General features: G+C 49.9%; 8 protein-coding genes and 1 long non-coding RNA gene across 20 annotated transcripts; 2 read left to right on the top strand and 7 right to left on the bottom strand.

Annotated features, from left to right (window-relative positions):
• Window positions 1-296,156: 296,156 nt before the first annotated feature.
• On the bottom strand, window positions 296,157-344,863 carry LOC119707399. The gene is made up of 4 exons (XR_005258761.1): window positions 343,452-344,863; window positions 342,356-342,622; window positions 340,713-340,782; window positions 296,157-298,594 (listed from the first exon to the last, which is right to left on the bottom strand). It is a non-coding gene; the product is annotated as an uncharacterized LOC119707399 (long non-coding RNA).
• Window positions 344,864-345,086: 223 nt separating this feature from the next.
• Window positions 345,087-379,834, bottom strand: MN1 (MN1 proto-oncogene, transcriptional regulator). The gene is made up of 2 exons (XM_038152334.1): window positions 376,269-379,834; window positions 345,087-350,074 (listed from the first exon to the last, which is right to left on the bottom strand). The coding sequence occupies exons 1-2, from the start codon at window positions 379,699-379,701 to the stop codon at window positions 349,887-349,889; spliced, it is 3,621 nt and encodes a 1,206-aa protein (XP_038008262.1). The 5' UTR covers window positions 379,702-379,834; the 3' UTR covers window positions 345,087-349,886.
• Window positions 379,835-389,185: 9,351 nt separating this feature from the next.
• On the bottom strand, window positions 389,186-404,329 carry PITPNB (phosphatidylinositol transfer protein beta). Of its 2 annotated transcripts, XM_038152616.1 has the most exons (12): window positions 404,224-404,329; window positions 403,289-403,319; window positions 402,288-402,433; window positions 401,631-401,722; window positions 401,496-401,503; window positions 400,297-400,371; window positions 399,058-399,141; window positions 395,002-395,079; window positions 394,396-394,506; window positions 393,744-393,866; window positions 390,672-390,756; window positions 389,186-389,852 (listed from the first exon to the last, which is right to left on the bottom strand). In XM_038152616.1, exons 1-11 carry the CDS (start codon window positions 404,241-404,243, stop codon window positions 390,709-390,711), a joined length of 816 nt encoding a protein of 271 aa, XP_038008544.1. In that variant the 5' UTR covers window positions 404,244-404,329; the 3' UTR covers window positions 389,186-389,852; window positions 390,672-390,708. The 2 variants fall into 2 exon arrangements, with proteins under 2 accessions (XP_038008544.1, XP_038008543.1); XM_038152615.1 differs by lacking the exon at window positions 390,672-390,756 and having other exon boundaries at window positions 389,187-389,852.
• A 3,073-nt stretch (window positions 404,330-407,402) lies between these two features.
• On the bottom strand, window positions 407,403-517,026 carry TTC28 (tetratricopeptide repeat domain 28). Of its 4 annotated transcripts, none has more exons than XM_038152833.1 (23): window positions 516,841-517,026; window positions 510,879-511,157; window positions 455,142-455,289; window positions 453,250-453,522; window positions 452,089-452,219; window positions 439,900-440,407; window positions 435,910-437,251; window positions 435,042-435,565; window positions 433,376-433,485; window positions 433,064-433,193; window positions 432,443-432,661; window positions 430,361-430,526; window positions 427,540-427,680; window positions 423,399-423,543; window positions 422,330-422,509; window positions 420,608-421,328; window positions 418,801-418,925; window positions 417,508-417,739; window positions 417,015-417,091; window positions 414,937-414,960; window positions 414,002-414,131; window positions 413,363-413,470; window positions 407,403-412,888 (listed from the first exon to the last, which is right to left on the bottom strand). In XM_038152833.1, exons 1-23 carry the CDS (start codon window positions 516,922-516,924, stop codon window positions 411,264-411,266), a joined length of 7,422 nt encoding a protein of 2,473 aa, XP_038008761.1. In that variant the 5' UTR covers window positions 516,925-517,026; the 3' UTR covers window positions 407,403-411,263. The 4 variants fall into 4 exon arrangements, with proteins under 4 accessions (XP_038008761.1, XP_038008763.1, XP_038008762.1 ...); XM_038152835.1 differs by lacking the exon at window positions 516,841-517,026 and adding an exon at window positions 516,329-516,672; XM_038152834.1 differs by lacking the exon at window positions 414,937-414,960.
• A 1,247-nt stretch (window positions 517,027-518,273) lies between these two features.
• Window positions 518,274-532,232, bottom strand: CHEK2 (checkpoint kinase 2). 4 transcript variants are annotated; one of them, XM_038152839.1, is made up of 17 exons: window positions 532,139-532,232; window positions 531,504-531,687; window positions 530,382-530,633; window positions 529,758-529,882; window positions 529,351-529,498; window positions 528,620-528,710; window positions 527,569-527,677; window positions 526,490-526,543; window positions 525,866-525,927; window positions 525,281-525,380; window positions 524,736-524,822; window positions 523,853-524,016; window positions 523,525-523,640; window positions 522,103-522,188; window positions 519,892-519,972; window positions 519,246-519,337; window positions 518,274-518,936 (listed from the first exon to the last, which is right to left on the bottom strand). In XM_038152839.1, exons 3-17 carry the CDS (start codon window positions 530,626-530,628, stop codon window positions 518,900-518,902), a joined length of 1,599 nt encoding a protein of 532 aa, XP_038008767.1. In that variant the 5' UTR covers window positions 530,629-530,633; window positions 531,504-531,687; window positions 532,139-532,232; the 3' UTR covers window positions 518,274-518,899. The 4 variants fall into 4 exon arrangements, 3 of the variants coding, with proteins under 3 accessions (XP_038008767.1, XP_038008765.1, XP_038008766.1); XM_038152837.1 differs by having other exon boundaries at window positions 531,598-531,687; XM_038152838.1 differs by lacking the exon at window positions 532,139-532,232 and having other exon boundaries at window positions 531,504-532,068.
• An 11-nt stretch (window positions 532,233-532,243) lies between these two features.
• Window positions 532,244-535,983, top strand: HSCB (HscB mitochondrial iron-sulfur cluster cochaperone). 2 transcript variants are annotated; one of them, XM_038152848.1, is made up of 6 exons: window positions 532,244-532,456; window positions 532,523-532,619; window positions 533,010-533,099; window positions 533,577-533,721; window positions 534,603-534,650; window positions 535,821-535,983. In XM_038152848.1, exons 1-6 carry the CDS (start codon window positions 532,260-532,262, stop codon window positions 535,910-535,912), a joined length of 669 nt encoding a protein of 222 aa, XP_038008776.1. In that variant the 5' UTR covers window positions 532,244-532,259; the 3' UTR covers window positions 535,913-535,983. The 2 variants fall into 2 exon arrangements, with proteins under 2 accessions (XP_038008776.1, XP_038008777.1); XM_038152849.1 differs by lacking the exon at window positions 533,010-533,099.
• A 520-nt stretch (window positions 535,984-536,503) lies between these two features.
• On the bottom strand, window positions 536,504-547,517 carry LOC119707602 (solute carrier family 2, facilitated glucose transporter member 11-like). 3 transcript variants are annotated; one of them, XM_038152841.1, is made up of 13 exons: window positions 547,272-547,517; window positions 546,867-546,956; window positions 544,853-544,951; window positions 543,135-543,295; window positions 542,277-542,401; window positions 541,916-542,045; window positions 541,266-541,414; window positions 540,228-540,415; window positions 539,610-539,720; window positions 539,398-539,499; window positions 538,789-538,864; window positions 538,224-538,351; window positions 536,504-537,293 (listed from the first exon to the last, which is right to left on the bottom strand). In XM_038152841.1, exons 1-13 carry the CDS (start codon window positions 547,287-547,289, stop codon window positions 537,075-537,077), a joined length of 1,596 nt encoding a protein of 531 aa, XP_038008769.1. In that variant the 5' UTR covers window positions 547,290-547,517; the 3' UTR covers window positions 536,504-537,074. The 3 variants fall into 3 exon arrangements, with proteins under 3 accessions (XP_038008769.1, XP_038008770.1, XP_038008771.1); XM_038152842.1 differs by having other exon boundaries at window positions 546,867-546,937; window positions 547,272-547,516; XM_038152843.1 differs by lacking the exon at window positions 546,867-546,956 and having other exon boundaries at window positions 547,272-547,516.
• Window positions 547,518-547,639: 122 nt separating this feature from the next.
• CCDC117 (coiled-coil domain containing 117) lies at window positions 547,640-554,370 on the top strand. 2 transcript variants are annotated; one of them, XM_038152844.1, is made up of 5 exons: window positions 547,643-548,124; window positions 548,736-548,786; window positions 549,138-549,371; window positions 550,746-550,883; window positions 551,410-554,370. In XM_038152844.1, exons 1-5 carry the CDS (start codon window positions 547,832-547,834, stop codon window positions 551,660-551,662), a joined length of 969 nt encoding a protein of 322 aa, XP_038008772.1. In that variant the 5' UTR covers window positions 547,643-547,831; the 3' UTR covers window positions 551,663-554,370. The 2 variants fall into 2 exon arrangements, with proteins under 2 accessions (XP_038008774.1, XP_038008772.1); XM_038152846.1 differs by lacking the exon at window positions 550,746-550,883 and having other exon boundaries at window positions 547,640-548,124.
• Window positions 554,371-556,116: 1,746 nt separating this feature from the next.
• XBP1 (X-box binding protein 1) lies at window positions 556,117-559,226 on the bottom strand. The gene is made up of 5 exons (XM_038152847.1): window positions 558,937-559,226; window positions 558,757-558,853; window positions 558,549-558,680; window positions 557,874-558,037; window positions 556,117-557,124 (listed from the first exon to the last, which is right to left on the bottom strand). The coding sequence occupies exons 1-5, from the start codon at window positions 559,143-559,145 to the stop codon at window positions 556,935-556,937; spliced, it is 792 nt and encodes a 263-aa protein (XP_038008775.1). The 5' UTR covers window positions 559,146-559,226; the 3' UTR covers window positions 556,117-556,934.
• Window positions 559,227-565,954: the final 6,728 nt, after the last annotated feature.

Here is a 565,954-nt window from a genome sequence, read left to right as displayed (position 1 = left end):
CCCTCGTCCTCGCTGGAGGCTTGCTGTGAAGCTGGAGGAGAAGGAATTGCACTCATTTTTCAGCTGCAGCAATTTTACGTGTAATTAAGTTTATTAATTGTGTATATTAGTGATGAAATGGAGACGCATGACTGTGGGAGCCCACCCCAGCAGGCATCCATCTCCCAGGCATCTCCCAGACCTTCTCCCAGAGGATCTGGAGCTCTGTCACACCATCTGCTGAGGGATCCAGTGGGTCCTGGGGTCACCCCACTGCCCTCCCCTGCCCTGGAGCTTGTGGAAATGGGCCCCAGAAATGCTGCTGGGAGAGTCCTGGGGCTGTGTCGGGTGGGGCTGGGGGCTGCTGGGAGCAAAAGAAGCAGCAGAAGAACCCAACCCATCCCACCCTGGCCTCGGACACTTCCAGGGATGGGGCAGCTCCTGTGGGCAGCCTGTGCCAGCCACTCTGAAGAAGAGAGATGGTGCAAATGTGGATGGGTGGGGAGAGGGACAGACTGAGGCAGCCAAAGGAAAACCAACTCTGATCATTATTCACTACAAATAGAGAAAATCTGTAAATTGCAGTATTAGCCTGGCAGCCCCTCTGCCTGGTTTAGGTCTCGGCTCATCCCCACCATCCCCCCCTGCTCTGTGCTGCTGTCCCTTGGGGCTGGCAGGGGTCAGGGGACCCGGTGGCCACCAGCAAGGACATGGCAGGGGCTGGCTCAGCACAGCAGACCCCTCTGGCAGGTTTCTCCCTTGGGCTGCTCGTGGGGGTTCAGGCCCATTAAGGATTTGCTGATTCTCATGGCCCTGGGTGCAGCCAGAGGCTGAAAACTCCTCATTTCCCTGCTGCACGAGCCTGTGCAGTGATGAGCCTCTTGTTTAGATGCTGCCTCGGCCTTTTGTCCTGATTGGATTTAGGTTTTGCCACTAGCAAGAAATCCAAGGCACAGAGCGTTGGATGCTCTGGGTTCGCTCCCAATTTGCACTAACAGGTTCTGGAGCTGCTGCCCTGCTCCCAGAGCACCACAGGCTCCCTTGGGATGTGGCTCAGGAGTGGAGGGACACACACACTCCTCTGCAGGGGTCTGCTGATGTGGTGGCATCGGTCATTTGTAGGGAAAACCATCGTGTCCTGCCCTGAATCTCAGGTGTTTGCAATCCCCCCGTCCATCCCAGGCCAGGGGCACTGGGAATTGGTGCCTTCCCAAGCTCACCTGCCTTTGTTTGCAGCCCGAGCTGCCCCACAGCACAGCCCCACAGCTTTTGGGGCTTGGGGTTAGTCCCAACCAGGGACCCCAGTCGCTCTTGCCATGACGTGCTTTTTTTGGGAACATCTGGTTAACATTTTCCAAATGAAAAGAGCTCTTCTTTGCTGAAAAATGGCTTCTTTCCTCTTCTCAAAATTGCTGAGATACATAAAAAAATTGTCCTTCTTTTAGCTTCCCTGAGGTGTTCTGTCCTTCACCTGCTTTCCCGAAGGAACCTGTCTGCAGGGTCAGAGCCTGCCATTGGGGTCCCTCCCAAGAAACACCTTCCCTGCACAGTGCCTGCTGGATCAACCTCTGCCTGCAGGCACCCAGAAAAGCGGGGCAGGACTTTGTTTGGGGGGTCACCCTCCTTGTCCCTGTCAGGGGACACGATTGTGGTTTGACTCCCAAGCCCGGCAGCTGAGGGTGTCCCCGCTCCAGCAGGAGCCTGGACCTGCTCCCCACTGCAAGGCCAGTGCTTGGGAAGCCTTCAGTCCCTGTGGCTTGCAGGGATGGGGTGAGACCTTCACCCCACATCCTCCTCCCCACGGGAGCCCTGTGGCTGCCCAGGCTAACGGGACCCTAAAGGTTTCTATGGGGGGCAGAGTTTGCATTATTTTCCCCCCGCCCTTCGAATCTCCATCCCTCGGATTTGATCGGGCCCTCTGGGGAGCAGGATGCCGTTTGATCTCATTTTGTGTTCCATTTCTGATGTTACACCTTGTCATGGTGTATTAAGTGCCATCAAGCTCCGTAACGCGGTGACACGAGAACCTGATGCTACATGATCGACAAAAACACGCCTGTCCCCCGAGACCTGCTGACACTGTCAGCTCCACACCCCGTGCCAGGCACAGGCCCCCTTCCCTGGCAGCTCCAGAGCCTCCCCCGGCGTGGGGGGAGCTGAATTCCATCGAACCTGATCTCCTGGAGCCTGACACCTGCGGAAATGAGGCCCCGGTCAGCAGCAGGACCCGTACCCAGAGCTGGTTTGGGCACCTTGGGGCTGTGCAGGACCTGCCTCTTTGCAGGAAAAACCTGGAGAGGCTGCAAATTCCAGAATAAAACCTTAAAAGCAGGCTGACATCCAGCTAGAGGATCCCCTGCCCTGCAGAGGGATGGGGACACCAGGGGATATTTGGGCACAGCAGCCAGGGGGAGGACGAGGGGAGGAACAGCAGTAGGCGATGCCCTCCAGCCCAGCACACCCTGATGTCCTGGAGCCTGACACCTGCGGAAATGAGGCCCCGGTCAGCAGCAGGACCCGTACCCAGAGGTGGTTTGAGCACCTTGGGGCTGTGCAGGAGAGCAGGACCTGCCTGTTTGCAGCGGGGCAGCAGCAGGAATAGCCTGGAGAGGCCGCAAATTCCAGAAAAAAACCCCTTAAAAGCAGGCTGACATCCAGCTAGAGGACCCCCTGCCCTGCAGAGGGATGGGGACACCAGGGGATATTTGGGCACAGCAGCCAGGGGGAGGACGAGGGGAGGAACAGCAGCAGGCGATGCTCAGGGTGTGCTGGGCTGGAGGGCATCGCCCCCCGCCCCCTCCCGCTGCTGCCTGGGGGATCCTTGCTGGTTTAATCCGCAGTTATTTCCCTCCTTTCCCTCTCCCGGCTTCCCTGACAATCGTTAATGTGCGAGTTGACTGATTTTCATGGTAATATGCTAAACAAGTGCCTCTTTCTCTTCGCAGCGATCGGCGGCTCCGCCAGAGCCCGGTGATAGACTCGGTGCACAATACCCTGATGCAGGGAATGTGGCGTGCCAAAGTAATTCCCAGTGAAATCCCGGGGGATTTATGTCAAGGACAAAATAGTGTATCCCATGGGTAAATATAGTTAGCACAGCTGCAAAACAGAATTTATTTCTTGTTTGCGATATCATTTGTAAAGTATGGCATAGGGGAAGCTTTAAAAATGAAATTATAGCAGGCAATAAAAAAAGCTCATAGCACTGTATTCAAATTATGCAACAGTAATATGCCGAGTTCATAAATAAACATCTCTTATTAACCCTTCTCATAACAAAATGGTGTTTTTTCCCCTGGAAAAAAAAACAGCCAGAGTGAAAAAACCTCTGCACACACGGGTGAGGCAGGGCTGCAGATGGTGGGACCTGTGGGATCCATGCCATGATCCCGCATCCCAGCTGAGCCCAGCTCCTGAGGAAGCAGGAATTTGGGGGGTGGTCATGGCAGCGACACCCCCAGGCCTCAGCCCTGCTCCCCCAGCCCCTCCTGGGTTTTTAAGCCAAGCTGAGAGCAGTTAATCAATTTTGTTTGCATATGCAGGGAGGGCGCTGCCATTTCATTAGCTCAAGTAAGGACTCAGCACACTTTCTGCAGCTTCAATAATTCTCTTTAAAGTTATTGAGAAATGGATGCTTAATTATATTTGCATATGAAAAATAGGGTCTAATTAGTTTGATTGATTATTATTTTAACCTTAATGACATTTTGAGTATCTGTCCCAACTAATAGCAAACGTATCGCTAATAAATCACGAATTTTTATAGCGTGTTCTATCGAGCTTCCTTTTGAAATACATTTTATTAATCCACCAGAATGTATTGAAAGTGAAACAAGTCAAACAACTGCTCATTTATTAAACTGTTTAAATGTCAGATTTATACAAGTGTAATAGTACAGGAAATACGTCCCCGTGAAAGACATCTGTGGGCCAGGGACACTCCAAATCTTCGTTATTTTAGGGAAATATATTAAGGAGATAAAAATTCAATTATGTCATTTATTGCACTAAATAAATTTATATCGACTGGCATAAATGTTTTGCATTAGCAGATGTTCTCCCCTGCAAACTCTCGGGTTTGCTGTGGCCGAGCCCGTGCCGACGCTTCCCGACGGAACAGCGATCCCAGAGTGGTGGAACCTTCCGGCAGAATCCTGAGCTTTGGGGGGTTTTAGGGTCAACTCAGCCATGGGAACGCTGGGAAAAATCCCAGCTGGAGCAGAGGTGTCCAACGTGGGGCTGTGGGCCAGAGGAGGTGCCCCCAGCCCACCCTGGGGTAACAACCTGGATTCTTTCTGCACTATCCATGATTGGAATTCTTGGGGGGGTGGTGGTGGTGGTGGTGTCCCTGCCATCAATGCCTTAATTAGAAATTAGGATAGTCACTTTGGCATAAATTGAATCAGACTAAAGATGATTAACAAAGTAATGCAAGAAATCATTAAATTAAACCACTGCGCCAAGTCCACTGCTGATCTATCACAAATTTGGGCTGCTAATGAGGTCTTAATTAGTGAGTTCGGCTGGAATAATTCATGTCATTCAATTTGGAGAAGATACTTTATTTTTTTTCCCCAAGACTCGATGCAAATTTATCAACAAATGGGCCCACGAACGAACAAACAAACAAACAAACAAACACACACACACATCCCCGTGCCAGCTCAGCCCGGCCCTGGCAGCGTTGGCAGGGAATTGCAGCAGAGGAGTTGGTTCCCCCTTTTCCAGGTGCCCCTCACCCTGTACCCACCACCCTGCCCATCCTTTTGGGGACACACCCAGGATGTTGTGCCCCAGCTCCGGGCAGCGGGGAGAGGGGTGCAGCCCTGCCCGGGGTCCCTGGTGCCCAGAGTGTGGCACCGCGGGTCACCCCGCTGGAGCAGCGCGGCTGTGCCACCGCGGGGCTGCGAGTGGCAGTGTCTGCAGAGTAATGAGCCCGGAGCAGCGCAGCCCCAGCAGCGCCAGGTGGGAATTACTCGGTGCTGGGTGCCAGAGGGGCAGGAGAAGCCCTTGGGCTCAGCCCACCTGGGAAGGTGGGGACCCTCCGGGCTCTGCAGGGTTCCTCCATTGGCAGAAGTTCGTGGAGTTGTGGAATCTGGGCTGGATTTGGTTAGAAGGGAGCTTAAAGCTCATCTCATTCCACCCCCAGTCATGGGCAGGGACACCTTCCACTATCCCAGGTTGCTCCAAGCCCTGTCCCCAGCCTGGCCTTGGACACTTCAGGAATCCAGGGGCAGCCACAGCTTCCCTGGGCACCCTGTGCCAGGGCCTCAGCACCTCACAGAGTAATCCCAGGGCTGCTCAGTGTGGCGCTGTGCCAAGAGCAGGGAGGGCAGTCCGGGGTACCAGGGTCCCCAAAAGCCAGAGCAGCTCCTCAGCTGCCCCACACGGGGATGTGCTGGAGGCTGGGAGCTGGCACTGCGCTGTCTGCTGGAAAATAACCACGGATTCCTTCAATAAACCTTCCACATTGGCCGTGGCAGCTTTGGGAAGTGCCTCGGTGCTGGAAATAAGGATGGGGCAGCCAGACAGGGAACCCACAGCACCTCCCCTCCCGTCCAGGGACTCGTGCCCTGGATCTCCAGAGCCAGAGCTCCGGAAATGGGGGGATTTTCCACCCGGAGTCTCTCCAGAACTGGGTGCTGCTGGGTCCCCTGCCCCAGCACAGCACAGGAGAAGGACAGAAACGAGCACTGATCCTGTCAGCCCTGCCATACAGAGCAGTGGGAGCAAGGAATGATCAGAAAGAGCCAGGGAGGGTGACCTGGAAACCTCGTCTGCATGCACAGAGGGCTGCTGCCGTGACTACTGCGTGGGATGTGTTTGGGGAATTAAGCAAAGCACATCACTTTTTTTGCATAATTGAATTCTCTGCATATTTTTTTCTTTCTGTGCATAATCTTCCTTTCATGTTGTTCATGTACTTCCTAGATAATTCAGAGGTTACTTTCCTTGAAAAGAAAATACTGAAAGAACCTATGGCACTATATCCTTAAGTATTCCACTTGTTGTAAACTCCCCGAGGAATCTTACAGACACTAAACATCAGTGGAAAAATATTCAATACATTTTCAGAACAGCTCTTTGTACTTGAAATACTCTGGTTGATATTAAAATATTCTCATCTCCCTATAATTTATAAGAATTCATAGAAGTAAGAGGACTCTATTTCTTCCAAATTCTGTTTTGTGGTGGCACTGGGGCAGGGGTCAGTGTGTGCCCGGCCCTGGCACCACCACCAGCCTGGGGCACCTCCCGCACCTCCCGCCCCGCCAGGGCCAGCCAGGGATCACGCTCCGCTTCCCAGCACACGGATAAAAGGAGCTGTGGAGGAGGAGAGGAGCGGAAAATTGCCCAGTGACATTTCGGCGGCAGCTCTGGCACCGGGGCCCGGCCGGCGCGGGGTGGGGACACGGAGCGCCGGGGCAGCGGGGCCGGGCAGGGCAGCGGCGGGGCCGGGGCGTGCAGCCGGGACTCCGGTGGGGTGTGTGCCACAGCCACGGTGACACTGCGTGTCCCACAGCCACGGTGACACTGCGTGTGCCACAGCCACGGTGACACTGCGTGTGCCACAGCCACGGTGACAATGGGTGTGCCACAGCCACGGGGACATTGCCTGTGTCACAGCCACGGTGACAGTGAGTGTGCCACAGCCACAGTAACAGTGAGTGTGCCACAGCCACGGGGACACAGTGTGTGTCACAGCCGCGGTGACAATGGGTGTGTGCCACAGCCACGGTGACACTGCATGTGCCACAGCTACGGAGACACTGTGTGTGTCACAGCCATGGTGACAATGGATGTGTGTGTGTCACAGCCACAATGACACTGTGTGTGTCACAGCCATGGTGACAATGGGTGTGTGTGTGTCACAGCCACAGTGACACTGTGTGTGTCACAGCCGTGGTGACAATGGGTGTGTGTGTGTCACAGCCACAGTGACACTGTGTGTGTCACAGCTGTGGTGACAATGGGTGTGTGTGTGTCACAGCCACAGTGACAGTGTGTGTGTCACAACCATGGTGACAATGGGTGTGTGTGTGTCACAGCCACAGTGACACTGTGTGTGTCACAGCTGTGGTGACAATGGGTGTGTGTGTGTCACAGCCACAGTGACAGTGTGTGTGTCACAACAGTGGTGACAATGTGTGTCTCTGTGTGTGTGTGTGTGTGTGGGTGTCACAGCCATGGTGACACTGTGTGTGCCACAGCCACGGTGACACTGTGTGTGTGCCACAGCCACGGTGACAATGTGTGTGTGTGTGTTTCAGTCACTGCTATGGTGACACTGTGTGTGTCACAGCTGTGGTGACAGCATGTATGTCACTGTCACAGTGACCCTGTGTGTCTGTGTGTGTGTGTGTCACAGCCATGGTGACCCTGTGTGTGTGTGTGTGTGTCACAGCCATGGTGACAGCGTGTGTGTGTGTCACCGCCACAGTGACCCTGTGTGTGTGTGTGCGTGTGACAGCCAGGCACAGGCAGTGTGGCACACGTGGCACCTGCGAGGCGTGGCTACCTGGGGTGCGTGTCAGCCGGGCGGGTCCGTGTGCGGTTCCTCCTGGGAAGGGCTGCCGGGGCAGCTCGAGGTGCGCAGGAATCCCCAGAGCCAAATAAGGCTCCCAGCAGGGCCACGGGCGAGCTTCCATTTTGGTGCTAAAAGGGGAATTTTCCACTCCTTATATGGGCCACAGGAGAGGTTTGAGGAAGGCAGAAGGAGCCAAGCCAGGGTGATCACCTCATCTCGCCTGGACAGGATTCATGGCTCCAAACCCAGCACTTTGTCCCCAAAGGCAGCGCCGTGGCGGCCGCCCCTGCCTCTGTTCCCTTCGCAGGGACACCATCGCCCTGAAGGGCATCGGGAAGGAGCTTCCCAAATTCCTAGCACTTCAGCGGTTAAAATGTTATCACTTTTATTCGTGTAATAGAGATGAAGTTCCTGGGCCTTCCAGGAGCATCAATCTAGAGATTTATTAACCAATTTAAAATACTATTGTCTTTCACTTCAATGTGAGATTGAGGTGTGTTGTCGGAGGAATATAAAGCCACAATCAGCGAGCCGCAGTGCTGGGAGCCGCCACTACCTGGAACTCAATAGATATTCATGAACATTCTCGTATTTAGTGAAGGAAATAACTTAATACCGACAGTGTCGATGGAATAATAGCCATTTCCTGGCTGACTTGCAGCCCTCAGAAAATGAGATTGCGCCTGCCTTCATTTTTCTTGTCTTTCCCGGGTTTCTCGCGTGGCGCAGGGATGCTCTGCGCATTCCAAATCAGCCGCAGGGCCGGCCCCGCCACCGCCCCGCGGCCCTCCCGGCACCAGGAACACCCCTCCCCGCCAGCACCGCGGCCGCGGGGAGATTATAAATATTCCAATTATTATTCCAGGCGAAAGGAGGGCGAGCGGCTGCTCCGGCATCCCACGCCGAGCCCCACATTTCCCCCCCGCCCTCCGCGCCCCGCCGCACACGCGCAGCCTCGCACGCCGCATAAATATTCATGGCAAAATCAATTTGCACCTAAAGATCTCTCCTGAAATTGCATCCCCTCTGCCGTGGCGTGGCCCGGCAGCGCAGCTGGGATGTCGCTGGAAACGCCACCTTCAGCCCAAATATATAGAAGGGGGTAAATCTCCTGTAATTGTTACATGATTTCTCTTATTCCGCTGTCGTAAACAGCGCTAAATTGGGTTTTATCATTTTAAAGGCTGCTGGCAGATGCTGCTGGGCAGGCTCCAGAAAAATGAGGCCCCCTCCTCTCGCCAGGGTGTCAGCAGTGCACTTGCTCAGAATCAGAATTCCAGAATGCTGGGATCATTCAGGTTGGAAAGGCTCTCCAAGACCATCGAGTTCAACCTGTGCCCAATTCCGACTTTATCTCCCAGACCAGAGCACCAAGTGCCACCTTCAGTCATTCCTGGACACCTCCAGAGGTGGTGACTGCTCCATTGGAAGGGCAGCCCCTTCCAGTGCCTCACAACCCTTTCTATGAAGAAATTCCTCGAAATTCCTTTCCATGGAGAAATTCCTGAAAATTCCTTTCCAAGGGAAGTCAGCTGGGGACAGCAGTGACACACAGCCACAGCAACCAGCTCAATCCCCATGCAAAGGGACTCAGGTTTTTGAACTCAAGGGGCCAAGATGGCAAAAGCTAGAGATACTGAGCGAGTTTTTTTTAAAAAACCCACATTATAAAATGGCCAAATGTATTTCCTTAACTCCAGTCAAACCACAGTGGGCAGAGACCTCGAGCAAGGAAAGGTATCTCCCATTTTCATGCTCTTATTTGTTTTACTTGTCTCCCAACAGCTGAAAATAGAGCCCATGGTGTCCTTAGGCTGTGGTGTCTGGGGAATTTCCCTGCTACTCCCAGCACCACCCAAAAAGCAGCTCCCAGCCTCTTGTACCCCTCAGAGTGTCCAAAGCCTGTGGCTGCCTGGGGTCTTCCTCTTGCTTTCCTCAAAGCTCCAGCTCCTGGAATCACTGAAAACAAGGATCTGTCCCAGAAGTTCGGGAGCCTCCTGTCCCATCTTGGAGTGTGGAGATGACCTGCACAGGGGACGGATGCCTGTGGAGCCACTGGGATGTGCCTGGGGCTGGGGATATGTCTCTCCTGCTGGGGACACGTCTCGCGGCTGGGGACAGACTGCACAGTGAGAACACTGATCTTCAGTCTCAGGAAAAGCTACAGCTCCCACCAATCATTTTTATACCCGCTAAACAAAACCTGACAATCAGGATTTATTGCTTATAATATTAAGTGAAGTTTAATTTAGACCATCTATAAAAGTCCCATTCCAGAGTGTTTCCCAAAGATCCTCGACACTTTAAAATAAAGAGGACAAATACTGAAGTGCTCTCGGAATGTTATGGGACAATTTCCTTTTATGTTGCCATTCAGCAGTGTTTTCTCTCTGGCTGGAACCCAACGTTTCAATGAATTTTTCAGACTCTATCAGCCTCTTTCCCTCCCGAGCTGCCAAATGATGCTCAGTCGAACGAGCTGGTGTTGGCAGGACAATATCCAGCACTCAGCATTCCCTGGAAGCCCCTGCTCATTCCAGCTCATTCAGCTGAGCACGTGTGACATGCAACACGTGTAAGGGACCCTCCGAGCTGCTCCTGATCCTGATGGGGACAAAGGGGTGACCCCCATGCCCAGCTCCCTGCAGGGACTGCAGCAGGGTCAGTGCTGGATTCCATTCTTGTGTTCTGGATATTTCCCTGCAGGCTGAGGACATGTGCTGGCAGGGTTAGAGAGAACGAGGATGTATTCCTGGGTGAGGCAGTGCCCATCCCAGCTCTGCCTGGCTCTGGGAGCCGGGAGCTCTCTGGGCTGCTCCCAGTCAGCTCCTCGGATGAACAGAGAGCAGAGTATGATCCGCTGGAGGCAGAGCTGGAAATGGCACAGCGGTGACGGAGAGCATTGCTATGGAAACTCCATCAGTTACACTCCTCTGGCTCAATCTGCTCCTGGAGCCAGCCGGGCTGGGAGGAGAGGTAGGGAAAAAAATAGAGCTGGGAAGAGTGAGACATGAACTCACCTGGAGCCAGCGAGGGCACCGGGCTGAGCGGATCCATCGCTGCAGACGGGAGCTCTCGTTAGGAAGCGCTGCTTCAGAAATCAGCAGAATTTTAATTAGCTATTGACAAGCTTTATTCCTAGATGAAGAACCAGACAGCCGTGACAGGTGCTGTTAATTACGGCTTCTCCCAGCCCTGGTGCTCCCCACCCTGGGAGCGGCACCCGCAGTGCTGGCAGGGGCTGGGGGTCCCACAGACAACCCTGCTGGGGGCCTGCAGCGGGGTCTGGTGTCCTTCAGTGTCTCCATGAGGGTGAGCTGCTCCTGAGGGTGAACCTGCAGTTCTGGGGTCTGGTCTGCCACAGGTGGCTCAGCTCAGCAGTGACCCCAGGGTGAGAGCGGGAGCTGTCCCCCAGTTCAATCCTGTACCCCAGGGTGGGCAGAGCAGGGAGAGCTCCTGGTAGTAAGGAAAGTTTCTTTAGTTTCCTATTCAACCCCAAATACTGGGGCTGAGATCTTTGGGATGGGTGTTTGTAGAGCTCTTGGCATTATGGCTTTTCAACCTGAGCTCCTGACATGGCAGGGAATCCCTTGCAGGACCAATTTGCTGCTGGAGAGGCAAACCATGGTGAGCAACCCCCCAGGACCTGCTGGGCTCGCTGCCTGAGCAGCTTGGCAAGAGGAACCTCTGGGAGCCGCTGCTTTTGGTTTAGTAAAGGCACAAGAGCCCTTTCCTGAGACAGAGGCGAGCAGGCGGGGCAGGGGACTCGAGGCAGGTTTGCTTGTTCATCTCTCAGTGTAGTGAACTGGTGCTTCTAAAACACCCCGGAAATGATGGTAAATGTGTTTTAAAATTTTGTGACAGTGCATGCACAAATCACCAATTAAAGGCTCCCTAAGTGCCCATTAACATGATAAGTCGTAACAGCTCCAAAAGAGACATTATTGTTTATCACGTCAGCGACCCGTGGATTAAGGACTCCCCAAGTACACATTGACAGGGGGAGCAGAACATCTCTGGAGCTGCTCCTGCACTGCTGCACTCAGCTGTGGAGAATGGCAGCACTCGGGAGCCAGGGCAGCACCCAGCCCTGCTCACAGCCAGCCCTGCTCACAGCCAGCCCTGCTCACACCCTGCCCTGCTCACACCCAGCTCTGCTCACACCCAGCTCTGCTCACAGCCAGCTCTGCTCACACCCAGCCCTGCTCACAGCCAGCCCTGCTCACACCCAGCCCTGCTCACACCCTGCCCTGCTCACAGCCAGCCCTGCTCACAGCCAGCCCTGCTCACACCCAGCCCTGCTCACACCCTGCCCTGCTCACACCCAGCTCTGCTCACAGCCTGCCCTGCTCACACCCAGCCCTGCTCACAGCCAGCCCTGCTCACACCCAGCCCTGCTCACAGCCAGCCCTGCTCATCCAGGAGGTTCTGGCTCCCACAGCTCCCACCATCCCTCCAGCCCCGCTTCAAATCAGCCTTAAAAATTAAATTCTCATTAGTCTCCTCATCCCACACATCCCCATCCTTGCTCGTCAACCTGCAGCAATTTGAGCAGGAATATGATCTGTTTTGGAGCTGCTGACAATCACTGCACCCACTGTTTTCCAACAGAGGGGTCTTTTACTCTTTTATTTGCAAATAGCAGCAGTTTGTGCTTCAGATTCTTCACTTTGAATCAAAAAGCACTTTTTTTTTTTTTTTTTTTTTTTTTTTCTTAAAGCCAAAATTACAGCCAAAAATGGAAGCATTCTGCAGGGGCTGTGCTGCCAGGGAGACTTGTGGGAGCTGTAGTCCCTGTGCTGGGCTCCCAGCAGAGCGTGGCTCAGCCCCAGGACCCCGAGTGCCCACACTCCAGTGGGAGCCCCCACTCATCCCCTTCACCCAGGAAAAATGGTGTCCATTTCCATCTGTTTCTCCTGTTTGCTCCCACTCTGCTTCCAACTCCTTGGCCACGGCCACGAGGGAGGAGGAAGAGCCAGATCCTTCACCAGCACCATCTTTCAGGGACCCCTGAAAAACCCCTGGCATGTCCAGAGGTTACAGGGTAGTGGCACAGGGTAGTGGCACAGGGTAGTGGCACAGGGCTCTCCTGTGGGAACAGAGGCTCTCTGGGGAGCACTGGAATGCTCCCAGGAGGGTCCCCCTCCCCAGACAGGGACACAAGGGACATTGTGGAGCCCCCACAAGTGGTGCCTTCCCGTGAGGACCCCCCTGGCTCTGCCTTTGCCCAGTAACTGAGCCCGTGCTGTGCTGAGCAGGGCAATCCCTGCTCAGAGTGATCATGTCTCTTAATTTCCAGCCAGCCTCATTCCAAGGCAGGCCAGATAATTACACACAATACACAATTTGTGCAGGGAGTGCCAATTCCCAGGCCTATAAACATCCCATTTCCCATTCTAGCTGCACTGACAGAGTTGTATGGTTCAATTTCTACTGAAGCCCTCATGCGCTGTCTGGTCCCATGAAGAGCTCTCTGCTTTTGTCTGCTCATCCCAATTATTGTCTCAGGACCTCAAGTCAGGCAGGATTCAGGCTGAATTCCCCAAATCTCTCCATTAAACAGATCCCTTCTTGTTAGAAGCTATTTATTCAAGATGCAAATGACAGGCTCCCTCCCCAATTGGAATCATTTTCATTCAGAGCCAAATAACACACTGTAGTTTTCCTGGCATGAAGCGGTGAGCTATTAAAAATGGGAAGGAAATACAGTCAGGCAACTCCATCCCTCGCTTCAGGCCTTCTTCATCAATATTTCACTGAGGAAGCCACAGCTCCATTTTAATAGGAGCCCTGTACCAGCCAGAGGGCAGCCAGGAATGCTGTGGCACCTGTTGGAGCTGGGTCTGGATGCAAGGATGGGCACAGCAGATCCCCTCTGCCTCAGTGTCCCTGGCACCAGCCCCGCTGGGATTGGTGTCCAACAGCTCCTTGCCCCAAAATGTTGCTGCCCACTGGTGCTTCCCAGGAGAGGGGAATCAGGCGCTCACTGGAGGGTGCTCATGGTGAGGTGGGCTCTGCCAATCACCCAGGTATGGCTTGACCTTGGAGAAAGCACCAAAGACCAGTGTGAGCCCCCAGGGGTTGCACTCATCCCTAGTCCTGCCTGGATCCCTCCCAGGGGTGACAGCAGTGCCCACCAGGATGGGTCTGTAGCCACCTGTGGCTGCTTTCCTGAACGAGAGCAGAGCTGAGGAGTGGAGCAGCAGGGAGGAGGCAGGACAGGCAGGCCACTAAGCCCGGGGGTGGCATCTTCCTGCTCCTGGCTCTGGTTTGCTGCTCCCACCACTCCCACAGCCCCGGCGAGGCTCTGGGGAGAGGGAAGGCTCCAGGAGATAGCAGGCTCTGTTACAGCGGGAGAGGAGCCTGTTATTTGATCCAAGAGCTCCAGGAGCAGAGATGAATAACGAGTCTACAGCACATCCACTTGTTTTCCTCAACAGTCAGACTTGGCTTCTTTCCCTCGGCTCCCATACCAACAAACCTGTATTTGAGACTCCCCCGAGTGTTCCGTAACCATGCCAATGTGTTCGCCACTTCCCCCCGGCACCGTGCAATTACACCTGACACCGTGTATTTAGCGGGCTTCAGTCACATCAAACCCCGCGCCGGGCGGTGTCTGAGGCAGGGGCTGCCTCCAGCTTCCCAGCCGTGCCAAAAACTCACAAATGAGCTCACAGGAGCACGCACACACTGCCTGAGCAGGTGTCCTGAGCCCAGCCCGGTGAGGCTGTGCGGGGACATTGTTACTGTCGTATCTTCTGAAAAATCTCTTTGCCCAGGATTTCTTCTCCTGGGAAGCTTGGAAGCCTCAGAGAAAAATGAAAACAATAATTATCTGATTTGCTTCTCCTTGTTTCGCTGCTTTGGAATGTGGTTTGGACATAGTTCACCAACTGGTCATTGTTCGATTGGTTTCACGTGAATTGTTTTTACTTAATGACCAATCACCATCCAGCCGTGTCAGGGCTCTGGAGAGAGCCACGAGTTTTTCATTATTTATCTTTAGCCTTCTGTCTGTATCCTTTCTCTGTTCTTTAGTATAGTTTAATGTAATATTCTTTAATATAATATAAATCATTAAATCATAAATTAACCTTCCAAGAACGTGGAGTCAGGCTCATCATTCCTCCCAACGACAGGAGACCCCAAAAATCCCCAGGACGTGGCCACAGCCAGCTCAGGGAACGGGGGCAGTGCCACCCGGGCTGGCCATGGCAGGAGAGGTGGGATGGGCCATGGCACACGGCATGGCACAGGCTGGCAGCCAGTGTCCCCTCGAGGGGCCGAGGAGCCCCTGGCTCAGGATGGTGAGAGCTGAGCGGAGCCGGTGCGGAGCCGATGAAAAATCAAAACTCTCATTGCCAGCTCTGGTGCTGGGATGGGAACGGGAATAGGAAGCTCATAACGGAGCCTTTCATGTGGTAATAACAGTGGGAGGCTGTGCAGAACCACTCTGCCTGTCCTGACTGCAGCCTTGGGAGCCTTCCCAAGCTTTTCTCATCCCTCCGTGGTTGATTTGGCTTGTAGAGATGCTGGGCATCCCTCCCCTCTGGCCAAGCCACCAGAACCCCCAAGGCTGGGCCCCGAAAGCATCAGCATCATCCTCCTCACCCCTGGGAGACTGGAGCGGCTGAAGAGCTTCGGGGCCGGCCTGTGTGGAGAAGGGTTGGCTGTGCCGGGGTCAGGGTGTGATGGGGAGGATTTCCTGGGCTCGATCCCACCCACAGGCACTGCAGAGCAGTGCCACCGTGCCCCGAGAGCCGCCAGGAGCCGAGGTTTCCGCCGGCAGCAGCTGCTCGTGGCGGGCGGTCGCGGTCCCTCTTGTCCCCATGAGTGTCCCCGGCTCTCCAGCTGCCAGCCAAGAGCTCCTTGGGATTATTTATAGAAAGTTAACAAGGATCTGCAGGGCAGTTGTGAAGGAACAGCAGCTCTTACAGGTTTATTTTATTGAAACATTTTTACGTTACCTCAGCAATTTCTCTGTCAATATTTTGAGGCTGTTTCTGTCCTGTCGGTGGATTTTCTTGGGGATAGAGCAGGGCTGTGTGCAAAAAAAAGGACTATTAATTAGCAACTAATGCCATTATCAGCACCCTCGGGGTCTCCCACTGTCCCACAGGCACCACGTCTCCCCTCCAACAGCAGCCCCAGAGCCCCGAGCACCAGGCTGGGACCCTGGGGACAAGGAGGTGGCTGCAGAGGGGACCCCGACCCAGGGCCTGTGCCCAGCCCTGACAGGGAATCACCAAGTTCTGCAGCTCCATGGAGCTTGTCCTGCCTTCCCCCGGTGTGCTGGCTGCTCTCACCTGTGGCAGAGCTATTGGATTGCGTCCCTGAACGGATATGGAATGTTAGAGACAATAAATACATTTTAAAGCAGGGGATGCAGAGTGTCAGCTGAGCCATTTCCCCTCAGTGAAAGGAGCCGGGAATGGGAGCAGTGGAATCACCACCATCCTATTTCAGACTTCACACGGCATCTGCAATAACATCAGCACCATCCAAACAGCAACAATCCACAGTTTATGAGCACCTGAAGTGCCTGTTGTACCTGTATTTACTCCATTAGGTTGTGTCACATCGCATTTGAGCTGCAGGATTCGAGGCTCAGGCTGCTCTCACGCTGCAGGAGGAAGGAGGAATCCTCCCTCAGGTGAGAGAAGGATCCCACGCGGATTCCTCACCATGGCAATTGCAAAGGAAATTGGGATACTGGCAGCATGGGTGGGCAGCACCTGCAGATGGGAACAGGCAGGGAATGCAGCATCCCTGGGGAAGGTCCCAAATCCCTCTCTGAGCTTGATAGGAGCAGACAAAATGCAGTAGAATGAGGTGGAAAGGGGGTAAAAAATGGGTGTTCTGAAAAAAACCCCAAGTATATAGGTATAGAGAGAGCTGGGTAATTAAATGGAGAGAGATGGATAGATATGTAAATAGCTGGGTAGATAAAGAGGTGCACAGAGCGTGTGTGAACGCACATTCTAGAGGCACAGGAGAAGATTTCCACAGTCTGTTTTCCTCCCACCTCCTTGTGCCCCCTCAGAATTCCCATTTCCCTCACAATTCCTGATTTGCACTGGTTTTGGATGGTGGCCACAGTGCCCAGGGCTGGTGGCACTGCCACACCAATGTCCAGTGCGGGTCAGTGTCCCTGCATGGCACAGGTAAGAGGGGACAGAGTCATCAGCACCGCCAGGGTTAGGGGTGACAGTGACAAATGTTACAGACAATAATTTCTAAATTTTAACCATAGATGGAGGGGGGAAAAAAGCATTTCTAATTAGCACAGTCACAGCTCCATGGAAACTTTGGGGCAATTGTGTCTTTCTTCTGCTTTGGTGACTTCAGGAGAACATGAACCATCCAATTATCCAATCATTTCTACACCACCCGAGTAGCAGCTAAGAAAGGGGAAAGGTCAGCACATTCCAGAGAGCAGGACTAAAATGCCTTCATTTTCTCTAATATCTGCCTGTTTAATTACTGGAACAATTGTTTGAACATTTTAATATATTAATTTAGCAGGAGGATAATTGTATGATTACAAATTCACTTCTAATTGTGTGATTACAAATTCGCATGGGCTGTGATCAGCTGAAAAGCTGAGCCTGTGCTAAGGTGAAATCTGGAATTTGTAGGAGGAAAAAAAAGGAAGAGGGGCGTGTTTGCTTTCCTGCTCCTTCCTTTGGGAACGGTGTTCTGTGTGTGGCATGCCAGGAGGGTGCTGGTCCCACTGGGGTGGGGCAGGGGCTGCCCTGGCTGTGGGGTTTGGGGCCCTGGAAGGGGTGTGAAACACCAGGACGGCTCTGGAGGAGAAGCAGCCATGAAAGCAAAAGGATTCAGGAATTCCTGGCTGAGTTTCTCAGAGATTATTTGATCCCCTCTCTCCTGGGAAGGGGTTGGCTTCAAGTTTTTTTTTAATTTTTCCTGAAAAGGAGCCAGTGGAACATCAACCCACAGCACCTGGGGCTGGGCTTTTAACACAGCTTCTCAGATTTTGCTTGAAAAGGTCCATATTGATAATTGATTAATTTATAGTCACTGGAGCCAGGGGTCCCTGAGCTGCTGCAGCCCTCCAGCCCCCAGAGACCCCCGAGTCCCCCAAGGGTGGGGGGGCAGGCTCAGCCCCAGGGGTTCTCAGGGTGTCCCAGGGAACTCCCTGGCCCAGGGAGGGGGCAGGGTGTGTCTCTGTGCACAGCTCAGGTGGCATTTCTGCCACCACGAGCGAGGGAGAAAATTGGTCTTTGACAGCTCTTCATAGAAATGTCACCGAGTGTAAACACGGGGTGACCTTTGCTGCTCCCCCCGCTCCTCGGGGATTCAAATTCAATAACGCAGCCAGCGGGTCCTAAACGATGTCACCTCCCCTTTTAAGTAAATTACCATCCAATCCACCTGGCCTGCTGCCTTTGGTGCCCGTCACACGAGGCTCCTCTGCCCTCCAGGCTGTTTGCAGACACCTCCAGAGCCCCTCCTGTCCCCAGGGTGTCCCCACAGTGCCACCACGGCCCCCTGCCCGCACCCCGCGTGGGGAACGGGCTCAGGGCTCAGGCAGGGCAGGCTGCTAAAGGACACAGGGACCCAGGGGCAGTGAGATCCCTGCCCCCACATCCCCAGGGACAGGCTCATCCCTGGCAGCGTTCCTCCTGCTGATGCGATTTTCAATTACCAGAGAAGTTCCCAGATTTCTGCCTTTGTCCAGTATCTTCCAAAGTATCTCATTCCAGACAACAATTCTATAATCCAACCGTGACAGGACAATCAGTCACACTCTAAATTAAGCATCTCAAATAAGGATTTATTAGAATTAATCAGACAATTAATGTATGGCCATTAAATGGAGTTTATTAAAATACATCTAAGTGTATTAACTATTTAACGGGAGAGCTGTTGGTTAGGGAGTTGGCAAAAAGCTTTTTAAGTTGTCCCCTCTCTCCCAAATTCTGGTGGGCAGCACCATGGGGCAGGATTGAGGGAAGGAGAAGGAGGAGGAGAAGGAGAAGAAGGAGATGGAGGAATGGAGGAGGAGGAGGAGGAGGAGGAGGAGAAGGAGAAGGAGAAGGAGAAGGAGAAGGAGAAGGAGAAGGAGAAGGAGAAGGAGAAGGAGAAGGAGAAGGAGAAGGAGAAGGAGAAGGAGAAGGAGAAGGAGAAGGAGAAGGAGAAGGAGAAGGAGAAGGAGAAGGGCTGGTACCTGCACTCAAGCCCTTCCTGAGCCCCCTGGTGCTGCCCAGACCGGAGCAGTTTATCCCAGTCCCAGCTCCACGTCTGCTGCTGTCACTGCCTTTCTCTTCCCCCTCTCCTCTGAAGTGCCTCCATCACCTCGAGTGCCATCTCCAGCCACTCCAGCTCATCCCATTTATCCTTTGCGCTTGTGCAGAGCTTTACACTTGCAAAGCAGCCCTTAACTAATTAATCAGATGTTAATGATTCCTCCAAGGTGCAGCAGAGCAGACAGCTATCAATCCTCGCCTCTCCCTCTGCATCTCCCCCGCCTCCACAATTAGATTCCAGCCGATTTTCCTCCTCCCTTGCTCTGTTTTCCCTGTGGCCTCTGTTCCGGGGAAGGACGGTGCAGCAGCATCCATCAGCCCCGTGCTCGTTAGCGCTCGCTGAGCCGGGCTTGGCCGCCCTTCCTGCCGGGATTCCAGCCTGGGACTGCAGGAAGGCCAGGCTGGGAGCAGGGCAAGGCCAGGCAGGGGGAATGCACGGCCAGGCTGCAGATATTTGGGTTAGTCTGGAGAGGCTGAAGGTGTTCTTAGAGCAATGACCTGTCCTAGAGCCATCCCACACCTGCCACCCTCTCCTGGGTGGCCCAGCAGGGAGGTGGCATCTCCTGGGTGTTCCCAGGTGCACTCCCAGCACTGTCAGGTGGGAAGGGAGAAGGTGAAGGGCTGGGGGCTGCTCCCTCTCTCCTGGCAGTGGCTGTGCCCCCCCTGCAGTCCCCTCTACAGACAGAGCTGGCCTTCAGCAGAGCAAAACGCCCCGTTCCCCCAAGCTGGTTCCTGCTGCCCCAAGCCAGGGAGACAGATCCTGTGGGATGAGGAGGGGGAGAGCTGCAGAAGCGCCCAGCAACTGAGCTGGCAGCTTTTGGGGACCACATCCTCCTCCAGAAAGCCAGTGTGGGATCAGGGAAAACTCCTGGCTCTGTGCAGTGTGTGGGGGATCCGAGCCGTGGGGCTCCGCACTCCCCATTCCCAACGAAGCTGTGGGGAGGGGAGCAAGGGGAAAAGGGCACAGCAAAAATACGGGTTTTTATGATATGCAAAAATATTCCAAGACAATGCAAATGAAGCAATTTAGCCTTGCAGGCATTTCTCTGAGCACCATTATTAAAAGTTCCCAGCCTGGAATTGCCATTTCTAATCCAAGCGGGATCCAAGGCAGGCGCAGCCAGAGCTGGGGCCGGGCTGGGCTGGGCAGATGGGAGGAATGCAGGCCAGGGTCAGAGCCTGCTGTGCCCCTGCTCTGGGGGCACAAAGCCCCCAGGAACATCAGCTCCATGCTCAGGGGTCCATGGCAGGGGGCAGGGAGGTGGGATGGGGTCCATGGAGAAATGAGTTTGAGTTCACTGAGCTCCCAGTTTGAGTTTACTGAGCCCCCAGCCCCTCCTCGGGTCCTAGGATGGGACAGAGGGCTCCAAGTCACCCCCTCCCATCATGTCCACACCCCAGTGAGCCTCTCCCCCATGGACTGGGGAGCGTGGTCCGAGCAGAGAAGTGGGGCACACGAGGGGGTCTGAAGGAGCACATGAAATCCATAATTATAATTACAATAATGGCAACTCCTTCCAGCTGAACTCAGCCCAGCAGTGGTGATACAACTTGGCAGGGCTTATCAGAAGGAACGGCAGATCCAATTAGGAATTAACGGTGCTGCAACCACGCAGCAAACACCCCTCACTCAGCCACCAGCTTCTGCTGGGAAAGCCTCTCCTCATCCCAAATTCCCAAGTGAGGTGCCCTCCCAGTGACAATGTCTGTGCCCTGCTGCTGGGAATGCTGGCCCTTGTCCCGTGATGGCCCCTCGTGATCCTTGTATTTTGAGATCCCTTGTTTATTACAGTAATTTATTTAGGAACCTGGCTATTCCTGCTCTTTGTGTGAATTTTCTCTTTCTATAAGTCCCCTCTTTTCACTTGGCTTTTCTTCCTTTTTTCCTCCGAGGAATTATGAATTTCATTCTTTCACAGCCATCCCCAGACAAGCCTGCTGCCTTCACATTCCCAGCTCATTCCTCTGCTGATTAGCCCCAGATCCAGAAGAGTTTCCTCTCCATTTGTATTTATAGCTACACTTACAAATGGTTTGGTGCAGAGGAATTCGGCAGAGCCCTGTGAAATAACCTGGAATGGGAGGGGTGAAAGCAGAGGCAGAGGAAGCAGCTTTTGTTTGGCCAAAGAAAAGTCCGAGGGGAGAGGAGAGGACGGACTTGGAAATGCAAAAGGCAGCTGAAGAAGAAAGTCACGCACTGCTGGCTCCTGCGGGGAAGAAAGGGAATTTGGGCTTTGTGTGGAGGATAAAGAGGCTTTTCAGGCCAGGAAGGACGAGCAGCTGTGGGGAAAGGCTCAGTCCCTGTTTGCCGCTGAGCTCCAGCGGCGGCTGCGAGCCCCGGGGCTCCCGGGCTGGCCACGGCTGCTGAGTGCTCTGGGAGCCGCTTCCCAGAGCCCTGCTGGGACCAGGAGCTCTGAAATCCCGGGATCCTGCCCCTATTCATCCCCTGCCCATCCCCCTGTCCCTGGCAGCTCCTGCCCAACCACACCAAGGAGTCTCTCCCCATTCCATAAGGGACTAACGAGGTCAGACTAATTAATAAGCAATGGAAGTGTAAACAATGGTGTCAAAGGGAATTTAATTATTGGCAATATAATATGATTTTGATTAATACAATTAGATTCTTTAATTGCATTAGTAAAAGCAAAAACTAGCTCCAGGTCACTAATTTGATTGGAATTTCCAGCTAAATAAGCTCCAGTCCTTCTCTCCTCTCTGGGAGATGGGAAGGATCTGTGGCCCAAGGACGAGGACCTGCTGGCCCAACACAGGGCAGTGCCAGCACAGGTGACACCCACCCAGCTGCTCCCTGGCCCCGTGGCAGGGGCTGGCAGCCCTGGGACCATGCCAGGGCTGCAAGACCCTTCTCACCCTGGTGGCACTGGATCCCTGGCAGCACTGTCCGTGTCCTGCTGCTGGTCTGGGACACCAGTGTCCCCACTGGGCAGGTGGAGATGCTGCTGAGGGCCTTGTGAGCACTGGGAAGAAGAGAGGCTCCCCAGATTTTTGTGTTTTGCTTGGAAGAGTCTGAAAATGTTTGAATTGCTGGCAGCGCCAGTTGTTCCTGTGCAGCAGAGCAGGCCCTGGGCTCCAGCCCCGTGCGCGGCGTGCAGAGGCAGCTCAGCTGGCTGGGCAGCACTTCCAATTACGGGTGATCAAAATCTAATTATTGACTTTAATAGGAGCTGAATCTGGCCTGAAGAATCCAGGAACAATTACTCTGGGTTCCAGTTACATTAAACAGGAGCGACAGGGCAGCTCCCTTTTCTTGCTGTGCAGAGATCAGAGCTGGAGAAAAGCTGAATAAAAACTTGGGCTGATGTGCTTGGTTTTCTTCTCAGTCCAGGAATGGGAGCTGTGGCAGATGTCAGCCTAGGGACACCCCAGGGTTCATGGAATCCCAGAATGGTTTGGGTTAGAAGGGAATTCAAAGCTTATCCAGTTCTACCCCCTTCCACTATCCCAGGTTGCTCCAAGCCCCATCCAACCTGGCCTTGGACACTTCCAGGGATGGGACAGCCACAGCTTCTCTGGGCACCCTGTGCCACCACCCTCACACAGAGGTTCCTCCCCACTGGCCTGTCCTGATGTCATGTTATACTTGAGGCAATTAAAAAAATTCAGCTCAATAAAATAAAAGTTCAACTTTGCAGAAAATTGTCTTGTGGAACTGACTATTTGCTGGAATAAGGAGAAACTTTTCAGCACAGTTTCCCACATCCCCACAGCAGTTTTTCTGTTGTTATTTACATTAATATTGAAAATTATTAACACACCCCTGTCCATGCAGGAGTAAAAGCCGCTGTGCAGATCAGGAATTTGTAGGGTGGGATGTTTTCCTTGGTGCTGTTCTGGCACCATGGGAAGGTTTCAGCCCCGTTCTCCCCCTCCCTGTGGTGCAGCCTCACGGGAGCACCCTCTCCATCCTGTGGGATGCTGGGGACACCAGGCCTGGCCTCCTGCCCCGCTGCCAGCTTGGAGCAGGGGCTGCTGCCAGCACCTTCCTGAGATTTATCACTTGTGGAAGTGTGTGAGAATGGAGACAATTCTTCCAGCTGTGCATTATCCACCCGCTGGACTGTGACTGCTCTTTGTGAGCTGTGACGCCGCCTCCTATAAAAGCTGTATTTAGGATCCAGTTTAAAATTCATATTTTCTACCACATAGAACATAACGGCTCCTTGGGAGCCCATTCAGCCGTTGGCAGAGGGATGATGTGTCTGCGGAGTTATTTTTGAAGGAACACATTTATTTAGAGGCTGTTTTGAGGAGGTGCCCCGGCTGTCCCAGGGAACTGCCCTCAGGCTGCTCTCTCACCCCAGGAGATCCTGAGGGGACAAATATCCACATAGATGGAAGAAATCCTTCCCTGGCACAGGTTTCCCAGAGAAGCCACATCCCTGGAAGTGTCCAAGGCCAGGTTGGGCTGCCAAGTGCTGGTGCTACCCCATCCCCCTCCCAGACAGGAGCTCCCAGGTAGGGAGGTGGGCAGGCAGCCAGAAAAAGGAGAATATCTGTTCCAAAACAAAGGCAAAAAGCCACTTTTTTGGGACAAAATTTTCCTTTGTTTCTAGCGAAAAGCAGATTTATGGGTTAATAAACATCTACGACTGGCCTCTGAAAAAATACACTCAGGTAGACAGAAATTAGTCATTCAAATTAACTATAAATTAAGATCAGCCTAATTTACTTCCATTAAAATGGAAAAGCATATTATCTCCCATTCAAAGGAATTTGTATTTGATGCAAATAGGACAAATTCAGAAAGTTTGGAAATGTTCTCTGATTGTTCATTTGCATCGTTAACCGGCGGAGAATGGGCCTGTGATTTCAAAATGGGAGAACAGAAGGAACAATAATTAGTTATGTAAATAATGTGGCATTCTTGTTTATAATTAGTCCAAGAATAAAATAAAATTCACGCATGTCACAGGACTCATTTCCGTATGCAAATGAACAATCAAAATTATAAACGGTAATAATGCAGTTTGGGGGAATGTGGCATTTCTAATTTATTAGCCCAGAGAGAAGCCAGAGCTGATTCCAGTTGACGCTGGGAGATTTCAAAGGTACCTCCAGGATGGGAAAAACATCCAAAAAAAGAGAAAGATGAGAGGGAGCAGGAGGAAACAGTGTGGGATCACCTGTTGGAGTTCTCCTGAGGGGAGAGCAGTGCAGAATTCCCTGTGGCTCTGGGAAGGGAGGGATGTGGGAGTGCTTTAAAATTCCCAGAGATTACCACGGTCTGTAACCACTGAGACGGTCTGTTTTTTTCCAGGAAAGTGTGGTGGAGGAGGGAGCTGAGGCTGGAGAAGTTCTGGCTGGGGTCTGACATTCCACAGGCTGTCCCAGCACGGAGGGGGACGTGTCACAGAGAGAGTAATGGATCCATCATGGGGTGACTCATGCCCATGGGAATACCTCTTCCACACCCCTAAAAAAGCCACATTTCCATTCCTGTCCATGTCATTTCAGTCCCCACCATGAATTTTGGCTCCAGTGGTCCAACACCGGCAGCTTTCAGCAGTGACAGGAGCTTGGAAGGTCTCCTCCTTTTCTGTCCCGTGTGGCTGGGGCCTGGGACATGAGCATCACTCCCAATTTTTTGACCTAACTCCCATCCAGAGTCCTTGGAGCCCCTGCCAAGGGCACAGAGGAGCCTCTGCCCTCCCTGCCCATCCCTGGGAATGGCTCGAGCCAGGGGATCCTCAGGACAAGCCGAGCTCTAGGAATGTAAGGGATTAAATAACGGTATTAATTATTAATTATGGCTTATCTTGCTGCAGAGTGTGGAACAGGAGTCAGAATCTGCATCAGGGAGGACGGGACATCTCGGGAACAGGAATGCTCTGCCTGCTCTCTTAAAATATGCTCCCAGCTCAGCTCAACACCGGAGCCGAGCGCTCTCAGCGGAGCCGCGCAGCCGAGCCGAGCGTGTTGGATAATAAAAGCAAGGGAAGAACTTTAATTAAGGCTCCTCAGGCAGATGCTGCTGGGGGAATGGGGGGGTGCAGCTCAGACTTTCCTGGCCAGGGCTGCTGGAGAAGGAGCTGTGCGGGAGGCACTGGGGGGAAGAGCACCGTCCTGCACCCCCAGACAGGCAGAGGGACTCACCCTGGATGCAGCCTCCGAGGGTCCTGGTCACCCTGCAGGGCTGTGGGGCTGTGGAGGTCACTCCCATGGAACTGCCAGTGCTCCAGGAGAACCAGGACTTTGCCCAGTGCCAGCCCCTGGGTGATGGAGGGAGTTCTCAAAGGAAGCACACCCAAAAGTCAGGCAGGGATCCCAAGGATCCGCTCAGCAAGGGGCTGTGTGAGCCCAGGATATGGGCTGCGGGGTTTAGAAGCTGCTGGACTCCCTGGGAACATCCCAGGGCACCATCCCAGGGCTCCAGCCCTCTCCAAAAGGCACAGACACATCTCCCAGCAGACACTGTGCTCAGCAGCAGCAGCAGAAGCCCCAAATCCCAGCGCTGAGCCTTGCAAAGCAGGAACAAAGCCTGAGCGACTGTTTACTCACGTCACCGAGGCCCTCGGATGCCAAACCACTGAGTGAACCTTTCTGTCAATCCGACACTTTTAGGGTAATTTAACTTAATAACACCTTTGTCTGCACAAGCATTTGTGTCTGAAGGGTTATTACCATCACAGTTATTTTAGGTGGGTTAATGGGATGGAGTAGATTTGAAATTGTCAGTGCAGCCACGCAGGCGGCTGCTCGCAGTGTTTACCTTCCCAACCCTTCCCTTGCTTTACATAACTTCCCACCCTCACCTAAACGTGCCGTCATAAATTATGAGCAATTTCCCCCCAGGTCCTCATGCATCATTAATTCTTTGTTTAGAAGGAAAAAATAAACTGTCCAGGTCTTAATTGTTACTGCTTTGAGCAGAGCCTGGGCTGAGTGCGGGGCCTCTGGGATATGCCAGAATTTTTTGGACTTTTTTTAGTTAATATTTAACTCATTGCATCAGGGGGCTCACAGGAAAACGGGGAGGAGGAAAGAAGTCTTCTTGAAAGAAGAAAGAAAAATTATTGTGGGGAACAATCAAGAATTGGCCAAGGCAGGGCAGAGCCCAGGTTCCCTCCTGCTCCTTAATAGAGAGATTTTAGGAATTAGGACTCTTTTCCCTGCAGGTGTGCAGGGAGCAGGAATGTGCAGCACACTGCCTTTTGGGGAGGCTGCATCCTCTGGCTCCGGGGGCTCACACTGCAAAGGAGGGAATCCCTGGATTTGTAGGGAGTCTCCTTCATCCCTGTGAGCCTCTCCCCTGCTCGACAGCGCTGGCTCAGCACCAGAGCCACGGCTGGGGATGCAGTGGCTGCCACCCCTGCTCAGCAGCTGGCACCCCTGCATGGCATATGGCAGCCCTGCTCAGCAGCTGGCACATCTGCACGGTGCTGGCACCTGTGCATGGCATCTGCCCCCTCTGCCTGGCCCCTGGCAGGATCCTGCTGCAGCTGCAGTGTGAGGGAGGGAGAGGGAGGGAGGAGGGGGCTGTGCCCTTCTCCCCTTCCCCAGACCCCCCAGCTGGGCCCTGCCTTGCTCTGAGCCCAGCAAAAGCTCACACCTCCTGCCTTTCCCCTGCCTCGTGTCTTTTTTGGGTGAGAATCACATAAATAGCAGCAGGGCAGGCACCAGGGCTGTCCCATGCCAGGGCTGGCACCTTCCTTGTCACCTCAGCACATCCCAGCCGCCCCTCGGGCCAGGTGACCTTGAGGTGGCTTTGCTCTTTGGCTCAGCTGCAGTCAGAAGATTAAATTCTGCTCCTGTCCTGGGAATCTGATGATAAAAAGTCCTTTCTAGACAGAATCCGGATAATGAACAGCTCCCCGGCTTCGCGCTGGAAGAGGGAGTGTGGAGTTATTACTGCATTAAAAAATCTCCAAAGTCAACTAAATTCACCACAGACACAGAATTCCTCTTCATTCCAGCAGGGCGGAGCGTCCAGCGTGGTCAATAATGCAGTGCTAATTGCAGCTGGGCAGGAGCACAGGGGGCCTTGCTGGGGGTGCAGGAACCAGCCCCGGTGCTCCCTCTCCTCCCCCCGTGTCCATCACTCCTGTGCTGAGGCCGGGAGGGATTTGTTCTGTAGGAAAATGCTTCCAGTGCCCATCAAAAATCCACGCTCCAAAGCACCGGGGGCACGTGGCACTGCGCCACACTCGGATGCGGCGGCTCCTGGAAGAAAATCTGGGATGTGCTCCCTTGCCTCGTGTCCCCAGGATGTCACTGACCAGGGACAGGCCACTCAGGTATAAACCTGTGCTTTAAACACCCAGGACAAAGAAAGGCCAGGCCAGCAGAGAGAAGAGCTGCCGTAAACAAAGCTGTGGCGTGCGTCTGGCATTAGTCATACACCAACAGGGATGTGGGACATATATCTGGGCAGGATTCAGGATGTCTGCTAATTAAAGAAGCCTCTGACTGCCGGAGAGTGTTAATTCACAGACAGAGTGGTCCCTCCTGGGCAGAGCTCAGGGCAAGAAAGGATTTATTTACACCTCACAGAAGTTGTTCTTTTTGCAAAGGCTGCGCTTAATCGGAATTTTTCAGAAGAATTTGTTGAACAAAGAAGGAACTGAGTCTCTGATGGAAAGTCTCTGGCTTTCCTCATACTGTTTGCCTTTAGTTAAGGCTGGAGCATCTCTCCACAGGCACAGCCCGCAGGACCTTCCATTTCTTTCCCAGGTGTCACACATCCCGAGCCCTCAAAACATTCCCATGGGCTCTTCTGAGCTCCAAGTCAGACTGCTTGGGCCAGGTCAGTAAATTCCCATAGAATCCTAAATGTTTTGGGTTGGGAGGCACTTGAGGACCACCTCGTTCCTCTGTCCAGTCCCGGGGTGGCGTGAGCAGGATCTCCCAGCTCAGCCTGCTCTCCCTGACGGATTTTTCTCAGGGATACGGGAGTGCTGCCGGCTGCTCCCATCTCCTTCCCGTGCCTTGCCGTGCAGCTGCAAAGCCTCTTCAGGGCTGGCGGACACCTCCAGCACAGAGAAGCTTCCTCACCTTCAAAGAGATCATCGCGAAATTGCCAGAAAACAACGCGCGGGGCGAGCGGCGCGGAGGCTCAGCCGTCAGCAGGACGGCTCTGACAGCGCGGAATAAAAGCAGAAATAGCAATTTCTCACTGAAGAGCCGGGCTGACACCTCTCTGACCTGTGAGCAGCAGGGACTCTCGGCACACCGGCACAGCCCGGTTGTTTGCTGCTGCCGGGGCTGACACCGCTGATTAGAGCAGACAGGCGGGCAGGAGGATGAGCCCGAGCTGCGGCCGGCGCTGGGGCTGCCTCCCCCTGACCCCAAACCTGAGAGCTCCTGCCCCTGCATCTGCAGCTAAATAAACCAAGTAAATCATCCTGGCAGATAGATAATTAAATAATTATCAGCCACTTAATAACAAGGAGTGGGTGTTCGGAATTAGCATATTAGACAGTGTCTTTAAGGGCTAATTGTTGCATTACATCAGAGTTACTCATTCATTATTCTTGTCATTTCGGGTGATAATTTGCACTTTAGGAGACAGAGACAATTTTAGCAGGCAATTAGAGACATGTCAGGCTTGGCCTAGTGAGTTACTGTCACAATTATTGCATTTTTTCCGGTGTCCTCATTTGCAGGAGTGTGTTTAAGGGCAGTCTGGTAATTTCATGGTGGGGCAAAAACAGGCACCGGGCAAGCGGCAGGGACGGAGCAAACCCCGATTTCACAGAGCAGGTCCGGCACCGGGAGGGGGTTAATTCACACACAGGCTGGGGGCTTGCAAGGGGACAAAACCTTAGGAAAAGGGTGTTTCTACCGTGCTGATGGAAAGCTTTGGCGACGCCCTGATTTGGGGTCCCCGGCTCCCTTTGGAACCCAGTCCCACGTGTCCCCCACTGCCACAGCTCTGTGTTCAGGAGCTTTGCCCTTTTTCACTCCACACCAGTGATGGATACAGATCCCTACCCAGGACAGGGCACTCCTTGGTGGATACGTGGATTTTTTTCCCTGGGTTTTGGCAGCTTTGGTTAGCTGGAGTGCACCTGCAGCAAACTCCAAGGAGAAAGGAATTCCCAGGGAACACGGTGCACCTGCCCATCAAGAGATGCCATCACATCTCTGCTTTCTCAGAGAGGATAAACACAAAGATGAGCCCCGTGCTGCTGAGCCTGACTGAGCCTGAGAGCACTGACAAGGCTTAAATATTCCTTAAAACTACAGCTGAAGGGGAAAACTGGATCTGCAGCAGCTGCACCTTGGGATACATGCATTATAAGGGTATATACAGTCAAATAGAGTTAATTAAGCTAAAACCACAGTAAATCTGCCAGGCCCATATTAACACTATAGTCAAAATAGTGGAAAATATAGTATTTTCCCTAATAAATCCTGTTCTGGTACAGATTTATGTTGGCATCTGCATAGTTACCAGAGTTTTACAATAATCATTGATCAATCAAAGTTTTATGACAAAACTATAATTTTCCTGTGTTTCTTTCTTACTTAGTTTCCTAGTTTGCCTAATTCCCAGAATGCAATCCAGTAAATCTTTGGGGCTGAGATATTAAGTAGATAATAAGAATGCCATATAAGATTTGCTTATATTTTAAACTGTCCTTGCAAATGATTTATAATTAGGGCCAAATCTAAGACAAAACATTATTAAAGTCAAAACCCTCCATAAATTACTGGAGTTTGCTTATGCCTGTAATAATTTATTAGAGGTTTACTATAGTATTTCCTCTGGTGATATCCAAAGCTTTATGTGTCATAAATGGGAAATATGGGTTGGTAAAACATACAGAAAGCAGGACTGATCCCCAGTGACCCCCAGTGACAGACTCTGAGGCACCATCAGCAGCGTTTTGCAGGGGAAAAGACACAGCACCAATCACCCAACTGTGCCAAAGGCATCTTTGTTGTGGGAAATTCTGTTGTGGTTTGTAGGATTTTACAACTTTACAGGTGGAACACAGCCTGTAGCTGGGTTTGTGTTTTTGGCACGCAGTGAGGGCTGTGCTGTGGGGAGCCCAGCTGTGCCCTGGGGGGGAGCAGGGCTGGCAGTGCCCAGGGAGGGCAGGGGGGCTTTGCCGGGTGGGCTTTGCCTCGTGGGGTAGCTGTGAGAGGTTTGCTGAGCAGGGGTTTGCTCCGTGTCACCTGTCACCTTCCTACAAGCACAGAGCCCCTCCTGTGGACACGCTCGCCACCAGAACCATGGCTGGGCACTGCCAGGTCGCTGCCTCCTCCAGCTGTGCCCATTCCACCCTGCTCTTTCCACAAATCCCGCCTCACCCACGGAGCTGTGAGTCCTGCTCAGAGGTGCTGGATTTTCCTGAGCTGTCTCTGAGTTTGCTCCAATGTGTTGGGCTGGCACAAGAGGTTCCCAGCCACTCCTATGCAGCTACCCCTCCTTTTTTGGTTTTTTTCTTTTTTTTTTTTTTTTTTTTTTGTATCAGTGACTTTGCTGCAAGTGCAATTCTCTGTTTGCAACCAATAATTCTGTGAAAGTCCCCATAGAGTGCTTCCCAAAATCCCAGCTGTGCTCCTGCCTGTGCCAAGCTGGGCTGTGAGCACTGGAGCCCAGCCCCTGCTCATCCCAGTGCTGTGCCTGCACAAGCCTAAACCATCCCACTGGGGCACGCTGGGGCACGCTGGAGGGCAAGGGCAGGGCTGAAGCACAGCCCCACTGCCCTGGGAAGCAGCAGAGCTGGGTGGGTTGACCTGGAGTGCAGCTGGGTCTTCAGCTCAGGGTTTGGGAACTTGATTTTCTGCTGTGCCCTGAGGGGATGACCAGGATCTCTGGGATGGGCAGCAGCGTGCGGCAGCACTGGAGGGGTTGATGGCACGTGAGGATGGGAATGAGATGTGCAGGGAGATCCTGGCTGCTGGAGAGGGCAGCTGGAACCCTCTCGTGTCATTAAAAACTCCTTCCTCGCCTTTCACAGCAAACAGCGAAGAGCAGAAATGAGACCCGGGGTCAATCTGATGGAACGTTGAAACAGAGAGATGTAGAATAAAATAAATTCAAGTAAAATTTTAAAAAAAGAGAAATAAAATAAAATAAAATAAAATAATAAAATAAAATAAAATAAAATAAAATAAAATAAAATAAAATAAAATAAATAACAGCTAAGCAGACAAGGACAAGTGACTGCAGAAGCTGCACACTCTGAGCATCCCAGCAGCTTCACGGCCTCTGCCTCTCCACCTGTGATACCATCACAGGCACTGATTGCATTGCGGGTTTGTTATCAGCCTCTCCCATCCATCTCCCACGGATAATCCCTCTGCTCCCACATCAGGCAGGGCTGATCCCTGTCCTGCCCTGGTGCAGGGAGCCTGGATGCCCTGAGAGCCACCCAGAGTGTTTCAAGCAAATCCCTCCCAGACCACAGTGGAGGCAGTGACTCTGCAGAAAGGTTCCTTCCCATCAAGGACAGCACCAACATGGCCAAGGTTTGGCCTGAAGGGAATTCGTATTCCTGAAAATGCTCATTTGTAGCTCGACCAATGGGTTCTGGGGTGGGTGTATCCATTAGAGAATATTTGATGGCACCACCTGTCCTGCCACACCTGGCTGGCACCTGCTGCCAAAGTGGGGCTGCTCGCACAAGAATCCGAATTAAATGGCTGTGAAAATGGGACAGGACTTAATTAATCCACATTAAACTCCTCTGTGGACATTAAGTCAGGATTGAAATCCCGGTGCTTGGGTTTAGCTCACTTTAATGTTAAATAAAGTTTTCACTGCAGGAGGACGTTTAATGAGGTTTAGCTAATTCACACCTAAATTAATTCTAATTAAATTTCCTGAGTAACTATGGAAAAGCAGGATCCAGTGAAGCAGATCCTCCTGTCTATATATGTTATTTTACTTGCAGCACGCAAATACACCATAACCAAGGTCAACTCCTGCGTGGCTGAAAACTTCAATTTTTCCTGCTCCGTGGTGGCCGAGGTCAGTCCCATCCCACAGGACCCTGGAGGACCGCCTGCTGTGCTGCTCCCGTGTGGCAGCCCCGTGTCCTTGTCCCCTCACCGGGCTCTGTCCCGGCCCTTTCCCATTTGTAGGGAGGAGCGGGGACAGGAGCCTCCCCTGCCACAGAGACGGATGCAGATTACGCCATTAATTTTTTATGTGAATTCAAAAAAATTCCGTGTTGACTCCGTGACGCAAATGGGTATGAAAATCCTGGCGAGCGCACTCATTGTTACAGAAATCAAATGGCTCAACAGCCGCTAATGAGGCAGACAAGAAGCTTCACTCACCCTCTGAGGATTTGAAGGCAAGAAGAGAAGAAGGAGCGCGTTACATTATTCATGCGCCTTGTTTGAGTTTCAAATCCTAGCAAGTGGCAGCAAAGGGGGATTTGGGATGTGCTGGTGACCTGCTCTGCACGGAGAGGGGGCATGGAAAGTCCTGTTCCCTAACTGAGAACTCCTTGAAACGCGGCTCCCACCCGGGCAGGGCCCCCTGCACTGGGATGTGCTGGGGAATGCCCCGGGAATGCCTCGGGGATGCCCTGGGATGGGGAGGATTCACCAGCAGCACCATCAGGCCCCACTGCCCGTGATTGCTGGGCACTGCCCACCCACAGGAGCTGACCTCGCTGCAAACTGTTTAAAACACTCCATACGCTGCTGAAACAGGTGCTGAATTCTTTTAGAGGGAAAGGAAGAAAGGGAAAACCTGGGAGAACAATTGATCTGAGGAGGAGACGTGCAGGCAGGCATGAGGTGCACAGTGCAGCTGTTGACCAAGTATTAAGGGCTAATAAACAGATTCCCGGAGTTCTTCTGCATTTTGTAATTATGACTCGCCCATAAAACCCTCCTGGCCAACATTATCTCAGCCAGCTTTACGAGTGCTCACGAGGTTAATGCAGAGCTGTAAATCTGCAGCAGGTCATGGGAGTAGAGCAGAGGAAGTGTCTGTAAATCTGGAGGAATTGCTCCAGTTTGTTTGTTTAATAAAATCCTGGCTCGTGAGGAGCTGCAGGTTCCTTTTGGGGCCATGTGTCCACACAGTCCTGCCTGGCAGGGACAAGAGGGACTCTGTGTCTGTCTGTCCATCGGATGGATCTCGTTCTCTGCATCCAAAGCATCCTTTGAGTTTGGATTCAGTATTTAAAACTGTGTTCTCTCGCTGTCACCATCCAGGGCCACCACCCAGTGCCACCAAGGTGCCCATGCGTGCCACTGACCCCTGGCAGAGCTGCTGTGCCACAGACAGCGTTGGGAGCACTGGCACCGTGGCTGAGCACAGCCAAGGCAGAGTTAAACTCCCTCCTCACACCTCTCCAGGTCAGCGCACATTTGCTTGGATTTTACATTGGAATTTGAAATCCACAGCCACAAGGAAACATTTATTTTCTTGCCCTTCAATGATCAAACAAGTGGCACCGAGGCACAAGGAAGCGGAGTTTCCATTACGAGAACTGTTTTCTTTTTGCTGTAAAATATCAAATATTTTGACATTTCCATCAGACTTTCCTTTGTATCAAAGCTGCAATGGCAGAACAATCTCAAGGCATTTAGACTTCAGAGGTTTGTGCGTTTCTGAGCATTCCCTCCTTTACAAGGGGACACTTCTGAAAGGACGTGTGATTTCTCTCTCAGAGACCAAAGGAAAGGAAATAAAAACAGCAGCCCTGTGAGGCCTCCGGGGAAGCAGCTGCGGGAGGGTAGAGCTCTGAGCTGATCCCCTCCCAGGAGCCGCAGTGTCCCGGAGGGTGGGTGAGCTCCTGGACATCGGGGCATCATCATCATCATCATCATCACAGCCACGTCCTGTGGCCTCAGGATGGTGTCACTGAGAGACAGGATCCATCTCACGGCCCCAAAGTGGCTGGAGAGGAAAGCAGCTGCTTCTCTCTGAGGCAAAGCTCCTGTCTAGGTCCTGCCCCAGCTTGACGGGGGACAGGTCCATTTTTAGAGAGTCACAGAACCATTAAGGCTGAAAAACACCTCCAATAGTGCCATGCCAGTGTCGTGAAGGGCCAGCTTCACTCGTCGTTTGAGCATCTCCAGGGATGGTGACTCCATCACTTCCCTGGGGAGCCTGTTTGTGGGGTGTCAGAGCAAAGTCACCCCCAGTGCTGCTGGGGGCACCCTGGGAGCACCCTGTGTGTCCCTGCTGCCCCAGGTGTGTCCCCTCGCAGGGCTGTGTGACTAACACCATTCCTTCTCTCTGCTTGAGCCAAAAAGTGCCTGCAATCCCTGGCATTTCAGGAGTGACCTGCACCCTTCAGTGGGGAGGAGACTGCAGCCGCTTTGTCCCTGGCCGTGCTGCCCGCAGCTGCCCCGGGTCGCCCGGGCTAGCTCAGTCGGTAGAGCATGAAACTCTTAATCAAACCACTCAGGGGTGTGGGTTGGAGCCCCCCGTTGGGCGCCAGCTGTAAAGGCTGATCTCTCCGGTGCCCTCAGCTCTGATCCCACCAGCTCTGGAGCCTGGCTCCTCGCAGCCTTTACAAGGAAAAAAGTAAAAGACTAGAGGTGTTCTTCTCCTCGGGAGCAAAAATCCCACAGCTTTATTGTGGAATTACTCCAGGGGGTCCCAGATGGGAAAAGAGCAAAGGAGAAGAAGAAGGCGAAGGTCTTGTCCCAGGAGATTTTAAGCCCGGGGGAATGGGGGAGGAGGACAGGGACCACAGGCAATGGGATGCGAGTGAGGAGGGGGCGAGGGGAGGAATAAACCTGGAAGAGATCATCACCATGGGGCTTTGGGGGGAAAGGGGACAAGGGGACAAACCATGTGATCAGTGCAAATTACCAAACACCCGGTGCAAAAACAACAACTGGATAAACTCTTTAGTGCAACACAACACGGGCAGCCTGCCCTGCTGGCGGGTGCCCTGCTGTCCCCACGGCCACGTGGGACCTGGAGGGACCCGCAGCACACCTGCAGCACCTGCGAGCAGCCACAGCTGGCAGGGTGCATTCCAAAGGGAACTGGGACAGGGATGACCAGCAGGCACAGCTCCGAGAGGTCAGCAGGAGACAATTCCCACGGGGGATCACCCTGCCACCAGCCCAGCTCGGTCCCACACGGAGTAGGAGCAAAGCAGGAGTGAATCCTGGAGCTCCTGCAGGCAAAATTCCATGTGCTCCCCGCATGTAAATGACTTCCAGAGTAAAACTGCTTTGAAGCTGCTGTTTATCTCACTCTGATAACAATCTGCTTCATTTCTTGTGTCAAAGTAATTAGAGTGTAATTATTTTTATTTTCTAAGTAACAGGTACTAGAATTGCTGCAGGGTTCCAGAGGAGCTGGGGGGATCCTGCTCTTCCACTTCCAGCCCTTCTCTCTGCTTGCTGCCTTCCTCCTCCTCTCCCTCCCAGTCCCCAGCTTGTTCTCTGAGTGTTTGGACTGCTTTTCTCTCGCCTGTTTGTGCCTGTCTTCAGTTTCTCCTTTTCTGTTTGTTTTCTCTAGACATCAATTTTTCATGCTGGAGAGCCGAGGATAATTAATTAATGATTCATAGGAATGCTGCGGCTATAACATAATGAGGGGATGGTTCATAACCTGTTGCAGAGGCAGTTATCAGTAATTTCAGAATAATTAAGGGATGGTTTTAGCACATTTCAAAAGCCCTTCTAGAACCAAGGAGATAGGCGAATTTATTTTTCACAAAGCACTCAGGGACACCCCTTGGTGGCACAGGCAGCATTTCCAAGCTCCTGCTGTGGACCATGGGCTAGGGAGGATCCCATCCTGGGGACCCTCGGGCTTCAAGTCCCCTCTTTGAAACTCCTTCACTCCCACATCTTCCCCACCCAAGCTAAGCAGACTTTTTCCCTTTTTCCCCCCTTTTATTTTTATTTTTAGTACCACAGGGTGTTACAACCAGCCTTCCTATTAGAGGCTAGACATATTCAGAGCCTTAATGATAGATTAAATACCAAATACCTTAACATTTGAAAAACGACATTTATTATACAGAGTTGTAAATAGAGGGAAAAATGACAATAGAACACAGTGTAGATCTTACACAAACTGCACCGGCTCTGTGTAATGACTATGATAATGTCAGTGCTAACAAGCAGATAATTGGCATCACTGAGATAATTTTTGGCACCTTATGCAGAGGGGAAACTGCTCTGCATAATTATTTTACCTAGGAATATTCTTCATTTAACAGGTCCATTTGCATAACGGTTGGAACTTTTTAAGCTGTACAGGGTGTTTAACATGTTGATTTGTTTCAGCCACAAAACAACTGTTTATTCATGAGAACTGGTACCTGAGGACTTTTGTAATGAGGCCACAGTGACCCAGTTGGAAGCACCAGCCTTTTATTGGATTTACGGGTCCAGGTGGAAGCAGGATTAGCCAACCTCTCACAAACACCTCCCAGGCTTTTATAGACATTGTAATACTGAGTCATTCTCTGTAGTAAAACTTTATGTCTTTAGTGACAAAAGTTGATCACTCCAGCATTTCCCTGCTGCTGCAGGCTCTGCTCTGAGGCTGCAGCTCCCTGTGTCCCCAGGACAGCGACACAAAACCAGGAGAATCCTCCTCAAGCTCCCAAAGCCAGCAAACCGTGCACATCCCTGCCTGCAATCAGGCAGGGGGTGTGACAAAACACAGAGCGGGGGGTAAAGGATCCAAAACTGATGCAGGAATTGCGCTGGGATGGGGTGAGGGTTGGCAGAGCAGAGTTCAGTGATGCTCTCAGCCCCAGCTCTCAGCACAAGCCAGGCTGACAGGTCAGGCTGAGGAGCTCTGGGGGTCAGCCAATGTCCCTGCAAGGCTGTGCCAAGCGGTCTGGGAAAGGAAAAGCAGTCTGGAAATGAAAAGCTGCTGGACACCAGCCTTGGACTTCCATGGCAGGCAGATCCCTGGCCAAGGTCCAGGTGTGTTCAGGCTCCAAGGCTCAGAGCATCCCACATCCATCTGCCTGCGCTGCCCTGGCTGGAGGGAGCCTCCCGTCCTTGCCAGATCTGAGCTGACCAGAGCACTGTTTGTCCCATCCCAAGAACATTTCCAAAGCAAGGAATGCTCTCTGGCTGTCTCTGGGTGTTCTGTACTCAAACCTCAGTGAGCTCATCCCTCGGTTAGAATTGCAGCAGCTCTGCCATGGAAAGGTTCAAATTCCCCCCAGCTTTCTCTGATGCTCCCTTGGCTTCTCCAGCTCTGTTTCTGGACATGCTAGCATTCCATTCCCACAGTTAGGGAAGCTCCAGCCTCTCTCTGACAAGCTCTTTACATCCCTCAGAGCCCTCACGACCTCTTGAGAGAGCACCAAGTGCTGCTGAGCCTTGGGGTGGTGATTTCCACTGGAGAGATCAGCGTCAGCAAGGCCAGGTCTGCCAGGGCCAGGCCTGTCCCCACTCCAGGGTCAGCCCAGTGCTGACCTGGGCACTGGAGCAGCAGGAGGAGCTGGCAGGAAGGGTGGGGGATGTGGGATTTGTGCCAGAGGCAGGGCTGTGTTGTCATGGGGGCCTCGCTCCCGCACCTGTGCACATCTCCCCTGACCTTGGTCGAGTCATTTCATGCCTCTGCTTCTCAGAGCAGGCCCCTGGCTCTTCCTCCCACAGCCACGCTCTGACCTGGGCTGTGAGGAGCCTCCTAAAGCCCATTGGGAGCCTCTGCCTTTGGAGAGTCCAAACCTGGAATTCCCCACCCATGCAGCTTGCAGGAGACCAGCTGCTGCCCCTCAACCTCCTCTGCCACAGCCTTGCATCTGCTCCACCTCAAGGAAAACTTAAATTTGCTGTAAGTTTTCCTCTGAACCTGCAGATATCCATTTCCCTGTGAAAAAGCCAGTGGTGTGACTCATTTGACCATGTATTAGCCTTGTCCAGATGTGAGCAGGTACATGCCCAGATGTGAGCAGTTCTATGCCCAGATGTGTGCAGGTGTATGTCCAGATGTGAGCAGGTGTATGTCCAGATGTGAGCAGGTACATGCCCAGATGTGAGCAGGTACATGCCCAGATGTGTGCAGGTGTATGCCCAGATGTGAGCAGGTGTATGCCCAGATGTGAGCAGGTGTATTCCCAGATGTGTGCAGATACATGTCCAGATGTGAGCAGTTCTATGCCCAGATGTGTGCAGGTGTATTCCCAGATGTGAGCAGGTGTATGCCCAGATGTGAGCAGGTACATGCCCAGATGTGTGCAGGTGTATTCCCAGATGTGAGCAGGTGTATTCCCAGATGTGTGCAGATACATGTCCAGATGTGAGCAGTTCTATGCCCAGATGTGTGCAGGTGTATTCCCAGATGTGAGCAGGTGTATGCCCAGATGTGAGCAGGTACATGCCCAGATGTGTGCAGGTGTATTCCCAGATGTGAGCAGGTGTATTCCCAGATGTGAGCAGGTGTATGCCCAGATGTGTGCAGGTACGTGCCCACGGGCACAGCTGCCTCTGCCCCTCTGCAAACTCAGGGGCCAGCAATTTTCAGCTCAGCCAGCTGCTTTAAGGTTAAATCCCATTTTTTCCCCAAACAAGGCTGTTGCCTGCAGTGAAGGCAGGTCTGTAACATTTCCAGTGAGATGTTAAACTTGTGCCTGTGCTTTGATGAGGTACCTCTGAGCTTCACTCTGGCACATTTGCTGGGAGGAAGAGCCTGTACCAGGCCGAGGGACACGGATCCAATCCATCACACTCTGGGGCTTTCAAGGCCATCTCCCTGGCCTCTAATGCTCTGCAAAATGGTTCATTCTCTGCTGGTTTATAAACTTGATGTGCAGCCTGCCAGCTCCCAGCTCCCACCCAGAGCCCTGAGTAATCCTTGCCCTTGCTGGCAAGCCAGCCCCAGCTTGTGCCAGCTAAACCCGTGGGCATTTCTAATGGTTTCAGCTCATCTGCTGCATTAAAAAGTCCTACACACATTAAATCTCCATCCTCACCTGCCCAGAGAGGCGTCCAGCCTTGCAGGGATCAGCTGGAAGGCACTGTGCTGTCCCTCACTGAAGGACTGCAATTTCAGCCTCCTGGTCCACCCACGAGCTCAACACCCCTTTCTTTATGACTCTGCCAGCCCATCTGTCTCAGAGCCCGAGACCACACTCACTCCTGGTGGGATTTTCTCCTTTCCAATTCCCAAGCCAGCTCCCGTTCAGTGGGGAGATTTATTGCTCCTCCTCCGTGCTCCCTGGCTCCGTGCCACGTCGGGGGAACAGCAGCTCAGGCAATATTCCAAGGGCCAGGAACTGCAATCCTGGGCTGGCACATGGCGCTGTGTCAGGAGGTTTGCTGTTACAGGGCTTGATCAGCACCAAATCTCTGCTCCGTGTCCTGGTGAGTGTCTCAGGGGGTGTCAGAGCTGTGTCAAAGTGCAGGAGGAGGGCTTCAGATTCCCCTGCCTCGTCTGAGGATGGACTGGAAATGTTGGGTGGGACAGGGGTGAAAGCAAAACTCATCCCAGAGCAGTGGGGGGAGGCAGGGCCCTGGCCAGGGGCTGTGTGGTCTGTGACAATGCCCCGAGTGTGTCAGTGCCACGAGAGACACTGTACCCTGGCTTGGCATCCCCGGTGCTCTGTGGAACCCTCAGCTCCGGAGGGGCAGCTGGAAGCTGGTGGCGCCAGCAAGGGATGGAGTTATGGAGAGAAAACAGAAATCCTGGGGATCTTCAGCTGGGTGAGGAGAGGGGCAGAGGGGCAAACTTTGCAAAATCCTGTGAGTGCCATGGCACAGAATCCAGACTGGGCCGGGGAGCAGTCCTGGCCGTGGAGCCACAGGAAACACTCTGGCTGTTTTCCTTGTCCAGCTGATGGAGCCCATCTCGATTCAAGATGCTGAGGACATTATTGATCTAAACAAGTTGTCAGTGAAGGAAAAGTTGTAATTGCTGCTGTAGTTGCATTGTAACACACCAGCCCCGAAGGGAAATTAAAGTTTGGAGCTAATAGGGTTGTATGATCCTTCAACCTTTGATGTATTGAATCTGGAGCAGCCCCTGGAATACTGATTTGATGCACAAAGGATCATTTTTAACAGCAGCTGCACCTCCAGGTCCTCTGATCCAATTCTCCCTTCAATGCCACTGCAAGGCGAGAGAATGGCTCACAGTGCATCTTCCCCCTCTGCCCTTGGGCCTCTTCCTTCAGCTCCCACGGTTCTGTGCACCCCTGCCTCTTGCTGCAGGAATAAAACTTGCAGGAATGACGGCTGGGATAAGGCAGCACTGCCTGTGTGTGGGGGAAAGAGCTCATGGTGGGATTCCTGGGATTGCAGCTTGTGCCCGCTGCTGCACCTCCATCCAGGGAATGTGTTCTGCAGCAGGAGCAGCAGTCCTGGACTCAGTGCTGGCTGAGGGTCCCAGTGTCCTGCCCAGCCAGGATTTCCCTAAAGAGGGAATTGCAGATATTTCTGAGCAGAACTGCAGCTCCCCATTAATCACCTGCAATTAGAAAGCAGGGATCTGCCAAACAGCCACTCCCCAAAGGTTGCTAATCAGGAAAGTTAATAGTTGGGGTTCTGGCTCGGGAAGTGCCTGGGGCTGTGAGCCCAGGGCTGGGCTGTGCATTCTCAGCATGTCCCGGAGCAGAGAGCAGGGCTGTGCCCCCAAAACTGCCCGTGACGCCCCAGCCTCACACCGAGCCCCTGCTTTCCCTCCCACTCCCGCTGCCATCCAGTGCTGGATGTCACCACGCCTCCTCACAGACACTTTAACTCCAGGTGATGAACACGCCCTCTCTAATTGCTTCGGTTAATTAGCGCTTCGATGACACCACGGGTTCATCAAAGGAGCAACCCACGAGGACGTGCTGCTGTCCCTGGCCACCACTGCCATGGCACAGGGGACCCCAGTCCTCTGCCATGTCCCTGCTGTGTCCCTGCCGCGTCCCTGCCATGGCAGAAGGTCCCCACTGTGGCAGAGGGGATCCCTGCCACGGCAGAGGGGACCCCACTCCTCAGCTGTGTCCCCACTGTGGCAAAGGGGACCCCACTTCATCACTGCCCAGCAGGTCAGGGATGTGCCCTGGCTCCTAAATCCCTGCTGAGGCCAGCAGGCAATTTAGACCTGAGTGCAGCAACTAATTAAATCAATATGAGCTAATGAACAGCAATTAGAGGTCCAGCTAGGCACATCTTCTCTGGTAAATACTGCTTCTCTCCCAACGGGAAGCTCTTTTTTAATAATCTGTTTGTGTTTCATTTCCAGGAGCTGTAATTCCCCAAAGAAGCAATTTGGGAAAGTGATTTGTTTGTCTGTATAATTGCCAAAGCACTTCGTTAGGCTTGTTTGTTTTTCCTTGCTCCTGCTGCTCCCTGGAAGAGAGGAAGGAAGGAAAAGGAAGGAAGGAAAGGGAAGGAAGGAAGGCCTTTTTGTTTTCTACCTCTTCTGGAGCAGCTCTTTCATTTTTGGCTCTGCAACCCTTTCCCAGCTCAATGCCCCACCTCAGTGATGCCCTGCACTGCCTCAGCCCATCCAGGATCTCCTTAAGGAATTCTTCCAGCCCTTCATCCCTGCCATCCCCAGTCCTGGCTGTTCTCCATGGGGATCAGGACGGCAGGCACTGGGCCAGGGCCAGGCTCAGCTCCGGGGTGTTGGGATATTTCCAGCACTATTTTCTCCTGCATTCCCTGCAGACCCTCACCTGTTGATTTCTCCTCAGTTCCCACTCATTGCACAGTAGTTTTCTGTGAGCTGTTCACAGCAAAAGCCACGTTTTTTTTCTTGAATCCCTGGGTGTCTTTTTCAGCTCCCATATTCCTTCCAACCCAGCCAGGACTCACCACGCCTGCCCCAAGCTGCCACACACGTGAGCAGGGCTCCTGCAACTCCCCCTGTGAATGCTCCTCAGCACTCACTCATATGAAATTGCAATAACCTTTCAAATTAAACCCTGCACCTTGTTTATTACCAGTTAAATGCTTCTCTGAGCCTCTGAGCTACGGCAGGATGTGGGACAATGGGAACACGCTCCCATAATTGGATATCTATTGCTTGTTTAGTGGGCAGCAATTAGAGCACAAACGGGTTATGGGCTGGCACGGATTAAATATGACTTTCCACACTTCCTGCAGGGATTAGTCAGTGTTTGATTCAGCTGTGCTCGAGCTCCATCTCCACCAGGCTTTGGAGGCCATGGCAGCCCCGTGCTCCATCTGTTGGGAGCACTGGAGCCAGGGAAGGAGGACGTTGGGCACTGCCAAGTCCAGAGCTTTGCTTTCCCTCTCTGTCCCTCCTTGGCTGAGCTGCTCCTCTGTCTCTGCTCCCCATCCCAACCCCTGGAGCTCCTCGTGGTTTCCTCGTGGCTTTGAGCACAGACAGACGTGTTTTGACAAACGGAGATTATCTGAAATAATCCCTCTCGGAGCGAGCGGTCGCTGTATGGAACTTAGTTATAAATTAATTAACAGCAGCAAATTTACAACACGAAGTAGAGGGAGAAAGTGGTAGCAGAGATGATTTTTAGGTGAAGGCAGAACCTGGAACAGGCAAAGCCAAGTAAGAGTCACTCTCCCAGCAAAGCCCTCTCACACTGCAGTGCTGAACTCACCCCTGGGCTCAACCTCAGCTCCACAGCCCCACTTCCATCCCTCACCTTGGCCCACATAGCTCCCAAACGACCAAATTTCAGTTTCTGAAATATCAAATTACAGCTTCTTTTGGTCTGTCCAGTTTCAGTTCTTCTGGAGCAAGGAGCTGGGTGGCAGTGAGGGCTTAGGCAAAACCAAAGGAGCCATTCTAACCAAAGCTGAAACAATTCTAACCAAAGTTAGAATAATTTAATTTAATATAACAATATAATAATATATTACAGGTATAATATAAATTTATGATTATGATAATTGTTATTCAGCCCAGAGAGATGGGCATTTCTCTGGCCATGGCTCTGGCTCTGGTTGCTCCATGGCCACTGCACATCCCATCCCACAGGTGGGATGGCATCAGCAGCCCATTCCTGTGGTGAGAGGAGAGAGCTGAATGCCAGATGCTGCCTGTTATTCCAGCAGGGAATGCTGCCAGAGCCTGTCCTCAGCAAACAGGGAATGATCCCCGATCGATGCCCCCACCCAGGTGTTTGAAAATCAGTCGCTTTCTTGTCAAAACTTCCACAGCAGCTGTGTGCCAAAGACTCTTACTTTTGCTTACAAAACAGCACTGGGATTTCTCCAGGGAGACAATGGATTCGGAATTTGTAAAGCTGCTTTCACCAGCACTCAAGCCTGAAAGAGAAGTCGAGATAAACATTTGCATTTTTATTTTGCCGCTGCAGCTCCCAAGTGGAGCTTCACCGAGGCCCTGCTTGTACCTGGTGGCTTTGCTGGGGGAATCTCTCATCGTTTATAAATGCAGGATTTCCAGCCACCTCCAGAGAAGTTCTTGGCATCAGTGGGGCTGAGCTGATGGACTTTGGTGGGAATTTCTAATTGAAATTCCATTAGGATAAACAAATTAGGATTTACAGTTGGACTTAATGATATTAAAGGTCTTTTCCAACCTCAAATCTTCTGTAATTCTGTGTAATTCCATCAGCACCAGGGCTGGTGTTGGTGCCCCTTTGGCCAAAAGGAGCTCAGGGGGTTCTTGAGAGAAACCATTGAATCCCTCCAACACCAGATGTTTCCTGCAAAAGCACTTTTACATCCACATCAAAACACCCCTGGGACTGCCTCAGCTTGATGAGCTTTTCAATTAAACAATCCGAGATCAAAACTAATCCATTTTGACTTTCTTCACTCTCTTAAACATTTCAAAGATAGCAATGAATCGCAGGATATTTCTTTATTTCCTCTGGTTTATTATAATGCTTTAACAGCTGTCAGATTGTGTCATTCTAATAAGGTTGTTTCAGTGTTTATGAATTGGAACGTTTCTCCAGGATTTCCATTCTGGGAAATACAGATTTCCATCTCTGAGAGCTCACTCCAGGGGAAAGATAAAAGATTTCCAGTACTCAAGTCTCTCCCGTTTAAGTACCTCCTTTTCCAAACAGGTCGAAGTTGACATAAAGAGCTCCCAGTTTCACCCCAAAAGTCACCCCCAGAGTATTGAATGCTCATTTTGTGCCTCAGGTCTCACAGCTGAGGGTCTTGTTTGACCACAGAGGGCAAACCTGCCCTGAAGGTAAAAACCCTCCCCAAATTAAGTCCTCCATGACCATGTCTTTCAATTTGTGGTGTCTCCTCCTAAATGCAAAGGGAAAAGGAATCTCTTTTCCAGAAAGAATTTCCCATTCTGAACTCCTCACCTTTGCTGGAGACAACGCCTGAGTTTTGAGAACTTAAAAAAAATCCTGTTGGAATTTGGTTTTTACTTTGGGTTTTGTTCTTTTGTGCTTTTTTGATTTGTTGTTGTTGTTGTTCTGGAACATCACAAATTAGCTGTCACTCTTTTTTAAAGGCTACTGAATGTGTAAAATAATGTTTGCCTGATTTGGGAGTGCAGTAGTTTATGCAATTATGAAATAGCACATCAAGACCAGCCAGCCCTTCCCTCACGGCTGCATAATTCATCGCTCACGGGTAAGACCTCTCCTGGCTGCAGACAACACAAAGTTAGGTTTAAAGTCTATTCTTTAATTAAAAATGTAGATGTTTAAAGGGAGTTTGTAAACCGAACAACCATTAAAAATTTGGAGACAAGGTGTTAAAAAATGCAAGCCAAGGACAGGAATAAAACAAACCACTGATCGCTGATGAGGAGACAAACCCACAGAGCCAATGCAAAACCAACCCTCCTGATGTGCTTTCTGTGCAAACACACCTGTAAATCAGGCTGAAATATTGCAATCCTGGAGCTGAGGCGGCTGAACCGCTCCAGCGGGGAGAAATCATCCTCTCCCCCAGCTCCTCCACCCCGAGGGTCTCCCCTCAGCTCCTGGGATGGCTCCCAAAAGTGCCGAGGAGCAAAGGTGGCACTGAGGCAGCGAGCAAGGCCGTGGCAGAGGAGGCCGAGCGGGAAACGTGGGCCCCGCTGCCTAATGGGACTTATCAATTATTATCTCAGCCCATATTTCTTTGAGGGGTGATTGTTTCACAGAGCCTGACATCTCATACAGCTTTAAATTACTCACAACCGGGACGCCTTACAAGATAGCAGTAAAATCAGGAGAGGATTGGGCAATGTAATTATAGTATGGAAATGATGTTGATCGCTCAAGCAGGAACAGACCTTGAGTTGGTGCTGATGCCTCCCTGCTCCAGCAGAGCCTGGGGAGCACCCAGCCTCCACGGGGGGCTGCAAATGAGGCCACAAGGCTGGTGACACCAGGGACAGAGCGGAGGCTGAAGGAGAGCAGGGCTGTGGTGCTCCAGAGCTGGGCTCTCGCTGTGTGGGTGCAGGTCCCCTCAGGCTGAGGGTTAGGGAGGCACAGCCTTGGTGGGACCCTCAGAGATGCTGCTCAGAGCCTTTTCCAAGGGGCAGTTTTCCCCTGTAAACCAGTAAAGGAAGTTTATGTTGGGGTTTTTTTTCTTATTTTTAAAAAGAGGGTTTTGTAAGAAAAAAAAAAAATGCAACAAACAGTGGAAATTTTCCTGTTCCAAATCTGGGAAGAATTGAGAAAAGAGTGAAAAGGTGCTCACACACCTTTTTTTTTGCCCCTGCTCCCCCTGCAGAGCTGACCCACCTCCCTGCCACTGCTGGCAGCGTTGGAGGCACTGTGGAAGTGGGGCAGCATCAGCATGAACTGGGCACGGGGCAGCTCTTGGCAGCTGGGCTCCCACAGAAGGGAAGAGGCAGCTTTTAATCACTGCTCCCACAACTCCTTTCCGCTGCAAACAGTGTTTTGTGGCTGCCCCTTCACCTGAGATGGCACTGCCCAGCCCCGTTCACCTGCTCTGGGGGCAGAAGGAGCCCCACAAGAAGGGAGCTCTGTCTCCCTGTCAGGAATCACGTGAAAAAACCCCCTGGACATCCTGCACACACTGCTCCATGTCCCTGTGACCCCCGGGTGTGCTCCCGGTGCTGCCGGGAGCCCCCTGCCAGCCTGGGTACCTGCACCAGGATGCTGCTGGGAGCAGCGCGACCACGGGAGCCCGGCTGGATATTTGCCGGTGACAACCTGCGAGGCTGTAGGAGAGAAAATGAATGTCCCTGAGGACAGTCACACAGCGGTGCCTTCGCCTTCAAAGGCAGAGCCCGGTGGGAGGGCTGGGCAGGGAGCAGTAGCCCATGGGCACGGCTGACAGGACTATCAATTTGATGTTTTAAAATGCTGTTTCCAGAGGAGCTGAACAGGAAAGGCAGAAATCATGACTTGCCTTCCTTTTTTTTCCTTTTTTTTTTTTTTTTTTTTTTTTTTTTTTTTTAATTAAAAGCCCTGCTTTCTCCCACTCCTCAAAGGTGATGCTCTGTCAGGTTTAACAAGCCGCTGTCAATCCGTCCCCAGCTGGTGCCGGGCACTCCCCGCAGGCACCGCCAGCTCCTCCCGCCCCATCCCGGGAGAGAAGCGCCTGGCACAGCAGCGCCGAGGAGGAACCGATTCCTGGGGCTGCCTCTGCATCAGATCCCTCCTCCAGGAGCGCCCAGGGCTGGCGGGGTCAGTGGAGGGGCTGGGATGAGCCCCCATCTCTGGGCACCTCCAGTGCCCCCAGGCAGCGCCCACCTTGCAGAGACAAAGATTCCGCCCCTCCGGCTGAGCTGCCCCTGGGAGCCAGAGCCCTCCTCGGAGCGGTAAAACCCTGTCCGTGTGAGTGCTGAAATGATCCCGGATAATGAGGTTAATTAATGTGTTCCTGTAAGCCCAGAGGCGGCGGGGAAGCTCGGGATCAGCCTGTCCCCAGCGGCTGCGAGGTGCGCGCCGGGAGCGGGGATTGTCCAAAGCTGCGAGGTGCAGGTGTGCCCCGGGCCATGCCAGGAGAGTGTAAATCAGTGTTTGGAAAAAGCCTTTCAGGGATGCCTGAGTGTTGGGAAAATTAATCCACAAACACCAAAGGTTGAGGTCCAAAAAGGAGACAGAGGAATGCTTTGACTTTATTGGAATAAAGGGAGAGGCCATGGGGCATTCCCCTGGGATGTCTCAGATTTTTGGAGGACACAGCCTCCCTTTTTTTCCCAATTTCCCAGCCGCATTTCCCTTCTCTCTTTCCCCATGGCTGAGGTACTTGAGAGGTACAGACTTCCCAAAATGCCTGATACCGAAGATTTCCCTCTAATGTATGACCCTCCCTCTTAATTCCATGAGAATTTAGGGGTTTCTCTTCCCCATTGTTTCTTTCATCTTTCAATGTCTAATTTCATTTATCAGCAAACCTGAAGTTTATTTGCAAAAGCAAAAATATCCTTTTCCATTCATCAATCAGCGGAATCCTTCTCACTGTTTCTTTTATCTCCCAGTGCTGGTTTCATCTACCAGCAGACCCCCAGCTTGTTTGCAAAGGAATAAAAGGGGATGTGTGGCTCTCTCCCCGCTTCCCACTCCACCGATTCCAGCCCAGCAGTGCTGACAAATTTCTATCCTCAGCTTCGCGGTCCCAGAAGCACCTTAAAAAGCAGAGGAATTCTGGACACCGGGGCCGGGCTGGAGGGGAGCCAGCAGCCGAGGAGGCAGCAGAGAAGGATGGGCAGCGGAGCACAGGCAATGAGGCTGATGGGCCTCAGCCGCAGCCCTGGAGAAGCCCCGCTCCTGAAACGCATCCAAAACAAGCAGCGCGTTCGGGCTGCAGTGATGTCACTGCCGACCATCAGCGCCGTAATTACACTGAAAGCTTTTGGCGATTGTATTCTCCGAAGGGTCATTGATGCAACCCAACCGCACCAGGAAAGGTCTCATTAGTCTTATTTCAGACTTTTGTATTTTTTGGAGCTGCAGAATCCCAGCAGTCTTTTCCCTCCAATAACATTCTTTTCTTCTCCCTGCCCCAGCCACGCTCACAATGGGCCCTTCTCCTCCACTTCCCAGCATTCCGCTTGGGAAAGTGCATTTCCAGCGGAGGAAGGGCCCTGGGAGCCCACTTTGGGTGGGATCCCAGCCCCTTGTCACCCCAGCAGCTCGGGAGGCAGCTCCCACTCCTGGCTCTCAGCAAACCTCCTCAGGTCCTGGGAATCCAGGGGGCTGAAAAGCAGCTGGACTCACGTACATGAGTTCAATCACAGGAGCTCCTCTGACCCAATGTCAGCAGAGCCTTCTCCTTCCTGTCCCCTGTGCAGGGGCTGCAGGGAAGGTGGCTCAGGTGCTGCTCCACGTCCCACTGACCTCATTTTGGGAGAAAGGGAGAACCTGCTGCGTTTGCAGAATATTTATGGCTGTCCAGAGCATAAGACCACCGGGAGGAGAGCAGAAATCAGACCCCTGTTGACAAACGGCAGACCTGGCCCAAAAGAAAGCAGAACTAAACTCAGCAGAGACAGCTGCAGGGGGTGCAGCCCAGCAGGAGCACCCAGCAGGGTGGGCAGGCCAAGCCTTGTGCTCCCACGACAGCAGTGGTGACACCTGCAGGGCAGGTGAAGGGACTTGCCCACCCTCAGCACCAGCTGGACCTCTCTTGGATGCTGAACCACGTGGGTTTTGCACAAAAAAAATCCCTTTCCAGGGGATAAGGAGTGTTTTGGGTCAGGGTTAGACTCAGGTCCCAACAGGTGTGAATGCCTAGAGAGATTCTGGAGAGTGGACTGGGGACAGAGAGGGGAAAGAAGTTTCTCCCCATCAAACCAAAACCAAAGAGTGATGCCACTTGTGGTGCCACAGGCCCGGGATGCTCCAAACCCACTGCCAGCATCCCAGCAGGACAGCCAGGAGCCCAGGAAAGCATTCCCTGGCCAGCTGCCCTCTGCCTCTGGCACAAGGAGCACACTGGGGTGGGATCTCCACAAAGAAAAGCCAGAAAATCCATCCTACAAGCAGGAGCTGCTCCCCAGGACCTGCCTCAGCCCCACACCCCCTCCCAGCACATCATGTGTAGCTGTTCCTCATGCAGGCAACTGCTTTAATCAGAGAAGAAAAACCCTCAGAACACAGGACTCAAATCCACCAGGAAAGGTGACAGATTCTCTACTCTTCAAAGGGGCTCTTTAAATATTAAAAATAGCATTGTTGTTTTAGCAACGTTAATTTAAATGATGCACACATGACACCTCCGATCACCCCGGCGTGCTCAGACACGGCAGCAGCGAGGCACAGCCAGGCAGCAGCTCTTCTGTTCTGGTTTGTCCTGTGACAGAAAAAAGGAACACATCCTGTGCACGGGAGAGGAGGAGGAGGAGGTTTATTCCCACCCTGCACAGGCCCAAGGTGTGCTGAGTCTCCAGCTGAAGAGCCCCAGGGCTCTTTCCTTCCTAAAGCTGGGCTTCCAGCCCAGCCTGGCTAAACTCTCCTGTAAGACAGAGCTGAAGTAGGTGAAACACAAAGAGTCACCTAAACACACAGCCTGACCTTTCCTGGTCCTCCCTGCCACAGCTCAGCCCGTGCTGGGTTCATGCTGGCCGAGTCCTTCCCTCACTCCATGGTTCTCCCAGCTTTGGCACCTTCATGAGCCAGCTGGGGCCCTATTTTCAGGCCTTGCTAAAAGGAAACAGCATGTTCAGAGACATCTGTGAGTGAGAGAGGTCTTGAAATATCTCGGTCTCCAGTCTCCTGGACCAAGGGAACCTGTGTTACTCAGATCCTCCAAGCTGAGGCTGAACCTGGGGGTTGGATTGGTCACCAAAGCCATTGAGCAGGAGCTGCCTGTGGGAGAGCTGACCTGGAATCTTCATCCACCACGGCTTCTGTGAACTAAAAGAGCTTTTCCTTGCTCTCTGCTTCAAGGGGTCTTTGCAGAACCAAGGAGTTCAGGTTCCACCTGCAGAGCTGGCACATTCCTTTGGGATTTATTTTCATCAGCCTCTGAAGGGACGGAGAGCCACCTGCAACACCCTGTGCTCCACCACCACTCGTTCCAGTGAGAGCACCGAGCTCCAGGCAGCTGGAAACCTGGAAACACCCCCCTAGGAGCTTCACCTTCTGCTGGGGACCCAAGCAAGGGCGAGGGGGGGAAGCACACGATTGTAAAATAATGGAATTCATCTGCAACTTGACCTTCACTAATGATGGATGGCCTGTTTGCACGGATCATCAGTGGAGAGCCTTCGCTCTGATGCATCACCTGCAGCTGCAATGAATTGAGGGGCAAACCTGGCGTCCTTGCCCAGGTCCTGGGGGCTCTGCAGTGCCTGCAGGGACAGCCCAGGCTCTGGTGACCAGGACACCTCACCTGCAGGAAGTGAGCCCCAATGGCGCTGGAAATTTGGGCTGTCAAGGGCAGTGTTCCATCAGGAACACTGGGTTCAGGTTCTCGTGTTCACGTGGCCCAGAGTGAAGTCGTGCATCTCATTAGGATTTGCTTCAAACCAGACCTTGCCAGAGAGCGGAGCTGCAAATGATTTGAGTCTCAGTGCTGGCCGCGTGCCTGGCTCTGAGTCATACATCGCTGAAGGAATTGTTGTAATCTGCAAATTATTTTCCTGTATTAATTCATTCTGGTGAAATAAACCCATTGCAAATTGCTATCAGCCCAAAACTGCCCATGCTGGGGTCGAGTGTGTGGGCAGTGTTTTCTGCCCTCGGTGACAGTGAGTGACAGCTTCTGCTGCTCAGCTGTGAGAGATCTGCTCTCTGTGCTCAGGATCTCACCACGGCCAAAGGGATTCCTTTTCTCAGCATTTTTAATTTTGAAACTGTGATCATTTTATTGCTCAGAGGAAAGGAGGACCCGCAGTAACTATTTTTGTGTTCTGAGAGGCTCAGAGGCAGCAGAGCAGGCAAAGCACTCACCTGGGCTCACCTGTCCTGGCAGACAGGAGCAGAAATGCTCTCCTGTCACAGACTCCTGGTTGCTCCCTTCACCGCTCTCGTGTGGCTTTGGGGCAGCTCTGAGGTCTTCAAAAAAGCTGGAGCTGCCTTTCAGCAGGGATCACAAGCCATGGAACACCAGGGGAAGGTGTTCTTTGATGCTCCTGGCTGCAGAGCTGGCCCGTTCCCCGCAGGGAATGCAGCTCCTCCAGGCCTGTGTGGGTCTGAGGGACTCAGTGGGGCAGGCCAGGGCAGGAGGAAAACAAGAACACAGAGAAAACCCCTTTTCCCCTCCCCACAGCTTGAACTGGTCACTAAAGGATAGAAGGTGCACGCTGCTTTGTCCCAACTCCTGCCTTTCCTAGGCAGGGAGGTTTGGATTATGCATTCCGAGGCGTTACAAGGTCCACTGGTTTGGAACAAGAAGTCTGCCAAAACATTCAGCCTGGGAAGGGGGAGCTGAGGAGGAGAGGGCTGGAGCTGCTGCTGCTGCAGGCACAGAGAATATTAACTCTGCTCTGGGGGAAATGCCAGCATCTCCAGCTGAGGTGATGGAGGATGCAAGACCTGTTCCCCAAAAATTTCCTTGGATCTGATCTCCCTTTGTGGGGCTGATGGACACTCAAGGAAGAAAAACCTGAGCATGGCAATGTGGTGAATCCACAACCTCAGGGGTGGGGGCTGTTTCCACAAGTGCTGTGCCCTGGGGGCACAGGGTGAACATCTCCCTGGGTGTCTGGATGTCACCAAAGACCTCCAGGCACCGTGGTGTGGCAGAGGGGGTCCAAGCAGAGCCAGATCCTGCGCAAAATCCCCTCTGCAAAGCTCCAGTGTCCCCAGCCGTGGTAGGGACAGGCAGGGACAGGCAGTGCCATCCTGTGGGTGCAGGATCTGCAGCAGCTGCTCTTCTGTGTGTGCTTGGGATGGGTCAAATAACCATGGGTTGTTTTTCTTGCTTGTTTGTTTCTTAATCGCGGCATTTCTCCTGTGATTTCAGAAATATTGTTTCCTGCAGGGTGTTCAAACATCCAGGTAAAAGGACTGTGGCCTTTGTGTGTGTTAAGGCTGTGTGACCTCTTTGCTGCTCTGTGCTGGAGGGGTGCTGGTGCAGAGCTGAGTGAGCAGATGAAAAGATTTCTGTGTGTGCAATTATTCCGACGCAGCTTTCAGTGGGATTGTGTTTGCAACCTTTCACGGTTCTCTTTGCAAACATGTTTGAGTGCTGCAGCTTGGCTGATGGACAAGGCAGAGACTGTGCTCAGAGATGCCCAACAAGTCCCAGAGCCTCCCCTTGGCTGCTGGGTTCTGGAATCAGGGCTGTCTGGGGCTGGTTTCTCTGCGTGGGGCTGCGGGATGAGCGCCGTGCCACGAGCCGTGACAGCCACGTGCAGGAGCCTTTGGCGTGGGCAGGTCTCGCACACTCATTCAGAAATGGGAACATAAGCCCCTATTAATAGGGGATTTGTTGTTACACTTTGTTCCCTCAGCTCCTCGTGTCCCTGCATGGAGGAACAAGCCGGGAACAAATGCTGTGCTGACTCCAGTGACGCTTTCCTGCCTGTGCAGCCTCCTCGGAGCTGCTGGAAGGATTGTGGTGACACCATATGAGGCACATCAGGCTCTCTCCAGCACTGAGAGACAGTGATTTTTGCCTTCAGATCATCCTCTCAAGCTGCCAGAGCCTAAAATAACTCTTACTCATAGAGGAGCAATGGATGCAACTCGTATTCTTTATCAGCGTGTCAGTCACAGTCCGTGCCCACGTGGAAGTTTGTCCCTTCCCCTCACACCTCCCCTGCTTCCTCCTGGCTGGCAGAGCCTGGCACAGTGCCTGGTGACAGGGATTGCCCCCATCTGACCCCCAGTGCCACCAGCATGGGCTGAGCCACTGGGACCAGCCACGCTGAGCACGGGGAGATTGGAACTGGGGCGTTTTGAGAGGCTGTGCCTGAAACCGGGCTGAGGGCCAGGCAGATTTGGGTCTGCCCAGGATAAACCAGCTCAGGCACAAGCCCTAGGGGCTGGACCACCATGGCAAAGGTGTGGCAGGGGTAGGGTAGGTCAGTGGGGAGAGATGAGCAGTTCATAAATACCCCTGAGCTTACAGCCCCAGCGCTCTCTGCTCTGCAAGGTCTGCTCTTATTCAGATTATTTTACACCTCTGTCTTGAGAAACCTGAGGGGAACTGCAGCAGCTCAGCCTGATCTAGCCATAAACTCCTCCTGAAGCTGCAGGATCTGTTCCCACCTGGTGCCTGCTGGCACCTCCCTTTGCAGTGGCAGCAGCAGGAGCAGCAGCGATGTGGGAGCTCCTGGCTGACCCCCAGGGCACCCAGCCCCTCTCCCAACCCCAGTAGACTCAGGGTGTGAGGACAGGGTGCTCGAGACCCCTTTCCAGTGACCACTGCCTGAATGTGACCATCCTGCCCAGCTCCTTGGAGCACAGGCAGCGAGAGCCCAGCTGGGTGCTGCGCCCCAGGCAGAGCCCACCTCTCTCCCAGCTCCAACACCAGCTCCCCTTTGCTCACCCCTGCACAACACATCCCTTTTGCTCCCCAGGCCACATGTGCAGCTTTACAGAGGTGACAAAGCCCTGCAAAGAGTGACCCCCAGCACTCAGCCACCCCTGCACCCCCTCAGCACCCCTGGCCCTCTCCCCTGAATGCTCCTCACGGGCTCTCACATAAGCGATGGAGAAAAGTGTCAGGCTGGGGGAAAGACAGATCACGAGCATTCCTGGCCCTGACATTTTCCTCCAGATATCTGGATTTCCATATATTTGAAAACCTAATATAAACAACAGAGAGAAAATTTGCATTTCGGGCAGTGAGGAATGAAAAATGGAGGCGGGGGTAATGTATTGCTGCTCGAGGAAGAGGAATGACAGTTGGTAGAGTCGAGCACACACGACAGCGCCCAATCGGCTCGTGGCAAACTCATTTCCTGGCAGAATATAGGCGTTTCATCTGCTGGAACATTTAATAGGCATCAAAGAAAGATCACTTCCCTCCTCTCAGCACAGATTGAGAGCCTTCGCTCTTGCTTTATTTTTGCCATTTTATTAAACCCTTTATATAGTTTTAATACAATATGTATGATCCTCCAGCAAACAAATAAATTCTTCGGCGCTTCCCAGATTCTAAGGATTTCTAATGGTTACGATTGTTTTATTTATATTTTCAGAGAGGCATTAAATATGCGATGTGTAAAAATATGCAACAAAAAAAAAAAATCAACCCTAATTTATAGTTCCGTTTGGAGCAGCGTTACATATGGAGTTAATTTGGGAAGGCCGGGGAAGGGGCTGAGCCCCCACACATCTGGGTTTGCTGCCGTGGCTGAAACGTCCCAAAGTGCAACCTCGGGGACCTGCTGACCTCACTCAGCTGGGCACAGGGGTGTGACACAGGCTGGGACAGCAGGAGGGGGCTGGGAGCACTGGGGGAGCCACACACACACACACACACACACACACACACACACACACAGAGGGGACTGACAAACCCCTCCCCAAGTGACAAATGCCCTCCTCCTCCAGAGCAGCCTCCTGTGGTCAGTTCAAGCCAACAGCCCTGGTCCCAGAAGAAATGTCTGGAGCTCTTGTGCTGTGGCAGAAAAGGCTCATTCCCAGCTGGCTGAATGGGTTTGGGGACTGTGGATCCTGAGCTCCCACTGGATCAATCCCAGTACAACCCGTGATGGTCATTGCCACAATCCCCAGGGCAGCAGGAGGGTGAAAATTTTGGGGAAAAATCTTCTCAGTGCCGTCAGGTGCAAAGGAGGCTCACATGGAGGACAGCTGGGTGACTGAGTACCCTGGGCTGGCCCTAACCATTCTTCCCTGGATGTTTGGAATTCCATTTCCCATGGCTCCCCCAAGCCTGGGTGAGGGTTGGGCAAGGAGGAGGAGGAGGAGAGCCCAGGATGACTTTTGATGACAGCACTCAGTCAAGCTGGAAGCAGAGTGTCTGGAGAGCCTTAGTTATGGCTTGGAGCAGCACTTTGCTCTGAGGTTCCCTTATTTAGGAGCCAGGGAAATGCATCAGGAGACTTCCAGAGGCTCATCAATTCCGATCAGGTCCGGTCTGGACCCACGATCTCTCCAGCTCAGGCACATCCTTGGCAGGCAGCTCCTTCCCCCTAAATATTCCAGCACACACAAACACAAGCACACTGCTGCTGGCTGCGCCTGCGGGAAGGATTCCTGTGTCCCTGCAGAGGGGACTCTGCTGCAAAACTTCTCCCCTTGTGTGAGGACCTGCCTGGTGTGGCACAGGGCAGCGTGGGGTGCCCTGTGCCAGCAATGAGCCGGAGTGTGTCCCTGCTGCTGCTCCTCAGTCCTTCCCAAGCCAGAGCCCAGATGCTGCCCGGGAGGTGCCCTCTGTCCTGGGTGATGCCCAGCTGTGACAGCACACGGCTGGAGGTCACGCAGCCTCCAAACCAGAGGAGATTTGGAGCATCCCCAGCAGCTGAGACTTCGTCACAGAAATAAACCCCCAGTTAAGAGCTGCACAGACAAGAAAGACCAAGCACGGGGTTCACCAGGAGGCTCTTGATGCCACCTGAGGATGGCTGAGCTTGCACAAATATATTAAGAAACCCTTGAGAAAGCCTTAATTGCACATTACGTCAGGGACATGAGGGAGATGTTCACAGCCTTTCTATCCTGGGCACTTCCCAGCTATTCTTAATACCCTCAGAGTGATAAGAAATCTGTAAATCCCCCATCTTGCTCCCGTGGAGGGCAGACACTGATGCGTGGCTGGTGCTGAATACATTGTTTGTGGTCCTGTGAGCACAGCGATGTGAGGTGACCTCCTGGTTCAGGGGAGACCGCCTTAACAGAGCTGTAGTCATGTTGGTTCAGAATCTCTTTCATGTGTGTCCTCAGAAAAATGTATTTGCAGCCAACACAGCCTGGGGGGGAGCGTGGGGTGTGACAGGTGCTTGTCCCTCCTGAGAGTCATTAGTGCAGACACCGAGGGACACGGGGGGGACAGCGCCCTGTCACCCTGCCAGGCACCAGCTGGCACCTGGTGGGGTGGAGAAGACAAGGGTACCCTGAACAGGGTCACCCAGGCTCCCACCCAGTCTCTTTCCCTGCCCCAAATCCCACAGGGAACTCCAAAAGGCTCCCAAAGAAGGGGTCCTGTGTGCAGAGCCCAGAGGCAGGTGTTGGCTCTGGACTGGTCACAGAGCTCTCAGCCTGCTGGCCAAAGCAAAACCACTCACCGCTCTGCTTATCCCAGAGGGAAAGGGATGTGAACAGGAAAAGACAACAAAAATAGTTCTGTTGTCACTGACAGCTGGACTCCATGACCTTAGAGGTCTTTTCAAAACTAAATGATTCCACGATTCTCACCAGATCCTTCTTTTTGTCTACTCTTTGCAAATACATCTGCATTGTTAAAAGGAAAACAATTTTCAAAACCCCACAAAACTCAAAATGTCTTTTTAAGAACCATAAAATAAAACATCGGCATTTAAAAAACGTATTTCCCAATTAGCTTTGGGATTAAATAATTCACCAAGTTAATATCTTTTGCTGCTCCCAAGCTTGTTTGGTGAGGGAGCTATTCCCCCTCCACTTCAGCCAAGGCTGCTGAGAGGTTCTGGCCCTGCTTTGACCTGGCCAGCTGGGTCATTCCCAAAATCCAGCTTGGTGCTCCCAGCTGGTGCTTGCAGAGCCTCCCCATCCCATGGGGCATGCAGCACCTTCCCGACAGACCCCCAGCCCACATGAAAGAGAAAACAAAGACAAAAAACCCAGACATTTTTCCAAGATTTCCCTTAAATGGCCTAAATTCCAGAAGGAGAGGCAGGGCAGTTGCCCTCACTGGTGAGTCAGGGCTGGAAGCAATTTTCCATGACTGAGGTGAGGACACGAGTGGTGATTCCTGGCGTGGGCTGGGTGGCAGATGGGAGGTGGCCAAGACACCTGGGCAGGCTGGCTGCTGGCCACTGGCCAGGCAGGGAGGCAGGAGGGAGGGAGGGATGCAGAGAGGGAGGGAGGGATGCAGGGATGCAGGGATGCAGGGAGGGAGGGGTGGAGGAGGCTGCACTGCCCTGGCCCAGCTGTGCTCTCCTCCTGCTGTCAGCAGCTGGACACAAAGTGTTTTTCTCCACCAACCTCAGGGCACATAGGAAGTCCCACAGAACCTGCAATGGGAGCGTGAGGATGGGACACGGCACCACAAGAGCAGGGATAAGGGAATACACAACCTGAGCAAGCCAAGACCCCAGGAGAGATGTCACTGTCCTTCCCACCGCTGAAAGGCTTCTTCCCACAAGTGTGTCCCAGCCCCTCCAGCAGGGAATTGCCAGCCATCCCTCTGAGAGATTCAACCCTTCATGCTGCTCCTCTCCTGAGGTTCAGCAGCTGCCCACAAAAGTCTCCAGTTTGGGAGGGGTTTTCCTGCCTGCTGACCAGGGATTCTTAGCATCCACCAGCTCCATCCCTGCCTGCATCCCCACAGGGAGCAGAGCAGGGTCTGGCACCAGGATGGAGAGAGGTTTGACAGCATTGCCCATTCCTGCCTGGCACTGGGGTGGATCCGGGCTTGGCCCTACTGCTGATCCCACAGTTTGCATCCTACTGGTGCTGGGCCGGGCGTTTGCTGTGGCTCAGAGAGGCTGCAGAGCTCCCAAGTGGTGTTTAGCTTTCCAGGTTTGTCGCTGGAATGATGATTCTCATCACCACTTGAATTTAATTTAAATGGTTTGCTTCTGCTTTCATTTTATTGGCACCCATTAGATCCCCCTTGTACCTCTGGCATTTCCTTAATAGTCTTTTGACTCATCTGCTCTCAGGAGGAGAAACATTTTTTACAAGAACAATATGAAGTAACAGTTATAAAATCTGTAGCCCGGTGATAAATGTTAAGGACTCATATTCTTTTATTGGAAATTGCTGTCTTTCAAATGTTTAACAGATTTGTAAAAATAATTTCTCCAAAAGGTTACGGTTCTATTGAACTCCATTAGAGAGAGGCTGGGCTCTAAATCACAGCCACGTCCCGGAGCCCTCACGCGGGGGACACGCCAAAGTCATCACTTTCCCCCTGGTACACACAACTCCTGGCTCCTCTCCAGCAGCATTCCATCGCCAGGACACTTTCCTTGACCCCCGGGTCCCCCCGGTGGCAGCCGAGGGGCCGAGCGCCGGAATCCAGGCGTGAAATGATGAAGGGCCAGGGCTGCGGCAGCTCCGGCTGCGCCGCGACCTCAGATGGGAAATCGCCACCTTTTTTTCCTTCCCCCCCTTCTCCTCATCCCGGCCTGTCGCATGCCGGGTGGAAAAGATTGTATTTATCACCTGTCAGGGCTTGGCAGAGCTGAGTTACGTGGAGCAGGACAGCATAAAATTATCATACACAAGCATGAAATTACAAAATCGCTCGGAACTGAACAACAAAATTATTTCATTTCTGAGGGAGGCCATTCCATTTTTTAGTCGTGACACCTCAACTGCCAAACTTTGAATTGAAATTGAGTGTGAGGTGCATGGAATATAGACAGCAATAACAAGCAAAGGCATGTAAACTAGCCATGCAAATACACTACATTAATGGCCCCGGAAACCTCCCACAGGAGATATGTAACTAAATAAATGTCACATGTCCCAATAACTCAACTTTTCTTATACATTGTGAAATGAATTATGCTGCAATCGGAGCACAGGCTGCTCCTGGCGACGGGGCTCCCGTTCCCCTGGCGTTCCCCTGGACAGCCGGGGCTGTGCTTTCCCTCTCCTGGGCTTTGTGGCAGAGGTGGGTGTTCACAGCAAAGCCAGTCACTGGCTGGGTCTGCGGCAAGGCAGGACGTGGCTCCCCCAGGCACAGTTTGGTGACAGCGTTCCCATCCTTTGTGAGAGCTCCCCGCGGAGTTGGGATGCGCAGGCAGCAGGAATCACAAAATGATTAAGGCTGGAAAAGACCTTTAAGATCAAGTCCAACAATGATGTTATTGCATCTCGTCCCGGCTCCAGAATCCCCAGAATCCCCAGAATCCCAGAGCAGAGCTCGCATTTCCATCCCACCGTCGCAGCCGGGGCTCAGGGCTGCTCTGTATGCGCTGAAAGGTCTGGCAGAGCCACGCTGGGTTTCTTGGGCTGCCTGTGCCAGCCAGGAACGGGAGGGAACAGAGCTCCCTTTCCCTCAGCCTCCTCAAAAGGAGCCCAGCTCTGCCAGGAACAGGCCCAGCACTGCGTGAGGAGCATCAGAGCAGCTCCATTTTACTGCCACCGGTAGCGTCCCGACGACTGTCGGCAAGAGGGTCCCAGAGGAGCAATATTTTATAAACACCATTTGTGTCACAGCTTATTGTGTGTTTGTCTGGCTGTCCCCAGGGATGGCAGCCCAGGGTGGGAATAACACAGCCTTTTCCAGTGCTGGCACAGCTGTGGGTGCTGCCAGGGGCCAGTTCCTGGGGCCAGGGTCCGCCTGGGTGGGCAGGGGGCACCGGCAGGAGCTGCTGGGGTGGCTGGGCTGGGGAGGAGGCTGCACGATCCATCACGGGCGATGGATTTGTCAGCTCCCTCTGCAGCGCTGATGGGCTCTGCAGGGTCTGAGCAGAGCGAAGCAAATGAGGTGGGAAATAAAATTAAGAACAGAGGGCAATCACAGCCTGGGATCCGGGGAGACACCCAGCTGCCTCCTGCTGGGCTGGATCACCCACCCCAAGGCACCACAAACTCCTGCTGCTGCTTTTGCTGGTTGCTGCCTGCATTCCTGCCTGCATCCCTGCCTGGCTGGTGAGGAGAACACCCTGTGCAGCCCAGAGCAGGATGCCACCTCCAGTGAGCTTTCTCTGGATGCCCCCAACTCGCTCAGAGAAACTTTTGATGCCACAGACTCATGTCTATTAAATATTGTCCTTCTGCTCCCCTTGCTTTAAAAGAGGCAGGGGGATTTTGTAAGGCTCAGAGCTTCTGACTGGAGCCCAGCAGCGCTGGAAACACCTCGTACAATGAGGAGTTTGCAGAGAACAGAAATTCCTGGTGATTTATGGTGGAGCAAACCTGGCCCTTCTACCTCCCAGGCAAGCTTTTGATGCTGCCCCTTTAATCCTTGGCCAGCCGGTACTAATTATAACTGTAGATAGTCTTTATATTTAATTAAAAACAAGGAAAGGCTTCTCCATTTAACAAGAAGCCTCCCACAGCAGACCCTGTGCTCTCCCCAGCTCAGCTACCCATCCTTTCCCGCTCAGTTTGGAGCCAGCGGTGTGGAGCTGGGGAGGATCCCACGGGGAATTCCCTAAAGGCAGCGCTGATCCACAGCCCTGTGCTGATCAGCCACCCCACGAGGACAGGCAGGACCAAGGGGTGCCTGTCCCAGGGTCCCTGTCCCCAAGCCAGGCGCAGGGCAGAGAATCCCCCTGCTCTGTGCTAGGGGAGACCACGGGAAGGAGCTGGTGCTGAGGAGCGGGAAGGGAAGGAGATGGAAGGGTGGTGCAGGGAAGGTGGGGGTTGTAAACCTGCTTTTCCATACCTGAAAAAAGGCAAGCCCTGATGAGGCAGCTGGAACAGGGAATGCCAGGGCGTGGAAAAGTGGAGGAGGGAATCCCAGCGTGGCTCCTGGTGGTCCCTGGTGGGCACGGGAGGCACCGAGCGCTGCTCTGCTCTGCCTGCTCTGCAGAGGGGAAGGAGAGGCTGGGAAATTATCATCAGTTTAAGTCAGTTCAACTTCAGTTCCCAGAAAAATATTGGAACAAATGATCAAACAAACTATTTATAAGCACCAAGAAGATAACAGGGTGAGTAGCAGCCAACATGGGTTTGTCAAGAACAAATCGTGGCAAACCGATCTAATTTTCATCTGCGACAGGGTAATAGGCCTTCTGGATAGAAAAGAAGCAGTAAATGTCATATCTTGACTTTAATAAGATTTTTGACACCGTCTTATATGACATTCTCACAAGCAAGCTGAGGAATCAGAGTCGAGATGAAAATACTATTTGGTGAGGGTAAAACCAGCTGAAAAAGTGCAGTCAGAGACTAGTCAGGGATGGTTGGATGAAATGAGAGCTGCTGGATGGCTCTGTTCTGTATCCAGTGCCGTTCACTATCTGGTCTGTGTGATGGGAAAAAATGTAATTATTAAATTTGCAATCTTTGAATGCATTAGAGAGCAGAATCTGAATGGCAAAGGTCTTGGAAAATGCTGGAGTTAGTTGAGAGAAATGAGAATTTATCTGCTGGATCCAGGTGCAGAGTATGGCCCCTGGAGCTCAGCATAATTGGGGAATTACTGGTGTGACAGGAGGAAAGGATCTCAGACTTATTCCCGATCAGAAGTTGAAATTAGGCCAACAATATCATGATGCTAAAGGAAAAGCAAATGGTTTGCAGGGAAAAGGGAAAAGCATCATGTGTGATGGGCGGGATGCAATTTCTGTCACCAACGCAGCAATGCCAAGGAGCAGCTGAGGCTGTTCCAGGACTGGGAACAGGGGCCACCAGGACAGAGTCCAGAAGGGAGCGAGGAGAAGGATCAGAGACTCACAATGCTCTGCCTGAGCAAGGAGGGTGGATGAAGGTCTGGGGGGTTCTCATCTTCCCATCTGAATCCCTGTGATGCAAGGTGCAAAGCTCTGATCCAGGGCAGGGAGATGCTGGGAACGGCTCCGTGTGTGAGCAGCCCCATGCTGGGACTGCCCAGGGTGCACAGAGCTCTTCCATGACACCCCTTGCTCTGGGGCCCTCCCTGAGCTGACATTATAGGGACATCCACAGCAGATCCCTGGGAACGGGGTTCTTTTCCCAGCGCTGCCAACCACAGCTCTGTGCACCCCCCACCTCTGCCAGCAGCCCAGGAGCCATCTCAGGAGAGCCAAAACAAGGAAAGGACCCCTGGCAGTGACACGGAGCACTCAGGGCCTCGGGCTGGCACCCCCTGCAGACACCAGCAGCACCAACCTGGCATCCCTTTGGCTTTGGCCAGGTTGGAAATGCTGTCCGGAGCAAGGAGAAGGGGGGAACACACCAGGGGAGAGACTGGCAGGGCCTTTGGTGCTGTCCTGAACCGCTGATCCAGCGGGAAGACGGGGATGGACAGAGATGGGTGGGTGGAACAGCACTGGGAGAGCAAAGGGTGGGCTGGGGGCTTCCCCTGCACCCCCTGGCTGGGGCACAGCTGAGGGGAGGGGCAGAGGACAGAATTCCTGAGCGGAGAACCCCCTCCCCAGCCCAGCCCCGCAGCGCTGGGTGCAGATGTGCCGGCAGAGCCCGGCCACAAAGAGTTAAAGCCGCTTCGCCAGACTGTGAATTCTCAGCGAGTCTCCCACATGCAGCCAAACAACAGCTTGACATTTTCCATCCTTCACGAGAAAGACAAAGGCGTGAAGATATTCCCATGATTCCTTTCTGCATGCCTAACTACGAGCTCAGGTGCAGCAGCATTTGCCCTGGACCGGCCTCATCAACATGAAGGGCGAACTCATCGTTTCTGCATCTTTCCTCGCCACTGCTTGATTAATTGGCTCACGACGACGCTGGCTGAATACCTAATGCCTCCCCTGTCCCTGTTCTTTCTTCACAGCCTTTTGCTGCATTTACATATACTTTATATTCCATAATTTTCACACACACACACAAAAAAAAAAAAAAAAGAAAAAAAAAAAGGGAGCACATCTCGGTAATTTGATGTAATGACGGCATGTCACCAAAAAGAGGAATTAGAAAAATCTGTAGGTATTTAATTTATTCTTGTTTTTTTTTTCAAGTAGATCTCTCAGAGAAAGGCATTAATATTCATGTGCATGAAAAAAAAAAAAAAAAGGTGCCCTCGAAAGGAAATTTCCAGCATTTTCGTTTAAATTAAATACATTTTTAAAGAAACAATATTTAACTGGTAATGCTTGGAGGCAAAATTAACAAAAGTAGCGGCTTTTACCTACCAAAGCAAGGTTTTGTCTCAGGGGCTTCCAGGAAAACTGCCCTGACATGAAACAACACTCTGCTTTTCTGGGGAGGGATTCGAGCACTCCAAGAGGGAGGGCGCAGGGAGGGAGAGGCCGTTTGCGTGGGCCTGTCTGGGATTCTTGCTGGACAATATTCCAGAGCACATCCCCTGGAGAGATGCAGCTCAGGTCGGGGCTGTGCAGGCCCCAGGAGCTCCCTCAGACCCACAGCCAGGACTTGAGGCAAAGTCTGGGGTGCAGGGGGCTTGGGGGGCTCTTTTATTCCCAATTAAACCCAAAAAAAAAAGGCAAAAGAGAAACTGAAAGGCTGATTTTGAGGGAAGCAAACACAAAGTGTTCAGCAAATGCAGCAGAGTGGCCCATACAGGTGGCAACTCCCCCAATTAACTCCAACTCGGCTCATCAGAGAGAAAAATGGCAAAAGCATTTGCAACTTTTCCAGGAATTCTTCCAGGAATTGACAGCAAGAGGCAGCCCTGACCAGCAGAGTTTGTGGAGGGGTTTGGAGGTTTTGAGGTGGCTCGGGGGGAACTGGAGGGGGGTGAGCAGCAGGGTGGGGGACACTGGGCTGGGTTTTGTGGCAGGACCAGGGCAGGGGGTGGCACCAGCAGGATGGGCTGGAGGGGTGTGCTGGGAATGAGAGTGTGGGGCCAAAGGGGATGGAGTTCTCTGCCACCCCCACTGTGACTGGGAACAAGCACCAAATGCAGGAACCCTCGTGGGCACATTAATCCCAAAGCTGCACCCTTGGGCTGCTGCCACCCACTCCCACAGGGCACCCAGTCCTGCATCTAGCACCTTTCTGGGGCTGGGAACACCTTTGGGGTGCAAATATCCAACCCCACAGAGCAGCACCCAGCACCTTTCTGGGCTGGGAACACCTTTGGGGTGCAAATATCCAACCCCACAGAGCAGCATGCAGCACCATTCTGGGCTGGGAACACCTTTGGGATGCAGACATCCAGCCCCATGGAGCAGCACCAGCACCTTTTATGGGCTGGGAACTTTGGGATGCAGACATCCAGCACCATGGAGCAGCACCCAGCACCTTTTTGGGCAGGAAACACCTTTGGGATGCAGACATCCAGCCCCATGGAGCAGCACCAGCACCTTTTTGGGCAGGAAACACCTTTGGGATGCAGACATCCAGCACCATTCTGGGCTGGGAACTTTGGGATGCAGACACCCAGCCCCACAGAGCAGCACCCAGCACCTTTTTGGGCTGGGAACACCTTTGGGATGCAGACACCCAGCCCCATGGAGCAGCACCCAGCACCACTCTGGCTGTGGCTGATATGATCCACGGCAAGAGGAGGCTTCAAGGATGCACGTCCTTGACAAGGAAAAAATAAATCACGGGCTCTGGGATTGCCTGTAAATTCCTCCTCGTTAGCGGGGTTGGGAACAGGGAGGGCCTGGCTCGGCCCCCCTGGCTGAAGGAGCTGTTGGGTTTTGCACTCTGCCTCTCCTGCCAGCACAAAACTGCCTTAATCTGGTCTGCTGGAAATAAAAACTTCCCATCTTTGTCCTGGCACATTACAAAAAAGATTATCCCCCGGATTAAATAAAATTTTGGGGTGTGTTTCTCAGGTGTGAAAGGCTGAGCCTGCCTGAGGGGCTGGGAAAGCTCTGGGAAGGGTCCCTGCTCATGGGAGAAGCTGGTGGAGCACTCAGGAAGGGCTGCAAGGGAGGGCAGCAGCTCTGGTGAGGTTCTAAATTGGTCTCCTGATATTTTATGAAATAACTTTTTTTTTTTTTTCCTAAAGTACTTCTTGATATTTTTATGTTTATATATTTTAACTTCGGATCGGACTCATAAAAAATACATGAGGAGTAAGTGGTTTCTGCAAATGTTTTATACATGATTTGGGAACAGATAGTATTCCAGGAGAAGAGAATATTCCTTTTTACACCAGCCAGGGAGGAGCAGGGTTGGGTTGGAAGGAGTGAAGTGGTTCCCACAGGCACAGAGCTGCCGTGGGCACTCGGTAGGATCAGGTGGGTGGTGCCACCTTCCCTAAAACACCTGGTCCAAGGTGCCCATCTGACACCTACGAGCAGCAGGAGCAACGCCCCACTAAACACACAGCTCCGTGGTGCCGTGCTTCATCACCCCAGGGTTTTCCAGCCAAAACAGGAGGCAGGGAATGGATGGATGGGCAAGGGGATGGATGGTCCCGCGAGGGGAAAGTGGAAGCAAAGGGCTGCACGACAGAGGCAGGAGCACATCCCATCTGAGAATGGCCACAGGCCATCAGCAGGGAGGAGGAGGAGGAGGATGAGGGTGCTAAGCCAGGAAGGATTGCAGAGCAGGAAAGATGCTGAGCCAGGAAAAAGATGCTGAGCTGACACCACTTGCTGCAGCAAAGGCAACTGAAGAGTTAACCCAATATTTCATCGGCTTCCTCCCTCGTAGCATACATTATCTTTTTGACTGTGTAATATGATGCAAAGTTTTTTAAATGATACAATTGTATTCTATTATATTCCCCTCTTCAGGGAGATTTTAGGCTCATTTTTTGCATGAATGATACCGGCTTGTTGCATTTCAATGCTGACACAGAGAGCTCTGTAGGCACACACCGCAGAGAGGGTTATAGCAAGTGCACGGATAAATGCAAAAACATATGGCAACATGAGGAAACTCTACATTTTTTATTATATAAAAGCAGAACTCGTGTTCCCAGATACAGTGTGCAGGATCTGAAAGATGGAGTCACCGTCTCCTTCAGATGGATTTTTATAGGATTTGCTTAAAATAAAATCTAAGCGGGGATTCTGTGCAAATTTTCCCCTTTGGAGAATTGAACTGTGAATCAAATTTTGCCTGATCCACAGATGAAAATCAGTTCGGGGGGTTTCTTCTCTGGGTCTCCAGTGAGCATTTGTCCAGCTTAACTGAATTTAGCATAATCTCAGCTGCAATGAGTCCCCAGGTGCAGAGCTGGGCAAGGAGCAGGGACAGAGCCTTGCACTGCCCAGGATGGGGCAGCCAGGCTGCCCAGCCCAGAAATCACCAGAGAGATGCCAAAACCACCTCCTCCTCCTCACCATGGGGATGGATCCAGCCCTGACAGCCCCACGGGATGGACAGGGTGCCCACAGCAGTGTTTCCCAGCCCACAGCCCCCATCAGCAGCAAGGCTGAGGGGCTCCATGGGAATGGGGCTTCCATGGTGGCACATTCCCAAGCTGGGGCCAACGCCAGCACAGGGAAACTTTCCCAGGAGAAAAGGTGCTGCTGCTGGCACCCTGGAGGCAGAGAAGAAAAGCCATGTGTCCCCTCTCAGGCATTGCTGCTTCTCCCTCCTCTCCTGCCTGTTCCCAGTCCTGGCCCCACTCCAGACCACACACAGCCCCATGTCCCCCCTCACCTGGCTGGAGGAGGCCACGGGAAGGTCCTGGAGGGTTGCTCACCCAGGAGGGGGCTCTGGCCACAGCTCCTCACTTGCCCTGGGCCTCTCCCTGCCCTCAGCATCCCCCACACCCAGAGTGCTGTCCCAGCCCAGCTGCCCAGGCTGGGGGTCCCCTCCACGGGGGGCTCCGGGGGAAGGACGCTCTGAAGGCTGCCTGGCTGCTGGCGAAGGTCTTAAAAGAAATTATAGCCTGCATAAAAATATTCACTCCAGCCAAGGGCCTTAAACCATTCCCCTGAGCATTGAACAGTGACTGAAAGTGTATTACTGTGCACTTAAGGTTACTGCAGTAACCCAAGGTCAGGCAGCAGCACGGTATATCCAGGAGACTCACGATGGATTTGCTTCAGTGCCGGACTGGGAAGGCAAAGCCTTCACCAGGCTCTGGAATTTAACTCAATATTCAATTTAGCCTGGAATCAATTTTGATGGAGTACAATTCCCATTTATAATCCCGGGTTATTGCCAGCACTGGCGTTTGATTAGACACCAGCAGACCCAGGCCGAATGCATCCCTTGTCCCCCCATTCCCCGGGAGCTGCTGGAGCCCACCCACCCTGGGCTGCACCTGGGCACCTGCAGCCCTTGGAAGGACCAGGCCCCCAGCACAGGGGGCTCGAGGAGACCCTCCAGCCCTCCCAGGCCTTCCCTCCCTCCTGGAATCTCCTCTCCCACTGCACCACTCGATGTTTAGAGATGAGAGGGAAGGGCAGAAGAGCTGTAATATTTCCCTCTTAACTTTAAGCTCCCATGAATTTAGAATTCTTCTCTCTGAGGGGCTAATTATATAATTTCAATGTTTACTCAGTGCAGACGGATTTTGTGAGATTGTGCTCAAGGGACACAGGAGCTGGATTTAAACCCTGGGAAGGGAGCACTGGATGGCTTTATGGCACAGCTCACATCACAACCTGCTGCTCTTCCTTTGCTGGGCAGGGGAATCTGCCACTGCTTTTCCCTTGGCTGCCTTTGATTATTGGTCATTGATGCCTCATTTCTCCACTGCTGCTTCAAAGACAAACACGGGGCTGGATGCTGATGGTGCCACACAGCTCTGCCCTGGAGCCTCCACGCTGCCCAAACTGCCCCATTTCAGCACTTCCAAGCCCTCAGGTGGCACCAGCCCACGGCTGGAGACCTCCCAGCTGGGGCTGCAGCTGTCCCAGCGAGTATTGGGTGGTGCTGATGGGTGCTGGTGGCCAAAGAGCCCCCGGTCCTGCTGGGACCTCATGGTGTCCCAGAGCAGGGGACCCCTCATTACTGATGGGGAGCTCTGCACCCCCTTCCCTTGCTCTGCCCACAGCCAAGCCCCCCTGCCCCTGAGGCTCTGCTGTGCCCCAAGGACAGCCAGGGGGAGGAGGGACCAGCCTGGGCACCCCTGGCACAGAGGAGGGTGTTTCTGGTGAGCCCAGCTCCGAGCCCAGGAGTACCCCCTGGCAACCCCTGCGGAGTGCCCATGGCGAGGGGGCTCAGCCAGCCGTGGGACACGTCCCTCCTGCCCCGATGGCAGCACACAGGAGCCACCCTGCTGCCCTCAGACCTGCCCGGGGAGCACCCCAGTGCAGCAGAAAAGGAGCAGCTCAGCCTCCTGCTTCCCAAAGAGGAGAGGAGGTGTCCCCAGACTCCAGCCTTCTCCCCTTGGGAGCCTGTTCTTCATAATTACAGGACCAGAGAAGCCATTTTTGCCTCTCACCATTAACAGCAATTTATATTTAACGTATTTTGTCTTCCTGGGTCAGAAATGGAAATTATTCTGTGCCCAGCTCAACCTTAAAGTTACAATTGTGCTTAGGAGCCAGATGCTGAATACAAAAGGGAAAGATTTTGAACTGCAGCTAATTTAACACAACAAAAAAATTACAGTATGGGGAAAACTTCCCCTCTCCCGTGGAAGCAGGAAGCGGATTATCCATTTACAGAGTTCACCATTCCCCAGCCATGAGCTGTCCCTTTAACCACTGCTAAATTGTTTTCTGACAGCCCTCGCTGCAATTTTATCCCCTGACATTTGATTTACATATGATCTTTAAGCACCAGCACTGCTGTAATAGCTATTTGGTTAATATTCAAATCAGTCCGTGATGTCACATACCTTGATAGGTCATTTCACTGCGGCTCGGCAAAATGCATGTAAAAATAAATGTAGAACTAATGAAATAAACTGATTAAGGGGAGAAATCAATCGCTTTACTGCTGTAGTGAAGATCCAGCAGTTAATTTAGCATGGATCTGCAAGGGTGCACGTTAATAGAACAGGCTCTCATCTAATTGGTGCCACAGTAAATGAAATACAGTAATATTCCGTGATGCATTGGAAGAGTTCACTTCATTTTCTCTGCTCTTTCCCAAGAACTGTTTACAGCACAATGGATTTCATGGATTTCATTATTTATTTCCCTGGCTCAGGAGGCAGAACCTGGCTGATCCCCATTAACCCCCCCAATTAGCAAGTCCAACCAGCTCCTTACAGTAAGTTCTTTAATCACGACCCGCAGGGCAGGGGAGCAGCTGGGTTTGTTTGTTTAGAGCTTCGTGGAGTGTTTCCCCTCACTGCTGGAGCTGCTGCCCTGCAGAAGGAGGCACTGGGCTGTACTGGGAGCCCCCGGGGGCTCACTGCCCCTTTGCCCCCCTTTATGGCATCCGGGCTTCCCAGCCCAGCCCGGGACACTGGGGGGGACCCAAAGCTACCAAGGCCAACAGCTGGGGAAGGCTCTGGAAGTGACTCCTGTGAGGGGCACCTGGGGGGGCTCACCTGGGGAAAAGGAGGCTCAGGGGGGACCTTGTGGCTCTGCACAGCTCCCTGACAGGAGGGGACAGCCTGGGAGGGGTCAGGCTCTGCTCCCAGGGAACAGGGACAGGAGGAGAGGAAACTGCATCAAACTGTGCCAGGGGAGGGTCAGGGTGGACAGCAGGAAGAATTTCCTCGTGGAAAGTTTGGTCAGGGCTTGGCAGGGGCTGCCCAGGGATATTTGGAGTCCCCATCCCTGGAGGTGTCCAAGGAATTCCTGGACAGACATTCAGCGCTCTGGGCTGGTGACAAGGCAATGATCACTCACAGGTTGGGCTCAATTTGGAGGTTTCTTCCAATGCAAATGATTTTGGGATTCTGTGATCCAACAGTCCCAAAGCAGAGGCCAGGACCAGCTGGTGACATTCTCTAGGGAAGGGTGTCCCTGCTCCCACAGCTCTCCCAGCACCCCAACCACAAGGGTGCTGCACCCCGGGGCTGTCCGGTCCCCAGCTCACCTCCTGCCCACAAGGATGAGACAAAATAAACTTGGGGAGTCTTGGAGCAGTTTTAGTACCTCAGGAAACTCCAGAGGCTGTGGGAATTTCCCAGCCAGTTGATCCATACTCACTGCCCTGTTCATTACAGCTGTCAAAAATATGCAAAAAGTCCCATCTGGTCCCACCAGGTCTGAGCCTGAGCTCTGATCTGGAGAATTCACTTGACTGACTAATTACCACACCTCTTTCCTCCTAATTGAAGGTCAACACATTAAGGATGAGTTACCACCTCAAGTATAACAGAAAACGATAAATATTTGAGAAATGCCACCTTGGAGAAGCCTGAACTCCCTAGTCCATGCTGAGCAGGGGGGGAAAACAGCAGCAACTTGTTCCAAGACTTGGGGTCTCTGCCAGTGCCCACTCTGCCACCAGAGACCCCTGCCCTCCCTAAAATTATTTAGCTGTATTAAAAAAAAAAAAAAAGGGAAAAATGATCTATACAAAAACTTTGCATAAAAAAGTGATCAATGCAAATTCCTCCGAGAAAATTGCACCAACAGATGGAATCAACCCATTCCCAGCAAATGCCTCTGGCTGTGCAGATGGTAATTATAGGATGTATGTAAATATGGGAGCGCCAGGAAGCACAGCAACACGCACTGCTGAGCCTGGGCTCAGGGGGACGCCTGTCCCGGCCCTTCCCGGCCCTTGGGCAAGGGGAAAACAGGATTTGGAAAGGTTTTGGGCTGTGCTCCCTCTGCCCTGCAGCTCCAGCTGCTGAAACCAGCCCCGAAGCTGGCACTGAGCCTCAGCCCCGGGATGTGCCCGAGGGCCACAAGGGGGTGGATTCCGGCCGCTCCTGAGAAGTGAGTGGGCTCGGCCCCAGCTCATTGCCAGGCCCCAGCACAGTTTGGGAATGCTGGTGGGATGCAAGTGCCTCTGCCCATCCCAGAGCCCAGTGCAAGCACTGAGGGCATCCGGGCGCCTCCAGCTCCATCAGCTCCTCCCTGCCACATCCCCTCCCTCATCCCCCTGTGCCAGCCTTCCCCTCACCAGGCTCCTGGCTGGGAAAACTGCTTTCCCCCCTATTTTTCCAGTGTGATGTCAAGGACTATTTCCAAGGCTACTATATTTTTATTTTATGTTGCCGTTGACTCTCTTGGTTGTTTTTTTTTTTTCCCTCTTCTGAAAAAAGTGCTTGCAGAGAGTCTGTGGTAAAATGTTAATTGGAGCCAAGTAATTAGACAAAGATAGTTAGTGATCTCTCCCAAGCAATCAGCTTTTGATGCTTTGTTTTAGTGCTGTAATAATTACCATCATTCCACAAAGTGCTCTGGCATTTGAAGGAGGATCCACGTGCAGCCCAGCACCTCCCCTGGGATGGATGGAGTGGGGGACACAGCTCCAGGGGACCCTGCCTGGGCTCACAGACATCCTCCCCTTGTCCCCCCCAGCCCCTGCTGCTCAGGGCTCAGCTCCAGGCACCTTTTCCTCCGTCCTGCAGCCTCAGGGGCTGTGCCAGGCCCAGCAGCACGCTCCAGATCTGCTCCCTGGATCCAGATCCTGTTCACACTTGCAAAACTAGATCCAGATTTATTGCTGCCTTTAAAACAAACAAACGAGGAAAGCGCACCAGGAAGTTCCAAGCAGCCAAGGCCTCTTTCTGTTGCCTTCACCCCTGGAAATGAAGGGTTTCAGGGGTGAGACAGATCCACCAGGGCACCTCGTGGTGCCTGTGTGTGGTGGGCTGTGCCCACCCTGTGGCCCCACCAGAGCCCCCAGCCCAGCCCTGCTCTGAGGGGGGACTGAAGGCTGAGCAACAGCCTTCTGCCTGGATTCAGATCTTCCAGTGTTTAAAAACTTTCTAGAATTTAAACACCACCACAGCCTAATGATGTGTTGGTTGAGAATATCTCAGCCTGGGAGAAGGGAAAGGTTCTGCCCCTGTTCCTCTCCAGACTCAACAGGCACTGACTGGAGCAGGAACAAACAGACCCAGCAGGCAGCTCCTCCCAGAAGGAATTTTCCCGACAGAAAATCATCAGGAGGTGTCTTCCTGTACACAGAAACGTGCCTGGAACTGCCTTCACTCTTGCTGCACGGGGCCTCTGGGTGAGGGGAGTCCCTGCAGCTTCCTGGCGCAAACATACAGCCCATAGAGCCACAGGTACCAGATTCCAGCTGGACACGTGTCTGGAGAAGTCTCTGGGATGGGACACTCCCCTGGGATGGGACCCTGTCACTCTAGGACACGAAATGAATGACACGCACACTTCTGTTCTCAAGGTGAAGGAAAAAGGGGACGATTATTTTCTGATTCCAACATTTATAGTTTTCCAAAAGTGACAGTGGATTGGAGGGTGACAGTGCCACCTCTCCAATGACACTGGACAAACAAGTCCATCAAATTTCTCCTCCTCCATAAAGGAATTCAAAACAATGAGTTATTTGCAGAAGGTGTGTGAGAAAGATTATTACAAGAATGTAAACATCAGAAGGCTTAGAAAATCTTAAAAAATCAGGGTGACAGGACCCTCCCCTGGGATGGGACACTCCCCTGGAAGATGGGGTCCATCCCTCCACAGCACTTTGGGACCATTCCTGCTGCCAGAGCCGCTCCAATCCCAGAGGTGTGCTCTGACTGCAGCCAGCCCTGCCAGCCTGTCTGAGCTGCTCCAAACAGCGTCCAGGTTAATGGAGGTAACCCAGCAACACCGGGAAAATAAACGCTTTCCTTATGATGCAGGGCTGGGAGAAGCAGGAAACAGGAGAGAGCTCATGACAGAGTCCCCTGGGGAGCAGAGTGAGCCCTCTGCCAGCCCTGCCACCCACCCAGCCTCCCCAGGATCCTTCCCCAAGGAGATGAGCTGCTGCCCACCCTCAGGGCTGGGAGCAGGTGACCTCCACCAGGCACTCACCCCCTCCAAACCCCTTTCCCCCACTCTTATTTCACCCCAGCTCATCAAACCCCATCCTGCTGCCATCCCCAAAGGGACACAGGGGGATCTGTGCTGGGAATTTCACCCCACAGGAGTGTCGTACACGAGGAGCACAAAGGCAGCCGTGCTTGTACATCCCTCCCCTGTGTTTCACACATCAGCTTTCTATCTTTTCATCAGAAACTGCAGACAGATTTTCTCAGCGTGAGAACTGCCATGGAAATTGAAAGACTGTACAGCAAACATTTTTTTCCTTGATGCCCTGTCTAATTGAGCTGCCTTTGATTTTATTAATCTGTTTTTATTAATATCCCGAAGGCAACAGGGAAAAAAAAAAAGAAAGCCTTCACTTTCTGAGCTGGCTGGTGCTGCTGGTGTTCTGCCTTATGAAACAGGGAGGTTCTGTGGTATCTAGGACAGAGCATCCACCTTTCTGGAGGGAAAAAATGAGCCTGAGTGCCCTCTGAGGCTGGGACAACTGGGATTGCTCAGCCTGGAGAAGTCTTTGGAGTGACCTAATTGCAGCCTTCCAGTGCCTGAAGGAAGCCTGCAAGGAAGGTGGAGAGAAGCTATTTACAAGGGCCTGCAGTGACAGAAAAAGGGGGAATGGCTTCACCCTGACAGGGAGTAGGTTTAGACTGGATATTCAGATGAAATTGTCCCCTGTGAGGGTGCTGAGGCCCTGGCACAGGGGGCCCAGAGCAGCTGGGGCTGCCCCATCCCTGGAGGTGTCCAAGGCCAGGTTGGACAGGGCTTGGAACCACCTGGGATAGTGCGAGGTGTCCCTGCCCATGGCAGGGGAGGAATGGGATGAGCTTTAAGATCCTTTCCAACCCAAACTATTCCACAATTCCCTCCTTAGCTTTTGGCCTCACATCACTTATCTGCTGCCAGGCAGCAGCAGGAGGGGCTGGGAAAGGTGCTGTGGATTCCCCCAGGCTCTGGGCTCACCATGGCAGGAGGAACACGAGCAGGACTCACTGCTGCTGAGCTGGGTTTTGCTGGTGAGCCGCGCAGTAACAGCCTGTGTGGGGTTATTGATGTTCACTCCCTGTAAAACGCACTGACACGGGATATTGTGTGGTCAATAGGTCTTCAGGGTTTCTCCAGTGGTATTAAATATCATTTTAAATTATGTGCCCGTGTACCTTATTAGTTGCTGCCATGGCAGAGCACGAGGAGGTGCGTGGGAAGCTCTGGAGATGGGCACAGAGCGGCCACGGCGTTGGGGAAGGGCAGGAACAGAGGGAAAGACAGGCATGGCAGGGTGTGAAGTGCCCAGCGTGGGACACACAGGGGCAGTGCCAGCTGCTGGACCCAGCACCACTGGAGCCACCACCACACTGTGCTTGCAGGGACAGTCACCCAGGTTCCCTGCCCTGCAGCCCTCGAGTGATGCCTCACCACCCCAGGATGAGAAATTGCCGAGCTAAAAAGTTCCCACCCTCCTCCTACAGCTTTCCCTGCACTCTCCTCCTCCTCCCCCGTCCCTCCAGCAGAACAAACCCACCCTGGAGCCATTTCCCAGCCAGCAGGACGCCCCAAAGCCCAGCACTGAGCCCTCCTCAGCAGCACGGGCAGTGCCAGGGAAGGGGGGCACTGCTCCCTGTCATAGGAAGGCAGGAACTGAAAGGAGCCACATCCCCCTTGTCCCCCTAGCAGGACACTCCTCCAGCACTTCCTCAGGAAGTTTGGGAGGCCAGGAAGAGTGTTTGATTATCTGATTTGAAATACAGCCCTCCAAAGAGCCCTCCCTATCGAAGAAGCCATAAAAAGCAGATCTCTGCTAATGTCACTCTGCCCGCGCTGCTCCCCGGCACCGCTGAGCGCTGCCATTCATCACCCGCGCGACACTTCCATAATGCAGCCCCAGATAATGGCACACCTTCCCCCTGCCCACAATTGGCTGTCAGGGAAATCCAAGGAGACAAGTGGGAGATTCAGGAGCAGGACTCCCTGGTGGATACAGCCCCCCAGCCCAGCCTGGCAGGGAGGGGACACGGCTGTGGGGCGCAGAGGGGGCTCTCAGCTCAGCCCCGAGCTCTTGGTGATGTCCCAGCGCCTCCAGAAATCACAGAGCGCTGCTGTCACCAGCACTGCTGAGGCACTGGAGGAGTTTGCCTGGAGAAGCTGTGGCTGCCCCACCCCTGGAAGCGTCCAAGGCCAGGTTGGACGGGGCTTGGAGCACCCTGAGATAGTGGAAGATGTCCCTGCCTGTGACGGAGGTGGGATGGGATGAGTTTTTAATTCCCTTCCAACCCAAACCACTCTGGAATCCTACAATCCTAACACCCCTGCAAGGCAACACCCCCATGTTCACACCTGCCACTTCCCTCCCTTCCCAGCATTCCCAAGCCAATTCAACTCTCCCTGATCAATGCTCCAGGATTTTCTGCTTTTTTTTAGCCACTGCCTCTCCAGGTGTGCATATGCATTTCCTGACTTGTCAGCTCATCTTGCCTTGGGGGTTTCTAACAGTTTATTCTACCTTTTTTTTGGCCTTTTCAAGTAGAACTGAGTGCATGAGAGCTGAGGGACTGCAGACAAATTGGCCACAGAAATCTGCATCTCCACATCTGTATTTTAACAAGCTCCTCAAAAGCTCCCCCTCTGTTCTGTGCCCAGGCACAGGAGGGGAGGGCAGGGGGACCTGGCCAGCGCAGGGCCACTGGTCCCAGCCAGCTGGGTGAGTCCACCAGAGGCCAAAACCCCAGCAGAGCTCCCCACTGGTATGAGAAACCACAGCCCACAAAAAGTTTTACTTAAAAATTATAAATTACAAACACCCTGCTCCTCGCAGCCACGTGCTGACACCTCAGGTACACGCTGCTCCTGTGGCTCACACACCTCAGGTAGAAACCCTACAGAGCACATTTTTCTCTTTAAAGGCTGAAACTGCAACTTCAAGCTTCTTTTTTCTTTCCTGCCCTTTGCTCCAAAAACTCACAGGAACATTTATGGCAGAGCCAACACTGTTAAAAATGTGCCTTCAGTACTGCTCGGAGATACGGACTCCAAAAGCCAAGAGTTTCACACAAACACCTTTTGTCTTATCAAATTCTCAAAAGAAGCCTTAAAGCCGGTTAAATACTCCAAGTATTAGTTAGAAAAGGCCCCGAGGCTCAGCACTCACCTGCAAACACACGTTATCTTCTTCTCCTATTAAAAATCATGTCTTTGCTGGGAAAACCATGGAGCTCCCAGCAGCAGTCCTTGGGCATCACCTCCAAATGAGCCAGGGCCCCCTTCCAGAGCTGCTGCCCCCTCTGCTCCTGATGCCTGATGCCCTCCTGCTGCCCTTCCTCAGGCTGAAGGAACTGCCTTCAGCTGGTGCTTGAAGTCATAGGGGAGGGGGGGGATGATGATGGTGATGATGATGATGATGATGATGATGATGATGGGGATGGGGAGGAGAAGTGGCACAAGTGAGACGGTGCCACACTCAGGGGCTGTCACTGTGTCACTGGCTCCTGGGCCCTGCGTGGTGGCGGTGGTGCAAGGCTTGCACATTTTGGGCTGGTTTTCACCTCCCAGGGCTCAGCATGCTCAGAAGGGAAGAGAAAGTGAGCACTGCCAGCTGGGTGCCTTATCTTTGTCTTTAAATTAATATGATTTTGTCAGGTATATGAAAAATAATATAGCATGTTATTTTTCATAAGCCTGACTGATATCTCCATTTCCCATGGTTCAGCTCAGGCCATAAACATGACCCTGCTTGAGTGATTTCACCTTCTCCATTGAGCAGGGAGCCTCGGCAGCACTCAGACCAAGGTCCTGACTGATTATCGACAAATTAAAAATATAAGCTATTGACCAGACACTGAGATAGAGTCCCTGAGCCGGTGCCCGGAATCTCAATGAGGGTATTGAAGTGGTGCCGATCGATGCCGCAGTCACAGCCCCGCTGGCCGCATGCATAATGCGGGCTGGGAGGGGGTGGCAGCTTAAGTAAATAGTTGTTCAAATTAACGAGGGTGCTGGGAGACGCAGCCCGACGGCCTCCTGAGGGCAGGGACGCGAGAAAGGCAGAAAAGCAGCACCTTCACCTCCTGAGGGAGAGGCTGCAGGAGGGATGGGGATGGGGATGTGGGCCACCCCAAGCTAGAGGGGCTGCTTGTCCCCTCCACACGGCCCTGCCCGGCACCTGGGGGCATTTCTCGCCACCCATCGCCAGCCAGCAGCGGGCAGGGCTGTGCGGCACCAGCAGGCGGAGGCCGGTGGTCTCAAATTCCAGGAGAATTGGTCTCAAATTCCAGGAGCACTTGTTCGCTCAGCCGCGGCTGAGCTCGGCGCAGCTTCCCAGTGCCCCCCTGCACAGTCTGCTCGCGGCTCCCACCCAGTGCAGGCATCCTTTGTTTGCTGCTTAAGTGGTATCTTGGCTGTCCTGCTAATGCTTGGTGACATTCGTATTCCTTTAATCGATATTAATTATCTTTTGTCACAAGTCAACAAACCCCATTTTCTTTTTTACTCCCTTCCCATCGGTTTGGTGACAGAGAGTGCCTCACTCTGACGGTGGCACCCACGCTGCCCGATGGTGGCACCACCAGAAACCTCTCCAGCTCTGCCTCCTTCATCCCCAAAGTTCCTTTTTTTCTCTCGGCCCCTCTTCCCACCGGGATGCCGGGAGCGGGGAGCCAGCAGAGCCCGCCCGAGCCCGGCTGCGCTGCTCTGCAAGAGTTAACCTGCGCTCGGCAGCGGCAGCAGCAGCAGCAGCAGCAGCGATTCCTGGCAGCACCGGCGGCAGCTCCGCGCAGCGAGGCCCCGAGCGCGGCCTCTGGGGACGGCGCCGATCACATCGCTGCCTGCATGTTTGAAAACACCGATGTCAGCGAGGCGGCTGCCGGCAGCTCGCTGGCTTTCCTGGCGCTGCTGATGGACAGGGTCAGATCCCAGCAGCTGGTGGGGAGGAAGAGGCGCACTCAGCAGCTGTGCGGAGTGATAGAAACCGCCCGTGATGGTGCCAGCCGCGCTGCCGGGCGGCTCCATCCCGGTCCTGCTTTTGGGAGAGATGTTCTGCAGGCTCAGCATCCCCCGGCTCCGTTTTTGGAAGGGATGCTCTGCCGGTTCAGCTTCCCCCAGCCCCGTTTCTGGGAGAGATGCTCTGCAGGCTCAGAGTCCCCCAGCCCCGTTTTTGGGAGAGATGCTCTGCAGGCTCAGCTTCCCCCGGCCCCGTTTTTGGGAGAGATGCTCTCTCTGCAGGCTCAGCGTCCCCCGGCCCCGTTTTTGGGAGAGATGCTCTCTCTGCAGGCTCAGAGTCTCCCGGCCCCGTTTTTGGGAGAGATGCTCTCTCTGCAGGCTGAGTCCCCCGGCCCCAGCGCCGGCGCGGGGACGCAGTGCCTGCTGCGAGGCTGGGCATGGCACATGGGGTGGCACCGCTGTGGTGCGGCTCTGAGCAGACCCACCAAAGGGTTTTGTGGCCGATTTGGGCTGGATTTGGCACTGGGCAGTGCCTGTTCCAGTGCTGCCTCTCTTGATGCCTCCTGCTGTGTCCGGAGCCCCAGAGATGCAGGAAGCATCGAGTCCCCCCCGAGCCTGAGCTCAGCCTCCAGTCCCTCTCCGAGGGGTGATCTTTATCTTCCCAAAACTTCAGAATCTGGAATTCTGTGCATCTCAACCTGCCCTGCTTTTATGGGAGTGGGTTTCCAGCCCTTTTACTGCACAGAAAAGTGGGGAAATGTTCGAGGGGCAAAAAAATCCAAACAAACCTCTATAAAATTAAAAGCAAAACTGCTGATATTTTTTTACATGCTTTTCTTTGAGGCAGGGCTGTGATAGCTGAGCTGCCTCCCAGTGATTTTACACGCGGAGCTGGCGCTGGGCTAACACGGGAGGTGCAGATGCAAACCAGGAGCGTGCAGCCACCTGCCCGTCGTGTTTTGCACAGGGTTCCCGTTTGAGGCACGGATTCCTCTCCAGCCCAGCGCGGCTCGCTCCGCTGATGGCTCCCTCGGAGTGCACGCAGTAATGATGTGGAATTATGCAGCAGGCAGCTAATCACGGCAGCGCTGCTCGGGGGCGGGGGCACGGCTGGAGCGGCCCCCCCGTTTTATGGAGCGCCGGGCTGCAGTTCCAGCGCTGAGGGAAGCTTTAAGCAGGGAGCAGCTACTAACAGATTCATTTAACTTGCTCCAGAGCAACTATAAAAAATCAATTTAGTTCACCAGGCGGCTTGAACCGATGCCAGTGGCAGGGAGCACCTCCCAGCTGAGAGCTCTCCAGCTCTGAAGCACCGCCGGGATGTTGCCGGGGCTGATTCAGCCGCAGGTGATGGTACAGAGCCTGCCCCCACGTCTCTAGGAAGGCTGTCGGCTGCCACAGGGTCCAGACACAGAGTCCCAGAGTCATTTAGGTTGGAAAAGACCTCCAAGACCATCGAGTCCAACCTGTGACCTGTCCCCTCCTTGTCACCCAGCCCAGAGCTCTGAGCGCCACGTCCAGGCACTCCTTGGGCACCTCCAGGGATGAGGACTCCTGGGGACATGGGGAACCTGGGCTTTAGAACCAGAAACATTCCCAGGGAGAGGTTTGTGCTGGGTGGGCTGGTGGTCCTGGTCCCTGCCAGCCCCTCAGGCAGGAGCCAGCAGCGGCACGAGTGCTGGCAGTGACCTTTTAGTGCTGCTGGCCGCGGCTCTGTGGGAAGGTCAGCCCAACCTTTCCTGCTCTCCCTTCATGATGAAGATCTTCTCTTTAGCCATGTATTTCCAGAGCCCTTAGGAAATCTCGGGAGTTATTATCAGCCTGGAAACTGAACGGCTGGCAGAGCAATCCCCATCGTTCCTGTCCCCCCGTGTCCCCGCTGTGCCACGCTGTGCCGGGTGTGGCAGCTCGCTGGGAGCACCGCGGCCGCTCCTCGCCTTCGGAGCCCAGCCAGGCTCGGGTGCCCTGACATTTCCGTGTGCGGGATCGAACACCAGGAGTGCTGAGCCCTCCGCTCTGGTGCTGATGCGGAGCTCTGGCGCTGCACCATGAAATATTCATCGTGCCCCGTCCTGCTCTCCGGCTGCGGCTGGCTCTGGCTCTGGCCCCGGCGCCGCGGCAGCAGCCGGAGCTGAGCGCTTGGAGCCCCCCCGGCAAACGCAGAGAATCTCCTGCCGGTATTCCTTCCTCCGGCCGCGGGGTTCATTAGGAGAGCTTCCAGGGTGGATCTCGGTCCTGGCGGGCTGGCCTGGCCAGCACCTGCCTGGGGGAACCACTTAAAATCCTCATTAAATCCGCTTCAGAGAGCAGCCCGAGGAAAGAGCAGCGAAGCCACGACAGGGCACGGGGGGCATTTGCCTGGCACTTGTCAGCAGAGGAGAGGAAAGGGAGGTCAAATCGAGGGCTAGCAGAAGCTCACCCGGTCAGGGGAGGGGGTCATTCCAGCCCTGCATCCTCAAGGAAATTCTCCACAGCAGCAGCTGGTCCCTGCTCTGCCCTCAGGAGGCTCAGGGGGAGCTGCCAGCATTTCTCTGGGTCTTTCACTGCTGAGCAGAACCCTGTGGGTCCTGTTCCTCCTCACAGTCACCATGGCCCCTCGTAGGAAATCCAGGCTGGGATGTTCAGCACCAGGGATCCCACCTCTGCATCACTGATACCTGCCAGGGAAGGGCAACGTGGAGTTAAAACCTCCTGGGCTCCCACTAGCGCTGCTTGGTCACATGGAGGGGAAAACTGGATGTGGGGCAGGGAAGGGGCTGCAGGAGGGAAGGTGAATCCCTCCTGGCATTTCACCGTGGGCCGGCAGTGGGGTGGAGGAGCTTCCTCACTCTGCAAAGCCTGAGCGAGCCCCTGGGCCAGCACACCTGGGCACGGTGAGATGATCCCACCTACTCACGCTACAGCTCAGAGGCAAAAATAGCCCTGGCTGAGGAAAGGAGGTTTTTCAGGAATGCTTTTAGCTGAGCGGGTGAGAAAAAAAGTGGGCGAGGGGCTCCTGTGAAACTCGAGCGCTGCCTTTCGTGCACTTTCTAAATGTGGCTGCTCCTTCCAATCCAAGTGACGCTTCTGCCTCTTACGTGGGTGGCAGCAGTGGGGAGGCTCTGCAGAAGGGGAGGCAGAGCCAACCCCTGGCCCCATCCCCATCATCCCCATTGTAGCCACATTTCTCTTCACAGAGAAAAGCAAGGCACAGTTCTTCCCAAGAATTTTTCTGGGATTGACATTCTCTGAACCTCAGAGAAAGAAAACACAATCCTTACCGTTTGCCCGTGTTTGTGCCGAAGCAGAATGCAGTATGGAGACTGTTCACCCAAAGTGATGGTGATTTGTTTCCTTGGCCTGACAGCGCCAAGAGTGTGTGTGTGTGTGTGTGTGTGTTGGGACTGTCAGGTGACAGTCACGAGTTCTGAGCAGTTGTGTGCAGGGTTGAGTGCTTGGCAGGTTCAGTTTTAGATGTATAGAATAAAGTGTAATAAAGTAATTAATAAAGTGCAATAAAGTAATTAATTAGCCTCCTGATATCAATGGAGTGCTCTTCATCATTCCTCCTTCTTTGGGGCCTTCCCAGCGCATCAATAATCCCTGTCCCTTCCCAAGGGGAAGTGTTCCAAGAGGACAGGGTTGGCCCATCTCACACCCAAGAGGGTGTCACAGCAGCAAGTGGCACCGGGCAAGTCCCTGGTGCTCACCCCAGGTGGGAGCCACCATGGGAGCCACCACGTCCCACTGTGGAGATGCTGGCGGGACTGTGCAGCACAGCTGCAGCCTTGTGTCCAAACAGGCCCAGAGTGACTGTGACACCCAAAGTGTCACCTCCAGCCAGGGCATGAGTGTCTCTGCTGTGTCCTCCTCACATGTCCTGTGCAGCTGAGAGCACAGAGAAACCTCAGCGTGCAGCTCCTGAGCCTGCAAGGGGGGATGTGAGACCATGGGAGCCGAGGCACTCATCATGCCCACCTGGGGACACCCACAGGAGCTGTGGGACTCGTTGTCCCTGCCTGGGAACACCCACAGGAGCTGTGGGACCTGTTGTCCCTGCCCGGGAACACCCACCTGACAGCAGCTCCTCCAGGGCAGGGCGAGCAGAGCCTCCTGGCAGAGGACAGCCAGTGGAAGGGATCAGAAGGAAACTCGAGCAGCATTTTTATTCCCAGCAGCTCTGTTCTGTTCAACTTTACTTTTAAATGTGTTCCTTAAGTTTCTTTTCTCCTCCTGGAAGTTTTCCTACAGTGAAAACTAATGCAAAGAGCAGGCTGGAGTGAGCAAGTGCCTCGCATCTCAATGACACCGTTAATGTGCCTGTGAAAGGAAAGGCTCTTGCTCATTCTGCTCCCGGTTGCATTTGGCTGCTGTGCGTGGAGCAAGGCAATCATTAAACCCAACTGAGCCAGGCACAGGAGCCAGGCATGGACTTGGGTGACCAGGGGGGAGACCCAGCCCCCACAGTCCTGAGAGGTGGGTGGGGACAAGCCCAGCACAGGACACCCCCAAAGACCCCCCCTCAGCACCCCCTGTGTCTGTCCAGGTTGGGGTCAGCATCAGGGGTGCTCTGGGGACACTGCTGTGCCCGAACAGAGGGACAGAGACTGAGCCAAGGTGACAACCTGCACTATCTGGCAAGTTTCTACTTCTCCCACCCCAGCTTGGTGCCCCCTCTCCTGCCCCTTCCCTGCTCTCTGCCAAGGATGGAGGGACGGTCCAGAAGGTTTGACCACAGCCTTGTCCTGGCTTGGAGGGCTGGAAGCTTCAGGGAAGGGCTGGGGTCCTTCCAGGTACCCCTTTTGTAGGGATCTTCTGTTTTCTCTCCTTCTTCTGGGACCCTTGGCCAGGCGACCCAGGCCATTCTGGGATTCCATGATTCCATGAGTTCCTGGGCTCGCAGCACAGGTGGAGCTGCAGCAGCTCCTCCAGAGGAGCCCACAGTAAATCTGAGCCAACACCAGCTTGCAGCACCCTCGGAACAAAGATCCCAGCAGGACACCCAGGTGAGAAAAGCTGGTGTTTCCCACACCCACCACTGGGCTAATTGAGCCAGCACTGCTCTGAGCCTCAGCAGAGTTGTGTTATAAATAACTTGAGGACACAAGTGTCACTGCAGGTTACTCTCACGCAGCCCATGCGCTGGCCCAGGCTGCCACTGGCAGGGCCACTCTGCTGCTAATTAGTTTAGTTCTCAGCTGTTGTGCCTTTTTTTTCTGTTTACATAATTAATTCCGTGAATTTTGTATTCTCACTTAAACCTACTCTTTTTTTTATAGAGCAATCACTACTAAAAGATGAATTTTTTATAAGTTTGCCTTTGTTACTTTAAATTTTTTATAAACTTCTTACCCTTAAGGAATAATTCTTATAGCTGGCAATAAAGTATGTTAATTCCATTTGAAAAGGGAAATGTGAGTTTGTATTTTATTAAACACATGCCACACATACACTCGCACTGCCCAACTCTCTGCTTGTGTGGGGCTGTCCCGGGATCACTGAGGGGAGGGCAGGGGGCTGTGGTGACCCCGGAGTGTGGCTGTAGGGGAGCACTCTTAGTGCATCCCCTGTCCACCCCAGCTGGGCTGGGACTGGCTGCCCCTGCATCCCCTGGGATTCTGGTGGCACCTGAGGGGTGACCTGGAGCAGCCTGGGCAGCCAGGCAGGTCAGGGCACGCTGCCCCAGGTAAGTCACATCCTTGGCAAGGATTTTGCTCATGCAGAGAGGTTCGGAGAAGAACAAAGAGCTCTTTTCTTGTCCAGTCTAAGGGCCCTGGTTGTAACCAGAGGGATGCGGGTGAATAACCCCCCTACAGTGACCTGGAGAAGGCAGCGTGGTCCTGCTGCAGCAGGGCAGGGGCCTGGCCCTGGCTTGGGGTGAGAACAGAGCGTGGGTGGAGCAGGGGGGGCTTCTTCCCACAGCTCTGCAAACACAAATTGTTGCAATCCCTCTGAAAGCAAACGGTGGAAATGCAAGCAGGGAAAACAGGATGCCAAAAAAAATGGAAAACTGTTTCATGTGCAGAGAATGCAGTGCAAAGCAGTGAGGACAGGCTGGGAGCTGATCCCAGCCGGCCCCTCTGCACCCATGTCCATCCCATCCTGTCCCCGCTGCCCTGCCCACCCCAGAGCCGTGGCTCTCTGAGCTGCCAGCCCAGCTCTGCCCAGCCTCGGCAGCTCCTGTGGCACAGGGGAGGCTGAGCTGAGCTCACAGCCAGGGCAGCAAGCAGCTCCTGTGGCACAGGGGAGGCTGAGCTGAGCTCACAGCCAGGGCAGCAAGCGGCTCATGAGCCCCGCTGGAGCCTCAGCCGGCTGCGAGCTGTGCCGAAGGCCCCGTGAAAATCCTGTGTTTCCATGGCATGAACAGCAACTTGGATTTGTCTCAGCTCAGTGCTTCAGCTGCCTGGGGCCAGCCGTGGGTGTCCCACACTCCCTGACAGGGCGATGCAGGGTGGCAGCACAGGGGTGTCCCCAGCAGCTGTGACAGTGACGGCCTGGGCGCCCTGCCACCCGCTGCGGGTCACCTGTGACCAGACACAGGTGGGCAAAGGTGGAGCCGGCAGTGCCACCTCCCCCAGTGTGCCCTTCCTCTTTGCCACACAAATCCGCTGCTAGGAGATTAAACCCCTTTTTCACTCTGGAAACACTGCAGATCTTTATTCCTTGGGATGGTCACGTCAATGCAGCACATCTGCAGAATTACTGAGCTGCACAAACCGCGGATCTCGTGCCACCCCAGGGGCTGCGGCTCCGGCAGCGCGGGGTGTTGATGCCTCAGAAAGCACGAGCCACTGAAGGAGATAAAGAATGTTTTCCCCTTTGGACAAGTAACCAGCAGCGCCCTGACATGTCCTCAGGTGAAGGCTGCTTGTCTGAAACGATCAAATAAACGAGCAAGCGGAGGGCAATCAGCAGGGACAAAGAGGCGCGTGTTCCCCCTCGAAAGCACCAGGGCACAGGGACACCTCGGCTGGTCACTGCTCTGGCCATGGAGCATGGCCACGGTGGCCCCGGCCCCAGCGGGGGATGTGTGCTCTGCTCTCCACACCCAGGGACCCCAGTGATTTGGGGACAGGGTGAGGGTGAGCTCAGCACGGGCTGGGTGAGGCTCCTGCCCCAAGGGCTGTGCTGCCTCTTTCCCGTGATGCAGGGAGATGATAATGGTGTGTGAGCATCTCTCTGGGCTGGAGCCATGGACAGCAGGGCTTTCCTGACAGCCAAAGCGTGCCTGGCTTTGGGGCACCCCAGCTCCCAGAGCAAACACGGCTGCAGCGAGCTGGTGGGTGCAGAGGGGCCGTCTGGGATCAGCTCCCAGCCTGTCCTCACTCCTTTGCACTGCATTCTCTGCACATTAAACAGTTTTCAATTTTTTTTGGCATCCTGCTTTCCCTGCTTGCATTTCCACCGTTTGCTTTCAGAGGGATTGCAACAATTTGTGTTTGCAGAGCTGTGGGAAGAAGCCCCCCCTGCTCCACCCACGCTCTGTTCTCACCCCGAGCCGGGGCCAGGCCCCTGCCCTGCTGCAGCAGGACCACGCTGCCTTCTCCAGGTCACTGTAGGGGGGTTATTCACCCGCATCCCTCTGGTTACAACCAGGGCCCTTAGACTGGACAAGAAAAGAGCTCTTTGTTCTTCTCCAAACCTCTCTGCACGAGCAAAATCCTTGCCAAGGATGTGACTTACCTGGGGCAGCGTGCCCTGACCTGCCTGGCTGCCCAGGCTGCTCCAGGTCACCCCTCAGGTGCCGCCAGAATCCCAGGGGATGCAGGGGCAGCCAGTCCTCAGCTGCCACCTGGACCAGGCTTTCTGCCATCACCTGCTTCCCTTGAAAGCCTTCTCAAACCAAACTGTGCCACAGCTCACACGCTCCTAGTGAATGGTTTAGGACAGAAAATGCCCATGTCAGCCTCTGTTGAAGATGATCTACGACTGCTCAGCCTCGCTCAGGCTCCTCAGGAGCAGATCAATGGGCTACTGGGGCTCCAGACTAATAAATAATAACAATGATAAAAATAAAATATAACTGGTAGTAATGCAGTGTGTTTGTTCATAGGACATATTCCACACACTTGATAGAGGCTTTGCTATCCAGCTTAATTAAAAGTGACACAAAAAGCCTCTTCCTTCACATTTGACTCAAAGCTGGCTGCTTTCTCTTTTGGACAGAGGCCACGGTGTGGTGGTGGCATGGCTGGTGCTGGGCCATCAGTGACATGCACTGGGGACACTGCTGCCCTCAGATGCCACCATGAACCCACCCAGATAGGGGTGAATTGGGAGAATATCCAGAACCGTACACACAAAGCACCAGGCAGTGCAGCCCTGTAGCTGTAACTCACCCTGATTATTCCTCTGTGGGTGTGAGCATTAATGACCCAGGGATCAACACCAAGCACCATGGTTTGTTCCCATCTCTCCCAGACTGCTCATTAACCCCCTGAAAACTGCAATGTGCTCCTTCCTGGCTGTTCAGGATCCCTGTGTACCTAAAAGGGTACAAGCAAGAAGCCCCCAAGTGTGTCTGCAGCCTGAGACTCTCCTGGAAGGAGAGGGATAAAAAGCTAGGAACTGCTCAGTCGAACACCATGGAGTCAGGAATATCCCTGCTCGAGGGTGTCTGAGAGCCCCAGACCTACCAGCTCCTGTTGTTCCCTCTCCTGGAACCAGAAGGGTCCAGCAAGGGATCCTCAGCCAGAGCGTTGCCAAAGTCAATGCCTGTCCCAGGTAAAATGTGTCTGCGTCACAGAATCGTGGGATCCTTTTGACTGGAAAAGCCCTCTGAGATCATCGAGTCCGTCCCACAGCACTGGCAAGACCACTCCACCATGTCCCCAGGTGCCACATCCACACACGTGGCTTTAAATCACTCCAGGGACAGCGACTTTGCCACTGCCCTGAGCAACCTGTGCCGGGACTGGAAAATAATTCCAGTGGAAAAATTTTTTCCTGATATCCAGGCTAAACCCCTAAATCTCAATCCCACGGCTCTCTCCTGCTGCAAGTCACCTCCAGCAAACGCTGGGGGCTGTGTGACCTGTCCAAAATTGCAGCAGAGCCAGGGAAGGGCAGCTGTGCACACCTGACCTGTGTCTGGCCACTGCCACTGCTGGAATCCCTGGGAGCAGCACAATCCAAGCAGCAGCTTCAAACGCCACTGGAAATCAGGAACCAGCTCATTTTAATCTTTCCCACTTTGATGGCTTCAGATGTGTATTAGCACAGGATGTTTTTAATGTCTCATCTTCAGCATTTTGCTTTGCCTTTAGTCAAACAAGGTGGGATAAGCAGGAGGGGATCACACGGCTCCCTCCCCCTCTGCCTCTGCAGCTCGATACTCGCACACACCAAGGTTCAATTATTTGTTATACGCTGTCTAATATTTTCTATAGCAAACAGAGTTTTATTATCAGCTAATGTATTGATAAAAGAGCGGGAGTTAGTTGATTGAATATGTAATAAATACAGAAATATACTTGAACTATCGATTGCTGGAGTTGCTTACGTGCACTATCGATATCCCGGGTGCAGATTCGCCCTCAGACTGTTGAGTCATGAAACGCCCATCATCATCTTTAATAATAAAGGGTGACTATTTTTGAACACTTCACGAGGAAAAAAAAAATCCATTTGCTAAATGGGTTTGTGCGTATTGCTGGGGCTGCTCATGTGGAAAGCGTGAGAGAGGAGCAGAGGGAAAGGTGCCAGCTCTGCACGTGCCTGAGGAAATGCACGCTCCACTAGGAAACCCACATTATCCACCGGATCAGAGCCGCAGCAAAGCCTTAATGAAAGCCCTTTGCATGCCAAAGTGGCAAAATCCACGTCCCCAAAGTTTGGATGTGCGGATATGGGGGTTGTCTGAACAGACTGGTGCCCCTCATCGCTGGAGCACAGCGGCTCCCAGCAGCGCTGAAGCATGGGTTGACCACAAGTTGGAATTTCACAATTTTCAGTGTGATCCTGAAATTCAGGGAGGGGAAAATAAGCGAGGACCCACGCCTGGCTGCAGGAAGGACAGCCCAGTCTGGACAATGCCTGCAGGGGCTGCCCAGATCTCTGGCTGTTTCTCCACCCGCCGGCAATTGGCAGAGGATCACCACTTCCAATGGGAGCTTTGCTTCCAGGTTTTCCCAGGGTGTCCTTCTGTCTGCCAGACACACAGGAACAGGGATCACAGCTGGAGTTTGTGTCTGTGGGGAATTCAGCAGCTCTGGAAGTGGGTGGAGATGCACACATGGGTCCATCAAGCTCATTCCGCCCTGAGCCATCTCCAGCCAGGGCTGAGCTGGGGAGAAGCCACACTTTGGAAAAGCCTTGTGTGAGTCCTGTGTAAGTGAGGGGGTTGGAATGAGGCGATCCTTAAGGTCCCTTCCAACCCAAAGTGTTCTAGGATTCTGTGGTTCTCAGACCCTCTGCTCCCGCCAGCACACTGTGGTCACCCTCTTCTACTGTACAAAAGGAGGTTAAATTGCCTGAGGATCATTTCCAAGTGTCGGTATCTTCCTCTGTGAATTCCTGGACACCCCAACACTGGTGGAGATGGCAGCCCCAGCCCAGTGCCCCCGTTTGGCAGCGCTGGGTGTCAGCTGGCTGCAGCCCCTGTCTGTGTGCGCCGCCCTCGTTCGCGGCAGATGTAAATTCCTATTTAAATCACTCCTTTGACATTTCAGATCGGTAGCAGCACTTTGCAATTACCAGGGGATAAGAGTGCACACACGACAGGGAGCTTAGGTGACCTGCAGCAACCTGTTAAGTGCATTTACTTATTTGCAGAAAAGAGAGAGGCAGAGTAATGAACTGAAAAAGCTCTGACGAGGAAAACTCATTGTCTCGCCGTGACTTTCCAGATTAAGCCCAGCCCCAGCCGTGCTGGGCACGGCTCCCCGTGACCCTCCCCATCCCCGGAGCGCTCTGCTCATCACCCCCCTCCCCATCCATTAATCCCAGGGTCTGGGGCGGGTGGGAAGCAATGGATGCAATTCCCTTCCCAGTCGTGCAGATCCCGGGGCAGCGCTGCCAGAGACCCCTCACTGGGCAGTGCTGGCCTTGTCCCTGTCCCTGTCCCTGTCCCCAGGGCGGTGCTGCCGTAGCGGCGCTGATTCCTAAGGTTACATCCCATGAAAGGTAGCTCTCCATGGAAAGACGAGCCCGGCTCTTGAAATCCTATATCCACCCCCGTTCGGTGCACAGCTGCCCTTGTGTCTTTATTAACCAGCCTCTGTGTGCTCCCATTCTGAGGCTCCCTTTGCCTCCCCAGCCTCACCCCGCGCTCCCTCTCCCCCCTCGGAGCCCGTGTTCAATTAATGCCTAATCTCCATGACTCCGAGCCGGGAGGCGGATCAGTTACTGCCACCAAGAATGACTCCATTTACGGGGCTCTTTCAGCGGGCGCAATGCGATCCCGAGCCCACGACTTTCTCAGTCCATTCACAGAGTCCTTCAGACACCCCCCTCATTAAAGGGTCCCTCCTGTCTCCTTCGGCCCCACCTTGCCGAGCAGAGGAGATGCTTGCACTGGGTGGAATTTCTCCCACACAAAGGCTGTCAAGCAGCCCCAGGGAGCACATCTCTCCTCTGCCAGCTCTGTTCAGAAGATGGCAGCGCTCTGGAAGGTGATGGCAAACCCCAAAACTCAGGGAACTGCTGGCCCAGCTGGGGCTGGCCCACCGAACCCCAAATGTGCTGCAAGGAACAGCTCAGAAGTGGGGCATCAGCTGAAACGTGCTTGGCAAAAACGGGGGGAAATGAAAAATTCCCAGATGCAGTTGCAGCGGGGAAAGCTGCAGTGGGAACGTGGTGGCCCCACAGAGTAGTAAAGGAAATCGCAGGAGAGGGAAGGCGGGTGGGATTTCCCCATCCCTGCTGTCAGAGGAGGCCAGGTGGAGGTGAGGGCATCACAGGAGGTTAAGCTGGTCTGGAATAGGGAAGGAGGATGGCCCTGAACCCACCAGCTCCCTCCCAGCCTGAAAGGATCCAAGGGTAGTGGCAGGGAAGGTAGGATGGAGGGAAGAACACTGGGATCCCTGTGCCAGTTGAGCCTGGCATGGCCAAAGGAATCATGTCATGGGAAGCAGGGCCCCAAATTGATCTCCCCTGCATTTTAGACAAGTCTGTGGTGCAGTAGCCAAAACTCGTTGCAAAGGTGTTACTCGAATTATTGATTGATTGGTCATAAACTGTCGGGGGTTTATTGGTGATAAACCACCTGAGAGCAGGTGGGACTGAAGGATTTGTGCTGGCTGTGCTGTGCCAGCCTGGAGAGACGTGATGGGCACAACCCTTGCTCGTGCATCCTCACCACTCCTAGTTTTAATTTAGCTTAACTGTTAATTGTCCAAGTCACTGAATTTACGTGTTTCTGGCTGTCTGTATTTGGCAGCTTGTTTGCATGACTGGAAACTCTTCTGTCCCTTCACATCAAATGGATTTTTGATCCTGGGAAATCAGAGAATGAATTATGTTCATCCAAAATGTTTTCACCCCATAGAAGCAGCAAGGGCATCTCACCAGCCTTACTCCCAGCAGGAAGGCTCAGGGCTGGGAAAGGAGCAGAATTAATTCCAGGTCAATATTAGTGCTGGGTAAATGGCAAAAAGTGCAGAGAGTGCTTTTTCAGGTTCAAAATATACCTTTGATTTGGCTGGATTGTTTAGCAAACCTCACGTATTGATCTGCAGGTATAGAGGCTATTAAGAAAAATTCTCTGCCCAAGAACTTGAAACCAGTCAGAGTCTCTGGAGCAGCACGTTAAGAGCAGAGTCAAAGAATCTGAGAACCACAAAATCATGTAATGGTTTGGGTTAGAAGGGAGCCTAAAACTCATCTTGTTCCACTCCCAGCCATGGGCTGCCCACCTTCCTGAGTCAGTTATAAAGTTATCTTCAATTTTGGAGCAAAAAATAAATATTTAATCGTGGTAATGGCCATCATTTGCATTGAAATCTTTTTTCCCAAGCAAAAATTCCTCATTAAATGACACCAAAGTCCTTTGAGAATGATGAACCTACCTGACAGCATTGCTTTCTGTGCTGCTGAATGTCTTCACCAGAAAAATGGCTAAATTTAGCAAATATTAAAAAAAAAAATCAACACAAAACCTAACAGAAGAGAAAAAATACAGTGGGCAATAAAGAGGAGCGTGAGGGGCATTGTGGGTTGATATGTGGCAGAAAAGGCAGAAAGCAAATGAGACATTTTTACACATATAAATCCCCTAATCCTGGTGTGTTCCACCTAATCCTGGTGCTTATTCCTGGGCCATCCATGGGCAGAGATTCATTGCCACACACAGTTCCCTGTCCTGCTCAGAGGTTCAGAACGGAGCCACCATCCAGGGAATCTTCAGGTGTCCCCTTTTCCTGGGGAGCTTTCTGGTGTCGTTTATCCCACACATGGATACAATTCCTTCCTGAGATTGGGCTGTTCCCTTTTATCTTCCCCGTGCCAATGGAAGATGCTCCTCTAATCTCTTAAGATTTTATCTCCTTCCCAAAGCATTGCCTTATCCACCTGGGTGCTGGTCACAGCCATGGGAAGCCCCAACCTTTTCCCTTTGCCAGCTTTCTGAGCTGTTTTTTTTTTTATTTCTTACAATTTCCTTTCAGCCCTCAACACTGCTTTTATGCCTGCCCAGTCTGCTCCTCTGTGGAGATAACCCCATGACTTGATTTTCAAGTACCTTTAGTGTCTAGACAGGGCACTGGATCCTTTGTGCTTCCCTCCCCGTTCCCTTGTTGGTTCAATGTCCCCTCAGGCACAAGGCACTTTGTAAATTCCAAAATTCTAAATCCCGTGCCACATCCACCCCACTGGTGTCCCAGAGCCCCTGGGCCGTTCTTCTGCCAGAGTTCCTCCTCACTCTACTCATAAACAACCAGGAAAAAACCCCAAAAATCTGTGGTGGGATATGGCAATTGTAAAGGGGGAGGAAAAAAGGAACCCCAGGAGCAGCCACCCAGGTGGGAGCACCTGCCCAGCAGCCCCTCAACCTCTGCAGCATCTCCAGGAGGAGCAAAGCCCTGCCCCTGTCTCAGGCATTCCCAGAGCAGGGATCCAGCACACATCCCCGTGAGATCCAGCAGACATTCCCACTCTCCATCCATACATCAGGACAGCCCAATTAAGTCATTTACCGGGAGGACCTGGAGATGGCAGCAACATATAATCACAAACATAAGCAGTTTGTACGTGGTAATTATATATTCTATTTTTTTTTTATCAGTGCAATACAGACAGAAGATTATTTTATGCTTGATATCATTCTAATTTTTGATCCATTTCCCCCCCAACTTAAAAAGGATTAAGATTTGGCTTCTGGTAATAACTTTGGGAATGCCAACTCCATAAGTATTGTGCAGCATTGTATTAAACTGATTATTAGGTACTTTTGCTTATTGTTAACACCACTCCTCTTCTCTAGGCCAGCATCTGAGACATTGGAAAGCAGATGGTTTGAATGGTCAAGCTGAAAGGGCAGAACATTTTTTAAATCTTGTTTTAAAATAAAACATGCTCTTGCTTTAAACTCCATCTGATAAAACAGAGCGGAGTAGATGGGCAAGGAGAGAGGAAACGCCGTGCCTGGCTTTGATCATTTTCAAAAGGAGTTGTCACGTGTGGTTTTCCAGAAGATGAAGGCACCAGGTGAAACTATTTCATATCCTGAGACCTTTCCTCTGCTGAAACAACATCTGCTTCTCATTTTCTGCAGGTCTGGAGGGCGGCCTGACCCCCCCAGTGCCGTCAGTCCTGCCAGGGTGTCAGTGGCCAGCCGAGGGTGGAAAGGAGGGTGGAGGGGAGATGAAGAGGAGTTCACCTCCAGATGATGAGGGGTGGGCAGACAGGGGGGTCCCTGCCAGCTCCTGGTGGCACAGGGACCAGTTCCTGGTAGGTTTGCAGAAGGAGACCCTGATGGGAAAGGTCCCAGGAGAGCAAGGCAGGAGGGTGGGGGAAGTGTCACCCTTGGGAATGGGTGAAACCAAACAGCTTCCAGCTCCTGCTCCTCCCCAGGGAGCCCAGGGAAGGCACTGGGGGTTGCCCTGGAGTGCAGAGCGACCCTGGCACTGGAGGCAGAGCAGCTCAGGCAGGAGCTGCCAAGGGTGTTTCACTTTCCTGCTCCTCAAAAGCTTCTCCTCACTCCTGAATTTTTTTCCTTCCTCCCAGCCTCCATCCCTGCACACATCCAATGACTCACTGGCTTCCCATCACACAGCAGTGCCCATAGAAATGGGCAGAAGAGCTGGAAGTGGGAAACAACTCCTTAGGGGGAGGCGGCAGAGCCCCCCATGCCATCCCCCACAGGGCAGCCTATGGTGACATGCCCTCCCTGTCCCACGGGACACGTAGAGCCAGGGTGGCACATTCCCACCTCTCTGGCAGTGAGGGAGAGGGTGGGATGCTGCTCACAGATGCGGGGACCGTGGTCACCCAGCACATCCAGGGGTGGCAGGTCACTTCTTCCCGGTGTCCATGACCCAAGGGTTGGTCCCACTTGTCCCAGCCCTTCTGTGACACTGCCACAAGGACGTGCAAGATGCTCCCAAATCCCAGAATTGTGGCTGTGACACAGCCCCCACCCATTTCAGCACCCCAAGGTATCTGCCTAAAACCAGGCTATGGTCAAAGCCAACATTAATTATAACTAGTTCCTTAATAGCTGAAAATAACGAATGCAACGCTCTCCGTTTGGTGCCAGTAGGGAACAAGCCTGGAGTAAATGAGCTCATGGTTGGGAATCAAAGATTAACAGACTATCGAGGAGTAATTTCTTCTCCACATGAATTAGCAAACTGTGGGTAATTATTGTGGACAGAGCCAGGCAGGTTCATTTGACTAGGTCAGTTAAGAAAAGCCTGGGATAATTAAATTGTCTCTAGAGCCAGCAACAACGCTGGAGTTGGAAAAGGCCGTTTTTCCCCTGCTGTTCCTCTTCTGGATAAATCATACCTGCCCTTAGTGCCACCCTTGGGGGCACATCTGCACTGGTAGAGGCATTTTTTATGGTTATTGGTTTGTCTGGTGACAGACTAAACTGATTTGGGGGTGGCTGGACCCAGGACTGCAGGCAGCCTGGTCCCAAAGCGGGTCCTGGTCACCCACCCCTGCCACGGGAGCTGCTCTCAGGGCCATCCCCGCCTTTTGCAGGGGGCTGGGCAGGGAGGTGACAGCCATCCTCTGCAGTGTACAGGTGCTGAGGTCGGCAACGCACTCGCCTGGTTTTGGCAGCCTGGCCCGTGGCAGACACAGCACCCCTTGCCTGTGCCCCCTGCCCAGCGAGCTGCCACGCACAGGGCAGGACCTGGCCTGGGGGTGCTTTGCTTTGCCTTTCCCTGCAGACAGGGAGTGGGAGAAACTGTTTGCAAAAAGCCTGGATGAGAGGCTGGAGTCAGTGGTCACTCATTCGCCTGTGGCTGCCTGACAGGAATAACCTCAGCATCCCCTGGGAGCTGATCCTGGAACAGGGAGAGCTCGGGAGGCTCTCAGCTCTGCTGTTTTCTCTGGACATTACCTGGATGTGGGATGCGCCAAGCACCTCTCCTGGTGCTTGATGCCGGCTGGAAAAAAGGATGCAGTGTCATTAAAAATAGAAACATGAAAGATTATTTACATTTCAAGAATAGCTGAGGTCCTTAAAGAAACTTCCATCATCCTTTAAAGGCTCTTAGTCAAATGCTGTTCATTATTAATGCCTGTTGGCTTTATTTAGCCTATGACTACAATTATATATTTATGAGGTAATCAGCAATTGGAAATTTCCCTGTAATGGTAACTGGAGCTTGGCATCCAAATAAAATGAACACCATTAAGAAAGTATTGCGGTCATTGGGGTGGATCAAGTGTGCTAATAGCCCAACTAACAGCAATTAAGTCAATTAACCATTCAGACATATGCTGCTCAATTTCCCTGCTTAAACAGCCCGGTGCATCTGCGAAATTTGTGGAACTTATTTATGGTGTAAGCGGCTGCGAGTCATTATTAACCAGGGGAAACAGGGAAAATAAGGGAGGCTTGTAAAAAATTAACTACTGCAGCAAAAAAGGTCTGCTAATTGCCCGTTCCCCTTGCCACGGGGGAAGGTTTCCTTTCCCAGGGTATTTATTTATTACATTTTGAGTGGCTCCGGGCAGGCTGTGGCACAGTGAGTACAGGTGGATGAGCACAGGTTGATGGAGGCAGAGGATCTACAGAGACAGAGCCACAGGATGGACCCCGAGCAGGAGAGCAGGAGAGCAGCAGAGCAGGAGAACAGGAGAGCAGGAGCAGTGTCAGGCACTGTGTCCGTCTGTCCCCTGGGGCTGTGGCTCAGATATGGAGGACAGGTGCCACAGGGATGAGGAAGAAGACCCTGAGCATCCCCACAGCCCACGGGCTCACCCCTCCCCACGCACAGGGGACACCCTGGAGCTGAGCACCCAGCACCCAGTGAAGGCTCCATCCTCCTCCTCCTCCCAGCCCTGACCCTCCCCAAGCCCCTTGTTTCTCCACGTCCCAGACAGCCCCAGGTGGTGACACAGCCCTGAAGCCACCAGCATTTCCCACCCTTCATCCCCCGAGCCTGGGGACTTGGTGACACAAAGTGCTTTTCCTCCTCCTTCCCCGTTTCGGTTTCCTGCCGTCTGTCCAAACGAGGATGTTCCAAAGTTTTGTTAAGTGCCTGTTTTAATGAAGCCCATTAAAGTTAACCTGGCCATATAATATACAGGAGAAACCCACCATAAATATAGGTAAATAGAGATTGTAAAGATAAATAACCGTGCAGGTGTGTGAGGAGTGATAATGTGCTCTATTTACTGTGCTCCCATAACGGGCCAGTAAAAGATACTGCGCCTTTAATGACTCACTTTCTGCTGGCAGCCAGCACTCACCGTTAGCAAGCTAAGGATGCAGTGACACAAAAAGCTTACAGATAATTAAATATTGATTTTTGTTTTCTAATCCTATATAAAAATTGTCCTGGGTCTCCCAATGGTAGTTTCATCTCACCAGGACACAGGGAGGGCTATTAACCCTATTTGGTTTCAAGCTGTTGTAGAACAAATAAACAGGGAGGCTTGGGGAAGCCGGGCACTGCTCTGTGGGCAGAGAGAGCTGCCAGCCCTGCCTGCCCCCGTGGTCTTGCCAGCAGCCCCACACCTGGGGGGTGACCAGCACTGAGGCATTGCAGCTGCAGCTGTTTTGGGGAGGGTCACAGGGGTTTTGCCTGTGTCGGCTGGGGTGAGCTCCTGTGGCACGGGCACCTCGCAGTGCCCCCAGGAGAGCCCCCGGGTTTGGTGTGCAGGGGGCAGAGGGGGGATCGCCAGGGCATCCTCCCTGCTCCCCAGAAGGAAAATGGATGCTCAGCCCCATGAAGAAGGGGCAGCTGGTACAGACCCTACATCACAAGGTTCCCACTTCTTCCACTGCATCGCATCTCTACTGTTCTCTGATGCTCCTAAATCCACCCTGTGCCCAACAGGTTTAGATCACCCCAAGAGATTTCTCCTGGAAGATGCTGTTTTGAGTCTCATGCAGAATGCACACAAAACTGCAGTGCTCTATCAGAAATTTGGATTTCCACTTCTGCAGAGCGTGGCAAGAAGCTGCTTCCTGCAAGAAGGTGTCTGGAGGAGTTCACAAGCAAGGACGGAGGGACCAAGCAGGCCCTGGAGCAGAGGGTTCATCTCACAAGGCCAGGTCAGGAGCCAACAGGGACTTCAAAATGGCCTCATCAGAGGAGACAAGGGCTTGGCTCAGCCTGGCTCTGCAGCACAGTCACAGCGTGGGGATTGAGAGGGATTCTGCACCCGCTGTGACAGCCCAGCCTGACGGTGACTGGAGCGTGGGGAGCAGGGGGTGACCCGGCGTGCCTGCCCCAGCACGCAGCCACCTCGCTCTGCAGTGAGAAGAAAGGTATTAAAATAATATCCTCCAAGCCTGCCATGCATGATGTTTTCTCTCACTGTTGGGAAAGCAATTGCCTCCAGCAAAGATCTATTTCCTCGGCTGCTCATTCCCGAGCTCACGGCGAGCGCTGCGCACACACTGTGGAGCGGAATAAACCCCACAGCCGCCACTGAGCAGCTCATTCACAAAATGAACAGAGGGGCCTCCCCTCCCAGTTATCTCTTCAGAAGCTCCATGCGGCATAACCCACACTGTTTACAGACTTTGAGCTGGGAGTAAATCCTGTTGCTTTACATAATTCCCGTCCTTTGGTAAATTGTGCCATTTCTGGAGGGAGAGAACATCCCCTCCCCGCACTCCTTCCAATGCTGCGTATAAATGAGGCCGTCGTTGGAACATGCCGGATGAGTCTGATCATGGGGAAAAGAGCAAAACATCCTCCTGAAAAGCTGCATGCACCATTTGCTGAGAAATCTTAAATATTTTCCTTGCAGAAGCCTGTAGACTCAATGCTTCCCGTGCCAACGTGCTGTGCACGCTAAACCCCACTCAGCCATGAGGGGCAGTTCAAGAAATAATGAATTCAAGCGTGCCTGAACTTTGTGCTGATCCCAAACATCCTGGGACAGAGAGCCGGGGCTGTGATTCCCTCACTGCCACATCCACTGGAGGCTCAAGGCTTGGTGCTGTCCCCTCGAGCAGCCCCACTGGCTCCGCTCTGTCCCATCCCCACCTGGCCTTGGCTCACCTGGATCAGAGCCTGAGGAAGGAGGGCTGGATGAAGCAGCTGACCCAGGAAATGCTTCTGAACCTGAGCAAACAACCACAAGGTCTCTTGCGCTTGTGTGACTCCTTCTCTCTGCTCCTCTGGGAGCTCTCAGCCCCGTTCTCGTGCTTTCCCACCAGCTGCTGATCCCAGCTCGCTCCTTGTCTTGTCTCCTGCAGGAGACCTGGCAGATGAGCAGGGAAAAGAGTTGGCAGTGCCAAGCAGCTTCCCCAGGAGCACCAGGGAGCTGGGGGGGCAAAGCAATCCCAGCATTGCCACTGCCCCTGCCCTCAGGCACAGCCCTGCCCCAGGGGGCCTGCTGCCTCTGGTGGCATGATCAGAGCACGATCCCATCTCCTGTGGTGCTGGAAATCCTGTGGGACCATAACTCTGCATTCCCTTCCCTCTTCCCCTTTGCCCCCCCGCCATTCCCTTATGGAGCTGTGGGCCTCCTGCAGCTCAGGCTTCACTCAGACACTTCAGACTACGCGATCCTGCAGCCACCCAGCACCCCAACCCTCACTGGGCTCTCCTGGGGAGGCAGCTGCCTCCAGCCTGTGGGGAGTGGGGCCAGAGCTGTGCTGCCAGCCATGTCCTCTGGAACGCCACCAGCACAAACAGCGGTGACATGCCAGGACATCTGCCCACTCCATCTTCCCTGTGCAGCAAAACCAGCCCAGCTCCTGCCAGGGCACGGCCGAGGCAGCCCCCACCCCAGGAACGGTTTGTGGGTAACCTGGCAGCTGAAACGCTGGGGGGACCTTTCAGACACAGCCACCCGGCAGCCGCTGATTGAGACTCAAAAGAAATTCTTTGAGGGCAGCAAGATGTCAGGCCAACGCAGGAACAGCAGCAGGTTTGAGAGTACAGACGCGTTAGTCAGAGCTGATGAATGCTGGCTTGTCAAGCCTCCCCATTTCAGTCCTGGATTGCCTTTAAAGTTTGCCAAGTCACTTTTCAGCATTTGTGTGGGCAGAAGGAGACGTGCAATTAAGCTGCAATTGCTGCACCAAAGCCGAATACTTTCAAGTTTGTTATTTCCTCAAAAATGACAAAACGCTGGGATCGAGTCAAGGAACAGGACGGCAGCTCCTGGTGCAAAGCCGCCGTCGGCGCGGTGCTGCGCCTGTCCAAAGCTGGATCCCTCTTCTGCTGAAGGATGAAGACGTGCACATCAAAAGCTACATTAGCATTTGAGAAGCAGGGTGCGGAATGGAGAGCCGGCATCCAAACCTGCCGGGAGAGCAGGTGACTTGAGACCGTCCGTGTGTCTGTCGGCAGGAGCCAGCGCAGCCTGCGGGGACACGGAGCCGCTGCGGCGCCCAGGGGCAGCGACAGGGCGTGACACCGGGGCAGGACAGGGGCGGCTGGGAGGTGGTGGCCGCAGTGTTGTCCTGAGCCCAGATTTTGGGGGTGAATGAGCTCACACAGACCCTCTGGAGCCTGCCCGAGCTGCCAGGAGGGACAGGGCTGGCCCCACGGTGGGCACTGCTGCCAACCCCCGCGGGCTGAGGCATCCAGGAGGGGCCCACGGCTCTCGCAGAGCTGGTGAAAAGCCTCTGGCCAGGTGGGGATGGACGGCAGCGATGGCTCTGAGCAAGATGTCTCTGCCCTGGCTGTGGCTTCTGCACCTCTGCCATGGCACGTGCCAGGTGTACCCCTCTGTCCCCTCCCTCTCACCCCAAATCCCAGCACACGGTTCTGCCACCCACCCACACCACACCCACCCACGTCCTTCTCCTTCTCTGCCTTTCTGGGATCTCGGCATGGCTGGGATCGGGGTTTTCCTGCAAGGCTTTGGCAGCCTTTTGAGCAGCCGTATAACTATTCTTCCCAACCATGAAAGGGACAGTTTTGTGGATCCCTTTCCCCCCGAGGTTTCCTGTCAGTGCCTGCAGACGCAGAGCTGTGTGCTGCAGCCCATCCGTCCTGCCCATAAACCATCCCGGCTGCAGAATGAATCGATTTGCAGCCTGTTGGCTGCTAAACTGAATTAATTTCACCCTAAAGGGCCTCACTGAAATGCAGAAAAAAACCCCACCAAGAGACCCTGGGGCTGGGAAATGGTGAAGTGCCTGTGCTGAGGACTCATGGGGCATATCACGATAATCCCTGAGAGTCACCAAGCGGCAGGGACAGGAGTCACCCGCTTGGTGCGAAGCTTTTCAGTAACATATTGCTTTTTAATCAGCACTTAAACACGAAATGCTCTTTTCCATCTAATCCCTGCGATGATTTCACAGCAACTCCTCCTGCCACCCAGTTTAATGCAGAGACCGACTCTTTCAGCAGGCAACGTTTACCCAAAATATGTGATTTCATTGAACAGTCATTTTCCGCCGCCTTTTTGCTGACTGCACAAAGCTGCCTTTGGGTGCAAGCAGCTCCACTGCCAGCCCTGCTTCCATTCCTGCTGCAGGGAGGCAGCAACAACTACAAAATAATGAATTAACCTGCACAAAAATAACCCAGCAGCTGGATGGGGGGAAGGAAACACCAAGTTTTGGTGGCGTATCCTAAGGGTGTTGCTGTAATCCCAGTGCATGTGGAAGGGGTGAGCTGCAGAGCTCTGGGGTGATCCCTGCAAGTGCTGGGATTGGGGGGAGACCCCGAGCTGGGCAAGGCTTGGCCCTGGGACCCACATGCACTGAAGTGAAGGTAAATGCAGGAATAAATCAGTTTACTCATTGGGATGGGAGCATCTTCTGGGCACCGTGGGTAATTCCAGGCAGCTCTGCACACCAGTGCATGGGGCTGCATGAGTGGAGCTCAGGCTTTCCAGTCACAATGCCTAAATTTGGTGAAGTCTGGGGGGGAGTACAGTCCTGGTGCTCCCTACCTGCCCTCGCAGGTAAGCCAGCACTGGCTGCTGGGCTGGCACAGGCTGTGGGACACTGACATTGCTTTAAACAGAGCCCAATTTATCTCTGGTTAACTCAGCCATGGGTTTAAGCACGGCTTAAACTGCTCTAATCCAGAATGGAGGAGGTAAAATCCACAGACTTACACTGGCTTTAGTAAGTGATGTTGAGCAAAGCCAAAACTCACTGTCCCTGTGAGCGCTGAACGGAACTGCAACGCCCTCAGAGGCTGATGGGATTTGTGCTGCATCCTGGAGCCCAGATTCCTGACCCATCTTTCTGGAAAAGCTGTTTTTTTTCCCCAAAACAGTGTATTCTTCCACACAAGGGCTGCTGAGGATGCGACTGGCAGAGCAAGAGGCTGTCGGGGCTGAAGCCTGGGCACATCTGCTCAGGACCAGGACAACGCCTGGGTGTGCACACCTGGCTCCCACCCTCCCTTTTGGGGCCATCACTACTGATGGCCAAAAACTGTGAGTCCAGAAACCATCTCTTGGGGAGTTGCTGTGCTATGGGAGCAGACCTCCTGTGGCCACAAGCGATTTTGACAAAGTTTAATTGCAAAGAGAATTGAAACAAAGTATCTCAATAATGCAACAACGTTCTTTTTAACATTTTCCAAATGTCACATTCTGATATTTCGCTTCCAAATGTCTTTTCTTTAGAAATTTATACTAGTTAAGAAAATTAAGAGGGGATTAGATTTCTTCCCACGTTGCCCCAGTGTAATGTCTGTGGGAGTTCTGTGGTTGTGCAGGGCAGGGGGGACAGTGTGACCCCAGAGCTGCCACCCCTGGGGGATCCATCCCCTGTCACAGCTCCCGGCCTCCCTGCAAAACATTTAGGTCTGTAGAGGTGCACAGACTGAGATTTTGGGCAGATTGTTGGGTCTGAAAATCCATTTTTGACCTCAGAATAAATACACAGATGAACAGAGGGAAAAAAAAAAAAGGTTTGATGCAAATCAGACTGGAAGAGACTTGGGGAAAATTCAGAAATTATGTGTTTGCCACTAGCTCGGAGGAGACTCGTATCACAATTACCCAGAGAAAGGAAACACCGTCTTTTACTTGAAAGTAAAAACGTGAGAGAAGGGAGGAGAAAGGGAAAAGCCTGGTGGTGGGGCATGGGATGGCTGGGGAGCTGAATCCTAAAGCCAGCCAGAATCCAGGGCTGCAGGAGATGGGGTTGGGCTGGGAGCTTCTCTGGAGTGGACACTGTGCTGACCAGTCCCTGCTGCCTGCTGTGGGAATGACCAGGGCCAGGCCAAGGAACTGAGGAGGGAGGGAAGAACTTCTTGTGTCAGTCTCTGCTGAGTGTAGAAAGGGATTTCTGAGGGCCTTGGAGTACTGTACCTACAAACCAGTGTCAAGCATCAAAGGTGGCATGGATTATTGGGGATTTCCTTGGGGAGCAGGGAGGATCAGTGCCAGGGACCACAGCAACACTTCCCAGGCTCCTCTCAGTGACAACTTCCAGCAGAGCTGTAGAAGGCAACGACAGGAGGGAAAACTGCAAACCCCAAGCACGGGCAGAGATCCATTCCCCACGATGGTCTGAGGAACAAAGCGCTTCTCCCCAGGCGAGTTCAGCCCAGCCTGTGAGCAGGAGCCATATGGGCCGTGGGCGTGCGTGGGCGCCTGGCAGGGCGCGAGTGCCCACTCCTTCCTTCCCTCCCCACACCCCAGCACGGCCTGGGAGAGGCAGGACAGGGATCTGGGGGGGTCTGTGTGTCCATATGTGTGTGTGTGTGTGTGTGCATGCGTGTGCATCCGTGTGTAGGCGTGGTGGGGGAGGAGTGTTTCTGTGCTCAAAAGCCCCACTAATCCCCCAAAAACGCTTCTTGCATGTGATGTCGTTGGCTGTCACAGACGAGCACATCTCTTCCTCTGTGGTGACCTCGGTGCAGGAAGGGACACCTGCCCCAGATTGTGTTTGTCCTCTGGTGTCCCTCAGAGCCCAGCTCCACTCCTCAGGTGCGTTTCTGCAGGAAAATGACAGCACTGCCAATCGTGCCAGGGTTATTTCACCACGATGTCAATGCCCTAACGGTTTCCACAGAGCTGCAGGGTGGCACCAGGTGGCATAAAAAAATCCAGGCACCCACAGGTGACTGAGCAGAGGTGTCCTGGCACTCAGGGAGTGCTGGAGCTCTTGCTGCAGTTCACTCCTCCCGTGGCCTCCTCAGCTTTCCCACAACCTCTCCCGCAAAAGTCTTCGGCCGCGTCTCTACAAGATCTCCAAAGACGTTTTCCCGCAGGATTCGCCGAGGTCTTTTCAGCTGCAGCCTGCTGAGATCCCTGTTTCTCGGGAAGGGGATCGAGCAGCCCCTCCGGGTGGCGGTGCCGCGGCTGGCATCCCCCGGCGCTCCGTGTGCGGCTGCCGATAACAGCGGGGCCGGGGACCTGAGCGTGACGGGAATAGCGAGCGCTGCTCCCGAGGCTGTGAAAGGAGCCACGGCCCGCGGAGACGGAGCAGCCTCCGCACAGCAGCAGATAAGGGAAGATAAGGGCAGGCAGCAGGAAGCCTCGAGTCACGGGGTGGGGTTTGAACGCGCTTCAAGAGGAGGTTGTGCCCGGTTCCGATGGTAGGATAGCAGACCCTTGCTCCTTCTGATATTTTAAAAGGCTACGTGAAGGCTGAAAACGTAATTCTAAATTCAGATTCATGTCTCCTCTTCAGCTCCTTCAAAGCCCTAAAGGAACAGTTATAATTTCAGAGGAAATTTTTCCCTCCTCTGCAGCATCCTCGGCATCGCCTCTGCTCGGCAGCCTGTACCAAACACGGGGAGCGAGACAATAAAACATGACAGGTATGTTCTGCTGGTTGAAATCCACTTCCATGCAGGAAGAAAGAGATCCAAGGCTTTGGCTGGGGGGAAGCAGGGGGGTTTGTGTAGCTGGTGGTTTGGTTTTCCCTGCTCCAGGGCTGCACCCAGAGCTGGCTTGTTCCACTGGGGTTCCCAGTGCTGACCACAAGGCTGTGGGTGCCCAGTGGCTCTGGCCAGGCAAGGGGGTATTTGAGGGACCAGCCCTCCCCACCAAGCCAGAGATGAGCAATGCCAGTGCCCTCAAATCCCTTTTGCCTCCTTGCCCTTGGCTAAGGAGCAGCCAAGCTCCAGCCCTGGCACACACGCTCTACACAGGAATCATTCCTACTCCTGGGCATTTGGGTTTGTGGGACCTCAGCTGCTCTTTTAAGCTTCATTTTGCTACTGAGATCTGAAGTTTCCTCCCCAGCCTCCAGAAGAGTGGGGGACAATCTGTCCTGTGAGCCATCCTGTCCTGTCACCTCCACAGCCTTGGACAGGGCCACCAGGCAGGCTCTGCCTCGGTTATGCCAGTAAAAATCCACACTCCACGGGCTTGTTCCAGATTTATGCCGGCACAACTGAATGGAGCAGGTTAATAAATAGCTCCTCCATTAATAAATGGAGAGCTACTTAAGATCATGAACTTCACGATGATGACAAGGTCATGCCCACCACTTCTGCCCTCATAACTTCTCCAGCATTAGTGCCACTCGCAGTTCAGCTTCCCTGTGCAGCCACAGGCAAGGAGGAAAGATGTCTAAATGTGGGAGCAATTCCCAAAGAACCCAGGGAAGTGCCCTGCAGGAAGCAGAGCTGAAGTGCCAGCACACCCCATAGCTGGGGGGCCCCTGGGGTCTCACTCCCCCCCGTGGCTTTCTCTCCCCCTCTCTTCATGGCTCCAGCTCTTGAAATTATGTCACTCTCTTCTTTAACCATCTGGCTCCTGCAAACAAATATAAGTCCTCCTACACAGACCCGCTGGTGACAGGCCTGATCCTTCCCTGGCTGACACCAGCATCTCCCTGCTGCCTTGGGAGAGGCTGCTCCTCTTGGAGCACCATTCCCTGCGAGCAGAGGCTCTCCTGGAGAGGCCACAGCACTGGCAAAGCAGCTCCTGGCCCCAAAGTCCCCCTGTCCTCCTCCCTCAGGAGCTGCTGCTGGTGGGGAGGCTCTGCCCTGTCACTGTAGGACACGAAATAAAACCACGCGGACACTGGAACTGTAAGACAAGAAGAAAGGAAGTTGATTTCTTGACTTTAACATTTATAGACTTTCAAAAGTGACAGTGGATTGGAGGATGAAAGTGTTACCTCTCCAATTACACTGGACAAACCCACAGTCCATCAAATTTTTCCTCCTCTAGAGAGGAATGTAAAAACAATCGTTATTTACGTAAAAGTGCGTGAGAAACTTCATTACAAGAATGTGAACATCAGAAGGCTCAGAAGAACTTAGAAGAACAGGGTGACACTGCCCTGAGCACCCCGAGAGTGGCAGCAGGACCTGGCAGGGCTGGTGTCACCCTGCACCCACTGGCAGTGGCACAGCCGGGGCTGGAAGGTGCCGGGTGCCACCCACCCTCCTCCTGGGCAGAGCCTGGCAGGCACTGACCCTCTGCAGGTGCTGGTCCTGCCCTGGCACCCTGTCAGAGCTCCAGCTGGAGCAACAGCTCCCGGGGTGTTTGCCTGGACTGAGGTCCTGGCCCTCGGGCTCTCCCAGGCCCTGCCAGTGTCACTGTCACCGCCAGCACACCCCACAGGGCTCTGCCACAGCCTCCAGGAGGGCTCCTGGCAGGACCAGGGAACTCCAAAGGAAATCCCAGACTTTTCTTGTTCTCCAGGTCTGGACAATTCTTCTCACCACCTCCCCGGGGAAAAAAAAAAAAAAAAAGAAAGAGTGTGTTTGGGTCAATAAAAGCAGTCGGGTGAATAATGGCCATAAAATATTTCATTCTGACTTTGATTTTGAGAAACTATTAAGGAACAAGATGAATTTGAAAATGAAACCCCAGCAGCCCCTTCCAATGAGGCCCCAGATAATGCTTTAACCTTATTAAAAGGTGGGGGAGGTGTTATTTCAAAGCAAAGACTTATTAACATAGAAATGTTCCTGCAAAAATAGTTTCAGATTGATACATTTCTGACAGGTAAAAATTGAACTGCAAAACTGTCAACCTGCTGTGCTTGGACACAGCACCTGAGCTGGGGTTTGGAGGGATACAGGTAATGGGGTTTCCTCACATTCAGATTGTGTTTCGTGTTCAGACCTGAATGAATGAAATATTCTCCAGTTCACTACCAAATAAACAATTATTGACCACAGGCAAAATCAAAAATTCTTAAAAGCCAGTTCTGAGGTGAGCAGAGCAACTGCTGGTGCAGAATGCAACTATTTCTTTCTGAATACTATTTTCTTCTTTTTTTTTTTTTTTTTTTTTTTTTTTTGACTCATCAAACAAATTTTGAAAATCAGGGAACAATCTGGGTCAGCAGGGACCTTAAATCTCATCTTGTCCCACCCCCTGCCATGGGCAGGGACACCTTCCACTTCCCCAGGTTGTGTCAAACCCTGTCCAGCCTGGCCAGGGATGGGGATGCACAGCTCCCCTGGACACCCCAGCTTTCCCTGACCCCTGAGGGGTGTCAGGGGTGGCTGCTGGCTCCTGGGACCCCTGACCCATCATCCTCACCTTGGGCAGGGACCCGCTGCTCTCCCAGTGGTGGGAAACTTCTCCCAGCCCTGGCTCATCCCAGGAGTGGCTGCCCGGTCCTTCCCCTTGTCTATTGGTGTCTTTTGATTACAAGTCTGCTTTGAAGAGACACTAATTGCAGCCTGCACACAATGCTGGTAATTATGCCTATTACATTTTGATTCATTTCCATATGTCAACACTACTACAAGGGGGATTTTGGGGAGGGGGGCAGAGTACCGTTTTATAATCGTTATTGTCTGCAAAAAAAAAACCTGCCCAGAGCGTGAGTGAAGTGTTCTTTGTGGAAATTGAAAATAAGATTATAAATAAAAGTCTTCCTCTGACATCCAGAAAATGGACACTTTAGAATAAATTGCCACTGTTGATCAGGAAGATTGCCACCTCCCTTTTACATTAATGAGGCAAAGACTCTTCAAGGCCCTAATAGCAATATGTTGGAGGATGTCATTTCAATAGCTTCTTTCTTAATAAAGCTTGACCCTAATATTCCCTTTGCTGTCACCGGCTTTGTCCTACCAGACACTGCCGTGATTTTTAGCTGCTAATCAAGAGGAAGAAGGGGGGTGTGAGAGCAAGTGGTGCAAAGAGCTGCAGAAGCCCCAGCAAAGGGGTTCTCCTGTCCCCAGCCGTGGTGGGACCCTGGCCGGTGGCTGCTGGGGGACACTGGCAGGTCACAGCGAGAAGTGTCTGAGCCAGAATCCCAGACTCCCATCGAGAACAGCTTTTCCAGCAGGTGATGCTCAACCCAAAAGCCCAAATGTGAGTAGTATGAGGAGTGGCTGAGGCATCTGAGGGGCTCACCTGGGGAAAAGGAGGCTCAGGGGGGACCTTGTGGCTCTGCACAGCTCCCTGACAGGAGGGGACAGCCTGGGAGGGGTCAGGCTCTGCTCCCAGGGAACAGGGACAGGAGGAGAGGAACCTGCATCAAACTGTGCCAGGGGAGGGTCAGGGTGGACAGCAGGAGGAATTCCCTCATGGAAAGAGTGGTCAGGGCTTGGCAGGGGCTGCCCAGAGAGGTTTGGAGTCCCCATCCCTGGAGGTGTCCAAGGAATTCCTGGATGTGGCACTCAGTGCTCTGGGCTGGTGACAAGGTGGGGATCAGGCACAGGCTGGACTCGATGGTCTTGGAAGTGTTTTCCAACCTGAATTATTCTGGAATTCTGTTAAAATGCTGCCAGGGAGACTTTGAGCCTGGGTGCCCACTGTGGGCACTGCAGGGACGTTGACTCACCCCCACCTGCTGTGGCGCTTCCCCTCCTCCTCTGCCTCCGTGGCTCATCCCCCTCCAGGTATTGCAACCAGCTGATTCCAGGACTTGAAAAACTGTGGGCAGGCCTTATTTAGCAATCCATAAATATGAGTTAAAAGGGCATCGTGGTCGTTCCTGTAAAAATGCTACTCGGAAAATCGGGCTCCTCGTGTTTGCTGGCGGATCCCCTGCCTGTCACACGATGCATCAGTGGTGTCGTGGTGTGTTTGAAAGCACAGTGTAACGTGATGTGACTGTGGCAGCAGGCAGGAGCTCACAAAGGGGTTCGCTCTGCCAGGCACCCAGCCCCTTCTTTTTGATAACCGGGGTTTGAAGATAGAAACAGTTGAGTTTTGTACTGAGCACTGTGGCAGGAGGGAGTTTTTGGAGAAACAGAGAATACCAGACTGGTCTGGGCTGGAAGAGACCTTAAAGCCCATCCAGTTCCACCCCTGCCATGGCAGGGACACCTCCCAGTATCCCAGGCTGCTCCAAGCCATGTCCAACCTGGCCTTGGACACTTCCAGGGATCCAGGGGTAGCCACAGCTGCTCTGGGCTGTGCCAAGGCCCCACTGGAATTATGGGGACAGTGGCAGAGTTCATGAGAACCCCCCCATCTGCGTGTTGCAAACTCCAGCACTGCCCCCCGTGCTCAGCCCCTGCCCTGCTCCAGCCCCAGCTGCACACGCAGCTCCAGCAGCTCCGTTCAGCAGTGAGGGAAACGTGTGAGACAAGAAAAGGAGAAGAATGCAAAAAATGCAGCGTTCAGGGCGTGTTAAACCCCCCCAGAGCTGCCTCCAAAATAATCCAGCCGGTTTTGGAGGCAGCCAGCACAGGGGTTACTCCTGCCCCGGCTCCGAGGGAGGAACCCTGCCCTCACGGCACTGCCACGGCACAGGGACAGGGACAAGGACACATCTGCTGGGCTGAGCCTGCCTCCTGCCCCACCTCCAGCGCGGAATGTGGTGAGGAGGAGCATGGCCGTGGGGGAGTCCTGAGAACGTGGAGAATTGGAGTGGAAACCAAAGCTGATTGCTAACAATCCGTGTTGGACACCTGGGGACCTGCCCTCCTCTCTGACAGAGCTGCCCCAGGAGCAGGGACAGCGCCAGTGGCACTCACAGTGGGACGGGGACACGGGCACCCACTGGGCACTGGGCACTGCGGTCCAGCCAGCCCTCGGGGCTGCTGTGCTGACCTGCCCAGCAGGAAGGGACATTTCCCATCCCCAGGGCTCTGAAGGAATGCTTTGGAAGACTCCACAAACTAAACTGCTGCTGGGGCTTTGGTGCGTGGAGGAGGTCATCATCTCTCAGGATTTCAAGAGGCTCCTGTTATAAGGAAGTGAAATTTTAAACCTCAAAATGGCAGAAAAGCCCCATTTTCCCTGGAAATAATGGCAATAATTTTTTTTTTCCTGGATTTGTACCAAGCTGGGTTATATAAAAATGAGATAACTTGAAAACATAGGGGGATGTGAAGTGTTTGCTTTTTCAGGTTCCTGATCTGAGCCTCTGCACACCCCCAGGCCCACCGGGTTGGGATGGGAGCTCGGGTGATTGCTGCTGGCAGGAAAAGAGAAGGAAGTGTCCAAATTATAATTAGCCAAAAGTTTGTTCTCGAAGCATGACCATGTGAGCTCCCTGCACCCCCTTCGCCAACCCAGCGCTGCCCAAACCTTTCCTGCGCCTATTCCCAGCCCAGCCCCCCCGGAGCAGCTGCTCCAGGAGGGACCCGGTGGAGCTTGTGAGGGTTTTGGGGAGAGTAGAAGAGGGATGATGTATTCCATTTTTAATTGGGGCTTGGGAGCACGCAGGCAGCTGCCCACACAGGGATATAACCTGGATGTAACACGCAGACTGGTAAAAAGTTTCTGAGAAGGAAACATTATGACTTTCTGCCGCAGCTCACACTAAACACTCCCTCGGTGAACAGCCCATGATTGGAAGATTCCTTATTTATTCTGATAAGTTATCATCAGTGTCACCGAGCCGAACATTTAGGCAGAACAGCTCCCTGCCCACACACTGTGTTTGCTGCTTAAAAATATTGCAAATAGCTCCGTGGCTTTAAATAAATAAATAGCTAATGAGTCACACCAATCGGAATTGAATGTCAAGCCGGAGGAAGCGCCTGCCTGGTGCCTACCCAGAAAGTTTGTGAATGTTTGTTAACCGCGTCGGTGCCGCTCCGCTGCCGGCGAGAGGCTCGGGGCAATCCCTGCCTGCGGATCGGGAGCACCCGGAGGGGAAGGGGTTAGGGAGAGCACCTGGAAGGATAAATATTGTTTGTCTGCTCCCTGCACAGGGCTGCAGCCCAGGGATGAGGTGCCAGGGAGCCGTCCCGCAGAGATGGAAGGCACCGGGCTTTTCCTGGAACCAGGAACAGAGCCCTCTTTCTGCTCCTCCTGGAAAAGGAGGGACGCAGGGCCCAGGGGAAGGCGCAGATGGCATCGCTGGGGGTTGTTTTTGCAGCTGTTGTGCTCATCGCCTGTGCTGGGCAGTGGGATGGGGACAAAGTGCAGGGACAGGGTCACCCCCGAGGCAGCCTGTCACCCTGGAACGGCCATGGGGTGTCAGGGGGGTTCTGCGAGTGCTGGTGGTCCCAGGGTGTGCCAGCCCAGGTCTGCTCAGGGCTGCCGCGCCTCTTCCAGAGAAACCCTCGGCGCCCACCCGCACGCCCAGGAGTGATTCACCAGAAATGTGAAAGAAATTCAGCTGCTGTTGGTGTGCCAGGGAGCGAGTGGGCGCTGGGAGGTGGCACCATCCCGCTCCTTCATTCATCTCTCGCTGATCAGAGCTGCAGCTGAGCAGCACCGAGGCCGATGAGCCACACTCCCCTGCCAGGAGCACAGGGATTCCCCCCGAGAAATCCAGCCCACCTAAGAACAAAAACCTTCGCACCAGTGATCAGTTGGAAACCCGTCCTCAGGGGTCATTTCCCAGCCTCAGAGGACTGATGAGGCCTCCTGATGATGACCCATCTGAAGTCCAACCAGAAGTTGGAGTTTTTCAGAGGGAAGTCAGTCTGCTATTAGAAAAAATTCCTTTACTGAATGAGGGGTCAAGCGTTGGAGCAGGCTGCCCAGGGAAGTGATGGAGTTACCATCCCTGGAAATGTTAAAAAAAGGAGTGGACAGGCACTTTGGGATATGGTTTAGTAGGCATGAGGGTACTCAGTTGAAGGTTAGGCTTGATGCTCTTGGAAGTCTTTTCCAGCCTTAATGATTCCATGATGCTGTGAACCCAATTGTCAAAAAACCCACCCTTTCCAGTCAAAATAGTTCTAAGGGAAAATGTTCAGCGAGTGGCATTTCCTGGCAGGTGTCTGGGCGCTCCCATGGCACGGGAGGAGCCAGGGCAGGGGCGAGGGGGGCCCAGGCCTGGCAGCCAGACCCGGAGCACGGAGCTGGCCCTGGCACTCGGGGCTGCCCGCTGCTGGCACAGCCACTCCAGCCTGGGGCTTCGCTGGGGGAGGCGAGGAAGGAATGGAAAAATCATCACACACATTGCACAGATGGAAAGAGTTTACAGCCCTCCTCACTTCCTCATCCTCGTGGTGTAAATTATACGGACAGATGTACAATCTGGGAAGTTGTCCAGATTTTCTTTTTTTTTTTTCTTTTTTTTTTTTAATTACTTTTTTTAAGAAGAGGGATGCTAAAACAACACGAGCTGTGCCATGTCTAGTCCTTGGCTCTTGGCTTTAGCTATGGGAGAGGAGCAACCAGCTCTCCTGGCAAGAGGTCAATGGTCCAGATAAGTGTGGAGCTCTCCCATGGCACCCTCCTGTAGCCCAGCCCCTCTCCAGCAGGCAAGGGGGGCACTGCCAAGGTGCCCTTGGAGGGCAGCAGGAGATGGAACCCCGCTGACTCCAGCAGGACCAAGCCCTGCAGGGGTCCCTGCCATGGTTCCAGGCTGGGTGGCTGCTTTCCTGCGCTTGGATATAAGCAGCTCCTTGGATATTTACTCAGTTGCCAGGAATGAGAGGGAGGAGGTGGATGACAACATGTTTCCAGTGCTTTGCTTTGTGCAGAGATCCTCAAGGCAGCATGTGTGTGTCTGTGGAGGGCTCCGTGTGCTTCTCAGTGCTGCTTCCAAACAAGGATCAAGTCAATTTTCCAAAGCATATTCTCCCCCGTCAAACACTGCTCTCACTTTGGAGCCTGTCCATGCCTTTGACACTCCTGTGGGTTTTCTACCCACATCCCTGTGCCAAAGATACCTTGGCATGAGTGGCAGGTTGTGCTTGGCTCCTGCTGGAGGCAAGCAGAGCCGATCACAGAGCCCTTGGGGCCGGGCTGGTCCCCGAGGCCCAGCTGGCAGCTGCCCCTGGCTCGGCCACCAGGGGGGACAGGCTGGAACTGCAGCACCCCCAACCCCACAGGCATCCCTTGCTGTGGCATGGCCACGGTCCCACAGCCTGCTTGGGACACAGGCTCCTGCTTTCTGAGCGCTTTCACGGTCCCTGTCCCACTGCAGGCCTGGTCCCTTTCCAGACACCTTTTTAAGATAAACAACTAATTAATCCTGAAGAAGCAACCCCAGTAACAGCGATGAGAAATCCACCCTGAGGCACGCTTTGGTCCAACAGCCACCTTGGGGCCGCGCACCTGGGAGGGAAAGGTTGGAGTGAGCAGCTCCTCAGTGCCCAGCTGCCAACCACGGTGCCACCAGCCCTGCCTAGCTGTGACACCCTGTGACACCCTGCTGGGCTCTGTGCCTGGCTGTGCAGCTCCAGCAGCGCCCTGTGCTCTGCAGGGACTCCCCAGGGCAGCCTTGGAGGTGGCACAGAGGGAGAAGGAGCAGGAGCAGCGAGACGAAGGGGGAGCGACACACCAGGGAGCTCCACATCTCTGCACGGAGCCACCCTGGATTGGGAATGAGTCACCCTGCAGAGCCCTGCCGGTAATTAAAGGGCTGGGCGACGGAAGGGAATAAAGGCTGATTTACGCCTGGCTGCAGCGGGGCTCCAGGGCTGTTTGCAGGAATTCCCAAACGCGGCCCTGCTCTGCTTTGTTCTTCTTGGGGATGGATTTTTGTTCTAAACCTCCAGAGAAGCAGCGAGAGCTTCAGCCTCATGTTGGTCTCCTGTGATGGACTGCAGGGCCGTGGAAAACGTTTCCACGCTCTGGCCACAGCGTTCCCCCTCAGCTCCCTGCCCCCGGGACCTTTCCCAAAACCTGTGTTCTGAGCTGCACCAGCTGCCAGCACCAGAGAAAACAAGTTGCTCCAAAGCAAGGAATAAAATCCGAGGCATCTGTGTGCTTTACACTCCAAACAGGCACTGCCCTGCCACCTCAAACTCCGTACCAAATCACAAGCAACAGAGCAGAAAACCAAATTATTTTCAGCTGTTACACTGCTTAATTTAATATTTCCAATGAGCTCCTTTTCCTTCTCTTCAAGAATGAAATGCATATTTGTGCTGTGTCACAAAACATTAGATTTTGTCAAGGCAATTCATTTTTCAGTGGTAATTTGTAAGTGCACACCACACCACACACGGGCTGGGGAATTTTATGGCTTCTTGCAGAGGCAAGGAAAATAAGAAGCACTCAAGGTAGCGATGAGAGCATGGAAAAAAAAAGAAAAAAAAAAAAAGAAGAAGAAAAAGAAAAGTGAGAAGAGGTGACAATAACAGACAGAGCATTCATCTCTCTGAGCCACAGCAGGCTGGGGAAGCAGAGAATACCCAGGGAGCAAACAGGGGTGTGGGTGCTCCGAGGCAAACCCCGGCGGCGGCGCTGGCGGGCGCGGAGCGCGTGTTTGCAAAGCGCTCCACAGAATCTCAAACACAGAATTTAATGGGGCATAAAACGGGCTAAATAACCTCATCAGCTTAATAATAAAGCAAATAAAAACCAGCCTGGTTTTTGGCTTGTTACAGCATGAGGGACTATGGGAGCCAAGGGGGTTCTGTAGCGGCGCAGGGAGCGCGGGCACGGAGGATTGGCCCCTCTGGGGTGTCAGGGGGTGCCGGGTTCTGCTTGGGTGCCCCCGACTCAGCTGGATGGTGAGGATGCATCAGCCAGCTAGCCGGGGACATTCCAGGACAAGGAGGGACGGAGAGCTGTCATCCACCTGGGATCTGTTGAAAGACGTGGCTGCCACAGCTCCAGACGCGCAGGGCAGCAGCCAGCAGCACCAGGTGGAGGTGCCAGGATTCCAACAGCGGCTCATGAGCTCTGCCTTGGCCTCCAGCAGAGCTGGACTCAACTCTCCTCTCCCCCAGTCAGCCCCAGAGGGCTGCAGCTCCTGCTCCCAAACCAAAGGTGCTCCTCACAGAGTGCCTGTGGGTACCAGGAGCAGAAACACCCGGGGATTGTCACTGGTGACCACAGCACAGCCCCTCTGTGCTCCCCACAGGGAGCCCCAGCAGCACCCTCCCTCTGCCCCAGCCGCCAGGTTCCAGCTGTTTCCCCTCCCACAGTCCCATCTCCTGCAGCAGGACCCTCCCTCACCCGGTCCATGCGACTCCACACCTCCCAGATGTCCCAGGTGAGGTCCTGGAGGCCAAACTCCCTTCAAGACAGGGCTTGTCCAGTTGCTGGGAGGAAGGGCTTGATGAGGGAGGGTGATGCTGTAATTAAACTTCTGATTTAAAGGTGAATTCTATCACAACAGGGGCAAAAGGAAACCTGATCGACTGTTTGTTGTGCTGCACTCACAGGCAGCCAATTCATCAAACTGGCTTCAGGGACTTCCACAGGCCAGAGGCAGCAGCAGGAAGGAATCCCTCCCCAGAGCACACTTCAGCCTCCATCCTTGTCCTGCTCCTCCACCTTTCCCAGGAGCATCAGGCCCAGCACAGCCCCAGCAGGGACAGGCTGCAGGTGCTGCTGCTCCTGGGGGTGCTGACAGTGCCAGGATGCTCTGTCAGGATTCAACCGACACTTTGGTGTCAGGAGGAATTTTTTTTTCCAAATCCAGCTCTCTGGCACCATTTTGGAGGCTGTGTTCCCGTCTCCAAGCTGAGCATGCCAGAGCCCTGGGCTACTCTGCAAAGCTGGGCTGGCAGAGCCATACCCTGAGTGCCAGCACCGGCATCCGCCCTGCTCCTGGCACTGCCTTCACTCACCACCTCTATTTTGTATTTGCAACTAGTCTCGAGTTAATAGCAGGTATCCAGCCTGTCAGAGCCTGACATGTTGTGACATCCCATAATGTGACAAGTCCTGAGTGATGCCACTAAACGGGATCTTACTGCAGCAGTGCCAGACAGGCAGAGGGATCGTGTAGGTTGGTACAAGGGCCCGCACCTCAGACAAAGGAATAAATACCCATTCAGTGCCACCTGCCTTTGGGTGCTTCACTCGCTCTTCTTGCCACCACCAAATGTCATCCGGAGGGGTTATCAAAAGTTTGGGAAGCCCCTGGAGCCTGGCAAAGCTGGAGCTGCAGGAAACAGCTGCCCATGGCTCTGTGTCCCTCCTCCTCCTCCTCCTCAGAGAACACGGGACCCTGGGAGGAGAGAGGTTTCAATGGGTTTTTTTAGCTCCCCTGGCCCACTTTAGCTGGCACAGTGCAGGCAGCACCTCAGCCCCAGCAGCAGTAGAGCCTGCTTGTGTTCCTGAAGCTCCATGAGAAAGGAAGGGAATAAGATTTATAGCAGATTTTAAGGTTAATCAGGAAAATCTTGCAGGCAACTGAGTGTATAAGCTGCTATTGCAACAGCATGATTTATAATGCTGAGGAGTGATTGGGAACAGCGTGGAGAGCCACAGGAGGAGGGTCCCCATTCAGCAATGCCAAACCCATTCCTGTGGCTCGATGGGGACACAGCACAGACACAATGTCCCCTGTGCCACAGTCCCAGCCCAGCAAGGAGTGAACACCTCTGGCAGCACCTTGAGCCACCAGAACCACAGGAGGGGGACCCCAGCCTGCCTGCCAGAAGGTGTGACCAGGAAACCTCTGGAAAAATTCTGGAAAGCCTCATTCTTGCACAGCACAGAACCACACCCCTTTTCCCAGAGTGAATTTTTGGTAGTAGTGGGGAAAAAGAAAAGTAGAGTTAAAGCCAGGTTCAACCTTTATTCCTGTAGCACTTTTTAAATTATCAGTTGTGAGATTTTTAAAAGCCTCAAATGATTTGTTTCACCCCAAACAATGGTTCCACCAAATCACACACAGCCTTCCTGCAGCAGGGTTTCCTTGCCTCCCTGAGATTTTTCCTGAAAAACCCTTCAGCTTTAGTTCCAGTTACAAGGAAGCTGAGCACCCAAATCTCCATATCCCTGTGCAAATTGACTCTCTGTCCTCCCAGGCGTTGACAATTCCTGTCTCCTCACAATTCAAACACTTGTGGACACAGTGAATGTGCCGCCTGTAATTAATTACCTTAATGAGTTTAGTGACCTACCTGTGGATAACCACAGCTAAATGCTTCCTGCAATAGCTTCTCCTCCTCTGGTGAGCCAGGGAAGGAGCAGCGGGGGAGAACAGCCATGCCAGGTGCAGTGGCTGCTTCCTCAGCATCTGGACACATCTGCAGCTCCTCCACATCCCCTTTCCCTTTGGGGCTTTGGTGGCACTCCGAGGACGTGTCCTGGCCCAGCAGCTGTGGCCATGGGAATGGCTTTTTGCTGCTCTTCTGCCACGTTTAATTGCACCAATTTAAATTGGTCTTGGCCACTCTGGGGACGCTGGGGCTGGGCCACAGCAAGGGGAAGAAGTGAGGTGGTCACCAGTGCAGAAACTCATCACAGAATCACGGACTGTGCTGAGTTAGGCAGGACCCACAGGCTCATTGAGCAGGGCCTGGAGAAGCTGAGCCAGTATTTAAACCATATCTCTAACCAAAAATGACCCAAAAAATGAAACCCAGGAGCAGTTCCTAAGCTGGCGCAGGAGTTCTTGGGGAGCAGCCAGAGAGGGGACTCTGCTAGTCACTGCCACTGTTTATTTGCCTTACTTAAAAATATAAAGATTTTCTCTCCAGTTCTGGGCAGGGGAAAGGTTAATGAATTCCTTCAGAGTAAAGAGATCCTCAGCCCTCTCAGCGGAACAAGGTCAGAAATCAATGCTGGAGGTGGAGCAGGAAGGCCAGGTTGGAAAATAATGAAAAGGGGAAAAAAATACATAAATAAAGAGGCACGGGGAAAAAAAAAAATTTATAAGCTAAACAAATGACAGGGTGACACTTGCTCAGCTCCCCACAAAGAATATTGAATTATTGTCTATAATTTGGACTATCGAACCTAAATTAGGGCCTCCAGGCTCCAAAGTGCTGCATTGTGCGAGGGTCCAGGAGGGGTCAAACGCTCCTTTGGTTCGCTCGTTACTCGCTCTGATCCCAGGCTGTCATTAGCACACACAAAGCGCCTCACAAAGGCAGCACACATCAATGGTGCTAATTAATTGGATTAATGGAAGGGCAGCACAAATTAGGTCTGGCTTGGATAATTTCAATGAAAACTGAATACCAATCCCCAAAGTCATTGGAATATGGATGAGGCAAATTGAGTTAAAATAGAGGAGACTGCTGCATTCATTAGCCCGCCCACCCTCTGAAGTAGTTGTTTAATATGCAAACTATTAATATGCAAATCAGCACAAATGAAAAAAGTGTGATTTTTTTTTTTTTTTTAACTCTGCCGAACACGGGCAGCTGCCTGATGTGACAGAGCTGCGCTGCTCCACACTGGCAGGGGATGGAGGGACCAAGAGCAAAGGAGCTCTCGTGGCAGAAATTCCCTTCCTGCGCTCCCCTCTCAGCCACGTGTGAACCAGGAGCAGGAACACCTTCTCTGGAATACCTGAGCCAGGGCTTCTCCACCCTCACAGAGAGCAGCTTCTTCCCAATATCCCACCTAATCCCCCTCTGGCAGTGGGAAGCCATTCCCTCTTGTCCTGTCACTCCTGGCCCTTGTCCAAAGTCCTTCCCAGCTCTCTTGGAGCCCCTTTCATTAAGGAAAGGTGATAAGGCAACATTCTTCCTCTTTATAAGTTCTCCCATGGGAGCCTCGAAGGAGCTGAGAGCTCCTGGCTAGGGTGGAAGTGAAACAACGTTTGCTCCAGCTCCCCCAAAGCTGTGGGAGCTCAGGCAGGAGGTGCTGGGGCAGTGTGAGACCCCTGCTCACAGTTCCTGTAACCCAAACCTGTGCCTGGGCCAGCGCATGAATGGCTGAATCCAAAAAGATTAGCAATAATTCCCAAACCACTTCTGGCTTCACGGTTCCAGCCCTGCAAATTAAAGCTCTATTGTGGTGCTTTCCCAGCGCTGCAGTGCCAATGGCCACCCCCAGACAATTACAGAGCCACTGCAAAACTTCTTACAAATTGTAATTACCCCTAAGAGCTGTTTCCCTCTTCAGCATCCCTGCCTTAGCGGGTGACCCTGCAATGTTGTGACAAATGCCTTATTTGGAATGATTTTTCCATCTCTAGCTGCTCACCAAACACGCCAGGGTCTGGGGTTTTGGCTGGTTTTTCTCCTTGTTTAAATCAGATAATAGGTGAGATTGGCTCACCCTGTGCAGGGGTGAGGGTCAGGGCCTGCCCAGCTGCCCCACAGGCACCTTCCCCGGTGCTGCAGCAGAGCCTCCACGGCAATGCCACCGCCGTGTCACTGTGCTGTGCTGTGGCCCAACAGCATTTTATTTCAAGGGAGCAAACTGTCCTGTTGGCCCAGGAGGGATTGGGAGCCAGTTTTATGGAGTTTCCTCAATTCCAGAGACCTGTCCTGAGCTCCACTGAGCTGCTTCACAGTCAGCTGCATTCCTGATGCAAACCAGAGGGAAAGAACAGAGCTGAAAAGAGCAGGAGAAGGTGAAGAGCTTGCACACAGAGGCAGAGAAATGCTGCTGGTGATGGCAGCTCCCCCATCCACCCTGTAGCCTCTTCCCAGGCAGGTGGGTCACTCCCCAGATTTGTAGGGGTGGCCATGGCTAATGGAGCCCCCGATGAGCTTAACCTGAAAAATTGTAAAAAATGATTCCTTATTGGCTAATTGTGATCCACACCTCATTTACTGAGCCACAGCTGGCCAGCCCTGCTCCCTGCAAACACCTGAGCTCTCCCTGCCCTCGCAGCAGCCGCTGAGCCTGAGTGGCCCGGCTGCTGCCAGGAGAGAAGCTGGCAGGGCTGGGACAGGGACACGCTGCCCTGCTGCAGGGATGGAGGGTGGCACAGGGGACACAGAATCAGAGTGGTTTGGGTTGGAAGGGACCTTAAAGACCATCCTATTTCAACCCCCTGCCATGGGCAGGGACACCTTCCACCACCCCAGGTTGCTCCAAGCCCCATCCAACCTGACCGTGGGCACTTCCAGGGGTGGGGCAGCCACAACATGCCACCAGCCCAGCCCTGCACAGACCTCGTGGAAGTCAAATGAGAGCAGAGCACCAGGAAACTTTAATGACACTGATTAAGAGTGCAGCCAGCCTTCCTTAATTAAAGTCCAATGGGTTCCTTGGGCAGAACGAGCCCGTGGCCACGATTTTCTCAGCGAGCTCATTTGGTTTGTTTTTCTGTGCATAAGGGGATGTTGCTGCCATCCCTCCAGGAGCTGGCAGAGCCTCTGTGCTCTTGTCACCCCATAACAGCTTCCTGGATTAATGATTCTGCAAAGGGCTAATTCTTAAGAGGGCAATGTCTTTTGCAGGCTGGTATTGATCTTTGTCAGCTTCCCCTTGAAAGAAAGAAAATATTGGCTTATTTACAAAAGGCAGCTTTTTGCTGCTGGCAAGTCAGTCTTGAGATCCATGGCTGCTCACATCCCTCGGAAATTGGAAAGGCTGGGGGTAGTTCCTGGAGTGTCAAAATCCAAGTCCCTGAAGTCCACCAGCCCCCACAGAGTGTCTGGGGAGAGGGGATGGGTCTGACTCCAGGCAGGTGGATGGGGGACTCTGTGCTGTGGGAGCAGGGCCAGGAATGGGAGGGGGGCTGTGGGGGAGGCAGCCAGTCACTTCATGGCTGAAACACTGCTCCTCACCTTTGGGGTGGGTTCTGAAGTTGAAAAAAATTCACAGTTTTTGACAGTATTCATTAAATAGATTTGTTTTTTAAAAAGCCTTGTATGTGTTTATGCAACAGCAAAACAAAATATATGGAAACATTCAAAATTGAAAATGAAAAATCGTCTAAACCCTGAAAAGTCATTCCAGCAGGCAGCCAAGAAGATCCCTTTGGTAATCAGCACTCTGCAGAAACAGGAAGGCTCCCACCACCAACCCTCCTTTCACCTGCAGAAGGCAGCCCCGGGCACAGATGGGCAGGGACCATCCTCCATCCTCCCTGCCCTGGGAGGTGCCCACGGAGCCCCTCACAGAGGAGCTGCTCCCTCGCTGCCTCCCAGAGACAAACCTGGAAATATCTGCATGTGAATCCCCAAGCCGGGCTGAGTCTCAACTGCTCCTGCAACACCCCGAACCCCTGTGCCCCTGGGTGCATGTCCAGGTGGGAATGCACACACACAACAGGGCTATTTGCAGCTCAGCTCAAGGGGAAAACAGGAATTACAACATGAAAATCACAACACGGGGCAGCAGGAGGCTGCTGGGGTGAGCCTGTGCCTGCTGCTCCCAGGGCTGCCCCTCCTGCACCCCTCTCTGTGCCAGGGGTCTGGGCCAGCCCAGGGATGGCAGGAGCCAGTCAGCTCCCTGGCACAGCCCCCAAACTGGGCTGTTTGCAGTGCTGCCCGGCCCCAAAATCATCACCCATCGCCTGCCTCACCCAGTGGGAGAGCCACTGGTCCCATTGCTGCTGCCTGCCTGGCTCCCCGTGCCCAAAATCATCATCAAAGAATAGAAGGATGGTTTGGGTTGAAAGGGACCCTAAAGTTAGGATGCCATGGGCAGGGACACCTTCCACTCTTCCAGGTTGCTCCAAGCTCCATCCAACCAGTCTGGGACACTTCCAGGGATCCAGGGGCAGCCACAGCTTCTCTGGGCACCCTGAGCCAGGGCCTCCCCACCCTCACAGGGAAGGATTCCCTCCTAATCTCTTATCTAAACCTACTGTCTGTCAGTTTGATGTCCCAGAATTCTTGCTGTGACCATTATAAACATATGCAGGGCTGTGTCACTGAGGATTGAACTGGCTCAAACACTGATCCTGTCACATCTGACACAAAGAGACCACGATGTCCTGACCGGAGGTTCCGGCAGTGCCTGTGCTCCCCACCCTGGTGGGCACTGGTGTCAGCCAGTCTGTGAGCACCTGGCTCTAGAGCCCCCATTCAGCACTGTGCTAAACAAACAATATTACACACTAAAACAAAAAAAAAAAAAAGTAAAAAGCTCTTCCACCCACTAACTCCTGCTGTGCAGAAGGTGCCAAATCAGATTACAGTGCACAGTTGCCACATTATCCTGTCTCGACTTCACTAACGCTCATTAAGCTTCTAAAATCCTTTTTATGGTGTTTATAACACCTCCAGAGGAGTTTACTGTGTAAATATTATTCTACCATTAAATCCTGCAACAAGGCAACCGTCAACAAGTGGAATTTGTAATGGGCCTGCCGAGAGGGCTCGGCTCGCAGGCTGCGGCGCCTGTGAAGTGAGGCCAACGAAAGCAGCCAAGAACACAGTACGGAGTGATAAAGCACTTCATTTTGATGCTTTAAATCTCCTACCACTTGGGCCTGCTTAATGTAACAGGCCCACTGAGACATTAGAGTTGGGCCTGGAGTCAAATAAGCTACAGGGAGCCACTTACTGAAAGCAGCCTTCCACGCAGCGGCTGCATTAGCGGTTTAACCCGGCTAATCCCGCCCGGAGCCGCCGTGGGCCAGCACGCCTGGCCAGCAACGGGGCACAGCCCAGTGCCCCTGGGCTGCCCCTGGCCCTGTGTGGGGATGGGACACACCCCGAGGAGAGGGTGGGTGTCCCTTGGCTGCTGGTGCAGCCCAGGGATGCTCAGGCAGCCGGGGAGCAGAGGATGCTGTGTCCGCACCAACCTGACCCCTCTCCCTGCTCCCTGCTCCCAGCCCCTCGCCATGCAACGCAGTAAGAAGTCACCTGGGAAAATGCATTGGAAAACCAAAATCAGAGAGGGGAATGTGGGCAGTGGGAGGGAAAAGAGTCCTTGAAGGACCCACAGGTCTCTGCTCCCAGCACCAGGATGGACATGGGACAGGAGTGTGTCCCTGTTCCCTTCCCAAGCGCATCCAAGAACTCACATCAGTCTAATCAGCAATTTGCTTTTGCTTCATGGCAGAAAATCAACCCCAAAATAAACATATTGAACCTAAGGGCAACAAATGATTAAAAGGCTGTATGGGGGCAAGCCTGAAACTCAACTGAAATATTGTGTTTCATGCTAAGTCGTGGAACCCATTTTCCTCAAGCTTTCCCTCCAAAAAAACAAGGGCAGAACCCCAAATTTGGCTTAACTGATAAAAGCCACTTTGTGATGAAAAATCTCGGTTTGAAAATGGCAATCTGAGACGCTTTGAGGTTTTGGACAAAGACCAATCATCCCTCCCTTTTTGGGCCAAAGTCTCAGTCCAACTCAAGATGGAGTTTACAGATCACTTTGTTTCCTCCCAGGAGTGAACGTCCATCCCTACAAGGCATCTTTCCCTCTCTGGGACTCACCAGAGCACCCACTGCCCTCCCCAGCCCCGGCCCCGGGCAGCGGCCCCGGCGTGCCTTGGCACCCTGCGCCTGTGTGGGAGCACAGATGACCAAGTTTGGGAATGTTGCTCGCTAACTCTTACCATGTGTGCTCCTGCTGCTGGGTCAGTGCTGGCGGCCAAGCCCCAGGCAGGCTCAGGTTGGCCGGGGTCTGGCTCCTCCTGAGACCCCCAAACCCGGTGCCCCCGAGCCCCTCGCTCCCCCCAGCCCTCTCCTTCACTCACCACAGGAAGGAAAAGCATCAACGGGAGCAGGAAATCAACAGCACCCTGCACAGCTGCTGCACGAATTCCAGGTTTCAAGCAATTTTTTGGAAGGAGAGCAGAAACGGAGATTGTTAACTTGTGTATGGAGGAAAGGGCTGGAAATCCTCGCTGCAGCTTAACTAAAACCTTTGAATTTTGACAAAATCGTTTGGATTTCATTTTGATTTTGACTTCAAGCAAAATAATTCATCATGCAAAATTAATATAGAAGACAAGAGTAACAATGCAAAACACAAAACATAATGTGATAAATAATGAAACCATTGAAATACAGGCTGGTTCAGAATTAAAAATTGAAACTATCTGATATGAAAATGTCACACAGGATGCTAGAGCCTTGTTGAATATTTTTTCTGGTTTTCCTCCAGCACAAAACTCTGCTGCAATCAGGCCCATCCCACAGAGCACTGGGGTGCTGGGGGTGGGATGGAGCCATGGAAGACTCACAGCAATAAAATCCTGGTATGACACCCCAGTGAGGGGCCAGTCGCAGATGCCCTCCTAATTAATTTAAATTGTTTGGTTAGCCCTGATAAACACCGAACACCTGCTTCTGGAGAAAGAAGAAAGGCAGCCCCACGTTGGCAGCTCTCCCCCTCCCAGCCCAGGGAACAGCCTGGCCTGGCACGCCCGGGGATGCTGGGGACACCAGGACCTGTGACCCTCCAGCTGCTACCATCACCCCTGGGCTCAGCAGGATTTCTCCATGTTGCAAACATTTCCTCTCCCGGTTTTCATGGCACAGTGACCACCCAAGCACTGCTGTGAACAGGAGAGCACCTGCGGGCACTGAGGGGCTCCTGGCTGTGCCCAGGCCCTGGGCTCTGGAGGATGGATGGATGGATGGGGGATGGATGGATGGATGGATGGATGATGGATGGATGGGGGATGGATGGATGGATGGATGGGGGATGGATGGATGGATGGATGGGGGATGGATGGATGGATGGATGGATGGATGGATGGATGGATGGATGGGGGATGGATGGATGGATGGATGGATGGATGGATGATGGATGGATGGATGATGGATGGATGGATGGATGAATGGATGAATGGATGGATGGATGGATGGAGGGATGGATGGAGGGATGGATGGATGGATGATGGATGGATGGATGGAGGGATGGATGGATGGATGGATGGATGGATGGATGGATGGATGGAGGGATGGATGGATGGATGGATGGATGGATGGAGGGATGGATGGAGGGATGGATGGATGGATGATGGATGGATGGATGGAGGGATGGATGGATGGATGGAGGGATGGATGGATGGATGGATGGAGGGATGGATGGATGGATGGATGGAGGGATGGGGGATGGACGGATGGATGGATGGATGGATGGATGATGGATGGATGGATGGATGGATGGATGGATGCATGGATGGATGGATGCATGGATGGATGGATGGAGGGATGGATGGATGGATGGATGGATGGATGGATGGATGGATGGATGGATGGATGCATGGATGGATGGATGGATGGATGGATGGAGGGATGGATGGATGGATGGATGCATGGATGGATGGCTGGAGGGATGGATGGATGGATGGATGGATGGATGGATGGATGGATGGATGGATGGATGGAGGATCGATGCTCCTGTGCACTTTGCATGGTGCAGTTTGGAGCTCAAAATACCCCGACCTGAGCAGCAGCATGTGAGATAACAAACGTAGTGCTGAGGGCATTCCCGAGCCTGGAGAATGCTAATTAAAGGGTTTCCTTCAAAAGGCAGGCTGGGGTAAGGACCCCCATTATCCCAGTAGGGACAGGGATTTTCATGGGCACCAGCACACCCAGCAAAGGTCTGCAGGCTGCTCCTGACACAATCCCATTCAGGCAGCCTTTATGCAGCTGAGGGCGAGGCTTTGGGAAAGCCACCATCCTTCGGGGTAGAGGGTGATTTTGCCTTTAGGAGAGCTCTGGGGCAGGGAATTTCCCCCTACCTGTTCCAGATGCTGCACCCCAAGGGAACGCCACGCTTGGACGCCTCAACGCTAACAAAACACCCACCATCGTGCTGCTTCCATGGATGCTCGGCTGGCCTTTCCTGGGATTCTTATCCCATGGTGCCACTCCCATTCTCCACCTGGATGCGGTCACACCACGGTGGCAGCAGCAGCTGTGCCATGGCCCCGGCACATGCCCGGGGAGCCGGCGGGGCAGAGGCTTCGTGGCAGCCACCCAGGCACGGCAGCGGCAGCGGCAGCGGTGACTCAGCCGGCAGGAATGTGGGAGTTCTGCGCTGAAAGCCTTTTAATTCCAGCCTGGTGATGAATGGGCAAGGCCTGAAATGAAATGTTCGGAGGCTCAATGTACCGGGCCTCCCGCTTGTAATTATTTTTGTACAGAATATGTCAAGTGTCGTGCTTCACAAGAACTCGTTTAGCATGCAAACATTTTGTGATTAAGTGAGGCTTACTTAATTAAGCACTTTGTAATGACTCTTAAACCAAAGAGTAGTGGATTAGTGCGTCCTATTTGTGTCTATCATGTTAAAGGCGCCGTAATAACAGGTTGCTGCAGACAATTAGGGTTAGAATACAGAGTGGATGGAGGGAGAGCCAGCAGGCGCCCGGAGCCCCGCCACTCGCTAATGTCACCAGTTAGAGCCGCCTCCGCGGGGACAATGCGAGCCCGCTCCCGCATCTGCCGCCACGCCCAGCCCCGTGGCCGGGGCCGAGCCCCGGAGCTTTGCACTGCTTGGTGTCACTCGCCAGGATGTACCCGAGGGGTCCCGCAGCAAACAGGCCATGCAGGGTGGGCACCATCCCGGGAAAGGGTCCCTGCTCCAGCGGAGAGCTGGAGCACGCACTTGCCAAGGCAGGAGGGGGGTGAGGATTTTCTCGTGGCTCTCCAGCACAGCAGCTGCGTGCTGGCACTGTCAAAGCACACGCCCCGTGCGTGCTTCCAGCCCCTGGGTTTGGCAGGTGGGTAGATGTGGCGCTCAAGGACAGGGTTGGGTGGTGGCCTTGGCAGCAGGGCTGGGGGAGTGGGCAAGGGGCACAGGGCTGGGGACAGTGGGGTCCCTCCAAAGCTGCCAAGGGTTTTCCATGGAAACCACCCGACAACAAGCCCAGAAATGCCACTTGTTTGTAGCCAGTGGCAGCCTCAGCACAATTTCTCCCCCACACCCGGGCCCAGTGGGTGGCCCCACATTTTTCACGAGTGACATTGGCTCCCCCATTCTGTGCAGGGAGAGAGGACAGATTATCTCGTTCCTCCACAGCCACTAATTCAGTTAAAGGACAAAGACAGCAGCACATCCCTGAGTGCACACAAGGAAGGTGAGGGCCCTGCAAACACATCACATCCCAGGACTTGTGCACCAACACATCACACCCCAGGACCTGTGTGTGTTCACATCACACCCCAGAACTCCTGTTGGGCACCAGGAACCCTGGAGCATCCCCCCTGCCATTGGCACAGCCCCACAGCTGCACCACTCACAGGCTCCAAACCCTGCTCGAGGCTCACTGTGGCTGCTCCAGGAGCAGAGCAGCTTTATCAGGTTTATAATTTCTCTAATTGCCCTTTTTTTTTGCCCTGGCACCTCTCTCCACCCTGAAAGGGAGGGAGCAGCTCAGGAGCACCCCAAGTGTGATGCCCCAGAGCAGAGGGTCTCGCTCTCTCACCCCCAACCATGCAGGCTGCTCCCTCATTAGCGGAGTTAATAAACCCGACACTGTAATTTACTGGGTTTGCTTTTCCCTTCACCTTTGGAACAGGAGGAAAAGCAGGAGTCACCGCTCCTGGAAAACCTTCCCTTTGAGCTGAGAAACATTTCTGACTTCAGTAAATAAACATCCCCACGCGCACGTGCACGGGGTGGTGGAGCTCAGGGCCAGTCTGATACACTAAAAGCACTTCACCTTTTTTATCTCAAAAAGCACAAAATTCATTTTTTTCCTTTGATAAGCCAGTGCCAGCAGCAGGCAGTGCCCCAGGAGCCAGAGGCAGCACGGGTGGTGGGGAAGGCTCGTGGCTCACAGCTCTGATCCCCCGTGGCCCCTTGCCCCCAGCTCCTGGTTCTCAAATGCTCAGAAGACAACAGGTAATAAATCTGGATATTTTACACTTTTTCATTTCCTCTTACCTCACATTTAATGAGATTTTGCCCTTAACAAAGGTACTATTGAAGCTGACTCTTAAACAAGGCCAGACAAGGGTTGGGATATTTTGGGGATGGATGGGGGAGGAGGGCTGCAAGAGATGGGGGCAGGGTGAGGAAAAGGGAGCTTTAGAGGAGGGTCAGCCTGGCTTTTGCTCAAGCTTTGAGTGGAGGTTTAAAAGTGATTTTGTTTTATCACACACCTGGAACTCATCCCAGTGTTACCAGGGACGAACCTGGTTTTAGCAAGCCCCAAGCAGCCCAGGCATCCAAGATTTGACACTACAGGAACCACAGCTCCACCACTGCAGATGGAATTTGGGGTGATGGGAGCCCGTCAAACACCTCTGCTGGGCATGAGCAGAGGGATGGACATGAGGCAGGTGACACTGTGCCAGGGGGACGGACACTGCTCGCTGTGCTGCAGGGAAATTCCGTGTGCTCCTCTGTTCCGGGGCTCACCTGACTCTTCCAGCCCTGCCTGAGGTAACCTGCTGGTCTATTCCCTGCCTGGGGTTTCCTGGCTCTTCTAACTCTAAGCTGCACACAGGAAGATATCTCAGTTTTTTTCCAGAGCTGAATCAATCCCTCCGGAACAAGCAGCAAACCCAGCAGATGTAAAACCAGAGGAAGAAAATTCCCAGACTCCAACTGCAGCTCTGAACTCGAGAGAAGCCAAAACATCTCTTGAAACCTTGCACTCCACAAGGTTTTCCCAGCCCTAAATACTCGATATTTTAGTAGCTGTTGAATTTCAGAAGTTCAGTGTTGCCATGAAGGTGTTTAGTGAGGAGAGGGAAGGAGGGGATCAAAGCTCCCTGGCCTGTGAGCTCTTTCAGAGGAGGCTCCAGGTAGCAGCATCCTCTCATCTTGGCTGTGATCACCCTGGCTCTGCACACACTCCCCTCTCTTCCTCTGCCTTTGTTCAAAGCCAATTGCTTTGTAAAATTCCTATTTTTTATTTTTTGTGTCACAGAGAGAAGGAAGGAAGGAAGGAAGGAAGGAAGGAAGGAAGGAAGGAAGGAAGGAAGGAAGGAAGGAAGGAAGGAAGGAAGGAAGGAAGGAAGGAAGGAAGGAAGGAAGGAAGGAAGAAGGAAGGAAGGAAGGAAGGAAGGAAGGAAGGAAGGAAGGAAGGAAGGAAGGAAGGAAGGAAGGAAGGAAGGAAGGAAGGAAGGAAGGAAGGAAGGAAGGAAGGAAGGAAGGAAGGAAGGAAGGAAGGAAGGAAGGAAGGAAGGAAGGAAGGAAGGAAGGAAGGAAGGAAGGAAGACTGTATTTAATCTGTTTTGATGTTCTTCAAAGCTGCAGGGCCCAGCTGTTCACTCCCTGCACAGGTAAATGAACCCACCAGGGCAAAAGCACGGTACAGGTGTGAGCACAGAAAAGAGCTCAGTACAGGTGTGATTAGGGGAAAGCTCAGCACAGGTATGACCACAGGGGAAGAGCACAGCTCCGGGGAGCAGCCTGGCTGCAGCCAGCCCCCTAGAGCCTGCCCTGACATCTGCAGTGCTGAGCTGCAGCCCGCGGGTCTGGAAAAGCGCTGCTCCGGTTCAGTGAGTGCCGGCCCTTGGCAGCTCCCTGTTAAATCGCAGCGTTAATCAGAAACACATTGTCCATATTGTCAACACTTCGTTTAACCACTTCTATAAATTCAGTAATAGTGTTAAAAAAGATTCTGATTTGATGGATGAAATAGTCATCCTCCTGCAAGCCAAACCCAATAAAAGCGAGCTAATAATTCATGGGAATAAGGCAGAAGATACTCCGCAGAGGCACAAATGGGTGAGATTTCCCCTCATTTGCATCCGGTTGGAAAGAGTGGCCGGTGCTGACAGAAGGGTGAGGGAGGAGAGCAGCTCTGTGCTGGCTCCTCTGGGAGCTGCTCATCCCCTGTGGGGCATGGAATGATCAGGTGAAAGCACAGCACCCCAAAACTGCACATCCACACGCGACCAAGCAGTGAATGGGGTGAGTAAGCCATGAATGTTTCATCCTTTAAATGCAGCACAAACTGCCCTGGCACAGCAACTTTCCCAGACCTTTCCTGGCTTTGTGCAGCATCACCTAGATGCTGGTTTGGGGAGCATATGTGAGTTATCTCCTTATTATCATTTTCGTTAGTGCCTCTCTAGTCAGCCCTCCTTCGGAAGAGTTCCCTGGGGAAATATCCATGGGAACACAGATATCCCAGAGCCAGGCAGAACTTGCTGTCCACCCTGCCCTGCCTCAGCCGTGCTTCACCAGCGTGGTGTTCCCCAGCCAGAAAGAGGAGAATTCCAAGAGATGGGATCTCAAAACGAGACTTTAAAGCCTCTAGCTCACCCGTGTGGGGTGGATCCGGGGGAGCTGAAGGGAAGCCGGGCTCAGAGGCAGCAGGAGAGGAGCCACAGCAGGAGGGACATGACATTGGAGCAGCTCTAGGGCAGCACTCAGCATCCAGCCACCGACGCCCCTGAGATCCTGCTGGACCAGGATGGGCATGGCCGAGAGCTGGGTCCTGCCTGAGCCCCTCAGGCTCGGCCACAGCTCCCCCAGCGTATCCCCAGGAGCGGGATTAGCCCTGAAACTCCACAGTGACCTGAATTCCCCACCCTTCTGCCCCTTAATAACAAGTCAGGCCTCAGATTCCCGATGTAATTGCATGAACCGAGAGACTTTCAGCACTTCTCATCCTACACAAATAGTTTCCATTTTGATTCCCAATCTCCTCGAGAAAGTATTTGAAAGTTGTTGTTTTTACTGCAATATGAGTATGAAAAAAAATAGCTCCACTCAGTGAACTTGGAAGTAATGGAATAATAATCCAACAACACAAGCCTTCTTGGAAAACTCTTCTGAGAATACCAGTGCCCTTGGGCATGTCTAGAGCCTTGTTTATTAAAACAATATAGTTTAAGAATTAATGCATTTATAAAGCAGGACTTATTATATAAGAATATTGTGCTTCTTTCATCGTTGCAAAGGATCTGGTAACTAAATTAGTGTAGCCCATTGGAAAGGTTTTTCTCTTAATCTTATTTGGATTTAGGTAGCTGTTTTTGCGAAAAATATGGAAGAGGGGATAAAAGGAAACCTTTGCACAAATACTTCTGTCAGCCAAACTCTTCATGGGTTCTGCTTCTTCAACTGAAGAATGCAAGAAGAGATCAAAATTAGGGGAAATAAATCACATTTCCAGAAAAATCTGTATTTGTGTTGGAACAGAGAATGTCTGACAGTGCAGGGAGATATTGGAGGACTGGGCAAGTTGGGAGGAACTCAAAGCAAATGAAGGTTCCAATTCTGCAAACAATTATGCCTGTGGTAATTGGGCTGTGTGAGCCAGGCTGGCTCTGCCTCTGCTGGGCACTCACATGGCAGCACTCCAGTGGCACCAGAGCACGGGGACAGAGCTGCTCCCAGGCTCTCTGTGGGAAGAGATGGCCATGGCCAGGACCCTCTGCCCATGTTCCTGCACTGCCAAAGGTCTGAGGAGGAGCCTCAACCCATCTGCCACAACACCCGGGCTCGCCCTACTGCTCTGCCCCTGCCCCGTGCCACAGTGCTGCTTCCCTCCTTCCCAAGGGATCCTTGGGCTGCTCTGCTTTGGATTGGGCTGCTTTCCTCTTCTTCCAGGAACTTGGTGTGATAAATCAAGGGAGATGATCCAGGCTGCTGACAGCACCTGGAATGAGCCACCAGGCTGGCTCATCTCCTGTCTGCCAAGGGGGCTAGGCATGGAGCAGGGATGGGATGGGATGGGATGGGATGGGATGGGATGGATGCTCCCTCTGGCAGCCAAAACAATCTCCCCTCCCACATCGTGTTTCCCCAGTGAGGGGCCCTTTGCCATCCCCAGTTCTTGTGCTGTGGAGGCTCTGGGGGGATTATTTTAAAGTCCCTTTTGGCTGGGAAAATCTGGATTTCATAAGCCCTTTTCAGTGTGAATTTTTTGCAGTTTTTCACAGTGATATCACTTTAGGGCTTTCCATAGCCACAGAATTTCTTCCAATTAATGGAAAAAACATTAATGTCCGTTTAGGAAAATAACTTTTCCATTTCTGAAGAAACTCTCTGGTTGTGCCTCAAGCAGCAACAGACTCTGGATGAGCAGGTCCTGGAGAGCCCCAGAGAGCACAACAGAGTGTCAAGGGGCTGGGACAGCCCTGCTGAGCCCAGGGTGCTCTGTGATGTGCCCTGGTGAGGTGCCAGCCATGCTGTACCATCTGTGCACATCCCCATCACCTCCTGCCCAAAGGGCTGGGGGTCACCAGGGCTGGCAGAACAACCAGAGGCACTTTGGTTTCCCTCAGATAACTTGGAGCTGCCCTTTGCCCACGCAGGAGTCATCTGCCAGTAAATGTGCCAGGCTATGATATGGATGATGGAGTCTGCCTTCAGCATCCAGGCTCACCATGGTGCCAGACAGGAAAATATCATGTCTAGAGCTCTATGGGAAAGTTTCCAAATAGCAAGGAAAAGCCACATCCTATCCCTTCTGGAAGTTAAGCCAGAATTCATATCTGACATCAGTGACACCGAGAAACCTGCATGGCAGCACAGCCTGGCAAGGAACACCCTGAGCTTCTCAAAAGACAGAAACCGGTTTAGAAGACATTCCTCCAGCTGGTCCCAGCTCCTGGCATGTCCCTGGGAAGCACAGCTCATGCCTAGATGCAGCCCTGAGTGTTCTGCTGGCAAACCCAGTGCTGGTGCTGGGACAATGGTCAGGGAGAAGGACCTGCCCTAGCTGGAGAGTCAGAAGCAGCAGCAGACACACAACTCTGAGGAATCTGAGGCTGCTGGGAGAACATCATCCTGCCCCTCACCATTATTCCAAATAAAAGGAATTCTGGATTTTTCAGCCCCTGGTAGGTTCAGTCAGTCCCCAGGACAGAGATCAGACGGTGTAAACAGGACACGCTTCAGCAAGGCTGTAAATACAATTTATGGCTGCTGCAGTCTGCAGTGCTCGGAACACGAGACCCTTTCAAAAGCACATGTGCCTTTTTCCTACTCAGAGATTTCACCATTTGGGAACATTTGATCCCCTGTCAGTTTTTGGGATGCCAAAATGTCTATGAACAATGTTGAAAAGCTGACAAGTGTTTCAGTGACCTGCTTTGCTCCCCTGTGCCGTGTGCTGCTGTTTTCTGCACGCTCAGTTCAGACACACGCCCTTCCACAGGGTGTGACCTGCTGCAGCCAGTATTCCCAAATTTGGCTTCTACCTAGAAATAAAGTCACTTTCTCCACTTGTTTGCAAGTTCTGTGACCCAGAATCGTCCTTTAATACATCAGGATCAAGCACCTGGGGGAAAATGTGGGGGGAAAAAACAGGAGAGAAGAGAGCAGCAAAGAACAACCACACAGGACGTTGCTGAAGATTTCCCTTCCCATTTTTCCCTTTCCTGGGGGTGTCCAGCTGCTCCTCCCAGCCTGTGCTGGGTGCAGTGGGCATCCCCCAGGTGCCCCAGGCCCCTCAGCCCCAGCTTGTCCAGAAGAGCTGAGGAGGTGGAAACTTCACTCCTTCCAGCTTCGGCTTTCATTAGAAACCCTTGGCGACATTTCTGTTTTGCTTAAGATCAAGTTCCACCTTCTCCCCGTGGTGCAAGAGCTTGGCCCGGGTCTCAGAGGTCTCTGGCACTGGCAGCAGCCTCCAGAGCAAATGGAACTCTCGGGGTGATGGGAGGAACTGCTCGGTGCTGTTGGCTCTGCCAGGGAGCAAACCCCACTCTCAGACACAGACTGAGCAGAACCATCTCCTGTCCCTGTGGCATGGAGGCAGTGAGGGTTCCTGGGGAGAAAACAGGACAGAGGCAGAAAAACTGAGCAAAACCATCTCCTGTCCCTGTGGCATGGAGGCAGTGAGGGTTCCTGGGGAGAAAACAGGACAGAGGCAGCCTGGGGAGTGATGGGGGGAAATCTCATCCTGAGAGAGGGGAGGAGACAGGAGCGTTCCCCACCAGCCCGGAGATGAGACTGTTAAATTCAGTGACAGCACAGAGAGGGATTTTCTCTCAATAAAGTCTTAAAGGGTTTTAAAGACTTAACAAAAATAGCTTTGAACAGTGTCTGAAATGGTTCAGCTCTGGGGTTCCAGGCTTTGAGCAGAGTTGTAGGAAATTTTCTGATGGAGAATTTCCATTGGAAATGGCGGTTTCAGAGAGCTGAGGACATTTCACAGGGATAGATTAATTTCAAAGACATTTTAACGTGGATTTTGTTTTGCCACTGCTGATAGTTTTCTTCAGCGTTGATCTTTGCATTTCACCAAATATTTAACAAGTAACAATAATATTTGCTAAGAATATCGAATTTCAGCAAACTTTGAGGCATGACTTCCTCGACTCAAAGCACCATCTTAACAACCATTTTCCGCACAGGATACACGCTGCTTTCCAGCTGGTTTTAATCTCTAAATGCAAAGCTTCGCTGTGATTGTTACTTTGAATGATGTCGATTCAGGATGATGAAAGCACTGGTGATGACGTCATTCCTGCTGTTTGGGGATGGCGACACTCCTGCTGTTTGGGGATGGTGACATTCTTGTGTTTGGGGATGGTGACACTCCTGCTGTTTGGGGATGGTGACACTCCTGCTATTTGGGGATGGTGACACTCCTGCTGTTTGGGGATGGGGCCATTCCTGCTGTTTGGGGATGGGACCATTCATGTTTTTGGGGATGGGGCCATTCCTGTCTTTGGAGATGGTGACATTCCTGTGTTTGGGTTTGGGGTAATTCCTGCTGTTTGGGGATGGGGCCATTCCTGCTGTTTGGCCACGGGGAGCTCCTGCCCTGGCTGGTGTTGGCACAGCACTGGAGCCGCAGGAGCCCAGTGACAGCAGGAGGACACGACTTTGCCACATGTGTGCTGTTACTCTTCTTGGCTGTGCCTCCTGACTCTTCCAGGGGTCCACACACATCCTAAGCCAAGAGAACAGTGGGAGAAGCTGAGCGGGAGCAGAGCAGTGGGAGCCCCATGGCTCTGTGAGGGTCCCCATTCCCACAGGGATGGCCCCAAAGCATCCCAGGGTTGCTGGAAGGGCTGGCAGTGCAGCAGGAGCACCCAGCGGCCCTTCTCAGGGGTTTATTTCTTGGACATCTCCCTTGCCAGGGGCTGATGAACCAGCATCTTAATTGGTGTGAATATGGGAATTAGGGCTGAAATCAGGGAAAGGGAGAAGTGACTCCAGTAAGCACCTTGCAGGTAAAAGGAGAGGGGAGAGCAGTTTAGGGAATTTCTACTCAAGGAGAAATCCTGGCTGGCAAGCTCATCCAAGGCACCCAGAAGCACCCAGGCTCTGCAGAAAGGCAGAGCCGGGGAGAAGACCCCGAGTGCCCAGGAAAACTTCCAGAGGCGCAGGCGAGCACGGCGTTGAACTCCTGCTGGATTTGTCAGCGGCGCGATAGCGGCGGCGATAGCAGGATAACGGCGGCGATAGCGCTGCCGTCGGAGCTGATGCTATCACGCCGAGGCTGAATGGGCTCCGGCAAGCTCGGAGCTTTCCTTTGGAGCCTGGAGGAAATAAAGCCCTCGGTACAATAAGCGGATCAGATAAGCCAGGAGAAAAATGGAATTGCATGAAGTAAAAATAACTCGTCTCTCCCGTTTTCACCGCACACAAAAAGCAAAAACTGATCCCGAAAGATACCTGACGTTCCTGCTCTGGGGATCTTGCTTTTAAGAAAACCAGGGAGATCTGGAGCTGGAGTCAGCACATCGCCCCTTGCTGTCCTTCCAACAGCACGCAGGGAAGCCCAGGAAATGCTAGTACCATATTTTATTACATTTTAAAGAGACAAAAATCCTCTGGCTCAAATCCGCTGTGCAAAATAAACACAATTTGAGTTCTCTCTCCTCTGCTGGGGCACTCGCTGAGCACACATGGAGTGACTGTAACATAACGCTTTCCTAAGGGCTCCCAAGCTCCAGCGGGGCCCCAGCCTGACTTGGGGAAGGAATTGGGTTCACATAACCCTCACTTAAAAAATAGACTGGCACATTTTTGCTTTATCAAACTCTATTTGCAAAAGACTAGGGCTAAATGATCTGAAAAGGTTATTTTGAAACAGGGTCACCCTCACTGCCACAGGTCTAATAAAACAAAACTATGGCCAAATTAGAAACATATTTCATCTAATAGGGGAAAATATAATTGGTGAATCTGTCTGGTGTTTGACCTACAGTATTTATGCTAAATGAAAGTTTAAATATATCACAATGCAGCATGAACAAGAAAAGCTGCATTCACTCTCTGTTCTGTGGTTTGATCCCTTCCCCTTAACCCTTAGCTCCACACGAACGCCAACATCAGCATTAGCTCTGGCCGTGCTGCTCAGATGCTGTGAAACAGCAGGGATGGCCAAGGGCTGCAGGAGTGATGAGTGATTCTGGGAAAATACCCGGGAAACCAGAAGGGGGTTCAGAAACTGCTGTGGGGTGTCCCTCTAAAACTGAGGCCCCTCGGGGTGGGGATTCTGACATCCAGCTCTGACACTCTCCATGTGCCTGGTGAGGTTTGAAACCAGGACCTGATTGATGCTGGACAGGAGGGTGAGGGGGCCATGGTGTGGGGGTCTGGCTGTGCCATCCTTAGGACACACAGAGTGGGTACCACAAAAACAGGGATTCTGCATTGTCGGGGTGAAAATATCCCACCCTGGTCATGAAACAGCGTGCAGGGCTGGTGCTGAGCTCACGTGCGCTCGCTGATGATGCAGGAGGTGCAATTTGTGGTCAACCAGCTGTTTGTAATTCCCACCGCCCGGAGAACCCCTCCTCCCACCACCAAATAATTTATGTTCCGCATAAAAGCGAGAGGATCCTTGAGCAGCAGTGATGGATGAAGGAGATTATTAACAGGGATATCATTTTAAGAGTGTCTGTCTTTTGGTTCCTCGCAGTTACATAACATTTCATAAATTTCCTCACAGATTGGTTCCTGACTGCTTCACCTGACAGCAGCACCTCGGCCAGCCCGGTGGGATCACGGGGTGCCATGCCCTGAACCCCAGGCTGAGCAGAGCTCCATCCACAGGGATCTGCTTTCCCTGCAGCACGCGGGTCCTGCTTCCCCAATCCCAAGCCTGACTCAAGTGAAAATAACTGGAACAACCACAAGGGAATGCTCTCATCGCCCTTGCCTACGCACAGAAAGGATCAGGGGAGGTTTTGGCAACACGGGTGACACAGGCACAGTTTATCCCAGTCTAGACACCAGCCTCAAGCCCCAGTGGTGGCATCAGTGCTGCAGGGTCCTCATTCTTAGCCAGGAGGAGAAGCCAGCCCGCCCCCAGCCCCCGCCTGCCCCCCACCCCTCGGATGGGGATGCCTCGGATCCCCACAGCAAGAGGGGTTGGTTGGACAAACAGCACCAGGCACCTTCCGGGCACAGCCCCCTGCATGCCACAGCTCCTGCCCTCCCTGCCTGCAGCCCCCACCTGGAGCCGCTTCAGGAGATGCTCTCCTTCCCCCTCGCACGGGGGAGGAGCAGGATGGCAGGGACACAGGGAATCTGAGAGGAGCTCTCCTGGCAGGGACGTGTGCTGGTCTCTGTGTTCCCCTGTATTCGACAGAGCCCTGTAGCTCAGCCAGACGCACGCAGCTATGATTCATCCCATGCAGGAGTTCAGGCTGAAAACAAAAATCTCAACCAAACAATCCTTTCGTCTCCAAGCCCCAGTAAATGGCCTCCTTGGACAGGAGCAGGGATGCACAGCTCTTCCCTCTGGGACTCCTGGAGAGCTCCGTGCAGGGGCAGGACCACGTTCTGCTCTCTAGGCCTTGGCAAGCCAAGCGAGACATGCTGAAATCCTGAGCAGAGCAGCAGGACTGCAACCACGAGCTGAGAAAATGGACTGGGGAGACAGGGATCTTCTTTCTTTTCCTTTATTTCCCCCCCCTCTTTTTTTTTTATTTTCTTAAAAACCTTCATGTGGAAGAGAAAGGGGCTAATTAAATTCTTTTGCTGAACATATTTAGCGAGTCTTTCAGAGAAGTGATTGCGTTTGGCCGCAGTCCAACAGCCAGGAGATAGGATTGTGCTCAGGAACAGGCAGAGCAGAGCGCTGATTTAGGAGGATCCAGGCAGATCCCAGCTGACAGGGTCTGGCCTGTCTCAGGCACCGTGGGAGGAAGGATGAGGGTGGCCAAGGTGGCTTTCTTGAATTCCTGGTGCGTGAGGTTCAGGCGGATCTCATCTCCGTGACATCCTCCAGGGCTGGATTTACAGCGTGCCCCGACCGCGCTCCTCCCCGGCACTGAGTTATTGTTTAGTCAGCACTGAGCATCCCAAACATCCAAAAATCAGCAGAACTGCTTGTGGCACCAGCAGCCCCGAGGCCCCACTCAGCCCTGCACCAACACCAGCTGATGCTGTGGTTCCCAGCCTTGCTCGTATTCAGCTGCCACCAAAACCACGTCTGAGTTTGGCTGCTGGGCTGAGCTGATTTTCGGGCTGATTTTCAGGCTGATTTCCAGCTGAATTCCAGGCTCCCTCACTGGGTGCATCTGTCCAAGGGTTGGGACCCTCCAGGCAGGACTGTGGAAGGATGTGAGCTGCCCACTGCAAGTGCTCCCGGCTGGGGGCACGGCACTGAGCACCCCTCCAGAGTCCTGGGGATGCTCTGCAAGCACCGGGGTGCCCCAAACCCCGGGGCCACAGCACCAGCACGGCCAGGGGGGTCCCTGCTGTGCCATGGGCAAGGAGGAGACTCAGGGCAGCCCTGCCCTGAAATCCCCCACATTGCCACGGCAGGGGTTTCCCCTCGGGCAGCCCCTGTCCCAGGCACCGCGGGACACCTTCCCCGTGCAGCAGCTGCCCGGTGGGACCCCGGCCCCTGCGGGGTGGCACATTTACATCGCCTCAGCACATTTCCATCTCTTCACCTATTTCCGGGGCAAATTGCCTGGTTTTATGGCGCCTGACCGGCTCCCTCGGGGACAGCATTAGACGGGCAGGCAGTGAACCACGACAAGAGGTTTTGCTTTTCCCACAAGGTTCCTGTGAGAAAGCCCTCCCTTCTTCCCTCCCTCCCTCTCTCCCTCCTGCTGCCTTCATCTCATCTCCAAGGGCTCTGCCTCAGCCTCTCTGACCCTCGGGTGCTGGGGAGGCCCACATTGCTCCAGAGCACCAGCCAGCACCGAGAGCTGCATCATGGTCCTCAGCTGCTCTCTTGGCAGGCTTTTCCCTCAGGTTTCAGCTCTTTGGTGCAGGAGAAGCCTGGAAATGGCTCTAAAGCCTGAGATGTGCCAGGTACAAATCCTGTTTACTTCATCCCAGGGCCCTGAGCATCACCAGCCTCATGGCATTGGGGGCTCTGCACTGGGGTCTGGTGGCTGGCACCACACCGTCCCCAGCACTGCTGTGTGACGGGAAGGGCCCACAGAACTGGAGAACTGGAGATCCCACAGGAGCCAGAGTCCCAGCAGGACCAGTCAGACCTGCTGGGTGGTGGCTGATGTTCCCTGCACACATCCCTTGGAGCTGGGACTACCACCACCTCCCTCACATGAAGCACTGGACTGGGAACATCCTAGCAGAGATGGCTGCAGCCCCAGCAGATGTTTCAAATTTGTTGTTAACCCATATTTATTTGGACTGATAATAGCAGGCAGCCCTCCAATTGTGCCGGGAGTTTTACAATAAACTCAAGCTCACTCTATCAAAAGCAAATCGATTTACAGGGATATTGGCCCCACCCACAGCATGTCCTGATCCCTCCAGGATGGGATGGCCCCCAGTGCAGGTCCTGGACCAACTTCTCCAAGAGTCCCCACAGCACCACAGGCTCCCTCAGCCCCTTCTCCAGCTAAACCTCCTTTTTAATTGCCTTCTGAGAGGAGCAGCGACACTCTCCACAGGGAGGATTGATTTAGACATGCAGTTTTCTCCACAGACTTCGCAAATGGTTGTAACAAGGTCACAGAGAAAAACAATTTTATCCTCTGATTACTGTAACATGATATGAGCTTGGAATTGCATCCACTTGGACTATTTATTTAGGCATTGCTTGTCTGGTCCCTGAAGAAAACTCCTCAGTGTAGGAAGCACAGGCAGACAGGTCAAGGATTGCTCCCAGTGTTTCCCAGTGCTCCCAGCGCTCCCCAGGCACCTGCAAGGGCAGTTCCTGGCTGCTGGAAGGGAGCTGCTGAACTCCAGCGCCAGCAGGGCTCAGCACAGTGCACGTTTCAGCCATTAAAAAACGAGGCACATTTCCACTGGATGCTCCCTGGATGAAGAACATCTTCCTGCATCCTTTCTCGTGAGCCCAGAATGGTTTGTTTAGAAAGTGCAGCAGGGGAAGCAGACAGCTCATCACATCTTCCTGATCAAGCCAAATCCATACAGAAAAATGAACCCAGCGCTTGCAGGTACCTCACTGTGTGAGAATACTCATCCAGAGTGAAATATTGCAAATAATCAGTGAATTGTCAAAATAATGGGAATATAACAAGGTCGGAATACTGAGACATCCGATCACAATCAGCCCTAATTCCAGCAAAGCCACGTTGAAAGGAGATTGTTTTGTCAAAGGTTTTTCATGGCCCGGTGGCTTTGTAGCACAAGGTTGTTTGGATCAAGTAATTTCTGATGAACATTTATTATGGAGAGGAAATATCACATCCATTCCATGCCATGTGAAAGTTCATAAACTTGCTCAGATAATTTAAGAACTTCTCAGCCCATAACCTGTTGCCTCAGGAATTATTGAAATGCAGAGGACAGGCAGAGCGTGAGCTGGGACAGTGGCACTGGCACCCACTGAGGGATGCCAGGACTGGGCTGCAGGAAGCCCAAGGATGCCTACCTGGCACAGGTGGCACAGAGTGGCCTGGGAACAGTCCAGTCACACCACCTGGGAATGGACCAGACACTGGCATTCGGTGTGGAAAATGTGCCCAGCAGTGCCCAGGGGTGCCCAGGGTGCCAGCAGAGCAGGGTGGGTGCCCAGAGATGAGGTGCCAGCCCTCATTCAGGAGTGTCCCAGCAAATCCTGCCGTGAGGGTTAACTCTGCTCGTGCAGGGGGTTTTGCTGACTCTCTGCTCTTACATCACGGCTGTGCTATGAGGCCTGGCAGGGCTCCCACTCTGCAGCTCCCAGCTCCAGCCTCTGTCAGTTCTGGCACAGGGCAAGGCAGCCTGGGCCAGGGCAGCCGGGAGGGGGCAGAGGCACTGAGCCTGCCCATCCCTTTGCTGGGGCTGCAGGGGGCTAGGGTCTCACTAGGGGAGGTGGAAGGGGGCAAAACTGCTTGTGCAGCTCCCAGGAGCTGTTGGCTGGGCTGAGGCGTGGGGAGGTGGGTCTGTGCAGCACAGCTCGGCATGGCAGTGTGGCACAGCGTGGCACAGCGCGGCATGGCATGCTTTGCTCCCTGGGATGCCCTTGGTCCATCAGGACAAACCGTGAATCCATGGATTTCCACGGGACCAGCGGAGCCCGGGTGCACCCAGCCCCGGCCCCACGCTCCGACAGCGAGGCACCGGCCTCAGGAATGAACTCACAGAGCAAAACCAGGCAGCCTGAGTCAACTACTCCCTAAAATCATCAATTACACTGTGACAGCCCAGAAGGAGAGGAGGGGAAGTCGGGGACACGCTGCTGAGGGGAGGGGAAGGCCAGAAGGAGAGAGCAGTAGTTAAAGCCCCGCTGTGAATCAGGAGGCACAATGGCATTTCCAGATGCACAGAGCCTTGGGTGGGTGTGTGACAGCTCCAGAGCCCGAGCTTGGAGAGCTGGAGCTGAGCTGGAGCAGCAGGAAGAGTGCCATGGGGGAATGAGGGGCAGCGGCACTGGGCCCATGGGGTTTATAGGCAACATTCATACCCTGAAAGGGACAACAAACACACTGTGGATAAAATTTACAGGTGAGACTCAGCGGGGCTGAGTTGGGATGAGCTGCACATACCCCAACAGCAAAAGTCATGGAACTTGGAAGAATTAGGGCAATGCAGGATACAACCAAGAGAAACACGGCTGAGAGAGAGCACAGCTGGAACAGCCGAGACGGGAGGGAGTGAGAGGGAGGAAACAGGACGATCTGGATGGGAGAGGTAAAAAAGATTTCAGACAGAAAATCTGGGATGAGTCTGCAATGACGGATGGAAAGCAAAGATAGTTTCCAACCCTGCTGTCATTTCAGTCCGTGGGACCAAGGCTGATCTGACTCAGTTTGATGCTGAGTCCTGCAGAGCCTGCCCATGCTCTGGGCTGTCCCAGGACTGCCACAAGGGACCCAAGGAGATCCACAGCAGGTCCCTGCAGAGACTCTGAGCTCTCCACTGCTCAGCACAGCACGGCACCCCATACCCCCTGTGCCACATGACCCACCCAGCAATGCCAGACCCACCCTGGACACTGATTGCAGCTGTTACATGATCACCTTTTTATTCAAAACACAAAAATATCCACAAAGAACCAGCAAGCGTGTCTTCTCCATTTAACATCTGGAACATCAATAAAAGATGGACGGAGAAGGGGATTTCTTTGGAGAGTAGGAAACAAAGTGCCTTGCCACTAACTTATTTTAGTGCTTCTCTGTAATGTGATTTCCAGCTCCTTTGGTTATCAGGAACCCCATTGTTTTCCCGCTGAAGAGGTGATTTCAATGCCCAGCACACTGTGGCCCACGTTTGGGATTCTGGGGTAGTTTTTTGATATCCACTAATTTCTCCATGCTGAGGCAAATTTGTCACACGCATGGGTCTGTTTGATTTCATTAAACAGAATATTTAAGCATAAAAATTGTTTAATCGCCTTGTGTCATTATGAGATGAATTTCATTTTGCATACATTTGCATATTTCATCAAAATTAAGGCTGCTAATATGCAAATGAGAGCCAGGTTGCGGCTGAGGTGTTTATTGTAATAGCTGCAGGCTGTTCCACTTGAAAAGCTTCTGGGCGGTGCAGTGGAGGGGGTGCAGGGACCCCTCTGAACACCTTTTAGAATCAATTTGCTGGAATTTCTCCCACTAATGTCCCCCAGAACTGCCCAGATCTGGGATGAGCACTCAGGAGCTGGGATGGGCACCCAGGGCCTGCAGTGAGTGCTTGGGGTCGGGGGTGAGCACCTGGGCTCCCACCCCAGACCTTGTCCTTCCAAGCTGGGAGGTCTCCCCCTGTTCCCTGCAAAGCCATTGCAGTAAAAACAACCCCAACCTCATCCCTGTGGTAGGAAGATCCCCCCAGGGCCAGGGCTGTTCCCGGGAATGTCCCTGGGGCTGGGACACGTCCTAGAAATGTCTTTTTCCCTGCAAAGCCTGGGGAACGAGGCATCTCCCTGCTCTCATTGAACACAGTGAAGGTCAAGCACCAAGTTCCTTCAGACCCATTTGAGAGGCCCAGACAGACAAATCATGAAAATCAATCCACAGTGGGTAATTAATGCAGCCTTCATTAGCACGCAGCAGCTGAACGATCTGCATCCAGCGCTCTGTGCTTCCTGGCAGCCCAATAAATCGGGATGGATCCTGCTCTCCCAGCACCAGGAGCTGCCTCACTTTTCTTTCCTGATCAATGCAAGGCCTCCCCAGCCCAGGCACCATCAGCGCTTTCACTGCTCAGAGTGTGAAGCTCCACAAATTGGGTATGATACAGCACCAGGCCCTTATATTTCATTGTTAAATCGACTCTTTGCTTGGTTTTTGTTAGAGATTTTACACTTTTAACCCATTCCAGAGCCTCGTTTTTGTAAAGCGCTGCCCTGTGCCTTGGGTAGCGGTTGGATTGTGAATGCTGCAGGAAAAACCCTTGATGAGTGATCAACTCCTTCAAATGGAGCTTAGCAATTAAACCAAAATGGAGTGATGAGCACTGCAGCCACCATCCATCCATCCATCCATCTATCCATCCATCCATCCCTCCATCCCTCCCTCCCATCCATCATCCATCCATCCATCCATCCATCCATCCATCCATCCATCCATCCATCCCTCCCTCCCATCCATCCATCCATCCATCCATCCTCCATCCTCCATCCATCCATCCTTCCATCCCTCCATCCACCCCTCCATCCATCCCTCCATCCATCCATCCATCCATCCATCCCTCCCTCCCTCCCATCCATCATCCATCCATCCATCCATCCATCCCTCCATCCTCCATCCATCCATCCATCCCTCCATCCCTCCCTCCCATCCATCATCCATCCATCCATCCATCCATCCATCCATCCATCCATCCATCCATCCATCCCTCCATCCCTCCCTCCCATCCATCATCCATCCATCCATCCATCCATCCATCCATCCATCCATCCATCCATCCTCCATCCTCCATCCATCCATCCTTCCATCCCTCCATCCACCCCTCCATCCATCCATCCATCCATCCATCCATCCATCCATCCATCCCTCCATCCATCCATCCCTCCCTCCCATCCATCATCCATCCATCCATCCATCCATCCATCCATCCATCCATCCATCCATCCATCCATCCCTCCATCCATCCATCCATCCATCCATCCATCCATCCATCCATCCATCCCTCCATCCATCCATCCATCCATCCATCCATCCATCCATCCCTCCATCCATCCATCCATCCATCCATCCTCCATCTCACAGAGTCCATCCTGCTGACTCAGCCCCCAGTTCACAATGCAGGGCCACAGGGCCTCCGTGGACAGTGTGAACAGCACAAAGAAAATATTTTGTGGCTATTTTTAAATCTTTTGGAATTCACATTTAAAACACAAGGGGCTTTTCCAGCACGTATTAGTCGAATCAAAAATTATATCATTACTTCTCCAAAGAAAACTCGAGCAGTGTCTTTGCTTTCGTGCTCAGAGATAAGCCCTGCCTGGATGTTAAGCAGGGGTATTCCTCAGTTTTCAGGGGGGGGTTTGTAAATATTAGCCCTGCATGGCCACTGCACAGCGATTTATAAGGGAGGGTAACCCTGCACTCCCACAGCACAAGAGCGAAGGAATGCAAATCCCAGGGCTACTCCCAGCGTGTCTCCTCACATGAGGAAGGCAAATGGGACCACCTTAAGCCTGTCTGAGAGACTGAGGCGCAAAGGTATTTGTTTAAAAAAAAGTGTAGTGATTGCAGAGAAAAGAGAAACCTGAGAGCTCCTTCCCCAGCAGTCAGACAGGGTCACCAAAACCAGACTAAATAGTCTGACTGAGGGCAAAGCGCGGGGCTGGCTGAAAACTGATCCTCGGCATGGAGGAGCAGCCACAACCGCCGGGGCAGGAGGGCCGGGTGGGAAAGCAGAGCCACCAGAGGGACCGTGGTGTGACAGTGCCACCAGAGAGGGGCTGGAGGTGCCAGAGAGTGGCTAAAGGGAGGTGGCAGAGCCACCAGAGAGGCCAGAGGGACTGGAGAGTGTCAGGAGGGACCAGAGAACATCCAAAGTGACCATGGTGTGACAGAGACAGTGAGGAGTGGCCAGAGGCAGGGACAAACCCAAATCCCTCTAGTGCCTGAGGGAGAGGAACAACTCAGAGAGAGCTCAGAACTCATCCTTATTTCAGAGACCTGGAGACAAATCTAGGAACACCTGGGAAGTGGCTGCAGTAGACCCAGACTGAGGTGCATGTTCTCCTCAGGGCTCATGACTTCCCAGGATACTGCTAATAATTGGTGCTCTTTCCCAAAAGGGTCACCTTGCTCTCAGTCTAGCAGGACCTTTCCCAGTGGTCTCCGAGAACAGCTGCAGAGGAGCTCCCAAGAGCAGAGACTTCACTCTCTCACTACAGCTGGGCACCATCCCCACCAACATTCATACACCAGCATCTTCCAGAAGGCACACATTTCTGTGTGTAAAAAAAGGACTAAAATCATATTTATTCCTTGCCCAGAAGCCATCTCCTAACTACAAGGACAACCCACACGAAATTTACCCAAACCCAGTTTCCCACAGAGCTAAGACCCCCCACCCTGGGTCCTGCTTCACCCGCCCCAGGTTGCCACCTGTGAGGAGCAGGATTGCAGGAACAAGCCCCCCACAACCTTTAAAGGCCAGCTGCGAGTCCTGTAGCCACATGCTGAGCTGTAGCCAGGCTCTGGGGCTCTTCCTGGGCTCCTGGGGGCTCCTGGGGGCTCCCTGCCCCACCCTGCCCTGTGCTGGACCATGACAGTCTGTGCCATTGCCAATGTCACCATCTTCCTGAAGGTATTTGCTGTCTACATCTTTGTATCTTGCTGCCCATCAGGGTTTGGGGTTTTTCTGTTTGCTTTAGGTTTGGGGTTTTGTTGTTGGTTTGTTTTTTGGGGTTTTTTGAGTTTTTTTGGTTTTTTGCCAGTTCCTTTTGCTCTTCTGAATTTTCCCCACCCTTTTTCTAGTCCTTAGTTGATTTCTTCCATTTTTTGAGGAGAACTTTGGGAGCTGAAGGGCATCCCCTGAGTATGCCCAGGGCTGGGACAAGGGGAGCACACAGGGTTACAGAACCAGCAGCAAATGACTGAGTAAACACGAGGCGCTGCCAGAGATCAGGCGAGCAAGAAACACACGGTCAATTCTTTTAACTTATGACTGCACTTAATTACTGCCTTTCCTCCCTTCATAAGCTACATATGGGATTAATAATAATGCTGAATCAGATATGGTCTCTTGCAGAATCATGGAATCGTTTGGGTTGGAAAACACATCTAAGATCACAAAGTCCAACCATTCCCCCAGTGCTGCCAAGGCCACCACTGACCCAATTCCCCCAAGTGCCACATCCACATGTCTCTTATATCCTGCCAGGAATGGTGACCCCACGCTGCCTGGGGCAGCTGAGCCAGGGCTGCGCAGCCCTTTAGGGTAAGGAGCCACTTGAGGCCATTTCCTCTTGCCATAATGCTTCTTCCAAACCTCCCTGGCTGCACCAGCCTGTCAGGGAGTTGTGGAGAGCCACAAGGTCCCCCCTGAGCCTCCTTTTCTCCAGGCTGATCCCCTCCTGCTCCCTCAGCTGCTCCTCATGTGACCCTTCCCCATCTTCGTCACATCTCACTGAGGTTTCACTGCACTCCATTGTTTACTCTGGGCTTTACCTGGGCACAGCAGTGGGCGCAGCACTCAGGGACACCTTAGGAACAGGGAAATGTGATTCCAAAAGCCCAAATTATGTGCTAGGCTATGTCTGTTTACCTGTGATGTTTGCCAACTGCTATCTCATTAGCTGTACAGGAAATATAATTGATATTTCTGCAGAGACGTGACACTTGTGCCTTTGCTTAAACGGGAAGGGTTTCTCAGGGCTTCACATCACTCCTGTTTGCTGCTTCCCATAAGTGATACTGCCTCGTTTTGGGAAGGATTCCAAGAAATAAGAGCTTACCAGAGAGGCCTCTTGAAAGTATGGGCAGCTTTATGTCAGCCTGGGAGCTCCCTCAGACACAAATCTTCTGGAGGAAAGAGTGGATTCTCTGCTGTTTGCAAAAGGGCCACAAATGGGAAATAAAATGTTTGTGCAGCTCTTTAATGTGAAAAACATCCATTTTGGAGCAGATTCTGTGTCTAGTCTGGGTGAGAGAGAGCAGGCAGCCTGCGAGGGGCTGCACAGGGAGGTGAGGGCTGTTTACAGAGATCCCTGCAGCCCTGATCACTGAGTCAGGACATCGAGCCCCGGTGACTGGGACTCCCCCAGTCAGGCAAGCAGCGTGATGCACATGTGAACATCTGGTCCCAGATGTGCTGTGACTGGGTGGTGATGCAGGGGAGATGCAGAAGACCGACCCCCTCCCACTTCTCCCTCTCACTCCGGAGAGAAGCAGTGCAAGGCAATTTAAATTCCTCTGGGGATCACAGCTACTTACTGCTAACCTGAAACCTCCCCCAGGCACTCTCACTGCTCCCCTCTTTCATCAAAAGGTATTTTTGCCACTTGCAGACTTTCCCTTCTCCACGCCCAGTGTCTGTCACCGCTTCCCTGGAGAGGTGACCCAGAGCTGGAGGTGTCCTCCTGGCTCCGGGGTGAGGGGGCACCACGGCTGGGTGAGCTCTGCCTCCAGCGAGGACACGCGGGGCTGCACGGCAGGGAGAGCATGAGCAGGATTTCTGTCAGCAGAAGGGAGAATGTGCGGGGCAGAGCAGCCACTCTCAGCCAGTTGTGAGCCCAAGCCAAGCAGGTATTTCTGTACCCATCTTCGAGAGCAGCTCTCCCCTCAGGACACATCACAAACCTGTAGGAGAGAAGAATTTCTGGTTTGGTGGTTTTGTTCCTCATGCATTTCTGCCCTTTATTTTAAGGAAATATTTGGCTTCCCTAAAGGGAGGAATTCTGTGCAGAGCATTCTGTGTGCTGGGAACGTGGCGACAAATGGCTCTGCTGCCATGGCTGCTCCCTCTTCTCTCCTTCCACTCATCCAGTGGTTCCTGGTGTTATTTCTTACCATAAAGCCTCATCACCTCTCTTTTGAGATTTGCATGGAGTTCATACATAACAAGGCTTTTTTTTTTTTTTTCCCTGGGATGAAATCTCCTGAAATCTGATCCACGAACACATCTAAACAGGCACACTAACAGGAAACTCGGAGATATGGAAATGTAAATGAGTCCCCAATCAATAAAGGTAATTATAGTGAGAGATAGACTGACATACAGTATCTTGAGGCTTTTTTCCTTGTCTTCCAAGAGGCTCCCCAGAGGCTCCACAGACACTGGTGAACGTGTTTCCAAGGCTTACTGTGGCTGGGGAGAATTGTTCCCTGGAACAGGCGCAGGAGTGATGCTGCCAAGCTCACAATGTGCCCACTGCCACTGGAGCCAAACCTCTCCAGCAGGTTGGGGGCAAGGAATCTGAGTGCAGTCATTGCTGAGGGATTTTCAATTCTGTAGTTCATTTTCTCTCTGACGTCCTTTTTTTTTTTTTCCTGTAATTAAAGGCAGCGAGATGAAGAGATCAGCATTATTTAACTTGCGTCTTACCTTTTAAAAGATGTCACTAATTTTGCCCAATTAGCCGTGGGTTTTTAGCAGTTCTAAATACAAACTGCTGCCAAGTTTTGCGGAACCCAGAAGGAGAAAGAGGTTGGTCCCCTCCCAAGTCATTGGCTGTCAGGGATCACCTGGCCTGGCAGTTTCCTTAAGGGCTGAGGGGGCAGATCACCCAGGATTTCCCGCTGTGGCCAGTCGGTCAGCTGGCACTGGGGGAGGGAAGAGGAGGAAGTGCAGAAAAGCTTGAAATGGGAATAGTGGAGAGGAATGAATTAAACACACAGTAGCTCTGTTTGAGTCAAGAGCTCTCTGAGCTGGGTCACCACATCCCTCCAGGCCGGTTTCTGTGTCTGAAGAGGCTGACAGCACTCAGGGGTCAGTGAGGAATCCCCACACCCCAGTCCTGTCTGAGCACAGCCCAGATGTGGCTCTTCTGCTGGGTTTTGATGAATTTGCTCCCGAGTCTGGCTGTGCTTCAAGAGCTTTGTCCCTTGTGCACAAACCTCACTTCCCGCCAAGTGCTCATCTGGATCATCTTTCCTGGAGAGGAGAGCTTCTAAACTTCCTCAACAAAGTTCTTTGAGTTTGAGCTAGGGAAACAGTTCCTAGTGCAAGCTCCAAGAAAGACCTTTAAAATTTTCCTGCTGGAACCTCTGTCCCTCGCATGAGGCATGATGGACGCCTACGAGGTCATCTCCCCATCTGCTTTCAGCTCCTGCAGAAGACATGTCTGACAACTTTGACGCAACCCCAAACCCAACGCATCTCTTCCTCCACGGCAGCATTTTAAATATCTATATCTGCACTTGGAGAGGAGCAAAGCTGTGGCGATGGCGGCTGAGGTCATGCCATTACGGGTGGGTAAGGTCACACCAGCTGACACATGTCAGATGAAAAGCTCGAGTAAGAATATTCAGCCAACTGCTCAGAGCAGTTTTTCATCCTTCTGTGGAGGGAGCAGAGCTCCTCCAGCAGAGCAGCTCCGTGCAGTGAGTGAGCCCATCCTTCCCTTCTTACAGGGCAGGAAATGTGTTTCCTGCAGCACCAGCATAACCGGGCACCTCTAACAAACGCGGCACACGGGAAACGCCAGACTTTCTCCTTTTCTTCCCTCTCACAATCGTATTTAACAGAGCAAGAGCGGATCTGCCTTTTACCCATCCTCCTTCGCTTTGTGTTCTCCCCGGGATGGGAGGGGGCTCTTGAAGCTGCTTTGGAGCGGGACAGACCTCGCTGTAAGGGACCAGGCTCAGTGTTGCTCGGGGTCAGCCGGGTGTCCCGGCAGCGGCAGTTCGCGCTCTGGGGGTGCGGGATGAGCCGGGCAGGGTCCCCGCCGCGATGCGCCCGTGCCACGCCGATAGCAGCCGATAGCCCGGAGCGCTCGCAGCACCGCCGCCAGGCTCGCACTATTTGCCGCTCCGAAGTACAGATGGCTCTGGGGTGGCTTTTCTTGGCACCTCCCCGCAAAGCCTAGAGAGGGCATCTGCTGAAAACAACTGCTTAGGGATGGCGGCGGCCCGGCCCGCTCCCTCCCGGCGCTCCCATCTGGATGCCGCTGACCCCGCGGCCGCGGGCGCTGGGTTAAACGCGAGAGCCGCGGCTCCGCACCTCCGACAGCTCTAGGCAACGAATGGATTTCATGCGCAGCCCTCCTGTACCTCTCCTTGATGTTCTGAGGCAATGAGAAAGAAGTGTTAAATTTGTTCTTGGCTACTTTTCCTTGCAACTCCCAAAGGCACCGGTTACAAACTGAATCAGTTATCAGCTAGTTAGGCTGGCAGTTCCCGAAGGTACCGCATGAATACTGATAGGGACCCATGCATTATTCAGTGCGAAGAGCAGAGGAAAATGAGCAACACGTCCAAAACAAGAACAGCAGTGGCAGTAAGGGAATAATTAGCGAGCTGTCACTTGTCCCTGTCAGTATTCCCTCCCTTAACACATAAGGGAAAATAATAAAAAAGGGTAAGATCATCTTGCAAGCTCTGCTCTTAAATATGCAGCTGGTAGGTTAAAATACAATGATAAAGGGGAGAGGATAGAGAGCTCTGATACAGTTTTCAAAAGATATGGCCTCCATTTCCATGGAGACTGGGGTTTTTTTTTATTTTTTTTAATCCCACAGGCACTGGGTTATACAATAAGTCCCTGCCTTAAATACCAGCCCATGTGCAACAGCATGAAAGGGACGTGGCTCTAACACGGGAGTTTATCCCAAGGAAAATATTTAGGATTTTTTTCCTTCCCTTTGTACAAAACACTACTGAAGTCGATGTATTTTAGAGAAACCAGGTTGACTGAAATTGGCTTTGCTGAAAGAGTCTTCAGCTCCGATGCAGAGCGTGAGAGAGGGGGAATCCTGCAGCCAGGGTGGTGCTCCCGGCGCCGCTCCCCCATCCCAGCCCCTTCCCCTCTCCGGAGGGTCTGGGAGAACCGGGAGGCAGCCGAACCGCAGACTGGACAGCTCAAACCAAGTTAATCTGGAGTAAAATTTTAACTAATTAAGCAGTTGGTGGGCTGGTGAGAACAAAGTCACCCTGCTGCTATCTGCAAACAGCCTCCAAAGCCGCTCGGGAGGACGCAGACGCGGCGCCGGTGCCCACGGGTGCGAGTGCCCGCTGTCAGCAGCGCTCTGCCCACGGAGCCGGGGAAGGGTGCCACACATCCTGCGGGACCCGGGTCCTGCTGGGACCCCTCAGGCTCTCGTTAGGACAACAGCGAGCGCTGCTGCACAGCCAGGCTCCGTCCCCGCAGAGCTGCGCGGCTCCATCTGCCTCCACCACAGCCCCTCCGTCTTCGCCCGCAGCAGCCCTCCGAGAGCTCGTTGCGAGCAGGGAAGGGATTTGTGCGAGGCGCAGAGATGCTGTATTCACAGCAATGCTAGCGCTGACTTCCCTAAAATATCCTGACATGGATCCCTGCGAACAATCTGCTACATCACGGCGAAGCTGCAGCCGAGCGGAGCAGGGCAGCGAGCGCGTCTCTGAGCGGGTGGCCCACCGTGGCTCCAAAAACGCCGGGATTCGCCTGCAGATTTCAACCCTCTCTCACAGGGAACGGCCACGGAGATCATCGCCAGCCACTGCGGTGTTTAGCAAAGCCATTAGTTAGGCCGGCTTATTTCGGAGCTCTGTAACACTTACGTCACTGAGGACCCACTTCCCCTGTTCTCTGCCCTGATTTCTTACAAGCAAATCCTGGAGAGCCCGCGGCAGCAGCGGGATGGAGGCACAGCTCCTGGTTGGGGTGAGGGGTCGGGGTGTTGCAGGAGAAACCGGGGAGCAGCCTCTGACAACGGCGTTAACTCAAAACAACGGGAAAGAAAACAAGGAAAGGCTGGGAAAGCTTCTCAGAAGCGCCTGCAAATGGCGCCTGTCCAGCTCCCCAGAAGTCAGGAGAGGTTCTTCAGCAACGCTCTTCCCACACTGGGAGGATGTCTCCTTCCAAGTCCCTTTCCCCCCCCACAAAATGCATTTCATTGTTTTTTCCCTGCTCCTGCCTGGCAGCCCGTGGGATAACAGCTCTCCGTATATAGTCTCACACTATAAAAATGCACACAAAGTGAAGCATTTCCATGTCAGGTTTTCCTAATCCCTTTCTAGCTCCTGACTAATCCTGCCCAGCCCAGCCCCTGCCGTGCCACAGCTCCCTCTGAGATTGTGCCACAGATTTGCACAGATGACTCTGTTTGATTGGCACTCGATGGTAGACAGTCCCCTGTTGAACCCTGCTTCCAGCACAAATCCATGGGAAGGTTTTTGCTCATCAAAACGTCTTTCTGGCCGTCCTTAAGCCACTGCCGAGGTGGCCATTTTCCTTATCCATCACATGCGCTCTGCGTCGTTCCAGGTCTTTGATGAATGATTCTCTGGATAATGTATTTCATCCCACCAAGCCCGTGTATGTACTGGGAAAAGAAAACTGGAGAGATTTCACATCAACTAAACAAGCATCTTTGGTGTCAAGTGTCTGTGTTTTTGCATAAGCACCCACCAGTTCTTCTCGGTCTCCCTCTGAATGAGATCCCCGCACGGATGAATATTCATGAGAATTAAATGGGAGAGCTGTGATTTTCAGCAAAGGAAACTTTCCTGCTGGAGGAGGAGTGCACTTTGTGCTGATGCTTCTCTAGCGTGTGCTCAGCCCCAGGTGACACCTTCCACGCTCCGGGGACAGGGTAAGGGAAGACTGCTGGCACCGAGCCTGGCTCCGAGCCACAGTCCATCCCATGCCAGGGCTCCCCGACAAGGCAAAAGGTGCAGTGCTGTGCTGCCCCTGCCCTCCGTGCAGCCCTGTGACCTTAAACCAACCCAAATTCCGACGGGTTATTTTTAATGTGTGGTTGCAGGACAGACCCTGGGCTCCAAAATCCACGTCCTAATAGAGAGAGTTTTCTGCCTTGCTCTCGGTTGGATTTGGATGCTCAGCCCATTCCAGTCGATGCCATCCGTTTTCCCTCCTGCATCTCCCTGTGGCTGGAGCTGCACAGACGGCGGGGCCCGCGCTGCTGGCGGTGTCGTTACTGCTGTCACACAGCCGTCACTGACAGGCGCTGGGAGCACCGGCAGCCTGATGTTCCGCCACTCCTTGCCCGGCTCTCCACATCTCCACTCGGAATTGCAGGACCTTTGTTTTCCAGCTGCGGCTGCGGTTGTGGTTTGATTGCAGGAGGATGAGCGATTTAGCCGGTGGAGAGTGAATAATTTGGCACGGAGCATTCCTTGTTATTCCGTCGAGCAGTCTGTGTGTCAATCGATGGGGGTAACAATTATGATCAATGTCAACAGGAAAAAACAAACCCCCACCATTAAGCAAGCACAAATGTGCTCAGGCACAAAGCGGCCTCGCTGCTGCCTTGCTGCGGCTGCCACAGCCGGTTCCCTGCCTGGGGAGAGCGCCCAGTGCCCGCAGGGGAGGGATGGGACACGATCACAGACCCGGCTTCTCCTTTGCCAGGCCCTTCCCGACGCTTTGGAGTCGAATTGCTGAGATCTGGAGTTCGATTTGCAGGATTTGGAGTTCTCCAAGTCGCGCCGCGTGTGCTCCCGGGCAGAGGCTGGGCGGGCCCCGGGGCTGGGGGGCATCGGGCACCGGCTCATCCCACGGCAGCACCGGAGCAGGTGGTCCACAACCGTGCCAAAGCCTCTGTGACCCCTCCAAAGAACTGAGCTGTGACCTGCTCTGCCTTTTTTACACTTGAGCTCCAGTGCCTGAGACAGGGCCAGGGTGTCAACAGGCTGGAAAACCTTGGGGCGCATGGTCCTGGCAGGAGAAAGGTACCAGAAGGGCTGCTGAGCCCAGGCTGGTACTGGTGTCTGTGACCGTGGTGGCTCTGTGACCTCTCTGCAGGTGCCTGCAGTGGCCAAATCCCTCCCCAGCTTCTCCAAGGTGTCCTGGTGACCACGGCAGTGCTGGCAGAGCCAGTCCTTCAGCCGCGGGGATGGGAGGCCTGCAGCGCGCTGCCTGGCCAGGCTGGCATTCCCGACGGGAGCGTGCCTGGCATGGGCTGGCAGCACCTCCTGTCATTAATGCAGCTCAGCCACACCTGAGGTGCCACTCAGGCGAGATGCAAGAGCATTCCAGAGGAATGCTTGATGCCCTCTGTCACTCACTGCCAGGGATAACGCTCCTCGCTGCTGTCACACCGCGCGTGTAGGATGTTGAATTAAACAGTGGGTCTTTTGATGCTGCTGAAGGAACTGTTGCATTAATTATCCATAGAATTTGCACATGCAGCTTGCAGAGTGGAAAAGGCGCATTTCCCCCAGACTGATGCACATTTGGATCTCAGCCCCCTCCCTCCGAATCGCCCCTCACCACGCTGGGCCCTTCCGAAGGCGCCCTCGGATTGTTTATTGATGATCCCAACCTTGGAAGGGTGAAGTCTTTGCCAGGGGTTATTTTTGCTATCCCGTTAGTTAAGGCTGAGAGTATTACTTTACATGCCAATGAATAATTTACCTGCCATTATAAAACTTACTCAGAAACAATCCTCAGCACGGGGTGGTGTTACCTGCGTGGCTCATGGATGGAACGCGCAGGATGCAGGAGCCCAGGTGTGCAGCAGGTACCCTGGAAAGCTGCCATGGAAGGAAGGTCCTAAATGGCTGCATAAAATAAAATGTCCCCAGCACTGGTTTCCACGAGCTGTGGCTGCATCTCCAAATTTATAGCTCAGAAAAAAAGAATAATTGCGAGACCACATTTTTCACTTGTGCTTTTCCTGAGATCTCTATTTTCCCCTTGGATTCTCCACACCTCCTGATTATTTATAGCATACCAGAACTCCAGCCTTATAAAATACCATGCATGACTTCTCCTTGCACTCAGTGCTCGGGGAGACCAGGCACTATTGGTAAAAGATTTAACTCATTAATAGAGAGAAGCTGGAACAAAGCTCAGTAATTCAGGATTGCCTTCTCCAGCCTGATGGTGTTTATTTAGAAAGCAGCAAAGACACAGGCATGTGGGGCTATAAATCAGCAGAAAATCAATGCTAACATGTAAATAAATTGCAAATCAGCTGAGAAATTGGTTTCATTTTGAGACGATAAAGCATATTTCTCCTGTACTTATTTTATAAGGTGCCCCTTAAGAATTGTAATATTTCTGTGTGGTAATGATAAACATTAGTGAGTTGCTTTAGAAATGAAAAAATGGCAACCCTGTGGGGATTTGAAAAACATATGCACTTCAAATTTGAAAATCCAATTTAACTGTCCATTATATGGAGAATAAAAAAAGGTAAGGATAGGATAATTTTGCAGTTACACAGCATTTGACTAAATCTGATTCAGGGATGACAGCTACACTTTAAAAGCTACATGTCTGAATGTAAGGAGACAGCAAATCATTTATTTATGATTGTAATCTAGCTCCTGTCTAACAAGTTAACAACTGTGCAGTGCTCCCTGAGTGGAGGCAGCCTGTGTAGGCTTGTCAGTTAGCACTTTTAAAAACACTTTTCATAGAATTTTGGTTTAAAAAAAAATAAAATAAAATAAAAGAGACAAAAGAGAGTCCCTGTCAGATTTACCAAAACAAGCAGATGTTAAAATTGCAAAAGTTTGAAGAAACAAATCTTGTTCCTAATTCTATGCAAGCACCTTGTGCAGAGGGTACACGACAGCCAGAGAGGCCAGTGCAGGGGTCCAGCTGTTTGTGCATGCTGAACATGGCAACAAGCTTGTGTTTTGTTGGAAATGTCACATTTTTGACACCGAAGGCTTGGCTCCTGCATCCCTGTCTGTGGCATTTGGCAGTTTCTGGTGCCCATAACTCTCTCTGCCCCCGTTCCCACACGCCCTGCCCTGGTTCCAGCTGTACCTCGGAGCAGGCACAGCTGCCCAAGCACAGCAAGCTCAGAGCCGTGGGATTGTGGCTGGAGGTGTTTGAGGTGAGGTGTTGATGTCAGAGTTTTAAGGCAACCAAATCACCTGAATGGTTATGAAGAACTGAAAACCAGGAGTATTTGCCCTGCAGCTCAAATGGGATATAAGTAACCTAATTCTGATATTATATATTCTTTCATTTTAAATGAAAGGGAACATAATGCTAATCCAGTTCCATGCCCTGCCACGGGCAGGGACACCTTCCCCTAGACCAAATTGCTCCAAGCCCCATCCAGCCTGGCCTTAAACACTTCCATGGATGGGGCCTCCTCTTGGTATGAAAATTCTGGGCAGTGGTAATGCAACCAGTTTTTATAAAGAGTGAGAGGGAAGAGATGGTGGAGCTGCTGTGCATGGCCACCAGCTGGAGAACGGGGACAAACAGGGGACAAGCTGGTGTGGTGTTGCAAGGCTGGGCAAGGGTAGATGAAATTCAAGGCATACAAATGTAAAACCTTGGGTTCTGGGAGGGCTGTAGAAATGGAAATCTCATCTTCATGAGCACAGAGGACTTTGTACTGAGGGCTAACACCCAGGAGTGAAAATTGAAGCCTGCAACAAATAACTCTGTGGAAACACTAGTTCTACATCCAGTAGTTACCAGCCAAATATTGGGAATAATTGAGGGTTAAAGTAGGGATTGAAGAAAGAGCACTGTGGTGTTACTGGCATCTGTGTGGCAGCCCTACCCTGAACCCTGCATTGTTCTGTTCCCAAGCCATGACACAAAACCAGCAATAGATGTGAGAAAGGTCCAGAGAGGGGCCCAGGGATGAGGGAGGATAAAGTCAGGATTCCCTGGGGCGAGGCTTTTCAGCCTGGGAAGGGACAAAACAGAAATCTGTAAACCCAGGACAGTGAACAAGGATTAGCTGCTGCTATGAGGGCTCTGAGGGGGCTGGCAGAGGTTGAACCCAGCAGGAAGGACGCTGCTCTCAGATCCTTCACCAAGACTGCGCAAGGTAAAATTTACATGGGTTCAAGAAGTTACCGGACAAATTAATGTCAGAAATATCCATCATATATCCATACACAGACATTATTTCTGGCTCTGAAGGATCTTGAGCCATAAATTGCTGGAGGTTAATAGAGTGCTTGATGAAGTATCATTGTTCTCTTGCTCTGTGCTTGTGCTCTCCGGTAGGTGTTCGCCTGGGATGAGCCACTATGGCTATTTTTACGCTCTTAACATGTTCTTTTACCAGTTGGAGCAGGATCTAATGCTCAGCATAAATCAAACCTGATGGTTTGACGTGCCTTGCCTCGGCCTCCTTGGAGCCTGTGGCTCCCGTTGGTTTCAGAGGGGTCTGGGCTGTACCTGTTGCACTCAAACACCAGCACATCCCCAGAGGTGCCATTGTCCTGCTCCAAGGGGTGACAGCAGCACTTCCAGCACCTGCACCCCACTTCAGCCACTGTGTCACCTCGTCAAGGTGCCTGTGCACTGGCAGGCTGTGTCCTTCCCCTAGATCGGGACAAGTCCTGCGGTACTCCGGGTCCTGCAGAGCTGGCCCGCGGATGCGGGGGGATGTGGGACGTGTCTGAGGTGTGCAGGAATGGGGAAGGTGCGGAGGGGATGCAGGAGGTGTGAGGGGGCTGTCCCGCAGGTGCAGGGGAATGCAAGAAGGTGTTCAGGAATGGGGAAGGTGCGGAGGGGATGCAGGAGGTGTGCGGGGGCTGTCCCGCAGGTGCAGGGGGGTGCGGGAAGGTGTGCAGGAGTGGGGAAGGTGAGGAGGGGATGCAGCAGGTGTGCTGCAGAGCTGTCCCGCAGGTGCAGGGGGATGCGGGAAGGTACGGGAGAGTTGCGGGAGCGGTGCAGGGGGGGCCGGAGGGGGCGGGCAGCAGCAGGAGCCGGTTTGTTTATTGTGCGTGAGAATCACAAGCGACTAAAGCGAAGGGAGAAAGTTTGAGCTGGTGGTTGTCAGATAGTATCACCCTCACACCCGCCGGGAATGCTAATGAGTGTCAGCAAACACAGGGAGTCTCTGCCTGTTTATTTACCCGGGATTGGGTCAGTGGCTGAAAATACACAGTTTTGCTTTTGCAGATAAAACAATTCTTTTTTTGATAGAAAAGTCCGGGTTTGTAATTCAGGATTTTCCCTGTTTTGATGTAGGGGGAGAAATGGAACTGTGGAGCCTCGGTGGTTCAGGGGAAGCTCGGCTGCATTTAAATGGTATTCTGCAGATAAGAAGACACTTAAAATACACTTTGGAAATAGCCATCAGCAGGGTGTTTTGGGAAAACCGGCAGTGGAAGAGTCAGGGCTGTTCACTCCACTCTCGCCGGCCACCCTCTGAACTGATTATTCTCCTACTGGAAAGCAATGCCAGGAGTGTTATTTAAATTAGATTAAAAGTACAAGTGGTTTAGATAGCGTAGGAGTGTGCCCCACTCTTTTCTCTTTAAGGGAGAGAGAAGCAAATTTCAGAAATCCGTGTTTAATTAGGATTGTTGAGGTCTGGGGTAATCGCAGTTCCTCCATCTCCCCCCGTGTCTTCACGCTTTCAGTGTTTCAGAAAAGAACAAAAAAAAAAAAAAAAAGTGTGATTCCTGTGTTTTTGTACACAAACCATTGGTTGCTGTCGTGTCACCGTGCGGAGGGGACATGTCCCCGTTGGTGATCACGCAGCGGAGAGGCTGGAGATGTCCCCGCGGCTGAGTGACAGCCCGGCTCAGGGAACAGCCCCTCCGGCAGCCGCGGGCTGGGCCAGGCTGGGCTCGGCAGCAAAGCCAGGAGGCCGTGGAGAACGGCACTGTTAGAGCAGGCAGCAATCTGTGGGGTCTCCAGAACCTTATCATCCATGCGAGTCAACAACTGTGCTAAATTGAAATTGTAGAGTTGATTAAACGACGTATTTAAGGCCCCATAAAAGAAAGCAAAGGCAGGCAGGGAGGGAGCGGCGTGCGGGGGGCGGCGGGTGGGGAGGGTTTATCTCACCGCGAGCAGCAGGCTCAGCCACTGATCTAATCAAATTATTCAGCATTAAAAAACTGCCAAGGCATTCCAGTGCTGCAGCTTCCAGAGGCCCAGCTGGGATCAAATGCTAATCAACATCTCCATGATATTTATTCCCACTGTCAGTCTGGTACGTGTTTGTTTTCCGAGCGCTGCATACTAAACTGAAAGATCAAGATGAATCGGTGGAGATGGGAGATGATGAGCAGCCAGGCTAAACACTGGGAAAAACACTGGCTACTGGGAAACGGGGACCGAGGGAGATGGCTGGAGGGAGATGGCTGGAGGGAGATGCTCAGAGGGAGATGGTTGGAGGGAAATGCTTGAATGGAGATGGTTGGAGGGAGATGCTCAGGGGGAGATGGTTGGAGGGAGATGCTTGGATGGAGATGGTTGGAGGGAGATGCTTGGATGGAGATGGTTGGAGGGAGATGCTTGGATGGAGATGATTGGAGGGAAATGCTTGGATGGAGATGGTTGGAGGGAGATGCTCAGAGGGAGATGGTTGGAGGGAGATGCTTGGATGGAGATTGTTGGAGGGAGATGCGCAGCAGCCCTGCTGGCAGCAGTGACAGCGACCCAACCGCTCAGGGCACAGCCAGGTCGCACCCGCTGCTGGCAGGAGCACCGTGCTGCCACCACGGCCTCAGAGCCCTCACACCCGGCTGCTGCTGCTCCACCAGAGCCCCTTCTGTGCTGGCAGCACCAGCGACCGCTCCTGCAGCACATGCAGAGAGGACAGCGCCCAGCGACACGGGACGGCCACACTGCGCCCTGCCCCTGGGGACCCTCGAAGGCCGCCTGCCGACCAGCAAGGTCCTCCTTAAGCACTAGCCACCCGAGCGCCGGGAGACTAATTAATTTCCTTTTTGTTTTTCAGAGTTTCATTTTTAAATTACAGTCTTCCCTCCTCTCTAATAAATACTCAACAATTAAAGCTTTTTTTTCCCTGACATGCGATTCCAACATCTCAGTGTCCCACCCTCCTGTCACCTTCCCTGCCATAAACAGATTCGTAAAAACTGCTTTTGACGCCCCAGCTGCCATTAGCCACTTAAAATCCCATAATTATCATCCTATCATGGGCCTGTTAACGAGCAGTAAAAATAAGGCCATTGAATATGGTAATTTATTCGTAAATTAGCCTAATGAGAATAGGTTTCAGACACTGTTTACTTTCTAGCTGCCTGTTTCGGTGTGGTGCAGGCAGCCTGCGTGGGGCTGCGGAGCCGGGTGGCAGCGCGGGAGCCTCAGCCTGGGTGGCAGACGCAGCTCCCACACCGGCGGGCACAGCCCTGCTCCCATGCCAGCCCTGCTCCCACGCTGGCCGCCCTGCACAGCCTGCCCTGCCTCTCCTGCCACCGGGGCCGGCGCTGTTGGTGTGCACAGCGCCGTGTCCTCACCGCTGATGTCCCCAAAGCTGTCCCCTGGGGCCTGTCTGCTGACCATCACAACCCTCACCTGCATTGCAAGACTTGGGGAAAAACGCCAGGATAAATGTGAATAAATGAACAGAACAGTCCCGCGCCATCACCCTGTGATGAAAAGGAGCAGGAGCTGGGCAAGATGGTGGGAGGAGAGGGGAATAGGCTCTTGTCTTCCTCCTGCTCCTCCTCCTCCTCAGCCTCATTAAGAAGGACTGGATGTGTTGTTGCTAACAGTTCCCACAGAGCTGATTCAACAGTGGAATCCCACTTTGGGGTTTCTCTCGGGGAAGGTGCCATCACCTTTGCACATACATTAAAGATGAAGCCTCTTTGGTGGCCAACCATCACAGCCACCGCCTGCTCCTCCAGATCCAAATGAAAGAAGGAAGAAGAGCCCCAGACTGACTCTGCTTTGAATTCAGCACTGACAGGTCTGAGCACTCCGGCACCTGGGCGGCTTATTTTTTCCGAGCTCTGTCTTTGCAAACAGTTATTCTCAGGCAGTGGAGTGGTAATAAACCCCTGAGTGAATGAGGATGAGAGGTCCTTTCAGGGAAGAGGTGAAGAGCTCTTGACTATGAGCCTTTCACCCTCTAGAGTATTTTCATTCCTAGGCTGGCTAAAAGCCAGGAAATAAATCTGCACGGCCGGAACGTCTTGGCTGCATCTCTGAGGAGCTGGAGCCAGCAGCACCTTGGGCACTGGCAGCCAGCCCTCCCCCTGTGCCCCCCAGGGAGGCTCAGGGCAGCCCCTCTGCAGGTCTCTTCCGCTCAGCGGGGCTGTGCTGGGGCTGGGGAGCAGCCTGGTGCAGTGAGGAACACCTGCAGGGGAAGGCTCAGGTGTGCACACACAGCCACCAGCCTGGGGGACAGTGAGATGGGGGTGCTGAGGGGACCTGAACACCAAGGACACTTTACAGGACCCTGCATCCCTGGGTGCAGTGCTTTCTTCCCAAAAGAGTCCATTCTTGACCCAAAACAAGGACACTCAGAGACCAGCTGCATGTGTGGTGACTGATGGGGAGCTCAGAGCTGGAGGGATCCCTGGGGACCAGACACTCCCCCATCACCAGCCCCAGCTCCCACGTGCTTCTGGGGACTATAAAATCACATGCTCCAAGAACAGGAGCCTGATGTCATAGCAAAACCCCAGAATTCATCATTCTGTGGAGAGTTCTAATTGGTTTCCAGTGACCAATTCCTGCATGGTGCAGGAGGAGGAGGTGATAACAAAGTCTCTGTCGTGGTCCTGGCTGTGCTGCCCCTGATGGCTCCTCTTGCCAGGCAGGAGCTCCCCTAACCACCCTCCGTGGTGGCTGCACTCCTGCCTTTCCATTCCCTAATTTAATTACAGCTTGTTTCTTTACTAATTATAATGCTCAAATCAGAGCAGAGCTTAAGGCCAGTGTTAGAAGGGAGCCTGGTGGCTGTCTCCTTTTCGCTAAGATGGGCCCATTATCATTTCCCTTCCTTCTGATGGAGATTATAAACACTTTGTGTCAAACCACTTCCCAGCAGTTCTCACAGTGTGAAAACGATTGAGGTCAGGGGATGCACACAACCTACCCATCAACTCAAGTATATTCCTCAAACCCTGACACGCAGCAAGCTGCAGGGAGGTCACCTCTGTGAGAAACAAACCTTGCAGCCGCCCAGCGAGTCCCAAATTGCAGTGTTGGGAAATAATCATGTGGAACACGCCGAAAATCAGTCCCCAGGTAATAAACAGTCAACAACAGCAGCCACCTGCACCCAGCACCCACAGGAGGAGGATCATAGGAAAGAAGTTAACCTGCCAGTGGGTTGTAATGAAGTGGGCAGGTACACCGCTGGGCAGGAGGGACTCTCCAGTGTTTGACATTTGGGAGAGCAAGGCTGGAGGAGGGGTGACGACACAAAGGGCACAGCAGCAGGAGCAGCAGGTGTCTGCTGGGCTGGAAAACCCTTGGGGGCTCTCCCTGTCCCCTCATCCTCCTTGTGCATCCTCTGCTTTGCCATTTGTGTTTGAACAGATCAGATCAGGTATGAGATGCTCTTTTTGTGCTTCCCTATGGTTCCCACATCTTCTCTCTGAGCACACATGGCTGTGCTGGGATGGGGCAACAGCGTGGGGCCGTGGGCTGTGCAGTTCACCAGGGACAAGCAGAAAGACCAGCTGTGGCTGTGGATTTTACAGGGGACTTGTTCAGTCCCTTCCATTCCCCAGGGAGGGCCTGTGAGGTTTTAGAATCCATCAAACAAAAGGAGAGCAGCTCAGGAGAGCCCTGGGTCCAGCCGTGGCTGGAGCGATGGGTGGTGAGCACCCAGGTACTCCTGAGAAAGCCACCCCAGCCCATTCCCTTCCTGCTCTGACAGAGCTGGGGGCTGCAGGCCTGGAAAGGGGAGGGCTCTCCACAGGGAAGACAGGGAATCTCCATTAGGAAAGTGGGGGCTCCACATGAGGAAGGTGGGGGCTCTGCTCCCTGCCGCCGCCGGTGCTTTGTGGCGCCGATGTCCCCGGGGAGGAGCGGTGGCTGCGCAGCTCGGCGCCTGGCGGGGCTCCAGCCCAAATGAATGCAGGCAAATCCATGGATCTGAGAGCGTTTACTGATCACATATGGGCCCATTTGCAAGTTTGTAGCAGAAGTCGCATATTTTGTAGATTTTCGGGGGTTGCTTTTCTGCTTCCAGGCAAATTTTTCATCTCTCCGGTTCTCAGCCATTAAAACAGTCCTGGAGAAGGCAGGGAAGAACATTGTGTCCCTTTGTCACCGTGCACTGCCTGCTGTCCCATCACCTCAGGAAGGGGGACTCACCAGGACAGCCCACTGGGGATTCAAACAGTCCCCAAGCACCGTTGGCTGAAGTTGCTTTGTTTGAAAACCAAGATTTCCCCTCTAATTCTACCCTGTTAAATATCTGGGATTTCCTTTCACCCATTCACAAAGCCAGGGCTGGTACCTGGCACAGGGAAGGGAAGGGAAGGGAAGGGAAGGGAAGGGAAGGGAAGGGAAGGGAAGGGAAGGGAAGGGAAGGGAAGGGAAGGGAAGGGAAGGGAAGGGAAGGGAAGGGAAGGGAAGGGAAGGGAAGGGAAGGGAAGGGAAGGGAAGGGAAGGGAAGGGAAGGGAAGGGAAGGGAAGGGAAGGGAAGGGAAGGGAAGGGAAGGGGGAAGGGAAGGGAAGGGAAGGGAAGGGAAGGGAAGGGAAGGGAAGGGAAGGGAAGGGAAGGGAAGGGAAGGGAAGGGAATTATGCTCTGTCCCCTCCCTCCTGCTCTGTCTTTTCTGGCAGTGGGTGGGCAGTTTCTGAAAAGCTGTTTGAAGAAAGTCTTGAGTCGCCCCTGCTCATTCCAGACTCTTGCCAAAATTAACAGATTTATGGCACAACGCTTAGTTTGAATCAACTTTTAAAAATGTAATTTACAAGAGACACATTTTTCTTTGCTCAGACACGTTATTTGCCCATTAATATGCACCACGATTTCAGACGCCTAATGACTGCTCCAGCCCCTCCTGCTCATACCAAGCGTTGCTGTTGTTGTGATTAAGGGCAGTGCATCGCTCCTCAGTGCAAATATCCTGGAGCCATACAAAGGACAATTAATTCTTAGAAGAGGGAACTGATCTGTGGGTGTGAGGGGAGCTGCTCCTGCCATTCCCTGAGCACCGCCGTGCCCCTGCAGCAACTCAGGGATTTCCTTCTGGGTTAGAATTCCACAAATCTTTTTCTCACCAAAGGGCAAAGTCTTGGCCGCATGTGCTGCCCACAGCCAGACCACTGTGTTCCTCCCTCCTGCTTCCTCACAAGCAATCATCTGGGCAAGAGACAGCCCTGGAGAGGGCTGGTAAATCCTTCACCTTTGGGGGTTTTTGGAGTGAGAGCAGGAGAAGGCTGTTGCCTTCAGGGGGGAAGCTCTCCCTGCGCTGGGGATGATCACAGGCTGCTTGGGGACGGGTGCTGCGTGCTGCTGCCATCCCTGCTCAGACTCCCCAAACCCTCTCAGACTCCCATCCCCACCAGGCACTCGAGCACAGCACTGCTCCATTCCCACCAGCAGCAAGAATCCACCAAGCAGGCAGCCACCTCCATGTGATGGCTGCGAGGAGCCGCTATCACTGCTGCTCCAGTGCCCTTACACATATTGACATTTTGGTACAAAGGTTAATTATAACTGGTTATTCTTAAATGAAACCACAAACACCCTTTTCGCCCTGTTTTATTACTTTATAACTCACCATATAAACCTGATTCCTATAACCATAAAACAAAGCTGAAACGAGTTGGACATGTACCAGTGAGGAGAAAAAGAAATAGCCGGAGGGGCCTCTCAGCTGTGCGGTAATGTATATCCATGTGGATTTCTGCGTCTCCTACTCTCATGGAAACTTAATATTCCAATCAGCTCCTGAGCTACTGCATTAAGAGCCAGCGAGCGCATCAGTGCCCCTATAGCTGAGGGAATATTACTCACCGGGTCATGGTCGGCTGAGTAAAATACAACCCTCATATATCATCATAACTGCCAGCAAATGACAATTATAATTGAGACGGCAATAACTAGGAAAGAGTTCTTTAATTTAACATCCAATTATTACAAGTTATCACTCCTTAATAAATGTAATATAACAGACAATCAATGTTGCATGCGACGGGCCAGGCTGCATTGGGATGGGAAATTTATATCCTGGGGAAAAAATACTGTGTGTGTGGGTTCTGCTTTTAAAAGTCTGCAGTGGTTGTGATAAGTGTAGCAGGAACTCGAGCTATAAATAGCTGGCTGCCATCGTCACATTTGCATATGTACAATAGCTCCAGGCCAAGGGGAGGAAAAAAAAGATTACTTCTCCCCTGTGTAGTAAAATAAGAACAACAATAGAAAGCAAAGCGTGGCATGTGAGCGCCTTCCCCACGCCCCACAAACGAGCCCCTTGAAAGAGGAGCACAGCAAATCCTGATAAAAATCACCTTAATAGCAAAGAACGTGATTGTGATCAGCTTCAAAGGGGACCATGGCGAGCAAGTGCTTAAACCTTCATGAAATCAGATCATTTGGGTATTAATTTTTTTTTCCCCGTGCCCTTTCTGAGTGCTTTCATGGCGCAATAAGCTGTGCATTCTAATGGAACCTGGAACTCTCCGAAACGAGCAGGACCATGGTGGGTATTTCAGCAGCAAATGTGGGAACCCGGCCCTGCCACAGCCATCCAGGGGCTCTTTGTGCCAGGGGCAGGCGCTGAAAACCTCCAGCATTTTCCACCTGAGCCCTCATCCACAGGCTCACCACGATCAACCGTGGTCTGCACTTTGAGAGAAGGAGGGTTTTGAGGTCCTTTCTTGGTTTCCCTGCTCCCCAAAATTAAGTTTTCTATGAAATCAGGGTCATGTTTTCCCTGCTGTTTCCATCACCACAGCTAACCTCTCATTTGAGTTTGGTGTCTCAAGTTTTTTGGGCAAAACTTGTTTTTCTTTTCTCCTTAAAGCTAAAACCTCATCCAGGAGGAGAGGAGAATAGGTTGGGGCAGACCCACCCTGGAAAAGCCTTTTCTCATGGCATCATATGGGGCTGTTCCCCCCTCCCCAGGGTCCCCCAGCCCCCCCAGCAGCCTGTGGGGTGAATTTTCCTGCCCTGTTTGGGTGAGCTGCCTGCCATGCTGCAGCCACAGCTCTTTGTCTCCCTCTGAAGCGGATCCCAGTAAATTGGAGAGGCTGGTTTGTTTGGTCGCTGGGTTTTTGTTGGGCGTGTTGTGGCTTTTTTTTTTTTCCTTTTTTTTTTTTACCAGACTGATTGGCTGACATCTATTTCCAAGGAGATCATTGACAGGGAGAGAATACACAGTTTACTCAACCACGGTGGAATACAGAGGCATTTGCATCAAATAGAAAAAAAATTAATTCTACTTGAAATGCATGTATGTGTCAGAAACACTCGACATGGAGAGTAGAAAAAACATCTCTTTGAATCTGTAGCATTTATTGTAGTGCACGTGCTACACCAATAAAATACGTAATTACTAGACAGGCACAGGTAAATTAGCATCTTAAAAATTTCACTTTTTTATCACATACCATTTGCAACCTGTGAAATTTGTAGCACCGACCTGTCTTTTCAGGTGCTGGGGAGAGCAGCAGAGCCTGCAGGGTGTTGGGGCTGTGCCCAGCCCGGCAGCTTCTCCCTGCTGGGATCACGGGCTCCACTTGTGAGCTCAGCCATAAACTGTATTTAATAATGTATCTTAATACAAATTAAGGCAAATTTTCTCTTTCAATTAAACTGCTTTTAAGTAGTAAAACACCAACTGCATCTAAACCCCGCCGGTAATTACAGCTCCTTTCAAGTCTGCGCATCCCCCAGCGGCACCAGGGAGAGGAGCTGGGTGCCTGTGGGATGTGCTGGGGATAGCACCATGGGGAAAGGAGCATTCCTGGGACTGAGCTGCCCTTCCCAGAGTGGGGTTCAAGGCCCTTTGACCACAGCTCTGGATCCACTTGCACAGCAGAGATGGAAAACCCCCTTCCCAATGGCTTCCCTGTGCCGCTGGCAGGAGGCCAAGCCTCTGACACTGTCACCCACCTTCGCTGGGGACATGAGGTGACCTGGCCTTGCTCCTATAAAGAGCAATAAGGGGAAGAAAACCTATTGATTGCTACAGTTCACCATCACAGGTACCAGCTCTGCCAGGAAGTGAAACACCTGGATCCAGCTGCTGCCCAGGAGCAAATCCTCGTGGTGGGAGGCAGATCCCAGCACAACCCGAGTGGCCCAAAGAGGGGCCACAGGGTTCATCTCAAATGGCTTTTGCCTTCTTGTCCCTGGATAAATTGTACCTTGCTCAAATTTGCCTGTGGTATCAGCCACCAGCCCATACCTCTTCAGAAAGCCAAACCTCAACCAGAAAATTCCTGGTTCCGTTTGCTCCCATTCAGCAGCAATTATGGAGCACCTGAGCTGCCAGAGGAGAGGGGCACTCCCTCCACACACCTCTGCTTCCCTTCTTTGGGAGACACAACAGGCAGGCTGGTGTCTGCTGCCACACAGCTTTCCTCAGAGCTGCCAAGCTCTCAGGAATTGCCATGTTTTCTGCTGCCACAGGCACAGGAATCCCGTGCTCTGCAGACCCTACCACTGCTCGATGACACTTCAGCATCACAGTGGTTAAATGCTGCTTGAGAAGGTTCCCTCCTCCCAGCTTCCCCAAAATTGTACTAAAATCTTAAGTGGAGGCATCAGAGGGACAAGATAAAGGCAAAGCCCTTCTGCAAGAGGATTTGTCTTTCAAATCTAGATTAGCAATTGGTGTTTGGGGAAGATGAGTCCCTAATCTGATTGAATAAGGGGAGTTTGTGATATCAATCTCCTTGGATCCCATTGTCTTTGTGCTGCTTTGTAAATTAATATTCATTTTCATCCGTGTTTATGCCGAATCTCTTGTGCTCTTGTCTCTCACTGCTGGATGAGCTGCAGCCCTGCGTGTTGGATGCTGCACAGCAGAACTGATATTATTTTGTGGTTTACCTTTATATATGTGCTTAAGGGGCATGAAGAGAGCTGCAGGGTGTGCAGGCTGCAGGACAGAGCCAGGACCAGGCACTGGCACTGCCCGGGGTGTTGGCAAAGACCCATCCCCAGCCGCTGGCTCTTGACTGGCACTGATGACTGTGCTGCCCAGGGCTGCCACAGCCACCCATTGCTCAGCATTTTGGGGGAATTCTGGCTCCTCTGCTCCTCTGGGGGCTCAACTCCCCTGCCCTGCTTTGTTTTGGGTCGGTCTGCAGCCCCAGCATCCTCTCAAACTGTCCCATGGCACCGTGCTCTGCCAGCACCACAGTGCCTCTCTTAGTACAGTTCACTGCCAGTGCCACCTTCCCCAAAATTCAATTCTTTTCCCTTCCCTTAGAACATTGCATCTTGTTCAATCCTTCCCCTGTCACACCGGCTCTGGCACCGCTTCAATTGGATTCCAAAAATAACCTCTTTATTCACACGGCTCATGCTATTATATCGTAGTACAGCTCGGGCAGGCGAGGGGTCATTCCATTATCCGGGAACGAGATAACTGAGTATTAGGGCAGCCAGGCTCTTTGACTCCCTGCCCTGTGGTAATGGGCCTTTTTTAAGGGCATTAACCAATGTTTCTACTTAGGTATTTGACAAGAGTAAAGGTAACATTGCCATTTAATCCTCCCTTGGCTTTTTTTCCCTGCCTATAGACAGCACTTGCACGTTTACTTCTCTTCGAGTGTTCAAACTTCAGCTGGAAACCACAGAGCTCATTTTCTCCAAACCCTTCCCCTGGACTTCTGGTTACAGGTCTGATTAAATATCCCAAGCACTAGGACACAGGGAATCATTCCTGCTCTGAATGCTGCTCTCCTCCCTTCACTGAGCAGCCCATGAATATGGACCTGTCCAGCAAGGACTGGGCAGGTGTCACCAATGAAGAAATACCAGGGCATGAGGAACATTCTCCCTGGCCCAAGATGTGTCTGAATCTCACCCTGGCATGGCTACAGCCTCTGAAACACACTACAGAAATTAAGGACAAGCCACCTCTCTCTCCGTCCACGTGCAACACCTGCAAGTGTTGCCTTCAGCTCCTTCTTACAGCAGGAAAATGCCAGAGATTTGGGAGAACCAGATCAGTTGCAGAGTTGGTAGTGTCACACCCATCTCTTCCTCACCCAGGGCAGAGCAGTGGACAGTGGGGGGACAGGGAGCAGGAGGAGCAGGGGAGAGGGGCTGAGACGAGGCAGCAGCTGGATGGGACAGTCAATTTGGAGTCCTTTTCTGAGTCTCTTGATTCATACACAAATTTTTCCAGGCAAGGAAGGATTCAGGATGTTCTCCAGCAGGAGCATGAAGCTGCTGTCAGAGCAGCAGCGAGAGACCAACTGCACAGCCGAGCTGTCCGTCCTTCCATCCGCGTGCCGGCTCTCAGCACAGCAGCTCCAGCTTGGCAGTGAAGCAAGTGGAGCCGAATGTTTCTCGAAGGACTCGGTGCCAGCTGAGTTGGCATTTCCTGGTGCTCAATCCCAGTGCCAGGTCTCACTGCCCCTGCCCGGGCTCTGCTGCTCTGCCTGCCCAGCGCGGTGCCAAACCAGCTCCGGCACCGCGCTGGCACCGGGAGCTCTGCACACACACCTGCCTGCGTGGCCAGCTGAAGTGGGGCCCCTAAAGTTCACCGTGCCAGCATCGCACCTCTTTAGGAGTGAAAATGTATATTCCAAAGATTGTGGCTTAATTGATTGATTAATAACTGAAACTCTAATTGAATCCTCCCAGCTTGTACATAAGATGTCTTAATGTTAGAGCCTAGGGAGCAAACGCACAGCATGGAAGTATGAACTGCAGCACAACCAGCACCACTTTCAATTTAAAAGTCAATCTCATTATACAAGAAGCTGTTTCCTCTATCCCTCTGGAAAGGCAACAGCAATCTCCCATCTTCTCCCTACCAGAGCCACATGGTTTGTTAGTGTCTGTGGGAGATGCAAATACAAGGGTTTTTTTATTTGTTCCCACCGCTGCATATCTGAGCAGCTCAGTAAATATTCATGAGCTGCCATTGTAGGAGCTCTGAAAACTACAGAAAATATGCCCTCTGAGGTGACATGTAATTTGGCACTTCCCCCATGGAGAGGCAAAGGATGCAGCCAGAGCTGCAGTATCCTAATAATTAAATACCTTGCTACAATCTAATCTTTTTTGTTTCTCATTAAACACAAGACAACTCAAACCTTTCCCGTGCTCAGGGCCCCCTCTCACACAGAAGTTACCACGACTAATCAAGAAGAGGACGAAGTGTGTGGATGTCCAAGAGCAGGGAGGCCTGGAAGTATCTGGAGCCAGGAATGCCTGGAATTTCTTGCCAAATGCACATTTTATGATTATGAAACCTCTAACTGAGGAAAATAAAATCACTCCATCCTTTGCAACATGACCCCAGGTAGTGGCTGGCTCCCTGGGGAGCTGGGCAGACCTGTGTGACATGTCCCACAGATGTCAGAGCAGATGTGCAGGGAGCAGAGCACATCTGGATGCCGATCCCTGGAGCAAGGCAGGAGGGTCTTTGGGAGGAGTTGAGCTCCCACCAGGAGCTTACCCGATCCCCCATAGATGTGGGGGCAATGGTGGCTGAAGGTGGGTCCTGTGGCAGCTGACAGACACACACTGATGGTGCCACATGGTGACAAAGTGCCCCAGAGGGTCCTTGATCGAAGCCCCAAGCCGTGTTTGTAACATCCCCTGTATAGATCTGCCAGCCAGGAGATGTCCTGCTGCTTGTGCTGCTCATTTTAACTACTCTGGCATTGGCATTTCAGTGCTGTTCACGCTGTAATCTCCCAGATATCTGCTTCCTATTTGGATTCCTACCTGTCAGAGCTCCTCTCTCCCACTGGCAGTATGGGTAGTGAGTGACCTTCAGCCAGGAAATGGTTATAGCCTTAAGACAACACAATTAAACATGTTTTATTGCTTAACACGCTGTGTCAGGAGCCTTAGTGATGTTTTTGTTCCAGTCTTCTATCGTTTTCAGAAATGCCTGGAACTGTGACAGCTCAAAGCGCCAGTGCTCTCCTGCTCCCAGGTAATCAATAGAAGGCCTCAAGGTATCTCACACTTCTGTCAAACATGGGATTTTTAGCATGAAAGCATTTCCAAGAGTTTTTGGTCATTGCAAGGCTCCTCCCACCCCCCCTTCTCTGACAGTTATCGCGGCAAGGACACAGGGTGGCAGTGGAATGAGGCAGCCTCAGCCACCGGGATGATTCCTCGGGAGAAAGGCCATGCAGGCTGTGTCCTCCTGTGGGGACAGCTCCTGGGGAAGTGCTGGGATGGGATGGGATGGGATGGGATGGGATGGGATGGGATGGGATGGGATGGGATGGGATGGGATGGGATGGGCAGAGCTGTGGCCTGGTAGGTGTATGTGCAGGTGAAGACGAGGCTGATGGCACACTTGCAAAAAATGATTCAGGCTGAAAACTATTATTTTCATTAGTGGAGGTACTCTGCTTTCCTTGTCTGGTTTTACCTGCCTTCTGGTGTTTTGAAATCAATTCCAGCAGTAATTTCCCTGTTTTTCAGACAAGCACCCATGTTCACAGGAGCAGCATTCCAGCATGAGATGCTTCTTTGGGCACAAAAACTACCTTTTCACTTTGGAAAATTATTCCAGGTGATAATTAAACATTTATTGTTTTGCAGTCTCAAAAGCTTGGGTTTTTTTCTTAGATGTAGATGATTTCCACCATCTCCCTGTCTGTACCACCATGGGCTAGGTTGCCAGTGGCCAAAATCAAAGCATTAATAGACTGAGATGTGCAATGCCAGCTTTGCTTGAAGATTCTGATGGGTGAGGATGTCCCTTACCCCAGCAGGACCCTCTTTGTAGAGCTGCCCCATTGGCTCCATGCCCAGTGGCCACCATAAACCACAGAATCCCAGACTGGATTGGGCTGAAAGGACCTTAAAGCTCATCCCATCCCAGCCTGCCATGGGCAGGCACACCTTGCACCATCCCAGGTTGCTCCAAGCCCTCTCCAGCCTGGATTTGGATGTTTCCAGGGACAGGATAAGCCACACCCAGCCCCCTCCCAGGAGCCAGAGTGATTTATTCCTCATTAATCTAAATCCTGCTTTTAGACTAGAACTGTTCCCGGGCTCGTCGCAGCAATGCAATCAGAATCGATTCCACATCAAGAATTCCTCCTGGGGCTCCCGAGGCTCTCCTGCAGCTGGGGACAGGGATGCAGTCAGTGCCTGGGGGCGGATCTGGCACAGAGCTGCTGGAGCCACCCTGCTCCCCTCTGGGGGCAACGGGTGATCATCCTCCACTGCTGGTCCTGCCGTGGAGAGCACCCCAAGGTGGCACTCGGCAGCCAGAGGCTGGTACTGCTGGGCTCTGCCTGCAGGAGGAAGATAAAGCCTTCCTCTTTCAGACACACACAGAACCAGTGACACCCCTGCCCAGACGTCCATCATTATTGTCATCACTGTCCCACGCCAGGTCCAGTGGTCTTTGGCCCCTTCTCTTCTCCCTCTGGATTTTGCTGGACCTCGACTCTCCAGGATCACCTTGCATGGAATGTCTACAGTGAGCTTCTCCATACTCAAACCACCTCTTCTGCTGGCACCAGACTGGTCCAGCCTGTGCCCAGCTGCAGCAGGAGGCCCATGAGGCCACAGCCAGGCACGGGCTCCATGGTGGCACCGGCCAGCAGTGAGGAGGTGGCCACAAGGAGCCAAAGGCATCGCCCTTGATTGGAGAATCCTGACACAAATGGCAAGAGAAAAACAAATAGGGAGGGAAATGAACAAATTATACTGATAATTGGTTTAAAAAATGCATCAAAGAAAAATGATATCCAATAATACTGCTGGTTCCTAATGAATGTGTGTGTAATAAAATCAGGCTGTTTGGGCCGTGGTTAGCCCTGCACTTCACATCCCCAGATTAAAAATGGAACATCTGTGATGATTTAATTTACATGTTAATAACAAACAGGCCTCCAGAAACCAACGAATAAATGCCTTTTATTGCCGGCGTATCTTTTCCACTGCAGCTTGAATGAAAACTCTGGTAATTAATTGTTTTAAGCGATTCTATTAAAAAGTGTCTGGAAGTGCTGTGTGCCGAATGTTTATGTGGGCAGGCAGATGAGGAGAATACAGACGAGGAAGCAGCCTGCTAATTATGTGCCTTTTTAAAATTCACTGCCTTAAAGACATGGGATACTTTTATACATGGAAGTCGACCCAGGCGCGTTGGTTTTTCCCCATTGTTCCTTTCCAGTTGAAAAGTTTGCAATTTAAAATAAATAGCAAATCCTGATGTTGCTGGTTCCTGCATGAAATGAGATGGAGGAGAGAGCGCTCGCTCTGCCCGGACTCGTGGGCTCTGGGAGCAGCCGAGTCTGGCTGGGGTGGCCATGTGTCCCTGCCAGCCTTGCCATGTGGTGACAGGGCACCCAAGTGACAGGGGACGAGGCCCCTGCGTGCCCAGCTCCGTGGCAGCAACCGGAGCACTGTGGGTGAGTCCTGCAGTGGCTGCAGCCTCTCCCTCAGGATGTTTGTTTTTGAAAAGGAAACTCCCTCAGATGTTCCAGGCTCACAAACACAAGGAAGGCACTTTAGCTGTCGAAATGCAGAGGTAACACTGAAACTTCCATTTCTCAAGGCCCGCAAAATTCAGGCTGCAGGCTTGGATATTGAGCATCAGTGAATCTTCCTCCCCTTGGACAGCAAAATCCAGAATGTCTCTGCACTGGCCACCCCTCTGCCCTGGCAAAGCACAGAGCTGCAGAGGCAGAGAGAGGCTCAGGCTGCTGCAGTGCTGGGCTCGCCACTGAAGGGTCACCACAGTGCCAGGAGCCCAGCATCTGCAAGGAACAGAAAATACACTCTCCAAAAGGAGAGAGAGGTGGCCTGGCCTAAGCACAGCCCCCTGTGCTGTAGATCACCACGAACACGACGGGATGCTGCAGATTCAGCACCTCCACAGCTCCTGTACAGCTGCTGCTGGCCAAAAGCTGGAGGCTCCCCAGGCACAGAGGGGCAGGAGATAAGGGGTGCCCATGCCTTGAGAGCCTGTGCCAGCCACAGGCAAGGGGAAGCAAAGGCACCACAAGTGACACCCAACTGTGCCATGGGCCCAGCACTGTCACCAGGACATGCCATGGTGTCACCAGGACAGGCAGACGGGGCTCCGCCACCTCATGGGGGTTATTTATAGTACGTGGCAGGAGGACAAATCTTCCAAACTAAAAATTACTCCTAAACCACAGCATAAATTTCATCTGACAGCAGGCAGCCAGCACAGCAATGGGGGAGGAAGCAGAGCTGCAGCAATTCTGTTGGGTTTGCTATTAAAAGATGAGGAAGACAGAAAAAAAATACCTGTAAGGTGTGGGGTTATACACAGCTTGGAGTAATCACAGCCACGATTCTCCTGGGGTGACAAGGAGCTCTCCAGAACCACCAACAAGAGGCTGCAGTGCTCTCATGAGAAGGGGAGAGTTTTTTCTCTCCCTCCCTCCCTGCTTTTCATGTCGTGATTGTTCAGAGCCCCGAGCTGCCCCCCTTGGCCAGGGGTGTGTGGCATTCAGCAGGCAGCAAAGAAAAGCCCCCTCTCCCCTTTGTTTTGCACATGAAAAGCTCTTTCCCTCCCTGTCAGCTGAATGCCATGAGAGGGACCTTCAGTGCATGTAGAGTTGGGGCAAGGCTGGCTCCCCCCAAGCCCCCCCGGCTCCCCAGGCGGGACAGCATTGAAAATAAACACGGAAGAAATCACCATTCCATTCGAAAAGCACCTGGGAGCATTTAGGAGGCTCCTCTGTGGGATAGAAAAAAAAACCTTTCCTCCTTCCTCCCTTCTCCTCCTCCCTCCTCCTTCCCCTTTGGTGCGGGGCTGTTCTCTGCTCAAATCCACCGAGGCTGATCCCCAGGGGATGAGGCACCTTTCCTGAAAATGTCTTCCCCCTCGTTAAAAAAGAATGCTGGTTAGGCAGGGGAGCAGCAGGAGGAGAGGAAAGCAGTTCCCCGGGGATGGATATTTGCAGAGGAGGCAGCAGGAGAGAGGTGCCCGCAGGGGACACTGAGAGGAGCCCTGGTGCTGGGGCAGCTCCCAGAGGCAGCTGCCAGCGATGCCTCTGCTGTGGTCCCCCGGGATGAAATCATGGGCTGAAATCACATCCCAGGCACTTCCCTGGGGCCAGGACTCCGGAGGAACTTCCTGGAGGCAGCAGGGAACAGCTTGGAGAAGGGAGAGAGAATGGAATGGGGAGGGATGGTGGGTGCCCAAACAGTGGCTGAGCACTCGCGTGGGCTCTGGGATGGGCACAGCCCTGGCACCACGGGCTGCCCGATGGATCCCCCAGCCCAGTGCCTGCCCAGCTCATTGCTGCCTGCCCACCATGCTGTGACCCCTCTCTGCCACGGCCCTGTGCCACTCCCAGGGCCACACATTCCCCAGTGCCCTTAGACAGAAGCCCAGAGAAGCCAAATCCCCTCCTGCTCACCCAGCGGGCAGCTGGAGTGGCCTCGTCCCTGTCTTAAACAAAAGGAAAGAGCCACTTGTCAGCTCTTCAGTCAGTCAATATTTCACTGAACTTTGTTTTCCCTATTTAGTACAATTAAAATCCCGAGGAGAAGTCTTGTATAAATCAAAGTTCTTTTAAAGTGTACCACGCAGACACGCGTATCAGAGCCTCTGCACAGCGTGCGCCAGTAAAAAATATGCAACCCCCTTTGGCAACACAAGCAGAAATAAGCAATTTGGGATCTTAAAAGATAAAAGATAATAAAAGTAATTAAGATAATTAACCACCCTGAAGAGAGAAGAATTTACTGCTGTAAATTTTGTACTTAGTTTTAGTTGGCAATATCGCAGCTGCCACTCCACTTAATATACAGCACACCCCAGCGCTGCTGCAGCAGCAGCTGAGAGGGACCCAGTGCTGCTGTCAGTGGTCATTCCCACCAGGTTTGGGGGGTCTGGTCCAAGGCCTGAGCTGCTGGAACTGCAGGGCACCCCCCTCATCTGGAATGTGAACAGCTCAGGGTGATGGCAAGGCAGCTGAGCACCAGGGATGGGATGAGATGAGATGGGTGGGATACAGCTTCCCAGCTCTCAGCCAGAGCCTGCTCATTCCCATCTCCTGCTGGAGCAAGCTCACTATTTTCACAGGACCAGGAACAGCCAAGTGCTCTTTTTCTCATCAACCACTTGCCAGGTTCCCAAACCAGCGTGTTGTCTCATGCTGGCTGTCATGCTTCAGACAAGCCACCTGCGAGCATCCCAAAGGAACCAAAACGCTCCTCAGAATTCTCCATTGCCTCCGAAGCTCGGCTGCTGCTGTGCTTTGGTGAGCACACTTCGTGCTGCTGGTTTGCCGTGTTGTTTCCCCTTCTCCCCACCCGTCTGTATCCATCTGTTGCAACCCAGCTCTACTAACAAGCTTTGTGGGATAAGGAGTGGTTGGAGCTCCATGTGGAACAGAGGGAGCACAACCACAGTTGGGAGTGCTGACCAGCTCTTCAAACCCTCTTCTTCCTCCCCTGCCCTTCCCAAGGTGCCCATTGCAGCTCTGCTGTGAAGGATGCTTTCAGGGGCCTGGGGAGTGTCCTGCTCCCATACAGGGACACCAGGGCCAGTGCCACCTTCACTCTCTCTGCCCTCTGCCCCTTGGAGAGGCAGTTCTCTCTTGACACAAACATCCACATCCCCATTCTCCTCAGGAGAACCAGCCCTCTGCACTGTTCCTGTGCAGGATCAGCCTTTTCTGTGTCTAATCATCCACCCCAGAGCAGCCCTGGAGGGTGGATGCTTCTGCCTCTCTATCTGTGTTTATTCTGCTGAGATGTGAATGCTCCAATCCCCAGCACAAACCCAGCCACATCCTGGCCTTGCCACAGCATTCCCACCGGTCCCTTCCTGATAAATACCCAGTGTGAGGAGCATCCCACTGGTGGCTTTGCAGCACTGGGCAGTGTTTCCAGGGTTTTTCCGTGTAGGGCTGCTCAGTCCCCTTTCCCTCCTTCTGTGTCCTCTCCTTCCTCTCCTTGCTCTCAGCATCCCTGCAGCCCAACTGCTCATCCCCACCTATCCACGATGCAGGCAGAGGCGGCCGAGCCAAACCTGTGAGTCCCTGATGCTGGTGACAGAATTTTGCCTGCTTCCAGGGCTGCTGCCTATGCTGGCACCATCTCTGGAGCTGCCTGGACTTCCCCAGGAGACACTGGGTTAATGTGGCAGAAGCCCAGCCCAGGGACACGTGCAGGTCAGAGCTGACCCGATTCGTTTCAGGCAGAGAACCAACGAGCTCAGTGCCAGCACCGCGAGATGCGCGGCCGGTGGCAAGGAGCGGGGGAAGGACAGTGCTGGGAGGATGTCCCCGTGTCCTCCATGCTGTGACACGCCAGGGGTGGCTCTGTGGGCACACAGCTGGTGGCAGAGCCCACCAGGCCCCTCCGGCCGTTGGGATGCTCCTGCACCCGCCACGCTCCAGCGCTTCCGGAGAAACCACATCCTGAAAGCAGCATCCCCACAGGCAGGAAGGAGCCCGGCTGTGGCAGCTGTGCAGGAAAGGCAGAGTGGGGCTGGATTAGCACAAGAGCAGAGAAGTCGCCTAGGTGCAAAGGAGGGAAGGTTGCAGTTTGTGCAGAGTGACCCCAAAAAACCATCAGCTGCTCAGCCTTTTCCACATAATCCATCACACACCATGTCCCCAAGCAGTGACAGGCTCACAGCCTCTCTGGGGTCCCCTGGTCCCCAGCAGAGCCCCCCAAAGCCTGTGGTTACCCCTCACTGCCCTGAGCTCCATGAGGGCTTTCCCCTTCTCAGTCTCATCCCTTAGGATCTAAGCAAGGGTTTCCCACTCCTCCTCCTTTGCCCGTTCTGTTCTAGAGGAGAGTTGGAAGCAATTGGAGTATTTTGGAACCAGTCTGTCCAGTGAGCACGGACATGGGAAGGGGGAGTGACACCGGGGCTGTGGGGAGAGGAAGGGAAGATGCAGTGTGGCTTCAGCTCAGTTCTCTAATGAAATGCAGTTTTTGTGACGGGGCCGTCCATGCCTGGCTGGGTCTGGCTGCATGTCTGCTGCAATAACTTTGTAATCTCCCAGCAGATTTCAACCAAATCTGACAGAAGTGTGGGGACAATGACATTCCTCCATGCTTCATGACAAAGGGCTCCTGCGTGGGGAAGGCTGCCCTGCCCCTGCCCCTGCCCCTGCCCCTGCCCCTGCCCCTGCCCCTGCCCCTGCCCCTGCCCCTGCCCCTGCCCCTGCCCCTGTCCCTGTCCAGGGCTGGAGCCAGCTCAGCTCACTGTCACCGTGCCAAGGAGGACAGCAAAGGCTCTTCCAAACCACCCTGACTGTGGGAAACCTTTAGCAGATCTCACAAAGGTCAGTGAGAGACAAACTCAAAAAGCTGGGTCTGGTTCCTGAAGCCATCGGGCTGCAGGAGGTGCCAGCATTTTTGGATCCAGGGTGGCCACCGAGAGCGAACAGTGAGGTACAAACCCACAGGTTCTCAGTCCCTGCAGCTTCCCTGCTCCAGCCCTTGTTCTTTCAGGGCTCATCCAGCCATCCCAGATGTGTTTCATCCCACTTCCCCTTTTAATTTGGCAGAGAGTGAGAATCCTTCAAGTATTCCTGAAAATGCAAATGATCCTGCATTTTGCTAATTGTCTCCTCATCCACCCTGCTCTTGAGAAGCAGCGAGTGCCAAGGTCTGTCATCCCTCCCTGAAACTCTTCAGTCTGGGGCTGGTGGAGGGTGAGTGTCTGTATTGTGCACACAGGCAATCTCTGCAGCTCGGGAGCCTCCTCGTTTCTTTTCAAACACAACCCTTGAGTATTCCCTTCATCATTTTTCAAATCCTTTTGTAACTGGCTATTGTTCAGCACAAGAAGCTCTTAGGAGCTGAGACTGAGTTTTATTTAATTACTGAAACGCAGAGTGAGCTGTGGCAAGCGCTACTCATGTTGGGTCCTGCCCCTCTGGCACTTCCAGACCCCTCAGCTCGGAGAGGACACCCTTGGGAGCAGGACAGCCCTTTCTCAAGGGCACCTCCAGGACCTCTGGGATCCAGTCCCCTCTTCAAACTGTTCTTGCTCTCCTTGGAGAGAGCAACTCCCATGAGCCATGTCGTGCTTTCACTGTGGTTTCAGGTTTTGCATCACTTGGGTGGTTTTTAAAAATGATCATAAGAGGTAAAAAGTGGAATCAAATGATGGGCTCCTGGGTGCTGACTGAGCTCAGGGAGAAGGCCAAAGGACACTCCATTGGATGGGGAGGGGTGTTTTGGGCTCTGAGACAAACCAGATTCCCTTGCTGACTGGTCACTGTGCTGCTGCAGAGCAGGGGTGTTGCTCTGGAGCTCAACAGAGCAAGATGAAGTGAAGCAAGCTTCCCTTTACCCTGGGCAAATCTTTGTCCAGCAATTCCAGAATCAGAGCTGCTGGAGAAACCTGGGAGGGAGAAAATAAGGGGAAAAAAAAACAGCAGAAAAATAAGTTTATTTTATTCCAGAGTGATAAATCTATTTTGAAATGAAATCCAGAATTGTTGCCAATGAGCCTTTGTTTGCTCTGGTACAAAAGTCCCCCAGACTGGTTCTGAGAAGGAAGAGGAGGAGGAGGAGGAGGAGAAGGAAGAGGAGGAGGAGAAAGAGGAGAAGGAGGAGGAGAAGGAGGAGGAGGAGGAGTGCAGCACTGCTGAGGCCCTTCTCAGCTGCATTCCAAGGGGCTTTCTGAAAAGAATGAAGTGTTGAGCGCTTGCCAAATAAAGGAGGGGGGCAAAGGTTGCTATTTATCCCAGAAAAGTGGCCAACATTATGTCTATTGATGGGAAGGAACCTGAAGAATTGTGGGAAGGAAGAAAGTTACTTCAGCTGCCAATCAAGAGCCCCAATTTCCATGAGCTGCCAATCATAATTAGAAGGAATGTGGCAGTTCAGGAAGGTCGCAGCAGCAAGGATCTCCCTGAATAAACACCAGGTCCCCATTGAACACCCTCCAAAGGCTGCAGTGATAAAAACACCAACAGCTACATCGGCGGCTGTTGTTGTTCCTCTCTCAGAGACACTACGATTTTTCTCTGGTGCCAGGAATCATCCCTGGACCTGAGCAGGTTGCTCTCACTTGTAGGGTCACAGACCTGTGGTGTGGGTGGGCTCCCCAGGCTGCCCTGCTGCGGGGGCCTGTGTAAGGCACCGGCATTCCCCCTGGGATGGGGCTGGGGCATCACTCCCTGGCTCTCCTCCCCTTCCCCAGGGACAGCTCCTCCCAGGAGGATTTTGGGATCCAGGCTATTTGAGTTTTGCTTGATAACATGACTTTTCTAGCTGACAGCACAAAAACAGGAATAAAGGGAGCCCAGCATCCTGGGAAAGGTGAGGCTAACAGCGCTCTGAGAGCCAGCTTTCCAGAGGGCCCAAGGCCACTGTGGGGTGGGAGCTGGGCAAGGAGGGCTGGATGGGGCAGAGGTTCATCCCCCTGGGTGATGCAGTTCCCAAGGACGAGCCCGGGAGAGACAGGAAGGTTGCCAGCCCACCTCCCATGGCATCCTGCAATCCCGAGGGAAAGGAGCCACCTGTACAGCAGCTCTGCTCGTGGAAATGGATGGCAGTGCCCTGGCAGCAGCTTTTCAGAAAGGACACATCTCCCAGCTTGCCAGTAATCCGTAATGTGATGGGAGAAGCACCAGAACTAAGCAGCAAGGTTCCCACCCCCAAAGGGTTTCAAACCAGCCCCCAGGAGCGTGGCACTGCCAGTGCTGCAGCTCCTCACCCAGGACAGCAGCCCCGTGAGGGCAGCCAGGCCCTGGCACACAGCACACCAGAGCCCCCGGAGCTGCTCGCTCCCAACCACAGCCTGCTCCGGAGAAAATTGTTTCTGGGCAGGGAACCAGCAACGGGCCCCGGGGCTGGAGTGGGCTGTGAGCGAGGCACAGCCAGGACCCCCTGCCAGGAGGAATTCCAGCCTCACCAGACAAATTCTCTTACACATTCAGGCTGTTTTCAGTAACAACCATACAGTTTTTGCCCTTAGGATGCTGCTCAGCACCCAGGGACAACAAAAGAAACCTCTCCTGCATCCAACCAAGCTGTAGGGTTCTCCTTGGATAGTGGAAGGCATCCCTGCCTATGGCAGGGGGCTGGAACTGGATGGCCTTTAAGGTCCCTTTTGTCCCAAACCAGGCTGTGCTTCCAGGATTCCTCGCTCCACTATAACACACTCTGCAGTAAACACACTGGGAGGTGCTGATGTTTAAATAGCATTCCAGTGCACGGGCAGGCAACCACCCACCAGTGTGAGCACAACCGAATGGCCCCAAATCCCACTGGGCTGGACGAGAAAGCAGGATGGAAGCAGGATGGAAGCAGCAAGGAAGCAGCAAGGAAGCAGGATGGAGGCAGGATAGAAGCAGGATGGAGGCAGGATGGAAGCATGATGGGGACAGGATGGAAGCAGGATGGAGGCAGGATGGAGGCAGGATGGAAGGAGGATGGAAGGAGGATGGAAGCAGGATGGAGGGAGGATGGAGGCACTCTGTGAGCTGAGAGCTGTGCAGGCACTCCAACCCTTGTCTGACAGTGCTGACAGTGATTCCCAGAGCCTGCAGACACAGCAGACAGGCAGTTCCTATATAGGGAGTGACATTCCCAGTGGAGAGGGGAGCTCTGCTCTCTGCTTCTCCCATGGGCTCTTCCAGCCTCCACATCCCCTGAGGTGAAATTCGGCGCTGGACATGAGTTCTCCCATGTGCTGAGGTGGCTGCAGTGAGCAGGGGCTGAGGAGCTCTGTGTCCAGTGCTCCAGGCACAGGCACTGGGGGTATGCACGGCATCCCTGGGTGTTCCTGGGGCTGCTGGAAGCTCTTGGCACGTGGTGCTAATGCGATGTGACTCCCAGCCCTGCGCTGCCTGCTGCAACATGCTCCCCTTCAGACCTGCACAGACACACGATATTTCACTCAATGTCTTCTGAGCCTTTTTGTTCTACGCGTATTTAAAAATTAGATGTTTAACTGCCTCCGTGGAGATGGGGCTTTTGAGGCAAAAATGAAACCACTCACATGCCTTTAACAGAACTTTAACAGTGATAAAATGCAACTGCGAGCTTGACTGAAAAAATATCCTGCACAGTCGTTTCCTCTGCAGCCGTGATCATTCAAACGGCCAGGCACTGGCCTGACAATATTTAAAACAAATTGAAGTAAACAAAATGCATTTTATGCCCACTCCTACCTTCAGATGTGCAGTTCATACGTGGAGGCACCTGGCAGAAAACTTTCTGCAGAAAAGGACTTCAAGACCAGTTATTGTACTGCAAAACATCAAGCCAAAGTCCTGGAATTTGACTTAGTGGCCCCTGGTGACTTGTCAGCATGGGAAGAGGCTCTGGCTGTCCCAGCTTTGCATGAGGCTGGGTCAGAGCTGGGGTCTGCCCTTGGGTGCCTCCCCCTGTGCCCAACCAATGCTCCATGTGGGGCACATCTGTAAGGCCCTTGGTGTTTAATTAGGAGGGGCATCGACTCCATGCTTGGTGCCCCCCTCAGTGGGGCCAGGAGAGCAGAGCCCATGACATATCCATGGTGGAACAGACACCATGCCATGCCCATGGTGGAACAGAGCCCATGACATGCCCATGATGGAGCAGAGCCCATGCCATGCCCGTGGTGGAGCACAGCCAGGGTCTGTCGTGTGACATACACAGCCATCTGCCCACTGCTCCCCTTCCTCCCTCCTTTGGAGCCCAGCTCTGGGGATTGATGCCCAACCAGGGCATCTGAGCAAGGCAAGCCCCAGCACAGGAGCTGTTTCCCACGAGGGGTGGGGGTGTCCTTTGTATCATAGCCCTGGGGCTCGCCCAGGGACTGTCCCCTGCCCACAGGCGTCCCAACAAGGGGCATTAGGTGTGGCCAGCATGCCCAGGTCCTTGGCAGTGCTCCCAGTGATGCCAGGGCTTTTTAGGGATCATCTCCCAGTGGAGAGCCCCTCCCAGTCACCCCGGCCAGCCTGGACAGGCTGGTGTGGGGCCGTGGCTGTGAATGAATGACACAAATCCAAGGAGCCATCTATCTCCCTGGGCGATGCTCTGAGCTTGCCCCGGTGCAAGCCCGGCCCCTGGGAAGCAGGGACGGCACTGCGGGGTCCAGCCCTGCCCCGTGTGAGGAAACCCCCTGGAGCAAGGGCATTTTCGGGGGATGTTGTAGTGGAGCGGGAGCCCTCCCTGCTCCGCGGGGGGGTTTGCTTTGGTCCTTTCACGGCCGGTCTGTAACAGTCCCCCCACCCTCCCCTCTCCTCCGATGTGAGCATTTAGGAAATGCTGGATGTGCTGCCAGGATGCCAGCGCTGCCGGCCTCACCAGGAGTGTGGGTCTGGGATAGAGCAGCCGCACACCCCGAGTGTCCCCACCCACTCTGGTGTCCCCTGGTCACATCCCCACACCAGGACACCGTGCGCTCACACCACAAAGGCATTGGATCTGCACGGCTCTGCGCAGCACCAGGGCCACGCTCCTCCGAGGTGCAGGAATGGTGCTCGGATAATCGATACCAGCAGCGTCAGGGTTTACAAATCTTGTATCATTCATGCAAATGGGAAATGATGAAAAATAACCCTTCCCTGCCCTCCGTGCAGGCAGCTGGAGAAGCTTGCCCTTTCCTTGGTGTTAGTTAAGGCTAACATTAAAATACTCTCTACATTCTTGGTGCCTGTTCAATATATTTTATATAAGTTTAATAAAAAAAATTGCTAAGATCATTGGAAGGGTAAATAACTGCCATGCTGACATTGCTTCTATTTAAATCAGCTACACACTGCGTGCGTACATCGTTTGCATAAAACAATATTCAAGTAGGGTGATTTTAATGTTCTGTGCTATTTCTGACTCTCTCTGGATTGCTGTTTGCATATATTTGCATACCCTAGGAGAATTAAACTAGGAGTATGTAAATGAGCTTGCAGGCTCTGTGGTGGAGGAGTTTCTTCAGTTCTACAAAGCAGCTCCCCCAGCCTCCCCTGCCGCTGTGGCAGGGCCGGGGCCGGGACCGGCAGCACCGGGGGCTCCGACCAGCCTGGCTGGGGGGCACAGGGCAGTGACCACCCCCGGGTTCCTCCTGCTCCCTCCTCCCGTGCCCCCACAGTGCTCCCGGGTGTCCCCACAAGCCCCCAGGTCTGCTCCTCGCTTTCCCCCTGGGATCCAGCTCCCTTTTCCAGGAGGGCTCTGGGCAAAGGGGCAGGCACAGCTGGAGAGCACGGAGTGCTCCTCGGCGTTATCCCGGCAGGAGCAGGCAAAGGAGCAGGGATGGGTTTCTGCAGGGGCTGAGTAAACTGTTCCCATCAGGATAAATCCTCATCCCTTCCACTGTGCTGGGCTTTTCCCCACCTCGACACGCTGCCGCACAGCACAGCGGCACAAACCGAGGGACATCGCTGCAGGGGAGCAGCAAGCTTCAAAAACCCCAAACAAAGGCTCTCCCTGTGCTCCCTGCCCTTCCAAGGGGAGTGAGGATGGTGGGAACAATTTCCAGTGCCGTGTGATGAATCTCCAAGAGGCCACATGGGGGCTTAATTAAGCAGCCTGGTGAAGTCTCAGATTTTCCTGCTGATAATTGCTGAGCAGCCTTTGCACCGCCTGCCTCTCCCCACCGGCACGCCTGGGAGCACAGAGGCAGGGCTCGGCCACAGCAGGGCCCCCTGCGCAGTTGGATGCCAGGCTTCTCCGGGGGCTCTTGGAGAGCACCATGGTGTGAGGAAAGGATGGCCATGCCCTGGTGACAGCCCTGCATGGAGAAAGTCGCCTCCCCCCTCACTCAGAGTCACCTGGTGAGGGCAGCTCTGTGCAGCCCCTGTTCAGCTTCTGTCCCCTGGGAGCTCCGGGATCCATCCCGAAGGATTTAAGCATCGGACCCCAGTGTTAATCTAAAGGCTATTCAGTTATTTGCAGCAGTTTGCTGCCATCACAGAGCGCTGTGCTCAGTGCATCCAGCTCTTGTGGCAAACCCACAGATTCACCAGTACCTGAAATGCTCAGCATTTCAGGTGCTGATCCTGCATGAAGAAGGGCCTCAGCACCCCAGGGTCCAGCCAGGCACTGCCCAGGGCTGCTGCACACTCCCAATGGAGCCATGGAAAGGAGAGGCAGCGACATGGGGCAGACTGACAGGATTCCCAGTGCTGCCTGGGAGCACCCTGGGGACAAGGCACGTTTTGGGAAAAGCATGAGTGTGCACAGGCACCCTGGGTCCACACCTACGGATGTGTGCAGGACTGGACACACACAGATGGATCCTGATCTGCTCCTGCACATGCACACGGGTGAGCAGTGATGGGATGTCTTGTATTATGCACCACGTATCATCCTTTCATCTCTCATAGGGGCCAAATCCAGAGCAGCAGCTGCTGACCAGGATAGGCAGGGGAGCTGGAATGGCTCCTCCAGAAATGAGAGGCTCCTCCAGAACCTGGCCCCAGCTATGACCACCCTGCTCACCCTCACACCAGGGTGTCACAGAATTTCTGTGGTGCCTGTTCCCAGAGCTGGTGGCTCCACATCTTGTTGGAGGCATCTCTTCAATAATTAAAGAAGTATTGGCTTTTTGAGCTAGAGAGATCATTGCTGTGGAGGGACTGGTAATAACTTCCCACCACAGAAGGACTTTTTCATTCTCCTGCTGATCATGACTTGGCTTTACTGTAAATTAAACACATCCTCACCGACACCTGAAGGTTAAGGGGGATTTTCCTGCACTAAATCAAAGCGGACACCAGTTTCTTCTGTGGGAAGAATCTGAACTGGCTTAAAAGGTCAAACAGTTCGGCACAGGATTTGGGTGGTTGTTTAAGGTCATCAGGCAGCCTGCTCGTGTCAATACATCAATTATTAACAAGTCATTGGAGTTAAAGTGAATTAGTCTTTTCTCTTCCCATCCTGTTAACAGGATTAGTAAAGAGTAAATAAAAATAGCAGTGGAGGTGAGCAAATCAGGGGCTCAAAGGCACTCATGCAGCTTAAAGGCAACATCCCCATGCTCACCCCCATAGGACCCCAGTGCTGTGCCTGCCTGGGCTGGCTCTGATGGGGCTCCCAAGCCTCTTCTTGCCTGCTCACACCTCAGCAAGATCACAGGGGCCAGGCTGGTCACCAGCTGGGGGATTCTTGTGGAATACTGCAACCAGGATGGCCTCAAGCCAGGGAGGGATGCTCATGGCAGGACTGGGTATCCTGCCAAGCCCTGGCCAGCCCTGGAGTCCAGAGCCACTCCCAGTACCCAGGGACCCTCCACCCTCACCTTGTTTTCCCAGCAGCTGTGATGAGCACCACCCTGAGAAGGCTGGGCCAGGACTGGGGTGGTGGATAACTGCACCCATTCCCATGGGAGACAGGAATCATCCTCAGTTTTTGGGCTCAGACCCAGCTGCAACAGCAAACAGGAATTAAAATGACAAGAAGAGTGAGAGACTGATTACACCTACTGTGCAAGGGACTGGTAACACATTGAGTGAAACAAGAACATGCATTTTCTTCCCTGTGCCCCACTGCTGCAGCAGCACTGGCATTACACTGGAAGTTTCAGGATGGAAGGCTCTGGCAGTGCTTGGCAGAATCCATTCCCGGTGAGCAGGAGGAATTGGAAGATCCGGCCCTGGGAGGGAGCTGAGTTGGCTCCAACAGCCAGCACAGGGTTTGAATCTTTGTGCTTGAATTCACTTTTATGGTGGGTGGAAAATCATTTACCATATTTACATTTTTTCATGACATTTTTAATTTTTCATATCCAACTTGGACCAAAATTTTGAAACTGTTCAAAACTGCCATAGATTTTACCTCTTGCTTCCTGCTCAGTAGCAAAACAGGAGGGCAAGGGACTGAAGCCAAGGGGAAAAGAAAAAGACGATAAAAGAAGAATTATTCTTTCGCAGAATTTGTGACATGCCTAAAAGAAATTAAAAAAAAAAAAAACCTACAGGGAAACTTTTTAATGTTTTAACAGTCTTTTTATCACATCAAAATTTTAAGATATATTTTTGTCTTGCATTAGTTTTAATAAACGTGTCTTAGCGGTTCCTTTTATCGCTGTTCCTGGACTAATTAAATGTACACATACATTTTTAAATGTTCACTTTGCTTCAGCACTCACTGGTTCAGTTTTATTTAAGAGCTTATTTAACACCTTGCACAAAGCCCTTTGAAATTCCTTCCAGGAAATGTCACACCTTGCAGAGGGAACGCAGCCCTCCGAGAACACAGACCCACATTTGTATTTACAGGCAAGTGCATCCACATACAGGGAAAGCCCTGGGGGGGCTGGGGGTCCCCGTGTCTCCCAGTGCTCAGGTACAGGCAGGGGGCTGCTGACTGCTCCCCCAAATTGCCCAAATATGCTGCCTGTGTGTGCTCTGGTTCCGAGAGCCAGGACAGGGAGTGCAGGTTGTGCCAGACCAGGTCAGGAATTAAAATGACAGGCCAGGAGGTGCAGGTGGTGTTGGACCAGCTGAGGATCCCTTAGCCCCAGAATCCCAGGACGGTGGGAGCCCAGTCAGCCTGGCACCCTGGGAACACGGCAGCAGAAAGGATCTGTCCACCTGCAGCACTGCTTCAGCTTGAAGGATCAGCATGGACCAGGCAGGTGCATTAAATGAATGTGCATTAAAGCAGCAAAGCTAAACGTGAGGTCCCCTCATGGCTTTGCCGAGAATTCAGGCATCTCTCATCCCCACCAGTCCATGGATCACGCCAACCTGTGCCTGCTCACCTGCTCTCCTGCAGCAGATGCCAAGTCCCCATTTGTCCATGGTCCAAAATCACCCTCTCCTCCAGAAATCTTCCTTCTCCCCCAAATCCGTGGTGTTATTTGTTTAAAATAAGACACTGGGACTTGTCAGGAGACTTTTTGCAGCGTATTGTTTTAAAGAAGACATTCAATTACCTCGGTTGCAATGCTTCACTGTGCTCTGATGATCTACTAAGGGAAAAATAACTAATATGTAGCATGTTGTGTCATAGACAATTATAGAGAACATCGCTTTTAAGGAAACAAGACTTGTGCCCAATTGTGCGAGATTTATTAAGTTTGCTGTTTTACAGCAACACGGCAAACTCAGGGAGGGGAACGCATTTGCATCTCCTCCCCAAACCCCTTGCTGCAGGAGGAGAGGACTGATTTTCCTTCCCTCATTAAAAGATGAGGAGCTGGTGAGGCTGCGAAGGACTGAGATAAACATCTCGACAGACACACGATTATTTCCTCCTTTAGTTTTACGCAGCGTGAGATTCTTATGTGGAAACAAAGTGATTTGGCTATAGATTTATAGAGGGAGCAAATGATTTGGTCCTACATGATGGAGCGTATCATGCATATTCCGTGCCTTCGCTCGTGGGCATTCTCAGCTCGGCGCAGCTGATGGCGGGAGGCAGGAGGGAGAGGAGCTGGGAATGTGACATTATGCACAAGAGGGAACGCTGCGAGGATTTCACATCTCTGGTGAACAATGTGACTGAGAAATGCACTTACTGGAAAGGATAACTTAATTCATCCACCAGGCAGCAAGCATCCAGCAGCGGAGAGAGGCCTGGAGAGCCCCAGGGACAGGGATAACAGGGACAGGAGCACAGAGGAGCCTTGGCAGAAGTGGATCCTCCTGTCCCTGCTGCCTTTGCTCCCATGGACTGCACTCCCTCACAGACCATGGCAGTTTGGGCAGTTCTTAGCAATGTTTTTTATTTGAGTGCTAATCTGTCCACACACAAAGGAAGACCCTGCTCCAAGGATCTTGCAGTTTAAGACCTTGATCTTGCAGACTTACCAAAGTGCTTCATTTTAGGTGTGTGATTAATGCTGTTGACTCTGGTGCTTAAAATTCAGCATCATAGAACTGTTTGGGGCTGGAGCTGACAGCCAGAGTCCTCTGGAGATGTTAATATGCCTTAGCAGAAAACATAACAGTGCATCCATGGGAGGTGCCTGCAGAGTCACCCAGAAATAGCACAAGGAACAGCTATTTTTTCCCAGGAAGAGGAGCCTGGGAGCAGGGATCCATGCTCTCACTTGGCTGGAACTGATTTTGCTAGGCTTTGGGGTGGTGGGCATTTCTGCAAGCATTTGGATGCGATTCATGAAGAAGCTTATGGGGTGTGATTGATGGGTTTGCAGTCTTCACTGAGAAAGCAAGAGAGGGCTAAAAACAATGAATAAGTCTTTATGGAATTCAAAATTCCCACCCAACGCATTTATCTTTTCCGTTGGCTATAAATGGGCCGGGAGTGGGATAGTATCATTCCTGCCCTGCTGGAAAGTGCAGGGCAGCCTTCACACCACCCACCGCAGCGATAAACAATGTTCTCATGAGCCCGCTGCTATTTATAGCAGCGATCCTATTTCACACATATTTGCCTCAGTTACTGAGCAAGGGCACTTTCCTGGCCCTGATGGATCTGAGCACATCCACCTGCCGATCCCAGGGGAGGGCTGCCATTGCGGGATGCGGCGCTCTGTCTCTGCACAAACTGTCACCTGGGATGAGCAGCACGGGATGTCATTAATGGCACAGGTACAACACACACACACCTCTGAGCTTCCCACCTGGGCGGGAGAGGGAGGAGAGCAGAAGGGAGGGGGGAAGGATTTTAAAGGATGAATGATCTGTTTCCTGCTCAGAACTCAGGCATATCCAATAACCTCAAGCAAAGCAAATCTCAGCCTGAATTAAAGGCTCTAGTGGGCTGGATTCTCCTAAACATTCAGCACCAGTTGCAAACTCTCCAGTTTCAGGCTCATCTGCTATCACTGTACCATCGCCTGAGCTGGTGTCCTCACTTGCTCTGAAGTGCTGTAGGCAGAAACCAGCTCATGTTTGGGGGAAGAGGTGCCAACAGAGAAGAGCAAGCAGCGATCCAGCACTAACGATGGGAGCTGATGGCTCAGCAGCACTGTCTGAGCTGCTGCTTCTCCCTGAGGCAGCAGCACCTCCTGCACCCAGCTCTGACACCTGCCCAGGTATGAGGTACCTGCCGAGTGTGTGCCAGCCCCTCGCCCCGGCTCCCAGCTGCCTCCTGAGCCACCAGCTCTTCCACATCACAGAGGGAAGAAGGAGCCAAGAGCCAGACCCAAGAAGAGGGCTGAGCTGCTCCCCATCACCATAACACCATGGCAGGGTGACACAAGCAAGCACACACAGGGCTTTGGGGGCCCTGGGCTTTTCCTCTGTATTTGCTTTAAAAATCCTCCTGCCTGGAATAGGAACAAAATGCACCTTCTGGCCTGGTGATTTATAGCTGTGCTTTGCTTGTCTTGTTTCCCTCGGTGTGATATGCAAATCCAGCAACAGGGAATGCAGTGAGCTCTTCCTGCTGTAAATTCACCCTGCCCAGACCCAGAGCACCCTTGCAGAGACAGCCCAGGGAGCCCTTTAATTACCACTGCCAGTCAAGGGACAGCTCCTCGGCAGCTCCTGGGGACCTGGCAGCTCAGCAGTGGCATTGCTTCGTGTTTCCCAGGGTGGGTTGGGTCACACAAGATGTTTGAGCATTCCCTGGTTAATGTGACTTTGAGCTCCTCCTCTCGGCCCCAAGAGATGCTCAGCCCTGAGTCTGACTGGGAGGACACAAAAGCCCCAGGGCCGTGTCGGGGGTGGGACCCAGGGTCTTAACATTCCTGCTGTCTTCCTGCATGGGAATGGCAAAGGGGACTCCAGAAGTGTCAGATCCATCTGACACTAGGAAAATTCTTATAAATAAAATAGTTCCCATAAAATCTGTATGAGATCTCCACAGTCCATCTTATGCAGACAGCAATAAAGGAAAGGCACACTAGCAGCAGCCAGAGCCACCATCTTGCAACAAGAAATCTGATTTTAAGAAGTATGAAAAGAAAAGCCATTTACTCACAATTAGCATTTTAAGTGTGTATTAGCAATGAGGGCCAATACAGTACTGACACTTTGGGTAATTCAGAGAGATCCAAGCAGCTCAGCTGGTGCAGAAGAATTTCTGTATACTTCCAGCAGGGATGGGGGCCAGCACAGGAACTCCTGGGACATGAAGGTGGCAAACTGTGCTGGATGGCTCAGTGCCACCACCCAGGTCACAAACCTTCCTCCAGCAAAACTTAAAGTTTTTTTTAAACCCTCCTAATCAACCCAAGAACCACCTGATGTTGCTGTGGGTGAAAGGCAAAATCCAACCATGTTCATAATTTTCTGTCACCTTTTGCAAATCAGCAGCCCCAGCCCAAGCTGTGCCTCCAGTTCCATTCTCTCTCATCACATCTGGAAGGGACAGTGGATAGTGACTCCCAATGCTCACAGATATTCATCCAGCTCCTGTAAGTCATTCCTCACCTGTTCAAACCTTTGTCATCGAAGCATTTAGAGCATGAAACCCAATTAAAGATCAACCTCTTGCTGTTACAATGGAAGAGCTACAAGAATTAGCACTTAAGCTGCATTAGTAGGAGGCATTTCTAATGACACTGCACCCACATTTATCTTTGGTGATTACTCAGGACACACCAAGGGGAGCTCTCATTTCTGGGCACATTTATCTACCAGGCAGCAAGTTTTACCTGCACCCTGTGCTGCACAGAGCACTGTGCAGGATCAGGTGTTCAGTCATCCCTCAGGAAACATGGCAGGTGAGGTACCTGCAGGAGATCTGCTGAAGGACCTCTCCAGGGATGCAACAACTGAGAGGACACAGAAAACTGAGCCCAGAACAGGCTTGGACAAGGCAGGGGTGATGGACACACAAGAAAATGTTGTTGAGAATAAAGTCTGGCTGGGAGCCCTTGCCCAGGCGCAGCTGGGGCACTGCTGGTGCTCCCTGAGTGCCCCATGCAGGGAGAGGGGAGCAGAGCTCACAGAGACAGGAGCTGCAGGTGTCAGTTGAGCTTTTGTCCTTATAATAAAAAGAATTCTCAGCACCACTGGTTCATGTTGGAGCAGTCTGTAAGCAGTCTGCAAGCTGCTCTGCCCTCCAGCAAGGGAGGTTAATGTTATTCACTCCAGTCTGCAGAGAAGGACGCAAAACCATGGAGAGGTTATGGGCCAGATAACCAAAAATGGCTTTTAGTTCTGGGCACTTTCATTTTACACTGTCTGACCTCTGAAGTACTATCAGTCTGATTTTCAAAGGCATTGAGCAGATCCTGCTTTTACTGACCTTAAACACAGAGACACACAAAATTAAAGGGAACTCTACAGACTGTTGGCCAGAGCAAGCCCATGAGCCACTGGTCAAAGAGAGGAGAACGGAGCTGGAGGTCACCAGAGCTGAGTCACACATACGCCTCTGGCCTTTCTGAGTTTCTTTTACCAAATCAAAGGCCAGCATGGTGTGGGAACAGGTAGGTATGAGATACCTGTTAACTGATTTGAACTGAAAATGGAAAGAAGCTTTCCACTGCCAGAGTTCAGAGGTGCAGAGCAGCACCCTCCACTCCCATCCACCTTGTGGGAGTCTTTCAACCTATGTCAGCCAATGGCTCATACCATCCCTAATGTGTGCAATGGGATGACTTTTCCTCCCACTGCCCACCCCAAAAAGATGACCCTTCTTGCTTCCTGCTGCCTATGTCCTGCCCCCTGAGCAGCCCCTGAGCAGCACAGCCTCCCTCTAAGGAGCCTGGGCAGAGCATTTGTATTCAAGAGTCAAATAATATTTCATGAGTATTCCAAAAGTTGGGTAAATTCTTTCTCCCAACCTTCATTACCTAAAAAGCTTTGCAACCCCGAGACTGTAATTATGTACATGAATAATGAGATTAGCACATCCATCAACTAACTCCTGCTCCATCCCTGTAGATACAGGAGGCCTTTGTGGGAAGCCCTCTGTGCTCAGATTCCATATCAGCAGCAGCTTCCAAGGCTGCCATGGGAGCCACCATGGTCGTTCTGACTCCTGCTCCTCACAGGAATCCAAAGTTTCACTGGGATGTGGTGGGAAGATGGCGAAGCTGGGGCGGGCACCTCACAGCATCCCCACAGCATCCCCACAGCATCCTGCCACCCCGAGCACCCCTGGGAGTGTTCAGTAGGCACGGGATCAGTGAGGGATGGTGAGAGGGAGCACTCTTGGGGTGCCACAAAATGTCCCAGGGTGCCAAACCCTATCAATGGCACCCTCTGGCTGATGCAGTGTCGTTGTTTGGGCAACAGGCACGGATGGGTGACGGCTGAAGGAATGGCAGTGGGAATATGGCGGTAGCTCCATCACCACCAGGTGCTGGCTGGGATGGGCTGAGCAGCTGATGAGTGAGGCACACACCCTGGTACCCACACCCAAACCCAAACCCATATCCACATCCATGTGAACCTCTGCTGGCATGTGGAAGAACCTGCCTGAATTCCAGGAATGTTTTCAGGGAAACAGTACATGGAGAAATGCCTCACAATGGGAACAACCTTCCCTGCACCCGGCTGTGGAGCTGCTCCTTGACTGTAATTGGGGACCTGGTAATTAGATGATGGCAAAATGTACCAGCAGCTCAGTTTTCATTCTGTGGTCCAAATTACAAACCATCATATTTTGAAAGTGATGCTGACATTCCTCAGCCAGGAGCCTTTGCCAAAAACAACTTGAGCAAGGCTTGTCTTGGCACCGAATCAAACTCGGGGCCCCAGCAGCGAAACTGAAAACATTTACACAGCTGGACCCAAATCACCCGATTTTCTAAAGAGTTTGTCAGAGCCTGAAGCTCTTGGTATATTTCTGCCTGTTTTAAAGGGGCCTGTGTTCTCACAATCCCCCAGCTCTCCACACAGAGAAAATAAAATACTTGAGGAAAAGTGGGTGGTCTTTCCATTGCAGTCCGAAAAAATAATCCAGAAAAGTCTCATGAGGAAAATGCGAACGAGCCCGGTGTTCACCCAGCCCATCCACAGATGTGCCAGACATATTTCATTTGCATATATAGATATGGAAACCTCATCATTTTGCTGTACGTATGTAATGGCTAATAAATGCATTAGCAAACGACTAATGAAAACAAATTGGAGCCAGTGTCAGGAATTACGCCAGCGTGAGGAATTACCTTGCTGCATTTTTTCCTATCGAAATGTCCTGACGATATTATTTTATTACATCAGTCATACCCACTGCATATGCATTATCCATCCCTCACTCCAGCCAGGGCCAATTCCTCTTGGGCTCTTCCAAATCATCCTCCCCTGCAGCGTGGGCACAGACACAGGCACAGGCAGGAGAGGGCAGGGACAGGCATGGGGAGGGCATTCTGCATGGCCACCATCTATGGAGCACCCCAGCACCTGGACCTTCCCGGGATGCCACCGTACCCACCAACAGCTGCCACACTACTGGTGGCACCGTTCCTGTTGCAGGGAGCAAGGACCAGGCAGCAAGTTTCCATTTTGTGCCTGTTTCTGTGTTTTTTCCTTGGAAAACAGGTCCTGTTTTTTCACATACAAGGGAAAGAGCCTGAAAAACTGGGAGAAATGGCCACACTTGGTTCCAGTCCTTGGGAGGGCTGTGGGGACCTGTCTCAGTGCTGAAGGCTCAGGCACCCTCTTCCTACCTCAGGAACAAGTCTGGCACTGGGTATTTGCCTCTGCTCCTTTTCTTTCCTGTATGCTGCCTGATTATTGTTTTTTTTCTTATTCATAAAAGCAACGAGAGCAAATCCTCTGATGCTTTAGGGATGTCACAGAGCTGGACTGAGCTGGCTGGGGCATCTGTCCCACACCAGAGAGTGGCCTTTGACTACACACTGCCTTCACAACAGAGAGTGGGACACCACAATTAGTGAACTTACCTCGTTTGCTTACTCTAAAGGCATCCTATTGATTACTTAGAGCCCTGCAGCAGCCAGCAGTGGCCTCGGTCACCTCTGAACAAACACAGCACACAAACTCTGCTCCCTGCCCCGAGAAATTCAGTTTCTTCTTCCACCAGGATAATTAACAGCCTGTTTGACAGGAATCCCTCTTCAAAGGCCCTCTTTGCTCAGCTGTGATTGCTATCAGAAGTCATGGTGGAGCCATTTTCCAGAGCTCAACTTATATTTTTGTGGCTACATGGGGACCTCAAAATCTTGCAAAATTAATTTTTTGTTAATGCAAAACCTTTTAAGTAAAAATACTTGTAATTGCAACCTAAAGCGATGTGGGATCTGTGAATGGCTCTCTGATTAATTCTTCTGCGAGGCGAGTCTCCTCTCTCTGTTCTACTGAACAAGCATACACATATTATTGGGATTAATGCTGCATAATACATAATTAATGAAACTGCATAAATATGCAGATTTGGAATTGCAGATTGACTGCCATGGCTCTGTCCCCGAGCGCTGGGGTAACGGATTGGATGTTCGTTATTACCATATTTAAAACTGTTTCCCTGTGAACATGTGCAAACCAATAACTCGGAAGGGCAGACAGCAGCAGCAACCATCTCCAAAAATCCAAGGGAAGGAGGAGCTGTGTGCCTGGCAGGTACAGCTCAGACTCCCCTGAAATGGGGAGCACAGGCACTGCCCTGCAGCCCTCTGCCAGCCAACAGCTCCAGAGAAATGGTTTAAAAAATATAAACCAGGGGTATCTGGTCCTGGGAAACTGGAATGTGGCATTAGTGTCACACAACAGGCAGGAGAGGCTGGTGAGGATGGAGGGGAAAAAACTCGTGGGAGATCTGAGTCCCACAGCAGGCACGGGTGCTGGAGGTAAGAAAAGCTTTAGAAATCAAAACATCTCTGGGTATTTTCCATAGTCTTTGGGATGGGGCATCAGCAGGAGCTGGTCAACAAGCAGTTCCCAGTCAGTTCCCAAATGTCCTTCATAGCTCACCATCAATGACTCACCAGAAGATACTGCATGGAACATGGGAAAAAGCCATTCAGGTCTTTTAGCTGGCATGACAAAGGCTGTGTCACCCCCAAATCCAGGTTTTCTCCCTGCACTTTGTTGAGGTAGATATAGAGACTTCTTTGCATGGCTCCTGGGTTGTGAAGCCACCAGCTGCTGGATTTTGGTGGTGGTGGGAGAGGCAGAGCAGAGCCACAGAAGGGTGGTGTTGGTGAGGGCAAGTGGGAGCAGGAGCTTGGGATTTGCTGATGGAATGAGCTGACCTCAAGCTCTCAGGGGTACGTTCCAGGTGTCCCCAGAGCAGCAGCAGGTCACTTGTTCTGCTTCATGCTGCCTGTTTGCTCTGTTGAGGATGTCAGGATTTATTGCACACTGCTGTTGAGAGGATTCATATCTCACCCAGGGAGTTTGAGCTGCAGATCTCCAAGCTCTGCCTGGGGAGGACTGCAAGCATTGTTCCCATTCCTCACATTTACAGGCTCAAATTCTTACTTGTAGAAAAGGAAAAGCTTCCCCAAGAGGTGTTTGGGAAATGTTTTTACTTTAAAGTACAAGTTTCCTACGGATGTCTTCAGATGTTTATTGAAGTGGAATAAATGAAAGTGTGAGTATGTGCTGTCTTAGGAGGGACGGGAATTGCAGCTCTGTGCACCAGAACTGCTCAGCCAGGTGCCCGACATGCCTGGGGTGACATCTATGTGGGAGATGATGTCCCTAGAGAGCCCAGGCTCATGAAGAAGCACAGCACTTGCTCCTGCAGCCAAGACAAAAACCCAGAGCTCAGCTCAATGTGCAGAGCACCTGCACAGGCCAGGGCACTTCTGCCTGTCCTGCTCGTCCCCACCTCTGGGAGCACAGAGCATTTATCCAGCACATCAGCCAGGATATGCCTCCCAATGGCTGCTACATCTTTAGACTGCCCCAAAAGTGAGAGGAGCATCAATGACACTCTGTGTCCAGCCTCATCCCTCTCTTCCTTCTCACTCTGTGCTCCCTGGCTCCACTGGCCACACAGTCAGCACCACTTTTCCAGCCACTGACCCCCCAAATCCCCCTACTTCTCTGGCAGGGAAGGAAGTGGGAAGAGGGAAAGAGAAAATGTGTGTCATGTTTAATTCTTTTAGTCAAGCAACCTGGTCTCAGCAATGAACTTAACCCTGCCATGTTTCACGATGAAATATTAATTGCTTAACCAGATATCTTCCCTTCCACTTTTGTTCTCGAGGAATGCCTGCACCCTTCTCCTTTGCAAAATAACTCCCACTGCAAGGCCCTCAAAAAATCCCTTTCTTCTGGAAAATATCACACAGCAAAAGCAGAGCAGCAGCTTGGCCTGAGCTTTGGGAATCTGTGTGAGCAGCACAGTTGGAGCTGGAGAGCAGGGCCAGCCTCCCAAAGGCCAATCCATCACAATCCTCCATCAAGATGAGACATTCAAGTGAGAGATGAGACCCTCGGAAGGAGAGGAGGGGACAGGTGACCTTAATTGCTCCACAGTTATTGATAGGGCAACTTGTCTTCATGATGCAAATTACCCTATAAATAAAAGTAAAACAACTACAGGAAGCAATTTGCCACTTTGTTAGAGTTAAAGTAGACTGAAAATTAAATCAAGACATGGGATTGCTAATTCCACAGGGCTCTTCTGGAGCCTCTGCAGGCAGGACCAGAAACGTGGGCCATGGGAGTCACAGCTGCCTTTCGTGGGCTCATGGTGAGGGCATCACCTTCCTGCACCATTGCCCTGGCACCAGTGATTTGTAGGGGATTCCTGCTGTGTGGTGAACCCCCATGGGAGCTCCTCCAGCTCTGGGAGAAGACAGGGGTTGTCCTCTCAACACGCTGGGGCAGCCACCCAAACCCACCGTGGTGCTGGTGCCCAACAGCCATGTGTCTTCTTTACTGTTTGATCCATGAGGTGCTCCCCAGACACGGAGCCTCACTGGCTTCCCCTGGTACCATGGTGCAAAGGTGGGTTCAGGACAGCCACTCGTCATTGTCAGTGGAAGAAACGTATCCAAGTCACAAAACTACACTAAAAGCATCTTCTCTGACACCTTGAGTATAACTCTTGCTTTACATTTCTAAAACGTTTTAATTTACAGATTGTTATATTCAATATTTATTTGTCCACTGAAGGAGCCAGAGCTTTGCCCAAAGGCTTCTTAGGAGAGGTTCTCCAGTTCCCTGATGACCACAGCCCAGTGTCCCCACTGCAGTGGAATCTGGTGTAGTGCTGCTGCATCCTCAGCCCCACTGCTCATGGATTTTCTCAACTCCTCAAAGCAGTAGTAATGTCCTGTGCCACCTCCTGCTTCCAGGGCCAGGGCAGCATCTGACAAGGGCAGGGCAGAGGGAGCAAAAAGGCAGAACCGGGGGTTTTGTCAGTTGGGTGTGCCAGGGAAACTGAAATGTATTATTTTGTCACTAACTTGCAGCTTTTCTCAAAATACTGGCAGCCACAGAGATTTTCTCCAGCCCCAAAGGAGCACTTTTAAGTGCTTCATTTTAAGAAGATGCTTCTTTCCCCGGTCTTTTTTCTTTTCATTTATTTTTTGTGTTTGTTTTCAAACCTGTCGGAAAGCACTGATATTTCCAAGCTTTGTTGCTGCCGTTGTTGTTGTTTCCCTCCTGATGCTTTTCTTTCCCATTTCTGAGCATCCTCGCTGGTTCTGCGTGAGGCCCCTGGAGGCTGCACAGCAGCAGGATGCGATGCCGCAGCCTCTGCCTTGCTGGTTGACTCGCTCCACACCTCGAAGCTTTGAAGCTGCCACTTCACATTCCCACAGAAGGATCACGCTGTTGTTTCTTCAGGAAATTATGAAACACTTTGTGAAGCGACATCAGTGGGAACAATAAGGGCAGGGACCCCAGCAGGCCCCGGTGCCCGGCTCGTGCCAGTGCCGGAGCTGGCTGTGATGGTGGCCACGAGTGAGGGCCAGCAGCCCCCACAGACCACAAGTGAGGGCCAGCAGTGCCCACAGATCACAAATGAGGCCCCCAGCAGGCTCTGGTGCCCAGCTGGTGCCAGGGCCGTGCTGGCTGTGATGGTGGCCATGAGTGAGGGCCAGCAGCCCTCACAGACCACAAGTGAGGGCCAGCTGCCCCCACAAACACCCTGTGGGTGAGGGCCAACAGCCCCCCCAGACACCCCACAGGTGAGGGCCAGCAGTCTCCACAGACACTGAGCAGGTGAGGGCCAGCAGCTCACAAAAATGCCCTGTGGATGAGGGCCAGCAGACCCCACAAACACTGAGCAAAAATACCCTGTGGGTGAGGGCCAGTAACCCCCACAAACACTGAGCAGGTGAGGGCCAACAGCCCTCACAGACACCCCACAGGTGAGGGCCACCATCCCTCACAGACACCCCTCAGGTGAGGGCCAACAGCCCTCACAGACACCCCACAGGTGAGGGCCAGCAGCCCCCAAAAACACCCTGTGGGTGAGGGCCAGCAGCCCTCACAGACATCCCACAGGCAAGGGCCAGCAGCCCCCACAGACACCCCTCAGGCGAGGGCCACCAGGCCCCACAGACACCCCGTGGCTCCGCCGGTGCTCTCGAGTCCAGGCCCATTCTCTCCCCCAGGCGTGGGCAAACAACTTGTATAGCTCACACCTCGCTCCCCACGGGCCGTGCCGCCTGTCTCGGACGTGTGAGGAGATGGAAAATACACAACTTTCCTGGGTAGTTTTTTCCAGTCAGTCATTACTCTCCCTCCCGCAGTCTCAGCCTTATTTCCATGTTAAATGTCTTGCTCCTGCCTGTAGCCTTTGGCTCTGTTGTGCTTTTGCTGCAAGACTTGGGGTCCCCCCATCCCTGATACTTTCTCCTGAGAAGGTACTTCAGGATTTAATGAAGGCATTCACTCTTCTTCTGGATCTTATTTAAACTCTTTAATGTCTTCTTCTGTAACTCATTCTCTTCATCTCACAAACAATTTTGTGGCTTTCTTTGATATCTTCGGGATCCCTTTACAAACCCTGACACTGGAGCCATGGGGAGTATTTTGGTGTCCCTCTCACCTACGCCAGGCAACTTTACAGTGCCATAAAATCATTGCACTGCTCCCACTTACTACTCCTTTCTGTGTATCCCCTGAATGAATTAGCCCTTTATCACAAGGTCGGGGCACTGTGCCTTTGGCCTGTGTCTGCTCAGACGCTTTGCAAAGTTGTTTGGGAATGTGAAACCATCTCCTGCTCTAGCAACAAATCCATCATTCTTGGCCAGTATGAGAGACATGATTTTGTATTTACTTACATTAAAATACACTTTATTTCAATGGACACATCTATCTTCCATAAACATTCTCAACTGGTATCTACTATACCCCAGTTCCTCAGCTCTTCATCAAGTGGTCACACTCAACTTCTGAGCAGGACTGATGTCCAGACTCACATCATCCAGGGGGAATCTCAATCCCTTGCACACTCTTGTAGTGCAGCCAGTGCCCTCACAAAGTTTTAGCCTCTGTTCCAAGGTTTATTGAACATGAACGTACAGCCCAGGGATCTCAGCCAGGTGTTCAGCATTCCTGAGTGTTCCACAGCTCACCAACAGACATCACAAATCCATCTTAACCATCTCATCCATGTCTTGGCCAGTTCCCTCCTCTTCAGCTCAAAAATCCATGAACATGTGAGTTTGCTGGGGACAACCATGTCTGGTTCTTTAGTTCCCCTTTCTCATGGATAAAGCAGAATCATTCATCAGTGATTTCAGCTCAGGCACCCAAGAGAAAAGCCACCTGTTCTCCTCAGCTATGGACAAAGAGGCTTCTTGCCTCTTGCCAGGATAGGACCCAAAACCCCCATGTGGAAGCACCAACAGACAGCCAGGATAAACAGGCAGCTACCAGGTCCCTGGATCTGCAGTTGTGGGATACTTAGGATTTCCTCCTCTTTTCCTTCAGAGCTTTTCATTCAATGAACTTTATAAATTGTTACTTTCTGTGTCATTATCATATGTGTGTTTGTGTCTGGTGCATACCACAGTTCACATTGTGCCCAGCACCACCAGGGAGCAGAAGGGGTGAGACCAGCTGAATTTAAAGGTGCTGGAGACAAAGCTGCCCATGTCTCATCTCACCCATGCCCCCACTGCAGTTCCACAGTGGCTGTTCATCCCCTCCTGGCTGATCAGAGAGGAGAAGGTGTGGAGCTGCTGATGCAGGGCTTGGATGCACAGGATTCCCAAGCCATCAGTGGGAGTTTCTAACAGGAGATGCAGAGACAAGGCAGTCATTCCTGCAGAGCTTCCAGGTATTTCCAGGTTGTGCCAGTTTATTTAAAAGGGAAAATAAATATGATGGAAAATGTGCAGGTGAGGTCAGGTCAGCTCTGTCCATTGGAGACCACCATGACGAGCTGAGCCAGGAACAGGCTCCCCTCAGAGAGCTGCCATCACACCAAAACCAAGAGAAAGGAGATAAAACCCCAGGGGATGAGGTGGGGAGCAGCAGGGGGAATGGGCAGGACAATTACATTAACTGAAACAATGTGTTATATTTTAAACATTAAAAACTTATGACTCTACATGGCAAGTACCTGATGCAGCAAAGGAGGAGAAGGAAACTGAACCCATGGTTAAACAATGCACAAGGCATCGGGGTCTGGTTTGTATTAAATCCATTTGGAGTCTGAGTTTCTCCTTTGACAGCTGGCCACACTGCTCAAAGGGAATAAGAAAGTTTTTGTTTTTTAAAAAAGATGTGTAATGGGTTTCTTATGTACTAGAAAAGAAACACTCTCTTAGCTGGATCACCTATTTTCTTGTCAAAAGACTTTGGACAAAACGTAATCATGAATAAAATGCCTCATGATTTTTCAAAGGGCTCTTTTATTTGAAGTCAGCTTTTCTGAAATGGGAGGCAGGACTGGGTAATGCAGCCCAGGGCAGGAGGCAACTCTCATGCCAGGCCTCTGCTCCAGCCTCTCTGGCCACACCGTGCCAGACCCAGGACCTGCTACAGCTCTGTGCTGGGGAACACCTTGCTGAGATCCAGGAGACCTGCAGCCAGACTGGCTGGCACCGACACTGTCCCCTCTCTGAGCCATCTCCAGGGCAACACCATAGAGATCTCATTCATCCCCTGCCACTAGGATTCGCCCCCACGGCTGCATGAGCATCAGTCCCCATGGTCTCTCAGCCTGTCTGGAAAGGCACGAGCACCCTGAGCAAGGGGGCAGCCCCAGCAGCACAGCCCAGAGCTGGTGTGTCCCTCAGAGCACCGGTGGCAATACTGTCATCCGTGAGCCGAGTCAGCACCCAGCACAGCACTGGGGCTCCAGGAAGCTTCAGCCTCTGAGGACTGAATCTGGCCCGCAAACATCTCCACAACAAATTTTCTCACAAAGATTTATCTATTCCTGGCTTTTTAGGGGATTTCCTGCTCTGGTGCTGGTCGAATCCAGGGAGCACATCTTGTCATTAACCATTCTGCCATTGCTCGGGCCATCTTCCTCCCAGCCCTGTCTCAGCTCCCCCTGGGCAGTGTGGTGCTCTGAGGGGACACAAGGCAATGCAGAGACTGGGGGGTGTACCCAGTGTCACCACCTCCCTGGGTCTGAGACTCTCACAGGTCTTTCATAAATGCACACAAACCTGAGAACTGTTTCTGGCTGTTGGTCAGTCTGGGCTTTTTCTTGGCTCTTGCCAGCTGTTTATGGATGGAAGATTTTCATCCCTTTGTCGTGGACACCCCGTGGCAGAGAGGACACTGGAATTTTAATTGTTCAAGAGCTCTAATAGGTGTAATAGCCTTGTGTGTTACATATGCATTAATTAAGTAACACTGCATTTAGCTCCAAATCATGCGGAAGGCGCGTGCTGTGTTTGCACAGACATAAATATCTCCTCAGTTAGAGCGCAGGCGAGCAGCTCTGCTCCCTTTGCACTGCAGTGCTTCCACTCTGGGGAAAATGGGAGCCTTGGAAAGCTTATCCCTGGGTAGTCCCAGTTCACTGGGTAGGAGCTCAGCACATCCACATCTCCTCCTCTCAGACAGGCTTTCCAAAATCTGCTTTGTGTGGTAGCAGCACTGGGAGAGCCTCTGCAGTGATTCACACCTTACCCACCCCCAAGCAAATGAACTAGTATCCTATTTTGGGGTCCCCCTGTACCCAAATCTTTCAGCCCTGCTCTTTCACTGCAAACACCCTCCTTGCAGCGGTCTGTAAGCGTTAAGAACAGTGTGGAGAGAAACTGCAAGGGGAAAGAGGAAACAAAAGGATCCAGCATTGTCAGTGTAAGGTATTCTCATCGTGATCCACAGGGAACTTCCATGCCTTAGACAGGAACATACCACCAGGTTGTCAGTGGAGAGCTGTTCATGTCAAACGCCAGTATTGCTGCTCTCACTTTGCTGCTTCAGAGCAACCTGGTTCTGAAGCAAAACGTGAAGTTGGAATCCCACGTGTTGGATGAGCTCGGATACCCAGGCTGGACAAATATTTGGAAGAGTATTCGCTTTCACTAGGCAACATTATGCAATGTGGATTAATTATACGGAGTATGGTCCTGACTGGGCTTTGGATGATTAAAGCTGCTCTGGAATTCCAGAGGATTACTTAAATGTGCAGCATTAGTGGAGGTAAAACATCTTCAATATCCCTTTCCTGCAGCCTCCATTTCCTTGAGAGAAATATGCAGATTAGAGCTCAGAATTAATCTGCAGAGGCTCCGAACTCGGCTCCTGCCCCCAAAGACTATTGGGTGGTGTGGGGCAAGGAGAGGGAGGGTTTTGGCAAAGGGGAATACTGAGGGAGACACATTTTATATGTTTGTAAAACAATCACAAGAAATGAGCTACTTATTCTACATGTTTTAGTCTGGGAGAAAAGAGCCTAGATGCAGGCACAGTAAGTGCAATCTATATGTGTAATTAAGAAATAATTTCCTGAGATCTTCCTTAAAACACGTCTGAATACAGATCAAATTTGCATAAATAACTTATGCCTTTCACTTTTTCCTTGTGGAAAACACGTAACATTGCCTCTTGCTTTCTGGTTTCCAGAGCCTGCCTGGCTCAGAGGAGGATTTGCCATATTACACGATTCTTCCCAATTGTAATCAGCCTTAAATCTGAATAAAAGCAGCAAATGGCTGACTGGCACCCAGGCTTCCCTCCCTCCCTGCCCCCATGGCAGCAGCGGCAGCTTCGAGCGGGAAAAGACACGACTGCAGCGCTGGGTTTGCATTAGTATTCATGGAGCATCCGACTCCAGAGAGGATTAATAGACTCTGATGCCTAATATCCTGGAGAACAATTAATTTGCCCACAGTTTTGTCATGGTTGAAAGTCAAATGCTGGAACAGATCGATGCACTGAGCTGCAAGTTGAACACTGCAACCTTCTGCTGGAGCTGAATTTTAATTTTCCCATCATCATTTCCCTCCGTTCCCAGCACACCAGTTTTCTAATAGATCTAAAAGCCTCTTACCTTCTTCCATCACATGTTGGGCTTCATAACAAAAGTCCACGTTGATTGTTCAAATATTAGAGCCTTGTATTGCTCTCCATTACGGGATTAGAGATGTTCAAGGCCCCTTGTGTTTTGACCTTTTCCTGTCTCATTTCTCTTTAAATGGTATGAAAAATGCCAACCTTCTGTAATTAAAGCCAAAACGGAATGCAGGAATAAAGCTTTTTTCCTTGCAATTATTCAGTATTTAGGTCCCCGTTTTGATAGAAGTGTTTGTGCAGAAATCAAGGCTGGGGTTTATCAAAGCTGGGTCAACAGACCCAGTGGGAAGGGCTGGCAGCTCCATGTCCAGCCCCTGGAGCCTGCAGCAGCCGGAGCTGTTGCCCTGGGCTTGCACTTGTCCAGGAGCTGATTCCCTGTTCCACCAGATCATCCAGTGAGTTTGTGCAAGCCGCTGAATCAGTGCACACAGGGGAGAAAACGTATCAATAAACAAGCTCAGATGGCTGTCGTGGGGAAGTAGTGTAAGCATCAGAAAAAATTGCTTTCATATATATGTATATATATTATAAAAAGAGTCCAGATGTCCCTATGGGCACAGTGCCTTGCCCAGTGCCTGGGTAGGGAGTGCTTGGGGCAGCCCTGCAGCCCTCCTGGCCCTTCCTTTCATCCCAGACCTTCACCTCTCCCTGGCAGCAGCTCAGAAAGCTCTGGACACATGGGAGGGGTGATAGAGACACTGGAGCAGGGCTGGGAGCAGGGATGGGCTGGCTGGAGGCACTTCCCTGCTGCCCTCCCTCCATTTCTCCCAGTGGAAATAACAACGTGCTGCCAGAGGCTGGTTTAAGGACCAACATGAAATGAGTCTGCAGTGGTGGGAAGGCATCAAATCCCACCAAGCGCAGACTGTGCCCATCACTCCCCTCAGCCTCAACCAGAGCTCAGCCTCCAGCCCCTGGGGCTGGATTATCCAGTCCCTGCAAAGGGGCCAAGTCCTTTTAGCCAAAATCCTGCAGCACAGCAGGCAGTAGAGGGTCCTGTCCCACTGCCCGTGTGAAAACACCTTTCTGCCACACTGGGCTTGTGACACATCCTGGTACTGCCCCTCTTGTGCACCACCAGGAAGGCTCCCAGCACAGTGCCTGGCTTTTCCCAGGGAAAGAAGGGACATAATGGGTTAAGGGCAGGGTTGTATGACTCTTCCTAAGCTATTGTGCTGTTCCCTCAGCATTTCTGGTGTCCAGGCTTTTGTGGTTTAATTATGGTCTGCTCCAAATGGTCTCAACCAACAGATCAATATATAGGAACATTAGAATTGTTAATTTGAATGGCTGATTTGAATTTAAGTGCAACTTCAATTTAATCATTTTAGAAATGAAACGACATGTGAGGGCCCTCCTTCTCCTTCTCCTCTCCCAGCGCAGCAGCTCCAGTGCCCCATGGGGATCACAAAACTCCCTGACATGCACATTTTCCTTCAGTCAAGAGCTAAGCCCTATGAGCTGCTGGATCATGACAAAAGTGGGGTTTTAGCAGCCTTTCCTACAAGCATGGTAATCCCAAATCCAACAGTGATTAACTTGGACTCGAAGCTCACAGCAGAAATTAATTCTAAATCGGGGTCCTGGAGCCGTGTCTCTCCAAACCTCTTCCAAGGCTGATTGCCGATGTGTGAGCAGGCAGAAAACAGCCCAGATGTCTCAACTTTCCCAATTCATCCAGGAATTCTGCCAGCTGCAGGGGCTGCCCTGCTGCCTGCCTGGAGGGCACAGTGCCACTGGGCAGCTGCCAGAGCCGCTGGAGCCACGGGTGTCGTGAGAAGCACAGGGATTCCCCTGTGCCACCAGCATCAGCTCTCACAGCTTCTGGCCAGGACTGGTCTCACATCCTAGAGTCACCCTGGACATGAACAAAATAAACCAGAAGCACATAAAGAAATGTATAGGACAGAGTGCCTGGGTGCAATTTTTGCAAGTAAAGCTGCATGAGCTTTGGGGTGACCTTATTGAAGCCCTCCAGTAGCTGAAAGGCCTGACAAGAAAGGAGAGAGACTATGTACTTACAAAGGCCTGGAGTGACAGGGCAAGGGAGGGTAGCTTCATACTGAAAGAGGGAAAAATTAAGTTAGATATTAGTGAGAAATTCTTCCCTGTGAGGGTGGGGAGGCCCTGGCACAGGTTGCCCAGAGAAGCTGTGGCTGCCCCATCCCTGGGAAGTGTTCAAGGCCAGGCTGGATGGGGCTTGGAGCAAGCTCATGTAGTGGAAGGTGTCCCTGCCCATGGCAGTGGGTGGAACTGGATGATCTTTAAATCCCTTCCAGCTCAAACTATCCTGTGATTCTATAAAGTTATTAGAAATATGAAAATGAAAGCATTCACCAATCTCCTGTAACAGTTACAGACTGGGTCTGAAGCTCTGCTCATGTACACATGATTTTTCTGACTGCCACACATATATCCACCTCTCATTTAATTTATCAGCCATGAAGTGCTCTGATATAAAGGTAATTCAGCTTCCAAACACAAGTTTCTGATTCTTTCCACAGTCGTTTCAGAGGGACCAAATTTCAGAAAGAAGTCCAGATGAGGGCAGATCTTGAGGGGCCTCTGCCTGCCCTGGGCCACTCGGATGCACTGGCAGCATTCCTCGCAGCAAAGAAAATCTGCAATTGGCTTGTGCAGGAAAGCCAGAGAGCTTTGCTGGGCAGAGAACTGTGCTTTCTATGTGAAAAAAAAAAAAAAATAAAAAAAGGGAAAGGAAGGACTTTGAGGAAGCAGAAAGAAAGGGCAAAGGTCTGTCTGTTCTCTTATTGCCATCCAGCATCAGTCCACTGGCCCCAGCAGAGCTGGGTCTGATTCTGGCAGCAAGACCTGGGTCTGCCTTTGGAGAGGTAAAAGCTGGACCAAGAACCCAGACCTCGGCCCTCAAACTGAGCTGCTGCTTTTTTATGTGACAGATTAAACCAAGCATTCTTCTCGGTGTTATTTTGTTGGCCAATGCATCAGCCTGACTGACAAGCACCGACTGCATCCTGAGAACAATCTGAAGGCAACCCAGGGAACCCACCCAGATGGTGCTCAAAAGCCTTGTGGAGCAGAATGGGCTCTGCTCGACGCAGGAATTTCGCAGCAGGAACAAAGGGAACTTTGCAAACAGAGCTCTGAAACGGAAGTCATTTTATCCAGCATGCCTGCAGGAAAGAAGAATCCATCTTCCAGCACAATCAAACACAGAGCTGTGCATGGGCATAATTATTAGGGGAATGATGGCAACAGCAGAGGAGCTCATCAGTCAGAAAGCTGCATAATTCCTAAACTGTCTCTTATGCTGAACCACCTGGTTTTAAAGTAACATTTGCGGAGAAGATGAATGAATCCTCCTTCCCAACATGCCTGAAGTCACACCAGCAGAAGGGTCACTGCAGACATCAGATGTGTCTGCTCTGCCCCACGCTTGGGCACACTCAACTGTCCAACAGCTCGTACAGGCCTTCCCTCCTGTCCCTCTCACTTGTGGGGACAGCGAAAACCAGAGAAATTGTGTGTTTGCTTTTGGGGCATTTTTTTAGAATCTATGCTCATCGGTCCCAATCTGAGCAATAGCTGTGGGCAGGCAGAGGCTGTGGCCAGGAAGAGGCTACAGGCAGGCAGAGGCCAGCTGTCATTGAAAGGATTTGCTTGTGTGATTCTCGCTCCACCTTCCTAAAGATGCCACACATTGTTCACAGCTCAGCAGCTCTCTCCAAGGCTGTCCTGCCTGGGAAAAACAGGATTGTTTAAATAACAGAGCAAGGCTCTTGGCTCTGCTGGATGCCATTAAAATGGAGACAAGGAAAGGCTCAATCTGCTGGGACTCCCACCACCCTTGTGCCAAGGCCGGGCCTCAGTGCCAGACCCTGCCAGCCTTGGGAGGGCATCCCAACACCCACCTGAGCTCCAGCACCCGAGGGCGGGTGAGTGAGCTCTGCTGAGCGTGGCTGCCAGAGTGCAGATTGGCAGTTGGCAGGAAGAAGAACTCAGGATATGCCAAAGAGGCCAATTCCAGCCCTCTCACCAAACCTGCCAGAAGAATGAGCCCCATCCAGGCAGGGACGGGTGCCTTGCAGATGTTCGGCTGCCCGCTCGCAGCTGCAGGGGACCTGCAGGGATGTGGCTTGACAAGCACTTTCAGCTTCACAGGGCTTCCTCAAAACTGCTGTGAGAATCTCCTCTAATATTTAAGACTCTCCTTTTTTAAGCATTTCAGTTTTGTGGAGAACGGAGATCTCTGTCCTGGGGAGCTCATTCCGAGGGAAGAGTGGGATTAAGAACTTCAAAGTAGAGTTCTCCCCTGTGACAAGTTCTTAGGAGAGACCCTGTCCAAGAGCTTTCACATCTCTCCAGCAAAGGAAAAGATTTGCCATGAGAATCCTTCTGGGCTCAGGAACTTGTGCAGAGGCGGAGATTTCTGCCAGCAGCGGCTGCTCTCCAATGGGAAGCACACCCTCCTCCCGGAGGTGTGAAATCTCTAAGGAGGGCAGGCTTCTTCCCACGTGGCAGCCGGGGAACATGCCAGCAGAAGCATGTGCTATTTTAGGAAGGCAGGAAAGGAATGAAAAGGCTTTCAGAGGACTGAAAAGCCAATGTGGGATGGATGGAAGGATGACAACTGGCTCCAACTGAAAGAGAAAAACTGATGGGCTGCAGAAAAGAGAGGGAATGTAGCCTCTGAGTGTGGGAAAAGACTCCTGTCCCACTGTGCTGCCTCCCTGGGGTTCACACTGAGAGCTGGGACCCCACAACCCAGAGCTGTCCCCAGCCCCAGCAGCATCCCAGAGGATGCCACACCCTGTGGCAGACAGCCTGGTGAGGCAGTGCCAGGGCAAGCTGGGCAAGTGGGCAGGACTGTGCTCTTTACCTGTGTGACTCTTCCAGGCTCTCCAGAGCACGTGAGGAGCAGCAGGCCAGGTATTGGCCTGGGTCAGAACAGCTACAGAAACACCAAAAAGAAAAATCCCTTTTGTCCCCTGTGTCTCAACATCTGCTCCAAGTCTTGCCACAGGGCCTTGCAGTAAGAGAATTCAGAGAGTTTCATATTTTGTTATCACTGCACAACATCCTTCTTGGTCTCTTCCCTTTTGTGTCTGCCCCCACAACCACTCTGCTCTTTGGGAATCTCTAAAGCAGCCTTGGATACAACAGGCTGCTCAAAAATAGTTTCCTGTCCTGCAAACAAAAATGATCCACAGCAATGAGGCTTCCCTGGCAGAAGAGTGAGTGAGAGGGTGACCATAAGCTGGTAATTCCCAGGGAACCCTGTCAGAAGGCCTTGTCACTGATCTGGAGACCTTCTTAGGTCAAGAGATAAGGCATGGCAGCTGCTGGAAAGTTCTTCTCCTGTCAGGAACTCTGCCCTTGTCGGATCTCTCCACACCCAAGGCAGACCATGGCAACAAAGAATTGTAATTTGAGTATTAGACCCCAGTACTAGACCCCTAATATTATTTCAATATTAGACCCCAGAAAACTGCAGGAGTTTTGTGCCTCTTTTCACATGACCATTCCCATTGGCAGAGCTGAACAAACAATCTGCCATGAGTACTTGATCCTTTCTTTCCATTACCAGACTGAGGCTGCCCCAGACCTGCTCATTATTCAGCAGGATTGATGCAGCACTTTGCAAGCTCAGTGTGGCACTGGGGGTGCTCAGCTCCACCAGCATCCACCACTCCACCTCTGCAGGTGACAAATGCAGGTGCCACCATGGGGGCAAGGACAGGGCTGCCTGAGCCAGAGCGATGCCACCTGTGCTGGCACCACTATGGGAGAGAAGAAGAGCCCAGTGTGAGGGGTTTGGGTGAGCAGCCCCTGAGAAAAATATTTTTAGTTTGTCATTTTATTATAAAACAAATTTTAAAAAATGTCATCTTCTGATGGCTGTGGAGATTGGGGGTAAAGATTCAGTGAATGCTGCTGCATGTTCAACATCCCAGTGGCAAGAAGGTTGTGGGGGGGGACGACAATGGAGAGGTGAGGATTCTGCACCAGGCTCCAGGGGTTTTTTGGCAGGTGGTGGTAAAATTTTGGGGTCAAAAGTTTTACTTAATGATCTTGGTCTTTTCCAACCTTAATGATTCTGTGATTTCTATGATTACTGGCTCTCTGGCGAGGGTTTCCACGTCCCAGATGGGACAGGTAATGAGAGCACTTGACTGCTGAACTCTTTTTGACATCTCTGCTTTTGCTCTTCTGCAGGAAAAAGAAAGCAAATCCATTCTGATTTCTGTGGAATTCACTCCTCACCTCTGGGTGGTGTTTTAGAAATCAAAAGTAAATCCATTATTTTGCTTCTTGTCTAAGGACTCGAAGCCTTTCACAGATGTTAAGGCCACTTATAAGTGAACGGATTTGTATTTCAAGCTCCTGGCTGTATTTTTCATGCGTTTTAAGCACTGACAATGGGAGAGGTAAATGCACAAACTCAGCAAGGATGCTCTCACATACCAGGATTAGACAAGCAAAAAGAAGCAAATGTATCTATCCCTGTGCCCTGGTCATCCTGAGGGCAACTTATCTCCAAAATACTCTCTTAAAAATCTCCCAGAGTATCTGGAGCTTGCAGCTTCCTTTCTTCCCTGGAAGAACCTTCACAAATTTCCCCTGCTTCTCATTTGTGAAGGCAGCATAGAGGAGAGAAGAGCTGCTCTTTTTCCACCCAGTGTGACATTCAGCCACACTCTGGGCTTAGTCTTCATCTGTGGTGTAATTCCATTTCCCCTCTGGATGATGTGCTCTCGGGAGCCTGCCTTGTGCATAAAAGATCCATGATGGGGAGCCGCATCATTCTTTTTTTTTTTTTCCCCATGAGCAGGTGCAAAATATAATGTCCCTGATTTTCAGGATCTGATTAAACTGTCATAGATGTGGAGCAACCTCAATAACTCCCAGCGCCAGGGAGGGACGGCTTATTACAGCTCTGCACCCTCCTATGCCAGCAGAAAGCATCTCTCAGCATTTCAATTACAAAGCCCTATCCTCAGGATTTTTTTATTTAAATTGAAGGAATTTGGTGCTCCTGGAAGCCCGTAATCCACAGGCTGGAGTCCAGCAGTCACAGCCACATCCTTGATCTCCAAGAGGGGCCACTGAGCCAGAAGAATGATGTGCAAACCTCACGGGCAGATACTGGCCGTGGGAGCAGCAGCCATCCCCAGCAGGTCTCAACCCTCAGTGCCTCCAGCACTGGGGTTTGTCCCAAGCTCTCCCACACATCCACTTCTGTGCTCACTCATACAGCCACAGCTCCTCACCCCAGCCTCTCTCTTTCCTTCCTCCAACATCAGAACTGCCTGGGCCCAGATTCCCAGCCACAGCTTCCAGCACTCCCTCACCTTTGCTGAAGTTCTTCAGTGATTCACCTGTCTCAAAAATAGCATTTATTTTTCTGTTCTCCAGGTATTGGAGCACCAGGATAAAAACAAGAGGATGGGAACCTCCTCCCGTTCTGCAAGAACTTGGACTATGCAGTGGCCAATTTGAAGAGCTGGTCTCCAGGGGAGGGAGAGGCTGAAGCACAGGGAGGGAGAATTCCCTCTGATGGAAATAGTGACAGGAACCGGCTCTGTGTTTTGGAGGGGGGAAACCCCCATGTCAAAGGGGGCAACAGCAGGACCCCAGAGCCAAAAAGCCACTGGGGCAGGGGCAGCAAGGGTCACAGAGCACACTGAGCTCAGCCAGTCTTCACTGCTTTCCCTTCGCTGCTTTTTGGCAAAGCTGTTTCCAATATTGGAATTGAATGCTTAACTGTTACACTGATGGAATAAATTAGACTGAACCTTTTATCCCAAAATCTTCTCCATAAGAAAGAGACATCTGAGGGCTCTGGCACGCTGACAGGTATTCCCTTCCCTGGGGGCTGGCAGGGGGGTCACAGATGTCCCTGGCTGACGCCAGCCGGAGCAGGGTATCCGCGTTCCAGCGCTCCAGCGTGTCCCTGGCCGGTGGGATGGGCTGGCCTGGCACGGGCACGGCCCAGCTGCAGGAGGGATCGCCCTTGGCAAGGGATCAGTAGCATTTCTCTGGCAAGTGCCAGCGCAATGGAAGCAGCCTGTGAGGCGCTGCGCCCGCCTTGCTACGCGACAGGAATTAGCCGGGTAATTGCTCTGGCTCCCAGGGTGTCCCGGCCACCCAGAGGTGCAGAATGGGGCAGGAGGTCTGCTCCAGCACTCCCAGGACATTTTGTCAAGTCCTTACCACAGTGCAGGATTGAGCCGGGCTGGATCGCAGACCAGTCTGTACCAAGACCAGCCTGGCTAGTCCAGAGCAATGTGCTGCACTGGTGTCAAAATCCTCTGGCAAGCTGCCATGCCATGGCCTTGTTTCATATTCAAAGGTAGATGTGTCAATACCAGAGCTAAAAAACCCCAACTATTCAAATTAGCAATCGGCACCAATGATTGCCCTTCCATCCCATCCCTGTGCTGAAACAGGAGCTCCAGTCCCTGCACACAACCACTGAACACATGCTCAGCATCTGATTCCGAAGAAGGCTTCGGCACCATGAAAAGAACAGGGAGAAGGTACGGCAGAGTGGGAGCTGCCATCTGGGCTTGCATCTGCGCGTTTGCCAAGGCGCAGATGGAGGATCCTTTTCTCTGACTCGGATTTGGCCCTGGAAACTGGGGGATGATGGAATGAAGAAGCAGCTCTGCCTGGAGCCTGGTCACTATTTGGGACTCAACATTAATGCCAAGCCTGTGAGGCTCCTGTGACTAGCCCTGAGGGAGGTGCCAGCTCAGGGTCAGCTGTTGGGACAGTGGCTGGTGACACGGCCATACTGGCAGCACTGGAAGTGGTGCCATGGTTGCTGGATGGGGAGACACCCCACCATGAGTGACCTGCCACTGGCACCCAGCACTTCATTGTGCAGCTAAAGATGCACTTTGCTGTGGTGTGTCTGCACCATGTAGTGCCTTCCTCACCTTCAAGAGACTCAGGGTTCTCTTGAGTCCATGGAGTGACACCTGGCTTCCAAGTGACACAGAAAACAAGAACATGTCTGACGGGGAAGAGCAAGGATATTATCGGAATTAGGAAATTTGATGGCACTGGAAGGAGGAGCTTGGACTCTGAAGATGAAATAAGGGGGAGAGGTCATTGCTGCAAGCAGTGAGGCCTTTTCTCCAGGTCAAGGGCTGGAGCCAAGCTATGGGCTGAACGTACATGTGCTGTAACAGGGGAGGTCTGGGCAGGAGCCAAACCTGTCTTAAAACACATATAGAAAATAACAACACCATGAAAACACTTGCGAGTTCTCCTTTCCTTCTCCAAGGATGACATTCTTGGCTCTCCTTCTTTAAGTCACACATTACCTAAATTCCTCCTGTTTCTCTTACCCCATTCATCCCCAGTCAGGTTGGGATTTGGGGGTCCTTTCCTAAAGTTATTCCTTGACACCAAAGAGAAACTGAAGTGGAAAAGGATGAAAGATGGTGGAGGGGCAGCGCAGGAAGCATGGGCAAGGGCTGCTGCAGACACAAGGCTCAGCACCCCAAGGCTCAGCACTCCCCTCCAGCAAGGGGCCCTGGTGCTGTTCAATGATAACCAGCAACCACTGGAGTTATCTTAGAGTCTCCTTTGCCCCATCTGCAAGAGGCAGAGCAGGAACAGCTCTGGGAGGACGGTGGCAGAATATTTTCTGGTGAACCAGTACCAAGAGGCTATCTAGTGCTCAGTAACTCCACAAATACATGGTTCATTTCCTGGCACAGGAAGGTGCATGTTTTTCTCTGAGTTCCACTCCTGCTGTTCCAGCACGTGGTTTGGTGGGTGTGGTGACTCCCCAGCAAGAGAAGGACTTGCTGGCCTCTCTCCCCCTGCTGAGCTCCCAGGGGTCCTGCCAGCTCCTTCAGAGCTCATTCCTCAGTGGAAAGAACCCACCACACCCAACCCACAGAATCCTCAGCACCAAAACACCATTCCAAACCTAAAGCCTTGGGGAGGCAGAAGCCTGAACAGCCAGATCAGTAGCAGACAGGGGGAATAGTGACGCAAATTGGAGGGAGTTTGAGCCCTTGTGGTGCTGGGCTGGAGTGAGGCAGGATTCAGTCCCCAGGCCATGGGCCACGTGCTTGGGGAGCTGGGATTGCCTCACTCAGCCAAGCAAAGCTGCAGCACCTTGACACATGTCCCGTACCCACCGCATTTCATGAGTCTAATTAAGTGCAGAAGCAGAAATGGGGGAGCACAACAGAGTGCTTGGAGGCTGGCTGTCCACAAAAGCTTCCTCAGAGCTGGATTGTTCGGATGAAGGAATGATCTCATGAGCAGATGGGAGAAAGGCTTTGCTTGTTCCGCAGAAATCTGGGCTAGAGCAGACATGAGGAAATGCAGCACAGAAAACCATTGTGCTGGAGTGTGAGAATGGAGCCAGCAGCGGAGAGGAGAAGGTGTCGGGGGTGTCCACTCCCCCGCTCCCAGCAGCAGCCACGGGAGCATCCAGGCAGCCGACAGAGCCTCCAACTTGGCTGTGAATCTGGCACCAGCACTCAGAGGGAGAACGGGGAACTCTGCTGGGCACTGCGTCTACTCGGAGACGAGTGCTGGCAAAGGGGAGTGCCAAAGGTGCGACCTCCTGCACCACAGGACACACTCCTGAGGAGCTCAGGGAAACCACCGAGCCCAGAAAGGGAGAAAGATATTTGCAGACAGCAAAACTTGGGGGTTTTTTCTTCTTTTAAATAAGGTTAATTATTTATTCATGCACAAAACACAGGTTATTGTTTGCTAAACAAATCTGTGCGCCAGTCTGTGTGCAGCTCTCTGTACGTGCCAAACGCCCAGTTTCTGAACAAATTGTGCCTCTGTTGGTCCAGAACTCTCTCTTGTGCTGGGCTGAGCTTGTTGTGGGCCCTTACGGGGGTCAGATACATCCCAAGGGGGCTATGGGAGAGGAGAATTCACTGTGGAGGGAAGAGATGTGCACAAGGGCTGGGCAGGAGCAAGGAGCTGCCAGTGTGTCACAGGCACCACCATCCAGCAATGCCCAGGACCTAGCCCAGGCAGCAGCGATGGAGCGCCCAGGGAGGGCTCAGCTGCTCCAGCTCCATCCAATCCCATCCATGGAACCATCTCAGAGACACACTCAGGAACACCAGCGTCTCTGCAGCAGCCCCGGCACAGAAGTAACGCCTCGCAGGGCTTTGTTATCACACCACACGGTTAAATGTCCTAAGCAATCTTTTTTTAAGGAAAACAAGTCTTTAGAAACAGAGGTGACCCCAGAAGCGATAAGTGAAGAGGTGCACCTGAAAGTCTGTTATCAGCTATTTGTGCCTGGCTCTGCCTCAGATTTCTCATTTCGATGTGACGGCAGCTGAAAATTGGATAGATACTGGCTTCACCTCAAACAAGACTTTCTCTTTTTGTCTTCAAGGGCAACTTAAGTGCTTTACCCTCTGAGGTCGGAGAGAATCGCAGGATGCTGGAAAAGGAGCGTTCTGGAGCGGGAACCAGAGTGCTGCTCTGCAGCACAGTTTGATAATTAAACTCCACGGTGAAGGAAGTGTGAGGGAGGCTGGGAGAGCACAAGTTTGTTGTTAACATCAGGTGCTGATGAGGTTTTCCTTACAAACAAAAAGCAGGTTAAATTTCCAGCACCAGTGACTCCTCCCAAGCCATGTTCTGCCACCAGCGCTGCCTCCAGCCCAGGTCCCACACCCAGGGGGACCCAGCTCGGGGAGATGCTGGTGGGGCTGGCTCTGGCACCATTGAGGGCTGCCCTTGAGAGACACATGCCAGGAAAGGGAAGGGAAGGAGAGGAAAAGGGCAGAGGATCACTGGAGTCAGCCCGAGAGCAAATTCCTCTATCCATGGCAGTACTAATCATGAGGAATAAACCAGAGCCCATTCCATCTCCAGTGCAGGGAGCAAGGACAGAAAAGGGACAACTGGGATGCTGGGGTGAGAGGACAGAACTCCTTCTACAGAAACGAGGCTCTGAGAAAGGTTCCAAAGGAGAGGCAGAGACCAAAAGAAGTTCGGTCTGACAGAAGGAAATGCAGGGAAAGAGAGTTCCTGAGACCAGGCAGAGCTGGTAATGCTGTGATTCTGCTCAGACTGTCCATCCCCTGGAAGAGGGTGTGACAGCCTGAGCAGCTGGAGAGCTCATCCACCACCAAAATACCTGCATCTTACCTTAATCCCGACCAGGATACACAGACTGCCCAGCATCCAGTGACAACTAATCCACTGAAATTTTCTCTCCCCCATCTTGACTCAAGCTCTGCAGCACAAGTGCAGATTCTGAATCAATACATTTCTTCTTCAGTCAATGTTTTTGTCTGTTTTTCCCTATAAACACCCATCCAATGCAGGGTGTGAAACGCAGATGTGGTGAGTGGGAAAGCTGAGTCTTTCAGGCTCATCCCGTGCCAGCATCACCAGTGAAGCCTTCCTGGGAGCACAGCTGGGGAGCAATGCCATTACAGATGTGCTCTGCTGAGGGATCCCAGTGCTTCCTGGGCAGAGGAGCCCCATCAAAGCTGAGAAAATCCCTAAAGCCCTGGGTTTGCTCCATCCAGGCACATACTTCTGCCTGGATCCAGGAATGCAACTGGGAACTGTGTGTGGATCCTGCAGCTGGAGGGAGAGATTCCCATCTGGAGAATTCTGGTGCTGCCAGAGAGATTGGGGGTGAGATGCATGCACAGAGCTGGGATGGACACACACATGTCCTGCCCTCAGGACAGCCCCAGCACGCTTAGCAGCAGCCTCTGAATTGCTGGGAGACCTCAGTTCCCTGAAAGCCAAACCACGAGCAGGGACATGACCTCGCTCACCCTGTCACCCGAGCAGGGGATGCAAGAGGGAAAACCACAAGACCCAACCCTGCAGCACTGGCCCAAATTCTCCCTGTTCCAGAAAAACAGTTCCCTCTCTGCCAGCAATGTCCCCCTCCCCAGAAGCCACCAAGCCCCCTCCCCTTGCAGCACCTGAGGCACCATCCGTCTTCACTGCGCAGACGAGGTCTGAGCAGCACTTCAGCATCTGCAGGAATGTTTCCCAAATGAATGCTGAGCTGCACAGACTCAGCCCAGCTCCACTGTTTCCCACGAGACCCATTTCAAACCAGACCAAAGCCCCCTGGTCCCACTTCCCTTTATAATGAGTTGTCTATTTTTTCTGATACTTCGATGGGAATTTTTTCCCTTTAATACCAACAGCTGACACATTATGAGTAAAAGGAAGAGTTCACAGAATAAACTTCAGTGCATTAATTATTGAGGGATATAATCCAAATTTATTTAATGAATTAATAATAAGTCATAGGGGTATTTTAATAATGAAATACTTCTAGTTGTGTTTCAATAATTACGGCTGGCTTTCATAATTACACTGCTGCAGTGAAAATAAAATCAAAATCAATTAGGTGGTAGCAATTCTGTCCCAGGAGTTCCCTGTGCAACTCTATCTAGATCAGGTTTAAAGGGACACAACAAAAATCAATGTTGGTTTAAATTTCCAGTGTGCAACTCGTTCTGCGCTTTGCCGTTGCAGGCAGTCGGGGCTTCCCTGTGTGCAGCCCCTTCAGGAGATCAGGACTGGGTCTCCTTAGGAGAATCTGCGAGCAGAGCTCTCAAAAACCATTTTGTTTTAAAGAAAACTGACATCTTGTCTTAGCCAGTGATTCCAGGAACTGAACCTGGAATTCTGCTGGAGCCGTCACCCTCCGGCTCTGGTGAGTGCCAAGAGCTCAGGGCACTGAGAGAGCTGAAGATACCCCAATGCCTGTTCCCCGCAGCAATTCTGTTTGTTTAGAGATAACACTGCCAGAGCATTTTTCCAGAAAGGCAGACAAAATGTTGCTAATTCCCTCCCATTCCACGGAACCTTTATCCCACCCTCCAGCTCAGCTGAATTCAGAAAGCAGCTGGGTTTCTTTAACCTTTTTCATCTCAAGAAAGAGTGTTTGGAACTGGGAAGAGCTCCCTATTCAGCTTGTTGAGTCAAATTGTCACTTCCAGCAGCTGGGATCCTTCCCAGTGGCTGCAGAGCCTCACAGCTGGGCGGGCAGGAAGGCGCAGCCTTTGCTGTGGAGCTCTGGAGAAACCTCCTGCTTCCCTCAGCACCTGGATCCCCGCCTGGCAGGCAGCTGGGATCCCAGCTCTCCCTCAGGGTAGGTGACATCCATGTCCCCATAACCCAGCTGTGGGATGGAGATGGGCTCCAACAGCAGCATGTCCCAGCACAGCTGGAACCCCAGGATGTGCCAACAGTGACAACGCCAAACCCCTGAGCAGCACCACCACAATGGGGCACAGACAGAGCAAACCAAGGGAGTGGGAAAAGTGACCAGGAAAAGGCTGGGCACACTGCTGCTTGTATTTTGGGGGGATTTCTGAGTGGCCACACTCAGGTGAACCTCTCCTGCCTAGGAGTTGATTTAGCCCCACTGCAGGATGCGTTGAGCTCTCTGCAGAGCCTGCCTGCCTCCCCTTCCCACTGGGCTGAAGGTGCAGCATCCAATCTCTCTCCCTTGGCAGCTGCAAGTCCTGTTCACAGTTCCCACATCTTTGAACATCTGGCTCCTCATCACAGAGGGCTTTGGGAAAAGATCCCATTCCCCAAAAGATGTTGCAGCCAGGATTGTCCAGGCAGTGGTTTCTGGGGGTCTCCCAGAAGCAACAGAGGAACAGGGGACTGGCCCAAAACAGGAAGGGACACAGATTTTCATCAAAGATTAAGAGCCTTAAAACAGATGAGGGAAAATTCAAGTACAGCATTAAGGGCAAAGTATTCACAAGCAAGAGGTCAGGCAGACGATATTTATCCAGAGGGATGTCATCACCAGAGGCTTGAGCAAAAACAAGATGTGACACTTGGAGAAGGAGGAATGAGGGGCTACAGCGCTGGTGTGAAAAATGGGTTTGTGCCTGAGGAAATGCTCAGCAGTGCTGGGGACACTGGGGGTGCTTCTCCCTTACACCCAAGACATTCCTGCTCTGCTCCAGCAGCACTGCAGCTTTGGCTCCCAGGAAAAGCAGATGTGGCTTCACTGGAAATAATTATTGGCACCTTGGTATTTGTGCCCTGTGTAATTTAAGGAGTGACTAGTGCTGCCTGTGAGGAGAGCACTGTAGTTATGCACCCAGGATGCAGATTCCCATCACATGCAGAACCACCACAGCTCCGCACCTCAGTGCCACAGCAATGCTGCAGGGACAGTCCATGTTTTGGATTATACATGGAATGTAATTCACTGTGCTCAATGCCCATGATTCTGTCCTGCAAACACCAGCACAGGTCACCCTTGCTCTTCAGCAGCACTGGCAGCCTGGAGCTCCTGCCAGCAGGAGGGTTGACTGTAATCCTGCGAGAAAATGCATAAGAAGTCAACCCAAACCACCTTATACTCAGGGCTTTGCCATTGCTTCTGCAATTACACTCAGAGGATCCAAAACATTCACAAGAACTCGCATATTTTGCACAAAAACAATGGATAGTTAAGTAAAAATGGGCCCAAATTCCTGAGCTTGTATGTGTTACCCAGAGAACAGTTCCTTGTCTTACATTCCAATGCCATCGGTTATTCCTTCCCATGCCCTGCTTTGAGCTGCTGCTCAAACCATGTGGACTGTCCTCTAAATTACCCAGTGCTCCTTCCAACTCCTTAATTAACTCCAAGTCCCAAAAGAAGATCCAGAGCAGGAAGACATCCCACAAACAGCCTGCAGCTGCACATTCTCACACACTCATCCAGCCAACAAGACATGGCTGTGAGGTGAAACCTCGGGTGTGAAGGCTCCTGCCCCAAACCAAACCCAGGGATGTTCAGCACGTGGAGTCAGCCCAGGAAATGGGAAATGCTTCTGTTTGTGCAGCAGCAGCTCTGGACACCCATGGGAGCTCCCACAGGGTGGGATTGGGGTGCTAGGGAAACAGGGCACAGCCCTCAGCTCCCCCAAAATCACACAGACAGCCCAGACCCAACTGCAGGATAGGCAAGGGAAGCCTGTCCTATTTTTCCTATGGGACAACATTGCTCCTCAAAACATCAGCTGCTTCTCTGTGAGTGCAGTTTGCATGGACAGCAGAATCCCAGTTGAACGTAGCAGTCCTTCACAGTGAGAGTTGTTTGGTGCTGAAGCAAACTGGATTCTCCATCCCTGAAAATAGTCACAACTCACCTGGAAAAAAGGCCCAGGACAACCTGCTCGAGCTCTGAAGTCAGACTTGACTTCAAAGCCAGCCCTCCTTTGAGCAGGAGGATGCATTTCACCTAGGATTCAGGATGCCACCTGCAAGCTAGAGCCTCTGTGGGTGGTGGGTCCTCTGAAGGCGTCAGCTCTGCTCCTCCATCGCTCAGGAAGGGGTCCATGTACAGATAATTGATGCATTTTAACTTGCAAATGCGGCACAAACTTCCCTCAGGAACATCTAATTCACATTTTAAGTAACAAAAGGGCTCAAATCCCTTTCTTGCCTATTTAGTCATGCTGCATTTGGTAGAAGTGAGATGAAATGCTCAGCTCAGGGAAGATCAGAGAGAAATTGTATGATTTCCACATTATAGGATAATTCCACGGCTGACTTACCCAAATGTGCAAGATGAGGCGCCACACTCAGACAACGTTCAGCATGCTGAGCTGAACTCTTGGGTCTCAGAGTCAAAGGAGAAGGGAGCAAGCAGGGGGAGCAGGATTAGCAGAAGAATAACAGATGGGGCCTTGAGAGCAGTGAGAAGGGGACACAAAGGAGAGCAGTGGGAAGGTGCTGGATGCAGGAACCTGGCTGCAGTACCAGCAGAGAGGAATGCCTCAGAGGAACGAGAGAGACCTGGCCAGGTCTGGACACCTCCAAGGTGAGCTCACACCTGTGGATTGCCCTCTCATCCCCTCCACCCACACCAGCTCTGCTCCCCTCCACCCTCCCGGTGCAGGCGGAGGCCGGCAGAGGGAGGCAGCCCAGCTGCAGCCCCCTGGCAGCCACCTCTTTGTGTCTCAGGTTATTTATTTTTAAGCATCTGGGCCTCTGCACTGAGGCAGATGCTGTCACTGTCCCAGTCACAACCTCTTGACTAGCCACTCAAGGTCTTTACCTGCTTCATGAGGTCTGGGCACTGCCTTTCCTTCCCACTCCTTTCCTTTTGTTGATCAAACTGAATTTTATCTCAGAGTGGAGCATCTTTCCAGAACAGAAGGCTCAAATGCTTCATCTTGACAAAGCTGAAACCAAGCCTTTGTTTTGCCAAAAATACCCCTTTCACTTTTCATTTTGTCCTGCTAGTCACCAGATTAAATCCACATTAACAAATATTGTCACTCATCCCAGAAGTACATTTTTTGGAAAGAAAACTGTTTGTTACAAAAAGCATCATCCTGCTCTGCAAGTCCACCACAAGCACACAGGGAGGGGAGCAGGAGCCTTCCCCCAGCCCTTGGCTCATGATGAGCACAGCTCTGCCTGTTCACCCAGGCAGGGACAGCCCTAATGAACCCTCCCAACCTCACCAGGTTTATCTCACCCCTGTTACTGGTGGTTGTGTGTTTGTTTCAGCTGTGCTCCCATGGCTTCCATCTCTCAGAGGTTCCTGCAGCCCCCACATGCCAGGGCTGCTGCTCCAGCTAGGGGCTGCCCAATGCCCAGCCCAGCCCTTCAGGAAGCACTTTTTCACCTGGCTGTGCATAGGCAGAGAGCACAGGGTGAAGGTTTGGTCCCATGGAGCCCCTGGCTGGGGACTGTCCCTGCCACTGGCCATCCACCTCCAAAGCTGCTGCACAGAGATACTCACTGCCACTTATCTTGCAGCCCAGTGCAATTTAATTATCAACTTGGAAGCTCTCCAGCAAAGCATAAAAAGTCAACCCATTGCAGTTGTTTAGGTGTATCATTGCCCTGCTAATTGAGTTTGATGGGAATTTCAAGAGGACTTTATGATATTTTCCTTCATTGCTGTTATGTTTAAGTCTTCCTCATTCTCTGAGTTACTGAAGGCAGAGGAGGAGTAGGAGAGAGACCTCCCTTCATCCCCAGACTAGGAGTAGTGGATAATGTACAGGGGGATGACTCCTTACTGAGCCATATCTCTCTTTCTGAGAGCCAATTCCCTTTTGAGGAACGCTGCTGTGGACATCAGCTCCTGCCAAACCACAATAACCTCCCCATTTGTCTGTGCACAGGGATTTCCACCCGTGCCAGACACCAAAACCAGCCTCAGTGATGCCATGGAGCCAGAGGATGTGACACACAGCTCCCAGCCAGACCCAAAGCCCCAGCTGTAACCAGAGAGCCCAGATCTCTATCTCCATGAGCCAGGGGCCATGGGAATCATGAGCATAAAGGGTGTTTGGGGAGCTGGCACTGCTCCCACTGTGCAACATGGCCAGGATGTGCCACATGGCACTGCAGGGTTGGCTCCCAGTACAGGGCATCCCCTGGGAAAGGGCAGGAGGCATTCTGGAAAGTGAGTCTGTGACACACAGAGTCTGTGAATATTCCCCCTTCTGTTGTTGTTATTTAAACTCTTAAGGTGCAGTCAGGCTAAAAAGGATAAATAGAATCACTGAATTTGTACACAAAGCCCCCCCAGTGCCTCTGCCCAGTGCCCAGGAGTCAGTGCAGAGGGTTTCATTGACCAAAAGTCTCATCAGCCAGTGAGGCCAACAGGACCAGCAAGGAGAGGGGGGAATGGTGTCACTGACAGCCCCACAAGCAGAAACTACAGCTGAGGAGCTGCTTAAACAGGCTCTGCTCAGAGACACCTGCACTTTGCTTCAGGGCAGGTTCCCAGAAGCCTGGTCTCACCTCAGGCTTTATCCCTGTGTCACCCTCCAGAGCCTCCTCTGTAAATCCAACAGCCCGCTGCAAATTCAGGCAGCAACGAAGGAAAGGGAAGCATAAAACCAACACCAGGTTCTTCCTGGTGGGAGGTTTCCTGGGTGGCCACAGCGAGGTGAGGCTGGCACACAACAGCTCAGCCCCGGGCAGCGCCAGGCTGGCAGCGAGCAGCCCCTGACCTGCACCCCGCCTCTGCTGCCCAGGTGCCCACATTGAGTCTGTTTTGCAGCCAAACACGGCAAATTTTTGGATCTTCCCAGCTGTCAGCATTGGTTGTGGATCTGCGCCGCTCACCCAGGGCTCTGACCGCCTCACCCACGTGCCAGGAGCCAGGAGCAGCAGCTGGTCCCACATCCCTGCCCGTGCTCGGCTGCTGGGCCCGGGCACAGTGCCAGGCTGATGATATCCACCGTGACGTCTGCTCTCCAGCCACAGCAGCTCCAGACACGGGGGAAGAGACACTTTTCTTCTCACATCAGGAGCGGTGGCAGCAGCACACGTAATCCGCGCTGGCACCAGATTCTCCATTTCGTGTTTGAATGATGCTGCCACAAACGTTTATTGTCACAAAAGAGGTTATTCAAACATGAGCAATTAGGCAACTATATTAGCATATTTTTCATTGTAATATTACAACAAAGGGTATATTCCTCCCAGTGAATGTATTTATAGGCTTTCGGAGCTAATATTTGTTTAAATGATTAATATGTTTTTCAAATACATGTGACAAGTGTGGCAGAAATATTTTTATCTCCACAAACAATGTTCTGAAAGGCAAGAGCTCAGAGTCTCCGGGAGGGCTGTTTTCGAGGTTCAACAGAGTTTTTCAAGACATACAAGTTATATTTTTATCATCATGAATTGCAAGAGAAGGCCTTTCTCTGAGGAATGTTTAGAAATAAGCTGAGGCTTCATGGCCTCTGCCCCAGCCAGTACCTTTCTGTACAGCACCTTCACAAAGAGCCCCTGGATTCTCCCTGCAGTCAGGTCACTATTTCCATCCAAAGTGTGTCCCTTACTCTTACTGAGAAAATCCCAAAGGGTGGATGGTTCAAAGCAAGGCTCAGAGCAAAAGTGTGTCGAGATTTAACCAACACTTCCCTTTACTGAACATCTTCACACAAAGGGTCACAGGATTTTAATCACAATTCTGGTGTGTGGGTGGTAGGAGTCAACTTCCAGAGTTTCATGTTCCCTTTTCTGATCACCTCCATGGACAAGCACATCCTTCAAGTCTGAGTGATCTGTGAACTCCCTCCCTCTGGCTTTTCTTAAAAAACAAGAGAAAAGTACAGGAAAAAGTAAATTCAAAAAGGTTACTATTGACGTGTCTGGAGCTGAGGGGTTCTGGCTGGAGGGAGCAGAGCTGTGAGTGATGCTGCCAAGCCCCTAGACCAGACACCCCCCTCACTGCCCTGCCTGGAGGAGTGAGCTAGTTCCTACCCCTCAATCCCCTCCTGATCTGGGATTTCCCCCTAATTAGTTTCTGTCAAAATCGATCAGACCCTGCTCCTGGGGTTTGAGTGAGAAGGGACAGGGCTGGCACGGGGCATTATGAGGTACTGCTGCTCATTTAGTACCTAGCCCAAAAGTGTGGAGAAGTTGTGAATAAGCCTTCAAATACCAGCAGGTCCCAGAGCAGCACCTTGATGATGCTATCCATGCCCTGACCTGTCTGCCCCATCACCCCCACCCTGCTGGGCTGAGGCACGCTGGTTTTGGGGGCCCAACAGCTCTGGCAGACCAGTGTGGAACAGCAGCCTCAAGCACCTGCAGTGTCTTTCCAGACATCAAAAGCCACAGGGCTTTCCCCACTGGTAATCCTCGTGTCCTCAGCTGCTTTCTGGAGCTGGCAGAATAAAGTGACATTAACAGAGGACTATGAGATGCCTGTGATCAATGCTGTGGCTGAAATCTCAGCCTAAGGTCTTTTCTGCCTGTTCAAGTCCTCCTTCCCTTTTAAACGACAACTGAGTTATTTACATTGTACTCAGCTGAGCAAGGAAGTGGAGTCTGAAGAGGAATATATTAACACCACCTGTGGAACCGAAATAGCCATCATCTGCAGGGGAAGTGGCTGCGGGCTCCAGCCTGGTGTCTCTGGGAGCGGCGAGCGGAAACCGCCGCGGGCTCGGAGCCGGTCCCGCTCCGGGGGATGAGCGGCTGAGGGGAGGGGAGGGGTGCCTGGGGCAGCTCTCCAGTGACAGACCAGGGCCCCCAGGCTGGACACTGCAGGTGACAGGCTCTGTCCCACATTCGAACCAAACCCTGCCTTGGACAGGCATTTGCTCTCCTTTGAAGCGCAGGTTTAACCTGCTCAGACCCCAGGCTCCCACCAGGTCCTCCTGGCACCCAGGGCAGGGCAGCTGGGTGTCAGGTCCAGCCAGGTCTGATCTCCAGTGCTGTTGGTGCCAGCAAATCCCCCACCTCTGCATGGACAGCTGACACTGAACTGGACAGCGTTGATGGCACAGGGGACACCACTCTGTCCTTCCCAGAATGGCTCCACAGGGCCTGGCCTGCAGCCCGTGGTGTCGATATCTCTGCAATTCAGAGAGGAGTTTAAAGGACCCTTTCCAGCCAGGGTCCTTCTCATGGCATCCTCTGACACCTCCCTGAGCCACCACAATGCTCTTAGTGGTAGAAACCCCCAGCTTGGGTGGGTCCCTGGAGGACACAGCTCTGGCAGAGCAATTCATCCCTCTCTAAAGAAGAGGAACCTCTTGGCAGCAGAAGCTGAGACATGAGGTGATGGCTGCCCCATCCCTGGAAGTGTTCAAGGCCAGGTTGGACAGGGTTTGGAGCATCCTGGGACAGTGGAAGGTGTTGCAGTCCATGGCAAAGGGTTGGAACTGGGTGGGCTTTAAGGTCCTTTCACACAAACCATTCTGTGATTCTGTACTGGCACTGGTGAGTGGCTCCTGTCCCTGCCCGAGCCCCCCACAGCACCTGCCCCTTCCAGTCCTCCCCAGCCTGAGCTCCCAGAGCTCCCCTTGCAAAGATCAGCTGCAAACCTTGATGAAATCTGAACAGCAACTGACACCTTGCAGCCATGCTGGAAATGTGGTTTTCCACCACTGCTGCTATTGCAGGGAGAGTCAATTCGCAGACAAATCCATGACCCCGGATTCTTTTAAAAATTCTCCAAACAGAGCCTTAGAAATGCATGGCTTTGCTCAAGATCGCCCTGTTTGTGTTGGGACGAGGCCAAAATCCATGAAAAATAGCATGCATGCCAAAAAAATCAATTTTATATAATAAATACAGATCATTTGGATGTTTCTTGCCAAAAACAATGCAAACATATACATCCTTCACGATTCTTATCAGAGCACAGCTGAATCTTTAATACGCTCCACAGACAGGCTACTAAAAGACAAGAAGACACTGCTCAATGGTTAAAGTTTCCTCATGTCCATCCCTTGCAATGGCTTTAATGGTCAAAAGTGTGAAATTCAGTTAAATGCAAAACTTAATAAACCAAACCCTGAAGTTTCTTCTCAGTAAAACCCTATTTTTAACAAAGAATAGAGGCTGGAGTAAAAAATAAATATATTTGGCAGCACTAGAATTGCTTTATGTTGCTGCAAAAATGTTTACCAAGGAGTAGCTGCTCTGAGCTCCACATTCCCAACAATCTCATATGTTTAAGGTCCACGAGTGTGTCAGGGTACTCAGCAGCATCCAACACCATTTCCTGGAACACAAACGTGTTGCAGCAAATGGTTTAAATTCTCCATTACAACCTAGGTGGAATAAATAAAATATTCCATCTGCCTAATGTGACATGCAGATCAGACCCCTGTGGGTAATCCTGGAGTTTGCAAAGGTGCATATGGGATGCTCCAGCAAATTTAATAAATGTAAAGGAGGTTGTTTTATTTTTTAAAATAACCTTTATGTTATCCTTGCTGTAAATTATGTAAGAGGATGCTATCGGAAATGTGACACACGTGCTGCACACGCTCACAGGGGAAAGGCAGCGCTCAGCCTGGCAGCGCCGAGCCAGGCACTGCCACAGCCTGCGGCTCACCCGTGCCAGGCACCGGCAGGATGGGGACAGCAGGAGAGGGATGGGGACAGCAGGAGAGGGATGGGGACAGCAGGAGCAGGATGGGGGCAGCAGGAGAGGGATGGGGGCAGCAGGAACGGAATAGGGACAGCAGGAGAGGGATGGGGGCAGCAGGAGAGGGATGGGGGCAGCAGGAACGGAATGGGGACAGCAGGAGAGGGATGGGGGCAGCAGGAGAGGGATGGGGGCAGCAGGAACGGAATGGGGACAGCAGGAATTGGGTGGGGGCAGCAGGAGCAGGATGGGGGCAGCAGGAGCAGGATGGGGATAGCAGGAGTGGGATGGGGACAGCAGTAATAGCGTGGGGACAGCAGGAGTGGAATGGGGAGGGCAGGAATGGGATGGGGGCAGCAGGAACGGGATGAGGACAGCAGGAACGGGATAGGGATAGCAGGAGCAGGATGGGGGCAGCAGGAATAGGGTGGGGACAGCAGGAACGGAATAGGGACAGCAGGAGTGGGATGGGGACAGCAGGAATGGAATGGGGAGAGCAGGAATGGAATGGGGAGAGCAGGAATAGGGTGGGGGCAGCAGGAACGGAATAGGGGCAGCAGGAACGGGATGGGGACAGCAGGAGTGGGATGGGGACAGCTGGAGTGGGATGGGGCAGCAGGAGCAGGATGGGCGCCCTGGGCCCCCGGCGCTGCATGGACCGCGCGCTCCCGCGTGCCTGCAGCAGACACTTCCTTTGCCCTGGAAAACCCACCGTTCCCTCCCACGGCCGGTGCTTGTGGCAGGAACACAGCCCCCAAAGACGGCTGAGCTGCTCGGTAAGGCCCCTGGAAGTTGGAGCAATTCCTGTTTTTAGTTTTCCTTCAGTGAAACATCGCCGGGGCCGCTGTTCACGCCGAACGCTGGCTGTGCCCTCGGAGACTGCACCGTTCCCTATTCCCTTCCCCTCGGGAGAGGCCGATCCTAGTCCCAGGCTGGTGACACTCTCCCTGTCACTGCAACCTCACATGCAGATGGAGACTGTGGCACACAGACCCTGCCCTGCTGTGCACCCACCACTGTCCCCCTCCTGCTGTCCCCACACCAGTCCCCCACCCATTGGCAGCCCCTTCTGAGCAAGCAGAGCAGGAAAAGCTGCTTGAACCCAGCTCTAGGGAATTTGAGGAGTGTTTTCCTCCTTTTTTAAAGCATTAGTTATAGTGGAGAGGCTGTATTTCACAGCAAAGTTTGCAGGAACTATCAGGGAGTGTGGAACTGCTCGTGGTGCTGCCTAATGAAGTGTGTTTGAAATATTGAAGTATATGATAAACCATTATGTAAATTAAATTCATTGATAGCTCTGCAATGAAATTGCTCTGGTAGCAGAATAGTAGATAAACATGGAGCTTAGAAGGTGTCATTTATTCATCCTTAAAATGGTTTCAAGTTTCTAGTGATTCATTATCATTCAGCAGAAAACAAAGAGATCATTCGTTTCACAACTAAACTCCAAGACAGGCTCTGGGATTTTGCAAGTGCCCATGCCAGCCTGAGGTGTTTCAGGTGCTCAGATTCTTCCAAACCAGGTCCTTCTTCCTTGCAGGTCCTGCTTTTGCCAGCTGCAAGGGAAAATTCACTCCAGGGCCGAGCAAGCCCAGGAGGGACTGGAGGAGGAATGTGCAAAGAGGATAAAGAGCAAGACCAATATCTCCTGATGCTTCCTGACAATGGAAATGGCATTTGCTAAGCTTCTTCTTCCATCACCCACTGCTCCACAGCCCTCCCAGCAAGGGCCGTGCAGCCTCAGGGTGGGTCAGTTTTTGTCTCCATGCAGGCACATGGGGAAGGCTGGGGCCAGCCCATTCCCCTGTGGCCATGTCAATTTGTACGTTCACCATCTGCAACAACCTGAATTGCAGCTAAAGATGTTCCTGCAGGGCTCTGCTGCAGAGCAAAGGCTTGGGGCATGGAGCAGGACATCCCACCAGAGATCCTGCAGGGACTTGCTGGGGCCACAAGCAGGACATCACCACCACGACCATCCACATGGCCCAACCACCCAGGCACAGCTGTCCCTGGCCACGGGAGCGGGGTGGACATGGTGTCCCCATGGTGCAGGATGGACACGGTGTCCTGGCAGTGCAGGGTGGGAGCAGAGCTGTGAGGGGTTAATGCTCCCGCAGCCGCCAGCCAAGCGTGCTGGGAAGGAGACAACCCGCTGCTCTGAAACTAATTTTACAGCTTAACTCCTATCAAATATCCTGGGCCCCCCTCAAAAACCCTCTTTGAGAGGAGTGCTCCTAACCCGTTGGAAAACCCGTGGCGTGTTTTGATTGGCAAGGTTTCTTCCAGACGGTGGGAGTTATAAATGAACATCTCAGCAGGGCCTGGAAAAGTCCGGCTCATTCTGCCAGCCCGAGACGGCGCGAGCGCCGCTCCACGGGGTCGGTCCCTCACTGGAGCCCCTCCATCCCATTACATAAGCCCCAAACAGGACATTACTGCATGTGTGTGAACAACTCGTGTTACAGGAACAGCAACTCCTATTCACCGGGAAAATTGCTGTAGCTCTCAAAAGGCCCCTTTTCTCACAGCCTTTCAGCCTGGAGAGCCCAGGGAGCTGCCATGTGCATGGCCAGGGACAAAGTCTGGCTCAAGCTGCTGCACCCATCACTCCTTGCTAGAATCTTCATGTGGGAGCAGAGCTGCAGGCTGTGAACCACAGGGGTCCTGCCTGACCACACAGCCCCTGCCTGTGGCAGTCCTGCTCTGGGCTGCACACCCCAGCATGAGCCCCAGCAGCAACCAGCTCCTCCACTGAGAGAGATCTCAGGGCTCTGTGCCGAGCGGTGCCGCCTCTCCACGCCAGTCCCACAGCCCTGTGGGCAGCCAGCCCACCCAGCCCACAGTGGGTCACTCCCAGGGACAGTCCCCGTGCTGACATTCAGCTGCCAGTCAGTTTTGCAGGGTGAGCACTGGAGGTGGGGGCTGTGCTGGGCACTGGGTGTCCCTTGATGGATGGAGACTCAGCTGCTCCTGCATCAACCACCCCAGAATGCCTTGCCCCCTCCAATCTCTGCCATGCCTCCTAAAGCTTCTGGAAGGCAGTGGAAGCAGGGATGCAGGCCCATGCAAAGCTGTGCCCTGGCTCACAGAGATGGGTATCTGGCCCCCAGGGCCTTCCCCACACACCAGGCATTGCTGCTCTGGGCCAGCACCACAAAGTACCCCCATGCCCTTGGTGCCTTCCCTGTCCCATCCCCAGTGTCCTGACCAAGCCAGGTGGCTGGAGGGCAGCTGCCCCTGCCTGCTGTGCCCTGCTCTGTCCTGCTGTGCTGGTGCTTCCCGGAGCTCTGCTGATGTAGGGTGCCAGCAGCGCTGGCCTGGTGACAGATTGCAGCCATAAGTCACCAGATGCCACCAGCCCATGATGTGTTATTGCAATACATCACTGGCATGACAGGCGGCAGGACCACGGACCCAGCCCGTGCCCTTCAGCAGGCATTTCATTCTCCAGTTCTCAGCTTCTCTCCTTTTCCCAGAAAATTAAGGCTGTGTTTACAGCACATGGGCTGGGAAGTTCCCCAGGTCACTCCATCAGCAGGCAGGGAAGTGCCAGCAACCACTTTCCCAGCAGGAGCACAAGCCCCGCCGCATGATGAGCAGGTCGGGTTGTCCCTCTGGCTGTGACCTCTTCCCACAATTTAAAAGTCACCACTGGTTTATTGATCCTGCTTCCCCTTCCCTTCCACAGAGGACAGAGGATGCCTTGAAGAGGCCACTTCTGTTGTAAGACAAGTTTTCCCCAAGTCCCACACCTTGATCCCATCCTACATCATCCCACACCACTTCCCACGTGCAGCATGTACCTGACAGCTCAGATCCTCTGCTCTGGGCTCAGCCTGCCCCTGGGCAGGGGGCTCTGCAAAGCACAGGCCATGAAAAACTTTGCTCCCCTGTGCAAACTGAGCTATTCTCATCAGCAGCTGCTGCAGCTGCTTCTGTCCTCATCCCTGGGGCCACTTTGGCTCCTCGGGAGCTTTCCCTGCAGCCAAACCAGCTCCTTCCAGCCCCCCTCGGGGTCACTGGTCCCCGCTAGCCCCAGTGTGACTGTGACCACTGCACAAACCCCTCAGAGGCAAAGCAACTCTGGGCCTCCGGGGCATGCGGGGTGAAGCTGCAACTGCTTTAGAGAGGAGCTGAAAACATATCTGTCCACCTGGGTTTTGGGTTGAATTCAGGTTGAATGCTCACTGTGAAGGGGCTCAGCTCCTGGTGTCAGTGCAGAGTGCAGAGGAAAGGCTGGTGCCACGCAGTAACAATTCAATTACTTGCTGGGGATGCTGGGGAGAGCTCTGCTCATTTTAATGCTGTGGAGTAACTCATTTCATGCTGGAATTGCAAAGCACTCACTAGTCCCACACACACATAGCCCCTGGAGAGCCTTTTCCAATTAATAATCATTAACATTCACTGCTTCAATAAGTAAAATGATTTCTGCATCATCAAAGAGGGCTGGCTCCTCTTGAAAGCCAGGCAGCGTGCTCCAGGCTGGCACTCTGACAGCCATGTGAATCTGTGGGGCACGTGCTGGAGCAAACACCTTCCCAAAATGCCCTGTGACAGCACAGAAGCCACTGATATCCTTCTATTTCATCTTCCCATGCTCTTGTGTTTATCCTTTACTCACTCAATATCATTTCTACGGTAGGAAATTCTGGCCAAGCAGATTAACACACTGTGAATATCTGGCTTTGGGAAGGATCTCCCTGAGCAGTGGCAGGTTTGGAAACTGCACCTTTGCTGCTAAGAGGATTTGCTACTCAGTATTTTTACCCACAATTAGCTTGCCTTTGTAACATGCAGCAGAAACTGAGGACTGGCACAAGAACAACCCCTTTATGTTTATTTTGTAGGAAAATTTTATTATGCATCTGTTGGCATCCAGATTTTAAAAGTTCATCCAATGTTAATCGTGGGGCAATTTACATTTGTCTGTGACCTGTTGTTCATCTGCTGCTGGCACTTAGATATCAAATTGCACTTCTAATTTTAGGTGCTGGAGTTTGCCAGGTGTATTTTTGCAAATGAATTTTTGTCCTGTTTTTTGGAGGGTCACACACACACATCCTCACAGCCTCATGTGCTCATCCAGCCCCAGGGACACACCTTGGATATCTGTGGCAAACCCAGCTTGAATCTGGGGTAGATTCATGCTAATCTGGAGAAAACAGAGAGCCCAAGGCACCACTAGCTCTCAGTGGAGCTTATCTGCAATGAGGTTCTCAAACACCCCTCTCCTGCTGAAGCTGGATGTCCCCTGGCCTCAGCTGCCCATGGAGCCCTGCAGTCAGGTGGGACAGAGCAGGGCCACCAGTAGCCCCTCCACCAACCCCAGACCTGGAGCACCAGCTGTGACCTCACCACAGCCTTCCCAAAACACAACTGGCCCCTATCTCTTCAGTACATTCCCCACTGGAATCAATTTTCCCTTTTCAAGCTGCACAGAAATCTGGTATAATCCCAGTGCCTCATCCTGACCGGTCAGTCCAGATCCGTGCCAGCCTGGGGCTGTGGGGCCAACAGGGATCTCATGCTCTGTGCTCACAGCACCAGGGCCACAGGAACAAGGGACAGAGCAAAAAAGAACTTGTGAGGTCAGGCTGGGTGCCAGCGGGCCGGGCTGTGAGGCTCGGGGCAGGGGACGCCTCCCAGCACGCTTTGTCCGTGAGCAGCGCTGATGCCAAGCGCCACGGCGAGCAGGGAATAGGTCATTCACGCTTGAGCTGAAATCCCAGTGGCATTATATCACTTACAGCTAATTAGCAGGCTCCAGGCACAATGCAGCGAGACACTGTTTCTTGCAGAAATGGAGAGCTGGGACAGCCCTGAGCACAGCGCTCGCTGCGTTCCGTGGCAGCACAGGCCACGTTCGCCTCCTCCCTCCCCGCTGGCACAGAACCTCGGCAGGGGCTGGCTATGAACCTCCCAGCGTGGGCTGAACCCGACAAGTGACAGGTTATGCTGGAAGGCTGCAGGAAACCGTTCCCAGAAGAAAGGCTGCATTGATCTGCAGGGTCCTGGCTCTCCCCCACACTCACCAAGTTGGGCTCCTCTGCACTCCTGGATGTCCAGGCAGCCGCAGGGCCCGAGTCAGCCTCTGTCCTCTCCATCACTCACCTCGAGGCCGTAGCATCATTGCCTCCAAATGCCACCGAGGGGCTGCACGGCCAAGCCACACTGCTCCAGGGACAGCAGCCAGGCTCGGTGACGCAGGGCAGCCACTCTGGCTGTGAGGGGACCATACGGAAAGGGGCTGCACGTCTGCGCTCCTTGCCAGATCTCTGAACTCCCCTGCCAGCACACAGGGGCTGGGCAAGCCTCTCCAGACCTTCAGAGTGTGCAGGGTACACCAGGAAGGTCTGAAAGGCAGAGGACAGGTGGAAGCAGAGCAGGACCCTGCTGGTCTCCCACCTGCTGACCCCAGGAAGGCAGGGCTGCAGCTGCCAAAACCGAGCCTGGACACGGTGAAGCATGGAAGCCACGGAAAGAGCCAAGGATTCCCCCGCTCCCCATCAGCATGTCCTGTTGCCTGGTTTGGCACAGTTCTGTCCCCATCGTGGGGCTGCCCCTGGTGCAGGGCCAGAGGGAAAGGATCTTCCCATTAACAGAAGAACCAGTGCAGACAGGACAGGACTGCGCAGGAGCGAGCCAGAGATGGGGCACGATTCCTCCAGCGAAGGATGGGCCACTCCAGCCTAAGTAGGGCCAAAGCCTGGTTCCATCTAATCAAAATCATGAATTTCCTGGTTTTCCCAGATGAGCCATGAGGTATCTGGCCTCAGTCAGGAGACCAGAAGAGCTCCAGTTAAGGAGTCAAGCCCTTCTGACAGAATGCAGATTTGCACTGCTATTCCAAAACGTTTTGCTTCTGAAGGTGCCCGAAGCGGAGGGAAATGAGGACATGGGAAGCATTTTGCCTTCTGCCATGGGCTGGAGAGATGTGCTGGGCTGGCTCTGTCGGAGGAGAGCTGACCTCCCAGCACAGCTGGGGTGCCCAGTCCTTGATGCCCAGCAGGGCAGGTGGGACTGGGAGCGGAGGAGGTGACAGTGGTGGCTCTCTACAACCTCTTTAATTTTGGAATTAAAGCAGCGTTGCCCAATCTCTGAGACACACTGCCCCCAAAGAGGAGCAGGGACACAGGGTCACCCTGCACAGCCACTGTGCTCTTCCACCACGCTCCAGGTCAGCGGTGGTGGCGGCAGTGACCCCCCTGTCCCTCTGTCCCCCGGCCACCTGCAGGGGAGGCCCCTCTGACAGGATCCCCCAGCATGGGCAGGCTGGGCGCGGAGAGCTGGTGAAAAGTGCATCTCACTGCCACTGTAAACACTTTAAAAACATTTCCCCAGGTTTCCTGCCTGTGCTTCCCTGCTGAGGATCTGGGGAACAAACGCACTCTGTCAGGCTTTGGTTCATTCAGGCACTACTGATCAAGATGGGACTTTTTTAATTTTCTATATTGTTACTATTGATGGCAGTCTGGACTCTTTGCAAAGGAATATTAGCAAAATATTTTTTTTCTGAATTATTTGCCAGAAACAAAGGATGTATTCCTTTTTGGCCAAACATAGCAGTTATGTGGATAGTTCAGTTCCAGCCACAGTTCACAGAGGCTATTTTGGAGCAGACTTACCTGGCTGTGCCCCACATCACCACACACTGAGCAGATGCATCTCAGTCAACATGCTCCATGAATTTAAGGGATATTTCTTTGGAGAGATGTAGGCTGAGCAGTTTAACTAATTACTTACAAAATCATTTTCTTACTTGACAATAACAGCCACCACCTGCTCTGGGGCTGGCCTGGGCTTCAGGCAAACATTCCCTCGTTTGTTCATTTCCCACCTGGGAGAATGAGAAATGCTCTGGTTTTATACAAGTTATTTCTACAAAGCTGCTCTTAATACACCAATAAAGAGAGGATTCCTGCAGGTCAAGGATCTGGGGCTCTTTGAAATGCAGAGTTTTACTGGACTTGCAGAGGCAGAAGTTGCAGGATGGAAACCCTGGATTTGAGGAGCATGGACAGGATCTCCCTGTGCTGGGGCTGCCAGCAGCAGCCTCACCCCTCTGCTCTCCAAGGTCTGGAGGCCCTGACCTCAAACTGGTTCAGTTTCTTCAACAGCAGTGTCAAACCATTAGCTAAAACATCCTGAACACACATGAGCAGCTCACCCCAGCTCTGCACCCCTCAGACATCCCCCATGCCAACCCAATGGGTTTACATTCATCCACTTGGGGAAAAACCCACCCTCACACAACAATTTTCATTCCCAAAGCTGACAAAGAGGGAGATGGAGCTTCCAAGGCCGTGAGCAGTCGAGGGTGTGACCCCAGCCTGCACTCCCTGTGTCCCAGAGCCAGGCTGCAGCAGGTCCCCATGGGCTGGCAGGTAACAGCAGTGTCCCAGGGCCAGACCCAGGTGGGGACATGGCACTCATGGACACCAAACCGAAGCAGGTCCCAGGCCCCCTACACTGTGAGCCTGTCCTCACACAGGGCTCTGGGAAAAGCCAAAGAAACAAGCGAAAAAGCCATTTTTGAGGCTATTTTGAGTGCTAGTGGATTATATTGTAATGCAGCCCAAGTGCCAAAATACACTATGCTTGGGGGTATGTAAACTAATTCCCAAAAAAAATCTTAGGACTTTATTCCACTGTCCTGTCCCTCGGTCTGACACAGAGCCAAGCCCTGCTCAGCACCACCACAGCCTATTAGAGATTTTGCTCTAAGCAGCTTGAGAGTGTTTATTTGGTGTGCAAAGAAGATTGGAGCTGGGAAAAGCACAAAAAGGATTATTCTGTTTATCACTCAGCTTTCCCTGGCCAATCTCTATTCATGGAAAAAGTCATTTACTCGGGTTATCCACAGGCTTTGCTCGCCAGAAAGTGTTGAAAGCCCTGAAAATTAGAGAGATGCAGAATGGATTGGAAAAACGTAAGGCACTTAGAAGCCTCTGACACCCAGAAATACACCAACACAACACAAGGCTTTTTCAATCCCAACTTTCCCCACCGCTAATAAGAAACTGTCCAAGTCCCAGCACGTGCCGGTTAAACCGCTCCAAAGGCCAAGCAATAATTAGATGGATTGTCAAATCTGGGAGGCTGGGCTTTGAGAGGAAAATTAGAAACCAAAACATCAGATTGGCATAATGAGTTCTTCATTAATTCTTTTCTTTAGCTCTTTGCTTTTTATACGGTGCCCAAATGACATTTGATTTTGTTTCCATTGTAGCAAACACGAAGCAGGAATCCACTGGGCTCGTGCAATAACTACAGACAGGGGAAAAAAGGATGAGGCAAGCGGGAGGGCAGGGCTCACAGCACCCACACAGTCCTGTGGGCATCCCAGGCTTCCCTTGTCCCCTGGCTCCCCTTGTCCCCAGGTGGGGTTGTTAACACAGCCAGGTCACAGGAGCTGCTCTGCATGGATGGATCCCTCCAAAGAGGAACCCAAGAATGTGTGAGTGCAGTGCTGCCAGGGGAATGCCCTCTGCTCCTGCCAGGCACAGGGACGGCACGTGACACTCACAGTGGCGGCTGCTTGGGGACAGGGACCCCCATGTGGGGCCACGCAGCCCCCAGCTCCCTCACACCCCAGCTGGAGTTGGAGCTGGAGCTGCCCAGACAGCTGCTCTGACACCGCGAGGCCTCCCTGAAAAGGGAGATTGTTTCTCAAAAATAAATATTAAATAACTCTAAAATTTCAAATAATTCAGAGCTCTGCTGTTTTCCATGCATTATGAAAACAAAATTGAGGGGAAAAGGTATGTAATACGTTTCCTATTTCCTGTTTCTGCAGCTCTGCATGTGCCCCGGGGGATCAGCACAAGTGGAATTATCTCTCCTCTGGCTGGGAGCGTTCATTTCGGGCCAAAAATACCAAAAAAGTATGAACTAATCCCTACATAGAGCTAGGAAGTGTGGGATCGCAGGCCAAATGCTGAAAAATGAGGCAATTTTCCCCATTTCAAGAAGTGACTAAAATCCCTGTGCTGTTCCCCGCACAGGCGTGTTCTGTTCCAGCCCAAACCACTTCAAGAGCCGGATCAGATCGTTTCTCCAGGAGCAGACAGCAACGAGGAGCTGCTGCTCAATGCAAACATTGTCCCTCTCCCAGGAATCCCTGCCTGGAGAAGGGGCACTGCCCAGATATTGTTTCATTTGTCTCTGTGATGCTTGGAGCAGTGGGAAGAGCAGCATTAAATACATTAAATACATTAACAACTGTGGAATACTGCAGCAAGATCTGGAGACCAATAAAATCATCACTGGGAGAGGGACTAGCGCAGCATGGAAGCACCTGGAGGATTTGGGGTGGGAAGGAGCACCCCATGCTCTAGGAGAGGGAGATTTGGTTGGGATGCCTGTGCAGGACATGGCAGCCTCTTGTTCCTGTAGCCTCTGCAGCACAGGTTCTGCCCAGGAACGGGGATCAGGGAACAGCAGGAGCACACAGGGTGCAGAACCCCCTGCACAGGGCAAGTGACCACCAAAAATCATGGTCACCACCAAAACTCATGGTCACCACCAAAACTCGTGGTCACCACACCTGCAGGGAGAGGCAGAGCAGTGCCTGCAGCTTCTGGAGGAGGAAGGGAGGGAGGGGGGAAGGCAGGAATCACCTCTCCTTCCACAAAATACCTGCCAGCCAAAGGCAGGAGCCAGCATGAGATGCAAAAATGAGAGGAATGTGATGCTCTGGTTGCATAACTGCAAACCAGTCAGGAACACAACAGTCAATCCTCACCCTGCGCCCAGCAGCTTGTGCACTTCATGCCACAAGGGTTTTCCCAGTTGGGGTTGGAGAGTCAAGTGTAAATCCCACCTTTGGCATCCTCTGAATAAGTCATTTACTCTGTCAGACCCACAGCTCTGCTGGCCATGCATTCAGGGGGTCCCTCATTCTCAAACACATCCTTCAGATTTCCAAAATCCAGCGAACACATGCAGGGATGTGCATGTTCTTACACGGTTTGCTGTCTGGCCCAATTTTCTAAATTGCACTTTCATGTAAAAAATAAAACTAAAAATCACTTTCTACAACTTCATAAGCATCACAGAGGGAAAAATCTGTGTTAGAATCCACCTTTTCATATTTCCTTCCTTTGATGGTGCAACTCCAACTGCTCATCAACAAAGATCCTGCTTGGAACTCAACTCCTTAAAAAAAAAAAATACCAAACAACCAACTTCACAAGAAGCCACACGAGTTTCTTAACATGAGAATTCCCAGAGTGCTTCTCAGCCTGGAGTCCTGTCCCAGATCAACCCCCGGTTTTGGAGAAGGAGGAAGTGCCCACCCCTTGTTTTGATCACTCAGAGCTGCACAGCATGGAAGGAAACGCAGAGCCTTGGTGTGCACGGGGTGTGAGGAGCCAACACCGGCCCCAGCCCCGTCCACCCCACCCCGAGACACCGGACTCATCTCCATCTGCGCCGGTGGAGCTCATGATGCTGCTGGAAGCAAAAAAAAGAGAGAGGAGAGGAATCACAGCAAGACAGAGCATGCTCTGACAGCTGTGCCCTCCCCCAGCCCCTGTGCCCAGTTTCCCATTTTCTTATCCCTTTTTTCCCTTTGCTTTAATCTTCCCACTGAGGTACTTGGGCCAGGCCAAGTTCCGAGGCTTTTCAGACTCCAGGCTGTTTTCTGTAGCCCTGTCTGAAGGAGAAGGGGGGAAAAAGTAGCTAAAGATTTTCCAGTGGGAAGCGAGTATTTTCTCTTCTCCCATAACACAGACGCAGCCAAAGGAATTTTTCTCAAGCTTGACAACAATTCACCTTCAGGCAAACAACAAGCATGGAAAATTTAAGCCCAGCAGGTGAATGTTTGGGAAAATTTTTAGCCTATAGAAATTCTCATGTAACCTTAACTATAGGGGTCGCTCTGTGGCATCGCTCGTCGCCGCTCCTTCCTCCGCCGCGCTGGCAGCCGCGTTCCCAAGGACAGCCGAAGGATTGGCATGAGAAAATGGGAGCTTGGGAAAAAAAATATGTACCCGGCCCCTTGAAAGCACTGCACAGTCGGGTACACAGCCGAGGGTCCCCAGCTGAGGGTCCCCGAACAAGAGTCACTGCTGACTGCCACCAGCCACACTGGCTGGGACACCAGACAGAGATCCTGGACTGGCAGGGATCCCAGAGACTGGGATGGGGGGCAAACAGGGATGTAGGGCCGGCAGGGATCCCAGAGATTGGGATAGGAAGCAGGCAGGGATCCCAGAGGGCAGGGATGAGGGACAGGCAGGAATGAAGGACAGGCAGGGATCCCAGAGGGCAGGGATGGGGGCAGGCAGTGATCACAGAGGGCAGGGATGCAGGAGAGGCAGGGATCCCAGAGGGCAGGGATGCAGGGCAGGCAGGGATCTTGGGCAGGGATGCAGGGCAGGCAGGGATCCCAGAGGGCAGGGATGGGGGACAGGCAGGGATCCCAGAGGGCAGGGATAAGGGGCAGGCAGGGATCCCAGAGGGCAGGGATGGGGACAGGCAGGGATCTTGGGCAGGCAGCACAGGGGTTTGGCTGTCACCACCCTGGGACCACAGAGGAATGTGCACAAGCCACAGATTCAGCTTTGCTCCACAGCCTGGACTTGGTGCATGTATTTAAGTTAATCAGAAACAACTGAACCACCAAGAGACTAATTTCTCCAGTGTTAACTGCCCACAGTGGGACCACTGCTGGGAAGGCTGTGGCATCCCTCAGTTCAGTGTCGTGAGCCACCAGCTGAGCAAACTTCCCTGGAAAAAGAAAGATATCTCTACTGCGCAGTGACTCTGTGCCTACAAGGCAGACTCACCACGGCCCTTCCAGCCACACAGCACCACTGCTCAGCTGATCATGGACATCTGAGTAAAGATAAAGCTCCTTTCTTCCCCCACTCCTTGCTCAAGACATTCTGATAGAAATACTCATTATTTCTAGCAGAAAGCATCCAACCTGTGCTGATCTGACCCTGTGCCAGGATGGCAAAGGCAGCTCCATCTGGAGATGTTCCAGGGCACAAACCAAGAAGAAAGAGCACAGACCTGGGACTACAAGCCTCACCTGACAATCCCAGGCAGGGAGATTCATTTCCCAAGCAATGTGACTCTGAGTCCCTCTCTCTGTCCCTCCTCAGCACAGGAGCAGCTGCAGCAAACAAAATGTTTGGCCGAAAAGGGAATTTTAGTACTGCTCATAATTAGCAATAAGAAGTTATCTGTGTCCCACTGCTCTGGCTGGAGAGTCCCTTTGGAGGTGTGAGGTGTCTGGGCAGACAGGACCCCGTGTGTCACAGTCCCAGCTGAGGCACCTGCCGAGAGCTGTGGTGGCAGAGTCACCACCAGGTCTGCTGCAGTGGACCAGTGAGCCCGTCCAGAGCCCCCAGCTCCAGTCACGGGGCAGTTTGTGGATGTGGAGCATCCCTGCAGTGCTGCCTGGAGAGCAGACGCTGCCAGCTGGGCTGGCCAGACCCTGACCTGCACACAGGGAGCCCTTGGGAGCGAGATGCATATCAGGGCACTGCCTGGCACGGGCAGCCCCCAGCCCACAGATGCCACTCCCACAAGTCCCACCGACTTGTCTGCTGAGGATAAACAAACACAAGAGGTGATCGATGGCTCCCTTTGGGAAACACTGATCACTCGGCCACAGCACGAGGCGGAGGAGCGGCAGCGCCAGCAGCTGCCTTCCTTCACAGCCAGGTTTAACTCACCCAGCTTGGGGAGTTAACCACCCTCTGGTAGACAACACATCCCTGGTGCAGTAAACATCCATTCGGAGCTGAGGGACAGCAGCAGCACTTCTCAGTGTCCCCACACTCATGGTGCTCCAGCTGGTCTGGGATGCCAGGATGAACAGTGGGGACGGGGGCTGAGGCTGGCAGGGAGGAGTCACTGTTGGAAAGGAAGAGATTTTGAAATACCATGGCTGATATTTTTATACAATAGAGACATCATGTACGTAGGAGGCCTTTTTACATTTTAAAACATAAACTGAATCACCAAAGATAGAAGATGAGCAAACCTACAAGCATATGAGCATTTCACCATCTCACAGATTCCCTCCTCAGCGCTCCAGGGCCAGCAGGCAGCATGTACAGGCAGCTCACAGGCAGAGCATCACCTCATCCTGGCAGGGAAGGGGGTTACAGAGGGAGAAGATGCTGGTTTCTGTCCTCCTCTTTCCCTTGAGCTCACCCCCACACCAGGGACTAGAGCAGCCCTGAGAGGAGCACCAGGTGCTGTGGACAAGTCCGAGGGCAGACAGGAGTGGGAGGTGGCACCCATACGTGGCAGCCCCTGAGGACACAGCAGCCCCACACCCAGATCTGTGCCCACATCCAGCACCAGCTGCTGAAGGTGCCTGACAAGGTGCAGAAGAGGTTGTGTTTGGAGAGGCAATAAATGAGAACCAAATGTAGGATGGCTGCGTGTGGACCGGACTTGTGCTCCGAGAGGCTGAAAGACGCTGCACTTTAATTACAGCTCTTACCAATCAGGCAGTAATTGCTGGTATCCTTCCTGTAGCCCACAATTGCCTAATCTTGTTATTTGAGAGCCATCACAGTTTAAACAGCTGGTGAGCTCTGCCTGCTCCTCAAAAAGTCATAGTTTGCCCAGCACTGCTTAATCTGATAACTGTGTGTGACGAAGGATCCTCTACAGCTCCCCAGCTCTGTGGGGTGCAGCCTCACGCTGTCCCCTGCCCCTTCCCAGGTCATTTGTATCAGGTTCACATCAGCTCAGTGTCCAGCAGCAGCCTGCCCCTCTGCCATTTGCTGCTCCTCCATGGGGAATCCCACCCCCTCTCCTGAGAGGACACATCTCCAGGAGGCTCCAGAAATTAGCATCTTCTCTGTGCATGATCAAGGCCTTGAGCAGATCATCCCAGATATCAAAAATCCTGCTGGCCACGTAAGAACAGATCCAGAGCTCCCATCCAACCATTAATTTCATTTTTCTGTGCTGGAGACATCTGGATGATACCAGCTAAGCTCAGTTGTCCCTGGGTGGCACAGAGGTGACACGTCCCCAGACCCCCACTGCTCTTGGGGCTCCTTGAAGAGGAGGTGCTGTCATGCAGGGCTGACACCAGTGCACTCAGAGCCCCCCTCCTGCTGAGCCTGGGGCTGTCAGGAAGCAGATTTGGCTTGAGGCTGCCGCTGGAGAGCCCAAATGTGAATGCAAGAACCAAGAGCTCCTCACAGGACTCTGCTCAAAGCCGCAGCAAGGGGGAGTTTTGGAAAATGGTCCCTTCCCTTTGGTCATATTTAAGAATTAACACGTCATGGAAATGCTGATGGTATCTCTGCACCATTCCTCCTTCATACTTGGTGACTTATCAGCCTGGGAAGCAGCTATGGAGATGTTGTCAGCAGCATCCATCTCCGCAGAAAGCCTGGAATGATTGTGCTAATACTGCGAATACTTCAGGCTTTTCTTTTATGACCATTGCCAATTACAGGGGATTCAGAAGCGCCTCAGCTAGAAAGCTCAGCTGGAGAGCAGGACGGGGTTTGGGTGGGCTGGGGTGGGCAGGGGCGAGCTGCCACGGCCTGTGCGGGACCCTGCAGTGGCCCTTGGGTTTGAGCAGCCACTGTGTGCGAGGCTCTGAACGATGCTGGACCCCTGCACAGCCCTTCCCAGACACACAGCAGCCGGACAGAGGCCCCGCAGCCCCACTGCTGTGGGGCACGAGGCCAGGGCAGCAGAGTCTTTGTGCCCCCACGGGTTTGGCTTTGGGGTCACCTCGCAGTGTGTCGGAAAGGGCAAGTGGGATTGAGGGCAAACCCGGCTGTAAACGGGGAGGCTCGGGGAGGTCAAGCTTGTGGCTGTGGCTCCTGTTCCATCCCTGCACTGGCAGCCACAGGGGCTGGTGCACAAGCCAGGGGAGCACACGGGGCACAGGCAGGATCTGGTTGCACCACCCCGCTCGGGTTCGGCAACCTCTGACAGCTGAGCACAGTAACCCTTTAATCCGTTGCAGAGCTCGTCTGTCAGAGCCCCAAAGCCCACGGGGAGGTATCAGTAACAAAACGCAGGAAAGAGAAATGAGAGTGGAAAATGTTTGGCTTTTTGTCTCCTTGCTCGCTAGAAACACAACCGTGCCTGTGCTGCGGGCGGGTGTTCCTGCAGGCACTGCCCCACGCCCCAGGGCTCTGGGGGGCCTGTGGGCTGTGACTGCACTGAGCCTGCACCCTCGGGTGTCACCCTCCACCTGTGACCTGCACCCCAGCATGGGACAGATCCACTGCCTGCCCTGGCTGCTCCAGAGCCACGGGAATCGGGGAGGAAGAGGTGAAAGTGAAAGGAAGGCAAAGGGAGGGGAGGGGACTCTAATTCTGAGCAATTTAAAGGTGTAAATAATGTTGCCATGTGGTCAGTGCCCTCCTCTGCTCAGCTCCTCACCTGAGACAGGTGAGAGGTGCAGCTGAGAGGTGAGAGTGGACCCTGGGCACTTCCTCCCTTGTAATCTGCGGATTATGGCTGTGAAACTGGATTACCAGCGGCTGAGAAGAGGCACAGAGTGGGATCCAAATCACACAGCAAAACAGCAGAGAAACCTGGAAGAATGTCTCACACGGTACGAGTGCAAGTACATCCTTTGCAAGACCACATTTATATTTTAATATCAATTTTTCTGTAATGCAGAACACACTTATGGCCCAGCTCCCTTGCTGGGCAGCTGCTGGGTTTCAGCGTGGGGGAATTGGCAAGATCTTTTCACCAGGTGAAATAAATAGAGTGCTGGGCCCCAGATAGGATTACGGTTTGTTTTCTTTAGGTGTATAGAATCCGCGGGAAAGCTGAGCCCAAACGGAAACTCAACTCCTAAAGAATTTGGCCTATACTGGCCAGCTCCTGTCTGCCTGCCAGGCATGCTCTCCTTGCCTTGTATTTTGCTCTTTATCTTTTAAGAGGCTTTGTTAGCAACGGATCAAGCCATTCTTTGTGTGCCTGGAGGACAGGGGGCTGCTTTCATATTATTTGAGGATGATAAAGTTACAGGGTTTTACCTGGAGAGCTGCAATGAGAAAGTTCTCCTGGGCATTTCCAGGAACAGACACTCTCCCAGCCAACCCCCCAGCCCCACTTCCCAGTATTTCCAGAGCAAGCCGGGGGGGCTGAGCATGGTGAGGGAGAGAAGCATGACAGGGTGGAACCTCCCCCATCTCTGACTCCTATTTTTTGTTGTGAACATGTTTTTGTCCTTGTTTTTTCCTGCTGGGAAATGGGGTACGGGGTGGTCAGAGCCACATTCTCCTCCAGCACAGCCACAACAGAGAGGTCTGGACAAGGATGCAGCCTCAAGTTAACACAGAGACAGAGAAAAACACAAGCCAAGAGCCAAAGGCTGCGTGCAGGAGTTTGCTGCACGTCTCATCTCTCTCCTTCTCTTTGTTTCTCTAGTGAGCAGCATTTGGAGGAAAAGCCTTGGTGAGCATAAGCTGGAGCCTGCAAGCAGCTGCCTCCTCCTGCTCCCTCCCTCCTCCAAAAGCTGGGACATGTGGGAGGTGAAGGGGCAGCCCTGGGACAGACCCAGGAGCACCTGTGGGACCAGCACTGTCCCTGGCCACTCGGGGCAAAGGCAACACTTCACTGGGTCAGAGCCATCACAGGAGAGCCTGGCTGGAGTAAATCTCACTAGATTTATGTCAATAGCAGTATTTTGAGGGCCCAGAACAAAGGGGACAGTTAGATGTGTCCTGGAATGGGCATGGGTACAGTGCCCAGCGTGATGTGAAAAATCTGTAAAAGCCCAAGGAGAGGCATCCCCAGGGTCCTGAGACACCTGCTGCCCTCCAGGAGTGGGTGCCAGCATCCCAGCTGAGCCCTGCTTGTGCACCTCAGGCAGCACCATGAGCATCCCAGAGCATCCCATGCGGAAAAACAGGATCCCAGCCTTAAAATTAGCACAAGTTAAAATTTTTGGGCACAGGACTTCTAAACTCACTGCTCCAGTGGGACATCAACACACATTTTAAAGCACAAAAAACTCTTCAGCCAGGCATTTCTCTCAGCTGGTTGAGAGCCCTTGTGCCCACGGTTCAGCCCTGGGGCACTGCTGGGGCCCTGCAGCTGCTGCTCTGCTCCCGGAGCTGGGAGCAGCCGTGGCTCATCTGGATTCAAATACAGCCTCAGAAATTCTTGTGGGAATACTGAGGGGAATCTCTCACTGAAAATACACACATCCCTTCTCTCCAGACACTCCAACAGCAGCTGAAAAATGGGTCTGCAGCTTCAGCAACCCAGCTCTCCACCACAGTCAGCTGTGCAAGGACTGCACATCAATTCAGGTCTTCATTTTAGGTCTCTCTGTGTCTTTACTCCTCTTGTACAGTCCGGGTGGCTGCAGATGCCAGGTTGTCCCTGTGCCCTGGATTGTCCCCATGCCCCTGGGGCTGTCCCATGCCGTCAGACTGTGGTGCTGCCGGGCTGGGAGCTGCCTCAGGTATTCCCACAGGCGAGGATGGACGGTGGGAGGGGAGCCCATCCCTCTGTACCGCCCCCCTCAGCTTCACCACCTGGGCAAAATATGCGGAGAGCTGCAGAGACATGACCGAGCTGCCTCAGGGAGGACGAGCACGGCCCAGCTCCTGTTGCTAATTAGACACCCGGAGCTGTCCCGCTGCTCAGGTGAGCCCTTCATGGAACAAAGGAGCCCTTGTCAGCAGCATCCTGGTGATCCTCCAGGAGGAGGTGAGGGATCTCCTCGGGGCTCTTCCCGCTCTCCAGTGAGGCTCTGCCAAGCCCGTCTCTGCCTCCTGCCATGCAGGGTGAGTCCCCATCAGAAGCAGGGAGCCTGCGACAGGAGAGCAAGTGACTCTGGTGTCCTTTAGCCCATAAACTGCTGCTTCACTTTTGCTGGAAAATGCACAGAAATCTGAACACAGCCTCGCCTAAAATGCTCGATGCCAATGTGGTTCACGGCTTTGTGAACATCTGCAGCCAGCAGATAATGAAGGGAACTGGCTTTGTACCATGGAGAGGGAGCCAGGGGGGCTGCTCCCAGGGCAAGGGCAGCTGGCAGTGCTGAGTCACCTGGCTGGTGTGCCAGTGGCACCTGGCTGTCAGGGCGAGGAGGAGTTGGTTGCAAAATGAAAATATTGATATTAGTTTGATATTCAGCAAATTCTCCCAGCTCTTGCCTGCTGCAGGAACAAGTCAGAGCTGTTGCATGTGTGAGCAGGGTGAATGTACTCCTCTGGGGAAGACTGGTGTTTAACTGAGCCAAACCACCCTCTGCCTCATGGAGACTCCTTGGTAAAATGTCAAAATCGCACGTGTGCACTGACAGGGAACACACCAGGGCTGGGCCCATGATAACCAGCCACCTAAAGCCACAAAAGCATGGCCAGCTCCACCACAGATGTCACTGAGAGCAGCCACCCCAGCTGGGAGTGCTGAGAGTGCCCAGCCCAGGACTCCGCTCCCCCTGTGCCAGCCTGCAGTGGGCTGGCAGCTGTGCCCCCAGCCCACACATCCACCACACTCAGCCTGCCCCACGAGCAGCTGGAAATGCTGTTGGTGGGACTGCAGGAGCTGCAGAGCCATGAGCTCTTCAGAGCCTGAGCTCACAGACCCGCAAAGAAATGTTCGGCCCATGATATCACAGAGAACGCTCGCCAAACCAGCTGAAATCACTCAAACATTCAGAGCGTGCTTATGGGGGGGACCCTCTGTTCTAAATATATTCCTTTGAAGGCAGCTTGTTATTTAAACAGTGATTGCAAAACAGGGTTTACATGGAGCTGCTCCAAACCAGAGAGGCAGGGAGAGAGGGATGCAGGGAGGGAGGGAGAGAAGGCAGGCTGTGGGCACAGTCACCACCCAGGTATTTTAATTGCAAATCCCAGCATGTTTTATAGATATCTAGAGAGTATCTTTTTACGTGGGCTCCAAGGATTACAGTAAGATCCATCACGTTTTATGTGATCCCGGTGACAGTGCCTGAGTCCCACCCTGACGGCATCTAGGATGGGAGTATCCCATGGAACAGCTCATCCATGGAGCTGGGAATAGTCCAAGGCATCTCCATGCAGTCTGAGGCTCCCAGGAGAGCCCAGCAGAGCAGAGCAGTCGTGGGGCAGTGCCTCCATCCTGCACTTTGGAGGTCTGTTGGCTCTTGATCCCTTCCCTCCCATCCACACCGTCACAGCGTCCTTGTGGGAAGTGACGCCGCCTTTCTCTGCAACACCCCAATTCCTCCAGATCTTGCAGCATCCCAGGCTCAGCTCCCTGCTCCTACCCAGGCCATGGTTCTCTAGCTTGCTGCTTTGAGGCTCAAGAACTCCAGCAGAGGAGGGAAAAGCAAGGGCAGGACTAGGAGATGGTCTGCAGCAGAGGCACAGGCAGGGTGTCCCCGCGGGCTGGCACCACCTGCCCGTCAGCACCACAGGAGGAGCTGCTGCAAGGCCCTGCTCATCCCTTCCAGCCCCACAGGAGCGGTGCCTGCGCACATTGCCAGGCTCCTGCTCAGCTTTCCTTGTGTTGTTAATACAAACAGGGGAATCCCAAGTGTGTCTGCAGCTCGGATGCGAGATTCCCAGTGGCAACCAGCCCAGCAGTCAGCAGGGGCAGCGTGTCCCATTTGGCCCGACACAACCAGTGTATAAATGCTGCAACCTGCTACAGTGCTTATTCCAGAAATCCCAGAGGTGCAATCTTTCCTGAAAAGTCTGTCAGTCTGTGCTCCAACACGGGTTTTGCTTCCTGCCTCAGAAAGCTTGAAGACGGGAGGTGATGGGTCTGCAGTTAATGCCCCACTGGGCTGGGGCTTTAACGCTGGAGGATTCATGGACTCGTACACCCAGGAATCCCCATGGAGGGTAACTCTCTGTGCTCTTCTGGAACAGCACCACCAAGGGGGAGAAGCCCCTCCCCAGCATGCAGTGTGGCATCAGAGATGGCTGTGACACTCAGCAGCACGGGCACAGGGACACAAAGGCGCCTGGCTGCCAGCAGCAGCGAGGTGGCTGCGTATGTGACCAGAGTGCTAAAGGAAGATGTCTCCATTGCTCCAGTGAAACACTGGTCTGTGTGCTCCCCCCACTCCCAGTGACCTCTGTCCTGACACAAGGGGCAATGTTTGGGTAAATTCAAAACTAGGTTTCCACTCAGTAAGCTCTTCCTGCACTCCCCATCCTTGAGAGTGCTCTCTGGAGCTCGTTTGTTGTTGGAAATGCCCACAGCAAACGACCTGCCAGCCCCTTGCTGCACGCAGCTTCTGGTGACTTGGAATTTGCTTTGATGGAAGCAGTGATCTGGCATCCTCAGCCAGAGCACAGTGCCAGTGGGGGCAGTCCCAGTGCCACCAAAGGCAACCAGAGGGAGAGTGGAGGGAGATCACCCTACCCAGTCATCCCTGATGCTGCTGGTCACCAGCTATCACCCCCGAGGCCAGGAAAAGGCATCATGGGCTCCTCTGGCAGCCAGACAGCAGCAGGAGCCAGGCATTTCACAGCATCCTGCCCCAAAAAGCAGGGATTCACCACCACAAGTTTAAGGAAGCCTTCAGCCCCCAGGTGAGACACTGGTCCTCTCCTTCTCTCAAGGATGGACCATAGACCCCACTCCTCCTTGCCAGGACAGGGACTCCTTTGTTACCTTTGCAACAAAGTACCCCAAGGCAGGAGGCTGGAAAAGCCCAAACCTGGCTGCTAGCACCTGTGTGTGTAACAACACCCTGAGGAACAGGACACGGCCTCTGGGGCAGCGTGAACACGGGCAAAACAGAAAAGTGTTCGTGTACCAGTACAAAAGCATCATAAATACTCTCCCACTGCCAAAAGACCTCTCAGTCTTTTACTAAATCTCATCACAGGAACAATTTACAAGCCAATAATGCTGAACAACTCCATTTCAATCTCAGGTTAAGCTTTATTTCAGGCTTTTGCACCTTATCACGTTTGCCCCTCCCAGGCTGGCATTGGACTGCTGAAATGGAGTGGGGCTTGTCTCTGTCTGAAAATCATCCCATCAGGAAAAAACTGCCCTTCCCAGGGCACCCCTCTGTGCTGCCAGGACTGCCCTTGGGCCATCCCCAGTGCCTTGTCCTGGGGGGCATGGCACCAACAGCTGCTCGATTCAAACTGCAGCTTCTTCAGAAAACACTTCCACAAACACTGACACTCCAAAAAAAGCTCTCTTTAGCCTTTTCTAAGCTGGGAGTTTATTTTGTTAATATTTTTCTGCACGGCGTGTTTCAAATGAGAACATTCTGAGAGTAAATTGGTGAAGTCTTTATTGCTGTTTATTTCTAAGCAGCTACAAGCCAATAATAATAGCAAATCCTCTCCAAGTGAAAACTGTGTTCCTTTTGGTGGAAACGCTCAGCGCGGAGTCTGAAGCTGTGTTTTGTCAAGCAGATGCAGAGTGTCACCTTATAACGCCCATGCTAATGGAGTAATGGGATTGGAGCTGTGCTGGCTGCCCAGATCGCTGTGATAATCCTGGCCTAGAGAAAACAATCCAGTGTGGAGCATTACTGCTCTGGAGAGAGGCCATTCCCTGCTGGCCCAGCTGGCCCTGCTGCAGGCACACTTGCACAGAGACACGCTGGGGTGAGTGCTGCATCCTCCAGCTGCCCACGAGGGCCATGGCATTTGGCAAAGCTGCCTCTGGATCCCTCCATGAGCCCACAATCACTGGGAAACCTCAGGCACGGTTCTGCCCCATCTCAGCCTGCTGCCGGGGACACAGGAAGCCACAGCAGGACTGAAAGGGGATGGGGCTGAGTGGGGACAGGGCTGAGTGGGGACAGGGTTCTGGCCCAGGTGGCATAGAAGGAATTCATCTGGGTGGCAAGCAGGGTCAGCTGAGGCTGGACCCAGCTGCAGTAGATAAAAGCACTGGAAGTGGGTCTGGGGCTGAGCAGATTTCACTTCTCCAGCTGGGGATGGATAAAAGGCCCTGGAGCTTGAAGCTGCAGCAGAGATGGGAGGAGTGTTGGGTGTGGGCTGCAGTTGTGTCCCTGGAAGCTGAGATCCCTGCAGACAGCAGGACCTGCCAGGAGCCAGCCACCTCCATCAGTGCTGCCACTCAAAGGCAGTGCTCCCAGAAGGAATGACCTGGGTGCAAACTGACAATCCTTAGGAACCTTTGAAGATTGTGTTTACTCCTTCAGGAGGGTTACCAGTTCCTGAAGCTCAGGACATGCAGTGGTGAGTCTGGAAAACCAGCAACAATGCTTCACAGTCCTTTGGGAGGTTCCTCTGTCCCCCCACAGGGCAGCATTGTGTGCACCCCAGCATCCCTGCACCAATACACCATCATGAGCTGCTGTGCCCTGGGGGGAAGGTATTGAGCAGGACTGAGCAGAGTGCTCTGGTCAGAAACTTCCCAGCCCAGTGGGTGTCAAGCAGAGCCTGGAGGTGTTCAGGGAGCCCATGTGCTGGCTGGATGCCAACCCAGGTCCTTTAGGGAAGCTCTGCCCCCATCTGCATGAAGAGATGACCCCTTCCCAGGCACACCAAGTTAAACAAACAGGAGCCAAGCCACAGGCTGTGACTAGGTTTGACCTGTGGTAATTAAGAACGGGGCTGCCGGTGGTGGTGATGGTTTGAATGCAGAGGAAGGAGCAAAGCAACTTGTGAACGTGTTGGAGAGCTTGGCAGAGCCAGTGGGATGCAAAGTGTGGCTCTGTGCTCTCCCAGTGCTGCACCCAGCAAGGCTCCTGCTCGCAACACGGAGGTTAGGAGAGGAAGGATGCCAAACCGCTGACAAAACAAACCCTGCTGGTGCAAGGAATCCCAGAAGCGTCTGGAATTTGCCTGTGAAGCTGGGCAGCCCGTTGCCCATCTGCTCTCTTGCTCACTCCATTCACACGCTCCTTTCCTCCCGGTTTTACAAATTAAAAGTTGTAACAGTCTCTCTGCAGGCTTGCAGCGAGTGCCGGAGGCAGGTGGTGACTGAGTGACTCCCCTTGCTGTGTGCTTCCCACACCTCTCCCCCAGCCCCGTTCCCTGCCCTGGGAATCCTCCTCCAGATGTGGGTGTGAACCTCCCTGCTGGGTGATTTCCTGCTCGGCAGAGGGTAGGGGCTGGTCTTCCCCAGAGAGGATCCTATTTGGGGCTCTAGATCCACCAGGAGGATGGGTTCTCTGAGGGGAAGAAGGAGCGGTTCACTCTGACCTCAAGAGGTGGCAGGGACGGGCACACCTGGAGCCAGGTGCGAGGGTGCTGGTGGTGATCACCCTGGTGCCCAGGGCCAGCACCCAATCCTCAGCCCGAAGTTGCTTCTTAAAGTTGCAGGTTTTGTGTAACCACAGGGCAATTACTAAAGGAAACATCCTCTTATCCAGAATAGAGTACTTTGTTAATGTGATTATGTGTTATTCGCTCTGATTTAACTGAAAGTGGGTGACCTTTACCTGTTCACCATCGGTGGAGCTGCTCTGGGAGGAGGCTCACTGTCCTCTCCTGGAAGCTGCCTGTGGTGTGGATGAAGCCCATGTCCTGCACCTGATGGCTTCTCCCTGAGGAGCCCCTTGGCACAGAAGTGAGTGGTTACTGGTCACACGGAGGTGTTGGAGCGTGGTGTGGAAGGGTTGGGAGTCTCCCAAGCATAGCGCTCCTGCGGCTGTGCTGGGGGGCAATCAGCAGCATTGGCAAGGGTCTCTGTGGGCCTGGAGAACATCAAAACCCTACAAAACACTTCCATGTGGGCCTCCCCGCTCCCTGCACGTCAGTCATTCTTTATTAATCCATTGGCCGGCGCGAGCGCTGCTGTCCCCACAAGTGTTCTTTCATGTTTGCCTGCAGCCTCAATGTCATCGCACAAAATCAAGAGTAATTATGAGCAGATACCAGCCCCGTGCTCCCCCCACCATGGCTGTTCCTCCACATCTGGTTTCCACAACCCCTCTCAGGGGTACTCAGGGCTGCAGCTCCAGCACAGACCCTTCAGCTCTGCTGAACATTAACCTCCTCTGCCCCTTCCCTCCTGCCCCCAATAATTTTTCATTTTGACCAGTGTTCATCATCAAACAGGTTTTAATTCCCCATTCCACCATTCCTGATGGGTTTGTCCTGGGTTTCCTGGCAGCACAGATTCTGAGCCAGCCCTTCAGAGGGGTCAAACCCACACTGTTCTGTAGTGAATAATCCCCTGCATCCCAGCTCTATCCTGGTAACTTTTTGTCATTTCATTTTGCCAATTCAGGTTCTGGATTACCTGTGCAGACTGCTTGCTGAAGGGCCTGTGGGAAATAAATACCACTGTGTCCACGTGCAGAGGATTTATCCACTGTCCATCTCCTCAGGGAGGTCAGCTCCTTCTGCTCCTCCAAATTTTTACCTGATCAGGTATCGCCATGCATCCCCGAGCCAGTCCCTTTGCTGGGCCAGCAGCCTGCAATCCTGCAAACATCCCCTTCACATGGTCCTTGTTACAGGCACAAGATGTGCCTTAATCCTGTAATTTCTGCTGGGGCTGGAACTTGCTGCATCAGCATTTTGGGCCCCTTTGTAGATGATTTTCCATCACTGCCTGTTTAGGTGGGAAGGGGCTCCAAGGGGGCCCTGCAGCAGCAGAGCAGAGGGTGCCTTTGGAAAGGTGTCACCAAGAGTCCCAAGTGTTTTCCTTTCAGAAAGGTGTTACCAGGTGTTCAAAATGTTTTCTCAACAATGGTCAGTGTGGATTGAGGTGCCAGGGTGCTGCAAGGAGTGAGGAGGGGTCTCAGTCAGAGTGCCCTGGCTGCTGCTGCCACTGCTCCACCTCCTGAGCTCACTGCTGTTCTCACAACCCAAGGGAAATAGAGGTTGTGTTTAAAATTGAGAAAAGGGAAAAAATATAATAGACATCAAATGTTGAACCAATTTTGGCTTGACCAGAATCCAATAAAGTGCAGTTCATACAACATTTTTATTGCTAATTGGTTTGACTGTTAAAATTTAAATGCATGAAGTTACTTTAATGATGGACAGAGTGGACCTTGTTAACCTTTAAAAGGGGTTTAATTAATTTATAGACCTCCTAAAATGCTTCACACTTCTCCCTCCTGTGCATGGCCCTGGCTGGCTCAGCCAGGCTCCTGTGCAGCCCCCGAGCTCTGAGAGGTGACTGAATGCAAAATGTGGTGAAGATGGGGCCAGCAGAGCATGGCCAGTGCTGGCCAGGGCAGAGGCACCCTGGGCTGAGCCCCCAGCACAGAGGGTCTGGGATGGGCTGTTAAAGCAGTCAGGGTATGACAGAGGGCCACGTCCCCACCCTGCAGAGTGGCAGAGGGGGCTGGGGAGCAGAGCAGGGTCTGTCCTGGCTGCCTGGAGCTTCCCAGCACCACACTGGTGTTTTACCACGGCCAGGGACCCCTGCCATGCACGGCCTGGTGGGTTACAGGCTGCCAAACATTTTCTATTTAAATGCAAATTTTGACTTTTCACTCAGCAGCTCCGTGAAGTTTTTCACAGCGCAACGGGGGTCACAATAATAATTTATCCACAGGCCTCGTCCTACAGGTACTGGTTGTACAGAAGGGTTGGTGCTTTGATGGCTAGGAGAGGAGAAAGGAAGGGGAAAGGGAAAAGGAAGGAGAAGGGGGTGAAGGAGAGACCTCAGTGTGCCACAGATGTTCTCCCTGGGCACCCCCAGCTCAGCTCCTGGAGCCACTGGCAGCCACAGAGGATGGCCAGGCTCTGGAATCATCCCTGCCAGCTCTTCACCATGTGGTGCCTGCTGAAGTCCCCACAGCGTAACTCTTTCTCAATATATATATATTATTCTCATTCTTGGTCCCTGCCATATCTAAAGCTGTGCCTGGAAGACGGAGTGTTTATGTGCTGTGCCAGGGAGGCTGTTCTACAAGGCACATCATCACAGCGTTTGATGTACACACAAACTCACCCTCATTTATCTGCAGCCTTCCCACAGGGTACAGGGATGATATTTCTCAGCACCATAAAAAAAGAGCAGAGATGCAAGGAGATGAAATTCAATAGTTTCCACTAATTTGGATACCCAAGGAGTCACAGCAGATGTGCTGTACCCCCAAAACATCAGGCCCTCTTGCTGTTGCTGTTATCCCCACTCCCTACAATCTGCCTGGCAAACAAAGCTGGGCTCTGTGAGCAGCAGCCCCCTCCTCAGACAGCCCCAGCACAGGAGCAGTGACTGAACAGGGCATGACACATCAGGGCCCAGCCATGGGAGTGTCAGGAATTAAGATAAGTAGAAAAAGCAGAAAGCCTTTCCCGTGACATCATCTCACTCTGCTGGTTCACAGGCAGGACAGGGGTCATGGCAGTGGCTGCCCATGCACAGGCCCTGTCCCTGAGGCACTGCTGGGACAGGGGACACGGGGAATGCGGCACAGCTCCTCTGTAGCCCAGCACAGCCACCTCCACGTACAGCAAGAGCCATAGAAAAGGGATCTGGAGCCGAGGTCACATCCTTTTTCTAATGTGAATTAGTCTGAGCACTAAATGAGTTCAGACTTAATTGTAAGCATTTTCTGTTAACTAAGCAAGAAATCTTATAATAACACAATAAGGTGCCATTTCACAGCATCCAAATGGAGCAATAAGCTGGGGCCTCATTTGTATGTATTTTTTTTTCACAGTGATTGCTGACGCTGCTGCTTTTAATATATTCACATTGGCACAGCCATTTGCATTCAGATGCAATTATGAGTTAGAAACTCCCTCCTTTCTGCAAGCTCCAGAAAGGGAGAATTTCAGCCCAGAGACACGTTACTGTTCATTTTGTGGGGTCTAATTAAGGAGTCTGCTCTGGCAGGAATCGAATTCCTATTGTTACCAAAGGGAGCGTCCTGCAAAGAAATAGATTAAATTAAACCAAGCCTTTAAAATTCTCCCTTTTTCTTAACAAAATCTTATTGATCTTGAGCAGAAATAGTTATTTCCTATGGAAAAAACAACACTTTGGGGACGGAGGCCAAAAAAAAAATGCATGAAGCACATGCAGCCATTCCTGGGGAGTACTGGCAGGTCACAGCTGTGCCACACACAGTCGACCACTGGACAGCCAGCACGAGACCCTCAGAGGGAGGCTGAGAGCTTGATGGCAAAGCCACTGCAGACCCCCCAAACCCACTGCAGACCCCCCAATCCTCAGTCCAGCTTGGCAGCAGTGGCAGGGCTCCCCAGTGACCAGTTCCCACAAGGCCAGGGCAGTGCAGGTGCTGTCTGAGCAGCAGAGCTGGGTGCCTTCCCAGCCCTACTGGGAAGAGCCACCAAGGAGCAACTGGATGGCTGCACATCCCTCCAACCCCCAGCTTCTCTGAGGAGCCAAAACAAACAAATAAAAAGAGAAATTAAGAAAGCAAGGAGGCTGAAACTCTAGGAGGGGGTGGGAAAGCAGCAAGGCTCTTGCCATGGGCACAGGTATCCTGGCCCTCAACAGCATGAGCCAGCACCATCCTTGGTAGCTGGTTGTGGTGTGAGAAAGCACCGTGGGGCAGGGCTTAGGGACACCGACAGACATGCAGTGGGACAGGGAGCTTACATCCCCCACAGCTCTATGAAAGGACTCCATTTTGCCAAGACAGGTGCTGCCCATGTCGCCCCCTCCACTGCCATTCCCAGGAACAGCACAGGGATCCCGGGAAGGAATGAGCCTGGGAGCAGCACAAGGGCCGTGCCACACCAAAATGCCAACCTGCCTGGGGAAACCCTGGCACGACCTCAAGAACTGGTGGGAGCAGGAACTTCGGGGAGTCCCTCAGGCTGGGCCACAACAGAGTAAGAGCTGGACTCCTCAGGTGCAGGTGAGTAGCCTCCTCCTCTTCCTCCTCCTCCTCTTTTCAGGAGGGAGAAATTGCAGAGGGAGGAGGAGGAGATGATGGTGTAATTACTGCAGCACCTGAGATCTCATAAGAGTGCCATGCAGATTACCTCCTCCCGACAGGCTGGAGCTGTGGTTTATAGTTTACACCAGCATATATCGAATTAACCTCCGAGAAAAAGGTTAAACTATCAATCACGAGCTGCAGTTTAAGGAACTGCATCCCTGTGATGTATGGCACCGGCAGCACGTCAGGACTCAGCCAAAGACTGCTTAAAAGTAACTGGGGATAATGGGCCTGGCTCCTTATGGAGATAGATGTGCCGAGTGTTGACTTTAATACGCTGCATAAATGAGACCCCGGTGTGGAAATATTGCATCACAATGTAAAACAATTTCCTCTATTCAAACAACCCCTAAGTAGACTTCTCGTTAATATTTGCTGGGCCAGCCCCGGGCGGCCCTGGCGGTGCTGGAGGTGCCAGTGGGCCATGAAGGGCACAGTGGTGGTGGGGGTCCTAGAGCACTGCTGGGGCTGGGACAGCCAGGGCGGGGGACATCTGGGGCAGGGGACACTGGACAGTCGCTGGTGCTCTCCCGGGCCGGGGCCCCGCAAGCAGAGGGCTTCGATTATCTGCACATGTGTCGAGCAGCAGGGCTGTAATTTGAAGACATGTAACACAGACTGTTTACATTTTTGCAATCCTGGATAGTTATGCGCTGAATTTCCCTACTGGAAAGAAAAACTGCATGAGTGGGGAATGCAGAGGAGGAGGAGGCTTCTCCCCTTCGCAGCACAGGCAATGCATTGCATCTGGGAGCAGGCTCGGGCGCGGGCAGGGACCCACCCTGCTGCCCCATCTGAGGGGGCCCTCACGGCCCTGCTTGGCTGAGGGGTCACACTGGGCAGCCCAGACAGAGGGACAGTCCCCAGACAGGGGCCCAGGCAAGGGGCAGCCCCCACAAAGCTCCGCAGAGAGCCCAGCCACCATGATCACCAGCCCTGAGTGAGCGCAGACACGTCTGCAATCACAGGCTGGGGACACGTGTTACAAAGTTGGGTTTTAATTGTAATAAATTTAATTGCTAGTTTTGGGCAAAGATACTCGTTACTGCTCCAGGAACCTTGGGAGAATTAGCACTGGATACTCCCAGCCAGGGACAGCACTGCCCAGTTTTTGTTTTACACTTTTTATTTGCAACAACTCCGTGAACGTCACCGCTTTGGCCAAGTGATGCCACTGGTCCCTGTGAGACCCAGGAGTGTGACTAGCCTTCCCCTGCACCCCCACCACGGGGACTGTGTCACTGCTGTCCCATCACCCCAACTCTGGAGAGCTCAGAAGTGTTCAGGGAACGACGACCCCTCTGTTCCACTTCAGATGAGCTGAGACCTGATCTGCTCATTGTGCTTTCTGAGCTTTAAAAAAGGCTGGTCTGAGGTTAGAGCTTCACCTAACGCCGCCTGAAGAATAAGAAAAGGTCAGCAAGACTTGTGAAATAAAAATGTTTCCATCTCAGTTGAGAACAAGCCCAGATGGGTGAGCAAAGTTTAGAAATGGGAAAGAATTGAGCGAGCAGCAATACTGTGAGAAGCTGATAAGAGGAGCTCTAGCAGGAGAATAGGGGAGCCTTGTCTATCAGCCTATTAAAGGCTATTCTTACAAGTTTTTTTCTTTTCATTAATACGCAGGGTGAATAGAACATTGAATAAAAATCAGTACTTACTGCACAATTGTAGGATTGAAAGGTAACTGTCAACAGAAGGATTGGGGTGACAAAAGGGGCCATTTCAGTGCTTAGCAAATGATTTTCGGCTTGTCATTTCAATAGGCCGTGTTTTTCAGAGATTGTGTTTTTTTGAATAGCGTTTATTACCATGCTTTTTAAAAATTTCATGTTGTCTCTTTGCAGGCACCATTCATTTGCAGATGCAGTATTCCTTTTGGGTTGTCAGAGGGATACTGCTTTAGAAAAATAAAGTACAGTCGTCCAGTGAGAAAAAGGATTCTCTTGTGAAGCTAATGGCTGGGAGAAAAACAATCGGGGCAGCTCCTACCTTCTTGCCAGCCTGACCCAGTTTCTCCCACTGTTCTTTATTCATGATCGCGTGGGCCACCGGTTCTCTCCATTTCAAATTACAAGTATGATGCTGAGTAAGATAAAACTTTTTTTTTAACAGAAAGCCCATCTTCCCTAACGCTCCGATTTTGCAACGGGAGACCCCAAAACCAAACCGGTCGCCTATCTCTCACCCACAGACAAGAGGTCCAATTCTGCAGCCTTTATTCAGACAAAATCCCGTTTCTCTCAATGGGGGCTTTGCTTGAATAAGCAGTGGGCAATTAATGCTCAGACTTTACAAAGGAGATACGTGGGGTGTTTAAGGCTTTGTGCGTATTCCCGAGAGGAGAAGCGAAGTGACAAAGTTTTACGGTTATCTGCCTTAAATAAAATCTTTGAAAACACATGTTGGTTTAATCGAAATGATCATGTTCATTGCTCCATAATTGCTCACATAGGTCTGGAATTTGCATGACACTGTACACTATGCAATAGTGGTTAAAAAGACTGGCATTAGGATTTCATATCATTTTAACAAAAACCACCATTTTTGGCACCCTGGGCTCCTAAGTAGAGAGTAATCTAGAATTAGTGAGAAATAGATTTCATGGCTTTAAGTCACTTTATAGTGTGCAGGTCTTGAACCCTGATCTTTTGTAAATTGAACCACTTGTGAAAAAACAAAGGGCTCTAATCCCTTTAAACTACCACTGCACATCCCTGGCCCAGCGCCCTTGAGAAGTGATTTAAATGGCATCGGGTATGGCAGCTCAAAACATACTCAAATCTGTTAAGAGGCTGATATATAGGAAGGGAATGGAAGCAGGGTAAAAAAAAAAAAAGCTAATTAAAAGTATTGATGAGTCTGACAGAGAGAATAATATCCTTCAGCTTCTCTGAAAATCACCCTGAGCAAGACTGGAATCCTTCTGGCACAGCCGCTGCAGCAAGGGGGAGAGGAACAGCTGAGAGGACGAGGGTTCCAGGCACTGTGGTGAGGATTTGCTGGTGCTGGAGGGGCAAGACGAGCTCCTGGTGAGGGTCAGAACAAACTGGGACGCTGTGGAGATGGTCACTGCCTGTCCACAGCCTCCGTGGTCCTGTACCTCCTACACAGCTCAGCTTTGTCTCTTGAAACCCCTTTTCCCCTCGCTTCCAAAACACAAGACACCACTTGTGAACCGTCCCAGGTGACCCGGAGTTTTCTGTGTTAGACAAACATTACTAATTCAAAAGCACTTTTCTTTGCAATGCTGGCATTCCATCTCTTTCCAGAGGAGCTGCAGCAATAATGGGTGTGTTAATGAGGATTATCCTTCCTGCCAGCCCAAGGAATAGCTGATCAATCCATTGAACCCTCATCCCAGCTCCTCCCTGACTCCCAGCTCTGTGGCCCCATGAGGTGTGTGGCCATGGCATGGGGATGGCACAATGGTGTGACCCTGGCAGGCAGCTGAGGGGTGGAGGGCAGGGTCCCCATGCCAGGCAGAGATCCTGCCACTGCCAGCATATTCCCTGGCTGCATTTTCCTTGTCCCAGCCAGGACAGCTCCTCAAACAAACGTGCCAGGCTGGCAAGGCACTGTGCTCCAGCATCCCCCCTCCCCTCTGCACACACAGGGAAGGGCTCTTGGCCTTCTAGGCTTGATTTTACACCACTGCAGCACTGAGTGCTGGAGCTCAGGGGCCAGCAGGGACAAAATGTTCAGTTTCCTTAGCAATAGCAGAAAAACAAGAATTTCACTTTGAAAAACTTAAAGCGGTGTTCTTTAACAAACCTGCTGTCTGCTCTTCTCCCAGGGGAAGGCTGAGACAAGGATCTCTGCAGCAGAAATGCCTGACTCAGTGTTTAAAGTGCCCTTGTTAGCCCTGCCTTCATGGCTGTCTGGAGAATCACAGATCCCACCGATATTTAAGGCCATATAATTTGCTTATCTCCTTGTACAGTCTTAAGCAGCCCCTGAAGAGAGAGACAGGCTGTTCCCTTGCAGATGCTTTTGTTTCCAGCTGATGTTCAGGTCACAGCAGAGGCATCAGGTGACAGCACAGTAACCCCACCAAAGCACCCACAGTGGCACCAGACCTCATCCTAGGCAGGCAGGAGCACAGACACCAAGGGCTGGGGGGATCCAGACCTGACTGTCCCGGCAGGGACAAGATTGCCACCTTGCCTTCACTCCGTGGCTTCCCTGTGGGCCCCCACAGCCATTCCCTCAAGCCATGCCCTTCACCTTCCAGCCCCCCTCCATGCAGCAGCCTTTCCCAAAGCCTCCCTTTGTAAATACCGATGGAGAACCAGAATGAAAGGCCAAGCAGCCATGTCAGAGCACTCTGGACATTAGTCAGACAAAAGACTTTAAAACAAAGTTCAATTAGGTGTGAAGGAAATAAGAAGCTGCCAGCAGCAGCAGGGCTGTGTGAATGCTCTGAGATGCTGGAGCAAAATGCAACATAAATGCGTTTGCTCTGACCAGCCTTCCCTGACAGCCTGTGCTCCAAGCCGTGCAAACAGAAGCCTCCTGGCATACTTGGAAGATAGTCAACATTTCCAGCTATAATATTTTAATTATGAAGCATGCTGTTGAGTCAGTTATCTGAAGCAACCGGCTCAGGGAAGGCCCAGTGCCACTGGGCATGGGCTCTAAATGGGACGCTGGGATGATGCTTCTCCAAAAAAGCCAACGAGCTCCTCCCCACATCCAAGTGTGGAGCTTCCCCCACGTCCAGCTGCCCTCTGCAGCATCCCAGGTTCGGTGCCACCACCACTCCCAGAACAAAGCTTTCCTCAGCAGACACCCACCTCACACCCCTGGGACAGACAAGGATCTGCTGCATCTCCAGCACAGATCAAGTCCCAGGGCAAAGGATGAAGCCACCACAGACCTTCTCTGGAGTCAGACGTGGCTCCTACGTCGCTGCTGCAGATCTGCATTTGGCTGGAGTTTCCTGAGGACTTTTTCAGCTGCCAAGGTACCTCCTACGTTCTTGGTTCTTCATGTCCTCTGTGCCACCCATCCTGCCTTCCCAAGTACCCCATGTGCGCCTCTCTCACTGCTTTCCCATGATTGTTTTGGTTCCATAGAGCCAAAACAGAGCCATAGAGCCAAAATAGAGCCATGGCTGCTATTGTGTCCTGAGGTATCTCTACTGGGAAATAGAGCACAGAAATATGAATTCAGCAAGGAAATAATAAAATAAACAGTTATTGCTAAATGTAACAGCCACTGAGTGCCCAGCCATAACACAAAAATAACCTGAGAGATGAAGACATGAAGCCCGAAGTGCTGGGAGGCTGGACAGCAGTGCATGGTAAGTGCAGGGATTTTGCTCCAGGACAGTCTTTACACTAAATTAAAGCTGGAGAAGTTCTCAGGATTGTGTGTGAGCCCCGGCCAAGGCGCCGGCAGTGAGCGTGTGTGTTTCACCGCGGGCGCCTCAAAGACCTTTTGGGCACGTACAGGAATCTGGGCTGCACAACTGCATCCCAGGGCTGGACAGGGACCACTGATTGTGCTTTAATTGCAGGCTCAGTATGAAACAAGGTGTGGGCCAAAGTGCAGCTCCAATAGGTGCAGCGCCAAGAAGGACACGGTGCCAGCAATAGATACTCTGGCAAACTCGGTCCTCCAGCTCCAATTATGGAACTTCTCTTATACCACTGTCTCTAAACATTGGCTTCTGACTGCAGTGCCTTATGCCAAATTGTAATCGCCCTCATTCTGCTGATGGTCAGAACGCCTGGAGCCCAAAGGGGATGTAATAATCACCGAGGAGGAGAAAGCATGCTTGGAGCTGATGCTCAGCACAGCGTGTGCAGCGCACAGGGAACGGCAGCATATGTCATCGCACTGTGATTACCTCACAGGAGCTGGAAAAACACACTTTTCCTGCTCAGACTCCAAAATGATCATAAATTCAAATGGGTTTTGCAGCTTTCTGTGAGGAAGACTCTCCAACAAATCCCACCAGCCAGGGACAGGCCAGGCTGTCTGCAGGAAGGTGTTGGCAGGGCAGCGTCATTCCTGGTGGCGCGAGCAGGACCCACCGACACTGTTCACACCATCAGCCCTGATTTATAGCTTATTAAAATAGAGAGAGTTGAGATAAAATGCCAGGAATAAAAAACTCTGACTGGATCGAGTGTGACTTGGCTTATTGAGTTTGTTTCCTCTCTTTTTATAAGGGCTATAAAAACAAACAGCTCTCACTTGACTAAAGAAATCATTCATTAAGCTCCTCCACTTGTTCCAGCGCATCCAGACACACACAAATAAATTCCGGGTGTCCCTTTCTGGAGCTCATCCCAAGAACACTGGTGGGGCCCATCCACTCCAGCCGTGCCACCTGGCCAGGGCAGGCTGGTGGTGGCACAGTCACAGTCACACCACAGGTCCCCAGGATCCCGGGGGTCCCTGGGGCTCCCCCAGCCAGGCAGGGCTGTGTCACCTGAGGGGAGCCTGGCTGGGTTCACATCCAGCCCAGAGAGACCCCTCAAAAACTGTGATTGAAAAAGGAAGGGGGGGGAAAAGGAAAGGGAAAGGGAAAGGGAAAGGGAAAGGGAAAGGGAAAGGGAAAGCCTGAGTAGCTGGGGAAGAGAAGGAGGAGCCTGAGGCAAAATTTATTTCTGTCAACTGGTGGTCTATTTCCTTGATACCATTTCCTTGTATACAGATAAGGAGTTATCTTAAATGACCATGTCTTTTTCAATTTGTACTTAACAGTCAGTCCCATTTTCCTTATATGATACTATCACAGCAGGATGAAAAATGCATTACAATAATCCCTGAGGATCTTCATATATCAATATCAAATGGGCTGAAATTGACCTGTTATAAAAACCAGCCTTTCAAGTCAGAAAAAACTTAAATAAAAAAAGCAAATTTCAGAGCCTGCAGGATGCTCCATAACCCGAACGCTCAGGCACAAAGAGCAACGTTTCCAGAATGCTTAATGAAAACAAACCTTCCACATCCACAGCAAAAATATCCTTGCTATTGGTACATCTTCTCCGTGTTTGCTGCACCTTGGAGGAACGCTGACCCAGGCCAGACCAGAGCATCCACAGCCAAATTGGGCTGAGCCACCGAGTCCAGGACCAGGGATTTGGCACTGGGAACTTTCTCCCAGCCTGCACAAGCTGGAGGGGAGGAAGGGAAAGTGGCTGAAGCACCTCAGCCCTGCCCTGACCACCCAGCTAAGGGTGTGGCAGTGCTGCACCAGGGCCAGAGGGAACCCTGGCACCACAGGGCAGGAACCAGCTGGCTGCCCCCAGCTCCTCCAGCTTCACCTGTTGGCTCTGGAATCAGAGCACCAAGCCCTGAACATTCCTCCTGCAACCTTTTAAAACAAAAATCTACCTTCAGGCTCTTCCACACAAGGCAAGGAGAGGATAGGGCACTTCTCTGGGATAGCACCCCAGAGCTTCTCTGGCTCCTACTGGGCTCACCCCTCACTCACATGCTGATTCTGGAGTGGAGCACCCAGGGCTGCTGTAGGCAAAGAGGCTCTCTCTCCATTCCACACATGTTTGCAATAAGCACAAACACCACATTATCACACCACTTCATCCTGCCTAAACCAGCAGTGCCCATTTCCCTTCCCGCTATCACAGCTATGGGGGATTTGTCATCCAAATTAGAGCTAAAGATACAAAAATACCTCAACAGATCCTAATCAGAAGAAGATGTTTCTGTTGTGAGTTATTGGCCCACCACAAGCCAGTCAGGGTAATAAAAAAAAAAATTAAAAAAAGAGAAGAGAGAGAAGAGGCTGCAAAGAAGCTGAACACCAGCAGCTGCCAGTGCCTACAGCAAGTTGGGCAAGTCCCAACCACATCCGCTGCCAGAGGAGCTGCTGAGGCACCTCTCACCATAGAAGAGGACCCTCAGCCCCAGACCTCAGCACCACAGACTCAGACCACCTTGAAAATCTGACAAGAGGCCCTGTGGTGCCAAGTACTGGGGCCTGCATTTGCCGGAGCCATGTCTGTGGACCAGACCCTGCAGATTCTAGCTCCAGCCCAGCACAGGCACCTGTCCTCAATGCTGAGAGATGCTGCAGTCCCAAAACAGAGTCCTCCAGGCCTGGGCAGAACCAATGGACTGGGTGGGATGGGAAATGATGCATTTAAATAGCACCATTAAACACATCATGATCTGGCAGCACTCTGCCCAGAGTTTAGGGATTCTCTTCCTTTCCTGTAGTTTTTACCCTCCTGCTCCATCAGCTCTCCTGTGTGGGAACTGGGAGCCCTACCAGGCAGAGTCCCCAAGCTGCCACCTCAGCTCCTGGCACTGCCCTGCTCCCATGCTGCCTCCGACTCCTGTCCCACCATGGCACATGTGCCCCATGCCATATGTCTGCAGGACACCCTGTGCCAGATTAAATCTTTAAATCTTCCATCCCTCCAGGAAGTTGGAAGGAGATGTGTGAGGACAGCTCAGAAGAGCCTCGCTCAGCCTTGCTGACCACAGGACAGCCCTTGAGGGAATGGCTTTGGCCCTGGCTCTGCCCAGCTGCCCACGTCGCAGCATCCCTCTGCCTGTGCCAACTGCAAAAGCTGAGCAGTGAAGGGGTCCTGGAGGAGAGCCTGCCAGAGAGGAGCGGAGCGGAATCCTGGCACGCGGTTGCAGGGCCAGCTGCCAGCTTTAAGTGAATTTCATGAGAAGTGCATTGGGCCTCTTATCATTTGCAATGAGCCCTGCAGCTCTGACGAGACACGGGGGGACATAAGTAATGTCGGAACAGAGCCCTTTATTAATTAATAAACAGGAGCGCAAGCTAAAAGCTTTACATCCACCACTGCTAAATGCACAGTTAAAAGCCCTATAATAACCCGTGTTCATCAGATATTCCAGGCACTCCGGCTCGCTCCAAGGCGCGTGTGATGTGACACCATCTACCTGCTGCAGCCCGCAATTAAAGCCAGGCAGAGGCTCAGCCTGCCAGGAACCGAAGCAAGACGCTGCACAGCAACATCACCTGGCAGAATCACCCGAGCGTCACGGCATCCGCAGTGCCCGGGCTGGGCTAGGCTGGGATGGATGGGCTCAGCACAAATCCTGCCTCTGCCGGGCTCCCCGACCGAGCGTCGCGTTCTCCTGAAGCTCACTGGTACAGTCTAGCCCTCAGCTAATCTGTTTGTAAAATAACACCCAGGACTGCCTCAGTCATTTCAAACCAAGGCACATTTTGATTTTCTTGGGTTTCCTCTGCTACCACGGAGCACGTGCCCGTGGTGGTTATGTGCAAATTCGCACGCTCCTGTTCACCAGGCACAGTTTCCATCAGCGAACATGCAAAGTAGATATTAGCAGCCACACATGGCCACTTAGATGCCTGCTCATTTGCATATGCAAACACTCATTTTGCATGCAAAATGTGATTTACAGAAAATGGACATCTAAATCGAAGTCCCAGCATTGGCTCTGCCCCTGCTACTGACAGCACTGACAGTGCTCAACCATGATGAGCATGGGACAAAAAGGGCTGTGAAATGGCCCAGGCATTGTTGCTGCTTTTATAGCTGGGGATTCATTAGAATCCATTCAGTTTTAAAAGACACCTTTGGAGTGGGTCAGTAGAATTGACCCCTCTACCCTGGCCTTTGCTCTGTGCAGCCTGCCAGACATGACAAAGGAGGAGAGGCTGTGAGGGGTCAGAAGTAGCCCCTTCCCTCTCAACCTGCTCTGATCCCCATGAATCCACCCTGCTCCGAGCAATGCCAAGGACATTTTGAAGGGGGATATCTCTAACACAGAATTCATCAGTGACCATGGGAGCTGATGGGTTTGGCAAAGAATCTACGAGTGTCGCCCCAGTCATGTCCAGCCAGGGCTCCTGGAAGATGGCTCTGTGCATCATGCACACCACCACAAGGCTTTCCTGCTTTCCCGGACCTGCTCCTTGGCAGCCCACTGAACACGCGCTCCGGCTGCCACACACAAAGGAGCCGTTCTGGGAAATCCTGGCTTTCGGCATGACTGAAGTTTATAGCAGAAAGTGATCCTATTTTCAGGCAGATTTCCACTAATGAGCAAAGCCTTGACGGCCATATGCTCCCCACAGCCTCTCCCGCTCACTGCAAGCTCCTTACACATTCTTCGTAGTGGGGAAGAGACTTGATATATTTCTGTGCTGTTCACTACAATATAAGGACTGTAAGGCTTACCCGTGTTAAATTAAAGAAATTGAAAACAACAGCAGGATATACAACTAAATTCCTTCCTTAAGGCTGTGCTGTACAGTTCAGTAGGCCAGAATCCCGTGCACAGGGAGCTGGGATTGCTTCCCTCTGACCCACGCGTGACACAGGTGTGAGCAAGGTACCAGATCCCTTATCTATCTAACATCACACAATTATTTACAAACACCTGTGAAGAGGAAGACGATTTCTGAACAGCATAAAGGCCCGTACATCCTCTTGCAAAACTCTGAGATATGCAGGGCTCTGCATCCTGTAAGACAATCCAGAGCTACTCTATTTTTATATGTTCAAGTTCCCTCTCCTATCTCAGGACAAGCAATTCTTGAAAACTCTGCAAAGCTGAAAAAACATCTTTATCCTCATCAACATTCTAAGTGACATATTGGAGAGCCAGAGAGGTCTTTTACCTGACCTGATGGATACCCCACCACAGGGGTGCAATCTGCGTTCCTCTCTCTTTGGTTGGGCATTATCACTCTTTCAGAACATACTTTAGAAAATACAGGTTGTCATTTGGAGCTGGAATGCTTGTTTAAAAGCTTTAATAATCAGGTAATGAGAAATATTTCTTTCAGAAAGGAACTTGGATATTCGTGTGAAATTCTGGACCAGATGAAATGCCACAGTTAAAAATCACAGAATTACAGAATCATTTAGGTTGGAAAAGACCTTCAGGGTCATCAAGTCCAATCTTCACCACCTTGTGAACTAGAGCAGAGCACGGACTGCCATGTCCAGTCATTTCTTGAACAGGTATACCCTGTTTGTGCATATATTTTCCTGCATCTCCAGCTGAGCTGAGCACCCCAATACTCAAAGTGATGAATGTGATGGCTGGAGTTGCTCCCTCGCCACCGGCACCCTCACCCAATGATGATGACTTTGCAAGAGGAGAAGAAACAGCTTCAGAACAAAGTTTGAAATAGTTCCTGCCGTTTGTGCAGCTGCTAAAGGCAGACAAAAAGTCAGCGAAATGTTCGTAAGCAGCACGACACACCTCGGTTTATGTGATAATAAAAGCATGATTTGACATTAATTCTCTGCTTTCTGTAGCAAATCCCTGAGCAAAGCTTCTTAGCCACCAACCCGGTTGGATATGCGGAGCAGCCAGGCTCTCACAGAAAGGGTTAAAAGAAAATGTTATACTAAAAGAAATCTCTCTACAAGTATGAAAAAAGAAAAATGATTGTAAATTCCACCAGGGGAATTCTGCCATGAATATGCTTCACCTTTCGCAGAATCTCCCACCCTGCCTCAGAGGATAACTGACCTTTGGAGAAAAATAATGAAAAGAAGAAATTCCTTGGAGAAAATAATGTGGCCAGACCTCAGTAATGAGATCTGCTCCCTTTATGTTGCTATGACAACCGCAGTCATTTTATAATACAAAATACATGAATGGGAAGAGGGCCATCTCCTCGCACCGGGGCCCGCGCTGCAGCACCCCCAGCCTCACACACTCCTCACAGGACAGCAATGTTTGGTTTGGTTTGTGCTCCACTCCATTTCCTTTAATGTGCACAGGATGAAGGAGCCCAACTCCTCTGAGTGCTCTAATTTTGGCTTCTGGATGCATTTCTGGGTGGTAGGGAGGTGTGGGGAGGGTGCACTCACAGCACCCAGCCTGAGCCCTCAGCAAGGCACACAGGACAAGTCTCCCCACAGCTCCATGCAGCCTCTGGGAACTTCAGCCTGGAAATGGTTCTTGGAAAGAGTCTCCTGCTCTTGACTCAACATCACAAGTTTCCCACCCATTTCAGTTTGTGACAATGAGGAATGAGTTGGCAGAGTGTGCCAGTCCCAGAGCAGGTTCCAGGCCACTAGGAGCTACCTGGTGAGCACACCTCTGCTCTGCAGGGACACAGGAAGCTGAGCTTCTGTCAAATCAGATGTCAACAAAGTGGGAAGATTTGTATGAGAGCCTTAATGCACATCCCAGGCTTTTCCAGAGGAAGATCCACTTACTCCTGGCATGCAGGGCTCCCCAGCTTGCCTCAAACCACTTCGGTGTGTGAGCATGATCATAACTGCTAGGACTAAAGGTGGCCCAAAGTCAGAGCAGGAGTTGGAAATGGAGAAGTCAAGGGGGACCTAAGTATGGTGTTTCAGTTAATCCAGAGGTTCAGAGCGTTTCCTGTTTCCCAGGTGGTCTGCGGGGAGACCTGTGCTCGCTGCACCGTCAGCACGACTGCTCGAGGAACTGGAGTGCAGGGAAACTACAAACCCAGGTTTGCAAATGAAGAAAACAGCCAGAAACACAGAGGAAACTAAGAGGGTGGAGGAAAAAGAGGCCAGGAAACCAGGAAAAACTCCAGCCCATGGTGTTAAACAGCTCAAGAAAGGAGCAGAGTGGAGAAGGGCCCCAGGGCTGTCTGATGGGATGAGCCACAAGGAAGACAAACGGGACAGGGTTATTTCCATCTCCTTCTCTGCTGTCCTTTCATGGAGACATTTCCCAACAGAGATTGGCAGGAAAGGGTGGAAAGCTGAGGGAAACAGACCCAGGCAGACAAAACCCAGACTGCTAAAATCAACTGCCTAGCTGTTTCTAGCTGTTTCCAGTACTATGACAAATGTGCCCAGGACAGGTTGTTGGGTTTTAACTTCTGAGTTACATGGACCTTGAAAGGGGGTCTCCTCTCCAGCACCTGGAGTCAGCACCATTAGCCAGACCTCTGATCTCCCTGCTCCACTTCAAAATACTTTGACTTGCCTCTGGGAACTGACGCTGGGGACCATGGAAGGATTTCTGCAACTATCTAATGATGTGAAAATAGCACAAAGGCATCAGGAGTAGCTGCTACATCAGGACAGCTTCAAACAACCCAGGTGCAGGGGGCCCAGGCATTGCCAAAGTCAGGGTAAAATTTAAGTTGCCCCCTGGTTGGTACCCTATATACACGTGGAATTTGCATGTGGGCAGCAAAATCCACCTTATATCAAATACCAAGGCAAAGGCTAATTTAAATTCTTTTTGTTCGGTAGTATGGAACAGTAATAAATCTGGGAAACCACTGGAAAGAAGTTTAAGAGGACATACAAATTGCAGTCACACATCAGCAATTAGGAATCCCAGGAAGGAGAAAGCACCTGTCTTGGTCTTTATTGAATATTATTCTCAATTAGAATATTCATCATGCACACAAGACAATTCTTTCATTCCAACTTCCATAGACGTGTCCAAATTACATCATATCCGCAGAACAGAGGGAAGGAAGTTATCTTAATCTATCTCTGAATAAAGCATTATTTAAACTCTCAATGGTCCTGCCTAAAGCTCACCGAGGTGCAGAACCCTGGCAGATGCTGCACAGAAATATGAGTGCCTGGGTGAGCCTCCCAAAACAGCTTGCAAGAAAATGATCCCATTAAGGCTGAGGCTTCCCAAGCAGCCCCCATGAGTGGCTGGCAGGAGGCTGAGGCTCTGCCTTGGAGGGGAACGTGTACTGCACATCAGGTGGACTCCAAGGATGCTGCTGCCCATGAGGAGAGCGGTCCCACCTGGACACTGTCCAGGGGTGTCATGCAAAGGAAAACAGCTACAAATTCCTGCTGCCTGGAGCCAAAGATGTGAGCCATTCCTCGCCTGGAAAGCCGTGCTCTGGACAGAGCGTGTGCTGTTGTCTGTGAGGTTTGTTAAATCTGAGGTTACTCTTTGCCTGGGGCTACCCCTGTGCACAGCCGGCCCTGGGAACAGAGCTTCAGTTCAGAACCTTCCCACCCCTGTCACTTGTCCCTTCCCAGCCATGCCAGTCAGACTGCCAGGTGTTTTCTAATAACAGATCATACATTTCAGGCCAGAGGGATCCTCACACTCATCTGGCCTCTGGTAAGTAGGAGAACAGACCTGAGGGCTTTTTTGTCTCCGTTCCTGATACAAATCCCATGTCTCTGCTTGAAGTTTTGACAGGACACCTTTGCAATGAAGGCTGGAAACCCCCAGGATGAGAGCTGCACTGCCGTGGCATTGGTGTTCATTCCTGGGTCGATAAACCCAAATCCCTCAGAGGGGACAGTGCACAGCCACAGTGCTTGCAGAAGGTCCCCATCCTGTCTGTGAGGGTGTGGCTGTGCAGGCACATGGAACACATGGTTGTGAGAGGTAACAGAGCTTCCAGCTTGGTCCTACCCTGGCTCACAGAGAAGTTACAAGGGCCAAAAGATCAGATTTAGGATAAAAATAAAGCTGAGGCAACATGTTTTAAACAGAAGTCCCTGCCCTGGAGAGGGGGCTGCCTGGCTCCTTGCAGCAGCCAAAGGAGGAGACACACACCCAGAGGGTGAGCAGCATCCCTGCTCCCAGCATCATCTTCCCCATCGTCCCCATGCAGCTCCAGCCAAGCATCTGGGCAGGGCAGAGGAGCCACAGTGCTCTGCCACACACTGGTGCTGTCACCAAGAGAGCCTGGACCCCTGGAGGGATCTCTGTGATCCTGCCCACCCCATCTACCTCCTGGGTCCCTTTGAACCATCACCTCTCACTGCCACTTAGCAGGTTTCTTCAGAAATAAAAAGGTATTGAGAAAAATCAATGATAATTCATGGTATCCCATGATTTTTAAAGGCAATTAAGGCAAAGACAAGGTAAGAGGTTAGCAAAATCTCTCATTCTTTAATATATTGTATTTTCTCATTAATTCCTTAATCTTGTGACAAATTCTCCCAGGCAGAGGGCCAGCTTCCTGCCTACTTGAACTCTGGCCGAGTTTTGAATGAAGCAAGTAATGCCTCAGCATCAGCCAGTGTCCAGGGCTTCCCAGCTGCCCTGGGGAGCTATGGGGGTCCATGGGGGATCTCCTCTGGCCCCTCAGCTATCCTCTAACCCTGCAAAGGAGATGGTCTTTCCTGCAGCAAACACAGGGTCTGGGCAGACAAAGCTTCCCCAGGGTATGAGACCTAAAAGCAGTGGCAAAATATTCCTGTTCAAAAAGAAGTCAACGTTCCCCAGCTCTGTCCCTGCTCATTTGCACCAGAGTTAATAACTAAATTCCTGCTAATTGGGGATACTATGAATGAGAACATATCACGCTTCTGCTAATCACCAGTGTTTCTGTGTAATGTCTGGAAAATCAGAATTATTAATGAAGAAGTTATTTTGGAATTCTGAGTTCAATTCCGCAAATTCTGGATAATGGCAGTCTGGTTTGCCAGCTAATTTTCACATCATAACATCAAAACCCCTTAATTAATAGTGAACTAATTAGAAAACACTAACTTAAAGACAGCAGGAAAAGTTCTTTCCATAAGGAGAGTTGGGTTGGAGTGAGGCAGCACAAGCTGAAGGGGAGGATTGGAAAGGGCAGGGGGCGGATGGGGATGGGCGAGAGGAAATTCTCAGTCTGGTTTTGAGCAAGTTTCAAATCAATTCTCTTTGAATGACTTGCCACAAGGGCCTCTCCTTGGAAGAGCTGGGAAATGGCTCCTTCCCTCCTTCTGTAGCCCTGGGAAAGGCAGATGCAACGTTAACAACCTAAATATTACCTGCTTCGTTTTGTTTCCTAGTTATTAGGAATATTTTCCATCACTCCACCTATTTAAACAGAGTATCCCCCCAAAACAGCAAATATTATGGCCCTTCATTCTACAGAAATTTATTACTATGGAGTAAAAATGCTACTGTATTCCAAACACTGGCAAGAAAGCCAGGAGGCTCCACTCCTGCCAGCTTTTAATAAGATACACATTGGAGCTGCATGTTGCTCGCAAGTTGCATGTTTATTTAAAATAGAGTTTCTAAGTGTTTAGGGACAGAGGTTGCTACAACAAGTTCTTATCATCAAACACAATGGTGCTGAAACCTTCAGGAAGGAGAGTTACAAATGGAGTAACTCTGCAGAATAAATCACTGATAAATTTTCAGCACAATTAGTTTTAATGCAGGATGGAATACTGTGGACCCTGAGTCTTCAAATGGATGTGCTCACTCCTAGAATGGTTTGGGACCTATTATGAGACAAAATGATTTATTTAGGGATTTCAAATGCTTTAAATAAATCTTTCTTTTTGCCTCTGAATTACATGTTTTTCTTGCAGAGCCAGAGATTTGACACTTTCTTGAGGTAATTCTGCAAGGCCAGGATCACCCAAACCTTCCCACTCGCCTGATGACAGAATCCTCTTCAGTGACTTCCAAAAAAACTTCCAAAGTGTGCTCAAAGTGTGCCTCTTGCCTTCAGTGGTGATGATAAATGAGCTTCTTAGCTTGATTGTACAGGGGACAATATAAAATACTCCTGGCAGTACACTGCTGAAGGGATGCCACTCAGCCTATGGGGTCACGCTCAGGACATGTCCCTCCACAGATGCCCGTCCAAGCTTTACCCACTGCCTGTGCCCCCAGTGCTGGACGAGGGGAGAGAGTCACACACAGGCCTGTCACTGTTCATGTGCCTTTGCTCCCTCAGCAATGGAGGGACCCAGGCCCAACATCTGGATGCACTGGGTGCTCACAGGTCCCACACAGAGATCTCCAGCTGGTGCCCTCTTCGGTTTTCCCCTGCACACTGGGATCTCTGCATATCCCCACAGCGCTACTGGGATCTCTGCATGTCCCAAAACCACTGCTGGCATCTCTGCATGTCCCCAAAGCCCTGCTGGCATCTCTGCATGTCCCAAAACCACTGCTGGCATCTCTGCACGTCCCCAAAGCCCTGCTGGCATCTCTGCACACCCCCACAGCCCTGCTGGCATCTCTGCACGCCCCACAGCACTGCTGGCATCTCTGCATGTCCCAAAACCATTGCTGGGATCTCTGCATGTCCCCTAAGCACTACTGGGATTTCTGCACGTCCCCACAGCACTGCTGGGATCTCTGCACATCCCAAAACCATTGCTGGCATCTCTGCACATCCCCACAGCACTGCTGGCATCTCTGCATGTCCCCACAGCTCTGCTGGCATCTCTGCACGTCCCAAAACCATGGCTGGGATCTCTGCACATCCCCACAGCACTCTGGGATCTCTGCACATCCCCACAGCACTGCTGGGATTTCTGCATGTCCCAAAACCATTGCTGGGATCTCTGCACGTCCCCACAGCACTCTGGGATCTCTGCACATCCCCACAGCCCTGCTGGGAGCTGGCACAGGGCTGGGCACACACCAGGGCACTCCGTGCCCAGCCCCAGCAGTGCTGGCTGCTGGAGCACCCACAGGGCTCAGCACCCCTGCCAGACCTCGAGCCACACCCGGCCAGAGCCCAGGGCAGGGGCAGGAGCAGCACCCGAGGGCGCCGTGCCCGGGCCCGGCCCCGGGCCTGAGGCAGGGCCGTGAAGGGCCCGGTCTAATGAGAGCTGAAGGCTGCGGGAGGTCCCGCGGGCTCGCCGACCGGGCCACTGCCCGGGAACTTGGCAAATGTCACAGGCGATCGGATCTCAGCCTCCTGCGTGCCAGCAAAGAGCTCGCAGACCTGAATCCTTCAGCTCCGCGGTCTCAGCGCACCCATACGTGCCTTCCGCATCCACATCACCGACCAAAGCGCAGGGGTGAGGAATAAAATCTGTCCTGCTCTCCCTGACCGATTTTTGACACCTGCCATGGCTCACTGACAGCCCAGAATGGTTTGATTAACTTCACTCTTACGAACCTTAGCCAGGCTCAGAATGTGATGGACACGTACTGCATCAAGGCCGGATGGGGATGCAGGCTCCAAGCTGCTCCCACTGAGCCTTCATCGCTTCTCCCGGTCCATGAACTGGGAGCCACATCCAGCCCTTGGCTCCAGGCTGGCTGCTGGGAACCAGGGAAGGAAGATAAGCAATCCTCTGCTGCAGTGCCACTGAAAACTGCTGGGCTCGGTAAATAAAAGGAGTCTCTAAATATTATTTTTGGTAGGGATTTTCATCTGAAAAAGTAAAATGCCATAAATCAGGCACAATGCTACAATCAGCACATACTTGTGACTAAATGCATCCTGTAGCACATTTCAGCATAAATTACAGCCATTTGATTTAAACTTTGCTGCACAAAGCCATATTATTTAAATTCAGCCAGAATTGAGTCCACTCACATTGCTATACACTTATAAAACATAGTCATGATTATTGTCATAAACTTCTGCAAACTGGCTGTTGAGTTACTTTGCCACATCATCATCTATAGTAAACAAGACTTATTTTACATTTTTCTCTCCTTTCCTGACAATCTGCCACAAAACATTCAGCAGAATTGAGGCTAAAGTTGTGTCCAGATTCCCACAGCACATGCTCAGTAGTACCTGTACCCTGGGGAGGACAGAAAAACCTGTGTGCAGCCAGAATCATGGAATCATTAAGGCTGGAAAAGACCTCCAGGATCAAGCTTTAAGCTCTTGTGCAGGACACACACCTCCTCATGGGCCACAGGCACCAGCGTGGGGCAAAGGGCTGGGGTTGGAGCATCAGCTGGCTCCTTCTGGTACCAAAGCATTCCCTCCAGATGCAGAGCTTTTGATTTGTGAGCTATTTTTTGTTTTCTGTGCAGAACCTATGAGCTCATACCCACAAACGGTGCAGGCAGGAGTGAGACATGGAGAATGCTGCCGTTTTGAAGTTTTCCAACTCCATCAAAGAAAGTCAGAGTGTCTGGCCTGAATAACAAGTCCCATAACTATAAAACTGTCCAGTGCCCCTTTTCCTGCCATGATGCCAGCATTCCTCCCCAGCCTGGGGGGACCACTCACTCACTAGCTGGCTTGTCTGACTAAATTAATGTTTTACATTTCTTGTCTAGTTTGCAAACTTTTAAAAAATTAATCCCATCATTTCAACAAGTGTAACAACTAAATTATCATCTTTACATGATTAAAGTCTCTGCTGCGTCTTTTCTTGGCAAACATTACATGCCCATAATTTTACTAAATGTAATAAACCAACCATAGAACTATTAATTTTAGCACGGTATTCATGACAATTAGAAACGCATGAACCTTAAAATGATAAAAACTGAAATGAATACCAAAATAGCATGGAACACAACAATCCAGCTCCTCAAACCAGGGAAATGGATATTATTGTCTGGTGTCACACCATCTATTTCAAGAGACAGCCCCAGCACCACCCAGGATGCCACAGGCTGGCACACAGCAGTGCCTGGGGCATGGGTGGCACCCTGGCCCCCAGCTCCAGCTGGTCCCAAGGGAGAAGCCCCATTTTCACCAGGACCTGGTGGGATGGGGGAATACCACCAACAGCACAGTGCCTCCACAGCAGCTCAGCTGGTGGTGGCTAGGCTGCAGAAAGGCACCCATCAGTCCCCAGCCCCGGGGCTCCATTCTGAAACCCTCCCAGCTTCAGACCCACCACGGGGATCCCTACTTCTCCCACTGCTGGGCTGGGTGCCCGCAGGGAGCTTTCCTGTCCTCAGGGGTTCTGGCCAGAGGAGCCTCCACCCGCTGTTCAGTTGCCCTTGACCAGGAGCTGAGAGATCCACTGCTTCCGAAGACCTGGAAATTATCCCTTTTAACTCACATGAGAATCATATGAGTGAGAAGCTCCTTTTCCTCACTTTCAACAGCTGAACTTTTTCCTTTTTTTTTTTAAAAAAAAAAAAAAAGAAAAAAAAAAGAAAAGAAAAAGAAAAAAACTAGACACTGAGTATTTGATCCAAATCCAAAAACAACCTTTGGTATCAAGGCATTCCTGAGCTGCTTTGTTTATAGATACCAAAATACACACACACACCACCCCACACTGCTGCAAGCACACAGAGCACAAACCGCTTCCATCCGCGTGGCCCGCGGCCACAAATCACACGCTCAGGCCACAATCCCCGGGGCCAGCAGCCAGACTGGGGCTGGCAGCCACAGGAGAGCCACTGCCCAGGGCCCAGCCCAGCCCTGCCACTCGCCCTGCTCGCTGTGTCCTAGTTTGCAGAATTCCTGACGGACTGGACGGTTCTGCGTTTCCTTTTCCATTATTGCTGATTGCCAAAATACTTGTGCAGTGATGGAATTTGCCTGCCAGAACTAGAGCAGGAGGAGGGAGCTCTGTTTTTGTCTGACCTCGAGTCAGGAGAGGTTCTGGGTCCCCGGCTGGAACTACTGGAGCTGAGCTTTGGCTGGAGCCCAGCGCTCCTCCTGGGACGAGCCCGGGCGGGCTCTGCCTGCCCTGCACTGGGGGACGGTGGGAGGGCTCCAGCCTCGGACAGGACAGAGCAGCCCAGCCCATAGAAGGAACCGGAATGTTTCCACTTTGCCTGAGAGCGCTAGGAAACTTTTGGAGAGACTATTTTAGCAAAATATGCTAAATGCCTCCAGATCGATGCCCGTGAGTAGGAAAAATCAAACAGCTTTGCCATCATAAACAGCAGAAGGATGGCAACCAGAGGAGTCCAGCAAGCAGTGGGACAAACAGGAAAGAGATGGAAATTTCCAGGGCATTGTTTGAAACGCAAGACAGAACATTCTGATCTACTTTTACTGTTTTGATGTTACATTTCATGTTTTAAAACACTCCATGCCTTTACAGAAACACTGCAGAGATGTCAAAAGAATTCAAATACACCAACTGCTCTTTACTTGGCTCTCCTTAGTCATTGCTGATTAGCAACATTTCCATCAGAATAGAGGCAAGACATTTAAGGACAGCCACATGGTGCCACTTTGATTCTCACTTGGCCCACAGGAAGGGAAAGGGAGGTCCCCTCCTCTCACAGAAAGTTGGGCAGCTCCCAGCTGCAGCTTCACCCCAGATTCTGGGCAGGTACCCCACAAGACAGCAGCAACATGCCAGGGCACAACCTCCTGTTGATGAGAACAAGCAAGAACTTCCCAACCAAGTGGTGACTCATAGAAGGGGCACAGAGATCAGCTCTCTGTCACCAGCCTGTGGCACACTGGGAATAGACAGCACAGGCACCCACTGCTCCTTCCTGGGGATGGGGAGCAGCAGGGGATAAGGTACAAGAGCACTTTTCAAAGCTCTGAGCAGCCACCCTACACAAGGAATCACTGGCTCCTGCCACAGAGATTGGCTCAGCAGGGACAGAATGTGGCCCTGCATGGGGGAACGGTGACACTGCTGTGGCAGCAGCATCCCAGCCACCCCCATGAGAACAGGCAACAGAGACCAACAGCTGCCAGGCCCAGGCTCACAGAGAAAATCCTATCCCCAATACCCCATTTCCAGCACTAGCACTCGTGCCCAGGGCTCCGTGTCCCTTCCCCGCTGGGCACACAGCTCAGCTGCTGCCCTGGCCAGGCTCTGAGCTGCAGGTCTGAGGACACCATGGGTCACAGCTCTGCTGCAAACATGTGTCCTTGTGATGATTTTGGCAACAGGAATGGCCTAAATATTTGTTCAAGAGTAGTGAGTGTCTTTGTGTGTCAGGCACAGAGAGACTTTTCTTCTGCATCTGCTCAGCCATTTATCCTGCTTTGTTGCTGCCAGTTGGAAGCTGTGCTGTGCGATCCAGGCCCTCGCAGAGCAGGATGAATTCTCAGCCAGGCAGAGGAGCGTCTTGCCGAGCCCAAGCCCTCAGACTCAGTCTCACATCTCTCCCCATGTGTACACAAGTGGCACAGCAGGTTCTCGCCCTCAGCTCCAGGCCATGGCTCCCCAAAGCCCCATGGTGCCCGTGCCCTCTTACTGCCCCCTCCACATGGGACAAATTCATGTTTCTGTGGCAGAGCACTCCTGGCATTCTGGCTGAGCCATTCCCATGCTTCCAGCACCTTCAGGACATAAGCTTCACTCTCCTGGCTCAGATTTTAAGTAAATGAGCATTTCTCTGCGACAAACCATTACAGGAGGCAGATCAGATTTGTTCATCTATCCAGTTAGTCAGAGATTATGCCTCTAGGAATATGCTCAACTGGCCCAGCACCAGGTTTAGGAGAAAGGTGGGAGAGTGCAAAAACCCTCTGATAAGGTCACAGCACATGTTCCACCTCCTCAGGCTGAAGAACAGGACACCAGAAAATCAGAGGAGGCAGACGAGTCCACTTACAAGGCATCTTCTCACAACAGGCTGCTCCCAGCTTTCCTTACACTAAGGGAAAACAGGTTTTTCAGAGATGCAGCCCCAAAGTCGATGTCTCCCCAACACCAGCAAAGGCTCTCCGTTTGAAAGGGGATGCTGTTGGACCAGCATCTCCTGCAGCCAGTGCAGGCCAGGGGGGCAGAGGCAAGCTGGAGCTGGGCAGGACGTGACCATAATTTGTACATTTTACACTCTGGAGAGTTTTACATTTTATTGTCTTATTTTTTATTGTCTAAGCCCTTCAAAAAGATATTGAAGCTGTCAAATCTAAAGTCTCCTGATGATAAGCATGCTCTGTAGAGGAGGTCCGGAGGCATTACTGCAAGAAATGCCTTGGGAACTTGCTGGGGCTGAGGGTCAGCCCTGTCCCTGATCCCTCTACGGGGCTGCACTCAACAATTAGTCTCTAGTGAAAATCAGCCACAGAAGTTCAGAATTTTTTTTCCTTCCATTTCCACAGATCACCTTCTGCTCCAAACATGGAAACCATATGGCAGACAGGTCCTATCCCCTGCCAAGAAATTCTTTCTTGATGAGATCCCTGTAGCTATCGCTGAGGCTACATGGGCTTCCAGCAAGGGAGTTCACTTTCTGCATCAGACAAACCCTCCAAGCAACCCAGGGAGGAAGAGCAGGGTTCGAGGTGCCAGAATTCATGCTGTGGCTGTTGCCTGTTGAGAGTAATTGCCCTCAGAGGGAATATTGTCATGCTTGGATTTTCCTCTCTGTCCCTCCAGCTGAAGCCAGCCTCTCTCCACTCTGCTGCAAGGAACAAGGCACAGCTCAGATGGAGACTGGAATCTGGCCGCAGACCCTCTTCTCCATCCGAGGGGCACTGGGGGAATACACAGAGAAAAACAAACGGGGAGTGTTTCACCCACAAACATGGTCCATGCTCGGGAAAGGCTAGGAGTTACACCATTCCAGACAGGCAAAGGAGTCACGTGGGTTTGTTGAGGAATAAAATCCAAAGCTGAGCCCCATGTTGGGAAAATTCATCTAAAAACTGTAAAAGTCCATGGCACAGCCCAAGACAGGGAGCAACAATGGCAAGGCAAGGGGAGGTTTACACCAAACCCCCAAGTCCTGGTGTCAGCTGTCATCCCCCCACACCTGCTGCTGGCTCAGAGATTTGTGGGAGCATCCTATCCACAGGGACTGGGGATCCCACCTCATTTCTGGGGGGTTACCTTGCATTTAGCTCTGTGGTGATGCATCACATTGGCTTGTGACCATTGAACCCAGGGAGTCACAGCTCTGCCCTCACTGCTGATACCACCCATCTCCGTGTCATCTGCAGGCACTACCAGCAAAGGTTTTTACCATCACTGTTGTTAAATCACACATTAAATCATGTCAGAATGTTCCTTGGGAACACCACAGGGAGCAACACTGCCATTACTGACCAGACTTTGAAATCTGTCATTAAGCCAATTTTTAATCCACATAATATGTGCTATTAGCTACAGGTTCTCTGGGCAAAATGTCAAACATCTTCAAAAAAATTGAAATACACAGCACCAACTGTGCTACGCTTCCTAACCAGGCCCAAAATTTGATCATACTGGACTCTTCATATGTTTTCTCGCAGCAGGAGCTGCCTGTCCCTGCTCCACACAGCACTGCCAGATCAGCAAGGGAAAGTGTGCAAGATGTCTGGCCACTGCTGTAATTAACTTCTTGCTCCTGCAAGGATCTCCTGAGTTTCTTCTCCCAAGCTGCCCTCTACTTCCAGAGCAGACAGAATCTCCCCATCATGCTCAATCACTCTGTGAGCCCCACTCCAGCACGGCGTGGTGTAAAACAGCCCCAGAAAACTGCAGGGAGAACCTGCCAGCAGACCCCAGATAAAAGACATAGCAGCACAGTGAGCCCTGCACAAACCCTGTGAGTGTGCCATGAAGTTCCAATTATTAGTCAGTCATTGGGGATTGACAGTGTTCCCAAACTCCTGTGGCTTTTGGGCAGCAAGGCAGCAGCTGCTGGATCAGGAATTGTCAGATGCCTCAGGAACACCAAGTCCAGGAGAGTGGGCAAGTGCTGGGCAAACAGCAGGCAGTGTTTGGGAGATGCTGTGCCACTGCAGCAGATGCAGGACTCTCGGGGACCCTGTGTCAAAGGCAGCAGGCCCTGAGCAGCAGAAACCTTTCTGGCTCTCAGTACAACACCAGCTCGTTCCCCTGCCCTCCCTCAGACAGCACCTGGATCCCTGGTGCCACTCAGTCACTTCTGCTGGCCCACGGTGCTCAGCCTAACCTTTGCCCAGCTGATGATTCTGGCAGATGTTGTGGGCTGGCTGAGGCTGTTTTTTGAGGTCCTGTGCCAGTGACCACAGTGCAGGGCACAGCCACCATCTTGGCTCTCCAGAGTGGACCGGCAGGGCCACATGTGCTGAAGAGCCGGGAAGAAAAAAAACCAATGAGCACGGTGCAGTCAAAACAGATTCTGGCAGAGTCTAGGCCATCCTGAAGTGAATATTACTTGGGACTAAATTGTTTTCCTTATCTAGCAGTTTGTCCTAAGGAGCTGGACTTAGCCTCCCAGCGAACCCAATAAGTCTTTCAGTTTGACTGGAAACTCCACATTTTTCCTTTTTAGAAAAATGTCACAGACATTCCTCTGTTTCATTACTCTCCGCTGCTTCTCCTTTCCTTCCCATTAAAGCTCTGGCGAGGGGAGGCCAAGCTGAGCGCCAGTGCGGGGCTGGACACAGGCCCAGACTGTCTGGACGTGGCTCAACAGTGGAAAGACCTATTGTTTTCCTTGGCAGGCAACTGGTATTTTTCCTTATGCCCAGAAAGGCTGCGCCAATTTACAGCCCATGACCTGTGGAGGGGGAGGAAGAGCCAGACTCGCGTCCCACCCTTTCCCCCCTCCAATAATCTCAGTCTGTGGAGGCACCACACACCCTCCTGCTGGGCAGGGACCATCGCCCTGAGAGCTAATTCCTGTCACCAGGGCAGCAGTCCTTCCCCCCAGGTATCCTGTGGCCCTCACTCAGGTTTATCATACAGCCAGGATCTGATCCTGAAAATAACCCCAGGGAGTGGGCAGCCTCCCTTGCTCCAGAGCAGCCTCCCAAGCCCTTCCCATGCTCGCAGGGCTGTCCCAGGGGATGGCTGGCACATCCTGCTCCTGCCTGGACAGAGATCCCACCAGCACAGCCCCCTGATGCTATCGCAGTGCTTCCAGCACCAGGGCAAGCAGGAAGCACAGGGCTGTGGGAAAACTAAACAAGGAAGTTTGACGAGGTTTCTCACACCACCGAGTAGGTTTGCTCCCTTCTCACTGAAAACTGCTGGGCACAGGTTCAGGTCAGGACTTGCCTTATCACGAATTGTTTCTCCCAGGCCTCAACACCATCAGCAGCTTCCACCGTCCTGCTCCTGGCTCCATCCCCGGACCACAGCACAGGGGCCTGGATTGTGCTCCCTGCATTTAGGCAGGGAAGGAGCTGTAAGAACACACACGTTGAGTCTGCCGATAGCTGAAATCTCCCCCAGGGAAGCTCCTTCTGGGGCATAAGAATGGGGAAAAACTCAACATTTCATCGAGGGTTTGGTCCCTAGCCTTCCAAGGCTTCCCCCACCTCAGTTCCTGAATCCCCATTTACCTCCCTAAGACTCACTGCAGCTTTAGAAAACTGAATTCCTGCACTGAAGCAGCAGATCTCCCCAGGCTGGGGGAGGCTTCCAGGCCTGCCCTTTCATCCATCTGCAGGATAATGCTCAAAAAAGGAAAAAAAACAAAAGACTAAAGCAGAAGGTTTGCTCAGTGCATGCATCCTTCCAGCTTTTCATATTAATTACTCCTCTTCCCTCCCAGGCCTCCACTTGCCAAGAACTCTGCCCTACCAGCCAGGCTGTGCTGTGGCAGACAAAGTCCCACAAACCCAAATGGCCTTTTCCCACTGGCCTGCAGGAGCAGCTCTTCACACTGTCTTGGCTTAAAGGGGAGCTAAGAGCAAGTGTGACCCCAGTCAAGCCCCACCATCTGCACCAGTTCCTGGTCCCAGACTCTCCCATGGCCTCAGCTCTCACCTTGGGGACACACAGATTAGGCAGGGTGCCTGGCATGGCAGGGAGCATCACGGTGCCCACAGTGCCAGAGGGGTTGTGGGCACAGAGAAGCCACAGGACCTGCACAAGGAGAGGCTGGGTTTGGCCTGTGTCCCAGAGCAGTCTGACTGTCCTCTCTACAGCCAGAGCCCAAGGACACAAGATCCCTCACCCCAGTGCCTGCTGCACAAAGGAACAGGACAGTCCTACTCCTCTTGGGCTGTTCTCAGGAGCCAGGTAGAGCCCCAGGGCTTTGGAACTGGAACTCTGAGGTGGCTCCAACTCCTCATCTGCATCCACTGCCCACCCCATCCCTCAGAAGCTGCAGCTGAAGGCCTCAGTTCCTTGGGGAACTCTTGGAGAGCACTTCCCACCATCTGAAGGCAAATATGGCAGGTCTTCGAACTTAGCAAGATACTTGCAGATACTTAGCAAGACGATGACAACAAACATTCATTATAGCCCAGATTATGTACTTCATCCACCATGTTTCTGCAAGCTGCAAACCCCCCAAATGTCCTCAGACAGAGACCTCCAGGAGCAGATATGGATGGAAAGGGAGGAAAGCCAAGCGACAACCGGGCTAATCAGAGAGGAAATGGCCTTTGTCACTCGGCCAAGTCAAACTCAGATTGTCTCTTGGATTTAAAGTGCTGCTGAAGCAGGAAAGCTCTTTAAGAGCACACACAGTAATTGTCCAGCAAATAGAATGGTGCCAGCTTTTCTCCTCAGCTTTGGAAAGGACATGCAGGATGCAATACAGGGCCATCACCAGGGGTCACAGCGTGGTGATTCAGTGATTCGGCACCCAGCAGAAAGCTCATTTGTCACCTTGGCTAATTGCAGATCCCTCCAAAGGCTCCCAAGCTCACAGTCTCCCAAACCCTGCCATGCACTCTGGGCAAGGCAGGACACCCCAGCAGAATCACAGGGCATTCTTAGGGATTGCATCTCCCCCCTTTCACCCCTGCAGTCCTTTCAGAGGTGATTATTCATCTTTCTGGACTCTCCATCACACCTCACGGCAGCAGGATTGCAAAGCTGCTCCTGGCATTTCCATCTGTATTATTGCTGGCTGGGAACACAGCTTCCAGTCTGGCCCCTGCCCCTGCCTGTGACTCCTGAGAGGCAAGGCTCCTGCTGGGACTGCTCCAGCTGCAGCAGAGAAAATTCTTTGCAGGGATTGTTTTCACAAACCTTTCTATTGCCAGCTATTTTGATACCACGAGTCATCCCTGCAATGGGGAGGAGAGACCTCCCTTCCCCTCCAAAGGATATCCATGCTTTGTCAGGAGGCTGCTGGGTCCCAGAGCAGAGCTCATGGAAAGGGAGTCAAGGGCTGCCCCTCTAATCAGGGTGGTCCTTCCTGAGTCCTTTTCAAAGCATTTTCCAAGGAAACTGGATGCATTGGCAGCAATCTGGACGACTCCTAAGAGAAATTTCAATGGCTTTGGAGGCAGACGGCTCCATAAGATGGAAGGTGTTGGACATTTCTTGTCCTGGCAGCAAGCTCCCTTCAAATGATTCTGTTCTGTCTGTGAGGTATGGATGACCCTGGAGGAGTTGGGGACACTTTCACCTGCAAGTCTGTCACCACCACTGCAGCCGGAATTGCATCTCCAGACCCTTGGTAGCCCAAGAGCTGCTCAGATGACCCTGCTTCTTGGGAAGGGAAATAGAAGGCTGCACCTTGAGGACTCAGGATCATCCTCATCCAGGCTCTCCTAGAAGACATGGAGCTGAGTGATCAGGGCTGGGCAGGAGTGGATGCAGGGATCTGGTCTGGAGCAATGACAGGATAACATTGACACAGGAAGAGAAAAAGCCCCATGTTTTCTAGGTTTCCAGCTCCAGCCTTGCTGAGCCCAGAGCCAGGAGCCCACCCCACTAAATCTCAGGGTGCCAGCACCCAGAGGCCCTCCCAGGGGTCAGGGTGGTCACAGCACAGTGTTTCTCCCAGATAAACAGGGGAGAACTCTGCTCAGCACAGCACACACTCACCCCACACCCCTGAGTCAGCGACCACAGCGTGCCATGTCCTGCTGCCTGTACCTGCAGGGCAGGGGGAAATCAGCCAGCTCCTGACCCACCAGGCACCTGGAGCAGCATTCCCATGAGCTGCCCCAACCCCTGCCAAGGGAGGAGTTTTGGGGCTGGGAGGGGAGCATCTCATCCCGCCAAAACATGCCTGGCAGTGCTGGGGGAGCGTGACTAATCCTGCACCGGCGCTGGGAACGCGAGCGGCACCGAACGCCCCAGCAGCGGGAATCGCCGCCAGCAGCAGCCAGTGTGAACACGCTGCTCAGGTGGGATTGCTCCAGAAATGGGATAAATAAGGAAGTGGCAGCTCAGCCAGGGCACCAGGTAACCCCAGCCTCACAGACAGCTCATGCACTGCCTGCAGTGCTCTGCCCTGCGGCTCGTTCTGCAGACACACCAAGGGGACGGGGCTGGGCTCTTCCCTGCTGAACTGTGCAATCCCAACTGCTGCGGACACCAAGGAACTGCTGTTGGGATTTAATCCCCTTTAAAAAAGGCAACATGAGTTTTCTGTCACCCACTAGATGGGCATTGCACAGTTCCATAGGGTGAGACCCTCGTGCTTGACTGTCGTGGGAGAGCATCCCAAAGGGATGAGCTGCTCCATGGAGACACAGCTGCTACGGAGCAGGCTGGCTGCTGGGGACAGACGTGTCCATTACCTTCCAACCCAACTCTTCATCACACCCAAGCAAGACCTGCTCTCTCAGGAGCAAAGGATCTTTCCACTTGCCTATGGGCAGCCCCTGATTTTGTGTCTGGGTGTTCTGGGAGGTCAGCTGCAGCTTTCAGAACAACAACTAACACAAAAAGATGCTGTAAGTATATTCATATTCAGGCAAAGGAAAACAAACCATGATTTTCAACAGCACAGATCAAATAATATTCCAGTTACAGCTAATTAAACTCCCTACAAGAATGTCAAAGGGAAGGGTGTTTTTCCAAGATCCTTTTCCTTTGATTTACAGTGTGCATTGGGACTTCAACCCCAACTTTGTCATATGCTGCACGACCTTCTCCCTCTCAGGATTTCAAGTTGTCCTGCTCCAGGTGCAACTGCAGCATCTGGGGAAAGCAGTGACAAGGGTGAACTCAGTCACCTCTGTGGCTCACCAGCCAGAGACCACCAGGTCTGGCTCTGGACACCAGAGTGACACTGGGCAGTCACACAGCTGGGGAAGTCACAGGTGATGGGGCAGACATGGCTGGGACAGGAACCAGCACCTCCTGCCCAGCTCCTGCAGCCCTGCTTGGCAGCTCACACACACTCCCAGGGGAAGGCTGAACCAATTGACATAGAGGAACTACAAGGGCTCAGTGGAAATGATTTGTTACCAATTAAGGCGGAAGTCAATTAAGGCAATCGGTACAGGTTAAAGAAAAGATGGCCTAAGAAATACCTAATTGACAGGAAAAAAATAATACAAAGAGCCACCTTGCAGCAGCCCTGCATTAACCAGGGAGGCTGGGGACGCTGTGAGGTTTCAAGAGTTCATTGCATTTATGATCAGGAGCACAGAACTCCAGAGGCTTCTGTCCAGATGAAAGGCTGAGGGAAAGATATTGCAAATCATCACTGAACTCTTGACTGCTTTAATCCTGCTCTGTTCCCATTTTCTCCCATTCATTGTGTCAGCAATATCTGGAATCCAACACCCACAGGTGTGTTTTCACACACAAGTGATGTGTAACAACTTCCACATGCACCCATCTAAAGAACACCATCTATCGTTACAATTCCAGGCACGCACTTTTATCCAGCTCAGGAAACCCCCAAGCTAAAAATATTTGGAGGCTGGAAATATCCTCAGACATCAATCACTGTGAGCCTACTGGAGGATCCAGGAGCCACAGAGGCACAGGTGACCCCAGGGAATGACAGGGCAAGGGCCAAAGAATCTAAACAGCAGAGACAAAGGTAAAGGTGCTGAGGAGAGACATCCTGGCTGCTCCAAGAGAGCTGAGCTGCAAGGAAGTGCTGGGGAGCCCACGATGGCTCCTGGTGATCACGGGACCAGGACACTGCAGGGACACACCAGAGATCTCTGGAGTCAAAGACTGCAGCATGGCACAGGGAGAAATACAAACTGATCCCTCCTGGTGCTGCTCAGCTTTGGTCCAGGGTGGCAATACTGCCCCAAAACAACCAGGAGTACCCATCACCAGCACTGCATCCACCCCTCCAGGAGCACACTGCCCTTGTCCCACCAGCACAGGGCCAGGCTTTGGTAACCAGTAGAAGCATTTGTACCTCACTAACTGCTGTGTGAGCAGGTGGTTGCACCTTGATCTCCCCTGTGACCTCTACAAACCATCTGCTGAACCCCCTGCCACCACCACCTGCCCTGAAGAGCTCTGCTCCCACAGGTGCCAGCACACACATCCATTATGGGATCCTGGGGTCCTTTGCAGGAATAACTCTGATGTGCTTCAGACTTCAGATGGGGCTAAATCACTTGCCTGGTATGAAGGATGCCTTCCTTGGTGACATTTTAAACACTGTTTTTAAGGAGCATATTGCCCAGCTGGAAATGAGAATCCATCAGGCAATAGCATATATCGCAGGTCCTGGTCAGTAAGTGGAAAGAATTGGGGTTTATGGCTCAATAAATCATAGAACTTTCAATTAGATGAGTAGCTTAATTACTCTGCTGGATTTCGCATCCTACCTCTTTTGTAAGATCGTATTCTTTTAATGGCAACGCCGCCGTTACCAAGGCCCTGACAAATTGCACTTCGTTCCTTCCTATTCAGCATCTGACTGGAGCAGGTAGGGCATTACAGCTTAAATTCATTAAATTACTCTTAACATACAACTTCCCTTGACTTTCTGTAGATTATTCAAAATAAATGGCATCCCATGAACGCCCTCTCCACTGGGCAGGATTGACTTCCCTTCTGTGACCCTCTCCAAAGAGAAAAACACACTGAGTAAAAACAGGGGATTCAGCACACATTTACTAATGGGCATCAGTGTATAAGTTTCAGGACTTCTGACACTTCAGGCCTGGACTCTCCTCCCTAGACTGGGCAAGGCTGATGCCATTTGGATTGCAAGGATTTTGGATTGCAGTTTCACTTATTTGTCACACACCTCGATGCCTGAAAACCACAACCATCCGCTGTCATGGCCCCAAGGAGCAGCAGTACACAGCAGCATGCACAGCCCCAAAACACTGCTGATGCCTTCAGGTAAAGAGAGGCTTGCCAATACACGACAGTGGTCACTTACAGCCACAAAAATATTGCTGAAGGGTATAAACAAGCAGGAGGTGCCTCCACCAGCACTCTGTAGGAACAAAGAGCACCCAAACGCAGGCAACAGCAAGCAGCAGTGAGCAGGAGGGATTGAACCCAGCCTGCTGATGCTGGCAGACAGGTGCCCAGTAGAGCCACCTGGCACACCTGAACACCTTGACCTGTGCTTGCAACTCATCCCTCCACAGCATCATCCAAGAGCAGCAGGCCAGGATGACCTGTGGGGTGACCACTCTCAGGGGAAGCTTCAACAGTTGGTGTGAAATGAACCTGTACCTCATCCTCACTTCTGAAAAAAACAGGTTTGAGTTAAAAGCCAACATTTCCCATACACAGGACAGAGTATCCAATCCATGCAGAGCGACTCCCCGTCTCTCCTCACTTTCTTCCTATTGCACCTCAAGAGTTATAGATCCTTCACACTCATAAAAGATAATCACCCTTCATGGGTGAAGGAGCCTCTATTTATACTACTGCAGCAGGATGAATAGGCTGTGCAATTAAGGCAGGAGCTGCAGCAGTAGGGCTGGGCACAATTCCTATTGAAGGGAAAATCCAGTATTTTCCGGTACCTCAAAAGTAGGTATTTTTACCTCATACCTGCCGGGTTAGAAGCCCTAGAGCCAAACATCTAATCCCAAGGCTCAGCCATGCCATTTCCCAAGATCAGCACTGTTCCACATCCTGCAAACACGTGCACAACACTGCTCTGGGTACTGTGTCACAGGGCCCATCCGGGAGCTCCAGGCACATCCCTGGCTGCATCTCTGCTAAAGGGCTCTCCAGGACTACAAGGATGGCCACTGGCCATGCCTGGCCGGGGTCTCCAGGAGCCCTGGATCTCCAGGGACCCTCTGCCGCAGGCGGCTCCGCGGGGGGCACTATTTACCTTGTTAATTTCTGAGGGAGGCGTTTTAATTGCTTTAAATTACTGCTGGAAAAACTGGAGTGGTCAACAATCAATCAGGCTGATTTACCACCCCGTGCCCACCCGCCGCGAGCCGGCAATCAGCTGCCGCCACGAGATCTATTATTGATGAACTTTGCGGCACCACTAATTAGCCTGGAGCGCAGGTCCCCAGCATCGCCGTGCCGGCGGAGCATGGCTGTCACCACTGCCTGGGACAGGGGACCCGCGTGGCACAGGCCCAGCCTTCCCTCCCTTCCCTTAGCTGGATCCTACAGGCAGCAAGGCACGGGCCAGCGCAGGGGTGAAGGGGGCAAGGAAGGCTGAACCTTCCCCAAAATGCAGGGGACAACCATGGGGGGAAGTTAAGGTGCAAAGGAGCAAAGCCACCCCGTATTCCAACAAAAGCAGTGTGGGAAGAGAGGGCATTGCAATTCTGTGCAGGAATCCATAGTTCCCATCCCTGCCAAGAGCACCGCCACGGCGACGGGCGTGTGCGTGCCAGTCATCCATCAGCCCACTGATCTCATCCTTGATTTTCATGGACAACTTTGATTTTTCATCATAAATTCTCCTTGTTCCTCACTGGAGACTGACAGGGGGTTTAAGTACAGAATGAAACGGAGAATATTAAAGTGGCTGCTATTCTTTTGTGCCTGTCAGCTGATTCACTTTAAACACTGTCCTTTTTAGTGAGAATACCACAACACTTTGGGACCCTCAGCCAAGGAAATGCAGCTTCCCCTGGAAGACTCTTCCTTTTCTTTAAGTTCCCCCTGTTTTAAAGAGGGGCAATGGAGGTCCAAGAGTCCTGCCTGGCCATTCAGGGTCGCTGCAAACATCACCCCAGAGAAGCAGACCAGCATGACCAGGATGAGCACCACTGCCAGGATTGGGTGGGAGCACGGCAGCCCCAGAGCAGCCCTCAGCTGCCCCCAGCTCTTTCTGCCACACTGCTGCTGGGTGGCCTCATGCTGGTGACGCTGGATGGCTGCAGTCCCAGCTCTCCTCACGGGACCAGTCCTGACAGGAGCTCCGTGCTGTGCTCCCAAGAGCCTGAAGAGCACAGCCAGCCCTGGGAACCCTGCATGGCACCAGGCTGAATCCCCCCAATCCTTGCTTCCAGGGGCATCAACTCCTCTTCTACTCCAGGGAGAAAGCTGCTTTATCATCCCCTCCTTGTTGTAATATCATCAAAGCACTCCTGGTCCCCTTGCTTGTGGGTGCCTCTACCGCAGGCACCCACACAGCTCTGGTGCCAGCGCCTCTCCCTGGCAAGCCCAGCCACAGTCTTTTATCTGCAGACACAAAGCAGCAGTGCCCTGCAGCTCCTCTGCCAACAGGTGATTAAACGTGCATAAAGATTTACTCATTTCCCCTTCCCGCCGTCAGTAAGCAACACGAAAAAATAAATATTCCAAGCGCTCAAATATGAAGGCTCCAGGTTCACAGTGGGAAACGACTTCGAGCTATGGAGGTTTCCAACCTCTGCTGGAAGGGGGTTTCCATCCAGCTGCAGGAGGTGACCATCCCCTTCCACTTCACAGCCACGAACTCGGTGCTGCTGCTGCAGCTTCCTGTGTTTTTCTCAGCAAAGGTGATGAACCCACCCAGCTGCCAACGAGGCAGGGCTGGGCACGCAGGGGATGGTCCTCAGCATGGGTCTGGCTGGTGCTCCCTTTGCCCCACACCCCCAGAACACCTGCACAGCAGCCACCATGGTCCGTCAGGGCACCAGTCCCAGAGACCAAGCATGCTGCTCCTTCCTGGCACTGGGCTGGACGGGGAGAGGTGTCTGGTCTGGGGACATGGGCCAAGAGGGTCCAGGGACAGCCACAGCCCCAGCAATGACACCCCTGGGAACATGCTGGGAGTGGCTGAGGTCGCAGGCAGGCTGCTCTGGGTGCCCTCACCATGTTCAGTTTGTTCAGCATTCCTGACCTGCCTCCAGCACAGCTTATCTCTGCTCGCATCGCTCTGGGATGGAAACAGCCCCAGCCCCAGGGGAAGTTTGCTCACCCTGCGTTTACACCTGAAAGATCCGTTGTTTATCCAAAGCTGTGCAAACTGTAGGCCTGGAAACCGGACTGAAACCCTTATGCAACCACCCTTCAGAGCCAGAAACAGCCCAGCAGCAGCTTGCACGGCTTGGCCCAGAGCAAGGTGGGTGTAAAAACTGGAACCGAGCCAAAAACAAGTCCAAATACTGAGCATCTCTGTGCCTCCAAGGAAGCCCAGCCTCCTGGGTGACGCTGAGGTGACATTTCTGTGCTGCCAGTACACACACCTGCACAGGCAGGAGAGTCCTGGAAGGCTGACACCAAAAAACAATAACCACAAATCCCAGCAGTTTATCACCAGCACTGCATTCACCCCCATGGAAATCACACTTTGATTTGTCTATTGATTTTTAAGTGTCCAAATTAGCACAGACTCACTTCCTACCCTCTTCCTTCTGATCACAGCCACCTGCCCCCAAGACCTCCAGTTCTCTGGGATTCACCTTTCCCCAGCTCCTGCTTTCCCCAGTCTCCCCACTGCACCACTGAGCACATCAGGGCTCCTGCTCCAGTACGGGACCCATCGGTTCCAGGGCACAGCTGCTGCCAATTACCACTACTTAACTGGCACATTAAGCACAGAGTAAGGAATTAGGAGTTTCGGTCTGCTCTCTACTTAACAATAACAAAGTCACTTGACCTTTTTTCAGCCACCACAATGGCTGTGTAAGTGACTGCTTGACAAATGGGCTTTGTAATGGTCTCTGCTCTTTCTCATGTGGCTGGTGGAACAGTTAATATCTTGAGTCACAGCATTAAGAGGAGTGCTCGTGATTAATTTAAGATGTCAATTAATCACCCCAAATGGACTGGTTTGTCATCACTTCCTAATGGGAAGATGTTGATTTGTCCCACAGAATTTGTAACAGGAAGGGAAGCTGAAGGCCCCGCTCAGAGCGGCGGGAGCTCTGTGACCAGCGCTAGTGAGAGAGGAAGGAAGAAAGGAAACAACCACTTCCACATACAAGGGTGCCACTGTGTTCCCATTTTAAAAATCACACCGCCCTGGGAAGAGCCTGCATGTATTTTTTTCTGAAGTGCCAGCCCTGATTACGGCTTTAGACACCTCCTTCCAGCAATCCAAGGTGCATCACCCACAGTGCAGGGCGTGGGGGACAGTGCCAGGTCCAATCTTTAGAAAACTCATACATTTTTCTCTCTAGCACAGACAGCGGGAACTGGAAAAATCCCTGCTTTTAGCTGGACAAAGGAGACGTTGACAATTTCAAATCTGTCCTTGGTTTCCTTTTATAGAAACAAGACATGTGCAGCGATGATTCAGAAATGTAGCTCCAGAGATTGCCAGGGCTGCTTCACACCAGCTCCTCCGAGCTAAGCAGCCATCCCTGGCAGAGCCTCTGTGCTCAGAGTCACCCATCCCGGCCATGGGGCACGTGGACCAGGAGATGCACTGGGTCCTGGCTCTCATACCCCATTTCTGGAGGCCAGCAGAAGCCATTTGGCCAGTGGGAGTGCTGCTCTGCACTGCATGGATGCTCAGAACACGTCTGTGGTCTGACAAGTGTGGCAGTGATTCTGGACAGGTTCGGCCAAGCACTGCAATTTTGCTCCTTTTCTAAAAAATTTGCTGTTTGCTACATAGCACTGATTGCTGAGCCCAGGGCCACCACAGCCAGCACACACTGCCTCTAGGAAGTGTGTGTATACAATCTTTAGATTGTGTAAGAATTTTCTCCACTGGGAAATGTAAATGTCCAAAATAGCCCCTCGTCAGCCCTCATACTGGGAAAAGCCCCAAGGTTCCCCACGCTCCAGAGAAGATCAGCAGGCTTTGTCTGAACAAAGTCCTGTGCTATAGTGTGACAGCCATGGTGATAAGGAACTGGCCCTCTCCGGATTCCAGGAGGAGAAGTTTTTACTCAAAGCAGGGGCCAAGCACTGCAGTTCCCTCTTTCTGGAGGAGGAACTGGACCTGGGGAGCTCCCAGCCCACAACACACAGGGCAAGAGCTCTGTCACCCAAGCAAAGAAAACCCAGGGTCGGTGTGCAGCACCATCATTTAGATATTTGTGAAACAGCTAAACAACAGCTTCTTGTAGCCATAAAAATAATTCAGACTTTTCAACAGCTCCGCTCCATGAGCCCACTAGTGCCCAGACTTTGCATCCACTGAGGCTGCCTGAGCCTGAGGTGCAGGGAAGAAATCCTCCATTCCAGTCACAGTGGACACCAAGATGCAGGAGATAGCAAACCCCCAGCTGACTCCAAGGGGCTGTTTCCTTGGCTGCACTTTTCCAGGATGTTTCTGGGTCACTTGCTTCCGTATGAGGCATTACCTGGACTCGTGTGAGCTGTGTCACCCCTCATCAGTCTCACGCTGTGGCAATAAATAGAGTCCAAGTGGAGACAGAATTTTTTCCACCCTGAAGCCTGTAAAAGAAAGGGCTGCAGAAGTTGGAGATGGAGCATCACCTGCCTCAGGCTCCCATGGAGATCCCAGCAACGTATCACACTTCAGGCTGTAATTCACAAGGCATATTAATCATGTAACAAAGAAGTCACTTGGGATGTTGGAAAATAAAAGCAATGATGAAAAAATAATTTTTTTTCAATTGGTGTGTAATGAGGCAGGTTTTCCCCCACACAGGCAGGTTCCTCCCTGGGAGGAGAGCCTTTGCTTCCTGCCTGCCCAGGGGCCCACGACCCCGCTCTCCGTCACACCCCATGAACCGTGCTCTTCTGCCCAGCACCACGGGAAATGTGCACTCCTTTCCTACGAGTTCCCATGAAATCACAAAAATGTTGGGGGTCTGGGGGAGGAAGCACTGCATTTCCATCCATTCCTTTCCTCCCGTGGAGGAGGTTTGAAAACAACTGTCCTTGTGTCTGTGTGCGCCTCGTGCGCGGCAGCTGCAGAACGAGTCCTGCTCACAGGGTTGTGGTGAGACCACACTGCATTGGGAAGCCCATAGTCAGGGTTAGGAACTTCTTTCTAATGGGGTGACCCCAAGGAAGTCAGATGAACTCCCTGCACACATGAGATGAGCCCAGACTGGGCAGAAGAAGGCACAGCATGGCATCAGCCTGCACTCGCTGGGATTTCTCCACGGCTTTCACCAGCCAAAGCTCCATGACAAAAATGTCAAATCTGGAATTTTAACCCTTTTTAGCCCATGAAATCCCAGATGCATTTCCATGAAAGCACCCTTCCTAGCCATGCCTGGGCAAACACAGTGCCTTGGTGCCAGCACCAGAACCTCCAGTGGAGCCAGAGTCTTGTAACAACTGCTGCCAACAGGGAAACTGGTTTTACTGGGCAGTCAGGTCGCAGGGAGGAAGGTATAGGGGATATATCCCTTCCCTCCCCTCAGGAGCCTTCCCAAGGGTCTTCTCCATCCATCACAAACATGCACACATGTATGCAGCTTGTCTGGGGTGTGGGACAAAGCTCATTAATGCCACCTTGGGCGGCAGCAGCAGAGCCCATGTGTGCCCATGTGTCTCACTCATTGCAGAGCTTTTGTGTTTATCAGCTCCCTAAGACAGACACTGGAGCTGCCGTGTGTTGCCTCCAGCAAAGTCCTGGGGAGAAGGGAGAGCGTGGCCCCGGGAGGAGGCAGCTCTGCTGCTCTGATCTAACCGGGAGTGACACAAGGGCTGGGGGCCAGCGGCGCCCACCCCCTTCTCCTATGATCCTGGACTTCTCATCCACAGCGCTGCAATGGGAAAGTCACAGCCCTAGCAGGCCCACAGTGGGCAGCCAGGCCATGGGCTGAAGAAGATTCTTTTGTCACAGACCCCTCAGCACAGAGCAGGGGATGATTTCCCGATAATTTCCTGATTTCGGTTTGGGATCAATTGGCCACTTGCTCCCGTTCCTTCCCCCCAGGACCAGAGCCTCCAGCTCTGCATGCAAAGCAGTTGCTCCCTATTTCCAAATGCAAATGCCTCAGTGAAAGGCCTTGCTTTGAAACCAGCATTATTCCCCAGGGTCCCGACCCTCCCGCCACATCCCTCACCCCGGCCTCTAGCCCAGCCTCTGCCTCTGCCTTCCCAGAGTAACAAAGGTTACGGGAAATAAAAGCAGAGCGATTACCATCTGGGAATCATCAGGCAGAGCCCAGAGGGATGGAGCAGGCTGCAGAGACCGGGCTGACCCCACAGCCCACCACCCATGTGTGCCTTAGCCCCCCCAAACCGCAACAGCCTGCCAAGGGCTGCAGGGACCCCAGCAGCATGGTGTGAGGGGGGGCACTGAACCAAGCTGAGCCAAATCCAGTGACACCCTGCACCCCACTGAAGGGGGCTGGAGAGAGGAGTGGCTGCCACGTCTGTCCTTGCACCCTGACACAGCACTTCTGCAGCCACAGAGCCAAGCACAGACAGCCCAGGATGGCAGCAGCACACAGCCATAGCTACAGCAGGGCCAGAAAGTGCCTGGCAGCTCCATCTCCCTCTGTCCTCCTCCTGTGATCCGCTGCCAGTGTGGCTGTGGAGCAGGCAGCTGGATGGGTCTCACACCTTTGCTGCCCCCAATGCTGCGGGTCCCTAAACTACAGTGGGAACAGGGATAGGGATGGGGACATCCCACAGTTCCACACTCCCTGTGTCCCCTCGCGGGCGGCTGTGTCCATGAATGGAGTGGCTGCTCCTCCCTGTCATCAATCTCCCCCTCTGTCCACTCTGGAGCCTGGAAATAAACCCCCTTTAACTCTCCGCCACAACCGCTCTGTTTTGGTGGCGGAGGGCCCCACATTCCTGAGTTTCAGACTGCAGCCACGTCTTCAGGAGCGGAGCCACAAGAGCTTTCTGATGGTTAATTGCTGGCACACTCTCACTGAAAACATGAAACACCCCCTGACAAGCCGTGTGATTTATTACTGCCCACTGCAAAACGGAACAAAATCAATTGGCTATTACCTCACTTAGCGAAGGCTTGTCACCGCCTGGGAGCAGGGTGTTAAAAATAAAAGCCAGGCACAGCCCCGACTGCGATCCCCACGCTGGGGCTGCTCCACCTGCTTTGCCACAGATAACACCAGGGCCATGCCAGGGCCAGGCTCCCTGTGCCCTGATCGCTGCCGTGCTGGTGCAGCACCAGCTCGTTCCTGCTTTGCTGTTATTAATTAACAAATGCTGTTGTGAGTGCCAGCACAGCACACTTTACAAGATGTGCAGAGCAGTGACAGAACATTTATGACAGAAATGTATCCTTTAATTAGTCAAATTCATGCAGCCCTTCAAGGTGGAACCTCCATGCCCGGGAAGCCACCCCACGCTGGTCGTGGCACTGGCAGGGAAGGGCTGTAGCCCTGCTCATGGGCAGGTGGAACATGCCAGGGAAAGAGACCATCCATCCACTCGTGTCTGAGTGTGACAGCCTGGCTTTCCTTGGCTGTGAGCTGTCTCTGAGCAGACACCCTCGGGTGCCCAGTGCAGGCTATGAACACTCACACTCTGGTAATGCTGGTGGAGCTGCCTCTGCTTGCATTTCCAAACATGCAGGGAAACCCATATATTGCCCTAGAAAAGTGACCAGAGAACTGCTCCAGCAGAAATCCACCTGTATTTCCCCAGTGCCAGGTCTTTTCCTTGATGGGGAAAGAGAGTGAGCCATAGACCACCACAGAGGCAGCTGAGGTCTGGGAGCACACGCCCCGTCAGCAGTGGGACAGCTCAGGAGCCAGGGCTGGGGCAGCTGCCACTCACTGGGACACTGCAGGCAGTGCCAGTGGGACAGCCCCTGCCTGGCAGCCTCGGGTTGGTCACTGTGACTGATGAGGGCAAGCCCTGAGGGCAAGCAGGGACCCTTCTCCCAGGTGTTTCCATGGTCAGGTTGGGGTCTGTGTTTTGGCGCATGTGGCACAGCCCAAGGCACTACCCACAGGGTGGGTGGCAGCTCAAGAGCTGGCAGAAGTGGCTGAGGCACATTTGCAGGATATTTCAGAAATTGAACAGTCCCTCTCCTTACATTTCTTCGCCTTTGTTTCATACCCAAATCACTTACAGGCTCCTCCAGTCATAGCAGGGAGATGCTCCTCCCATGAAGCTCCAAACTGTGCACAGCATAAAGAGGCTGCATTATTTATAGACTCTGGATGGATATTTCACATGAGGTCCAGCCCATTCCCAGCATTCCCTCCATTCACAGATCATTAAGTAGCACTTGCTGACATACAAGGCAATGCAAGTGAGTGGGGAACTTTGAATATTGCCACCCAGCCCCACAGTCAATGAGATTCAGGATGTAATCATCTGAAGAAGAGGGACAGTTGTGCCCTCCCAAACAAATCTCATCTCAAAGCATCCACACAAGCACCCAGCACTAAGGCAGTTGCAGGTGGATCCGTGGGACCCACATGGCCTGGGCACCACCAAGAGGACATGAAGGCTGCCCAGGGCCCGTTACCACCATTGCTGAGCCTAAAAGGGGATTCCTCCCCACTGAGTTCATGGCTGCAAGGTGATCAGCCTTGTGGGGACAAAAATCCCTCCAAAACTTTGGGAGCAGCGCAGCACAGCACAGAAGAGCCATGAAGGCAAGAGCAGACCCCAAGAGTTTAACTTGCAAGAGGGGATCTCCAATGTGAGCAGCATGAGCAGATGTTTGTGTCCAGGTGCTGCAGGACGCCTTTCATGCCTGCCAAGTGTTCTGTGCCCTGTGACCATCCTAGCTGGGGTGCTTGGAGCAGCCAGTGGCTCTGCTGCTGCCCCCAGACCCCACTCCAGGCAGGCAGACAGTGTCGCTGCTAAGGGCTCATGTCCACCACGCTCCTGCCTACAGCTGGAGCAAACCTGGGGCTGTGTCTGCCCCCACCTCAGGCCACAGCCGAGCAGAGACAATGGCAGGACGTGACTGTGGGGACATCTGTGCCTGATCCAGGAAACATTTTGGCATCTAGTAGGAGCAGTGGGTTGTTAAAAAGTAAAAAAAGAGATGTGTGATTGCAAGAAGATCTGGGATACATTTGCAGGCTGCAGCAGAGCATTTCAGAGGAAGACAAGGCTGAGATTGTAGTACCTAGGAAGCCCTGCTGCATGGACTGTGACCCTGCCAGGAGCCAGTCTCCAATGGGCAGGTCACGTCACCTCCCCAGGGGCTCACTCCTTTGCCCAGGGACTGCCTGGGTGCAGAGTGAGGCTCACTGTCCTCCCAGTCCCCAGCTGCTGTGCCCCCGGTGCAGGCCTGTGCCCCTCAGCAGGACAAGAGCTCTGTGGGTCCCCTCCATCTCGCCAGTGCAGAGGCTGGCCAAGGGGTGACATGGGGAGGCTGAGGTCCACAGCAGAGCACCTGCATCCCATCCCAAGGGCAGGTGACACTTGGCCATGCAGGCCTCCCAGGGAACAGCAGCCTCTTGCTGCCCCTCACTTGGCCACAGCTCTGTGCCCCACTCTCACCCAGGTTTCCTCTGCTGAGGCCAACGCTGCTGGTCAGGGTGACTGTCCAGGTGGTGCCACCAGCTGCGAGCTTGTCCCCAGGAGCACAAGGCCTTGCTGGCACACACAAGGGCTGCAGCAGCACCTGCTCTGGGAGAGCTGTGGCTCATCTGGTGCAGCCCAAGGCCACCCCGCACGGCAGCACTTCCATTTCAGTCCATGGCGCGGTGTGCTGCGGCGACGGAACCGTGGGGCCAGTGGAAAATGGGGCTCTGAGCTCATGCGTCTTATTTTAGCTCCCCATCCTCTCTGGAAGCTATCTCAGGCATGTTTTGGGAATACAGCAGGTATTTTTATGAGTGGGATTTGCAAGGGTATTTTCATCTTAGACTTGGAGACAACTGGGCCTGCTGCCAGGTTTAGGAAGCACAGGGGCAAGAAACATGAAACTAGTGAGAGGTAGGCTTCCCACTGGGGCTTATATTTAGCTGAGGGGAGCAGGAGCACTCCAAAATGTCCTGCTTGGTGCTCCCTGTGCCAACCATCCCTCAGCCAGTTCACTGAGGCCAACCTTGACCCAATCCAGGAAAGGCAAGGGGAATGTGTCCCGGGTGATGGCACTTGTCCGGCTTGGCCCACCTGGCACTGCCGAGACCCCGGCTGCCCTCTGGATCAGCTGTCACCAGCAGAGCAGTGGGTGCAGAGCGAGCTGGATGTCACCTGCACTGGGGGAGCTGCCACCGAGCAGCACCCACGGCAAGGACAGTGAGGGCTGGGAGCACAGCGCTGGCTGGGTGCTGCTCTGTGCCCGCGGCGGCAGAGAGGAGCTGTCGGGCAGGATGACCAGCCCAGGACACACACAATGGGCAGGGTCCCCTGGGTGCCACGGGGCGCAGAGCTGCTGCCCAGTGGGGGATGACAGCTGACAGCTGAGCTGGAGGGGCTGGGGAAAACCACGACCTTGCAGTGACACGGGCCTGGCCGTGCCATGCTGTGGCCGGGAACATGAGCCGAGCAGCTGCATGGTGGTGCTTGGCCAGGGGCCGAGGTGCACGGGCTGCTGGTAGCCAGCACCAGAGCTGCTCAGAGGCCCCTCAAAGACCCTCCCTAGCAAGCACGGCCAGCTCAATCCAGAAACAAAATGCCTTCCCAGAGGAAAAAAAAAAAAAAAAAAAAAAGGAAAAAAAAGAGACAGCTTCAACCAAGCAATAGCCACAGGCAGGTTTTGTTTTTAAAGCATTTTTATTTTCTTCATTTTGAATTGGATTTTTAAGTGATTTGTCTCACTGAAAATGGACACATTTTGAAATCCCATGTGTTCCCTCCTCTCTGCCCAGAGGGGGTTGGCTGCTGACCCAGTGCAGCGAGCTGGGGGGCTGAGCCACAAGCTCCTCATTTTCTGTGGCAGCTTTGTACCTTTTCCAAAGCAAAGACAGTCTTCAGAAAGGGGTAACCTCAAGCAAATACTCCCCCTCTCGTGTGCCAGTGACTGCTTTTATTGCACCTGGCAAAGAGGGCCAATAGCTGGAGGGAGCAGAATCAGAAAACAAGATTTCCTTATGACTTTCTATTTTATAATCAAACTAAGTGCAATGTCATGCCCACCATCCAGTGCAGCCCAGCACCTCGTAAGGGTTTTAGGCCAGCACTCGCTGCTCTCCCTGTGAATTCCCAAGAGTCTCCTGAACAACCAGCACCGATGAGACACAGCACAGGAGCCCTTGAGCTCCAGCTCCACCGGCACGGCTCGGAACGCCCTGAGCCAGGCCTGCCCCACTGCTCCAGTGCCACACAGCACCGAGGGGACCTGGTCCTTCGAAAACGTGTTGGTTTTGCACCACAACACAACAGGAGCACGTGATGCTCCACCATTTTGGCGGCCGCCCTGTGCCCGTGAAATGGTGTCGGCACAGCTGCACCACCAGTGGCTGCCATCGCAGCCCCACTGATTGCGGCGCCCTTGTCACGCCGCTCCGCCAGCGGAGCTAAATTAGAGCAACTAATTGCACGTCTCTTTGAAACAATCAGAATGACAAATCAGTGGTAATCTCTTCAGTTCTAGAGGGAAGCTATTGCGGCTCGTTCACAAGGATTAATCAGCTTTTCATCAGTGTTATTATACCAGCGCTGCCTCAGGAGGAGCCCCGAGGCCACGCTGGCTGGGCTCACACCACAGGGACACGGAGGCCGCTGGCGGAGCAGGCAGCACAGCCAAGCTGCTCGCTCTCAGCCCTTGTCCATTGGCAGAGCTGCCACTTCCACTCCCAGGCTCTTTGGCCCTTGCTCAGGCTCTGCCCGGGGGGCTGCACACTGTGGGCGGCAGGGAGCCTGGAGGGAGGCTCAAGTCAAATACACCCCGCTCAGTGTGACTCTCCAATACACAAAACCATTTTAATGATCACTGCCAAATCAGAGATCAGTCAAGGAGAAACAACTACAGGTCTCTCCCTTCTACATAACGAGCTGCAGGAGACGTCCTGGTGCCCCTCCCCAAGCACAGGGAAGGTTTTCTCCATGAACCACCAGCAGTGCTCTGTGTCTGTCTGGGGCTGCTCCACAGAAATCCCAAACACCCTGTTGAGCAGGAGCTGTCAGCAAGCAGAGCTGGTGCCTTTCAACTCTTTACCACCTGCACTCTGCAGAAAAGCACTCAGCAGCATCCCTTCTTGGCTGATACTCAACATCCAGAGGACACAGGCTGCTAGGGATGAATGACCTAGGCTGGGCTCTCCCAACCCTGCCACTGCTCCATGGCATCACCACACCCAAAAAAACCTCTTTCTGCTTGGCAAAAGCTGAAATAGGAGCACGTTCATCGACCTCTACACTTCCACTGCATTTCATGGCAGTCCCAGAGCACTTTGCATCTGCCCACACATGTTAAGAACAATGATGGCAGGGAGCTTTACTGAAAATGCCCAGAACTTATGCTGCAACCAGTGGTATTGCAATTTGGCCAGGGCCTAGGGGGAAAGGATGCTTGAGGGGAGAAAAGCAATTTGTGATACTACTCCATGGACAGAACTGACTGCTTGTTTTTCATGGGCTCCTCTTCCACTATCAAAGACCTTTCCCTGGCACGCAGAGGTTCTTTTTCCCCACCAAGCAGAACTGAGCACACAAGTATGAGCATGGGGTATGCAAGGAAGAGAGGAGGAGGCCATGGTGCTGCTACAAAACGCCCCAGAGACAAATTCTTGATCTCTCATGCACTCAGACCAACAGCCCTCAGTGCCCTGAACAAGAGGGCTGAAGCACTACACATGGCTCTGCTGTGCCCTGGAAAAATTCTGCAGCGGGCACATGGCATTTCAGTCTCCTGTTTCAGTTTACAGGAGCACAGGTCATTCATTCCCCTCCAGCACAGCCCTGCTATCTCTGGCCAAGGGGCTGATGCTGGCCTGGGAGAAGCCTCTCCACCAGCATTGCCATGGTGAGCCTGCCCATGGGTTCACCTTGTACCAAATGTCCTGGGCACTGGGCATTACCCTTCCTTAGGTGCAGGTCAGCGCTGCTGCCACGGAGCCCACCCAGGGCAGCAGCTCTGAACGGGACAATGCCCAGCCTGGCAGTGGGAGATGGTTCTTGGCATCCAGGAGACAGTCAGCAGCAAGGCCAGCGTGGTGTTGCATGGGGGCACCGTTGGAGTGGGAATCACCATCTGCAAGGCATGGAGAGAAGAGAGGATTAGCAGAACTCAGCCACAGCCATGGAAGCCCAGCTCCCAGCAGCTCCTCCTGGCTCAGACCCTATCCCTGCTCAGCCAGGAGAGAGGCTGGCGTTACGTGGTCCTGGATCAGGGCCTGAGGCACCGTCTTCCATGGGAAAAATATCAGCCTGCAGCCCATTGCTGGGGCTGGGGAAGGGTGTGCACAACAACACAGCAGCACTCAGAGCAGCTGAGCACAGCTCTCCTGCTTCCTTTAATAGCTCTGTGCCTGCTCTGCCACATTACAGTGCTTGGATCACACCATCAAAACTCAACAATGCACTTGAGTTACGTAAAGGTCCAGCTCGTGGAGAAGAGGCTCTTGACGTTTCCCCACAGCAGGCTTTTAGGGTACGTTAGGAATGCTAAAACCATAGATGGAAAGTGCATGGAAAGGTGAAGTCAGGCGTCAGGGTCCTCCAAAACAGTTAAACTAAACCTGCTGAAAAACAGACAAGGAAACATACAAGGTCACACGCTGCAGCCAAAGGACCCTTGAAGCTGTTTACGGATGGCAAACGTGCACTACATGGCATGCATAACTTCCATTTCCCACTAGCACGTGCGTGGGCACACACCAAGTATAACATGTACATAAAATAATACAGGGAGATATATTTAAGTCCTCTTCATGCACACATAAAGTCATCATCCAGGCAACAAACTTTGGGTGAATTCAAAGCCCTGAACTAGGAGAAATCCTTAAAACCAGAAGAGCTCTCTCAACTAATTGTCTCTCACACCAGAAGAAGTCTATATTAAAATAAGCCAATCCTTTTTTTTTTTCCTTCTGCATAAGAAAACCACTCCTACCTGGATTTGCCATGCTGCTGCTGGACCTTTGATGCACACAGTTTACCCAGTGCACATCAAAATGCCCATGAAGTACAGCGCTGTACCTGCCCTGCTCCAGATGATTCTCTGCACATCCCCACTTGCAGCTTCACTCAGACCAACTCAGAAAAGTCTGAAAGTCAAAGCATTGCTCTCAATCAGGGAGTGTCACGGTGTGTTTCGTAACTGGGGCTCACAAACACAGTCCTTCCCCCGTGCACAACAAAGGCATTTGGGATCAAAGGAAAGGGTTAACCCCCACGCAGTCATCGCTTGGAGTCCTGGAGGTCTGAGCGCTGCCAACTCCTGAAAAATGGCCACCAGGCAGGCAAGCTGCTGAGAATCATCAGAATAAGATTGGAAGGTGTCCACATCAATCAATCACTTGTTGACAGATGACTGGAAGCCCCCACTGTGCCCGTGGACAGCTGACCAACTCTGGGCTTAACCTGGAGTCTAACATTAGCCTGTTTGCTTCGTGTGGGTGGCTGCTGCGTTATGACCTTAATAGTCAATCAATCTTGCAACGAGCAGTCTGTCTGGCAGAAACATTCATTATCCATCCTATTCATGCATTGAAAAGCTTTATCTTCAAAAACTCTGCGTCACTTAGGGAGGAATAACAGAACCCTGAGCAAGAAAATAGGCCCAGCCCCAGTTTCTAGGGGAAATCCAGATGTTGGGGCCGAGCTCCCACAGCCGCTGCAGCCCCAGATCCAGGGGCACTCAGGGCAGGGCTTGGCCTCCCTTTTATTTCTGGTACCTATTCAGGCTGCTTTGAGGTTGCTGCTCTTGCACCAGCAACTGCTGGAATCAGTGCCAAGAGGAAGACAAGGGGGAGAGATATAAAAGGACAACAAACACACATCAATTAAACCTTGCAAGCTGTTAGTCACACTAGTTAATAAGTTCTTTCTATCTGCAAAGTGCTCTTAGTGACAAATCCTTTAACTGGCACTCAGAGCGTTATTATGGCTTTCAAGATGCCTCTGTCTTTCATGTGCAGCTTCTTGTACACATGTGAGTGCTCCCCGTTGCGCAGTCTGTTTACACTAGTTGTGAGAAGACATCATCAAAGCAAACTGAAAGCAACACTAAATGCTTGAGAAAAACAGAATTTATTCACTGCTGCCTGCTCTGAAATCGCCTTTCACTTAACAAACCACTGCAAACTGCAGTGGCAGGAGCCGGGGAGCTGGGCTGGCACAGCAGCCCTCGGCCTCTCCGGGCATCCCCAGCAGCATCCATCTCCCAGCATCAGTCAGGGGGACCTGAACCTGCTCCAAGCAGCTGAGACCTGGTGGTCACAGCTCCAGGGATGAGGAACTGCAGGAGCTGCCCATCCCCTGCTGTGGCCAGGGGTCCCAAGCATGGCAGTCTGTGTACCAGAGCTGTGCCTGGGACAGGACAAGGGTTGGGAACCACAGCAACGCCCCAAGGGTCCTCACCATCACTCATCCCAGCCATCCCTGTGCCACGGGACACCCAGAGGGTGGTAGAGGCATTGTTTCAAAGAGCTGAAGCCAGACAGCTTTGTGCAAGGTGAAGGAAGGAGAAGAGCTCAAGAGGAGGGCTCCTGCCTCACTGACTACCTGCAGAAGCTGGCACAGGGTGAACACCCACAGGTGCCCCTCAGGGCAGTCTGCAGAAGCCCCTTCATTGCTGGCTGGTCCCTGTTCAGGAGAGGGGCAATGAGAAGGTGGCTCCATCCTCACCTGCATCACACAACATCCCAGGAGAGCAATATGTGACATACAGCACAAACACACCAGCACCAGGGAGGATGGGAGCCAACCCCAAGTGCCCTGTCTGGGGCCAGCGGCCACACAGCACCACAGGATGCCCTTACAGAAACCATCCTCTCCTTTCTCAAAGTCAAAGCAATTAGGGCCCTGCAATGTTAGATTAAAAAAGAGACAGTTAACAGGAGATCTTCCATAATCCTTCACACTCAGGCTGCCAAAGCAGCCTCAGTTCAGCAGGCCTTGTCCAGGCTGATTGTATGTCCTGAAAAATGAACAGTAACCTGCACAGAAGCAAGTTATGTTTCTGCAAACTCTCCTCCACACAAACTAAATATTAATCACTTTAATAGCCATTAGTATGTAATGGTCATTCATTAAATTCAGGAAAATACAGGGCCTCAAAGCAACCATGTCATGGTTTCAGTACCTGGGGCACTCAGCACACAGCACCTGAGCTCCCTGTGCACGGCCTGTTCCAGGCCACTGCTGCCTGAAGCCACCCTGTTCACGTGGCACCCCCCTGCCAGTGGCAGCACAGCCACGCTCCCAGACCGTGCAGCAGGAGCAGCACTGCCACATCATCACCTTCTGGGTGTGCACAGAGAGCAGCGCACTCTGCTAGGACAGCCACAGTGCGTGCTGAGCGGCTCAGTGCCCTGCTTGACCTGGCACCCATCCACGCAGCTCCTGCAGCAGCGTGGCCCAGCACAGGGGAGCTGTGCCACTGGGGAGTGGGATGGCAGCAGTGGCGTTTGGGGGCCCTCCAGGCTATCAGTTGCAGGTGACAGCATTAGATCTGCTGCCCCAGAAAGTCCTCTGTGCAACCTGGCCTCCTCCGGCTGGCTCAGGCCTTCACGGACGGTGTCAAGTGGCAACTTTCTCAATTCTGACCTTGCTGGAATTTGCTGCTGGGGGGGACACACCAGTCCATAAAGTTCCCATTAGTGTAAAAGCAGATGTAAGCACTTTGCTGGCAGAGCTCAGCAGCAGGGAAGCCTGCAGTTGATCAGTTCTGCCTCGCTGGTCACTGCAGTCAACAGGAATTACCGCAGAGGGTTCCTGTGCCCCTCTCTCAACACCCACCCCTCCAAAAAGGATGGTTTAAAGAAACCAGCCAAGTTCAGGCAGCACTCCAGGATAACACAGTAAATCCACGTGATACGTGCTGAGGGGAGCCAGCCCCAGGCAGGAATAGCCAGCAGGAGAGCGGCGTGGATTTGTTTATTGCACAGAACAAATCTAAGTATGGGGACACGCTGCTGCTCCCGTGAGGGGCTGGTGACTGCAGGGCCTTTGTGCCACATGACTCAGAGCAGGAGCCAGGGACAGGCAGGTGGCAGCTGGGACTGGCCTTTGCCATCAGCTCCCCCAAGGACACCCGGCACCCCCGGATTGTCACAGCCAGGGAGCAGCACCTGCCCCTTCCCACAGCACTAAGAGCATGAGGGGACTGCCAGACCCTGGAGCACCTCCCTGGGCTGGGGACCTGAGTGCAGCCCCTCAGACCCTGGCCACCAAATGGGCCACAGTGCTCAGCTCCAGGGAGGAAAAAGGCAGCAGTGAAGGCTGCTGTGGCTGTGGTGCTTCCTGTCACTGGAGGTGTGGGACTGCCAGTCCTCCACCCCCCGTGCTCCCTCTCCATCATGCTGCACTGAGAACCAGCACCAGCTGACCTGGTTTCAGCCAGTTTTCCTTCATGATTAACACTCTCCGGGCCCATGCTCGCTCTGTTATTCTCACCAAATTAAAGAGCAGTCCTGGATCCTCGTTAGATTTGCTCACATTTGAGCAGTGTCATGTGGTCAGTAGCCCATGGCAATACACTAAATTAAAGGCCTAATGCAGAATCCACCTACAAGCCTGACAACTAATGAATCGAGGGCTTCAGGCCCCAGAGGAGCTGTGCTGGGATGAAGCCACTTCACACCGAGCCAGAGCAGAAGTGCAGTCCCTGGGCTGTCATTCAGAAATAAAGAGTTGTTGAATTTTATTCACCACAGGACACAGAAACAACAGCTTCTCTGTAACTAACACTGGTTTGCCAGAGAGCCAGGCAGCAAGGAGCCCTCTCAGCACTGATCCCCCAGGGCACAGCAGCTCCTGCCTGAACACCAGAGGTGCTGCAAATGACCTCCCACTTGGCTTCAAGGGACTGGGTATGAGTCCCCATCAGGAACGCACTGACTCTTCCCTCTGGTCAAAATTAATACCTCCACCCACCCTTCCAAACCAGGCTGGTACTCCAGAGTGCACAGCACAGCCCCTTCCTGTGCCCCCAGCTCTTCCTCCGTGCCCCAAAGGGCTCAGGGAAGCTCAGCTGCCCATGCCACAGCGCCCAGCCCTCACTGGCATCAGCCAGCACTGATGGGGCTACACATGAGAACAGACTGCGGCCCCACACTGGGCTGTTAGCACCCTCTCCCCGTGCCCAGCAGCAGCTGGGCAAGCACTGGAGGTGAGCTCTGGGGCCAGTGCTGCAGCCATCAATTTTGCTCTGAAGCATTTCAAGTTGGAGCTGAAGCCTGGAAAGGTTCAGCCTGTTGCATCAGACAGCTCCAGCCCTGCAAAGGTCAGGGCTGTTTTGGTAAGGAGCTGTTTGCTGAAGCCTCCCCCTCCCCCAGATCCCTGCTCTCGGCCACAGGCTCCTGCACCCACAGCCCTCCCCGTGCACACACACTCACACTCTGCTCAGCCTTTGGAAATGGAGGAGCTCCCCACCAGGACACTGCTCCTCACAGTCAGCACACGTGTGCCACGAACTGTGCAGCCCTCCTGGGGCACCCAGCATGGCACTGGGGGGTCTCGCCTCCTCTGTGCCCACCCCTCGTGCCCCTGCTACAGCTGGGAGCCCAGGCAAGCCCTGTGCCAGCGAGTGGTGACCTCTGGCCAGGTGTGCACTGCCAGTGCCACCACCCACTGTGCGTTCCTGATGGTCACAGTCATGGACCCAAACCGCCCTCCTCATCTCCAAAGCAGAGGCAGACCCATGGCACGAGGACAAAGCAAGGTGTTCTCTGCTCAGGCTGCTCTGAAACGCCCTGGGAGGAGCTGCCCCAGAAAGCACCACACTGCAGAGAGGGCACCCAAACCTTTGGTCTTTGGGGAACAGGAGAATGCTCCCAGTGACCCCCAAAACTCCGTGCTGTGGGGTGTGCAGACTGGTGGTGCAGAGCAGTGCTGGGAGCAGCCAGCCAGGACTGTAAGGGGAGAAGGATGGTGTGCTCTATCCTAGCCACCCTCCAGCCAGGCACAGGCGATTGTCCCCCTCTCCTCTCTGCAGCTGGCATCCACCCATCCATCCATCCCCCCATCCATCCATCCCTCCCAGTGAGGATGGCAGGGCAGGGAGGAGAGCTTAAGGCTGAGATGTGTTAATTGATGCTGGTGCACAGCCCATCCTCCCCACATTCCTCCATCTGGACAAGGCGCCACCACTTCTCTAAAACCATCTTTTCATCCTAAAGCAAGAGCTGCATTTTAACATTAATTCTTTTTTATTCCTAGACAGACTTAAATCTCATTAATTTTAAGACACTTCAAGCTCTCTTTAGCAGTCCCTAACATAATTCTCCTAACTTAAGATACAAGATACTAGATAGAAGTAGCCAATCCCGTTTATAATTGTATATATGACCAGCAATTCAAATTCACTTCCCTTGATTTAATGTCCTATTTGTATTCTATCAATAAATGGAGTTCTCAGGACCATACTTAAATGGAAGCAGCACTGTGCTCTGATAGCCAAAGCCAGCAAAAAAAAATTGCATCACTAAACTAAAATGTCTTGTAGTATATGATTCCTTGACTTATTGTTCTCTCCTCTTCACTGCACTTGAATATTAACTGTTGTATTAATAGCTCACTCTTAATTATCCATGAGTAATGTACTACAACCAGAAAATTAATGGAGGGAAGCACCACAAAAATGGAAAAGAATTCTTCCTATCCCAGATATATTTTCAAGCATACTGTGAGAGGAAGAAGATACACACACTGCCTTGACACAGCCAGAGAAGAGGCCAGTGCTGCAGAGGGTCCATTGCTGATCCCTGGGGATGGGTCCTTGCCCTGCTGGATTCTGCTTGCCATGGGAGGGAGGTTCTGAGCAGGGGTCCCATGATGATCCCAGAGTGGTCTGGAGAGGGGCAGCAGAGCCAGCCAGTGACTTTGGTTCTCCAGCCCAAGATGAAGGAGCTTGGTGGGACCAGAGTGAGACATTTACAGGCGTTAAGGAAGACTTTGCCACAAAACACATAATTCAGCTCCAGAGTTCACTGTAGAAGGAATCTGAACTTGAAAAGACTGACAAAGGACAGGGTGTTTTCATGGATAACGTGGATTCTTAGGGTTAAACATTACAGCTGATGGGAGTGCAAAGATATGCTGCACCCCTCGTTCATCACCACCATCTCCAAAGAGCACCTAAGAGGGAGGACTTCTCATCCCTGCCAGGACATTTCCCCTCCCTAGGAGCCTGTTGGAAAGTGCTGCTCACCATGATGCCATGACACAGTGTCTGCCCCCGAGCTGGGACCAGGGACAGTGCCAGCATGGTTCCTCCAAGGCAGCCAGGAGCTGCACAGGCAGGGCCACCGCATCCATCTCCACGGGTGGAATCCTGGGGCTGCTCCAGAAGACTGGAATGGTGAGGTGCCTAATTAAATATGTGCCTCCCAGTGCTGGAGCCCTGCAGCAGCCATGAATTATGCAGCGGCTCACTTACATGTCAGCAGGATCACAATATTGATGAGCTATCCTGCATGTAATCTGATAAAAACCAAGATAAACTCAGCAAAAATTGAGTGTAATATGATCCTTTCCTTTCAATAAACCACTTCCAGTCCAGCACTGGGAGTGTCTCTCCAGGCTGCTCACCTCAGGCAGCCAAGCCCATCAGCTGCTCAGTATGGCCCAGCAGGGGCACGGAGCAGCAGCGTGCTGACAGCATTCCCCTGCACCTGCAGGGCAGCACTGGGTGCCTGCGAAGCCTACCTGGGGATATCTCTGAGCCCTGGTGCTCTCCACAGCGCCAGTGCATTCCAAAAGGTCTGTGTTTTGGCATTTAGATTAATGCTGGAGACAGGGAGGAAGAAGTTGCCATGGCTCACCCTGACTCCCTCCTCTCTGAGCAAGTGAAGGATGACAGAGTGCAGCTCCCACTCGGAAATGATTTCCAGTGCTCTCACAGACCCAGGTCCAGCTCCAGCTCCCGTGACAAGCCAACTGCTTTGGAAACCTGGGCTGGATGCTTTCAGTACCCTGAGAACAGCCAGCAGCACAGGCTTCTGCCCTCAGCTAAAACACAATCTCCAGGAAGCAGCTCGAAGAGAGGGGAGAGGCTTCTGGCCACGTTTGATCACCAGACCCATGCAGAATGCTGAGGAATGTGAGCCAAGGACAGAGGATGCTGCTCCCTGCCCCAGCACTTCCCCAGTATAACAGGGACTGGGGCTGTTCCCTCTGAACTCAGCAAGACCTTCAGAGAGCCCCTGTGGCCAAGCAGTGCCCTCCTGCCCAAGGTGGGGGAGCCCAGCCCACCCCCCTTCCAGACAAAGCCAGAGGCAATGAGCAGGCAGCAAAGTGACTGCCCTCACCTTGGGGACACACGCTGGAGCCTCCTCAGCAGCCTCATTCCCAATGTTCCTGTCCCCTCAGCTTCAGGGACATAATGGGGAGATCACTTCATTGACAAGAAACAAGCAGTGGATGAAGTATAGACAGGAAGGTCACACCAACTCTGGAGCCTGTTGGACACTGGCAGGGGCTGGGGATCCTGTGAGAGCCCATAAACCCCACCAGCAAGCCCCATGCTGGCAGGTCATTGCAGAAGAGGTGACCATCAAAAGCTTGTCTGACCTCCTGAGGGATGTTTACCTCAGAGCACAAGAACAAAGTTTCAAAAGCAGAACACTGCTGGTTTTCTCTTAAAATGATATTTCAGTGTAAAGAGAGAGGAACACAAAGACATAGAAAGACTCAGACTGGGGGTTCTGCCCAAGAGAACCAAGAAATGGCAGAAAAAGACCAAAATAAATGACTGAGGAATGCACAGACCTCAGTAGCTGAGCAACTGGCCAGCTCCCAGCTCTGCTGCCCCTCTCTCCAGACCTCTCTGGCTCGTGGGACAGCATTAGCTGGGTGAACCCTAGCTGGAATCTGCCCTGAGAGTCAGGGGTGACAATACCACAGTCAGCACCATGTGCCAAACCAAGCAAGCACAGGCAGCACCAGGCTCTCCACAGCCACAAGTCCCTCTGGTTCCTGACGTTGCAGGAGGGGCCTGGATCCAGCCAGGTCCTCCTTGCCCCAAGGGCTGCTCTCCCTCATGCCCAGGGGTCTACGCTGGCCCAGCAGGTGCAGCTGGGAGGGAATTGGGCTGGCCCAGCACCCTGCAGGGGTCTCCAGCCCCACTGATAAGCCTACAGGGAGGGACAGGAATGCTGCTGCCTGGAGACGCCTCATTTCACAGATGTGTCTGTGTCTGCGCAAGAGAGAAACTTTCACAGTTTTAGTGCTTTTCAAATATTTTAATGCAAGCCATTTGGTGTCATATTTTTTAAAAAATGGGTACCAGCACAAGCTACATGCACATTAGCAACTGTCTCTCTATTAGTGTAAATACAAGAAGCAGAAAAGCACAGTCTGACTCCTAATCCATATGGTTATTCCAAATAGATTGCATGGTCTTAAACTTTGGCTTATTAGACTGGATCTTACATATGGAAAGAATTAAAATGCTGGATTTACAGTGCAGGCTAATCAGAACATGTTTAAATAACGATGCCCCAGCAGCCCCAGAGGGTCACAGCCTCTCAGACACCTGGTGGAGAGGCTGATCCTGCTCCCACAGAAAGCATCTCCCCAAAGCCCGGCGTTGCAAGAGCTGCACCGTGGCGCAGGGCAGGGCAGGATCCAGCCTCCAGCACTCCAACCGAGCCGGCTGCAAGGAGGAAATACCTCATTTCCCACCGACTAGTCCATACAAGCAGAGACAATAGGGCCAAGTGTGCGCTGCCGGCAGTGCTCCCGCGTTCGAGTGCTGGCCAGCACGGGCTGCTCTGCCCTGACTCTTCCTATCTGAAAAAGCCATCAGCACGGCTGCTCCTTCACTTAGAATGAAAGGTCACTTCAGGGCTTTTAGGGTGTTTTTTTCAAACAAAAGAATTATCTCGATTTGAAAAAAAAAAAAAAAAAAAAAAAAAACTTTGCCCCGAGATCACAAAAGCTATTAAAAGCAAGGCATGATATCACTGTGAACAAAGCCAGAGCTCATGGGAAGGTGGATATACATTACTTACTTCTGCTAATTCATTTCTGGACAAGGCCAGACTCATCTTGGGTGCTTCAATACTTCCATGTCCACCACCACAAATCTAAACCTATTCCCCCACCAGTCTCCTTACAGCAATCCAAGCCTCTCCCCTTTTATTCCACTGATGTTGTTTCCGTGTGAGTCAGTTGCCTTTTTATTGCTCCTCTAAATACAGCTTTCTCCAAAGTTGCTGAATTTCTAGACTTGGAAGCATGACAGAAGAATGCACTGATTCACCCCCCTCCACACAGCTGGCTGACACCTCCCTGGAGCCTCTCACCACAGGGAGGGTGACCAGTGTGAGCCAGTACAAATCCAGCAAAGGAGATGTGGTCTGGGGAGCTGGAGCCCAGCCACCTCTCCAGCCATCCTGGACTCTCCAATCTGCCTCTCTGCTGACCAGATGGCAAACCCCAAACCTTGTCCCATACCAGCCCCGGGAGTGGTCCTGTATTGTGCCACACCACCCAAGCTTCAGTCAATGTGCTGGAGCCAACGCCATCCACAGCAGTCCAGCCCCCTCAGCTCCACCCAGACTCAACAACACTGATCAACAATGCTCCCTGTCCTGGGGTGTCATCAGAGGCTGTGCAGAGCAGAGGGGAGAGGGTTTCAAAAGCACAGCCAGCCCCTTAATGGCTACATCAAGTGGCAAGTCAGTTATTGTCTCTTTAACTGCCAGAAAACATCAGCACCAGGGACCCAAGTGGGTGCTGAGTGTCTCCTCCACTCCTTGGTTCAGGGAAGTGTGCCACAAGCTGAAGGGCAGCCCATGGCCAGGGAGACCAAGGAGCAGGATCACAGCCCCAGCCCACACCTGCTCCCTCCTCCTCCTCAGCCCTGGCCACAGAAAGCCACGTGCTCGGCTTCCAACTTGCAACCAGGAATGAAAGCCAGCCCCTCCATGGAGCTGCAAGGGGGCTCAGCTGTGTCAAGCTGGCAGCACCCAGCACAGGGCAGCTTCCTGGGCAGGTCCTGAAAGCACAGCTGAAGCCCAGAATGGTTTCCCCATGCTCCGTACTGCCAGCCATACAGGAGCACCTTATTTGTGCCAAAACCATCGTCAGATTCTGCTGCCAAAAGATGCAGAGGAACTTGGAAAGGCCACAGATGAATAGCACAGTTCAAACCATCCCCTTGGTACTGAGAGTAGTTCTGCACAAACACACTGCACTGACTATGGCCTAACAGGGTCTTCCTCTCTCCAGCCTCTCATTACTGAGGATCAGGAAAAGAGAAGGAGTGTATGCTCCTTTTGGTTTTTAAGGAAATTATTAAATTGGGCTCAACTTTTCATCTTTCCCACAAAAAGGTGCTCTGTCATCTCGTGCCTGTTCACCTACACAAAGACGAGATGACATCTCTGGCTAAAGGCCGACAGTTCTGCACCTCCTTGTCACTTTTAACAAGAAAATAATCCTGCAGAAACACTTGAAAAACAAATCGGTGTTGACACTCCTCATCTGCTAGGTACACTTTACAAAAGGAAAGAAATACTGCATTAGCGTTTGACCTCCTCACCTCTCTGACATTGGAAGAAAATAAAGAGGGAAGGCTCAGAAAAGCTGATGCTGAAGTGAGAATGTCAGGAGAGCAGGCAGAGCTCGAGGCTGGAGCCCCCAGCACAGCGGGCAGGGCAGGGCAGGGCTGAGCCAGCCCAGGCAGAAGGGAGCTGTGAGCTGAGACCATCGAGGAAGCTGCAAGGGGCACACAGGAGTCTTAGGGACAGGTGAAGAGATGCTTCTGCAGATGAGGGCATGAGAAATTAAAGAGGGACCATCACCAAAAAGCTCCTCAGTGCAGCGAAGCCCTGAGGCTCTGCCCTCAGGCTCGACTCAGTCCCTCCATGTGTGTGAGCAAACATCCTCCCACTTGTCTTATCCCTACCTCACAGCAGCCCTGTTCCAGCTCCATCCTTGCACCACTACATGGCTGTGTAGTGCTGAGTGGCTCCTTGCACTCACAAGAGACTGCCTTGTCCTCTAAATGCTCCTGAACCACGCAGCACACTTCCAGCTCCTGACCTCTGCAGCAGGAACGAGAGGGTTTCCTCAGTTCCCAGCACTGTCAGCTGCTCCCTTCATTCTGAGCACGGTGGATTTCACCAAATAAGTCATGCTAACCCCACCTCCTCTTCCCTGAGCAGAGGCTACCAAGAAATAAAACTGAGCTTTGTCTTCTGAACAGCCAGACACTCTCCACGAGAATGCTCCCAGCACAGGCAGCTTCCCTTTGGACACGACACTCAGGTGACTTTCCACGTACTCAGGCACCAGATGGTTTCACTGCTCCCCCAGTGTGGCTGGGCACAGCTCTGCTGCCAGGCACAAGTCCTTGCCTGTAGGAGGTGGGGGCACTTCAAGGAACTCCCAGAAATATTTTCCCACCGGTAGCTGTCGGCCTGAGCTAATGCGACATGACACGTATCTCACCAGGAACAATGTGCTGACATTCAGAGCCTGCTCGCCATGTTCCCAACCACTGTCACTGCAGAGAGACCACGGGCAGGGGGATACATTTCCCCCCTGAGCTTGTTTCAAGCGCCCCTTTGAGGTGTCACTGCTCTGGAAGGCCTGGCCGTCCCTCCACAAGACAGCTTTGTAACAGGTAGCACAGTACCGTGGTAATGTCAGCTGGAACAGGAGGACAGGGAGAGAGGCAGTGCTGCCTGAACAAGGAGTCTCCTGCAAAGCCACTCTCATTAAGTGTCCAGGCACAGCAGCAGCTTCACATCCTGCAAAGATGGCCCTGCACTCTGCCCCATCTCTGTAAAAGGTGCAGCTACACATGGGAACAGGAATCAGACACGAGTGCCAACTGTTCACGGCCTAAAGACAACCCTTCCACCAACAGCTCCTAAAGACAACCCTTCCACCAACAGCTCTGTCTGAGACAGGGCTCTCTATCTGTCCCTGCGACACCCCCAGGAAAGGGGATGGGAAGTTCTTGGGCCAGATCCCTCCAGGCTGCAGGTGGGGAAATGCAGGGAGCATGACGGAGCATGGTTTGTGTGCTGAAACCCCGACACCCGCCCGTGCCCTGCTTACACAACAGCGTTACACAACACGGCTCTTCCCTGGGTTGCATAAGGCCAGGACAGGCACACCCGAAACCCCAGAGACGGCGACGTGCTGGGACAGCAAACCCACCACTGGTCACCCAAAAGCACATTCCCACCATGCTGCCTTCCCACTGGCACTTCCAGGCCACTCCTGAGAGGAGGGAGCCCAGCACAATGACCAGAAGCATCACAACATAGATACCAGGAGGCAAGAGAAGCAGCTATTTCACCACATCCTGGGAAAACGCTGATTTGACCCCAAATCACGGGACCTGGAGAGCTCTTTCTTGCTTCACAAAGAAATTGTTGAAACTTTTGGAGAATTTAAAGTAAATTTTGTTAGAGATCATCCATGGCCAGCCCAGCACAAGGGGCAAGCAGCAGTTCCATGTATCTGCAGGTTTCAGCTGGGTGACAAAGGCAGCACCGTGGTCACCAGCAGTTTGTATCTTCTACTCCAAGCTGTTGCAAGAAGGAGCAGCACTGCCAGGTGCTGCCATACAGCAGGTGTGAACTCCTGGTCTCTGTTTCAAAAAATCCATCCAGTACGTCCCAGTGTGTGAAAAATGAAGCACCTACCACAACACACAACACAGAGAAGGCTGCTAGGAAGGATGAGGCTTAGGTTTCTCCCCAGCCACTAAAGTTTCCATTTTCTGCACCCAAGCCAGTTGCCTGCAGCCTGAGCAAGGATTTACAACAGCATAAGCTTCAGAGTCCCTCTGCTTCTCAAGGAAGTATCAGGAAATAAAAGGGCAATTGCATTAGTCAGCCATCAGGAGTTCAGGGTTTCTGCTTGGTTTCAATGACAGCAGGTAAAAAAAATTGCTCAGCTGCCTGACTGCAGCCAGCAGCCCTGCAGGAGGCCAGGCACATCCCTTCCCAACGTGCTGTGCATGCCACACAGCCAACACCTCTGCTCTGGTAGCTGCCAGGACCAAGCTCAGGTCATCCAGTGCCTCCCCCTGCCAGAACAAGTCCCAGCAGGAGCCACTGTCTCAGCCTGAGCTCTGCTCTGCTCCAGCAGCTCTTGCCTGTGCAGGGGGTTGATGGAAATGCAATGCCTGGAGGGTCTGAGCATCCTCATGAGGTCCTCCCCACTCGTGGGCTGGTGTGGAGCATTTCATCTCTACTGAAAGTCCCACCAAGAGGAGATTTGCCTCCTCCACAGCTGCATCCCACCAGCACCCTCCCATCACCTCGGGACACCAGTCCTGCTCTCCGTGGGCCCTACACCCACATTCTCAGCGGTGGCAGATGTCCCCATCAGCAAGGTCACAGACGTCCCCACCCACCTGTTAGCTCACAGCCTGCTCAGTGGGAAGGCCACCCACATCTGTGGGAACGCTTTTCAAGGTTACATTATGAGCAAATTCCAGTTTTTTTCACAACATAACTAAGCAAATACCACTATCCAGATCTGAAACTCATCCTTGGAAACCTCAATGACATCCTCCCTCTCCCTCTGTGTGTCCCCTCCACACAGCTCATGGCTGGTGACCAGCCAGCCAGTTTCACCCCCGGTGCAGCCCCAAATAATTGGTTTCTTCCCTCATGTAATAGATCCTAAAAGGCCACTGCAAATTCTTTCAACGAAAGCTGAAGTAGCCAAATACAGCTTCTACTAGCCTCCTTCCCTCTCCTCCCCCCAGATATAAATTTTATACTTGGACCTACTAAAGTTGGCTGAAAATAATGATAACTGACAGATGCTGGGTTAAATAGGCCACAGTCTTTCCCTCGGGCCTAATTTAGACCGGATATCAAAATGATACAAAATATCATTGCTTGCCTTCACTCCATCAGGACATCTGTAGACAGACCCATATTAACTCCTTCCTGGGAATGTTGTGTTTGCACTGTCACCTTTCAAGAAAAAGCACACTTTTACCTGATCTCCTGCCCTGGATCCCATGCTCCAAGGTGGCTCCGAAGCAAAGTCTCTTCAGTTCCAGCCCAGCTTAGTGCCATGTGCTGGGCAGGTCACACCTGCCCCTCGTGGCACAGCAGCCTCAAACCATGACCCATCCGTGGCACTGCAGTGTTTGGGGCAGCAGAACCCCCAGACCAGCTTGGACACACGGCTTGCACTACTCAGGACAGGTAATTAGAGGCTGTATTTTAATGAATATGCACAAGGGGGCAGAGTCAGAGTTGTGCACCTGAGGTAAAATTATGCATATTTTAATTTTTCAATACTTGGCAGTGCAATCTGACTTCACTCACTTGGCCTCCTGCATCTCCTTTCCTAGGAGGCTTGTTGGGTTTGTTTCTCTTCAGAGGAAAAGGAAACATTATGAAAGATCTCCTTTGCATCCATTGAGCACTCAGGGTAAAGCCCAGGAGCAATCCCAAGCCCCAGCCCAGACAGGGTGATGCCACATCCTCACTGGCACCTGCCTGCACCAGAGGCAATGGGTCCATCCATTGACAAGACTGAAATGTCTAACTACCAAGTCTCATTTTCAGTTGCTTATAAATTTACCAAGGATTAACTGATCAGCCCCAATTTTCCTTGGCAAATACATCAGCTGGACTGGATATATTGATTTGAAGATTTAATTCAGAATTTCTTGGTTATTTCTGAGAAATATTTCTCATGTAAACTCTCCATCTCTCCCACTCTCTTCACTCTGGAGGGCAAAGGCACATTCCGTGTTCTGAAAAAAACATGAGTTTGATTTACAGAGTTATTGCTGTCACGTAGTTACTGTACTAAACAACGAGCAGTGAAAGCAGCTCCAACAGAAGCAGCAGCATTACAGCCACCTCCACTCCACACCTGCCCACAGCTGGCTGCAGCTACAGCCCTCAAAGCTCTCCATCTCTGAGGGCTCAGAGCTCCTGAGGTCTCAACAAAACCCACAGAGCGGGCCAAGGCTGAAGAAAACACAGTTGGTGCTTTAAAGCGAGGCTGAATTCAAAGAAAATCAGTGCATCAGTTTAGAGTTATAAATGTTAAAGTCTGGAAGGGGATCATTTGTGCTCCTATAGACTCATAAAACTGTATTAAACATTAAGTACTATGTTAAAAGGACATTATTTCCAAGTCCCAAATCGAGCATTCAGAAGTTAGGAATGCCTCTGCAACCTGCATTTGACCTTGTTTCTTTCAATTGTGACAGACTTGGGTTGCACTGGCTCTCCTCCAGGCTCAGGAGGAGAGGGTGGGTGCTGGAGCTGCTCTGTGAACAAACTGAAAATAAAAGTGGTGGGCACTGATGCCATCAAAATCCAGCTTGGCCTGCTGGAGCTCAGAAGAGTGAGTACAGCAGACAAAAGTGGTTAAGGGAAGCCCCTGTGCCCCCACAGAGCACTGCTTGCTGTACTCACCACTGGCAGATGCTGCCAGGCTTCAGACCCTGTGGGGCTGGAGAGGGCAGCCCCCAGAGCCAGGGAAGCAGCCTGCTGCCCCACAGCTTCACTGGGAGGCTGTGTTGTGGAGCTGCAGACCCGGGAATCCTCCCCAGCCCTGCCTTGGGCTGGATGAGTCCTGCTGCATGCTGGATCTGAGGTGCAGGGCTGTGGGGAAGGGCACAGGGCAGCAGGGCACAGGCTGAGCTGGGCACCGGGTGTGCCGGTGAATTGTGCACTTAAGTGGACACTGAACACAGCTGACCTGTCAGCGTGTCAGCACGGGGACTCCTAATTCCAGCCTGTGTCAGGGACAGCCAGCAGCCTCAACATAATTGCAGAGAGGCACAAGCTCATGGCCTGGCAGCAGAGATGCTGCCACTGATCTGACATGTGCAGCAGGGCAAGGCAGCAGCAGCCACCCAGGATCAGATGCTCTGAGCTGCTGTGCAGGGAGCACCACGGCCCAGGGAGCTGCTCCTCTGCCTGCCAGCCCTCAGCAGCCTGCAGCACCCCAGCAGAGCCCAGCCGCTGCTATCAGCAAGCTCTCCCTCCTTCAGAGGGCAGGGACAACAGGGATGCCACAGGAAAGGGATTCCCTCAGCCTGTGGCAGCCAAGCAGTGTCTATCCCTGTACCTGTGTGGTACCTGCCACTCTGCCATGCTGAGGTGTCAGGTTAAAGAGCCAAAGCATGTCAGAGCCCCCGACAGCAGCTCTGGTGGTTTTACTCACATTGGTAACAAATTAAACTTTGGGATTTGCAAGGGACAATGGCAACAGATGTTTTGTGGCACTGCACCTTTCCTGGATCTCACCTTTCCCCCATGGCAGTGTAAAAGGTAGGAGACCAGCATCACCTCTGCTCCCGCAGAGATGTGCAGCCCTCTCAGACATCACATGGAAACTCTTCCTGGGGACAGCTGCGAGGGAGGGAGAGGCAAGAAAGCAAGAGAGCAGTGCCCCAGGTTGCCCACATTTGTGCAAATAGTTGCTGGGATTCCCAGAATACACAGTTTGCTATCTTATTTTCCAAACGAGAAGCCAATTTTCTGGAATCACTATGAACTGCAGGCAGTTATGAACAGGGTGATGCTCCCACTTCTCAGCCCTGCACTGCAGGTTGACCAGGGCATGCTGAATGGCCAACACAGAGCTGTCAGACAGCCCAAAGTCCCCGAGGGCATCACTGCCAAGCACCTTCCCAGCAGGAGAGCCCAAGGCCTGGATCTATGCCCTTACCTGGCAAGGCAGGGGCTCAGGCTGCTCTCCTGCACAAGGAATAAATCTCTCCTGCCCAGGGAAGCTCTGCTCAGTGCGCAGCAGGATGTGCCACTGAGCTGACACCACCACCAGCTCTCTGCAGCACATCCATATGGCTGGCCAGCAGTGGGCATGTTCTTTCACTTACATTTCCCTCAAGTTTTGATACTACACCAGGAGGTGCAGCAAAGCAGTTTCATGCCCAGGGTGATCATACAGCCAGATCATGGTGAGAGGGCTTTTCCAAGCAGCAATGAGACAGCACCACACATTAGCCAGGTCGTGCTGAGCTCAGTCCAGGCACAGATGTCTGAGTAAAACCTCTCACCTTGCTCCAGCCATGCCTCAAGGGGCACCCACAGGTATCCCCACGTGCCTCACACCTGCACACTCCCTGCAGAAGTAAATCCAGGCCTGGCAGCAGAACCAAGCAAGGCAGTGGCTGTGAATGGCTGCTCCCCCTCCCCAGCACCAGTGCCCGGGGTGCAGGCAGCCAGCATGGGCTGCACGGCTCAGGGGGCTCCCATGGATGCCAGGGAACAAAAATCCCCCAAGATCCAGAGGAGCACACCCAGACCATCCCTTGCTATCTATTTCCACCCAGCCCCAGCCACACTCCACTGGGATTGAAGAGCCATCTCTTCTCCTGGCCAGGTAGTATCTCCTCTGTGAGCAGACAGAATAAGGCAACAAACTATTTCATTTTTACTATTTGTATTTGACCTTTTTATATTGTTTGCTTTTTCCAGCATAATCCCTTAAGAACACGACTGATGATTTATAACAAAAGAATATCTCTATAGTGGGTGCCTTGCTAGACCTCTCTCCTGCTGCTTTAGAGTGATTTACTTTTGGATTAGCCTCTGATAGAGAAGGGCTCGGCTGACGATTTGCCCTCGTATATCAAAAGGGAAATCCTTAAGACATCACTATAAAACAGCAGGAAAGAGCACCTGCCTGACTCATAAACTTATATGATGTGGTTTAGTCAGATAGGCCATCTGCTTCCCTTACATACCCATATGTCCTTCGCTGCTCCCCGCTACCTCACTTTGGTGATTTTCTCCTTCACTTCCGCAAAGCCAGAACAGAAATGAATCGAATGATAAACTTTCATGCAGATGGAAACAAGTGCAGTAGCCACTGTGTCTGCCTTCCAGTTACACAATAAATAATGACAGTGGAGGTGAGGAAACACATGCCTGCTCTTCATTAGAGCCATCATATAAACTTAATGTGCCAAATCCTGCCCTGGCCTACACCCACATGGCTTAGCCAACTCGGGTGAAGAGAGGGAAGATCCACTCTTGTAGTGTGTCCTTGCCAGCCTCCAGCTGTTCCCAGCAGGAGCAGGCCGTGGTCCCCAGCATGGCTGCACACCCATGCTGGAGCCTCTTCCCGTGGGCAAGGGGTGGTTGTTCAGCCAGGGCTGGCCTCAACTATCCCAATGTTTAGGGAAAAATACAAGAACCTGGAGATTACTCGCATCCCTAGGACAGGAAAACACCCTCCATCCTCATGATTACCTATTTAGGGACTGACTGAGCCAAACTATATATGAAACCTTCATTCCCAATGACCCAACATACTTTTGTCCCCTGAACTCACCTGTGTCCCTTTTGAATCCACTTTTGTCTTGGCTTCTACAACAACCCGTTAACTTCAGGGCCAGATGTGAACACCATGACATAAAAGGTATCCAGCTTCAAAACTGCTAGTAACTTCATTATGTACCCCCAGCTCTTGCCCTAGAAGAAAGCAATTAATTGTTTTCTAATGAACCTTTGCCTTCCACACATGACTGCACATGGCTGGCCAGCACCCCCAGGGACCATCCCAACACTTCTTTCCCACAGGGACAGCCTGCTCTTCTAGCCTGCCTCACACAGAAGTTCTTTCATGCCACTTTCTCCCCCTTTCAGCCTCTTCAGAGGTTTGTTCTGCCTTTTTTACAAGACAGGGCTTGACTAGCACATCACTCGCTATATCCAAAATGTGCTTGCAAAGACCACTGCAGCTTCTCCACAGGGTAACTTTGTCTGGTCCTCTATGTGCTTTGGTCATGCACAGCCATCAAACACTGCTGTCCCTTCACACCTCTTGTGAGGAGAAAACCGACAGATCCTATTGCTTTGTGACCCCAGCCACAATCCCAAGGAAAACTCCAGCATGCTGGTCCAGGGAGGTGGGAAGTGCCCTGCATGGAGGCAGAGCAAGCTGCAGGCACTTGTTCTGCAACGAGATCATGTCTGCATCACCTGGCCGGAGAATTGCCCTGCATGGAGGCAGAGCAAGCTGCAGGCACTCGTTCTGCAATGAGAGCATGTCTGCATCCCCCGGCCTGGGCACGCTGCTGCAGTGCAGGGAGAGGGGGGCTCACACCAACCAGCCCTGGGGGCACAGGGAAATCAGCCTCCCTGCAGCTCAGGGGGAAAGAAAACCTCCTGTAATTTACGTCCTTTTTTAATGTTTGTCTTGCTTTTTAATTTTAAAAACCGAGTCCCTGGGAGTTCATTTTTCTCCTCTGCAATAGAGGAAGGCGAGCGGAGGTTTTTCCGGCTCTCTGGAGAGCTGCCTATAGCCTACCACAGAGTGGATAAAAACCCGCATAAAAAGACCACCCAAGGGACTGGGAAAGTGGTCCCTAGAGGGAAGAAAGAGGCATTTTGTTTAGAAAGGCTGAGGCACAGACAATTACCCAAAGCAGGAAAAAAAAGCCCGGCATGAAATCTCCTGCTCAGCTTTCCCCTCTGAGAGCCCTGACAGGAGCTCTGGCCTGCACCGTGCTGTGCCATGGGCAGCAGAGCTGCCAGCACAGGAGAAGGTACCAGGGAGCACACGTGCACACACATGCATGCAGCAGCACGTGTCCTTAGGGAAAAACTGGCAGCATCTTGGGCACAGGAAACACTGCACTGCCCTTCCCCTCAGAGAGACCCCAGTCTATTGCTCACGAACTCTGTGGAGCAAATGGCTCGAGTCCCACTGCTGATCTCCACGGAGATCCAGTTATTGCAACACTCGGAGCGCACTTAGCCATGACGTGTCCCCTGTCTGCTCTTGCACACCCAGCAACAATGGCCTTGCACACCCACGAGGGCAGCAGCCTGGCTGGCCCTGCTGCCAGCCTGCAGTGGCAGGGCAGGGAATGCCCAGTGGTCCTGCCACAGGCAAGGCAGAGCACAGCTCCAGCAAGGACTCTCTCAAAGAAATTAAAAGTGGAAAAGGCATCGCATTAACCTCCTTAATTTTTCATTTCTGACACACACTGTTTTCTCCTCATTTCAAAGAATTCCAAGTTAATGTCTGGAGGGCAGAAAAATCCATTTCCCAATATGCCTGCTGCAGCTTTTTCACCAATCGACTGCCCTTCCTGGTACAATCACTGGGACATTGATTTTTTCCTTTTTTTTTTTTTTTCTAGAGCATCATCCAAAAATCTATCAATGCAAACAGCATCTTTGAAAAAAATACCAGCAACACAAGGCAGGATGCTTCTTCCACCCTTTAACCCCGATGCTGCAGGAAACCTGTGCCTGGTACCAGTTCTAGCAGCATCTATTGCAGTGTGGCAGGGACAGAGGTGACCAGTGAAGCTCATGGCACTGGGAAAAGTCTGGGGGAGGAGCAGGAGGCAAGGAAGAGGCTGCTCCGTGCAGTGCTGGACAGGATTCAGGGAAGCCCACTACAGGCAGCTCCCTGTATGCCTCCCACCCACAAAGGTGACAAGGGACAGACTCATCACCACAGGGACACAGCCCAGCCCCCGGCAACTCTGGGCTCACCTTGAGACCTCTGTGGGGAGGGAGAGCTTTGTCCCCCACACCGCGGGGATGGGCAGCAGGCAGAGGAGGATTTTCTGCCCGAGCATTGCCTTCCACTGGACCCTAGCCTGGGTTCTGGTGAGCCTGGCAAAACCCGCCTCCTATTACTATGCTAAATAAACACTTCACTCAACAGTCTTGGCACTTATTAAGCACCTGGGAGAGAGACTGCCTCATAGTTGTCCAAAACACTCTTAATTACTGTTTAATCAAGATCTCTTCCCCTCAAAAAAAAAAAAAAAAAAGAAAAAAAGAAAAAAAAAAAAGCAGGTAAACATTTGCATGCATTTTCCACTGCAATCACATTACACATCTCTGTGACAAGCAAATTCTTGGCAGAGCTCAGGAAGAACACGCTGCCTGTGCAGGAGCATCGCAGCACAGCCTGCTCAGCCAAATAGCCTTAGGTCCCCCCTTCCTTAGGTAAGAAAAGGAACCAGGAGGATTTCCTGGCACATGGACTAACGCCATCAAATGCTTCTTTTATTTGTTGTTGACACATGTATAACAGTAGAAGAATCACTAAATAGCCTTGTAATATCTTGATTTATGGATTATTCTTCCCTACGAATAGCACACGGCAAGGACAGCATGCCTTCATGCTGTATCTCTGCTAGCACAGGAGCACTGGATTGCTGCTATTAGCACCCACAAATCCCAGGCAGCACAGGGCTGAGCCAGGCCTAGATGGGATGCCCAATCCCCCACTATTAGAGCTGGTGAAGGCACAAAGCACTGTGTGGGCGTTTAGACACAGATCCTTTTCCTTTTTATAAGCCTTCTCAAGTTGGATTTTCCCTGAGTTTCTCCTGCATGGAGCTTTAGAACTGTGCCTGGCAATGTGCAGCTGTTTCCAGAGGCCAAAGGCTTGGAGGGTGCTCTGTGGCATCACCAGCCTGACCACCCCAGCCAGCACAAGACCTGGGCTTGGGGGTCAAGATCCTGCACAGAACCTTCCTTCTCCTCCATTTCACACTCAGCTCTTCCTTAGGATACAGGGGATTTGCCTTAATTGATTTAACTGGCAGCTGCAGTGCTCTGAGGGTAATGAATTTATATCAGGGAAGCACAAGAAAGAGAAGGGCCTTTGGAACAGTATCACTACACTGCTTCACACCAAGGGCCAGGTCCCAAACGGGCCAGGCAGGGCTCAGTCTGGGTAACACCACCACTGCCTCCATCACAGACAGAAACACATCAAGCAGTGCCCTCTGGAAGCTCTGGAAAGGAGCAGGATTGTGTCCAGGACACGTGTTCCAGCACCCTGTGTGCTGCACCTGACTTGTTCTGTTGACTAAGTGACAATTACCCGGGATCCACTGCTGGTGATAGATTATCAATGGCATATGACTTTGCATTTTAACAGCCACTAATCTGCCTGCTAAACCCAGAATATCAGGTTAAATCACCTAATGTGATCTTTTGAGTAAGGCAAAGCAGAATTCTATTGATAGTGATTTAGAGAGTTGCTGGTGAAAGCATCCAAAGCAGCTCAGCTGCAATATTCCAGATATGGAATGGCCAGGCTTTGGGTAAAGGGGACACCTGTACAGGAGAGGGGATAAACTGACTCCCCAGTACCTTTTACACAGTGAATGCATTCAGAAGATCCAAAGCTCTTCATAACAACAGGCTTTGGGAAAAGGGCAAGATCCCCCAGGAAAGATGGGCACAAAGGTCTCTCTAGGACAAATAAACAAGATGAGGGTAAAATGATCTTGGAGTACACAAAGACTCATTTATTCATTTTTATGAATGACTGAATTTCTTCCATTTCTCCTCCCTATCCACGGTACAACATCCTCACACAGACAACAGGCAATCTACCAGATATGTGCACACGTTCATGTGGCAATGATGTGATCAGGAGCTGCACGGCTGAACCCAGCACAGACTTCAGCTCTAAATTAGTATTCAAGCACAAACTGAGCTGTGTCAGTGCTCCTCAGCAAACCAAACTAGTCTAAGATTATCTCTGTTCTCAGCCCATTTACCAAATAGGTCTTGTAGTGAACATGTGCTGACTCTTGATCTAGGGAATGCATCCAAGGAAAACAGCTGCCAGAGGCTTCTCTGCAAATGAACACTGTGTGCTAAAGGAGTCCCGTGCCTGACACGGAGATGGAAAGCTGGCTGGAGGTTGAAGTGGGGACAGACAAAAAGTTCTCTCCCTCAAGTGCCATCTCTGAAGAAAGCCACTCACGGACACAGAGGGTGGGGCAGTCATTTGCAGCAGCCCCCAGCCTAGAACAGTCCTCTACAGGAGCAGAGTCCTGCTGCTCTCTCTGGACAAGTCCCCCCAGCCCAGACGCACTGAAGCCTGCCAGGTGCCTGCGGGAGCTGTGCAGAGCTGCCCCTGCTTCTGTGCCTTCCCTCAGCTCCAGGGAGGATGGGTCATCCCTCCAGCAGCTGGAGAGCCCTCCAGCAGCACTGCACCCACCCCAGAGCACAGCTCCAGGCCAGCACTGCTCCTCTGCAGGGGGAGGGACAGCAGTCTGAACCAGCACTAACAAACCTACTGATTAAAACCTTGGGAAGGGCTTAAAATCCACTTTCCTGAGGAATAGGAACAATTTGAAAAAAAAAAAAAAAAAAAAAGCCAACATTTTTTCTTTCTTAAACAGGCAGTGGAGCCAGGATCTCAGCATGCTGCAGCCAGGAACAGTGGCTGGGAGCATGGGAGCAGGGTAATGCCCATCTCTGCCCCATTGCTGCCCTGCAAAGCTTCATCACCATGGGCAAAAACACAGAGAAACAGGCTGGTTGCTGCTCTGTCAGTTAAACAAGCCATTTCACATGTTGTGAAATTAACATCTGACTTCACTGCTCTCTCCTCCCCTCATCCTTTGGAAATTCATTTTCTCCAAGATTTTGGGAAACTACAGCAAGGAAGATGGAAACCAGTTCAGGGTGCACAAAAGAAAGGTCAGCAAGTGCATCTGGATAACTTTTAAAGGTAATTACTCATTTTCATCTCCTCCTTCCGTTCCTCTGGCTGGGAGCACCAGACACAGCCTTCCTTGGAGCATTTTCTTGGCACAGGGTGCTAAGGGTCTTCAGAAAAAACTCAGAAAACATTCAGACCTGGGCTGTGATACCCTTGCACCTCATTAACACGCCAATCCCAGTCAAAAGCTGATGTCTGGTGTGGAAGATGTCCATCCATTTCCTGCTGAGCCCACAGCAGGATTTCTCTGGGCCTGGTTAGTGAAGTCCCAGCACAATAGTGCTGCGAGGCCCTTCAGCACGCTGTGCTTTAGCAGCATTCCTTGGCCCAGCAGAGCACACCAGCAGTACGAGACGTGAACAATGGCCAAGCTTTGTTTCCATGTTCTTGTCTCCTGAGCCCATGAGGAACATCTGGTTGCCTTGCTTCCACTGCAGAGGGTGGGCATGGGTGGGTCCCCAGTGACAGCAGCAAGGCTACAGTGAGCAGCACACCCCAAGCAGCCTATTGATCCACACAAGATGAGGCAAGACCAAGGACGTGCTTGGAGAGGTGCCTGCAAGACTTTTGCCACGCTGGCAGCAGAAATTGGAATCTGTGTGAATGTCAGCGCTGCAAACAAAACCAGGATGAAAGATTTGACCGTGGCCTGCAGAGAAAGTGGCCACTCACGTCCTCATCTCCACAGACCAGAGCAGGAATCATCGTGCTGTACAACATTTCCTGGCTCCTGCCCGGACAGGGGCATCTGCTCCAGGGCTTTAACCACATCAGAGGTAGCACAGGACGGTGCTCAGGCTCACAGACAGTTTCAGGACCAAGAAGCAGGAATCAGCAGCCCACAACCTGTGCTTAGAAGGGTTCAGAAAATCTCTTCTACACAAAGCAGAGACACAGTTCTGTTTCTGAGGGACATTCACCATGTGGGACTCCCATCACCCAAGAGAGGTGAGGACATCCATCTTTCACCCAGGAGCAGCCAGGGCACTCACTCCTTGCTTTGAAGGGGTTCAAACTCCAGGTATGTTCTAGAAATGGCTGAATGTGGCACTGGGAGCCATGGTCTAGTTGACAAGGTGGTCAAAGGTTGAACTTAATGATCTTAGGTCTTTTCCAGCTGAATTGATTCTCTGTGTCCCTTCTCTTAGGGGTGTTTGGTATGTGTTCCTTAGGATAGGCAGATGGCAAGAGTGCACACTGCTGTGCCTCTGGAAAAAAAGGCTTTTAGGAAATAAAAAAATCTTGATCCTATAATAATAATAATTCATATAAAGCAACTCCATACATTCAGCTTGTCTGATTTGACAGCCAAGGCATAACTCAGGGAGGGAGGCTGGGGGGCTGTGAGATGTTGGCAGGAGACACCAAGTCCCCAAGAGGTTTCAGGCACATGCCTGCCCCACAGTAACCTGCTGAGGAACTCAGGCAGATCCCCAGCAACCTGGCTCTCACATGCCACATCTGCAGAGGCCCACGACTGCAGAGCCACTGGGACCAGGGCTGTGATGGCACACGCAGAAGCCTGGCCCTGAGCTATGCCATGCTCAGGGCAGAGCTCTCCCCACCGGTGCAGGGTGGTGATGGAAGCACTGCCTGGTGTGTGTCTGTCCACCAAGGTGACCCAGCAATCTGTCCTGGGCCCTCAGGGCAAGGGCCCAGCCAGCAAGTGACACGCTGGCTGCAGGCTCAGCAGCTCCATGCAGCTGAGAGCCCAGCACAGAGGGAAGCCTGGATTAGCTCCTGGCACTGTAGGAAGTGCTATAATAGCAGAAGCAGAGCAGCAGGCAGCAATTGTGGAGCCTGAGCAAAAATCCCTTGTTTTCACTGGCTAGTTCTGGTTTCATGTTTCTGATCTTTTAAACATCAGGCACTCCCCAGGCCTGGCCAACAGCTCCCTAACACAGCACTCTGCTCTGCCAGCAGCCTGACCTGTGCCAATGGGTTTCCTCCAAATTGCCAGCTCCAGGCTGGAGACAGAGCTCCAGCCCCACTGCATATGGGCTGGCAGAAACCCCCAGCAGCAGGAGCAGCTGAGCCCCCTCCCTGGAGGAGAGCAGCACCATCCCACTTGCCTCCAGCCAAGGCTCACAACTCCAAGGCACTTTTCCCAGCCTGTCTCTGCAGGCAAACCCACAAGTGCCCCAAACCAAGGCAGCAGAGGCTCGGGGAGCAGCCTGCAATGGCATGGTGCAAGACCAGCACAAACCAGTGCCAGCTGCCACCAACACATGCTCTGCTGTCAGCCCAGCCACTTAACCACACTGTTTTTTTCCTGGCTGTAAGGCAGCCAACAGCAGGCCTGCCTCTTCCCCTTTCCAAAGGGGAGAAGGAAGCTTGTGGAAAATAAAATCACTCTCAACAGCCTGGAAAAAGATGCACGAGTCCACAGAAGCAATGAGAGATCATGTGGGCAGGTGAAGGGTTAACAGGTGGAAGCCAATGCCCCTCTACCAGCAGCCAATATTTCTATCAATAAATTATGCATCAGCATCTAGTAATAATGACCTAGCAGGCAACACTATTTAAAACAAACCAATCGATGGCATTAACGTAATCCCCAGGAGAAAACAAGACACCACACACAGAGCTGGGATCAGAGCAGATCAGGCCAAGGAGAAAGGGACCTTTGGGACAGCAGTCAGCCAGCGGGGACAGAGGTGCCCCAGCTGAAAGGCCAGGCAGGGGCTCCAGTTCAGCCAGGAGCAGAGAATAAAAATCACCTCCCCAGCTGTGTGCCACTGCAGCCTCGGGAAGGGCTGGCACTGAGACCACCCTGGCTCACCCCTGTGGCAGCTGCTGCAGCCTGACTGCACCCCCAGGCCAGACCCTGCCCGAGCACAGAGGAGAGTGGCTGCTGCCCAAGTGCCTGGGCCATGCCACACTGGCCCTCACTGAAGGGCAGGGGCCACAGCCCCCCCCCAAAAGGCACAACATGCTTAACCCTACTTATCCCTGGCGCTGCTCACCGTGCAGAGCCACCTGAACCTGGAGGGGAGCAGGGATTTGGGAGCTGTTGCCCCCCAGCAGCTGTGGCCAGCCCCCAGGAGCACGGTCCCAATGCACAGATACAGAGCTCACCAGCTCACACATATAACACACTTCATGTGCATTCTCCATATTAATAAATGGGGAAAGAAGGAACCATCAATCTATGAACTGCCAATTTGCACAGGACTAGCTCTTTTACTGGCTACGCACTAGCACCTTTTACAGCCCATTAATTACTTTCTCTAATAAAGTTTGACAAAATGATAACTTGCCCATGAAAAGTGTTGTAATAAATACATTTTCTCTAACTTTGGACCATTCTTGCATGTCTGGCTCATAAACCCCTCCCACGGTTCAGTAACTTAGAGCCTACCTGTACTTTTCAGGCAAGGAGGGGGCCCTGGCGTGGTGGCTGGTGGAGAGCAGCTGCACAGTAGCACTGGTGCCATGGCCAGCAAGCAGGGGCCTCTGCACGCCCCTGGGTGTGTCAAAGGTTGAACTCTGCCACACAGCTGGGGCTGAGCAGGGGAGAGCACAGCCCACACTGTGCCCTGGAGCTCCTGTTCGCCTGGTGGGTTCTGGGGATCCCACAAAGCCTGTGCTCAGGTCACCCCAGCATTTCCCACTCCTTGGATCACACACAGACCCCTCAGCTCAAACCCCTGGCAGTGCCCATGGCAGGGGTAGCCAGCTGCATCGCAGCAGTGGCAGCTCTGGATGAGGAAAACCAGGGTCTCCACGAGTGTGAGTACCATCACCACCTCCAAGAAGCCAGACATCTGTCTCCCGTGCATGCAGCCTGAACTGCTTCTACACTCCCTGTCATTTAATTTCCCATGCCAGCCACTAAGACACATGGCCTAGACCCATGCTGACAGCTTGGGATGCCCACTGCTTCCACTATTTCTTTATCTACAGAAGGTCACAGCTGAGCTCAGTAGACAACACAATGGCTGAAGCTGATCTTTCCTAACACGGAAACAGGAGGCAATTGATAGGTTTTAGTCTCAATTTCAAATTATAAGCTGTTTAAAGACCTTTTTATTACACTCCTTAGGAGCACTAAGAGACCTGACTCATCTGAGACAGAAACTCAGATCTCATCTTTCCCAGTCAGCCCAGTAAACAGGAGTGCTGGAGACTGGCTCCAGAGCGAATGGTCAGCATGGATGGGCATCACAGCAGAAAAAGCAGGAGGCACATCTGCCCTCAGTCCCCCTGCCAGCCTCCTGCCCTCCCCTGAGGCTGGCCAGCTGCTCTCTCTGGCCTAGGCACAGAGCCCACAGAGCCACCACTGTCACCTCTGCAGAGGAGCACAGCGAGTGCAGCAACTTGCACTGAAGGCCTGGGCAGGCTGGCACAATCAGGGCACACCCTGCTCTGCTGCAAGGCAGCCCCACGCTCACTGTGCAGGCTGTGCTGCTCCTCCGGCAGCCAAAGGCTCCTTCCCTGTTTAATTAGTTGAGTGACTCTGCTCTGCCCAATAAAATCATCACCCCCCTCAGCAGTGCCATGCCACGGAAATTTATTATCATAATTTAGAGGCTGAATTACCACTGTCGGTACCTGTGCCATATGAATTACTCAGTCATATTAAATTCAACTGTTGATTTTGCAGGGTTATGTGAAGCAGGAACACTTAGAGCCAATGAAATAATGGAGGAGAAAGAATTATGGCCAGGGAAGTTACATTAGCTGTCCAAAGCACCCTGCACAGAGCCCACCTGCCCATCCCCAGCTGAGGGCTGCCTGCCCCTAGCAGTGCTGGGCTCCCAGGACCATCAGAGCTGGCAGATGGAGCTGGCCCTTCCACCTCCCCATGGCCTGGGTCCTGGCCAGGCAGAGCTCTGCTCTCAGAAGATCTGAAGGAGTATCTGTCTTCAGCAGAGTTAAGGAACTCCATCAGGCACCTGCACTGGCATGAAAGAATCCTTCCATTTCTGATCCAGCATTCCCCAGGGCACACAGCATGGTAAGAGTTTTGTGTCCATAACATACAGAATTTGCTGGTCTGTAGAGTCACAGGCAGAAGCTCAGGGACACTCAGCACAGCACCAGAGGCCTCAAATCCCAACATGATGATCTGAACCCAGCACTGACCTGACTTTCACATGGAGATACTTGTGAAGGCTACCCTACAAAGTTAGAGCAATGAACTTGAATTGCTGCCAGCCCAGACACACTTGGTCCAAGACTTCAGATCCCAGCAGCCTGCTCTAACATAGAAAACACAAAACCTGGAGCCCTACAGTGCCACAAACTGGAAACAAAAAGCCCTTTGACTGGAAAGCCTAAGTCTAAAGCAGGCTGATTTTGGAGTGATGGCTTTAACAGCCGATGTGCAGGCAGGATTTCTAATGCACAAAGAGTAAAGTGCATTTGTATGTGGAACAAGTATTAATCAACTAATGCAGAAAAAAGGTCCATCAACAAAAAAGAAAGCCTGGGATGCTTTATTATAATCCTGAGGTTTTTGGTATTGGCAAAATAATTTCCTCTAAGAAAGTTACAAACCCTAATTTCATACAGATCTCCACATGTCCATCCCAGACCTCTCTAATCATGAAAAGAAGTGCATATAAAAATTCTCATTCACGGTTTCAATCAGGTGCATTTATCTATATAGATTGCCCTTTTTATGCCAAGATAATGTCAGAAACTCTACACAAATCATCACAATTTACACTCTCCTCCTCTTTAGTATAAGGCAGACTCTGCCAAATCAAGGGCTAATATATCACATTATTTCTAGTAATCCAAGGGCTGCCTCCTGCCACCTGCTTTATGAAATACCTATGTCTTTGATTCATTGATCCCTGCCTAACCTTGTAGGTAGAGAAGCTTTTCTCCCTCCTTTTAGAACTTTAACATGTTGTGTGCTGTGCTGCTTTGCTGAGACCAGCCTCTGCCCCTCAAGCCAGGATTAACCCTCCCCTGTAACACAGGACCACATGTATTCTGGAAGCCTGCCAAGGATTTATTTTTTAGACAACAAAGATGGGTTTTTTTTTCTTTTCAGGGAAGAGCACAAACATTTCCCACAATCAATGCAGTCAGTTGCATGCCTGAGGAAATGCAGAGGTGAGCAGAGCTGGAGGGTGCCCCACTACCACAGCATCTCCCCGGTCACAGCCCCACCTGCCCAGCACCTCACTTTTTGCCTAATAGGAACAGATGGACCTGAAGACAGAGATCCCCTTTGTTCTGGCCATCCAACACTGAGCATGGCAACAGCAGCTGTCACCAGAAACTCAACTTTTTGTAATAAACCTTCTCCTCTTTACACAGAGGCAGTCATTTGAGTTGCCTACATGACCTCAAAGGAAAACACAAAGCAAAAGCAAATTCCAAAGAGCCAAGAACCAAATCCAGCTGATGTGAGCACCTAAACCCCTTTGCCAAGGGTACCCAAGCCTGCTGGCAGTGCTGGGCAGGGCACAGGCAGCAGTGTGGGCATCAGTGCCAGACACTGCTTCTGTGCACCCACCAACTCCTTCTCCTGATGAGGGGATGGAGACCAGAGGGAGCCTCAGGCACCCAACAAGAGAGCCCCAAGGTCTCCCACAGCCGTGGCATGAGTGGGCATCACAAAAAAAGCATTTAGGAACAGATTTCACAGGCTCTGCAGCTGCAGTGCTCATGCTGCTATGAAACTGGGCCTCCTGCAAGAGCCTGCTGTGCTCTCTGTCCATTGGTGATGGAGACAGCTTAGTATGCCAGCTGTGCATCCCAGCATCACAGCAGATCGAATGTGCATTGGTAAATACTGCTCCTGCTGCAAGAGTCCACAGAGAAGTTATCAAGAGGAAAAGCAAATGTGCACAGCAAACAGGGTGTGGAGAGCACAACAGCAATACAAAGCATGTCCTTCCCTCCCAGTGCCAGCTCTGGGATGACTAATTCTGTGCAAGGATGCCAGTCACCAAAAGACCTCAGATGCCCTTCTTCCACAACTCTGGAAACTGAAATAAAAGTGTGGGACTGTCTATCTAGCAAAGCTGGTGCCTGCAGAGCCAGGTGCTCCAGTGTACCCCCTCTGCACAGGAACAGGCCTGTCACTGCTCTTCCCATTAACTCAGCAGCCCCTGCAGCCTGCCACAGAGCTCCTACTCTCACAGCAGAGAACAGCCAGCATGCCCAGTACGGATATTTCCCCAGGAAACAAGGTTAAAAACCCTCAGCAGTTTTCAAGCTCCTTCCAAAGCCCCCCAGGAGGTCCCTCCTGGCTGTTAAGGACTTCATGGGAAGAAGCCCAGCCATGCAGAACCAGCTTTCCCATCTCTTTCACAGATGTCTCTGGTCCTTTCAGATAAAATTTTTTAATCACAGGGTCTTCTCTGATCTTTCTAAAAGGGCTACATCCCTCAGCCTAAGAGCTTGCTGGCAAGCCTCTTCCTTGTGCTTTTTGGTCCAAATGCAGTCTCCCAGACGTGGCGAGGCAGCTCCCTGGGGAGTGAGGGTGGCCACTCACGCACTGAGCCCAACGGGAAGGCACACCACAGCCAGGAGAGCACAGGCAGGATGCACTTTGTCCACTTACAGTCTCACCCAGGGCATAATTTCAGACATTTTCTGCAGATTAGAAAAAAAAAAAGAGGTTTGGTTGTTTTTTTACAGGAAGGAAATGCAGGGCTAAAATCTTCCCCTGCATCTCCTGTCCAGTAGCAAGATCTCCTGTGTTCATTATAATCTTCAGTGTAACTTCTGCTCTGCAGCTCCTTTAATCACATCAGATATGGGAACAGAAAAATGTCATTGTTCCTTGGCCATGAACAATACCATCCGTGGAGCCATGAGAAAGTGCAAGATGGATATAAAAAAGGCGGGCTCTTGTCTCCCCATAATCTCTTCTACAAACTGACAAAAGAGGGTTTTGTATAGAGAAAATTGCCACATACAGAAACAAAACAAAAATAGAGCATGCGAGCTGGGACCACTTTTATCTGGAGAGGCACCACAGGGAGATATGCCAAATGTGATTCATTTTAACAAGTTTAGCCCTTGAGAGACAAGAGGAGAGCCCCCCGTTAAGAATGAGGAGGTTAGCCAAGAGGGTCAGGGGGGAACAAGGCCTGGCACAGCCAGGGAGGGTAAGTGACCCTGAAGACTGCTGCTTCCCTTATTACAGGGGCAAGTGGTTCTGGCTTGGGACAAATGTCTGGAAAAAACAGCCTGGTCTGGGGTGGGGATGGGGCAGTTCAGGGTATTTTACTTCTGTTAGGTTAGCCTGCGCATTGGCTCAATTACAGGGGGGTAATTAAAGTCCATAAGCCGATACAGAGGTTCTGCTCACCCATCCATTATGGGCAGCTAGCAAAGATTAACTGCGTGACCCTTTGGGGAGATTCTTCCCCTACACAGGCACCTGAGCAAACACCCCAGAGCTGCTGAGCAACTGCATGCAAAGCACCAAAAGGCTTTGGTAAAACATCATAAATGCACCCCCATGTGCCTGGGACCAGCCTGCCCCCTCCCCAGGCTCTGCAGGTACAGAAAGCCCCAGATCAATACAACAGCCAGGCCCTTTGAATGAAATCAATGCAGCTCAACAAGCACCTAAGTCCTGGTGTCATCACATTATTTATTGCCCGAAGTCCCCATCCCACATCAGTCCAAGGAAGAGCTTCAGTACATTCCCTCCCTCTGCAGCACACAATTAAATCTCAGGTTCTGCTTCCCAGTGTACAGCGGGATCATGAACAACGCTGGCACCACACACCACCAGTTCAGTGTGTGCGAGGTCACAGGGAACCAGAGGAACAGCCAGCACCTTCCTGAGAGCAGCTCTGTGCCCACCCTCCTCACAGGTTCTCCTCCTCCAGCTCTTCACTGCCTCCCAGGGATGTCACTCTGTTCACTGCCTCCTTTCAAGCCATTGTTAGTTTACTAAGTGCTTTAAGAGATGCAATTTGTGCCCCAGGAGAACAAGCTGCAGAGAAAGAACTCCACAGTCCTGGTGGCCCTGGCAGCACCAGCCAAATGTCACATCCAGGCCCAGCAGGCAGCAGCATGGAAGCAACCAGTGCCATCCCCCACCGTGCCTCCAAAGAATGGGCAGGGTGGGCACAGCCCCTCCACAGAGGGGCCACAGCCGAGCTGCAGCACCAATAAAACTGTGGCCATGACAGCAGACAGCCACAGGGCCGGGCACCGAGCCCCTGCCCGGGCAGGCGGGGCGGGCAGGGAGGTCTGGCATGGCCAGTCCCAGCCTGTGTCACCAGCAGCCCCAAAGCAGCACCTTCTGTCCCAGCCAGCAGCCCCAAAGCAGCACCTTCTGTCCCAGCCAGCAGCCCCACGCAAGGAAAGGCCTCCCCCAGGCTCACATGGCCACAGAGCCAACCAGCTCTGGCCTTCCCTGCTCTCACCATGGACACACAGCACACCCAGGGAAAAACTGACCAAAAAATGCCAACAGCAGCCCTGCTCTGAGCACAGCACCCAGCCAGCCCCTCAGCGCTGTAGGGGCCAAGGAGATCCTCCAGAACATCAGCCCCATGGCAGGCATGGGGAGCTCAAACGCTCCCAGCCTAGAGATGCAGCAGGATCCTCCCCTGCTTTGCTTTCACACATGTGAAAATGCAGATTGAGTGGCTTGGGGGACACCCAACTGCAGACATTCTCCAGGTCCAGCCATGCTGGGCAGCTGGCTCTCCTCAGCTGGGGGCTGCACAGTGCCCCATGCAGGATGTCTCCTGAAGGCCTTCCAGAAGCTCAGGGCTTGCCCGTGGCTGTCTGACACAAATGTTAGGCAGGTGCAGTACAGGAGAGCTGTACATGTGCTGCCATCCCCAAACCCACATCAGACAGTGGCTGCCTGCTGCAGCCAGCACCCCACAACAGGGAAAACAAACTGCCCTCCCAGCACACCACCACAGCCCTCCACTTTGCCCCAGAGCCACCTGAGACCTTCCTTACCCACCTTCCTGGCAGACCCCAGGCTTCAACATACAACTTCTTGCCAAGGATCATCATCACATCAACAGCTCACACAAAATACCCCCACATTTTGCCATGCAGGTTTTTAACCTGAAGGCTCTGAAAGGGGCTCATGTCTCAGAGCCCCTCATACCACCAGCAGCTCACACACCCTTCACAGGTGTTTGGTTTTTTTTCAGATTAATCCATATTCCCACCCATGAACGAGTGACAGGTGTCTTGCTTGACACCTGATTATGTCAGCCAAATCCCCAGCCAAAAGCCATGTCACAAATTAGGTCACTTAGGATTCCTAACCAACACTCTTAGCTAAATCCTTAACACCGTTAATGATGTTTCCTATCACCAATTTACAAAGCGACTCTATTGATCTTGCCCCTACTCTGCAAATTACAAAGAAATGACCAGAATTAAAAATGCAACATCTGAGTGGGAGCTTCCCCCAATAAGGAGGAGAGCTGCACCTCAGCACTGCACTCCCCTGATGTAAGTCTTCCTGGAAGATGATCTTCATGTTGTCATTTTTCTTTGTGGAGGGCAATGAACCAAAGGTCTAAGGAGCAATATATTTTTTAGCTGTGGTTATAGCTTGAACTTAATGATCTTCCCACAAGCATAAAGCTAACCTGAGGTAGCAGCAGCATTTTACATTATCTCATTGAGAAAAATACCACAGAAAGCATGGTTATAAGTACATGATTCAGGAAGGTAGCCTGGGAATACCAAGGAAACTATAGTTAGTTGTTGAGAAAAGTACATAAGACTCATTTAAAACTGAGAAGTTTCCTCATTCCTCATCTGGGCAAATCCCCACTTTAATCCCCCTGTGACCCCCTGGGGATGCAGCAGCACCTCTGGGACAGGCAAATGGGCCACTGGAGTCAGCACTGCCCTTGCTCTGCTCCCCAGCAGTGGCTGCATGCAGCAGCAGGGCTGCAAACCTGGCTCTCACCTGCTCCTGCCAGGAGCTGAACTCAGCCCTAAACCTGACACTCATTTTCATGTTGTTTGCTGTGGCAAGAAGAGGAGTTCTTTGAGATGAGCTCCATCAAAGCTTGTGCGCATCGATCTCCTTACAGTCAGAAAGCTCAATTAGACCTTCAACAACAAGGGGAAATAGATGGCAATTCTGCCCACCAGCAGATCGCAAATCCTCTTACTCAGAGGATACAGTTCATATTACACCCAAGCAAGAAATCTATCAAGTAATTTTAATTAATTCCCCTCCTCTAAAACACTTGAGTGCTGACTGGAGAGGGGACTCGCTCCTGCAGGGAAGTGCTGTGTGCTCACACACCAGGGGCAGAGCATGTCACCCTAACAACACCCACAGAGGATCCCTTCTACCTTTACTAGACTGCACAGACATTTCACTCCACTATTTTCCACATTTTTATTGTTTTTAATATTTCCTCATCTTCTACAGCTGCAAACCAAAACTGCAAACCTCCAGATGCCACTCACCCAGGCTTGGGGAAAATGAGGCCAACCAGAACAGGGGCAAAGCAACCAGGACCCACAAAGCTCTGCAGAGCCAGCCCCACGAGAGACTCTAGCATTGCTCAGGCTCCAAAATAAGCGTGTTTGGATGCTTCACTGACAGTACAGAGAAAGAAAACCAATGGGAAAGAAAAGCCTTATGGAAACTGAAGGGATGGGAAGCTGTCATGGGAACACAGAGGAAGAAGCAGGCCAGGAATAAACCCAGGCTACAGATCAGCAGGAAGCTTCTAGCAACCAGAATGAGAATTTTCCAGACAGAATATAATTTTTGTCCTTTCTTCCGACTGCCTGGAAGAGGAATTCATCTCTACCACTTCCTCCTCAAAAAGCCCTACCCCTTCATTAGCACATCTGTCTCATGGGCATCCACTGAATGACACCCTAAGCAGACAGACAGAAACACCCCTGATTCCACACAGGAGAAGTGTGGAATAGGCAGTGAATCTGTCTGTCTGGACACACAAACTGTGTTCAGCACCATAACATCCAAACAAATTCCCAAGGGCCTCAAATTAATATTGACTGATCCCAAAAGGCTGACAGATACTGCACAGGAGGGAGCCTGGGAGATGTTTTACCAGATTTTAGAAACAAAACCTCCTTAAATATCATGAAACATTTAAAAATCCTCATAGCTGCTAGTGTTTGCAAAAGGAGAGATGACAGCAGCCGCTGTCCTGTTGCCCTGCATGCACAGCCAGTTGGGTTTTCATTGCAAATCCACTTGGCATCTCATTACTGTCCATCACAGGGGCTCCAGCACCAGGACCAGAGTCACTTCAGCAGTGTGAGCCTTGCACTGTGCTTCCTAATGCAGCTGGATTAATGGGAACACAGGGAACATCCTCACCAACCAGAGGAAAACAGTAACATCCTCTGACAGTTCTTAGGCAGCAAAGCACAGATCCCCAAAGGGAGAGAAGTTCAAAGAATCTCAAGACCTGACGGGGCAGGGACCTTGTGAAAGGCTGTGCATGACATGCCTTCCTCTGCAAAGAGCTCTCACAGCTTGAGCTGCAGGAACAGGAGCTACATTTCCACTTGCAGACATGATTCCACATGAAAAGAAGATGGTACGATGTGAAACTCTCAGCACTGCAGAACAAGAAAGAAAAGTAAGATAGAAAAAAAATACAAGTGTAAAATACAAATACATGAACTCAGTTACAGTAAGAAAATTTAAGAATATTTAAGAAAATAAACTCCTGTTATCTGAAGGACAAATATTAACTGTCATTAGGAAAAGCATTTAAAATACAGACAAAAGAGACAGCCTGCTATGGTTATGTTACTGGTATTGTTATGTCACAATCTGCCTTTACGTAGTGCTTCCTCAGAGCCATGAAAAAGACTTGGAGGGCCCAAACAGCTGTGTTAACCAAAGGAGTCAGCTTTCAAAGTTATTGTCTTGCTTCACTAGGCACCTTCTCATGAAACACAAAAAGAAACAACTAGCTGCTAAAGCATGGGGTTTGAAGCCAGAGCTCCCAGCTCCCAGTCCACTGCAAAGGCTCTCAGTAAATATCTGAGATTTTGACAGCCACTGATGACAAGGTACATCACACTCACACCTCACTGCTTCATCGGTGCAAGAACAGGGGGCAAAGGGGCAAAAGATTTCTCCACTGCTCTTTCCCTTTCCCGTGCCATTTGCAGGACAGTCTGGCTTTATAGGAGACACGTGTCCCACTCTGGGAAACATCCAGCTCTGATCCCCCCGTTCCTGAAGGCACTGTTCAGCTCAGAGACAGTCCCTGCATGGTCCTGCATTCCAAATGGAGAGCAGCAATGCCGAGCACAGACCAGCCACAGTGAGAGCCCCCACAGCCACTCCCGTGCTGTTCCCTTAGGCCTAGGTGCACCCTTTAGCCATGTGCCTCCCACGTTCTCCCAGATAAGTTCCCTCTGCACTTTTCCATCATTCTTATCACCCTGACCAAGCGGGTCTGTCTTGCAGGATGTGAGCCAGACCACCTGCAGATTCCCATCCCAGGGAAGACATGACCCTGCCTGACGGATGCAAAGCAGAGCAGTCAGCCACACACGGTGGAAGTGCAGGAGTCTGCTCCCAGGGTGGCAGCTCTGAAGGTGCATTTCCATGGCTCGCATTTCCATAGGGTCACGCTGGCAAAGAAAGGAGAGCGCTGGGGAAAGACTGGCTTGGCGAGTTTGAGAAGAAGGCTCTTCTCCACCAGCCTTTAGATACAAAGGTCGAGGGCTTGCAAGGGTCAGCAACCCCTCTTAATATTCACCAAAGCAGCAACAACAAAGGCAAGCTGGGGAAAGGGAAGCGTTCCTGTGGAGTCCCATCTTCACTCTGGATACCACTCCACAATGAAGTTATTTCAAACCGCCCATAGGTTAAGCTGTGGCTTTCATCCCAATAGCACAGTTCCTGCTGAGCTCTGCCTGCAAAGGCACATCAAGCAGAGACACTCAGATGACATCTAACCTCACCCAGCTCGCTGCAGCAGCACCTTTCTCAGCCAGGCTGGAAATTCAGATAACAGAAGAGAATGTGTCAATTGCCTAACATTTAATGAGACCAGAAGGAGGTCACAGCTCTGTGTGAGCAGCACTGTAAAAGCTCCCATCTGTTACAAACACTATGCTGGACAGTGGCAGTGCTTGGTAAAGAGACAAGTTCCACCTTCCAAAGCAAACCACGTGAATGATGCTTGGCTTTGATGATGATTCCTGGGAGGCAAGTCTCACATTTCACCTTCACACACCTGGGCATTAACCACAAAGTCAAGAACACTTACTGCTTTCTCATTCAAAAGACCTGAAATTATCACCATGCTGTGACAGCAGTTGGGAAGCTGGGAAGCCTGTCCCTCTGCATGGAGCAGTGTGGGATGCCCTGTGAGCCCAGGAAGAGCGTGCCTGGCTGCAGTCACTGACCATGGTGGGGAGCAGTGGCAAACAGTGTCTGACTATCCCAGGAAAATGACTGAATTCTCCCTTTCAGGTTTGTTGTCTGAAGCTCTTCGAGGTCTTGCGACCACATAACACCTGCACATCAAACCCTGGGCATCAACAAAACTATAAAGGATTGACACCACCACCAAGTATTCCCTTCCCCATCTGTGTTTCTCTGGAACTGAGGATGTGGCTGTGACTACAACCGGTCACCTTCTCTTTTACCAGTTTCTTTCCCTTGGGTTTCCACCCTGCACTGAGCACTTATAGAGTGACACGGCCAGCCCTTCACAGCCCAACCCATGGCAGAGAGCAGGAGGGGAGCAGAGCTCCTGTGCCCATACCCTGTGCCCACCATGCCTCTCATCACCCAGCTGGGCACTGCACGAGCAGCAAGGTCTGGTCAGCAGCAAGCACTTTGTGTGCTCCTTGTGCCTGCCTGTGCAGGCAGAGCTGCGAGAGAACACGAGGAGTTAAGCTTTTTCATACAAAATGTGTAAAGATTTGGGCTGCACACTTGGTGAGCTGCAGTGGTTGTGGGCCAAAACATTTTGCTGCATATTTCTGAAATTATTTGTCAGAAAAGAACGTCAGTGACATAGAAAATGGGTTGCAGATGTAACCTTTTCAAGCATCAATAATAACTTAAGACATTTGAAACAAAATCTTAACTCACAAGTGACTCCATCACATGGGGCAGTTTCTGAGGCAAGGGCTCTCAGAGGAGAGGCAGGACTGTAACACATCCCAGCAGTGGTGCCCCCTCCAGCTCTTCCACTTAGCAAAGAGCAATTCAACTCTTCATTTACCAAAGCTACTTCCCTTTCTAAGACTTTTTTTTCCTGATTTCCAGGCTATTCCTGGACTCAGTGGGCACTCCTGGCCGGAAAAGGAGGCTTCCAGACCAGGTCCAATAGCCAAGTCTGACATTAGGATAGGCAGAGTGAGTTCTCTGAGGTCCAGCACAAAGGCAAGAAAGTCATTCACACACACACAGAGCTCCTGCTGTCGTGGCCAGTGTGGCTGCTCCAGCACAGGAAGGATGAGGGAGAGCAGGGATGTGCATGTTGCAGCACTGCAGACAGCATGGATGTCCTGTGTGTCAGTGTCACAGTGTCCACAGCTCCGTGGACCCACGGTTCATCCACAGCCTCTGGAGGGTTCCCACTGGCTCAGGGCCCATCACTGCCACAGGTCTGGCACAGCCAGAGAGCCAGCACTGCCACCACCCCAGTATTTCTGCAATGAATATCACCACTGTCATCTCAGAGGCACATGCTTAAGGAATTTAACTACTTTAATACAATGGGCTCAAATTGCCAAAGAATGTTTGTGCATCAGTGTGAAATCAGAAATTCGGGGAGGGGGTGCTTTATCTGTCAAAGGCCAACCTCAGGGGGCTGCCAGAGCAGACAGTGGGAAGCTGGATTGCATTTGACACGCATCAGCCCATCAAACACAAACAGCCTTCAAAGTGCTGGGAGGCTGAGGCAGCCCCATCACAGGCTGCGCCGGCCCCACTGGGCTCCAACCCGGGTCACGCCCCGTGGGCTCTGCAGGACCCACCTGGGCCTCCCAGCCTGATCCTGCTCCATAAATCACAAGAAAAGAGATACTTCTTAACAGCTCAAATTGAGATGAAATGCCTTTGTTTTCAGGCTGGGAGCTACCTGTGCCATTCCCTTGGCCGTGTGTTGCTGCAGAGATGCTGCAGCCGCACGGACAGCAGATGTGCAGCCACAGTGGACAGAGCAGCACTCCAGAATGCAGCATCCAGGCTGTCCCCCCATCCAACCAGGCCAGCAATGGGCCAGGTATGATCAGCTAATGACTGTCCAACAACAGGATGGAGAGAAAACATCCCAGCCCACAGTATGGGCACAGTACCAGTGCTCGAGGGAGGCCAACCCGAAATAGACATCCTGCCAGGATGGTCAGACCTGAGCCAAACATGGCCACTACTCACAAAACCCCACTCCTGGGTGTCTGTGGGACTGGGAGTCCTGGCCTGGCTGGGGCACGGTGAGCACACTCCCTCTGCCTTACAACCATCCCTTCAAGTTTTGCTGGAGAGTTTCCAGTGCCTGGAAAGAGCCAAACTTAAATTATTCCTGGGGAAAAGAAACACAAAACCTTGTCTTCAGATTAATCCCTGGACCTCCATCCTGAACAAACCCCTTCTGCAGCCCCCATTGCCAAGCCCAGCCCCAGCTCTCTAGCACAGGCTGCCCATGGAGTTCTTCCAAGGGGCTCCACAGCCCTCTGCAAGCATGAGCACAGCTGAGGGGAATAAATAACAGCCCCAACGTAAAAACCAGCCTTTTCTTACAAAGCAAAGTCTCAGATAGTAAATGAAGGGAGAGGAAGGGGAGGAAATGTGCCTGAGCACCCCCTCTTCAGCACCTCCAGCATGCACAGCGTCACTCGGCTGAGCAGGGTGCACAGCAAATAATACCCACTCCACTGTCCCCCTGCCCCAGCAGCGAGACCCCACACACCAGGGAATGCAGGGGAACAGATGGATTTTCCATGGGAAGGAGCTGTGACCGCTCCTTCCAGTTGAACGTGTCAGCCCTGCAGAGCCATGTGTTCAAACCATTAAACTGCTGCCTCTGCTCTGCCAGCAGCGAGGGGAGAGAGGGCTTTGAGGAGGGATATTCAGAGGGAAATGCTCCTCGGCCTGGCACAAGGCAGACAGGCCACAGAGACCCACAGCCAGAGCCTGAACCCATAATTTATATGTACCCAAACCACAAGGTTTTTCTCTTCCAGATATTTCTTGTCAATGAGATGAAGCGACAATGAAATATGAAATTGCATTAATGCAGCAGCAATCTCTCACACATGGGGCTGCCCTCACCTGGGCTCCTAAGCAAGAGCCTCGATAAGGAGTACCAGGCTCATAAGGCCAGCATGTTTTGGAAGTTGTTTGCACATGGGTTAGGGGTTATTCCACTGAGGTTATTCCAGGCCAAAACCTGTGCACAGCGTTGAGCCAGACACAGAGATTTCCTGGAGATGAAGGTGTGGGCCATTAATTAGGGAAACTGACAATGTTTAATCTCACTGCATCAAGAATAAGGGACATTGAGGGTCCATGAATTGAGATAATTTGATTGTAATACAAATACAATATTTCTCTATCTTTATTAACATCAGAAATGTAAATAATTTCACACAGACTGCAAAGGAGCCCCTGCCATGTTTGCTGCTGGGAGAGAAGGACACGGCAGACACAGTGTTTGTTTACAAGGGATTGCAGGCTTAAATTGTCAACCACTTCCCCAACAGCACCACAGAGCTGCTGGCAGACCAGGCCAGGAGCTCAGCAGAGAGTGGAGGCTGCACCAGTCACGTTCTGAGGCATCAAACCCAGCACCTACCCTTGCATTCAGGAGAGGAGACACAATGCTGATGGGGCCAGAAGCAGTCAGCTGGAACACTTCAGTTCGCCTAAAAGAGAGGAATTTATTTTCCATGGAAATTAGCAAAAGGCTTCCGTTAGCAGCAATGGGAAATAATTTAAAATAGTTTCTTGCAGGTAAATGAAAGTGCACACCAAAAACACAGCAGTGGAAGAAGGCTGAGCCTGCAGAGTTCAGGTGGGAGTTGGCAGGGCTGATGCTGCCTGCAGCCCCCAGCCCCAGCACTGCAGCTCTCACGTGCTTTCCAGTGGGATGTGCACATCTGCAGGAGGGGTGTGCATGGCCCACCTGGCTCTGGGTGCATGTGTGCAGTGTCCTGTGCAGGAGTTTACTCCCAAAGGACAGGATTCACTTCACCTGGGCACAAGCTGCTCTGTGAAAAGCTTGGAGTACACCACAAGTCGTTACCTCCTGAGAGTGTGGGCAGAATAGGAAAAACACAGCCTCAACACCAGCAGGCAGCAGGACCCTGAGGCAAGCTCAGGATTTTCCTGCATTTCATCCCAAAAAGCTTTTCTTTGGGCTGAGTGATACTCTGAGTTACTTGGCTGACCGAGACTTGGGAACACAAGGCACAGAATTCAGATCTTTCAAAAATGTAGGTATTCTGATAAACAACCCAGACCTCCCTAATGTGGGAGGGAAGCATTCTGGGGATAGGTTCCCACAAAAGCAAAATATTTCCTGGAATAGGCTTTTCCATCAGAGGAACAAATAAGGTTTCAGAGGCTGAAACCTTGGACGAGGCACACCTCACACTGTGGACATGGTGCTCGTGTCCCTCCAAGGCCATTCTCCAGCCCAGCACTGCAGTGCAGGGTGCAGGGCAGCCCTGGCCAGCAGTGCCCTGCTGTGCTGGGTGCTGTGCACAGGTTATTGCAGGGCCCCACACAGGTTCATGTCTCCAAGCATTCCCTCATGCCTCAGGAGAAGCACACGGACCATGTCCAGCTTTGTTGTTTCAGCCGTACTGTTGAGGCGCCTGTTTACTTGGGAATCATATGTTTTCTGCCCTGGTCCTCACTGTATTCAGAACAGTTACTTAGCTTCAATAAGCCCCTTGTTAAAGCCTTTTCCTTTCTGTAATCTCATCAAACTAACCAAAAGGAGTTTGTTCTGAAATAGAGTCCCATTTTGTAACCTGGCTTCCTGGAGGAGCGCTCCCCATGCTCACCCGGCCCCTCCGCCACAAAAGGGCTCTGCTTGTCCTAGCGCTGACAAAACACTCCGTCTGTTTGGGTTAGTCAGCAGGGGGTTAATGAAAAGCCCGGCCCTGGGGACTCCCACCTTATCTGCAATCATGAATTTATTGAAGAATGTGTTAATGTGCTGGATTTTATTCATCAGGGGTCAGGGCTTTTCAAATTCTTCCTCCCAGCTCCCCCTCTTTCCATCCCTCCCCAGCAAGCTCACAATGCTGTTTAAACAAAGGACTCCCAACACAAAGAGCAAATTTACACAGTAAAGTTTTCTTGCAAGCCCAGAGCAGAGTCTGGAAGAATTCCAGCTTTATAAAGAGAAAAGGGGGTGAGGGGAAGAAAGGGGGAAGGGAGACAGGGGCATTTTGCAGAGGATAAAAGGAAATTGAGAAAAGTTCCCACCTCCTGAAGCTCAGCCCTGAATATTCTCCATCAGTTAACCCCAAAGCAGGAGGATGTTTTGGCAGAACATGAGCCCTCATAGCATCAAACTTCTCAGGCTCCTTCGAGATGGAGGCTGCAATGAGTGTTTCAATATCACATTTAGGGTGACACTTCAACAGCTCCTTTGTCTGTGCACTGCTAACAGAAACCCCTAAGAGGACACAGCAGCCATTCACCAGGGCTCCTCCTTTGTTCCTTGTTTCACAGGTGTGACACAAGCACGATCTAAAAGGAAATAATAAAGCTCAGAAACGGTGACACGGTGACACGTGTCCATGGCCAAGTGAGAAAGCAAAGGAGCCACAGATCCCACCTCCCATGTCCCATCAGATGCTGTCCCAAGACCAGGGACCCCCAAGGTCCTGTCAGAGCACCCCCGGCACCTCCCACCCAGGCTTGGCAAGGGCCCAAGCCCACTGCTGCCTGCCAGTGCTGGAAATAGGCAGCCATGGATCCCCTTCCATCACTTCAAACATCATCCCCACTCCACAGCTGCAGTAAAGGGGTGTTTGGTTGGTTGCTTTTCTTCTTTTTCACTAAAAGGTTAAGGCCCCCCACTACCCTCTCCATTTTGGTTGTGCTGGTCAGAGCTCTGGGCGTTAGAAAACAGGTCACAGCCCTGCACTAATGAACCAAAGGTGACCTACGTGATTTTCTTCAGGTCTTGTCACCTCTACTTCCTGCACTGTCATTAATGAGCTCTGGTAACATCTCAGAAAGGAGAGCTTAGAAGAGACATCCATCACCCCCACCACCCTCTAGGCATAGCCTTACAGAGCTCACCTGAGCAGAGAGTTTTTAAACATTTTACAAGCAAAATACAAACATTTTACAAGCAAAAGATATGTGATGTTATTGGCCATAATGCTAAACTGCTGGGGGAGCTACAGATTGTCTCCCAGGCAGGAGAATAACCACTTCAGGAATATGACCTAGAGATTTTGGAAATACTCGTTATTAAAACAAACTCATTATAATGAGATTCTATTTTCTAACAACTTTCTCAGCCAAAAGGATGCCATTGACTCAAACTTTCATTCCTGTGTTTATTTACCTTGGTTTTTATGGAGAGAGATGCCTTCTGCCATACCCTCATAGCACCAGCAGCCATCTGCAAGCAGCTCACCCAAACTGCAGGAGAAGAGGGGATTTAAATGACTCTGGAGTCACACCCAGGAGTCCCCAAACAGCACGGCAGGAATGCTGGCTGGCACTGCAGGGGCAGAGCTGCCCAGCAGCCACACGGCTTCGTGGTGGCCACAGGGAGGCCGAGCAGATCTCAGCACATGGGATCCAGCTGCACTGCCAAAGGATTCCTGACTGCTGAACATACAATACGTATTTACAGAGTCTCCTCCGTGACAGGAATTCCAAAGCCTCGTGCAGAAATTAACTCAAAGCACATAATTAAATCAGTTAAATGGCTTGGGCAGAGAGATGCAGCTACAGACAGATTTCAACTCTCAGCACAGTCACAGGCCACAGGAAGACATTAGGAGAGCAAGAACTGTAAAAGCTCCAGGACCAACCACTTGCTTTTCTTTACTTAATAAACTATAATCCATGCTTAACTCTGACACAGACCAGGTGAGCCTCTGAGCATGGGATGAAGGCGAGTGTTTGGGATAGGCAGGCTCTGTGCCAGCATCAGCAGAGGTGACATTACCAGGTGACAAGTAAAGCCAGTGTCAAGAGCAGAAATCAAAGACCAGTTAGTTGATTTTCATCTGTTAATGTGATGTGCAGTGAACAGGGAGCTCCTGCTGCCTTTTTGGAAGCAGGAGCTTGGGGCAGAGCGTTGCTGGAGCAGGAGGGGCTGCTCCAGCTGCTGGCAGAAGCAAAGGAGCCTTTGCACAGTGGGAGATCTGGGAGCCAAGAAACGGCCTCGTGTGCTGGAGGAGCCGTGTGAATCCAACCATTAACAGCTCGTGGTCAGTTTTACTGAACTAGGACAAAGCAGGAGCAGCACTGTGCAGGGCTGGGGGCTTGGGGGGCTACTCCAGAGGCTGCTCCCACTGCCCAGCAGCTCCAGGCATGGTCTGGCCCCTCCGGACAAGCTCCAGTGACCAGAGGAGAAAGAGAGACGCTGCCACAGAGAGAGGGGACACAGAGAGGACAACCCCAAGATGCCATGGCAGCATCTGGGCAGAGCTGCAGAGACATCTCCACCCCCAGCAGCAAAGAGGGTACCAACGAGCTCAGTGTACAGACAGGGCCACCATCCTGCAGTGCCTGAGGACAGGCTGGGGGTGGTCACCATGGGAATGAGGAACACCAGAAGCTTTTGCTGCCCAACCAGTCCTCAGTCTCATGGGGGAACTGCCTGGGCAGAGGGGAAAGTCTTCATCTTCCATGGGCTTCCCTGCAGAGCAGGCACTGCACAGCTGAAATGGACACTGCCATTCTTCCTCCCTCAGGATCAAAAAGAAGTAAAATTTAAAACCCACCAATCCTGCTGGGCAGAGGGACGCCACTGATGGCAGAGAGGAATCAGCAAAGCAAAGTGCACCCCAAACCTCCCAGGAGCCCCAGGGTGCCCCACATGGGTGAGGGTTTCCCCATATCATGGGCAAATTTGTACCCATCACAAGGTCCAGGGCTTACCTGAATATGAACAGTATCCATTCACTTCTTCACACCTCTGGGAAAAAGGACTTACTAAAAAAATCAACAAACCTGGTATGAAATATAGAGTAGCCACCATTAACATCATATTTATTGTTATTTAGTTGCTCAGTAAAACATATACAGATATGTACAATATGCAGGAATACAGAAGACTGCACTTTACATATTAAAAAAAAAAAAAGAAAGAAAAATAACACTCAATTTCATGAGCTATCGTCACAGTCTTCCAACCAAGCATTTAGGAAATGAATTTAACAAGAATTTAAAAAAAAAAAAAAAAAAAAAAAAGATTACAGGATTGCCTAACACACAGCAGAGTCAAGTTTTCATATTTTACATGTGCAATAACATTTTTCAGAAGAGTTTGCTAATGCAGTACGGATTACCAGTGTTTTGAGGTTTCTTTTTTTTTTCTTTTCCATGAACCAAATTTAGTACAAAGAAATAATATCCTTTTGCTTAAGGCTGTTTTAAAGCTGTAATATTCTTGGGTAGTGAACAGTGATAAAGTTATAACTGCCGGAAATCAGAACCTGCAATTTCATCAGTCAGAACCTATGAGCGGATGGACTCAAAGCAACAATTTTAATAGAGAATTTCTAAGACAAAATTAGACTATTTCCTCCATTAGCCTTAAGCATTAAAGAAGAAACAATTCTACAAAAATGGGTTATGCTCTTACACACCATCCCTTGAACAGCTGTGAATCCTCGCTGACAAAACCTTACACTGCAGCTTAACAAAAATGAGTCAAATGTACCAGTTTGATTTCTGTTGTCCAACCCACCCACCCAGTGCCCATCCCACTGCTGTGCTCACCTCATCCCTTCCACCTCCCAAAACTGGAACTTTTTTTGCCTTATTGGTGGTGCCTGGCAGTCCAGTCCTAACCCCAGGTTCCCAAGGGCCAGCCAGCCCCAGAGTGACCATGGAGGCCACAGGACCTGCACAACTCCCCAGGTGATGCAGGTGACAGAATTCTGGTGCTCATCCCCTTCCACCCTCAGACACTGTGAAAACCTTAACTAGGTATAAGCCTAAAGCCCCTTACTGATGCTCAAACAGCAGAGAGCAAGTAACCCCAGGAGAACATGATCTGGAGAAAATTTGCAAGAGTATTTAATAAATGAGGCCTATTCTGTCCTTTTTTGGCAAAGAGGTATTTGATCGCTCCTCCCAGTTGAAATGCAAAGGAAATTTTGCTTGGTTTGCTACGACACTGCAACTTGCAGACAGGGCTTCTTTTAGGGAACACAGAGGGAGCCAGGGCACAGGGCCAGGAGAGGGGGGATGTCCTGGCTCCCCCAACCCAGCCCCGAGGCTGCGTGGGAGCCTCCGGCGCCGGGCGGCCAGGGAGAATCCCCAGGGCAGAAGGCAAAGCCACGTTGTAGCTGTTGTTCCCAACCCAAAGCAGATTGTGCATCGTACCACTGCTCTTTGGCTTCTCGGCCAACTGCCCCCATCTGGAAGCCATGTAGGACACACAGGCAGGAGGCTTCTCCCAGGCAGTTGGGGAACACGGATCTGATAAAATTCTCCCCCTGTTGACCCAACTCGACCCCTGAAGGAAGTGAGCCTGGAGCAGGGGCTCTGCAGCAAGAAGGGGTCAGACCTCAGTGCAGCTCAGCCCTGCCACTGTTCCCTCAGTCTCCTGCTGCTGTCTGTGCCTCAGTTTCCCTCTCCACAAGAGTGCAACTTACCTCTTCCACAACTGGCTTTTACCTACAGCTCCCAAACATGTTTCAGTTGGAATATTATTATTTAGAAAATGACATAATTTCCATTCTTACCCTATCAGGCCATGCTGACACTTTATATGTATTAAAAAAACTGATCAGTGCATTCAGTGTAAAATCAATGGAGAAAATGAGTACAATGGAATTACTGCAGGTGCCACCAGCACTGTGTCAAAGATTGAACCTTCTGTATATGCTCTCAGTACATCCCCAGGTGATGAGCAGGACATGATGCCTGTCCTGGTCAGAATGTAGAGTTTCTGTTCTGATCTTTGGCAAAAAAGCAACAAAACCCTAAAAGCACAGGTTTGGTTGGTCCTGGCTAACAGCTGCCTCAAGCAGAGCTCCTTCAATCAAGATCAGACAGACAGGAGGTCAGCAAGAGGACTGTGTGTGACTGTGTGATTCAGGTAAACTCCATGGCCAGTGAGCCCAGCACACAGCCAGCCACTGCCTCAACTCCTCCCTCTCTGACAGCCCTGCACTGCACCCACTGCCTGGAGCAGAGCCAGAGGTGGCCAAATGCCACAACACCCAGGGCTGCACAGCTCAGCACCTGGAGACCAGCCCCTGGCCTCAGGACACCTCCTCACCTCACAGGATTCCAGGGATTTTAAGGGAATTGCTTGTGCTCTGCGTTTCCGTAAGCAAGTGAGAAAGCAAGTTCCAAGTGGATGAGAACAACACTCCAGGAGAGAAGAGCAGGCTGCTGAGAATGAGCCAGCAGAACTGGGCAGAGAGACCAAGCCACCACAGCTCCACTCAAACGGGGATTTCTCTTTAAAAGCATCTGAACTCGGTGTTCCCTGACAGGTTCCTTCCCGTGGCACAGGGTGTGCATCCCTGACCTCAGGAAGCCTGAAAAACCTGTTCTCTTCAGTGCAGCAGGAAAAACTAAAAACAGAGCACAAGGCAAGGGACTGCACTCCGAGCAGGAATGCCACCAGACCATGAACTTGGCCGAAACTTTCAGCTGTAAGTGATGGAATGCAGTGACTGGTGTCACCCTAGGACCCCCTGCTGCAGACTGAGCCCCCCGTAGCAGCACATGTGCTCTGCTGACAGGATTTAAAATCAAACATATACTTAGGTAAGTCAGGACTTGAGGAATCACAGGCAAAGAGGCACCTTCTGGAAGGGGGCTGACAGTGATTACTAGGAGATACTTTACTGGGAATGGTGACATTTTATTGCAGGTGCAGGAGGAGCTCTGCACTCCTGGTTGCACACCCCGACAGAGGTACAAACCATCCCAGCTTTTTGATCCAAACCAAGTGGGTGTGAGGCAGCTCCACAGCCAGTTGCTCCAGGATGGGCAAAAATCCTCATCCTCGTGGAAGCTCCAGCTTCAATACAAAGTAAAATAATATTGAAAACCAAGATTAAAAACTATCCAAATTTATCCAAAGTCAATTCATTGACCAGACCCATAAATCAATCCATGCATGGTTAATAAGAGCACATTCAAATCACATTTCCAAACACTGTGAGTCTCTCTGAAGCCACATATGACTGAGAGTGAGGATTCCAGACCACCCCTGGCTTTTTAGGCAGAATTTCCTCTCCGTTGGTGTCTACCAAGAGTATTACCTCAAAATAATTAAAGACCCAGCACAATCATCAAAGATAAAATATAAAGCAGTCTTCAACTCTGTCCCTTCAGCAGGGACACATTTGTGAAATCATGAATAAATAACCCTAGAGAGGCCAACCTTTATTTCACAACCAAAACCAAACCGTCTAGTGCTGTTCCTGAGCTCCAGGAGCTGTGGGAGGTGAGCTGCAGGCACAGGGCAGGATGGGGCCACTCCTGGGCACAGGGACACACAAATAATGGACAGTGTGACGTAAAACCACCGGAGGATCAGCCCATCGTGTCAGTCGTGGCTTTATCTGGTTTGCTTCCAACTTTCGTCTCGAATGAGCATTATCTAGCCTGAGCAGGAAAGTATGGCTTTCCTTTTATTGTGTGCATCCAGCAACGCTGTTCTTCAGTGTATGGCAGAAATGGGGCCTTGAATGAGTTTGGGGGATTCTGACACCAGGTTTCCCTGCCCTGGCAGATTAGGAAATGCCACCCCGGGGCACACAGTCCCCTGTATCTTCCAACCTTGGTGATCCTTGACCCCTGCCACTGCACTGGGACCTGTTGTGGCAGGGGCTCGGGCACCCCCAGGCAAGTGCAGGGGACACTGGACCTGCTGCCAATCAACAGCATCTTTCTGCAGTTTAAAATGGGCAAAAAGGGGGCAGGGTGCAGGGGATTTTCTTCTCCACTATCAATAAAGTGGGAACTGCAGGAGCACCATCAGGCCCAGGCAAGCAAGAAGGAGCCTTGGCCTTTGGAGGAGGAGATAATGACTATTAAACTTATTTAGAAAAACCTCTCCATACCTTCCCTGCTGTGCCTCAACCAGCCCATTCATGACAGAGCTCCATCCCAGGGCTACGCCCAGGTACCCAGAGGAAGGAGCATCCTGGCCTCACCAGGAGGCACAGAGCAAAACAAGGCTGAAAGCAGAGCCTCATTCTCTCAGGAAAGGGCAGATCCATGCCTGAACGTTCAACAGAGCATCAACTGCTTGGTGTGTATGAGACTGGCAAAGGCTGGGTGTCACTACAACACAGGATTTAATGCTGACCATTTCACTTTCACTGGTGTTTATTCCTGAACTGCTGCTCCTCAGGATCACCATCCTAATAAGCACTGAACAAAGCAAAAAAAACCCAAACAAAACAAAAAAGAAAAACAAAGCAAATGAGGAAGAAAAGGAGGAGGAGGAGGAAGAAGAGGAGAATCTTTGTCTTATTATGACATACGTGACTTGGACACACACTGAGATGAAAAAGGAAAAGGCCTCATCTATAAATGTATGCCAAGGTTACAGAATAATGGGAAAAAGTGGTCTAGCAGGAAAATCTTAAGCAAAAGTGTGCTAACTGCAGAAGGGTTAACACTGGTAACATACTGTGGCAGAAGATTAAAAAAAAGTTGAGGTTTACTTTAAATTAACCCTTTCCAGTCCATATGCCACTAAGCAGGTACCAACCTAGAAAAATAGTCCACCTAGCAGTAGCGGCCCTTTGAAATTAAAAAAAGAAAAAAAAAAAAAAATTTCTTTTGTTCAAGTCAGGGCAGCCACAAAAGTCCCGAATCTGTTGGAGATGTCCGAGTGCAGGGACCTCCACGTCGGCACCGCAGTCCGGCCCTTCGCCTCGCCCACGTCGTCCGTGCAGTGGACCGAGAGGCACTGCAGGTGGGTGCCCGTCTGCGCCGCCGCCGCCGAGGTCTTGCTCGGGGGAAGGTCGTGGGCTGCAAAGGGTTCACAGAGAGAGGTTAGGAGACCCGTGACACGCAACCCCATTGACTCACAGCCTGCAACCCCAGCGACTCGCAGCCTGCCAGTGGTGTTGTCACACCCTCTGCACAGGGGTCGTGCCCCTCTCCTGCATCTCCGGCCCAGAGGATGCCGTGTCACCACCACCAAGTCACCACCAAAGGTATGGCCTGCCCTGCCCAGCCCGAAGTGAGATCTGGCTGGTTGCTCACCAGGCCACAAAACACCACCTGAGAGAAACCAGCGATGTGTCTGAACGCCAGGGATGGATCCAGGACCGATGAGTGTGTCCTAGAGCGCAGCACAATCGGGAACTTTCCTTCCCCGCTGGAAACGGATGCTGAAACACCACCAAGCAGGAAGCCAGCCCCAAACCCTCTGTGCCCTTGTGGTCAGTCCCAACATCAGTCACCTTATTCCCCTCTTTTAATAGAGCACCGTGATAACTTTTCGTAAATTTTCTTTCATTTTAGGACTTTGTATGATCTTTAGCTATCATTAGTTTCTGTTAACCACAGAAATGTAAGACTTTAACCGAAACATCCTAAACAACGTCCCTAGGCCTTTTTCCTCTGGCTTTTACAGATCACATGAAGAGTAGCTAAAATGGGTAGAACATGACAAAGATGCAAAAAAACAGCTGTAAATGTTTAACATCTCAGGACTTTTCCTCCCATCACTTTCTCCTGCTCCACAAAGCCAGGCAGTGTAGGGAGACCACACTTCATGGGGCAACTCATATTACTTTCACTCAACCTCCTGCTATACCAGACACAATACTAGAACTGAACAGCTTGCTACACAATCACAATAATATTAAAAAATAATGTTAAACTAGCCTGGAAGTCCCTGGTTTAAACTGGAAAAGGCTTTCAATGCTTGATTATCAGAGGATGTCAGAGATGCTCATATCTAAAACAGTATAACACCACCACACAGGAACTACCAAGACTCTAAGGATGTGATGCCATAAATGCTGGGAGAAGGAACCAGGTTCCAGAGCAGCGCTGCTGCCTGCTCAGCCCTGCTCTGGGTTAGTGCTGCAATGTGCAAAATCCACAGAGAGCTCCACTGCACACTCAGCTGGGCCCTGTGCTTGTTTTCTCCAGGCACCCTCCTGTGCTGCTCCAGTCGAGGATCCAGCAGCAGCAGGGCAAAGGTGCTCACACTGTCTACACCCAAACGGATTCCAGCTCCCTGCAGCTGGTGTTGGGTGGATTTAGTCAGTTTTGATCAACAGGCAGCACTGAGGGGCTGAGCAGAAGCATGGAGCGGAGGCTGCTGAGTGATACCCGAAGTTCCGGCAGGCAAAGAGGTGTTGGCACAGATCCCTTCCAGCACATGGAGCTTCTACTCTTCTTTCCTGTCACCCCTGAGTCCCACAGCTTTGGGAAAATCATAGGGCAAAAGCCAGACTCCCTGAATAACCACTATTTGATCAGGTGTTCAATTTAACTTACTACAGAATGCAAGTATACCTAAGACAATTTTTATTTCTAAAATATTCAAAACTCAGATGGGAGTGTGCAAAAAATTGTGAACAGGAAATGTTTTCCTTACTTGTATTTGTTCACAAGACATGCAGTACCCACTGTTTTTATTCTTAGGTCTCCCTGACTGCACAGGACATGCTGGGCTCGGCACAGGAAGAGCCAGCGCCTCGAGATTAGTCCTTGTGACAGCAGCTCTCTTCCTCTCCTGCAGAGAAAGAGGAAAGAGTCCCACAGCTGAACTGCTGCCACAAGGGGCCCAGGGGTCCCAGCAGTGTTTCTACAAGGGCTGCAGGAGACCCCCAACAGCCAAGGCAGAGGTGGCACATTCTCAGGCTGGGACTGGAGCCAGAGCTCCCCTGCACCAGCTGTGCAGGCACCCCAACTCCTAGAACAGAGCTGGTCCTCAGCAATGACTACATAAACAAGTTCATGTGCCACAAGGAATTAGAGAATTTTTAAAATGGCTTATTTGTTTGTAAATAAGCAAATTATTTCTAAACCATTTGCTGTGGACAAAATTCATAAGCAAACTACTGATAAAGAAATCAAATCAAAATCTGTCCCACATGGATGAACAAGATTCCTTGGCTTGAGAGGAAAACCCAAGTAAAAGAGGTGAGCAGGAGCTGAGCCGCAGTTTGCAAAGCCAATACTGACTGACGCTGTCCACACAAGCCTTGCTCACCATGGGACACCACTGTGGGAGCTCCAGCTCCCCTGTCTGTCCTTAACGAGCACAGAAAGTGACGTATTCAAATCCAAAACAAAGAGAGCTCGCAGCAAAGCTTGCGCTGGCACAAGAATTCTCAAAGCCAATCTGGATGGAAATTCTCAGTGTAATTTACTTTTTCCCAGTATTTCTGTCTTGACAAAGATATGATGCTTTCCAGGAAAAAAACCTTTGTAGCAAAAAATTAAAGCTGTGCTGATCCACCTGGTGAGAATTATGTTCTTAAGCATGAAATACTGAATGATGCTTGTCCAGAACAGTAACATTCTCCCATCAGACCTGTTTCACCAGCCATCCTGTCTGCCTCCTCCCTCACAGGCACAGTGTCCTGGCACTCCCCAGCCACGGTGTCCACGGTCCAGAGCAGTTCTGGTAGATGAGATGGACGTGACTCGGCATGTTGAAATTAGTCAGGTAATGCAAGATGGTGTCACCACATCACTGCCTCACAGCTGCCAAGTTCCAGATAAATCATTGTCAGGCATAAAGTACCTCACTGAAAGCATGGAATTTTTAAACAAATTATCTTTCAACTGCACAACTGCCTCTGTTAGCAACTACTGCAAGAAATCCGTGTTATTAAAAAAAGTAGTACACTTCTAATAAGGGCCATCCTCCACACCCAAGATCTTGAGATGGTCTGGGTGGAGACTTCCCCTCCAAACCAAAGGGCATGACACAGAACCCGGGACTGACAAAAGCACAACCACCCTGCACAAAGGACAGCGTGTGTCACTTGGAAACGGCAAATGCTGAAGCAGAGGTAAGAAATCAAACATCATCTATAAGCTCATGTCATGTTCATGTGAAAGGCATGAAACCCAAAGCAGTATAAAGTGACCAAAGACCAAAAGAAGTCTGGAAAATGCTCCCCCAAGATGGTGTCCTTCCCCACTGCTGTTGGTGATGCTGTGGTGGTCTCAAGAGCCAGTTTGTTTTTAGGTAAGAGCTTCTGACCAAGCTTTACCCAGCCAAACACATTCCAGCCATTCAGCCCCAGACAAACAGCGAGAAGTGAGTGCCCAGCCAGGCTCCCCAGCCTCCCTCCAGGCCCAACCCTCTGCTCTGACCTTGCACATTTAGGAAGCTGCTCTTTCGTTCTGCTCTACTTTGCAAAGGCACACAGCCTTCAAAAAGAAAAGGTTGCTGTTTGTTTGTTTGTTTACACAGCTTTAATGGCAGCGTGGTGACTAACCCAGGAGCTTGGCCAGCAGTGTTGGAGCCTGCAGCTGGGACACAGGAAGAGAACCAGAGTTCTGCACCACAAAAAATTCAATACACACACTACAGACTGCTTTTCCATATCATCTCAGAAAAAGAAACATTTCTTTAGTGAGGTTAGACCCTGGCATTCACCTAACTCTGCAGACAGCATGTGTACACACCTTCAGTCATTCCAGCTTCCTTCTCCCTTTTTCAAGAGACCCTGAGCAGTTAAGCTGCTCAATATAAAGCCTCTTTTGTCGTGTAGCATCTTCTTATGCATTATGAAAAAACAAACTTGTTCTCTTTACTGTGACAACCCCACCAAGCACTGTGCAAACCCAGGGGTGTCCCAATTTTTAAGTAAAGTAATCCCATTAAAAACGAGTTCACCTGCACAGCTACCACACATTGAGCGCATCTTCTAGTCAGAGAGGAGGCTAATTGAGGGAGGGCTGCTGTAGCCAAGGCAACTGCAGATGCTATGCTGAGACACCAGGTGCTGATGCTGCTCTTCAGGTGCTGCTAATGCCATCCTTTTCATTTTTGCCAACATCACCACCAACAAAAGGACGGAAAGCAGCGAGACATGGGAGCGAGAGCACAGACACAGTCTGGTAGGGGTCTGGTTAGGAGTGGGTTCCACTCCACATTTCAGCGTTCCTTCGAGATTGAAGTGACAAACAGGAGGTGAAGATCCCTAGAATGGCTCCTCGCCCCAGGGCTCATCCCTTACACTCCTTCACCGCTGTGACACAGGCTGAGCCGCCCGCGCTGCCCAGGGTCCGGCTGCCCGGCACAGCACGGCCCCGCCGCCGCCCTCGATGGCCAGCCAAGCGTGAAGGCCCTGGATTGCTACTGATCTTGTTAAGGCTGAATCGGAGGATTTGGCCAATAACGCTATATTCCCTGATCAGAGATCTGTTTCCCCTCTACCATCTGATAACCACTCTTAAAGGACGCGTTAATGGGCTTCCCTTCGCTCCGTGCCCGTTAAGCAAAGGCCGAGCTACCATAAGAGGGAATAGATTTGAGTAATGATCCCTTATGAGGCAGCAAACCTACATATAGTGTTTAAAATTATTCCCTTAGGACAAGATGTTTTTCACCAAATCTCCCACATGACAGTTTGACATATTGGTTCAGGCACATAGCTCTGCATTTGTACACAGCACAGAAGCATCTCTTTTCAGTTTTTGAGAAAAATAAGGTCTGAAAACATTTCATGTTTCCCTGGACACTGGACCTAGTCTCCACAGATTAATTTACTCCTGAAATTGTATTTTTAAAATTTTATTTTTAAACACAACTAGTTCGTTGTGTCGTTGATAAACAAATGAGCAATCTCCTTCCTCACTTCTGCAGCACTGACAGTCCTTGACAAAGGCATTTTCTTGACCCTGGAATACAACGAGGCAAGGGCTTGCATTTGTTCCTAGACACAAACATGGCACCTGCCACCTGCTTACACCACAAACCTGCATGGCTTTCAGGTGCCTTCACCCCTGACAATCTGTGTCTGCTTTGGGCTGGATGTCTCTGCTGTTCCCAATGCTTGGAGAGCACAGACTGCCTCTGGGCCCGGACTGGCAGCACCCAGATCTGCTGGCACTCAAGGAAAAGCCCCAACTACCCATTATTAGAACATTCCTCCTAATTTGATTTTACTCCTTCATTTATTCTGTGTAATCTCTGCTCATAAGACACTTAAAGGTGCTGCTCTCCCCCGTATGCACAGAATTCAGTGTTGGTGGTTAAGGTGAACAGCTGATGCCAAGGACTCGTCAGGACGAGCTCAGCGGAAATGGGGACAGGTGTCTCCTCACATTGCTGACCAGAAGCACTCAGCAGAGACACCCCAGCTCCAGGGTATGGGCCACATTTCACTCCATGACATTTCAAGAAGCCATTTGGCTTGGTCAGCCCCTCAATTTATTGTCAAGGCCCAGCCAGCTGAGCGCTCTCTGAGAGCCTTTCTCACGGAAGGAGGAAGGGCTCTTCATCAAACATGCGTGCACAGTGCTGAGCACCCTCCCACAGCACTCGTATATCCTGCAAACCAGGATTAAAGCTCTGACTTTGCTGCAATACAGACAAGACTCACCCAAAGGCACGGCACACCCAGGCTAACACACAGTCTGTTCACCCTTAATGCTGCTTGCTGCCCACCCCTTCATCAGCCCATCAGCTCTGGCAGCATCCTCTGGTCCTCACAGGCCCTTCCTCCACAGACAGCTTGATTAATTGGAGGTGCCTGAGGCTCTAAAGGGAGCGTGTATCAGCCCATGCTACAGAGATGTTTATTTTGTTTTCAGTGGTCTCCAAGCTGGCATGGGGCTCCATCAGAGCTCGCTGCTTGCACAGAATTCAGATAACAGGAGACACATAGTGCTTGCTGCAAATACATATTTTTCTTTTTTCTCCCTTGACCTCTTTTCCTGCTCCTGTTTTCACCAGGAGCAATGAAAGGATGTGCACGCCACGAGAGGGAGGCTGCCCAAACCCACGGCAGCGTTAAGAGTTTGCTGTCAGGCTGTAGGATTACAGTCAGACTGTGAGCCACATGCTCACAGAAAGAAACAGAAGAAACTGGTGAAAAACCACAAAGTAGGAAAAATGCTAACCCTATCAATGGAAAAGGCAGCACTCATCTTACATGTAGCATGACCTTGAAGAAACAGAATGAAGGATGTGTGGATGAGGACAATGACATTGCTGTTGTAAAATCCACTGTGCCAGGAGGAGACGAGATGGGGAACTCATTGCTCCCCACCTTGCTGCCACTGCCCGGCAGGAGAGCAACACGCCACCATGGCTCCACAGACAAGTGTGAACTGCCTACACCTATTTATTTATTTATCTGGAGGCTACTGTTAAATCACTGCTTTCCAGCTCTATGACTCTCCAAGAAGAAAGGTAAGCTCTGCATCCCTGAAGAAGCCAGAAGCTCCGGGCCTTGGGACAGCACCAGCTCCTGTACCTTGCTAGGTGGCCACAGGGACAACGGACTGTTTCTAACTCATATCCTTCCTCTCTTTTGGCTACCTTCAGTTCCTCTTTTCAGTTTAACACTCTAACTTTCAGGCTGGCTTCCCTGCAAAACACAAACCGCAGGTCCTGCCTCCCCCCCTGGTGAAGTGGCTGATGTTGGGGTTTGGTTCTCACAGAACAAACACCATTCTGACAAACCAGGTCCCACCCCAGCTGCAGTGCTGCTGTTTGCCAGCCTGGTCCTGCTTACCCCATGCAGGTGAAGCACTGCTTGTCTGTCACAGCCATGGAAAGCTGAGCTTCCAACCAGGGCCTAATCCAACCACACAGCTCCAAACTGCTGGTCAGCTCTGGTACCATCACCAACACTGTGCTCTCCTCAGCTCTGCACCATGTGAGAACTGTGGCCCTGCCCAAGCAAGGAAAATTGGCATTAAAAATCAAACCAAACCAACCACCAACAACAGTCATACAACATCTGGACATTTCCAACAAGAAATAAACGTGAGTCCAGCAACTGCAGCCCATTCCAGCACAGCCGACCAAACACTCACGACATCCATATGCTGCCATCCAACACCAGTGAAGCCTTGGGGAGCTCCAAGATATTTTCCAGGGTCTGTTGTTGTTCCCCCTCAAAAAACCAGAACACTTCTGCTAATCCCTGAAAGGCATGAACTGCCTAAGATTCACCCACCAGCTCCATCACACTGACACTCAGACCTGGCACTGGGAAGAGGCTACAACCAGCTTCTCTCACATAACCCCTCCTTCTGAAGGGCTGTGGCTGTCTCAGACATGGCCCTGCCTCTGAATCCAGCCCCCAACATGAGAAGACCACCTCCATGGCAGGAAAGAATATTGGCTGACTGATCCTGTGTTTTCATGCTGCTGGCATACATCACCTGCTTGCACTAACTAAATGCTCTGAGCCTATTTTCACCAAGAATGACAAGTGACACATCCGTGATGAGTAAGGAAATGCTGGGTTTTGCTTTCAAATTTATTTCATATGTACGCAAACTATCACATGACAGTTTTACACACAGCTCCAGCACATGCAAAACCCATCTCTTGACTGCCAGAATGCACAAGCAAACAAAAGATTTTCAATAAAATCCAAAGTGGAATTTTCTGATTGCCCAGAAGTCACATGAAACCATTCAGTAAGCTCTCACTTAAATAAAACCAGTTCTGGACACTGTCTAGTATTATATCAGGACAGACCAAAATTGAAAACAATGCTACTTAAACGTTCTGCATTAAATCACCACCTGGACATTCCAAAAATAAGGTAAAATGCCCACTTCTATGAGCAAGGGAAGGGGCGTACCAATGGATTTCTAAAGGCAGTGAATAGTTCATGATTATGCACAGAGCAAACAGAAACATGTAAATTCCAGTGCTCCATCAGATTTGTGCAAGAGCTTCCACACAATTGTGGGGGGGGGGGGGAAATAGATATTACAGTAATAAGTAGGATATTTAAGCCCTGCAGATCATATATGGAAAACTATTTTCCTTAAGTGAAAACAGAATTAAAGATGAAGATTCCCTTCAAAGAACTTTGTTCATAGTCATTTAGTTTCAGGATGCAAATGAAATGAGCACTTGTTAGCCAAGCAAAAGAGAGGAATTAGCTCTGAAATATTTTCTGTCTCTTGTGAGGTTCAGATACGCTCAGCCAAAGACTTTTAGGTGTTTTGTCACATTGTTCCCCAAGAACTCTCCTGTGTTCTTACATCCCAAAGCCACATCTGCATCCAGCCTGGCTGCCAGAGCTGGAACAGGGATCTGCTTGGCCCCTCTGTCTCCTCCCCAGCTCTGCCCGCAGCTCCTGGAGGTGCCTCTGCCCCATCTATAACTCACAATTACGAGAGCCCGTAACACAAAACTGCCACAGGCAAAGTCAATGTCTCCCAGGGGCCTCACACATCTGAGGCTCCTGCACACCAAGAAACGGTGATCATGTGCAGTAATGCTTGGGGTTAAACCACACAAGTTCAAGGATATCCCTGAAAACACAGTGGGAGTTTACCAAAGGCTAACATTAGTGAGAAGAACCAGCATCAAGGATCATTAGCTCTTTTATGCCATTTATTTATAGCCTACCTTTAAACATCCTATTTCTCTTTAGGACACCTCCAGCTGAAGTTTGGTGTCTCAGGGGTGAAGAAGGAGACTTTGGGAAACAGCATTCATGAAAACAAAAGGTGTTCAAGCAATTTTACCACTCACAGATCAAGAGAAAAGGAAGACCAGAGACCTCAGGTCAAAGCTGGCACTTGCAGAGACACAGTTCAGAGATGGACAGCACAGGCTGAACAGGGCTCTAGGCACCTGGTCTAGTGGAAGGTGTCCCTGCCCACGGCAGGGGTGTGGAACAGATGAGTTTTAAGGTCTCTCCCTGCCCAAACCATTCTGTGATGCTACGAGGCATTCTCTGACCTGCTCTGTGCTCAGCAGCACCGGCTGCTTGACACTTGACACTCCAAAAACAGGGGCTTCCAAATCACTGCTGCAAGTCCCTGGCAAGTAATTCACAGGCCGATTCTAAAGAATCTGCAAGAAATAACTATAAAAGCAGAATTGTCAGGAGGCCTGAGCTCCTTAAAGAAGGGTCAAAATCTCTGCTGGAAAACATTTAAGTGCTAGCAAATCAGACTGAGAGCTGATACTATCAACCCAGCAAAGAATTGCCCCTCCTGGGCAAATTCTTGCTAGAACTCTTCTTAAAAAAAAAAAAAAACAAATTCTGGTATACCCTAAATTTTAACTACAGAAAGAGATAGAAATGTCATCATGTAATGGATTTGGCACATTCAGAAACATCCCCTAAAGCAGCAATAAGGTGTGGTGATTGAGCTGGAGCCCAGAAGTCTGATGGAGGAACAGAGTTTGATTGAACAGTATGTTTAAAAATTAAATCTATCTGAAGGGAAAGAAAAAAAAATCATTAGAAGAAATGCACGACCAAATGAGGAGCAATGGCAGTGAGGGAAATTCAGCATTTAAAAAAAAACACACAAAGAAACCTGGCATTCTTAGGTACAGCTGTAAGTGCCACTATTAGGATAAGAGAAATATAAGCTCATCTTTTACTTCCAATTGTCACATCACTGTGGAGAGTCTTCATGAAATTCTCAGAATAGCAACGAATCAGGAGCAAACAGCTGTTCAAGCAGGAAAGTCACAGGTAGACAGACTTTCCTTGCTTCAACAAAAAATTAACTCTAAAGTTTCACAGGCCAGTAAATCAACAAAATGGGCCTGAGCAACACAGGACGAACAGTCTCATCTTCCAGCCCAAAGCTGATATATGGCCCTGTGTTCTCCTTCCGGCCATATGCTCACGTGATTTATGACCCACAACAATTTCAATACTCCTGGAAAATGAAAGAACAGCAGACAATTAGTTCATCCCACTATGCTGGAGATTGTGTGGGCTCTGCCCTGTGGCACCTCCCAAGAGAGCGGGGGCCAACAGCCTCAGTTGCTCCTGTCAAGGGCAGGGGAGGGACACGGGGCTGAGCAGCACCCAAGCACTGGCACAGGGAACTCAGCACAAGACTTCACTGCATGGAGCAGCCCACTGGAATTCCAAGAGACATGGAGAGAGACTTCTAACCAGGGCCTAGAGTGACAAGACAAGGGGGAATGTCCTCTCTCTGAGAGAGGGCAGGATTAGATTGGATATTGGGAAGAAATTATTTACTCAGCGAGTACTGAAGCACTGGTACAGGTTCCCCAGACAAGTTGTGCCTGCCCTATTCCTGCAAGTGTTCAAGGCCAGGCGGGATGGAGCTTGGAGCAACCTGGTCCAGTAAAAGGTGAAAGATGAAAAGTGAAAGGTGTCCCTGCCCACAGCTGCAATGAGATGACCCTTCCAACCCAATTCTCTGATTCTCTTCTGTGATTCATTCCTATCCCATCTGTAGCTACGGCTGTTTGTGACCACTGCTGTTAACCTGGTCTAGATCCGGTCAGTGCAGAAGTACAGACCATCCCACTAGCAGGGTGTAAGGACCTTGGCATCTCTACCTGCAGCTGTGCCAGGCAGGGCACTGCCTGCAAGGCAAACACTGTCAAACCAGGCAGGATTCAGCTCTGCAGCACCTGCTTCACTGCCACAACACAAATGCAAAGGCATCACCGAACAAACAAACAAAATCCTCCACCCCACCCTGAATTAGGCTTTTCCTTCGCACAGGTGGGGTGAAGTGCAAGTTCAACAGCTTGACTCATACAGCCAAAACTTCACCCAACCCCAGCCACCATGGCAGCATCAGCTGGGGCTGATGCACTTGTGAACCACCACGGAGCACACAGCTGAGAGCCTGTGAGATACCAAGTCTACTAACATAACATCAAAACTGGTTTTTCTGAAGCTAAGGGTATCCAGACTGGTCTTTAGCTAACTTCTGAGTGACAAACCCAAGTCACGTGTCAACTCAAAGGCATGTCTCTGAACAGCAGCTTCATGCCCTCCATGGATGAACATTTTGTCCACTGGGAAATGTGCCAAATAACTCAGGTATCCATAACAGTACTGCATTGAATTCTGCTATCTGCCATCCTGCTCAGGTCTGGATCCAGACAGCTTCATCTCCCAGCAGCAGAGCTGCCAAGGCAGATGGGCCAGCAAGGCTTCAACAAGAGGATGAGCACACTGGCAGCAGGAGCACCCGTTACCCACAGGACCACAAGGCTAGAGGGATGGAGTCTGAGCTCAGTGTCTTAAAGTACCCTCCTTGCCTCCCTTCCTGCAGGTCTTAAGCAGAAGGCAGCCGTGCTGAAGGAGTTAATCTTTCCTGGAACAACCCATCTCCAGTTGCTCAGAAACTCCAAGGCTGCAGAGCTGGGCTTTCTGCTCCCTGCCTGCTCCTGCCTGCCCTGCCTGCAGCCTGACCCCTGACATTTCCACTCTGCTTCTCCCTGGCATGGAAAACTTAACCATACACAAACAAACAGGTTGGGAGGACAGATAAATGGAACAGAGGAGGAGAAAGGGAAGATTGCTCAGATTCCTAGTCAAGGCCCTGATTAAATAACAGCAGCACCACCAGACGTGGGTGAGGGGCTGGCATTTATCAGTAAACCCTGAAGTCTACAGCAAGACATCTCTGTTTAATTAATCCTGAAAGGGTCCCTTCCCCCTTCTACTTCCCAGGGAGGTTTTGAGGATCTGTAAGTTTAAAGACACAGCGAATCCTTTTTAGCTCTTTCCTTACAAAACGCAAGGGCAAAACCACAGTCAGGATTTACTAATTCTACGGCAAAGGCTTCCACTGCATGGACACATGCAGGCAACCCCCACTGAGGGAGCATCTTGGAGCCAGTCATACCTCTGAGGCAATACACCCATCATGTGACAGCTTTAGAGTGACCAGCTGGAAACCTGCACACACGTAATCACAACCAGGCATGGATCTGCAGATCTCACCTGGACTGTTGTGCCATTCTTACACAATACCCATTTCCCAATACCCATTTCCCAAGGGACAGGTCTCTTCAGTGCCTGATGCAGTTCTAGTGTCACCCGTTTTTGTACAGTTTTCCCACAGTGGCATCACCATCACCCAGCAATGGAAAAGACTGCACATACACATAAAGCAAGACAGCTGCAAATGCTCTTGTCTCCGGGCTTTCGTGTATTTTGAGGAGGCTCAGGAGGACCTTCCAAGGCACCTTCCATTTCAGGAGGTCCCCTGCCCTTTGATCCAAGGTGAACACTGTACCAGTGCAGAACACCAGAGTTTAAGCCATCAGCCATGAAGGGCCACAAAGCTGGAAAGTCACTCCACACCTCAGCAGTGTGAGAGGAGCTCTGCTTCCAGGGTGCATTCATCCCACCACAATGCTCAGAGAGCTGTAAGGTCTCTGAGGGTTGTAACAGCAATGGAAACTCTGGATCCTAGAGAGTGGACAGACCACCAAACCCTAAAACAGCTTCCAACAGAAAAGGCCTCAGCAAGCACTTCCCAAAGCTCAACATCAGTCCTCAACAGGGAGCAGGGCAGGGAGGGTCTGGCAGCAGTGCTCAGGCCCCCAGGTCAGCCACCTTAACCACTATTCACCCAAACATCCACCCAAGCAACCACCCAAGAGGATGGCAGAATTACAGAGATCAATTCTTTTTGTGTTCCTGCAAAAAGAGAAAACGAAAAAGTAGCAGAAAATCTCTGTAATAATGACTTCTGGTCCAATAGGAAGCAAAAGAAGGGGCGGGGGAAAGGGAAAATTTAAAAGTCTAAGTTCAAATTGTAAAAAAAATCTGCAATTCATATCAGTTTTATAAAATTCCCAGGAAAATACAAAGTCAAAACCAGTTATTTTCTTGAGGATCTATATTCTTAAATACCTGGTTTCAACATAATCTCTTTTTGAAGAAGTACTGGGATGGGGGATGAACTGTGAGGAACTGAAAAAGGTCTCTGCCTACCAAAAAAAAAAAATCATTATGCAATGACAAGAGACAATCCAGTCTATAATCAAAGACAGAATCCTGACATGTTCAAAGAGAAAATTATTGTAACAACAGTGACTTTGAAGATGAGAAGGGTTTTTTTGATTGAAACAATGGCCATCAAGATTTTTACTGTAGCAGCCAATGCTTAAATGCATCGCTCAGCATGCTGAGTGCCTGCAGATACACTGAGCACCAACAGCAAAAAAACACATAAAAATAAAACAGTGACACCTAAGAAAGTCCCACCTAAAGTGGAACCAGGCAACACTCTCTGAGTGTGAACCCCTCACACCAGGGAGCAAACACTCCTACAGATGGTCATGCTTGTCCCAGGGAGTGAAGTTTTACAGAAGAGCCAGTGTCCCATTAATACAAAACTTGCAAGTTACAAGGCACCACACTAAAATATTTAAATTTTTGACATTTGCTTCCAGGGAGTTGCATATTTGGCTGTAAAAGTCGTGATCTGCACTCTTTGCTGAACTACTGTGATTCACAGAAAATGAATCACAAAAGGCAAGTTTGGTGTCTAAAAAAACAGCTGTTCTGTAATGCACCTAATGAGCAGTATCAGATTTGCTGCTGTTTGATTGGGAGACTACTGGAAGATGACTATAAATACCCCTTTCAAAAACAGAATCTGGATTAAGCTCAGTGCTAGTGAGGTGCAAGAGTCAGACAGACTGCCTCATACCTCTCCTGTATATCACCTTTTAGGGGAAAGCCCAAGCACAGTCCCCCTGAAGGGTAATTTGTCACAAAAATTATTCAAAAGCTCTGCAGCATCACTACGACCAAAATTCATATTTTTAACATGGAAGCTTCGAGTTATATCAATCCTGTCTGTGTCTCCATCACTATGAGCATTGCTTATATGTGGGAACCATTTTATTAAAACAATGATAACACCAAACAATTTATTTAATAACAGTATTTTCTCCACTGTAACTCAGCAGTGAAAAGCTGTTTAAAGCAGAGTCTATCAGCCCTACTACTTCCACACACTTCTGTTCTCACCATTACATTAAAAACCTTCCACCAAAAATGGAACCATTAAAAAGCATGAATATATGTTTTGGTTTTCTCTTAGCTGGAACTGGCAAATCTTCCTGGGGGCATCTCCACTTCACTTTCACAGCTACCACAGAGGATTCCCCCTTCCTTCTTTCATTAGACATTTATGTATCTTCTGCAGAAAAGGAATGTATTGAAAGTGATGTCTGTGTGTTTCTGCTGATGTTGTTCCAGGCCATGCCACACTTGGGCTCACCACCTGTGCCCCAGGTGTGCAACAATGAACCAACACAGGCTAAGGCCACAGTGGGCTTGGCCCTTCTCCCTTTTGGGGTATTTCTGGCAGAAATGCCCTGCTAAGTGCCACATTCATGTCCCCACTGTGTGGTGGCCACTGGCCAAGTAGTGGAGCCATGAAAGCACAGCTGGCGTGCACAGCACACACCAACACAGAGACAGCCCAAATCCAGCTGTGACAGCAGGGTAAGGAGCACACCCTGTGATGGGACAGAGTCAGACTGGGACACCCACCTTGGCATCCAGCATCTGTTTGCCAAGGAGGGCCCAGGACAGCCCATGGAACTCAATCCCATGATATTTTAAAGTAGGGAGCACTGCAGATAAAGACAGATCAATTTTGCCCTACATTTTAAAATGAAACTCTCCTGTTTTGGAAAGAATTTCATTAAGGTGAAAATATAATACAGAACTACCCATTTAGGAAGAATGTGCTATTAATTCTTAGCAGTGTACGTGGAAGGGAAGATTGCGTTTTTATCTAAATGGTTTTTTTCAGCGTAACCCATTTCCAGTATTCTTTTACAGCTCAGTAGTGGGAACTTTTCACATTTCTATTCGGGCCAGACCACTGTGGAAGGCAGCCTTCAGTAACGTGTCAAATACAACCCCTTAAAACGTATTCCAAGAGAAGCTCCACAAACTGGAGAAAGGCCAGAAGAACACACCTTAAAGGATAGTTGGAAAATAAAAGGAAAAAACCTCTCTTAAGGATGTAAGCCAAATTTTTGAGGGGGAGAGGAAAAAGGATGTGGTTTAGGGTGGTTTTTTTTCCTCTAAGGGCCAAGAAGAGTTTCGGTCTTCCCTCTCTTCTTCCTCACTTGAAGCAGAAACACCTCCTCTGATGCAGTTCCCAGGCCCAAATGCACACAAAGAGCAGAATGGGGCCATGTTATCACTCTGAAAAAACGGACATTCTGAGCTATAACATGCAGTAGTATGCTCAACCAAAACAAATGTATGCTACAAAAGACTCATTTTATCAGCATAAACAAATGCTCATTTCTCACTACAGTTTCATACCATTTGAAACTGAATATAATCCAAACAATAATTCCAAACAGTTGATGCTGGGATCCAAGTTTCCCTGACATACTGCCATCACACAGCAAGAACAACGTCAAGTAAAAGCAAAAGCAGTTTCAGAACTGACTGCTTCGAGTTTTACTGCATTTGCCTAATCTAGTACAAAGAAAGCAAACATAAAATTGAAAGTTTTTTAAACTCTTCATTTCATCATCAAGGATCTCATATTCAAGTGAATCTAAACCACCACAGCACAGTGGCCCTGTGTTTAACAAACAAAGCCAGTGACTTTTCAAGCACCACAGCAGGGCTCACTGAAGAAGCTGAAGCTCCGTGTTTTCTAAGCATTGTTCATTTGACATTCTTCACCTCTTTTTATTTTTTTATCCCTGCACTGGCTTTTATTAGCTTACTTCAGAAAATTAGTATAACAAAAATTTTATCTTTCAAAACAGACATTTAAAAGTGCAGCAGTTATGGAAATACAATTGGACAATGAACAGTTTTTATTCCCTCTACCTCGCCACACTCCGCACGGCAAAGCAGTAATTACAGGAATCTACTTCTGGTTTAAGCTCCACAGTAAGCTCTTTCCAAATTTAAGGCCAGCAACCAACCCTTCATTATGCTTAATAGGTAGACATAAAATGTAATTGTATCACAATCTCCCAGTGCACGTTCTCAGCTCTGAGGTTCACACGTGTCTGGCTCAAAAAAAGAGATATTTTATCTGTTCTTTTTCCTTAAGAGAAACACTGCAGCACCATTGGCATCAGCCACTCGAGGAAAACGACACAAAACACTAGAGGATCTGGAAAATTATTTGGAGTAAGGCTTCACTGTGTTGTTAAAACCTCACATTTCCAAAGCAGTGCTTGGTGGTCCACAGTACCAACAGGAGCAGCAGGAGCCCTGGCACAGTCAGGACCGTGCTCACCTGCCCCGGAGCACTGGGAGCAGGAAATTCCCTTCAGCCTTTCCCATTCTCACCTCAGCTAAAATAAGTAACATCAGGACACAGAACGTGAACTGATTTATCTACAGGACACACCACTTTGTCACGTAACATACAACACAACTTTGATGCACAGAGTTTAAAGGCAAAGCTCACCTAAATCACCAGGGCTGCCCTTGAGCTTTCCCCTGTTCCCCTGCACATTTTCCAGCCATCAGCCTCACACCCATCCTGCCAGCAGCACAAAGAACTGGCAAAAGATGGGATGAAACTTCAGTAATAATCCAGAATGAAGGAATGCTTTGCTATTCTCCCTTTTTTGTGATCTGCCTCTTTCAAAGTAGTTCATACGAGATTTGAATTATACTTGGGACAGCCCTTGTTTTTCCACTGCCTCCAGAACTATGGCATGGTAGGGAGAGCACAGGGAGCTGGGCTGCATGTGGTTCCTCCCAGAACAAAAAGAAAAGTATGTGCCTATATTTAGAGGTAGAAAAGGGAGCTATAGCATCCAGGAAAAAAAGAAATAAATCTTACTGTTTTTATCTTCAAAAAAGCATTTGTGTATTTGGTTTGTTTAAATCAAAAATGTGCCGCAAGCGTTTGACCCTCTATCCAGCAACAATAAAATCTGTTCTATCATAAAATACCAGCTGCTTTGCACTTTGAATAATAATACTATTTTTAAAGGGTTTCAGAATTATTGTCTCATAGATTGTGGTAGCTTTTATTACAATTACTGGGGAACTCCTTTTTTTTTCTTTTGTAGAATACAATCAATAAGCCCATTTATTATCTTCTTGCTGTTAAAACTGTATTTGGTCTGAAATTTTGGATTACTTGTCAGACTAGGCAAAAAACATTTTTCAGCCTAATATTTGGCACCAATAAAAATTAAAGCAATTGAGTCAGATCAAAAATATCTGTATTATTAGATGCAAACAGTTACTGGCAGGCTCAAGAGACACCCTTTTTCTAATTATCAGCTCAGTACCACTCCTGGAATAAGTCACACCAGGTGGTTGTGATCTGCTGGGCAGCTCAGACCTGGGGTCTGGGTCCTCCTCTCCCATCACCCAGGGGAGCAGGGAGGAGAAGCCCTCCTTTGGCGATGCTTCCAACCCCAGGCATCTGGAAGAGGTGAAAACCTTGCACCAAACTACTTCTGCAACATTTAGGTCACTTTTCCTGTTGCTAAGACTGACAAACCTATTCAGAAATTCACTCACACACAGATCAGAAGTGCCATAACTGGGATTTGGGTTTATTTTTTCCACAAGAGGAGAAATGCTGCCCCGGAGAGGGCAGTACAGCCGCGCCATCCTCACCAAACAAGGAATCCACTCAGAAATGAGATCACCAGGTGGGACAAGAGGCTCTCAGCCCTTCAATCCCTGCTCACACACACTTCCCAACCCAGCAGCATTCAGCACCAGCATGCCAGCCTTTCCTGGGTACCCAAGTGTCCTCCAGTTCCACTGTGCACCTCACCAGCATCCTCTGCCCAAGCCCTGGTGGCATCGCCCCGTGTTCTGGTGGTGAACCGGCAGCTGCCCAGCCCAACAACGCCTCTTTTATCTCATGTAGACAGTAAACCTTTAGCAGAGGGAACATCTCCCAAGTTTCTAAAGCACCGTGGCAATTTATGGTACAATAAATATGATCTTAAATAAAAATAATCCTAAAGTGGGACCTGAATATGGACTCCGCTGCGCTCTAAATCACACGTAGACCCCAATCTCGGTAAGTACGATGGCGATGCCTGGACTGCCTGAGCCATCCAGCCAGGAGCAGGAACGCTGTGCAGACATTCCCTCCCTGCCCGAGCCATCCAGCCAGGAGCAGGAACGCTGTGCAGACATTCCCTCCGTGCCCGAGCCATCCAGCCAGGAGCAGGAACGCTGTGCAGACATTCCTTCCCTGCCCGTTCCCGCTCGCAGCCTCACCTCCAACAGTGCAGGGGAGGGAAGGCTCAGCCCCATTCCCCAGGGAGCAGCGCTGCTTGCAATGATGCGCAGCTGTGCCTCAGACCCACAGCATCCTCTGCCTCTTCTGACTGCTCTCACCTGAGACCAAAAGGCTTTTAAATGCCATTATGGAGGAATATTATACCCACCCACCCACCCATCCCTCCAAAAAAAAAAAAAAAATTAGTGGAAGATTTTTCTAGGAAAGAGATCCTAAAATTCTGACCAGACAATAACCCCAGCCCAACCTCCATTTCCTATGTTAATAGATCAATTTAAATCTTTCTAGCAAAATGGTTTCAGGCTACATTATAAAAAAGAAAAAAGTCATGCCTTTCTTCTGAAACTGCATTTTGGGAGAGGATTAAGGAGGAAGGAAGGATATGACTCTTTCCAGGGCTTTGTAATGTATTTGCTTCGCACAGCAAATTAATATTCTCAATTTTAACTCAGGAGTACATTCTTAATTAGGGTATGAAATGTTTTAAAATTTCCTTCACTTTACAAATGGCTGCTTTTTCAATTAACTGTGCTTCCCCAGCCTCAGGATGATCTTTCTATTAGCAACAGAATGCTTTCGAGTATTTTGCGAATACTAATTCACAAAATTAATTAAATGCAGACTTAACTCTGAAAACATATATTTTACCACCAAAAAACCCTGCTGTCTTCCAACTACTGACCAATCACAGGCTTTGCAGGGATCAAGGGGATCAAGTCCTAAAGGCCCAGCAGTCAGAACTGAAGGTAGGAGAGTTAAAAGGAAAAAAAACAAAGTTCTTCGTTTTGCATTTTAAATGCTCCAAACACAGAGGGGGATAAAAAAAAGATAAATATCCCAAAGTTCACACAAAGTGGCTGCGGGAGCAGGACTGTGGCACGTCTCTCCCATTGCTCACAGTCAGAGCTAGCAGAGCCCTTCGAGCTCCCACACGTGTTGTCCATGTTTAAACTCAAATAAACTGTATTTATTTCGATGTAAAAAATCTATCAAAGCAGCACTTAAACATAACCAGATTTCTGCTTACCAAACCAAAAAAAGCTTTTTTTGACAAATGTTAAAAGCTAATAAAAAATGTAGACCGCCTAGCGTCACGCTCGGTGGTGTTACGTTAAAACACTGAACAGACACAAACAGATTTGCTGGAATTGAAAACAAACAGACACCAAGTGCCCCGCTGCAGGGTCTGGGCAGCACCTCAGCCTGCAGGCTCCTGCTCGGGAGCTGCCCCTGACGGATGCGCACGTGCGTCCCAGGGAGCGGCACCGGCGGCGGTGCCAGAGCAGCTCCTGCCCAGACGGGCAAGGCAAAACTTGGGGAAATGTTACTTCCAAATGGATCAGACCCAATCCTACAGAGAGGGATTTGCCCTATGTGTGAGTCAAGAGTCTCAAAAGGGCACAAGCAGAGAGCAAAGATGCTCCTATGGCAATGTCAGTGCTGCTACAAAAAATAACCCAAGAACAGGAAAGAAACGCAGAACAGTGGTGACCACGTATTTTTGCATTAGTATGGATAAAAAGTGCAACATTAAGAAAGGCACATTTCTAGACCATCCAGTCTTAAAACTCATTACATCAACTAAGGAAAATGCATTCACCCCATCCAGATGCTTTTGTCATTTGCCAGGAGATGAGCGGAACATGAAGCCTTAGAGGAGAGGGCACTGGTGAGGAGAGGAGAAGGGGTGCTGAAGAGGGGAACAGTAAAGCAGTATCATCTAAGATGTTCTCTTTGAAGTATTAAGAAAGCCAGCTTGTAAAATTAATGGATTAGACCTCCAGCTGTTCAATTCTCAGCTTTAAATTTAGAAGGCATTTGAATTTGGAACATTGACACATAATCCATAAAATATATTTAAATTTGTAAAAAAACCCCAAAATCCTTTGTATTAAAAGGCCACTAATAACTCAGAATGTTTTAACTGCACTAACACAAAAGCATCTAGCAAAGGAAAAGCAGCAAACTACGAAGAATCACAGTATTTTTATATAAGCCTGTCATCTAATCACTGTGTGTAAACTGGGTCTATCTACAGAACAGCAAAAATTCAGAATCACATTTTAAAAACCGAGAAATCTAACCAAGACCAGGAAGGTGAGGGCACACCTTGAATTTCCTGGGTGATTCCACAGCTTCACCTATTTAATTTCCGTAAGGTTCCCCATGTCCCTTACCCAGGATCTGTTGCACAGCCAGCCATGTTCTGAACAGCCCTCACTAACAGACGCTCTCATTTAAAAACACCTCTCAAAAACCAAAACTATTTCATATTTAAAAATAAACAACACACCAATCTCAAACACGCCCTGCAAACCTTAATCACGTGTTTACAGGGGCAAACATCGTTCTTTTCAACGGTTTAGATTTTTCAATGGAAAAGCTGGACCAGCTGGGCAGGGAGGCGGATGCCGGCCGGAGCCGCAGCGCGATGGCGAGGTGGCTACCAGCGCCTGACGCCCACCGCCCGCGCTGCATCCAGCACGCTCCAGCCCGAAACACGCACAAGGACAACCTATTCTGTACCAGAGATACAACAGGGAGTGATCCTCTGCCTCCAATTTGACAGGTCTCTTTCAACGTTCTCAATGCGCATGAGAAATTATGTCATTAAACGGCTTCTGGTATTTCGGTAAATTTAGCGTTAACAAAGCATACAAGTTAGGCCACCTGAAGATTCATTTTAGAACGGGCTGTGCGCTTTCTGAGGACACTCTCCTCACACTCAAGATTTAGCAGAAATACAAGAGAAACCGCTGACTGAAAATGTACAGTAATTTGTCTAGCACTAAAATTTTATATGGCCACATAAAGGCATTTTACAGTACCAAAACCTTTCCCTGGTATAGAATACTACCGAGGCTGGGAGTCAGCTGGTTCAAATAAAAGCAGCCTATTTAGTTTCAGGTTAGACTTTTGTTTGATGCCTTATTCTTTGTTCTACAAAAGCAACAACAAATTGTAGCTATAGATACTGCTAATTAATAACACTTTTTATCAAAATATTATTTGCAGTTCTATGGTCGAGCATTCCACTATATGATTGGTTAAAAAAAAAACAGGTATTGTACCTTAAAAAGTAAGAGGAGACACGGTGTAATACATCACAGATCAAAATAAATCTATGCTGTCATCCAAGCTCATATATAAATACTACGTCTAATTCATTTCCTTTTACATCATACATAAAGATCTGAAGCACACTCACACACCAATTTCAAGAAACATCTCCCTCGAAGTCTGTCTCACGCAGATCCCCACACCAAGTGTGTGCAAAACAACCCCAATAAAACTCACCTTGCAACTGAGTGGGCCATTAGAAAATATCAGACTTTGGGGCAAGGAAGGACCAGGATGCAAAACAGGTAATCTGCATTCATTCAAACGCAGCTAGATTGCCCACTGAAATGAGAACAGGCAAATCTAGAGACCAAAAATTAACAGCCAGACAGACGGTGGATGCAAAGGCAAACACTGACCACAGTTGTTACTGAAATGCCAATAAATTTACACATTTCCTGCACTAAATATTTTAGTATATCACAACAAGAGGAAATACTACTGAAAATTCTGTCCCTTGCTTTTTCTAATATATGCCATAAAGGTCGACAAGCACACTGCTACAGAATGTTTATAAAACAAAGGAAAATATTTCTAAACAGAACCATTTTCTAGTAAAAAAGTATTAAAAATTATAGTCAGTCAAGGTAAACAATGGAGAATTTCTATCATTCATATGAGGCCAAACAGGGGCAACCCTTCAAAAAAAATTTTTAACAGGTTAGAAAAGTTTAAAACATCATTTTAAATTCAAATCTTACACACACCAAACTCTCTCCCAGGATAAGCAGCGGGAGCGTTCTTCCCTCGTCACTCTGATAGCTAATCCAGATGATTTAATGAAGATATAGATTTGATATTTGTGGAGTATATTGTGTAACTCCAAGACAAAGGCAATAGCTTATTTTTTCACTAAATTGCTAAAATTGTGTAAGTTTCAGCAGCCCAGTGAGACAAAGCAGCATCGGGAATCACAGCCCCCTCGCTGGAAAAGGCGCTGAGCTCTGCTGCTGAACTCGCTCCCACAGCGCTCACACACAGCCGCTCACAGCACACCGCTTGCAGTGAGGGTTCAGTGCCTGAAAAACCTCACCACAGGTCTGACAAACTCAGCCCCAGTAAACAAACACAGTCCCTCGGTAAAGCCTCTAAAAGAACTAAGCAGCATTTAAAATAAAGCAGGCAGCAGAATGCACTGGAAAGGGAAAGAAAACAAAGGCTCCTGGCTGCATCTGGACCAAATTTGACCTTTGTTAATGTATTTCTAGTAATTCACAGATGTTACACACTGCTCCAGCGAGAGGGTTGGCCTGTGGGCTCATTCCAGTGACAGGTTCGGTGTAACAATGAAATATGAACAAAAACTCACAGATGAAGGCTAACGGTGCCGCGTGGCACGTGCCCGTCAGCCCGGACTGACGAGCCCAACAGCCACCGAGCAGCAAAACACACTCCCATCCTTTCCACCTGCACAGTTCTAGGTACATACTGATGTCTTCACCTGTCATCTGCAGTATGGGACTTTCAAAATTTCAATTAAAAACTGAAAACCAGAACCCCACCAGCACTTAATTAGTGGGCTTCTAAAGAATACTAATACACATTTCGCTGAAGGGGAACTGGTCAAACCAGGAAAACCCCATTAAACTGGCCCTGGATTTTTAAGTGAATTTGAACTGGTTATTCTTTGTCAGCTAGAGCTGTGGGGTTGGAAGTCAAGACAGCCCCTCTAGACTCAGTGTTATTTATCTCTCACTCCCAGCTCAAGCTGCTAGGCAGAGGAAAACACGAAACTCTAGAAAGCATTTTCAGGAGGAAAAAAACCCAAAACCTACCAGCTACTTCACATAAAACATGTTGGTACAAGAAATGATGCATCAGAGAAAACTCCTTACAGAAAACACATTTCAGGGCAGAGCCATGTCCAGGCAGCATTACTAATACCACATTCCGGAATGGAACGTGAACGCACGCACAGAGCTCGCGGCAGGCCAGCGCCGGAGGTGTCACACCTCACAGCACCGGAGTCTGCTCTCAGCAACCTCCAGACCCACAGCTCACACAACTGCCAGAGATCAGCGAATCATTTTAACACCATGATGGGGAAAAAAGGTGAGCTCCGAGGAATCTGAGCAGCCATTAAAACAACTCAAGTTGTTTCCCCCATAACCTGCGCATTAACGGAGTACTTGAGAAGTTCCTGATCCTGCTGTATTTTGGGGAGCCTGCTCTTTCCATCATGGACAGCACTGAAGTCGGACCCTCTGGTCCTGGAGAGTGGCAGGCAGTGAACAAAGTGCCCAGCACTGCACCGAGGGGAAGCTGCCCCCCAACACCCACCACCCTTTCCTCCACCTCCCTGCACCTGAGGAGCCGCCGGTGCCAATCGCAGCAGTGCCACAGTGGGAATAAATCCTGGACCGCTCTCACGGCAGGCGTAAATCAGAAGCCCCAAACAAGCCTCCACTGAGGAGGACCCCGGGTCTAATGCTGGTCTCACCAACACTGCCCAGCCCCAAAACAGTGCCCACCTTCCAGCACGGAACGCAGAGGAACTGCCTGAATTCAGAGGAGCGCTGTCTGGAGCCTGCGCATCCACCTGGACACTGGGTTTCTGCTGGAGCAAACACCACAGTGCAAATCCCAGCCGACTGAGAAGGTTTCAAATCTCAGCCCATGTCTAAAGGAAGCCTTTTCTTAAACACAGTTTCACACACTCAGGGGTATGGCAATGTTAAGTTTAATTATTTCTACTGACCGAGGTGAACAGCCTGTTTTGTCTCACCCATTGTATCTTTATCATCGCTAACAACAGTTTAAGTAAATCTCTGTGAGTCTGTATAAATTTCCTCATCCGAGGAACCAGCCCATTCAAATCCCTCAAGTGACTAAAGCATGAACCAACCCGAGCGCCTCTGCATTGTTGTGGAACTGGTTTGCTATTTTATGTTAAGCCTCTGAAATACTAAAACATATCCTTATATAGGAACACTGATTAAATGGTTTTCCTTCCAAGTGATGAACTGTTTTAACACCAACATTGTGGTTATCGCGACCAGAAAGCAATTACTTCTTTCACTAGCTGTTACTAAGAATAGCTGTGATCAAAGTGACTGGAGGAGTGCTGTTAAAAGACGCTGCAGAAGCATCGCTCCATATGACACACATACACACACACAAAATATAGATCATTTAAAACCAAATTACACTTTTAATAAATGCGCTATTTGGAATTAAATCGCTACTCGGGATTTCTTTTAAATCACTGCTCAGGATTTCTTTTTTTTCATCCAGGAAGTCGAGATCTACAGAAGAAGTTATTCTTTCAAAATCTATTTCTAAACACAGCACAGTGCGAGATCTGTGTATCTGTGTGTGTGAAAGTGCACACGTAACGGGGTGCGTGTGGTGTGAGAGAACGTATGTATGTGCTTGAGCCTGCCAAGGCAGAAGTAACAGGAACTGTGATTTGTGCTAACTAGCTATTGATCCAGTCAGATCTAGATGTTGTGTACAAGAAACAATAAAAGAGAAGGGGCCAGGAAGGATGCTGTGTGCAACTCCATTTAAAAATGGAAAAGAAGGGCCCCAAACAAACCAATTTATGTCCTTGCCTGGGTGAAGCATGGAGAATGCTGATGGGCTTCCTCGGGTCTGCCGTGCATGCTAAACACTCTGCTCGAAATGAGAGTCTCCTGCGCTGGGCATTAAACATGAACAAAGAGACAAACCGTGGGGGCTAGGATTCACGCTTCAGGAAGCCAAAGCTGCAAAGCCAACCAGAACCAGGTTAGGAAACAGCCCAGTTTCCTAACCAGCTCCCTTCTAATTTCACCAACAACTTTCTTAGCAAAATTACTAAATGTGGAGGCTGTAAAAAGTCAGTCTCTACTACCAGAGATAATGAAAACAATTTCAAACTACACTGCAGCACCAAAATATCACCTTTCCTAGGCACAAATAATGAGTTTATATTGTGTAAACTGCACACATGTATTTCTAGCACACCAAAACCCACCCGCCTGCCCTCAGATAGCAGGTACAGCATGTGCACCCATTGTAACAATCACACATACAGCTAGGCAGGTTGCAAAATAGGGATTTGATAAGATAAAATAGAAAGCAATTGAATCTATAATCATCCTTATCTTAAACAGCTTTTATAATAGAGGGTTTCCCATTAAAATATTTTTTCCTAAGCCTGGGGAATTATGATGCCCTCTGGACACAAGGAAGGATCAAAAATGACAACTAATGTCAAAATTAAACATCTGTCAACTAAGCAAGTTTTACACTAACAGATCCAGAGCCTTATTTTAAACTGCTTTTCAGTTAAATCAAAAATAATTTGTTACAAGCCGTTCAGTTCAGTACCACATTGCTGTGGGCTCCAAATGCAAGCAGGGGGCACCTGGACCTGAAGGGGCAGAACTACCACCAAATTCATGTTTTTGTGGTTAGAGAAAACCTCAGTCACAGTTTTGGGAAAGTGGCTGGAAGGTTAAGCTGGCACCAGGCTGTATGAGAGCCCCCTCCTCAGCACCCCATGCCTGGTGGGACCCTGCAGGAGCCCCCTCCTCAGAACCTCAGGCTGCAGCTCCCTTCTGCAGCCTCCCAGGCCCAGGAGCTCAGGTGAGGCTCACTGGGAGCCCCTCTGCTTAGCACCCCCACCTACCCATTCTCTAGGAGGCATGATGGGGACAGGGCTGGCAGCAGAGATGCCATGGGGCAGGTGTCACCTGGGCCAGTCAGGCAGCAAGCACTTTGTCCCGACACTGCCCCTCCCCATCAGAGCCACCCAGCATCCTGCAGCCCCCAGACAGGGAAGGTGCCTGGCACCCCCCAGGGGTGGAGCCAGTGTGTGCCCAGAGTACCAGAGCTGCAGCCTCACCATGTCCCCTTCCCTGAGCAGCCCACAGCCACCCCTACCCCTGTGCCAGCACCCCTGTGGGACAACCGATACCTTCTTTGCTGGGGTTCGGGGGCTTGGGCTTCTCCCAGGGCGCCATGGGCTTGTCCTCCTCCTGCCCCTCCATCAGGGCCTTCTCTCCAGGCAGGTACCAGGTGGAATTGTGCTCTGCCATCAGGGAGTCCAGGTCGATGGTGCTCATGGTGCCCTTGACACCCTCCGAGCAGCAGCTGCCCAGGTCACTGTCCCCATTCTGCCCCGCACACTCCCCCTTCTTGCTCTTCAACCCCAAGGGCTGGTCTTCCGAGATGCTGAACTGCTGCCGCTGGAGCTGGATCTGTGCCTGCAGGATCTCCAGGGGGTGGATCTCATCCTGGGCCGAGGTGCTCGTGGGGGTCCGCACCTGCTCCATGCTTGGCGTGCCAGGGTGAGCGCCCGCCGTGGTGCTGAGCCCATAGCTGTCGGGGGTCGAGGTAGATGTACTGAGAAGGCCAAGGGCCAGGGGCTTCTGTCCGTTGAGAAGTGCGTGCTCCCCGCGGGGCAGCTTGGGCGAGCCACCCAGCAGCGGGCTACGGGTGGGCTTGGAGGTGGCATTGTCAGAGCTGGAGGACACCTCGTCCTCGTTGCCATAGCTGGTGCTGACCTCGTCGGGAAAGTCCACGTGCGGGGAGCTGCCGTCTGACTTGGTCACGCTCTGGATGCCGCTGTCCAGGGAGGACATCAGGTCGGGCTGCTCCGCCAGCAACAGTTCACTGCCCTTGCCCCAGGATGGTGAGGTCAGGGGCTTGTCATGAGGGGTGCCTCCGCCGCGCTCAGCGCCCGCAGCCCCCGGCGGGGCCCCCGCCGCCACCGGCACTGCCGGCTGCCCTGGGCTGACACCGGCTCCCCCGCCCTCGGCAGCTGAGAACTTCTCAAAAAACGTGCCGGGGCTGACGTGCCCACTGTCCCGTTTCCGGCGACCCCGACCCCGCCCGCCACCCGCCTTCCCCTCGCCACCGGCCACCGGCTCCAGCGCGTAGCCGGGCGAGAGGCTGCTCTCCGCGGGCAGCAGCGGGGCAGTGCCTGCCGCTTTGCCCGTGCCGCCCCCACCTACTGCTGGCCCTGCTGGGAAGTAGTCCGGGGCAGCAGGTGGCGGGTCAGGCTCGGCCTGGCTGAGCTTGCGCTTGGCCTCGGCCGGGCTCTTCTTGTTGAAGGTGACGTTGAGGTTGGGAGCGCCCAGACTCGCGATCATGTTTTGGCAGGCAGTGGAGAGGGCAGCCAGGCAGCTCTGCCCGAAGACATTGTCCTTGCTGGCCGCCTTGCTGAAGGAGCCCAGCGAGAGGGCACCCAGCTTGCTGGCAGCGGGCCGTGGTGGGGGTGGCGGGGGAAACTCGGGCGGGGGCGGTGGGTAGGCACCTGGCGAGGCGCTGAGGGCAGGCGCAGCCCCGTGGGCCGCCGGCTGCCGCGCCGCCGCCCCAAAGGGGAAGCCAGGCTGAGCGGCGAAGTCGGCGGGGCCGCGGCGCTCAGCGGGGGCACTGGGCAGTGCCACACCGCTGCCTGGTGACTGCAGCTGCGAGAGGCCACCCATTGCGGGTGTGAAGGGCGGATGGACGCCGGGCGACGGCAGGGCCTGCGCCGGCCCCTCGCCTGCCATCCGCAGGGGCTCCTGCAGCCCCAGCCCGCTGGCACCCGGCCGGAAGAGCACGGCAGGGCCACCCGGCTGCAGGCCCAGCTCGTGGGGGGCTGCCTCGGCTGGTAGCCCGGGCGCTGCCAAGCGCCTCGGCAGCAGCTCCCCGGGCGGCGGCGGCCCTGCGAACCAGGCGCTGTCGGGGGCCAGGTGCGGCGCCGGCGCATCGAAGCTGCGGCCGCCACCGGCCTCCCGCTCGAAGGCTGGCGGGGGCAGGCTGCCGGGTGCGCCCACCTCACCATGATGCCCCAGCTGCTGCAGACTGGGCGGCCGCAGGCGCTGCTGGCTTCGCGAGGCCATCTGCTTCATCACCAGGGCCGCGTTCTGGCGCTGCGCCAGCGCCGGGTGCTCAGGGCCGCCGTGGGGCAATGGGCCCCCAAAGGCCTCAGGTGCCGGCGGGGTGAACTCGCCCGGCAGGCCAGGGTAGGCCGTCGGGGAAAGGTGACTCTCCATGGCCGGGCCGTGCATGCCGCCGCCCCAGGAGGCACAGCGCTCGACGCCAGGAGTGTTGGGGAAGTCAAACCGCGGCCTCTTGGCGACGCTCACGTAGGGGGCATCGAAGTGCTGCAGTCTTTGATTTGGTGGCTGTTGCGGAGGAGGGTGCTGCATATTAAACACGGGGTCGGTGTAGGGATGCATATTCCTGTTCTCCAGTCTGTGAATAGGGTATTCAAACTGTGCATGCTGGTTCTGCATTATGGGCCCATTGTCCTGCAGGTTGGAGTTGGGAGCGTTGGCTTCTGTTTGCTGTTGCCTAGGGATGGCTGGCGGGCAGGAGTTCTGTCTGGCCAGCAAGCCCGGCGGCTGCTGCGGTGCTTGCGGTGGTGGTGGCGGCTGCTGCTGCTGCTGCATCAGCGGGTGCCTGGCGTTGGCCCCCGGCTCCAGACTGGCCGACATCTTCCGCGCCCCCCCGAAGCGCTCGAAGAAGACGCCGTGCTGCTGCGGCGGGTGCGCCTTGGCCACGGCCATGCCCGGCGCCCGGGGCAGGGCGGGCGCCCCCGCGAAGCTGCCGCCCGCCGGCACCTGCCGCCCGCCGCCGTAGTGCGGCAGCTGCCCCTCAGGCTCCGACGGGGAGAAGACGGGCAGCTCGAAGTGGCTGGCAGGGCCGTCGCCAGGGTAATTGTATTCCAGCGAGTCCACGCCGCCCTGCGCCGGCAGCCGCCGCGGCTCCAGGCCGTGGGGCTCGGAGGAGCCGGCCGCCGGCAGCCCGTGGAAGGAGGCAGCGCGGTTGGGGGACTGGTCGAGGGGCAGGCAGGGCGCCGGCACGGCGTGGCTGGCGGCGCCGGCGCCGTGGTGCTGGAAATCGGGCAAGGTCCCGGGGCGCTGCTGCCCGAAGCCCTCGCCGCTCTGGCCCTCGGCCATGTGCTCGTAGCCGTCGGCGAACGCCGTCTGCCCGCCCAGCGCACCGCTGTAGCCCAGAAGGCGCCCGCCGTGCACGCAGGAGGCGCCGGGGTCGGGCCCGAAGCCGCCGCCGAAGTGCGGGGGGTGCTGGTGCGGGTGGGGGGCGCCGCCGGGGCCGCCGTGCGGCTGCTGTCCGCCGAAGAAGCCGTGCACGGGCGGCTGCATGCCGCCGCCGTGCAGCTCGGCGGGGCCGCGGCCCGGGAAGCCGTAGCCGTCCCCGGCCAGGCTCATGTTCATGCCCAGGAGGGGCGGCTCGCCCAGCGCTCCCAGGGCCGGGTCCGCCGGTGCTGGGCCGCCGCCGGGGAAGGCCGGCGCCTTGAAGTGCGCGCTCATGCTCAGTCCGGGCTGGCCGAAGCCCCGCTCCGCCTGCCCGCCGCTCCGGCCGCTGTTCTGCGGCTCGAACTGCTCCAGCCCGAACATCCTGCGCGGCTCCTCAGCAGGGCATGGCTGCTCCGCGCCGCTCCGCCGTCCCGCTGCCCGCCGCTCCCCGCTGCTCCGCTCCGCGCCACTCGGCCGCCCCCGCTCACATCCTGCCGCGCCGCCGGCACCGGCCGCTCGCCCGCGCTCACCCCGCCGCTCGCCGCTCGCTGCTGCCCGAGAGCCGACGGGGCGGCGCGCCGCCGCTCACAGGCTCCGGCGCCCGGGAGCTGCGCGCCGCATCGCCGGCCGGCCGTGCGCTCCCGCGGCTCGCAGCGCTCCGGCGGCGGCGGGGCCGGGGCGCGGGGCCGGGCGGGCGCTGCGAGGGCTGCGCCGCGCTCCCCGCGCGCTGCCGCGCTCTCACCCAGCGCTGGCGGAGCAGCAACAAGTTTTGCATTTCAGCGATGAATTTCAGCCATCGGGGCTGCGCCAATGAGCGCCGCGGTCCGGGGCGGGGCTGCCGTTAAGGTGGCTCCGCCGCCGGCCCCGTGCCCCGCCCGCACCGCGCCCCGCACCGCCCCCCGTGCCCGGCGGCGCCGCTGCTCCCGCGGCGCACGGAGCGCGGGCGGACGGGGAGGTGCGCGGTACAGCGGGGTCCCGGAGCGGGGTCCTGAAACGGGGCGGGGGACACTGGAGCTGGCACCGAGTGGCGGGTGTGGGGAGCCACTGCCCGCCGGGGCGAAAGCCGCCCGGCAGCCCCGAGCCCGGGGGAACAGGAGCGGCCCCGCCGGCCCGCCCCGAGCCGGGCACCGCACGGAGCCTCGCGGCGAGCGGGCGCTGCGGCAGCGGGGGGAGTCACCGTTCCCCCGGAGTGACAAACACCCACCCGGCCAGGGGGCCCACAGATCGCCGGCGGGACACGGTGCTTCAGGTGCTCGCGGATGCACATGTCGATAGTTTAAAGAAATAGTAATGAATATTGCTCCCACCGAAAAAAAAATGAGATCTATAAATAAGCGGCTGAAGACTGTTTGTATATGGCAGGAGAGTTTTAACGGGATTTTTTTCTGCAGGATCAGGATGCTGCGCTGTGATTAAATATTGATTTTGTGTAATTAGTTTTCATGTGAACTATCCTCCTTGCTGATGGCCTGGAGATTTCAGAACTGGCGAAGAAATGGAATTGGACGTGGAAATTATTACTTAGCGAAGTGACAAGGGGGGAAGAGGGGGGCGCGGGGCTCGAGCTGCGGGGCGGGCACCGGGGTGGAAAACGCAGTACGCGCGGCGCGACCGCGGCACAAAGGAACGAAGGGGACGTCTCGCTCTCGCTCCTCGCTACGGGAACGGCGGCACCGGAGGAAGGGACTGAAGGAGACGAGGCCGCCGGCCCCTGCATAGGGTCAGCGATCCGGACCGACGGCTGCGCCGGCCGGGGCCCCGCACCCCGGCCCCGCACCCGGCGCGGCTCCGGGCCAGAGGCGGCCCCGCGCCCGGGGCTCCCCCAGCGCCGCCGCCGTCGCGCCCGCTCTGCGCCTGCGTGCGCGCCGTCGGAGCGGCTCTTCCGAACGGGCACAGCGCCCCCTGGCGCCCGCCGCGCCCCCGGGCCGGGCGGAGAGCCCCGCTCCGTGTCCCCGGGCCGGGCGGAGAGCCCCGCTCCGTGCCCCGCTCCGTGTCCCCGCCGGGCGGAGAGGTCCCGCTCTGTGCCCCGGTTGGTGCCCGCGTCCCCCCTTCGCCCCGACGGCGGTCGGAGAGCCCCCGCTCCGGCCCACGGTCCGTGCCCCCGTTCGGCCCCGGCGGCGGGCAGTCGGGCCGGACGGGGCGGGCCGGGACCTGCGGGCATTCCACGCCGCGGAAGGGCAGGGTCGGGTGCGGGGGATGTCGGGAGGAGTCGCCGGGAGAGGCTGCCTGGATTCGTCTTGGGGCTCCGGCGCCACCGCTACTCCCTTCCCCGGCCCGTCCTGCCGCTTTTCGGGGGGCCCTGGGCGGGCAGCCCACCGCCCCGGGATGCCGCCGCTCCCTCCCGAGCCTCTCCTCGCCATGGGCACAGAACGGCCTCAGCCCAGCGGCGACATCGGCCCCGGGGCTGCGCCCTGCACCTCGAGTCCGTGCGCTGCACCAGCGGCTCAGCCCCGCTCCCTCCAGGGCCGCTGCAGTCTCGCTGGAGAAGGAAATCTCATCCCCACCCATGGCTTGGCCCGGCTCGCCCAGCACCACTCCTTCTGTGGGCCTTGGTGGGAGCCGCATGGTGTCCATAGCTGGACAATGGCAAACATGGAAATAATCTCAGCCCAAGTGTTCTGACAGTAAAAACAGTGAGCTGCTTGGAATGGCAAGGTCGGATACCAGCTGCGAGGTTCTGCTGGCCCGTCGTGTGCCTGTGGGAAAGGGGCTCAGCCCTTGTTTCTAACCTGAAATGTGCTCTGGGGCTGCCAACCTGCCCCACAACTCCTGGTGACCAGCACAGGGCTGGGAATGCTGGTGGCAGCGTGGCCCTGGGCTGGGGCCAGCACTGTCGGGTCACTCATGTCACAAGGGGTCACAGCAAAGAAGGAAGCCTCTCTCAATCAAACCGAGCAGTGAAAAGTGTATTTTATAAAACATATTTTTACTTTCATTCTTGGGGTTTTGGTCATCTTGGGGAAAGCAAGGAAAGGCATTATTTAAATAGTTGTAGCTGCTGGGGATTATTTTCTAAATTAACAATAGTAATTGTGCCTGCCAAATCCAAAGTTGAGGGGATTCATTTATTTCAACTCTCCAGACAATAGCACAATTTTGGGTTTCATATTGCAAGCTCTGAAAACCAAATAGTGGGACTGATGTTAAAAAAAAATAATTCAAACAACATCAATTCATCAGACTTAAATCCAGCTCTTTCCACTGTGGCAGTTTAACTTGCACTTAGAAAAGTTGCTGCTCAGCAAAAAAAAAAAAAAAAAAAAAAAAAAAAAAAAAATTCCTTTTTAACAAAATGAATGCATCATACATAAAACATCACGGACCATACAATTAGTAAGCAAATGTAAGAGTTCAGCTCAGTTCATAATTATTCAGCAAACCTATTCAGAATGATTTTTTCTCCCTCCAGCAATCTACTGTGTGGGCTCATTACCACTGAAAATCTAACGAAGAAACCACCACAGAAACTGCACAAAATAAGCCCATATGCTCAAGACACTTAAGCTCAGCCAGCCCTCAGCAAGAGCCTCTTAAACCCTGACATGGAGGGAGCCCAAGCTCACTTCTCTGCGGTGTTTGCACTCCCAGCTCTCCAAAGGTGCCCTGTGCTTAGTGCAGCTCCAGGTGCTTCATCTGTAGCCGCTCCCTTGTCCTCCGTGCTGCCACCAACGCCTGCTCCGTGTCACACAGCCCGCTGATGGGCTCTGTCCCTGGAGCAGAGGCTCCCAACAGCCGCTTCACAAAAGGCTGATGGGTTTCTCTTGGAAGGGGTTTCCCTTCCTAGCAGGGATATTCGGTGAAAGGAATTGTAATATTTTGAAGGACAGGTCTCCAAATCTGGCAGCTGACATTTTCAGGGAAGTTTTCAGCATTTCTGCCTGGAACAGTTTAGGGAAACTATTGTATCTCCCGTCTTTTAAACTACAGCAAACGTGGTGGTGGAAGGGACGCAGGAGGCAAATGTGTGAAATGATTAGATGAGTTTGTGAGTGCAGGGAGCGCAGAGCCAGCTCCCGAGGGAGGGCATCGCTCCACAGGGATATGTCTGTCTGTGTGCATCTGCTCGAGCTCCTGAGAACAGAAGGATTTTTGGGTGTGGAAGGGCTCTGTTCTGGGCACGTCCCAAGACCCAGCTGTGCCCAGAGCAGGCAGACCTGCCCTGCACATGGTGCCTCACAGGGATTTGCTGCCAGCACGGTCACACTGCTGAGCTGGGAGGCTCCAGCTGAAACGTGACATCTAGGCACTTCCAGGGATCCGACCTCTGCCACTCCTTGTCCTTCCCTGCTTGAGTGTCTGGAGGTGACATGGTTTGTAATTGAGATTAAAGACAATTTCATCTGCGAAACATGATTTGCATTCAGTTTCTGGGAAGTTCACCTTGCCGGTGTAAAAATTTCATGCTTAGTTTTATCAACAATGTGGTTTCTGAAAAGACTGAACCAAATCCCTTCAGACACTTTACTGCTTCCCATTTTTAAAAATGAATAGCTGAATAAACAGAATTAAGGGACTAAAACCACCTCAGTCATTTCCCATAGGGGTAGACAGCAATTTTAGACCTTAGCCCTTCACAGGGATTGTCCTGTTTAGTTTTTCTGCAAGGTTGGTTCTTCAATTGGTTCTAGTTCCTTTACATGGCTGCAGCCTTAAGCTGTGTATTTTTCCTGCTTGTGTTTACAGGTTCCTCAGTGTGGATCATGATACTTTCACAGTATCAGTAGAGTTTTCCATTGCTGCAAACAGCTTTTTTTTTTAATTATTTTTTTATTTTTTTATTTTTCCAATTTAGGATATTGGGTGCCCTTTATGCCACTTTGGTGAAAACTTTTGCAACACATGGGACACTTTGGTGTACATATAATGAACACCAAAAATATGTTTTGATTGAACATATAATTTGGATGACTGAAAAACAGGATAGTGCTAAAATCATACAACACTGAGAGTGTACATTAATAACAACATAGGAAATCGTAAAGCCATTTTTTCAGTCCATAGCACAGTCCACTGCTTGGGCTTTTATTTTTCCCCTTCAAATTCCCATCCCTAAAACTCACATGTAGGATCAGGTATTGGGAAGAGGATATTGAAAATTAATTTTATATATATATATATATATATATATATATATATATATATCACAACAGAAATAGACAGAAGTAGTGAATTAGTTTGACTGCAGGAAAAGTAGAAGTTTTATGTTTCCTAAAATAGCTCAGTGAAACATAAATAACAAAATGGCACCTCTCTGTATGGCTAATCGGTTTTTAACTCTCGGTGTTTTATGGTGGAGTTTGTGTGACCAACTTTGTTCTGCTGTTTTCCTAAACTTGAACCAGGTGGGAATTTATATAAGTGTGGTGGAGCAAGAACAATCTTTGAGCATCTGGAAAGTCTGGCTCGCTGTGGGTGATGCCCGAAAACCACCAAAGTTAATTCATTTTTCATCATCTTATAAATTGAATTACTGTGAAAGGAGAGAGCCAGAGGGTGTTTTATAAAGTCCTGATGACTTAATTTCCCCTAAGTATTAGCTTCACGAGAGCACTTGCCTTGGTGGTTGCTCTCCTCATCCTGCCATCCCCTGCGATGCCACACGCCGCAGTCCCATCCTGCCCGGACAGCGCGGGGCACAGCGGGGCCACTGGGTGCGCTTTGGAAGTCACTGGTTCTCAGGAGGTCACCCCCTGGGGACCAGGCTGGCTTCTCCTGGAGAAGCTGCCCCAGGGCTGCGTGTCTGAGCATTCCTTGGTGCCCTGTGACCGCTGCCATCCCTCCCACTCTGGCCGTCAGGGCTGGGGACACGCTGGCTCCGGGGCTCCCTGCCTTCGGCCCTGACCTCCTGGCTCTGCTGGAGAACACACTGCATGTCCTGGGCTGACAGATGCTCGAGACCACAGGGCCCAGAACTCCAACCAGCCGGGAAATAAAGGTGCTCCTGTGTTGGTTATTTATCGTTTAACAGCACAACGTGCCTTCCTGAGCCACTGATCAACCTTGGCTCACAGTCCTGACTTTTCCAATTCAAATCAAGTGCCCCTGCCCACACACTGTCGGCAAGCAGCATCCCAAGGCAGCAAGCACCCGGTCCAGCAACACGAATTCACCTGCCCTGCTTAAAGAATGATTTGCTTTCCAGCAGGAATTACCCAGCACTATTGGCTGCTCCTCACAGCTGGCCTGGCTGCCCCTAGCCCTCGCCGAGGCCTCCCCCAAACCTCCCGTGTCCCCGCCAGAGGCACAAAGGGTTAACAATCTCCTGCTGCCCATAACCATCGCTCCTCCAGCATCACGGCCCCTCAGCATCTGTACAAAGGGCCTGATTTAATCCGGGTTGCAGACGACTCACATTGTACTCGCAGCCTCGGAGTGATGTTGGGTGATCAGGTTTCCAACTAATATCCAAGGCACAGCCCTAGCACTGAGAGGGAACAAAGGCACCTTTGTTACTGAAGAAAAAAAAAATCCCCTGAAGATATTAGCAGTGCAGTAGAGTTCAAACTGTTAAATGATTCAAATATTATTTAATGAATACATTTGAAATGAGGTCTCACAACCCAGAACACTTTTTAGATCATCATTTACAAAGAGCCGCCTCTTCGCTTACTTCTTTATGGAGTTGCTGCTTTCAGATTTCAATTATGGTCATTTTGCTCCCAGCCTTTTTCAGGGACTTCCCATGCTGGTGTAGCTCAGTTCTTTTTATGGTACAGTTTAGCCAGTGACTACTGGGTTTTTCAGAAGTCCTGATAATCACATTCCTTTAATTTCCCTTGGACTGTGTGAGAAACAAGGGAGACAGAGCCTTTTGCAAAAGGAGCAACAGCATTAGGTGTTGTTCTAGAGGGTGCTAAAGCCAAGCTTATAAAACAGAAATCTGGTAAATAAGCATATCAAGATTTTAGCTGGGATTGGAGAAGCTCTATAGTGCAGGTTCAACAAATACCTCAAATTTCTTGTGTGTCTTGGATATGCAATTCTAAACCAGAAAGCCGTGTAATTTTAAAGAGAAAAATTAAAGAATAAAGGTAGATGGGGTTCAGGAAAGAAACATGTTTCCAACCTGAGGAATAAAGTTTTAAAATTAAATTAGAGCTTCTTGTGCTTATAGCAGTAAGAAATGCAAGGCTGCTCTGAAGCACGGACAGCAGATATTGTCCCTAAAGGGTAACAGCAGCACATCTGGGGCTGTGCTGGTGCCTGCTGAGACGTTTTTAAAAAATACAGCATAGTAGCAAAAGTGGGAAAAGAGCACCAGAACAGAGTGATCACAAGTATCAGAACAAGTGCCAGCACACCAGTAAAAAAAGGCAACAGGGCAGTGGCAGAAATACCTCCAGACTCTGTGTTCAGGTGCACTGCAAAGAAATCACCTCCCCTCACACCAGGCACCCTCCTGGCTCTGCTGCCAGGGGCTGGGACCTCAAATAGCCCCTGCTGAGGAGACAGGGACAGCAGCACAGGATTTCACTTAACTCACATGAAGGGTCCTCATGCAGGTGATGCCTCAGGTGGAAGCAATTGAAAATCTGCCTCCAAAACCTGGGCTTGACACATTATCATTCTAATCTTTAAAACTACTGCGCATGCCAGAACTCTGCTTGTGGTAGGGTTTGCACACTGAGCTCTGCCCACAGCAGGCAACAAGGAGAAGAGGAGGCTCCCAGGAATAAAATGTCTGCAGCCATCACTCTGGATAATCTCTGCTTCTCAACAATTATATGCTGTTGATTAAAATTAATTTTTCATATAAATTCAAGCAAGTAGAAAGTCTTTCATTAAAAGTTACAAAACTTCAAAGAAAATCTTTTCCCAATGACTTTATCAAGACACAATTCAACAGAGAAGACTCTCGAATTGTATGAATTGAATAAAAACCACAGCAACAGCCCCGTGCTTCAGATTTTGCCATAAAACCATGGCACTGCATTTCAAGGACATGATGGAGCTCCTAAACATGGCTGAAACAACTGAGGCTTGGAAATGCAGAGTAAATTGTCTTACAGGACATTTTCAGGTTGCTCAGAGAGTATTTAGAAAGGCCTGAGAGTGGAAAATCCCAAAACATCCAAAATCTCAGATTTTTTTTTCCCCTGACATTTCTCTGTTTACATGTAAAGATAAAAGACAGAAATCATTCTAATTTTTCTTCAGTGATTAAAAATCCTCCAGAAAAACACCAAATTCCTTACAAGTCTCCTTTAGATCACACTTGTGTACAGCCAAGTGATGGATTTCAAAGGTTACTGCTGGAATATGGCTCCCAGCAGTCTATTGCAGTGAATAACTATCACGTTTACATATCCATTACATCAAAACTACGTTACACTTCCACTGCTTCCTGTTGGTTCACCATCTGGAAGCTAAACAAGCTGGCAGTAAAGACAGAATTCCATTCTGCATTTACCAAAGGAGCCGTACAAGCCTTCGTTTGCAGCAGGTGATTGCACAACCTGAGCAGGCAGAGCCCTGCAGCTCAGCCAGCCCCAGGAATGGGACCCCAGGGACATCCAGGAGCCCCTCAGCACCTCTGGTGCCCCGTGGGAGGCACTCCCACTGCAGCCCCTCCTCATGCCCAGTCCCACCTCTGCCAGCGTGCAGAGTCCTCCCAGCTCAGCAGTGTCAAGGTTCCAGGTGCTGCTCAGCCTGAAATCCCAAACCAAACCCAGCCCTGGGTGAGAGCAGCCTTTGGGACCCCAAACAGCAGCTCAGGAGCAAAACGTGAGTGCCTGAGATAAGAGACAGAGCTTTTTATGATCAAATTTATTTAATTAAATTTCATTGCCTGCTTTACTTGTCAGTTGCACCAGAGACTGCCGAAGGAAACAAAACATTGTACATTCACTACAAGATTCTCTCAAATTTTCACAACTTGTCCAAATCCATGGAAGTCACAGGGCCCCTTTCCCTCTGCATTGTAACACATTAAAAATGGCAGGACACAAACTCCAGCGCTGTGACCTGAGCCCTTGTGTTCCAGGGGTACTTAATGACCTCTGTGCGTGGTTCCAGGGGTACTTCAATGACTCCTGCCTTTACCAGCCCAACCTCCTGGTGGTACAGGACAAACAACCACTGAACTAACCCAGAAAGGAATCAAACACATTGAATGCTGTGGGGCTGCAGGGTGGCTGCTGCAGCACACAGGTGAGGCACCGGCACTGGGCAGGGGTGGCAGTGCCAGCGTGCACAGCACCAGGACAAGGGGCACAGCACACCTGGCCCGTGCTGCCAGTGCAGGAATGTTCTGGCACTGATGGTAACAGAAATCAGATCCCTCCTGGGAAGTCAGGCAAGGCTTGCCCTGCCAAGGGTGCTGGGAAGAAACCAGGCATTGATAGATCTTTATCTAACTAGTGCTTTTAAAAATACTTTTTCTTTGATCTAACAAGCATTAGGGTAATGTCCCCCTGTTATGTGCTCTGAATGGTTCCTGAAACAGGCTGAAGTCCTTTTCCCTATGGCGTTTCCTACAGGAGGCATCTGTTATATCCCAGGGGCTCTCACACATCAGCCCCTCACAGACAGCAGGGGGATGTGTCAGGGGCTACAACTGAAACTGTCAGCACATCTGAAAGTCTACATCTCCCAAAGTGTATTTCCAACATGAAAACAGCTAAAATCACAATTATATTCCATTGCTGTGTGTGAAATCCAGAATGCTTGCATGGCTTCCAAAGGGAAGCTCTGGAAAACAGCCACTGCACTGGCAGGAGTATTCCTGGAGGGAAGGGCTGACTCTGTCCTCACTGCCCAGCTTAAGATACACTGGAAAATGCTCTACAGGTACTGTCAGGGTATTTGTCTAAAAAGCAGGTTCTGAAAAATTTCAAGTTGCAAATTACTTTATAAATCACAAGCCATTTTTCCTTAGTCTTGCCAATTTTAATGAAGAAAACCGTTAGCATTTCAATGTACAAAAGTCCAATAAAACATGATTTTTTTTCTTTTAAATCAGTGAGTGGGTAAAGTTTGGGTTAAACTTATTCAACAGTAAAAGTTTTCCAATTTCCACTAATAGAAATTCTTTTTCTGATTTGACTAGAGGATAATGACAATCCAGAAATAAATAGCTATAAATACATTCATTGTTCCTATTCCAAAAACTCATCACATAGGGAAGACATAAAACTGAAATTAACTTGTTTGAGTGTTCCTTTACAATGAGAGATGGGCGAGTTAGAGCAGAGTGACTTGGACAGGAGAGAAAACAAGTAGGGCAGAAATTGGTCCAGTATTGACATTCATGAACATACCAGTTAGCAAAATTCATCCTTTAAATGACACTACTCAGTTGATTTTTTTATTTGCTTGGGGTATACATAATGAAAGCAGTTTCCTTGGAATCTTTGCTAGGACAGGTATAGCACCCAGAGACACTGTAACCACCCCTTCTGTCTGCATGTGTGTGTGTAGTTATATACAGAGTCATGCACCCACACACACAGCCAAGATCCGGCACCGGCGTCCGTCCGGCGTCACTCGTCATTGGCAGCACTCGTTCCTCTCACTTGGCCTTGGTTACGCAGCTGTGGAGAGAGGAAGTGCAAGTTCTGCATTAGCAGCTGCTGCAGACACAGCTCCAAACACACAGGGAGATTATCTCCAGGGAAAAGCAGGACAGGGCCTCAGAGTCACACCAAAGCAATGCCGGCTCCTGAGGGAATCTCAGCGGGAGCTGTCCTTGGCTGGGAGCTGCCCCCAGGGGTGGGAGCAGCTCCCTTCACTGGGGAGCCCACACAGATCAGTGGCATGTGGCACCCTTGGGCTGGGATGTTACAGCAGTCCCTGTGAGGAACAGCAGCACCAAAGGGCTGGGCACAAGCACCAAGAGCCTCTAACTCCTGGAGAAGCTGCTCCTGCAGTAACAGCTCTGACACAGTTTAGCGTTCCGGTGGAACTGGATTTCTAAGAACTGAAAGTCTTTGGAAGGTGCTGCTCCACAGCTTCCCTAAGTGACATGGACCAAGTCCAGAGATCACTCTGCTCCTGTGTGCAGCAAAGCGATGCTGGCCTGTGTGACTGGTGCCCAGAAGGGGCTCAGGGCTCAGCGCCATCGCCACGACAGCAGCACATCCCACACCTCGGGTGCCTGCAGTGGGTGAGCATCAGGCACCAGGACAGGTGGCCAACGCTGCAGGAATTCTGCTCCCAGCCTTAGTGCCTGCATCAGTGCCCACCTGCTGTCCTGGGTCAGCCCCACCTGCTGATCACCACACCGCTACCGAGCAGGAGGAAGGTAAGGCCCACGTGGGTTATGTGGACACTGAGATGATTTCTGCTAGCAATTCCCATCCAAAAGAACATTAATCCCTCTTCTCCTTTTCCATCCAGCAGTTAAGACTTACACAGCTCGCTTTGCCTCAGAACCTACAGAGAACTCCTCTAGACGTCCGCAGCCAAAGTGCCTCGAACGGAACCCTTCTTACGCATCTGAAGTGAAATAAAAGGTGAGCTCCACACACAGAACCTGCCGCGCCGTGTTAGTATGAGACAAGGGATGACCTGCAGGGCCAGGATCTGCCTCTCCCTGGCCAGGGCCAGCACCAGCTACAGCTCAGGGGGTTTGGCCATGGTATGGGGTTTCTTTTTGGCAAGGAGACCCGGGAACTGGAGAGCAGCTGTAAACAATGCTGCTGGAATTTTTAGCAAGCCCACGATGCTCCAGCATGGAATCGCTGCTCAGGGTACCCAGTGTGGCATCTCTACCCTCGCACAGGCATGAGAGAGGTTGGTCACAGGGCTCTGGCTGGACCCGATGCTTTCCTACTCTGCACTGATGAGCTGATGCATGTTTCATGGAGCAGAGGTGCTTCTCATCTCCAGCAGCCAGAGACAGAATCCACCAAGTGAAACATAAACAGTGATAAAAAGATGGACTGGGATAGAGGAACTCTGGAAGAACACTGATGAGGATTCAGAGATAACAGAAAGTAACAAAAGCAGAGATCCTGACTATAAAAATCGACTGAAGATGAAGCACGGCAGCAACAAAAGAACTGGAATGTGCACAGAACCCAGAGAAAGATCAGCTCGGAGCAGAAGGAAGAAAAGGTGTTCATGAGAAAGGGAAGAGCACCAGGACACTGTGTGGGAAAGAACATGCACTGCCAGCCCTGCTTTGTGCCAGGTTTGGCTCTCAGCATCACAGGACTGCCTGGGGCTGCCCTGGCCACTCTGACCACTGCAGGGACATATCTGTGTCACACTGAGCACCTCACCCCTGAGCACCCCCTTCCCAGAGCTCCTGGCCATAGATCACACTTCCTGGTGTACTGGGGATGTAATGGCAGTTACTGGTGAGCACAATGGATGGAGCAGTTGAATATGAAACAAGATGACAAATTATTTTGGATCAAACTAGCATTGATATTATTTGGCAGTGATATTTTTGCCCTTAGGTTGTCCAATAATGCACTGCACCACAAACGCATGAAAATTACATCATTTATAGGTGTTTGTAGATACCCCTCTTGCAATAATTGGAAAAACCCCAAGACAGTAGGTCCTCACTCCTCTCACATTTCACAATATCCACAGAAATCTGGGTTAGTGTAACATCATACATTTATCTTGTGAAAAAGAACAAACCAAAACAACCAACTTTTTCAACAATACACAAATTCCAAATTCCTGACACTAACATCTTACACAACAATTTGCAAAAAAACAATTTGCCTTTGTAAAATGAGAAAATATTAAGTAAATACATTTGATGTTTATGAATGAGGATAAATGTTATACCCAGACACATGTGAACTGGGTTTGGCTTAAGGTAATAACTAAAAGAGTAGCAAATATTTTGGGAAAAAAGTATTTAAAAGGAGCTACTTACCAGTGGGAAATGTGAAACAAAACATCCACAGTCCACAGAGACACAAAGGAACAATTTCACCATGCACACAGGTGTGTCAGGTTCTGCTACCTCTCTCCAGCACACCTCTGGTGTGCACTCCTCACTGCCACTACCTTTGCTCAGGGAAACTGGATAAAGTCAGTTTCAGTCCAAATTAAGAACAATGGATGTGCAAAAGGGAACCCTTCTGGCAAAAATCAGTTCAGAGAGGACAGCTCTTATGCTTCCTCCTCCACAGGCACCTGGGAACAGGTGGCTCTAGGAACAGGATCAGGCATAAATTAGAATTCAAGAAATCCCCTTGATTTGAGAAAACAACAGCCAAAAACACCCAAATGCCCATGAGAGAGCACAAGATCTACAAGAATGAGTGAACACCAACCTTGTCCAAAGCACATTCTGGGGCTGCTGACCCAAACCCTCCAGCTTAGGGGCAAAGAGCATTTGGTGCTGCAGCTCAGCACAGGACTGTGAAGAAACACTTTTCCAAAAACAGGAAACATCCCTACACAACACAGGCTGTTCCACACTGCTTGGAAAGCCCCTGGAGAGCAGGAGAGCAGCTCTCCTTGGGGAGGGAGAAGCTGCAGCTGGTTTGGTACCAAGAGCAAAGACTCACCAGGCACAGAATGTGCCCCAGGGCCCCTGTCCACAGCTGGTCTGGAGCCTTGGGCAACCAGGTCAGGGGTGTCTGGCATGGGTCAAACCAGGCAAACAGCAAGCTGTAGCTGAAGACACGTTGTGTCTTGGAAGAACCAAGACACTGGAACTGGCTGGGTAACCTGACTGGGTTTGGGGCATGAAGCAATTGTCAAAAGGGGAAGGAAATACAACTGCAAATCCAAGAACAGCAAAAATGCCAGTGGGATTTAATATGGGAAAGGTTCATGGAAAAGGTCAAGTTCTGGAAAGACTCTACAGAAGAAGGCTTCCTGCCCAGCCTGTGGTGGTCCTCTACCTCTGAATGGAGAGAGCAGTGACAGTGCCCTGAGTCTGAGCTTTCTCCCAGGCATCAGCCCACAACACATCAGGCCACACAGATTTGGTCCTCACAGCCACTAAAGCAGGAAAACTGACATGATCTCAGCTGATTTTACTGACTTTCTTTTTGGAAGTAAGACTTTGGTTTGGTGTGCTAATCAGAAGTGGAACAGCTGACAGATGACACAAACTCGCTTGAAAACATGCTTGAAGAGAAAAAGCAATCAGATCTAGTCATGATCAGAAATGAAACAAAGCAAGACACGAGATGGAAGGGGACAGTGACAGATTTGATTTCCAACCAACAAGTGGCAAAAGGGCCCTAAGTGGGACTTTTGCAGTGGGTGTGGTGCCATAAACACAGAGGTAGTCAGGGCAGACACCCTGCATTTAATGACATTTACTTACCTTAAACCAGCACAGAATGCAGGAGCCCATGGGGCTGCACTCAAGGGGCCACAGTGCTCACCAGCAATTGCCCAAACACACACACAGCCATGGACACCACACAACTTGCCTCAGTTTCTGCACAGATAAATCTGCAGGTAGAAGCACACACAGCCTTAAATAAAAGCTTTCTTACCGCTTCCAGCTCCTTCTGGGTTTCATCCTCCATCCTCCTGATGTCCTCCATAGTCAGCTCAATCCACTTGTCAATCCAACAGAACAGCTGGCGGTGGAAGTTGGTAAATATCCTTTTTTCTTGCTTTAAGAAGATAAACAAGCATTAGATCACAGGCAGGACTTGCTAAAGGCTGGTGAAGTGATAGCAGCTGCTCAGTTTGAACAGTTAAAATCTTCAAGTGAGTGCTGCTTCACACTGCTACAGACTCAGCCACCTCACACCCCTGGATCCAATTTAAATTCACCTCATCTGTCAAATGCTTTAACGTGGAAAGAATGAACAAATTTCACTATCAAAAAAAGAGTTTCAAGAAAGTTCAGCCATTCACATTACTTGAGAATCATGAAGAATGTTGTTAAAATCTGTTCCAGCTCCAAGGTGGCAGCAGCCAAACCAGAACAGCCACTTCCGGAAGACTTTGCTTTTTTTCCCCTAGAGAATTGTTCTGGTAATTCCAGTGAAGCCCCACTTGCAGCAAACCAAGACACAAATGGTTTGACTGGCCGGGGAAAAGGACAGGAATTCCCTGGCTGTGAGCAACAGGAAACTGCACCAGTGCTCCTGCTCAAACCCCCACATCAACACAGCCCCAAAAGGCAGAAGCACCCACCTTTTGTATAAAATTTTCCACTTTGTTCTGCAGTCCCCACCACTTAAATTTGATGGTCACCAATTTGTAAGCACACATTTTGGGACACTCCTCATCAGTTGCTAACTCCTTCTGTTAGGGGATAACAGAAAAGAAGTGTTAATACTTGAAAAGTTTAATTATTAGAAATTATAATTCTAATTAGTGCATTAGAATGATAAATAGTATAATTCATAGTAAATTAATTCAATTTAACTATGTTGTTATGATAATAAAAGCATTATTACAGAAAAACAACATTCTAATCAGTAACCTGGGGCAGTTCCTGACAGGCTCCCTGTGACTCACTGCAGGGCACAGCAGTGGGCTGCTCAGCTCCTGTGGGGATCTCTGGTGTGGCACACACAGCCCATTCCCTCCTGGCATAGATTCTGATGGCTGGAAGAGGGTACTGGCAAGTTCTCTGCTGTTTTTGGGGTGTCACATGAGGGATGTGCTGGGCCACAGAAAATTTGTTCCTCAACTGGAGCTGAGCCAAGTTCTGAAGGAACTATGAACTTTGTTCTTCTGTTGATAAAAACTTCATAAGGCTGGAACAACAGTTCCTAGTATAGAAGGTATTCCTACCTTCCAGTTTGGCCCCAGAGGTCCTCTCTTTGTCTTAACTGACTGGAATAATGCAGGATCTTCATCAGCTTTGTAGTCCTGTAACATAAAACACTCTGAGAGTCAGAAAACACCACCAGATTCAATATCCCACCGTGTTAAGCTTCTGCTGGAGCAGGCTGGGTGCAGCACAGCTGCCAGGCTGGCTCCATCACACCTGCTCCCAACACAACAGCTCTCCAGGGCAGCCCTGTGCTGTGCACACTGGGACATCTGCACTGTCCCACTGGGTCTGTGAGCCCTGAGAGGAGGAGAAGGCAATAATTCAGCAAGCAGCATGCTAAAGCTATTCAGGCTGCGACACATGGCCTCTGCTGGGGAGGCAGAACAGGAGGGAAGGAGGCACAACAGGAGGGAATCCTGCTCACAACTGCCTTTTAAAAACTTCACACAACCACTGGATAGAAGACATTGAGGAGAATCAAGACATAGCAATGGATAAACAATTTTGCTCTATGTAACTAATTGTTGGCAGAACTGCTGCTGGTTTGGGGCAGCAACATGCCAAACAGAAACACAAGAATTCCACCTCTTAGTGCCAGTTTTATAAATAAAACCAGGTACTGCATTGAGACAAGCCTGAATTTATTTTCACTGTGTGAACATCCTGCCAAAGCAGAGCTCACTGTAGTGGTGTGAGGCATTTCAACTGAGCTGCATGTGCAGCCTTGATCTGCCTGGTTGATGGAGTGGAATGATTGCTCTGGATGCCCCAGGGACACTCAAGTCCACATGATGCTGTCACCTGCCATCCTACCTCCCACTGCACAGGGACACTGGTAAAAAGCAACTGTGCTCTTGCATTTAGGACCCACATAAAAATAACCACAGCTGGAAACACTGGGGAAGAAAATGTTATCTAGGAGTAAAATGTAGGAGTGAAAACAGAAATTCCAAGGAAACAGATGAGTCATGGTAGAGTTTCCTATGCTAGAGACAGAAGCTTTGAACCAAGACCTTTTAGAACTCGGTTAACCCAAATCCTATTAAGGACAGGAAAAACCCTTTATAGACTAAAGCCTGGATGGACAGGAGAGCATTGTAGGAACTCTTCTCTACACACAAATCCTACAAGCATGCAGGGAAGAAGACTGGACTAGAGCCAAAGTACAAATAAACAACAGTTCTTTGCGGAGTTTAAGGAAAATATCTGTGCAGCAAGAGCATAACTCCTGACAACAACAAGTCCTTCTTAGGAAGAAAAACAGGCAGCTGCTGGAGCAAATATTACAGCTCAAACCCCTGAAGCCCTCTGGAAAGCTAGACAGGCAAACATCAGCCTGCAGCAGCATAACAGGACAGAGGAGCAAAACCATTTCAAAGAAATACACAAATACCATTTCACAGGCAGCTTCTGCTCAAATTCTGAGTATATTATGCATGAATGCAACCATCTGTTATAAAGAATGATTTAGAGAGACAGTGAACCACATACTATGAAGTAATATCACAACAAACCCAGAACCTGGGCACTTCTTTACAATTCTCAGTCTTTAGACCTGCTCAGAGTGCTAACAGAGCTCCTGAGAACTCATGGTTCACTATCAAATGGTATAAAATTCAAACAGGACAGAATGATTTTAAGAAAACTTTTAGAACCTAACATGAAAATTATCCAAGTTTGATGCCCGATCTGCAAACCCATGAAAATGGAACTGAACATGGAGTGGCATCACACTAACTAGGTAGGTGGACACAAATTCTGGCTTTCTAGCTCAATATGGTGTTAGTGTTTAAGCAAGAGGATGTAGGTACTACTGGTGGTATCAAGCAAAAAACTCACATATAGATCCTGAGGAAGGTACCACCTACCAGAACTTCCCTCCAATGTCATCCACACTCTGAGTGCTCATTCACAGCACCCCAGAAGACCAAAATAGGGTTTATCCAAGTGTGCCATACTCCCAACTCAGTGCATGATTCCCATATCTCAAAACTGAAACAGTCACCAGCACCACTGCACGCTGCCCTGACAGGCACTCGTGTGTGTTAGGTAGGTTTAGCTAAATGGCTTTTAATAAAAAATGCCTTGCAATCACTCCCATCTCCTGAAGAGTCCTGCAGCTGCAGCACAGCTATCAGGGGAACCGCTGCCTGAGATCACCTTTGAAAGAATGCCAAGGTTCAAATGGGAAATGAAACCAGCCTGGTTATCACGGACGCACATCGTGGTGCCATGCCCAGAGCCAGAAGTTAAAGGTCACTAGGAACAAGGCTGGGAGAGATGAGTATTTATAAACAGGATGAAAAGAGGGGCACAGAACTAAAAGCACATCCTATTTGTACACAGATAGGCTGTCCCATGGGATGTGTCATTGCGTGATGATTCCAAGGTTCAGCACTAATAACGTGGAGCTGTTTAGCTGCCTCTTGTGATAAATGAAGTCTGAAATTGGAGAGATCCACCTATCAAGCCCTGCAACTTGAGAGTCTTTTAACACTTCCTTACAGACTACAAAAGAGCAATTCCCATACTCCAAAATATTTCCTCAAATTGTAGAAAAATGGACAGCACACAGAAATCCAAACTCCAAATCCACGTGTAATCTGATTCATACAAAACTGTAATTTTAGAACTTTCTTTCAAGTAATAAAAATCCACTGTGATCTAAACAAGACATTTAATGTCTCCATTGTACAAAAATAGCTATAAGCCTGATTTCAATTTGTTTTCACTACACTCTACTTTTCTACAAATTATTTCCAAAACCACAGCCTCCTCTGATGTTCATCAAGTGCTCATTTTTGCTTACACTTTAAAAAGTCTTTCTCTCCTGGGAAGTCACTTTTATATACAAACAACATGAAGTGACACAGACTGCATGCTGGAGATGATTAACAGAAGGCAGGGTTAAATGTGTATCTAAAGAAAGTCACAGCTGTCACCCAATTTATTTCTATACATACTTAAATGAGCACGAGTCAGCATGTCAGTCTTGGCAATTTTGTTATGAGGTAGCTGAACTTCCAAGAAAAAAAAAAATAATTAAGTTCCATTACCTAAACTTGATAAAGATATCAGCACAAATAGAAAGTGTCTCTCCTGAAGTCCTAAGAAGTAAAGAGAAAGAAGACAAAGGCCAGAAACTTCAGACTTTTATAACAGAAGAGACCCCAAGTGTGGGTCCCAGAGGATTCCTGATGTCTCATCCCAGAAGGGGAAATCAAGTAAACAGCAAGGATGTCAGTCTGCAGGTAACTCAGAGTTACCAGTGTCTGCTAAGAGTTTAATCACAAAGCCAAGCTTTGGTTAATGAAGTCAGGACTTAGCAAAACAGAGTTTCTGGGAGATGAAACAGAAATAAAAAATTCAATCACACGGTGAAAATGAATCCCAAGTATTCCTACACAAAAATGGGCTATACTGTGAGCTTGAATCTGCAAATATCCTCTAAAATATTCGCTAAACATGGAAATGGTGTTAGAAGTTTATAAAAAGGAAATAGAAATGTAACAATGTAGAAATGTACATCAAAAGAGACTTAAGACTCTGGGTGAGACCACTCTGCACTCAGTTTTGATACTCCGTAGGTCAAATATACAAAAGGAAAAAGAGGATTATGGACTGAAAATAGTTCCAAAGACTTCCTGCAAAGAGGTCCTCTCCCCAGAATGTAGGATATCCAAGTATCTACTTTCAGAAAATAACAGTTAAACATTATAAAGAGCCTCTCCTTGCACAAAACCAAGACAATCACATTTATTGTGCAAACACAGTCTCCACATCAGTGCCTACCACTTCCCTACTGTCCAAAAAATATTACACATCCAACAGTCCAGCTGTTACAATTTAACAAACCAGCAGCAGCCCCAGCAGATCCAGATGTGCAGAAAGAAACAGCAGCAAAACCAAAGAAGGAAGGCAGGCACATAAATGAATGGTTCTGTTAAAGACACTTCTCATGTCTCTGTTGGGTAAAATCCACACCATTTTAGCTTATTCACTAAAATCACAAAGCACAAAGTGGAATCAGCTGCATGCTACATCCCAGTGCCAACAGCAGAACATTTACTTACTCCTGGTTCTACTTGAGTTCTATCTGCAATGTCAATATGGACAACCTCAACGCTCTTCCACGTGTTTGGATCTAAATTGTGAACCTGCAAAAAAAACAAAAATAAAAGAAAAAAGAAGGAATTATTCCCAGCATGGGAATCACACAGTGATCACCTCGTGCAGTACATGTGTGTGCCAGGGAGTTTTTCAGGATGCTGTAAAGGCAGCATTCTCCAAACCTACCCCTTCTTCCTCTGCCTTTCTCAAAGGGAATGATCTCCACAATTACAGTTTCATTCACTCGCTAATCAATTTTAACCCAGCACAAAGCCTTCACTTCTTGTGCATTCAGGAAACCTGGATTTAAGATTAAGCTCTATTCATCTGTCACATTTGTTAGCACTAATGAAATCAAGCTCTAATTAGAACCATTACCCATTCCATAATCTGCATGAACTTTTTGAGCTAGAAAGAAGGTGTAAAAATTCCAAGTGCAAATATGCAGGTTTCAACAGCCTGATCTCCCAGCTTCCCTGAATCACAGGATTGCCTTGAAGGTGGACCAGGCGCAGTCTGAGGGTGTGTAAAGGTCTGAGGATGGATCAGCTCCACACCTGTGGTCTGTCCAGCACACCCAAACTCAGTTAGAGCCAGGGGAGCTGTCCAAGAACAATCCCCCTCTTCAGCACATCCAGAGTTACAGCTCACCCAAGCACTGGAAACAGACTGACAACTACTCCTCCCTGGATGGTTTGTAAATGTTTGTCACTACAGATCAAAATTTTCCTTAAGTGACAAATGAACCAAATTGATTGTCTGGGGAGAAAACAAGAACATCACCAGCTGGGACAATCCACAGAGGCAGCTTCAGTATTTGACTACAGCGTTCACAGATCAACTCCAGTGCTCTTGTGCAACCTGTTTTCAAATAAACTTGTCAGCCTAACTCTCAGTAGCATGTCTACAGTAAAAGAATATGAAATTAACAAAAGGACCTGCTGAAAAGCTATTTAAGTATTTGCATGAGAATCAAGCATCTGTATTGACCTCTAAACATAAAAACCAAACCCTTTCTCCTGTTCTCCTTAGATGAGACAGCTTGACCACCTTGCAAGGACCTGAAAATTGCTTTTCTTGCTTTACTCACTGGTCAGGCATTGACTTTATGCAGTAATTATCCATTGTCACCAGGTATAAAATACTTTATCTGTACTAATTGTACAATTGCACTAAGGCTTGGTATCCAAACCCCAACTCACGTTCTCTGTTGTTCCCAAATCTGGTTTATGCCAGGTCTCAATTTTTATGAAGAAGTCATCTTTCATGTATTCATTCTGTAAGAATTAAAAGCAAAAAGCACAAGTCTGATTACACCTCTCTGCTCCAAGTTTAGATAAAGGGTATCTACATACATGCCACTGCTAATTCCTGACCAGCAACACAATGTACTGAAATTACCAAACAGCTCCTTACCTACACACAGAAATAGGTATATGATAATCTTGAACTAGAGCAGTGAGTACTAAATTAAAACCAGTCATGTTTAAGAAATGCAGCTCTACCTGTGCACACCAGTAGAAATAACCCTGCCATTTGCTGTCCTCAACCCTGAAGTTCTTTACCTCAATGTTCAAGTTTCAAATTATCAAATTCTCAAATTATCCATCCAGCAGTTGGATGTTACTGTACAGCACAATTACACTCATAAAGCTGGATCACAATGGTCCAGCTGCCACCAAATTGTACATCTAAAGACAATCCCAGAGCCCTGCTGATTCCAAAAGTCAGAGGGCACACACCTGTGTGCACAGGCACCACGATGAGTCAAGCTCAACAGCTCCAACTCACTTGTGTCACATCCACATGGTAACAATCTAAACCGTGTTTGCAGGTGAGCAGATAAAGCAGTTTAACATTTAACTAATATGTTTTCATTAAACAGATCACCAAAAAAATCTTAATGATGTGCCTCCCATGCATCTTAAAAAAACAAACCCAAATCCTGAGCTGTGCTGATCCACTTAGGCTCCCAGTTACCCCATTTTAACTGGGGCAGGAATTCATTTTACAGCAATGCCATTTCAGACAGGCAGGGACTGATTCCATTTCCCTGCTCCTCCTGCATTCAGGAGTGCACAAGCCTCTGATATGTCACTTTTCCCCTCCCACTTTTTTTAGCATTATGTCTCTTTTCAGGACAGACATTATGCATCTGTAATGGTAATTAAAGGCATAAAAGAAGACATAGAAAATGAAATAATTTCTCTGACAAATTACAGTTCTAGTTACAGCCACGTGCAGACAAATAAAGTAAAGGGAGGGACTTTGTTATACTCTGCACCAGGAGTCCTAGCAAGGCACACCTGACAGGCTGGAGCCAGACAATTGTAATGGTAGTAACAGACAAAATATATCTCAAAAACCCCAATATATGATCGGTAGGATTTCAAATACTCACTGTCACAACTGGCGTCGTTGGAAAACACATGCAATGGAAAGGAAAAGAAAACACAGAGCATTATTAGATACAATTGTTTCTGAAGGGTTTCACATATAAAAACACCAACACAAGAACACACACGGGGAGACTCACTTGTTCTACAGTAGGGATACGCATTCCAGGCCTTCTCGTGGAACACCAGGGAGCCTTCTGGAGCAATCATCCTTACAAACCCAGGGACTTTACTGGGAAAACAAACATGGACAACGTGTTTAAAATCCTGCCAGCTGAAATTCCTCACCGGTTCCTCCCACTCCAATAAGAAAGGCACATTCTACCCAAGCATTTGAGGGGTTATGATGCACGCTGTCACCTGCAGTGAAATACACAGGAACTTCAAAAACCTTCCTGATCACAACATGGTTGAGAAAAAATGGGGAAGGTAATGACAAAGTAACCAAGTGAGCTGTGTGATCATGAGGAATGCTGTGCTATCCTTCCTCTTGCAGAGCAGCAAAGACACCTGCTAAGGCAGAGCACTGCAGAGCCCTCACTCCAGCTCCCTGGCAAGCAGCTCCTGACCTGCAGCAGGAACTTTGAGTCCCACTCATTTCTGACTCCTGTCCAGAGCAAGCAAACACAATTCCTTCAGCTGTCCCAGGCAAGTATCCCACATATTTAAAATCCACAGCATTTCACATTTCCCCACTCAACAGAGCACTCATGGACAATTCAGCAAATTAAACCTCACCTTTCAACATTTCTTGCTCAATACCAAGGGACTACAACGTTCATCAGGGCTTTTCTCACCTCTTTAAATGATAGATTTTGTGAGTATATTGTCCCTTCTCGCCATCCTGTTCATAAGGCTCGTTTTTTAAGACCTGAATTCCTTCCCCACCTCCTGTTTCGTTTTTGCTAGCTTCTGCCACAGAATAAAGTTGCCCAACTTGATACTGCAAAGGGAAGAGAAGTCAAATGTTAGCACCAAAGTTGGCCAAAACCTTTTCACATGTTAAAAACAATTAGCTGTTTCCTCTGACAATTCAGTAGTACAAAAAAGACTATCAACAAAGTCAAATACACCACAGAAAAGATATTTAGTGAATTCTGACAACTTTTTGCAAGGCAACATGTTCTCTGCAGCTCACAAACACCAGGTCTACACCCAGCTGTTCCACAGCAACCCAACACTTTGGTGCACACCATAATTTCATTTTTCCTATCCCAAGAGCTAAGCATATTTGTTGTCCTTCACTGCACCAAGAAATATCAATTTTGAATTTACAGATTTTGGAGTGGCTGATTTCCAGCTCTGCACCTTCCCAATTCACACTTTCAACCAACTGAATGCTGCCCTTCCAGGACGCAGGAAACGCACACTACAGAAGAAGTGTGATGTTTCCCTCAGAAGCACGTTCAACACCCTGTCAGGACAGAGATCCTATCAAGATTCTCCTTTAACTGCACTTCAGTGCCATTTGAATGGCTGGCTTGAGGTCTGGGAAGACAATTCCTACACCTGTGGCTTCAGGAAAAGAGTGCTTCAGTGCTGGATCAGCAGCACAGCACTGCCACAGGGCACAACTGCACTGGTGGCAGTGGAAGGCTCAGAACACCTCAAGGCTCAGTGCTGCATTTGCTTCCTTGGAAATTCCTTGCTCACAACAGGGCTCACACCTCTGTCACTCATCTATGCCAGTGCAGCCACAGCACAGGGAATGTTTGGACTCAGGCTGGCCACACTGCTGACACAAAATCCCCTCCCAGCCCTCAGTCTGAATAAAGCAGGGAGGATGATCAGGACATACCTCTTGCACGGAGCAAGGTAAAACCACTCGGCTGAAAGAGGAAAAGAGAAAACTCAGTAAAATGAGTCATTAGGCTTCACCTGCAGAGAACACAGGTAACACAGATGCTGAAGAAAGAAGCGTCAAAAGGAGCCAATTCAAGTTTTCTCTTCAGAAATCTCTGTGACAGGGAGGCTTTGGATATAACCCAACAAACCCAAGTAAAGTTCAATGCCAGATATGTTACAAAAGGAAACACAAGGAATGGAACATGTTAGAACCTGCACAAAAGAGCCAGGAAATCTGGGATCTACTTCCAGCTGTGTCATAATAACTTCGCGTTATGCCAAATTTGTTTATAAACTTTCCAACCTACACATTACCATTACTACCACTGAGGCTCCAGCCACCGGACTTGGAAATAATTAGCGGCCAAAAGGTGGGAAGAGAGAGGAACAACCCAGCCCGTGCTTCGCGAGGCTCTACCCCGCGCCGCGGAGCTCCCGGCGCCACCGGAGCAGGGAGCGGGGCAGGGCTGCGGCCCCGCTCCGGCGCTGTCGCCGGCGCCACCCGCGCCGCTCGCAGCGGAAAGCGGGGACAGAGCCCCGCGGCGCCGCCGCCCCGGCCCGGGGCTCGCGGAGCAGCCGGTGCGCGGCCGCGGCTCTCGCTGCGGGCAGGGCCCGCCCGGCCCCGCCCGAACGGTGCCCAGCGCCCTTTCCCGTGACGGCGGCAGCGGCGCACGGAGCGGCCCCGCGCCCCGGAGGAAGCGGCGGCCCCGGGGCCACACGGCAGGAGCGGCGCGGGCGGGCCCCGGCGGCGGCGGGCGCGGGCGGGGGAGACCCGCCGCCGCGGCGCGGGCGGGGCGCGGGCGGGCGCTGCAGCGGTACCGGCGGCCCCGGGCCCGCTCCCCCCGCTCCCCCCGGCCCGGCCCCGGCGCCGCCGCCGCCCCCACTCACAACTCCTTGATCAGCACCATCTTCCCGCCGCTCCGCGCACGCGCCGCTCCCCGGCCAGGCCCCGCCCCCGCCCGCGCGGCCAATCGCGCTCGGGCCTCGCCCGGAGGCGCGCACGCGCCGGGCGCCGCCAATCCGAGGGCGCGCAGCCCCCCGCGAGCTCACACCTCACCCGTCGGCAGCCAATCGGATCGAGCCGGGCCCGCTCCGGTGCGCGTCCGCCCTCCCGTCGTTGCTGGCGGGGTGACGTCATCGCCGGGCGCCGGTGCGGGGCGTGAGGGACCGGGGCGGGCGGGGAGCGGGGACAGAGAGCGGGGCCGGGATGGGACCGCGGCCGGGCGGGGCTGGGGCCGGGGCCGGTCTGGGGCGCGGTGCAGGCGGTTCCCGGTACCGAGCGCGGCCCTGCAGGGCAGCGGGACGGACGCTCCGCTCTGCCGGGCGGGCCGGTGCCGGACCCCCGGCTGCCCGCTCCGCCGAGTCGGGCCCTCACGACGCCGTTGCCGAATGGGGTCGCCCGCAGCGTGCGGGAAGTGCGGAGCTGCAGTGTCGGTGAATTTCGGGGAGCCCGGTTCCGCTGTCACACCGAGCACCGTGTGCGGCTCCGCTGCCCTGGCGGCACCGCCCTTGGCGCTCGGCCGCCGTCCGCCCCCTCCTCTGTCTCTGTCACTCGGGAGAAGCTAAAATCCCCTTGTACAATCTGCTGCGAGCGAAATCCTCCGCCCGCGGGTCGCGGTTAGCTCTGGGTGCCCCTGTATTGCCGCACAAATGAAACCGCACCAAAGCCGCAGCAGCCTCGGTTTCCGCGGCCAATGCCGCCCTCTTGTGAAACCGTTTCTTTTCGCCTCCGTCGCATCACGAGAAGGACTAATAACGACAACCGAACAAGGTTTAGCCGGGCTGGGGCTTCCACCTTTAGCTGGCGCTAAAAAATACAAAATGAAAGGAGTCTGCAGGTCTAACAGCTCATAACCATTGCAAGAAGGCTGAAATCGGCCCCAAGTGGAGGAGTCCTTCAGGCTGTGAGGAGCCTGGAGGAGAGGAATTGCAGCGGTGCCTCAGGGGTGTGACACTGGCCGGTGCAGGACACTGTGACAGGGACAAGTTCTACCGAGGCTCCTGGCTGGGGTGTGCGAATACCACAACACAATCCTCAGCAGAATCCAGTCACCAAATTCCTTCAGGTAAACAATCTTCCACCACATTCCACACATTCACAAACAGGAGCAGCAGACGACATTAGAATTGTTTTGAGCATTCTTTTCTCTGCTTCTCTCTGTTCAGAGGGCATGTGAATACCACAGGGGGGCAGAGGGATGGGAGCACCCAAGGCCTGTTCTTAGTGTTGGATTTGGCTTTATCCTGGTTTACATAATGATGGAAGTTAATCCTGTGACAAAATGTTGCCCTAAGAACAAAGCAGCCAAGAAATATACTTTCACTTTGAGGTTCTCAAAAATTGTAATTCAGGGAGAACTGCGGGATTTACTTAAAATAATGTATTCTAAATCTATTGATTTGCTTTAGTTCCTGAGCATTAGCTTTCATTTTTCATGTTTTCCACAGCCATGCAGCCTTTCGCTTTCCCTCTGTTTGAAAAGAGAGGGAAAGCAAACACACAAACATAAAACCAGGTAAACTGGAAAGAAGGAAACAACCGCAAGCTCCACGCTTGTGTTGCAGTGGTGCATCCTTTTCCCCAGGGGTGATCCATGGCCTTCTCCACAGCCCCCTGGCTCCCCTTTCCCTGGAGAAGCCATCGTCCCCCACATTTGCCAGGAGCCAGAACCAACGAGGCGTTCTCCAAAGGACAGAAACCCAGACAAAACTCAGTGTTGCCAAACCCTCCTCCCGCACACAAAAGGCTGTGAACCCTCAGCAGGCTGTTCCTACGGCCATCTATTTCCATGGAGGTGCTTGAGTGGTGACTCAGGCCTGCCCTGGCTCTGGCCATGAGGAGCAGCAGTGATCCGGGCTGTAAATCTCAGTTTCCCCGAGCATTCAGGATTTTCCTTTATTTGGTTTTTCAGAATGCTGGCAGCGTGCAGTCCCTGCTGCTGCTCCTTCCCCATATGGCCAACATTTGTCTGGTGTTTGCTCAGTCCCCATCCCTCTGTTTACAGCTGCGTCCTGCCACACACGAGTGTCACGAGCAGCCACATCCTGCTGACCCGAGGCCTGGCACACACAAACCACTGGAGCCCAGCTCCAGCACGGCCCCTCTGTGTAGGAATGTGCCCCTATGGACAGAGTGACAGAACCTTCCTCTGTCCCCCAAAAAGGAAAGAGCCCAGAACTTTTCTCCCAGTGATCAGGTAGAAAAGTCACTGATAGGACCTTGGGGGCTTCACCTCAAGTTTGGGGACAGCTAATTGGCCATGAGCCAAAAGGTCCCGCCTGGGCAATTGAGTAGAAAAGCACAGAACAAAGAAACCAAATCGCTTTTGTGAGGTGTCTTTACCAGGAGCACAAGCTTGTGGCACCTGGATCGGTTTGAGTTTGTTATTTTGCCTTTATTAAACCTTTTTTGTTCCTGACGCTGTCACATCAGCCTCCTGCTTTTATGCCTTCCAGCGAATGCTGAGCTATTCTGGGGTGTAACGTTGGGGTGTTGAGAGCTCATCAGATCAGCTTGAAACCCCCGGGCAAAACGTTCTACCTCTGGAGGAGGGAACGCTGCCCCAGGAGCTGCTGCTCATGGCGGGGCTCCAGCCCAGGCTCAGAACCAGCCCTGCCAGTGGCCCCTGGCTGCCCTGAGTGCGCTGTCCTGTGGTCCCAGAACAGCTCTGTGTGTTTAGTTTCATGTCTCCAACTTCCCTGCAGTACAAGGGCACCTTGTGTGGGGGCACAAGGAAGATTTAACTCATCAGGTTCCAGCTGGCATTGGTATGGGGAGAATCTCTCATCCCTTTAGCACTGGGCTCTCTCACGACCCTCAGAGCTCCTCCCAGCACTGTGTGTCCTCTGCTACACGAGATAAAAGTAAATACTGGTGCTCCCAGCACCTGCCAGGAGGAGGAAAAGCAATTTCCAGTGAGCACTGCTAACAGGAACACCGCACTGCACAAAAAGGGGAGGGAGGCAGCCACACTCTGCCACAGTCACACAGAGCAGCTGGGCGTGGGCAGAGAGCAGAGAGCCAACAATCACCCTTCCCCAAATCCTTCCAGATCAAGAGACTGAGGCACTGAGAGAACTCATGCTTTAATAGACACTGAAATCACAAAGAAGAAAAGGCCAAATGCCTTAGCAATTTCAATAAAAATATGAAAATCTTTTTACATGGTAAATTTCATAATATAAAAAGTTTAATGCTGTCTGGAAACAGAGTTTTAATTTACAAAGAAAGTCCATAGAGGCCAAACATGGCTAACACTGCACGTAGGGAGAGCGAGTGCTGAAGGGCTGCTGCTGGGAAGCCTCTGCTGACCATCCTCTCTGGGTCCCTGTCTGCAGTGCTCTTCTGCAGCTGAGGGGACGAGTGTCCACACACATGTGCAGCCCTGCTGGGCAGCGTGGCAATGCACAGAACCCAAAACTGCTCAAACCCATTATCACCATCCAGCTGAAACTACCGATGCTTCCTAACAGGTTCTCAGACACCTCTGTGCCCCTGGATCTGTTCTGCAACTTGGAAGAGATGTTCACAGAACGAGCTTGCCCTAATGAAAGAAAATATGGCCTAGAGTGATGTGCATGGGTGTAGCACCCCCTCAATGCTTTTTCCTTGTTTCAGAAAGGTATGATTAAACAGAAGGAAAACCAGTATCAGGCCAGAGGTACAGGCTAACCAACAAAATCAAATTAAACTAGATTTTGATCACAGGGGTTGCTTACTGTTCCCATTTAGTTGGAGCTAAAGACAGTCAATAAAAAATCTGAAATCTCACACAGTAAAACGTACAGGGCAAAACCAAAACATTCTGTGGCCTTGGGGAACGGTTGCATGTGGCAGGTTTAATGTGAAAGTGGTTAATACCTAATTGTTATTGCTCACTGTATTACGCAGTGTTGTCACTTGTACCATGCACAAATACAACAACGACAAATGCATTAAACCCACAGAAGGAATTCTAACAGCAAATGGAGAACATGTGATTTTCATTTCCTGAATTTCTCCACGTATTGGGCAAACCTGATAAAACTCTTTTTTTTTCCTCACAAAGGGGTTGTTTCTCATTCAGGAGGTGGAGGAGTGAGGGACAAGGTGTGCAGTGTCTCCCAGCCACGAGTAAGCATGCATTTCATGGCTCCTGGCAAGCCAATGGAAGTGACCTGTGCCAAGTCAACGGAGACCTATTTCCCAAAAGACTTGTTCTAGTGACACTCACCTTCCATATTTATACAACATCAAATTCCCCAAATACTGAACTTTCTCTACATCTGAACCCTTCCCTGCTTCTAATGCTCCCCCCTCCTTAAAAACAACAACAGAAGAACCACTCCCCCACACCCCCCACCCCTTTTTAGCTCTGTCTGAAGCTTTAAGCCAGCATGAAACCTGCTGGAGCACAGAAATGGGTTGTAACAAAACGGCAGCATAGACTTTCTAGAGGTTAAAAGATCCTTTAGTTATGGAAGTAAACTACAACAAAGAGGCTTATTTCTGGCGTGTTATGCAGCACTACAGGGAGTATTTGCTGTTGCTATAAACAAAAAGCTGCCCACTTCCATCCTGGGTGTTCCTGGGATGTCATTTCAAAAAGTTTATGCTGGTTAGAAACAGAGCAGGTCACATGAAGTTTCTCAGCAGTCCTGTGACCACATCAAGTGGCATGATCAACAGCATCTCTGTCTCCACAAGGGGCAGACGCTGTGCTGACTCATTTTGGCCCACTATTCTGATTTTTCCTGCCAAATGACACGAAGGTGATGTTTAGCACCAAACCATCACAGGAAGATGTCATGTACAGACAAATAACTTGCATCATAATGAGTTGAACAGACTGACTCAACTGTTCTGCTACATTGTGTTCCAGTAGGTAACTACTCCTCCTCTCTGCACTGAAAACTTTGGTGATCTCCCCTCCCTTGTTAGCCGGCTGTAACAACCCAGCCCAGTGTCCTTTGCCTTTAGTGCTTGTGTTCATTTCTTGCCACGATAAAAAGGAAAACATTCTCCTGAAACCAGCAGACTCCAGAATATTCTCACAGCACGCATCTGATTATGCCTGTAAGCTGAGCCTAAGCATTCTCATGTTTCCATATCAGAACTGAATTCTCTGCCCTGCTATCATGCTTTTCCTCCAAGATCCCTTAGAAAATCACAAATTAGCAGATCCACATTTACAACAAGAGCATCCAGCCATGCTAAGTACAATTCTCTGCATCAGCAACGTACCTCTGGTACGTCCACAGAGCTGCCTGCACTCTCCATTCAGCTGCAAGACTGGAAGTTGACTTCAGATCCAGCTAAAACTCAGGGCCTAATGAATTCAGCCTCACAACACCTCTGTGAGGTAGGTAGGTAAGTATTACTATCCCCATTTAGATAGAAAGGGAAGACGAGGCACGGAGAGGTGAAGTGATTAGCCTTCAGTCACTCAGCCAATTCTGGGAGTGCAGAATAGACACCAAAACCTTGGCGATACAGTGCTCCGACTTCACAGCCTGGGAATACCTTGTGTGGATCTGAGCTCTCGTGGTGGGGTCGATGCTGTGTGTGCCCACGGCTTCAGTGCATGTAAACGATCCCTGGGATCCTGATCACATCACTGCATTCCACAGCCACCTAGAAACCATCTCCAGCCTGCCCCTAACTCCTAAACCCCACCCAGCCTAGGGAAGCCGACTGTACAAATTGCCCTGGGGGTGCTCTTGGTCCCCTTTGCTCCACATGTCAGAGGGCACTCAGGTTCTGCATCCAGCCCCTCCGCTTGCTGCCTCGTGTTCTGCCTCCAGCTGCACCAACAGCTGCTTGCACTGGCACACTGCTCCAAAGGAAACTTGTTTCCACACCTGCTCCAAAGGAAACCTGCCTCCACAGCAGGGAAAAGGCTCCCAGACCTGCCTGTGCTGAGCCCTGCAATGATTTAGCAGGATCAAGGAGGGATTTTTTTGGTCAGGTGATGTCTGAATCACACACACTGATGTCACATTCTTGCCTGCTGTGGAACTGCAAAATAATGTTTTGAGCTGCAGCATCTGCTATCCTTTTCTGTGCTCACTGGGCAGACAGAGGTGTAAGTACTGCCCAAAACTCACCAGGATAAAAAGTTCACAATGTGGTGTGCCAGAGAGACCAGAGCACTGACTAAAACCAGAACTTGTCTCTCTGACACAGGCTCACTACCACACACACAGGCTCACCTAGTTTGCTAGGCCCCAAACATTTTCTTTGAGCAGACCAACCAGCAAAGTCTCATCTGAGGGCTTTCCCTCCAAAAAAGTTACCTGAGATGCAGATTTTAGAATGGGGCACCTCTCTCCTCTTGTCTTTGTTTCACCAGTCTCTAAATGATGCAACAGAACTGCCAGATCCTGCTGCTATGGAGTTTTACTGACAGCAGTTTCTGGTTTGGCCAGCCTGGCAGAGGTATCCAGAGGCATGTGATCTTGTCCTCTGTCAGCCTTTGAAAGCAGTCGAGAAAATGGCTCATCTTTCTCCAGGCAGAGACTTGTACCTATGTTCTTTGTGGTACACAGGAATGTTCTGCCTCCTCTCCGACCCCTGATATGTGTAATTTCTGCACAAAAAGCCAGCTGTAAAACTTCTGGTTAAGAAATACGAGGAGGTGGCTTAAAAGCCAGTATTTAATGAGCAGACAACCAGATGCTTTGCACCTGCTGCTGCAAATACTGAATACTACAAAGAACCTGTTATCAGGTGAGTCTGGCCAAGGTCCTGATAAGGGAAACAAAACCCCATGTGTGTGAGGCCGTGTGCCCCCACAGTGACAGCAGGCCAGCCTGTCCCATCCCTGGGCACTGCCAGCTGAGGGCATGACCACGGCTGCTTAGCTACTGGTTCTGTTTTGGTAAAGGCAAGTGGGCAGAAGCAAATACTTCAACAAGACTGTAAGTCATCAGCTGGTACTTGGGACATTTCAACATTTGGAGGAAGGGAAAAATCTTCCCGGTGACAAAAATTTATACCCGTTCCCAGCTGGCAGCCTCAGGGGACGCACAGCTCCCAGAGTGTTGCCAGGTGAGGAATGAGCTGATGTCATGGAATTTGTGGTTTCAGGGCATCTGTGTCCATTTGGAGGGATCTTCTGTGGTGAAGCAGAAAGGTGTTGCCCAATGGACAGGTCCTTCAGTTCCAGCTTCTCTGCACTTTCTTCTTTGCTGTGCCGTGGTGATAAATTGAGCAAGCTGAGGACATCTTTCTTAGAAGTCATTGTTCCAGGAGCTCCTCGGAGAATCTTTATTGGACCAGTGGAGTGGTGGGGAGTGCTTTGCCAGAACATCTTTAAGTTGTGAATTGCTTGCACTTTTTCATCGATGGCAGCCAATTTCAATTTGTCAATGTCTGGGGCATCAGCTGGGCTTGAGCGAGCAGAACCAGCTGAGGAATAAGAAAGAGCAGGAGATGGAGTGCTGCCACCAGGAGACTGATGCCCTGAGCTCGGAGAGATGTTTCTGGGTGATTTAGAAATGTGAGCACTATAAGGAGAGCTGGGGTACTTGAGTTTAAAGGGAGGCTGCTCAGTTAAGGACCCATGTGAGTCACAACCCGGCGACGGCTGCCCACTGTACTGACCTGTGCCTTCTCTGTTCGACATCTCCGACGTTGTGGGGCTGTTGTAGCCAGAGCTCACCTTCTGAAGGGATGAACTCCTCGTTGGAGGCTTTGGCTTGATTGCAAGAGGTGAAGAAGACTGGTTCCTCTGGCTGGAGCTGAGCGGGCGGCTGAAGGCGCTGGTCTCCGAGGAGCGGAACGCGGACACGCCGCCCGGGCTGGGAGCCCCCTCCTCTGAGCCAGAGCTCTTGCTGATCTGGCCGCTGCTTCTCTGAAGACGTTCAACAGCAATCAGGTGACTCTGAGTTTCCTCCAGAATTTTTTGGGCCAACTCTTGTGGATCAAGCTTTGGATTACTGTCCTCCTGGGATTTGACGGTGCTGTCAGTCTCAGTGCTAGACTGGTCAGATTCCCCAGTATCTGAACTTGCAAGCTTCCCAACTTTTTGGAAAGGTGAATTTGGGCTGGGGATGAGAGTCATTTTAACAGGAGAATTTGGAGTACTTATGCTCCCTTTGGAGTTGATGGATGCTTTAATGCCTCCGTTCTGACTAGTTTTGGGCTGTTTGTGATCAGGGGAAAATCTCGGTTTTATGTTTTCTTGGTAATTGGCCAAAGGCTCATTGCTGATTATAGAGAAACCTTCATACTCTTCCTCATCTTTGCTGGCTGCAGTGGCTTGTGGTGACAGCTGGCTCTGAGCTGCAGACCTGTGTGGATAGATATTCTTGGGCCTCTCGTAATCCTGCCGCCCTCTGTGTCCTGCCCCATCCAGCGTGTTCTCTGGCTTGGAAACAAAGCTCATGGAAGAAGCAATGGAGCTCAGGCTGTACACAGAAATGGCATCTGAGGCAAGGCTGTCTGGACAGGTAGGAGAGAATGGAGGGTTTTGATACTGGGGTACAGGGTTGGAAACAGACTGAGCAGAAGCCAGTGACTCCAGTGATGAGGAACTGTCCAGGCTAAGGCGCTTGGGCAGCTCTGTAGAATCTGAAAAAGAAAAGACAGCAGTATGTACAAACATGCCCCTAGATACACCACAAAATCAAATAAATCCAGGTAACATTCTATCAGAATTAAGAGAAAATGCTACAAAACATGCCCTCAGGCTCTGTGCTACCTCAGAACAACCAGCTACTACTTAGGTAAGGAAAAAGAAGTGCACAGCCCAGGCAAGAACCTCTGTCCAAGTATCCTAGATGGAAGTTGTCAGTTCATTATCATTTTATATCTCAACACAAAGAATGAATTATTTGTCCTTCAACTGCTGAACTCTATCTCCAGCTTCTGCTCAGACAAGTCTTTCCCATACAGAAATAACATTTACTCCAGTCTCTGTATCACATCTGGTCTGTGTGACATGTGTGTGACCTCTGCAATGATGCAAGCATGAGATTTGAGCAGTAGCCATTCTGATCAAATCATCAGATGACACAAGAGCAAAACCACACTGAGCAGCTTTACCAAAAAGTGCCAGCAAGGATTGTAGAGCAAAGTGCATGGTCCTCCTAGTAGCTTGTTTCCCAGTTTTCAGAATGACCTCCTCTTGGCCAACTTCACAAAGGTCAAAACCTGTAGTGGGACACGGAACAGAAAATTACAGCTCACAGAAAGACCCTCTGTCTCAAATAAGAGTAATTTCATTTATAACACAGACAAAACAGAGAGGTATGACAGCCTGCAGCACCCTCGGAAGGATGACTTCACCTCTCATGTGCAGTTTGTTGTCTGTTATTTTTTACTGTTTAGCACACTTTCTCCAGGTGTTGGGAGCTTTGTGGTGCTGGACTGGGAGCACACACACTCATTAACAGATCACTCCTGTCAACACTTCTGTAGTAGCAAATTACTTGGAGTTGTCAGGAAATTATATACCAAACACATCTTGGGGACAATGTCCTACATGCCAAACAATCTGCTATTAATTCCAGGTTTTCTCACAGACAGAGAGCTGAAGAGCACAGACCTTGGGTTTTGGCAAATGCAGGTTGGGCTGCAGGGGGCAGACAAATGTGAAGCTGTGAGTCTTATCAGTGTTTCAAGCCCCCATATGAGACACCAGCAATGGGTTTAGAGAGACAATAGAAAGAAGTGTTTTCCTACCTAGAGCTGCCAGAAACTCATGACAGCCAGGCAATCTCCAGAGCTGGACACTGATGGAGACCTGGATGGGGGCAGAGGGGAAATCTTGCTCCTTCTCGCCTGCTTGAAGTTGAACCAGGACTTGATGCAGCTGAAGACAGCAATACAGACATTAGCCATTACTTACAAGTCACATCACTGCTTCTCCTACAGCCACAGATAAAAGCAATGCCCTCTGCACACCCTGTCCCTGGACACCCAGTTCAGCTGCTGCTCCTGAACAGAGCACTGAGATGGGAAGGTCTGGGAAGAAGGACAGTTCAGGGACAGCAACATCAGACAGACTGGAACAGCAGCAAAGGCAGGGACAGACCAGGGGTGAGGGCTGGGGGGTGGCCAGTGAAAACTGAGCAAGAAGGAAGCACAGCAGGAACATCTGTGAAGGGAAAGAAAAGGAAAGAGATTCTCTGGGGCTGCTCACAGAAATATACTAAAGCCCATTCCATGACTGAGCCATACTCCTTGTGCAAATCCTAAGAAACTCATTAACTGGGCAGAACAAGTCATATGAAACCATGGAAGACTTTCCTAATATCTCCATGGCCTCCAGGAAAGAAGTTTCTCAACTGTGCCCAAGGGACAGGAGTAGCAAGCTAGAGAGAAAATGTGTTTATGAAGATCTGACACAAATTAAGATGCCAGGATCCCGTGTAATTCACCAACACAGCCAGGGCAGCAAGGATGGAAAGCCATTAATCAGGGACCAGCTAACCTCAGGACCACCCATCTCTCACAACCCACAAAAGCTTACACAGGCCTTTTTCCACAGTAGCTGTGTGGAGCAAATCCCAGGCCTGAGAGCGGGTGCAGACACGGTGCAGCACAGGGCACGGGTGTGCAGTGACCCCTGCACTGCACCCTGCACCTCAGCGTCCCCCCGTGCACATCATACTCACCATTCCCACCACATTTTTAACAGCCTTCGGGCAGCAGGCAACAAGAAAGGAAAAGAGGAGAAAAGAACATGGGTTACTCTGTGCTACAAAGTGCCTGTGCTGAGGAACCTTGCAGGGACGCATCCATGAGCCAGCACCCTGACTTCAAGATGCTCTGTCCAGAGAAAGAAGGGAGCAATGGGAATGGCCTGAGCTGGGAATCCAACAGCATGGGAACAGGCAGCTGGAATCTGGGAGTGCCCAGCTCATGACAGCTCCGACACTTAGCAGGCAGACACAGGCCAACCCACACTCTGGCAGGAGGCTGAACATAAAACAGCCCTTCTCTTGCTTCCTCTGGGACACAGAACTGGCGCTTAGTGCAGGCAGAGATCCCTAACCTTTCCTTGCACATGCAGTAGTCCAAAGTTCTGTCTTTTGTGGCTCCTGCCTTCACTTTTGCACTCAAAATGAGCATTTTCTATCCAGTGCAGCCGCTCAGGCTCCCACCTTGCTGCTTCACTAATGCCAATAGCACTCACTCCCCTGTGATGCTGGTCACCCACTCAGGAAAACCAACCAGCAGCACCCAGGGACTGAAATGTCTGACCTCCTGCTTCTGTCTGGAACAAAGTCTGCTTTCCTCTGGGACAGGTAGAGCCCAGCTGCTCACACCATGAACTGCCAAGAGGCAGGAGAGGAAAAAAGCAATAACTACAATGGAGGGGAGAGCTGTTGAAAACCAAAATCTAACAGGATAGACTGGTGCAAAAGGCAATTCTGCCAGGGGTCTGGGCTATGGAAGAAAACTTGCAATATCCCTGCCAGTATTTACTCTGTGGGGCAGCGAGGAAAGGGTGAGTGTGTCTTTTGTTACTGTGCACAGCCAGCTGAATGTTTTTCCTTGGGTAATTTAATTATCTGAGGCAGGGCAGCAATTATGAAGCCACCTCATTAGCACTCTAAGGCATTTTGAGCCATGGGAATGTTGTCCTGTCCTCCTCACACCCCTTGGAGCTGGCCTCCCTTGGGTGGCCATGAGGGGGATTACCCTGAAGTTAACCACACACATCTCAGGCACTGAGAGCCAAGGCAAGAGGCAAAACACCACCAAGGACACTGGTCACCAAGGGCACTGGAAACATCTCAAACTCTGCTGCAGATCCTAACAGGATCCTAACAGGAACCCTTTCCTTGGAGCAGACTCATCCCAGTGTGCTGCCAGAGCTGCTCAGCAGGTAATGCAGAGGCTGGGGCTCTTCTCTGGCTTTTTCTGCAGACTCCATGTGACTGAATGAATGGCAGCCTGACACCACACAGAAACAATCCCAGCTCCCCACCACAGTATTGCCTGGAATGTTTCTGCACGGGGAAAAGGGAAAGACAGTGAGATATAGGCCCATTCCCTGTGTGAGTGTGTCCAGGTACTAAAGCAGGCAAATGATGAAGAGAAACCTCATCAGAGGAGCACTAAGGATGGTAAGAACCATGGAATGGAAAGCAGCCAGGCTGGTGGCGCACAGAAAGGTCAGGTTAGGCTAGGCATGCTCCAGAGACAGGAGAGGGAAGAGTGTGGAGGAGGCTGAGGGGAGCAGGGAGAAGTCCCATCACCACAGGTAGCACTGCCCTTCTCCTTAAGACCAGAAATCCTTTCCCTGGAGCTGTGAGCACACACAGGAGCAGCACAGGCTCAGGGAGTTTTCTGACAGACCTTGCATTGTCCAAAGTCACCCATACCTCGAGACTTCAGTAAACAGAGTGGGCAATGAGCAGCCAACGTGGGCCTAGGCAGGATGGCCAAACAGCAACTGGGGGTCTGTTACTCAATTCCCCCACACTGCTGTAGGGATCATGCTTTCACTTGTCACTGAACAGGGAGCCCCAGGGCCATGCAGCTCAGTAACCCACCTGTATATTTTCCTTCTGGACACATACTTTCATTCACACAAAACAGGCAAGTTTAGAATTTCAACCCTCAAGTCTCCTAGCAAGCTCTGGATTGATAAACCAGGGCATCAACTGTTCTGCATATTTCTGAATTTACTGACCTGGGAAGAGCCATTTGGAACCTGGAACTGGAGGAAAACCTCCCAACTCACCCTGTTGATAAGCTGCTCTCCTGTTTCTGAAGCTGTGATAAGTTTACAAAGTGCCTGAAGTGCAGGGTTAGGCAAACCTGAAAAACATCAGCAGAAACATCTGTATCTGTTTCCTGACTGCAAGAAATGCAACAAGCCCCAACAGAAAACACACTTGGCTAATTGCTAAAACCTCTCCCCCACATCACTGGACAGCTCTGGAAGCAGCAGCAATTTCCAGAAAGCAAAAGGTCTTCCCACTTTGCATCTGATGACAGGTTTCCTGACTGAGAGCTGGGAGAGAGGAACAGTCACATCACGCTTACTCGACCCAGCAGCAAATGATTCTCATCTGTGGCAAAATTTTCAGTTAACATTTACTTTTAGAACTTCTTCCCAGTCCAGTACATTGATTTCATTGATGTAAAACATCCCTGTTTGACATGCTGACATCACAGAAAGGTGTGAAAGGCTGATGTCTGCCTGGCCAGGGCCCACAGCTGCCTCCTCTCACCTAGGAGGGACTGGATGGTGGTGCTGCACTGCTGCAGCCGGTCCCCAGGGTCCGAGGTTGGGAAGAACACTGCTGCTGGCAGGCCACTGGCTGGAGGGTCCAAGCGAAATCCCACTGCTGTGAGGAGAGCCTGCCAGCCTGGAATGCCACCAACTTTATTCTCCACACTCTGCTGGGAGGTGTACATGGAGTTGTGCTGCCCGTTCTGGATTCGCTGCAATGATTTCTCCACCTGCAGGGAAACGACAGAGCTTATTGTACAAGATGCTGTTACTGACTGCCTGTTTTTACACAGAGACACTGGAACAGCAGGCTGGGAGACAGCAAATCCAAGATTGATCCTGGCCTGTCTCACACAAGAGGACATTAGTGCCTTGGAAAGAAAAGCTCCAGTAACTCAGCTTTCACAGCTGCAACATCACAGTGATGAGTGTCAATATTCTCTGGGATGCTGGGAACAATAATGCCACAAGAAATGAAGTAGCAGTTTGTTTGGGATAGCTTCCTGGAAGCCTGGCAGCTGCATTTCTCCCTAAAGATGATTCACCTTGGGGTTCCAGGCTGCTTATTACCAGACAAAGAGCCTGCAGCCACAGAGCAAACAGGAAAGAGAGATGAGTGTCCACAAACCCCAGCAACTGGGAAGACCAGCAATATTCACAGGTTTCCATCATTCTATGGATACTTCACACTCCTGTGAGACCACAGATGATGCATTGGGAAGAAAAGTATTAGAAGTCATGAGTGATCACTCCAGCCACCTGGCAGTTGGCTCCAGTCCCACTGTTCCCCAGGACAGACTGGTGGCACAGATGGGGACAGAAGGGCCTCTTATCTTCCACATACACAGAGACAGCAGTGACTGTGCTCTGTGTTTCCATGACTGCCATGTTCGTAGCTATTTCCCTGTATAAACAATTAATCCCAATGCTTACCCCTTAAGCAGAAACCCAATTCAACAGCTAATGCAAACCAGATGGGTCTGGGGAGGATTCTGTCACAATACAATCTAAGATTTTGCTTACTTTGCCTCTTTTTACACTGAACACTTCCTTAGGTGTCCAAGTCTTTCCACACTGACCTGGAGTATTGCAAGAGGATACATCATAGCAGGGGAGGGAGGATGAAGGTGTATATATATATATATACATAATTTCAAGTGGGAGAGGCTGCACATCAGGGAGTGGCTGCTGTTCCACTCATGGCTCCACTCATGCCCTCAGGCGAGGGTGTCTCAGGACTGGGTGGGCTGTGGTGCCACTCGTGGCTGTGACAGTGCTTCCCTTCCCTTACCAGATGAAGCAGAACACGCAGAGCATCCCGGGCCCTTTCAGGGTGCTGCAGGATCTCAGTCAGGGCCTGTCCTACCAGTGAAGAAGGGCTGTTCAGCTTCATATCACTCCCAATAAGCATGAAGCCTGCAGGATTCAGAATGAGAGACGGTCAACCTCCTGCTGTTATGGAAAATGTTCAGACCAGACACAGATGTCCTCTGCCCTCAGACCAGTGAATGATGGTTCACTGTACCCTGCACAGGGACATTCTTTTCCCAGAACTTCTGCCCACTCCCTGCCCAGTCATGCAGACTGAACTTCCAGAAAGTTTCTAGATACTTCTTGCTGTCCCCTGCTATTAAATCAATAGCATCTTCCTGTCCAAGCAAGCAGAAAACCACTGGATTGCAGCTAAACTTGTCCAGGCATGCTCCAGGTCTCCTCTGCAGCCACAGAAATCAACACATGCCAGCAGTGGTCGTAAAACAGAACTCTGAACATGAAAAGTTTTCACTGTCCTGGTCAGAAACCTGTCCTGGCTCATGCCCCATTCAATGCCAGACTCCCCAGACGTCAGCACAAGGAGCTCTGTTTCCCTTCTCATTCCTGCAGTGAGGATGCAGCTGCTCCTGGCTCTGGTGCTCTGTCCAAGACTCAGTGCCAAGGGTCAGTGGTGGAAGTCAGGGATTGTGTGGGATGAACTTGCACAGTGCAATGGAAGGGGCAGCACTCAAGACAGCCTGAGCAGCTGAAAGCCTCTGCTTGCTGGCAGTGCCAAGCACTATGTCCACACTCTTTGTTTTCTGCCTAGGAAGTGGTCACTTTTGGGGCTTTTTAGTGCCCTTTTCTTTTGAGACAGAAAAATCTTGGAAAGAAAATAAAATCCCAACTGAAGTGTGGACCGTAACCTGAACTCAGCTCACAGCTGGTACTACCTGAACCACATCCTAATGCTGGACTCAACATGCCTGAAATCATTGTCAGCCTGACTCATTTTAACAAGTTCCCGCTCCTCCAGCCATATGCATTTCACACCAGAGCCATATTCACCACAGTTTCCTGAGCTAAATAACATGCTTCTGCTGCCTGTGCAAAAATCAATTTGGGGAATGCCTGCAGCTTTCAAAAACCAGGCCTCATGCCAAGAAGAAAAATTATGTTATCTGTACATATTCCTGTCACAGCACTGCTGAACTCCAAGACTTTGTCATTCCACATCTCAAGTACAGATCTAATTGAGAGGGAGCAAGCAGCAGCACTGCACAAGGAGCTGACACTGCTGAGACATTCCCAATGGAAGCAAGGGAAACCTTTCTCCTAAAAGGACCAAAGGAATAAGCCCTACAAGGTTTACGTCAGAAAAATCACAGCTACTTGCTGCTGCTGCTTCTAGCAGCACTTCTCCTGCCTCCTGTTGAAGTGTCACTAAGTTTTCCATTAAAAAGTCTGTATGTGTGCTCCAGCTGACTCCATCCCACAGACGCAGGAAGCGTGAGCCTGGAGATTTCAAACACAGAGAATGAGTTGTTGTACTGCATTTCATTTCTTTCCAGTCATGAAACACACTTCACCTCACAACTGCTTCTAATTATACCCAATCCATACCCACCTACTGTGCCCAGTGAAATGCTGACAAGTCCTGTGACACTGACATTCAGCCACACTCAGCTGAATCAGAGTCTGAGACACAGGGGCTGAATTCCGGGAAAGCACAGGGCACACGCTGCTCCCAATTACCTGCCAGCACTGCTCCTTGCTTAGCTCACATAGTTTGGCAGCTCCCTAGTTAGAAACCCCATCTGATTTGTCCAGAAGACTCTTCCTACCTGCCCAGTTGGCTGGATGGGAGAACTGCTTGCTGCTCTGCACGGTTTTCATCGCTTCTCCCAGGGCTGCGCTGGCTTTCATCCCGTTTAAGAGAGAGGAGTAGAAGGCGTGCACAAACATTTTGGAAGCAGCCACAGGAATGGGCCAGAGTGACACAAGGACACATTGAGCCCCAGCAGCCAGGAATGCTCTTGTCAAGCCAATGACTCCATCAGAAGTGACTTTGCTGTTGGACTCTTGGTAAGAGCCAAGAACCACCAGCTTGACAGGAAGACGCAGATCCAGCACATCAGCCGCCGTAAGCAGGAACTCCTGGAGAGGAGGGCAGTCCGAGATGCTCTCCACATCACTGGCATCATCCTGCATCCTAAGAGATTCTGGGATTGTGTAGGGGTTCCCAAAGGAGCTCTTGCTGCTGGCTGGGTTGCTGTCAGTGTTGGGTGTCAGGACCAAAGCAGCCAGTTTCCAGGAGACGTGGGTGGCAAAATGGACACACTCTGCCTGAGTGAGGGCACTCATGACTCTCTCTTTTGTTGATGAGCTGCCAACTAAGGGCTGGCAGCCAAGTAACTCAGATACCATATATGCTTCCTCTTCTGCAGAGGGCATAGGTCCCCACAGCCACCTGTCCATAACTGCAGAAGGGAGCTTGGGATTTCCTATCACAGCTGCCATTGAGGTAGAACTGGAGTAAGCAGGAGTATTCTTCCTCACATGGGACTAGACAGAGAAAGAGAAAGAGAAAATGGCATTCAAAGATCTGGTTTTTATGGTGCTGGAAATAAAATATCCTGTCCCTTTGGCTCTAAGCATAAGTCTGGTTGTCATAATTACAGGAAGACTGCATTTCTTTAGTTTCTTCTAACTATTCCAAGGAACACCTTTGTTTGAGTCTGGTCAAGACTTCTATCCCCAGATCACAGATACAGCCCAGGTCCCTTTGAGGATGCAGCAAAGCTAAAAACATAAAGAAGATTCCAGGTTCTCACATTACTGGAACACCACCTGCAATCACTCACTAAGTGGTTCCTCATACCTGTATTTTTCCAAGATCAGTGTCAGCACTGCCAGCAGCTGATGCTGAATGGAACAGCAGTAATGCTGACAAGATTCAGACCCTTCTGCTGTTCCACTGACTGTGCTTAACCCTGGGCAAACCAAGATGTGCCACAAAACACTGCCCAGCAAGAGCAAGTGTGATTTGGTGCATTCTCCCAGAGAGCTGGGCATTAGAAATGCTGCTGCCAAACCTCAGCATGAAGAGATACTTCTGCAGGATTCACCTGTGGGATTTGCTTTCCCTCATAGCTTTGGTGTCCTGAGACATCAGTGGTCTTCCCCACTCAGAATGCTAAAATGAAGGTGAACATACCAGCAATGTGACAGGACAGTCAGCTTGGCAAGGAAGCTCAGCACAGATCACAGACACCTACAGCTCTGCCATGTAGTTCCACAGCCAGCACATGCAATCCTTTAGAGGAGGATATCCAAATGATCCAATCCCCTCATCCTTCCTGGCATGCCTGGGGCTGTGATTGAGTGCTGCAGGAACTACATCAGAACCTACTTCAGAGCTGTGGTGCTCAGCATGCTCCTCAAACCCAGGGTGGCCTGTTTGTGGTTTCTGTTCTTGTGCCTGGCACAGCAGGACAGATCTGCTGCTCTGTGAGCATGGACCAGGACCTGCACCCACAGGAGAGGTTTCATGAGCAGTGTCAGACCTTGGAGCTGGGGTTCAGTGACTGGATGGACGGCACTGCAATGAGGCTGAAGCGCTCGTAGAGGTACTCGTTGGAGGAACTGCCCTTCAGGAGAGCAAAGGGAATGAGGTACAGTTCTCCCTCCAGAACCAGGACCAGCTGACGGTGGCGGCCAACAGGCCCACTGGAATGCATCAAACCCTGAAAAGAAACAAGAGGGAATTAGTTTGGCCCTTTGACTCCACCTGTGTCCCTGCCTGCACTTCCCAAGCATCAGGCTGTGCTCTGACCCTGTGTCAGTTTGGAAACACCCACATCAGAACCATGCTCTGTGTGACAGATGAGCACGTCCTGTGCAGCTGGACTGCTGCTCACCTGTGCCCAGCCAGTTCCACAGGAACAAGTGAGCACTGGGGGCACTGACCTGTCTGCTCTGGGTCATCACCCTGTCCTCAGCCCACGTGGGGCCCAGCCTCACCCTGGTACCCTGCAGCTCCTTCTGCTCCAGCCTGAAATCCTGGCTAACCCCAACCACCTATGCCTTGTCAGCATTGTCATCACCTTATCCTTTGTCAGAGAATAGTCTTTCTGATACTGAATTTCTAAAAAGCCATTTACTCTGAAGAGTGAACCATCTATAGACAGACTGTGTCCATGGCCTGCACTTCCAGACACTTGACACCATCATCAACCCAGAGTCACCAAAACATCTAACCAGGAAGCATCTCATGGATGGAAGTGAAGGAGAGAGATTAGTCAATAGGGAACATGCAGCTGGGCACAAAATGTGGCAACTGCTCCTGGTCTCATGTAACTGTGGAAATTTATGCATCTAGAGTATCATAAAAACAATTAGTTTTCACTCCAGGAAAGAGTAACTTCAAAGCACTACAATTTGCTCCAGCTTGAACACTGGCAACCCACAAAAAAAAAAAAAAAAAAGGACTAGATCCTTGTCTCTAGATGGTTGCTAAGACCCCTTCCACTCCAGACTGTTCTGTGAAAATACCACAATTCAGAAATCAGCCCCAAGCTGTCTGCTCTTGCTTTCCCACACTGAGAGGGTTTTGGTGTCTGTGCAAAGCCTTACTCCTTCCATGGGTCCTATCAGTAAGTCGTAGAGAGCTCGGAGTGGGGGTTTGGTGAAAGAAGTCTGCCTCCTTGGCAGTGATGATGTTCCATCCTTAACAGGAGACATGGTATTGCTGAACAGGCTGGTCATGCTCTGACAGCTCCTGTGGGCAAAAGCCAAGGCAGAGGTTAGCTGCAGGAATCTGAGCTGCCCTGTGGCTGTCCTGACTTCTGACAGTGACCCTGTCACCCAGGGGACTCTGCTCTGTAAGATGCCTCATGGGAGGACTTAGTCTCCCATTCAGCTTCACACCTCAGTGAGCAGTGACGTTAATGGCAGGATGAATCAGCTGCAGACAGCACAATGACATTGCCATGGAGTTTCTCTCCACACTCCAGTGCCTGAAGCGCTGTTCCCAGCTGCTCCTGCACACCTATGGGCAGCAGCTGTGTGCAGGCAGGCATGAGACCCGCTGACAACTGACCACAGCCACAGGAGGATCTGCTCTTGGGCTGTGCACCAACCGACCTGGTGATACCAGAGGAAATGTGACAACAGGAAAACCATGAGACATCAAGATTCTGCACTTCTGTCACTGCTGAGCAACACCTGGAGCCCATTTCTGATATTCCCACAGAGATCTGCACGTGATCTCCTGGCATGAGCAGCCACAAGTGTCTGCCCTGCAGAGGAAATGAAGTTGCCCCATTCTGGGCTCACTGGTCCAGTGGCTGTGCTCCCCAGAAATGTTATCCTTGGCTTGAGATACTTTATGTGGAAAGAGTAACTTTCCAAAACATCTTAGCAGGTGGATCTGAAAGGAAAGGTAGAGAGGCCTGGGACATAACCCAGCCATTTCTGACACATACCAACACACAGACTCAGAAATTGCATTTTCCCCTCTCTTTCTCTCCTCAGCTGCTGCAACCAGCCTTCTGACCCAGCTCACATCATGCCTAAAACCTACAGCTCTCTGAAGAAAAAAAATGCTCTTACCACCCACAAGGAATTTCCATCTTACGGGCACACAGGAATAACCTCAGAATGCCAACAGAAACCTGGTGTCTGACTGCCCATGCTCTCCAACCCAGAGATTCCAGTGACAGTACGAGTACGCTGCTCCTGCTGCTGCTCAGAGCTGCTGGAAACTCGTCTGGGGATTTGTGCAGCAGGGGATCAGCACAGGCTTGGTGCTGTGTGCTCCCTTCACATCCATGTGCCTCACTTCACTGCAGCACCTGACTGCAGGGTTCAGCTTTATGAAGCACAGATTTTAACATCAGATCAGGAAAGAAAATCTGTGCAGGGATATCCAGTGGTCTCCAGAACCCTGTGCCCTGATCCTCCCAGATCAGGCAGGATTGTTGCCATCAGGCAGCACTTGCCAGCCCCACAGCCCATGAGCAGCCATGGTCACACACTCATTTACTGCAGGGAATAGGGGCTTCATTACTCCAATCAGCAAAGCCCTCTTGCATCCTGTATTTTGCAGCCAAGCAGCTCTGGATTTATTTCTTCACCACTCAGATTGCTTTTTATGAGAACTAAACCAAGGAAGCACCATAAATCTCTCACATCTCCTGCCTCTCTCTGTGTGTGTGTGTGTGTGTGTACACAAAGAGTGAGAAAATCCACAGGGAAGGATGGACAGATCTCTTGTGGCAAGTGGAGCAGACCGGGAGCCCTGGCCAGCCCATCCTTTCCTCCCAAAGAAGCCAACAAAAGGCTCCAGGTGCACTGATGATTTCCACCTTGCTCTTGCAACGCAGAGGATCCCCTGATGTCTGAACAGTGAAATCTCTCATTTGGAAGCCTCTGCTCAGACTCTGCAGTGCTGCTGATTTATAACCCTTTGTACAGGCAGCCTAGCCTGCAGCAAGCAGAGAAACAGCACAAACAGCCAGGGCTCAGCTCTGCTCCCTGCCTTTGTCTTGGGGATGCAGGAACAAAGCAAAGCCTCAGAGAACAGGGTCAGACTGACCTGGCTGACCAGCAGCCTCACAGGTGCTGGCTCTGCCTGCTGAGGATGAGTGGCTGGGCCCAGGCAGAAGGAGGAGTTCATCCCAGAACCAGCACAGAGCTGCTCCTGCCTTAGCACTAATTAGGATTTTGGACAAGTCAAATACTCCCCATGGCCAAGCACAGCCATTGGGAGGGGGCTGGAAGTCAGGCTGGTGCTGCAGGGGTCTGGCAGCCTCGGGAAGCTGGATACCCATCAAGCCTTCCCCAGAGAGACTCTTCTTAAAGATGCAGCCCTAAATCCACATTCATGGCCTTGACACACACACCGTACAGAGCTGCAGTAAGCTCCAGAAAGCAGCCAGATCTGAGCTCCCTGAGGATCATTTCAAGGATCCACAAGTATCTCCAGAACCCACCAGTGGTGGCAAAAAACCCACAGCCCACCCAGCACTCTCTGCCAGGGTGGTCTGCATGTCAGCAGCTGCAGCACTGCATCCTGGATGGCAGAGAACCACCAGAGAAGGGACCCCAGCCACCGCTGTCCCATCTGCCTGGGCTGTCCCCATCCCTCTGCTCTGGAGAGGGCCAGCTGTATGGTTCTCCAGGGCAAGCTGTCAGGCCCTGAGGGCAGTAATAGGCTCCAATGATCCTGATCAGCTTGCCCTACCTAAGCAGCAGAGGAAATAGAAGCTGCAAGAAGACACGATCCACTGTGGCTGTCTTGGTGGCTGTACCAGTGGCATCCTCAGCTCAAACAGCCATTGCCCAGTCCTGAGATCACCACCGTGTTCCTTCAGTGCTTCTTTCTCCTCCAAAGTCCAGTTCCTCTCAGAAGTTCTCTAAGTGAACTGCCAACCCTCCAAGTTTCCTTTTCTAAGCAGAACTGAGAAAAAAAATCCTACTATTCTCTGCTTAAAAGCACCTACCCTGAATTCAGGGCTCAGCAAGCCAGCTGCAAACAGATGTGACAGTGCTAGCTCCATCCCCAGGTCCCCCTGCACAGGCAAAAGGAGAGGGGCAGGCAGGGAGGCCATCCAGCAGTATCTCCTTATTTTTTCACCTCAGTGCTCATTGCAGGAACATCACAGACACGGCTGCTTCTAATGCTTCCCCTGCTTCTCTTCTGAGGGTGCTTTTAGTTAAATACCCAGGATGCCCCATCCCTGGGCTGCTCCCAAGAGCTGCAAACTACTTACTTGACAAGACACCTGAGCTAAGCTCCTAGGTCTGGATTCAAAGTAATGTATGTTGCTCCTGTGAAGCAGAAAGACAGATGTGGCATGGTTGGCCACTGCAGTGTTCCTGAAGATGAGCATTCCCTGGAACAGAATCACATCCTACTTCCCCCTGTAATCAGAAGGACAATCTCCTCTCTTTCTAAGCCTGATAAATTAGCAAAACATCTCAGCAGTTCTGGGGATCTGCCTGTGTGATCCAAAACTAGCAAGTACTCATAGTCCTTCATCAGTGCAGCAGCTTGAACAGATATGCTCGTGGATTCTGAAAAGAAAACCAGGCCAGTTGCTGGTGCCAGCAGGCAGCTCCCAGTTCTGTGGGGATGCTGTAACAGTTCACAAGCTCCTATGGTGGCTCACAACACTCCAGGCTGATCACATTTTCTTTTCCAGCTGAGAAAGGCCTAGGGTATCCTGTGCTCATAAACCACAATCGAGCACAGATCCAGTCAGAAACCCTGGGTTGCATCACGCAGCCACACTGGAAAAATTCTGTCCTCAATTTTCTTTCCAAATGGTTGCCCTAAGCCCTAATCAGCACAGTCATGTGAAAGGCTGAGAACAAGTTTTAAGAGGCAGAAAATAAGTGGAGATTTGCAGCTAGTACAATCCTGTAACTCTGGAAATGCAGCATATTCCCACCTAATTGGTACAACACTTGAGAGCAACAGAAACATGTATTTCTGTAACAAGTGTGCAGGAGAGAGCTCCAAGCTCTGCATCTCACACACAGCAGGGACAAAACAACTGCTTGGAGTCTCAAAATCAACACTTGGCCAGGAGAAGAGCAAATTCAGAACAGCTGTTCCTCTGGACAGTCATCAGTTACAACAGGGACCAGTCCTTGCAGGCTCTCCCCTCGAGCACAGGCACTGGCTGCACCTAAACTTGCAGTTTAGAGAGAAGCCCATCACCAAGACATCTCCTGCTTGCTGATCCCCACAGCAGGGCTGCATTCTCACCTGTTCAATAGGTTGTTCCTGCTGACCATCCTCAGGAAGCCAGTTGGATCAGTCATTGAGTTCAGCTTGTTATTCATCTCCTCAAACTGCTGGTCCATGATATCCCCAGCCTCACTCTCTGTCTCGCTGCTAGCACAGGCTCTGGGGGAAATCAGGGGCATGAAGGGTCATTGATGCAAGAAGGAGCAACAGCTTGATGACAAATGCTCGGCCAGTCTGAGCAAAAATGTTTTTCAAACAGAAGCTCAACCGAACACTAATGCCAAATCTTCCCTGGCTTGCCTTTTGTCAGGCATATAAGACAGCCCCAGCCCCATTTCCTCCTCTCCAGGGATTCCTCAAGGTTTAGTGAGTGGCACATGCAGGTGGGAGTGCAGGACTCTTTCTGTGCACTGCAGGCAGGGATTTCTAAAGCTGCAGCACAATACTGAAAAGCTGAGTCTGCAGGAAACACCAGCTCAACCCTTATCTGCCTAAGAACACGTGTGAGCACATCCTTTCCAAATCTCCACAATTAACTTCAAGCTCCACATACTTCCTTCATATAGCAGAGGGAGCCGTGCTGCCACTCCTGTTATCCAAAGAGGGAAAGCACAGAAAGATTTACTCTATCAATGCCCCAAGTGCAGCAGCAATACAGAGAAACAGCCCAACAATTCTGAATTCCCAGTCTCCTGACATTAATATCTAAATTTTTCCCGTGCAGTTGGAGTGCTCATGGTGGGCTGGGTTGGGCTCAGTGAGCATTTTGCATGTGAATCATTCTCTCTATTTTGTACTTTTTTGTTAATGTTGTTGCTGTTACAGTTTGTTTCCTTGTCTTATTGCTGTTTCCAGTAAATTGTTCTTATCTCAGCCCATGATCTTCACCTTTTGTGCCTCCAGTTCTCTTCTCCAGCCACCAGAAGGAGGGAGAGAGGGGGCGAGGGAGTAGGCAAGCAGTATTGGGGTTTGGAGAGTCTCAGTGGGAGAACTAAACTGGGGAGTACCATTCCTAAACCACAACAATGGCACATCACAAACCTTGGATTTTGTACACTTAAGATAAACCTATGATGCTACCTGCTGAAGCCTCCTTGCATCTCATTTCTGTTTCTTTTTTGGGTTCCTGACAGCTTGAAGCCTCTCCTCAAGGGCATGTTTCCCAATAAAGAGCACAGGAATTAAATGAACACACAACCTGTACTAGTGCAGGCAACCATAGCTGCATCTCTGCTGCTGTATGGATCACGGATCTCTTGTAAGTGAATTTCCTGATCAATATGATTTATAACCTGCCAAGTCCTGACAAAAGCCAATCACTTCATGAACAGTGAAATGGGGACAGCTGAACCACAGACGGGGGATTAAAAAAACCAACATAAGGGAAAAAAGGAAGAAGAAAAGATTGTCAACAGCTTCTCCCTGCACATTTTTCCTCCAGCTGAGGCATGCTCAGCTCTGAGTCCTGGCACAGTTTGGAGTAACACTCACAGCTCCTTAAAGAGGCAAAAATCTTGAGTTCATGAACCCAAGAGAGCAGGTCACATGCTCTCCCCAAAGAGAGTGGAGTCTGTTCTGACACAAGTTCAAGCAGATTTTAAAATCCCTTACACTTCTTTTTTTTTTTTTTTTTTTTGCAAGAATGCATTACTTTGAGGATTAATTAGACCAGCTAAAAGAAGCCTTTCTAGCAGAACCTGAAGGCTGCAGTGTGGAACTGAACATGCTGTGCATCCTTTCCTCTCCAGAAAGTGTGAAGCCATGCTCTGGAGACTCAGCAGTACCTCTGACCCTGCTCACAGCAGCGTGGACACGAACTCTTCAACCTGAACCCCAGAGCACTCCAGCAAGCCAGGGACTGAGCAGTCAAGCTCCTTCACATGTGCTGTGCAGATTCACACCCTGCTGCTGGGGCAGAGCCTGGGGCTGGGACTGAGGCTGGCAGTTTCTGCTGGGGCCCTGGGGGCTGTGGAATCAGCAGGGCTGAGGGGAAGCACTTGAACCACACAGGGAAGAAGTTTCAAAGTAGAAAGTGATACTCACCCACGTGGAAGAGCCAAGATTTGTTTGCTTGATCCCATGTACATGATTTTGACATGAGGAAAGAACGTCTGCCTACGATTGTACCACACTGGTCCAAGGATCTTGGAGACAAGCATTAAACCCAGAATCCTTAACCAAAAACATACCCCTACCACTACCACAAAGTGAGGAAGAAGCCGACATCTCACCAAATTAAAAACTCATCCCAGAACCTGAAGACTGACGGACTGCCTTTGCCAGCAGGAGAATCTGTGCTGACAAACAGTTAATGAAACTAAAAACTGTATCTGCAAAACTGCTGCATGAGGCCCAACTGCAGATTTCAGTTATGGATCTTGTGTATCAGCATGTCTGCAGGGTAAGACTCAACAATCAACACGTGGGTTCTAAATTATTCACTCAGCTATAGCCACAAGCCGCTCTGAGGGGGTGGTTAGAATTCCTATGGTATTTGCAGTTTTTCAAAGCAAATCGTTGAAAGAGAATTAATTACACTGGAAACTGTAAGCAGGATGAAATCTGTCCATATGCAGTCAGATATGGCACCTGCCTCCTCATCCAGTCTCCAGATTCACACACAGCCTGTGGGTTTGGATCTTATTTGCATGTGCATAGAGTTGTTTGGCAGGAAAATAATCATGGTTACAAAAACAAAGCCGTTTTCTTTGTTGCTGCACTAAAAATTTGCCCCTTCTTTGACTCTCAGCTCTCAGACTTCTCAGCCAATTAGCTCATGCCAAAATACTATAAATGCAGGTGGGAGAGCAGGATGTTAGACCCCCTGACCCCAACTCACCTGGTGTAGTAGGAATCCACCCCCAGAGCCTCCCTCACGCTGGAGATGTGCTGCTCCAGTGCTGAGTTTGTCAGTGTCTGCAGGGCCACACTGTTGGCTTCATGGAAGTCCCCAGCATTTTCTGTCAGGCTGTCACCCAGATAATACTCATGGAATTTCAGAATTCCTGCAAGGCACCAGAATCAGGAGTTATTTCTGCAAGGCTACAACAGTGCTGCAAGCAGCTGTCTAAGAAGATGGCACTGCCTCAAGCATTTGGCATTTCCAGCATAACTGGGGCAAAGTGTTCTGTGCCAGGTCTCCACTGAACTTCTCCAGCATTTCCAGCCTTGTTTTTAAAATCTGGGTTTGTACTTTGCAGATAATGGCTCAAAGGCACAAAGGCAGAGGAGAGCTTTTACGAGATGCTCAGAATGCCTTTGCTATTGCAGCACTCACATAAATTATAAACCAGATCTTCCATACAAGCCCCTACTAGAGTAATTCACATTTCAATTGATGCACATGAAAAAATACCTATTAATAGCCTCTGAGAAAATTAACTGAACACACAAGGCTGAACAAGAGTGTTGTTACTACAGCAGAACCTCCTCACATCACACACAGTGATTTCACTCTATAAAAGGAAAGAAGATGGATTAAAGCACAGTGAATTATTAAAAGATAGCATTTCACAATGGGTAAACCAGATAAAGGCCACTTCCTGTTTTGCTGAGAATTCCATTGCTACTGCAGATAAAACCTTCCTGCTTTCAGACTGGTCTATTCTTCCTGAGATAATTAATTCTGCAGCCTGTGATCAACAGTAAAAGGCTGCTCTGGATGCCTTAGCAGCATGAATTATTACACAGAGTCAGAGAAGAGCAGAGGAACAAAGAATAAAGCAACTCCTCCTGCAGCAACAGCAGCAAAAACAGCAACAGCCAAGAGGTTCTGAGGGTTCCACATCAGTGGGACAAGGACCCTGGGCTGCCACTGAAGCTGCTCCCTTTGTGAATGAACAAGAACAGGCCACCATGGCTGGGCCAGAGTCACTACTGAAGGGCTCCCAGCAAAGTTTCTTGAGCAAAACACCACAGCCTGTACCCTTCCCATCACCTGACAGAACCTTCAAAGAGGCAGTCACAAACCATGGACTCAAACACTGCTTTTCTCCAAGACTCACTCTGGGAGGAGTCTGATCACGAACTCCAGTGGCAAATCCTACACTTGATCCATGTAATTTTAATAAGCTCAGCCTGATAGTGATACTATAGAATTACTGGCATTTTATTGTGCAAACTACAGGCCTGAAGAGCCAATTAGTGACTGGATGCACAGCAGGACAATTCCACCTTCACTCAGACATTGCAAAATGCTCACAAAAAGCGTCTCTTCCAACCACTGTCATCCCGTCTAAATCAGGCATGTGTGAGTGCTTCCTTCCCTTTCTGAAGCATTTTTCATGCAATCTAAATAGTCCTTTTTATCTCTCTAGCTTTGTCATGATGAAGGGCTGCAATTATTAAATTATATCCAGAAAGAACTTGTTAAAATTTACAGTCATCACTTTATTAGATAATGAATAACAGCTGTCTGCAAAAAGCAATCCTCTTCAAATTAATCCTCCTTGCTCCTCTGTGATAAGTGTTTCCACATTCATGTGAGGATCAGGCAGTTCAATGGCATATCAGGAAGTGGGGATGCCCTTCTGTTTTCTGCAATCCACTTCAGTGAATAAACGTCAAAAGCTTTTGGAAGAATAAAGCACAGAACTATAATTAAAGTAGGGATTCTTATGCACAGAAGATTCTCATAAAGCCAACATACTTGGAATTTCATTACTCTTCTGTTCTGCCCTGTGGGAAATATAGACAGATTGGGGGTTGAAAAATGAAAATATTAAACATTTCCATCTCCAGGTGAACATCAAAGTCCTGAATAAGCACTTCTGAGTCATTACTGCTGTGGCTATGCCATAGCTTTTAGTCTATTCAGCTTTAAGGTACTAGATGGAAATTATTCCCTCCTACACTCACTCTGGTCCCAAATTCATTCCTATTCTCCCTGTCCCCAGGCTCTTGCGTCCAAAAAAGAGCTCACCTGCCCCAGGAGCCAGCAGCCAGCTGTACAGATAACCTGCAGCCAGTGAGTAGTAGAGAACAAGTCCCCTCTGGCCATTCACAGTCTCCAGGACCTGGTCAAGGGTCACAGGAGAGTAGGGATCTGAGTCCTGCTGCCCAGTCTGACGTTCCACAAGCAGGTCAGCAAAAGCTCTCGTTCGTCCTCTCTCTGCTACTGCCAGTGCCTCGTCATGGTGACCTGAAAAGACAAAGCCATCTCTCACACCTGACACAAGTGTGGTCTGCAGTGTCACATTCATGGAACAGGGAGAGTTGCTATCCCAATCCCAACCTGGGAAAGCAGTGCCACCCAAAAGAGCAGTCTCTGCACTGGAACACAGTCTCGCAGAATAATTTGCTGCAGGCAATAATACAACGAGCCACAGAAAGGCAAATCAATGGAGGAAGCAAGGAAGAAGAACCAAAGGTGCCCCAAACCCAAAGAGAGACACCCATATTGCTGTCCTGAACAGAAATGCTGTGCTATATTGGACAACTGTGGAGCAAAGGACACATCAGGAACTGCCATCCCACAAGTCCAGCTGAACTCCTGGCATGAGCCAGGAGGAGTTCATCCTCAGCATCTGAAGGCATCTCTTACCCAGACTGACAAGAACTCGCTGCAGGGCCTGATAGGAGGATGTCTGCAGGTCGAAGAGTGACAGCTTGTAGTCCGTGCTCAGCTGCACCTCGTGGCGGATGGTCTCAAAGAGCGCGGAGGCGCGGTACAGCTGGAGGGAAACAGCCACAGTCAGCTCCTCATGGACACTACACAGCACTGCCGGGGAAAGCAGGGGGAGCCAGGGCCAGCATCCATCCCCTCAGGCTGGGGAGCTTGCCTCACACCCTCCCTGGGACACACCAGACTTTTTTTCCCCTGAGAACAGGAACCCCACGGGGCAGCACGGCGTACCTGGTGCTGGGACTCCTCCAGGTTGCCACTGGCCCAGAGCGAGAGGCCGAGGCCGTGACGGATTTTTGCTTCATCTTCTCTGCGACCCAGCTGCTCTGCCAGCCTCAGTCCTGAAAAGGAGTCAGAGTGAGAGAGTGCCAGAGGGGAGAAGGGGCTGTGGCCTCAGTCCCAGGGGGTTCCTGAGCAGGCAGAGACAGCTGTGGAGCTGCCAGCACTGGGACAGAAAGCGGGGCAGCACCAGTGGTGGGGTGGTGAGCAGGGCAGGGACAGCACCAGGATGACCATGGGCAGCTGCTGCCAGCCCTCACATCAGCACCAGCATGAGAGGTGACAGACACTTCCATGAACTGAGCCCTCCCTAAGTGAGGATAAGGCACCATCCTCTGAGACACTCAGTAAGCCCCTATCAAAAAGTTCAACTTTTAAACCCCAAAAGCCACACAAACAATCAAAATCACACTGAACTGTCAAACACTGCCAGAAAAGACACCTCTTGCCACATTCCTGGCTTGTTTCCCATCAGCTCTCCCTGGCCCTCTGGCAGGGCTCTGCATGGTTTATGTGCTGAGCCAGAGCAGAGGGCAGGGGCCTGGCTTGAACGACCTGGAGCTCACTTTACTTCCAGCAGCACATTCTGTGCTGTCCCCGCTGTCCCACACTCCAAACCTCTGCCTTGGTGGCCCCTGCTGACAACAGGGACACTCCTTTGAGGCACCTCGGGTTTCCCCAAGCCTGGGGAGCAGAGCCCTGGCTGTCACCACACAGCTCAGCAGCAGCCAGCATTCCCAGGCTATGCAGGAATTCTGCAGCACACCAGGAGAAGGAGCTGTGTTTCATTTCTCCCCTTCCAACAGCATACTGGAATCCTGCCAAGGTCAGTCTCATGAAAACCAAACTAACTGATGTAATACATCCTTCGGCCTCCAGCTTCATTCACTCCAGCTACATGGCTCATCTGCTGCATCAGAGCCCACAGTCTGATCAGCTGCTGCCTGCATGCTGCACCCCCTTGCAGCAGCACAGCTCCCAGGCCAGCACTGACCCAGCACTCAGCAGTGACAGGCAGCTCCTGGACACCTCAGGCTGAATTTCCCTCACCTCTATCAAACAGCAATTGTTTTCACTCAGACTTTAGAGGAACCCATCCACTTTGTCCCACTCCTAGGTGAACATGTAAGAAGAGCCAGCTGGCTACCAGGAAGGCATAAATGTCTCCTAACAGACCTCTCAGGATCAGAGAGATTCATCATAATCCTCTGTGGTTTCCCCAGAGCTAGATCCTGGTATGCAATGCCATTTATAGAGAAGGTTTACACCTTTGGGCACAAATAAGCTTTACAAAGAAACTCTGCTAAGTACAGTGTAGATTCATGTTCTGAGGCACCTAAAATTGATGCCCTGAGGAAGGCACAGATCATGCTTTGTCTAGAGGACACCTAGAAGGTTCCACCTGAGATGGCAGGATGGCCATAACAGCTCCACAGACAGCTACTCACACAAATGCTCAGCAGTAGCTGTGGATGTCTGCAAGAGCTTCTGCATCAAAGGCCACTGTCAAACACATCCTGTTCGAGCCATGTTCACAGTACCTCACCTCTCCCTGTCTTCAGGTCTCCCTTCCGCCCTTCTGACCCTACATGCTCTGTTGTGTAACTCAGCCTCTTACCTTCCTGCAGGTACATCACAGCCTGAGAGTAGTTCTGCAAAGCATGATGAGTCCTCCCCAGGCTGCTGTAAGACACAGTTTTGGCCACGAGGTCGTTCATTTGCGCCGCAATGCTGAGGTGCTGCTCCTGATAAACCACTGCCCTCTCGTAGGTGCCCAGGGACTCGTAGGTGAGGCCCAGGTTGCCGTAGGCGCGGCCCTGCCCGGCGGGGTTGTTGGTCTCCTCGGCGATCTGCAGGTCCAGCTGGTGGTACTGCAGGGCGGTCTCGTACTCGCCCATCTGCTGGTACACCCCGCCCAGGCCGCAGGCAGCGTCGCTCTCCAGGGCTCGGTCCTTCATCTCCCGGGCGATGTTCAGCTGCCGCTCCAGGCACGAGATGGCCTGCTCGTAGTTGCCCAGCTGGCTGTGCAGGCTCCCCAGCTCCCCGTAAGCCTGGGCTTTGTTAAATGCCTCCCCCAGCTCGTGTGCCACTACGAGCCTCTTCTCAAAGCACACCAGAGCCTGCTGTAAACTTCCCATAGCCCTACAAGGGAAGAAAACAGCAGTGTTTATTTTGTTGATATTTCCTTGAGAGAAGGTGTTTTGCCATTTCCCCCGGAGGCCAGCTCAAACCTTCCAGTCAGAGGCTTTCCCCCAGGAGACATCCCCAGCACTTTTGAATCAACCTCCTTCTCCTCCTCTCTGGGCAATGTCATCAGTTTCATAATTTGAGCTGTCAGCAGAGTCCAGCATCCACAGGACTCTAATGCACTCCTGTGTCACATCACTGTGTGTGTGTGCCGAGGCCCTCAAACACACCCCATCAGTATCACACTGCATTGACTGTACTTGTACTTCACTGACACCAGAACACGTGCAGCTCCTTACCTGTGCCCACTGCCCAAGCCTCGGTAGGCCTTTGCCTGATCTTGCATACGGTTCAAGCTTTGAGCCACAGACAGGTACTGTTCATAATACTTTATAGCTTCCTCAAAATCTCCCAGAGCCTCATAACAATCTCCCAGGTTCCCATACGCTCGGCCCCGATCTAATACGGATTCGTTCCCACTGAGCTGCTGCAGCATGGCCAGCTGCTGCTCAAAGTAGCCAATCGCCTCCTCCATGACATTCATGTTCATCTTGGTAATGCCCATGTTACCGTAGACCTGGGCTTCGATGCTGGGGTCCTTCAACTTCTGCCCCAGCTCCAGCTGTTCTTCGTAGCACTTGAAGGCCATGGTGTACTTCCCAAGTGACATATACACTGCAGCAAGGTGACCATGTGCTCTGCATTCACCCGACATATCCCCCAGCTCCTGGTACACCTCCAGCTCCTGCGTGTGGTAACCTAAAGCCTTGTCACACTTCTGTACCATCCTGTATGCAGAGCCCAGGGCTGCATAGGCATTGGCTTCCAGTCTCCTGTCTTTAACTTGATGGGCTAAGCTCAACTGCTGCTCATAAAATTTTATTGCACCATGTACATCTTTTTTACAGACAAAAATATCCCCCAAGTTCCCCAGAGCTCGGAATTTGGCCTGGGAATTGTTCAGAGACTGTGCCAGGGACAACAGGTACTTTTGACACTCCTCTGCTTTGCTGAAGTCCATCAAGGCTTTGAAGGCCAGGCCCAGGTTGCAATAGGCTTTGGCTTGGCTCAGCTTGTCATGAAGATCCTTTGCCAAGGCAAGATCCTGCTCGTAGTACTTAACAGCTTCCTCGTAGTTCCCGAGGCAATAATGGGCGTAGCCAAGGTTGTGGCAGACTTTCCCCTCGCCTTCCATGTCCTGCAGCTCTGGGGACAGGCGCAGGTACTGCTCATAGTACGGGGCTGCCTGCACGAACTCTCCTCGCGTGCAGTGGAAGTTGCCCAAATTGCTGAGGGCTCGCGCTTCGCTCTGGATGTCCCGCAGCTCCCGGGCGATGTTGAGATGATTTTGGTAGTGCTGCAGAGCACGGTCATGGGCACCCAGCGCCTGGTAAGCTACTGCCAAGTTGCCGTGCGTGGATGCCTGAGAAGCACGGTCGTTGACTTCCATGGAGATCTGCAGCTCCTGCCGGTGGTACTTGACGGCCTGGTCGTACATGCCCAGGGCGTTGTAGGCGTTGCCCATGTTGCCGTAGGCCCGGCCCTGGGCCGCGTAATCGCTCAGCTCCTGTGCTATGGACAGGTGGGTCTTGTGCAGCCGCAGCGCGGTGTCGTAGTCACCTTTCATCTGGTGAATGATTCCTGGAAAACAACAGAAACCAGCTCAACGAACACGGGGCCCTGTACAAAACCTCTGCAGCACACGAGGAGAAGGAGCTGTGTTTCGGTCCTGCACACCAGGATTGCCTGCAGCCCAGACTCTTCCCTGCCCTTTGTTCAGCCCTTCTGAACAAATTGCCTCCTTGCTTCTAACAGGGAAAGCCCAGGGAAAGTTTAGGTTTCATGTTATACAAAAGCACCCATTCACCACAACAACCAGACACAGTCTGGCCCTATAAAATTGCTGTTTATTTACAGAAGTGATACCTGGTAGCTCCAGAGCTCATACTCAACACACTGAGTGAGACAGCACTTGCAGTTGCTTTTCAATTTCAGTCAAATAATCTTGCATTTGTTATGAGACATGGGAACTCTGATTCTGCTGATGATACCACCTACACTTCAATTAAACTCTGTGCTAATAATGCCTGTGGCTACTCTGCAAACACCTGTGAACAAGCCTGGAGGTTTGGGAGCCACGGAAGGCGGCCCTGCAAATGTTTTTTGACATTAATTCCAAAAGCTTCAAGAGAAAATATCTGGCATCTTTGGGGAACATGATGAGCACACGAAAAGAGGTAGAGAAGTTCTCTTGGAGCTGGAAAGAGGCAGCACCGAGAGACTTTAAATTGTGTCCTATTAATAATGTGAACTGTCTTCTCTTCATCATAGTGGGAACCCTTAAAAGCTGCAGAGGCTGGAAAGCCTGGTCTCCACATGGAGCCTGAGTGTTTGGAAATACCAGATGCTTTGCAAAGGTTGAGAACCTGAGACTTCTGGTTAAACTCCACGTCTTGTGAAAGGCTGACAGCTTGTGCTTCATCCTCAGACCATCACCTCCTGCTCACCTCATCCCAGAGTGCAGAGTATCTCTCCGCAGAACACTGCAGCAGCTGGGCTCTGTTACAGTCCATGTCTGCCCTGCTTAACACTGGATCACACACTTAAGGGTGCTTTCCATCTGCATTAGGGAAATGCAACAGAAAATGTCTGTTGCTTCAGCAGAGAGGCCAACTCTAACATTCTGGCCCAGAAACACACATTTAGCTACATTTTTTTGCCTGTCAGCATGGTTATTTTGATGAGGTTTTGTTTTACATGTGGATCAGATGAAAGAGACAATTAAAACTTGACTTTTTGATTGGTACTGGATGCATTTTAAACAACAGTAATAGATTGTCCCAACAAGAACTGCATGTTCCCTTTCTCCAGCATAACTTAACTCTGACAGAGAAGACAAAAAATACAGCCAAATAACAGCTGAAACGTGAGACCCCGTGCTCAGACGCTAGGAGAACTATTCTAACACAGTGTGGAGTGGCTGAGTCAGCATACCAACTGAAAGTTATATTTAGGTCATAATCCAACACTGAAAAACATTCTCTGCTGCACCAGCCCATCTCTCACATCTCTGTGTCTCCCCAGGACTGCAGCCACAGGGTCCCCAAGACAAGGTCCCAAATTGGAGAAGAGATGGGGAATGCAGTTTGTGCTTTGCTGCTCATGCAAGGCCTCCTCTCCCAGCCCTCCTGCCTGTTGGGTGCTGTCACATTAACAGAAACCTTGTTCAGCCTCACTGCTCTCTCATGCTAAGCTGCCCACAAGCATTTTTGCATCACAAACCTATTTTGCCCCACGGATCTGCCTCCATTTTTGTAAAGGAGGAGATCTGCAACACTAATTAAAAAGCTGTGACTGTTTTGTTTTCTGCAGTTCCCCTTATCTTCTTCATTCAGCTCCTGAAGACTCAGCTACTAAGAGAAATTAAGTAATTCATCAAGCTCTTTTCAATTACCTGCTGTTGATAACATCAGAGTACAATTAGCATCTACAAATGAACCAAGTGCCAACTGCCAAGCAGAAACAGGAGCTGATTTACAGCGTGGGGCAGCCTGCAAGGGCTGGGATTCAGGGGCTGCCAACAAACACTTATTTTGATATCCCAGCACCAGCCCTGCTTTGCTGCTCCCAGCCAACTGAGAACACATCCCAAATAACAGCTGGAACATTGGCAGCACAACTGCCACAGCCATGGCAGAGATGGAAAAGCATCCTTGGTAACTCCCACATCTGGTGCTGTGAGGCAGCAGGAGAAACAGGCTTCACTTGAATGGAACTCAGCCTCTTCCAGCCTGCCAGCAGCATGCCAATGCTGCTCCTTAGGAGAATGCAAGACTCCTACACCCTAGTATTTCAATGAGTATATTTGGAAAACAAACTTAGTTAGGATTTGATCCACGTGTCTCTCAACTTGCAAGGCAGCAATATATCGACAGATCCTGCTGACAAGCTCCCAAAGAAATGGCCAGGTAACAAACCACATTGCTTCCTGCATTAGTGCAAGAATTACATTTATTCCTAACTCCTGAAGGGCTCCTCAAATGCATTTTATCTTTTCCCTTTTGCTGTGAGTTTGTGCTTTCTAGTGTTTTTCTAAGGAACTTAATAATTGAACACAGAATACAGTACAGCAGCACACAATCTGCCAAGGGCCTGTTTAATTTATTAAGGCAGCCTGGTGAAACTGGGGTGACTAAGAAGACAGTACACAGCAGATCTTGGGCATCCTGGCAGCAGCTCTGGTAGTCTCAGCAATCCATGACAAATTCTGCTCCACATCAGGGCCTTACCTAGATTGGAGGAGGCTCTGCCTTCAGCAGCTCGGTCCTGCAGGCTCTCAGCAATGTGCAACTGTTCTTCATGGTACTGCTTAGCCCTCTCCAGGTCTTGCATACATCTAGCTGCATGGCCCAGGCCAGCATAAGCTCGCATCTCAATGGCCTTCTCAGCCAGCTCCTGGGCCAGCTCCAGCACATAGTTGTGGTAGGACATGGCTTTGTCGAAGTTCCTGCGGTAGTGGTAAGCACTGCCCAGGTTGCTGTAGGCTCGAGCTTCCTCTCGCTTGTTCCCCAGCTCCTTGGCGATCTTCAGGTGCTGCTCGTGGCACTGCACTGCGTTTTCAAAGTCCCCCATTGCAATGTACACTGCTCCCATGTTGCCCAGCTCCCGTGCCTCGGAGAGCTCATCTTTGGACTGCTTGGCGAGGAGGACACACTGCTTGTGGCTAGCCAGGGCGTTGGGGTAGTCCCCGATGGCTGTGTAGACGTGGCCCAGACTGCTCAGTGCTGAGGATGCTGCCTGCAGGGGTAAGGGAGACAATGTAAGTACAAGCGTTCATGGCAGCAAGTCAGATGGCCCCTGTCCTAGAAATCAAAACCATGAGAGGCCATCCTGGTGAAAGAATGTTACTACCAACTAGAAAATCTGCTCTCTGCAGCTCTAAACTGCTCAGGGCAGCTTCTTTGGAGGCAGCAGAAAGGGATGGGTTGGACTATCTCTTTCTTTGATGAGTGCAGTGTGTGTTTGTAGCTGGCAGAGGGGAAGGACAACACTGCAAAGATGCAGAGACTACTGAGGAGACAGACAGTGTGATTGCTCCAGTTACCAACATCTTTCCATACCTCTGCTTCACCAAGCACACCATGCTCCAAACAGCACAGTTCTTATTATGCAGCATCAGGGTCCTGAGCCCCACACAGCCTTGAGAATGCAGCAAAGACAACAGCATTTCAGTAGCTGGATCCTCTGTCCCTTAGGCACATCTTACCTAAATATAGTGCTGTGAAAACCCAAGTTCTTACCACCAAAAAACAGCTGTATTTAATAAGAAAAATTATCTGAGAATCAGATTCTTTTGCCCCCTGCATCTCCCAGGATGCAGACCTGCCTTCCACCTGGCAGAGCCAGAGCTCCCAACCAGTCAGCAGGGCAAGGAGCCAAGGGCAGGGATGTGTTCCTCACACACCTGCTGCCTCAGCAAGGCTGCCCACTCCAGCGTGCTGACCCCGACTCCTCTGCAGTTCCTGCATGTGCATTTCCTTTGCTACCCAGCTGCTGCTGTGACCCAGTTCCAAACCTCCCAAAAGGAGCAGTCAGGGTGAGGGCAGCAGCTGGCCAAGGGCTGCCACTCATGGCTGCTGGGCAGTCCCGGCAGTGGCCCCAGCCCCTCCTCAGTGCAGGCCAGACCAGCTGCTGTTGGTGTGGCCACAGGCAGAGCTGGGACTGGGTCCTGCTCCATGCTGGTCACACTGGCTGCAGAACTGGGGTGGTCTGGCCCTGGACAGGCTCTTCAGCAGCACAGTGACATAAACTCTTGGCTGACAGTGTGAGGGAAAGCTCTTAGAGAGTTTGACGGGGCCTGTTTGGAGGCTGCCACAAAACCAACACAAAAATTATTGCTCTGAATTGGACTCCATTTTTACACAAATCTTCATGAAGCTTAATATATACAGAGTATTGAGTCATTTGCTACCTAAATAGGGAAGAAAAGGGAAAAAACAGATAGATGCAGCCATCTTCCACAGACCCAGACCAAAGTGGGGCCCATTACAGGCCTCAAGATGCATCAGAGCTCCCTTCATCCTGATAGGAAGCAACGTGCCCACTGCTGTGGAACAAGGCAGCAGCATCCCCTGGGCCAAGTCAAGCCCAGTACAATGCTGTGAGAACTGATCCAGCCTGGAAGTTCAGAAATTTTGGAAGACTGGCCACCACCAGCAACAGAACTTTTGTTATTGCTGGGAAGAGAACAGAAATGTCTTTCTGGAAAACAAGGAGTCAGTGAAATCTGGTGTCTCCTGGGGCTGCTAAAATAAAAAAAGTGGACATCCATGCGTGCAGATTGCTGAAGAGATGAGCTCTGGCCAAAAGCCATCAGGCAGAGACTCAGATGATGTTAATGGGCTATGGCTGGGGAAAAGAGGCATAAATGGAAAGCAGCAGATCTCAGATTGTGTGTGCACAAGAGAAACTTGACAGAAGCAGGGACTGTGTATCCCGCACATGGGAAGAAATCTTTAGGATGTCTCCTAGAATGGGAAGCAGATGATAGGAATTGAAATTTGTGAGGCTGGAAATGTTTATTCTTAGGGCTCCTAATCCCTTAGCCCAAGAGCATGCCCAGGCTTACATTAAAGACCTAGAATGAAGGGTACAAGCTTGGCAACCATTCTCAGAGCATGCAAAAACACTTGGCTGACATGCCTGAGTGCCCAGGGCTGGATTATCTAAACCAGGATGTGGCAGGAGGACTAGTGAAGCAGAAAAGAAAAATAAGTTGAAGGAGACAAAAAGAGAAGTAGAAAATAAAGGGTGAAGAACTGATGAAAAACAGCATGACTTGATTACAAAGCTGGGGCCATTTTGCTTTTTGTGGTTCACCCAGACAGACAGACAAGGCAGGAAGGTCACCTCTACTCTCTGATGTGTCCCTCGTTCCAATGGTCCTCATGTTTTATTCTGCACCAGCTTCCACTGTTACCTGACCTGAGAACAGCCCTTCTCAATCCTCTGGGAGTCAGCATGAGGACAGCCTGTGGCACTCCTGGCTTCCCCAGGCTGGGGCTGATTGTGCAGCAGCAATCCTCCAGCAAGATACCCATCAGTGCTCTGTTTGCTCTGGGGGCAGTAAGGGGAGCTTGCCCTAACAGCAGCGTTTAGGAACAATTTGGTGATAACATCTGCTGGGTGATGCCAGTGACTCATGTTAAGGGAATAGGAATAGGACTCCAGAAGATAAATTCATGACTGTGTATTCAATAAAATCCTCCACATTACAGGATCCACTGGGAACCCCAAGTGGCTCAGCCCCAAGAGGGATGGGGTGTTCCCATCATTGGGAAGAGCCCTGTTGAGGCAGGGAGAGCACACAGCTGACACATGGCAAACAGACTCCATCTCTGCTAGCACACACCTCTGCTTGGTAGCACGGTGATGTGAGACTGCAGCTCCATACCACAGGGGGCTTGCAACAGCAAACAAAGAAAATCAATGTTTTATGTATCTGACAAAGACAAATTTTACAGTGGGGGTTGCTTACACCTCCAATTAAGCAATTTATCACTTTAATAGAAAGCAGATTCTTCTGCCATTGAGCTGAGGCACAGAAGGGAGTTCTGAAAAAGGTTCCTAAGTGCTCTCTTTCTCTCAGAAGCAACAGCCAGCTCAGGTTTTTCAGCTGAGTAAGGCAGAGTCTGATGTTAAGCAGATGTGCATCACAGAATGGCACCTGGCAATTCAGAGGTGCATTCCTTAGGTATTCCACCCTTGCTGGAGAATGGTCATTTCCCAATCATGTTATATTTAAACAAGCCTTCACCTGAGTGCACAGCCTGCTTAAATAAGAACACTCCACAATCACCCTGAAATAGACAAGGTAATGGAAAATGTTCTGCCTGGTATCTCACTGTAAAGCACCCTTAATCCCTGAACACAGACACTAATTAAGACTGATCAGAGATGGAGCATCCCTGCTTCATTCTGCTTCTTTCAACTTCCCTTCTCCCTCTGGGCACAGAGTATCAGCAGCTTGATCCTACACATGTAGTGGAAGTGTATGCAGCAGATTACCATGCATATTCATCCCAGCTGCACTGGGGGCAGGCAGCAGCACCTCTGAAAGCCAGAGTACCTCCTGATCTGCACCCCATCACCCCTCACCTGCATACCCTTGCTTCTGAATGCAAGCAGAGCTGTGCTGGTTCACTGAGAGTGCTCTGTGGGTACTGAGGGGAGCAGATTGTTCCAGAACAGACACACACACACAGAGCTCTGAGTGCTGTGGGTGTCACCACACCCAGAAAAATCCCACTGTGCCCTACACTGCTGGAACCGTTCAGGTAGGAAGGGCTCAGGATAACTGACACCAGGGACACATCCCAGCTCTTTCTCTACACGAGCTGTTTGTTTTACAGGTAAGGACCAAGCAACTGCTGTGTACACAAACAGGACAGCACTGTGATGGGGGTAGTTCCAGGACCTGCTAAAATGATAATTTGTTGTAAATTGCACTTTATCTCCACTTTTATTAAGCCCCTTCATCATTTCCTCAGAATCCACAGGTATGCCTCAGCCTGGCTTGGACAATGCCTGATTTATGCACAAAGACAAGTCTCACATCCAAACAGAGCAGGTGCTCCATCAAAATTAAAACTTGTCCTTCTCCCCTCCCTTCAAGGTGAGGCTGATGTAGCCTCTTCCTTTGTAGCTTCATGTAGCTTCTTCTTTTGTGTGCCATGCTTTTGAAACTCAGAAAGGAAGCAGCAGGCAATATCCTCCCCTCTTATACATGGTCATACACGGAAAGAAGGAACGGATTTGCTTTTAAGCAATTATTTCCTGGGGGCAAAATACACTGAAATCAATATCCCTGACAATCAATATCCTTACTTATTTGTAGAAAAATCTCAGTCTTTAACAAAGAAGCTACCAAAGAGCAAACACCAAAAAAAGCCGAAGCCATGGAACAGAAGCACTAATATTTGAAAGCTTGAAAGGAGCTTTGTACCTACTAACTGAAAGAGAACAACCAGGAGTTAATGACACAATAGAAAGACTCAAAATACACAGCGTAAAGAGATGGTCCTGGCCCCCACTTGATTAATGGGTAAAATCCACAGAGCTGCTGCTCACGACAGAGCCTGCCATGGACTGTGCTGACAATCTGCTCCCAGTCCTCTCTGTTTTTACTTGCTCAGGAAATTGCTAATGTTTCAGAGGACTTCTCATTCTCCCTGTTCCATGGCACAAGTATCACATAGAGTACATGAATCCAGGCAAACCTGAGCAGCACTGGGGGTTTGACTGGCAGACCATTCACAGTTGCTCCTCTTCAAGAGGAATGCTGACTTTCAGCTGCTCATTTGAAGATCAAAATAATGCTGCTCGATTCCACTGACTCCATCTCCTCCCTTATCATTTAGGAGCAAGGTGTCTAGTTCTGCCTAGAACACTTGAGCTACACCCTTAACAGAATCGTATTGCAAATAGTTTTGACCAAGTTACAGGATTTTGCTGGAAAGCTGAAGCAACAACTATTTAATTCCATTTTTCAGGAGTAAATCTGCCTGTCACTCGTACTGACTAGGCTGGCCACTGTGGGGATTGGTGCAACACCCCTCACCATGTGGTGCTGGGGACCTGGGGGAGTGGGCTGCCTTTCTGGGTGGGCTCTGCAAAGCTCCACTCCTTCCTCAAAGAAATCACACAAAAACCACCAGCCCAAGAACACTACAAAGTAGATGCCATCATCAGGCCTACACATCACCTGGGGTTGATCTATCTTTACCCCAAATAGCCCAAATTTGGTCACTTTGTGGACATAATCTGAAAGGCTCCTGTGTGCAATCACTTTAGGGAGGATGGCTGACTTGACATTTTTAGTGGTGATGTAAGTATTCCTCATTTAAAACCACAAACTTCTTCGTGGTGGTGACCCTGAGGAGTGACTCATACCCTGGTCAAAGTCAGGAAGAATAAGCCAGCAAGTCACAAAGTTAGATCTAACAAGTTCAGAGCTAGCAAAGAAAATATCCACTCCTAGAGCAGTGTGCTGACCTGTGTGCTTATGAACTCTTGTTCACAAGCTGGACATCCCCTCACTGCAAACTGAATACAGAGAAGAAAAGCCCTGGCTGAGGTGGGCCTCCTGAAAACTCAGCGAGTGCTGCAGCTGCAGCTCTTGCATGAGTTTTCTGCATCATTTCTTCTACTGCAGCCAGGTCCAGGCCTTCACAGCGTGCTGAGCTTAGCAGACACTGTGAAAGTAAAACCAGAAGACTGCATTTCCTTCAGCTAAAATCCATGTGCTGTGGAGGTCAAATGGGGACATTTAAAGGAGATCCTCAGGAAGTATTACATTTCCCTCTTGAGTCACAAGTCCAAACAAAACAAAGCATATGGCCTTTTAGTGCATTCCCAAATTTCCTGCACCAGTCAGATTTCTCTTCCTTCTGCTTAATCCTATCACTTTTGAACCAGACAAACCTGTACGAATCCTGTCAAGCTGACTCTAAAAAAACCTGCTAAAGACAGAAAGAGAAAGGCAAAGAATTTATACTCTCAGATATAAATCCAAATGCTGAAGGTCAGGCACTAAGGCCGATTCACATCACTGAACTCATCCTTTTAGGCACTCAGGTGATTCAGTCTGAGCTGTAATGCAGCACTAGTGGAGCCACAATTACAAATAAACTCCAAAGGTAAGTGTTCTCCCAGCAGCTGGCACTCAGCCTTCCTCCAGGGTACAAGGCAGTCTGCCCTGGATCCCTAATAAAGCAAGACTGCTGTCTGCACTGAGAGGCTGGAATCATTTCCTCATCACAGCCTGTCTCTGACATCTTAGTCTATGTTTCCAGGCATGACAAACTGCTTTAGCCTGAAGACTCTTTCCAGTTCTCATTTGTAAGATATTTATATCCTGTCCTCATTTTCCAGATTGTTTGCAAATATAACAAAACAACTGTGGTCGTAAGATTTTCAGATTTTTCCTTTCTGAAAAATGTGGTAGCCCCAGGGCCAGACCACCTCTTTGTATGGCTGAGAGCCACACACATCCCACAGGCAGGACACTGCCATGGGCTCCCTCCTGCTGCAGCTCATGAATGGATGGGATTCTCCACACTCCATCCAAGACTGCTGGTAAGCAGCACATCCTCTATGAGATTTAACTCCAAAGAACAGAAAAAACCCCCTTCTGCTGCTCCAAACCAGAATTCATACAAGTTCAGGGAGAAGGCTGAACCCATACAGTCCTGCTATTGACTGAAGATGTGGCTTTACAGACAAAGCAGGGCTGGAGGGACACCTGGAAAACATTTCCCCTTCCCCTCAGGAAAGGGCAGAAAACCTTGGCTTTACAGAATTTACAGATTTCATTAGAAAGGAATGATCTATCTTTCCTTCTGCATCTCTTTCTGGAAACAAGAGGGTGAAATCTGATCTTTGATTTGCACAGCCTGAAGCAAGGAGCTGCACTTTACCAAATGTGGGAGCTTTATACTGAGTTTCATTGCTTTGAAGGGGACTGGGAAAAACGACCAGAACTGCAAACCCAAATAACTACAGTGGCTGAGCTGCTCACAAAGGATGTTCAGACAGCTGCAGAATCTTCACATTCCCAACAGAATCCAAGCAAGGATTATGTCTGCCCCAGTAACCATACTCCCTAATACTCCATACTCCTCCTCCAGGGATGCCAGTGCTTGGTGACCCCTCCCAGCCATGGCTCCAGGTACGTCCAGCTCCATGGCAATGCCCTCTGCAGCAGGAAGCAGAGCACCCAGCTGGATTCTGGACTCTCCTGGGCTGCAAGTCCATGGTTTCTCTTTCCAGTGGGAATGTCTGCGTTCTGGTATTTCCCCTGCCACACAAGAACCCTCATAGATATGCCAGAGCAAGGTGACACAGAAAACCCACCAAAGCCTGCTTAATAAAGATCTTTCTTCTGTGCTACTTAACTACCCAGTTCTAATTATCATCTTCATCATCCCCATTTCCTACAAATAGTCAGCCTTTCTGAACAAAATCTGCTGAAGCTGCAAACATGAACTCTGCCTTACATTTGCAATCGTTTTAAAAAGCATCTTGAGACAGCAAAACCTGGCTCATCAAGTTACTGAGCACACCCACCTGCTGCAGAGAATTCCCAGAGCCCCAGATGATCATGGAGATGTCCAGGGCAGCAGCCAGAGGCTGATACAAAGGGTCAGTAACAAGAGGGCACTGAGCCCCAGCAGTTCTGCACCTTTTCCTTCCACAAACAGCTGCTTCCAGAGGGAGGTGAGGGGAAATCCCTTCAAAACTAGGCCAGGAATGATTGCTGCAAGCTGTTGGTCATCATGAGTCAACCCAGGGGCAGGACTGACACAGCATGTCAGCTCTTTGCCCTTCCCTCAGCTACACTCCAGAGAAAAGGGGCACCAGAAAGGGCTCAGCTGCACCTTCATGCCAGCCCTAGGGAGAATTCAGGGGTGCAGACAATCCTCCTTTTCACCCAACACTTCTGTTCACTCCTGCATGGTGAAGAGAGATGCTGCATCCCAGGGAAAGGCTCAGTTCAGCTCAAAGCATGCCTGCCAGCCAACACAGAGGGGCTGCCAGCACCCAGTGGCTTTCTGGCAGCAGCATCCTTCCCAAGAGCTCCACGCTGGCAGCACAAGCACTCATTTCATGAGGGTTAGTTTATGATCTTGCCATAGTGCCCTGCTATTTCTGAACAGCGGGGCTGTAATCGAAGGCGTCTGAGGGCCCAGGAGAGAAGGGAGCTATTAGACTGAGGGTTCTTGTGGTGTCCATGGCCTCTGCATGGCAGGATTCGAGCACAGCCTTTGTGAGGGTTTGGACACTAGACCCAAGAAGGAGCACCACAGCTTTCCCTTTCCTGTCCATTTCTGCTTGTCAGCCACTCACAGCTCCAAAACTCAAGTGTTACTTCTCTAAATGAAATGCTCTGGAAGGAACACAGGGCCTTCAAAATGGTCCTCAAAAAGGGCCACCCCAACCTGTCCCAAGAAATCACACATCACTGGCTCTACACTGGCACTCTGGCCCTACAGAATTCCTAATACAAGATGGTTCTGAACACCTGAGGAGCAGCTAGCAATGAAAAGGCACACAGGGGACTAGTCTTACAGGCACTGAAAGATTTCACATTTACATTTTGATTCCATTCTTTCCTCTGATCCTGGCATAGCTCGTCAGCTGCATAATCCTTGCCTAAATCACAGCCTGTGATGTGGCATCAACAAACCCTACCTACATGAGTTACCTGATGGTTTCCAGAAGATTAGGCTACCTGGTGTTAAAACCAAAGCAATTAATTCAGAAATAGAGTACAGACATAACACTCAGCACCTGCATTATGGGCTGGTGTAACTGCAGCCCTTAGATCACTCTGAGGAGAAACAGGCTGCAAGCTTCTGCTGCTCATCAGAGCCAGCTTCTGTGACAAGAAAAAGACAACAAGCTAAAATAATGTGATGCAGTCTTCCCTGCTAACATCATCTGCCACTCCTCCTCTGGCACATTCCAGTACCTTGGCTGCTGCTTTGGGGAACCTCTCTTTGTACAACTCCCAGCACTTTCATGAGCACTAAGCAGAGACTGGAAAAAAGAGCAGCAGCCCAAGCTAGCAGAATGGGATTTCCTTGGCACATGAACTGCTGGACAGTAGTGCTGACATTTCAGACACAGAGAGCACAGAACACGTCACAGAACATGAGGCTGCTGCTGCTCTAGGACAGGGCTGCAACTCTTCACCCATCTTTATCAATCAGCAAGAAAGAAAAGACTACATTTCACTCCACTGCAGCCAGGTCTGCTCAGAGTGGACCTTCTTGTTCCTGCTCAGTGGCAATTACCCCTGCACAGGCAGCAGCTCCTTCCTGCAGGACAGGAGTGGGTGAACTCCAACAGCCTGCAGCTGGCTCTGAATGAGCTAGGAAAAGACAAGACCAGGGGCCCCACCAGCCCAAGATCAGCTCCTGAGGTGCACACAGGCCCTGAGCCAGGGTCCTGCAGCCTCTGGCCCATGTGTTCCCTCTGAGTTCAGACGGGCTGTGAGCACCCTCCTCACTCAGGATGGGATGGTTACACTTTGTACAGCTGCCATGGGGCTACACAATGAGTGATGCCCACCCTGCCACCAGTGACATGGCTGAAGCAGGGACAGGTGTAGCCACAGAACTAGCTCACGTGAATTTCCTGACCAGCTACTGAAGCTGGTCAAAAAATCCAACCCATTCCTCACCTGAGATGGCTGTTTCATGGTGCCCTTCACAGCACCTCACTAAGAACCAGTCTTCTCCCTCACCTGCACAGACCAAAGCCACACTTGTGTTCAATCCCCCAAATTCCCTCTTAGAGACACTACAGGTATGCCAAATCCCAGTGACACCTGCCCCATGCTCTCTCTGGACACAAAGACAGCAAAACAGCTCTAACTTCTCCCCACACCGACTTAAAGAGCAAATGGCCTGCCTGGCACAGCCTGTGTTTGTAACAGAAGCAGCACAGACTCCCTGTGCCAAGGAAGAAAAACATATAAAATCCTGAGTCTCTGTGAGCAGCTGAGACTCTTCCCTGCTCAGCTGACAGCTCCCCTTCTCCAGGCCTGCATGGGGGAGGACACACCTGAATGCTCCAAACAGACCCTCTGCAACCTCCTCCTCCATTTACGGGCAGCACTACCCAGCAAACATTTGCTCCAGCAGCCTCAGAACCTGACAGCCCCTCCAAAGACAGCAGTATCCCATACAAAGGAGCACTTTTTACCTTTTCTGCCAATTCTCCGTACAGTCAGGGGTAAAACAATTACCTCATTACAGTCACACACCAAATTCCCTTCTGCTGGAATTCACATCAGCTCTACTGCAACTTTATAACATTTGCATTATAAAAATGTCTGCAAAGGAGGCCAAGAAAAACAGCTTTTTGTTCAGAGGAAGCTCTGTGGTCAAGATGATGTCATCAGAAAGCGCCAAATTAATTTCCTGTGGTTACATCCTACAGGAAATCCAAGAAGCTCAGCTTTCTTGCTAAACCAAGTAGTCATTTGTTGTCAATAACTGTTAATTATGTGCCCAGATGTGTCATGAACTAAGGACTGTTACGATTAGCCCTCATTCCCTGGACTCCCCTCAGTGAGATCTGTTTAAATCAGTGGGCTGAAGACCAGGCAAATGCTCCAGCCCCACATCCCAGGCCAGCCTGGGGTTCTGGGGCTGCTGTGCTCGTGCCAGCACATCAACTCCCCAGCTGCTGCCTCCAGGCCTCCCAACAGGGGATGAAACCCTTGGGGTTCTTCCATGGGGCAAGAAATCCCACAGAAGAGCAGCAGCCACACAGGTTACTCTGTTAGCAGCAGCAGGGACCCCGATCAAGAAAAGTCCACAAACAATGACAAGTAAAAGCTTTTCTGCTCTTCATGAACAGAAACAAGGAAATCAGGAGTGATTCAGGAGGTTTTCCAGCTGGTAAAATAATCAAGAAAATGTCTAGGAAGTCCCTCCCCCAGCCACAGTCCTTCCACAACCTCCTGAAAGATGCATTTTTCCAAGGCTTACTTGGTATTTAACTTACCAAGTTAGTAAAGCAGTAAAGCATTCAGCAAATTCTAGCAGATTTTTTCCACAGCTTACCAATGGGAAATTGATCTTCCTCAGCTTTTAGATCTCCCCCAAAACCACTTGTGCTTACATGAATTCTCACCTGCCCTACTGCCATGCAATCATCAGGCTCCATTTTCCCACTCAGAGTAGAGGGGAATCCCTGGAGCAGGGGTTAGGTTTTGTATCTGTGCACTAAAATATGATTCTGTCCTTACAGTGAACTTTCAGTAGAAATGCCTTGGGACAGCCTCCTCAGTCCATGCAGCCCACTTCCCTGCACTGGCAGGGAGCCCAGCATAATTGAATGGTCAAGGCAAAGCAGATCCTGTACAATGTGTTTTCAGGTTTGCATGGGTTCTTTTTGCTCTCACTGGTGTTTAGACTAAGTGTATTTTATGCAAACACTGGGGACTGGGATCTTGTCCATTTCTTGGCCAGAAAAGGCACAACTTAGAATGCAGCTTAGCAGAGTCCAGGTCAGCAGCACCTGTAACACTGGGAAATGTGCTAAGGACAGAGAGGGCTCAGCTGCAGCAACGTGGTACTGACACTGACCCAGCAGCAGCTCCCACGCCTGGAGCCCAGAGCCTCTGTGCTGTAGGAACATGGATGGTAAGGCAAAAGGATCTCCTCAGAGCCCAGACACTAGAGATGGGGGAGGCAGATGGACAACCCAAGCATCCTGCCCCTCACACTCACATATCACATCTACTGGTACAAAGACTTTCCTCAACAAAAGGCAAGTGGACACCCAGGAGGAGAAGTCACGGCTTCCAAATTCTTGGGGTAAAACAGGGCAGATAGACATTTCATCTGTCTGGAAAACCATGCAGTGCAGACCAACAGACTTTGACTGTTTAAAAAGCTTCCTACCTCTCTGTCCTTGAGCTTCATGGCAAGCACCAGCTGATGTCTGTGGTTAGTAAGGGCTTCCCGGTAATTTCCTTTGGAGAAGAATGCAGAGCCCAGATTTCCATGAGCTCGGCATTCTCCTGTCTGGTCACCTGTATCACATGCAAACAAAACAAAGATTAGCTAATACAGGCACTGCTGGAAGCATCCAGTGGAAAGACTGAAACATGGGGTACAAGTGATGCTCTGGTGTGAGAACCAGAATTAGAACAAACTCATCTTTATGTTTAACACACAGCCAAACTTCCCTCTTTGCTGGCCTTCAGAAACTTCTACAGTAGCCATCAATCTTATTTTTAGAATTGTTTTTACTTTTTTCTGTGGCCTAACACTTGGCAATTTTCCATTCCTCCCTGTTTATTCCTTGCTTGACATTGTGAAGGTCAGACAATGGCCAAGGCCTAGAATAAGCACAAAGCATGCCAGCTCTCTCCAGAAAGCAATTCTGCAGCACAGCTCAGCTCAGATGTACAAAGTACACCTACAACCATCTCCAAGAGAGCAGTCCCTATGCTCTGAGTGAACAGGCCTGGCTCAAGCCTTTGGGCATTGTCTCTCCAGCTCTGCACAGTCAGGGCTTTGTCTCACACCTGTCTGCTCTCCTACAGCACCCCATGAAGCCAAATGCTCTCACTGTTGTGCAGAATATACTGAACTCAAGAGGGATTTTTGAATTTGTTTATTTTTAAACATTCTTTGCTCATCATTGTGTCACCACTGATTTGTTCCTTCCCTGGCTACTGCCCCAGAATCTCAGAGTGAGTACTTTTGTCCATCAAATACTTGGAAAAGCAGATGGCTTTGTTTAAGACACATGTAAGCTTTTGAGCCCAAGTCAACACAGGGCATAAGAGCAATTCTCACATACATAACATCAGCTAATTAGAAGACCCAGTAAAACCTTAGCACACCCATTGATCATCCACCTCTTCACACAGGCAGGCAAACAGGGATGCACAAACCTGCAGTCTGCACATTTCAGAAGCTTCAGATCAGATTTAGCAGCTCGTGAAAACGCACAGAAACCTGAGCATTCCAGACAGATGCTGATCATTAACCCAGCTCTTGATTTGTTTCACCAGTCCCCACCCAGCACTCCAGGAGTGAAAGGAGGATTCTTACCTAAACTCTTGGCTACGTCCAAGTCCTGCTGCATGTATCCAGTGCTTTTCTCCGTGTTCCCGAGGGACCAGTACGCGCTGCTCAGCGCAGAGAACACCGATCCCCGCAGCTTCAGGCTGCAAGTGCCAATCTTCAGGGCAGCCTCCAGCACCACCACTGAGGCCCCGTGGTGGCCTGCAGTCAGGAGCTCCTGGCCAATCACAGACACCACAACAAAGGGGCTCTTGTCCAGCTTCATCTTCTGCAGTTGTTGGTAGGTGGGCTCCAGGGACTCTGAAGAGCAAAACCGAAGGCAGAGGTGCTCAGCAAACCAAGTTATTGCATCAGGAATCACGTTCACAACTCATCTTGATTTTTTCGTAAACAGATGACACATGACTTAAGGGCCAGAAAGCCCAAATTCAACAAAGATTTATTAAGGGAGCTTGGGGCTCAAAGGTACCATCTAAGATCTGGCATATCAAGACAGATCACCTGGCAAGCTGCTGTTTGCCTTGCAGAAAGCACTTCAGGAAGGCAGCATAAAAATAGAGCTTAGAGCAGTCTCAGCATAGAGCAGTCTCAGCATAGAGCAGTCTCATCCTGAGCTGTGAAGTATGGCCTAATGGCAGAAGGAATACAGAAGATATCTGTGGAATTTTGTAGAAAACTGGAAATGGGCCAGCTGCAGTGCCTGAGAGCATTGTACTTTTTGTTCTTTGAGCACAAACCTTCAGATGAATGTCTGCAAAGTCTGTGCCTGTCCAGATACCTCAGCACATGATGTGTGCTAAGAAAGGTGACCAAAACTGCAGTAAGAAGCTGCTCCTTCTGCAGGAGACAGTGCTCCTGTGGCACGACAGCACTGGACCTGCCCAACTGCTTCAATTTGTCAAACTGCAGCAGGGAGCACAGTTGATACACAGCTGCAGGGCAGCCAGCCAGAGATCATCCTGCCAAATTTGGGGATGCTCCCACAGAATACCACATAGCCTGCATTCTAAGCAGCAGCCTTAGTACCTCTGGGTAGCAAATCAAATTGCATTCACCAGGTAACTGCTGTATAGGACAGAAACTTCCAGATGAATTCGTTTTGGAGGATGGAGAAAAACACTGTAAAAAAGAAAATACCAACAAGGATATTTTTTCATTTCAGTGCTCCTTGGCTCCTAAGCCCTGTGGCCCCCAGCACCATCTGCTGAGGAGGACAATTGCCATGTTCCCTCCTGACTAACAGCATTAGGGCATTGCAGCACAAAGCCTGCAAGAGACACAGAGCTAGGAGGAGAAAACCCCCTTCCTCTAGAGGAAAAAATCTTGGAAACGGGGACACGATGAAAGAGAGGCAAAACACTGCACAGCTCATATGGCTTCAAGGTCTTTGTGATGGCAAACACTGCTTGAACAGAAGCGAATTAGCAGAGCAGCCTTTTTGCCTTCCGGAATGCTGTGTTTTCAGAGACAGCAGTACCACTGAAAAGCTGCTGATGTGCTCTTCTGGGGCAAACACTGGCCTGGGGCATTTCAGATGTGCTGCTCCCAACCTAAACATTGTGGGAAGCTGTTCCGGTAAGAACACAGGCAACCCACAGCAATACACACCTCTGCCTGCGCTGATGCTGGAGAAAGGAAAAATGAACAAGGACTCCATGGGAACAAACCCAGTTTGATTCACCTTCAGTGCCCCTCAAGCTGGCTAACACCATCTTACTGTCCTACTTAACCAGAAAGATAGCTTTTGTTCCTCCTGTAACTTCAGGCTCCATTCTTGGCATCCTCCTGACTCGGCAGAGAAGCCAAATCTTGCAATCTTTCCCTTCAGGCCTCCAGGTTCTCCCATCCTCAGATTCTGGGACTCCCAGCTCTGGCTAGCTCAGCAGCAGGTGAGACCCTGAGAACCCCCGTGTGCTTACCTCGCATGGGAGACTTCATGGCGGCCTCGACCATGCCCACCAGGAGCTGAAGGCTCTTGGGATCCTGCGCCAGCCCCGAGGCAAAGGCGGCCAGCGCGTCCGCATGGCGTCCCAGGTACTGCAGGGCCACGCCCTGACGGAAGTATGCCTGCAGGAACAGAGGCGACACAACACCCATCACTGAGCCATCACAAACAGGCACAAATCACACAGCTGCTGACCTCCTGCTGCTGGACAACAGGCCACAGCATGGCACTCTGGCTCCTCGGGTCACGCGGCTACAGTCACTGCCACCAACACTGTGAACCCCACCAGCATGTACCTCCTCACTGTGATCACCCTTTGAGCTTTAGCAAGGCCTCTGAACTGTTTGAGGGACCAGGGTTGGTCACTTCTAGTAAGGCAAAGCTTTCCCCTTGGACCTGGCCAATATTACCTCTTAACTACTTATAACCAGATACTTTTTCTCAAAACCCTCCTTTCCAGTCTCAGCTCACACAGCACAGAAGCAACCCACTGCCTGTCTCATCAGCTCTTGCCAACGAGTCCAATACCAACATCCAGCACTAGCAGGGCCCAAAATGTACTGAAAGCTCAAGCTGCAATGAAACACAACACAAAGATGCAGCCAGGAGCTGAGCCTTCTTTTCTCCACTGTCCAGCACTGCCCCACTTGCTAAATGCACTATATATACAACCCACACACATACACATGTGTACATTGATCTGTACAAATTTCTTAGACTAAAGCAAGACACTCATAATTCTGAAACTGTTTACAAGGTGGTTTTTTTTTCATTTCTTAATTTTCCAGAAAACCATTTATGGGAACCTGCAATCCCTTCAAAGTAACTTGTATCTCCTATCACCATGTATTTCCATTTCTACATCGGCAATATCAAAATGCAGCTGCAAAGCCTTCCCAAACAGAGCTCCCAAATCTGCACACACTGGCATACCAGGAGCCTACCCACAAAGCAGGAACTTCAGGCACTCACTCTGCTCACACAACGAGCTCAGGCAAAGCCCTGGCCCAAAGGGTATCCAGAGCTGCCTGGGACATACTGGGGGAAAAGACCATAGATAACACAATCCAGTATTTACAAAGCACTCAGGTATTTGTAGCACATACATCTGGACACTGTGTTATAAAAAGGTCTTGAATCTTAAAGCACCTTTGATGCCTGTTACTCAGGTTTTATCTTCACACCTAGCTAATACCTTTCTAATGCAAATTGTGCTGCATTTTGATATTGCCCTATTTCAAGAGCACAAATAAAGAGGATAAAGCATTGTTTGTATTATTTAAAAGTGCTTTAAGAACCAATACTGCTCCTTGAGATTGGCTCTTTTGGCTAGGATCTCATCACTCTCCCTTGGTCCATAATAGCATGGAGATCTGCACTCAAGATACATTAGGTATACATCTGGGAAGTCTTTTTACTTAAACAGGAGAAATCTTTAATTAATTTTTAAACTCGTTAGAGCATTCAGGCACTTTTGGACTCTAATCCAGGAAGGCAGAGATTAAGGAAAATCAGAAATGATGTGAGAAATTTAGAGACATGAATATTTAATCTCTTTTCCATTAGTAAGTCTTGATTGTAAAACCCCTTTTAATGAATTCAATGAAAGCAAAATGCTTTTCATTAACCTTTAGTATAAATGTGTTCTTATTGAACCAAACAAGCCACTGTACTGGAAACCCAATTCATTGTTAACTAGATTACAAGCATGAAGCTTTAAATCAAAGAAAATACAAAGAACTAACAACATGCAGCAGCCACCAAGCACAAGTCCTCCCAGCAGAGTGTGAACTGTCACCTAAATCATGCTGTACTCTATTAAGTCTTGTTTTTGCAGAATTACCATCTAATTGCTTTCTTTACTGCCTGATGAGAGGGAGTTGGACACAGCAGGACTCTGACTGGGACCTCTCCAGCCCACGAGGCTGCTTGGTCCAGGACAGCCGTGCCTGCCTGGTTCAGCTCTGCAGAAGGTGGGCATGGACATGCAGCCACCAGCACGGAGCTCCGTGTGCTGTGTGGGCATCTCCAGCACCTTGTGCTTCACAGGCACATCCTGAAGGCTGAGAAATGAGAATCCCCATCCCCTGAACCCCGCACATGGAGGGGACACACAGGCTCCAGGTGACAGGAGGAGACAAGACCCACGAAGGGCCAGTTCAGTTCCGCACATTCTGAACATCCTTTATGGAAAGGGCTTTTATCCGCTCCCCACATCTATTCCTGGAAGTGCCCCTGGAAACTGCTTAATTTGAATACAAACACAACATTCAAAGCCCAAAAGAGAACCCTATTAATCATAGCAAAAAGTACAATTTTGGCCTATTTTTCTCCTGCAAAAAACCCTTCCTTCCTTCCTCTTCCAGTTTCCAGCATACACAAGAATTCCTTCTGCACATTGTGTTCCCCACGGACCTTTAACTAAATAAATAAAAAGCATTCACATCACCTATTTCCTCCCCAGGAGGCACTCACAAGTTAGTTTAGCATTGGAATGAAGACACTGTATCAAGGGGAAAAGTCTGCAAAGAGGAAATGGTGAGAATCACCCTTTGGAAGAGGAGAGGAAAAGGGAAGGCAGGGAGCCAGCAGCTGCAGCTGAAGGAGTGAGCCAAGGAGCAGCTCCTGGTCCTGACACAGACAGAGCCTTCCCCTGCTGAGAGAGCTTGAAATTTTAAATCACATTATGTGAAGATACTACAGTGCTCACTCTACAGTAACAGTTACATTAATTTTCCAGTGATCTCAAAAAAGAAAAAAACTATCAATTCCTTTTAAGAAGATTAAAGGAAGGAGAGAGACAATGTGTCACTAAAGACAAGACAGAAACAGCAGGTGTTTTCTAACCTGGCTCTGCATTCTCAGTGTCTCAATACAGACAGCTGGAACCATCTCTTTCATTTTTGCAGTCTCTGCACCACGCTTTCCAGAACAAGGCACTGTGCAAGAAGAAAGCCTCATTCTCAGCTGGAATTTGGCACCAGATGCACCTTCCTCAACGGGAATTATTTTCTCCTGTCCTTGTTTTAGCAGGATGGACACAGCTGTGCTGTCCCCACCTCCAGAGTCCCAGCATGCCAGGGGTTCCCAGCACCTGCACCCACCCCTCCAGCCTGAGCTCACTGAGCACACCCACTGCCTGCAGAAGGACAGGGAGAGCAGCTCTTGCCAGCAGGAGCCCTTTGGGAAGGGAAGAGGATTAAAGAGTCCAAAGCAGCTCTACAAAGCAGCCAATCTCATCAAGTCCCCAATTCTATGTTGGAGAGGCTGTTAAGTGAGCATTCCCACACATCTCTGAGAATCAAACACCAGTGCAGGCTCTCACAGCCAGGTGGGCTCAGCCTTCTGCACAACAGGCTGTGCTTCTGCCCAGTTACCCAAATTCATACAGCCAAGGGAAGCAGGGAGGACAAGGAATAGATAGAGCTTTTTATCCATAACACCTTTGAAAGCGCTGTTGATATTCTGGAAGCAAAAAATAAGTTACTCTAATTAATTAACTGGCAAAATATATTTGGCACCTGAGACTTCTGAGCCATGCAAAACATAGATGCTGCTCACACTGCTGGGCTCAGGACAGAACCCAGCCAGGTAAAGTGGCATCACTCCCAGCACAGCACCCAAAGGGAAATAAGTCTTCCTACTCCATTCAGGATTTGCCATCCATTTTTGCAGACCTGCCTCCTTGCCCATGCTTTTCAGAGCATTCCACGTTTTCATGGCTGGAATACAGTTTTTTACTGCTTTTCCTACCCTCAACATAATTTTACCAAACTTGTATGAGCATGAGAAGAGCTCAGAGACAGCCCTGCTCCTTGGCCAGGGCCGTTCTGTGGGGCCAGCTGGTGGCCAGGCCACAGCATCTGCCAGGGCAGGCACAGCCCCTCTCTGCAATGCTAAGCACAAGTCCTGTGTTTTCTGCTTGATTTAATGACCCGTGTAGTTTCTGTACACACCAGTATTTTCCACCTGTGTTTATTATAGCCCATCTAATGGAAAAGAATAATTTCTGTCTGTCCTACTAGGAGCTGCCATTGGACTGATGGTTGCAGTGTCCAGGGAACACAAATAAACATGCTTATTAGCTTCTTTGATCACATCATTTGAGATCCCATCTAGGTAACTGTCTAGACCCTGAATACTAGATTTCCCTGTGCAATCTGAAACAGGATTAGAATGCAAATGTCATTACTGAATGGCCAATATCAAGAGGGGAGATGAAATTTTTATTAAATCTTCTGATATCAATATGCAAGAACTGTTTCAGGCAACAGTAACTGGTTTATAATTAATACAAAATATACAATGAAGATAAAAATACTGTACAAAGACACAGCATGTAAATAATGAATAGGACCTTTAAGTTCCCTAAGATTTTACCAAATAAAACCAAGTCAAGGTCCTGCCCACAAGGAATGTAGCAACAGATTCTGCATTTGGGATCTCCCCTCCCTGCTCAGGAGCTCCAGTGCCTCCCCCTGCATCCCCCCTTTCTGCAGGGATCCCACTGCCATCACAGGCCACCCTGGTCTCTCTGCCACCAAACCTCACCCCACAGGCTCATGGACATGGCACAATGCTGGCCAACGTTAACTGGATAACTGAGACAGAGGAACAAAACTGGAACAGCATCAGAAGAACTGGCAGCACAAAATTCCTGTCAAACAAACATGGAAAACTTGAAAAAAAGCACCTTGGTCTTAGACAAAGGCTGCCATTGTACACAGGAGAGGAAACTCAAACCACCCTCGTGCTGCTGTCAGCTTCAGATCCTGGACAGTCAGCCATGGGGGCAGGAAAGGCAAACACACAGAAAATGCTTCTTCCATAACGCTTCCCTGGTTTGCCAGATCAGGAGAAGATGCCAAAACCAGCAGGAATAATCTCTGATGCATTTAATGCCTGTTCTCAGTCTGCAGAACACCTCTTGTGCAGGCAGAGCTGCTGCCCCTCAGGGCTGTGCCCAGCTGTGCCCACGGCTGAGCAGAGCTTGCAAGGGACCAGCAGAAGGGAGGGAATGTGTGAACAGCTGCCACAGCTTCCCAGGGCCAAGCACCAGGTTGGATCCATCCTCTCCCCTTGTAACTGTTTTACAGCCAAATTTTAGAGAAAAATACGGACAAATCTCTGCTGTGGGATTTCAGGAATGTGAGGAGAGGGAAGACTGCACTTTAATTCAGAACACATGTAGCACATGCATAAATACTGCTGCTGACCACACGAGCTGAATTCCTGCTTTCCCAAAATTAAGGCTGCACCCCAGGTAACACTTTTCCTTCACAGTCCTACATCTGGCTGACACCTGAGCCACAGCTGTCAGCTTGCCCTGGAGAATCAGCACAACAGATTTGTTGTCTCTGCAGCTTTGTTTCTTTATCTTCTACCTATTTCCAAGATTCCTCTTACAGAACTACTCTACTTAGAAATGGGAATCTCCTCTAAGACCCATGGAGTATATAGAGAAAAACAAGATGGGTGTGTGTGTGTAAAATATCTTGCCTGGTTTTATCCAAAGAGCATTTAATCATTCTTATTAACTCTACTTCCACTACCTGCTAATGGGATTCTGTGCACAGCTCACTTGGCCCACCCAAAATAAATCGAATTTAATCAGTAAATAAAGAGTCAAGCCTTTGTTTACTTAGCTGAAGTAAACAGCCCAGCTTCTCACAGAGCTTATCCTTGTTGCTCCTTTCTCACATGCTTCAGGCTTACTCTAGGAACAGCAGCTACATCCTGGAAGCCCTCTTCAGAGGACATCCCTCTCCTTCCCTAACAGCAGGGGCCAGCAGACAACCTTCCTGTCTTTATCAGCTACAACTCTTAACCACCACTTAACAGCAAGAACCAGCCATGAGTGGAGGGAGGAAAGTGCTCTGGAGGAGTAACAACCAACCTGGCAGTGCCCAAGTACAGCAGCATGAAAACAGAAGCAGCCTCCTCTGTCTGAGGCCAACAGGCACAGCCCTGCAGCATCTGCTACAGTTCCTCCACGAGGAGGACAGGGACAGTTTGGCACAATTAACAGATAAAGAATTATACAAAACCTAAATGAAATGGATTAGCTGACACGTGTAGGTGGCTTCTCAGGAAGCTTGGGGCAGAGGCAGGGCTGGTTTGAACACCATTATTACTTGGTGCTTAGTTTACTTTCAGCACTGTACCATGATTTAAATTGTAAATTTAGTTCTTTTCCCCATTCCAGGTACTCTTCCTCTGGACCCCAATATTGAGCCCTCTTGGCTTCACTCTCCATCTGCAAAATCCCTGTGTCTTGCACTGCCCAGTTATCCTACCTCCTCCTGGTCTTAGCTGATGTTTGATTGCTGTGAATCTGAAAAGCATTTAGGGTTGTTTTGGAAGCACTCCTGTCTGCCCTGAGACAAGACAGAGCAGAGGTCATTTAACAGCCCTTTAACAACTCTGGTGAAGGTACTTCACCCAAATGACTCAAAACCTCTGTAACTGCTGGAAGTCAGATGAACTTGGATCAGCAAATGGCGATTTGTGTGTCACAAGAATGAGTGAAGTGCAATATTTTAAACTAGCATTTCAGGATTTTAACAGAGACAGTTTTTCTAACACAGCACAGACTCCACAAGAGCAACACTCTGCATGCAACCAAACGTTCAAAGAGAAGTAAAATGCACCCTGAGAGCCACCAGAATTACACTGGGCTTCGAGGAAAACAAGCCCCAAAACCACTTCCTTACCACACACCTCCATGGATCCTTCTCAAGACTGCCCTGATCTTAAGCTACATCTTTTCTTACCGTGAAGTAGAAGTAGAAAAGGTGAAGTAGAAAAAAATCTGAGCACTACAATCTTCAGGAGAGCAAAGCAGAAGACAAAAGTAAGATGAAATTCACAGTAGTTAGAGCAGTGACTGCAGGTGGGGGCTGCAGTGTGACTGCAGTGGGGAGCTGTTCCATGTTCCCTGGAGGAGCACCTGATGCTCAGCAGGGGCTGTGACAGAGAAGCCCAGCACACACCTACTGCAGACATCTCCTGCCTCTTGGCTCACCCTGCCAGCGCCCAGCCAGCTCCGCCTGCCAAGGACAAAGCTGATGACAGGGGAGAGGGGAAAAATCAAATTTGCAAAAGTACTAAACATATAAATCTCTTGGCCCAAGTGAACGTGGGAAAAATTCTTCAGCAGGGGCGTCCCATTTAGCAAGTTTTGCCAGATCATTACTCTTGTAATGCAAAGGGGAAAAACATCAACACCATGTTTCCCTACAATGATTTGCCTCCTTTATCACAGATCTCTGAAGCACCAAGTAATTTAGTAGTTGCTATGGAAACTGCTAGTTTTATTGAACAGCCCTGAAAGGGTCAAGAGGTACCATCAAACTGGCCAATTGTAAATTATTTCCCTGCTAAACATCTGCTTTATTTTAGTTGCCCTACCACTTCTCTGTTTTGCTGTTAGAACAGTATCTGGATGGACTCCAGAATAGGTGTCATTCTTCAGTGGGGTTGCAAGAGCCAAGTCCAAAAATAGCCATTTTCATTTTCTAATACACTGTAAAATCCTTCAAACAATGGAACCCTGCTGAGGGCAGAATAGCCAAGGACTGGGGACTCTTCCCTCTCACACATCAGCACCAACTTGAGGCAGTGGTAACCAACACAAAGAGCTGCTTTTCACCATGACCCCTGGGGTTTTCACATGGCTGCGTGCACCAGCCACAGGATGAGCAACCCATCAGACTGATCCACTCGTGCCTTTAGAAAGAGACAAAACAGCAGAAGAGCACCCTGCCCTTCTCAGCAGCCACCCCAAGAAAATACAGTCTCCCTTGCCAGCAAGGGTCTGTGCTCTAGGAACAGAAAACATTGTATTGCCTGTACTGGACTACCAGAAAACAATGTAATCTACCTTCCTTTATTCATCATATAGAAAATGGCATCAGAGATGCCAAATGCTAGTTAGCAGCTTCTATTCCTACAGGCCAGGAGAACAGCAGGAGTACTGGCTGCATTTCCAATTTTGCTATTGAACTCACTGGATTTGTGTCAGTTCCACAAAAGTGTCAAATTCCTTATTATTCCCATTTACTGAATGTGTGTCTATGGAGCAAGGCTTCCTCTGTGGAGGACATGAGCAGCTCCCCTGTGCAGAGGCACTTTCTGTCTCTTCAACAGATAGAAAGCTGCCCTAGGCAACATCACCTGGAAATCCTTATTCCAACATCTTTAGCTTGCCTTTAAAGTTATCTTTAAGTAACCTTTAAGTTACAACTGTACTTAATTCAAATAACTGGAATGGGCAGGAGAGAGCATTTTATTACAGAACATACCTGAATTTAAGAGGCTGCATGCTTTCTAACGACAACCATGCCTCAGTTCTGTGCCCAGGGCAAGCCAGTAAAGGGCAGGCTCTGTTCCCTCCTCATACATTCTCTCAGTTCTTCATCTGGCTGAAATTATTCAAGTGATGACAAAGAAAGCAAAAGCTGTGTCTATGTAGACAAGTTCTGGTCTTTCTCACATATCCTGTGAACTCCATTACTTGTGTAAGGTCTTGGCTTGGAAGAAAATATTCTAAGTTCTGAGGTATTTGGCATGCCTTGGTATGGTGACTCCAACCTTGATTCAGACTTTCCATCCCCAGGAATCCCAGGAGAAATGAAGACATTTTTCTGTACATCCACAGGAAAATTTCTCCTTCGTCAGGCGATGAGTTCATAGTATTAATTTCAGTTCTCCTTTCTAAAATTATCCACCACAGACTAAAATTTCCACACAGCAGATACCAGGGCATTGCTCTGTTAGGATACACTCAGCAGAAGGGATTCTCACAAGGCCAGGGCTTGCCTGCCTGCAGAGCTCAAGCCTGGACTCCTGAGAAAGTTATCAGGGCTGTACAGAAACTGCAAATCATGCAGAAATAGCTACAGAGAGACCAAAACAAAGAGAAACGTCTGATGCATCACAGTTCCTTCCAGCTAATGGGACATCACTACATCTGGACTCTGATGCAGGCAGGTGCTAGGTGGCAGAAGTACAAATATGAGGGGACATGCTAAGCCAAGAGAGATTCTGCACTTCCAGAGGCACGGTAGGAATGCTGGAGGAGAAAACCAAGCAGTGCCCTGCTCCAGGACCATGGCCTGGAGAGAGCACAGGGGAGTCCCAGTTCACTGGAGCTGCTCAGCAGCAGAATCTGGTGTGTTAATTCTCTCCTGACCAACAGACACAGCAACTGCCCCTACAAAACCAACACCTTGAGGCTTATGGCACTGGGGATCTGTTCAGCACTCTGCAACACAACACCTCCTGGTAACAGCTCCACTCCAGGAGCCCCTGGGCACGGGCAGAACCTCCAGCACCAGGCAGGCACCATTGGCACACATCTCCTCAGCTGTGCCCCCGAGGACAAACCCTTCCTTAAGCATTTCCTGCAACTTCCTCTTCCACTGGCCTCTCTTTTGGCATTTCCCAGAGGATGTTCTGACAACCAGGTCAATGGTTGTTCAGCTGTGGCATTCGTGCAGGGTAAATGCAGCCACAGTGAAAATTCTGTCCCTAGGGAAGGAGAAAGCTCACAGTAATTACAGCTCACTGAGAAACCTCCAGCAACAGGGACGGCTGCAGACTCCTCCCTGTCTGTGAATTGTACAAATTTGAATTTTGGGTGAGAGGTTTAATACAGTAAGCACCAGGCAAGTCTCCCCCACAAGGTACCAAGAGCAAGCAGGAGAACAAAGAGAAGAAAGCACTGCCTGCTGCTTGCCACCGGCCTGCAGCCCTGTCAGAGCGCCAGGAGGAGAACAAGCAGGCTTAGTGAATAATTGAAGATACAGTGATGAAATCTCAGAATGTCAGAGGCATAATACAGTTTTGTAGGTTTCATCATGAAGCCTTGAATTCCCAAATAAGACACACTGAATAATTTATCTCCGTGTCAGTACCGGGTCATCAGCTGTTCACTCACAGCACGCTTCAAGACACTTGAATGGGTCTGAACAGAGTAAAGAACAGGGTCCAGAGGGAAGAGGTGATGAAAACTCAACCCACTCACCCTTCCAAACACTAAGCTCTGATAAAAATGTGTAGAGCCCTCAGTCATGCCCTGTGCATGAGGTCCCACAGGTTCTGAACCTGCTTTAGTGCTGCCCAGCACCACCTTGCCCCAGTGCTGCTCCTCAGCACAAGATACCAGGGAGCCCTGCTGTGCTGGATTCAGGCTGGCACCTGCCACCCTGCCACCCAGACTCAGGCTCATCCAGCTCAGATCCAGAGGCTCACCTGTCTGTAGTATCTCAAAGCCCCCAGCCACAGCCCTGTGCCACTAAAAACCACTTGTTCAGCAGAGCAGGGGATGAACACGGCACAGCCTTTGCCCAGACATCATTTGGAGCTTGCCAGGTAGCTTAGCTATGTGCACTCAGATTTTATTGGTTTTGTGTTATTTTTTTCACACCTTTAACATTCACTGCTGGGCAGCTACCTGTGCAGCAATCTATACCCAGCCTGTTTAATCAATACCTGTATGGCAGCAAGTAAAAATCCCTGCATTTCCAAGCGGAATTCCACAGTTGCCACACCCAACCACCCATGATGAGATCAGAGAGCACAGCTCAATCTGTCTGGGCAATCTGCTTTCCTAGAAATCTGCTTTAGATAATATGAGCATACAGGCAGGTCACACACAACAAAGCTTGTAGGATTTAAATCAATTCTCAACCATCAAAGACTTTCCCACATACTAATATCCTGAAAGAGCCCCCATCAATACTGACTGACCTGGCAGCATGAGTAATTACCTCCTAGTTCATCCTTTAAATGACAGAGGAATCCTTCCCAGCTGAGCTATTCCCCTGAGCACCTCGCTAGGAAGAAGGAGCAGTATTGAGAAGCAGAGCTGCATGGCAGGAGCTTTCCCTGTGGAAAAGGCAAGCAGCCACCAAGGAACTCCCCTTTCCACCTATGCTGACAGGAATTTTATAAGGTATCAAATTATTTGAGGGGGAAAAAATTAAATGCAATACAACTACATTTGCACATATTCTTTTGGCTTTCACAATATTTTTTAATCTATTTTCCTCTTAAAAATATAATTTAAATTAAAGAGTCTAGAGTAAAATGCAGTACATTTCCTGAGGCATTAATTATGTCCATTCATTATCTGTAAAATACAAGAAACTTTTCAAAGGCTCTTGGTATCATCACTTATACAGTGGGATTTGTGCACTGGTGATTGTAATTAACTGGATACAGAGAGTCAGAAAACACCTGGGTGCTAAAAAGGCAGGGGAAATGTTTCAACAAAAAAAAAAAAAAAAAAAGGAAAGTGACACAAGAGTCTGGAAAGAACTGGCCATTTAAATGACAACATGCCAGACAAAGGCAAAAGACAAGGAATGAAGAAATCAAATTCACTTAAGTGAGCACGTGTGTGCGCTCATGCATATGCAACAGGAAAAAGACAGCCAGCCACAGATCAATCATGCTAACAGACCATATGAACATCAGAAAATGCAGGTCTGAGATAGTCTGCATCCAGTGGAATAGAAAAAGAGACATACACAAAGGTACAACTGCCACAACTGCACCAGTGTCACTGTGTCCCTGCACTGGCCTGCAGCAATTTTTTCTGCAGATCAGTTAAGCAGTCTTTCATTCAATTATTGCCTAATTAAGCGAAAAACAAGAACATCATCCTTTAGGTCTTTGTTAACACTTCAGTAAATAATTCCAAGCTTTTCTCTCATTATATGACAATCTTTCAAGGCATCTGTTCTTTCTCATCACACATCTCCAAATATTCTTCCAATCAGGGTGCCACAGCTCAAGAAGGACACCACTGTGCAAGATGACAACAACCACGCTGGGTCTAACAACAGCTCCTGCAGCCACCTATTTGTGACTCAGTACAACTGGAAATGGCAAGCCAGGAGCTCCATCACAGCCCACAGCTTTGAGTGGGAGAATCCTGCAAAGCTCCACTCTTCACTTAAGCAGACAATGAATAGGTGAAAGTTAAAAACTTCTCCTGAAAAATGAAACAATTAGCAAGTGCCTTTTTCTGGGAACGTGCTGCTTTGACAGCAGCATGACAGAGGTTATTTTGAACTTATTACTTCCACTGGATTCAGCTGTAAGTAATTAAACTTAGTCATAGAAGTCTGATCTATAAATGGAACCTACAGAAGCAATTACCAGAGCTTCTACTGGATCAGGAAGCAATGGCCTGCTCTGTTTGATGTAAACTGAAAAGAACATTATTTATACTGCATGAGAAGTCACAGTAACATGGTCCCCTTGCAGAGATTTGCTTTGAAAATTACAGTTTTCAGTGAAGAGAGTCACAGGTTATAAATTCCAGCCGTGCTCTGCTCCTTCCACTCGAACAGTCTCAGGGGCAAAAAAGACAATTGTATGACACAATTTGAAAAGACTGTTTTGGCTCCTGTTCTGCACTCAGAAACCACATGAAGGAGAAGTTAATTAAACATGCAAGAGATGGGGTGACTAAGCATCAAAATTTTAAAAATAATATATTTTGATACCTCATTTTGGTCTGTTTGGAATCTAGACTATGCAGAATCTAATGGATCTGTGAACTCAGTGGGTGTCTCTCAGCCCAGCACCTGAGCATGCACTTTTTCACTCCTCAAACCACCTCTGTACAACTGGACTTGATCAGGAAAAGCTTCCAGAACTGTGTATTCTGAACACAGTGGTGGAGAGGTGCAGCCTGGCAACGTTTGCTGAGGACACCAAACTGAGTGGGGAAATGCCCACTTGGGAAGGGAGAGCCAAGCTGCAGGAAGACCAGGATAGGCTGGAAGAGTGCAAACAATTTTCTATCTTTCCCTACAGGCAAAACCACTGAAGTGCAGCACCAACTTGTGCACGAGGAACAGCTGAATCCTGCTCTCCCTTGTCAAGAAGATGAAGAGCTTGCGTGCTGCTAGAAGTGAGATGTGCCACATGCTCATCGAATTTGAATCCCCATCTGGAGCTGCAGCCCAGGTAGCAGAAGGTCATGGCAGTAAACTCCTCTGTGCTCAGACATCAGCACTGCCATCAATATTTCATTGCTCCCCTTCATGGTACAGGCAAGGATAACAACCTACTCTTCATCACATTTCTTTTACTTCACAGAGGAAAGAAGAAACAATACTTTGTTAGCAAGTGCAACACAATTAACAGAGTAATAATGATGAAAACTACTGCACCTTGTAAAATCTTTGCTTGGTTGTAAAGAGTTCTTTGACTGCTAATGGCATTGTGCAATGAGGTCTGCAGCAGCTTGGCAGCCATTAGTAATGATTCACTGCCACAAGGCACTTCTCAACCAACATATTCAGGAATCAGAATTCTGAAAGCTTTTCCTGGTCAATCTCTGGGCATAAAAATATGAGAAAAACAGAGGATCTGTGAAGAATGAGATCCCCACACACTGAATATAATAAAGAGAACTGATAAATATGTTATAGGGCATTCACTATCAGATGTTCTAATTTTTTCTATAACTCAAAAACTGATCTTTTGATATTTATAATTTGATAAGGAATGTACTAGGACCGTCCCTTACTGGGACTGAACACACAGATTCTGCACATTTATGCTACTGTGGCAAAATTGCAAACACAAAGCCAAGCTCTGAAAAATGGCCATGTGATAGTTCTCACACAAGGCAGCCTACAGCCAGAAAATAAGTCAAACCTACTTTAGCAGATCAAGAAATCCTCTAGCAGTCTCTTCAGGAAAACTACTTGGAGCTTGAAGCTTCTTAGGCCTGCCTAGGACAAACCTTTTTGAGGACCATCTTGGTATTGGCATTCTGACATTGTGTTAGAAGTCTCTCCATAATAAAAAACCAAACCAAAAAAACCCACAAATAAAAACTTTTACCAGAAAACCTGAAAAAATTTCTGTCTGGGAAAACCTGTCTCCCACAAGATTGCCTGTTTGTCAGCCAACCATCAGCTGCTGTCCTACACCAACCCTGGCAAACACCTCAGGCACTGGGCACCTCTCACACAGATCCTTCCTTTGAGGAAAGCAGTTTATAAACAATGATGCTGACACGTAATTCTGTGGCTATGCATTTCATTTACAGCTGGGAGATTCTGTACAACAATCCAGGGGAAAAGCAGCCAACAGCCACCATATTCCCAACAAGAAGATCTGCTCCTTGCCCACCAGATACAGCAGTTCCAGCCACAGGCAATTCTCATGCCACGTGCAGCACCTTACCCCTGCCACATCTCATCTCACATCTATCCTAGAGAGGGACACAGCACTTACAGACCTGGGTAGGAGTAAATGTTCCTTCAGTAATTCAGTCCCATTTAAAAAAAAATGAAAAAGTAATTCAGCAGGGTCTGAAGGTTTCAATTTCAATCATCTCCCCTCTGCCCTTTCACGTGACTGCTCCCAAAGGAAATCCCGCTTGGAGGCATCACTATTTCATGTACCTGAGTCAATAAGCCTCTGCTCTGAAACACACAATACCAGAATACACTACCCCAATGCCTTTAAAGACACCCATCCCTACCCTAAATGCACTCTGAACCTCTCTTCTGCACACACAGGACTCAGTACACCTCCTGCCAAGCCTCTCCTCACATCAGGTACACTCATCACCTGCCTCATCTCCCCCAGCTCCTCCTGGCTCTTGCCAGACCCCACATGGCTGAGCACAGCCCCCAAGAGCAGGGACAAAGCTGACCCACAAGCACAGGCCACAGAGCACTGCCTCAAACAGGTTATTTATTATTCCCAGCCATGCAGGAAAAAATAGAGTGCTACAACAGTTTATACTGGCAAAGATGTGTTAGATAATGTAAAAGGTTTGCTTTAAACTATCAATGAGGTAGAAAATTATGACAACAACCCTCCTCCCAGGCTTTGGTATTATAGGCAGGTGGGAAAGAAAACTTTCAAGCTACCACTTCAGTTAAAATAGACCTTTAGCTTGAAGGCAAAGAAAGATTCAGCTGCAACTGAAGTCTGGAATTTCCAAAACATGTTTTGCATTTATTAAGATATTATTAACATCAGTAGAGAAGATAACCAGTCCATTCATACAGCAGCCCAGACTCATGTAAAGGTTGTTAAAAATGCAATTCAGTGGCAGAGGTAGGAATGTAGCTGCCATGAAATGCAGAGCACAGACACCTGGCAGAAGGCATGAAAGCAGCATCCTGGAAAGATCATCTAAAATAACACTAATTTCTGCAATTGCTGGTTCTGGAAGTAAGGTCCTGGATCCCACTTTAAAGTCAAGGCAGTCGAAACTGCTGAACCAAAGCAACACAGCTACCGACTGTGTGAGTATTCATCTTCTGAAATCCCAAGAACGTGCAGCAGGACAATGCCACAGAGAGCTGATCTCTTCTCAGCCTGATCACATTAACCTGATGAAAAAGGCAGGAAAAGCCTTTCTCTAACAATTCATTGCTTTCTGTTCAGGGAGTCCCACCCAAGCTGGATGGACCCTGCAGATGCAGCCACAGAGGCCAAAGGGACATAAAACCAGAGAGCCACTGCTAAACCAACCTTCACTTTACATTCCTACCTCTATTTGAAACATTTTACGGGCATTCATTAGGAAATTAAAAAGCAATAGCTCAAGTCACTGGATGTGCAGCAAAAGACAACTGAACACCCAACCTCATTGTCGGGAAATTTTCCTATTTAACAGCTATTTGCTCCTTTCTACTGTAATTCCATTGCCCTCATCATCCCACACTGAATAATCTCTCCCTGACACATCCCTGTTTATACACATTCCATAATCACAGACTTCAATGTTCCCTACTCAGTCAGTTATCCAAATGATACAAATTCAGCCCCTTTGATCTTTCCTCATACATCAGTCCCTCCAGGCCCCTAATCACTTTTTTCACTCTTCTCTGAACTCCCTCCAGTAATGATGTGATTCTAATCCTCTGAAAGGAGAGGTTTTTGGCTCCAGTTCCTCCCACAGATGCAAGCAAACTAATTCAGAGAGACTCCACAAGCTCCGTGCATAGCACTGTCACCAGCCACCACACATTAGACAGTGACACCGAAACAAAGATGGAATTGTATTGTGAATGCTGGAGAGCCAGAAGCTAAAGGAACCACAATGAAAATTAAAACAATGAACTGATCAGTGCTTTATACAGTCACCAGGACTTCAGGGCAGTTTCCTGCCGGATGCTCTGAAGAAGCCAGAGTGACTGTCCCAGGGTTTTACAGAACTACATCTCCTGTAGCAGCTTCATGACAAATAAATACCCCAAGAAAATGGTGCCCTGCCCACAGCCTGAGAGCTGTTTCACAGTTACCATGGGACACCCTGCAGCAGCTGCAAGTGATATGAGCCCTGCTTAAACTGATCAAGTGCCTGGCATCCCACCAGAGGAGGAGACACAATTCACACCTCCACCAAAGGCCCTGGCCAGTGTGAGAGCCTCCAGAGGCTACACAAGACCTGTCTGCCATCATTCAGAACCAGCTTTGAACAATTTCCAAACTGAACTACAACAAACTGACTCCAATTTGACAGCCAGTAAGTAAATAACCTTTAAATTCTATCCACAGATGTGTTGCCCGATTAGTGTGTTCTTTGCTACCGTTCTGGCAAAGGAAGGTACATCAGAATCCACACGACATGCCTGTTGCAGAAAACTCCCCATGTTATGCACTGGGATTATACTGGGTCCCCAATCATACTGGAATCACAGGTATCCCAAGCTGGATCCCATGGGCACACCACTATCTCTCCTCTGGGGAAGATGCACATCTCCTGACTTCTTACGCATCATGTGAAAGCCAGGAGAAGCCTTATGCAAAAAACAGATGGCAGAAACAGCTCAAAATGCTGCATTTCAATGATTAAGAGGTATCAGAGTAAGAGAGAGACAGCTTGTGTTGGGCCACAAAGCATTACATCTGAGACTGTATGTCTGGGAGGGCACTGTGCTGTGAGCATGGAGAAGATGGAATTCATCAAAGCAGGATTCAAACCAGAAAAATGCTGATGGAAGCAGGATGATGGGAATTGCAGGCACAGCAGGAGCCGCCATCTCAGCACCACTGTAATGGCCACTGGTGACGCGTCTCCATGGCAGCGGGGACTGAGGTGGAACTGCTGCAGGAGAAGGGACAGTCCCAGGGGGACAGGAGGCCAAGCAGGACACACTCCACTAGTGGCAGAGGGGCTCCTTCCCTCATGTGTTTCTAAATGAGAGACTTGTGATCAATGGCAATGAAAACACTCCTGAAGTCGGTCCATAACAAAGCCAGTTCCTGAGCCTCAGCACCTCAGACCTTCCCCATCAAACGGAGGCACAGGGCTGCAGGGCAAAAACCCCAGGATAAGAACCCCTGAAACAGGTCCAGGTGGTTAAGGGAAAACTGATTTCAATGCAGCATTAAGTGACCTTCTGCACAAAAGCAACAGTGTTGCCTGCATTCAAAGTGCCTAATGAGACCATGCTGAACACCTCAATAGATTCGAGGCTGGTCAAGTGACAGCCTGACATTAGCTCGGCTGGTTAGAGCACGGTGCTAATAACGCCAGGCCATGGGGCTCATCCCCATATGGGCATTCACTTAAGAGTTGGACTTGATGATCCTTCTGAGTCCCTTCCACCTCAAGACTATTCTGTGATTCTGTGATTCTGTGAAAGAGTATTTTCCAATGAAAATAAGTATCAGGCAAGGAAATGCCTGTGTCCCACTGGAACCTGGATAGGTCAAATGGATACAACTGGACATGGTAAATGAAATAGCAGCAAATACTGAGTGGGGACACCTCCTTGTAATACCTCCACTCACTGTGACAACCCAGACAGACATGGGGTACAGCTTCAGGTGAAGATAGTGACCCTTTGGACACTGGGTGAAATGGCATGAGACACATCCTAGCTCCAAAGGGACGAACCATTATTGTATCTGTGTACATGGCACTATTACCTTGGGGTGGGGTAGGATTTACTACAGAAGCCATAGACTTTTCATGGAAGCAGATGGTTCAACCATTATCAGGACCATAAGGACTTCAGCAGACTTGTTAATAACATCTCTGGAAATGACTGCAGGTTTGAGGTCAATTTTGCTGCAATGCAATGCAAATGAGTACAGGTTAACAGAGCTAACACTTATAACGGGGTGAATCCTAGTTTCAGCTATTGGAACAAAACCATAAATCAGTCAATGCTGAGATGATTAACAAGATAAGATTAAGGTTAAAACTAGAAAATCTATTAACCTGTTTAAGAAGTAAATGTGGCACCTGGCAGATCATCAGTCTTTTAAGCCTCTAGGGTGTAGATGCTCTAAGAAAACAGGAGACTGACCAAGGCAGCCAAAAGCTCTGTGTGAAGATTACTGGATCTGTTACTGCCTTGCCACATCACAAGGGACATTACTTCTCCCTAAACTCAGCAGAATGAGCCACAGACCATCAGCTTCCACTGCCACAAACTCAATGTACCACAACCCCTGGATAGGGTAGGATCTGGGAAGTAAGAGGTTCAATATACAAAAAGAAGCACAAAGAAAGCATCTAGAATGGCAGATTCAATTTCATGTCTATATCCTAACTGCTGTGAATTCAGCTCATAACAAAAGTTTTAGTCAGAAAACTATATTCACCCATTCTGCTTGTCCTAGGCTGCATATATGCTTGTCATTCAACTGTCACACTTATCCATTCACTGTGTACTGTGAAAACAATTATAAAGAATTTTAATTATGCCTCAGAAGACACATCATCTCCAGGAGAGACAGAGAGAGACACATGGTCCACCTGCATATTTGAGTCTAATTTCCCTCAGGAAAATTTCCCTCTAATGCATTATTTCACATCAGACAGCCTACCACACAGAACAACTTGCCAGGCTGCACTAATTGTTAACAGTTTGGGGTTTAGCACGTCCTGCTTTTTAAAGCCATGTACAGAGCCAGTCAGGATTGTGAGAGCACAAAAACAACCTATTCAGAGGGATGCTGACCTACAAGAAGAAAACAAATGCTGTAGATGGGAAAATGAAGACAAAAAAGACAGTGATGCAACCTGTATCCCAGAGCCTCAAACTTAACCACGACTGTAACTGGGCAGTTCCTATCTCAATGCCATCAAGTCCTTGCCTGAGATCAAACTGAACAGGGTATATTTGCTGCTAAGACCTTTGTTCTGTAACAGTGAGAACCTAAATGCATTCCTACTCTTCCAGGACTTCTTCTGTGCATTGAAGAAAACTAGGGGAAAGTTTAAGTAATTGTGGCTTTGGGGAACTTTGTATCTCCCTCACTGAGTGCCTGTGCACAATATTAAATATTTCCCTACATTTCTTTACCCTCCAAAACACAGACCTAATCATTCTAATCACTGCACACATCGATATGCAAATCAAAAGAACTCTGGAGTTGGAAGAGAGAGGATTTCACAGGCAAAAAGCTGCAAAGAACAGTACCCAGGCCACTGGAACTCCTCCTAACTAATCATCCCAGAGTGTCCATTTGCTATGTAACCAAGGGAGAAGTGTGTCAGACTGTGGCAAAGCTGTCTTCAGCAGCTTATGGAATGTTTCTGCGAGCCCTGATGCAATTAACTGCCAGTAAAGTGCTGAGGCAGGCAGAATTAGGAAGCTATAACAAATCAAGTATATAATCCTACACCATTTACATTTAAAACAGCTGAATTGCTTTTAACTCACAGAGCATGTTTACAATTTCATTTCATCTGATCTAGATGCCCTATTCCCCAACCAGGACAAATTTAAAAAATCCACTTCCAAGGCAAAAATGGGGAAAGACTCAAAAACAAGGTACAGCTCTCCAGAGCTGTCTGACCCAGCTGGCAAGACTGGCCATCCTGAGCCACCAGCACACCCTCAAAGTCACTGCAAACACCCAGAACCACTAAAAAAAAAATTATGATTACCCCAGAAGCTCTTGTTTAGCTCAAAGGAAGTCTGAGTAATGTACAATATGGAGATTGCTGGGTCCAGGAAACACTTTCCCATAAAAACAAGCACGCACAAACTCCAACATTCTCCCTGTAAAATCCAGTTAGCTGCAGAGAGAGCAAAGCAACTGCTGCTAAAGTGTTATAAAGCTTTGTGGTGGGAGAGGGGGAGGTACGAGGGGAAATGGGCATTTCCATAGACTCTGAATACTTCTAAGGAGGTCTATAAAAAAAACCCCAACAAGCCACAAACAAACACACACACACAAACCTGCTTCTTAAAAGACAGTAAAAGCAAGGTTTGACAAGGTCTTAAGCTTAATCTACAGTGTAAGAAAAATAATACACACTACTCAACACTAATGTCTTCAGCAATCCTGGCATAAAATGGTTGGGCAGACCCAGATCCAACAGCTACTGAGGATAATGGGAATTTCTCTGCTAACTTAGCTGACTTTTAGCCTGGCCTTTGCTGCTACTGCTCAGAAGATAATGCCAATTAGAAAGGAAAGCAGCACAGAGAATCCACCAAATGCTTTTAACTTCTGCCAGCTACACAAAGAACAGAAGTAATGTCTAAGAAAAACATATAAAAGTGACACCTGTACTCAAACAACTCATCACCATCCAACCAGCTGCATTACAACTGGGACACCCTGTGAGCAAGTGCTGACAGATTTCCCTGATTCCCACAGCTGGCCTTCCCACCCTTCCCCAGGACAAGAACAGGCAGAACACCCAGGGGTGCTGGCCTCGCTGCCCAGCACTGCACAGCCACTCACTCTGCTTTAACTGCAGGAACAATGCTGATTTCAAAGGATCATGGGCTTGTTTGGAGTCATCCGAGCTGGAGCACAGCTGGGGCTCATGCCCATATGGCAAATTTCTCCCTTTAATCTAACTTTGATAGTGAGATGTGTTAAATCTTTGATTTTATTGGCAGATACTGACTGTATTTGCCTAACCTCTGAAGCCTGATGATTGACAGTGTTAATGTACTTTTTAATAGATGAAAAGGGAAATGACAGCTTTTGGCTCACTTTCAAGCACATTTCTTCACTGCAAAATACTCTACAGCTCAACCTGCTTTTCATGCAACCTAAGAAATCTATTCTTTATAGTGTTGCTAATAACTGGTGGCATGCTGAAGAAAACTGTAGCTCAATAGGAACACTTACTGTGGGAGCTACTTTTACTTCCTGAAAGGAAGATGTTTTCTTCCTCTCTTTAATCCCAGCTGCATTGATCTGATCTTAGAAAATACCAGACAAAAGTTAAACATTACTTCAAAATTATTTCTCCACTCTTTTTACACCAAACAAAGCTGGCCCTCAGACTTTTCAAGTGCAGCAGTTAGAACAAGACACTGGTGGCTCCAGCATCAAAGGTGATCTGTACAGACTGCTGAGGCTGAGGGACTGCACTGTTCCACATGAAGGAAACTGTTCACAGAATCACTGGTTCTGTGGTTTGGTCTGGAAGGGACATTAAAGCTCATCCAGTTCCACCCCCTGCCATGGGCAGGGACACCTTCCACTAGCCCAGGGTGCTCCAAACCCCATCCAACCTGGCCTGGGACACTTCCAGGGATGGGAAAGCCACAGCTTCTCTGGGCAGCCTGAGCCAGAGCCTCAGCACTCCCACATGGAAGAATTTCTAGCATGTCTGAGGAGGGGGAAAGCTGTGGTTTGCATTACACGCTGTGAGACTGGCAAAGGTGTTTCTCTGCCCAGATATCCTTGTCACAAGTCTGCATCTGAGTAAGAGCTAATATTCAGAACCCAGAAATTCATGAAAGGGCTCTCCAACCATAACAGAGTAACATTTCTATGGAAAATGGGATGGTGCCAAGTCATAAGAGTCTCTGCAAAAGGCCTAATTAACATGAATAACACAGCTGGATATTTTATGTATCAGCTAAGTCCCTCCTTCCTGCCACTTAAGAGTAAAAATAGGTGAATGTTTTATGGAGGTTAATTCATGCTTGCTTAGGTGTGATTCCACTTTAAGAGAGGGCAGAATAGACTCTTGCAGCCATCCATACAGGAGGCACATGGACAGCCTGCCTAAATGGTGTTAGCTGAAGGAAGCCACAGCATAGCAGGTTTGTCAGAGAAATGTGAATAGTTGCCAGAGTATCAAAGGAATTGCCTTTCCTTCCATTCCAGACTTGGGTTTCAGGGTAGAGGAGCTGATATCATCACCTGGCAGTTACAAGATAATCAGAAAAGGAAAGAGTAATGGCAAAGTACAAAGTAAAATACAAAGAAATCTAAAAGAAAAACAGCATGGTTTACCAGGAGGTCAGACAGTTGGTTTTATCCCTCTGATGGCTGTTTAGTTCAGAATACAATCTGGCATGCTTCTTTACAAACACACAACATTTCAATTAATCTGAGATGGCAGCAGCTTCCAAACCTGCACAATCCCTTTGGACCCTGCCCCAGAGCACTGGCCAAGAGAAGCATCTTGGCTACCAAAGCCTCTGCAGTGTGGCACCCTGGGCTGCATGTCCACCACTGCACCCCTGAGCCCAGGCTGCAGAACCCACCTCCTTCAGACACCCCTGAGCCCAGGCTGCAGAGCCTGCCTCCTTCACACACCCCTGAGCCCAGGCTGCACAACCTGCCTCCTTCACACACCCCGGAGCCCAGGCTGCAGAGCCTGCCTCCTTCACATACCCCTGAGCCCAGGCTGCAGAGCCTGCCTCCTTCACATACCCCTGAGCCCAGGCTGCAGAGCCTGCCTCCTTCAGACACCCCTGAGCCCAGAGCCTGCCTCCTTCAGACACCCCTGAGCCCAGGCTGCAGAACCTGCCTCCTTCACACACCCCTGAGCCCAGGCTGCAGAGCCTGCCTCCTTCAGACACCCCTGAGCCCAGAGCCTGCCTCCTTCAGACACCCCTGAGCCCAGGCTGCACAACCTGCCTCCTTCAGACACCACCAAGTCCAGGCTGCAGAGCCTGCCTCCTTCAGACACCCCTGAGCCCAGGCTGCACAACCTGCCTCCTTCACACACCCCGGAGCCCAGGCTGCAGAGCCTGCCTCCTTCAGACACCCCTGAGCCCAGGCTGCACAACCTGCCTCCTTCACACACCCCTGAGCCCAGGCTGCAGAGCCTGCCCAGCTCCTGAGGTGTCAGCTCCAGCTCAGCTCGACCCACCACTGCAATACCCAACTGCTCTGCTGCTCCATGGCAGGCCAAACAGCAGCTTGTGTCCAGGAAAGATTCAATCACTTGTAGAGTAACCACAAAAAAAGTGCTTCTACAAACTGCTGTCCATTAAAAGGACAGGAATTATTTGCAACTGAAGCCACCGTGCTTCATTCTGATTCAGAGTTTCAGACTAGCCTATCCCATAAACATTCCCACCTCAGCTGTGCAATTTTGTTTCAATGTAGGCAAGAAACTATACAAGCCTAGATCTGGGTTATTCAAATAGCTGTAGGCACTGAATTGTGCTGCCCTGGAAAGCATGTAATCATAGCTTGCAAAAAGTGGTCACACTTACATTCATCTCACAATCCTCATTTACTCCATTAATTGTAGTAAGCTACTAAATAATAAAAACAAGAATAAAAGAAACAATAAGTAACTGTGACAGGAAGACCTGTATTTTCATGTAATGGGGAAAAAAACCAAAAAAAAACAGGTTTTTTTTTTTGAAAACATGACTTATTACTCTCTATCCAAAAAAACAAAAATCACATCAGTACCAGCAAGGCTCAGAGGGATCAGAGGTGCTGAGGAGCCAAGCCCCCTGCAACCAAACACACTTTGCAAGGGTCACTCCCAAGCAGCACAGGCACCGGATCCACACAGCATCAGAGCCTGGCCCAGGGTGAGCAGGGCAGGAGCAGGGAGCAGCTCTGGCCAGGCAGCTGTGCTCTTGGGGAACAAGCCCAAGCTATGCTGACAGCACAATCCATACAGCTTTAATAAATATCCCAGCAGGAATGTTACTGACACTTCTAACTGTGGCTAACCAAAGCGTAATGGTCTCAGAGATTGTTCCAATTAAGCTGATGACACAGACAGGTATTTTATTATTTATAAAGCCCTGGTTTTTGCAGCAATCTAAGAGCATTTCCCTATTCATTACTCCACACCTTTTCAAACCAGCATCTCTGCAAAAAATCCCTCTATGCTGGGCTTCTGCAGTTAGGCAGAAGTTATGACCCACTGTGTTTGCCTCACAAAGGGAATCTTTTTCCATTCCTCCAGAGACAAGCTCTTCTTCCTAAACACTCTGTGGCTGGACCAGTTCATCCAACCTGTATCAAGAAATTCTACAATTTCATTTTGCCTGTATTTTCTCAGATTTGTATGCTTAGCTGCTCCTGTCTACCTAATATTCCAAGTTCCAGTTAAATATACTTAGCAACACAAGCTGCCGCTTCTCCTACAAATTGACCCAGGAATCCCTATTACAAGGGTTGATTTACCAGAGCAGGGTATTTCTGCTTAAATAAAGCAACACAGAGAAGAATGTTACAAATACACAAAAGCACTAATGTCATTTGGCAGCTGAAGATTTCATTCTTTCCACAAAAACCTTGTGAAGTGACATCGAGACTAATCAGAAAGACTTCAAATCATGAAATTATGTCCCAGTGTTCAATTCAAATACAGAACTCTGACAAACAAGTATAAACACAGCAAGATGATGAGCTGTGCAGAGCAGAGCTTACAAATCCAACCTGACCTCAGGGTGCAATGCAGGTACTATGTACATATCGTGCACCCTTGCTATAAGGGATAAGTTCTGACCTTAGCCAGCTCTCACATCCTCTTCTTTCACCTTCACCTACATCTAACTTCATGCTCATTTTTAACTTTTTTGTCAGCTCTTGAAGTAATAGACCCGGTTTAAGAGAAGCTTTGTGCATGTCATGGATTTTTATTCTAAACCAAAGTAAGCTCTAGTAGAAAGTCAAATGGATGAGCAGGACTGAAGGGATGATTTTAGGTATATCAGAAGGTTACAAGGCCCATACACAGGAATTAAGGAAGATTGCATGAATCATCTAAAAGGATTCAAATATTGCAAGTAGAGCAATTCCATTTCCTAACAAATTCAAACAATTTTCCTTGCAGAAATCTCCATAATTACAAGTAATAATTATCTTCTTCACTGAAATTCTGCAGTACAGCACTTACTGCAAAGGACATTCCCATCAAATGCTCTATTTAGGCAATAGAGGAGGAATATTTTTCTTGGTGAATTGTATGTTGCCATCACATTGATTAACCCACGCTTCTGCTCTGCCAAAATATGCATCTATCTTTGATAACCTTAACAAGAATCATCAAACCCTACTTAATGACCCTATAATTAGGTTTTCATAAAAGCCTAAAATATATGGATTTTTAGAAGTGCATGCAGAAGAAGAGGAATAGATCATATCCACAGACTACATCAAAGGAAGATCAGTTATAGCACTGCATATTGGACATACAGTTCTTTTCTGCTGAGGGAATCAAAGGCTCCAAGACAGCATTTGGATATGCATTCCTTTTTGGGCAATAAGGACAAGTATGGCAACAGCTGCTCCAGTATTTGCAAAAACTGTACAAATGCAAACAAAATACCAGAGGTTACGAGAAACTAATATTTGCATTTGTTGCTTTTGTGCATAAGGAAAATGTCTGTCAGCTGTTCTCCTCGTGCATAAGGAAAATGTCTGTCAGGAACATGTATGTCAGTTATTCACCATTTTTCATAAGCAAATATGTACAATTTCACATCTCTTGTGACCAGCTGTGGGAGCAGAGTCCACTGGACTGCTGCTGCCCCCATACATCTCTGTCACCCTATAATATCCCAAGTCAGCCTTCCAGCAGAGCAGCAAAGCATCCTGCTCCAAGCCTGTGGAAAGGAGAGCACAGTGTTCACTGATCCTCTGCAGCACCTCAGCCATCGGTGATGGGCTCATAGCACAGCATCTTCCAGGCATTGCAGAACAAGAGTTTTCAGAGCAAGTTTATCAGAGCTCACAGCTGACCCAACAGATAAACAGTATTATCAAAGAGTGTTTAGTGTGCTGAAAGACTCTAAATGGTCACAGACAGGTGAAAGCCAATCATCCATACAGCAGGAGATCCTGAAGCACAAGAGATGACAAAGGCAACAGCAATTTGATAGCGAGGGATAAAATGATGTTTGGGGGGACTGTCCCCTCAAAAGTTGCAGGGTCTCTGCTGTACACAGTACAGAAAAAGAGCTTGCAACACCAAGCAGGTGTCACGTATCTTACTATGTCCATAAGACTGGAAGTGAAGATATAGAAACTCTCATCAGATATAAAAAACCTTAGATAATGCACTGTAGTTACTACGTGCACATTTCATCACAGAAATTTGTGGGAAATGGGGTAAGACTTCTCAGGATTTTGAAGATTTTTCTACTGGAAATATTAAAATCAGCCCTGTTCCCACCTGGTCAGCCTTCCCCTTGAGGAGGTGCCCTCATGCTCTCCCCTCTCTGCAAGAAGCTTTTTGATTTCAGTCACTGTTAGAGGAAGGCAGGACAGTGGTCCATCACAGCAGAACGGATTACCAGCTCAGATCGCTATGAATTCAGGCATAACATCATTCCAGAGCCAAGGACTGTATTGCCTTAAATGGAAAAGATCTGCAATATCTAACAGGTCAGGAATACTATCCTTTTCTGTTTATTTAAGCATATAAGAGGGTAGATTTAGATTTGAAAAGTCTCTTTAAAAATATATCAAATAGGAAAGCTCATGAATACTCCTCTGATAACTGCCAGTCATGAAAGTGGGGAAAGAAGCAAGGGTGAGAAAGGAAAAGAAGAAAAAGGGGGAAAATATTTTTAAAAAATATTAATTTGCTTATTTTCTCCTAATACGAACAGAATTCAGTTTGATTTTCCAGCTTAGAAAAATCATGGTATTTGGCACTTCAATAAATCCTCATGCAACCAATCCCAGTGCTGCCCATCACCTGCCAACCTGCCCAGAGAAGGACACCAAGGTCAGCTAAGCTCATGCTCCTTTGCAGGAATTATCAGCCTTGCGAGCATTCCCCAGTCCTTTTCCACAGCATAATCCATTTCACCCCACAACACAGAGTGAAAAAGTGACTTTTACACCAATAGCCCACCCAGGAGCCAGCCCATTCCATTCCCCATGGAAAAGGACTCTACAGCCTGTGACATTTTAGCTGCAGTACAATACAGATTGCAATCACTGTCGATTCCCCACAGTGCTTGCTTGTAAGAGTCACACAGACATCATTACTGACAAGAACAAGGTCACAAAAAGGTATTTCATTGTTTCTAGTGAATAACAGAGGTTGTCCCAGGAACCCAAACACTCCCATTCAACCCCACTTCAGCTCCAAATGGCACTGCAAGGAAACAGCTCCTCTCCCATGGAGAACATGATGTGTGTGCCCAGATTCAGTAGCAGCAGGAACAGATGGAGCCAGGAATGGTGGCACAAAGTTACAGATTACAAGAAAAAAAAAACATATAAATCTGAGATTTTGGATCCTACTATTACACAGTGACCAAGATGAAAAGCACTAATCCAGTCTCCAGCACGTACTGAAAATGCAAACGGAGGACTTGGACATACCATAATATACACACTCAGATTTCAAAAAACAAATACAGATCTCCAAGAGAGTAACTTATGGCAGAGAGATAATGAGATTTGCATGAATTTACTAAGAGCATATTTTCTTCTGTACTCCAGGAAAACTGAAGAAGCTGTTTGTACACAGAGGCTTTACACATGAATGAATCTTCTCACAGAAATGCTCTTGGTAAATATGCCTAACTTGTGGCAGTCAGGAACAAAGGGATATCTCAGCTCAGCCCAGCATTGCTATTGATGATTTACTGAATCCTTCATGACACCCACACCCACCACAGTCAGTTCAGGTTTTGTCCAGCAGTTAGTCACAGAATTGATTAGCAATTGACTCCTATGTGCAATTTTGTTTAGTATCTAAACCAGCTGCTGCTATCAGGTTCAAGCAGGCAGAATTTCCCACACTGCTCCTACATATAAATGAGATACATTTCATAAACATGAAGCACAACTTGCTGGCTTGAACAGTTTGGAAAAAAGGGGTCTCACCCGAACTCCAGTACCCCATCAGGCACTCACAAGTATGATGATATTTTTATCATTATCCACAGATTCACTATTCCACATCAGCAAACACGACCACACCATTCTTGTCTCCCCTTAACCCAGAGGCTGCAGCAAATCCTAGCCAACAACAGGTCAGAGCAGCCCAAGGCAAGTCCAGGGCAATGGGATCCAGCAAAAATCACCGTTTCACTGATGAGGCAGCCACTTGAGCCAGCATCCTGTGGGCAGCACACGTGCCTCTGCCAGCAAACCGTACCCTGAAGCCAAAGGAAGCTTCAAAAAGAGGTTTTGATAAGGGAAAGATTTAGTTCCAGAGCTACAAAACTGTCAGCTGCCCTGAGTGCCAGAGAAGATTGTGGAACAGGTCATCAGAGAAGAGAACAGAGCTGGGGAAGGTCTGGAGCAAATCTGATGAGGAGCAGGAGTTGGGGAGGCTCAGAGGGGACCTTCTCCCTCCCTCCAACTCCCTGAAAGGAGGCTGAGGGTTATAACCTGAGGGTTATTCTCCTGAGTAACAAATGACAGGACAAGAGGAAATTGCCTCAAGTCAGACCAGGGAAGGTTCAGTTGGATATTATTGAAAATTTCTTCATGGAAAGTGCTGTCCAGCCCTGGCACAGGCTGCCCTGAGTAGTGGTGGAGTCATCATCCCTGCAAGTGTTTAAAACTACGTGGATGTGGTGCTTGGGTACATGCTTTAGTGGTGAACATGGTGATGCAGGGTTGGCAGCTGGACTTGGTGATCTTGCCAAAACATAAGAATTCTATGAAATTCCTAAAAACTGAGCTGCTGAACACACTGACATGACTGATTTTACGCTTTCCAAAGAATATGATCAATGTAACGAATCAATCATGGCTGCAGCCAGACCCTGTATAATTACTGGCTCCTGAGATGCTGTCAGTGCAGTTGTGCTCACCCAAAGGCAGGGGATGGCTCATGCTGGAATTCCAGCCTGACTTCCCAAGGCAACAGACTCACACACTGTGCTGGCAGCCCCTGGCTCCTGGGCCCAGTGCCGGCTCCCCAGGGCACTTGGCCAGCATGGACCTTGCTCTGGACAAGAAGACAAGGATGCAGGGGGAACCTGGAAGGAAGTGGAGCCAGAGGTGAGTTACCAAGGTCCACAGGAAAAGAGTCTTTATTAGTTCTGATGCTTGTGGGGAAAAAAAAATCAGTAAACAATAGTCATTTTTTTAAACTTAAAAACACATATGGTTTACAACAGAAGTATTTCAGTCACAAGCAAATTCAGTTTTTCACTTGCTGAAGGCAAGAGAACCAGTTATACATTCCAGGCAATAGCTGTATCTGTGAATCACCAGACAAAGGAACATACTCCAGGGTTACACACAGGACTAATAAACTGCATGAGATTCTATACAGCACCGTTTCACAGCTGTGAAAGCAAATATCTCTCAATGAGCAAAACACCTTAAACATTTAATAATAAAAGCATGGGTAAAGCAAAAGAACACAAGTATAAATAAATAAATCAAAGGAGACTCCCGATTCAGCGAAGCAGCACACGCACTCAGCTCTTATTTGGGTACTCCAACAGGGACAAGGCAAACAAATGACTTCTCAGAAGTCACTCGAGGAAAGGACCAGCAGTACCACGGGCTGTGGTGGCACTCAGCGCTGCCCTGTCTCATTTTCTGTGCCACTCACAGCTGGGGCAGCAGAACCTCCTGCGTGGTCTGCACGAGCCCCTTTCCTGCACATGACGGCAGCGCTGCAACGGCGCCGGGCCAGCAGAAATCCCAGCCGTGCTCACGTGAGGCTGCTGGCAGCACGGACTGAAGAACCTCTGCTGAGATTCCCTGGGACTACAGCTGAACACACAGCCTAGTCCAACACGAACACAGTTTGCATCACATCAGGAACAGGAATTATTTTTTGCTCAGACAAGGCTGACAGTTCAGAGAAGTTCAGCTGTCTCGTGTACCCTCTACACAATCAAATCTGACTGCCCAAAATCAACTCGATTTGGACACAGACAACAATGCAGAGAAAAGAAATAACCATCTGACATGGTGATTTAAGCGTAAGTGGGTGAGCCAATACTGCCGAGTGAATCCTGACACTCTGAACAGAATCTTCCAGAGCCGAGGAGTCCAGCCAACAGCCAAGAATAATATTTCAGTGGTTCAGTCAATACAGCTGTAACCATGGCCTGGAGGGGTTTCCACAGCCGTAACCACAGGAGTGACTGCACATTCACTTGAAAATAGTAAAAACAGACATTTAAAAATCTACAGCTTGTAGACATCTTAAAACCAGTTCGAAGGAGGCACAGAGGGGCCTGAAAAATGCACCAACACTCCCACCAAGCTTGAATGTCATCTGTTTATCCTTCTTACGAGACAATGACTTGAAATAAGAACTCCTCCCGCTAGGTACAATCACTTGCTTGAAAAAAACCCTGAAGGAAGAGCTTCAGACCAGCTGCAAAGAGATGAGGTACCCGTGTACAAAGCCGGAGCTGCAGCGGCACAAGGCACGTTCCGACCAGGACAGTCTAACACCGTTGATTCGTGTCTCACACTCACAGCCAGAGACACTCTCATGCCTTTCACATATGATTCCTATTTCTTCCCTGATGTAAGACACAGTATCACACAACATGCTACAGAAGGAGCCCTGCTGGTTCAAGCAGGCTTTCCCGAACGAAAAAAAAAAAAAAGCACACCAAAAAAAAACAAAACAAAAAACTAAAACGGAATAAAAAAAAAGAAAATAAAAAGTTTAATAGCCCACAGCTGCCAGGAGCAAAGGGTCACTGCCGCAGAGGGGCGGCACAGCCCACTCGGTTTGCTGGGCTTTCCCTTCAAAGAACATCCATAAAACGCGCTGCCAAGCGCCACGGAAAGCGTCCTGCGCCGCGGCCCCGCGCGGACACCGCGCACCGCCCAGCGCGGGGCCCGCGGCGGGCACCGGGAGCCGCGGCCGGGCCGGGGCGCGGCCCGAGCACCGCCCGCACCCCGCCCGCGGCGCGGAGCGGCGGCGGCAACTCCCGCGGGGCCGGGGCAGCGCGGAGGGAGCGGGGCAGACCCTCCCGGCACTCACCTTCTTCCGGGGCTGCCATTTCATCATATTTGTAGAGCGGGGACGTGCAGCATCAAGGTGGCGCTGGGGCGGCGGGCGCAGCGGGGCCGCAGCCCGCGGTCATGCTGCCCGGCCCCGCCACCAGGCCCGCGCCGCGTCCCGCGGGACGGCAGCCGGCCCGGCCGCGCGGGCCATGGGCGGGGGCTGTGCCCAGCCGGCGGCTCCGCCCGCACCGGTCACGCCCGGGGCCCGCGGGGCGCGGCCGCTCCCGGGCGCATCGCGGGCGGCGAGACCCGAACCAGGACACGGCCCCGGCCCGGCCCGCCCGGCGCGCGGCAGCTCAGGGGCGGCGCCCGCCCGGCCCCGCCCCCGCCGCGCGCCCGGCCCCGCCCCCGCCGCACGCGAGCCCGCGGCGGGCGCGGACGCACCGGGCCGGCAGGGGGCGCTGCGCGCGGGAGCGGCTCTTGCGCCCCCTGTCGGTGTCACCCGGCACGGGGACAGCCCGTGTGGCACCGGAACACGGGGACAGCCCCTGTGTCCGGCCACGAGTGTCCAAGGACGGGGACAGCCCCTGTGTCCGGGCACGGGGACAGCCCGTGTGGCACCGGAACACGGGGACAGCCCCTGTGTCCGGCCACGAGTGTCCAAGGACGGGGACAGCCCCTGTGTCCGGCCACGAGTGTCCAAGGACGGGGACAGCCCCTCTGTCCGGGCACGGGGACAGCCCGTGTGGCACCGGCACACGGGGACAGCGGCTGTGTCCGGCCAAGGGGACAGCCCGTGTGGCACCGGCACACGGGGACAGCCGCTGTGTCCGGGCACGGATGCCCAAGGACGGGCACAGCCGCTGTGTCGGGCACGGGGTGTCCAAGGACGGGCACAGCCCCTGTGTCCGGGCACGGGGTGCCCAAGGACGGGCACAGCCCCTGTGTCCGGGCACGGGGTGCCCAAGGACGGGCACAGCCGCTGTGTCCTGCGCACAGCCGTGCCCCGGGGCCGCAGCTGGCAGGGCTGTGCAGCTCCAGCTCTACCCCGCGCTTCACGCTCTTTTCTCGCGGAGCTGCCGCTGCCAGGGCTGGGGCTGCAGGTGAGGGCAGAGCTGGGCACTGTGGCCGTCTCCAAGGAGCCGGTTATTGCAAGATCACACAGCTTCAGCCCGAGCTCGGGGGCTGTTCTGAGGCTGTTCTAATAAATGAACATACACGCAGGAGGGTTACAAATCCTTAGGGCATGAACACAACACAGCTTAACTCTGAGCTTACATTATTGAAATGGTACAGAGGTGTAGTCTTCATTGCTGTGAGGAATGACCAACAATGGAGCATCTCGGAGGTAAACAATAAACTCAATGGCAAATGTAATATCAAAACACAGATCAAAAAATACTCACTGCCAGGTCCCTTGGAAATACAACAGTGGCTTCTTTCCATCACAGCTCCGCAGTCCCAAAGGACAGCATGCCTTGGGTCTCAGGGAGGTCGGAGCACTGACAGGGGTATTTCAGCTCTAGCCTTGATGCTCAGATGCCACTCCCTTCCACGGTGACACAAAGCTCAGACACCAGTCCCAAAGCTGCCTTCAGCAGGTCCCATCTTGTCCCTCCACCCTCAGACATGAGCTGCGTGTTCCATGGTTCCCACACCTTCCCCTGGATTACTGACAGTGCACATGGCAGCACAGAGATGCAAGTGAAAAATAAAGATTTGAAATGCAGCAGGGATGGAAAAGAACAGGTGTGGCCTGGAACAGGAACTCCTGCTGGTTTTACTCTCCAGAGCTAGCGTCTCACAGAGATCTGCCCTTCTATTACACCAACAGCAGAGCCACCGGGCCCTGAAACTCAGATTTCCATAAACTGAAAAACTGGTATTGACAATTCTGAAGAGTTCCGTACATCGCAGTTGGTGCCTGAGTCAAGAAAATAAGTGCTCAGCATCAGACAATGCCATTCTCCACGTGGCTGTCAGAAGGAAGCTTCATCAAATTCACCGACAGATTACAAAATGTGGTGTTTTGACAAAATCAACAGGAGGTTTTTGAAATTCTTCCCAAGTAAGGATAATTAAGTGGCAGCAATGCAGAAGCTGTTGTGAGAGACTGTAATGTTACAGTTAATGGCTTAAACATTGTTATGAAGGACGTTTTGCTCATTATGGCAACACTGCGTAAAGCAGCTGTGACCACCAAAGCCCACCCCTCCCTGCAGGTGACTCCTGACTGAAGCATAAGGGAACTTGAGATAAGACAAAGGTGACACCATTTCCAATCATCTCAGGTCCAGTGACAAGGAAATACATAAACAAACATATTTTATTCCTTTTACTACTTCAGAGTGAATAATGGGCATTATTTTGAACAGTTGGCAAAAAATTCTCCAGCAAAATGACAGCCTACACCAATACTTTTTTTTTTTTTTTTACTTTCCTTGATTTACTGGTGTTTTTAAAATTTGCATTGTAGATCTGATAGTCCAGTATATGGTCCTCCTTTCCTACACTCAGTGAACATCAGAAGCAAGCTGTGCATTATTAGACATAGCTAATAGCTCTCAATCTTACAACTCAATGGATAAAAAAACCTTTAAAAGTGTTTTCTTCAAATTATCTTCGGCAAGAACCTAGAATTGTCTCATTTACTATCACATTTCTTGCATGATCCTATATTTTCAATAAATTCTAAGTTGATATCTTTGTTACACCTTGAAATTCCCTTTGCTCAACCCAAGCGAGCATCACCCAGAAGCAATCACTCACTGCAGGGAGGAAAAGGTCCTGTTGGAGATGGCTTGTTGAGCAGTTTGCTAGTCAGGCTATCCAAGCAGAATGAGAATTCAGCTCATTGTGTCATTCTACCTAGGTAGCAGCTAAATTGGTCAGTGCAGGTCCATGAGGACCCAGAGTGACGACCTGTCTGGGCTGGCAGTGTGAGATGCCAGCACTTCAGTAACACCCGCACAGCCAGAGCACTGCAGACCAAGCTCCTAACAGCTGAGCCCCTTGGCAAATTCATGAAGGATAATGAAATCAAGTCCTTTTATTTCTGAATTTATTAAAGCAGCTTTCAATTCATTACAGTGATTCTGTGTCTGTCACTTTTCCCCCTCCAGCCAGAGTGCTGAAGGCAGACACAGCACCTCACAAGGGTTTACAGATGAGACTCTGCATGAGTGACTGAGCTACAGCAGCTGCTGAGCAAGTGTGGCCTGCAAAAGGGAAAAAGGAGTTGAGAAAATTCTACTCTGGGAGAAGGGAACTCCCTTCAAGTGCAGGAATTCTCTTAATTACCAGACCAAGTCTTGTGACAAAACTCCATCTCTTTCACACCCTTCAGGAAAGAAAGGGTCAACACTCCACCATTATCCATGGCATCCTTTGGTGTTTCAGATGAAAGCTCTACACTCCATGCCTTGGAGAAGGGAATATGAGGGGGATAACAGGGGGAAGAGAGGTGATAATCAGAGAGAGAGAGAACACAGCGCCCACGGTGCCCTGTTCCATCATCCTTCCTTTCACAGCACAGTGAGAGTCTCTGCTGGCACCTCAGTTGTGGTTCTTTTATATAAACATGGTGTGCTGTGAAATATCTGTGTGATAGTCCTATGGCAAAATGCACTTCAATGGACAGGAAACATATCCTAAACTTTAGCTGCATCTTACCAAGGAAGGTGTTTGCCTTCAGAACTGCTGAGACTCTGTTCTTGGCTTAGGAGGCTTCGGTTCTACCCTTACATGATCCTGAGCAGAAAACCATGTTTGGGACCTGCTTCTAATTATGACTTGCCCCTCCTTTTTTTCCATAGGAAGTACAATTACTGCTGCTATGGAGACAAGTGTAATTCAGGCAAGATGTGGGTCAAAGCAATACTTGGAAGGCAAAGATTCAGAGAAAAGCACCCTTTCTGCTATCTGTCCTCTCCTGGAGAAGGGTCTTCCCTTGTCAACTTCCATCACCATCTGCTGTCCCAGGCAGGGTAGAGCCAAATAAATCCCCTGCAACTAACACCTGAAAGTTCTCACCAGGAGAGCTGCTTTTCCTCCCTTGCCCCCCTTTCCCACACCTCACCCAGTGACTCCAGCCATTCACAGGATCTGCCAGTACTCACATCTTCAGTGTCTCTGTGGGCATAACAGCCTCAAATAAGCTCTTACTAGCCCCAAATGGGAGACTTACATTAATTTAGTGGAGAAACTAACTTAAATTGTTTTCAATGTATACTTACAATGTTATCAGGTTCCTGAGCCAAAACACTGCTTTTATTCCCCAAGATAGTCCCTCTGCCTGCTCCTCAGAGTACACCTTAAACACATTCCTATGAATTCCTTCCAAAAAACCCAGTTGCAAGCTGTATTATCTTACATGCAGACAGTAGTGAGACTGAAAACAATCTTTCCCTTCCTGGTATGATGCTGCTTGGACTAAAGGCCTGAGATGATCATTTGCTGGAAGAAGCAATTGATTCAAAGGAAATGTGTTGAAAATTCTGTGTCTGAATATGAAACAACATCAAGCAGGATAGAAGATGGCTGTGGTACCTTTAAGGACACTCTTGCACTGAGGAAATTGATCCATCAATACACCAGAGGAACCAACAAGCTCCCAAAGCCCAGCAGCAAATTAAATGTGAAACCTTTCAATTATGGTTTACAATCACATCCCCACTTAGACACTTCTCCTAAAGAGGTGGACTTCAGATACACCTGACAATGACATGAAGAAACTGAAAAATAAAATAAATTAAAGCCAAACGTATTGCTTTAACAATTAGCTCATCTGGAGCTCACAGGTGAGCAGGGAGGGAGTTTGAGTTTGGTGACATACTCTGCACATTAAATTTGTCCTGTTTTCCGGATACAGAACATACCCTCTAAATCTGAAGAAATCACAGGAACATATGCAAAGTTTTAATAAAAATTCTTTTTTAGCTTTGTCTGAAAGGGCTACACAATACAACTATTGTATTGTAAAGGATCTGTTTTGTCTATTCTAAATTTCTCCTCCACACAATGGAAATGTAAGCATGTTACCCAAGCTATCCTACTCCTGAGCCCTGAGACACTCAGCAAAAGATCCTGTAACTGTCAGAAACAGCCCTTAAAACTCTCTAAGGACTCTTCTCTTACTGATTTAGAATGATAGGCAGTTCACCTGCTGAACTTTCTTGTAAAATGTGTACCAGGAATTTTGTTTGTGTCTGTTCACATTTTCAGTCAGGACTGTATGAATAAGAGATGTGACACAATTTATCCACATGCAGCACCAGATCTTCCCAAAGCACAGCACGCTGTATCTCACAGCTGCCCTTTTCACTGCTGCAGCAGCAAGAAAGCAGAGGAAAGAAATAAACTGAACTCCTCTACAATGACAAAGTGTCTACAGACAGCCAAGGAACCCTCAAAGCCAGAATCAGATAAATCTTCTTCAGAAAGATGGATGTTCAAAGAGCGATTCCTTCTACAGTTAATCTTGTCGCTGTCATGTCAGAGATAACCATTTCAAAAGTGGGAAACGAGGTGTGTAAAACCCTACAGCATCACTGAAATCATGGCAGCAGGGACAGTTTGGCCTCTCTGAGGAGTCACACCTAAGATCCTCAGAATAGAAGAGTTCCTGTTGGGAGGGACCTTAAACAATCATCCAGGGCAGTTTGCTGAGGAGAAGCATCTCCAGCTCAGCACTGCAATGAAGGTTTCTGATGCAGTTTTAATTAGCTTCACTACTTCAAACAGTAAAATTAGGAGAGCTCACCAAAAAAGGAACTTGAGACCCTGTCAGTGACCAAGGCAGCCCCAGTTAGCTTTGTCCTACAGCAGTGAAGCCAGCACAAGGCTCAGTCAGAACCTGACTTCAATGGCATTTTGCTGCATAAAGTTCTGAGAGCATTTAAGAATAACCAGGACAGCTGTTGGCTCCAGCCTAAAAATGCAGAACACATCTGTTTAATTTACCTTCATGTGCTCAAACATCCAGCACTGAAAAAGCAGAAGGCTTAAAGAGGTACTAAAATTTTTCTCTATGGAGAAACAGAAGGAGACAACCTTGCAGCAGTTTCCATTCATGCCTGACAGGAAAGGCGAGGGGTGGACTATTTGCAACAACGAAAAATAAAAAAATATTCAATCTGTACCTACATAAAAGTGTTTACTGATGATAAGAGATTGGATTCAAATACTTTTCTGAAGGTTATGTAAATGGAAGTTAATTACTAGATATTAGATTACTCCATAATCTACTTTTGCAATTAGCATCTTTTCTTACTGAAGTTTTATTAAAAAAAGTGACCCTACAGCAGACCCAAAAGCACAAACCCAGTCTTGAAGAGTCACCTGTACTCATTTCACCTTTCTTTTTATCCAGCACAGATTCTTCTATTTTAAAAAGGGAGATTATCAGCAGATACCTCAGAAACAGAGGCTTTTTGCACAGGCACAGGGCAATCAGGAAAAAATAACATTATCTGCTTTCCTGGAATGTCTCTGCTGATGTGTCTGGACCCCTTGGAACAAGGACTCTGGTGTCACCCACTGACCCCGAAGCCCAGGCCCCACCATGCAGCACAGAAAACACAATTAGAGCTGAAATGTAATTAAGTAATTATAGCTGGAAAAAAGATTGTGGTCAGTACCTTTAAACTGATACACAGTGGCTTTGACAGCAGGTTCTGAATGTGGGTCAGAAATACTAAAAAAAAAAAAAACAAACAAGTGTGGGAAGGAATTACCTGAATGAAATAAGCAAAAATAAGAAAGGGAAAGAATTATCCAAAAACTTTTCAGGTCTAGGAGAAATGGAAAAGACTCAACAGATCCTGAATTACACTGCTACACACGATGCCTCCTTTATATGCTGCATGTACAAGCAATGACAGACAAAAGAGAGACAAATTGGTTTGATATATTCTCTCTGCCTGGGCACAGACTTTCACTGTTCAACACAGCATCGTAGCAGGCTGCCAGAAATGCAGTGATTGTCAGGTTTTCCCATTGCTACCCAACCACCATTCTATAAACATCAGAGTTTAGGTAAAATGCTGCCAATAAGCTCATATTTACACTTCAGAGAAGTGTGCTGTTATTCTTCTCCTTCTAATTAAGCTGTATAAAGGCTTAGGCCTAATTACCATGACTTTAATGTCCTAAAACTGAAACAGTTTTGCAATGGTTTATTCCAAATAATTCCAGGCTCAATAAAAACAGTTCGAAAAGAAAAGAAAAGAAAAGAAAAGAAAAGAAAAGAAAAGAAAAGAAAAGAAAAGAAAAGAAAAGAAAAGAAAAGAAAAGAAAAGAAAAGAAAAGAAAAGAAAAGAAAAAGAGTTCTTGTTGCTAGCCTCAACTGAGGTGCTACAGGAACCCCATATCAGACAGACAAGTTGGTCCCTAATCTAACAGCCTGGCCTATTAAATCTGATTTTTCCTGCTGGGTGTCCTGATCATTCAAAGAGAACAGACAAAATCTGGGAACATACCTCTTGTGGATCCATCTTCTACAACATGAAGAAGACAGCAAATGGTGCATCTTGTTTATGAGGAAGAAAACTCCTTTCTGATGCCACTTTTAGAAGTTTATGCCTTGAAGTCTGGGAGCAGTTACCACGCCTATCCAAGCACAGGGACACTTACAGGGCTGTGCCCTTCCTTACTAACACAGCACAGAACACAATTTGCCTCCTGAGTTTTCCAGGTGGAGAATCACCATGGCTTGCTGAGGACAGGGTCTCACTGCCAGCACGGGGCATCCCAGAGAGGAGGAACCACATCCCTGCTGTGGTACAGTCTCTGAGCTCAGCAGAACAATTTCTACTCAACAAGTGTACAATATGAACCTTCTGGCAACTCACAGATCTCACATTCCTCTGAGAGGAACCATCAGAGTACCCTTAAGCAGATCCCTCAGAATGGCACAGCTCCAAAGATTCCAGAGTGGCAATTTACCTGTGTGACCACTACAGGAGGCTTCTTTGTAGCCTTGTACACAGACCAGCCAGATTATAATACTATTAGCTAGCACTGATCCTTTTAGCAGGAAAAATCATCAGTAAACATAAAAAAAAATGTATAAACCAGAAAAAAATCTCTCAAGCTTGAAATGTTCCATTTGGATAAAGAATTCCTGACTTTCTGTAGGCGTTCTCCTGTTGCTGCCTTCCAGCATCTCCCCTCCTCCCTTTAATTAGAGCCTGGGCAAAAGGAGGGAGAAGCAAAGCTCTGTTTAACTCTCTGTACACCAATGACCGGATAACACATTCTGTACTGAATAAAAATATTTTTAGCTGACCTCAAAATCCAGAGGGGAAAAATCTAGGAAAAAACCCTGTATTTTCACCCTGAAATACAGAAAAGCTTAAACCCACCTTTGGCTTTATTGCATGTGAAGCACTGTTGGGTAAGAGATTCAAATAATTCCTGGAGGCCAGTTAATCTGCAGAGAGAGCTGTGCATCAGTAAAGAGAGCAATGTCTGGCACCAGAGCCTCTGCTGGAATGTGGAACCATCCTTAATAGGAAGTACAAGTGAAAATTGGAGTCAATAGATTCCTTTGATTCTCCTCTGCTGCAAGTAACTCCTGTGAAGAAGCCCTCAGTGTGTTTTTTGGATGAAACAGGAATTTCTCCGAGCTCATCTCAGAAAAACACTGGGAAAGGCATTCTACACGGGCTGCTCCCAAGAGCAGAACTTGGGCTCCAGGACTGAGAAACCCCATGGAGCATATTTGTACTCTGCACAGAGCGTGGCTGAGCCCAGGCTCAGCACAGGACATTTCTCAGCATCTTTACAAAGCTGCTTTTTCCATTTTTCAGAGCGCACATCTGGCAGCGCCGCGGCGCGAACAGCAGTCCCTGGCTCTCCGTGCATGTGTTCTGCATCCCATGACATCATGCACTCCTCAGCCTGCCAAAGAGCAGCCTCTGCTCTACAGACCACCAAAACAGAGCCCCAGCATCCCTGTGGGGAACAGGGCTAACTTCCAGCCCCAAAAGCTTTCCTCTTGCAAAATCTTGTTCAGTGTTTCATCTGTTGTGCTGCACTCTCTCCCACTCACATCCATTACTCAAAAGCAGTTTTCAAATCATTCCTAAATTGCTTCTATTCTATCCTGCCTGTAAAGATCTTTTCTTTGCACAAGGCTGTAACTACTCAGTTACTTCTCAGCAGAACAACCCTTTTCCCTTTTATTCACAGTGGGTTTTTAACTCTTTAACAACCCCAAAACTTGGAAATCTGTATTTCCCAAGGAAACCTACATTTGTTTTTCTTTGCTATGGGTAATAGTAGGTGGCACTGTACAGATTGATTGTTCTCTGGAGATGGGATTAATGGCCCATCTTGTGTCATACTCATTACTTAACACTGCCTCAGCAGCACAGAAGCTCTCTGGCACACTTAAGAAAATAGGTTCTACATTGTAGGGCAAATCAGAAGAAAAATAATTCCATTACATGAAAAATGTTCATGTTCAAAATCTTTCAAAACCATTTAAAGAAAGGCAGACAAATGCCAAGACCAAAGATCCATGACTTACACACTTATTGGTGGAGAGACCTGGAGCCAAGAACTGCTGCACGATCAGACCCTGGAATTTACCAAAACTGGCTCTCTGCTCCAACTCCTGTTATCAATCCCAAACTAATCAGCCAGAAGGAAATAGACATACAGATACTGCAACTTGGTCATGAAGTCACAATGTGAGATAAGGCTGCAAGATTTGCCTGCAATAATTGCACTAACAGAGGTGAAAAGCAATGTTTCCAATGCCTGATTCCTCTTAAATAGGGCTTAATTGTCAAAGGGGGGGAGAGAAATTGCAACGGATTGATATTTCAAAATGACAAATTTCAGTTTTCTTCTCATGCAAAGCAGTCTCGTGCAAAAGAGCCAACTCAATCATCAGTCAAGGGTCACTCAGAGGTTATCCACATAAACAGGACACAGCAGAAGCCAGGTCTGTCACAAATTACCAGGCACATTGGCTCGAGGCAGCAGCAGCCCATAAATCCATTTCTCCCAAGACAGTACTTGCATTTCTAGATACAGTGATTCCACTGACATCTCCTTTGCTTGCCACCAGAGCATTTCCAGATATCAGTCTAATGTTCCAGAACAGAAAAATGAGGGCACTTGAATGATTTCAAGTCACTGCACTCCCAAATGAAAAAGCAATTTTTTCCTACTGCCTGCCCCTGACTGAAGGTTCTCAAATCCAACTGCTGTGTTTGGCATCAGGTAATTGCACTCAGTAATTGTGGCTACTGCCACTCACTTCAGAGCACTCTTGGAAAGGTCACCCAGTTAACACCCTTGAATTTCTTTTCATCCAGTATTATAATTAAAAAATAATTATTATTTTAGTATTTTTCCAGTGATGACTAGTGTTTAAACTAAGTAATTTGCCTTATATTAACAAAGATGAAAACGTGCTATATACACATAACTATGCAGTGTTTCTCACACTGAAATGTATGTTTTGTTTATTCTACCTCTTCCCCTGAAAAAAATCTCAGATTAATTAATTGCCACATGTGATACTCCAGGGATAATGTATTTTCCTTTTTACTTTTGGTAGGGAAATACGTGACTTAAAGAGAATCCCAACTGCAGATAAAGTAAAAGACCTCAGAAATACCAGATTTAAAAAACACTGAAAGAAGGAAGAGGCAATCTGGCACTCCTGCTCTGACTGTTACAGGATGGTTTGTTTTGACTTGGAGAGCCCTGAATATTTCTGGTCCTTCCTCACTTGTAACAGCAATACAAGGAAACTCATGTTCCTGAATTTCAGTTCTGCGTCTGTTTTCATGGCAAGTTATTCCTGACAGAGTCTTTATAGAAGCTTTAAAGAGAAGTTATCCTGTGATCATAAAGATGGAGCCCTAATGAGTTTCATTAGAATGCAGTGCATCAGCCCTAGATTGAGACATGATTAATTACCCTCTTGGAATGGCTACAGCAAAACAGAGTAGGCTATCAAGGCTGTCCTCTAATAGCTGTGTCCACCCACCTTCTCCACCTGCCTGAAGAGGTGCTCTCCTTTCCTGTCACCACTGTGACAGCTGTGGGTGCTGCCAGTGCCAGCTCAATAGATGATAATCTTAATTCATCATCTTCTCTATTAGCAATTACCCTTGCTCATTTCAACATCAAGGTCAGTCTTATTTAGCATATTTATCTTTCAGAAAAGTGTCAGTCTTCTAAGCATGAGTTTTTCAGCCTCAACTACTATTTAGTTATGTAAAAACAGGAATCTTCTTATTTCGTAGCTAAGCTTATAATCATGTCCAATCAAACTAACTCAAAAATTATATCAATTAATCCTTTGAAATGCATCAGCCAGTTCCCCAGTTCACCCAGTTACAGCAGTACCAAAAAACTAGAGCTGAAAATGCATTTACATGATTTTTACTTTTTAGAACATCTTGAAAAGAGATTTGACCGCAAAGATAACTGAAACCTATTTGGAAAGCAGACTGCATGTAAACCTACAGCTGTTTAAAGTTTATTGCCTTTATTATAAAGGCATTATCTTGAAAGCTGTCATTTTCTGTAGCTCTGAGATGCCCCCAATGAGAGTTTAGCCATGAAATATTAGGCATCTGAACACACTGTTCACCTGCTCCTCAAACATTACAACCACCAAACTGCATGAAGGATCTCAGCACATGTCCCAGTCAGGCACCAAAATTAAATTTTTTCAGTTATAAAATCTCCTCCACATCTTGTTGTTCCATAGCTTGTTCCAAAAACTGTTCACCTCCTAGAGATGCACATTTGCTTTAAAAACATTTAGACGTGATGGTCTTCAAAGGTCCCATCCCACCCAAGCCATTTCATGTGAATTCTATGTTACAATAAGCACAGAATATGGCCTTGAAGCTCCCAAAGGATTGAATCTTGCATTGGTACAACCAACAGAAATTTCACAGCAGTCTTCCAAGGGTGTGCACTCTAGAATGTGCCTGTGACACGAGGCAGAGGCCTCCTCAGTGACCTCACTGTGTGTGGCACAGGCACTGCTGGGATGCAACTGCGCTCACACGTTCTGCTATTTCTCATATCAGCACCTTCATGCCACTCAAGAATCTTGGCTCTGAGGGTGCTGAGGCCCTGGCACAGGTTGCCCAGAAAAGCTGTGGCTGCTCCATCCCTGGAAGTGTCCAAAGCCAAGTTGGATGGGGCTTGGAGCAACCTGGGACAGTGGAAGGTGTCCCTGCCCATGGCAGGGGGTTGGAACAAGCTGGCTTTAAGTTCCCCTCCAACCCAAACCATCCTGTGATTCTCAGAAAAGTTCTACTAAACCCTACTATGTCTCTCAGCAGCTGCCAAAAAGCTGCAAGCCATACCAGCCCCATTTCAGTTCTTCCATTTGTAACACTTCTAATGAGCAGATGGTTAATTTTTGTGAGCAGGGAATAAAAAACAAAACAACTTTTGTTAGTGCAAGTGTCTCAGGGTCCTTTAGGTTATAAAAACCAGTTGTTCTGGATATCTGCTTAAATTTTTGACTGTAAATTTAGCCTTCTCTATATCACTAGACAAATATTCATATCCTCCATTTGTTTTCAGGTAAAATAAAAACTTGCCAGACATTGTTCAAGGCTTTTCAGCTATTTAGAAGTTGGGAAATACTTCAAGAGTAAAAAAAAATTATTGTGCTTGTTTCCTGTCTATTTCCAGCAATAAAATTTTTTGTACCTCTAGATCACAAACAGTATGTGTTTCTCCACCTTTATCACTGCCACCTCACTAAAAATCAGCAGATGAAGTTCCCACACAACTGTGAGTACCTGACCTTCAGAGCCAATTCCTCAAATACAATCTCAGGCTGAACCTGAAAACTACACAATATTGAAAGTGTGAATATTTGAACAATGCTACAGCTCACTTCAGAGGCCAAGGGACTGGGGCAACCCCAAAGAAAAGAAAATAACTAGGTAACAAGCTTTCTTTATGTTGTACTGAGAGAATTTTTGGGGGTTGTAGCATTATAGAGATTCACAGAGATATCTAAAGTAAGATGTAAACACTACCTTCTTTACCATGGTAGAAAGTAAAAAATTCAGTTAAATGTACACACAAGCCCTTCAGAGGCCTCAGCATTTGAAAGATCAGTGTGCTCACTGCATTTACCTTCCTGGCAAAACTGTCTTCTACTCAGATTCACAGAATGGAGACTTGTAGATCTGCTACATTCAAGCTGCTCCTTTTTGTTCTACAGTGTGATTTTACGAAACATGAATTCACAGAAGCTGCAGTAAATTTTTAATTAGTGAAATACAGATGGTTATTTTCATACAAATTTTAAATTTTCCTGTTTTTATGAAGCACCAACCAAACCCAACACAATGTGCACCCTATTTACAAATGCATAAAAATATTTATTGTTCCAGACATGATTTATCACTGTACTTAACAGTACTGAGCACTCTAAACTAACAAACAATAAAAATTACATTTCTATGATTTTTTTTTTGTTTAATATAAACAAAATTTAAGAAAAATAAAATATAAACCCAATTTTAAATATAAACAATTTTGTGTGGGGACACAGAAGAAAAAAGAACAAAAGCATTAGTATTTGGGAGGAGAAATTGTGTGAGAGCACAAGAGACAATGGATGTGTCTGAGCCAGGAGTGAGTTGCTGGTTTGGATCATTAACTGAGAGCTCGATGCTCGCTGCTGCTCCCTCTGCAGACTCCAGGATCAGTGTCCTCACCCAGTGCAGAGTGTGAGATCAAGCAGAACAAATGTGGGAGGGCACAAAATCATACAGGCAACTGATTTTCTTTTTATTCATTGGAACACTAATTTAGGCTCTTTAGAAAGCTACATTTACTACACACACTCCTCTTATCCACGCTCCTTTTCTGCTGCATTCCCTATTCTGCTACAGTTTCCAAAGCCTCAGTCACTGTACCTTGCAATACCAAACACTTCCATCTGAGTTAAGTGCACACATTTTCTGCTTTAAGCCTAGGAGGGCTCAGTGCTGTAGCTGTCCTTTCCCAAACAGTCACAAAAGCCATTATTTCTCAGCACACTTTCAGAGTGCAACCAAATCCAAGAAGCTGACATTTTTTATTTAGTACCCATGGGCTATAACCATGAAAAATTTACTCCCTGAAATACAGTTGCATGCATTTCCCATCCACCCTACTCATGATAAAAAGTAATTTCCTTGCACAGCCTGGTAACAATGGCAACTGAATGAGATGTATCACCATAAAATAAACATGAGCACATTGCACATCTGAATTCTCCAGAGTGAGACTACTACTCTGTGCTCCCAGAGAACATTTAAATGAATAAGAGGCCTTGAAGCTTGACATGTATCTCTAAAGGCATGGGAGAGGATCAGGGCAACTGTCATTAAAATTAATCACTATTAGTGATCACAAACCTCCAGTAACACTGCAGCTCACTGCAGGAGAGCTATCAGGGCCAAAACAAGATGTCTAAGCAATGAAAACCAAGAGCTGATCAAGAACTTAGAGCAATTCCTGTGTGATAACTGAGGGGGGCTAAAGGTTACACAACAACAAAATCTGATATTAGATTGTTTTCCAGTTCCTATTCATCTGGTAAAGGAAAAGCAAAGGAGAGCCATTATTTTGTATTTTGGACCAATTAAGAACGAATTACAGCGCAAGAAAAAATAAACAGAAAATAAAAATTAAAAAAATATGTCTAGAATTCCTGTCCTGAGTTATTGCAAAAGTCCAACAGAGTGAGGCAGGACCCAACCATGCTCTGCCCAACTCATGGGGGAGCTGTCCAGCAAACACAGAACTGAATGTTACCAGGGTTAAAACCCCCTTTCACCAGCTTTTTCACACCTTCAGAAAAATTATGAAACTGAATTCCACTAGATGTTATGGCTTCACAGGAGAAATGGGCTCAGAAATTCAGTTCTTGAGAAGCCCATGAGTGATAATGAAGATACAACAGCTCAAATGTGACCTCCAGGACAGAAAGCCCCAAAATCTCTGACAGCTGCCTGACATCTTTGCCAGGAAAACCAACCCCACAATTCCTGTTTCCTTAAACATCTCCTACCCACCAGGGCTTAAACACCACCATGAGGCCCTTCAGTCTCAGCACAGAGTTCTCATGGAAGAGCCAACACCTCCTGTCAGAGGGGAACAGAGCTCTCAAAGAGGCAGAAGAAGGCTCTGTGTGATTCTGTGACACATGGATCACAGAGCTTGTGAGGATGTGGGTTTACAAAATCACCTTTAATTACATAAATCAGTAATTATTTGTTTATTTTGTATAATTCCCAATCCCCTTTCTAAGCCTTGCACTGCTTTTTGTGTTTTATTCGTGAAGGACAGAAGCCTGCAAGCAGATAGCCACAAGGGGTAAAATACTGGGCAAAAATTAAACCTCTTTTTTCGCCCTGAAAAATGTTGGAAAATTATGCCTGAACTACCCATTAATGCAGTGTTTCAAGAAAGTTTCTTTCCACTTCCCATATGAGACAAGCCTCTATTACCAAATGTTTCATCTAAGTACATTCTCCCTTTGTTAGCATCCAGAATATCTAGGGCTTGGTATACATCTTTGAAGAAGTTCATTAAAAATGAATCATAAAACCATGAATTTAACACTTGTCTAAATAAAAAATAAGTTTTCCATTAGGGGAAGTGAGCACTGTATTAGTTCTAACACATGAAAAACTAAAGGAATAGCTTTCAGTTGCAGACCTATCAAGCACATGGAATAGAATTTTGACCCTGACTAACAAAAGCCATCACATACACTGCCTGAGGAGAACAGTCTCAAATACTGGACACTAGGAAAAATGCCTTTATTTAATTTTTTATATACATCAATATTCATATGATAATATGAATATATTTTTTTTTTCCTATTAGCTGGTTCCTCCACTGTTTTAGAATGAAAAAAGCAGTACAGGAATTTGCATACCACTGCCAACTTCTGGTAAAGTCATCAGAAATTACAAAAATAACTGCACTGAAGAGCATAAAAAATTGTGTATATGACAGACTTCTAAGAACTTCTAGAGAAATTCAGTTATTTGACTTCCAGGACAGAAACTTGACATTCCTGAGTGAAGGGAAGAGTTCAAAACTAACATAAATCCAGAAAATAAAATTGAAACTAGAGTGCCCATTCACTACATGATAGGAACTACAATATTGTTCAACCTTTCTTTTAAATTTCAGGGGCAAATTCTCTGTCAGTGGATAATAGCTGATAAATAGCAGTGGATAATAGCTGGTAAATAGCAATTATTTCTGTTGTTCCACGTAACACAAGGGGCTTTATAATTTCCTCTTTGGAGCAAAGGAGAAATCATGCACAAAGATGCTTGTGGCAAAAGGGAAATGTCACCTGCTTTGTGCAGCAGTTCAGACCTCAGTGCCCTCAGACACAAATGGAGCAGTGACTCAGAGAACAACAGGTTATAGAAATAAAAATAATTGCCACCAGCCTCTTCCCTGTTTGCATTAGTTTGAACTGTCATCATGCTCTTGTCTCAGAAAATGCCTGTGCTTAATGCAGCAATTATCCCTGTGCTGCATCTCCTACTCGTACATGATCACAGCCACTTCACATCTCACTTGGCTACAGGGAGTGAGATGGAATGACCTGAACCAACCCCTGCTGGCACTATAAGGCCAGGAAGATGGAATGTTAAGCCCTGGATGTATTTTCAGCTGTCAGGGAGCTCTCAGCAAGGCCCCTGCTAATTGGTTGGGTTTTCATGCCCTTGGCAGAGCGTAGCACACTGTGTAAATGGTATCCTTGAGTGCTTCCTACTGACTTGCTAGTCAAGGCAATTTCCTGCTTTCTCCATTTTTAGTGTTTTCTCTTGTCTACTTGCTCTCTCAATTTAATTTAATTTCCTCAGAGACTGGTTGAGATTACAGTTCTGTGATGAGGATCCAGTGATGTCCAGAAAGGCCATGATGCATCAGGCCTGCATACCCAAAGAAGAAATGCAGGTTTATTAAGAGCATTCTTGCCTATCACAGAGAAACCAGGTACAGCATCCTTGAATCCACACAAACCCCCTCCTGTTCTTTATTGTCACTCAGCCATCAATGGGCAGCTCTCAAAGGAGAGGAGGGTTTGATGCACTCCTTATTATCCACAACATCTTAGGCAGTCTCAAATTCTAGTCCCGGGCCAACCAGAACTACAGCATAAATTCAGAGAGCTGGGGCAAACCCAGGATGGCAAACCCTAAGAAAAACAGGACTATTTGCTGCAGAACAAAACCAAAATCATCTGAGACATGCTTGTTGGTGATTTGATTAATCAAAGCACCAAATAATGTAATTGCAGCAAAAAGAAAAATAGATGGGGATAAGGGGCACAAAGACAGTAGGATAACAAAATTAGAGTAAGCAATTAAAATGCAAAGAAACCCAAATGTGTACAGATAAAGTGAGTGTTAAGCAAAGCATTTCAGAAAGCACAGCTCAGAACAGCTGCTCTCCTTCCACTGCTGAGCATCAGTGACACTGCAGCCTCAGGAGCCAGATCTGCCAGCACTGCCCTGCCAGCCACTCCTGCCTGATGTCAGACAAACACAGTGGGCAGCAGGAACAGCACCGACTGTGGAAAGAAATTAACGAAATTCCACTTAAAAGTATCTAAAAAAATGTGAATTTCTGCAGAGCTGAAAAGAGATCCCAGGCCCGGCTGAACGCCTGAGCACAGAGCGCCCTCTCATGTGCTGCACTCATTTCTCCACACATCCCTCCAACCCTCCACAATTCCACAAGTTCACAATGAGGCACCACTACGGTCATATTAGCAAAGGAATTAATCTCCAAGATGAGAAAACTCAATCCTTGTATGCTGAGTAAAAACAAGGAATAGAGATCTCATTCTGAAGAATAACAAAATCAAAGGAACAAACCACTGAAGAACCAAAAACTGAGCAGAAAAATCATCTGGCAGTTAACTCCTCAAGGTTTGGGTGGGTGAGAAAAAGAGGTAACAACACATACCGAGGTTCTAGTCTGAAACTATGGGGTACAAAACCCAGTATTGTGTAAATAAATGAAGGCAGTCCAAATGTCTTAAAATGCTATCAGTGGTAATGTGCCTGAATCTCAAGGAGCAGGCAACAAGACACTTTTTCTTAAATATCACCCTTGCAGATCAATCCTCATTCTGCATTTCAGAATTACTTCTGCATTTGTGTTTTGGATATTCAGATATACGAGGAATAAAAACCACTGAACCATTCCTGCACAGTAATATAACTAGTTGCAGTGGCAAGAGAACTGTGGGGTAAAAAACTACCACCTTCCAGGAGAGAAACTTCAATTACAGCATTTAGACTAAGTAGAATAACTGCAGTTAATTCCATAAAAGAAAATTTTAAATCTATTCCATATACAAAAGGGTTCCAGAAGACAAAGGAGGGAATAATGAAACCCCACAGTAAGTGCTTGGAAAATTTGTGTTGATTTGTTACATGCTGAGACTCAAGTACCTCTACAAGCTTTTCCAATTCTAAGGCAATAAGCTGATTTCTTAGAAAGGAGCCATTTTTCTTGTGTACTTGTCTAAGACAGACAACCATTACATGTGAAATACTTTCCTTTTTTAAGGATGACATAACTATGGTGTCAGCAGTCCATGGTGTCCCTGTGCCCCACTCTCATGTTGCACTGCTACTGCTCTGTAATTTTAGGAATTTAGGAAAAGGAGAACCTACACAACTTATCTGCACAGCAGTTTTCCCCCAGCAATGCCACCACCATCTCTTCTGGTGCAGAGAATACTTCTCCAATCAACTTGACTATTGGGAAAAATAACTCCATAAAGCCGTCAAAATACTACATGATGCTCATTATTTAAATATCTAAATGGAAAAAAAAAAAAGATGGGGGGGAAGGAGCAGAAAACTTTTAGGTGAGGGTGGTCAAACAGAGGAATATGTTGCACAAAGAGGCTGTGGAGGCTCCACCCTTGGAGATTTTCAAAACCTAACCAGACAATGTCATGGACAACCTGCCCCAGCTGACCCTGCATTCATCTCCAAGGGTCCCAGCCAACTTCAGCTATGCTGTGGTTTTGCAACACAAAAAGACAGAAAGAAATGCACAAATCTCATGATAACGTAACACAAGTTCTAGTAAAGTGAAAAAAGACTGTTAAATGGTTTTATGTATGTCTGAAAAATTGGAATGCAACTTTCTGCAAATTAAAGACAGACTGTAAGCTGAAGGACAGGAATGGAAAGTTCCTTGCTCATCAAATTAAAAACAAGAGGTCTATTCATGAAAAAAAAGTTATGTGGTCAAGTCACATTCTTTGCTCAAAAGTTTTACATGAGGATGGGCACTCTGCTTGCCACTCAGTGAGAAACTGAGGTTGTCAGGGATTGCTAGAGCATGAGAAGGTTTGTTTATAAAGATGGGCAGGCAGTCAGGAGAAGTGCAAGTGGACATGCAAGTGTCCCTTCTTCTTGTAAAAGTCCTGGTCAAATGACTGACAGCTGGAGACACTTAAAAAATACCAGTGCAAGGTTTCTGCTAAATTCCCCTACAGTGAGATGACAACACCTAAACCCCTCTTGCACTGCAAACACCCAAAGGCTTCACAGCTCACAATTCCCCCTTCTTTCAGTTCTTTCATATTTTTTCTCCACTAGAGATGCTAAGCCACATTTTTAAATTGAGACAATAACTTTGAATTAGGAGAAACAAAGACCGTAAGAGAAAGTCATGCCTGATGAAAAGTGCTGTAATTCTTCCTTTTGTTACGTATGCACAGGGCATTCCTTTTGCATCAACTACATTCTCCAGACTATTCAGCTTTTCTCTAAAAGGTGTTTCACTCTAAAAAAGGCTGATACAAAAAGGTGGTCCTGTTTTGAGAAACAACATTATTCCCTGCCCAGTGGCTTGAACAGTTGCAATAATCAGAGATCATTACTGAACCCTGATCTTCAATTTGCCAGCTTGGCCCCCTCTCATTCAGCAACCCACTGTGCTTTTCAGGGAATGCTGCTCCTCAAGCACCAGTCCCTGGGGCTTCAAACAGCACAGTGTCACTAATGGTACAGCAGCCTTCCACTCACACAGGACAAAGAAATCAAATAAAATCAAGGTACCCCTCAGAGTGCTGAAAACATCCATCTTTGTGATTCTTGCTTCCATCTGTCTTAGGCTGTGAGTGTTCCTATTAGCCAAATGTATTCAAGTTTGACAAAGTCATTTCGTCTCCTGTTAATGAACAACTTTTCTGTTGAGAGATTAAGAGAATAAATCAATGCCAAAACCCAGTTAATTGTTCAGTAGCAGTAGGCTGTTTGTACCTTTTGTTAGCTGTCACAGCACTGAGCCAGCACTCAACGGGTAGTGAAATCTGCATTTTAGCACAGAATTAGGTCCGAATTTAAACTATTTAAGCCACAGCATTTTTCCTATAATGTGAGGATTTTAAAATATCTCAAAATCAGCAAGAACTAAGGAGAGACAGTTCAGGTATCAGAGTCACATAATATATATCCCTCCATTTTCATGTACCATGCCTAAGGCAGCACAGCTGTGAAGAGAAATAGAATAAAAATTTTCTACAGCACAATCACCAGCAAAACAAAGAAAACTGTTCAGTGGGAAATCAAAGAACAAAATGAGCATGATCTGATTTGCCTCTTGGATATTTCCAAAATGCAGTTTAATTCCTGAAATATCCTGTTATCCCTGCATTTCTCAGTGCGATGTACACAAAATATTTTTCAAATAGCAGAACTCACAAGCCAGCCCTCTCAGACAAAGCCTATGAACAGGTTTATGTGCTGTTGTTATACAGATGTTTCAGCCACACACAGTAAGTTCCTGTGGTCTGTAAGAGATCTGATGTTCCTCTCTGCAATCACTTTCTCATTGTTCATGTCTTGAGCTGCATAGATAAGCACGTGCATTTGTATAAACACACCTGATTCATTACCCAACATTAATTAATGCTTTAAAGAAAGATTTTGGGGTGGGGATGTTAAGAGCATGATTTTCAGATTTTATTGAACTGATGCTAACGAGCATTAAGTGGAATAGGAGCAAAAGAGTAAGAATTAACAAACTACCTAAGAAATGTAGTCTGTACTCAAAGGAGGAAAAGAAATACAGAAATTTATATTTAGTAGTTCAAAACTCAAAAAACCTGCATTCAAATTAATGTTTCAACTTCCTAAGTGAAAGGAAGTCAGGTTTTGTATTTAAAACTCAGGCTTTTCAAACCAAATACCAGTTTTCCCTACTAAGCTCCCTCTTCTGGCTAATTAATAAACTTCCTTAGACTTTGTATGCAGAAGTTTCAATCTTCCCAGTTCTGTTCTATCAATAAGAAATCAATTATTTTTAAAAAAAAATTAGTAAATTAAGGTTGACTTTGAAATATACAAGTTTTCAACTTCAGACAGAGCCCTCCTTTTGTCTCTGACAAGTTCCACAAACACACACAAGGAAATAAACACTCCTGTACTGTGCAGGGACACTCTGCAAACTGACACTCCACCATCTGCACCTCCTCTCAGCTTCTGAACACCACTGCCTATTTTCTGCTCTCAGATATTCCTGAAATTCCTGTGTTCAAAACATGCACACTAGTTAATTTGCTCCCCAAAGTACACCCTTCCTTGTTCTGGCTAAAACTAGGATTAAATACGTAATAAAAATACAAATACACCTTTCAGAAATTGTAAATGTTGAATTGAGGAAAACAGAAGCACAGAATAAACTAGGTTGGAAAATACTTTGGAGATCCTGGAGTCCAACCTGTGACCTAACACCACCTTACAGCCAAACCATGGCACTGAGTGCCTCACCAAGGCTTTTCTTAAAAACCTCCAGGGACAGTGACTCAACCACCTCCCTGGGCAGTCCCTTCCAATGATGAACCATTCTTTCTGTGAAGATTCTGTTCTAATATCTATCCTAAACTAGAAGCAACCAGTCCTCACCCAACTAACATAAATTCATGAGACAGAACAAAGGCAGAAGGGCAGTGAATGGCCTCAATGTCTTAAGCCAACAGTCACCCTCACTGTGGAGCTGCCAAATCAGTAACAGACTCTGGCAAAATTTGTCATTCTCTTCTAAAATCTAGGGTCATTGCAGATGATTTGTGGAAACAACAATTCAAGGTGAAAGGGAAGTACTCTGTAGAAGGGTGTGAACATCACAACTCCAGTGGAATGAACACACAGAGGATAAAAACCAATTCATTCAGCTGTGGGTTTTCATTATTTCAGTTACTGTAGCAGCATCATTGCTCCTTTCTAAAAGCCAAGCCACACTCCCAGCCAAGCCAATTTTATGAGACTTCTATCACAACTGTGCCAATGAAGGCAGGCAGCACAGTCAAACTCCAACCGCCACAAATCCTTTCAGCTCAACACCTTTTTGACCTTCAATCCAGCTAATGAAAGGCCTTGAAGGGAGATTCATTTCATGTTTATATTTATTACTGTACCTTCAGCCCAAGTGAAATCAAAAATCTGTTTCTACATACAAAGTCTTAAAAGAACCACAACAACAAAAGATTGCACAGACACAGCCTCTGAAGCAAAACACCGAGGGATGATCTGAAAAAAAACAACACCGAATCTTTAAAAGTTAAAAAACCAGAGACAAGGTTCCAAATGGGATTATAAGGCTTTGAGAGAAAGGAGGGAAGTGTGTGATGCACTGACAAACTGAAGATACCACTGTGAAAAGATAAAAGGGAAGATACAAGCAGTGACTGTGGCTGAGCTTTATTCAGGACAGGATGCCTGCAAAAGCTGTGTTGACTCTTCCACTGCCAACTGATAGTAACTTTTGAAGTACATAAATATTTTGTATCACAGAGAAAGATATCCATTACACGCTGATGGAATAAAACAAGAACAGATGCTATGTCATCACAGCTACTTCATTTAAATCTTCCAGTACTTTTTCCACCAATGAGGCTCAAAATGTTCTGTAGAAGTGACTCCTGACTTTTTGTAAAACAAGAATAAATAAAGAAATAGAGTTTACCTAAGTTCAGTTGGGCATTTAATATCAGAACTAGAATTGAAAGAGTTACTTCATGTTTTTAAACTCACTGGTATGATCCACCTGGGAAAAAAAAAGGTCTCTCTTTTATTATTAAGAATGTTTTGGAGTTTTTTTTAAATATTTCACCTTAGTGCTGCATCACATAAGTCTATCATGTTTGTATTTAACTGTCTGGTAGCAATGCTTTCATTTAACACAGATAGCCTTTTTAAGCTCATAAATCTTTTCCATCTTCTCTTCTATTTGATCTACAAGTCTTTTCCACTGATCATTTCAAAGGTAGTTATACTTCCGTGACTGGCATTTTGAAAGTATTCTTTTATGATACCTTTGCACAACTTTTCATCTAAGTCAGAACTTAGTATTAAACTTGGTATTAAATCACTACCAAACTTCTTAGAACCAGGACACAAAACTGAGCACAGGCACCCTGGCTTTTACATTCCTTAGCCACCTGCAGCCAACCAACATGGACAGCCAGAGTTTATTGACAATAATGATATTTTCTACTTTTGAACAGAGTCCTTCACACAAAATCTTTTATGACATGCAGTAATATAAACCAGACAATGAGCAAAGAAAAACCCACCAAAAACCACTCAACAACACAACTTAGAAGTTATAAATCACCTCCCTGACAAAACAGGAGTTTCTTCTAGCGTGGACTCATTCAAGTCTTAAGGAAGCATATGAAAAAGCTTTTCTAGAGGCTAATAAACAACTGCAAATGAAAATATAAGAATTAAGAGTGATCTGCTTTGAAACAGAAGAAAACTCGAATAGTTTGGAGCCCAGCTGGTGCAGAGCACCACGCTTGCCACCTGCTCTGAGGAGAGGAATCTGGGTGATGAGTCTGCTCTCAAACTGCACCTTTAGCTAAAGTGGCTCACAAGGATGGGAGAGGGATTGACAGGAGAAATGGAACCTGGAGCAGATGCTGATAAAATCAATTAGCATGCAAAGGGCTGGCCCTGGACTAGCCAAGGCCAGGCAGCTACTGGAGCAATCAATGGCAGCTGGTGGGAAGCAAGCCCAGGAGGAAGAGCAACCAACATCATTTGCTCTCTACAAATGTTTCCTTACATAGTCAGGTCTTACTGAGAATGCCAAGATACTTGATATTTCTTCTTAATGATATTTCTTCAAATGTTTGTCCAAAATATACTACACACAAACACTCTTTGAACATTATTTTGAAAGACCTTATCATTCTGATGTACTAATAAGAATGTCTATGCTACCTCTCAAAGTTTTGGAACCACATGTTCCTGGATGCTGATGAACACTGACTACATTAAACATTAAAACAGATGTCTGGTCTTCACAACCCAGGAACCCTGCTGTGTTAAAACAGTAAAATAGTAGCATACTCCCATTGGGGAACAGTATGCTTACACAGAAAACTGTTTAATACCCAACAGGTAATTCAAGTCAAACAACTTTTAAAGAGAAAATATATTATTATCTGGAGCTTTTAGCAAAACCAGACGTGAGTACAGAAACACATGCACTCTTTTACACTGGGTGCTACATATGTCACCAACAACCCCACAGGAGTTCCTCCTCCCCCAAAAAGACAAATAAACCTCCTTACCTTCGGCCATTTGGGATTGAGGAGTCGTGCCTTGATGGCATCATCCAAGGCCTTGTCATACTGGTGGATTTTCATGTAGGCTGCAGAGCGGTTGCTGTAGAGGATGCAGTTCTGGGGGTCCACCCCCAGGGCCTCGTTGTAGAGCACGATGGCCGTGTGGAAGTCGCCGTCATGGCAAGCCTGGTTGCTCTGCCGAACCTTCTCCACAAATTCAGCTTTGCTCAACATGGGACTGTCAGGACTTTTTCTTCTGAAGGATTTTGATCCACAGAAAGAAATCTGACAAGGGTGAGGGGAAAGGGAGAAATTGTATGTTAGTGTTAAGAAATGCTACTCAAAGAGGAGAAAAAAATTAGAAACTGTACAGCAAAAATTAAAGCCACGAGCATCACTGCAGAACAAATGATGAATTCAGAACCAGATTCTTAAAAAAGTAAACTGTTTATCTATTGAATCTCTTTTTGAGATAACAGGAGTACCAGAAAGAGTCTTGCAAAACATATCATTCCCTATGAATGATGTCTCCTAGACACAAGAGCAGCTGCAGTCTGTTTACATGTGCTGCACTCCACACACAGAAGTGCTTTTCTCCTCAGCCATGCTATTGGATTCTGCAGCACTAGGCAGACTCGCCAGGTAGAAAACAGGTGGCAGCTGTGAATATGAAGATGATGTTGGTACATCTGAACTTTGATATCACAGAGAAGCACGGGCATACACAGACAATGGAAAAATGTGTAAAATGTCTTCAAACCAAAGAAGCCACCCCACAGCCTCTGCTCACAAACCTCTAAACCCAACAACATGCAGCTGCAAATTGCTCACATTCGGGAAGGGAAGGAGGAGTTTTTAGAACCACATACACTCACAGAAGTAAATGGGACATACAACTTATTTTAACAACAGAACAGACATCCTAGGCAGAGCTACCCTCCCACACTGACAACTTCAGGTAATACAAAGTAACAAACAAAAAAGATTTAAGCCTTCTAATTATAAGACATTATTTAAAGTGAGCTGTAGAAAATCCCAGTTCCATTGATTGTGGTACACTTTTTCTCCTTACTTAACTTTCAACATTGCCCATTTTCCCCAACCACTCCTTTGCAGTCAGTAACTGTTTCTGTCATGCAAACCCTACTCTCTCCCAAGGACACTCAAGAACTCAGCAAGAACATCTCAGTCCAACTCTCATCACAAGGCAGTTGGGAGTTGTGCAGTAACAGTATTTGGCACCGGGCAGTACAATACATATGGCAACATACAAAGTACTTGAAAATATTCATTAAAGGTTCAGACTACTATAATTAAGATTGGTGTCATCTAGTTTTAGTCCTGCAAATTGAAAAAGTTAAGGAATATCACATATTGTTACCACAACACAACAACCACAGGGCTTAAATACATTACCAGAGCCAGCTGGGGAATATTTTTAAAGGTGGAAAGGGAAGCAAGCTGCAAACTGACATCCTGTCACAAGGATCAATTGGTCTATAGACTTTTTTTTTTCTTTTCTTCCTTAAGTCAAATAACAACAATAGAAAAGTATCAAATTAGAAACTACTGAGTTCTTATTTTTCTTATTATATCCATTCTTTTCTGACAGTGTTTTTGTGTTTGTCCAAACTTTTTATAAACATCTCTATTGAAGGAGATTGTATTCTTTACTCAGGCAATCTCCTTACACTGCTTCAAGATTTTCATCATAAAATATTTTTCCTAATATCCAAATCTCCTTTGTGTCAGTGAATGTACTGTTTCTTGTCCTGTAGTAGACTGAACCAAAACCTCTTTTCCTTTCATCTGTGAGGTTGATTTTTCTATAATATTCTTACTAATGCTGGTACTGAACACGTTGCTTCGTTCAAGCAGAGCAATAACTCACACATCTGTGAGCACCTGACAATAAACTTCATCCCATGGGCAGTTTGTTGTGACCTGAGGGCAAGAACTGAGGATGAAGATTCAGCAGCTACTACGTGGGCACGTGTCCAAACACAAAGATGAGGAAACCCTGAGAAAGGTCAGCAGAAGGCTTGGAGGTACTGCAGGAAAGGGGGCTGCTGAGTACCCAGGTGCCAGGGGCAGCAGTTTCTTCATGTGTCTTTAAAGGTGGCTGCTGCCTCCCTCCCTGAGTATTTCCTGCATCAGGGACAATGAAAAATACCAAATGTCAGGTATTTCCCAAGCTTTTATCACGTTCAGAGTGAACCACTGCAGCTTCCACAAGCAGTACCACAAGCCATGAACTGAAGTTATTCAGAAGATAAATATTTCAAGAAATAGATTCCTCACCAGCTGTGGCCATAACTGCCTCCAGCAGCAGGCTGGCCTGGTGTGAAGGCACAGCCAGCCCCACCCTGGAGAGCTCAGGGGCAGCAGTGGCATCTCACCCAGCCCTGTGCCTGACCACAGGGACTCTGCTGGAGCTGCATGCCCAGGACCACCAAGAGCTGCTGAGCCCTCAGCAGTGGGGCCTCTGCAAGGGCACAAAGCACCCAGCACAACCTCGAGGAGCACCAGTGAGACAAGTCCAACAACAGCTGTCTTTTCTGGCAGTTTATGATGCACAAACAAATGTGCACACAAAGCTGTTAGTGATCCTTCCAGAATCACACTGGGAGTCTGTAACAACAAGGAGAATCCATGAGGACACATCCTCTCGGTCCAAGTGAAGTGGTTTCTGCCTCTAACATCCTGTGACGTGAAACAATCTCATGGAAAAAAAAAAAAGGAAACTACGATGGTAATTTGTGGAATATGTTCCTGTTTAATTCCTGCTATCATGAGAACTACGTAAGGCAGTAAAACATGATGAGGTAAAAGAAAAAACCCTGAAACAGTAAAACTGAGTCACTCTGGCACTCAAACCACAAATAAAAAAAAGATTATGATTATGGTACCAACTCACAAAAAGTACTCATTAGAAAGTCATCCCCACTTTCCACTGCTCACCACTGCTCCTCTCCCGTTAACACAGTGGAAGGTGATGGTAATGCTCATATTTGGGCTGCCTAACATTTTGCTACAGAAGGTGCTTGCATGTACTAAACCAACGCTAAAGAAGAAGTTTCTTAGTGAAGCAGAACAAATAAGGTTCTAATGAAGTGCAGAAGGGGATCTAGTGAGAAAGTCTGAGTTAGAAGCTCATATATTTCTCATCAAGTAGAAGATGGCACGAGCTTCTCAACACTACTTCTCCAAGCCAGCATAAGACAGCAGAAATCAGCTCTTACTGTCATGTCAGACAGAAGCTTCCACAATATCTGCTTCAGATCAGACTCAGCAACAAACTTCCTTCACTGGTGAGAAAGTCTCCTCCGGCAGAAGGTGCCCAGGATTCAACCCTGCTGGCCATGCAAGTGGAGTGTTAAAACACACACAACCTTCCTTGGTCTTTTTCAAGATGAAATGAACTCCCAGCCACCTCCAAAGCAAACAGGAACTTGAATATACAGCAAAAATTATCTTACAAGGACTTTTGTCTTCACTGATCAAGCTTGTTAAACTTCATCCTCTCTAGAGAACATCCATCAAATACAAGAAGTGCCCATACACGCTAAATAATGTGTCTGAACAGCCATAGGGAACAGATTCCCAGTGGGTTCCAGTAAGAATGAGAAGAGACAACAGCAAATCCACATTCTGCTCCAAGAGGACTAAAGAAAACAATGTGGTACAAAAGTAAATGTTTTATCAAAACGCCAATGCTACACCTCAGAGCTTGTTGGTTTGTACGCAATTCCTCTTATTTAATGCTACATAATGCAAATAAATATGCCTTATACAGATGATCTCTTGGCAAGTCCATAGTTAGGACAACTTTTTAAAAAAACTCTTTATAATTAAAAAAAAAATACTGTAAGTGTGATATGTAGAAAATTTATATTTTAAATTATCTAAATAGCTCAAGATACTTATTGAAGTGTAAGGAAGAGGGAAAAAAAACAAAAAGAGGCAAGCAGAAAAATTGGCATTCCTAATGGATTCTGAAAAAAAAAGTGACAGTAACTCAAGCTAAATACGGTTTTCCAAAATCAGCTCAAATCTGTAACTGAGCTTCCCTTTCTATGAAAACTTCTACACAACTTATATTTTAATCTGTAAACTGGTTTTATGGTTTCTCTCCATATTCTGGGGTATTACTGTTTTTCTGCAACAGAAACTGGCTTCAACAAGAGCCCAAGAACAAATAAAGCCCATGAAGTGTGTCCCTGAAACCTCCCAGCAGCCAGCACTTCAGCCAGGCTGTACCACACTCCTGAAGAGACATGAAACCCTGCCAACCACATGCAACCTTCCCCCAAACAGAGCAGAATTTCAACAGAAATAGTGTGGAAAGAAATTAAAGACCACCAGAACTGGAGGCTTAGGCAGGATGATATGAACTTACCAACAGGAAGGAAATAATTTTTTTTTCTTAACTGGAGTCTAAACAAAATTTTCTATAGAAAATGGTTTTACTTAAAGATTTTTTCCAAAATGGAAAAAAGTTGTGAGCTTTCAATACTGAGGTTGGAGAGATCTGCAATTGTGACAGCAGTTAGATCCACCCTAGTTTAAGGCATGCTACATGTTAAAAATTGTAATAACAACTATGCAATCCATAGTTAAATTTCAACAGTACTTTTTGGTCAATACATAATTTTTAACTAGTTATTATTAATAATTTATATATCTATATATATATAGATATACATAATTTTTTTATATGTAATTTATTAAACCACAAACTATCAATGAGGAAACAGACCTTTCCCTCTGATAGGTCTGTGAGCCAGAGGGAGACAGAGGCAGCAATGAAGGAGTGATGGATCAGTAATTCAGCAAAAGCCAGGCATGAACAGTAACCTCGCTGGAGGAACACCTGTTAGGGCAACCTTGAAGGCACATCCACTCATCCATTTAGAAATTTATCCACTTGCCACATATCCATTTCAAAGAGCCTATAAAGGGTTCCATTAGCACCTGAAGAGCTCTTGTTTCACACCAGAAGAAAGCGCTGGAGAGATATTACCTAAGATTGTGAAAACCTCCAAGAAAAAAGGAAAGACACTAAAATTATGAACAACTCCCGAAGAGAAGAGGAGGAAGGACAAGAAGGCACAGGCACCCGGCTCTCTGGATTTCAACTCTCTGTTTACTGGCGACAGCCAGGGGCATCCCTGTGGCTGCAGCACCGAGCTCCGGGAGCTCCAGCTGCTGCCCGGGCTAACCGCGCCCGCTGATCGCAGATCCGTGCTCAGCGATGGGCAGAGCCACATCGGTGACATCTGCGGTGACATCGGTGACATCTGCTGTCACCCGCGGTGCGCTGGCTGAATCCAATCCCCGGGTTCTCAGTTCTGCCAGTGACAAAGCCCTTATTACCAAGTTGCTAACAACTTTCTGTACCACTGAAGCAGGGTAGGGAGCTCCGCAGTGCTGCCAAGTACACCTGACACGCTTACCTTCAAACTTTGCAGGTTTCAGCGAGACTCGAGTTTGTTTACGGGGGCGCCAGAGCGAGCACAATGCCCATGCCGACATCCGAGCTCTCTGCTCGCGAGGGTCCCGCTCCAGCTAGCGGCGGCCGGCGGCGTTCGGGGCACACAGCCCCCGCTCCGGGGCCGGGCCCGGGCCCTCCGCCGCTCCGCACGGCGCAGGACCCGGCCGGGACCGCGGCGGGACCCGCAGGCAGCGGGGTCACTCACGGCGCCCCAGCGCGCCCGGGGCGAAGGGAGCCGAGCGCTCGGCCTGGCGTCCCCGGAGCCCGGCCAGGAGCTGCCCCGCGGCCGCCCGGCCCCTCGCCGCGCCCCGGGCCACCGGGCCTGCGCCCCCGCCGAGCCCCGTCCCGCTCCGCGCCGGGACAGCGGCCAGCCCGCGCCCCGCAGCTTCCCCCGCCGCCCGCGTCCGGCCCGGCCCGGCGGCTCCTTCCCGCCTCCCCGGCCGCTCCAGCGCTGCCCGTCCGGCGTCAACTCACCCGGGGAGGCTCCGCGTCCTGCTCCCGCCGAGCCCGGCCCACCGCCACGGCCCCCGGCGGGGGCGGCGGCGCCTGTTGCTCCATCGCGCTCCTGCTCCTCCTCCTTCTCCTGCGGGGGCCGGGGCCGCCGCCGCCCCCGCCAGGCCGATCCCACTCCGGCCCCCGGCGCCACGTTCCGGGCCCGGCTGAGCGGGACCCGCAGTGCCCCGGCCCCGCCCCGGGGCTGGGCTCCGCCCGGACCCCGGGCACCCCCGCCCGACGGCGCCGGGCCCGCGCCGGACGTCCTGCGGCTGCCGCCCGGCTCCCCCGGCCGCGGGGCAGCGGCTCGGCCGCACCGCTGCGGGCTCCGGCAACTCCGGACGCTCGCCTCTCCGCCAGCACGGACGAGCTCCGTCCTCACGGAGGATACGGCTCCAGCGCCGCTCTGTCGCCATACGGGCGGGGGACCGTCGGCCAAAAGCAGCGGCAGCCTCAGCTCGACAGTAAGCGGGGCCCGCATGGGAGCGCAGGTGGTGATGCTGGTCACTGCTGACACCGCACCGGCCGGGCACAGCGAGGCTCAGCACTTCGGTTAACCCAAGTCTTCCAACTGCTGTGACCCATCCTGCCTCTTGAAATGAACAGGCAAAATGGATTATGCTAAAGACTTGCGCTGCAGATAATAGGTGATAAAGAAATAATTTCTTATCTATGTGAAAATTGGATGCCACTTCACTCTAGTGAAATTTACTCTTCCATAGAAAAAACTGAGTCTGAAACTTCAGAAAGATTCTGCAATCAAATGATGAACACATGGCCAGCAGCCCAAAGGTTTGCCATCAAATGAGCGAGATCAAATTTAGGACATCATTAGAAAGCAGGTCTTAGTCAGGACCCTGGGAAAGGACCCAAGCAAAGCAGTTACTGATTATTTAACAACTATGTGTGATGTAAAAATAGATGGAGGAATAAATTATAGAAGTTTTCTATTTCTATCTAAAACCAATTAGACAGTGTAAGTAGGAGCTAGGGAATTACTTTCTCATCAACCATGATGCAGGTCTTTTTAAAGTAACTGGTAACCAAAGCCCAAAGGTGTCGGTTTTTGCAGTACACCAGGACACAAATGTGGCCCAAACACACTGCATACTGTGATTCTTTTATGTAGCAAATGGCAGCTGAGTGTTCCCTTCTACTTCAAATGAGCTACAGCAAGCACCAGAACTCCCTGAGGCTGTGCCACCGACAGATTTGCACCAAAGGACAATCCCCAAGGACAGACACACCTTTGTTCCATCACCCCACTGTATCTGGAGTGGACTGGAACCAGTGGTTTTGTTTCCATCCAGATGCCCATGGATGTTTCTCCATCCAATCCATTAAGAAAGGTATCAATGTACAAGAACCAGCGTTTTATCATTAACATTGGTTAATGTCAAATATATCAAAACACACAAGATCTCTGCAATGGGCACATACAGGAAAGTGACTCATGAATATCTTAATTCCTACCTGACATGGGTTTATTCCATAATGCATTAGGTTTTATTCTTTACAAATCAACAGTCTTAGAGTAGATGCCTTTAACCAGAAGATGCATGTTGGAGAACACAGTTACTAAACTGTTCTTTCAGTCAGTAATGAAGTTAATAATCCTTTAGTAAAAGGCACACAGTTTAAAATTTTCACCTAACAGGCAAGCAAGTTTTTCTCTCTCAGTTCAATTCCTAGTTCTTCCCCGACAGGAATTTATACATCTTTATTTCATCTCTTGTTATCATGTTTCCTCTTACTCATCCCTCCTCTGGGAAATAAACATGGTACACACATGTTAAAACACCATGCAGATGGGAACTGTTGCTTTGGAAGCCAATCAGCCCCATCCCAGTGCACAATGCTGTGATTCTGCCAGTCCAGCATTTACTGTGGAGCTTTACCTCAAGCCCAGAGCACCTCAAGGTCCATCAGAAGTTCTACATCTCAACTGAATAGTCTAAGTGTCCTCAGAAGTCTGTGGGCAGCATTGTGTCAGGTAATGCTGTGTCTCAGGCAAAAGCTCAGCAAGTTTAGTATTCCTTCTTCATCTGTTAGGACTAAGCATTATTTCCATGCCTAACCTAGAAATTGGAAAAGAAGAAACAGAGAATGTAGGTGGGGATGAAGCCAGCCTAAAAAAGTGCTAGTAACTTAGTTCAGGAGTTTTTCTGATACTTTCCTCCAGTCAGACAGCTGGATGGACTAGAACATGACTAATTGTGCAGATTCTCATGCATGCACAGCAGTCACTTCAGTCTTACAAAGTTATTTTTATTTGAAAATTTTACATCTTCAACAGTTTATTCCATTATTAAGATTTTTTCTTAATAAAAATTCTGCTCTCCATAAAAAAGCTGTCATTAACAAAGTCATTTTCTCTTCCTTTTCACCTCATTTTCTGATAGGAGGTAGAAGGAACAGCACGCTTAGCAGAGCCATTGTCTTCCTCATTCTCATGGGGACGCTTTCTCGTGGTGGTTGGCTGGAAGAAAAACACAGGAGGATGGCTCCAGGAAACCAGGTAAGTTTTACTTCCTCCAGAACTAGAGGTGTTAGGCAGCGTGACCAAAAACTAATCCGTGTTTCTCTCACAAGATCCATCTAATTGTATTTGATGGTTCTCATATAAGACATTGCTCCTAGCTTGAATGTTCACAATTGTCATAATTAGCATCTGGTGATGAATGGCATAATGCTGTCCTAACCTTGCACCAGCAGGAGAATTTGTACTTCAATACTAAACATTAGTGACTTGAATCCATTAAAAAAAATACATTCAAAAATTTTATTCTAAATATAGGAAAAATCCTTTAAAGCCTAGGCAAGTGTTTTTATACATTTAAACAAAGTGTTGACAAACATGGAAATCCATTGCTGCTCTTCAGGAAACAGAACTAACCAGCAGGCTGCCACATACAGCCCAAAGGTACACGTCTCTAAAGTCTCAAAATTAACTGATTTTCTTATTAAAGATTACTTCAAAAGCTAGTTTCTCTGTGCATCAAATATGAATCTTCAAATATGTACTGCACATACCATTTTTGATGTTTCTGGTGGGTTCATACTGGTACGTGTCTGAGCAAGTAGCTGTTCAAATGTAATTTTCATATCCTCATCCTGCAAAAAAACCCAGCATCTAAGTAGCATATAGAATATTTAAGGGAAACGCAAAGACTGGGAAAGTCAAAGAGAAGTGAATGGGACAGTCACTGCTAGAGACAATTAGAAATAAAGATCATTGAGGTCCTAATATTTCAGCTGTTTTAACTGAGATTTTTAGGTGAAGGCAGTGGAGAGGATCCTTTTCCTAAGCAATGGAGTATTGCAGTAGCTCCTTTTTTATTTAACTATTCCTAAGTGCTACAAAAAGGCTTTGACCTGAATATCCATTAATTCTATACAGAACTTTGACACTTTTTTCTTTTCCAGTGTCACCTGATTTGATTGTGGCTACACTTGAATTGATAGATAAGAAATATTTTTCCATTGATGTAACAAAGACCTGTGGTTTTTCTTCAGCATGCAACCAAACTAATCTTGTACCATTCAAAAGACTTCAGTGAAGATTTCAGAGGCAGAAACAGCAATAATTGTTGATATGCCTTTAAAAATGTTTTATTAAGTAAATACAGGTAAGAAGACATTTCCACTGAGCAGTACTTAGGTTTACACAGCTCAACAAGTTTTAAAGTTCTAGATTTAAACAAAGAATGGAGTAAACAACCTGTTTTGAAAACACTAACTTGAAAGCACTACTAGTTTAAATAAATCTGCAGAACATGCTTACTTCTAGTATCTGAAAAATTCCCTCGTGCCCCCAAAATCATCAGAGGGCTAACAGGCATCAGCTGGTCACAGAGAGAATGGGGTTTTTACCCTGCTGACTTGTAAAGTCGATACTTCCAGACAACACAAGAGGGAGAGAGGAGCCAGTAACTCCTCACTGCTCACAGGAACAGGGGGGAGCTCTTTTGCTGGTATGAGATGTGTGACATTTAGAGCTGAGCGTGCTGGATGCTGGCCTTCCAAGCAGGCAGTCTACATCACCTATGAACACCTGGCACTCTTAGTAACAGCCCCTGAAGGGAAACAGCTCAAAGAACAGCAGCTGAGTGCTAGCTGACATCTGGATGTATGGCTATAATGCTTTCTGGAACTTTCTGTCCTGTCTTCAAAATTAAACTTAACAGTAAGAGATGTCCTTACATGGAAAATACAATCAAGTTAATAACAACTTGAATATATACACTGAAATATCTTAAATTCTTAAATCATCTAAATCAGTCATCTATTTCCCCTTCCCCCTTATGCATACCAACAATTTTTAAAATCAGTGTTGCATGGTTTCTGAGTATTTTTTCTGTTCAGATTGGTAATTCAAATGTAAGAATCTATATCTGATTAACTCATTGTAGATGTTACATGCAAAACTACAGTAAGTAAAACCCATGAACGCCAGGAAATGCTTCCTGATGCCCAGGAGCATAATCAAGACAAGTTAATCACTTTAAAGAGTAATCCACACATGTTTTTTGTCTCAGAACACTATCAGCTCTTGAGCACTGAGGGATACTCCCTTGCTTCCCCCATTTCTTATGCTCTTTACCAAAGCATCTGAAATTCTCCTGTTCCCAGGGGGGGAACAGGAACAGCCTTGTGCTTGGTGTGAATAAACAGAACCTGTTGCACGGCTCAGATGTAGGCTGGGTGGCATTTTTCAGCCTCTTCAAGCAAAAATATTCAAGAAAGCTCATAGGTTCAGTGGGTACCTCTGCCAAAATTAAGAAAAGACCACCTAAAGACTATCCTTCTCAAACCTAGACTGTAAGAGAGGCAGGGAAACCATCACTTCCTACTCAGAGGGTTCCCAAACCAGGGACACTTATTCCTGCACAGCAGAGTAAAAACAAACTAGTATTGGATGCTTGCCAGAAGCAAACTGCACTGCCTGCCCACACAAACATCTGAGTGGATGGGGCTCTGTTCCAATGCTCAGAAGGAGAGATCCATCCTACCACAGTCAGACCTGGGCTCTAAAAAAATACATCTTGATCTCACATGTGAAAGAGTTCTGGGAAGAGGTGTCTCAGAAGATGCAGAAGCTGCTTATTGTATTGACAGGAGGTACTTGGGGGACTACTCCATGCTGCTTTTAGTCTCTCTGCAGGGACTAAATCTTTGAAAACTCAAGACATGAACGAGTTATCCCTCAAAGAACTCAGCTTTCACTTAAAACCCAATTCCTACCTGCAGCCAAGGATGCTCCAAGGCCTCCTCTGTGGTAAGACGTTTGCTTGGATCCACCACTAACAGCTTCTTCACAAGATCCAGAGCTGAGACAATAAAATCAGCTGGTTGGCATGTGATCAATCCATTCATTACCTGCAATATGCCTACACCAAAACTGTGTGTGACAATGTGCCTTATACCCCTTCAGAGCAATGCACACAAGGGCAGGCTGGGCAGATCCCTTTTCTTTTTGCTGTGCATGGGAAGGGCTGCAGACTGCAACCATCATTCCTTCACGTGCACACGGCTCAACACTTCTCAGCACACCAGAATTACCCATAGATTTATTTAGCATATACACAGTTTATGTTCTGAGCATGCACAGGAGGCTCAGCACTTCCCTAAAAGCTTCAGTTTTACTGTGGAAAAGCAAAGACAGCTTAATTTATCCTGGTTTACAGTGTCTTGGAAAGCAGATTATCCATCTGGGAAAGTGGGAGAGAAGAGACAGGACATACACATGCATGCTCAACATAAACTTTCATCTTCTTAGGAAGCTGCTTAGTAGACACTGTGAAAAATGTGGCATTTATGTTGTATTTTATTACTCCAAATCTCCCATAAAGGAATTTCAGCAAGATGTACTTTTCATTCGATCAGATTATTCTGAATACGTACAAGTAGGACTATGGAAATTATGTTAAGATTGTACATTCTCACTAATGTCTGATTTAATACTCAATGAGCTCCAAACTGTTCAGCAAGGAGTTATATTTGATAAGTTTATTAGACAAAGGATGACGACATCATTTATTAGAAACTCCTCTGCACATACAAAGTGTCCAAGTTAAATACTACAATTATTTTGTGCATATAAAATGTTCTGAAATACTAAAAGCACACAGACAGTAATTATCATTTTAGTTTGCTATGCAAAAACTCCATTTCACAGACTACTTCACTTACAGCGGGCCAAACATAATAGATGATTCCTCAAATGTGACTGACTCTTTCAGCTCAAAGACTAGCACCATGAAAGGATTCTCTTGGAACATTTGTTTTTTGGAATTCTAACTTGTACTCCTTAAATTCCTGGTATTTTTGGTTCAACACTTGAAGAATCTTTAGGCTAAGTCTGTAGACCAGCTTGATGAAGTCAGAAGAAAAAGTGAAAAGAGGAGAAATAGATGTATGTGCCCACAAACTCTATACTTGTGTGGTTAATTATGCTAAATACTACTAAGAAATCTCTTCAATAATAAAGTATGTTCTCATTCTAATGCTTTAACTATGGACTTCAAAAAGTATTTTAAATATTTAAGTTTAAAAACTAAACATATTAACACACAATGTGCCATGCAGCTGAAAGGAGGATAAAGGAAAACAAAAACTACAAGAAAAGAGGTAGATATTGTGCTACCCATTGTGCTGGAGTCATACCCATGTCTGACACATGCTTCCACTCTTTTGCAATGAATGTGTATTTTCCATGAGTGATTTGATCCTTCAGAGAAAGTTGAGTATTTTGCTCATTGAATGGTGGATATCCACACAAGCTGTATAAAAGAAAAGAAGTTAAATAACACTGAATTTCTCGTAGCAAATGAAACACTGAAATCACACATTTTAAGGCCATCTGCTATTGTAGTGTTTTTATACTTGTAGAGTTTTAAACTTTCACTTCCTCATATAGACACTGAAGTTGCCAAGTCTCAAGCCACGTATGTCAAAGACTGCCCAGTGAAGGTACATCTACACAAGATCTTACCATACAAAAAGAATAACTCCTAAACTCCAGCAGTCCACAGCTCGGCTGTATCCAGCAGTCCCAAGTGAATTTAGAACCTCAGGAGCAAGATACATGGGAGTACCACATAATGTTTTCATAAGAGAAGCTTCTCCAAGAATCTTGGATTGTCCAAAATCTGTAATCTTGCATTTAAAAATGGTAACACCACATTACACATGAGGATGGACTGTACTAGAACACATCATATTGTAGACATACATCAGGAGGGAGCATTAAGTTTCTTCCTTCCAAGCCAGTTCCAGTACACGACTATGAACAGAAGTCACCCCAAACATTATTAAGTGAGAATGGGAGAGGAGGAAGAAGGAGAAATAAGACAAAGGATCACACTTTACACTAGCAAAAATACTCTAAGATATGAATATAAATGGACAACTACAGAATAAAGGTATTGTAGCCTATTAGAAGAGTTTATGTGAAAAATAAGCATTTTAGCATGCAAATACAGTGAGTGCTTTCTCTGGGGGAAAATAAAAACAACACAAAAGAAAATCCACAACCCTAATTCCCCCCCCCATTCCCAAAAAAAACCCCACAGAAAAGATCACTGTCACCACACAGCCTGGACATTTGTGGGAATGCTGTCTGTAATTCAAGAATTTAGATTTCATTGGGGAAAAAAATCACTGACATTTGAAAATACATATGTACTGTAAGGGTTGAAATATCCATAAAAGTAAAATTACAATTATGGAAAAAAAAGGTCTATGTTTGAAGTTACTACATGGTTTGTATGACTAATTCCATAATATCTTTTTGGCTGTGTTCAATGAAATATCAAGAAGAATGTGAAGGAACACTCCCAAATTTTTCCATTAACATGAAATGTAAGTTTCCTTACCTTTACAAGACATGTCTCTTCAGAAGATGAAAGCAGCACATTTTCTGGCTTTAGATCTCGGTGTATAATTCCATTGTCATGAAGATACTAAATACATACACATGGGAAATTAAGGAAAAACAGACTATTAACTTTTTTTTAATTATAAGCTTTCCATTTTTTTTCTCATGGCAATGGCTGAAATGGCTGTGTAAGAGGAGGGCAAACATTTAGAGTTCCCTAACATGGGACTGTCTCTTAAAAAAACAAAGCAAAATGAAAATAAAACAAAATAAAACAAAAAACCCACACCAAAACACCATCACAAAGAAACAAAAAAACACCTTAGAAATCATTATGCTTCAAATGTCAAATCTCATGCAAGCACAGCGTGCAGACCCATGTTCTGTGTCACCTTTGTAGGAATTCTGCTTTTCTGTCTCTCTTGTCAAACCAACTTGTTAAGAATGCTGTGCTGATTGCTTGCTTGGGTTTCAGCAATGACAAGTGACAGAAAAAAAAATCATCTTAGTGACTTTTTTTGGGTAGAATTCACGGTTACGTACCTTCACTGCCAGCAGCATCTGATAAAAGTACAACTTGCAGATATTTTCTTTCATCTTGACTGGCCTTGACACTCTGTCATACAATTCTCCTCCTTCCATCCTAAAACAAGTGCAGCTTAACAAGCCAACAAATACCTTCCAAAGGATTCTTCTCATTAGACAACACTAAGACCAAAACATTTGGCTATTCTGGCCACAGAGAAAGAATATATTTCTGAAAATGAGTGAGCAACATCCTAAACACAGCACATGCATGGCTGAGTTAAGGTCAACCTCTTGAGTCTTCACTGGGAGTTGTTACATGATTTTTGATCAGCCCCCTCTTACAAGCTCAAAAATAAATTTAAAAAAATAGCAGCAATCCACAAAAGCTGCAAAGCAAACAATACCCAGGCCCTGAGTGCCTACAAAGCATAGAAGGATGATTTCTCCTGGTTATCCTAGCTCCTGATCTTACAAAGGTTTTAGAGAAAAGTGGAGGCCAGCAAAAGGAAAACAAAATTAAAAAAGCAAACCCTCCACAGTTCATTGTGGCTATGAAAAAAACCTTTCATTTTATGCATTTACTTTGAAACAGTTACTTACAGTTCCAAAACAATGTAGTAATCCTCTGCTTCAAAGAAATTTTTAATCTTGATTAAGCAAGGCTAACAGAAAAGGGAACACAAACAGAGACACACAAAACAGAATAATTTGTAAAAATTAATCCTCAAGTTCTTATTTCAGTATTTCAAACCAGGTTACTTAAACTAACACTTAACACAAGTGACTTGCAAGCACCTCAGACCACACCCTCAACATTTTATCTGTTTTACATGCAGAGGAAAGAGGGGATACCAATTCAAGAAATTGCCAGTGAAAACTAGTCTTTACATTTAGTTATTTTGCAGCATTTACAAGAACATGCATCAAATACAAATTTCTGCAACAGTGGCTCAGTTAAAACTTCTCCTGTGATGTTTCTTCTCAAATTTACATCTCAGTTACCCAAAGCTTTAAAATCTCAAATCTGCTAGGATAATACACTTAAAAGAAGGAAAAAAAAAAACAACAAACCATTCAATAATTTACAAGGGAAATTATACATCTCCTTTAACACATTTCTAAATGGATAAAATTGCTCTTTCATTACTACACTAAGGTCAGTAAACTGAACAAGTACATACAGGAAGGAGCAAAAAAATAATAAAAATGTACAGTAATACTCACATGATCTATTTTCTTCAAAATTTCAATTTCTGTATTGATGTTTAAACCTGGGTTCTATTAAAAGAATCAAATACCATATTGGGTAAGACAGAGCTGTTCTGGAATAAGACATATGAGAAATAAGAGGCAGTACCAGAAAAGACATCATTTCATGCCTTTTGCTAGTGTAAGTGACCATAATATACACCTTTTTTTTCCATAAAATGATCAGATACCTTCAGTGAATTAAATAAACAGAGTGCTGTCACTATCTGGAGCAAGATATTGCTCCAGACATGAAATTTCATTGCAGGTTAAAAATCCCCAACTAACTTCCAAATTTAAAAAAAAAATAGAATTCTTTTTGCTCATATACTTGCATTTAAACAGCTTTTCTCCCTCCAAGATGCTTTGCAAATGGGCCAACCTAAAATTACATGCTACTCTCTCCTATTTTGCAAGATAACATAAACAGATTCTCTAACCCGTGGCTCAGGCTCAACTAATGAAATCAGCTCAGCAGGGATTTTTTTGCTCTTCTTCCAATCCAAATCAATCATCTTGGAAAACACAACCCATCCACAACATTCCAGCTAGACTCCTGTGTCTGTTTGGTAGAATGGCATGTATTAGTAATTATAATTCTCAGCAGCATCTTGAGCCTGTTGTCCTTGTACTTCTCCAAATTCTGGCTTCTGCCATTAGACCTTCCCAAAAGGCTTCATTCAGTTTTCTTAAAATGTATTATGATGGAGCATTCAACAAAATTAGCTGCATTGGTACATTTTTGGTCAAGACTGTGGTGGTTATGAGGTGTCTATCTGATGCATTTTAGGACAAAAACCAAACCCTGCAAGACTCCACACCACCCACTGTATGCATCCCATTAACAGTCCTAAATGATGAACCCAATGGAATGTGGTCAAGGAATAAAAACAAGGATTCTGTACATCATACAAGACCAAAAGCATTTTTAAATTAAATACTGAAGACATTGAGTAAGAAAAGCCTCATCTGAAGATAGCTGAGGAGTCGGAGAAGTTACCAAATATTCCAAGACTGCTGCAAGGTGGCCAAGACAGACAAACAACAACACTTACTTCATCACTCAGGCCACTTGCCACAAACTTCCGTTTATTGATGATTTTCACTGCAACCTTGTTACAGGTGCTCTTCTCAAATGCCAGTTTGACTTCTCCGCAGGCACCACTAAAACAAGAGCACAGCTCTGGCAAAAATCTGTGTAACAAGTGCAGGCAAATGAAAGCATAGCTTGGAGCTGCCTGCTTCCTAACTTTCTGAATTGCCTCTTCTGAGGAAGTGCTCAACAGGTAAAGTCTACAGTAGTTGTCAGGAAACATCCAAGAGTTAGAAAGTCTATTTAACACAAGTGTTGTCAAGGCCATTCATTCAGAACTGCAGGAGTCTATTTGTACCAGAAGTACTGGCAGGTAGGAAGGACAAGCTCTGTCAGCATCTCCTTCATGCAGAGGCATTTAGGAGACGAGAACGTAGGAATGAGGTCTCTTAACACTGGACTGCACAAATCTGAGGAACAGAAATGACAATACTTGTATTTTTACTAAATAGCAATTATATTACAGAAAGAAATTCTTCTGTTTTCCACTCGGATTTGTTTCTACCTAATTATTCACCTCCACATTCTTCACTGAACAACTGTTTCCAGAAGAGGAAAAAACAGCCTCCATTTAAAATAGCTTCTCTCTCCTTTTTCCTGGACAGTTCTTTTCCTTTTCATCTGAAGGCCTCAATAGTGATATTGTAGGAAGCTGTATTCTGACATAAAGCTCTTTCTTCTACTTCCAACAGCTGAGTAAATTAGTATACAAACTTTAAAAACATGTTAAGACTTTGTTCCATTCCACAGAAAAAAAACCCCAAAACAAAACAAAACCTGGTTTTTGCAATTGGTGATAGGTTATAGACCCCAAAACAATCAGAGAGACAAAGCCAAACTTCCTGTTTAAATTGGTGTAAAGAACATATTTATTCACCTGTTATCATTCTTTTTTTTTTTTCCTTTTTTTCTTTTAAAACAGCAGCTCAGTTAATACTGGTAATAATTCCAGCACAAGATACTGATAATGATAATGAGGTTAACCTTTCTGCTGAGGGAAGAAGGATGCTTACCTTCCCAAAGTCTTTGACATGATATATTTCTCTCTGAATTCTTTAGGAAACATCATCTGATCATCCACCGTAAGATCAGAAAATACAAACACTGGGAAGACAAGTGGAGACCATTTTCCTATTATTAGGTTTAAAATTTTTATTATAACAAACAGCTATGTTTTGTGAGCTTTTATAGTCAATAATATAACTGAGAAAATACTGCCTGCTAGAGGAAAAACTGAATATATGCTATAAATTATACTAGCTATGGGTTAGCAAGATGATCTTATTGCTGAAAAATTACACTTTGGGATTAAATTCACAACAATCTTTAAGTAATTAATTACATTTAAGGAAAAAAGGTGCAAAAATTTCAAAGTCCCAGCAAAGATCAAAGAGATCTGGTTAGGCATTTGGGTTTTTTTTTCAACTTTTCTTGAATAGTCTGTTTCCCCTGTTCCCACCATCATATGCACAGCTACTGAAGCCCAAAAGGGTTTCAAAAACAGGAAAAACCTACAGAAGTTTATACTCTAGTAAGGTGCTGCCTGATACAGATTTCTTTAAGTTTTCTTTTTCAGTTTTTTTCCTAGGGTTGACATGGATAATTTTTACGTGAGTGCTAAAACACCTATAAATGAGATGTGCACACAAAGCAGCTCAGCTCCCAGGAAACATACCCAGATCAGTGCAGAAACAACCTCCTGGCCAATACATGAAAAATCTACTGAAGTTAAAGCACATTTTACCCTTATTGGTCTGTACAGACAACGCAATTTCAGAGTTGTGTGTCAGTGGAAGCCTCCTCCCTCTTCCAACGAGCTCTCTATTAACAAATGTCCCATTTGCACTGTGGTCTTCAATGTAGGCAACAAAGGAATTTCTTGGACCCATTTCCTCAAAGAGAAAAAAGTGGGGAAGATGACAGTAAAGAACAAATGACTTTACAATAAAGACATGATACACCAGAAATTTACTATTGTTGGCTCAAGAAGTGAGACTGAGTTTATTTCATAAACCATATTAATGGGGTATTGCCAAAATTCATGTTAAAGGAGTCAGCCCTGAAGACACTTTGATTTCTTTAGGATCTCTGCCCCAAAGTCTCTTTTTGAATTCTGCCAAAATAGACAGAGGTAATATTTTTAGCACTTACCCTGAAAATTCGGAAGTGCTTCTTGCTATAGTTTTGGTAAAAGCCAGTCTCAGACAATCCCAGCTTAGAAAAACTGTAATCACAGCTTTTGTCCCTCCCAAACCAGTATTCCTCATTCACGCAGTCTGCAGAGGAGGGGAAGATGCAGCAGGGAGAGAAGACAATGTTGCAGGAAGTTAATAACTGTGGCACTACAGAATGATTCCAAATAGTAATGGATAGGATAACAGAGACAAGATTCTTCCCATAGAATCAAGTTTGTCTTAACTCACACAAAGCACCACACCTTGTCCAATCCTTTAATAATTTTACCCTCTTTAGCAGTGGTATTTTTCAGTTCATGGTCAGCAATATAGAGACATATGACTAAATAAAATAAATTATAAAATTTGTTTTAAATGAAGCATGTGACAAATAATATGAACACCCCAGAATTTCTGTAAGTCTATGGCAACTGTGTATCTGAGAATTAGTATGGAATAAAATATTATAGCAAAAAGCTGCATACCTAAATTTGCTTGTACCTAACTTGAAAATGAAAAGACACTGCTCTTCAGCAAGCTGCTCAGAACTTTTCTGAGATCCTACAAAGAAACCAAGAGATTTATTACAGTATGCACCTACCACAGTTGCTGAAACCTTTTCCAAGTGCAAAGAGTCGACCCCAAGGCTGAGGAACCAGCTCTTCAGATTCCTGGTCCTCAGGGATGGACGGGAGCTCCTGAGTGGGAACAGTGTCCAAGGAACTGAGAGTTCCAGAACTTAAGGAAGACTGACTAGTGCTCTGTGACCCACTGGAAGAACTGGTACCACTCTGTGTCTGCTGGGCACTCTGAGACTGCTGTGCTTCACTTCCAGTCTCTCGAGACATGTTGGCTTCAAAGAGAATGTTAAAAAAACCGCAATTACTACAGCAAAGCAAAACTGGCAAACACTCACACACTGCACTATGAATGTCCAATATTCTCAGCCTCAAAGATGTAAAACTTACAACCAAAGCATGTCTGGGTTATACGTAAATTCCCAGGAACTGTGCAAACCAGGATGGTTTTCCTTTTAAAAGACAACGTGGGGCGGCCTCTGCTGGTTCTAAAGCTGAACTAACCCTGATTCATTCCCGGATTGCTACCGAGGACTTCAGCGCTCCCACTGGGGCATACAGGCACGGGCTGCGCTCTGACAGCATCCCCTGAACGGAGCCAGGGACCACGGCTGGTCCCCAGCGCAAAGAAAAAAACCGAAAGGAGTAAGAACTGTAAAATCACATCGGTTTTCTTGAAAGGCTCCGAGAGATTTCTTACACCTGTACACAACAAGTGTACAAAACTTTGCCAGGTTCAGACAATCACCGCGGCCCTGCTGGTTCTAAAGCTGAACTAACCCTGATTCATTCCCCGATTGCTGCCGAGGACTGCAGCGCTCCCACTGGGGCATACAGGCACGGGCTGCGCTCCGACAGCATCCCCTGAACGGAGCCAGGGACCGCGGCTGGTCCCCAGCGCAAAGAGAAAACCGAAAGGAGTAAGAACTGTAAAATCACATCGGTTTTCTTGAAAGCGCCCGAGAGATTTATCACACCTGTACAAAAAAACCTTGCCAGATTCAGACACCACAGCCCTGGCAGCTGCCGGCACAGCCAGCGGCAAGAAGCAGCCGGAAATTCACAGCCTGTGGTGCCTCTTTCTCCACTGAAATGCTGCCCCAGCCCCCCCTGCAGCCAGCTTCCTCCAACACGGCAGTGCTCACCAGCCTTCCAACCTTAGCCCCCGTAAATGGGGTTTTTAGCTGGTTGCCATACAGTTTAGCGTGTACTTCTTATCGCTTCGCTACATTTCCTTACGAGCCATAAAATCACGGCAGCTCCCAAGTTCCCTCCCGCGTCCCGTTTGTCGCAGGTGTTTACAGGCTCAGGCGAGGCCCCGGGCTCCGCCTGCAGACAGAAGAGAATCACGGAGCCACTCGGGCTGCAGAAGACAGAGGCCGTCGAGTGCAGCCGCGCCGCCAATGGCCCCGTGCCCCTGTCCCCGGCTCCCACACCCAGGCGGCTGCGGGACCCCTCCAGGGACGGTGACCCCACCTCTGCCCTGGGCAGCCCTTTCCATACAGGAGCTTTCCCTCGAATCCAGCCTGACCCTCCCTCTGAACGCTCAGACGGCGGTGCCGGGCCCCGGCGGCCGCCTCGCAGCGTGCGGCCCTGCTCGCCAGAGCGCTGCTGCCCCGGACCGGCACCGACACCGGCACCGGCGGCCCCGTCGTCCCCACTGGGCACTGCGGCCCCGTGCCCGGCGGCACCGCGCGGCCGTCCCGGGAGCAGCAGAGGGAGCAGCATGCGGAGGGCAGTGCAGGGAGCGGGGCAGGGCCGGAGCGGGACGCGAACTCACGGCTCCGGGGCTCGCGGGGCTCGCGCCGTCGGGCCGGGGCACGCCGTGCGCGCCGCGCGCGCGCCCCGAGCGCAGCCAATGAGCGGGCGGCCCGCGCGGGGGCCGCCGGGAGCGGGGCGCGATGCGGGCGGTGCTGCGGGCGCGGCTCGGGTGGGCGCGCCTGGCGCTGCGCGGGGCCGCGCTGGGCCGCGCCCCGGGGCCGCCGTGCTGGAGCTGCGGCGCCGCGCTCCCCAGCGGCGACGGGCCCCGCTTCTGCCCCGGCTGCCAGGCTCTGCAGCCGCCGGCGCCGCGGCCTGACCTTTTCCGCCTGATGGACTGGTGAGTGTGGGCGGGGCGGCCGCGAGCCCGGCCGGCCGCGGGTCTCACCCGCCCTGTGTCCCGCAGCGACCGCTCCTTCCGCATCGACCCGGGGCAGCTGCAGCGGCGGTTCCGGAGCCTGCAGCGCGCCGTGCACCCCGACCGCTTCGGCCAGAGGCCGCCGGTGAGCCCCGGGCCGGGCGGGGGAGCCGGGCCGGGAGGGGCCCGCGGGGCTCGGCGGCCGCCGGAGGAACTCGCCGTTAGCCTTCGGCTGCGCCGCGGGGCCGCAGTGTCGAGTCCCCCCCTCTCTCCCGCTCGGGGGGTGAGGGGATTCGCCTGTGTTTGTCTTTCGGTGCTCAGAAGAGGCTCTGCCACGGATTTGCGGTGGAGGCGGACGATGAGCGGCCGCCGCGCTTCGTCAGGCCTTAGCTGAGCGCAGTGCCACAGCTCCCAGGTCCACAGAGCCTTCTCCGTTCCACACACGGGCTGCTGTGGGGACGCTGCGGTTCCGCGTGTTACAAAGCGTATTTTGCCACTTGTTATTAGCTTCCAATTATTTGCCATCCATTTGCAGAAAGAGCAGTACTACTCTGAGCAACACTCTTCCCTGATCAACAAGGCCTACCAGACCCTGCTGAACCCTCTGAGCCGAGGCCTCTATCTAGTAAGGTCTCCGTTAGGTATTGCAGTGTTCTGTCACTAACCCTGGGGCTCGTAGGGATCCCACCCTCGATTCAGTCCTTAATGTGCTAATTTGCATTCCTCTGAAGAGGATCAACAGCGATTGAAGGGAGACCAGAACCAAGATTGTCCAAAAATTAATCAGCATATTATCTCATTTGCTACTCATCTTGCAGTCGTTTGTCTTTCACATCACACGTGGTGTTTGGCCATGGCTGCTCATGCAGAATTTCAGTCTGGCCCATGGCAGCCTTTTATATGGTTTTTTGGCTTTGGGTAACTGCTGATTTTTATGGTCAGCCTATGTATGGAGTTAATTTTCAGACTGACTCTATGCACTGTAGGTTTATTGGATATGAATCTGAGGATCCCCCACTAAAAGACTTAATATTAAGGAAAATAATTTCCACAGAAATGTATTTGGGAATATTTATTTTCGAATTCCCATTTCCTCTGCAAGCTGGAGCTGAGTGGAGTGGAGCCAGCAAAAGAGACAGACTGTGATGCAGACTCAGCATTCCTTACGGAAATCATGGAAATTAATGAGAAATTAGCAGAGTCCAAAAACGAGGATAACCTCAAAGAAATTGAAACTTTAATTAAAGGTAGGTTATGACATGAGGAATACAGAACTAATATACTGAATCTTGTGTAATAACAAGAGTCTGAAAGCTTTAAGCTGTGTTGGTATATTTCTTGTAATGTCTTCAATTTGTGTTAGTCTGGAATTGACTCACTGCAGGAGCTTCTGCCCTGTTCCCCTCTTTTCCAATGTTGTCTTTACCTCTTTATGCACCTAAACATCACATCTGTCTTGAGAATATGTGTATAACAGAACCTATTCTGATGTCAAAATAAATAGATATAGACAATAAAAAGGAATTTACTCAACCTTCATCAGGTTAGTCAATTGTTCCAAAGAAAAAACCTGTAAGAATGAAGTTGAATAAAATACTTGTCTGACCACACTAAATAACGTTATTTATAAAAGCATTGTAGTTCTTTCACCTTCTTCATCTGGCTGCCATTATATTAAGTGGTTATTCTCCTTACACGAGCAACGTTCTTTTTATATTGTTGGTGATACCAAAAACATTTGATATATTTAATTCTTTGCAATGTTTAATTCTTTGCAATAACAGCTATGTGCTAAAAGCAATTACAATAACTAGAATAAAAAAAACTGAGTAGCACAGGAGAAAGTTAACTGTAGCAGGGTAAACTGATACACCAAAAATAAGCTAGATTGCTGGGAAATTAGTGACCATTGATGTGCATTGGAATTGCTGTCAGTATACCTGTTTAAATAAAGAAATACATGTTTGAAATGATAATTAAAACAACATTGGCAGCAATATAATGAAAAACTCACTTTGCTCCCAAAGGCTGAAACTAGTAATGAGCTTTCCTGCCACAGGCAGTCAGAATGCAGTGGTATCAAATATCCTAACTATAAAAAAAGTAAATGAAATAATTTGTTTTGCAGTTCAACAAGAGGAACTGACCAGAGAGGTGACTGCAGCTTTTGAAAGAGGTACCTGATTTTATGAAGTTTTTGGCTGCCATACATACCTGTCAAATGCATAAAGCTCCACATTCCCTTACTGGCAAATATTTCCTGAGCTATGGAATAGAAATACTGCATTGACAAGGGTGCTTTGTTAGGTATTTAGAATAAGTACTTCTCAACTGACATTCCTGCTGATTTGGGAAATTCAGGACTCACATTAAAAGCAAAGTCCAGTACAAAAGTTCCATTCATCTTGCATCTAAATAATCATTTTGTGTGGGAATTGTAGATGCTAGGAAATTGTTTGTGTGTTTCCCAGGATGCTGGGAAGGACAGACGTGATCTTAGACATGTTCTGAGGTTTCACACTTGAATCTGGGAGATGTTCTGCAGTCCTGGAGCTGCTGCAGAGCAGTGAGTGCTGTCCTTTGCAGTGAAAGCCACAGCTGCTGTGTGGTAACTACAGGCCTCTTCAGCATAAGGTTTTGGGAACTTCCTGTGCAATAATCAACATAACTTCATTCTACAACCAGTGGATAGGCACAAGCTTGAACCATTCCCGAGCTTCTGAAGCTGGGAGAAAACCTCTGTGGTTGTGTGCCAGGTCCAGAATGCTGCAGATTTGTCAGGGGTGGGTCGGTGTGTGTAACTGTGAACATCAAAGAGGTGCTGGCTGGGCCTGCCTAGGAGGAGTTACATTCTGTTACTCTGTGCCATGAGAAGGACGGTGTTGCCTTCGTCTGCAGGTCTTAAACCACTCTCCCCTTTAACTGAGCAGAAATTGTTTCAGTATCAGTTTTGGAATTGGCACTGTCCAGACCAGACTCGTCCTCATTTGCATTTTCCAGTTATGTCAGTTGGTCTATTTATACACGTTTTAAACAAAAACATTTGTCTTGCCTAGTGGGTAGATCAATACTGCAGCCACTTTACAGGAGTCATTAAAGGGTATTCATTCACATTTATTTTCCCATTTATTTATTGTTATGTGTTTTGTGGAACATTTGAGTTGAGATGTCCCCAAACCATCCGAGGTTAAAACAACAGGCAGCATGGTTTTAACAGAGTCTGAGTCCTTGCAGGTCACAGCTCTTGGTACTAAAACAGGTGCTGTCACTGAAATCTTGAGATTCATTTTGAAAATGCAACTTCACCTCTCCCTCTGTAAACTTGTAATGTTTTATTTCATTTCAGATGATCTTCAAGAAGCCAAGAAGCTGCTAGCAAAAATGAAATATTTTGCAAACTTAGAGGATAAACTAAAGGCCATGAAGATCCCTTCCTGATGTTGCTTTCTTAGTTATTAAGAGTTAGTGTTATTTTCAATTAAACAAATGGTTTTATTACCAAAATCAGACTAAGGGTGTTTGTTTTCTATATTTTCATTAAAAGCTTTAATTCTGAGAGGAGGAAAATAAATATAAAAGCAATCCCATGCTTGCTGCAGCACTTGGGTAACAGATAGCATTTGGAAATGCTCACAGCCAGGAAAAGTTGTACTGGGTAAGGTGGGCCACTGTCCTGGCAGTGGCAGGTATGGAAACAAATATCAGAGAGGCACACAAACACCACATGTGAGATTTCTTACTTCCTAACATGTGAAGAATTTATTTTAAGTAGAAAAAGAGTCCATGAGAAAATACTGGAGAGGGGGCAGAAGGCTGATTCAGCATGTCCTACAGGCTCCCTGTAGTTGAAAGGTAAAAAGTATTTAATTCCTGTCATCTGGCCTCTCTGCTGCTTCATGCTTTTGGGTATGAAGATCTCAGTCTGATGGGAAGTAACCTCCAAAACTAGAAGAAGTTTTACCCTGTTGCATAGTTTAAAATGTTAAGATGCTAGGTTAGGGGAAAAAAATAACCAAATTGAAACTCCAGTTGGTCTTTTATCAGGATAAAAGTTTTTATTACAAATAGCAGTAATCAGAGAGGTGCTGTACTTTACCTGCACAGTACAGTAGTAGGACTGGATGAGGAATGTCTTTAAAGCTTTCAGAGTTACATAACTGGAAAAACGGAAACTAAATACCCCTATTTCTACATAAACTGGAATATTTCAAATATCAGCTATCAGTTCTTGTGTGGGTTTTAACAAGAACTCAGAATGTTACACTCAGCAAAGCATTTGGATGCACTTAATGACCCAAACTGGAGACAGGGCTTTGAAATGCAGGAGTCACTGAATTATCTGCAGAAATCTGCCACAGGGGCTCAAAGAACATCCTCCCTGGCATTTCTGCATCCCTGCAGCACCAGGTTACAGCTAAACATCAAGTTTCCTGTGGATAATACAATATGTTAATAGTGTTTCAGCAATACTAACTTGCCTTTAGTTACACTTCCTCTTAATACACAGGAAGATTTAATAAGCCACTTGATCATGTATTATACTCCTAATTTAGAAAACGAGGTTCATAATTCTCACTGAAGTTCTGTTGCATTTGTGGAATTATGCAGAAGTCTTTAAAAATTCATCTTGGAGTTGCCTTCTTTCATAAAGCTCCGTTTCCTTTTTCCTGGCATTTCTTCCAAAATTAAGCTTGTTAAATTCCTTTTTGATTTCCAGAAAAGATTTGTTTTTTGTCTCAGGAATTATGAGGAAGATGAAAGCAGCAACAAAGAAGCACTCCAGTAAGAAGACCACAAAACAATACTGCTTCAGTCCGTTCTGAAAATAAATGTGATTGCAACATATTTCAAGTGTAATAATAGTAGGTTTGAGAAAACAAGCTTTTTGTTTCCATTTATGCTTGACATTGCTGCTCAGATGTTTCTCTAAAAGGAGTCATTCAACCTAATCTTTACCTGTAACTTTTTAGATAAAAGACTGCCAAGAGCTGTGCAATTACTGAGTAGACTTTTATTTTTAAAAAAGATAAACCATTTAAACAGTCAAATGTCACAATCTAGAAGTCAACATTTGCTACTTAGCTGTCACATATTTTTAAGATTATATAATTTAAGTTTCTCTGAATGTTAATATTTTTCAATGCTGCACATTTAAAAAAACAACTGTCTCACTGAGAAGCAGAGCTCCACCATGAAGAAAGGACAGGCAGATCCAGATACACAGATGCACACTGTTCCTGCGGGTTTTGCTGTCAAGAACATGTGCTAAAACTAAAAATACAAAGCTGGAGATGAAAGCCTGTCTTGCCTTTCCTAATAATCTGCTTACAGAACTCTCTGTCAGTTCAGCAAGTTCTCAGAGATGTGACTTGTTGGCCACAGGTAGCACCTGAACGTTACTTTGCCATAAAAGCACAAGGCACTATTAAAAATGTTTTATCAAAATCTCAGTACCTGATTAAGTCCTTCTGCTTTTGATACCTTCTCTGTTTTTTTTCATCTGAACATGAACATTGCCCTCCCGTGCATTCCTTTACTTTTCATTTATCAGATTATATTGAGGTTTGTGATGTGTAAAAAAATACTTTTAAGAGGGACTGAATCTAATCTAATCTAATGAGTTAACCTCATTTGAGGGGCAGCATTCTGGTCAAGTGTCAGTAATATATACAAGTGTATATAATGCAGGACAAGCAATGGGATGGAACCTGGGAGCAGGTGAAATGGAAATTGTGCTGTTCATACTCACCACTATGAAGGGAAAAAGCATCCCAACTGTGAAGAAACTAATCCAGCTCACAGTCCCTGCGATCATGTAGGCAGCAGGACGTGAGGACTGGACAAATAACTCAGCTGTCAGGGTGTTGGTTATGCCACCTGAGGATGGTTCAGAAACAGAACAGAGAATTGTGCTAAACGTCCATTTGAGGTATTTGTAATGCTACAAAAGACTGACTTGCTTTTGAATATGCCATTAGCTGATCTATTATAGTTCCTAACAGCACAATTCTGAGGCTGCTGCCCTTGCAGGAAGTTTCCCACTGAAACACAGCCCCATTTCAGCAGCACTGATCAGGGAGCAGACTCCTCCTGATGGGTGTAGAGCCCCTCTGCTCTGAAGGGCAGAACTAAGCCCTCCCTCACACGCAACTGCCCCAGAATTGTGCATGGTAAGCCTCAGCTGTGGGCCACAGGATGGCCTCCCTTGGGCTGCTCAGCCACAGCAGCAGCAGCTGTGCTGCAAAGGCTTCTTGGCTGCGTGACACCCAGCCCTCCCAGCCCTTCCCCCACTCACACACGTTCCACTGCAATACCTGGGCCCAGCCCGAAGCTCAAGATGAAGGCAAATACACACATCATGCTCATGTAAGGCACCCAGGAGTACAGATCCTGAAACAGAAGACAATGAGAAGGTTTAGCTCAGATTTTGATAATCCAGTTTTAAAGTCTGGCTTAACAGTTATGTTTCCTTCTGTATTTTATTTCAGTTAAGACCAGCAGTCTTTTACGACTCTTTTACAGCTAATTCATTTAACAGTACTGCTTCAGAGAAATTAAACAGTGTTCATTCAATAATTTTTACTAAATCATATCATAGAATTATGTAATCCTAGCGTGGGCTGGGCTGGAAGGGGCTTTAAAGCTCATCCCATCCCACTCCTGGCCATGGGCAGGGACACCTTCCACTATCCCAGGTTATTCTAAGCCCCATCCAACCTGGCCTTGAACACTTCCAGGGATGGGACAGCCACAGCTTCTCTGGGCACCCTGCACCAGGACCTCAGCACCCTCACAGGGAAGACTTTCTTCCTAATACCTAATCTAACCCTACTCCCAGTTTAAACCCATTCCCCCTTACTGTGTAACCACGAGCCCTTTTCACTCCTCAGTCACACTGGGTAACAGGAACGAGTCCTTTGCACCTGGTAAGTCAGAGAGAAGGTCAGAACAGTGCACCAGAGCGTCATGAGGAGATAACCCCCAATGATAAGGCATCTTCTTCCCACATAGTCTATCAGCAAACCCTGTGGGCAAGATACAATCTTCTGTTAATATACTGATCTCATTTTTACCAATATTCTTCAAGAAGAATCATTACTGTTTGTACTGGCAGGTAGAACAAACTGCTCCTTACACAGGAGAGGGCTGTGAGACATTCACAAACTCCAGTGCCAAGTGTCACATATGGGATTTTTTCTGCCACGATCCCAGCTTGTTCAAAAACGTAAGTTGCGTAGAAATAAATCTACAACAGAAAAAAAAACCAAAAACAAACAATGAGGTTTTTCTGGTATTTAAAACATTGTCTGGAAACAAAGTCATGTTCATACTAAATATATAGATCAGTGTATTTTATGTTGTGAGTTACTAATTCAACATTCAATGTTACAGATTCAACAATCTGTTAAATTAATGTCTAAGTAAACATATTGCTATCATAAAAGCCAAGAGGATTATTCAACTTACTGAATATGCTTTATATTCTTAAACCAGACACACTGGGATAAGCTGGTCCACCTTTATTTACTTTTTCAGAGGAATGTTTTTCAGAGGAAGTATCAAGTCATTCTTTAGAAAAGTTTGCATACCAGAAACACAGAAATGAGAAAAAAATTAAAGGGGAACACCAAAATAATGCAAGGACATTCTTTCCCACTTATCCCATTTAGCTGAGCTTCTCTATGTGGCTCCTTTGTGTTAATAAATGGTTGAAAACAAGGTGTTTAAGCTGTTTGTCCGTAGGAACTCTTACAGCATTAATGCCACTGAGCTGCTGGCCCATTGTCATCACGATGACAGTGATGAGCTGCCATCGCACAGCACGGTCAGTGAATAACTGCCAGGGCTTCTTGGGTTTCTCCCCAGCTAAGGCAAAGCATTCCCGCTGGATGTCTTCCATCTCCCTCCGATACTCTGAGGAACCATGAAATCGTTTCAAAGCTACAAATAGGAAAAAAATAATTTATGTTTACCTATTAACCACAACTCCTGGGAAATCATCTCTTTTCAAAATGACCTGGCTTTTGCTAGGATATGAAAAATTTACTTTGTGACTTGCTTGTTCATTGCTGGTTTTTCAGCATTTTTTTTTCTGTGGTGGATTTAGAGAGTTCTGTGGCATTTTTTCCCTTCTTTTTAGAGGAATAACTGACCTTGAAATATTCACCAGGCAAAATATTTTGTATCTGAACTTCAGACCTTCAAATACTCTTTTCCTTAAAGGACACTCTTACCAGTTTGAGGAGTTTTGCTTAAATTCTAGGCAGATATTGAGTCCTTTGTTATGGCCCTGACTTTAATGTTGCCAATGGGATGCAGTTAGTGAGCTGGGGCAAAGACAGAAAATCCTTTCCCTTAGGCAAATATAATCAGAAGTCATTTGGATCCCAGACTAAAATCTTTACAAATGGTCTTAAAACTTAAAGACTATACAGCATCAGTTCCTTTAAAATCTTCATAATTAAGTATATTTCAAGTGACAATCTGTCTTCTTAAGGTCAACCGTAGGAGTTTTGATGATCCTGATAATGAACTTTCCACTGAGAGTAATCAGCTTGGAGCTCCAGTCAATGAACTTCTATTTGAAACAGGATAATGAAGTTTTGTTCATAACCCATCATGGGCTCCTGAATTCCACAATCCCTTTTTCCATATAAGCTCACTGGAGGAAAAACGTGGGCCAAAAAGCACTAGATGATACAACTGTGCTGTGTGGATAAAGATAAAAGGAGAATCTGGAACCCAATATATTCACTGTACCCTTCTGGAGAACAGAAAGCATAGATGTTACCTTTGGCACAGCTCAGCTCATCACCTCTGTCAATAAGAAGATATCTGGGACTTTCAGGAAACCATGGAAGGAATAACAGTTGGGCTAATGCTGGAATACAGCTGCTGGATAGCAACAGAGGCCAATGCTTTTCTCCACCCAATAATTCTCTGTGAGAAATGTGGAAAAGAAGGCAAAGAAATATAATAATTAACAATTGGTTGCTATTTAGTGCAGTCTCTGCACTTGGAACTTCTAAGTTCCAGCTGGATGAAGGCCTGAGCAACTTCTTCTGATCACACAGGGGACAAAAGCAGTGCCAGTGCTGTGATACAGAAATGTGAGTCCTTTGCTCTCAAGTCCTTGCCAACGTGCACTGTCTCCAGCAAGAAATTGGCAGAAAACATGAACTCAGCTCAAATGTGGCTGCTTTACTGATGCTGCTCTGGTGACCCATCTAAAGTGACACTACCTCCCTGAGGAGACAGCACTGACGGCTGGCAGCTGTAGGAATAATGTGACTCCAGCAGGATATTCTTCTCCTGGGGGACCTCGAGTGAATTCTAATGCTACAATGGCACAAGGAATGTCCTGCAATGAGCTGTAGGAAATTGGAATTCTTTACGCAGGCACAAAACTAAAAAGGAAAAAAAGTCTCAAACATTTCTTACCTCAAACCAATTATTTGTCCTGTCAGAATTCCCCCAGTCAGAAAGATGGAAGTCCCCATGGCCAAGCCACCTCTTAGGTGCTTTGGGGCAAACTCCCCAATATAAAGAGGCTGCACACAGAGCCCAACACCTGCAAGTAAATGGAAAAAACATTTTCCTATCAATAGAAATTGCTTTGCAAAGAGTTACTAAACCAAAACACATACAAAATGGGACTTAATTAATTTCCTATTCATTTAGCTGCCTTCAGATTCCAAGCTACACTACGGAACATTTTCATCATAAAACCTAAAGGATCAGAAATAACAATAATGTATCATTCATCAGAGTTTATTGATAGTAGGAATTAGAAATTATTCACCTGAATTTATGCCAATCAAAAACCTTCCAGCAATCAGTAACTCAAACAATCCTGTAGGAAAACTGATCCCCATTAAAATGGAGGCTAGTATTGCTATAATATTATTCATCAAGAGAGCTCCTTTCCTAAAAATTAGGAACAAAATTAATAATAATAATAATAATAATAATAATAATAATAATAATAATAATAATAATAATAATAATAATAATAATAATACAGAACAAACAAAACTAATTACAACAAACAAACAAACAAAACCCCAAAACCAAAACCAACCCACCTCAACCAGACATTATGGAAATCTGTAATAATGTGGGTTTTTAAACAGTTTTCTTTTCTGATAATGTGGGGGAATAAATGGACTTTATACTGAAGAAACATGCTATTCCCTGGAAACCCAGATATCTGATACAACTGCTTATGTTTTTAAAATGTTAAACATAAGAATAATGTATAAATATGACAGAAATGCCTGACAAGGTAGGAGTGGGGTTTCTTCATTTCGACAAACAAAGTGCAACAGATGAAGCAGCATGTCCTTACTGGCACAAGGGCTGCAAATGTGTCGGGGAGAAACTCATGTTTCCAACACACTCTGTGTGCATTCTCCTACTCAGATTTCAGTAAATGTAATGAAAAGACTAAGACAAAGGTCATAATTCAGGGCTCATCCTTGAAAGTCATATCTGAATAAACAGTAAAATTGTACTAGAAAACTCAGTTTTAAAGTGAAAAAACTTTCACTTTCACCAAGGTGCTCTTTTCTCCCACTCTTTTCCCATTTATTTGCTTTCTATTCCAGTGGGAAGGTAGGAAAAGCAAACATGTTTTCATATGCCTGCTGCTGCAACTGACCTGCCCAGGCGTATGGCCATGCTGCCTCCAACCAGGGCTCCACACAAGCCTCCCAGGGAAAAGATAGAAGCAATGACAGACCAAAGAAAAGTCAGCAAGTCTGGATTGAGCTCCTTGTGGTAACGACTGCTCCAGGTCTCGTTTAAGAACTTGTGTATATGCTGCAGTAGGAAAGAGTGATGAATGTGTAGCATTTTGTACAGCCCTACACACAGCACTGCAAAGAACTTGCACCCCAATCCTGAAAACAATTCAACTCATGGGGAGTTAATTCTGAGAGATATCAGCTGACTGGCAGAATCTTCCCTGACCACAAGGAAGACTTTGTGTTTCCTACTCCCCCCACACCTCAAAGGCTGCTGAGCAGCTCTGCTTTGTGCCCTGCCTGAGGTGCTGCAGCAGAGGGGAAACACAACCCTGACAGTCACTGCCAGGAGAGAGCTCTGAGGTCCTTCTGAACAAGGAGGGGAACAGGGTGGATGGCTGGCCCTGCTGTTTTTAGGAACATCTCAGAGCACATAGGCCTTGCAACCTAAAAAATTTTACTGTCAGGGGACTCATTCTGATACTTGATCTAAATCTCTCTGCCTTAATGTAATCCAGAAAGTCCAGTAAAATCCCTTTTTCAACTCTAATAATACTCCACCTTACAGCATTCATGTGTCAGAACTTTGAAGCTGTTATTCCACATGCTTGGTTTTCTAAAATTTGCCCTTAGAAACTCTTGAACTGGCATGGATGTGTAATCAGAGGCTCCTGTTCTTTGCCTGCACACAAGACTACAGAAGAAGAAACTTCTTGGCCTCTCCCTCTGTTCCCAGCATATGACCTGTTCTTTCACAAACAGCTCCTTTTAAGCTTTGTAAAAAGCACCCGATGTTGAAGCAAATTCAGTCTTCACAGTTTCCCAAGCAAATAAATGAGCTGGTAGCAAAAACCGATACCCACCACTTTCACAAGAACATTTGCTCAGATCCTTGAGTCATCCACAAAATATGCAGAATCCTGGAGGCTACAGCAAAGAACGCTCAAGTAACAAGTGAAAATATTTACAAGATACTCAGCCACTACAGATGGAACATTTTAATTCCCTAAGAAGGGCTTTTTCAGTAATCTGCCTTGTGATGGACACCTGTAAAGAGTAACTATGCTTTCTCCCTGTTATAAAGTGATAGAAAGAATGGGAATGGCTCAAAGCTGTGTCAGGGGAGGTTTAAACTTGACATTTGGAGAAACAATGGTGATACCCTACAGAAAGGGTGGTCAAACAGAAGAATAGGCTTCCTAGACAAGTGGTCAATGCTCCAAGGGCATTTGGACATTGCTGTTAACATATTTTAACTTTTGGTCAGCCTTGAAGTGGTCAGGTAGTTGGACTAAATGGTCATTGTAGGTCCCTTCCAAATGAAAATCTTCTGGTCTATTCCACCCTTAAAGTTCTGGGTGATTTTAGTAAGCAAAAAATATATTGCTTACTCAGTTAATCCTTCTAATAATAAAGGTATTTATGTGGCCTATTTGGCACTTTGGTATGACACAGAATAGCTCTGATGGGAGGTACTCACAAACAAATGCACGCGAAAGCACGTGGAAAATGAACAAGATTCCTTCACATGAGAGGAAGAGTGCTTCAGTTCCCACTGTGATCACAGCAAAAGCACATTTGACCTTGAGGCTGAGTTCAGAAACAGCCCAGTGAACAAGAGATGAGCTTTTACCTGAGTGGGTGCATTGATAATGGAGACATTGTACCCATACTGAAAGGTGCCTCCAATTCCAACAGCACAAACAGCCAGGAACAACGTCCAGCTGGGGAGCTGGGGAGCAAAACAAAACCATGGGCATTAAAAGAGAGAGGACCCTGAGCCCACACACATGTACTATCTAAAAGAAAACGATGGTGAAATACATCATGTATTTCATTTGGAGCAGTCAAAGTATTTGTTTAAAAAAAATTGCCTGAACTCCTGAACACCTGCAGCAGGAGAAGCATTTGAGGCTATTTTTGCTCCTTGATCATTAACAGGCTTTAGAAATACCACAATTACAAGTCTCCAGATTAAGTGTAGGCAACAAAACCATTACAGCTGTTGTTAGAAACTGAGTAAATGCTTTTTGCATAAGCCACACTGCTCACAGTGTCTGTTTTTAATGAAAGAATGCTAGGACTGTTCATGCCTGCTGTCAGAGACACAACGACTCTTTATAAGAATTAACCAAAGCTCAATTTCTGTGAGTCACATTTTAACCAAGATATGAGAAGTAACAATGTTTTATTTCCCTCTAAGCAATATTTTGAGTCCCTAAAATGATTACTCAATGTCTGCAAGTTGGCAGGTGCAAAGCCTTAGTACCCCAATCACAATAATTTGTTCACTGGCAATAATATTCAATTTAAAGTTTATTGGCATCAATATCTAGTTAGAGTTTCAAATCATTATTTACAAACTAAAATTCATAGAGTCACAGATTCACAGGTTTTAAGGTCAACATGAACCACTACTGTGATACATCCAAATCTCAAGAATCCAACTGGTCATAAACCATGCTTTGGATGAGGCCCCATGGCCAGATATCTCCAGATATTTATATAATGTTTGATATTCTCATGTCGTGCTCTCTGAGTTTACTTTTTACTGAATATGATCATACTGAAAATAACATCCACTTCAAATGTCTAGCAAACTTTTCCTTCTAAATTAGGTCCTAATTCCATCTCATAGTATGTTATTAATTTCAGCTGGACACAACAATGTCTCCTCCATTAAAGACACTTCAGTGATCAAATTTCCCCTCCTTTCATATAAAAAGGCTGTACATATTTCTTTTAATAAATTTGTACTCCCTGAATTTCTCATTGTTAGGTATGTAGACGAATTCTTCATCATTCTCATTCTTGGTCCAGTTCCCAGAAATGCTCAGTTATTCCAGATACTGTACCGTATTCTGACAGAGCTGTGTCCTTCCTAAAGATAATTCATCAAAACTTCCTCCCTTCCTCCCTCCCTCCCTGAAATTTGCAAGTTGAAGTTGATCTTATTAAAGTAAAATGCAATTTACATTTCCTTACAGTTTCCAAGAATAAAAAGTGTTTCTCTGAATGTCAACCAAAGCAATGAATTAAGAGTTATAAGTAAGGGCTGCAGTGAGTATGGTAGAAAAAAACCAAAACTGATGTGGTAAATACTGGCACTGCACACTCAGACCCTCATATTAACTAAATACTGTAAACCTGTTTTGTCTGTTTTATGGGTACAACTGAGAATCTAGAAGGGACAGAAGATAAACAAACAACCCAAAATATTGAACATATAAAACTTAGGTTTTATTATAATAGATTTTTTGTTCTTCCTGCCCAAATCAGCTGGCCTTGTGACATTGGTATGCTGTCTCACATTGGAGTTTGGAGAGAGCACAGATAACAGCCTCATGTGTTCTGAACTCCTGACAGTTTATTAGGGCGTTCACTTCATTCCAAAAACATGACACAAACAAAATTCAATTTGTATTCAATGTAAAACATGAGAATCAGAAAGCTGCTTTTATAGCTTCCACTTTCTAACACAGCCAGGTGCCCAAGGAAAGCACAAAACTTTACAAGTCTAATCACTTGAAGTATTTCTATTCAAAAGCTAACACGAAATTCCCGCACATTTCACATCTGTACATCATTGCTAAAACCACAAACTCCCTGCAGGATCCACCTTCCGAGGCCAGGATGGTTCTGCTTACCTTGCAGGGCGAGCTAGACCCTCTGAGCAGGGGCTGGTGCTCCATTCTGAGCATGGGCTGAATTAGATTTCCTTTGCAAAATTTAATAAACTACGTTACAGGAAAAAAAAAAAAAAAGGTACCAAAAAACTTAAGTTACTAATGTATTAAGACACAGCTTTGGTTTTTTTTTTTTTTGTTGTTGTTGTGTTGGTTTGTTTGGGTTTTATTGCACCCGCCCATTGGGACTCTCCTCAACGGTTCCGAACATTTTTGTGACAGGGATGTCCAACTTCGATAAAGCCTCAGAGCAGCCTCAGGGAGCTTTCCCACCTCTTACATGCGTACAGGCACTGTCCTTCTCTAACTCCGCGCAGAACCCGCACCCGCCGCCTCCCGCAGCTAAAGACAAGGACGGGGGGTTACCGTGTGCCTGGGCGCCATCCCTCCCTCCTGCCGCCCGGAGCTCAGCTCCGCTCCGCTCCGCTCCGCTCGCCACCTCCCCGAACCCGCCTGAGCTCCTCAGCTGACCGGGATTTGGCTGCCGGACCGTGCCCGCCCCGCTCCGCTGCGGGGATTACGCCGGGCCACGGACAAGAGGGAGGCTGTTCGAACTTCCCCGGGGACCCCGCGGCGCCCTCACGGGCCACGGCGGGTATCCCGCTCCCAGAGCGCGCCTCCCACAGCACCCGGGACTACAACTCCCACAGGTCCCACAGCACTCGGACTACAACTCCCAGAGGTCTCCCGTGCCCGGGACTACAAGTCCCACAGTGCCCGCGGGTCCTTATCCGATCGCGGCGAAAGGCCTGGAAGGACCCGGGCTGTAGCGGCGGCCGCAGCCGCGGGCCCGGCTCGGCCCGGCTGAGCGCTGCGGGCGGAGGAGGTTTCGTGAGGGGCTCCTGCGGGAGCGCCTCGGGCAGGGCCGGCGTGTGGCGCAGCGCGGATTGCGGCGTTGATGTGCGCTTTTCCCCCCGCAGCAGGAAATGGCAGCGCTAGGCAGATCCTTCCAGGGCATCCCGGCGGGCCCGGCCGTGGAGCTCCCCACGGCGCCGGCCGCCGCTCCGGACCGCCACGGCCCGCAGCCCTTAGCCGGCGGCCACGGCCGTCTGCAGCCACCCGGGATGGTCATGGCAGGGATCGGAAACGACGGCGTGGACGGACCCTCCGGCCTCTGCCTGCAGAGCAGCTTCGACCTGGCCTCCCTGGCCGCGCTCGGGAGCCACAGCGAGGGGCTGACGGTGGCCCCCGTGAGCTCCTTCACCAGGAGCCGCAGCCAGTAAGTGCCGGGGCCGGCCCGCAGGGCCGAGGCCGGCGTGGGGAGCTGCGGCGGGGGTTTGCGAGGCGGCTGGGGTTTGTTTCCTTGTAGCGGAGGTAGGAGGTTAGAAAATTGTATTGTGCTCGGCCAAGGACCTTGAAGCTGAGTGGTGGGGGATGAAGGAGCCTTTTAAAAGGCGAGGAAGGTGATCGAGTGTGCCAGCATCTTTGCGTGCTTTCGCACTCATTTATATTTGTTAAAGTATTTTTTCAGTTTGTCCCTGTGATACAGAGTATTAAGAGACTCAGGCTGGGTCATGTGTTGCTTCTTGAAGCATTTGAATTTTAGACCAAAATATTGGTCTTGCCCCTTATGGAAAACAAAGTAACGTGAAGGAGAAGAAATTAGCATGGAAATTCTGTTCAGAGAACTGAGCAATTACAGCCGCCTTTGACTTCCTTTGTAACAAAATGGTTATTTGTTGTTCCAAACTTTTATTCCCATCACAGCTGGTGACATACTGTGACTGTTGATCTCAGATGAAATTTTAAAACGGAGGAAAATGTTGTTTGACAATATCAGTGTAACCAAAAGATACAATTTGAAACTAAGTAACTGTTTTTCTTTTGTAGTGTCTCTGTGCGATGTGGAAAGAAGCATAAGCTAGAAGAAGAGGCAGAAGGGTAAATTAATTTGTCTTTTATAGCCTGAAAAATCCTGATTTGCTTTTTGTTTTGTTTGAGCACATCTCACCTACAATACAAACAGGAAGGAAATCTGTCATTGTTTCCATTTAGAACTCTTCCCTTGAATTGCACATGAGCCCAAATCCATTTCTATTACCTAATTAATTGTGTGGCACTGATTTTCCTGAGTAGGTACTCACGTTTTACTAAGAGCAATGTGGATTTATTTTCTTTGTTGAGGTTGCATTGCCATAGAGTGTCAAAGCTGCTGAAATGCACTTTACCTTTGTTCCTGTAGAGTGCCACGTTTCTTTTTTTTGACAGTTGTAAACTTACTTTGTTTCCTAGCTGTCCTGTGCGGAAGAAGAGACTGACAGGAGCCAAAAATTGCCCTTTGAATCCCACCTCCGAAGAATGGATTCTTTGTGCAGGTCAGCAGGCAGCTGGGGAGGTAGCAAGTCAGTATGGTGGCAGCGGTCCTGAAACTGCCATGTTAGAAATTCCCTGTGAAGAAATGGATCAGACAATGGGGGAACAGCAATGCGAGGTTGCTCGCAGGAAACTTCAGGAAATTGAGGACAGGTAAATGCAGGGATTGAGTAGCCTGGCTTTGCTGAGCTTTCCCTTTTTTTGGTGGGCATTCAGGGGTAAATCTGTCACTTAGCAGTGTGATAACACTGCTGTAAGTCTGAGGTGAACCTTCTGTTCAAATGATTTCATTTTAGGCTACCTGTAGTCCTGTGAGTCTTGAGGCTGATCTGAAATTTCGGGTGCTAGAGCAGGATATGCTGAGTAAATAAGACCCTGCTCACAATCATTATGCAGCTTCAATATACCATAATGAGGTTTAATGCTCTTCTGTGAGCATCCAGAAGCTCAAATTCTAACATTTACCTGCTCAGGCTTAAGCTCACTTTTTTTTCAACCAACTGCAGCTTGTTCTGTGATTTAAACCTAAAATAGATGTGAATTTGTCAGTGGAGGGAGTAGCATGAACCAAAGAGGTCTCTCTGCACATATGCAGTCAGGCTGAGATTCATCTTGCTGCTGGTGTGATGTGGGGTAATTGGGTGGCTATAGACAGTCTGCTGTAGTCTTAAAGAATTTACTGTGCATTCTGGCCCTTGAAAGATTCTGGGAATGGCATGTGTATGTATCAGTTGATTGCAGGTGAGCTGGTATTCCAAAATATCTAAAATGACCACTGCAGATGATTAGAAAAGCCAAAAGTTATTGAAATTTTGAACCAAGATTTTTTTGTAGATTACTCCATAGATGATGCATAAGGAGAAGCAAGGTACTGTTAGACTGTTATTTTTTTAATGGGTAAATCAGAGTAGTGAAATCTGTCTGTGTCTGCTTTGGTCTTCTTGGAGGATTGTTCCCCATTCTTCCCAGCTGTACTGCTAAATTTTCTATAAAACAAAAACCAAAAACAGAGCAGATGCTTCCATTTGTTCTCAACGCTTCAACAATTTGTGATGATCTAATCTCAGAAACTGGCACAGAGTTGTGAAAAGTGAAGCACTATTTTCAGTACCTTTGCAATAATTCTCAAAGGCCAGTTTTGGGGAGTTGAGCAGGTGAAGCAGCTGCATAGCTGAGACTCATGTGTGTAATGTGACTGAATCATCCAGTTTCCCTTGGAGGGAATTTCTTTATTTTCTCTCAGTGCACGTTTGCACTGACGCTGCTGGGATAACACAGGGGTAACAAAGCTAGCTCAGGTACCAGAAGTGGCATTGCTGCTCGAGTGGCTTCTGTGCTGAGTCCTTCTCAGGGTGTTTTGGCCCAAAAGAGACTCGTGTTGACATGGCCCTGCTGCTCCTGGTACCCAGCCTAGGTCAGAGATGTGCACAGAGCAGAGCACGTAGATGTGACTGTAGTCTGCAGTAGATGTTCCTGATAACAGTATGCTCAATAGTGTTTATCTCCCTCTTCCCCCTCCATTCCTAGGATAATTGATGAAGATGAGGAAGTTCATGCTGATGGAAATGTTAGCAATCTGCCCACTCTTATCCTGTCAGATACCCTTAAGAAAGGGATGAAGAGGGATTTTGGTGAAGTCCTGACAAAGAAAATAATAGAATCTATGTAAGTTCTGGAGGAAATAATGGTGCTATGTAGCTAACATGTGCAAATGAAAAGAGAGACCTCGTTTCATGTTTATGGAGATGTCCTTGATTACTGCATGATGCAGCCAACGTTGTGTAACAGACCATGCATCTGGTTAAAATAGGAAAAACTGTCCTAATGTAAAAAAGAAATAAGTGTGACTGTAGTGGTCATCAAGTATGTGTTTTGTACTTCTCATGTCTACAGAGTGAAATTTGTTGAGTGAAGCAGTATCAGTTTTGGTTTTATGTCTATGAATTTCCAAAATGAGAAGATCTTGAAGTGTGACCAACGGTGGTCAAGTTTGGTGCAAAAAAGAGAGGAAATACAGAGTTAGAACTAGAAATAATGGAATTAGGGAAGAGGAAATTTAATGGGAGGGGGAAAGGTATATATTTTCTGGAATAGGGTTCCAGGCTAGCTCAAAGGATGAAGATACAGGTCTTCTGCATTTAACAGCTGTGCTTGGAGAACTTAAATTTTACTGAAACTCCATCCCTTCTAGGAGCCGTCCTTCTATGGAGCTCGTGCTTTGGAAACCTCTTCCTGAATTTATGACAGATAAACTGAAGTCTGTTTCTGTTAAGAACTTCAAGCAGCAGACTACAGAAGTATGTCAAGCTAAGCAGCCAACACCAAGAGCTCCTTTTGACCCACAGACTGAAACGTTCCCTGGATCACAACAGACTGCTATGTCCCCAGATCCATATGCTAGCTTGGGAATATCTGGGTGTGCAGAAGAAGAAATGGAGTTGTAGATGCCAGATTTTAGACTGGAAGTGGTGAGCTTCTGATGCTTATTGTTGATGTTTTTTGATATTTTTTTCTGGTTTGATGTGTGAATCTGAAGTTATATTATTTGCTTTTTGTTTTCTTACTAACAATCATAAGCACACCACAATCATAGGGTGGCCAGGAAACACCCTAAGATTTCTGTGTTCCAATCTGTTAAATATTCTTACTTTTACTGAAAAGGTAATTCAGAGGCCTTTGGAACAGGGAAGTAGCTTTCCATCTTGCTTAATGGTGAAATATCCTCTTAATTGCCCTTGCTAAAGCATAAAATCCAAATACTGAATGTAACTGTGGCTTAAGCCACACCTTTGTCTTACTGAGCCATTGAAACTGGTGCACATGCTACGCTTGGCCATTTGGTTTAATTTGAATTACAAAATGTAAAGGAAGAAATACCTTCAAATCTAGTCATGGATAGAAAAGCAGTCCCTCTGGTAATACAGCTTTTCACACCATCTTATTTGTTTGGACTTGATGTAAACTCAGATGTAGAAATTACACAATCCATGGAGTGGTAGGGAAGGATTACAGCTGAGCTGAAGTCTTTTGCTTTTGTAGAAGGTAAAGCCAGCACTTGCAACTTGCAGGATACCTGCTAATTTCATCATTGGTTTGTTGGCTTCTAAACTTTATTTGTGGGTTTTTGATGTTCCCTATCCCAAACGATGCAAAGTTTGGAGAAAAGTGATTCTCAGCAAAGAGATTCCCATTTTACATTGTGCTGAGATTGTGTGTGTGCATGGAGCTGGAAAGTCAGCTGAAGACAGTGTAACTTTTGATTAAATTAATGCCATCCATTAGTTTGGGTAAATGTGATAAGTAAATCAGATAACAGGGATAAGGGCTGCTTGCTGCCATGAGGAGGGTCAAATGCTGGGTTAATGTCTGTAGCCAAGTCCCAGCCTTTGGTGGCGAGGTAAAGGAGATGCCTGTCTTTTTCCTGAAAGAATCTAGACATAAAAGTTAAGCCACAGTATGTGCCAATAATATAGCATCACTTTGTTTATACAGATATATGCCAAAAGAATTTTCTACCCTGCACAGGGTGCCAAGAAAAGGAATCCACAGTGAGCTATTGCTTGTACCTTTTCTCAATGCACAGCAGTTCCTTATGCTTAAGGTTCTCTAAGTTGTTTAAGGGTTTTATCTTGTGTTTGTAAGTCCTTGAGCTTTCTCAGAGATACCAGAATTGAGGCTTTTCATAAGAAATCCCTTTCCAAATGTTCAGTCTTGCGTCCCAATCTGGTTTTGACATCTTGCTAACATAAAGGAGCAAGTACACAGTAATGCAGCTGCAGAAAATCTACTCTTCCTCTGCACAGCTGAAAGATAATCCTTGTGATAATATTCTTTACTGTTGAATAACCCATAGCTGAAAGCTTAAAATCAGTCTTCTCTTTTTGCAGTCCTTCTGGTTGTTCAAAACATACCTGTTTGTTAAATCCTGTTTATCTTGCTGCTTTTGTTGAAGGTTGTCTGAAATTTTCTGTCTCTTGGTAAAACATTTTAGACTTTCACTAAAAACACTCCAGCATTTGAGTAGGTATTACTCTGGAAACCAGTATACACCTGTACCATTCTGGAGGGTTTATTAAGTTGAAGAACATGTGCAGCCTATCTTGCTATAGTGCCTAATTTCATTTCAGGGTCTGCTACAAATCTTTTGCATGAACTGTGTAAAACTTCTTATGTATTATTAAGCTGCTGAACATCTTTTAAAACCTACAGCCTTTGATGTGTTCCAGTGCTTGAGCAGAACATAAAGCAGTCAGTTTGGAGAAGGCTGTAGTCACTGCAGGTAGAAAATGTGATGCCTCCAAGTAAGTAACTGGTTTTCAGCTTGCTGGATTATAGTGAAAGTTCCAAGTTGGAAGTATTTTAGGTGAAAGCTCTGAATCCTAAATAAACTGAAAAAAAAAGGATGAAAATTTCAAAAATGTGATTAAACCATCTCAGCAACACTGAAACTGCAACAGAAGATGTAAAAAAAACTCTGGGAGGCCTAAATACATCAAATGATGCAGTTGTTTTCTTCTTAAAAACACCAAATTTCAAATCAGATTTGCAGAGTAAGAAAGTGTTGTAGATGGCTTTTAAGCATACTTTTTTCCTGCTAGGTTTGTACCAAAGGTTGACTTTCAGAGGTATCTTTCCTCTTAATTCAATGCTAATAGGGCATCACTGACCTGTCACCTGCCATCTAAAACAAGAATAGAGTGGTGCACTGTTGACAAAGACTATGAGAAAAAAATTGTCTAAGAAGTTTGCTTTGATAGAAAACATTTGCTTTCATTTTTTCACAATGCATTTCTGCCCTTGTGATAGGAGACAGTAGGGTTGAGTTGCTTAAATTGATAGAAGAGTGGGAACCAAGTGACAGGAGCACTGAGCAAGATCCTTGCTACAACAATCACTTGGAGAGGGCGAGATCAAGCTGTGAGAGATCAAGCTGTGGGCATTTACAGACTTCTGTATTTGTGAGTTTCATTTGTTGTTGTCTTCATTAAAAGACTTTTATTAATGCTGTTCACAAACAGGATGGCAAATGCGACACAGTATTAGGAAAAATGTTATTTTGAAATACAAAAGATCTGATTCTGGTCTGTCTTCTCTCGGGACCAAATCACCCTTTGTATGTCAGTTTTCAATAAATTTTCTAAAATATTTTTTAGATGACTGTTTCATTCCTGGTAAGAGTGACAAAACCTTGGGAGCCTACGTGCAGTCCTTCAGCTGGGCAGTAAAGTACTCTTCTGGCTTAAGAAGATTTGAATGTAACTATGTTATGTCAAAGGCATACCCCTTTTTTCCTCCACAGTATTCAGCAGGACAAGGGAAAGCAACAGCAGAATAGAATAAACCTGAAGCTGCCAGGAAGGAAGAGTTTATTTAAAGTCTGTCATGACCCAAAGGCCTCTGACAAAGCAATAGGGGGTACCAGTAAATGTTGCTATAGCTTGTGTTTTGAGATCTTTCATTTTACTTCAGAATAAAACTATTCAGAACTAAGCAAGCTAGGTATTCTTAAAGTTAAGGAATGTTTGAGAAGAGTTTTAAATTCAGATTTTAGCTTGTTGCCTTTTTTTGTGTACCATCTTAGTGGACGTGATGCTAGTAGAAAATACTAGTGCTTATAGGAATTCTCAATGGTATTAGGCTTCAAGATGCCAAACAAGAACTACTTCTGTGTTTTTAGTGAAAGAGGTCTCAGTAACTATTAACAGCTTGTTGTGGGACCCAGTGCTTGCAGTAAATCAGGATAAAGCATGCCAGGATCGAGCTGTTAAGTTGAAAAGGGGAAGCAAAACAGTGTAAAGACCACATCCTTGAACATTTCCGTCTCCTGTGCTTATGAAGGTTGAAACGTTAAGCACATCCCATGCCCTACTGTGATGGAAAGGAGACTGTAGTACAATTTTCTTTGGATTTTTTAGATGTTGAAATGGCTTGCTCATGGGTGCCAGGAGGGGCTGGGACTCCATAAAAGGGTGCTAACAAAATGTATTGCAAAACTACAGATCAAATCCTCACTTCTGCTTTTTTTGGACTCGCAACAATTTGACAATCTTGCAGTCATCCCTATTTTCCACCTTGAAAGTAAAGCAACTTATTTTTCTGACTGCTTGGACTTTCAATCTAAATTTGTTACACTGCAGCTGTAGTCTTTACTTTTACCCACTGTTCAGGTGGAATCCTTCATTATAAGCCAGGTTAGTCAAGCTTGTAATCCAAAGCAGTCCTGTCACCTTGAATGTTACTGACTGAAACATCTCTGGTTTTCTGTCTTCCCCACCCCAAGTTATTTTTGCCAAAATTGAATGCAAAACGTGAAACAGCACTGAAACCAAGAACAGCTGTGCTAACACCTGCAACAGCTCTTATTTTCAGTATAACATTTTTTCTGTCCCTCCAAGTGTTTTTAATATTGTGATAAATATTGGATACTGGAGCAAATGGATGTGGAAATGAGAAGTCCTGCTTTGGTATTTGAAATTAGCTCCTGACAAGTCCATTGGATGCTTCAGGATTTCCTGTGGTGATACAGAATCTGCAACCGTTTTCACACCGTGTCTGTCTTGCACCCACCTCCCCACAGACTGAGAATTTTGGACAGCATTACTGGCCACCAGGGTGCCACCACTGCCCTGACTTTTGAATATTCAGGCTTCAAGCTCCTGCCACCTGCCTGCCTTACAGAAGCTGAGGGTTTTGCTCTAGTTGCTCTGGCTATCACACAAACTCGTCTACCACATTCAGTGCCCCCAGAAGGGAACTGCTGAAGCAGCCAGCTGCAGCCACCTTATGAGCAGTGCTCCTCAACGCTTTGTGGTGGGATGAGACACTGAGGGACCCGAAATTAAATTCTGCAAAGCCCAGATACTCTCCCCTCCCCACTGAGTTCTAAGGCAAAACAGGGTCAGTGAGCTGCACTGCATTTTAATTGCACCAATACAGTTAAATATTAAATGGACAAAGCAACTCTACATAGCAAATGGAAAACAAGCATTTAGTGAAGCTGTAAGACTTAGAGACTATTAAGGTCTAGCCCAGTTGTCTATACATGAACATCCCAGTTTAGTTTTTGGTGTTAAAATTTTAACTGGAAAACAAAACATTTTCAGGTTCACAGAGAATGAGCAAGTTATTGAGAAACAAACCTGCCTCTCTGCTAAGCCAACACTGACAGGGGGGAGCCAGGGCAGGACAGGACACCCTGGGCTTTTTCATACCATCACACCATCTACTAGCATGGTAAAGATGAGAAACACTTTTCTGAATGGACTTGATTTTCCCCACATACACCCCCAAATGGGCATTGCTGATATCCTGCCAGGCCAGTTGCTCACAGGGAGTTAACACTACCAGGTTAGACACTGATGAGCTGGGGAAAGAGTTCCTTGGCAAAGCTATCCTCCCACGCGTGGTCAGTGCCAAGCGGAGACGATGTATCGCTGAAGGGCGACAGGGATCCTTCATACCCAGAGTCACTACAGCCATCCAACAGGTAGTTTGAGGCCTCAAGGCTATGACAAGAAGAAAGCAGATGAGAAAAGCCCAGTTCAGGCATGAAGCTGTCTACAGGTTCCTTCTTCACAGACACTGGGACTTCAGGGATGGCCTTGTCGTCAGATGAAGAGATATTTTCTTTCTCAATTTTCACTAGCATATTGGTTTGGTTGCCCACTTCAACAGGAATCTCCACTACTAGGGGTTTTGTGTACACGTGATCAAACCTTATGAGTTCATTAATGGCTTCCAGCTTAGCTGATGGGGACCCCAAAGAGGGAGAGAGGGCGGTTGGTATGGAATTTGTTTCTCCAGAGATCTCTTCGTCCAGCTTTTCCAGGCACGTTGACTCTGAATCAGCATATTTGAGAAACAGCTCTGGGTCCAGACTGTCCAGAAAGCCCAATAGGAGATCAGACTGCAAAATGAAAGACAGTTGTAGAAAGACAGTTTATTACTGTTACAGCCAAACACCAAATGTGGCCTCTATTAACCTCCATGTTGAAGTTAATATACACTGATGCAATCAGAGTTGTTTTACCAAGAATATCATCAAGCACACAGTTAAGGCAGTTACTCGTCTTGCAGAAATTCACAGAATAGGCCAGGTTGGAAGGGACCACAGTAGGTCACATCTGGTCCAATTTCCCTGCTCAAGCAGAGTCATCTATGCACAGGATTGCACCAGATGGTTCTCAAAGGTCTCCAGTGAGGGAGACTCCACACCCTTTTGGGCAATCTGTGCCAGGGCACAGTCATTCTTTGCCAACAGCTTTTATTTGTAAGGGTACTGGCAATCCCTAGGGAATTATACACGCATTTGAAGTTTACAGCCACTATTAGAAGCTCCTTGAGATCTTGTACCCATCAAATACAAACACCACAGTGCCTGCTGGCTACACAGAGCACAGACCAAAACCTGGCTTAGGCAGACCTGCACACAACTAAAGCTGTGGGGACTGGGTTTTTTCACGTGGGTGTTGTTGAACGCCTGTACTCAGTGGACACAGCCTAATACAGCTGTTCTGATGCACAGGTATGGCGTTCCAAGATTTGGAATGAAGGGAAATCATCAAATAATTTAACACAAAAACGTTACAACACTAATCTTAAATGTACAGTAATTCTGAATTTCATAGACAAATTTGTATAGGACTGGATGCTCACCTCAGAGTCTGAAGAGTCACTGCCATCAGAATCCATGTGGAAACTATCAGAAATGGTGACTGCTGGGCCTGTACCTGCTGCAGAGGAACACGTAGTCTGAGTGCTGCGGACTCAGCGGACCCGGTCACCAATCTGATCTCATCCACCTGGGATTCCTTCACAACCTGTACCAAGACAAAAACTCAGTCACTGCAAATGTTCTCACAGTACAGTACATGATCTTGAAGATCCTAATTTTTCTGCAAAGGCTTCCAACACAAAATCCTCTAGTTGCTTGTTCTCTAGGAACCTGAAGGTGAGGTAATTACAAAGTTAGCTGAAGCTTCCCTACCCTTGCACATTTATTTTGTTTGACACTTTTAAATTAAAGCCTGACCCTCTCCACCACATCTGAGACACACCTATGTGACTGTAACACTTTCTACTTCACCTCTATAAGGTAGAAAACCAGAGAAAACGGTCTTAAACTGTTTTCTAGTTCCGTGGACTGGAACTAGTCAGCTTTCTACCTCCCACATCACCCATTTCGAGTTGGCACCCGCCGAGTTTCAGGGCAGCCTCCATACGGAGGACAAAGGTGTTTCCGGCATATCCCTGCCCACAGCACGAAGGTTGCCCCGGGAGCGGGGCAGCTCTGCCCAAGGCGGGGGCGGACACGCCAGCAGCGCGGCTCACCTGGAGCTCGTCACCCTCCTCCTCCGTCTTCAGAGCATCCAAACCCAGGCGGCAGCGGAGCTCCTGGTTCTCCCGCGCGAGGTTACACGTCCTTTCCCGCAAGAGCTGGTTTTCCCGCAGCAGCTTCTGGTTCTGCAAAGAGCCGTGAGGCAGGGAGGCCGCTCCCTTCCTCCCCCTCCTCCAGCCCCTGGTCTCCCCAGCCCTTTACCTCCTCCTCCAGCTCCACCACCTGCTGCTCCAGCTCTGTCATCCGCGCCTTCTTCCTGTCGCGGGCACTCTGGGCTGCCACGCGGTTCTTCAGCTTCCTGCGGGGCAGAGCGGCTGTCAGCGGGAGCCCTTACACCCACCAGGTACAGCCGCAGCCCTCCCACCGCTGCCCCGCACTCACCTGCGCAGCGCCTTCTCCTCGGGGCTCAGATGCGTGAGCCGCTGCCGCTTGCGGGCGGGCTGCGTGGTCTCCATCCCCGGGAGGCCGGGGTCGGCTCCTGCCGGCAGGACAACGGACAGATGGCGGGCAGCCGCGGTGCCGGGAGCCTCGGCCGCTTTGCTGGGGATGAGGAGCAGCCGCGGGGCCGCGGCGCCGGGCAGCGCTGCCATGGCGGCACGGCAGGACAGCGGACACGCCGCCCGGCGTCACCAGCGCGGCCGACTGCGCCCCGCGCCGCCCCGCCCGGATTTCTACCATCGTGGCTCTCGCTCATTGGCTGCGGGGCGTGACGTCACGGCCGGGAGAGCCCGTGATTGGCCCGAGGCCGCGAGCAAGGGGGGAAGCGAGTTGCATCAGACAAGGGGCCGCGGTTGTGAGGCGCTGGCGGGGCGGAGCGGGGCTCGGCTCGCGGGCGGCCGTGAGGGCAGGGAGGGGCCGGAGGGACCCGGGCTCGCCCGCGATGGCGGTGGCCGAGGTTGGAATTCCTTGAGGAGGCAACGAACTGGGCCTGGCGTGGCTATCCAGCTGAAGTCTCTCTCTGGTCTCTTTTCCGGAGCCGGTCTGTCATAACTAGTCCCAAGCATAATCATGGGGAACACAAGTGCCACGAATGGAGCTGTAGCAGATGCCATAAGAATGAACTTTTTAGTCTAAGAAGACTAAAAAGGCAGCGAGGTTAGTGACTGATGGGTGGAAGCTGCAGGAGACCATGCAGAAATCCCTCAGGGGTGTCGCACCGCTGTCCCCAGGCTGCTCCTGAGAGGCGGCAGTGCTGTGTGGGAGTGAAGTGAGCGCTTCTGTGGTGGCTGAGGAAGGAAATCGCCCTGCCGTGAGGGCTTGCTGTCAGATCTGATAGATTTAGGGTTCACACAGGAGGTTTGCAGGTAGAAAGCCTAGAAATACTCTGCCCGTGGGAATGCAGGTGTCCAGCACCCTACGGGCAGCAATGCACAGCCATGCAGGGCATCGAGGGTGTTGGAGCTCAGCGCCTGCAGCTTTCCAAGTTTCCACTTGTGACAGTTGCCAACGACCTGCATTGTTATGAAATGTCGAGACTTTGGCTGCTCACAAGTATTTCTGAAAGCCATTTGTACATTGATTTTAAATTAGTGATGTTAAACACTAAAGGAAAACATGAGCTTTAGAAGATCAAAGACACTGGTGTGCTGGTTTGGCTTTACTCCAGCACTGGAGTTCTGCCAGGCTTTCATGATACAGAGAACAAACTGCATTTGTAAGCTTGTGTTTGTTCTTTTCTTGCGCACTGCAGCATGACATTGAGCTAAGGCTGAAAGTTCATCTTTCTACTTTGACACCTTTGTGAAAAACATGGCAATTTTTCAATAAGCCTTTTAATCGGAGTGCAAAAAATTGTTTGTTCGGGTCCTGCTAAGCCCCTGAGATACTGGCCGTTGGAGATACTGCTTCTCTTTTGTGTGTCCCTTCTGGATTTGGACTCATGTTTCTTCTGTAATTCTAATTCCCAATGTTTCTTCTGTAATTCTAATTCCCAATTTTAAGTGTTACTTTTTTTCTACCAAAAATGCAGATTCAGTATTAATAGCTGCTTCAGATTTCAGACATCCATTTAAAGTTGCCCTTATTTGCAAGAAAAGTGAACAGGGTGAACAGGGCTGCATTCCATTGCTGATTTGTAATATTTACAGCTATGCTGGGGAGATCTGATTTATCATTATATGATTTATCATAAAGATATCCGTATGTCTTGGTATTATGACTGAAGAAAAATCCTAACCTTCTATCTGCAGGTGATCTAATTTTTCTCTTTAATTTTATGTGGAGCCAGAACCCACGTAAAGATATCCATATGTCTTGGTATTTTGACTGAAGAAAAATCCTAACCTTCTATCTGCAGGTGATCTAATTTTTCTCTTTAATTTTACGTGGAGCCAGAGCCCACGTAAAGCACATTTCCTTTTGCAACAAACAATTGTGTTCATGAATAAACTACAGAAGTGCAGGGACATATGTGCTAGTAGTGGTGCCTGAGCTACTATGCAGTGATGTGTAACCAACAAAAGTGGAAGCTGCCCTTGGCACTGGTGGTGCCCATTGTTACTGAATATAATAACAGCATCCATTAGTGTTGGCAGTAATAGCTAGCAAAAGAAGGGCATGACACCCTGCATTCTAGTCCTGTTGAATGGTTTTAGTAGAATTAACACAAGCTCTGGGGCAGTTGCTGAGAATATATTTAGGCTCACAGATATTATGTTACTACCAATAGGAGATAAAAAGTGTTTTATGAAATATATAGTTGAGTCACTGGGTAAGAGAGTGCCTAAGAAAAGGTCCATAAAGCTGGTCTTACACTGTGACACCCTTTCAGAGAGTTTTAACAAAAAGGCTTCAAGTTTAATTCTGATTTCCACTTTTTTTCCCCATTCACTGTTTACACATTCCAGTCTTTGTATTTTTCTTTTTTTCAGTCATTGGATTTAATCCTGGGATCTACATGACTCAAGAATGCCTCTCACCCTGCCTTCACCCCGCTGGGGGGTTCAGCACTTCCACCAAGGATGTGCCAATGAGGATACTGTTGGCTGTCCTGCCAGAAACCACATTAGTTCCTGCTAAAACAGCTTTATGTTTTATGTTCCAGGTGGCCAACCCACCAGAGGAAATAATTTTGTTTAACGAAGGTGGAGAGGCTTTACCCTTGTGTAATCTCAGATACAGAGAAAGAAATGTGTGTTCAATGTTATCTACACATGAAAAAATGGGGAATAGGGGAGGAAAGTAAAATGGAAGAGGGGGGCGTAGAGAAAAGATTACCTGACAATCATAATCTGAGAAAGAGCTTGCTTGCCAAATGTGTGTCTGAAAATACTTGGATGGTGGCCCAGGCCCCCAAGTTCTTGACAACAGCTGGAGTGTTCCCATACCGGTATCAAAAGCTGATTAAATGAGAAGAGAACCTGTTTAGCAGCCTAAAACAAGGTTACTCAAAACCTGTAAACAAATTTTACTTATTCTTAAATTTTGTTATTACACATTTGGATTCAGAAGTGCATCTTTGAAAGTTTTAGTGCTCTCAGTCTCCGGGAATATGCAGAATCTGTATCCTCTGGCTACTGCAAGGAACTGCCACCCTGCCTGCATGCTGTCCAAAGTGACATTGGCTTTCCCTTCTCTTAACACTGCCACAAGCAAGCCCTTCAGAAAGGTGATTTTCACTCAGCTCTCATCCCTTCTCCATTAATACTTAATAAATTATTGTGATTCTGCTTCATTAGCTTCTGTAATTGTTCCAGGTTACCACCAGAAAAGCATGGAAAAGACACCGTGAGTTCAACTTGAAACCATGACTTTCCTAGCATATGTGTACCTTGCATTGTAATTCCTTGTCCTCATGTCCTCCTGTCCTCATGTCCTCATGTTCCACCCACATGTTACTGGTACTTCCAGCTACCCAGAATTTCAAGGAAGAGTGAGGTAGGTCTCCCTGAGTTCCATCTAGATCCTGGTTGTGGGCCAAAGGCATGGGCTGGAGAGTCTTACTTTGGTCTCTTTATGGTCCAGCCCTCTGACCTGATTTGTGGTGAGGGAGAGATCCCATCCCACCTGTACCTGAAGTAACTCCTCTTACACCTCTTCTAATACCTTCAGGCCTTCTTGCTGGAGCTCTGTCTGTATTTTCCCATAGCAGTGTCCCAGGCACTGCAGGCAGCACACGTGGCTCAGGCAGCCCATATCTTGTGACAGAGATGTGTCACATGCCCCTGTTGTAGGGTTATCTGCCTCCCCATTCAACAGAATTGGTTCTCCCATCACCACAGTCAATGAAATCTTGCTTCTGATTCACAAAAGATGTCTGAGTCAACTAAGGCAACACTATCAGTGTTTCTGGAACAAAAATATTCTGCAAGTTGACTAGAAATTAGGCCTTTTATAAGGGGTTTTTTTTCAGGAAAAGAGGGTCTCCCTTCCGTGCTACAGGAGTTGCCAGCAGCCATAGGCACTGAGGCTCACCTTGGAGCTTCTTTGGACAGTTCAGTTCCATTGCCCACACACAAAGAGGTTGTGCCTTATTCCAGGTATAATGGTAGCTTAGCAGCAATAAATTTCAATGCAGTACTCATAAAAAAGGGAGATGAGGAGCACACTGCCCAAAAGCCAGGTGTAGATGCATGTATAGCAACTGATTAACTTAAATTTTAGGAAATATGAACCTCCATGGTGGCCTTCTTCTGTAGTGACCTCTTTGCATCACAGATTGTTTGGCAACAAAATCATCTAATGTTTCACAGCTTCTAACATTTTGTGTGTGTAATTCCTTTTGCTATTGTTACAGAATACAAGATGGCAGATTTTTCTTAAAACAGTCTAATGATATATTGTCTTTTTGAGTGATAACAGTAAATTTGAGATCAAGCAATCTCTACAAAAGGCTCACAATGTTCCTTGCATCTCCATAGGGGTTTTTTTCTCCCCCTGAATTTCACTTGCATTGTAATTCAAGTTTGCTTCATTTTTAGACTCCTCTGAAACTCAAGAATTCACTGGTGTCAGGCAAGACCAGAAATTAACAAATGTATATAAATTTGTAGCAGTGGCAATTTTTTTGCCAATTTACTAATTTCTCAAGAAAACTGGCATGCTTATTAAACAGCAGAGGTCCCAGTGTAGAGACAGCTTCCTAATCCCCCTAACACTGTCAAGGAATGCTGATATAAAGGGAAAATCTATCTGCTTACAAGGACATAGCAGTATTTTGAGATAAAGATCTCTTGATTTGATTATTTCTGTCAGACAGAGAAGGAAATTTCTCTTGCACATTCAGAGCTTGGAGCAAACCCACTGATGGGAATTTAAAAGAAGACAAGGTAACCACGCCACAGTAAACAGAAAGGCTGGCAACCCTGTGCCCAGTTCTGGAAGAATGAAAAGTTACTGGAAAACTCTGCAAACATTAGCCATGTAAACAGATCTTTATACATAGCCACTGGGTGCCCTTGGGAAGGTTTATGCCATCTGCCAGTCCCTGGGAGAGTCCAGTTGGGAATCAAACAGCATCGGTCACTTAGCCAGGAAAGTGGGCTCAGGTCAGGCAATCTGTCTGGGGGGCAGCCCTGATCTCTGCAGGAATCCCAGAGGATCAAGAGGTCAAGAGGAGGAGGCAGTTGTCATTGTTTTGCTTAGTAGTTCTGTCCTCTGCTTCCAACCAGCTTGGCCCGTCCCCTTCCCACACCATTCCTCTATTGCTCCATTGATTCTGCTTCCATTGCATGGTTTCTCTTCCTTTAAAAGGTCCAGCTGCTGGCACCTCTGGTGCTTTGCTGTGGTTTGTCTGACTGTAGTACCTATTCCCATGTGTAGTCCTACTTCATCTCTTTGGCTTTTCTCTTTCTAGCTTGGTCCCAAGCACAGTGTTCCCCTGCAGGCTTCTCTCCTCCTGCTGGCAGGAAAATGTGAACCAGAGAGTTGAGCCGAGTACCCAGGATTTGGAGGTTCTGGGGGATGCCACAGGAGCTGTGCAGAGAGGTGTTGTGCCCACCTGTGTACACTGATGCACGATGACACATTAGAGGTGGTAGTCACAAGCAAAAGAAAAAGGCAAAGGTCCTACACTGACCTGAGATGATGCAGCAAGTGCAGTTTTTGGGGTGGTTCTGCAAAATGTGCTTGGGCAGTACAGGAGAGACTGAACTTGCTGCTGTGCTGTCCCAGGGAACCAACAATGCTGTTCTGGGTTTTGTGCCAGTGTCTCACAGTTGAGCAAGCTCTCTGAGGAAAACCCTTAACTTGAAATTTCACATACCTAAAAGCTCCTGTTCCAGTAAGTCTTTTTGTTTGCACATCCTGGTTCAGAACTGGAACCTCTTCTTGGAAAATACCCAGGGAGGTAAACAACCATGCTTAGGAAAACTTGATGGCTACTTCCTGTTGGCAGAAGCCAGCTCTTCTTTGGAGCACTGCCAGTGTTTAAAAGGGAAAACCTTTTCTTGTTTCTTAGACCTTTTCTAGGTTTTGAAATTATTTTAGAAGTCCCTGAGAGTCCTGGAAGCTTTCTTGGTTTGTAATTTTGAATGTGTTTCCTTATATTCTTCCATTTGAGTGCCCTTTTGAATGCAGAGCCCTGTTTCCAGCTGTCACGTGACCTTGTATGAGAAGAGGAAATTATCAGGAAATGTCGAGTTATGAATCAGTTCTGTTTCAACATAAGTTCAGCAGGGCCCAAAATGTGGGGGATTTTGTCAGAATCATCCGTCTCCTGCCTCCTACATTTTTGATTTGCTGACTCCACAGAGGGCACAGGGTAGCAGCTGGTGTTCAGAGAGGGACAAGTCTATTATGGTTTGTCTCTGATATCCTCGCTGATTTGCTCTGTTAGCACTGACTTTAATGGTAACTCTTATGTAAACAGGCAGGGACAGCTAAAGCCCTTAATCTGCTAATTAAATAGATCCTATACTAGTAGTTGAATGTGGAAAATGACTGTTTTAAGGTGATTAATTAAAAGTGCCAGTCAGATCTTGTAACTTAGGTAAGTCTTTAATATAATAGATAACCCAAGATGAAACAGAGGAAATAGTTTCTTAACTCACTATCACATGAATGAATCCATTGTTAATGCAGGAATTCCTTCATTTTAGCCAGTAACATTTTAAAAGTGTTTTTTGCTTTCGGTACTGATGAGCAGTGAAATCTATTTTTTAGCTTTGCCATAGAGTTCTTCATATTGCAATTAGTATTAGCAGCTGATATGTCATACACTTTAACCATGTGGTTCAAATTTATTCTGCAATGTTTAAATATTGTTCATTTTATATTATTGCTTGAAGTAGGGCTTCATGAACAGCAGCTTGTACCCTAATTTTACTCCGGAAATACTAATAACAATGTTGAATTAAATACAGAAGTGTTAATATCTAGATTATATATAAATATGTGAAATATGCAGGCTGTGTTACTTATATTTAATTTCATTGGTGGCTTCTTCAATATTATGAATGAG

Source organism: Motacilla alba, chromosome 15 (assembly GCF_015832195.1).
Source record: "Motacilla alba alba isolate MOTALB_02 chromosome 15, Motacilla_alba_V1.0_pri, whole genome shotgun sequence".
Taxonomy (NCBI): Eukaryota; Metazoa; Chordata; class Aves; order Passeriformes; family Motacillidae; genus Motacilla; species Motacilla alba.
The sequence above is the reverse complement of the archived record's forward strand: the minus strand, read 5'-3'. Positions and strand labels throughout refer to the sequence as shown.

What these genes read in the sequence shown, in the direction of transcription:
- MN1 (XM_038152334.1), bottom strand. Translation starts at nt 379,701, where the DNA reads ATGTTCGGGCTGGAGCAGTTCGAGCCGCAGAACAGCGGCCGGAGCGGC. An exon ending in CCCGAACCCCAGCAAAGAAG is followed by an intron (nt 350,075 to 376,268) that starts GTATCGGTTGTC and finishes AACCCTTTGCAG; the next exon opens with CCCACGACCTTCCCCCGAGC.
- PITPNB (XM_038152615.1), bottom strand. Translation starts at nt 404,243, where the DNA reads ATGGTGCTGATCAAGGAGTT. An exon ending in ATGGTGCTGATCAAGGAGTT is followed by an intron (nt 403,320 to 404,223) that starts GTGAGTGGGGGC and finishes TTCCTCTTTCAG; the next exon opens with CCGAGTGGTTTTACCTTGCT. An exon ending in CTCTGGGGCCAAACTGGAAG is followed by an intron (nt 394,507 to 395,001) that starts GTAGGAATACCT and finishes ATCCCCTAACAG; the next exon opens with AAGGAGTTAGCAACTGATGA.
- TTC28 (XM_038152833.1), bottom strand. Translation starts at nt 516,924, where the DNA reads ATGGAGCAACAGGCGCCGCCGCCCCCGCCGGGGGCCGTGGCGGTGGGC. An exon ending in TGTGATGTACCTGCAGGAAG is followed by an intron (nt 433,486 to 435,041) that starts GTAAGAGGCTGA and finishes ACTCCTTTTCAG; the next exon opens with GACTGAGGCTGGCAGAGCAG. An exon ending in TGAGTTTCTGGCAGCTCTAG is followed by an intron (nt 413,471 to 414,001) that starts GTAGGAAAACAC and finishes GTCCCACTACAG; the next exon opens with GTTTTGACCTTTGTGAAGTT.
- CHEK2 (XM_038152837.1), bottom strand. An exon ending in GTCTGTACAGACCAATAAGG is followed by an intron (nt 528,711 to 529,350) that starts GTAAAATGTGCT and finishes TTGTCTTCCCAG; the next exon opens with TGTTTGTATTTTCTGATCTT. An exon ending in TTTTGAAGAAAATAGATCAT is followed by an intron (nt 525,928 to 526,489) that starts GTGAGTATTACT and finishes CTTTTCTGTTAG; the next exon opens with CCTTGCTTAATCAAGATTAA.
- HSCB (XM_038152848.1), top strand. Translation starts at nt 532,260, where the DNA reads ATGCGGGCGGTGCTGCGGGCGCGGCTCGGGTGGGCGCGCCTGGCGCTG. An exon ending in CTTTTCCGCCTGATGGACTG is followed by an intron (nt 532,457 to 532,522) that starts GTGAGTGTGGGC and finishes TGTGTCCCGCAG; the next exon opens with CGACCGCTCCTTCCGCATCG. An exon ending in TGAGCCGAGGCCTCTATCTA is followed by an intron (nt 533,100 to 533,576) that starts GTAAGGTCTCCG and finishes TTCCTCTGCAAG; the next exon opens with CTGGAGCTGAGTGGAGTGGA.
- LOC119707602 (XM_038152841.1), bottom strand. An exon ending in TTATCAATGCACCCACTCAG is followed by an intron (nt 543,296 to 544,852) that starts GTAAAAGCTCAT and finishes TTCCTACTGCAG; the next exon opens with CATATACACAAGTTCTTAAA. An exon ending in GAGCTTCGGGCTGGGCCCAG is followed by an intron (nt 538,352 to 538,788) that starts GTATTGCAGTGG and finishes AACCATCCTCAG; the next exon opens with GTGGCATAACCAACACCCTG.
- CCDC117 (XM_038152844.1), top strand. Translation starts at nt 547,832, where the DNA reads ATGGCAGCGCTAGGCAGATCCTTCCAGGGCATCCCGGCGGGCCCGGCC. An exon ending in CTAGAAGAAGAGGCAGAAGG is followed by an intron (nt 548,787 to 549,137) that starts GTAAATTAATTT and finishes TTTGTTTCCTAG; the next exon opens with CTGTCCTGTGCGGAAGAAGA. An exon ending in CTTCAGGAAATTGAGGACAG is followed by an intron (nt 549,372 to 550,745) that starts GTAAATGCAGGG and finishes CTCCATTCCTAG; the next exon opens with GATAATTGATGAAGATGAGG.
- XBP1 (XM_038152847.1), bottom strand. Translation starts at nt 559,145, where the DNA reads ATGGCAGCGCTGCCCGGCGCCGCGGCCCCGCGGCTGCTCCTCATCCCC. An exon ending in GAGGAGAAGGCGCTGCGCAG is followed by an intron (nt 558,854 to 558,936) that starts GTGAGTGCGGGG and finishes TCTGCCCCGCAG; the next exon opens with GAAGCTGAAGAACCGCGTGG. An exon ending in GTGACTCTTCAGACTCTGAG is followed by an intron (nt 557,125 to 557,873) that starts GTGAGCATCCAG and finishes TTCATTTTGCAG; the next exon opens with TCTGATCTCCTATTGGGCTT.